General features: G+C 50.6%; 4 protein-coding genes, 2 long non-coding RNA genes, 1 other non-coding gene and 1 pseudogene across 21 annotated transcripts; 6 read left to right on the top strand and 2 right to left on the bottom strand.

The window, feature by feature from the left end:
- The first annotated feature begins 7,575 nt into the window (after positions 1–7,575).
- LOC141407113 (uncharacterized) lies at positions 7,576–9,551 on the top strand. The gene is made up of 2 exons (XR_012414470.1): positions 7,576–7,714; positions 8,946–9,551. It is a non-coding gene; the product is annotated as an uncharacterized lncRNA (long non-coding RNA).
- A 2,823-nt stretch (positions 9,552–12,374) lies between these two features.
- LOC102133966 (uncharacterized) lies at positions 12,375–17,742 on the top strand. 2 transcript variants are annotated; one of them, XR_010587749.2, is made up of 3 exons: positions 12,375–12,655; positions 14,077–14,424; positions 16,658–17,742. It is a non-coding gene; the product is annotated as an uncharacterized lncRNA (long non-coding RNA). The 2 variants fall into 2 exon arrangements; XR_010587753.2 differs by lacking the exon at positions 16,658–17,742 and having other exon boundaries at positions 14,077–15,659.
- A 17,986-nt stretch (positions 17,743–35,728) lies between these two features.
- LOC123574338 (U4 spliceosomal RNA) lies at positions 35,729–35,871 on the top strand. The gene has a single exon (XR_012414624.1). It is a non-coding gene; the product is annotated as a U4 spliceosomal RNA (small nuclear RNA).
- Positions 35,872–180,785: 144,914 nt separating this feature from the next.
- On the top strand, positions 180,786–416,184 carry ADAMTS2 (ADAM metallopeptidase with thrombospondin type 1 motif 2). Of its 3 annotated transcripts, XM_045394647.3 has the most exons (22): positions 180,786–180,991; positions 182,018–182,412; positions 247,724–247,877; positions 316,716–316,918; positions 343,530–343,613; positions 365,552–365,708; positions 369,505–369,610; positions 370,213–370,356; positions 370,779–370,911; positions 372,207–372,320; positions 386,249–386,394; positions 388,377–388,552; positions 390,327–390,460; positions 393,656–393,779; positions 394,243–394,323; positions 396,394–396,560; positions 398,674–398,833; positions 400,630–400,762; positions 401,578–401,785; positions 403,760–403,889; positions 404,864–404,953; positions 412,711–416,184. In XM_045394647.3, exons 1-22 carry the CDS (start codon positions 180,862–180,864, stop codon positions 413,166–413,168), a joined length of 3,627 nt encoding a protein of 1,208 aa, XP_045250582.2. In that variant the 5' UTR covers positions 180,786–180,861; the 3' UTR covers positions 413,169–416,184. The 3 variants fall into 3 exon arrangements, with proteins under 3 accessions (XP_045250582.2, XP_065403212.1, XP_073851073.1); XM_073994972.1 differs by lacking the exons at positions 180,786–180,991; positions 182,018–182,412; positions 247,724–247,877 and adding an exon at positions 255,298–255,858; XM_065547140.1 differs by lacking the exons at positions 386,249–386,394; positions 388,377–388,552; positions 390,327–390,460; ... (7 more) ...; positions 404,864–404,953; positions 412,711–416,184 and adding an exon at positions 373,242–373,328.
- Positions 416,185–436,796: 20,612 nt separating this feature from the next.
- ZNF354C (zinc finger protein 354C) lies at positions 436,797–458,555 on the bottom strand. 6 transcript variants are annotated; one of them, XM_073994973.1, is made up of 5 exons: positions 458,248–458,555; positions 456,755–456,920; positions 443,837–443,963; positions 443,242–443,337; positions 436,797–441,639 (listed from the first exon to the last, which is right to left on the bottom strand). In XM_073994973.1, exons 2-5 carry the CDS (start codon positions 456,782–456,784, stop codon positions 440,225–440,227), a joined length of 1,668 nt encoding a protein of 555 aa, XP_073851074.1. In that variant the 5' UTR covers positions 456,785–456,920; positions 458,248–458,555; the 3' UTR covers positions 436,797–440,224. The 6 variants fall into 6 exon arrangements, with proteins under 6 accessions (XP_073851074.1, XP_045250583.2, XP_065403213.1 ...); XM_045394648.3 differs by having other exon boundaries at positions 456,837–456,920; XM_065547141.2 differs by having other exon boundaries at positions 458,275–458,555.
- An 8,436-nt stretch (positions 458,556–466,991) lies between these two features.
- Positions 466,992–490,259, bottom strand: ZNF879 (zinc finger protein 879). 4 transcript variants are annotated; one of them, XM_073994971.1, is made up of 5 exons: positions 490,159–490,259; positions 489,049–489,116; positions 486,493–486,619; positions 485,961–486,056; positions 466,992–467,986 (listed from the first exon to the last, which is right to left on the bottom strand). In XM_073994971.1, the coding sequence occupies exons 1-5, from the start codon at positions 490,169–490,171 to the stop codon at positions 467,961–467,963; spliced, it is 330 nt and encodes a 109-aa protein (XP_073851072.1). In that variant the 5' UTR covers positions 490,172–490,259; the 3' UTR covers positions 466,992–467,960. The 4 variants fall into 4 exon arrangements, with proteins under 4 accessions (XP_073851072.1, XP_005558802.1, XP_005558800.2 ...); XM_005558745.5 differs by lacking the exon at positions 466,992–467,986 and adding an exon at positions 479,435–481,612 and having other exon boundaries at positions 489,888–490,259; XM_005558743.5 differs by lacking the exon at positions 466,992–467,986 and adding an exon at positions 479,435–481,612.
- Positions 490,260–519,834: 29,575 nt separating this feature from the next.
- LOC102134850 (F-box/WD repeat-containing protein 2-like) lies at positions 519,835–521,387 on the top strand (annotated as a pseudogene).
- A 3,816-nt stretch (positions 521,388–525,203) lies between these two features.
- GRM6 (glutamate metabotropic receptor 6) lies at positions 525,204–539,939 on the top strand. Of its 4 annotated transcripts, none has more exons than XM_045394632.3 (11): positions 525,204–525,248; positions 525,561–526,080; positions 528,638–528,854; positions 529,161–529,296; positions 529,959–530,113; positions 531,401–531,541; positions 531,644–531,844; positions 533,774–533,919; positions 534,005–534,628; positions 537,529–537,840; positions 538,898–539,939. In XM_045394632.3, exons 2-11 carry the CDS (start codon positions 525,577–525,579, stop codon positions 539,093–539,095), a joined length of 2,634 nt encoding a protein of 877 aa, XP_045250567.2. In that variant the 5' UTR covers positions 525,204–525,248; positions 525,561–525,576; the 3' UTR covers positions 539,096–539,939. The 4 variants fall into 4 exon arrangements, with proteins under 4 accessions (XP_045250567.2, XP_073851025.1, XP_073851026.1 ...); XM_073994924.1 differs by having other exon boundaries at positions 530,025–530,113; positions 538,898–539,509; XM_073994925.1 differs by lacking the exons at positions 533,774–533,919; positions 534,005–534,628; positions 537,529–537,840; positions 538,898–539,939 and adding an exon at positions 532,037–533,026 and having other exon boundaries at positions 530,025–530,113.
- The last annotated feature ends 10,866 nt before the right edge of the window (positions 539,940–550,805 follow it).

Below are 550,805 nucleotides of genomic sequence, written 5' to 3'. Positions count from 1 at the left end.
GAGGAAACCCCATCTCTACTAAAATACCAAAAAAAAAAAAAAAAAAAAAAAAAAGGCCGGACGTTGTGGCGGGGCAGCTGCACTCCTAGCTCCCTGGGGGGCTGAGAATGGGAGGATCGCTTGAGCCCAGGAGGTCGAGCCCATAGTGAGCGGAGATCCTGGCCGCTACACTCCAGGCTGGGCGACAAAGTAAGACCCTGTCTCAAAAAAAACACTAAAATTTCACTAGCACTGAACACTTTGCAAAGTGAGGCAACATGAGCCACACCAAACCAGCAGAACTGTTTTGATTCCCAGAATGTTTAAAAATCTTAAAAGTTGTTGCCGATATGTAGAAATCAAAAGATTTCACATAAGAATATGGAGTTTAGCTTTCTCTGGAATCACTGGAAGGTTTGGTAAGTCATGGTATATTCCCTGATGGCAACAAATTTGGGAATGAACTGTGCTGCCCCTTTAGAAGCCCACCTGCTCCCTGGACCTGTCTTGGTCCAGCCCAGTTCACTAGGTTGCATGGTATGTCTGTTCCCTGAAAGACCAGTTCTCAGTGAAGGGATACCACTTCATCTAGGAGTGTTTTGGGAATTTGTGGAATGGCACAATCTCAGCTCACTGCAACTTCTGCCTCCCAGTTCAAGCGATTCTCCAGCCTCAGCCCGTAAGCTGGGACTACAGGCATCTGCCGCCACACTCGGAATTTTTGTATTTTTAGTAGAGACAGGGTTTTGCCATGTTGACCAGGCTGGTCTCAAACTCCTAGCCTCAAGTGATCCGCCCACCTCAGCCTCCCAAAGTGCTAGGATTGCAGGTGTCAGCCACCATGCCTGGCCAGTGAAATCATTTTCTGAATGATGCGATATGACTTTTTCTTGCCAAAAATGTTTGCCTAGGCTGGGCATGGTGGCTCACGCCTGTAGTCTCAGGACTTTGGGAGGTCGTGGTGGACAGATTGCTTTGAGTCAGGAGTAGAGACCAGCCTGGGCAACATGGTGAAACCCTGTCTCTACAAAAAACAAAAACTAGCCAGGCGTGGTGGCTGGCACCTGTGATCCCAGCTACTTGGGAGGCTGAGGCTAGAGGATTGCTTGAGTCCGGGAAGTGGAGGTTGAAGTGAGCCAAGATCGTGCCACTGCACTCCTGCCTGGGTTACAGAGTGAGACTCTGTCTTAGGAAAAAAAAAAAAAAAGTTTGCTTAAAAACACATCAGGTATGTGGAGCAGCACTGTCCAACAGAACCCTCTGAGGTGATGGGAATGTTCTCCCTCTGCACTGTCCAGTATGATAGCCAGTGGCCACAAGCAGCTACTGAGCACTTGAAATGTGGTTTGCCTGACTGAGGAGCTGAATTTTACTTCAGTTAATTTAAATTTATATGTGGCTAGTGACTACCGTACTGGCCAGCACAGCTTGAGATCTAGCTTTTAGTTTGCAGAAAATGTAGAGGAGAAAGGAGGAAGTTAAAACAGCACCTGTTGTAAACCCCAAGAACAACCCTGATGAGATCAGAGCAATCTGCTGGGAAAGACATTTTTTTAGTTGGGGAACTTTGAATATGGACTAGATATTCTAGATAACATTATGGAATTACTGTAAATTCTGTTAAATGTGATAATGGATTATGCTTACGTAGGAAAATGCCCTTTTTCTTTTTTTTTTGAGATGGAGTCTCGCTTTGTCTCCCAGGCTGGAGTGCAGTGGCGTGATCTTTTTTATTTTATTTTATTTTATTTTTAATTTTTTTTTTTTTTTTTTTTTTTTTTTTTTTTTTTGAGACGGAGTCTCGCTCTGTCGCCCAGGCTGGAGTGCAGTGGCCGGATCTCAGCTCACTGCAAGCTCCGCCTCCCGGGTTCACGCCATTCTCCTGCCTCAGCCTCCCGAGTAGCTGGGACTACAGGCGCCGCCACCTCGCCCGGGTAGTTTTTTGTATTTTTTAGTAGAGACGGGGTTTCACCGGGTTAGCGAGGATGGTCTCGATCTTCTGACCTCGCGATCCGCCCGTCTCGGCCTCCCAAAGTGCTGGGATTACAGGCGTGAGCCACCGCGCCCGGCCCAGTGGCGTGATCTTAGCTCACTGCAAGCTCCGCCTCCCGGGTTCCCGCCATTCTCCTGCCTCAGCCTCCCGAGTAGCTGGGACTACAGGCGCCCACCAGCACGCTGGCTAATTTTTTGTATTTTTAGTAGTGAGGGGGTTTCACTGTGTTAGCCAGGATGGTCTCCATCTCCTGACCTCGTGATCCGCCCGTCTCAGCCTCCCAGAATGCTGGGATTACAGGCGTGAGCCACTGCGCCTGGCCTGAACTGGATAATTTTTATACTTTTTCTATTTTCTTGTACAGCACACGGTCTAGTAGAAATATAATGCAAGAACACAGTGATTAATGTTTGTAGTAGCCACAAAAAAGTAAAAAGAAATATGTGCAATGAATTTTAATAATATATTTAATTCAATATGTCCTAGGTAGTGTCATTTCAACATGTTATCAACATAAACATGAATGAAATATTTCACCTTCTATTTTTGCACTACATTTTTGAAATCTGATATTTTGTATTGATAGCACTTCCTAATTCAGACAGGAAATTTTCATAAGAAATACATGATTTGTATTTAGGTTTCATACAATTTACAATTCAAAAAGTAGATTCACATACGCGAATCGTTTCAAACATACCTCTGGGCCCAGCGCCTCGCCCGGCCTCGCTCGGTGAAGGCAGCCCGGACTGCAGCTGCGGAGCGCCCGCCCGGTGTCCCCGGAGAGGGCGCCTCGGACGCCAGCGCAGAGCCCCGGGGAGGGGCGGGAAGCCGGAGGAGGGTGAGGGGGCCGCGGACGGCGATGGGGGCGAGGCGGGGCGAGCGGGGACTCGGGGCCGAGGGGGGCGAGCGCCGGGCCGCCGCAGCCGGAGAGAGCCGCCCCTCCTGAAGGCCGCGGGCAGGTGGAATGAGACCAGCGCGGACAAAGGGCGGGACGCAGAAGACTCCTCAGGAGCGACTTGGGAGCCGAGACCACCCTGGGGAAGCTCCGCCTCGGATCCGCGTCCACAGACCCGGCGGCCTCAGACCGGGCGCCCGGGGAAGAGGCAGCGGCTGTGAGCACCGCGGTGAGGAAACCAGGCTCCTGCCATCCCCAGGCCTTAGGCCGCGACCCCAGGGCATTCGGGAGCGGGTCTGCGTCCGGGACCAGCACACTCTGGACGGCAGCGCTGCCTTTCTGGGGTCCTCCAGCTGAAGGATGCGACTTGCAAGAAACCCGCTCTGTAGACCTCGACAGCGGCGGGGGGCCCCAGGCACTTGGCGGGGTGCGGGGACTTTGATGTGGCTCCCGCGCACCCACCCGGCACCGCGTGGATTGCAGGCGCGGGACGAGCTTGAGTGGACGCTGGGTTCGCTGAGCCCCCCAGAGGCTCCTCGCCGTGGGTCCCCTGTGCCGCCTTGGACCCCCCAGAGAAACCTTCCTCCTGTCAGGGGAGGCCAGGCCAGGCGCCAGGCCTGAGTGTGCCCTGGACGGGGATTTCTCTGTGAACAGCCCATCATCCCGTTATATCCATGTTATCTTAGCCTCGTGTTCTGAAGAAACACGAATGTCATGCACAAGCGTGGATTTTAGCGCGTTTTAAATTGTAATAGGACTAACTCCAAGGAAGCTGGAACTTGAAGCAGGCTCCAAGCAAACTTTTGCGTCACCCCCCACCATCCTCCAGGGTAAACTGAGGAGCATAGTTAATTGGTTTTCCACAGGTATTTGCCACTTGTCAGATGGGCTGTTCTGGATGTAACCACGTAATTCCTGGAACCCAGTGAGAGTCAGCTTCCTTTATGGGCGTCTGGCAAGATGCGCTCAAACACCTTGAAGATCTTTATGGAAACAACTTTTGGTGCTTTATCAAGATGTCATTCAGGGCTCTGAACAGTCGAATACGTTGAAGTGGGCTGTTAGGTGGATGGGTTTGATGTAGTTATACAGTGTGCATTTGGTACTTGTCAATAGTGCAAGTAATGATATTGTGAAAATAAAGAAAACCTTCTTTGAAAAAGAAAAGCAGCCCGGCACGATGGCTCATGCCTGTAATCCCAGCACTTTGGGAGTCCGAGGCAGGCGGATCACGAGGTCAGGAGTTCGAGACCAGCCTGGCCAGCATGGTGAAACCCCGTCTCTACTACAAATACAAAAATTAGCCAGGCGTAGTGGCCCGCGCCCAGGCAGGCTGTTCTGGAAGAGGATGCTTGGCTCTCCAATGCAGTGTGGCCATTTGGCTATGATATCACACTGCACAGTTTAATGACCGAAATCAGACCTCTTGTTGTTGGAGATGACTGGAGGATTTTTTTTTCTTTTTTCTTTTTTTTTCCTGAACGTAAGTAGGTAAGCCATGAAGATCCCAGATTTCATTCAGGGACTCGGAACTAGCAGCAAGGAGCAGGCTGCATGGAGAAAACTGTTGGCTCTAAAGTACCCCAGACATCCAGCTTGTTCAAAGTAAGTGGCAATGGCTTTGGGATCACAAAAATAGCCCTTTAACATCCAAGTCAGTTAGTAGAAACCCCTAAATATCATGTGGCAAAAAAAGATTTGAAATTTACTTAAATATTCACTTTATTTTCTCAGATGGGATTTTTTTTTTTTTTTTTTAATTTTAGACAGAGTCTCACTCTGTTGCCCAGGCTGGAGTGCAGTGGCGCCATCTTGGCTCACTGCAACCTCTGCCTCCCAGTTCAAGCAGTTTTCCTGTCTCAGCCTCCTGAGTAGCTGGGACTACAGGCAGGAGCCACCACACCCGGCTATTTTTTGTATTTTTAGTAGAAACGGTTTCACCATGTTGGCCAGGCTGGTCTCAAACTCCTGATGTCAAGTGATCCGCCCACCTCGGCCTCCCAAAGGGCTGGGATTATAGGTATGAGCCACCGTGCCCCACCTGGACTCAATTTTTAACACATTTTTAACACTAGCTTTTGTGCTAATAAATTAAATTATGGATGGAAACTGAGGCCCTCAGAGATGCCATCGGCCTTGATCCCTTGCTGCTATTCAAAGATCTCGACGTTACCGGAGATTCTCTGGGGCAGCCGGACATGCCTGCGTTGAGGAAGCGTCCACTCACACGCCGTGGGAACGTTGTAGATTTTACTGTGATGCAAACACTCCCTGTGAGGCCCCCGGTGCCCAGGGCCCATTGTTGGGTGCTTTGGAGGGTGGGAGGTGGAGGCGTTTCCGTTTTGCTTGGGGGATCAGCATCACCCTTCCTTTCTCCTTTTCCTCTGGGCTGCTGCTCAGATGGTGAGAGCACAGTGCTGATGAGGTGGGCCCTGGGGTGGAACCCACGGCCCCCTCTGACTCCCAGGAGACCTGGCCAGCTGCAGCGGCCCCCGTGGACCAGCAGAGAGACAAGAGAGGAGCTGACGTGGAGGAGCCGAGGCCCACTGGGGGCTCCGGGAGAGTCCGTCCGCCTGTGGACAGCAGCTCAGGGCTTCAGCTGCTTCCGGAGAGGAAACACCGCTCCCTAGACTGAGGCATCGTTCTGGTTAAAAAAAAAAAAAAAAAAAAAAAAAAGTTGAGTTTTTTCACCTTCGTGTAAATTTTTGTTTGTAACAATATGTTAGTTGTGACAGTTACCACTATTTTTTTTTTTTGAAATTATTTTTAGAGATGAGCTTTCGCTATGTTGCCCAGGCTGGTCTCAGACTCCTGGCCTCAGTGGTCCTCCCACCTTGGCCTCCCAAAGTGCTGGGACTACAGGTGTGAGCCGTGGCAGCTGGCCTGTTTTTCTTTATTACCACAGATATTATATGGAGCCTTAAAGCCTCCTGGAGTGAGAGCTAGTTCATAACCACGCTGTTTGGAGAGAAGAGAACTACCTGGAATTCTTGTTCTCCAAAGATGTGGAATTATCATCCCAACAACAGCCGTCCCTCGCTCTGTCCTGAGGAGCCTCAGGTGTGGCCCATCCACCCCCGCAGTGTTTCCCTCTGTCCTGGGGACCCTCAGGTGTGGCCCATCCACCCCCGCAGTGTTTCCCTCTGTCCTGGGGACCCTCAGGTGTGGCCCGTCCACCCCCTCAGTGTTTTCCCTCTGTCCTGGGGACCCTCAGGTGTGGTCCACCCCCTCAGTGTTTTTCCTCCCACGTTCTCTATGTTTTGTTTCCAATCTTCCCACACAGGTGGAGAGAGGAGGGGATCCCATTGCCTGTGAGGAGGACACGGCTCCTGGGTGGGCCCTGCAGATTGTGAAGTTCAAGTCACAGCTCCTGGGAAGGTCTCTGTGTGTCAAGATCGTTGGGGTGAGACAGATGCAGGGACCACACTGTGCCCTGCTCTGTACCTCTGAGTGTTGATCCAGCTGCCTTGTGACCAGGACACTTAGAAGAACCATAGATCCTGCAAGAGGGCAGGTTTGGAGAGAGAGATGAGCACGCCTGAGGGATTAAAGTGTAACTTGAACCACTGCCTTGCAAACTGCGTGAGGGTGTGCAGGTGTGTGTGTGCTGGGAGGATGTTTAGCAGCCTCATGGAGGGGTAACTGACATACAAGAGAACAAGGCTGGGCGAGGTGGCTCACGCCTGTAATTCCAGCACTTTGGGAGGCCGAGGTGGGTGGATCACCTGAGGTCAGGAGTTTGAGACCAGCCTGACCAACATGGGGAAACCCCATCTCTACTAAAACTACAAAAAATTAGCCAGGTGTGGTGGTGGGTGCCTGCCGAGATTGTGCCACTGCATTCCAGCCTGGGCAACAGGAGTGAAACTCCGTCTCAAAAAAAAATTTTTTTTGATCAATTTTGACACACGTACGCACCTGCAAAACCATGAGCATAGTGAAGACCAGGAGCAGCACTACTCCCCAAGCTTCCTTGTGCTTCTTTGGAATCCCTCCCTACAGCCCCTCCCACCCCACCCCACCCCACCCCATCCCATCCCAAGCAGCCACTGATTTGCTTTCTGTCACAGTCAGTAGATTTGCAATTTCCTTAATACCATTTCTGAGCCCAGGAGGCAAATACTTTCTTCTTATTGGGTGGACCTTTCATCGCATATTTAAGCTTTTGAATTCAGCGGGTGAGAGAATGAGAAAGAAAAGGCTGGTCTGGGTCACTCCTGGGAGGCCTGGCCCTAACCACAGTGTGGCTCACGTGCCCTGGAGCCCCTGTGCACAGGACAGCCCTGACTGCCCTTCTACAAGCTTTGTAGCTCCCCCATTACCTTTCCTGGACCAGCTGGGACAATCTCAAACTTTTCACCAATTCTGACATCTAAACAACTCATGCCAGAGACAGGCGCTGTGGAACCAGCAGGTGCGACCTCAGCTCCGGTCCCCAGAACACTGAGCTGTTAAATGAAAGGTGCATCCTTCCTTCTCCCTTCCCAGGGAGAATGCTCTGCTCTTCTTCCTGCTGGATCCCTCCTCTACCTGCTTCTCTCCCACCTCCTGCAGCCCCTGGAGCCCCATGGCAATGAAGGCAGACTCATCTGTACCCTCATTCTGTTTGCAGAACCACATCTCTGAGCTAGCTCTGCCCAAGGACACCACACCTTCTCCATTCCTCATGCCCTGTCCCTGTGGGGTGCAGGTGAGGCTGGGATGGGGCACCCGCCTGGCCCACAGTGGCATCAGGCTCACTCTCTCTAATGCAGGAAGCGTTTCAGATGCCGGGAGCCGTGGAAATTGTCCTCATCCCAATCATCTGGCTTGGCAAATGATGATGAAGACAGTTTTCCCTCAAGGTAGGTGTAGCCTCTGTGACAGTGCCTTGTTTATTTTCTAGCACAAAATAGGCATTAGAACAGTGGGACTTTGTAGGCATATGGAGATTTTTAAGGTTTCTTAGGAGGCAGGTAAAAATTTCCTCAATAAGACAAACAGAACACTATCCCAAAAGAAAATGATTGATACATTGGGTGATAGTAAAATTAAGAGTTTTTTCGTCATTAAGAGAGTAAAAAGATGGGGCCAGGTGTGGTGGCTCATGCTGTAATCCTAGCACTTTGGGAGGCCAAGGTGGGAGGATCACTTGAGGTCAGGAGTTAGAGAACAGCCTGAGCAACTTAGCAAGACCTTTTCTCTACAAAAAATGAAAAATTAGCTGGGCGTGGTGGTGCATGCCTGTGGTCCCAGATACCTGGGAGGCTGAGGCAGGAGGATCACTTGAGCCTGGGAGATTGAGGCTGCAGTGAGCCATGATTGTGCCACTGCACTCCAGCTGGGGTGACAGGGTGAGACTCTGTCTCTTAAAAAAAGAGGCGGGAATGGAGGAGGGTGAATCACAGGTAGAGTATAAAGAGAATTCCTGTACATTAATAAGAAAAATGCATGCGGGGCTTAATACCTAGATGACGGGTTGACAAGTGCAGCAAACCACCATGGCACATGTTTACCTGTGCAACAAACCTGCACGTTCTGTACATGTGTCCCAGAACTTAAAGTAAAATTTTTTTAAAAATTAAAAAAGCTGGCAGACCAATAGGACAATGGGTGAAAGAAATGAAGAGGGACAAAAAAGGGAAGGAGGAGGGAGGAAGGGAGAGGAAAGAACAAATGAACAGCCAAAGGGCCAAAAAGCATATAAAACATGCTCAATCTCATAAGCTATCAAATTTAAACCACAGTGAGAAACCAATATTACACCTACCAGAATGGCTAAAATTAAAAACACTGTTGATACCAAGTTTGGGCAAGAATGTGAAGTAACTGAAACTTCATATGCTGCTTTTGGGAATGTAAAATAGCACAACTACTTTGGAAAACCCTTGGGTAATACCTACTAAAGGAGACCGCACCTGTGATCCCCACATTCCACTCCTATGCATAGACCCAAAAGAACTGTGCACTGTACATGTGTTTACCAAATGATGTGCACTAGAGTGTTTGTATCAGCACAATTCACAGTAGCCCCAACTTCCAACAGGAGAATGGATAAGTACCTCTCAGTATATTTATAGAGTAAAATTCTTACAGCACTGAAAATGGATGAACAGCTGCCATGCACAGTTGGTGAATCTCAGCAACATAATGCTGAGCAGAAGAAGCCAGACACAAATGAATGCGTACTGCACGATTCTGTTTCTGTGACGCTCTAAAACAAGCAAAAGAAACATCTGGTGAGAAGTCAGGATAGCAATTATCTTAGTGCTCTGGGGGAGGGTGGCTCTGGTAATATTCTATTTCTTGATCTGAGGGCTGGCGTTCAGATGTATTCACTCTACGATAATTTACCAAGCTGCCCTCTGGGGATTGGTGGTTTCTCTGTATGAATATTATACTTCAATTAAAAAAAATAGTCCCCAGCACTTTGGGAGGCCGAGATGGGAGGATCACGAGGTCAAGAGATCGAGACCATCCTGGCTAACATGGTGAAACCCCGTCTCTACTAAAAAATACAAAAAACTAGCCAGGTGAGGTGGTGGGCGCCTGTAGTCCCAGCTACTCGGGAGGCTGAGGCAGGAGAATGGCATAAACCCGGGAGGCGGAGCTTGCAGTGAGCTGAGATCCCGCCACTGCACTCCAGCCTGGGCGACAGAGCGAGACTGTCTCAAAAAAAAAAAAAAAAATCAACAAGAAAAACCTAACAATCAAATTAAGAAATGAGCAAGGCCAGGCACGGTGGCTCACACCTGTAATCCCAGCACTTTGGGAGGCTGAGGCAGGCAGATCACCTAAGGTCAGGAGTTCGAGACCAGTCTGGCCAACATGGTGAAACCCTGTCTCTACTAAAAATATAAAAATTGGCCGGGTGTGGTGGCATGTGCCTGTAGTCCCAGCTACTTGGAAGGCTAAGGCAGGAGAATCACTTGAACCCAGGAGGTGGAGGTTGCAGTGAGCCGAGATCACGCCATTGCACTCCATCCTGGGTGACAGAGCAAGACTGTCTTAAAAAAAAAAAAATGAGCAAAGGACTTGAATAGACATTTCTCCATACTCAGCATCACTAATCATTAGGGAGATGGAAATGACAACAAGATACCATTTCACTCCTGCTACATTGACTAGTATCAAAGAAAACCCAGAAAATAACAAATGTCGGTGAGGATGTGGAGAAACTGGAAACCGTTGTGCACTGCTGGTGGAATGTAAAACAGTGCCACCCATCTAGGAAACAGTATGGCAGTTCCTCGAGAAATTATACCGCTCCAGCAATTCCACTTCTGGGTATATATCCCCCCAAAATTGAAAGCAAGGAAATAAAGAGACACTCACCCACCCCTGTTGATAGCGGTGTTGTTCACATTAGATAAAAGGTGGGAGCAGCTCGGCCGGGCGTGATGGCTCACACCTGTAATCCCAGCACTTTGGGAGGCTGAGGTGAGCAGATCACGAGGTCAGGAGTTTGAGACCAGTCTGACCAACATGGTGAAACCCCGTCTCTACTAAAAATACAAAAAAATGTCCAGGCGCAGTGGCTCATGCCTGTAATCCCAACACTTTGCGGGGGCCAAGACGGGCAGATCACCTGAGGTCAGGAGTTTGAGACTCGCCTGGCCAGCATGGTGAAACCCTGTCTCTACTAATAAGGAAGGAGACCACTACTACTCCTGCTGCTCTCCTCCCCCGCACCTTGCCTAGTTCACAAGACAGGAGGAAGGAGAGAAAGAAACAAAAGAAAGATAAATAGCCAGACAACCTTGGCACCACCACCCGGCCCTAGGAGTTAAACAAAATAATAACATCAACCCCTGGCCTAAACTACTTGTGTTATCTGGAAATTCCAGACACTGTATGAAAAAAGCATTGTAAAACTTTCTGTTCTGTTAGCTGATGCATGTAGCCCCCAGTCACGTTTCCCACGCTTGCTCGATTTACCACGACCCTTTCACGTGGATCCCTTAAAGTTGTAAGCCTTTAAAAAGACCAAGTATTTCTTTCTCGGGGAGCTCGGCTCTTAAGATGCGAGTCTGCCAACGCTCCTGGCCAGATAAAAAACCTCTTCCTTCTTTAATCCGGTGTCTGAGGAGTTTTGTCTGCGGCTCGTCGTGCTACATTTCTTGGTTCCCTGACTGGGAAGCGGGGTGATTAAGGGATGGTCGAGGCAGCCCCTTAGGCAGCTTATGCCTGCCCTGTAGAGCACCCCTGCGGGGGACTCTGGCCAGCTTGAGCGATGCGGATCCAGAGAGCGCTCCCGGGTAGGCATTTGCCCCGGTGGAATGCCTCCTCAGAGCAGTGCACAGCAGGCCCCCGTGGAGATTCAAGGCAATGGCTGAACACCGGGAAGGAACTGGCACTCTAAGTCCGGACATCTGAAACTTGCTAAAACTGGTCTTTGGAACTCGCCCACTCCATTTGAGTGGGCGTGCCTGTACCGGCACTTTGGTTTTTGTTTTTGACTTGACTTGAATTAATTGCTTGATACTTTGGTTTTTGTTTTTGACTTGACTTGAATTAATTGCTTGATACTTTGGTTTTAATTTTGACTTGAATTGCTTGATAAACAGACGTGCCTTTATTGGCACTTTCGTTTTGGTTCTGATTTTGACTTGGCTTAAATTGCTTGATGAACAGGTGTGCCTTTAACAACACTTTGGTTTTAGTTTTGATTTTAATTTATTGTAACTTAGATGAGTGAGTGACCTTTTACCCTTTCCTTCTTGTAGTGTAAATGTTGTTTTGTCTTGAGAAAAAAATAGGTCAGACACAAAGTAAGCCTACTCCGCTAGGAACTGTGTTAAAACATTTCAAAAAGAAAAATTTCAAAAAAATAAGTCATCAAATCATCAAAACTTACTCTATTAAAATGCATGTTACAGAACCTTAAAAAAGGTTTTGCAGGAGATTGTAGAGTTAAGTTAACCCCCTAGAGATTAAGATCTCTGTGTAAATTAGAATTGCCCTCTGTTGGTGTTGGACGGCCCACCGAAGGAACTATAGACGGGGAACAACTGGCCATGTATTTAAGGTGGTGACAGGGGTCGGAGGACAGCCAGTGTACCTAGATCAAATTCCTTTATATTGACTCATGGTTAAATATAATGTAGACAAAACCAGCATAAATTTAGCCCTGTTTAACAGCTTATTGCAAAAAAGCCAAAAGTAAAATTAAGAGCAGCTTTACCAGCAGACAGAGTTAAAAAGGGAGTCCCAGAAACAGCAGGAGAAGTCAGTTTTGCAGGAGCCGCCAGAGATCATAGAAATTCTTTCTCCACATGTCCCAGCCTACCCCACTTTACCGAGGCCAACAGCCCCCTCAGAAACGGGATTCAGGAGCTAACACGCCCCAGGTCTCGATAGGCCAAGGAAGGAAGTCAAGATAGTCAAGTGGCCGTCTCAGATCTGGTCTTGCTGGAGCTATGCAAATGCCTCTCAGGGAGACGCGAGGACCTGTCTATTACAATGACCAGGCCCACAACCGGGGCGGAGGGGCAACAGACTTTCATCTACCAGCCCTTTTCAACCATTGATCTACTAAACTGGAAACACCCTGAACCCGCCGCCTTGCTCCCGGCAGCTAGAGCCCTGTCGACATGACTGTGTAGAGGTGTTGGACTCCAGTTTACTCCAGCAGACCTGACCTCCGGGACCAGCCTTGGGCATCAGTAGACCAGGAGCTATTCGTGGACGGGAACAGCTTCATCAACCCACAAGGAGAGAGATGTGCAGAGTGTGCGGTGGTAACCCTGGACACTGTCGTTAAGCTGAGCTCATTGCTTTAGTTCGGGCCTTAGAACTCAGTGAAGGTAAGACTAAACATTTACACTGACTCTCGGTGTGCCTGTTTAACCCTCCAAGTGTATAAAGAATTATATAAAGAAAAGAGCCTGTTAAACTCTAGAAAAAAGGGAAAAAAAACACCCAGAGAATGCAACTCAGTTTCAGCGTTTGCAGAGGTACTGAGAAGCACTTCTGCAGAGGCTAAGAGTTGGTAGAAAAAAAGCAAGTAATAGAAAAAAAGATTTCAAAAATGCTTCATGGAGCTGACAAAAGCCTAAGTCAGTTTTATAAGAGACTCTATAAAGCATTCTGGCTTTATACCCCATTTAACCCTGAGGCTGCTGAAAATCAGTATATAGTGAATACTTCATTTGCAAAGCAAGCCCAGGGTAACATCAAGCAGAAACTACAGGCATGAATACCACCTAGTCTAGAAAAGTGGCCACCAAGGTGTATGTTAACTGTGACCAAGAAACAAAACTGGAAAAGAACAAAAGAAAAAGACTAAAAGTAAGTGTAAAAAAAAAAAATTAGCAATGTAAGAGGACATGGACGTGAATGTAAATATAAGAGAAGTCAAGTTAGGCAAGGATTCAAGAGCCAGACAAGGCTAGAGAAAAATTATTGGAGCCAGACAAGGCTAGAGAAAAATTAATGTGCGAGATGAAAAAAAAAAAAAGGACACTAGAAGGGTAAATGTTCAAAAGGCAATAAAGGAAATGGCCAAGACCGCAAGACAAAGCGGCCATCGGCCACGGGCTGCCACACCTTGGAGGAACCAAATACTGATCAGTTCAGGCTGACAGGAGCTGAAGAATGTAAAGACTAGGGCAGACCCGGCACCTTCTCATTAGGCTCCCAGGAGCCCATGGTCACATTAGAAGTTAAAAGCAGCAAGATTCTGCCGTATCTGGATTCCAATTTCTCACCGAAGGCTAAGCCACTAAATAGAGTTACAAAGGGTGGGGGGCGGGAGGAGAAGAACTCCTCCCCTAAGAAACTTAGTAAAAAGAGCCATACCTTGTGAAAACTTGCCTATAGACTTTACAGAAGTGCCCCGTGCTGGAGACTACAGGTACGTGCTAGTGCTTGTTTGCTCGTTTACGATAAAATCAGGTTTTTGCCTATGGTCCTCCTCCAAGTCAGGTGCACCCCCACCAAACAAACTAGGTATTTGCCCTGTAAGATTTTGTTCGGTCGGCCACCCCCAAATCATAGGTCAAATTAAAGGTGACCTCCAGAAACTAAAGAAATTAACCTTAAAAAAGTAAATGCAGGTTTTAAAAATAGCCATACGAAGTGTTCATAATTAAATAAATAAAAATGCCTATAAGCCTGACACCCCTTTAAATCTAGTGACTCTGTTTAAAGTAAAATCTAGTTTTTCTAGGACCCATATAGGATGGGCTCTATACTATAACCTTGTCCACTCCCACTGCTGTTAAAGTTGCAGGTGTTGTGTCTTGGATCCACCACAGTCAGCTAACACCAGCAGCTCAGGACAAGTGGACCAGCCAGCAGGACACCAGATCATCCAACCCGGCTGATCCTGAGATGAGACCAAGCTGCTGCTGAGGACGACAGCCCTGCCCTGGTCATTCTGGAGGCTGACCAGTCTGCGCACGGCTGAAGCTCTAGTCCTGCTCTAGTCACACACCGGCAGCTGACTAGTCTACGCACGGCTGAAGCTTGAGGACTCATCAAGCAAGTAAATGTAGTTAAAAATCTTAATAGTTTTCCTGCAATACTAACTGTTTCCCTATTGTTCTGCTGCTATATTCAACCTTTTCCCCAGGTAAGGACCTCTTTTGTCCTTGCTGTACGTTGTTTTGTTGTTGTTACCCCCCATAACCACGCTAGAAGAAACACCTATATGAGGTGTCCCCCCGTACACATACTACTTAGGAAACCCAGGCCCGTCCAGCCCAGCAACAATTCTGAGTCTTACGGTCATTCTTTAAACATAAACCAGAAGTTACCAGAACCTCTTCCTTTAGCAAAAACAGAAAAAGCCTATTTAGTCAGTTGGCTGAAAACATTGCTGGCAGCCTGGATATTTCTTCATGTTATGTTTACAAAAAGGCTAACATAGGAGACCAATGGCCTTGAGAAGCAAAAGAGTTAATGCCTCAAGATAACTTTATTTTAACTTTTTCCCCAAACAGATGCCCCAAGTTCAAGCATCTGGCTCTTAAAAACTTCTGTTATTAAAAAATACTGTGTTACTTGCTAAGAAAAAGCTTTTCAGACCCAGTGACAAAACTAACCTGCTTAGAACATGACAAAGATGATACACGTGCCTGTACAGGTTTAACACAGGTTTGATCCTAGGTCTTCATTTAGAAAACACTTTGCAGCTGTAAAAATTTAAAACCCTCATTCTAAGTATATTACTGGTAATAGAAAGTGGCTTGCTGCTCCCCTGTGTATTACACTTGTTCCTTCAAATGAGAAAAGGTTTTGTAGCTACCATGGTTCATCAGAAAACATCAGCACAAGTGTATTACATAAAACACTGTTGCTGTGTCTTGCAAAGAGACTCAGAAAATAAAAATAAAAGTGAGAACTCCCACTAATTAGTAAAAATTCTCAAAGGGGGGAATAAGGAAAGAGACCAGTACTACTCCTGCTGCCCTCCGCCCCCCACCTTGCCTAGTTCACAAGACAGGAGGAAAGAGAGAAAGAAACAAAAGATAAATAGCCAGACAACCTTGGCACCACCACCCAGCCCTAGGAGTTAAACAAAGTAATAATAATAACATCAAACCCTGACCTAAATTACTTGTGTTATCTGTAAATGCCAGACACTGTATGAAAAAGCATTGCAAAACTTTCTGTTCTGTTAGCTGATGCATGTAGCCCCCAGTCACGTTTCCCATGCTTGCTAGATTTACCACGACCCTTTCACATGGACCCCTTAAAGTTGTAAGCCTTTAAAAAGGCCCAATATTTCTTTCTCGGGGAGCTCGGCTCTTAAGACGCAAGTCTGCCGATGCTCCCGGCCGAATAAAAAACCTCTTCCTTCTTTAATCCGGTGTCTGAGGAGTTTTGTCTGCGGCTCCTCCTGCTACACTAAAAATATAAAAAAACTAGCTGGGCGTGGTGGTGGGGATCTGTAATCCAAGCTTCTCGGGAGGCTGAGGCGGGAAAAGCATTTGAACCTGATGAACCTGGAAGGTGGAGGTTGCAGTAGCTCAGATTACGCCATTGCACTCCAGCCTAGGCGACAAAAGTGAGACTCCATCTCAACAGAAAAAAACAAAACAATTAACCAGGTGTGGGGCTATGTGCCTGTAATCCCAGCTACTCAGGAGACTGAGGCAGGAAAATTGCTTGAACCCGGGCGGCAGAGTTTGCCGTGAGCAGAGATTCGTGCAACTGCGCTCCAGACTGGGTGATGGAGTGAGACTCCGTCTCAAAAAAAAAAAAAAAAAAAGAATTCTGGCTTGTTGCTTAGTGTGTATGTATACATATATGAGCGCACACACATAAAATGGTGTGTTAAAATATTTCATATGAATGCAGGAAAATCTTATGTATATATATGTATATTTTTGAGACAGTCTCGCTCTGTGGCCCAGGCTGGAGTGCAGTGGCCCAGTCTCGGCTTACTGCAAGCTCTGCCTCCCGGGTTCACGCCATTCTCCTGCCTCAGCCTCCCGAGTAGCTGGGACCACAGGTGCCCACCACCATGCCCAGCTAATTTTTTGTATTTTTGGTAGAGACAGGGTTTCACCATGTTAGCCAGGATGGTCTCCATCTCCTGACCTTGTGTTCTGTCTGCCTCGGCCTCCCAAAGTGCTGGGATCACAGGTGTGGCCATCGCGCCTGGCCAGGAAAATCATAATTGTTTTGGTAAATTGATCACTTTTCAAAGCATGTGAATTCAGACCATTACAGGAAGGTATTGACATAAATTAAGAGGGTAACGGTTAACTCTGTTTTTGTAAATGTGATTTTTTTAGGCTTGCCACAGAATTCTGAAGGAATGCTACTCACTAAATTCATTTTTCCTCTACTTCAAATAGTGCTATTAATATCCATGTGGAAATTAGAGTGTGAAGAGGATAACTGAATCGAGAATGGTAACATTCTGTACTCCCGAATTATTGATATCATCAGTCCTTTAGAGCCATATTCTTAGCCCAAGAAACTCGCAAATTACACTGTGAAATAATGAATAAATGATTAGAAACGATATAGGAGATTCCAAAAACTAGCTTTGGTGGTTTAAAAAATGATACTAGAAATGCTATCCTAAGTTTAAAATACAAAGAAAAAGTGGACCCTGAAAGGAAAACTTGGTGTTTTTTTTTTTTTTTTGAGACGGAGTCTCGCTCTGTCACCCAGGCTAGAGTGAGTGGTGCGATCTCGGCTCACTGCAAGCTCTGCCTCCCGGGTTCCCGCCATTCTCCTGCCTCAGCCTCCCGAGTAGCTGGGACTACAGGTGCCTGCCACCACGCCTGGCTAATTTTTTGTATCTTTAGTAGAGACGGGGTTTCACCATGTTAGCCAGGATGGTCTCCATCTCCTGACCTCGTGATCCGCCCGCCTCGGCCTCCCAAAGTGCTGGGATTACAGACGTGAGCCACCGCATCCGCGGAAAACTTAGTCTTTTAAATAATCACTAATAATAATGATAGGCTGGGCATGGTGGCTCATGCCTGTAGTTCCAGCACTTTAGGAGGCCAAGGTGGGCGGATTACTTGAGCCCAAGAGTTCAAGACCAGCTTGGGCAACATGGGGAAACCCCATCTCTACAAAAAATACAAAATAATTTAGCTGGGCATGGTGGTGCATGCCTATAGTCTTAGCTACTCAGAAGGATGAGGCAGAAGGATCACTTGAGTCCAAGAGGTGGAGGCTGCAGTGAGCGCTGATCTGCTACTGCAGTTCAGCCTGGGTGACAGAGTGGGACATTGTCTCAAAAAAATAGAAGAAGAAGGAGGAGAAGGAGAGGAAGAGAGAAGAAGAGGAAGGGGAAGAAAGAAAGAGGAGGAGGAAGAGGGGGAAGAGGAAGAAGAAGAGAGAAGAAGAAGAGGAAGAAAGAAGCAGCAGAAGGAGGAGGAGGAAGAGGAAGAAGGAGCAGGAGAAGAAGAAGGAGGAGAGAGAAGAAGAGGAAAAGGAAGAAAGAAGAAGGAGGAGGAGGAGGAGGAAGAGGAAGAAGGAGAAGACAAAGATGGAGGGGGAGAAGAAAAGAAAAGGAAGAAAGAAAAGAAAGAAAGAGAAAGAAAGAAATAAAAGAAAGAAAAAGAAAGAATCTGGGCTTACTTTCAGTGTCACTACGGTTCTATTATTCTGGAGAAAGTAAGTCTTGTTTCTCATTTACAACAGAATACATACATAATAACAGGATAGAGCAGATTGGAGAAATTATTTTGAACACCTGGATCTTAGGTAAAAACATTGTCTTTGCTAAACTGTGTAACTCCTGGAGACTTGGATGTCAGCACACCCAGCACTGCGATGCTCTGCACATCGCGTGCGTTTGTGTTTGTAATTCTAACGTTGTGTTAGAATGGGCTGACGTTGTCACAGTGGGGGGCATCACTGGCTAAGCCTTATTTATTCTGGGAATCTGCCTCTTGGGATCTCAAATTTTTACGTGTCAGAAATAAATGTTACAGAGAAAATTATACCAGTGGACTTTTGAAAAGTAAATGCAATGATCATATTCTGAAACACATGTGTCTAGAGTGTGTGCATGTGATAAAGTAGATTCTAGGTACTGAAATAACTGTTGCACTTACCCTTTCATTATAGCTATTTCCAGAAGTATATTTTGAAGTGTTTAATAAGCAATTTAGAACACCAGAGACCATACATTAGGACATTTGGAAATCTACAAGAAATTGGAGCAACTTGTTTTTGAAAAATGACTTATGTTAATATGGAGTTGTGAAACTCTCTTTGTGAAAGTTGCTGTTCTGATCGCTTTATTTTTTTTTCATGTTTCCCAATGAGTATAGTAGTTTTATGTCTACATTGGGTTCTTTCTTTCTTTCTCCTATCAAGAACATTGTAGCTTTATGAGAATTTATTTTGTCTTGTTAGGGTTCTTTACTACATCAAAATAAATGCGGATGATTTACTATTGACATAGGAAGTCTTTCCTACTTACTTATCAAGTAATGTAGATTTACAGTCTATTTTCATGTGGTTCTTTCAGAGGATACAAGTTTTAACTCTCACACCAAAGCAAAATTTCATCCAATTCATCCAATCATATTTTTAAATATGTTGGGTTCAGCAAAGATATAATTCATAGTTATACAGGCATTTGCCCTTCATTGCTTCTTATTGTTTTTAATTCCATCTAGATATCACCATGTAAAATTTCCATTATTGTTAAGAAATAAACACAGAAACATTTGCTAGAAAGATTTGAAGTCACATAGTTGAATTCTAGTTAATGTTTTGATCGTTGAGTAGTTTGAATATGGAGCACCAAATCAAGCCCTGGACAAGTGCTTCTGCACACTTTTTAAATTTTTTTATTAAAAAAAATTTTTTTTGAATCGGAGTCTCTCTTTGTCACCAGGGCTGGAGTGCACTGGCACGATCTCGGCCATTCACCAGTCTCTCTTTGTCACCAGGGCTGGAGTGCACTGGCACGACCTCCACCATTCTCCACGCCATTCTCCTGCCTCAGCCTCCCGAGTAGCTGGGATTACAGGCGCCCACCACCACGCCCGGCTAATTTTTGTATTTTCACTAGAGACGGAGTTTTGCCATGTTGGCCAGGCTGGTCTCGAATTCCTGACCTCAGGTGATCTGCCAGCCTCGGCCTTCCAAAGTGCTGGGATTACAGATGTGAGCCACCGTGCCTGGCCAACCTCCTGAATTTCTAATCATCCTGCCATCTTTGTCTCCACATGAATTACTACTAGGCTACTAGGCTGGGCCCCTCTCAGGGCCACCATCAAAATACCTGCAGGATAGATAAAGATGGATGGACAAATGGGACAAGAAAATGGATGGATGTGTGGGTGAACGAATGCATGGTAGGATGGTTGGGGTGGATGGATGGATGTTTGAGTACTAAGTGGATTGTGGGTAGCTAGATGGACAGATGAATGAAAGCTGGACACATGGGTAGACAGAAAAAAGGATTAAGAAATGGATGGATGGATGTGTGGGTGAAGAATGGATGAAGGGATGGGCGGTAGGATGGTTGGGTTGGTTGGATGGATGGCTGAATGGATGTTTGAGTAGTGAGTGGGTAGTGGGTGGCTAGATGGACAGATGAATGAAAGATGGACACACGGTTGGACAGATGAAATGATTGATAAATAGATGGAGGGCTGGCTGGGTAGGTGGATGAGCAATAAATGGATAAAAAAGGAGATGGATTTCTCTTAGGAGAAAGTAAGCCTTTTAAGGTGGAACTGTGCATTTCACTTCCTTGTTTTTGTTTGTTTTTGTTTTTTTGAGTTGAAGTCTCGCTCTTGTCCCCCAGGCTGGAGTGTGATGGCACGATCTCAGCTCACTGCAACCTCCGCCTCCCAGGTTCAAGTGATTCTCCTGCCTCAGCCCCCTGAGGAGCTGAGATTACAGGCACCTGCCACCATGCCCAGCTAGTTTTGGTATTTTTAGTAGGGATGAGCTTTCACCATGTTGGCCAGGCTGGTCTCGAACTACTAACCTCAGGTGATCCACCTGCCTCTGGCTCCCAAAGTGCTGGGATTGCAGGCATGAGCCACCATGCCGGGCCACCTACAGTGATTTCTACATAACAGGCTTAGCAAAATATTTCTTAACTGTAACAGACTTTTCACACTGACAGGATTATTGCCTTCAGATCCCACATAGACTAGGTAAGATTCTTAGGAAAACCTGGTAAAATCAGTGACAGTGATGGTCACCCTCCCCCAGAAAACTGCACTTAGGGATTATTTTATAAAAAGTACTGTTGTTTGTCCAGGCACGGTGGCTCACGCCTATAATCCCAGCACTTTGGGAGGCTGAGGCGGGCGGATCACAAGGTCAGGAGATAGAGACCATCCTGGCTAACATGTTGAAACCCTGTCTCCACTAGAAAAATACAAAAAAAATTAGCCAGACATGGTGGCAGTCGCCTGTAGTCCCAGCTACTAGGGAGGCTGAGGCAGGAAAATGGTGTGAACCCGGGAGGCGGAGCTTGCAGTGAGCTGAGATCGCACCACTGCACTCCAGCCTGGGCGACAGAGAGAGACTCCATCTCAAAAAAAAAAAAAAAAGAAAAAAAGTACTGTTGTTTGTACCCTTTAAAATGTACTTTGAAATGTTACTGATTAATATATATGTATATATAATATGTGTATATTTATATATGTATTATATATGTATATATGTATATATCTTTTTTTTTTTTTTGAAATGGAGTCTCACTCTGTCACACAGGCTGGAGTGCAGTGGCGAGATCTCAGCTCACTGCAACCTCCACTTCCCAGGTTCAAGCAATTTTCTGCCTCAGCCTCTCAAGTAGCTGGAATTACAGGCACCCGCCAGCATGCCTGGCTAATTTTTTTTTATTTTTAGTAGAGATGAGGTTTCACCATGTTGGCCAGGCTGGTCTCAAACGCCTGACCTCATGATCCACGTGCCTCAGCCTCCCAAAGTGCTGGGATTACAGGCGTGAGCCACTGCACCCAGCCTATATATATGTATATATCTTAACTTGAGGCATATGAGAGGGATTTAAGCAGGAGAGAAATCCCTTCTTTTTCCTATTCAGTATGAGCCTATTTCCTTCGTCCTATGCTGAATAAATAGCAACATCATTTAACAAAGAAATTTTCATAAATATTTCTGTTCATTTTTCCAAGAAATAGAAAAATTGCCTTTCTCTCGAACCAGCCAGTGAAATCCACATGGTGAAAAGGGTGTCAGGGTCTCCGAAGCAGCCCAGAAACCCCATGCTCCTAGAAGGACCATGAGCCTTAAGACAGTGCTGGGAACCCTCAGGCTGAGCCCTCATCCTGCACTGAAGCATGGGGAGACCAGGAAGAGGAGCGGCCAGCCCAGGGCCACAAAGGCATTAGGAGCAGCGGCTGCAGTGCTGTCCTGGAATTCTCTGTCCAGTCAGCAAGTCTTTCTCTTGTCTGTTCACACAGGGTGGTGGCTCACCAGAGGAGCAGTCCTCCTGCGTCTTCTTCTCAGGCCTTCCTCCAGCAGGGCCCTCTTCATGGGATCCAGTGTCTTCAGGGCCAAGGGGAGGTGCCTACCTGGAGCCCACTCCCACAACCCCTGGTCCATGCTCTGGCTACCTCAGGCCCCACGGTTCCCCGCCCAAAAGTCCCGAGCCCCTTTCAGGGCCTAGCGCAGGCCTCTTGCATGGATCGCTCCTGGAGGGTGGACCAGATAGCTAGTAGGCCTGAGAGGTGGTCATAAAACAGCTGTTTGCAGGGCTGCTTGGAGCTGGGGCTGACCAGAGGTCAGGGTGCTGGGCCCTCCCCATTGCAGTCCAGCATAGAACCTGGAGGCGGCCAAGAATTCTCACTGGGAATAAAGTCACTTTAACAGCAGATTTCTCCAGGGTGGAGCTAGAACATATTTTATTTACCACTTTGTTCATTAATTCATAACTTGATTTATAAATATTTAGACAAGCAGTTCTCAAACGTTTTGTTCTCAGGATCCCTTTGCATTCTAAAAAATCATTGAGAACCCCAAAGAATTTTTGTTCGTTTGGGTTACATCTATCAATGTTTACCATATTGTAATTTTAAACTGAGGCATTTAAAAATTTTTATTCGTTAAGTTTTAGAAAAATAACAATAAGCCCATTATACAGTTATACAAGTAACACACTTTTTGTTTTGTTTTGTTTTTAAAAAAGCTATTTTCAAAGACAACCTAAAAACTGTAGTGAGAAGAGTAGTACTGTTGGAGAGCTTTGCAAATCTCTTCACTGCCTGGATGAAGAGCAGACAGCTGAGTTCTCATCTCTGCTCTGCCTTCAGTCTGTGTTGCGATGTGTTCTCAGGTTGAAGCATACGAAGAAATTCCAGACTCCTGCAGAGAGGAAATTAGAAAAGGGAACCGTGTTTTCAGAGCATTTTCAGAGAGCTGCGGGCGTTCTTACTTGATGCTACTCCAGAACTCAACGAGTAGCAGTTTCCTAAGGGTTAGCTGCCGGGGCCGACTAGGGGGAGCAGAGTGAGGCCAGGGTGCAAACTCAGGGAGGCGCTGGTTCTCAGGGGTGTACAGGTGCTGACCCTGTACCTCGTTCCCTTCAACCTAATATCCACCCTGCTAGATGCAGTGTGAAGTCTGAATCCAGAGTGATCAACTTTTGTTCTCTGCTCCATCAAAATTCATTCATGTTTCTTGGACTTTGAATGGATCTTTTGCCCATGCATGTTTGCATGGGTGTGTATTGGGCGAACCAGCCCCCAGTATTTCAATGTAGGTTCTTTTCTATTTTCCATAAGTGTTGGCTGGTCTGAGAAATAAAGAGAAAGAGTACAAAAGAAATAAATGGTACAGCTGGGTCTCTGGGGGTGACATCACATGTTGGCAGGTTCCGTGATGCCCCTTGAACCACAAAACCAGCAAGTTTTTATTAGGGATTTCAAAAGGGGAGGGGTGTACGAATAGGGAGTGGGTCACAGAGATCACCTGCTTCAAAGGCAATAAAATATCATGAGGGCAGAGAGGCAGAGTGAGATCACAAGGCCAGGGCGAAACTAGAATTACTGATGAAGGTCCATGTGCTGCTGGGCACACATTGTCATTGATAAACGTCTTAACAGGAAACAAGGTTGAGAGCAGACAACCTGTCTGACTAGAATTCGCCAGGCTGGAATTTCCTGATCCTAGCAAGCCTGAGGGCGTTGCAGGAGACGAGGGCGTATTTCATCCTTTATCTACAACTGCATAAGACAGAAACTCCCAGAGCGGCCATTTCAGAGCCCTCCCCCTGGGAATGCATTCGTTTTCCCAGGGTTATTCCTTGCTGAGAAAATAATTCAGTGATGTTTCTCCTACTTGCTTAATGAAAGAAGAGAAATATGACTCTATTCTGCCCGGCCCCGCAGGCAGTCAGACCTTATGGTTATCTCCCTTGTTCCCTGAAAATCGCCGTTATCCTGTTCTTTTAGGATGCCCAGATTTCATATTGTTCAAACACACATGTTTTACAAACAATTTGTGCAGCTAATGCAATCATCACAGGGTTCTGAGGTGACATACATCCTCAGCTTATGAAGATGACGGGATTAAGAGATTAAAGTAAAGACAGGCATAGGAAATCACAAGGATATTGATTGGGGAAGTGATAAATGTCCATGAAATCTTCACAATTTATGTTATTCTGCCATGGCTTCAGCTGGTCCCTCCGTTCAGAGTCCCTGACTTCTCGCAACAGGCATGAAACCATCAGGACTGAGATTTCATTTTACTCTACTACAAACTAATCCATTAACTTGTTACTGTTGCGTGGATGCTGGCAAAAGAGATGAGATTCCTGTATCAGAAAAAAAGGACTTTATTATTGCTGCTCACACAGCAAACAGAGCGGGCATCAGCCTGTTTTGCACTTGTTCCCTCTGCCCCCCAGGTCCTGCAGAGGTGATGCAGAGGAGCTGAGATAGATGCTACACACACAGTGGGTTTGCGCTGCAACTGAGGAACCCTGAGCCTGGGGACCCATCGCTTTTGTAGCACGCAGCAAGCAAGCCTGCTGTTTGTCCCGGAGGGAGACAGTAGCTCATACCTCAAGGCTGCCCACCACAAATATAAATCTTAGAAATAGTTTGGATAAAAAGAATGCCCAAGCTTTGCATTATTGGCACACCCAGCAAGACCTGTAGGAGTGTAAGAGATCCACAGAGGATGATTGTCTTCTCCTGATGGAAACATGAAGCACTGATCATCTGGAAAATATTGGTTCACTGAGCTGTGTAGATCCTCCAAATGACACATTTCTTTGCACAACATCAAAAAAATCACATTTTTATTTATTTATTTATTTATTTAATTTTTTTTTGAGACGGAGTCTCATTCTGTCACCCAGGCTGGAATGCAGTGGTGTGATCTCCACCCACTGCAACCTCTGCCTCCCGGGTTCAAGTGATTCTCCTGCCTCAGCCTCCTGAGTAGCTGGGATGATAGGCATGTGCCACCACACCTGGCTAGTTTTTGTATTTTTAGTAGAGATGGGATTTCACCATATTGGCCAGGCTTGTCTCAAACTCCTGACCTCAGCTGATCCACCTGCCTCGGCCTCCCAAAGGCGACTTTTCTTGACATTGGGAGTGTAGAGCAGTAAGGAACACGGTGCTGGCACATTTGGGATCAACTGCCTTGATTTGAATTAGTTTTACTCAGTATCATTTTGTACCTTTACACCAAATGTCAACATGATGAAAAGGGCAAATAATGTCTTAATAGTCACATGAAAATAGTTTTACTTCACAGACCCTCTGAATAAGTCATGGGAGCCCTAGGGTCCTGCAGACCACAAGGGAAGAACTATTGATTTTCAGACTGGACACTCGGGTTTCTGTTTGCACCCTTGCCCCAGGCCCTGTGAACTCCAGGGAAGGATGTTCCAGGGATACAAACAACAAGAGAACAAAATATTTGTTTGTCTTCAAGGACTTCAGGGTCTTTGGCAGTGTTCAAAACCACAGGTGACTTCAGGGACCAAGAGGCAGAGAGATGGGAGGAGTGTCTGGGTGGGGCCCAGGCAGAGTGGAGGACACAGGTGTGAATTTGTGGGCAGCCACTGCTCCCTCCAGCCAGCTGTGGCCATGTGGACATTCAGATCCTGAGCGGCCAAATCTTGTAATTTCCAAAAAAGCCAAAACCCAGATTTTTACATAGAATTTCCGAAATGTTGAAAGTTGGCAACTAATTATCTTCACAAAATAAACTGTGAGGCTAAACAGAAGATCCCCAGGCTGGGTTCAGGCCATGGGTGCCAGCGTGCAGCCTCTGGTCTCGAGGGAGAGCCAGACACATAAATCATTGCAACATGAGCTGATGTGGGGCTACAAGGTGCTCTGGGAGCAGAGAGAAAGAAGGGTCTGATAATCACAGCTTCTCTCTCCTGAGAACTTGCAGGTGCCGGGGGATCTACACACCATGGTTCATGTAATCCACTCGGCAAACTCACGCGGTAGGAACCATTATGACCCGCCATTTTATAGATGAGGAAACTGAGACTTAAGGTGCATATGTAACTGGCCAGGCCGCAGCTCTCCCCTCACTTCCTACAGCTCTCCCCTCACTTCCTACAGCTCTCCCCTCACTTCCTGTAGCTCTCCCCTCACTTCCTACAGCTCTCCCCTCACTTCCACCTCTCTTCCCTCTGAGTTTCTTGCTGCACTCACAGCAAGCAGGCTTCTGCCTCGGGGCCTTGGCATATGCTGTCTCCTTCTGTCTGGATGGTTCTTCCCCCAGAAGAGCTTCCTCCTCCACTGCATTCAGGCATCTACTGAAAACCACCTACTCAGAGAGCCCTTCCCTAACTCCCTGTCCCATGATAACTACACACACACACACACACACACACACACACACACACACACACAGAGTACACCCTCACCCTGCTTTATTTCCTTCTGTGTATTATTTCCCAAAATTACTTGATTTCTGTTCCGGCTTATTTTCTATCTTCTGTCCCCGCCAGTGCCACCCCCACTGGAATGCCACTCCCTGCGGAAGGTCGCCCGGCACCTAGGACCGCGCTGGGCCCCTTGAGTGCTCCCTAACTGTGCCTCCTGGATGGAGGGAGAACTGCTGCCGCCAGGCTCAAGACACAGGAACACGAGGCACACACAGTCATGACTCATCAGACCCTTGCAATTTATTTCGAAAGAGTCTAATGACAACGAAATGTAAAATGCTATGAGAAATCAGCACAGCGAGGGAGAGGTGAGCTGAGTGTGAGATCGGGATAGGCCCCTCTGGGGGGATGTGGTGCTTGGGCTCCCCCCGGGGGTCTTTCCTGCACGCACAGCCACCCAAGGACAGCTCACCTCGGCCGGCCCGCAAGCACGTTACCTACTCAATTCTTCATGCACAAACAGTAGTGACAGACTCACAATATGAAATCGACTGATAACCCAATTTTCAAAAATAACTAAAAGCCTTACGGGAGCCTTCCCAAAAGAAGATGGCAAGTGGCAGATACATGTATGAAAAGGGGCTCAACCTCTCTATTCATCGGGGAAATTCAAATGAAAACCACACAGAGATACCGCAGCACTCCAGCAGAATGGCTGAAATTAACGACTGGCTGTACCCCGTGTGGGTGTAGATGTGGGGCAATTAGGACCCTCGTGCGCGGTTGGTGGGCATATAAATGGGTATCAGCGCTGCACAGAAATGTCTGGAAATCCCTCCTCTTCCCTAACATATGCTGGTCCTTTGACCCACATTTTCCTCTCTTGTTCTATACCCAAGAGAAATGAGTGTGTATGTTACAGAAACACCAGGGGTCTGTCTAGGTGCTGCTGCTGGTCACACAAAAAGCCAGTCACTGAGACAAGCAGCATTGCCAGAGAAGAAGCTTTAATCCCCTGCTGCAGCCCAGAACATGGGAGATCAGTCTCAGCCCATCCCCTGACCCACTAAAATAGGGGTTTATCTAGCAGAGAAGAAATGTAACCATGTGTGAAAACAGGAATCAGGGAGGGGTGAGGAAGAGGAGTCGGTCACCAGGAAGCAGGTGGTGGGTTAGGCAGTTTTGACGGGGAGGGTGCAGTGGTCTCCTGTTTCCTTGATTCTATCTGGGAGGTGGGGAGGGCACGGTGGTCTTGTGAGTTTTTTTGGTTCTATCTAGGAGGCCTGGTGGGTGGTTTTTTGGGAAAGGAACTCAGATAAGACAAATGGAACTTTCTCAACTTGTAAGACTGGGAGAATCATTTCTACGTTTATTCAAAGAAACCGTAAACATCAGTTCTATGGGACCATTGGGCCGGTTTCACTTCTCTCCAATAAAGAACACACTCAAGAATGTTCATAATAACTTTTTTCATAATAGTCAAAACCCCAAACACTTACCAGTAAATGAGTCAGTGAACTGTGGCCTTTGCATATGAAGCAGCACTACACACACACAGCAGATGACAGTCTCAACAACGTGGTGACTCGCACGCTGGGTAAAAGAGGCCAGACACAAAAGGGAACACACTGAATGATTCCTTTTACATAAAGGACAAGAGTAGGCAAAACTGCTATGTGGAAATGAGAACAGTGGCTACCTCCTAAGGCAGAGGAGTGAACAGACCAGGAAGGCAGAGGAGGGGCTGTCCTGAACTGCACCTGGGGTTTTGTTTTCCTCAGCTCTGGTCAGATGACAGCCTGGGAGACGCTGCCTTTGAATGAAGAATTGACGACTTTCAGCTCCCAGCATGGGGAAGCACCAGGTCAGTCCTGAGGCAGAAGAAGCAAGGGGAGAGCCCTGGCCGGGCCTTCACTGGGGTCTCCATGGGAAGGAATGGATGAGAGTGGAGGCGAGTTTGAGCAAGCTTCGGGTGGGCCGTTTGCCTAATGTTGGCAGGCCCGGGGCTACGGGGTGGTCCCTAGTTATCCAGGACCATGCTCCAGAGTGAGATGGGGCAGGCAGAATATTCACTGGGTGTGTGAGAGTTAAAGGGTGTGGTGCGGGCAGGCGCTTCCGACTGCTGGTCTGCATAGGGAGGTCTGTGCTGTCTCTAGAACTAGCCAGCCCTGGGAGAGGCAGTCCCTTCCCCGCCACCAAAGCCTCCTGCAATGCCAAAGCGCCATAGAACACAGAAACTGGAAAGCGGGGTTAATCCAGGCCTGATGCTTTACATATCAGTGTCCTTTCTGCACTCTGCCATAGTCTACCTCCTCTTTTAAAAATGCAAATAGAGAATTCAATCTGAAGAACTAATGCAAAAGAACTCTTTTTTGTTGCTGTTGTTTGTTTGTTTGAGACAGAGTCTCGCTCTGTTGCTTAGGCTAGAGTGCAGTGGCACAATCTTGGCTCATTGCAACCTCCATCTCCTGGGTTCAAGTGATTCTGCCGCCTCAGCCTCCTGAGTAGCTGGGACTACAGGTGCGTGCTGCCACACCTGGCTAGTTTTTGTATTTTTAGTAGAGACGGGGTTTCACCATTTTGGCCAGGCTGGTCTCAAACTCCTGACCTTGTGATCTGCCTGCCTCGGCCTCTCAAAGTGCTGGGATTACAGGCGTGAGCCACCGTGCCCGGCCACAAAGGAACTCCTTAGCACTCATCAGCCACCCCTCTGCTCCTCGCTGTCTTTCTTGTTTTTTGGTTTTTTTTTTTTTGAGATGGAGTCTCGCTCTGTCACTCAGGCTGGAGTGCAGTGCTGCGATCTCGACTCTCTGCAAGCTCTACCTCCCGGGTTCACGCCATTCCCCGGCCTGTCTCCCTAGTAGCTGGGACTACATGCACCGCCACCACGCCCGGCTAATTTTTTGTATTTTTAGTAGAGACGGGGTTTCACTGTGTTAGCCAGGATGGTCTCTGTCTCCTGACCTCGTGATCCACAAGTCTTAGCCTCCCAAAGTGCCAGAATTACAGGCGTGAGCCACTGCGCCCGGCTTCGCTGTCTTTCTGGTATCAGCATCCTCCTCCTCCTCCCTCCCAGACTCCAGGCCCTGAGCTCCAGGCACAGTCCATCCCTGTGGCCTCAAGGCACTGGTCACATCCATGCCAGTTTTAGTCTCTGTAACTACAGTCATGCAGCTGTGAGCTGAGAATTTAACAGACTGTCCCTCTGAGTTTCTGTTTCTCCTTCACTTTCTTGTAGCAAAGCAAAAAGGCGGGAAAATGCATCCCAGGTGCCGCCAGCTGCCACTGTTTTTCTTTGTGTGGTGTGTGTGACAGAGTCTTACTTTGTTGCCCAGCCTGGAGTGAAGTGGCGTGATCCTGGCTCACTGCAACCTCCGCCTCCCAGGTTCAAGCGATTCTCCTGCCTCAGCCTCCTGAGTAGCTGGGATTACAGGCGCGCACCACCATGCCCAGATAATTTTTGTATTTTGAGGTTTCACCATGTTGGCCAGGCTGGTGTGGAACTCCTGACCTCAAGTCATCCACCTGCCTCAGCCTCCCAAAGTGTTGAGATTACATATGTGAGCCACTGTTACTGCCCTGCTGCCATGTTTTCAAGCCACTCTTAGGCTTTTCCACATCCCCCAGCATGCACCCACTCTCCTGGCATGCTTAGGGGGCTCCTTCACCATTTTGTGGAAACTGCCCAGGAAGAGCAGTCAGAGGCTGCCTGGGGCTCCCCACACAGGCATGGAGACGTAGAGGATGCAGCGTGATGCTGGACTGCACAGGACCCTCTTCCGCCAGGTTCCCCGGACACCTCCATCCCCTATTCTCGCAATCATGCCACTGCATTGGGGCGCCTGTGTCCTAAGGTTCCCATGCCACAGGCTTGAGCCCTGCAGCCCGGTCTCCCGAGGCCAGGATTGAGCCTGCTTGGCCCAGGGGAGGGGGCGGTAAATGTCATGGATGGAAGCATCACGTGGGAGAGCGCTTAGTGTGGGGTCGTCACAGTGACACTGAGAGGCTGAGACACATTGTCTGACGCAGCCCAGCCAGGCACTGCCCACTCCTGAGGTTCCAGAGGACACCTTCTGTGTCACCGTATTCCAGGATTCAAATCCTTGAAGCCTGGGACAAGTTCCACGGGGTGCAATGAGGCTGCCCCAATTTGATTTTGAAATATACAATGAAATGCCTCCCTTGGTGGTGGCCAAGCCCTGGCCCTGTCAAGGACAGTCTGGGAGCGGCAGGGCAGGCCCAGATGCCCCCTGCTGATGGACACACAGGCACGACACCCACAGCTCAGGGAGCCGGCTCCAGCCTGCCATGGAGCCCAGGGCCAGGTGGTGAGCCACAAGCCTGCTCGGGACAGTCCTTCCTGATCCTGGAAGGGACCAGCCCAATTATAACAGCTCCCGGCCTGCGAGGCTCTCAGTGGAGCGGAGCCCAGAGAGGAGGCCTGCACTGCCAGATGGGCGAGCTCATTAGAATGGGCGTGTGGCATTTCTTATGCAAATGAGGGCAAATACATCCATGAGAGAAATGTGAACAACAGACACAAGCAGGAGCACGGACTTCACTGGGTTTCGAGAGGAGAGGGAGCTGGGACAGGAGGCCAGGAGAGATCCCTGCCCCCAGCACTGCCCTGCAGTGGCCTAGCCCAGGCCTTCTGGATCTGCAAATCTGGGATGCCCAAGAGGGAAACTGAGGCCCCCCACGAGCCCTGCACGTGGGTGGGGCCTGGCCTGACCTGTGGCTCCTTGGGAGGCTGAGGGGGAAGCATTGCTTGAGGCCAGGAGTTTGAGACCAGCCTGGACATCACAGTTAGACCCCATCTGTACAAAACACTAAAAAATTTGCCAGGCATGGTGGTGCATGCCTATGGCCCCAGCTGTTTAGGAAGTTGAGATGGGAGGATCGCTTGAGCACACGACTTAGAGGTTATGATGAACTGTGATCGCACCACTGCATTCCAACCCGGGTGACAGGATGACACTCTGTCTTTTAAAATAGATAACATACATAATATAAAATAAATAAAAATTATAATAAAAATAAAAATGACTGTAGTGAGAACTCTTAAGGAGAGTCAGGAAGATATTGCAAATAAACTATATGAAAAAAACAATTTCCTTAAGGGTTCTTCTCATTACAGTTTTTGTTTTTTTTTTTCTGATTCTGTCTTGTGTCTTCACTGGAGCCCCTCTCTCCAGGAGCCCCCCCAGCTCTGATGTTTAGCCCAGATCCCCACCGCTCAAGCTACTGCGTCCTTACCATCAGCGCTGCTCAGTGTGGCCTTGGACCCATGACATTCTGGCATTCCCTGGGTGCCTGTTGGAAATGCAGATTCTTCAGCCCTGCCCCAGACCTCCTGACTCAAATCTCTGGGGTGGAGCCCAGGACCTCATATGCTCCAGCTCCCCAGCGGATTCTGTTGAGACCCGGCCTCTATTCTCGGTGCCTGGCTTTTCGGGGTGAGGCCCCCTGCAGACTGAGCTGGTCAGGATCTAGGCTCTCAGCAGCCCGCATGAGGCAGGGAGATAAGTCCTTCTCTCGCGGAAGGCAGAAAGCAATGGCAGGTAAGCCGGCCGACAAGGCCCTTGCCACTGAGCTGTCCCACGGAGAACCCCCGTGCCTGTTTCTCAGGGCTCTCTCTGGGTGTGCCTGGGGTGGGACTGAGCCCCAGCAATCTCCCTGCATGTCGGTTGCTGCTCTTACTTTCACTGTGGTCCCCGGGGCTGTTTCAATGCTCTATCCTGGCCCAGGGAAAGGTGGACTATGAGACCTCACAGCCAGAAAGAAGCAGCAACCAACTGAACTTCCAAATGGATTTGAGGGGTGCACAGTAGAGGAGATACAAGTTTGAAAATCAAGATGTGTTTGATTTTCTTTGGCCATCAAGAGATACATCCTGAAGGACTCTGCCTCAACATTTTTCTACATAGAAAAACAGAGTAGGGAAGAATGCAGGTTGGTGGGAGCTGGAAGATAAGGTCCACAGGCCAGGAGAGGGCCCCCAGGCTGGGTCGTGTGAGGCAGTGCCCATCTGAGAAGGGAAGCCTGCTGGCCGCAGGGTCCCCGCACCCAGGAGCTAGAGGAGAGGAGGTGGGAGGGAGAGCAGCTGCGCGTCCCTGGGTTTCTTGAGCGAGGACTGGTAAACCCCAGGGGCACGTGTAGCTGTCACAAAAGCATGCACCACCAGTGCTTCCCCCTCCCAGCCGGCGGGAGAGGAATGGACCAGGATGGAGGCGAGCTTGGCAAAGTCTTTCTGGAATCAGCATCCTCCTCCTTCCTCCCAGACTCCAGGCCCCGGGCTCGAGGCACAGTCCATCCCTGTGGAGGACTTCCGTGGATGCTGGTGGGCGCAGATGCCAGCCCATCATGTGCTACCCTGGCAAATGCTAGGGAGCCAGGGGCCAGGCATCGTTCTCCCTGATGCCAGGGCACCACTCTGAGGAAAGGGAAGGAAGGACAGGTTGGTCTAAATCTACCTGCAGGGTCTGAGTGACCATACATGGGGCTGGGGGCTGAAATTTTCTGAGAGGGACTGGATTACATTTTCAGAAATTAGAATCAGAAATTGAAACTGAGCTATAAAAACAATGAGTTACATTTTGCACATGTGACTTTTGAGCCGATGATTTGTTTGCCACGTTTATACTTGAATGCGAAAGCACCTTGCACAGCACTTGGCATAAAGCCAGTTCCCAGTGATTTCTAGTGAATGCCTTCCTAGCTGTGTACATGGCCTGAGTGCACACTCACACACGATGGAAGCAGTCAGGGAGCGGAGAGGGTGCCCCGCTGGTGCTGTCCTGTTATTTTTATTCGGAAGTCTGTTTGCCTTTTACACATGTTTGATCCTAACATATAAACAATTTTTAGAACCTTCATGTTATGTTACATTCACATTTAATGCTAATTTTTATAACATTAGTGCAAGATGATTGAATTCCTCCCTGGTCAGAAGACCCACGTCTGAATCCTGGATCCCCTATTTGTTAGTTGAAGCCAGCAACTGCACCTCTGAGAGTCGGTGAAAAGGAGGCAATGCCTAGCTCAGGAGGCTGATAGGACGAAGTTGGAGAGGAATGAATGGAAGTCTCTTGGGACCCAGGCCTGCCTGATACTCTCTGGGCAGCTTAAAGTATGTTTTCTGAACGTTAAGGGATTAGCACAGAGCAGGCGTGCGTGCAGATGGGGTGAAATATTACTTCCATTCTTCCATGTGTGAGTCCTAAACACACACCACCTCCCCCCTACACAAACAAACCTGCAACACATGCCACACATAACACAGGCACACACACACGCACTGCAGCAACACACACTGCACGCACACAGCACAGAGTGGAACACATACACGTGTACCACCTACCACACTACACAATGCAACACATTCCCATGATATGCATGTACCACGTGCACATATATGACCCACATCACCAACAAACACGCGTGCATCATATGTACACATAATTCATCACATGCACACATGACCCACATGAACACACACATATGCCACACTGCATGCATGCATGTCTACACCACACATGATACAGGCACATACAAGGTATGTAGACACTGCGTGCATGCACATTTACACCATGCTACATGCACACACCATGCTCACACATACTTGCACACACATCACTAATACACATATTTCCACACATGTCCACGACCTGCATGCACAAATCATATTGTGCACGCACCCCCCATATACTATTAGGTTGGTGCGAAAGTAATCACAGTTTTTGCCATTACTTTCAATAGCAAAAACTGCGATTACTTTTTTGTTTTTTGAGATGGAGTGTCACTCTGTTGCCCAGGCTGGAGTGCAATGGTGTGATCTTGGTTCACTGCAACCTCTGCCTCTGGGGGTCAAGTGATTCTCCTGCCCCAGTCTCCCCAGTAGTTGGGATTACAGGTGTGTGCCACCATTCCCAGCTAATTTTTGTATTTTTAGTAGAGATGGGGTTTCACCATGTTGGCCAGGCTGGTCTTGAACTCCTGACCTCAGGTGATCTGCACACCTCGGCCTCCCAAAGTGCTGGGATTACAGGCGTGAGCCACCGCGCCCAGACAAAAACTGCGATGACTTTTGCACCAACCTAATGCATGTGCACAGGCAAGTTTGGTAAGCAGGCGTTGCAATAATTAAAGATGACACGAGGTGGCACCATGACACTTTTACTCAGAAATCGTATTTGCCTATTTTTACACAGTTGTGATTATACTCTATATTAGTAGCTCTCTAAGTGTAGCCAAAACTATTTTCATAATAATGGTAAGATGTGATTTGCCTTTTCTCATTCTCATTCTCCCATGAGTATACAGTGGAATTTTCCAGAGACGCCGTGATGTGTGACATTGCAACAGATTGAAGGCAAAAGCAGATCTGAGAATCAGCTCAGACATCTACCTAGAGATTTGCCAGTGGAAAACGACGCAACTCACTACTTTTTCAGAAGATATTGTTGCTTCCCATACAAAAGTATTTATTGTTAACATACAACAATGGGTTTGTTGTTTTTTAATTTAAAAAATTGCGCAATGTGGATTCTTTTTAAAGCTTATTTTTAATTGAAAATGAAATTATTTAATGTGTACAACATGATGTTTTGAAATATGTAGACCTTGTGGAATCATTGCTATTTTAAAACAAGTAAATATTTCAAAATCTCCTCAAATTTAATCTGTATTACAGTAAAATTGATAGATACAATTCACGTAAAGTTCTTTAGGGTCCACAGGAAATTTTCAGAGTATAAAGCTATCCTGAGAAAAAATATTTAACAATCACTCTTCTATATGGAATCACATGTCCATAAATATATTTGAGGTTAATCATTTTCATTTATTTTAAATGTATAAGGAACCAACAAGAAAAGAGAAAAGAAAAGCACTTGGAATCCTATTGCACGGGGACAAGAGACAATCACAACTGGCATTTCCATGTTTTCTCCTAGTTGTGTTTCAGAGCATCCATTTCCAGGTTAGTGTGTTCCGAATATAGGCTCTGTGTCCTACGCTCTGAATATGAGCCCTGCATCCTAGGCGCTGGGTATCAGACTTGGGTCCTAGGCTATGGATATGTCTTGTGTCCTAGACTCTGGGTATCAGCCCTGGGTCCTAGGCCCTGGGTATAAGCCATGTGTCCTAGGCTGTGGGTATAAGCCCCGCGTCCTAGGCTCTGGTGATAAGCCTTGGGTCCTAGGCCCTGGATATAAGCCTGGGGTCCTAGGCTCTGGGTATAAGCCCCAGGTCCTAGTCTCTGGGTATAATCCCCGCATTTTAGGCTTTGGGTATAAGCCCTGGGTTCTTGGTCCTGGATATAAGCCCCATATTGTAGGTCACCTACCAGATTGAGAGCCCAGTCAAAGTTCTTTCTCAAGGTGTGTCTAGGACGTCAGAAAACCGAGAGATATGGCCAGACTCTGAGCCCCCCGAAAAGGGTTCCCAGACCTTTTGCGAGAGGGAGGCTTTGCCTGCCCAGAGCCCACCGAGTCTTGGAGTCTTAGAGGGCTGCCCAGCTCCTCAGGTAGGCCTGTCTGCACCTCAGCCTCACCCTGGTCTGGGTATCCACCCCATACAGATATGTTTTTAAAAATTGAGGAATAGCTTTGCACAGTGGCAGTATTGTAGCTGATGAGGTTTATCCAAGGCGCAATTATTGCTAATTGAAAAATTGAGGAATAGTTTAGTAAAACACACAGATCTTAAGTATGTAGTTCAATGGTTTTTTACAAGTATCTGTCTGTAGCCAACACCCCAATCAAGGCAGAAAACATTGCCACCATTGTAGAAAATTCCCCCCAATCCCTTTACAGTCTACTCAACTTCCCTAGTCCCCTAATCCCCAAGCAGCCATTATTCTGATTTGTATTCCAGAAAAGTAGTTTTTCTGGAGTTTTTTTTTTTTTTTTTTTTTTTTTTTTTTACAGAGTTTCGCTCTTGTTGCCCAGCCTGGAGTACAGTGGTGTGATCTCAGCTCACTGCAACCTCCACTTCCTAGGTTCAATCAATTCTCCTGCCTCAGCCTCCCAAGTAACTGGGATTACAGGCGTGCACCACCACACCTGACTAATTTTTGTATTTTTAGCAGACATGGGATTTCACCATGTTGACCAGGCTGGTCTTGAACTTCTGACCTCAGGTAATCCACCCGCCTCTGCCTCCCAAAGTGCTGGGATTACAGGTGCGAGCCACCATGCCCAGCCTGGTTTTGAATTTAATAAATCTGTATTACATCCTTTGCATGGCTCCTTTAGTTTAAAACACTGTGTTGTTGTTGTTGTTATAGAGATGGGATCTTGATCCATTGCCCAGGCTGCTTTCAAACTCCTGGGCTCAAGTGATCCTCTGCTCTTGGCCTCCCAAGTGTTGGGACTGCCGGTGAGAGCCATTGCACCAGCCAGAGTCGAATTCTGACTCTCGTGAGAGCAGCCACTTGAATATAAAGGCTCAGGAATTCCTCCTCATGTTTGCTGCGGGAGCACTTGACCTCTGAGTATCAGTTAGCCATTGCCACAGTTATCCTGTGTAACAAACCATCCCCACATCTCAGTGGCAAACAGTAATAATCATTTATTTCTTACTCATGCGTTTGTGAGTTGGCTGGGCAGCCCTGCTTCACGTGCCTCTCATCCTCTTCCTGGGACCAGCAGGGCCAGGCTCATCTCGGGCTCATGTCAGGGCCCTGAGAGACGGCACATCTAACCCCACAAGCACCTTTCCAGTTTTGCTGTGTCATGCCTGCTGGCATCCCTTTGGCCAAGTCCAATGTCAAGGGGTGGGAAAGGGAGGCTACGGCGAGGGTGTGAGTGTGGGTGAAAAACTGGGGTGGATCATTCAATCTACGTTACCAGTTTCCTGCCAGTGTAAGTTAAGAGACGGAGCTTCATCGGAATTGAAAGGATGAGGAGAGATTTCTGTTTAACTTAATATGTTGATAAGTTAGGAATTCTTGTTTTTCATATTTCAGCAGCTCAGTACTCTCTTTAAGAGAACCTGTCTGGGGCCAGCTTTTACCGTACAGATCCTGGTCATACATAATCTGTCTCCCATCCAGGCGGCCCTCCAACTGGCATGGTCTGATTTATTGCAGTTTAAAGGGAGCTGAAAAGGATATGTAGTCATTTAAATGAATTTCTTAGATGTGTTTCCCCTCTTCCCCCTGGCCTGGAGTGGATTCAAGGACACAAAATGTATAAACACTTTAATTAATTTAAAAATGCAAAACTGGGCAGGGCGTAGTGGCTCATGCCTGCAATCCCAGCATTTTGGGAGGCTGGGGTGGGCGGATCATGAGGTCAGGAGATCGAGACCATCCCGGCTAAAAGAGTGAAACCCCGTCTCTACTAAAAATACAAAAATTAGGTGGGCGTGGTGTTGTGTGCCTATAGTTCCAGCTACTCAGGAGGCTAACGCAGGAGAATGGCGTGAACCTGGGAGGCAGAGGTTGCAGTGAGCCGAGATTGCACCACTGCACTCCAGCCTGGGCGACAGAGCGAGACTCCATCTCAAAAAAAAAAAAAAAAAAAAAAAGTAAAACTGGTTTACTAGTCCAATTATTTAGTGAATCAGTCCAGTTGATTATAAATCCCAAATGAAGTTCTTTTCAGAAGTGCGGCAGTTCCGACTGGATCATTTGCTGAAAGCTTTGCTCCTGCCTTGGGAAAGTCACGTCTGCACTGGGAGTGTGAATTTACTCGCTGTTCTCCTGCTGTTGCTCCTGCCCCTGCTGTGACCAATTCCCTACCACACTGAGCTCATTTGAGACTTCAGTTTCATATTTTTAAGACCAGTTTAGTACATCAACTCGGTCTTTATTTCTCCCTCCAGCACTTACTGTAGTCGATACCTTTTATTTTCTTAGATTCTTTGGGGGGAGTTTATAGGTGGGATGAACCCCTATACGCATGAAAATGTCTTTATTTTGCACCCCCACTTGAAGGCTAGATTGGCTGGGTCTTGGATCCTAGGTTACAAATAGTTTTTTCTTTGGAATGTTAGAGAAATTGCCCTACTATCTTTTAGCATTCAGGATTGATGATAAGTCTGGTGTCAAGCTGATTTTCATTCTATTGTGATAACCTATTCTCTCGGTCAGAAAACTATGAGGATTTTCCTTTTCTCCTTGGTATTCCAAAATTTTGCTGCAATGTGCCTAGATTTCTAAAATTCCACTTTATTTTTTTTTTTTCTGAGACGGAGTCTTGCTTTGTCGTCCAAGCTAGAGTGCAGTGGGGCGATCTCTGCTCGCTGCAGCCTCCGCCTCCCGACTTCAAGTGATTCTCCTGCCTCAGCCTCCCGAGTAGCTGGGATTACAGATGACCATGCCAGGCTAATTTTTGTATTTTTAGTAGAGAAGGGATTTTGCCATGTTGGCCAGGCTGGTCTCGAACTCCTGGCCTCAAGTGACTGTCTTGGCCTCCCACTTTATTTTATTTCTTTTCTTTCTTTCTTTTTTTTTTTTTTTTTGAGGCGGAGTCTAGCTCTGTGGCCCAGGCTGGAGTGCAGTGGCACGATCTCGGCTCACTGCAACCTCCACCTCCCGGGTTCAAGCCATTCTCCTGCCTCAGCCTCCCGAGTAGTTGGGACTACAGGGGCCTGCCACCAACCCTGGCTAATTTTTTGTATTTTTAGTAGAGACGGGGTTTCACTGTGTTAGCCAGGATGGTCTCGATCTCCCGACCTCGTGATCCACCCGCCTTGGCCTCCCAAAGTGCTGGGATTACAGGTGTGAGCCACTGTGCCCGGCCCCTGCTTTATTTTTCATTGAGTCTGCTTGGTATTGAATGGAGCCTATCAACCCGAGAACCGATGGCTTTCTTCAGCTCTGGGACCCCTCTCCCCCCATTATTTCTTTGAGTATTTCTTCACTCCAATTTTATCTGTTCTCTCCTATTGGGACTCTTTTTATAACGACATTGGAATGTCTGGGTCTACTCTCCGTGACTAATGACTTTTAACCACATTGTCTATTTCTTTGTCCTTTCACACTAGGCTAAAGTATTCCTTGGTGTGATATCCCACGTCCCTAATTTCCCTTTGCTGCATTTATTTTGCCATTCATCCAATCTATCAAGTTTTTGAAGTTAATCTTCAGTCTCTATTATTTATAATTAATTTTTAAGGGATGAAATAGCCTCTCAGAAGATAGAAAGTATATATATTATCACATCTTCTTTATTTTCTTCATTAATTTCTTCTGGTTATAATTCTCTGATGTTGCTGCCCATCTTCATATCTAAGAGTTCCTGTTCACCTGCTTTTTCTATTTATCTTATCTGCCTCTAATGACTATTGGGGTGGCAGGTTTCATTCCTCAGAGTGGTGAAGGAGTTCCCTGTCCTTCTTCTTCTTCTTTTTTTTTTTTTTTTTGAGACAGAGTCTCATTCTGTCACCCAGGCTGGAGTGCAGTGGCACGATCTCGGCTCACTGCAAGCTCCACCTCCCAGGTTCACGCCATTCTCCTGCCTCAGCCTCCCGAGTAGCTGGGGCTACAGGCACCCGCCACCACGCCCAGCTAATTTTTTGTGTTTTTAGTAGAGACGGGGTTTCACCGTGTTAGCCAGGATGGTCTCGATCTCCTGACCTCGTGATCCACCCATCTCGGCCTCCCAAAGTGCTGGGATTACAGGTGTGAGCCACCGTGCCCGGCCATGAGTTCCCTGTCCTTCTCAGGGACAGGGACCAGTGATTCCTGGGGCGACTGTCTTTCTTCTCTGGACCAAGTATTCACACTTTCCATTTCAACTGGGGGCAAATGCTGTGCGATGCTGGTGAGCTTGCTGATTTTCCCAAAACATAATGCATTTCCTTCCCCTTTCTTTCCCTTTTGTGCTACTTCTAATTAAGGAAGATATTTCTATCATTTATGGGATTTTGGTTCGGAGGGAGGTCAATCAGGGGTGCTTGTTCCTCCATCTGGCCCTGATCCGCGTTTTTAGCAAAACAACTGAGTTTGGAAGTTTGAAACTAACGACATTAGGGCTGGGAAATTTCTTAATGTAAATATATTTTAGCAGAGTTAATGAAAACTTGGAGTGCTTACAAAGTTGGATATCTTACATGTGTGACAAATTATATATAAACCAGATTTCATTTCCTGTTTTTTTTTTATTTTTTCTTTTTTTTAATCAGCAAAGGAAAAATGGAAAACCAAGTCTCCTGTCTTATAACTACACATTTTAGGGGAGAATGCATATTGAAACATTTTCAACATTTGCTGTTAAAATGAACACAATTTTGCAAAAAGAAATCCCCCCCCAACACACACATAAAGCATCAAGTTCTAGGCAATGATGAGCCCCTCATTCAGAAATGGTCCAGGCTTTGCCTCTGTGAGCCCGTTGGCCCCAGCCTGCTGCTGTTGGCAACCGCAGTGCCGTTTCCCTCACATCTCTCATCACTATGGTGATTCTTGTTAAATAAAGTGAGCAGTCCCGATCATGTGCACTAGTGCCTTCTTCTGCGTTTAATCTGTGGCTGTCAGTTTCCACAACCCATCTATTCAATAAAGATTTGTTGATTATCTACTATGTGCTTGGGTCCAGTGATGCAGAGATGAATAGGACAAGGTGCTTGCCCTCGAGAAAGCTTCACGTAGGGGAGAAGAGGCAGAACAGTCAGATTCCACGGATCCCCTGGCACGTGGAGTCCCACTGTACATGTTGTTGTGAAGTGACTGAATTTAACAATGTTTCATGCTTGTATAATTTTTCAAAAAATATCTTTAACTTTCAAATGGGAGATGCATGACATAGTTCAAACCATCAAAATGATATGAAAAGATATCCCCATCTGCTCATTCTCCTTCCCCCCTTCCCCCACCTCCCCGTCTAGGTAACTTCTTTTTTTTTTTTCCCCACGTCCCCCTCTAGGTAACCTTTTTTTTTTTTTTTTTGAGACAGAGTCTCGCTCTGTCGCCCAGGCTGGAGTGCAGTGGGGCGATCTCGGCTCACTGAAAGCTCCGCCTCCCGGGTTCCCGCCATTCTCCCGCCTCAGCCTCCTGAGTAACTGGGACCACAGGCGCCCGCCACCATGCCCGGCTAATTTTTTGTATTTTTAGTAGAGATGGGGTTTCACCATGTTAGCCAGGATGGTCTCCTGACCTTGTGATCCACCCACCTTGGCCTCCCAAAGTGCTGGGATTACAGGCGTGAGCCTGATATGGAGTGTCACTCTGTCACCCAGGCTGAAGTGCAATGGTGTGATCTCGGCTCGCTGCAACCTCCGCCTCCCAGTTTAAGTGATTCTTCTGCCTCAGCCTCCTGAATAGCTGGGATTACAGGCATGCGCCACCATGCCCGGCTAATTTTTGTACCTTTAGTAGAGACACGGTTTCACCGTGTTGGCCAGGCTGGTCTTGAACTCCTGACCTCAGGTGATCCAGCCGCCTTGGCCTCCCAGAGTGCTGGGATTACAGGCGTGAGCCATCGTGCCTGGCCTGGGTAATCATGTTTGTTAGATTCTTGTTTACACTTCTAGTGTTTCCTTATGCAATTATATATGGATATATGTTTTTATTTTTCCTTCCTAAAGAGGCGGGTATGCTGTATACTCACTGACGTAGCCAGGAGACCTTTTCCTAGTGGTGCACAGCGACCCTCCTTGCCATTTTTACTGCTGAGTATCCCACGGTGTGAGTGATCATTGCACATGAACCAGTTCCTTAGTGATGGCCACTTGGGGTAGTTCCCATCTTTTGCCATCACAATGAACGTCGCAGTGAATAATCTCATACTTATGCCATTTATATGCATGCATGGGTACTTGTCAAACTGATTTCCAGAAGTGGGCTTGCTGGATCAAGGGCTGCTTGCGTCTGTAATTTTGGCATATTCTGCCAGCCCTCCCTTTCCAGGGGAGATACCATCGTACTCTCTCCCAGCAATGTCTGAGGAGCCTCTTTCTCCTGAGTCAGAATATTTCTAACCCTTTCTTGTCTCCCAGGACCAAATAATATTTGCACCTGTTTTTGAAAGTACTGTGTTTGTTTTCAGGTACTATTAAAGTTTCTATTCGCAAAAGGAAACCACCCGTAAGTAGACAGTGCGGGACACTTGCTCTGTGGTGTTGAGATGAGAACGCATGGAAGGAACTAGGTGTTGCGGGGTGATGCAGAGGGCAGGCCGGCTGGGCCCACACTCACGCTGTTGAGCAGCCGGAGGGAAGATCAGGGCCAGACTGTGAAGCAGGTGAGCTGCCATGCACTCAGAACTCTGGGCCGGAGAAGATCAGGGCCAGACTGTGAAGCAGGTGAGCCGCCATGCACTCAGAGCTCTGGGCCGGAGGGAAGATCAGGGCCAGACTGTGAAGCAGGTGAGCTGCCATGCACTCAGAGCTCTGGGATCTTCCTGCAAGCAATGGGCAGCCACGGAGGGCTTCACAGAGGAAGAAGGTGGTGGCCACTCCGTTAAGGCAGATAAGAATTCCAGCGGCTGTGAAGGATGGGGAGGAGACTGCAGTGATTCTGTCACTTTTAATTGTTCCATTTACCTGCTATGGTAGCACATGAATGCTACCACTCCTTCCATGACACGGAGGGGCCTGGGGAGAAACCCTTGGGACGATGCTTCCCGACTGCAAAGATCAAGGGCCACTTTCCCACTCGGTTCCTCAAGAGAGGCCCTTCTCGTCGCTGTGCAGCGCATGTTGATGGAAACAGGCTCACAGAGCAGCAGATGCCTGAGAACAAGGGCTCTGTATCCTTGAATCGAAGCGTGAGATTATTTATCACTTTCAAGGGAGCAAATCATTAGTGGGGCAATACTTTGTTCCAGACATGGTGAAGAGGGGGCGGCAGGGCTGAGAAGAGAAGCCCAGCTTCCCGAGGCTCTGCTCAGCTGCCTTCTGCCTACCCAGTGGCCCTGCCAGCCGTGTTTGTCTGGCTCTCAAGCAGCGATGCTGTGTGCGGTTTCCATGGCAGTGGGCCCCGGAGGGCAGCCGGGGACACAGCCAGGTGCCTCGCAGCTCACCTGACTGGCTGTTGGCAGGAGGCAGGCGGCCTCCTTGTGCTTCTCTCAGTTCCTGGAGCTTTCAGAATGTCTTCAGTTACTCCCTTTAGGAGTCTGATCTCTGTGTGAGAGAAACTTAAAGTTCTGGGCTTATAAAAGGTACACTTTATCTCCGAGCGACTGCCTGGCAGTCATGCAGAATGCCAGGGCGGAAAAGTACCGGGAAAGCGCACATCTCTGCAAGGGAGGCTGGCACTCAGGGGCCCAGCTTCCCACGGTGGGCAGCAGGAGCACACTTCGCACAGAGGAAAGACAGGCTCCCCCTGCAAGGGCCACAGGATGACCTTCACAGGGTCACTGGCACTCGGCCCTTAGGGCTCAGGGTCTGGCATCTTTGATTCATGAACTCGTAAGACTGTGTGGGTCAGAGCTGCCTCCTGCAGCACACACGGTTGGCTTAGTCACTGTCATCGTTCCAGAGAGGACTCATCACAGGATTACTAGGAATTCAGACTCCAGTGGGGGAAACACAAGCTCTCAAACAGAGAAGAAGTCAAAGTCAGGTCCAAGTTCATGGTGAGCCTTTTCAGCGAGTGCTTCCTGCTCCGAGTTGCAGACTGTGGTTGCTGAGCTCCCAGCCTGGGGTGTTGGGGAAGCCAGGCGTGGGGCTCGGCCCGCAGGGTGGGCTCTGGCAGACCACAGGCTTTATGCGAGGAGCTAACACTTAAAAGAATTCCATGACAGGGATGGAGAGAAAGGCCTGGGGCCAAGGACTCAGGCTCTGTCTCCAGAAATGAAGATGTTCCAGCAGTTTCCGTCGAATAGAGACATGAATGTGGGGGCCGCTGGAACGTGGGATAAACAAAGCTCTTCTTCTCTGCTTAGGACCCTAAAGAAATGGCCCTGAGGCCACATGTTCTTGTTGACTTGTTGAAGGATCAACAGCAGAGTGAAGCGTATCTTCGTATCAAGCACCACTGCGAAACAAAAAACAAAGCTCATTTGAAGACCACACATGAGACAAAGGCAGATTTCGTTTTCTTAAGGGGCAACCTTTTTTTGCGCTAATCACCTACCATTAAATCATGAACAAAGACAATGAGATTCCTGTTGGTAACCCCCAAACTAATTAAGCATATTTCTTGGGTTCTGTATTATGAGCAGTTGGAGGAGACGGAGAGGGAGGGGTAAGTCCATTCAATCGCACTGCAGGAAAATAGTTTTTAATGTACTTATTAGGTTTTAGGTTCCAAAGTAGGCACTGAGAGACCCGGCCCATACCCCTGGTGGCTGGGTTTTCTGGGCATTTAGGAAAACAAGCAGCCAGCCAGTGGGTAGATGGAGGCCCGATGCCCTGGTCCTGGGGCAGCGGCTGGAATGAGAGGACCAGCCAGCATGGGGCTGTGGACTCCATGTTGCCCATAGGAGAGGCCTTTAAACAGGAGAGATGGGATTCTCAGAGATCACCCTGGCTGGTGGGTGGAGCAGGGGAGATGAGACTGTCGTGGAGACAGGGAATCCAGGGAGATGTCTACAGTGGAAAGCCAGAGGGAAAACAGTGGAGATGTGAGTGGCGGGGCGGGTGCGGATTCTCGACACCCCTGGGCTGGCCCAATGCCTGGGTATAGGAGGAGAGAGAGGGAGGAGTCTGGCCAGACCCCGCAGCTTCTGGCCTGGGCAGCAGCAAGGCAGACCATGCCATTCATCAGGATGAGGACTATGAGGGCGTCTGGGGGGCGGTGTGATGGTGGAGGATAGTGGGAGAGAGAATGATGAGTTTGAATTTAATGGATTTTATTAGGTAGTGTATTGGTCAGGGCTCTTCCAGAGAAACAGAACCAGTATGTATATCCATATATACAGAGAGAGATGCATTGCAAGGAACTGGCTTCCCCAAAGGTGGGGCTGGTAGGGCAAGTCAGGAATCTGTAGGCCAGGGCACCGGAAGGGCAGGCGGGAACTCTCAGGCGAGCGCCGATGCTGCGGTCTAGACAGGGCTTCTCCTTCCTCCGGGAAGCCTCAGTTCTGCTCACGGTCTTTCCTCCTATTGGATGAGGCTGACCCAGGTGACCAAGGATAATCTCCTTTTCTTAAAGTTGGCTGACTGCAGACGTGATTTGCATCTACAAAACGCCTTACAGAACACCTAGGCTAGTGTTGCGTTTGTTAAAGTCGATTAGAATGAAGACCAGGTCTGAAGAAACCTTGAGCAGACAAAGCCAGTTAGGCCCCATATGTGACCTTCACCTTGCTTGATTTGCAAACATAAGTGAAACTTAACTTGAGCTATTTCTTATAAATGTCTATGTTAAAGAGAAACAGAACTTAAGCTCAACTAGTCAGAATCAGCCAGAAAACTTCTAATTATATAACTAAGGACTTTCCAGCGTGACAGGACCAAATAAGGCAACTTATAGCCAGTTAAATATTTTCTGAGTCTCACTTCCGCATTCCCCGATAACACCTGGGCCTCTGCACCTTCGGTGCGACCTTCGAACCACCTCTGGTTTGGAGCTGCCTGATTCGCAAATCACTTTGCTCAAATAAACGCTTTAACATTTTATTGTCTTGGTTCACTTTTTTAACAGATTCAATAACTGGGTACTATAGTCCAACCGAGTTAACCCATAAAGCCGACAATTGTGGCCAGGGGCTGTGGCTCACATCCGCAATCCCAGCACTTTGGGAGGCTGCGGTGAGAGGATCACTTGAGCGCAGGAGTTCCAGACCAGCCTGGGGAACATGGCGAAACCCCGTCCCTACAAAACATGATTAGCTGCCTGTGGTGGTGCATATCTGTAGTCACAGCTACTTGGGAGGCTGGAGTAGGAGGATTGCTGGAGCCCAGAGCAAGGTGCCCCCTACCTTTTTTTTTTTTTTGAGGCGGAGTCTCGCTCTGTTCCCCAGGCTGGAGTGCAGTGGCGCAATCTCGGCTGACTGCAAGCTCCGCCTCCTGGGTTCATGCCATTCTCCCGCCTCAGCCTCCTGAGCAGCTGGGACTACAGGTGCCTGTTACCACACCTGGCTAATTTTTTTGTATTTTTAGTAGAGACAGGGTTTCACCATGTTAGCCAGGATGGTCTTGATCTCCTGACCTTGTGATCTGCCCGCCTTGGCCTCCCAACATGCTGGGATTACAGGTGTGAGCCACCACACCCAGCCAGCCCTGTCTTAAAAAAAAAAAAAAAAAAGGACAAAAGCACAAAACCAAGTAACTATGATCTGTTACCCAGGATGGAGTGCAGTGGCATGATCATAGCCCACTGCAATCTCAAACTGGGGAGAACTGGCAGGAGTTTGAGATGGGAGGAAACACTTATAATCACCCTCTACAACGTGTGTAGATCACTTTATGCTCCTCGCAGCTCTCCCCAAAGGAAACCACAGTGAAAGGGTTTCTGTGTCTGCATCCACAGAGGGGAGGGGATTTGGACAGGAAACAGAAACTGGGGGTTCTTAGCAACTGGGTAAGATGGGAAGCCATGAGACCCAGGGAGGGTGTGAAAGTCATGAGGCACAGAGGAGAAGGGCAGAACTCTGGGGACACCATGAACAGGGGACAGGGTAGAAGGGAAACCAGGAGTGGGGGCATCATGGAAGCCTCAGTCAGTAGAATCCCAATGAGCTGGTGCATGATGAGTCCAGAGCAGGTGGCCAGGCAGCCCCACTGGCTGCAGCAGAGGGACAGGGAGCAGGGGTGCCAGGGTGGATGGTGGTCTTCACACCCAGTTCTGAGGGAAGAAACACCCCACCCTGCAGTCAAAGTTAAGAGCAGGTCCTGGCTGTGTTGAAGAAGAAGATATCAATGCTTCTAGTTGTGCTGCTGCGAGCAGGGGGCAAGGGCGGTTGACACTTGGTTTAAGGTTCACCATCATGAGTTTCTGGTTGAGCAAAGGTTTTCCTGGAGCCTTATTTGGGATTGCGCATAAGAATTTGAGGATGAGGGGTTGACACCATGTGAGAAGGGAGGAGGAGACCCAGTCCATGGCAAGAGGCTGCACGAGGAGCAAAGATGATCAGTGAGATCATCTCGCATTAGGGTCGTGGTTGAGGGGCTTGGCAGACGTGACCCATTCCTCAGTTTTACACTGTGCCCTGTTGTGTACAATGGTGGATCCAACGCCACGCCCCTTATTTCTCCAAAACCTGGAGGGACAGTCTGTACAGCATGACAGAAAATGTCTACCAAGTGCATGTGAAGGCCTGGCCACCGTGCTGGGCCCCTGCGAGTTGTGGTGACCCTCACAGGTGACCTAACTCCTCCCTGGAGCAGGGTCTTTCAAGGCCCCACATCACATGAAGGCCCAGGGCACTTGCAGATATGGTGGTTCCTGGCTTAGCCCATCGCTGTCTCAGGGGGATTCGAATGGGAAGGAGCACTTCCCTCTAACACACAGCTCATCTCCTGGACCTGGAGTTGCCTGTTTCCAGTCGTCTTCTGAGGCCCAGAGGAACAAGTGCCATGACTTATGTAGCTCTTTATGGAGACAGATCTCCTGTCTGCCAGATTCTCTTTCCCAGGCCTTCTCTCTTGATACCCGTAGCTGTTCTGATAAGCTTCAGCCTCTCACTTCCTTGGGCATACGAATCAGAAAGTCCCTCTGTTTCACTGTAAAGATTTTTTTTCTTTTTTCCCTAGAGTTCATGGGATGAAGCTTCTAAAGCTTTTGGAATTCTCCAAGTGACAAGAGCATGTTTGTCATTCATGGTGGCCCTTGGACCACATCTGAGTTTATGCTATCAAGACACACCATGAGCCAGGCGTGGTGGCTCACACCTGTAATCCCAGCACTTTGGGAGGCCGAGGTGGGAGGATTGCTTGAGGCCAGGAGTTTGAAACCAGCCTGGACAACACAGATCTCATCTCAAACAAAACAAAACAAAACAAATCACCACCAACACCCAGGATACTCCTGCTAATAGCTGGTCTGGGATCAAAGAACTCACCCAAATATTAGTAACATAATAGCTATAACTTCAAATTCATACAGAATACCTAAGAAAAATCCTGAAAAAGAGAAACAGAATTTCTCTGCAGATGAAGAAAATATGTCAGAAAAATGTTGCCAAAGGCGGAGGAAAATTGCCTGCACTCCAAACTTCCAACATATATTAAGAAAAAAACACCTCAGTGAAATAGTTGCAACTATAAAGACCACAAAGCAGAAATATAAGAACTTAGGATAGAAATAGCCAGACAAGAGGAAGAGATGACCAGATAGCAGGTGGACATTATGGACTGGTAGAGTTAGAAAAAAAAAATAGAAGAAAAGGCAAACCTATTTCAGAATGAACATGAAATTAAAAGGAGTTTAAGAGAGACAGACAGAGTTGAAAGCATGCTAAGGCACAGAGATGACAGAAATGAGGAAAAACTATGAACTAGAAGTAAAGGGATGAAGCAGGTTAGAAATACCAGGAAAAGTGGTAAAAAGCCTTTGAAATGACCAGAAGAATGATTAGGCATCTTCAGTAGAAAACTGCTTTGGATCTCAGTGTAAAATGAAGCACCCTCTTCGGGGCCACCCACTTTTGGGTTTGTGCTTTTCGTTGTCTTTGTGCTATTTTGTAACTTTGTAGATTGTAGATAAGCAACAGCAATGCAAATGATTTTCATCTGTAGATGTGCAAATTAATTCTTTCTGGTAGAAAGAACACTTGATTCCCCACCGAGGCAGGCAGAGTAATTGACCCCCAAAGATGTCCACAGTGTGAGTATGTTACTTTATGGGCAAAACAGACTCTGCGTATGTAAATTAGGTAGAGGTCTTGAGGTGAGGAGATTACCCTGAATTATCTCGGAGGGCCTGATGTAACCACAAGGGTCCTTCTAGGAGGAAGGCAGGAGGGCTGGGGTTAGAGAAGATGTGGCTGTGGAAGCAGAGGGTGCAGTGAGGCCTGGCCATGAGCCAAGGGATGAGAGCAGCCTCTAGGAGTGGGAAAGGCAAGAAAACAGGCTCTTATGGGGCCTCCCGAAGGAATTCTGCTCTGTCAACCCACTTTGGACCTCCCATCTCCAGAACTGCAAGACAATACATTTGCTGTTTTAAGCCACTTACATTTGTGATAATTTGTCATAGCAGCAAGAGGAAGCTAATGCAAACCCTACCAAAAAAGAGCCAATTTGAAATATATTTATACATCCACGTCACAATCCATAGGTGTCTCTGTTCTTTGAATTCTCCTTTAAACGAGTTGTGGTAGCTTACTGATTTTCTCATTCATTCACGAGGCGAGTAAAATATTTTAAATGTGTTTATATTTATTTATTTATTTATTTATTTATTTACTTTGGAGTTGGTCTCACTCTGTAACTCGGGCTGGAGTGCCGTGGTGTGATCATGGCTCATGGCAACTTTGAACTCATGGTCTCAGGGGATCCTCCTGCCTTAGCCTCCTAAGGAGCTTGGACCACAGGCACAGGCCACTATGCTTGGCTAATTATTTTTTAATTTTTGTAGGGACGGAATCTCAGCATGAACGAGAAGAGACAGCAGACACGATCACGGAGATGGCACAAATGTTAGAATTATCTGACGAGAATTTTAAAGCAGCTGTCATAAAATGCTGCAATGTGCACATTATGAATATGCTTGAAACAAATGAAAAAGGAGAAAGTCTGGGCAAAGAAATAGATGATTTTTTTTTTTTTTTTTGAAACGGAGTCTCACTTTGTGCTCCAGGCTGGAGAGCAGTGGTGCAATCTCGGCTCACTGCAAGCTCCACCTCCCAGATTCAAGCCATTCTCCTGCCTCAGCCTCCCGAGTAGCTGGGACTACAGGCGCCCACTACCACGCCCGGCTAATGTTTTGTATTTTTAGTAGAGATGGGATTTCACTGTGTTAGCCAGGATGGTCTTGATGTCCTGACCTCGTGATCCGCCCACCTCGGCCTCCCAAAGTGCTGGGATTAGAGGCGTGAGCCACTGCGCCTGATAGAAATAGGTGATATTAATAAATAAATGAGGCTGGGCACAGTGGCTTATGCCTGTAATCCCACCATTGTGGGAGGCCGAGCTGGGCGGATCACCTGAGGGAGTTTGGGACCAGCCTGGCCAACATGGTGAAACCCCATCTCTACTGAAAATACAAAAAAATTAGCCGGGCATAGTGGCGGGCACCTGTAATCCCAGCTCCTTGGGAGGCTGAGGCAGGAGAATCACTTGAACCCAGGAAGCAGAGGCTGCAGTGAGCCGAGATTGCGCCACTGCACTCCAGCCTGGGTGACAAAGAGCGAGACTCCGTCTCAAAATATAAAATAAAATAAATAAAAAAGTAAGGATAAAATATAGAACAACAATATAAAAACTCAATGGATGGGTTTAACAGCAGAATGGAGAGGACGGAGGAAAGAAATCAGTGAACTTGGAGGTACAATGATATATATTACCCAATCGGAATAGCAGAAAGAAAATAGCCCCGAAAAAACCAACAACCCATCAGCACATCAGCTGCTCAAGGGCAGGGCCTTCGCCTTCCCATTCACTAAAGTATCCCAAATGCTCCGTTCAGCGCCTGGCATACGGTAGGCGCTCATATCTGTTGAACGCTCTAATGCCCCGCGCGTGTGGATTCCCCTTTGTCGATGTTTTTGTTTGTTTGGTTTTGGTTTTGGTTTTTACCAGTTTAAGTGAAGCGTTTTTTCTGAAGGCTCTGAGACAGAATTGGGTTCACGCCTCTCTCCTGGCTTCCGGTGGCTGCAGCAATCCTTAACCTTCTTCGGCTTTTGGATGCGTCACTGCCACTCGTGTTTCCGTCTCCACATCGCCTTCTCCTCTTTGCCTTTTGTCTCCAATGTCCTTCTTCCTTTTCTCACAGCTGTCATTGGATTCAGGGCCCACTTTGACTCCAGGATTATCTCAACTCGAGACTTTTAACTTAATTACAGTTGTAAAGACCCTTTTCCAAATAAGGTCACACTCCCGGTTCCAGGGGTTAGGAGCTGGACATACATTTTTGGAGGCCTATCGCCCCCTACAGAGATGGAAAACGGATGAGTGGCTGTCAGAGGTTAGGGATGGTGGGGACGTGGCTGTGTAGTTGACTATCATGGGGTGGCTCCCAAGGGAGATTTTTGTGGCAATGGGACAGTTTTGTATTTTGATTGTGATAGTTACATAAAACTATACATGTGATAAGATGTCACACATTGGATCGGGCTTGGTGGCTCATGCCTATAATCCCAGCATTATGGGAGGCTGAGAAGGGCAGATTACCTTAGGTCAGGAATTAGAGACCATGCTGGCCAACATGGTAAAACCCTTTCTCTACTAAAAATACAAAAATTAGACAAGCTTGGTGGCGTGTGCCTGAAATCCCAGCTACTCGGGAGACTGAGGCATGAAAATGGCCTGGACCTGGGAGGCAGAGGTTGCAGTGAGCTGAGATCGCACCACTGCACTCCAGCCTGGGTGACAGAGCGAGACTCTGTCTCAAAAAAAAAAAAAAAAAAGATGACGCACATAGTACCAATGTCAATTTTCCCAGTTTTGATGTTGTACCACAGTTATATAAGATATTGTCACTGGGAGATACTGTGTGAAGTGTAAATGGGGACATCTCGATACTATCCTTACAACTTCTGTGAATCTATAATTGTTTCGAAATAAAACATTCAAGAAAACCCTATGTGATGTGTGCACATGCACGCACAGACACAAACATAAGCAAAGTGAAAAGACGACAAACAGGCAAAAAAATTCTTTTCTTTCCCAAAACAAAACCCAAATTGATTCAGCAGACATTTTAATTAGGAAATCCTAGAGATCAGGACCACTCTAATTTCAGACACTCCATTATGAAGTGTACATCTACATCCAGAGGATGAACAAGCCATTGAATCTCTTAAAAACTGGCTTTGCTACCTTTGCATTTGGGGGTAAGACCTTCGTAAGACACCATCAAGCTTCAAAGGGCAAAGCCTGTGATTTCTTCTCTGGGAAAGCCACATTTTAAAACCAGCTTCGGTCACAAAGAACAGCTGCATGGGAGAAGGAGACAAACCGAGAGGGTGAGGACGTGCAGAGGCTGAGGCCCACGGCTTCACAGAGGCCAGCACAGAGCAGAAAAACATCCAGGGTCTCTTGTCCATTCCTACAGATGCCAGCAAGGGTGGAATAAGAAAGGTTGGCTGCGAGGATAGGAGAGAGGCTCAAGAGATTATTCAGGCGGGCACAGTGGCTCATGTCTATAATCCCAGCATTTTGAGAGGCCAAGGCAGGAGGATTGCTTGAGGGCAGGAGTTTGAGATCAGCCTGGGCAACATAGTGAGATCCCATCTCTACACAAAAATGCAAAAATTAGGCGGGGCGCAGTGGCTCATGCCTGTAATCCCAGCACTTTGAGTAGCCGAGGGGAGGTGGATGGATCACGAGGTCAGAAGTTCAAGACCAGCCTGGCCAAGATTGTGAAACCCCGTCTCTACTAAAAATACAAAAATTAGCCAGGCGCAGTGGCAGGTGCCTATAATCCCAGCTACTTGGGAGGCTGAGGAAGGAGAATTACTTGAACCTGGGTGGCAGAGGTTACAGTGAGCCGAGATCGCGCCACTGTACTCCAGCCTGGGTGACAGAGAAAGATTCCATCTCAAAAAAAAAAAAAAAAAAAAAAAAAAACAAAACATCAACCAGCCTGGTAGTGGCATGCACCCGTGGTCCCAGCTACTAGGGAGACTGAATCAGGGGGATTACTTGAGCCCAGGAGTTTAAGGCTACAGTGAGCTGAGATTGTACCACTGCACTCCAGCCTGGGCAACAGTTTTAAAAAGCCAGTTTTTAACAGATTCAGATTCAATGGCTTATTCGTCCTCCGGATGTGGATGTACACTTCATAATGGAGTGTCTGAAATTAAGAGTGATCCTGATTTATAGGATTTCCTAATTAAAATGCCACTGAATCAATTTGGGTTTTGTCTTGGAATAAAAAAAGAATTTATTTATTTTCTTTTTTTTTTTTTTTTTTGCCTGTTTGTCATTTGTCTTGTTTGTCATTTGTGAGACCCTGTCTGGGGAAAAAAAAAAGGAAAAAACCAGATTGTTTGTGATTGTTTCTGAGAAAGCTCCTGGTGTGGCTAGAGTGGTCTTGTGGGAGAAGAACAAATTCTGTAAAGAGGAAAGCAAGAAAAAGCAAGTACTTCTCCCCACACACCCCCTCTGCCTGTTTGTGTCCTCTAGAGACTCCAGGCAACAGCGGAGCACAAACAGGGCTCTTCTCGGAGTGCGAAAGTGAAGACCCCGCGGTGAGTTAGCGTTCCCAGGAACTGCACCGACTCCCACCTACAGCCAGCCTTGACCTTGAACTGCGACTGGCAGGGTGGAGTCCTTTACGAGCACACTCTCAAATTCCACTCTCAAATTCCCCTTCAAAACTGCCCAGGTCCCTCCAGTCCCCTAAATGGAGCTGACATCTCCCACCTTCGCCAGCCATAAACCAACGGGAGAAAGGGTCAGCACCAACCCACCCACGGCCGAGTTTTTACACGTTCTCCCTGACCCCGTAACCACTTTCACTAAGTTCCTCCACCGAAAATCACAACAAAATGTATGTCTGTCCTTAGTTTTTAGTATTGTTCTAACCCTCAAGATTCCCAACCCTCAAGCCCTGTCTTCAAACAATCCAAGCTCACGATGCCCCCAACGGCTAAGACAGGCTCAGGGTGATGCCAGCAGCTGCTCCAGTTCTTCAATGATCCCAGGTCTTTGGCCCCGATGGCCACCAGCGCATTCCTTCCCTTGTCGCCCGCACCACATCTCCCATCCAGACGTGGGGTCTATTTCCTATTCCTTAAATCTGGGCTGACCGTGTGACTTTCTATGACCAAAGGAATGCAGAAATGACAATCCATGGCTTTGGAATCCAGGCCTTAAGAGGGTTGGCAGCTTCTGTTTCCTCCCTCTTGAAAGCCAGCTGCTATGGAAGAAGGCTGACTTCCCCGAGACCACCATGCTGTGAGGAAGCCCAAGCTGAGGGGACGTGGCATGTAGACGAGCACTAAGGCACTGGACAAGTGAGTGAAGGCTTTGTGGACCATCCAGCTCAGCCAAGCTGCCAGCCAAATGTAGACAAGTGGGTAACCCCAGCTGGTAGCACAATGGGAGAAGTGGTGTGGGCCACAGGGAAGGAACGTACCGGTGGCCATCGGGGCCAAAGATCTGGGATAAACTGGGAGAACTGGCGCAGCTGCTGGCATCACCTTGAGCCTGTCTTAGCCGTTGGGGGCATTGTGAGCTTAGATTGTTTAAAGACAGGGCTCGAGGGTTGGGAATCTTGAGGGTTAGAACAATACTAAAAACTAAGAGCAAGAACAACCCAGCTGTGCCCATCCAACCCACAGGATCCTGAGGAATAATAAATTATGCTGCTTTAAGCCATTAGATTTTGAGGTAATTTGTCATGCAGCAATAAAGATAGCTTTTACTTTCCTAAGAAAGAGATCAAGAACTCCAAAGAAAAAATGGGCAAAAGAAAGAAATAGTTCATACAGAATGAAATGCAAATGATCCTTAACCATCAAGAGATGCTCAACCCCAGTTGTAATAAGAGAAATGCAAATTAAATTGCCCTTAGACACCATTTTGCGCAATTCAATTTGGCAAAAATCCAAAATTGTAAAATACATTGTTGGTATGGCTGTGAGGAAACAGGTTTGGCTGCGGAGAATGCAAAATTGTACAAACCTTGTGAAGAGCAGTTTGGCATTGCTTATAAAAAATACAAATGTATTGGTCGGGCGCGGTGGCTCACGCCTGTAAATCTCAGCACTTTGGGAGGCTGAGGCAGGCGGATCACCAGGTCAGAAGATCGAAACCATCCTGGCTAACACGGCGAAACCCTGTCTCTACTAAAAATACAAAAAATTAGCCGGGCGAGGTGGCGGCGCCTGTAGTCCCAGCTACTTGGGAGGCTGAGGCAGGAGAATGGCGGGAACCCGGGAGGCGGAGCTTGCAGTGAGCCGCGATGGCGCCACTGACTCCAGCCTGGGTGACAGAGCGAGACTCCGTCTCAAAACAAACAAACAAACAAACAAACAAAACCTCGCACTCATTCTCTGAGCCCACGTGTGATCTGATTCTTCCAGGACATCAAGGAGGAACTCAGGATACAGAAAGCGCTCTGTCCTTGCAACAAGGTAGAGGGTCTAATTGAGCTGGTTAACACAAACCACCTATGGATGGCAAAACTAAAAGAGCACATGTAGCACATGCCCCCTGGGGCTTCAGGCGCTGTGAACATCCTCCCCTAGACGCTTGCTCTCCTAGAGGCTTGAGCCAGCGGGGCACTGAGGAAGCGAGCCACACCCCGTCACACGCCCTTCGAGGAGGACAAGAGAAACGTTCCCGTTTCAGCCTGATGCTCGTGAACTCAAAACTGTCTAAAACACCTGGAAAATACTATTAATAAAAACCAGCTTAAGGATAAATAGAAAACCTGAATGAAGAGTCTGATAAAATTTAAAGAAATTCGATTATTAGTAAACAATCTTTCACAAAGGAAACAGACCGAGGTAAGTTTAAGACATCTTTAAAGGAGAAGGTGGTTTTGGTTTTACATATAAAGTGTTCTGGAGATGAAGAGGAAACATTCTCCAATTCATTTTATAGTACCAAAAAGAGAAAATCGGGAGAAAAGTAAATTACAGGCCAACCTACTTATGAACATGGATGCGAAAACACTCTAGGTAAAATATTGGGCAAAACACACAGTAGTATAAGAGTCCAGGCCGGTCATGATGGCCCACGCCTGTAATCCCAGAACTTTGGGAGGCCGAGGTGGGCAGATCACCTGAGGTCAGGAGTTCAAGACCAGCCTGGCCAACATGGTGAAACCCTGTCTCTACCAAAAATACAAAAATTAGCCGGGTGTGGTGGCGGGCACCTGCAATCCCAGCTACTCAGGAGGCTGAGGCAGGAGAATCCCTTGCACCTGGGAGGCAGAGGTTGTAGTGAGCCAAGGTCGTACCACTGCACTCCAGCCTGAGCAACAAAGCAAGACTCCATCTCGGGGAAAAAAAAAAAGAAAGAAATATAACAGTTCATGTCAAGGTTGTTATGTTCCAGAAATTCAAGGTTGATTTAACGTTAGAAAATCTACCTGTGAAGTCACCATGTTAATAGGCACAGGGAAAAGACAGCTGATGATATTCCTTCCTTCCTTCCTTCCTTCCTTCCTTCCTTCCTTCCTTCCTTCCTTCCTTCCTTCCTTCCTTCCTTCCTTCCTTCCTTCTTTCCTTCCTTCTTTCCTTCTTTCCTTCTTTCCTTCTTTCCTTCTTTCTTTCTTTCGACAGAGTCTCACTCTGTCGCCCAGGCTGGAGTACAATGGCGCAGTCTCGGCTCACTGCAAGCTCCACCTCCCGGGTTCATGCCATTCTCCTGCCACAGCCTCCAGAGTAGCTGGGACTACAGGCGCTCGCCACCACGCCCGGCTAATTTTTTTGTATTTTTAGTAGAGACGGGGTTTCACCATGTTAGCCAGGATGGTCTTGATCTCCTGACCTTGTGATCTGCCGGCCTTGGCCTCCCAAAGTGTTGGGATTACAGGCGTGAGCCACCGCGCCTGGCCAAGAGTAGATGATATTCTTAATAGATGCATGAAAATAAATTGATAAAATGTAAAAACCACTCATGATTGGAAAAAACCTCAAACTCTTAGCAAATCTCAAGTCAAAGAAGATATACACTAACAATCTACGGGAAACGTCACATTTGACAGTGACATGCTAGTAGTCATCCTTAACCAGTCAGGAATACAATCAGATGCCCAGCATGCTCTTTCTGTTGGAGATTGTCCTGAGGGCCCCAGACAGTGCAGACAGAGAAGAAAAAGAAATTCAATGTATGAGAATGAGAAGAAGAGAAGGCAAACTGTAATTGCTGTCCAATGATCTGATTATATAAATAGAACCTACCCCAAACTTACAGACAGATGACAGAATTAATAGGGTAGTTTGGCAAGTTGCTTGATCAATAAACAAAAATCAATTGCCTTTCTACATTCCAAAAAGCAATGAAAAAAATCAATTTACTAAAATAACAAAAGGTATAGGGTGTGTAACAATAAAGCTAGCAAATGTTCTGTAAGGGACTTCTAAACGTCCCAGTTCCAATGGCCTCAGGTCCAACCCAAATGCGGCAAGAGAGGAGAGAGAAGGCAGAGCCCGGACTCACATCGCAGACCCACCCTATAGCTCCTGTCAGATTTCCCCTTCATCAGCCTGCAGCATGGTGTCAGAAGGTCTCGAGTTAAAGCAAATATTAAACAGAGCGTGTAGGCAGCTCCCAGCAGCCACCATCCTAAAAGCCGGCCCCTCATCCTGCCTTCCCCAAAGGGGCAGCTGGCAGTGTTGACCCGGCCCAAGGCCTCTGTGCCCCCCAACAGGTGTCTCCGACGACACCTGGTCCCGCTCACAGAGCAGGGGGCACCAGCCGCGTGGTGGGTTTTGCAGGGTGACCTCGGGCATAGCTGCTGGCTGGGGATGCTTCTGCCTCATGCTTCCATAGGTTTTTTTTGAGACAGAGTCTTGCTCGGTCGCCCAGGCTGGAGTGCAGTGGTGCGATCTCGGCTCACTGCAAGCTCCACCTCCTGGGTTCACGCCATTCTCCTGCCTCAGCCTCCCCAGTAGCTGGGACTACAGGTGCCCACCACCACGCCTGGCTAATTTTTTTGTGTGTTTTTAGTAGAGACGGGGTTTCACCGTGTTAGCCAGGATGGTCTCCATCTCCTGACGTCGTGATCTGCCCGCCTCGGTCTCCCAAAGTGCTAGGATTACAGGTGTGAGCCACTGCGCCCAGCCTTCCACACGTATTTTTAAGATGAATTTTATTTTGCCAATGGGTAATCCTATGGTCTGAATGTTAGTGTCACCTCCAGCTACATATATTGAAGCCTAGTGACCAGTGTGATGGTATCGGGGGGTGGGAGGGACCTTTGGGGGGTGATGAGGAGATGAGGGCAGAGCCCTCATGAGTAGGGTTAGGGGCTATCTGTGAACCAGGAAGCAGCCCTCACCAGCCCTCACCAGCCCTCATCAGCCCTCACCAGACGCTGAATTTGCCAGCACTTGATCTCGGACTCCCAGCCTCCAGAACTGCGAGAAAGCAATTTCTGTCGTTGATAAGCCCCCAGTCTACGGTATTCTGTGATGACAGCTGGACGCACTAAGAGAGGCAAAGCATCTACGTTGTTAACAGACCTCAGGGCAGGTGACAGAGGAGACCCACAGTACAGGTGGGAAGCGGCCTGAGCTGCGCATGCCCCACCCACCCCAGGGCCCTGCTTGTCCAGCGTCTCTCTCCTCCGGAGAGGCCCCTGTCCCATGCCTGGGCTTGCCCTGCTTCCACCCTGAACAAATCTCCTAGAGGAAACAAAAAGAAGAAAGAGAATATTTCCTTGGGCAACCTCTCCACCCTGAGAAGGCCACCTAAGCTCCATGGTGCCCACACTCCCTATCCCACCCTTTGCTCTGAACCTGGTGTGACCCAGGGGCCCGTGGGGGCTCTTCCTGACCCCCAGGGCAGGTCTCCATATGCTCCCATCCCCAGTCTCACCCTCCTTCCATGATAGAACGTGGATCTCCCTACAGTGGGTGGGGACAGGCCATGGCAGACCACAGCAGTGCCGGGGAGCCTGTAGGGGCTGTCTGCATTAGGAACACGGGGTCCCCAGAGCCTCGGTGGCTGACCTTCCTTGGCTGGTGTGGTACAAGAGAGGGGTGGGGCAGAGAGTGGGGGTCATTCGGCCTCATAGAGCAACTCCTGCCAAGGCATGAAGTGGGAGAGTGTTTGGGGCCCACACTTCAGACACCTTTTCTTTTTTTTTTTTTTTTTTTGAGACGGAGTCTCGCTCTGTCGCCCAGGCTGGAGTGCAGTGGCTGGATCTCAGCTCACTGCAAGCTCCGCTTCCCGGGTTTACGTCATTCTCCTGCCTCAGCCTCCCGAGTAGCTGGGACTACAGGCGCCCGCCACCTCGCCCGGCTAGTTTTTTGTATTTTTAGTAGAGACGGGGTTTCACCATGTTAGCCAGGATGGTCTCGATCTCCTGACGTTGTGATCTGCCCATCTTGGCCTCCCAAAGTGCTGGGATTACAGGCTTGAGCCACCGCGCCCGGCCGTCAGACACCTTTTCAAAGCCACCTTGGTCAGAGATGCATGACTTGGGCTTCCAGACGGAAGAGGCCTGCTGGGCTTACAGAGCATCCTGCTCTGCCATGGGTGCCCTCCCCTGGGGACCTGGTAGAGAGTGGGAGGGGCCTTGGGGAGATCCCCCTATGTGCCTCAGGGGCTAGGCTCCCAGGATGGAGGTGCCTGGGAGCAGGGATTCCGCAACAAGCCGGGCACATTCCTACTCCCCCCAGGCTCTTGGATCTTGTTTAGGGACACTGGGCAGAGATGATGGCTGGATCCACCATGGGCTGGGAGCTGAGCTGGGGCAGGGATGGAGGCTCCGCTCACCCAGGCTTGTGATCTTGTGTGGCCCAGAACATTCCTGAACTATCTGCTGTGGAGACACCAGTTGGCTGATAACAGCACCCGAAATTGTCCAGAGCGAAAATGTAGTTTGTTGTTATTGCAGCCTGAAATTTCAGGAGTGGGCAGTGGCCTTGGGCAGACGTCTGTATCATCCCAAGAACAGGAAGAGGCTTGTCTCTGTGGGCGTTGATGGAGTGGGGACAAACTATAGGAATTCGGGTGCCCTTGCCCTTCAAATCAAGCCCCAACATGGAATTTAGCATTTTTACACTGATTGGAATGTGTGGCTTATCACTGCTACTCGCACCATCTCAGCAAGCATGGCTTAAATGTCAAGATATATTTTTCAAGTGCATAAGACACCGAAGATCACAGCTGTGTGAAAGAGCGAATTTTAATTAGCAAGGGGATCCCATAAAACCGCCCAGCCCCACTGGAGCAGTCCCGACATGCTTTGTTCAGTGCTGGGTGTTCGTTACAGACTCAGATGGCTGGCGATAGCGTCCGGAGGGCCCCGGGGCTGCCTTAGTGGGAACTGGTTTTAACTTTCAAACCTTATCAGTTAAGTCACTCATGCCAAATACCTCTGGAGAAAGAAGTGGGCACACAAAACAGTTCATGAGTAGCTAATGGTGTGGGGCGCCCCAGAGCCTTTCACGCACCCGGCTCCTTAGCAGTTAATTCACATGGTCTAGAGTGAACGTGTTACCCCGTAGGAAGGCTTGGTGGGCCATCGCATTTGGAAAGGTGTTCCCTTACCAGCTCCCAGCTCATGTTCCCTCATGCCTGCTCCCACTTTTTGCCTCCTAGGTATCAGAGAAGAGGGTGCCAGAGACAGCCAAGGGTGCCCCATTCGTTGATGCCAGCAAAGACTCACATAGTTCAGTGACAGCCGGGCTAGCCCTGCTCCGGCAGCTGGGTACTGAGATGAGGGGTGAGGTCTTGACCTCTGAAGAGCTCACAGATTCCTGACATGGAAGCATGCAGGCTGTGACAGGGTGACTAGGTGCCCGGGTTACAGCGTGACCACGGTGGGCAGCAAATGCAGAACACAGTGGGGAGGGCATGTGTGGGCGTGTTGGGAAGGTGGCGAACTGGTCAGTATCAGATGGATTTTAGATGATGAATACCAACTTCCTAGGCAAAGGGGGACAGTAAGGCCTGGAGGGAGGGCTGGGGCCTCTCGGTCCTCAGCGTTCGGAGCTGACGGGAGAAAGCGACAGTAAAACAATCGGACATTAGGTAAGAGCCAGAGGCAAGAGTCAGTGACCCAGAAGAGCACTTGGGTGTTCCCAGTGGCTCCAGAGGTACCTAGGGTTAAGGCAGGAAAAGTTAAACAGGTCACTGATACCAAGAAGTCAGTGTTGATCAATAACTTTGAAAAGAGAGGAAAGGACGGAGCGTGGTAATCCCAGCCTGTAATCCCAGCACTTTGGGAGGCCGAGGCGGGTGGATCACCTGAAAGTCGGGAGTTTGAGACCAGTCTGACCAACATGGTGAAACCCCTGTCTCTACTAAAAATACAAAAAAATTAGCTGGACGTGGTGATGGGCGCCTGTAATCCCAGCTGCCAAGGAGGCTAAGGCAGGAGAATCACTTGAACTAGGGAGGCAGAGGTTGTGGTGAGCTGAGATCATACTATCGTACTCCAGCCTGGGCCGCAGGAGTGGAGAGGACAGGTCCAAGTGACAGAAAGGGAAGATTGGAATTCTTTTTTTTTTTTTTTTTTGAGACAGAGTCTTGCTCTGTCGCCCAGGCTGGAGTGCAGTGACGCGATCTCGGCTCACTACAAGCTCCGCCTCCCGGGTTCAATAGATTATTCTGCCTCAGCCTCCAGAGTAGCTGGGACTACAGGTGCCTGCCACCACGCCTGGCTAATTTTTTTTGTATTTTTAGTAGAGATGGAGTTTCACCGTGTTAGCCAGGATGATCTTGATCTCCTGGCCTCATGATCTGCCCTCCTCAGCCTTCCAAAGTGCTGGGATTACAGGTGTGAGCCACTGCACCTGGCCTGGGGAGGACTGGAATTCTTACTGAGTCCTTTGCATCTCAGGGAAATGATCAATTCCAGGCCTAACGAAGACAAGTGCAAGGTGAGTGGGAACAGCTTGTTGTACCCCAAAGCAAGGACATAACTGGTCACATAACAGGTCACGCTAATAAGACTCAGGGGACAACTTGAAGAGTTCCTCCTGCCCCAGATGGGGTCAATTTGAGCATCAGTAATAATAACTGCAATGGATTGAAACTCATCATATGTGTTTGAATCCATGTTCATAAAAATTACAAAATCCCAAAGCAGCACACCCAGTTTGTGGCAGATTAAAGATGGCCCCAAAGTTTTTGACAGTACTTCCTTACAATGGTGGGGCCTTTGTCCCCATCCTCATGAATGTCATCCTCTACTTCTTTGACTGGTAGAATACAGCAAAAATAATACATGTGTGGACCCAGGCCTTAAAAAACTAGTGGCTTCCACTTCCTCTGTTGGAAGCCTGCAGACACCCTGAATCGCCCTGTGGGAAGGTGCCTGTCCCAAGGCCGTCATGCTTCAGTGGCTATGGGTGGGCACTACGTGGCAGTGCAGTGGCATCTGGCCTTCCCACCATGCCCACCAAGGTGCCAGCCAGGTGAATAAAGCCTTCTTGGGTCCCAGACCATCCATCTGCTGGTGAAAAACCATCCAGTGACCTCAGTCGGTGCGATGAGGAGCAGAACAATGCTCAGCAGGGCCTTGCCGCATTCTTGGCCCACAAAACCCTACAAACCATAATGACAGGCGTTGTTTAAGCTGCTGACATTGGGGTGATTTGTTGTACAGTAGCAGATAACTAGAATGCAGTGTGTCACACACCTCGGGAGGTGGTAGGGAGCCAGAAAGCAGTGTGTCGCACACCTCGGGAGGTGGCAGGGAGCCAGAATGCAGTGTGTCGCACACCTCGGGAGGTGGCAGGGAGCCAGAATGCAGTGTGTCGCACACCTCGGGAGGTGGCAGGGAGCCAGAATGCAGTGTGTCGCACACCTCGGGAGGTGGCAGGGAGCCAGAATTCAGTGTGTCGCACACCTCGGGAGGTGGCAGGGAGCCAGAATGCAGTGTGTCGCACACCTCGGGGGGTGGCAGGGAGCCAGAATGCAGTGTGTCGCACACCTCGGGAGGTGGCAGGGAGCCAGAATTCAGTGTGTCGCACACCTCGGGAGGTGGTAGGGAGCCAGAATTCAGTGTGTCGCACACCTCGGGAGGTGGCAGGGAGCCAGAATTCAGTGTGTCGCACACCTCGGGAGGTGGTAGGGAGCCAGAATGCAGTGTGTCACACACCTCGGGAGGTGGCAGGGAGCCAGAATGCAGTGTGTCGCACACCTTGGGAGGTGGCAGGGAGCCAGAATGCAGTGTGTCGCACACCTCGGGAGGTGGTAGGGAGCCAGAATGCAGTGTGTCGCACACCTCGGGAGGTGGTAGGGAGCCAGTCATTATTTTGAAAACTGACGAAGAAAGGGAAAGACTCAAGCATTAAAAAAAGAGAAGGGGAGGCCGGGCGCGGTGGCTCATACCTGTAATCCCAGCATTTTGGGAGGCCGAGGCGGGCAGATCATGAGGTCAGGAGATCAAGACCATCCTGGCTAACATGGTGAAACCCCGTCTCTACTAAAAATACAAAAAAATTAGCCGGGCGAGGTGGCGGGCGCCTGTAGTCCCAGCTACTCTGGAGGCTGAGGCAGGAGAATGGCGTGAACCCGGGAGATGGAGCTTGTGGTGAGCTGAGACTGTGCCACTGCACTCCAGCCTGGGTGACAGAGCTAGACTCCGTCTCAAAAAAAAAAAAAAAAAAAAGGGGCATCACTTACAGAAATAAAAAGGATTATAAAGGAATATCTGTACAAGTATTTGCTGAGAAATTAGATAACTTAGATAAAATGAACAATTCATAGGGGGAGACAAACCACTGAAACTGACTCAAGAAGAAATAGAAATTCTTTTTTTTTTTTTTTTTTTTTTTGAGACGGAGTCTCGCTCTGTCGCCCAGGCTGGAGTGCAGTGGCCGGATCTCAGCTCACTGCAAGCTCCGCCTCCCGGGTTCACGCCATTCTCCTGCCTCAGCCTCCCGAGTAGCTGGGACTACAGGCGCCCACCACCTCGCTCGGCTAGTTTTTTGTATTTTTTTAGTAGAGACGGGGTTTCACCGTGTTAGCCAGGATGGTCTCGATCTCCCGACCTCGTGATCCGCCCGTCTCGGCCTCCCAAAGTGCTGGGATTACAGGCTTGAGCCACCGCGCCCGGCCGAAATAGAAATTCTAATAGACCTATAGCACATAAGCCGGTTGACACCAACAGCACAGGCAACAGAACTCAGTAAAGCTAGAAAAACGATGAAAAACAGGCTAGGCATGGTGGCTCATGTTGTAATTCTAGCACTTTGGATTCGAGACCAGCCTGGGCAACATTGTGGAACCCCATTTCTACAAAATAAAAATGGAAAAAATTCCCATTGTGCACCTGCTTCTGTGTGTACTCAGCAATGAAAGGAAAAAGTAGATAAATTGGACTTCATCAAAATTAAAAACCTTTGTGTTGCTGATATGGGAAAAGGGCAGAGAAGTGCTGGGTAGAGAAGGGTGGGGTCCCTGGCGAGGGTTCCACCCTCGGGCCTGTGCCCATGGACCTACGTGAGGACAAGCATTTCTGTTTTCGTGCCCCAAAAGTTGCCTTTTGGCCCACCACACCCCCCATCCTGTGCCCATAAAAGCCCTGAGACCCTAGTGGGCACACATGCAAGTGGCTGGACGTTGAGAGGAGCAGAGGACCAGAAGAGCACATTGACAGACACCAGCAGACGCTGGCAGGCCATCAGCGGCGGGACGATGTGGAATTCAGTTAGGGGCTGTCGGAGGAGAGTCCGGCTGCTGGGCAGCCCAACTCCGGGGAAAGACCACCTTCCCACTTCATTCCCCTTCTGGCTCCCCATCCATCTCACTGACAGCTACTTCCACCACTCAATAAAACCTCGCACTCATTCTCCAGGCCCACACGTGATCTGACTTTTCTGTACACCAGGGCAAGAAGCCGGGAGACAGAAAGCCCTCTGTCCTTGCGATAAGGCAGAGGGTCTAACTGAGCTGATTAACACAAGCCACCTGCAGAGGGCGAAGCTGAAAGAGCACACTGTAACACACGCCCAGTGGGGCTTCGGGAGCTGTGAGCACTCAACTCTAGTTGCTGCCGTGGGGTCAGAGCCCAAAAGCGTTCCCCATGACCCGCCCGTTTGCACATTCCCACTAGGGGTTTGAGCAGTGGGGCGCCGAAGACGTGAGCCACACCCCTGTGAGGGGGGCAAGGGAACTTCTCCCATTTCGTGGCAAAGGACACCATCAGAAAAAGTAAAAATATTTGCATATCTGATAAAGGTCTTGTATGTAGAATATATAAAGAACCCTTACAACTCAATAAGAAAAGACAACCGAATTGAGACTGGGCAAATGATCAGAATGGAAATTTCTTCAAAGAACATACGAATGGCTAACAGGCACATATAAAGATGCTCAACATCATCAACCATCTTGGAATTACAAGTCAAAACCACAGAGAGACACCACTTCATACCCAGCTGCATGGTTCCAATTAAAAAGTCAGATAATAGCAAGTGTTAGCAAGAATGTGGATAAATTGAAACCCTCTTAACACTGCTGATAGGAATGTATCACTGTGCTACTGTTCTGGAAGAAAACAGCCCAGCAGTTAGTTCTTCAAAAGGTTAAACATAAAGCAACCGTGTTACCCAGCAATATTGCTTCTCAGTATAAACCCAACAAAAATAAAAAAAAATTCACACAAAAAAACTTGTACATGAATGTTCACAGCAGTGTTAGTCATAAAGTCGACCAAGAAAAACAACTTTCAAATCCATCAACTGGTGAATGGAACGAGAGGTGCTATAGCCACATGATGCATACTACAACATGGATGAATCTTCAAAACATGCCAGGTGAATAAGAAGCCAGCCTGAAAAGACCAGTGATTTGATTTCATTTATATGAATCATCCACAGGAGGCAAATTCATAGAGCCCGAAAGTAGCTTACAGGTTGCCTAGGGCAAAGGGGTGAATGGGGAGGGACAGAGGGTGAGGGCTAATGGGACATGGGGTTTTTAGGGGACAATGAAAGTGTTCTAGGTCTGGTGTGGTGGCTCACGCCTGTAATCCCAGCACTTGGGGAGGCTGAGGCGGGTGGATCTCTTGAGGTCAGGAGTTCAAGACCAGCCTGGCCAACATGGTGAAACCCTGTCTCTACTAAAAAACAAAACAAAAAATACAAAAATTAGCCAGGTATTGTGGTTCACTCCTGTCATTCCAGCTACTTGGGATGCTGAGGCATGAGAATTGCTTGAGCCTGAGAAGCAGAGGTTGCAGTGGGCTGAGATCCTGCCACTGCACTCCAGCCTGGGCAACAGGCTCTGGAGACAGGAGACTGTCTAAAAAAAAAAAAGTTCTAAAATTGCGGTGATGGTTATGATGACGGTGAATTACTAAAAACCATTGAATTTACATGTTAAAATGGTGTGAAATGGTTTTATGGTATATGACTTGTATCTCAATAAAGGTTTTTTTGTTTTTTTGGTTTTGTTTTGTTTTGTTTTTGAGACAGAGTCTCACTCTGTCACCACGCCGCAGTGCAGTGGTGCGGTCTCTGCTCCCTGCAGCCCCCACCTCCCGGGTTCAAGCAGTTCTCTTGCCTAAGACTCCTGAGTAGCTGGGACTACAGGCACGCGCCACCACGCCCAGTTAATTTTTGTATTTTTAGTAGAAACGGGGCGTCACCATGTTGGCCAAGATGGTTTCCATCTCTTGACCTCGTGATCCACCTGCCTTGGCCTCCCGAAGTGTTGGGATTATAGGCATGAGCCACCGCGCCTGGCCTCAATAAAGTTTTTATTAAAAAAAAAAAAAAACTCACCAGACAGTGTAGAAAGCGTGCTGGGCTGGAGAGCGGTGTGGTCCAGGGGTGTGAGGAAGCACACGTGGTGTATTTGGGACCTGGTGTGCCGGTGGCAGAGAGCAGTGCGAGCGTGGTGGGGGGAGGGTGGCAGACAGGGACTGTGGGCACAGCAGGGACATCAGGCTGCAACGTCAGGATTTTCTCTGGAGGCCACAGTGAGCCTGTGAACAACTGGAACAGGACAGGGCGAGCAGAACACTCAGCCTTTAGACAGCTTGTCCTGGAACAGGAGTATGCTGAAACCAGGGCTGAACTGGGGCCGGCGGTGCCAGGCATGGGGTAGAGGGAGTGGATTTGAGAGTTCTGTGGAAGACCTAATCAATGGGGTGTGGTGGGTGGGCCCAGAGCCCAGGAGAGATCCCCAGGACACCCTAGGGAGGAGGGAGGTCCTGGACTGAGAATAGCCTCTGCCCCCTACCCTTAGGCTGCTAATTACTGAATCAATGAATCCAACCAACAGGGCCTGAGGGTCACTGTTGCCTGGCCCCATGCCAGGTGCTGGGATGTGGACACAAAGCTGGACCCCATCACAGCCCACAGCCCTGGGGAGGTGCGTTCGGAAACTCAGTCTTGAATGGTGTGGGGGATCACAGTGGAGGGCCCCAGCGAGAAAGGAGCCATCGGGTAGGTGTCCTCAAGAGGGGGCTGTGTGCAGACCTTTTCACAGATTTCTTTTTCTTCTTCCTCTTCCTCTTCTTCCTCTTCTTCCTCTTCTTCCTCTTCCTCCCCTTCTTCCTCCCCTCCTTCTTCTTCTTCTTCTTCTTCTTCTTCTTCTTCTTCTTCTTCTTCTTCTTCTTCTTCTTCTTCTTCTTCTTCTTCTTCTTCTTCTTCTTCTTCTTCTTCTTCTTCTTTTTTTGTGAGACAGAGTCTTGCTCTGTTGCCCAGGCTAGAGTGCAGTGGCACAATCTTGGCTAACTGCAACCTCTGCCTCCTGGGCTCAAGTGAGTCTCCTGCCTCTGCCTCCTGAGTAGCTGGGATTACAGGCGAGTGCCACCGCACCTGGCTACTTTCTGTGTTTTCGGTAGAGATGGGGTTTCGCCATGTTGGCCAGGCTGGCCTCAAACTCCCCACTTCAGGTGATCCTCCTGCCTCGGCCTCCCAAAGTGCTGGGATTGCAGGCATGAGCCGCCGTGCCTGGCCCCCTCCCACAAATTTCTTGTGGATTTTCTTTAAATTGGAAAAGATAATGGAAAAACTCAAGATGAAATTTGAAACCACACCAACAAATAAAAAGCCCCCAAACAACCTCCCCTTTTCAATGACTGCTGTTCCCTTTCCTGCTGCCTTTGGAGCTTTGGCTTGGGGCCCACAGCCTGGGTTTGGGACCCCCTTCTTGACCATGGTCAAGCGACAGAACTGCTTGATGCCTCAGTGTCTTCCTTTGCAAAATGTACCTGCCTCAGAATTAGAGTGAATGTGACACGTGACAACACTGGTGAGCCACAGAGCACCAGGCCTGGCACAGGGTAGGGTGCCATGAACACCTGCCATCTGGACCGTCCTGGCTTACATGTGTGGCTCCTTTTCTATAGCCGGAAGCACAGGACGGGATCCTTCGGGGCTCCTCTTTCCCTTAACTGGGAATCATGTGTGGTTTGTTTTTCCATTTTTCTTTTCTTTTCTTTTTTTTTTTTTTTTGAGGCAGTGTCTCACTATTGCCCAGGCTGGAGTGCAATGGCACGATCTTGGCTCACTCCACCCTCCACCTCCTGGGTTCAAGCCATTCTTCTGCTTCAGCCTCCTGAGTAGTTGAGATTACAGGCATGTGCCACCATGTCCAGGTAATTTTTTGTATTTTTTAGTAGAGACAGGGTTTCATCATGTTGACCAGGCTGGTCTTGAAATCCTGACCTCAGGTGGTCTGCCCACTTCGGCCTCCCAAAGTGCTGGGATTACAGGCGTGAGCCACCGCGCCTGACCTGTTTTTCCATTTTGCTATTAGTCTTTATATTATTCTTTTGTGCTGACATGTCGACATTTTTTTAGCTAGTCTTGTGCCGTAAGCCGAGGTGGTCTCCGATCTTGCCCGGCTGTTGTGAGCATCCCTGCGCACTGTCCTTGTTTAGTCAGGACTGTAGGATTGAAAATGACAGAGACGACCTGAGCTTGCCAAGGGGAAACTGCAGAGTGACTGGTTTCTATGCCTCCTGGCAGGAAGGCCCGTGCTCAGTAGCCCTGTGTGCCCATGTGTGCCAATTTCATTGTGTCCTGGCCAGAACTTTCTTATTCTTTGCTAATTTGGTGGATATAAAACGGACTTCAATGGTGCTTTAACTTTAATAATAGCAAGGGGTGAACACGTGTGTAGGTTGCCTGGTCCAGGCTCCTTCCCCGTTGGTAATCCACAGTGTTTATTCCCCAGTTCGCTGCCCACCGGGGCTGCTTCCTGACTCTGTTGGGGAACGGAGGAGGAGGCCCCAGCCTGCACACAGATTCCCCATTTCTCAAGAATAGACAGAGCGCTCTCCCGCTGTGCAGCCAAGGCCAAGGTGTTCCGTGCGGCACCACAGGGCAGGCTCTGTTTCTGCAGGTTACCTGAGAGGGACCGGGAAGTGATTAGTGAAAAATCCATCACAACTTCTAGAACCAGCTCCAAGGACACACTCAGCGGCTGGGGCACCAGCAGGACGCGGCAAAACTCAGCAATGCTTCAGGAGAATGATTACATTTCAGCCCCGTAGTCCTCACTGGGGAAGGGCTTTGGAGGACAGCTTACAAAAAGCCTGAGGACTGTTGGAAAGGGATTTTCGTAGCGGGAGGAGAAGGGAAAAGGAATTTGGGCTTTGCCTGAAACCCAGTGGACTGCGTTTCTCCCGTCCGTGCAGTGTCCAAGTAGTGGGTGCACCCCGGGGGCTTGTTTACTTTGTTTGAACAAACCACAAGCAAACATGGCAAGTGGTCCTGGGGGCGGTGAGAGTGCGAGGTAGTGTGTTTTACGCTGGTTTGTGTATTGTATTATACAAGGTCCTATATGTCTTAGAGGTTGGTCTGTGCCAATAAAAAGCCTTTGAATTTTGGGAATTTCTATTTGATTCATTTTCCCCAAATCTTTGCAAAAGGAGGATGATTTTTGCAAAAGGGAGATGAACAGAAATGTTATTCCATTAGTCATTTTTCTCCTTAGAGTATTGGGTTTTGTCTCTGAGAATGAGCGGCACACGCTCTGGGACTCAGGTATGTTTGGGTGTCAAGGACCCCTTTGCAAGAGGCACCAAGGAGATCTGGTGGGAAAAATGAATCCTCACTCTAACATGAAGCTTCCTCTGCTCTGGTGTCTCTTACAAGTTTGATATAATTTGCTTTCTGTTTTCCAGAAATCCTCAAATATGTGGCCCACCAAGAGCGTGGTTCTCATATCCCCATGCAGCGGGGGAACTTATTCCCTAGAAAGTGACACATTCTCTGGCCATTTCTTAGCTATTTGAGGAGTGAAGGCTATGATATAAATATGGTCCCTCATCATGAATTGGACATCTCTGAATCATTTAACTTTTTTTTTTTTGAGACAGAGTCTTGCTCTGTCACCCAGGCTGGAGTGCAGTGGCGAGATCTCGGCTCACTGCAAGCTCCGCCTCCTGGGTTCCCGCCATTCTCCTGCCTCAGCCTCCCAAGCAGCTGGGACTACAGGTGCCGCCACCACACCCGGCTAATTTTTTTGTATTTTTAGTAGAGATGGAGTTTTACCTTGTTAGCCAGGATGGTCTCGATCTTCTGACCTCATGATCTGCCCGCCTTGGCCTCCCAAAGTGCTAGGATTTCAGGCATGAGCCACCATGCCCGGTCTGAATCATTTAGTTTTAAAAATTTGATCCATCAGGATTTTGAGTGAAAGGAGTATAGCTGTGACCTGGCATTAATAGTAATAATAATGTGGCTCACGCCTGTCATCCCAGCACTTTGGGAGGCCAAGGCGGATGGATCACCTGAGGTCGGGAGATCGAGACCAGCCTGGCCAACATGGTGAAACTCCATCTCCGTTAAAAATACAACAATTAGTCAGGCGTGGTGGCATGCGCCTGTAATCCCAGCTACTTGGGAGGGTGAGGCAGGAGAATCGCTTGAACCCAGGAGGTGGAGGCTGCAGTGAGCCGAGATTGTGCCATTGCACTCCAGCCTGGGCGACAAGAGTGAAACTCCATCTCAAATAGTAATAATAATAATAATAATAATAATAATTAACCAATCAACTCAGTAGTCTTCTCAATACCCTTTATTGAAAGATTTATGTTTGCCCGCTGATGTGACATTCCTCCCCTGTTGTTTACTAAATCCCTGTTCATACCTAGGCTGTTTTGGAACTCCCTCGCCTGTCCCGGCCCCTCCCTCTCGCCACTCTTTGGAAGGGAGTGCTGGTCCTGCTCTGTTACTTTTCTTTTTCAGAAATTTCCTGGATATAACTTTGTTTTCATTCTGATACGTTGAGTTCTAAGTCTCTTACCCTTCCAAAAAAAGGAAAAAACAAGAGAAAAAAATAGAAAATACTATCTTAAACCAAACAAAAAAACCAACCAACCAACCAACCAACCAAGTAACAACCCAAAGCACAAAACCTCAAACCCAACCAAATCTTACTAGGATTTTGATCAGGATTGAATTAAGCTTGTAGCCAATATGGGGAAGAACTGAGATCCTTATTAGTGTGCTAGGATTGCTGTAACAGATGACCGCAAACTGCGCATCTTAAGACGGTAAGAATGTACTCTCTCACGGTTTTGGAGGCTGAAGTCCAACATGAAGGTATTGGAAGGCCTTGCTCTTTCTGAAGGTCCTAGGGGCGAATCTAGTCCATGCCTTTCTCTTGGCTTCTGGTTTTGCTGGCAATCCTTGGTGTTTCCTGACCCGAAGCCACATCGCTCCAATCTGTGTCTCCGCCTTCACACAGCATCCTCCCTGGTGTCTCTCTATTTCTTGTCCTTGTCTTGTTGTGTCACCAGTTGTGTCAGATTAAGGACACATCCTACTGTACTATGATCGCATCTTAAATTACATGTGCAATGACCCTGTTTCCTGATAAAGTCACATTCTGAAGTTACAGGAAAGACTTAAATTTTGGGAGAACACTACTAAAGCTGGTATAATATCTTTAAAATTCATTTGACATTGTATTAAAAAACAAGATATGTTATTTAACCAAGTCTTTCATATCATTTAGTAGAATTTTATTATTATATTATATTATATTTATTTATTTTGAGACAGAGTCTCGCTCTGTTGCCAGGCTGGAGTCCAGTGGTGCGACCTCTGCTCGCTGCAACCTCCGACTCCCTGGTTCAAGTAATTCTCCTGCCTCAGTCTCCCGGTTAGATAATCTTATTACTTTTAATACCTTCACAGTCCATTCTCGTGAGTTTTCCAGGTTTATAAATGTATCATCTACATTATAGTAGAGACAGCTCTTTTGAATATTTAAACTTCTTATTTTGTCCTCGTTGTGTGGTCCTGTACCTCGAGAACAATGGGATATCATGGCCGCCACCCTTCTTTGTCCTGACTTCATGGCTTCTGGCTTTGGGAGTTGGTGGAGGCTGGGTCAGGAGAATGTGTAGGGAGCTGTTGCATGTTAAGCTGCTTTGCGACCGAGGCCAGATTCTGGCTAACGGGGCTCCTTTGACCACGCTGAGCCTTTTGCATTACTTCACATCTGGGTGGTGACTGAGGTGGGAAGAAGACAGCTCAGGTTTTCCGGGGGAGACAGGTTACTCCTCGGGTCAACCCTGGTCAGTGCTGGGACTGCTAGGTCTCTTGGGAGTGGCTCCCACAGCCCTGGCGGGCACCCCAGCATGGACAGCTGCTCAAGTTGAGACAGCCAGTGGGAGGGGATCCCTGGAGAACCAGCCTGGCCACTGAGGTGGAGCCTTGGGAAGTTTGTGCCCTTTGCAGGGGGAGGAGCCTGGCGCCGCCTCTTCCTGTGTGGAAGCTGGGATTCGAATGGGGCAGGCAGGTAGCACTCTAGCAGGGGACTCTGGCCTTGTGGAGAATCCCTGTTACCCACCTCCTTTTTTTCCCTTTTCACCCAATAAAACCCTGCTTTACTCACCCTTTAAACCGTCTGTGAGCCTAAATTTTCATGGCCGTGGGATGGACAAGATCCCCGTCTTTAGCTAAACCAAAGAAAAGTCCTGCAACAAAGCCAGCCGTGTATCCGCACTGAGGTATCAGGCCTCACTTGCCTTGTATCCGAGTCCCCATGGCTCAGGTGGACCCAGTTCTCTGGGGCTGGGAGTCACTGTATTCCATCCCCTGGGAGGGCGACTCTGCTGGGGGCACCCGATTCAAGCTGGACCCAGGCAACCTAACATTGGAAGTCTTCTTGAGAGGAGCTCTGCCGCAGGGATTTGAGAGGGTACTGGGCTGGCCTGAAGCTGTGGAGCTGCACGGGAGGAGTAGCCTGCCTCAGGCTCAAGGCAGCAGGAAAGAGCCCAAACCATGACCACAGCATCTGCTTGAATGGATCCACCCATGCCTGCAGCTAATTCCTCTTTACTGCCTGAGCCAATAAAGGCTTGTTACATCATCTTGCATTAGGACACGTTAAACTAGAACATTCTTGAAAAATACCCATCCTGCTGGGAGCAGTGGCTCCTGCCCATAATCCCAGTACCTTGGGAGGACGAAGTGGGAGGATAGCTTGAGCCCAGGAGGTCAAGGCTGCCGTGAGCTATGATTGCACCACTGCACTCCAGCCTGGGCAATGGAGTGAGATCCTGTCCCAAACAAAAAGAAAAAAGAAAAAATACCCATCCTACTAATCTCTCTCCTAAGAGTCAAGCTTGGAAAGTTAGTTAGACCCAGAGCTGTACTCACCTAATGTTCCTAAACAGAGTGGTCATGGGGCGTTTCATGTTTATTCATTCAGCTCGTCTGTACTTACTATGTACCAGTATTATTCAAAGCACTTGGGATACATCACTGATCAAAACAGATCAGAATGATCCCTGCCCTCATGGGGCTCACATTTTAGTAGGAGAGAACAGTTAATAAACTGTAAGCACGATTAGTCAATACATTACTTCATGTGCTAGGAAATGATTGGTGCTATGCAAGAAAGATGAAGAGTGGGGTGAGGGAGAAGGAGGCAGAATTCAGTATGAAACAGGGTGGTCAGGTTGGGCATCACTGAGAAGGGAACTTCTAGACAAATCTTCAAGCTGAGTGAAGGAACTGACCGAGTGGGGAAGAGTTCCTGGCCCAGGGGAACTGTGGCCCAGCACCCAAGACGGGACCAGAAGAGAGATGGGTGTGGCCTGCTGGAAGTGAGCCAGGGAGAGTGACAGGGGGTGGGGCCAGAAAGATAAAAGGGGGCTGGTCCTGAGGGTCTCAGGCTGCTGAAAGGACTTCTGCTTTTACATGAGAAAATGAGGAGCCATGGTGGGGGCCATGAGCAGAGGAGGGAAGGAGCAGAAGCAGGTTGGAGGTGGTCAAAGTCTTCCAGGCGAGAGGTGATGGTGGGCCAGACCCGGAGGCTGCCGTGGAGAGGGTGGGACAGGGCAAGTATGGGAGTGTACTTTCTAGGTAGAGTCCAGAGAATCTGCTGATGGATTGGATGGGGGGCCGGGGGGTGGGGCAGGGGTGTAAAGGAAGAAGAGGAGCTAAGGCAACTGGAAGAAAGATGTTGCCATCAGCTGAGAAGCAGAAGGTGATGCCTGGAGCAGGTGGGGCTGGGGCAGAGCAGAAATGCAGCTTTGGGTATATTTCATTGGAGTCAATGATGAGACATCCAGGAGAGACGCCAGCAGGCAGCTGGACATTTGACCATGGGCTTTGGGAGTGAGGGCTGGGCTGAAGGCATGCACCTGGGGGTGGGAGGTCTATAGATGGCATCTAAAGCAGTGGGCTGGGAGATCAGTGGAGAAGCGAGCCCAGTTAGAAGAGAGGAGAGGACTGCACGGTGGCAGTCAGAAGGTGGAGGGAAGAGCAGAACCAAGCCAAGATGGAGGGGAAACAACCAAGGGGGAGGGCGAATGCCAGGGTGGATGTCCTGGGAGCCAAGTTAAGACCATGGATCCATGAGGAAGGTGCCCTGGGCTGGGCCAAAGCCACTGACTGCTGGAGGACGATGACCCAGAGGCCATGAGCCTGCATGAGAACAGCCTTGGTGGAGAGGTGGGGAGAAGCCCGGACGGAGTCACTGAAGGGAGGGTGGGGGATGCTGCTGCAAAGGGTGGGAGCTGCATGGAAGCTGGGGGTGGGATCTGGAGTCATCTCAGTTGTGGCTAACAGGGGTGACAGAAGAGCCTATCGGTCAGCTTATGGGATGATACAACAGAGAGAAACATGCAGAGAATTGCTGGGCAGCGCCTTGGAGGTGGTGAGTGGATGGGGATCCAGGCCCAAGAGGAAAAACAGAGTGATGTGTCCCTGCCTAGTACACTTGTGCTAACAAGTGAGGGCAGTGCAGGGAGTGATGGTGATGGGTGGGAGTGGTGTGGGGATGAGGGTGACGGGTGGGAGGGTGATGTGTGGGGAGGATGATGATGGGTGTGAGGGTGGGAGGGTGATGTGTGGGGAGGATGGTGATGAGTTGGAGGGTGGGAGGGTGGCATGGGGAGGATGGTGAACAGTGTGAAGATGGTGTGTGGGGATGATGGTGTTGGGTGGGGGAGTGGGAGGGTGGTGTGTGGGGATGATGGTGATGGTGGGAGACTGGGAGGATGGTGTGTGGGGAGGATGGTGATGGGTGTGAGGGTGATGTGTGGGGAGGATGGTGATGGGTTGGAGGGTGGGAGGGTGGCATGGGGAGGATGGTGAACAGTGTGAAGATGATGTGTGGGGATGATGGTGTTGGGTGGGGGAGTGGGAGGGTGGTGTGTGGGGATGATGGTGATGGTGGGAGAGTGGGAGGGTGGTGTATGGGGATGATGGTGTTGGGTGGGGGAGTGGGAGGGTGGTGTGTGGGGATGATGGTGATGGTGGGAGAGTGGGAGGGTGGTGTGTGGGGATGATAGTGATGGGTGGGAGAGTGTGAAGATGGTGTGTGGGGATGATGGTGATGGTGGGAGAGTGGGAGGGTGGTGTGTGGGGATGCTGGTGATGGTGGGAGAGTGGGAGGGTGGTGTATGGGGAAGATGGTGAGGGTGGGAGAGTGGGAGGATGGCGTGTGGGGATGATAGTGATGGGTGGGAGAGTGTGAAGATGGTGTGTGGGGATGATGGTGATGGTGGGAGAGTGGGAGGGTGGTGTGTGGGGATGATGGTGATGGGTGAGAGAATGTGAAGATGGTGTGTGGAGATGATGGTGATTGGTGGGAGGGTAGTCTCTGGGGGTGCACGTGCTGAGAAGGGGCCTTTTGTGGGTGAGAGCTGTGGAAAGCTTCTCCTACTGTTGCAGTGAGTGTTGTGGGTGAGAGTTATGGAAAGCCTCCCCTATCGTTGCAGTGAACCAGATCTGAGGTTGTGTGTGTGGTTGTTAGGTCCCGGAAGCCGAGCACAGCAGAGGGTGTTCAGTCGCCAGGTGGGACCGCAGAGTGGGAGGGACCTGAGGCAGGTCAGGTAATTGTGTGTGTTCCCTGTGCCGGCCTAAGGCTCTAGCGTATGGGTCCATGACCCCGGGCCTGGCCTCAGTGTTTTCTACTCGCCTGGGGAGCAGACCCTGGAAGGCAGAGGTGGGGGTACCCAGGCCTTCGTCACCTAATGAGAGTGGAAAGCGTGTCTGAGAGGCGCAGTGTGGAATTCAGCAGGGGTGGGCATGATGGTGGACTGCAAGTCCCGGTTGAGGGTGTCAGTGTCTGGCCTGTGATGGCACAACCTGGACAGATGGGAGCTGGTGGAGCAGAGAGCAATGACTGCAGAGATCAGCGATGACAGTGCTGAGAAGGCCGTGTGCAACCTGAGCCAGGGCAGGTCACTGGAGAGCGGGAAGGAGCTCCAGGAAGATGCTGGAATGTGAGAATTGGACAGGGTCAGGGGGCAAAGGGACTGGTCAGTGGAAGGCAGCACAGACCAGGGGCCAAGGCAGCAGCCTTGAGGGAGCTGCAGCTGCCAGGGAGGAGAGAGGGGGCTGAAGGCAGCCATGGGTGGGAAGGGTGGGCAGGCCATGGGTGCATTGGGAAGGGACAGGGAAAGAGGTCTGAGGTCCACAGAGGCATGAGGCAGGGAAGGGCAGAGATGGGAGAGGCAAGGGGCTTACTGTGGATGTGTAGGAGCAGGGGCTGGCAGGACCCTGAGGGGCAGGAAGCCTGGGAGAGAGCTCAGAAGGTGGGAGCCCAGTCCTAGGTCTGGACTGTGGGTCATAGGGTGTGGCATAACGGGGATGGAACAGGTGCATCTGGCTGGTAACCCAACCTGGGTGAGCCCAGAGTGCTGAGCTGTGGAATCTCTGAGGTGCAGGACAAGCCCTGCCTCCTGTGGGGTGCTCCCTAAAACTGGGCCCCGGTGCTCCTGTTCCGGGTCCCTTGGCTGCAGTCTACATCTGGCCCGTGTCCCATTTGCTGGGGCATCTCCCTCCCCTGGAGCCTGGCCAGGATTGTGGGCCTGGCCTTGAGCCTGTTTTGCTGCCCAGTGACTTCCTGCCTGCCCACAGGTGCCCGGGCAGCTCTGTTCCAAGATGCAGGTCAAGCCAGCCTCCACCCATGTGCAGGGCCCCTGGGGCCTCAGTTTCTCTCCTGGGCATCCCAGGTAGGCAGATCCAGAAGGCCTGGGCTAGGCCACTGCAGGGCAGTGCTGGGGGCAGGGATCTCTCCTGGCCTCCTGTCCCAGCTCCCTCTCCTCTCGAAACCCAGTGAAGTCCATGCTCCTGCTTGTGTCTGTTGTTCACATTTCTCCCATGGATGTATTTGCCCTCATTTGCATAAGAAATGCCACACGCCCATTCTAATGAGCTCGCCCATCTGGCAGTGCAGGCCTCCTCTCTGGGCTCGGCTCCACTGAGAGCCTTGCAGGCCGGGAGCTGTTATAATTGGGTTGGTCCCTTCCAGGATCAGGAAGGACTGTCCCGAGCAGGCTCATGGCTCACCACCTGGCCCTGGGCTCCATGGCAGGCTGGAGCGGGCTCCCTGAGCTGTGGGTGTCGTGCCTGTGTGTCCATCAGCATGGGGCATCTGGGCCTGCCCTGCTGCTCCCAGACTGTCCTTGACAGGGCCAGGGCTTGGCCACCACCAAGGCAAGCATTTCATTTCATTGTACATTTTAAAATCAAATTAGGACCCCATGGTGCCTCATGGCACCCCATGGAACTTGTCCCAGGCTGCAAGGATTTGAATCCTGGAATACGGTGACACAGAAGGTATCCTCTGGAACCTCAGCTGTGGGTAGCGCCTGGCTGAGCTGTGTCACAGAGTGTATCTTAGCTTCTCAGTGTCACTGTGATGACCTCACATTTACCATTCTCCCATTGCTGCTTCTATCCACAGCATTTACCGCCCCCTCCTCTGGGCCAAGCAGGCTCAGTGCTGGCCTCGGGAGACAGGAGCGAAGGGCCCCAGCCTTGTGACATTGGAACCTCAGGACACAGGTGCTACTGAGAGGTGACAACGTGCTAGCAGGCCTTGCTCGCTCTCGGGGCCTCCTTGGCTTGGGAATCCACCTTGGCCATGCTTGAGGAGCCCTTCAGCCTGCCCGCTGCACTATGGGAGCCCCTCTCTGGGCTGGCCGAGGCCAGAGCCAGGCTCCCTCTGCTTGCGGGGAGGTGTGGATGGAGACGTGTGTGTGGTTACCCAGGCTGCATGCAGTGCTCGAAGGCCAGGGCAAGTTCCGGGTGGGCGCAGGCTCAAGCAGCACCGCTGCCCCGGGGCAGTGAGAGGCTTAGCACCTGGGCCAGCAGCTGCAGAGGGTGTGCCGGGCTCCCCAGCACTGCCGGTCTGCCTGCACTGCGCTGCAATTCTTGCCAGGCCTCAGCCGTCCTCCCGTGGGGGGCAGGGCTCGTGACCTGCAGCCCGCCATGCCTGAGCCCCCCAACCCCTGCGGGCTCCCGCGGGGCCTGAGCCTCCCTGATGGGCGCCGCCCCCTGCTCTGCAGCCCCCAGTCCCATCAACCGCCCAAGGGCTGAGGAGTGTAGGTGCATGCTGCGGGACTGAGGGGCAGCTCCGCCCACTGCCCCAGCAGGGGATCCACTAGCCGAAGCCATCTGGGCTCTTGAGTTGGGTGGAGACTTGGAGAACTTTTATGTCTAGCTGGAGGATTGTAAATGCACCAATCAGCACTCTGTGTCTAGCTCCAGGTTTGTGGATGCGCCAGTTAGCACTCTGTATGGTGCTAATCTGGTGGGGACTTGGAGAACTTTTCTATCTAGCTGGAGGATTGTAAATGCACCAATCAGCACTCTATGTCTAGCTCAGGGATTGTAAATGCACCAATCAGCACTCTGTCTAAACGGATCAATCAGCTCTCTGTAAAACGGACCAATCAGCTCTCTGTAAAACGGACCAATCAGCTCTCTGTAAAATGGACTGGTCAGCAGGATGTAGGTGGGTCAGATAAGGGAATAAAACCAGGCTGCGGGAGCCAGCAGTGCCAACCTGCTCTGGTCCACTTTTCACACTGTGGAGGCTTTGTTCTTTGGCTCTTTGCAATAAATCTTGCTGATGCTCGCTCTTTGTGTCTGCCTTGCCTTTATGAGCTGTAACACTCACCACTAAGGTCTGCAGCTTCACTCCTGAGGCCAGCGAGACCACGAACCCCCCAGAAGGAAGGACCCACTCCAGACGCACTGCCTTTAAGAGCTGTAACACCGCGAAGGTCTGCAGCTTAACTCCTGAAGTCAGTGAGATCACGAACCCACCAGAAGGAAGAAACTCTGGACACGTCTGAACATCAGAAGGAACAAACTCCGGATACACCATCTTTAAGAACTGTATAAACACTCACTGTGAGGGTCCGCAGCTTCATTCTTGAAGTCAGCGAGACCAAGAACCCACCAATTCTGGACACATTACCATGCAGTGACATGATTGCAAGAAGAGGGGATGGAAGTGTCCAGGGAGTCTGGCCCTAGAGGGTCCTGTGCAGTCCGGCATCAGGCTGCGTCCTCTACGTGTCCATGCCTGTGTGGGAAGCCCCAGGTCACCTCTGACTATAGGCAGTTTCCAGGAAGTGGTGATGGAGCCCCCCAGGCATCCCAGGAGGGTGGGAGGAAACTGGGGGGGGTTGGCAAGCCTAATGGTGGCTTGAAAAAGTGGCAGCTGGCAGCTCCTGGGACGCATTTTCCCCCCTTTTTGTTTTGCTACAAGAAAGTGAAGGAGAAACAAAGTCAGAGGGACAGTCTGTTAAATTTTCGGCTTACAGCTGCACAGCTGTGTCGCTGGAGAGGCTGAAGCTGGCATGGATGTGCCTGTGCCTTGAAGCCACGGGGATGGACCGTGTCTGGAACCCAGGGCCTGGAGTCTGGGAGGGAGGAGGAGGAGGATGCTGATACCAGAAAGACAGCGAGGGGCGGAGGAGGGGTGGCTGATGAGTGCTGAAGAGTTCATTTGCATCAGTTCTTCAGATTGGATTCTCTATTTGCATTTTAAAAAGAGGAGGTAGACTATGGCAGAGCACATACAGGACACCGATATGGAAGGCATCAGTCCTCGTGTGGCTCCTGGATTAACCCCGCTTTCTGGTTTCTGTGTTCTATGGCGCTTTGGCAACGCAGGAGGCTTTGGTGGTGGGGAAGGGACTGCCTCTCCCAGGGCTGGCTAGTTCTAGAGACAGCACAGACCTCCCTATGCAGACCAGCAGTTGGAAGCGCCTGCCCGCACCACACCCTTTAACTCTCACACACCCAGTGAATATTCTGCCTGCCCCATCTCACTCGGAGCATGGTCCTGGATAACTAGGGACCACCCCGTAGCCCCGGGCCTGCCAACATTAGGCAAACGGCCCACCCGAAGCTTGCTCAAACTCGCCTCCACTCTCATCCATTCCTTCCCACGGAGACCCCAGTGAAGGCCCGGCCAGGGCTCTCCCCTTGCTCCTTCTGCCTCAGGACTGACCTGGTGCTTCCCCATACTGGGAGCTGAAAGTCGTCAACTCTTCATTCAAAGGCAGCGTCTCCCAGGCTGTCATCTGACCAGAGCTGAGGAAAACAAAACCCCAGGTGCAGTTCAGGACAGCCCCTCCTCTGCCTTCCTGGTCTGTTCACTCCTCTGCCTTAGGAGGTAGCCACTGTTCTCATTTCCACATAGCAGTTTTGCCTACTCTTGTCCTTTATGTAAAAGGAATCATTCAGTGTGTTCCCTTTTGTGTCTGGCCTCTTTTACCCAGCGTGCGAGTCACCACGTTGTTGAGATTGTCATCTGCTGTGTGTGTGTAGTGCTGCTTCATATGCGAAGGCCACAGTTCACTGACTCATTTACTGGTAAGTGTTTGGGGTTTTGACTATTATGAATAAAGTTATTATGAACATTCTTGAGTGTGTTCTTTATTGGAGAGAAGTGAAACCGGCCCAATGGTCCCATAGAACTGATGTTTACTGTTTCTTTGAATAAACATAGAAATGACCCTTGCAGTCTTACAAGTTGAGAAAGTTCCATTTGTCTTATCTGAGTTCCTTTCCCAAAAAACCACCCACCAGGCCTCCTAGATAGAATCAGAAAAACTCACAAGACCACCGTGCCCTCCCCATCTCCCAGATAGAATCAAGGAAACAGGAGACCACTGCACCCTCCCCGTCAAAACTGCCTAACCTACCACCTGCTTCCTGGTGACCGACTCCTCTTCCTCACCCCTCCCTGATTCCTGTTTTCACACATGGTTACATTTCTTCTCTGCTAGATAAACCCCTATTTTAGTGGGTCAGGGGATGGGCTGAGACTGATCTCCCATGTCCTGGGCTGCAGCAGGGGATTAAAGCTTCTTCTCTGGCAATGCTGCTTGTCTCAGTGACTGGCTTTTTGTGTGACGAGCAGCAGCACCTAGACAGACCCCTGGTGTTTCTGTAACATACACACTCATTTCTCTTGGGTATAGAACAAGAGAGGAAAATGTGGGTCAAAGGACCAGCATATGTTAGGGAAGAGGAGGGATTTCCAGACATTTCTGTGCAGTGCTGATACCCATTTATATGCCCACCAACCGCGCACGAGGGTCCTAATTGCCCCACATCTACACCCACACGGGGTACAGCCAGTCGTTAATTTCAGCCATTCTGCTGGAGTGCTGCGGTATCTCCGTGTGGTTTTCATTTGAATTTCCCCGATGAATAGAGAGGTTGAGCCCCTTTTCATACATGTATCTGCCACTTGCCATCTTCTTTTGGGAAGGCTCCCGTAAGGCTTTTAGTTATTTTTGAAAATTGGGTTATCAGTCGATTTCATATTGTGAGTCTGTCACTACTGTTTGTGCATGAAGAATTGAGTAGGTAACGTGCTTGTGGGCCGGCCGAGGTGAGCTGTCCTTGGGTGGCTGTGCGTGCGGGAAAGACCCCCGGGGGGAGCCCAAGCACCACATCCCCCCAGAGGGGCCTATCCCGATCTCACACTCAGCTCACTTCTCCCTCCCTGTGCTGATTTCTCATAGCATTTTACATTTCGTTGTCATTAGACTCTTTCGAAATAAATTGCAAGGGTCTGATGAGTCATGACTGTGTGTGCCTCGTGTTCCTGTGTTTTGAGCCCGGCGGCAGCAGTTCTCCCTCCATCCAGGAGGCACAGTTAGGGAGCACTCAAGGGGCCCAGCGCGGTCCTAGGTGCCGGGCGACCTTCCCCAGGGAGTGGCATTCCAGTGGGAGTGGTGCTGGCGGGGACAGAAGATAGAAAATAAGCCGGAACAGAAATCAAGTAATTTCGGGAAATAATACACAGAAGGAAATAAAGCAGGGTGAGGGTGTACTCTGTGTGTGTGTGTGTGTGTTTGTGTAGTTATCATGGGACAGGGAGTTAGGGAAGGGCTCTCTGAGAAGGTGGTTTTCAGTAGATGCCTGAATGCAGTGGAGGAGGAAGCCCTTCTGGGGGAATAACCATCTAGACACAAGGAGACAGCATATGCCAAGGCCCTGAGGCAGAAGCCTGCTTGCTGTGAGTGTAGCAAGAAATTCAGAGGGAAGAGAGGTGGAAGTGAGGGGAGAGCTGTAGGAAGTGAGGGGAGAGCTGCGGCCTGGCCAGTTACATATGCACCTTAAGTCTCAGTTTCCTCATCTATAAAATCGTGGGTCATAATGGTTCCTACCATGTGAGGTTTCCTCATCTATAAAATAGCAGGTCATAACGGTTCCTATTGCGTGAGGTTGCCAAGTGAATTACGTGAGCCGTGGTGTGTAGATCCCTGGCACCTGCAAGTTCTCAGGAGAGAGAAGCTGTGATTATCAGACCCTTCTTTCTCTCTGCTCCCAGAGCACCTTGTAGCCCCACATCAGCTCATGTTGCAATGATTTATGTGTCTGGCTCTCCCTCGAGACCAGAGGCTGCACACTGGCACCCATAGCCTGAACCCAGCCTGGGGATCTTCTGTTTAGCCTCACAGTTTATTTTGTGAAGATAATTAGTTGCCAACTTTCAACATTTTGGAAATTTTATGTAAAAATCTGGGTTTTGGCTTTTTTGGAAATTACAAGATCTGGCTGCTCTGGGTCCGAATGTCCACATGGCCATGGCTGGTTGGAGGGAGCAGCGGCTGCCCACAAATTCACACCTGTGTCCTCCACTCTGCCCGGGCCCCACCCAGACACTCTTCCCATCTCTCTGCCTCTTGGTCCCTGAAGTCACCTGTGGTTTTGAACACTGCTAAAGACCCTGAAGTCCTTGAAGACAAACAAATATTTTGTTCTCTTGTTGTTTGTATCCCTGGAACATCCTTCCCTGGAGTTCACAGGGCCTGGGGCAAGGGTGCAAACAGAAACCCGAGTGTCCAGTGTGAAAATCAGTAGTTGTTCCCTTGTGGTCTGCAGGACCCTAGGGCTCCGATGAGTTATTCAGAGGTCTGTGAAGTAAAACTATTTTCATGTGACTATTAAGACATTATTTGCCCTTTTCATCATGTTGACATTTGGTGTAAAGGTACAAAATGACAGTGGGTAAAACTATGTCAGATCAAGGCAGTGGATCCCAAATGTGCCAGCGCTGTGTTCCTTACTGCTCCACACTCCCAGAGCCACAAAATGACTTTACTTAAGAATGTCCTGGGTTTTTTTTTTTGTTTTAGTTTGTTTTTAAGATGGGGTCTCACTCTGTTTTCCATGCTGGAGTGTAGTGGTGGGATCCTGTCTCGTGGCAGCCTCCACCTTCTGTGCCCCAGGGATCTTCCCGCCTCCGCCTCCTAAGTAGCTGAGACCACAGGCACGTGCCACTATGCCTGTTTATTATTTTTTTTGGAGAGAGGGGGTCTCACTATGCTGCTCAGGCTGGTCTGGAACTCCTGGGCTCAAGTGATCCTACTTTAACATCCCAAAGTTCTGCCATTACAGGTGTGAGCCACTGTGCCCAGCTAGAATGTCCCTGATGGAAAAGTAAAATGTATTAATTTTTTAAAATCTTGACCTCTGGGTACATGTCTTTTTAGTGTTCTGTGTCATGAAGTGGGAAGTAGACAGAAACATTTCTGCTACATTCTGAAGTATGGTTGTCTCAAAGAAAAGCACGTGTGCAATTGTTTGAGTTCAAGCTGAACTAGCCACTTTTCTCATGGAATACAATTTCTACCTGGAGGATTGGTTGATGGTCATACGATGGTTATTCAGGCTTGGATATTTGGAAGACATTCTATTGAAGACGAGCAAAGTAAACGTATCTCTTCAAGGAAAATAACTGACAGCACGGAACAGTTATTTTTAAACAACTCCTAAAGATAAAATTTGAGCTCATTCCTCAAGATGAAATTTGGGCTTTCAAGCAAAAATTAGAATTTTGGCAAACCTGTGTCAGCCACTGTAAGCTTGCTGGTTTATTGGTACTTAAAGACTTTTCTGATGAGATTAATGATGATGTTAATAAATGTGGTTTTTGATATTGTGCAAAGACATGTGTCAACATTTGGAGGATCTACATAACTCAGCGAACCAAAATTTTCCAAATGACCGATGCATGATATTTCCGCCAGGAAAAGACAATCATCCTCTGTGGATCTCACACTCCTACAGGTCTTGCTGGGTGTGCCAAGAATGCAAAGCTTGCGCACTCTTTTTATCCAAACTATTTCTTTTCTTTTTCTTTTTTTTTTCTTTTTTTTGTTTTTTGAGACAGAGTCTCACTCTGTCCCCCATGCTGGAATGCAATGGCACGATCTCGGCTCACTGCACCTTCTGCCTCCTGGGTTCATGCCATTCTTCTGCTTCAACCTCCAGGAGCTGGGACTACAGGCGCCTGCCACCACGCTCAGCTAATTTCTATCTGTCTGTCTGTCTATCTATCTATCTATCTATCTATCTATCTATCTATCTATCTATCTATCTATCTGTCTATCTATCTGGATATCTATCTGAGATAAAGTCTCACTTTGTCTCCGAGGCTGGAGTGCAGTGGCACCATCTCAGCTCACTGCAACCTTCGCCTCCCTCGTTCAAGTGATTCTTCTGTCTCAGCCTCTCAAGTAGTTGGGATTACAGGTGCACACCAGCACGTCTGGCTAATTTTTGTATTTTTAGTAGAGATGGGATTTCACCACGTTGGCCAGGCCGGTCTTGAACTGCTGGCCTCAAGTGATCCACCCGCCTTGGTCTCCCAAGGGAGATGTCCCTTGGGATTAAAGGCGTGAGCCACCATGCCTGGTCCATCCAAAGTTCTAAGATTTATGCTTGTAGTGAGTAGCCTTGAGGAATGAGATATTGTCTCCTTCTGGGACAAACAGCAGGCTTGCTTACTGCACGCTACAAAAGTGATGGGTTCCCAAGCTCAGGGTTCCTCAGCTGCAGCGCAGACCCACTGTGTGTGTAGCATCTATCTCAGCTCCTCTGCGTCACCTCTGCAGGACTTGGGGGGCAGAGGGAACAAGTGCAAAACAGGCTGATGTTCACTCTGCTTGCTGTGTGAGCATGCTGTGAATAATAAAGTCCTTTGTCTCTGACACAGGAATCTCATCTCTTTTGTCAACATGCACAGGAGAGTGGCAAGTTAATAGATTAGTTTGTAGTAGAGTAAAATGAAATCCCAGTCCTGATGGTTCCACCCCCGTGCAAACATGCATGGGCAAAAGATCCATTCAAAGTACAAGAAAGATGAATGAATTTTGATGGAGCAGAGAACAAAAGTTGATCACTCTGGATTCAGACTTCACACTGCATCTAGCAGGGTGGATATTAGGTTGAAGGGAACAAGGTGCAGGGTCAGCACCTGCACACGCCTGAGAACCAGCACTTCCCTGAGTTTGCACCCTGGCCTCACTCTGCTCACCCTACTCGGGCCCTGGCAACTAACCCTTAGGAAACTGCTACTCGTTGAGTTCTGGAGTAGCATCAAGTAAGAACGCCCGCAGCTCTCTGAAAATGCTCTGAGGCCGGGCGCGGTGGCTCAAGCCTGTAATCCCAGCACTTTGGGAGGCCGAGACGGGTGGATCACGAGGTCAGGAGATCGAGACCATCCTGGCTAACATGGTGAAAACCCATATCTACTAAAAAATACAAAAAAACTAGCCGGGCGAGGTGGTGGGCGCCTGTAGTCCCAGCTACTCGGGAGGCTGAGGCAGGAGAATGGTGTAAACCCGGGAGGCGGAGCTTGCAGTGAGCTGAGATCCGGCCACTGCACTCCAGCCTGGGCGACAGAGTGAGATTCCGTCTCAAAAAAAGAAAAAAGAAAAAGAAAATGCTCTGAAAACACGGCTCCCTTTTCTTCTTCTTCTTCTTTTTTTTTTGAAACAGAGTCTTGCTCTGTTGCCCAGGCTGGAGTGCAGTGGTGCAATCTCGGCTCACTGCAAGCTCCGCCTCCCACGTTCAGGCCATTCTCCTGCCTCAGCCTCCCTGGCAGCTGGGACTACAGGTGCCCACTACCATGTCCGGCTAATTTTTTGTATTTTTAGTAGAGACGGGGGTTTCATCATATTAGCCAGGATGGTCTCGATCTCCTGACCTTGTGATCTGCCCGCCTCGGCCTCCCAAAGTGCTGGAATTACAGGCGTGAGCCACCGCGCCTGGCCACGGCTCCCTTTTCTAGTTTCCTCTCTGCAGGAGTCTGGAATTTCTTCATATGCTTCAACCTGAGAACACATCACAACACAGACTGAAGGCAGAGCAGAGATGAGAACTCAGCTGTCTGCTCTTCATCCAGGCAGTGAAGAGATTTGCAAAGCTTTCCAACAGTACCACTCTTCTCACTACAGTTTTTGGTTTGTCTTGGAAAATAGAACTAGCTTTTTTTAGAAAACACACACAAAAAAGTGTTACTTATATAAGCATGTATTATGGTTTTTTATGATCATTATTAGGGTTATTATTATTATTTTAAAAATAACTTAATGATTAAATATTTTAAAATGCCTCAATTTAAAATTGCAATATGGGCTGGGTGCGGTGGCTCAAGCCTGTAATCCCAGCACTTTGGGAGGCCGAAGCAGGTGGATTGCCTGAGGTCAGGGGTTCAAGACCAGCCTGGCCAACATGGTGAAACCCTGTCTCTACTAAAAATACAAAAATTAACCGACCATGGTGGTGCATGCCTGTAGTCCCAGCTACTTGGGAAATTGAGGCAGGATAATTGCTTGAAACCAGGAGGCAGAGGTTGCAGTGAGCTGAGAGCACACCACTGCACTCCAGCCTGGGCAACAGAAGGAGACTCTGCCTCAAAAGAAAAGATATATCCATAGATATATAGACATATATGTTATACATATGTATAAATACACACATATATAAATATACATAATATGTATATGTATGTACATATACATAAAAATATACATATATGTATGTACATATACATAAAAATATACACATATGTATGTACATATACATAAAAATATACATATATGTATGTACATATACATAAATATACATATATATTAATCAATAATATTTCAAAGTACATTTTAAAGGGTACAAACAACAGCAGATTTCATAAAATAGCTCCTAAATGCAAATTCTTTTTTTTGGGGGGGTGCCATTATAAAGTTACTCCTACTGATTTTATCATTTTTCCCTCAGAATCTTGAGTGGTCCATGTGGGATCTGAAGGCAATAAAACCCTGTCAATGTTGTCTGGAAGAGTCTGTTACAAGTAAGAAATGTTTTGTGAAAACTGTTATGCAGAAATCACTGCAGATAAAAACAAGGAAGCGAAATGCACAGTCCTGCCTTCCATAAAGCTTACTTCCTCCTATGAGAAATCCTTTTTTTCCCATCCATTTAATGGTTATTCATCGACCCACCCATGTGCCCATCGATTTCTCAGTCCTTTCATCTGTCCACCCATGCATCCACTTTTCATTCATCTGTCCATCTAGCTACCCACTACTCACTCACTACTCATCCATCCATCCATCCTTCCACCCCAACCATCCTACCACCCATCCCTTCATCCATTTATTCACCCACACATCCATCCATCCATTTCCCAATACTTTCCTCTGTCCAATCATGTGTCCACCTTTCATTCACCTGTCCATATACCTACCTGCTACCCACTCACTACTCAAACATCCATCAATCCATCCATCCATCTCAACCATCCTACCGCCCATTCCTTCATCCATTCATTCACCCACACATCCATCCATCCATCCATTTCCCAATCCTTTCATCTGTCCACCCATGCATCCACCTTTCATTCATCTGTCCATCTAGCTACCCACTACTCACTCACTACTCATCCATCCATCCATCCTTCCACCCCAACCATCCTACCACCCATCCCTTCATCCATTTATTCACCCACACATCCATCCATCCATTTCCCAATCCTTTCATCTGTCCAATCATGTGTCCACCTTTCATTCACCTGTCCATATACCTACCTGCTACCCACTCACTACTCAAACATCCATCAATCCATCCATCCATCTCAACCATCCTACCGCCCATTCCTTCATCCATTCATTCACCCACACATCCATCCATCCATTTCCCAATCCTTTCATCTGTCCAATCACGTGTCCACCTTTCATTCACCTGTCCATATACCTACCTGCTACCCACTCACTATTCAAACATCCATCAATCCATCCATCCATCTCAACCATCCTACCGCCCATTCCTTCATCCATTCATTCACCCACACATCCATCCATCCATCCATCCATCCATCCATTTCCCAATCCTTTCTTCTGTCCAATCATGTGTCCACCTTTCATTCACCTGTCCATATACCTACCTGCTACCCACTCGCTACTCAAACATCCATCAATCCATCCATCCATCTCAACCATCCTACCGCCCATTCCTTCATCCATTCATTCACCCACACATCCATCCATCCATTTCCCAATCCTTTCATCTGTCCAACCATGTGTCCATCTTTCATTCATCTGTTCATCTAGCTACCCACTACCCACTCGCTACTTGAACATCCATCCATCCAACCCAACCATCCTACCACCCATTTGTTTACCCACACATCCATCCACCCATTCGTCCATCCATCTTTATCTTTAGCAGGTATTTGGATGGTGGCCCTGAGGGGGGCGCAGCCTACTATATAGTTCATGTGGAGACAAAGCTGGTGGGATGTTTAGAAATGCAGGGTGTAGGCTGGGTGCAGTGGCTCATGCCTGTAATCCCAGCACTTTGGGAGGCCGAGGTGGGTGTATCATGAGGTCAGCAGATCAAGACCATCCTGGCTAATGGTGAAACGTCGTCTCGACTAAAAATACAGTAAATTAGCCGGGCAAGGTGGTGGGCGCCTGTAGTCCCAGCTACTTGGGAGGCTGAGGCAGGAGAATGGCGTGAACCCGGGAGGCGGAGCTTGCAGTGAGCTGAGATCGCGCCACTGCACTCCAGCCTGGGCGACAGAGCGAGACTCTGTCTCAAAAAAAAAAAAACCAAAACAAACAAAAAAAACAAACAAAAAGAAATGCAGGGTGTAGAGAAAGTATCCATGCATCTATGCCCTGGCACATTTCATTGAGTTTTGGGAAGGAAGTCATCGCCATGTGACACCGTAGGGGAAGGGGTGAGTGTCTTCCCCTTTAGCCGAAGGAGCAAGGTTGTTATTCATTTACCAGGAAGAATGTCAGAGTCATGTGACTAGGAGGCATATTAATTTCCCATAAGGACCTGCTGACGGGAGAATGCATCTTACTCTGCAACAAGGCTTGACTTAGGCATTTTTTTGTTTTGCTTTGTTTTTTGGTCACAGGGTCTCGCTGTCTACAGCCTAGAGCTCCTGAGCTTGTGTGATCCTCCCATCTCAGCTTCCTGAATAGCTAGAGCCATAGGCTCGTGCCAACACCCCAGCTAATTAAAAAATGTATTTATTTATTTATTTTTATTTTTTGAGATGGAATCGCATACTGTTGCCCAGGCTGGAGTATAGTGGTGGGATCTCTGCTCACTGCAAGCTCTGCCTCCTGGGTTCACGCCATTCTCCTGCCTTAGCATCCCGAGTAGCTGGGACTACAGACGCCGCCACCACGCCCGACTAATTTTTTGTATTTTTAGTAGAGATGGGGTTTCACTGTGTTAGCCAGGATGGTCTCAATCTCCTGACCTCATGATCCACCCACCTTGGCCTCCCAAAGTGCTGGGATTACAGGCGTGAGCCACCGCGCCCGGCCAAAAAATTTATTTTATAGAGACAAGGTCTCACTATGTTTCCAGGCTGGTCTCCAATATGGCCTCAAGCTATCCTCCCACCTCAACCTGGGGTTACAGGAGTGAGCCTGAAGTGCTGGTATTAAAGGAATGAGCCACCACGCCTGGCTCAATTTAGGGTATTTTTGGAGTGAACCCCCTGTGTCCGAGAGAGGAAAGCCCTGTGACTGTCATTCTTTCCTCTGCCCACAGGCGCAGGACTGCTCCCAACCCAGACCCAGCAGACCACCGGATGAGGTGCCCGTGGAGGGAAACGCTTCTCTGTTTCCCATGGGCTGGGAATGCCCAGGGCTTGGCGGAGCTTGGGTCGTGTGCCACTCACGGTGGTGACAGGAGTGGGGAGGGCCTAACATCAGGGAGCGGACTACAGAGACGGACCAAGCTGGAAACACAAGCCCAGCCTGGAGGCCAGGGAGGTGGGTTGAGTCGCGCCCCAGCTCAGTTCTGAGCAGAATCTTTATGGAATGGTGGGACTGGGAGGTGGGGGGTGATCCCAAAGAAAGGTAAGCGGGGCAGAGAACAGCACAGTCGCCCTCAGGGCCACCCATGGGCAAGGGGCCCTGACGCCTGTGACATGGTTTGGATATTTGTCCCCGCCCACATCTCAGGCTGAAATGGAGTCTTCAGCGTTGGAGGTTGGGTGTGTGGGTCGTGGGGGCAGATCCCTCGTGGCTCGGTGCCATCCTCGCTGTTGTGAGTTCTCGGTAGACCTGGCTGTTGTAAAGTGTGGCGCCCGTCCCCCCGTTTCTCACGCCTGCTTTTGCCGTGTGACGTGCCTGCTCCCCCTTTGCCTCCCGCTGTGACTGGAAGTTTCCTGAGGCCTCCGCAGAAGCAGATGCCAGTACCATGCTTCCTGTACAGCCTGCAGATCCATGAGGCAATTCAAATGCTCTTCTTATAAATTGCCGAGTTCCAGGTGATTCTTTACAGCCGTGCGAGAACAGCCAGCACAGCCTCTTGTCTTAGTCCTGTCTGACCCCACGGGGCCATCTGAATTGCTGCCTTCCCTTTGGCCCCCTCCCTGCCTCCAGGACTCTCTCCCCTCTCACTGCCAACAGCCTGGTGCAGCTCCTTCTACCTTTTGTGGTGGATTTTTGCACCAGCTGCCATAGCCCTACCGAGGTTCCTTCTGGGAGGACTGTCTCTCCCCTGCAAGACCGCCTCATGCAACTGGAGAGAAGCACGGCTGCTCCTCCTGTCCCTGCGGGCGCGGTCATGTCAGTGGCGAGGCTGCTCCTCCCTGCGGCACCCTGGCCTTGGCGGGAGAGGAGATCAATAGGTGGCCGCCTGCTGGCTGCGGTTCTCCTAGAATGGGGGCTCACGCCGCCGTCTCTTCCTGCTTAGTATTTACCAAGTAAAAGTCATTGCCCTGGAGACGTCCGATTGATTGACACTGAGAGATGAACGCTGTCTGGTCTGTCTTGGCTAGGCTCAGAAAGCCTCTGGTGTTTCTGAGCAGAGTCTCAGGGAGAAGGAGTCCGCCTGGGCCCAGAGATTGGTAAAGGAGGCCTGGCTCCCACCCTGGCCTGGAGTCGGGTGGCCTGGGCGCAGGGAAGCAGATGGGTGCAGCATCTGAGCTCTGCATCACCTGGCATCTGGGGTGTGTGGGGTGACGCTGCCTGCAGATTGAGCCTGGGTGGGTAGTCCTGGCTCCAGGGAGCTGCCCCCTTGAGTATCCCTTTCATCCCAGGCCGGCCCTTCCTCTGTCCCTTGTGTCTGGCTCAGTCCTGGCTCTTGGGAGGGAAGGGTTGGGATGCCCTTGGTCCTGTCACCTGGGGTCTCCGTAGTTGGTATTACTTTAGACCTGGGTGGTGGGTGCCCTGCCTGGGGATCCTGGGACCCCCAGTTTGGAATACCTTTCTCAGAAATTCCAAGTCCCCCTTCAGTGCCTGGGACCAGTCGGGACTGCCAAAGGTGCCCAGGGGTGGCTCCCCAAGCCTGAATGGGGACCCATGTGGGGCCTGGTGGCCCCTATTCTTCTCCACAGGGCACTGTGTGGCCCTGTGCCCAGAGCGGAAAGTTGGTTGCAGGTCTGAAGGAGCTTTGGGACTCAGGCTGATGGTGGTTGTGAAGACTGTGTGGCTGGGGTCCGGTTCTAGAAAGGGGGCCTAGGAACAGAAGGTTCCCTGCTAGACTGTGTGGGCTTCCTTTAGTTGGATCACGTGAGGTAGGGCTGCCAGCTTGGTGCTGTCTTGTTGATTTTAGGAGACCCTGACAGTTTACATAAACAAGGACTCCCTGCATAGAATACATCTGCCCAGGGTCCACGTGCCCAAGGGGCGGCCTCTTCCAGCCACCAGGAGCTGTCTGCTTCCTACCTGGAAACACCTCAGCGCCCAGGCCTCCCTTCTGGAGACCACACCCTCCTTCCCAGCACAGCCCCTGGGCGGGTGGCTGTCTGCCTGTCCCACTTTGAGTACTCCCTCTGCAGCTGAGGAATGGAGAGAGAGGACACGCCGTCTACCTGATTGTGACCAGCTGTGGGGCGACCGCGTGCTCCAGGGCAGGCTGGGCCCCTCTGCATGGCCAGGCTGGCAGTGAGGAGGAGTCCGGGGGTCCCAGGCAGGCTTTGCTCCTCCTCAGGCCCAGCGGGGAGGCCCCTGCCCTGGCTGCTCCCTGCCCCTCCCTTCTCCATGCTCCTCAGCCCCGCTGTGTGCCGGGCACTGAGGGACGGGAGGAGTGAACAGAGCCCGGTCACCCAGGTCCGGTGGTGCCTGCATCCGCCTCCTCCCGGCCTGAGCTGCGTCCCGGAGGAGCTGCCTGCTCTGGTTGTTGCCTGACTCCAGGGCCAGCCCTGCCCTCAATAGTGGTGTCTGGGAGGACTGGTTCAAGCATGCGGGGGCCACCAAGTGGAGCCCTGGGAGACTGGGAGGCTTAACATTGGTGACAGATGCTTCCTTCCAGACAGCAGATAAAGGTCACTCCCAAATTCCAGAATAAAAACATCCACTTCTCTGGAAAATGTCAAGAAGAGGAACAGCTGCCCCGTGCAGCGCTGAGCCCGCAGGGAGCGGCAGGAGCCAAGCAGGGGCTCAGGCCTAGGCACGTGCGTCCTGGAGGGGCAGACAACAGCCACCCCCACCCCCAGGCTCAGGTGAGAGCACCAGCTGGGCTGGGTCCCCGTGTCGGGGAGTCCCTGTGCCTGCGGCAGGAGAGGCAGGCAGTGCCGATGCCAGGTCTGGTGGTAAGATGCGTTCTGCTTGATGCCACCATGGTGTCGTCCTGGCAGCTCCACACCCAGCCTCGGTGCTCTGGGTCTCTCTGAAGATGCCCGCCATGGGGCCGACGTCCCTGTGTGCTGGAAAGCCCTGCTTAGCTGGCTTCACCCACCCCCGGCTGCCCTACGGGCCCTTGGGGCATCTGATGTCCCCGTGAAAGGAGCTCCAGGCAGTGCCCTGAGACCAGGGCTCGGGCAGAGCGGTGGGACGTGGGCGCTCACAGGCACAGTGGCAGCCTTCATCCTGCCTGGAGGAGTCACCGTGTTCCTGGCACCGAGCTGCAGAGAAAGCAGCGAGTGGCCGTAGACAGTGGATGCGTGTCTTGGTGGGTGACCGCTGTCCGGCTAGCCAGCAGCCACAACGGGGGCCTATGGCGACAGTCCAGATGCCAGGCCGCAGGCTGGTGGGGAGGCCTTGGGAGGCAGAGTGGCCAAGGTAGAACGTTGCTCCTGGTCCTGGGGGCCGTGTGCAGCAGCCAGAGAGGCTGCCTGAGCAGGTGGGGTCGGAAGCCACCGCCAGCCGCCTTCGCCAAAGTCACCCGGCTCACGATGCCTTATTTCTCCACTGCTTGCTGAAGCCGTAAAACTGTCTGGACATTTTACGGAGAAAAAAGGCAAGCTCCATTCTCCTGAACTTTAAATCCCCATGTAGCTCTTTCATGAGAAAGACATGTGTCTGCCATTGCATAAATGCACACATGTATGGACATTTCAGGCAGGAAAATTGGCAATGCTGAGCTGAGAGGAGAGGCTCATCTGCACTCTGCCCAGACGTTTTTATTAAGGATGGAAGGATGCAGGCACCCACCCTGTATTCCCTGCCTCCCCTTTACTGGCACGAAACGCCTTTTGTGTGTTATTTTGCTGAGTGTGGAAAACAACTTCCTGAGGCACATTGTAGTTTTACTCCCATTTTATAGACCAGGAAGTTGAGGCCGGCCATGGTTAGGCACCTTCCCAGGGTCACATGGCTGGACAGTGCCGGGGCCTAGCCGCAGCAGCAAGGCCAACGAGGCCCCAGCTGGGGAGGTGGGAGTCTCCGCAGCAGCTCCGACCTGCCGCTTCCTTCACCTCGGAGCGTCCTTAGACACGTCTGAGTGCAGATCCTGAAGCTGAATTCTCATTTCCGGCCCTGGACAGTACTTTGATGCTGGTCGTCATGTCAAAGTTCAAGCAGGCAGACAGACTTGATTAGATTGGATTTTATCCCTTGTTTGAATTATTCATGCCTCTCCTCTAATTTCCCCAGGAATAATTTAATAACGCACGGCAGCAGGAGGGCGCCTGGGTGAGTGGCGTCTGCGACGTGCTGGCCAAGAACAGCCACCATGGCCACCGGGCAGGGGCTGCCCACACTCTCTCCTTTAAAGCAGAGCCCGCCCCGAGTGCACAGCACCCAGGACCCCGCTTGGGACAGTTTCTGGGCAGGTAGAGCTCCAGCACCTGCACAGTCCTGCTTCCTGGTCCCCGAGACTTCAGCCTCCAGCACTCTCCCTAGTCCTGCGCCTGGACCCCTGGACCCTGCTTCTGTCATCTCCCAGGCCATGTTCCCACAGCCCCAGACTGTGGGCGACAAAACCCCAGCCACACTGCTCTCCTGTCCAGACCCTTCTGGAGGTACCTACGCATTTCTCTTGGGCAAGGTCCCGGCTTGTTGGTACGGGGCTATGGTTTGAATGTTTGTCCCCTCCACAGTTCCGGTTGAAATCCAGTCGCCATTGTCAAAGTATTGAGAGGTGGGGCCTTTATGAGATAATCAGGCTGCAAGGGCTCCACCCTCCGGTGTTTAGCTCCCTTTCTCTAGGAACTGCTCCCCACCCCTCCCAGGTATGGCTCACAGCCGCCAAGTTCAGGCCACGTGGTCCTGTCGCCTCGGCCACATTCATGGGGCCGGGGTGGATAAACAGATGCCTTCTTCTAGGAGTTAGTAATGGAAGCAAAGATTCTGATTGAGTCCGGGCTGGGGGGTGAAGCCAGGTGAAGGGAACTCAGGCTCCAGGGCAACAGCGAGGCGGCGGGAGGAAGGGACGGAAGGCAACGTGCTGGGAGCTGCAGATGGGACCTGGGGCCTGGGCCTCACATGCATTGGCACAAACTTACTTGTTCGTAATCATCTCTTATCTTTTTTGTTTGTTTGTTTTTTTGCAAAATTGTTTTGGAGACGAAATTCATATGACACAAAGTTCACTATTTTAAAGCATACAATTCAGTAGATTATGTATATTCACAATATTGGGCAACCACCACTACTGTCTAATTCCAGAACATTGTCATCCCCCAACCAAAGAATCTCTGTACTCAGCAGTCACCTCCCCACCCCATCCCCGAGCAGACACTGGTGTGTTTCTTGTCTCTAGAGAGTTGCCTGCTCTGGACATTTCAGATAAAATAAGTCATGCCACATGCAACATAGGACAATCCGGAGCAACTGCAGTCGCTCAGCACCATGCGTTTGAGACCCATCCTGCTGGAGCGTGTGGCAGCACTTCAGTTACTTTCAAGAGTGAATGATATTCCATTGTAGAGACGGACCACATTTGGTTTCTTTTGTTTTTTTTTTTTGAGACGGAGTCTTGCTCTGTCGCAAAGGCTGGAGTGCAGTGGCACGATCTCAGCTCACTGCAAGCTCCGCCTCCTGGGTTCATGCCATTCTCCTGCCTCAGCCTCCTGAGTAACTGGGACCACAGGCGCCTGCCACCATCCCCAGCTAATTTTTTTGTATTTTTAGTAGAGATGGGGTTTCACTGTGTTAGCCAGGTTGGTCTCAATCTCCTGACCTTGGGATCTGCCCGCCTCGGCCTCCCAAAGTGCTGGGATTACAGGCGTGAGCCCCTGCCCCTGGCCCACATTTGCTTTCTACGTTCATCACTTGGTGGGCATTAGTTGTTTCTCCTTTTTGGAGCATACAAACAGGAACATTTGTGTAGTTTCTGTGTGGATGTGCGATTTCGATGCTGGGTTATCTGGTAACTTTCTGTTTGACACTTTGTCCTCTTATCTTTTGATTGCCTGTGAGACCTGTAGTGATCTCTTCCCAACATTTCTGACGGCATCTTCTTGCCCCTTCTCTGCTGTCTTCCTGCTCAAGTGCTTAGCAGGGTTTCCTCATTTTCTTTTGCTTTTTAAAGAACCATCTTTTGGCTTTGTCTATCCTCTTTATTGAATGCTTTAAAAATTTGATCAACTTGGCTGGGTGCGGTGGCTCACACCTGTAATCCTAGAACTTTGGGAGGCTGAGACGGGCAGATCACGAGGTCGGGAGATCGAGATCATCCTGGGTAACACGGTGAAACCCCGTCTCTACTAAAAATACAAAAATTAGCCAGGCGTGGTGGTGGGCACCTGCAGTCCGAGCTACTCAGGAGGCTGAGGCAGGAGAATGGTGTGAACCCGGGAGGTGGAGCTTGCAGTGAGCCAAGATCATGCCACTGCACTCCAGCCTGGACAACAGAGCGAGACACCATCTAAAAAAATGAAATAAAAAAGAATAAAATCAAACTTCCTCAACCTAATAAAGTGTGTCTGCTGGAAATCTCCAACAAATGTTATATTTAATAGTGAAATAATTAGACTCATCCCTGATAGTCACTCAAGATAAGTTCTTTGTCATCACTTCTAGCTAAAAAGTGGAATTGGCCATGAAAAAATTAAAATTGCAAAGGAAGAGAAGAAAAGCTATCATTGATTCAATCACCTGTGAAATTACTATTGTTTGAGAGTTCAGCAAAATGGTAAAATATAAGATCAACATTAAAAATCAGTAGCGTTCCTAACCACAGCATTAACTATTTAAAAGCACAATAGAAACGAGATACCAATCACAATAGCCACAGAATCTAGGGAATGCCTCGGAATGAATCTAACATGACATGGGAGGATCCCAATGTGGAAAATCATAAAAACCTTACTAGAGAATATAAAAGAAAATTTGAAATGATGGTAAGAAATAACATATGCAGGAAGCAAATATCTAATATTGCAAAGGCTTCTTTCCTGAATTCATATAAATTCAATAAAATCTCAATTAAAATCTTCCTAGGAAGGATGTTTCATGAAACTCATCAAACTGATCCCAGAATTCACACAGAAGACAACATGGGCGAGAAGAGTGGAACGCGCTTTACAGGAACAGCAGCAGTTACTCACCATTGCATGGGGAGTAGCCGCCAATGGGCACTACCGGGTGCCTCTAAGATGCTGGAATCCTCAGGCTTGGACTAGAGTGCTGGTGGTACAAGACACAGAATGGACAGTGAGCCAGGAGAGAGGCCGGGACACGTCTCTGCATTTATGGGAATTTACTGCAAGGTGGAAGTGGCATCTCCAATTGGTGGGAAGAGCTTTTTTTTCTTTTTCCTTTTCTCAAAAATAAATAAATAAATAAATAAATAAACAGGGTATGGTTATTGCTATTTGTGTTAGACAGGGCACACATGGGAAAGGAATACTGAAAATAGGAGGAATTGAACACAGGGAATTGGTTACACAGGAGATGGGAGAGTTGAGACGCCAACAGGGTCCAGAGACACAGCAGTCCCAGCAGAGGCTGCAGGGACAAGGGTGGCAGGGGCTACTGGCAGAGGCTGGGAGTGCAGGGGTCTTCCCCTGGGGAGTTAGAATAAAGGCTGCATTTCACAATGTCCTTTGTAGCTAGGTGTGGCCGTGTGACTAGGTCCGATGACATGAAGTACAAGTATGGAAGCGGGTTTCTGAACTTCTGTAACAGATGGCTGGGGCATGCTCTTTCCCCTTCTTTTCTCCTCCTTCCTCTTTCCCAATGCTGGGAATGCAGCTGTGATGGCTGGAGCCACAGTATCGGTTATCCACTGGTTCCCGGTGTGGGGGGTTTTATCCCAGGAAGGCTCTTTGGGATCCAGGGAGGCCAGGCGCAGTGAGCCGCAGGCCCTGAGGGGTGCCTGGAGATGAGTCTGAAGCTCTGTCCAGACCACCTGCTGCAGCCAGGGAGGCAGGCCTGGGCACTCTGAGCCTCTACCCTTCCATCTACCAATAGTGATGGGGATTTTTTTTTTTTTTTTGAGACAGAGTCTTGCTCTGTCACCCAGGCTGGAGTGCAGTGGCCCGATCTCCGCTCACTGCAAGCTCCACCTCCCGGGTTCACACCATTCTCCTGCCTCAGCCTCCCGAGTAGCTGGGACTACAGATGCCCACCACCACGACCGGCTAATTTTTTTATGTTAGTAGAGACGGGGTTTCACTGTGTTAACCAGGATGGTCTCGATCTTCTGACCTCGTGATCCGCCCTCCTCGGCCTCCCAAAGTGCTGGGATAACAGGCGTGAGCCACCGCGCCCGGCCTGTGATGGCGATACTGACCTCGGAGCTGTTGAAGCACCTCCATGAACTGAAGGCTGTAAAGTGCGCAGCCTTGGGCTGGGGCCGAGACTACACAAGGTGCTGTGCTCTGCAGGTCCCAGGAGGAGCTGGGAGGTGCAGGCAGGAAACTGCGGATGCCATTCAGGCTGGGGTCCCTCTTGGCACCTCACCCGCTCCATGGTGAGTTCTCTTGTGTGTGCCGGGCTCTACGTCAGGGGTCTTGCCCGCCGTCATGTGGCAACCCCCAGAAGACGGAGCTGGGCGCTTGCGGGTTTGCAGATGAGGTCAGGGAGGCCCTGCCTGTGGCCACACGATAGGGACACACAGAGGTGGATTTGGAGGCGGCCTCAGAACCAGCGCTCAGCTTAGGACAGCCCCACTGAGTTAAATGTGGGAATCCCAAGAGGGGCCTTCACAGCCTTCACCCTGATGGACTGGGGAATGGGGACCCGGGACCCAGGGGACTTAGGAACCAGGTTCGACACGGGGTCGCGGGAGCGGAGGAGGAAAGGAGAGCAGGACTGGTGTGTGGAGCTTGCTGGAGAGGCCCTGGGAGGGGGACAGGCAACCATGGGGTTTTCTGAAGTTTCTTCCTTCTTGGGGTCCCAAAGAGGCTCACAGACTCACTGACTTTTTTTTCCCTGAAACTGATTACTATTAGAAGACTCTGTGGATTTGAGCTTACAGAGACGTCTGAGTGCCTGCGAGCGGCCTTCAGGTGCCCAGCGAGCTTCCCTGCTCTGCTCCTGTTTGGAACTGCTGAGTCCTCTCTGCCTTCCTGTCAGAGACGCTGATCTCAGGGCCGAGGGCACGGGCTGCTGACAGAGGAGAGAACCAAGGCCTCTGCTCAGGCTGCTGCGACAGAGACCGAACACCGGATGGCTTATGAACAACAGAAACTTCACTCTCGCAGTTCTGGAGGCTGCGACGGTCACGATCAAGATGTGAGCAGACTCGGAGACTAGTGAGGGTTTGCTTCCTGCTTCAAAGAGGACATCTTTTTGCTGTGCCTGGAAGTAGTGGACGGGGCTAGTTGACTCTGGGGTCTCTTTGATAAGGACACTAATCCCACGTATGAGGGTTCTGCCCACGTGACCCAATCACCTCCCAAAGGCCCCGCTCCTAACATATCCCACTGGGGATTAGGTTGCAACCTGTGAAGTTTGGGGGTCACACACATTCAGGCTGTAGCATCCAGACTCGCTCCAGGTTAGGTGCCCGGGAAGGACTGGCACTCACGGAGGCTCAAGTCCATTAAGTTGTTTCCTGAGTTCCATGAAGCTGAGCAGAGGAAAGAAAGGGGCTTGCAAATAAAACACAGAGAGAAAAGTCCTCCTCACCTGCCCCATCCCCCATTGAGCCCCCGATGACTGACAACCACCTTATCACCCTCCTGTGGGTCCTTCCTGCACTTCTTTATGCAAATACAAGCAGATGCAGCTACCTGCTCTCCCTCTCCCTCCACCTTGCTCCCATAAAAAGTAACTACTATATACTTTTAATTAAGAATGTACCTGGAAATCTTTCCAGATGGATGCCTGGAGTGTGTGCTCATCCTTTTATACATAGCCGCGGCATCAGCCAGGGGCCCACTAGCAAACAGATGGCTCACCCAAATTGGCCAATTTGAGGAGCATTTTCTTTTTTTTTTTTTTTGAGACGGAGTCTGGCTCTGTCACCCAGGCTGGAGTGCAGTGGCGCGATCTCGGCTCACTGCAAGCTCCACCTCCCGGGTTTACGCCATTCCCCTGCCTCAGCCTCCCGAGTAGCTGGGACTACAGGCGCCGCCACCACGCCCGGCTAGTTTTTTTTTTTTTTGTATTTTTTAGTAGAGACGGGGTTTCACCGTGTTAGCCAGGATGGTCTCGATCTCCTGACCTTGTGATCCGCCCGTCTCGGCCTCCCAAAGTGCTGGGATTACAGGCTTGAGCCACCGCGCCCGGCCGAGGAGCATTTTCTAGAAGACTCTTTCTAGGGTGTGAGTGGGACAAGACTCTTGTCCTTATCACCCGAGGCCTGGCAGGAATTGTGACCTTCGGTCTAGGATGCAGCCAGCCTGAAGTGCTCCTGAAGGGAGGGAATGAACTGTACTGCCTCTCTCCCCACTGGCTGAGCCCAACTGGAAGTCAGAGGGCGAGGGGACCATTGGCACAGTCCTACCACAGCCTCCGGGGTCCTGAACAGGGTGGATGATCTGGAATCTGGATAGACAATGGGAAGATGGCTAATGTGTTTCCAGATCTTTCCATGCATGCTGTTCCATATACATTTGTTGTAAAAATGAGTCTCCTGTGGCTTCACCTAGTTTCCAAACTGTTGCTCTTACTTGTGAAGGTCTATCCAAAGGATTCATTTCCAGAAGAGAATTGCTGGGTGAACGGGTAAATGCACGCACAACTTTGATAGTCATTACCAAAGTGCCTGCCACTTGGATGCTCCTCTCCGCAGGAAGTTTCACCTCCCAAGGATGCTGTCAGATTTGCATTTCTGCCAAGTTCACAGTGAGGAGCCACCGCAGGGCTGATCAGCATCACTCTCAAGAGTGAATTGGGTATCTCTGCTTATGTCTGAGGGACATTTGTATTTCAGTATGTGTTCATTTTTTCCTGAGTCATTGATGTTTTTCTTATTAGATTCTAAGAGCATTTTTTTTTTTTTGAGACGGAGTCTCGCTCTGTCGCCCAAGCTGGAGTGCAGTGGCCGGATCTCAGCTCACTGCAAGCTCCGCCTCCCAGGTTTACGCCATTCTCCTGCCTCAGCCTCCCGAGTAGCTGGGACTACAGGCGCCTGCCACCTCGCCCGGCTAGTTTTTTGTATTTTTTAGTAGAGACGGGGTTTCACCGTGTTAGCCAGGATGGTCTTGATCTCCTGACCTCATGATCCGCCCGTCTCGGCCTCCCAAAGTGCTGGGATTACAGGCTTGAGCCACCGCGCCCGGCTTTTTACATATTAGAGATTTATCCCTCTGACAGTAATCTGAGCTGCAAGTATTTTTTTCTCAGTTGGTCATTTGACTTTGCTTACGGTGGCTTTTGCCCTGCAGAAGTTTCCAATTTTTGTGTAGTCTATCAATCTTTTATGGTGGCTACATTTTGAGTTATATCGCAACAAGTCTTCCTTCCTTCACCTTGTAAAGGAATCCACCCATATTTTTTTTTCCCCATACATTCATGGTTTCATTTATACATTTAAATTTTTGCTCCATTTAGAAATTATCCGGATGTATGGTGTGAAGTATGGATCTTACTTGGTCTTTTCCCAGAAAGCTGCCAATTTATCCTGACATCATTTATTAACACATTCATCTTTGCTTCACTGGTTGAGATGCTGCATTTATCACTGACTAACTTTTTGCTTGTATGCAGATCTCTGTCATCCCTGTTGGTCTGTGGATTGTGTCTGTGCGGTGACACACAGTCTTGATGTTAAGGTTGTATAGCGTTTTAATATCTCATGGGATGGATTCCTTCATTGCTTGTTCCAAGTGTTTTGCACACTTTGAAAACCAGCACTTGCAAACTGCAGACTGTGTACATGTAAGATTTCCCCCTTCCTTATTTCCCTGGACTGTCTTTGCCTGCCCTCGCCCTCCAGGTGAACATCCAATGATGGAGGTTGCCTGTCATTGGCAGGTGTGCATTATTTCTGAGCTACTGTGTGTTCAGTATTGGATAAGGAAGGAAAATAACACTTTTGGACACACGTGTTCCTGATCTAAGATGCAAGCTGGCCCCGCCCTCTCCGGCCATGCTCTCTCCCTCTCCATCCCACCTCAGCTCTCCTTGGGTGCGCAGATGCACTGGCAGCCTCTCTGAGAGACCTCTGTGCCTTCTTAAAAGACGAACTTACACAAATTAAATTTAGCAGAGTTTGAGCAAAGAACAATTTTCGAATTGGGCAGTCCCCCAATCAGAGTAGGTTCGGAGTGGCTCCAGCTCTGCCACTTAACTGGAGAAGATTTATGAACAGAAGTAGGAACGTGATGTACAGAAAAGAGAAATGAGGTGCAGAAGCAGCCGGATTCCTTACAGCTTGGCGTTTGCCTTATTTGAACAGGGTTTGAACAGTTGGCTGTCTTAGGTTGCAGCTCAGGGACTGGTACAAGAGTAGGTTACAGTGTGTGACACATCCAGTTCCGTGACTGTTCACTATGTATGGAGGAACTTTTTTTTTTTAGACTGAGTTTTGCTCCTGTTGCCCAGGCTGGAGTGCAATGGCACAATCTCAGCTCACTGCAACCTCTGCCTCCCGGATTCAAGCAATTTACCTGCCTCAGCCTCCTGAATAGCTGGGATTACAGGCGCCTGCCACTAGGCCTTGCTAACATTACTTATTTATTATTTATTTATTTATTTATTTATTTATTTATTTATTTATTTGAGACGGAGTCTCGCTCTGTCCCCCAGGCTGGAGTGCAGTGGCGCGATCTCAGCTCACTGCAAGCTCCACCTCCCAGATTCACGCCATTCTCCTGCCTCAGCCTCCCGAGTAGCTGGTACTACAGGTGCCTGCCACCACGCCCAGCTAATTTTTTGTGTTTTTAGTAGAGATGGGGTTTCACTGTGTTAGCTGGGATAGTCTTGATCTCCTGACCTCATGATCCACCCGCTTTGGCCTCCCAAAGTGCTGGGATTATAGGCGCGAGCCACCACGCCTGGCCATGCCTGGCTAATTTTTGTGTTTTTTAGTAGAGACCTGGTTTTACTGTGTTGACCAGGCTGATTTCAAACTCCTGACCTCAGGTGATCCACCCGCCTCAGCCTCCCAGTGTCGGAATTGCAGGCGTGAGCCACCGTGCCCGGCTGTATGGAGGAACTTGTAGGCCAAAGTTAAGATATACAAGGATTGGCCGGGTGTGGTGGCTCAAGCCTGTAATCCCAGCACTTTGGGAGGCCGAGACGGGCGGATCACGAGGTCAGGAGATCGAGACCATCCTGGCAAACACGATGAAACCCCATCTCTACTAAAAAAAATACCAAAAACTAGCCGGGCGTGGTGGCGGCGCCTGTAGTCCCAGCTACTTGGGAGGCTGAGGCAGGAGAATGGCGTGACCCCGGGAGGCTGAGCTTGCAGTGAGCTGAGATCCGGCCACTGTACTCCAGCCCGGGCGACAGAGCAAGACTCTGTCTCAAAAAAAAAAAAAAAAAAAAATACAAGGAGACAACTTTTAGTTAAACTTCATTCACACCCTGCTGCTCCTCCGTTACGTAGACTCTCCCCTACACCCCCAGCAGGCCTCAAACGAGGAGCCGTTTTTCTGGAGGTCACTGTCCTTTATCCATGGGAGTATTAGGCAATTGTCTGCCTCCGCACTGTGGGCAGGTCCGTGTCTCTGCCCAGGTGTAGCTAAGTGCCATTTTCTGCTTCAATGACCTCAGCTTGCCTGTTGGACGTCTCTGCATTCTGCAGGCACCTACGACTCAATGTGCACACACATGCTCGAAGCACCCCTTCCACCTCCCCCAGCGACCCTCTGTCCAAGGTGCTTACAGTGGGGTGCCCACTGACACCTGCCCGCTCCTGGCCCACCAGTCAGCTGCTCATTCCACTGCTCAGTCCTCTCGATTCCATCTCTCAAATGCATGTTGTGTGTGAATCTGCACAGCGCTTCCCCGACCTGGCCACTCTGAATTGCTGTAATGCTCTTTCCTGCTGAGGAGACTCCTGCAGGCGCCAGCATGATCCTTCCAGAAGGCAGAGCTGTTGGTGTCACTTCCCTGACCAGTGCTCCCTCATGGTCTCCTGTAGCTGTCAGGATGGCATTCAGACCCAGTGGCCTGGCATCCTGGGTCCTTCAGACCCAGTGGCCCGGCCTCAGGTGACCTCATCAGCACTCCAGTCAATACCTTCACCCCGCCCAGCCTCGAGGAGGCTTCCTCCCCACCCATTGCCTGACCAGCAGTCCCTCAGCCTTCAGGCCTCAGCGTCCGTGTGATGTCCTCGGGGAAGACCCTCTGGACTCACAGGTCTGGGCTGGGGGCCCACGGATCTTCCAGGCCACAGATCTTCCAGGCGATGGATCTTCCAGGCGTGTGGCACCACCACGGTCCATGAGGGCAGATCTGTGGCGGTCACACGCCTCCCAGTGCCTGACATGGAGAAACTTATTCTTGCTCAAATTAAGAAATTAATGCCCAGAAACCAGGACAGCAGCCATTGATAGAAAAATACGTTTTTCAGGAACATCCCTGAGTTTTCCCCTCTTGGCAATGAAATGCTCTCGGTCTCTCAAGGGCTTAAAGAAGAGTCGGCACAGAGTCAGCCTGGAGAGCAAGGAGACGAGCCCAGGCAAAAGCTTCCATAATGCATGTGCCGCGCTGCTGGCCCCCAGGGACCCATGAAAGGATGGATCATGTTTTCAGCAGTAAGAACGGAAATTTGTCATCTCCTCCAGTGCTGGGAGCCCAAGGTTATTCCGACTGTCGCATCGCCTTTGTGATGACACCAGGGGCTTCCTTTGGTGTTGGGAGAGGCTGGGGCTGGGCTCCGGGTCTCAGAGGCCACTGGGACCAGGCGCTGCCCAGTGTCTTGGGATCTCCAGCCAGGGAAGGTGCTGCCACAAGCTCGAGGGCACCAAATCATGCCCTGCAGAGCTGAGCAGGGTTGCAGGAAAGCCCCAAGCTCATTCTGCCTCCTTCCATGAGGGCCTCTCACGCATACGTGCCCCTCACTTGTGGCAGCAGTGGCATCTCTGGAGAACCATGGTTTCCCCCACCTCAGCTCTCAGAGCTGCTGGGGTCTCCATCCCCTCTTTGGGGACCATGCTCTCATGGACACATGGTTGAGAGTTGCCAAAGCACAAGTTGCCAGAGAGCATGGCCTGAGATAGCCACGCTGGCCAGTCACTGAACACGGTCAGACACTATTGGAATCCATTCTTAAAGCCCTAACATTCCTACCCACTTAAATCCCCTCTGAATCTGCCTTCCCCCTTGTCGGACTTCTCCAGGGCTTCACTCTCCTCCCCATGCAGGCTCTGCTTCTTACAGAGAAGAACCTCTAGTGGGAGTTCTACCTTCTTTTGTAGTCCAGGGGAAAATGCTGCTTGGTCTTGGAGGCTGAGTTTCCCCAGGAGGGCTGACAGCAGCAGGAGGCATGAGCCCAGACCTCTGGTCAGAGAGTCCTGGGCTCCGGACAGCTGGCTCATGGGAGGTGGCTGTCCTTGGTGCTATAGCTCCAAGGGGCGTGTGGGCAGGGGCACAGTCCAGTTCGTCCCTGGTGCCCCGGAGCCCTCACTGGATAGTAGGTGCCCAGGGAACGTTGTTGACACGGGGTCTTTAGATGGGGGCAGTGGCCAAGCGTTGGTCCTGAGGAGTAAAGCGAACAGCTGGTGCAGACTGCGGGGGCACGGCCATGCAGACCTGAGTGCTGAACCAGGACCAAAGCGGCAAGTGCTTCAGGCCAAGAGCGGCGGGAAGTCCGGAATGACTGCCTGGAGGGAAGGTCAGGGCGGGCCATTTAACCTTGAAGGATGGTGAGTTTTGACAGCTGTGGGTATATAAGGAGCGACCTTCAGGCCTGAGCCAAGAAGGGGTGCAGGAGGGTACTGGGTGTGTGCAGGTACAAACAGGCGATTTGGGTTAGATGAGTAATTGGGGACACAAACACATGGAAAAGCCTCAACCCAATTAGTCATCAAAGGATGCAAATTCAAGCAATAGCAAGCCACTCCCCCAGGCCCCTCCAAATGGTTATTAAGTAGGTAAAGATAAAATTACATTGATATCTAGGTTTGGAAGGGAGTTGGAAGACTGACCCTCTGGCCAGTGTAAACCGGGTCAAGTGTTTTTTCAGGCCATGTGGTGACCTGTATACCAAGCTATAAAGTGCCTGTGCTTTAGCCAGAGGGCTAAATTATTCTCAGGATGGAATTAAAGCTGGGCACCAAAATTTAGCTCTACCGATTTTCATCAAAGCATTGGTCATGACAATGAAAAATCTTAACGGATAACAGTGAATCGGCTGGGCAAACTTTGGTCGTTAAAAACCATGCAGTCAAAGAGCAAGCTATTGACACGTGAAAATGTTCCCGATAAGCCAGTAAGTGGGAAAAGCAGGCTATAAAACAGCATGAACAGAATGAGCCAAGATTTGCTCATCTGAATGTCAGTGGAAGTAGATGTGTGTGTGGTGGCCTTCCCCCTCCCACCCACAGGACACGGTGCTGCAGGTCCTGTCCCTGGATGTGGCGGCCTCCTTCCTGGGTGGCTCTGGATGGGTGAACCTCCCGGCTACAGGTTTGCAGGAGGCCAGGCCTGCCTCTTGGACTGTCATGCCACCGAGCTCTCTCCTGCCTCGTGTCCTCAAAGCTCTGGAGGGCTAATGCCTCCTCCCTTGGGCTGGTGCCTCCTCCCTCTGGCCGTCTGCAGGACAATGGCACCAGGCAGGAGGTTAAGCCTCAGCCTCCACCTTGAGTCCCAGCCCTGTTCTGTCTGGGAGGAGCTGGGCATACACCCAGCTAATAATAAAAGGGGAGCTTCCATGTGCCTTTGACATTGTCCGCCTCCCTTCCCACAGCCTCCCTGAAAGCCTCAGGCGCAGCAAGGCGGCAGGGCTGAGGCAAGGGTCCGTGATTCCCCAGTCCCACCATATATATATATATTTCGCAGTCTCTTTGTCTCTCTGTCTCTCTCTCTCTCTCTCTCTCTCTCTCTCTCTCTCTCTCTCTCTATATATATATATATATATATATATATATATATATAAATGGAATCTCGCTCTGTCATCCAGGCTGGAGTGCAGTGGCACAATCTCAGCTCACTGCAACCTCTGCCTCCTGGGTTCAAGCGATTCTTCTGCCTCAGCCTCCCAAGTAGCTGGGATAACAGGCATCTGCCACCACACCCGGCTAATTTTTTTGTATTTTAGTAGAGATGGGGTTCACTGTGTTGCCCAGGCTGGTCTCGAACTCCTGGGCTTAGGCAATCCACCCACCTCAGCCTCCCTACATGCTAGGATTACAGCGTGAGCCACTGCACCCAGCCCCACTATGATTTTTTGTGAAATTTTTGAATATATGCTTTCTGTTTTAAAGTTCAAAAAACACAAAACGGTATTATACAGCAATAACTACGATTTCTAACCGTGCCTTCCAGCCCCTCAGAGCCAGTTATTTATTTCTCGTGTGGTCTCCCACGGTTGTTTTCTTTCGGAAGTTGTATGACTATCCAGACGGACACATGCATGGAATGCTTCCCTGCAGCTGCTCCCGCAGACACTGCTCTGCATCCTGCTTTTCACTTGATGGGTCTTGGCTCTGACTGCACACGCGTCTGAGAGCCTCATTTTCATGGCTCTGCAATACCCCACTGTAGGAAGTACTGTTATTTACCTAACAAAGGATGCTTAGGCTGTTTCCCATCCTTTTCGATGAAGAAGGTTTTGCACATGTTAGTTTGGCACTTGTTCACACTTTTGTGTGTGATGGTATTTGTAGATAAAGTCCTAGAAGTGTGTGAAGCTTTGTATCCAGAAATTTGGGTTGAAATCACCAAAGCACCCTTCACGGCGGACACACCAGTCACACTCCAGTAGGAGCGCGTGGACAGCCCGTTTCTCCGCGCCTTTACCGACACAGTGAGCGCTTACATTTTTGATCTTTGAAAAAGAGTTGAAATTTTGCACCTTATTATGAATGGCGTTAAGCATCCTTTAATACGCTTTAAAAAACTTGTGACTTAGCACATGTGACGGGCAAGGCATGTGAGGCATTTGCACCGTGCGATAAATGCGATCAGTGAGACTGAGATAAGCCAGCAGGCTGGGCAGGAATAGAAGCCCGCCCAGCACCGGGACCCAGTCCACTGCGTGAGCCCTCTGTGTCATAATTTCCTCCTCCCCACAGGTGGACACTGTCCTGAATTCTGTAAATCCCCCTGAGGAGTCATCCCAGAAATCACACACACGTCCTTAACTTAGCAAAGTCTGTGTCGATCAACACCCTCGTCTTCCTCCCAGATGACACAGAGTCCGTGGAACACCCTCATCCCGACTTATGTGTTATTGCTGTTGTACATTTAAATTATATCTTTTTCTTGTGACTTCCAGCATCTATTTCTTTTTCTTTTTTTTTTTTTTTTTGAGATGGAGTCTGACTCTGTCCCCCAGGCTGGAGTGTTGTGGCGCGATCTCCACTCACTGCAACCTCCGCCTCCCGGGTTCACGCCATTCTCCTGCATCAGTCTCCTGAGTAGCTGGGACTACAGGCGCCCGCCACCTCGCCCGGCTAATTCTTTTTCTTTTTTGTATTTTTAGTGGAGACGGGATTTCGTCGTGTTAGCCAGGATGGTCTCAATCTCCTGACCTTGTGATCTGCCTGCCTCGGACTCCCAAAGTGCTCAGATTACAGGCCTGAGCCACTGCGCCTGGCCCCTCTAGGGCTTATTTCTAGGGTCTTTATCAGGGATATCATATCTAAATATTTTCCCCAGTTTGTCTTTTTTTAATTGTTATTTTGGCCATAGAGGTTTTGCTATGCAGTTTTCCAAAATACATGTTTTGTTGTTGTTGTTGTTGTTGTTGTTTTTCTTTTGAGACAGAGTCTTACTCTGTGGCCCAGGCTGGAGTGCAGTGGCACGATCTCGGCTCACTGCAACCTCCACCTCCCAGATTCAAGTGATTCTCCTGCCTCAGCCTCCTGAGTAGCTGCAATTACAGGCGCCCACCACCACACTTGGTCGATTATTATTATTATTATTTATTTATTTATTTATTTTTTGAGACGGAGTCTCCCTCTGTCGTCCAGGCTGGAGTGCAGTGGTGCCATCTCAGCTCACTGCAAGCTCCGCCTCCCAGGTTCACGCCATTCTCCTGCCTCAGCCTCCCGAGTAGCTGGGACTACAGGCGCCTGCTACGACGCCAGGCTAGTTTTTTGTATTTTTAGTAGAGACGGGGTTTCACCATGTTAGCCAGGATGGTCTCGATTTCTTGACCTCGTGATCCGCCCGCCTCGGCCTCCCAAAGTGCTGGGGTTACAGGTACACATGTTTTTGTATTTTTTAGTAGAGTCAGGGTTTTACCATGTTGGCCAGGCTGGTTGTGAACTCCTGACCTCAGGTGATCCGCCCACCTCTGCCTCCCAAAGTGTTGGGATTACAGGCCTGAGCCACAGCACCAAGCCCAAAATACATATGTATTAATGAAGAAAGACTAGCAGGTCATACACCAAACTGAGAGCCACCGCAAGCACAATACATGGTGGAATTGTGGCTGGTTTTTGTGTTTTATCCCCTTTCGCATTTTTGAAGTTGTTGTTGTTGTTGATACTGAGAGCACATTACATTTGCAACCAGAGAAAGATGTAACAGGTGCCATGCAAGTAGAATTGTTCATCTATGGCAGGACTGCACAGGGCCTTGTGAGCCTGGGGTACCAATGAAGTCACTTGGCATTAAGGCCCACATGGCACTGGGTCCTGCCTCCCCTCCCTGAGCCCATGGCAGCCCGAGGGTCTGACCTGTCCCGTGGTCTCCTGGCTGCTTCTGGAAGACCTACACAAGGCTCCCAGAACTTGCCTGTTACCCATGCCACCCGGGCTGCTGGCCTCTGCCCCCGACCTTCTCCGCCACTGTGCCCCTGGGGCATGCCATTGGCCCTGTCCTCAGGGGACCCTCCTGAGGTTTGAGCCATGAGACCTGGGCACCCTCTTGACCCTGTGTCACTTCCCAAAAGACTAAAGTGGCTGCAGGCAGCTTCAGTTGAAACTTTCCTCTCCTTTCCTCTATAACCTTCACATCCCCAGGCTGTATCCTGCAGGTGCTTAGTAAATGCTTGTGCACTAAAGATACGAAACGGGAATGAGTTGGGGCCCAAAGCAGGAGCAGAAGGGATTTCCTGGGTCCTGGGATGCCCTGAAGGGGGCCAGCGAGTGCTCAACCCCAGCCATTAGGAGTGACCCAGGACAGAGGGCAGGTGCCATGGCAGGACTGGGCAGGTGCAGGAGAGGTTGGTGGGGCCCAGGTGCTGCCTGGGCTGGGCCCTTTGAGCCCATAGAGAGCCCAGCATCACAGCCCCGCACCTGCCCAGGAGGGCGCAGCAGTTGTGGGGTTTCCTCACTGCCCCAGTGCAGGCAGCAGAGTGGCCAGAACCATCTCATTCCCTGCCTCTTGCCCAGCATCCCAGCTTCCAAGCCCACAGCCGCGGAAGGAAGCCCGCCAACCCCCTCCTTCCTAACCGTTCTTGCTGTTTGCTCCCTCGGGAGACATTCCTGTTGCCGCTGGGATGTCTCCTGGGTAATTGTGTGTGCGTTTTAATGTTACCGGCCCCGCCGCTTGCAGCCCCTGGTTTGCTCTTTCAGACCAGCTGCTGGAGAGCCGTGGGGCACGCTGCGGCCACCCAGGCAAGGCCATGGCTCACATGGCCTTTGTTTCCACGATAGCCTCCTCCCCTGCTCCGTGTTATGTCCCCATCCCCGTTTTCCTATCTTTTTTGGCTCCCACATTTAATTTATGCAATCCTGTTATATATGTGTGTTCTCGTAAGCACCTTAAATCCTTTCCAGAAACGTTGGGTAGAAATCATAAATACCATTTCTATCTTCATCCGGAGTCTGGAGGTGGGTAAACATCTCATCTCAGTGACAGCTAATCTTATTAACCCTTACCTGGCCGGACAGGGGCATGGCTCCCGAGCAGAGCAGGGCCTCCGAGCCCATGGGGAGGCTCTGGGAGGGGGCAGTGGAGAGGAGACTCCTCAGGCTGAGTGAAGCAGGAGGGTCTGCCTGGGCCCCTTGCGGGGTGTGGCGAGGGCATGGGATATGACGGCAGGGCCAGGAGCCAGTGTCAGTGCTGCTGAGGACACCATTGCCCCTGAGGATCCTGGATTTTCGTGGAGGAGTCTCTGGCCACCTCAGTCCCCCGGTTATTTGAGAAAAGGCCCATTTTCGTCCCTCGGGAGCAAGGCTTTGCTGGGCTTGACTGGAAGGATCGCAGGCATCCTGGCGGGAGAGTAGGTGGGCAGCTCGACCTCTGGTTCCAGGCTGAGTAGGGAAGGAAGAGAGGTGGGGGCAGGTGTGGACAAGATCAAGGTCCGGGGAGGGGCGTGGGCTGGGAGAGCCCTGGCTGGCTGGGGTGTGAGGTTCGACACTGTCTCCGAGGTGGTCCTGTCCTGGTGATGAGTGGTCTTCAGGGCAGCTGTGGGAGATGCTGGCTGCAGTGGTGTGGCAGGCAGGCTGTGACCCTGTGGACGCTCCTTGGGGTGGGCACTGAGGAGGGAGGCAGGGCGGCAGTGTGGGGTGGGGCTGCCCTCCTGAGGCTGGAGGGAGGGCACTGTTGGGGCCGGTGCTATGGACTTTGCCTGTTGGTCAGACATTCCCTCTTCTCTAGGAACAGTGCCCAGGAGCCCTTGGGATGCAGCCTCCATCCCACCTCTCTTCGTAGACCCTGTGGTCTCTGTGGGGCTCCAGCCCCTCTCCACTGGCTCACGGTGGGCCTGAACATCAAGCTGATTAATTCTACTGAGTCCTGGGGCTGGTGTGGGAACTTCTGGGAAGAACTGCTTCCTTTCTTTATGAGTGTGAACCTGGGGAGAACGAGGCCTGGAACAATGTGGTGGCAGCCACATTGCCACCATGAGGATTAGATTGGAGACACAGAGAGAACCTAGGGACTGGGGGTGTTGTTTTGAGCCCCTAAATCCAGCTGTACTTGAAGATAATTTATAGAGTCATCTATTTACAATTTCATACGGGGGATGTGCACTTCAGGAGGGCCTTGATCGAGCAGCTCAATGGTATCAGGAAAAACGTGGGTCCCTTCTGGCTGTCTGCTTTTCACCTCCAATGGTGCCAGCCTCATCCTAAGGCTGGCTCTACCCTTGGTAGCAGAGTGGCTGCCAGCAGCGACTGCAATCATGCCCTTCATTGCAGAAGTGTCCTCCCACCCGGCCCCAGAAGCTCCTGGGGAACAGGGAAGCATTTCTCGCACAATCCCTGCAGACACCTCGTCACGTCTCATTGGCCTGACCTGGGTCATAGGCCTGCCCTGGGCCAGTACCTCTGGTCAGGAGCTGAGATGTTCTTACTGAGCAGCACCAAGAGGGCCCACCTTGAAATTGTGGGGTCCTGTGAAGAATGATAAATACGATTCCTACCTTCATCTGGAGCATAGAGGGGGTAAGATGGGGAGCTGTATCCTGGGGGGCCACCTTGCAGTGCTGGCAGAGCAGACCCAGCTTCCTGTGAGGCCCGAGTGACCCGCACTAGGTCTTCCCTCGGGTGCGGTGTCCTGGCAGCAGAGCCGGTGAGGTCTTGGCTCTTCTCCAGCTCTCACCTCTAGTCAGTGTCTTTGGTCCGATACAAGTTACAGGGGAAGAGGGGGGCAGTGCTGCACTGGTGGCAGCTGGAGGGGCACCCCAGTCAGGATGAGGCTTAGCGAAGTCATGATGGGGTGGGGGGATGGCAGGGGAGGGGGGATGGCAGGGGAGGGGGATGGCAGGGGAGGGGCGATGGCAGGGGAGGGGATGGCAGGGGAGGGGGATGGCAGGGGAGGGGGGATGGCAGGGGAGGGGGATGGCAGGGGAGGGGCGATGGCAGGGGAGGGGGGATGGCAGGGGAGGGGGATGGCAGGGGAGGGGGGATGGCAGGGGAGGGGGATGGCAGGGGAGGGGGATGGCAGGGGAGGGGGATGGCAGGGGAGGGGCGATGGCAGGGGAGGGGGGATGGCAGGGGAGGGGGATGGCAGGGGAGGGGGGATGGCAGGGGAGGGGGATGGCAGGGGAGGGGGATGGCAGGGGAGGGGGTTGGCAGGGGAGGGGGGATGGCAGGGGAGGGGGGATGGCAGGGGAGGGGGGATGGCAGGGGAGGGGGGATGGCAGGGGAGGGAAGCTGTCACAGCTCTAGCCTTGCTCAGAGGGTTCTGTGGACAGACAGGAGCTGCATCCGTGGCATGGACAGGCCCTCTGTGCCTGCAGCCAAGGGACCTGCCTTAGTTCCTCCTCCACAAACGAATCTCAACCCTGTGTGACACGTGTCACTCAGCAATGTTGAAACATGAATGGTCCACATCACTGAGGTTGACATTTCTTGTTCTGATGTGAAGAAATTAGTAATTGTGGCTTAATGGATATGAATCAAAGTGTAACTCATCTGTCAAAGGTCCCTCGGCCTCATTAACTCTGAAGTCACTGTGGGTCACTGACCATGGCTGGGGCGGGTGGGGCTGAGCCCAGCTGAGGGGGCCCCATCTCCTTCCAGAGCTGGCTGCCCCGATGAGGCCAGGCCAAGCAGCTCCCTGGGAGAGGTGCCCTGGAATCTCGTGCACATCTGAAGTTGAGTTGTGTCTGGGAGGGTCTCCTGCTTGTGGCCCAACAGCAGGGGCAAGGACAGACACCCTGGGACTGGGCCTGAGGGTGGTCCTGCACGTGGGACCACACCATAGTGGTCTGTGTGCTCCCGAGGCAGGGCTGCCGTGTGAGAGTGAGGTGGTGACGGGGCTGCCCGTGACCTCGCTCTGGTGTGATGTGCCTGCATTTCCACCATCACTTTACCCCATTTCAGAAAGGGTTTTGCAAATGAATATGGCTATAGATGTCTTGGGGCTGCCTCCCACAGCAGCTCAGATTCCCGCGTCCTGCGCCCCACCCTGTCTTGCTCTGGCCCCCACAGCCAGCACAGCACTGCTTGGATGGGCTTCTGCTCCCTTTGAAGGGCCCTCCCTTCACAGCCCCCTCCCTTCTTTCCCTGGATGCTGCTGCCCCGAGAGCCCCAGGTCTGGTCTTCTCTGTGCCAGGCACGGGATGGGGTGGCCCACAGCATGGACGCAGCCCTGCCTCCCTGGAGCTGACCTTCCCAGGGGGACATCAACAAGATGATTGTCCGAGGGAGGCTGGCAGGCGGGTGGGGAGGCCGCTCTGCGGAGGGGCCCTGAGAAGCACTGTGTACCCAGAACTGCCAAAGACCAACCTGGGAGCTGGACAGGGTGTAAGGAGCAGGCAGGGGACCTTGCTGCAGGGGAGTGCTGCTTAGAGGAGAGTGCATAAGAAGTGTGGACAGGTCGTGGCTGGCTCCTAGGTGCTGGGCCCTGCTGGGAGTGTGGCTGTGACAGACTCTCTAATGGGCAGGATCCTGCCCTGGGGAGCTGCTGTCCAGTGGGGAGAGCAGGCACCGTCTGGCCCACCAAATAGTCAACACTGAAAGCCGCAGCGTGAGGATGTGGGGACGGGCACCTGGTGGCTCTGCTGAGGGATGGAGATGGGCACAGCCCTGACAGCAAAAGGGCCCGGCCAGTCAGACAGAGCTCAGCTGGTATCCCTGCACAGCCCAGCCATACCGCTCCTGTTGCGGTTTGTCCCCAGCTTGTTTGGGCACCCTTTGTGGGGGTAGTGTCGGGGACACCCTGAGCTCTGCTGCCATGAGAAGCAGCAAATCCTGGAAATTCACAATGACATGGCTGGGCCCTCACTCAGCAAGGGTTATTCCACACTGTGTGGGAAGGAGGGGTCCACCTAGAAGTAGCCCCCATTTCACAGGGGCGCACACAAGGTAGAGATGTGACAAAGGGATCGAGTGTTGGCCGTGTATTGAAGGCTTGCTCAGCAGGAGCTGGAGCGGGGGCAAAAGGGGCCGGCGAATTCAGTAGAACAAGGCAGGGATCTTGGGGGCCCTCGTGGGACGCAGGCATAGACTGAGAGTGTGAATGCAGTTCCTTCCCTCCAAAGCTCAAACCATGATAGGCAGACAGCACAGGGCTGTGCATCTCACAGCTGCTCTGAAGAGGGATGGGATGGGAGTCCCGGCATGGCCATGCTGGCGGAGAGTAGAAGGTTGGTGGGTGGGAGGATGGCGAGCTGGCGGTGCAGGAGGAGGCTGGAGTGGAGTGAGTGAAGGCAGCCACGGCTGGCGAGGGCTCCGCGAGCTGTGTGGACTCAAGCCACAGTGCTGGACACGGGCCCCTCATTCGGAGCCTCCACCATGAAGGTCACAAGAGGCTAGAGTGGCTGACTCCTCTCCATCCTGGGTTCACTTGCTTCGCCCACCTCGGGCTCTGCATTGGACTTATTTTATCCTCCCTGGCTTCACAAGTGGGGTTTAGGCCCCAATTGGTGTGGTTTATGCCTTTGGATCTCAGGGCTATTTTATGTCAAGTTAAGGCCGAGGCTCTGGCTGGGATTTGGGATCTGGAGGGTGGCTGTGTGCTGTGGCTCTGCTTCCTGAAACTGAGGATCCCACCCTCAGTTGGGTCCCAGCATGCCTGCCTGCCTTCCCAGAGCCGGCCCTCCTGCCTGCTCCTTAGGGTAGAGATTCCCTGGGTTTCAGGGTCATTCCTCAGGCTGAGGCCACAGAGCAGTGCCAGGCAATAGCTGTGGGGGCTAGAGAATGGGGACGGTGCATCCTCATGCTTCCACCCACGCTCACACAGCCGGGGGCATGAATGCCCACACTCTACAGATGAGGGAACTGAGTCTGGGGACAGCGATCACTTGGGAAGTTCATGGAGACCCTGGGGGCAGCTGTCAGACTGGAAGCCAGGCTCCTGCTGGCTCTCTTGCCCGTGGCCTGTCTGTCCCAGCCTCCAGGCGCAGGACTGGGGGAGGCTGTGAGGCTGCCAGCATCCCAGGAGGGGTGGCGAAGCTGTGATGGGATCTGCATCCCGTCCTGGGCCTGTAATTGCCGGGAGCTGGCCGGCCCAGGGCAGGATGGCTATTGCAGGCCTGGCGGAGTGTCCTGCTCCTCTCTGTGTTGTTTTCTCCATTGCCGTGGAAACAATGTCAGTCCCTCATTTGGGGCTGGGGCCAGCCTCCCCAGGCCTCCAACGTCTGAGCTGGTCCCGGAAACTCTGACCCAGCCTGGGCCGCTGGTCAGCGTGCTGCCGTCACATCCTCAGCGCTTGGCGCTATCTCCAGGGGTGACCTCAGGGCAGGCCCCGGCCAAGCACTGGGCCCTGGGCAGAGGTCTGGGTCTGGCTCCCTGGTCTCGAATCTCCTGCCAGGGCCTGTGGTGGTCATCGCCTTCACCTTGAGCTACACAGAGAACACCTGGCCTCGAGTATCCACCAAGCCCAGGCTCCCATCTCAGGCTTTGTCCAACTCTTCTCGGAGATACTCAGCAAGTTTATTGAATCCCTGTGAAGTCCTGTCAACGTGACCTGGGACAAAGAGCGTCAGCCAGGGCCTCGCTGTGACTGTGTCCCCACCCTCTGGTCCTCCCTGGCTCCAGTCAGCTCACAGGGAAGGCACCCTCACCTGGGAGGGAGCCGAGAGAAAGGCAGCCCTGGCTCAGCCTGACCCTCCTGCCCTGAGCAGGCATGGGTTGGGCCCCTTCCCTGGGCATGGGAACAGGGAAGTGGGGGGATGGGCCCCATGCCTGCCTGACCCAGGTCTGTGAGCCTTTCTTTGCACCAACATAGGCCTGGCCTCCAGCTTGCTCTCTGGTGCCCGCCCTGTATGTTCCAATCCTTGGGCTGTTGGAGAAAGAAGGCCTGATGCCCAGCACTCAGCCCACAGTAGGGGCCAGGAGCCTGGGAAGAGGACAGGAAGGGGACATCCACCCAGGCCTGGCCAGCCAGAACCCACGGAGAATCAGCAAGGTGGGAAACCACACCTTGGAACCCTGCCTCCACCATCTTTGTGACTTTCCAGGACCTCAGACCCTCCCGGCCTCCACCGAGGGCCAACGTGGAGGAGTCAGCCTCCTGCCGGGACACACGGGTCCGCTCACATGGCACAGATGGAGGGCGCTGAGTGAGGCATGACTCACCGTGCTGCAGGCAGGAGGAGGGAACCCACAGACTTGGGGGTCAGGGAGTTACCACTGGGGCTGGAGACAGCAGAGCTGTGGCCACCTCGGGCAGCAGGGCCAAGAAAGGAAACGGTGTTGACCAAGCATCTTTTTTTTTTTTTGAGATGGACGGAGCCTCGCTCTGTCACCCAGGCTAGAGTGCAGTGGCGCTATCTCGGCTCACTGCAAGCTCCGCCTCCTGGGTTCACGCCATTCTCCTGCCTCAGCCTCCTGAGTAGCTGGGACTACAGGCGCCGCCACCACGCCCGGCTAATTTTTTGTATTTTTAGTAGAGACGGGGTTTCACCGTGTTCGCCAGGATGGTCTCCATCTCCTGACCTTGTGATCCGCCTGCCTCAGCCTCCCAAAGTGCTGGGATTACAGGCGTGAGCCACCGCGCCCCGCCTGACCAAGCATCTTTTAAAGAAATACACTAAACACACTTCCATCAGGTTTGCATAGATGGTCTCTGAGGTGTACAGCAGAGAAGCAGCCAGTGTGCGTGCGTGTGTGTGTGTGTGTGTGTGTCTGGGCAGTGTGGATGGTGTGAATGAGTGGGTGAGAGTGTACCCACCTGGAATACCTCCCCCCATCACCACTTCTTCCCCTTGGCCTTGAAACCTCCCTTTCCCCGTCCGCCTCCTGTAGCTGAGCGGCCTCCTCCTGCTGTCCCCTTTGCGTGGGATTTCGGGGCAGGCACCCGATCCCAATTCCTCTGTGCCTTCCATGAACGCTGCACACAGCAGCTCATCTGTAAGTATCTGTGGAGTAGATGATTTAATCAATCCATGAATTAATAATTGCAGCAAAGTGGAAAAGGTGTCTGTTGGATATGTAAGGGAGAAAAAGAAAGGAGAAAAGACAAAAGCAGATGAGAGAAATACGAAGGCATTGCAAGGCGGGGAGGGTGCAGTAGGAGCAAGGTGTCCTATAGCACTTGGAAGACGCCACGAGGGGACCCTCAGGCAGACGGAGGAGCAGGCGGTTGCAGCTCCCTGCGCTGACAGCCTCATGTCACTCGGTGCTTGAGTGCGCTGCTCCCTCTGCGTGGAATATCCAATATCCTGCCCCTGCTGACCTTCCGATTTCTCCCTCAAGGTCAAGTCAAACGCCTTTCCTCTGTCAAACACTATCCCCGCCTGCATCCCTTCCCTCCCACCCCACCCCGGCCACAACAGAATTACCTTTCTCTTGGCTAAGTGGGAGGAATGTAGCGATTCGTACGTCCTTCCAGTAAAGCCTTTACCCTAACACATCCCAGCTGTCTCATGTTTCGTCCTCTCCCGTGTCTTCCTCAAGGACAAGGGGCATTATCCAATTCTTCTTGCAGATACTCAACAAGTTTGTGGAATCCATTTGAAGTTTGGCTATTTAACGTCTCAGGTGTTCCAGAAATGTGGCCAGTGAGAGTCTTGCCCCAGGAGTGTCATATATTTGACGTTTACTTTCAAAGGTTTAAGACATAAGACCCATAAAGGCAGGGAACTGGCTTAGCACAGCTCAGAGGACTCTGTCCAGCGTTAGACCAGGGCGCTTCGCAGGAAAGAATTATTGTTCAATAGTGGCAACTTCTTGAACTGTTAAATTGGGCCTGCTGAAAGCCTAAGGCTATTCACGTCAGCTTTACTTTCTTCCTCTCTCATTGCCCTGCTTTGAAAAGAGTCATCCGTCGTGGTTTAATTCAAGAGAGTCTTCAACCTTCAGTCAGTGCAGTTCCACCCGCGTTTACTGAGCCTGTGCCCTCCTCAGGCCTCTGCGAGGTGCTGGGCTCAGAGGTGGGGAGGCAGGGAACTGTGGGATGAGGGAATGTAGGGTGTGCTCAGAGATGGGTTCAGGGTGTCCTCCACAAAGGCCTGGGGGCTTGGGCCAAGCTTGGGAGGCTGGGGATGGACACTGGCCGAAGGCAGCAGCTCCGGGTACGTGATGTGCAGCGGAGCTCCGAGCTCTCTGAACTCCCGGCTCCAGCTGGCAGGTTGAGATGGCTGTTCTTCTCTCTCTGCCTTGATGTAAAGTGGGCTAATAACAGAACCACCCCATGGGGTTATGGTGAGGCCTTGGCGAGACAGTGAATGTGGTGGAGTGCTTAGCCCAGGCCTGACCCCAGGCAGGACTCAGGACACAGGGCTGTGCTTATTATGAAGCGGTCTGGGATGACATCACCGAGAAGGGGGAACCATGGGTAGCCCATGGGGCAGGACCAGGGCCGAGGCACAGGCTCAGCCTGACTCTCTGACCCTAGAGCTCTGCTCAGTACTGTCACTTCCCACTGTCATGCTGCCCTCCCACCCACAAGGCCAGCCCTGCTGCCTGGGCGAGCCTGGGGTTCCTGGCTGCCACCCCGATTGAAGGGCAGTCTGTGGCTCGCTCATCCTCTGGGTTCTCTGGTGCTCAGGCTTCAGCAGAGGCTGTGAGGGAACCCAGAAACCTTCAGGGAGGGTGAGAAAGAGGCTGGGAGCTGGAGGAATTTTCCCAGCCAGGCACAGGGACTGCCCGTGGTGTGGCGAGGGGCATAGCCAAGCCTTGTCCCAGTGTGGGAGCCATCTGGAGCCCAGGGCTCTGCCTCATTGTCGGCTACATCTGCTTGTAGACACTGCCCGTCTCTCCCTTTCCAGGAGTCCATGCAGAGCTTGGACCCCACCCGGGGCCCCGCTGTCATCTGAAGCCTCAGGGTCCCCAGACCCCTGAGTGTGGAACGGTGGCCAGGTGGCCTGCCTGGCCGAGACCAAAGCTTGCCTTTGACAATGCTGCTGCTGTCTGCACTGGGGCTTTAGGGACCCTGGCCTTTCCATGATAGGCCTCTGAGAGACGCTCTTAGTGATGGAGCAACTTTTACAGATGGAAGCACTAATTAAGACATTTGAATGTCTTCCATATTCCCAATTCTTTGTTCTTCTCCTTTATGTAATAGAGATGATCCTGCCCAGCTCATTACCAGCTGGTTTAGTAAACATCTAGAGACTACAAGGATATTTTATTTTAATTGCCTGAGCCTCAGGATTATGGAAACAAGATGGTAGGGGGAAGGGCTGAGGATTGAGACTGGGAAGAAAACGCTTGCCCCGAAGTGCTCATCTGGAAGAGTGAGGCCTGGCTGCTTTGGCTGTTGGAGCAGGTTTAGCCCTTTTGACCCAGGCCCAGGAAAGAGTGAGAGGCACCTGGAGGAGCCTGCACCTCCGCCGGCGGATGAGAGGGCAGGTCCTGGGCCAGTCAATTAAACACAGTTCTCCTTCGTAAACGTGGCCAACGGCATGAAAATGTGTCTTATTTTCTAAGTTGCATGAATCAAAAGCTGGCAAGGGGCCCGAGAGGCAAGAGCTGTTTGCAGCAGACGTGTGTGTGGTGTCCTGAGGCCTGGCTCTGGGTTCCTCACACAGGAAAGCTGCTTCCCAGACCAGGGCTTCCAGCCAGCCCGGGAGAGCGGGGGACAGGTGCAGAGCTGGCCTGAGGGCCGGTGGGAGAAGAGCAGGGTGCAGGGGCTAAGGGGGGTTACCAACAGGGAGGGGCTACACGCGAGGGGCCACTGGCAGGCCAGGCACCCGATCAGCTGCAGTGGCCCCGCAGTGAGGCCTGCGAGTATCCCCTGGCCAGCAAAGAAGCTGATTAGCAACGTCCCCCAGGGCCCAGGGCTCGCTGCACAAATGGACCTGAGGGCTCCAGCGTTACCAGCAGCAGCTGAGTGTAGCATACAGGGGCCCAGTAAGAAGCTGGAGACGGAAGCTCCCCCGGGGCCTCCTGGTGGGCTGCTCCCAGGCCTGTTGCTGGGGCTGGAGGAGCGGTGCCTGCCCAGCCTGCTCTGCTGACACCTGCAGCGGTGTGGTGAGCGACCTGTCCAGCTTCCCCAGGTCCAGCAGCAGCAGCAGCAGGTCCACATCCCGTGGTCTGGCTCTTGGAAGGTTTTGGCACCTCTGCAAATCAGCCTGGTGTGTTGTTCTAAAAGTGGGTTCCCCAGGGCTGTCACTGCCCCGCAGGGGAGGGGAACAGCATCTCCTGGAATTGCCATCCTGCCCGCTGCCCTCACTCCCTGGGGATACCCTCAGACCTTGTAGCCTCTGCATCCCATTTTGCAGCTGTAGCTGGCAGGGCTGGTGAGGGCTGGTCAGAGAGCCTGGGGGTGGGGGCCAGGCTGGGAGCCAGGGCTGAGGAAGCGGGTCAGAGAGGATGCTGCCCACGTGGGAGAGGCTGGATGTACCTCCTCAAGGTCATGTCACTGTCCTGAGCCACCCAATCATGTCTCTGTCCCTGCCCTGCCACAGGTGGCATTCTCTGGGCTTACCTGAAAGAGTTCCCTGCCTGGCCTTGTTAAAACCGGGATCTGCCATAAACGCCAGTTCCCCATTCTTGACCCACAGCATGTACATTTATGGCCGAGAAAAACTCATTAGGGCCAGAGGACTTCCCAGCTGAGGAAGCGCTGGCTCATTAGGGAGGCCAGGCCGGTCCTGGTGGCTCTAATGAGCTGTGAAAACCACTCAGGAGCAGGAGAATTAGCAGAGAAGGTGTCTTCGAATTCCCAGAGGAGCTTCTTCTGTCTAATTTTGGAGTCTGCAGGCCCAGGTGTTTCATGGGAAGGGGCTAACAAACTGGATCTTATGTTTCGAGAATCTAAACAGTGTGGGGGACAAATCCCCCACAGAGGAACCGTCACCCGCCTGGGTCTCCCCAGCTTTTGGTTGGGGAAGGTGAGGTGAGCTGGCTAGAGCCAGACTGGAGTCTGCTAGGTCCTCAGAACATATGGAACGTGGGGGTGGGCATAGGCAGTGGCTGCCGGGAGTCCAGACAGCCTGGCTAGGACTCTGGTCTGTTCCCAAGTCAAGGAGGGGGGTCCAGCAGGGAGAGAGGCCTGGATGGAGGGATGGGAGGCCCCTGTCAGTTTATTCTCAGGCACCCACCCCAGTGGCTTAAGTGGGGGAGATGAGCCAGTGGCAGAAGGGCCTGGTGCAGCCAGGCCAGGGGCTCCCATAGCCTCAGCAGGGTCCTGTCCTTCGATCCTTTTCACCTTACTCCCCACACGAGACCTCAGGAGCTCCAGGCTCCTTCTCCCGGCTCATTCCCCCCACTAGGTGAGGGGAGAGAGCCTTTTGCCCAACACTTCCAGGCCGCGTCCCAGCCCTGATGATTCTCAGAAGGAAGTCAAGGGGCTACAGTCACCAGTGGACCCACGGAAAAGGTCCCTTGAGCAGAAACACGTAACACTCCAGGGCGCCTGGTCTCCTCACCAGAGACTCTCCACTGGAGGTGCCCAGGCGGGCAAGGAGAGAGCCCCGATTCACGCAGGAAGGCAGCCAGTTCCCTCTGCTGGCCCTCCAGGGCAGTGGTCTGTGCCCTTGACCCAGGTCAGCATGACCAGGTGTCCATGGGACAAGTGGCCTGAAGGCCCCGTGCTCCCCACTGTGCGTGACGCGACTAGCAGAGGCCAGCAGGGCTCCGGTTCAGTGGATATGTCTGCGCTGTCACCTCTTAGCTCACAGATCCCAGAGTGTCTTTCTGGATCTGTCATTCTATCTGCGCCCCTGCCCCAGCACTCTGCTGCTTTTCTTTCTACCCGATGGACTGCCCCTTCTCTGTCTCTCCATCCTTCACACAATCTTTAAACTCAGCCCCTGTCCTCAGCTCTTGTTCCTGCTCACTTTAAACCATCTCCAGGCAAAGCTGTATGGGTTGATGATTCCCAGCTCAGGAACTCCAACCTTGAGCTTGGACAGGCCACTTACCATTCCAGGCGCTCAAAGCTTGAACTTGCTCTCCCCCATCCCATCTGCTCCTCCTCCAGTCTTCCCCACAGGAGCATATCCTCCTCTCGCTCCATCTCAGGACCGGGAACAAGATCTGCACCGACCATCCCTGGAGTTGGTGGAGGGCTTTGCACAGGCATAGCCCAAAGCAGACTCACCCTGGGATGGAGCTTTCCAGGGGCTACCCCCTTCTGGCTCCCATTATCAGTCCCACAATCTCCAGCAGGCCCAGGGGAGGGAGATTCTGAGCGCTGGCCACTGGAACAGAAAACTTGTGCAAAGAGTTTGGGATGTCTCGATGCCCAAGCAATGAAATCTTGATTTGGAGGCATTGGCTTTTGTCACAGAAGTTGAGAGGGTAGGCCAGGAAGTCACCCTAGGTACCTCTCCATCACTGTCCACATCCAAACAATCCCCAAGTCCTGTTTATTTTACCTCCAGAGGAGTCTCAAATCCATGCTTTCTCTTCCTCCCCACTACAACCTCCTGGCCAAGTCATCATTCTCTCCCACCTGGACTCTGAGTTCCCTGACTGTCTCCCCAAGTCTTCTTCAGCCTGTTCTCCACTCAACATCAAGCACAGTCCCTGGCACCTAGTAGGGGCTTAGCTCACACTCATGCCATGGACGGACATGGTTGCTTTCTAGCTTCCAGCAAGCCTCGGTGTAGGAGCTTTGCTTCTCAGGATGTATGTCATACCCCTGGGTGGTGGGGATTGTTGCTGCTATTTTTGGCTTGCTGGGAAGAAAAATAACAACTCGTCCTCTTTATTAAAACTGGAGGAGAAATACTACTTCACCAGAGCAGGTAGGAATCACAGTGAGAACGCCTGGTGTTTTGGCCACAGGTCCACTTAGTGGACGGCCTCTGGTTGGAATTATCATTGCTCATGTCTTACCCTGTGGGAAAAAAATTATTTTGAAATAATTGTACACTTGCAGGAAGTTGCAAAAATTGTACAGAGTCCCTTGTAAGCTTCCCTCAGCTACTCTCAATGCTGACATCTTATATAACCACAGCACAAGATCAAAACCAGGGAACTGACATTGGTACAACCATACTACTAGACTCTAGACCTTATTCAGTTCTCATTATTGTTAATATTGCAATCATTCCTCTCTCATTCTCTCTGTTTCTATGCAATTTCATTCCGTGTGTAAATTTCGATCACCACCACTGGAGTCAAGACACATCATCATCACAATGCACACCCCTGCACTACCTCTTCATACTTGGAATTTGTAACCTCCCCCTCCCTGTCCCTGTCTTCCAGCAACTACTAATCTGTTCTCCATCTCTATTGTTTTGTCATTATGAGAATGTTGTACAAAAGGAATCATACACTACATCATCTTTCAAGGCTGACTTTTCACTCAGTGTTCATTCTCTTGAGATCCAAGTAACAATAGTTCGTTCCTTTTTACTGCTGAGTAGTGTTCCATTATATGCATGTACCAGAGTTTCTGCAAGTATGGCGAATAAAGGTTCTGTGAATATTCACTTATAGGTTTTTACACAAATGTCAATTTTCATTTCTCTGAATAAATGCGAGGTGTGAGGGCTGGGTATTATGATGCAGGTTTAGCTTTGTGAGACACTGACAGTTTTACATTCTCACCAGCAATGGATAAGAGAACCACTTTCTGTGGTCTTGCTAGCATTTTTTTTAAAACTATAGTTGTTTTCATAGGTGTGTAGCGATATTTCCTTCTGCTTTGCATTTGCATTTCCCTAATGGCCGATGATGAGGAACATGTTTCTGTATGCTTTTTGGCTATCTCCATCTACTCTTTGGTGAAATATCTGTTCATGTCTTCGCCCATTTTGTACTTGAGTTGTTTGTTTTTTTACTGTTGAGTTTTTTATGATGGTAGTAAAAAAACATAAGAGCCAATAAACTTTCCTGTTTTCTTTTGGTGTTTTTCACAGTAATAGAAGTGGATACACACCCAGAAGTCTGTGTGACATGCCCGTGTTAGGGATTAGCTAGGATAACAACCTCCAATTCTCAGAGTTTAGATGCAACAAATATTTATTTCTTGCTCACAGAAAGCCAGAAGTAGGTTGGGTGTCTTGTCTCCTCACAGCTTTTGCCAAGCAGTGACTGTGGAATCTGGGCCTGTTCCATGCTGAGGCTGCACCAGCTGGATGTCCAACCACCTGGCCTCCAAAGTGGTGGTGGAAGAGGAAGAGAGCTGGGAAGTGCATGGCAGTTTGTTTTTATGGCCAGTTCTAGAGGTGGTGTACATTCCTTTCACAACATCTTATTGGCCAGGATTTAGTCACATGGTCCCCACCCAACTTTAAGGAGGCTGGGAATGTTGCCTTCCTGGGTATCTAGGAAGAGGGTTTAGATGGGGTGAACATTGTGTCTGTATTAGTCTGTTCCCATGCTGCTATAAAGAACAGTCTCTTTCTTTCTTTATAAAAGAAAGAGGTTTAATTTACTCACAGTTCTGGATGGCTGGGGAGCCCTCAGGAAACTTACATTCATGTTGGAAGGGGAAGCAAACATGTCCTTCTTCACATGGTGGCAGGAGAGAGAAATGCCAGCAGGGGAAATGCCAGATGATTACAAAACCATCAGATTTCATGAGAACTCATTCACTATCATGAGAACAACATGGGGAAAGCTGCCCCCATGATTCAATTACCCCCTCCGTGTCTCTCCCACAACATGTGGGTATTATGGGAACTATAATTCAAGATGAAATTTGAATGGGGATCAGCCAAACATATCATTCTGCCCATGGCCCCTCCCAAATCTCATGTCCTCACATTTTAAAACACAGTCGTGCCTTCCCAACAGTCCCTCAAAGTCTTAACTTATTCCAGCATTAACCCAAAAGTCCAAGTCCAAAGTTTCATCTGAGACAAGGCAAGTCCCTTTCACCTATGAGCCTGTAAAATCAAAAGCAAGTTAGTTTCTTCCTAGACACAATGTGGGTACAGGCATTGGGTAAATACACCCATCCCAAATGGGAGGAGCTTGGCAAAACAAAGGGGCTACAGGCCCTATGCACGTCTAAAATCCAACGAGGCAGTAATTAAATCTTAAAGCTCCAAAATAATTTCCTTTGACTCCATGTCTCACATCCAGGTCACAATGTTGCAAGAGGTTAAGTTCCCATGGCCTTGGGCAGCTCCACCTCTGTGGTTTTGCAGGTACAGCCTCCCTTCTGGCTGCATTCACAAGCCAGTGTTGAGTGTCTGTGGCTTTTCCAGGTGCACAGTGCAAGCTGTTGGTGGATCTACAATTCTGGGGTGTGGAGGACAGTGACTGTCTTCTCACAGCTCAACTAGGCAGTGCCCCAATGGGGACTCTCGTGTGGGGGCTCTGACCCCACATTTCCCTTTACACTACCTTAGCAGAGATTCTTCACAAGGGCTCCACCCCTGCAGCAAACGTCTGCCTAGACATCCAGGCATTTCCATACATCCTCTGAAATCTAGGTGGAGGCTCCCAAACCTAAATTCTTGACTTCTGTGCACCCCAAAGCCCAACACCACAAGCAAGCCACCAAAGCTTGGGGCTTGCACCCTCTGAAGCAATGGCCTGGACTTCATATATTGGCCCCATTAACCACAGCTGGGACATGGTACCAAATCCTGAGACTGCACAAAGCATTAAGGTCTTGGGCACAGCCCACAAAACCATTTTTTCCTCCTAGGCCTCCTGGCCTGTGATGGGAAGGTCTGCTGTGAAGGCCTCTGACATGCCCTGGAGACATTTTCCCCATTGTTTTGGTGATTAACATTTGACTCCTCACTACTTAAGCAAATTTTTGCCACTGGCTTGAATTCCTCCTCAGAAAATGGGTTTTTCTTTTCTATTGCATTGTCAGGCTGCAAATATTCCAAATTTTTATGCTCTGCTTCCCTTTTAAACATAAGTTCCAATTCTGAACCATCTCTTTGTGAATGCGTAAAACTGAACACTTTTAAGAGAACCCAGATCACCTCTTTTTTTTTTTTTTTTGAGATGGAGTCTTGCTCTGTTGCCCAGGCTGGAGTGCAGTGGCACTATCTCAGCTCACTGCAAGCTCTACCTCCCGAGTTCTTGCCATTCTCCTGCCTCAACCTCCTGAGTAGCTGGGACTACAGGTGCCTGCCACTACACCCAGCTAATTTTTTGTATTTTTAGTAGAGATGGGGTTTCACTGTGTTAGCCAGGATGGTCTCAATCTCCTGACCATGTGATCTGCCTGCCTCAGCCTCCCAAAGTACTAGGATTATAGGCGTAAGCCACCACACCCAGCCCGAACCCAGATCATCTCTTGAATGCTTTGCTGCTTAGAAATTTCTTCTGCCAGATACCCTAAATCATCTCTCTCAAGTTTAAAGTTCCGCAGATCTCTAGGTAAGGGGCAAAATACCATCAGTCTCTTTGCTAAAGGCATAGTAAGAGTTACCTTTATTCCAGTTCCCAACAAATTTCTAATCTCCATCTGAGACCACTTCAGCCTGGACTTCATTTTCTATACCATTATCAGGATTTTGGTCAAAGCCACTCAACAAGTCTCTAGGAAGTTCCACACTTTCCTACATCTTTCTGTCTTCTTCTGAGCCTTCCAAACTGTTTCAACCTCTGCCTGTTACCCAGTTCCAAAGTCAATTCCACATTTTCAGGAATCTTTTCAGCAGCACCCCACTCCCAGTACCAATTTACTGTATTAGTCTGTTCTCATGCTGCTACAAATAAGTACCCAAGACTGGGTAATTTATAAAGGAAAGAGGTTTAATTGACTTACAGTTCTGAATGGCTGGGGAGGCCTACGGAAACTTACAATCATGGTAGAAGGGGAAGCAACATGTCCTTCTTTACATGGTGGCAGGAGAGAGAAGTGCCAGTGGGGGAAATATCAGATGCTTATAAAACCATCAGATATCATGAGAACTCACTCACTATTATGATAACAGCATGGGGAAAATCATCCCCATGATTCAATTACCTGCCACCATGTCCCTCCCATGACACGTGGGGATTATGGGAACTATAATTCAAGATGAGATTTGGGTGGGGACACAGCCAAACCATATCAGGACCCATTTCTGTCACTACAGCAGCATAAGATGGAGTTGCATGCCTTGCTTGTTCAGATGATGCTTGACTCACAAGCCTGGGAGCCTGAGGTACTAAGCCTCAGGCTGAGGGGGGTCACCCCATTGCATCTATGGCAGGCCACACCAGTCACCTTCATTTGGACCAAATAAGGAGTTGGAGCGATGATAATTGGTGTTTCCCTCCATTCCCTTCTTCCTTCCTTCCGTCACTCTGTCTTTCTCTTTCTTTTTTCTTTGCCCCTGCACCCGAATAAAGAACCTTAAAAATGAAAGTGTCTGTCCTAAGAGCACATAATGCAACTGGCCCACATGTATATGGTCAGAAGGATTGGGGGACTGACCTTCACCTCATTTAACTCTGTAGCTGGGTTTGCAAACTGGTAGCACATGAGTCACATTCAGTCAACAAACATGTTTTATTTGGCCTATATGATGTTTTTAAAAATCAAGTATATTATGATATAGTTTACATATAATAAAATGCATTGAGTTTAAGTGTACCGTTCAGTGAGTTATTATATGTGTATATATACACACATATATAGATATACACATATATGTATGTATTAGTCTGTTTTCATGCTGCTGATAGAGACATACCTGAGACTGGAAAGTCAAAGAAGTTTAATTGGACTGATAGTTCCACGTGCCTGGGGAGGCCTCAGAATCATGGGGGGAGGTTAAAGGCACTTCTTACATCATGGCGGCAAGAGAAAATGAGGAAGAAGCAAAAAGCAGAAACCCCTGATAAACCCATCAGATCTCATGAGGCTCATTCACTATCACAAGAATAGCACAGGAAAGACCAGCCCCCATGATTCACATTCCTCCCTCCAGGTCCCTCCCACAACATGTGGGAATTCTGGGAGATACAATTCAAGTTGAAATTTGGGTGGGGACATAGTCAAACCATATGTGTATATATATACACACACACATACACACACACATACACACACACACAATATACATACACACTTACGTAACCACCACCTCAATCAAAATAAAGAAACCTCCCTCATCCAGAAAGCTACCTGTGCCAGTTCCCAGTCTATTCTCCTCCCTGGAGCAGAACTGATTCCGGGACATCTACCACTCCAGCTCAGTGCCCCCTGGCTCAGAATGTCATGGAAATGGACCCCAGAGTACTCTTTGTGCCTGGCTTCTGTCATTCAACATAATGTCTGTCATCTGGGTTGCATGCCTCATTTTTTTATTGCTAATTATTATTCCACTGTATAAAAATGCCAAAATTTATCTGCTTAACTGATGATAGACATTTGTATTATTTCCAGTTTTTGGCTATTATGACTAAAGCTGGTATGAAAATTCTTGTGCATGTATCTTTATGAACATATGCTTTCATTTTCCTTGGTTAAATACCTAGGGGTAGATTGCTGTTCAATTTCTTAAGAAATTGCCAAACTGTTTCTTGAAGTGTTTGCACCATTTTCCACTCTTACCAGCATTGTGCGACAGTACCAATTGCTGTATATCCCCTCCAATATTTGGTATTTTCAGTCTTTTAAATTTTAGCCATCCTGGTGGGTATTTAGTGATAATTCTTCATTGTTTTAAAATGAATTTCACTGATGAATATGTTGAACATCTTTTCATGTCCTCATTGGCCATTCATGTATCTTTTTTCATGGAATGTCTGTTCAAATATTTTGCCCATTAAAAAAATTGAGTTGTTTGCGTTCTTACTGTTGAGTTGTAGAAGTTTTGTGTATATTCTGGATGCAAGACCTTTCTTAGATATATGTATTCCAACTATCTTTCCTTTCATATTATTTTATTAATGATGACTTTTGGAAATCCTAAGTTTTTAATTTTTCGAAATCAATATCAGTTTTAAAAATGTTATGGTGGCAGAGTACTTTTTTGTATCTTAAGAAATCTTTAGTTATCCCAAAGTCATGAAGATTTCCACCTAAGTTTTCTTCTAGAAGTTTTGTAGTTTCACTTTTTTAATTGACAGAATTCAAAACAATAATTCAGTAAATTTTTTGTAATGAGAAAAATGGACTTTTGGTGGCTGAGATCACACCGCTGCACTCCAGCCTGGGTGACAGAGCAAGACTCCACCAAAAAAAAAAAAAAAGAATAATTCCATGTGTATGAAATGTACAGAATAGGCAGCTCCATAGGGACAGAAAGTAGATGAGTGGTTGCCAGAAGTTGGGGAGAGGGACATCAGGACTGACTACCAATAAGCACAGGGTTTCTTTTCTTTTTCTTTCTTTTTTTTTTTAGACGGAGTCTCGCTCTGTTGCCCAGGCTGCAGTGCAGTGGCTCGATCTCGGCTCACTGCAAGTTCCGCCTCCCAGGTTCATGCCATTCTCCTGCCTCAGCCTCCAGAGTAGCTGGGACCACAGGTGCCCGCACCACGCTCGTCTAATTTTTTGTATTTTTAGTAGAGATGGAGTTTCACCATGTTAGCCAGGATGGTCTGGATCTCCTGACCTCGTGATCCACCCGCCTCGGACTCCCAAAGTGCTGGGATTACAGGCGTGAGCCACCACACCCAGCCTACATGGAATCATTCTATATGTGGCCTTTTATATCTGGCTTCTTAAACACATTTTCACAGTTTATCATGTTGAAGCATATAAAAGTTCATCATTCATTTTTATGATGAAATAACATTCCATTGTGTGGATGTACCATATATTGTCATCAGTTGATGGCCATTTGGATTGTTTCTATTTTTCAACTATTATGAATAACGCTTCTCTGAAATGTGTGTACAAGTTTTTGTTTGACATGTTTTCAATTTTCTTTGGCATATTCCTAGGAATGAAATTGCTGGGTCATATGGCAACTCTATGTTTACCTGACAAGCCACCATATTGTTTTCCACAGTGGCTGCACCGTTTTACATTCTCACCAGCAAGGTCATGAGGGTCCCAATTTCTTCATGTCCTCACCAACTCTTTCTGTCTTTCCTTCCTTCCTTTTCCCCTTCCTACCTCCCTCCCTTTCTTTCTCTTGCTCTCTCTCTCTCTCTTAATTGTAGCTATTTTAGTGGCTGGGAAGTAGTATCTTGTGATTTTGATTTGCATTTTGCTAATAACTAATGATGTTGAACATCTTTTAATGTTCTTATTGGTCATCCGTATATCTTTTTATAGCTTTAGTTTTGATGTTTATATTATACAGCATTTACATTTACATCTATTATTATTATTATTATTATTATTATTATTTTTGAGGCAGAGTCTCACTCTGTCACCCAGGCTGGAGTGCAGTGGCGCTATCTTAGCTCACTGCAAGCTCTGCCTTCTGGGTTCATGCCATTCTCCTGCCTCAGCCTCCAGAGTAGCTGGGACCACAGGTGCCTGCACCACACCCGGCTAATTTTTTGTATTTTTAGTAGAGATGGAGTTTCACCATGTTAGCCAGGATGGTCTGGATCTCCTGACCTCGTGATCCACCCGCCTCGGACTCCCAAAGTGCTGGGATTACAGGCGTGAGCCACAGCACCCAGCCTACATGGAATCATTCTATATGTGGCCTTTTATATCTGGCTTCTTAAACACATTTTCACAGTTTATCATGTTGAAGCATACAAAAGTTCATCATTCATTTTTACGATGAAATAACATTCCATTGTGTGGATGTACCATATATTGTCATCAGTTGATGGCCATTTGGATTGTTTCTATTTTTCAACTATTATGAATAACGCTTCTCTGAAATGTGTGTACAAGTTTTTGTTTGACATGTTTTCAATTTTCTTTGGCATATTCCTAGGAATGAAATTGCTGGGTCATATGGCAACTCTATGTTTACCTGACAAGCCACCATATTGTTTTCCACAGTGGCTGCACCGTTTTACATTCTCACCAGCAAGGTCATGAGGGTCCCAATTTCTTCATGTCCTCACCAACTCTTTCTGTCTTTCCTTCCTTCCTTTTCCCCTTCCTACCTCCCTCCCTTTCTTTCTCTTGCTCTCTCTCTCTCTCTTAATTGTAGCTATTTTAGTGGCTGGGAAGTAGTATCTTGTGATTTTGATTTGCATTTTGCTAATAACTAATGATGTTGAACATCTTTTAATGTTCTTATTGGTCATCCGTATATCTTTTTATAGCTTTAGTTTTGATGTTTATATTATACAGCATTTACATTTACATCTATTATTATTATTATTATTATTTTTGAGGCAGAGTCTCACTCTGTCACCCAGGCTGGAGTGCAGTGGCGCTATCTTAGCTCACTGCAAGCTCTGCCTTCTGGGTTCATGCCATTCTCCTGCCTCAGCCTCCCAAGTAGCTGGGACTACAGGTGCCCGCCACCATGCCTGGCTAATTTTTTGTATTTTTTTTTTAGTAGAGACGGTGTTTCACCATCTTAGCCAGGATGGTCTCGATCTCCTGACCTTGTGATCTGCACACGTCGGCCTTCCAAAGTGCTGGGATTACAGACATGAACCCCTGCGCCCAGCCTACATCTATTATTAATTTAATTAATTTTTGTGTGAGGTAAAAATTGAGTTTTACTTTTTCTCTATACAGATGATTTAACATCATTTGTTTAAAATGTTACCCTTATTCTGTGGTAGGAAAAATTCTAAGATGTCTCCTAGGGTAGGCAGAGAAATGGCTCCACAAAGTCCCTGGAACCTTGAATATCATGGTACATGTTAGAAACAAGTCAAGGTAGCAGACAGAATTAAGGTTTCTGCTCAGCTTGATACAGGGCAGACGAGCCCCCAGATTGGGGCTTAGCCTGGGAAGGTTCTTGGCTTCATCCAGGAAGGAATTCAAGGGTGAGCTGGTGGTGTTATACAGCAACTTTTATCGAAGTGATAGTGTACAGCAGCAGCAGAGGCACTGCTCCTTGCAGAACAGGGTTAGCCCACAAGTGGTTTGCCCAGAGTAGCAGCTCAGGGGCAGTTCTGTCGTCATGTTTACACCTAGTTTTAATTACACACAAATTAAGAGTTGGGTTATTCAGAAATTTCTTTAAAAAAAAAAAAAAAGGTGGTAACTTCCAGGAGTTGCCATACAGTGGTAAATTGTCATGGTGCTGGTGGGCATGTCTTATAGAGAGGTGCTTTTGGGGCCTCTTCCCTGTTTCAGCCAGTCTTCTATCTGGTCTGGAGTCAGGTCCTGCCTCCTACCTCAAGCTGACTTTAAGATAGGGATATTATCCTAGACTATCTGGGTGGCTTCAATGTAATCACAAGGATCCTCAAATGTGGAAGAGAGAGACAGAAGAGAAGGTCAGATGATGTAATGTGCTAGGAATTCGGCCTACTGCTGCTGATTTTGAAAATGGAGGAATGGGCCATGAGTCAAGGAAATCAGGCAGGCTCTAGAAGCTGGAATGGGAATTAAGGTCTTTTATCAGTTGACTTTGGGTTAGTCAGAAGGAAGATTATCCTTTCTTGGCCTGACCTTAAAAGAAGTCAAAAAAGTTCAAAGTGAGAGAGCTTGTCATGGAGAGGGCCACATGGCAGGGAACAGGGAGCGGTCTCCAGGAACTGAGGGCTTCAATCCTACGACCAAAGGAACTTGCTTGGAAGAGGAGTCCAAGTTCCATATGAGAGCACATGCAGGCTGACAGCTTGGTTTTAGCCTTTTGAGACCCTAAGCTGAGAACTCACTTACACAATGCAAAGGCTTCTGACCTATAGAAATATGTTAAATATATAATTATATGTGAAATAAGAAATCAGTGTTGTTTTATTCTGCTAAATTTGTGCTAATGTGTTATGCGGCAATAGAGAAAGAATGCATTTTCTCCATTAAATTGCCTGAGCTTTTTTGTTGAAAATCAATTAAGGGTCTATGTTTGGGTCTATTTCTGGGCTCTATTTTTTCCTGTTGATCTACGTGTCTATCTTTTTGCTACAATGATTCTAATTTGGATTACCATAGCTTTATAGTAAGTCTTGAAAATTAGATACTGGGAGTCTTCCAACTTTGTTGTTCTTTTTCAAGTTTGTTTTGCTATTTTAAGTACTGTGCATTTGCATATAAATTTTAGAATTTTAGCTTTCTCTCTTGAAGCCAGACACGATGTAAAACATCTGATGGCTCTGAGACCACCATGCTATGAGGAAGCTCCCATGGGGAGATCATGTGGAGGAGCACTGAGGTACCAGACATGTGACTAATGCCTTCTTGAACTTTCCAGTTTGGCCCAGCTGCCAGTCAAAAGCACCAGAGTGAGTCATCCCAGACAACACCATTTAAAGAAGAACCACCCAGCTGAGGTCAGTTAACTTAGCAACAACAAAATAATTGTTAAGTTACTAAGCTTTGGGACTGGTTATGAAGCAATAGTATACTGAAAAGTAGGGCTATTCATTTTTTCTATTTTTTCTTGAGTCACTTTTGGTAACTTGTGTTTTTCAGGGAATTTGTCCATTTCATCTAAATTGTTGAGTTTACTGCCATAAAGTTGTTCATAGTATTTAGTAGTTTTTCTTTTGGTATCTGTAGGATCTGTAGTGATAGCTTATCTTCCATTTCAGATATTTTGAGTATATATATATCAAAACGTCATGTTGTACAACATAAATACATAGAGATTTTGTTTGTCATACAGAAAGTTATTTTGTAATTTGTGTTCTTTTTCTTGATCAGTCTTACTGGGATTTTTCAATTTAATTAATTTTTCAAAGAGGTATCTTTTGGTTTTGTTATTTTTCTCTCTTATTGGCTTGTTTTGTAGTTCACTGATTTGGGCTCTTTATTATTTCTTTCCTTCTATTCACTGTAGGTTTAATATGTTTCTTTCTTTCTTTCTTTCTTTCTTTCTTTCTTTCTTTCTTTCTTTCTTTCTTTCTTTTTTTTGAGATGGAGTCTCTCTCTCTGTCACCCAGGCTGGAGTGCAGTGGCGTGATCTCGGCTCACTGCAAACTCTGCCTCCTGGGTTCATGCCATTCTCCTGCCTTAGCCTCCTGAGTAGCTGGGACTACAGGCACCCGCCATGACACCTGGTTAATGTTTTGTATTTTTAGTAGAGAGTGTTTCACCATGTTAGCCAGGATGGTCTCGATCTCCTGACCTTATGATCTGCCCACCTCAGCCTCCCAAAGTGGTGGGATTACAGGGGTGAGCCACCGTGCCCAGCCTATTTTTCTCTTTCTTTTAATCAATTTTTGCTTTATGAATTTTGAAACAATGATTAGGTGCAAAGTTAGGATTTTTATAACTTTCTGTTGGATTAACCATTTTGTCACTATCAAGTGTCCTTCTTTATTTGAAGAAATACATTTTGTCTTAATGCCTACTTTGTCTTCTTATAATACAACCACAACATGTTTCTTATTTTAACCATTTTCATGCTATATCTTTTTCCATCTGTTTACTTTCAACCTATCTGTGTCTTTGTATTTTATACTCATACAGTCAGGCATTGCTTTAAAAAATCTATTCTGACAATTACTGATTTTTTATTAGTATTTAGCTCATTTATACTAAATTATTGGTGTAGCTGTTTTTAAGTCTAATATCTGCTTACTTGTTTTATATTTACCCCATGTGCTTTGTACTCCTCTTCCTCTTTTATAGCCTTTTTTGGGAATAACTGAATATCTTGTTTTATTCTTTTAGAAAATCTCTGTCATTGGCATTTTAGCTATTCTTTTTTATTTTTATATTTTAGTAGTTTAGGGATTACAATATGTGTTCTTATCACAGTCTGCTTATAATTAATACTGCTTCATTTCATACATTACTATTCACACTTCACAAATCTAAGAAACTAATAAGAGTACAACTTCATTTTCTTCCCCATCCTTTGTACTATTATCATAATTTTAGTTATATATATATTATAAACCCCACCTTATAATGCTATTACATTTGCTTTAAATGGACATTTGTCTTCTAAGGAAATTAAGGAAAAAACTAGTGTTTTAAATTTACATGTTTACTTTTTTTTTTTTTTTAAGCACTTACCATTTCTTCCTGTAAATCTGTTTCCTCTGGTGTCACTTCTCTTCAGCTTAAGAACTCTATTTAGAGTTTCTGGTGGTGAAAGTCTGCTGGCTTTTAATTCTGTCAATGTTTAATAATCAAAAATCTCTTCATTTCATCCTCACTTTTGAAGAATATTTTTGATGGACATAAAAGTCTTGGATTATAGTTCTTTTCGTTCTTCATCCATGTCATTCTGTGGTTGGTTGATTGTTTCTAATGAAAAGACAGTTTTCATTTGTGTCATTGTTCCCCTGCATTTATTTTGCCATTTTGCTCTGGCTGCTTTCAAAGTTTTCTCTTTATTTTGGTTTTCAGCAGTTTGACTACAACGTACCTATTCGTGATTTTCATTGTATTTATCATGTTTGGGGGTTCGTTTAGTTTCTTGGATTGGCAAGTTGATGTTTTTTGTTGTTGTCGTTTGTTTTTACCACATTTGGAAAAATTTTAATCATTATTTCTTCAAAATATTTTTCCTTTCCATTCTCTGTCTTTGCTTTCTTGTAAGACTTGAATTACATTTATGTTAGACTGCTTAACATTGTCACACAGGTCATTGAGATTCTGTTAATGTTTTAACAATTATTGTTTAGTCTCTTTTCTTCAGAGTGGAAATTTTTATGAATCTGTCTAGTTTAATTTAACCAAGTAAAATTTTGATTTTTGATATTTTGTTTTCAGTTATAGAATTTTCACTGGTTTCCTTCACAGAACATCTATTTCTCTGCTGAAATTTCACAACTGTTCACTCATAAAGATCATGTTTTTCTTTAAGTTATTAAAAATATTTTTAATATAGCTTTTAAAATCTTGTCTGCTGATTCCAACGTCTTGGTCATCTCACGATCTTTTCTATCAAGTGCTTTTTTTAAATTTAAAAACATTGTGCCATATTACTTGTTTATTTGTGTGTCTGGTAATTTTTTACTATATGCTGGTCATTGTAGATCATACACTTGAAGGAATCTAGTTTATGTTTTCTTTCTTTAAAGAGTTTTGAGTTTTGTTCTGGCAGACAGTTAATTTACTGGTGGCTCTCCCTGATCCTATCAAGGTTTAGTTTTAGGCTTTGTTAGGGCTGGGTTGTGTTAGTTATCTATTGCTCTGTAACAAATTACCCCACAAAATAACACCTTAAAACGAAAGCATTTGTTGTCACATCATTTTCAAAGATCAGGAATCTGAGTGTGACTTAGCTCAATGGTTCTCGCTCAGAGTCTCTAAGGAGGTTGCCATCCAGCTGTTGTTTGGGGGTGCAGTCATCTAAGGCTCAATTGTGGCTGCAGAATGTGCATCCAGCTGTTGTTTGGGGGTGCAGTCATCTAAGGCTCAACTGTGGCTGCAGAATGTGCTTGCAGACCTACTCATGTGCTTGTTGGCAGGCCTCTGCTCATTGTTGACTGCTGGCCAGAAGCCTCTGCCCCCCCACTTGGACCTCTTTGTGGTAGGGAGGTCTATAAAAGGATATGAACAAAAGGAGGTGAGCATTATGAGGGGTCATCTGGAAGGCTGGCTACCAGCTCCCACAGGGGTTTGGGGTAGCACTTACTCTAGGATGAGATTTCTTAAGCTCAATGCTATTGACCTTTTGGGCTGGAAAATTCTTTGTGGTGGGGGCTGTCTTGTGCAATGCAGGATGGTTAGCCTCATGTTGGGTCCCCACCCATGAGACGGCAGGCAGTAGCAACTCCCCTGATGACAGTCAAAAATGTCTCCAGACATGGTCACAAGGGGAAAAGGCAGCCCATCCCCAAATTGAGAATCACTTCTCTAGAATGTGGGCCTTATTAGTAAAATGTGGGTTGTAGAGTGGCTTGGCTGAAAGTCTTAAAGATGGCTCTTCACTCTGGTTGGGCCAGAACTCCCATGTCTCCAAGCAGGATGTGAACTTCGGTATCTCAGTTCTGCTTCCAGCTGTGCATCAACTGCTCTCTGCTGGGTCTGCCAGTCTTCCCCTGCGCATAAGCCGTCCAGCTCTCAGCCAGAGATCTGGGAACTCTCTCTCCATAATTCCCTCCTCTGTGTCATCCACCTCTTTAAGTTTCAGGTGCTTCATCAGCCCAAAACTCCAACCTCTGCCTCAACTCAGTACCTGCACTCTGTCTGCTGGGCCTGCTGGGCTCGGCCTCCTTGCTGTGGTCAGGTGACTGTCCCAGGCCGGGGGTCTGGGTGTGCGTGGGCTACCCCAATGTGCTTCCTTCTCTCAGGGGCTGGCTCTTCTCCAATGCCTGGCAACGTATTTCGCTTTATGTATTTTGCCCATTTTTAAAGCCATTAAAGGCAGAAGGACAAGGGTGGTGCCAATCACACCATCATGGCTGGAGAGAGAAATCCCCAACATCGTGCGTGTGTGTGTGTATGTGTGTGTGTACATGTGTGTGTCTGTGTACATGTGTGTGTCTGTGTATATGTGTGTGCGCATGTGTGTGTGTGCGTGTGTGTGTATGTGTGTGTGTATATGTGTGCATGTGTGTGCACATGTGTGTGCGTGTGTATGTGTGTGATGTGTGTGTGCATGTGTGTGTGCATGTGTATGTGTGTGTGATGTGTGTGTATGTGTGTGTGTGCATGTATATGTGTGTGTGTATGTGTGTATGCGTGTGTGCACGCATGTGTGTGTATATGTGTGTGTATATGTGTGTGTGCACACGCATGTGTGTGTGCACGTGTGTATGTGTGTGTGCATGCCTGTGTATGTGTGTCTGCGTGCGTGTGTGTGCATGTGTGTGTGTGCGTGTGTGTATGTGTGTGTGCGTGTGTGCATTCATGTGTGTGTATGTGTGTGTGATGTGTGTATATGTGTGTGCATGTGTGTGTATGTGTGTGTGCGTGTGTGTGCATGTGTGTGTATATGTGTGTGTGTGTGTGTTTTTTAAGAGAATCAACTTTTTTAAAAAAGGAAGATTACATTTAAAAGTTAGCCTCTCTGCTCTCTTGAAAATCCTGACTGTCCCATGAGATTGCCCACCCCATGGCGGCATGCATCTGGCCTGACAGCTCCATTCACCGTCAGTGATTCTTATGCTGCGATTCTCATTTCTACTAGTCCAAGTTTCTCTACCCATGTCTGTTACAATAACGCAAAGATATGTTGAGTGGGCCATGTGATTTTCCTCACACGTGTCTAGCCTCTAACTTCACTTGTTTTTGTGACCCACATTTGAGTTGGTGACCCCTTCTCCTGAGGCCTTGGGAGCACGTGAAATCTTGGGAAGGGTAACATCCTGGTGTCATCTGTCTTGCCCATAAATCAGTTTTGGAGACTATTCGATTGAAGCCAGTGCATCTCCCACAGATTCACCAGGCTGGGGATAACCACACAGTCATCACCAGGCAATTAAATAAACAGACTCACCGAGGGGTTTGCTCTGATGTGGTTGTCTGAGCTCAATCAGAAGCTATTCATTTTCCTCAGGGCTCTAGCAGGAGACCCTTTGGTAGCAAGCGACTGCAAGAAAACTCGAAGTGGAGCGAGACAGTGCTTCACATGTGTGAGCGTCATTATCTGGTTCCATTCCCACCCCACCCTGCATGGTGTTCTGAAGAAGAAGGAGCAGCTCTACCCTAAATGGAGATCATGTGGCTTGTCCCAGGGCAGACCCTGTGCACAAAATCACACTGTAACCATTATTAGATCAGTAAAGGCAGGAGGAACCTTAAACTGTGCCTCTGTGGGACTTGCAAATTCAAATCCCCAGAGGGGCCCAGGTATGAAACACAAATGAGTCAGGGTAGATGCTGGACAAAAGAGGGTGGTGGGGTCTGTGGCCACTGGAAAGCACATTCCCCGCTTAGGCAATCTGTTTCCAAAAGTTTAGACACCTGTGTTTGTTTACCTGTGGGTGGTCATCAGTGTCCCCTGGGGGATCATTTACCTTGTCTGAGGCTGAGCACTGTATGGGGGGGACTAGTTTCAGCAGCTTGGGATGTTCCCGGTGGATTTGGAAGAAGGGCTTGCCCCAGGGCAAAGAGCCCAAAGTGAGCCCCATGGTCTGGGCTTGATGGCCACTCTGAGATGCCCCCAGTCAAGTGGCCCTGCCCCTCACAGACCTTCTTGATCCAGCAGCCTGGGGACTGCCATCTTCCAAGAGCCTTCCCCTTTGTCTATAGCTGGCTGGTGCTCAGTGAGGGCAAGGGCTGTGTGGGGAGGGAAGGGAAGCTCTGGGGCCAGCTCACAATCCTCCCGTACCAGCTCTTACCTGGGTTTCGCTCTAGAGGACCTGATCCCACCCTCCCACCTGCAAGACACACAGAGTGCTGTTCTAGGTCCTGTAGCAGTTGGGAGTTGGCGGGGGGTGGGGCAGTGCGCAGGGGGAGAGGCAATGGCTCACCTGAGGCCATGGGGCTCCCACCGGACTCTGCACCCTTGGCCACAACCAATAGGCCCCTCCACCCTAGCAGCCACCTCCCCTCTGCATTAGGCGGAAATGCCCTTTCTTCCCACAGTCTCATTTTAATTCTTCACACCCAGAGGCTTCTCCACTCCTGCACTGGGTCCCCAGCTGGGCTGAGGGCGGAGCTGGTGGCCCAGGCTGGTTCATCACCATCCTCACCTGACTGGTTACTTTACAGTGTCTACGGTTGGTTCCCTTAGATTTTTCTTTTTTTTTAGTTATTACTGAAAAAAATGCACTCTTGGATATTTAAATATGTGTATCTCAGCTCATTGCAACCTCCACCTCCTGGGTTCAAGCAATCCTCCCTGCGTCAGCCTCCCAAGTAGCTGGGATTACAGGCACCCGCCATCACACCCGGCTAATTTTTTGTATTTTTAGTAGAGACGGGGTTTCACCATGTTGGCCAGGATGGTCTTGAACTCCTAACCTGAGGTGATCTGCCCACGTCGGCCTCCCAAATTGCTGGATTACACGCATGAGCCACTGCGCCTGGTCCATTTTTAAATATGTTTTTAAGAATGCTGATTTCAAGTATCTTCGTAGATTGAGAAAACCACAGTTCGGTGCTTATATATGACTTTTGAAAACTCTCAGGAAACTAAGAGTAGACAGAAAGTTTCTTAACTTCATGACTGCGACACCCCAAAAGCCTACTGCCCCGGGAGTCCTGGTGAAGATGAATCTTCTCGCTGTAAGTCCATATGGGCCCAGCGCACTACTAAGGGGGGGACTGAGGCTCTGAGGGACGACAGTGGCAGAAAACCCCTCAGGATCAGAAGGGAAAAGATAAGGCCTCATTCCTTGCAGATGATAACATCACACAAACCCGTGGAATCAGCCGGCAAGGTAACAACTAGCAGGGAGCTGAGGCAAGGCTGCTGGATATGTGGTCAGCTCACCAGCCCACCAGCTTCTCTCTACACCCGTGACACAGCCAACTGAAAACGAAGTCATGGCGCCTTCTGGACGGCGAACGCAGAGAGTGGTGGGAGGCAGCACGCCCAGGAGCACAAGCCGGAGCTTCACCCTGCCCCGCCCCGCCCTCGTGTTCGGCCGTTCTCTCTATTATTGACTGAATTTGGGCACTGGAAAGTACAGACGTCTTGCTTCATGGTCTCGTCAGAGAATCAGTACTTACCACGCTACTGCCTTTTCAAGTTTTGAAGTAACAGGGGAATTTCCCCTGGACTACAAATTTATACAGTCCTCTTCAAACAAACCACAAATAGCTGGTCTAAACCCTCCACTAGTCTCATCGATGATGAGACACTGGCCGCCAAATCAATTATCTTTACTGAAAAATGGAGTAAAGAAACATATACAGCAAATGTACTATAAAAATGCTAATATTTCAAAAACACTGTGAAGTGCTTCATAGGAACAAGTTGTTAATGAAAAGTGACCAATACATTGAAAAAAAGTCATTTGCAATGCCTGAAAACCTAAAACGCATCCTAGAGTCCACATAACAAAGAATACACATGGCTTTTCTATAAAACATGGAACATTCCAGTAAAGAACAGAGCTGGAGTCGTAGGCCGGGTGCGGTGGCTCATGCCTGTAATCCCAGCACTTTGGGAGGCCGAGGCGGGCAGATCACGAGGTCAGGAGATCGAGACTATCCTGGCTAACACGGTGAAACCCCGTCTCTACTAAAAATACAAAAAATTAGCTGGGCGTGGTGGCGGGCACCTGTAGTACCAGCTACTTGGGAGGCTGAGGCAGGAGAATGGCGTGAACCCAGGAGGCGGAGCTTGGAGTGAGCCGAGATCGTGCAACTGCACTCCATCCAGGGCAACAGAGCGAGACTCCTTCTTAAAAAAAAAAAGAACACAGCTGGAGTCATTATTAAATGAAGCAATGCTTTAATGTTACAGGTTCCCAACTGTACCAGATTCACCTATGCATTAAATGTAATCCTGATCAAAATTCCAGCTGGAATTGTCGAGGAAATGAGTAAACGCACTGTGAATTTATGTGGAAGGATCAAGGTGTAAGAAAAATGCTATAACTGAATGTTTGTGTCCCCCCAAAATTCACATGCTACTGCTTAGTCCCTGCTACGATGGGATTAGGAAGTGGGGCCAGTAGAAACTAACCCAGTAGAAAAATGGGAAAGGAGAGGTACTTGGGAGGTGATGAGGTCGTGAGGGTGCTGCCCTCCTGAATGGGACGAGTGTCCTTGTACAAGAGGCTCAGAGAGCGGCCTTACCCCCTCCACCACGTGGGGACACAGTGAGGAGGCCTATGAGGACGTGGTCTCACCAGACACTGAAACTGCTGGCACCTTGGCCAGGTGCGATGACTCACTCCTATAATCCCAGCACTTTGGGAGGCTGAGGTGAGCAGATCACTTGAGGTCAGGAGTTCGAGACCAGCCTGGCCAACATGGTGAAACCCTGTCTCTACTAAAAATACAAAAATTAGCCAGGTGTGATGGCACATGCTTGTAATCCCAGCTACTGGGGAGGCTGAGGCAGGAGAATCACATGAACCTGGGAGGCAGAGGTTGTAATCACGCCACTGCCCTCCAGCCTGGGTGACAAAGCGAGACTCTGTTTCAAAAAAAAAAAAAAAAAGTAAAATAAAATAAAAATAAATAAAATAAAAAGAAACTACCAGCACCTTGATCTCAGACGTGCCAGCCTCCAGAACTGTGAGTAACATTTTTTTGCTGTAGGCTGGGCACAGTTGCCCATACCTGTAATCCCAGAACTTTGGAAGGCCAAGGCAGGTTGATCGCTTGAGCCCAGGAGTTGGAGACTAGTCTGGGCAACAAGACGAAACCGTGCCTCTACAATCAATCAATCAATCAATCAATCAATAAAATTAAAAATTAGCCAGGCATGATGGGACGTGCTTGTAGTTCCAACTACTCAAGAGGTTGAGGTGGGAGAATCGCTTGAGCCCAGAAGGCCAAGATTGCAGTGAGCAAAGATCATGCCACTGTATTCCAGCCTGGGCCACAGAGTGAGACTGTCTCAAAAAAAAGAAAAACAGAAAAATTTCTGTTGTTTATTAGCCACCCTGTTTATGGTACTTTTTAAATAGCAGCTCAAATGGGCGAACACAAAAAACTAAGTCAATTTTGAACAACAGGAGCAGAGAAGGGGCAGAGCAACTCCTGAGCAGGCACCATGGTATGTTGCAGAGTCCGTGGTCCTGGGAACCGCACAGGCCAGGGCGTCAGGACCGTGGAACACAGAGCTGAAAACAGACCTGGGGTAGAGACAGAAACTCGGTGGAGGGGGCAGCACAAAGGGAAGGGCAAGGTTGGTTGGTTAGTGAACGAGGCTGGGAAAACCGGCTCCCTTTGAAGCCAGACTTCCACTTCACCCCAGTATCCCAGGTGGCCCCCAGCTGGATTAAAAGCCTACAGATGGAAGAAAGAGCTTCAGAGCTGATCAATGAATACTCAGGATAACACCTCGGTGACCTAGAGCAGGAGAAAGTTTTCTTAAGCAAAACTCCCCACATGCAAACCAGGGCTGAAAAATGAATGGATTTGGCTAAATCAAAATCACGGCTGTCTGTTGAGTAAAGAACACCACAGCCCGGCCAGGCGCGGTGGCTCACGCCTGTAATCCCAGCACTTTGGGAGGCCGAGGCGGGCGGATCACAAGGTCAGGAGATCGAGACCATCCTGGCTAACACAGTGAAACCCGTCTCTACTAAGAATACAAAAAACTAGCCGGGCGAGGTGGCGGGCACCTATAGTCCCAGCTACACAGGAAGCTGAGGCAGGAGAACGGCATGAACCCGGGAGGCAGAGCTTGCAGTGAGCCGAGATTGCCCCACTGCACTCCAGCCTGGGCGACAGAGCGAAACTCCGTCTCACAAAAAAAAAAAAAAAAAAGAAAGAAAAGAAAAGAAAAGAAAAGAACACCACAGCCCATGCCAACAGAAGGCAAACTGAGAAGAGACACTTGTGATGCCTACAAATGCTAAGGGATTACTATTAGAATATAGAAGGCTCTCCTGCTGATCAATACAAAGAGACTAGTAACTCAGTAGAAAAATGAGAAAGGAAAAGACAAGGTGGTTTTCAGAAGGGGATGCCCAAATGGCTAGCGAGTGTTCGAAGAGACTCAAACACATCCGTGGACAAAGAAATGCAAATTAAAGCAACAGTGAGATGCCACTGTCCATCCATCAGGGTGGTGACGTTGAGAAGGTGGGTGATTCCAAACAGCAATGTGGGTGTGTGCTAGAACATCAGGCACAATCGACGGGAACGTTCCTCCGGGTGATTAATTGAGCAGCATTTAGTGAGACTGAGTGTGCATGCTTCCTCTGACCCAGCAATGCTAGACAGGTGATCACAGGACGCCTGCAGGAGTGTGCATAACTAGGCTTTTTATGTGTGGCATTGATTCTGAGAGCAGGGCTGGAGATGAACTCTGGGTTCATTGCCAGGTTCAACATGGATGGAAGCTGTGGTGTACTATGAAATACACAGGGGAGGAAACCCTGAATCTGCTGTTCTGTGGTTCTACGGACAGAGCTCAAAAACAATGCTACAACAGAGAAGTGAAATGGAAGGGAGTCAGAGAACCACATTGTTTGTGCAAGTCAACAACACATACACAGTGGCACCCCAAGTACTTCACAGGGAAGCATGCGTCCTTAAGGAGACCAGACTTAGGGGAAGCACCTGTAGAGGTTGTGGGCGGGATGATATGAGAAGATGGGAAAAATTAAGTGGGAAAAAAGAAGTCAGAGGTGTCTGTGAACACGCATCTGGGTTAGCAAAAGCTGTGATCTGAGGAGTATGGTTTTAACATGAATCTCTGCAGCAGAGGTCCAAAGAAATCCATGAATCGTCAAGCAAGTGCCAGGTTTGCAACTGAATTTACAAGGACGTTTCTTTCTATATGGGGAAGCTATTAAATAAATGTAGATGGGAAAATTGGATTTTAATCTAGAGAAAAAGAAATTTTAATCCATATCCTATCCCAGACATCATGATGAATTCCTGATGATTTAAACAGAAATTTTAAAAATTACAAGGAAAGGTAGCTGCATGTCATCTCAACTCTGGAAGAAAGAACCATAGGTCACAGTTATGAGGCTGAGACACAGCTGTTGAAAATGCTCGGCAATGTCAGAAGCTGCGCGTGGAGCAGTGAGAGCCACGTGGAGCGCTCAGTCGTGTGAAGGCTGTTCCTTCTACTGCTCGTGGACATCGCCTACTATTTCCACTTAACAGATGAGGCTCTTGGCCCTTGGTGAAGGAGGTAAGGACCTGGCCTGAAATCCTGGAGCAGCATGTGAACTGGTCTTGAGCTCAGGCCGGCGGTCTCAGAGCCCGTGCCTTGGCCCATCCATGGGGCAGGGGTCCTGGTAAGAGCCACATAAAGGAATGGAACATAATCAAGAGAAAAGCAGCCACAGATGGGAGATAACGAGCTCGATAAAGACGATGGGGAGAACTGACATCAGTGTGAGGGCTTGTTAGAACTCTCATTCTCCCAAATAAAGTGTTCAAAGCAAGTGAAAACGGACGTTGTTTAAAAGGAAACAAACCAAGCCAGGTGCAGTGGCTCACTCCTGTAATCCCAGCACTTTAGGAGGCCAAGGCGGGTGGATCACTTGAGGTCAGGAGTTCAAGACCAGCCTGGGCAACATGGAGAAATCCCATCTCTACTAAAACTACAAAAAAATTAGCTGGGCGTGGTGGTGTGCACCTGTAATCCCAGCTACTTGGGAGGCTGAGGCAGGAGAATCCCTTGAACCCAGGAGGCGGAGGTTGCAGTGAGCCGAGATCGTGCCACTTCACTCCAGCCTGGGTAACAGACCGGGACTCCATCTCAAAAATAAATAAATAAATAAAAATAAAAATAATAAAAAAAGGAAACACCAAGAACTAGTGTCTAAATAAGTGTTTCAGTTTGTAAGTCCTTAAAGAAATGGCAACCAATAAGGCGTTATCACCTTGCACAGTTATTAAGTTACAAAAAAAAAAAAAGATGCATGTTGTAAAACGCTGCACTGGCAGGAGCCTGAGCCACAGGCACACTCACGTACCTCCGGTGGGAGCCAAATGTGTGTTTGTCTGGATCGGGGAGCAAACACCCCCCGCAATGATCGAAACACAAGGGCCTTTCTCCCACTGGCCCCTTATAATGCATTTGGTTGGAGAAGGTGTCACCCTCCCCATGTGAAAACTGGCCTGGTCTCAGCACCTTTCAGCTTATGCTCAGGCGAGAGGCTCTCACAGCTGCCATTCAGAAATAAGCACGTCCAGCTCACGAGAATGGCCTAGACTCCCAATGTGCCTGCATGCCCCCTCGTGGTGGGGCCGCCGTTCTGTTTCTCCATCCGGAGTCCCCCCTTGCCGGCAGGTGGGCCGCTTCCTGTCGGCCTGGGGGTGTGGGAAACTGCCTCTCTCAAGGGACCGCTCCGTGGTTCCTCGAAGGTTCCCTGCTGGCGTTTTTCACCTGCAACTCCTGCGATGGGGCTGATGTGTCTCCTCTTCTTCAGGCCCCTCTGGTGTCCTCAGCCTCAGTTTTCTTCTGCAAGTTCATTGCATGCAGCCCCCTCGTGGAGTCCTCATATCTGCTTAGGCTCAGGGCCTCAGGAGCATCCTGCATCCTCGGCCCCACGGGACTCTGGGAGGCAGGCCGAGCACAGTGCCGCAGTCGGTTCCAGGTCTGACTCCGCTGACACTGGCTCCCATGTGGGAAGCAGACCCCAGCTCTCAGTGTGCAGGGCCTCCACGTGACACCATGGGAGCACTCTCAGGAGGCTAGAGGTGAGGGAGGTGGCACCCCATGCTTCCTCCTTGGGAGAGGAGTGTGCACAGCATAGCAAAGGCTCTCTCCAAATAAATGCACCCTAAACTCTCTTCTTCAGAATCCTCTAGTACACCTTGATATTCTCCTGGATGCTGAGGGGCTGAGGAGGAATTGGCACGCAGGCTGAACTTTGACGTGCTCACTACTTTTGAATTTCACATTGCTTGCATCCCGGAGTGACCATTCATTCGGCTGACGTGTTTGAGCACTGGTGTGTGTTGGGCATACCACACCAAGGTTCTGAGCATGCAAGGGTGCCTGAAAATAGTCTCTTTCTTGAGAATTCAAGGACACAGATGGGACAGGGGTGGGCAAAGAAGACATCTGCCTTCTGACCGCAAGTCGAGCTTCCTGGAATAGGTGCCACTGACTGCGTGCGTGCCATGCGCAAGCCTGGGTGAGGCAGCAGTGTCCACTATGCATCTGCATTGTCAGTAACAGAAATCCACTTAAACTGGCTTCAACTCTAAAGGGAATTGATTGGCTCCTGTTCCTGACAAGGCCAGAGGTCATCTTGCCGGCTGCAGGTGAGGCTTGATCCAGCCATTCAAATGATGTCACCAAGAACCAGCTCCAGTCCTCCTCTGGGATTCTCTTGGTTCTGCTACTGGATTCATCCTTAGCCTGGTCCCCACCACAGAGGCAAGTAACTGTGCCATTGCCAGCCACCCACCTGCACACAGCTGCCTCCTGGAGAAGAGTGTTTTGTGTTCCTGAGGCACCCATGGGAGAGAGGGACTTTCCGTCCCAGGAACTCCGAGGCTCACTCTGGTTAGACCCTCTGAAGTTGCTTGAGAAATCTCTGGGACCAGCGACACGCAATGTGCTGTGTTAAGTCCTACTCTATGTCGGGAATTTAGGACAAGGATTGAATGTCCTGAATGTGACCACAAGTCTTCCTTGTTTCGGGAAAGAATGCACCAGACCCTGCCTGATTGTTTGGGAAAATATTCACATCCACTTAGCAGGCTGGGCAGCATGCCGAGGAGGCAGCAGAACCAGAACCAGGGTGCAGGACAAGGACAGGGGGCATGAGATGGACACAGGATGCCCCCCAGTCAAGGCTGCTTGGTGGGTTTCAGAAACGGGGACACCTGTCCCTTCAGGCATCCATAGTGTGTGAACTGTAGGACTGTAGGGTGAAGGTCATCCCGGAGCTCAGCATCAAAACCAGCCGGGAAATTGTTCAGTTGGGGGAACTAGGGGAAAGGCAACAGTGATGTGAAGGGCAGAGGCAGTGGTGGGAAGCCTGTGTGTGGCCGACACATGCTTTTATGCTGTCATCACGGCCCCTTGCTTTCTATATCAGGGATCTGAGAAGTAGGCAGGCAGCTGCTCTGCCCGAGACTGTCAGGAGTCGGTGGATATGAATCCATGCCTGAAGCCCAAGCTCTCGCGGCTCTACTGTCTCCCTGATGGGTGCATGAAGGCCCCAGCCCAGTCAGTGACACAGAGGTTGGGAAGGCCAGGGCATGAAGCTTCTGTGCTTGGAGAACAGGAGGGCTTGTGGAGCTGTCGTTGATGGCGTGTCCAGGAAGCCTGGCCAGGGTGAGTAACAGGCCTTGTATGTCAGGCTAAGAAAGTTGCCCTTGACAGTGCGGGACGTGGGGAGGCATAGGCAGGTTTTCAGCAAGGACATAAGGAGATCAGTTCCAGGCTTTGGAGAGAGCACCAGGGCGCTGGGTGCAGGGATAGGAGTTGAGGTGGATACTGAGGGTGCCAGCCATGAGGACGATGGTGGCACCTGGAAGCATGCATCCCCAGGCTGTGGTGAGCAGCCCCGGGTGCCAGGCACTGGGCTGGGCACTGAACCTCCCTTACCACATTGACTTGCACCACTGAGCTATGGAGCTGAGGATTGTCACCCCATCCAAAGAACAGGAACATGCAGGTTCCAGGTTCTGAGAGCAGGTGGAGTAAAGCACATCTGCTGGGGGTGGCCCTGTGTGCCTGGTTCTGTGTCAAGCACTCGGGCCATAGAGCCTCACCCAGTCTCAGAGGACACCGTGGCCTGTCTGCTGCTGCCCCTGGTGCTTCCTGGCGTCACTGGCTGGAAAGGAGGCTTCGGGGCCTCTGCACATTTTCACCCGCCCCATTCTCTAATGCCTCTTTCTTCCTCCAGGGCTGGGCCTGGAGGGTCTTTGTTTCCAGCTGGAATCTGGCAACAGCCCCACCACGAAGGCATGGCAGGGGGCCCAGCCTCTCCCCGCTGCACCACAGCTCTTGGCTCCAGGTCATCTCTGCCCACAGCCAGCGTCTCTGGTGAGTCTGGGCAGGTGGGAGGCCAAACCTGTGCCCCACTGGTTTGGACGCTGAGCTCCGGGGTGACCTGCACCCTATAGTCCTACAGTTCACACACTATGGAGGCTTGAAGGGACGGGTGTCCCGTTTCTGAAACCCTCAGAGCAGCCTCGATTGGGAGGCATCCTGTGCCCATCTCATGCCCCCGTCCTTGTCTTGCATCCTGGTTCTGGTTCTGCTGCCCAGCCTGCTAAGTGGATGTGAATAAACAATCATGCAGGGTCTGGTGCATTCTTTCCTGGAACAAGGAACACTTGTGGTCAAATTTAGGACATTCAATCCTTGTCTTGAATTCCTGACAAAAATCCTCCCAGAGTGACAGCTAAACCCTTAGGCTGGCTGAGTTCCACGCCCCCACTTTTCCAGCCACATCCGCAGCCCCTACACAGCTACACACCACAGGCATCCAACACTGGCCCTCTCCCCACCAGGTCACGTGCTTTCACACCTGCCTGCCTTGGCACAGGTGCCCCACCAGAGCGGTGCCCTGCGGGGACTGAATGTGTGTCTGTGCTCCTCTGACTCTGCAGGCTGTTTCGGGCGCACTAGCCTCCTCCAGGCACATCTCCCTCGCTCTGTGAGGGGCTTCTCTCTCAGTTATGTAAATAGAAGACATTTTCCTGGTCCTGAGACAGGAGTGAGAAGATGGCTTTAAAACCTGGATCTAGTTGGTGCCTGGAGAGGAGTGGGTGGCTCTGGGTTAAATGAGTATAAAGACAGGGATGTTCTTCCTTCCGACGAGCCTGCTCCAGGTCTCTCTGCGGTCTCCCAGAGGCAGCCCTGCCAGTGTCTCTGGATCTGGCCTGATGGGTGTTGTCTCTGTGAGCCGCATCTCCCCTGCATCCACCTGAGGGTCGCCGCAGCTCCCCTACAGGGCTAAGATGTGCTCCGGATCGCTTTGTGGATGGAGAGTGGGGTACAAGTCCATCGCCACCCACACTTTTTTTTTTTTGAGATGGAGTCTCGCTCTGTGGCCCAGGCTGAAGTGCAGTGGTGTGATCTCAGCTCATGGCAACCTCTGCCTCCCAGGTTCAAGCAATTCTCCTTCCTCAGCCTCCCAAGTAGCTGGGATAACAGGCATCCGCCACCACGTCTGGCTAATTTTTTATATTTTTAGTAGAGATGGGGTTTCACCATGTTGGCCAGGCTGGTCTTGAACTCCTGACCTCAGGTGATCCACCCACCTCAGCCTCCCCAAAGGGCTAGGATTACAGGTGTGAGCCACTGCACCTGGCCGGTCCATAATTCTGGTGGGACCTGGTGGTGTAGGCATGGCTGGTCTAGCTGGTAGCCACTCTCATCTCTCATCAGCCCAGGAGAGGGCATTGGGCTGGGCTCCTCCCCCTTACCCCTCCCCCACTGAGAGCCTTCCCCTTCCCCCCCTCCCCTGGCTGGGCTCCTCCCCTTTTCCCCCTCCCCTGGCTGGACTCCTCTCCCTTCCTCCTCCCCCACTGAGATCCTTCCCCTTCCCCCACTCCCCTGGCTGGGCTCCTCCCGTTTTCCCCCCTCCCCTGGCTGGGCTCCTCCCCCTTCCCTCCTCCCCAGGGACTAGATTCCTCCCCCTTCTCCCCTCCCCCAGTTGGACTCCTCCCTCTTCCCCCCTCCCCTGCTGAGGTCCTTCCCCTTCCCCCCTCTTCTGGCTGGACTCCTACTTCTTTCCCCTCCTCCGCTGAGCTCCTCCCTCTTTTCTCCTCCCCCAGCTGGACTTCTCCCCCTTCTCCCATCCCCTGGCTGGCTCCTCTTCCTCTGGACCCTCATAGCTTGATGAGAGGACAGTGCCCTCTTGGCAGACCGGGACATTATTTGAGAGCAGAGAAACCCGAGTGCAGACAACAACACGGATGCTATGTGGAAGAGCTGTTCCCAGCTGAAGATGTCCCTCCTCATTGAAGCCCCCCCCGAGAGCCTCCCGTCCTTCTCAGCAGCCAGAGGCTGCTCAGCGCTCCTGTGCTCCCATCCGGGCGGGAAGTGCATGGCCTGTTAAGGACAAGGATGGCGATCGTGGGGAAGGGGGAGCAGAGTGAGTGGGGAGGTCAGAAAGGCAGGCGCTGGTTCTTGGAGGGTGGTTGACGTGGTTTGGATGTCCGTCCTCTCCAAATCTCATATTGAAATGTGACCCCCAATGCTGGAGGTGGGACCTGGTGGGAGGTGCTTGGGTCATGTGGGCCCATCCATCATGAATGGCCTGGTGCCCTCTCTGTGGCAGTGAGTTCCCGTGAGAGCTGATTGTTAGAAAGAGCCTGGCCGGCTCCCCTCTCTTGCTCCATCCCTCGCAGTGGGGCACCTCTGCTACCCTTCCCTCCCACCACGAGTGGAAGCTTCCCGAGGCCCTGACCCCGAGCAGATGCTGCCGCCATGCCTCCGGTACCACCTGCAGAACTGTGGACCAAATAAACCTCTCTTCTTCATAAATTGCCCAGTCTTGGGCGTTCTTTTATGACAATGCGAAACGTATAAGCACAACCTTGTGGAGAAAGTTCCCTACCACGGCCGCTGTGGCAGTCGGTCCTGCTCCTAATGAGGTGATAGAGAACAGCACCTGAGATGGTTAGAGGAGAGGGCCCTGGCATCCTCCGAGTCCCCTGCCCTGGCATCCTCCGAGTCTGCTGCCCTGACATCCTCCGAGTCCCCTGCCCTGGCATCCTCCAAGTCCCCTGCCCTGACATCCTCCATGTCCCCTGCCCTGACATCCTCCGAGTCCCCTGCCCTGACATCCTCCGAGTCCCCTGCCCTGACATCCTCCATGTCCCCTGCCCTGACATCCTCCGAGTCCCCTGCCCTGACATCCTCCGAGTCCCCTGCCCTGACATCCTCCATGTCCCCTGCCCTGACATCCTCCGAGTCCCCTGCCCTGACATCCTCCGAGTCCCCTGCCCTGACATCCTCCGAGTCCCCTGCCCTGACATCCTCCATGTCTCCTGCCCTGGCATCCTCCGAGTCTGCTGCCCTGACATCCTCCATGTCCCCTGCCCTGACATCCTCCATGTCCCCTGCCCTGACATCCTCCGAGTCCCCTGCCCTGACATCCTCCATGTCCCCTGCCCTGACATCCTCCGAGTCCCCTGCCCTGACATCCTCCATGTCCCCTGCCCTGACATCCTCCGAGTCCCCTGCCCTGGCATCCTCCGAGTCCCCTGCCCTGACATCCTCCATGTCCCCTGCCCTGGCATCTTCTGAGTCCCCTGCCCTGACATCCTCCGAGTCTGCTGCCCTGACATCCTCCGTGCCCTCTGCCCTGATGTTGGGGCCGCCTGGCTGCACCGTGACCCTCCACCTATGCCTGGCTGCTGAACAGCGTGAGGGCACTTCTGAGGGGGCAGAGAGTCCCTCGATGGGCTTGCCGCAGCCCTGGGCCTGGTGTGTCTCCCTTTGTCCCTGCTGGTCCCATCCATCTGACTGCATGCCTTCTGTACCGTGTGTCCTGGCTCCCTGCCTTGGCCCCTCTCTTGCAGTGAGGAAGGGCACATGCCCCGGACCCCGAGGCCGATTGACTGGGTGCAGACCTCATACCCCGACACCCACAGATCTGCCCTGTTCCCAGCTCCCAGAACACACCTGGCCTCCTTCCTAGGGATCGAGACTCAGAATATGCAGTGTCCTCATGAGCCACCTAGATGCGCTGCTCACCCAGGCCTCCTGCTCCCAGGCACCCCCGCCAGCGTGTCCTCCTGTGTGAAGGAGCCTGCCTGCTTGAGGTGTGGAGCCAGCCCAGGCTCCGGCTCGTGAGCTGGTCCATGAAAAGTTTGGTGCCTTCCTGGACAGAGAAGCCTGCTGGCTTGGTAAGTGGGCTCGATCATGTGTTCCCCGGGGAGCCCTCCAGAGTCTGTCTGAATTGGAGAGGGAGCTCAGGTTATGGGAACCCATTTGGTGGCCTGGCAGAGCTGTGGGCGTTTGAGTTAGGATTCTTGGCTGCGAGTATCAGAAGCTCAAACCAGCTGACGGGCTCTTAGAACCAAACCGTTGCTGCGTCCAAGGGGCCCTGGCAGCAGGCTCCGCATGCCCAGACTCTCTCTCATGCACCTCTGGGGCCTGGCCCAGGCCAGCTTCTTCCCCCCTAGGCTCCTGACAGTGGCAGATCCCTGCCATTGAGTGGAGCTGCTCCTCCAGGAGGACATGTGCCTCAAGCCTTAGGTCCAGTCCAAAAGCGCTGGGAAGGATGCTGATCGGTCCAGCTAGGGCTGAATGTCCAGTCCTGCCACAGGAGGTGAGGCACGGCATTTGACTGACAGCTCTCCTCCCCTACCACTGCCAGACCGAGCAGTGTCCCAAAGCGGGCAAGGGGTGGTGTGGCTCCGGCAGAGCTGGGACAGCTCTGTCCCTTATCGAGGGGGAACACTGAGGTTCCTGGCATGTGGCTGAGACCCTCCTCACAGCCGCTGAGGTGTGGGACGGGAAGACAAAGAAAACCACTGGTCTCACAATTTGGGACTCCTCAGAAGCCCAGACTCCTGGTGCCAGCACTGACGTCTGCTAGCAACGACAGGGCCCCCATATGGACAGGCCCTGTCCCAGGCACTTTAAATTAACAACACTGAATAGGCCTGAACCTTCCCACAGGTATGACTATTCCTATTTTTAATAGGAGGAAACTGAGGCTCAGAGACTTAAAGTGACTGTAAGAGGCCAAAAAATTACCAGCCTAGCAGAGCTATAGCTAGGCCAGGGTCTGCCCAGCTCCAAAACCTGGGCCCTTCCTCCAAAAACGCTACCACCCACAGACAAGGCCAAATAGAGAAGATTCTTCAAAATACAATGGGATGGAAGCAAAGCAATACACTGTAAATGTAAGACAAGAAAAATACACAGGATGAAATGAACCAACAGCTTCCTCAATCAATGGGCGAGGCAAAACAGGAAAGGAGCTACAAAGATTTCTGAAAAGTTAAAAGTCGGGGAGTAAAGAGCATTAGCAACGGAGCAAACAAGGCCAAGGAAACAGTGACATAGGGGACCTCAACATATGTGAGTCCAGAGCCTCAGGAAGGGCTGGAGCTGTGCGGTCTCCGTGAGTCTGGAGCTGGGCTCCAGCCTTCTGCTCCCCTTCCCCCGGGCCCAGGGCTGGCAGCCCCACACTGGCAAGGGGCCCTAGGAAGTTCTCACGGCCAGCCAGACTCCCTGGCTGCGGAGCTGGGTACCCTGACCACACAAGCTGATGAGACGGGAGCGGATCCTCTGGTCTTGCCCAGGTCTGGGTTCACGCCGACTTCTGTAGCTGATCTAGGCGAATGAGGATGATGCTTTCCTGGTTCAACTACTTTGCATCTCCATGCAGCGTCCTGCACGTGCATCTGCTTACAGACTCCTGTCAAATCGTAACTGCGCACATGGCAGACAGGCTCCCTGCAGTTTGCCCTGATCTAAGAGGATTAACTGCCCACCAGGAGGGCGGCCGACCTGGGGGCCTGTGGTAGTGGGTGGGGTCTTTAACCTGGATCCCATTCTCAGCCTCACCCAACCCCCGGGTCTGTCTCTGGCACAGGAGGTCTGCCCGGCCCATACCAGCCTGGGTGGAGGCTGCAGGTTCAGCGGCTCCTGAGCCAAGCTGGGACTCGCTGGGCTCTGGTGTCTGGGAGCAGTATCTTCTCAGGAGCGTGCAGACAAGGGGATGTGCGTGTTGTTGCTGGGATACCGCGGAGCTCTGGGAAGCTTGGCCCAGCTGCTCACTGGCGATGGCATTGATTTTTACCAAAGGGCTGTGCTGTCCGTGTGGCCCAGGGGCTCCTGTGTCTGGGCAGGCCTGGGGCCTGGGGAGCAGGGGCTGGTTGCCAGGGGGCCAGAGAGCTCAGTTCTGAGCTGAGAATGGAAAGGGAGGCCTCTGCGGGGCTGCAGTCCTTGGAGGGCAGTTCCTCTCTGGCCACCATTCTCTCGTTCAGCACTCTCTCTGTGCCAGGCATTGGGAATGGTGCAATCAACTGCTATCCTCAGGGGCACAGCTTCTAACTGAGGCCACCAATGAGGCACACACAAGCCAGTGTAGGTGCTGGCGACCTTGGACAATTGCTCTCACGCCTCTGAGCCTTAGTTTTCTCATCTGTCACATGAGGATGGTTAAAATTGTTCCCACCTCTGAGGGATGTTGAGAGAAATGAGTGAGTTAAAGCATTTCGAATACTGCCTCACACATGGTCGGTGCTGGATGAGTGTAATGGGTTGAACTGTGTTCCCCCACAATTCACCGGTTACAGTCCTACCACCAGTACCGCTGAGTGTGCATAGATTAGGACACAAGACCTCACGAAGTCATTGAATTCAAATGAGGTCACTAATCCAATATGACTGACGTCTTTATAAGAAGAGGAGTTTATGACGCAGACACACAGACGGACGACCGTGTGTGGACGCCAGGGCACGGCGGCCACCTGCAAGCCAAGGAGAGAGGGCTTGTGAGAAAGCAACTCTGCCAACACCTTGAACTCAGCCTTGCAGCCTCCAGGACTGCCAGACAATGGATTTCTGCTGTTCTTAGTCCCACAGCCCGTGCGGCTCTGCGATGGGAGCCCAGCTGATGAGCGCAAGTGTCAGGCATGCGTGCTGAGTTCTGGGTGCTCAGCCCAGGGCAGCACACGGCACACACGGGGGAGTCTGGGGGCTGAATCCTCAAAAGGAGACGAGCAGACAGGGTGGCTGCAGAGCAGCAAACATGCCCTGGAGCAGGGGGCCCTCTGTGTTGAGGGAGTGGCGTGGAGCTGCTCCCTGGGGAAGAGTGGGACTCTGCCGTTGCTGTGTGTGGATGGGGTCACCTGGAGGGGACTCTGCACCTCGCACTCCTTCCTGGCAGCAGGAGTGGAGCCCGTGTGCAGGTGGCGTGTGGGACCTCCTCTCAGTGGGGGCCCAGCCTGCTCGGTGGCACTACTGTCTGTGCCATTTCCATTGTTCTCGATGTTTTGCTGCTACACACAACACCGCAGGCATACTCTTGTACAGGTCCCCTTGGGTACACGGGCAAGGTAGAAAAATGGGCATGTGGATTGTGAATTTTAATAGATTTTTCTTTTAGACTCATCTTTTTAATGACATCTTAAAGCTCAGAGTAGCAGGGCCCATGGGGCCTCTGGGCTCCGCAGCTGTGATGGAGGAGGCCCTCACCGTTCCCCAAGGCAGGTTACTGCAGGAAGGCACTACGAGGGGGCTCTGAGCTCCTTCTCCATTTCTTTCTATAATATCAGTGGGGCTGGGATGGGGGTAGCGCTGAGGGTAAGGGAGACAGGAGACCATCTCTTCCAGCATGTGGGTAGAAGAAGTGAGAAGGGGGCTGGGTGCTAAGCACGGGGAAAAAGAGAAACTGCTAAGCTAGGGCCTGTCCCCAACACCTCTAAAATCTGCAGCCAGCGCTTGGGGAGCCCCACGTTTAAGCCCCTAGTTCTTCTCCCGTCCAGCTGGTACCAAGCTGATAATCGCCACAGTGGATGGGTGAACCCAAGCTGCTTTTTTTCAGTGATCTTCCTGCATCAGACCTGGAGCTCCAAGGCGGTGAAACTGGGGATCTCCAGCTCGACCCTCATAGGAGGCCAGCCCGCATCTCCTTCTCCACACTGTGGAGGCTAAACAGAGCAGGCACACATCAGGCACTCCTTGCCCCTGGGAAAGGCCATGTGACTCCAGATGACTCCAAATAAATGTAACCATCCCATTGTCCCTGATCTCCATTTCCTCAGTAGCGTTGGAGAGGACGCTTTTCCTGAAACTGGGCACTGCTGTCCCAATTGAGGAGGGACAAATGCCAATGCCAAGCGTTCGTGCGCACATCCCTGGAGAGGGGTCGGGGCCCCACATCTTTGCCAGGATTTATGGCCTTTCCTTCTCTTGAATGGATAGGATTGGGCTAGAAATCAGAGGGGACCTGGGGGTGCTACAGGATTGAGCTCAGGGCCTAGGCCTAGGAGAATGAGATGGGGCCTGCAGATGGGGGTAAAAGCCCCACCCCCAGCCCAGCAGAGGCAAAGGAGAAGTTGGAGAAGAAGAGCAATAATTGAGTGCCAGTTATGTACGGATGCTGTGACAGGCAATGGCAGCTCAGATCTGGGTGAGACCCCTCATGCCCCATCTGGGGGGCACACAGGGCTTCGCCAGGGTCTGCACAGAACGTGATGGGCACTCAGATAGCTGTGAGCCTAGTCCTTTGTGTGTGGGGACAGAGTGAAGGTGGCTTTGGGAGGGGCTGGCCCCTGCGCTGGTCTTGCGGGAGTGAGAGGCAGGAGGCCACCTCCCCCTTGGCTTTGGCTTGCTGCATCGAGGGCTTCTTCTCCAGCCTCAGCCTGAGAGTCGCCTGGTGGTGTGAGCCCAGGATGCCAGGAGTCCAGGGCTGGATTCCACGTTCTCCAAGTTCCCAAGGGCTCCTCTCACCCAGATGCTGTGAGTGGATGTCGGGAAGTGGAGGGTGCGTGCTGGAGCCGTTGAGGATTACCCTGTCTTTGTGTCCTCACTGCATATCCTCCTCCTGGCTACGGGGTGGCACTGCGTCTCTGGCCAGGCCAGGTACAGGGCTGGGCCTAGCATAGCAGGGACACAGGAAGGAGGCATGAGGCTGTGCCTGGGGAGAGGTGCACGGGGCACAACAGAGGCCCACTGGGACCACTGGATCTAGGCAGAACCTGGCCCATCTGCTCATTAGCTCACCCATCTGTTCTGCAGACAAGTGTGTGGCCAGGGTGAGGAGGCGGGAGACAGGGCCTGGTTTGGGACTCCCAGCAGTGTCCCCGAGAGTTGGGGCTAAAGACCCCCAGGCCTGTCTTCCCCGAGGCAAGCCACGATCCCAGAGCATGGAGCGGGAGCCGGTCACCTCCTGCAGAGCAGCAAGGGTGGCTTGGAGATAGCCGCTGCAGGCAGGCCTGGGAACGGTGGTGGAGAAGAGAAAGGCCCAGGTCCTGGCTGGAGGTGGTGGCGAGGCATAGCCTGGGACGTTCCGTAAGTCCAAGTCCCACCCCCAACCTTGAGAATGAAGCTGGCGGTGCTGTTCCTGGCCGATCTTCCATCCTTTGCACACACCCGGGGCCGCCTCACCCTTTTTCTCTGCTGCGGGCTGGGGCCTCCTCTCCCAAGTCTGTGCTCTGCTGGGTGTGGGGACCCTGCCTGGGTACGTGGACAGAGGACGGCAGGTCCCTAAAATACCCAGGCTTTTTGCCCAGCGGGATCCATTAACCTTTTCACTAATGATCTGGACAGCTGAGGAGGAGGCCATCGCCCTGAGAGCCTGAGTCAGCAAAGGAGAACGTTCCGAGGTCTCGTTAGAGGAGCAACGCCAGGAGGTGCTGGGCTGGCAGGACGCAGGGCAGGGGTTTGAGGGTGGGGCTGAAAGCCCTCCTCCCTGGGAGGACCTGGCTTCTAGGGCCAGCCTGGAGGCCCCTGGAGAACGCTTGGCCCCATAGCTAACCTGTCCAGTCTGCTGACCTCATCCATGTCCTCACCCGGCCTGGCCCTTCAGTAATAAACAGTCTCACAGCCATTTTACATCTCAAATGTCATCGCTTTTCAACCCCTTTAGACGTCTAGTCCACAATATTCGTCTCTATCTCAACCTTGTTCCATGGCTTGCCGGGCGCCCACAGCCTGGGGCTGCCTTGGAGAGGCGGTCTGCAGCCCACAGGTCCCTGGAGCCACTGCCCAGAGCTTCCCGGGCTCTGCACTCCTTGCTGTGTGGGGAGGAGTGGGTTGGGGGAGTCTTCGGGCGGCTGGCTGCTGCCAGCTCCCCTCTGCATGGCAGGCACCTTCTGCGGCAGGACCCCATATGAAAAAAACCCAGGCAGGGTGCCCCACGTCAGCCTCCCATCTGGCCCTCAGGACTCCCGTGCCTCGGACCTGCTGCTGGAAGGAGGTCACCACCCCTGCACACTCCGAGGCCTCCTGATCTCCCAGGCAGGACGCTCCTGCCATTCCCGCCACACCTTCTCCTGGTCATTCAACAGAAGGAGTGAGCAGGACCTCTTCCTTTGATTGAATGGGGCAGAGGGAAGGGGAAGAGATGAGGACACCTTATAGAATCCTGGCCTGGGTGCCTGGGGAGCGTGGGCGTGGGCGTTCTTGCCCACAGGAGCAGAGGCCTGGAGGAAGGGGTGGCCAGCAGTCCCCTGAACCAGCCTCATGGCACTGAGGCCAAGCTCTCACCAGCCCTCTCTTTAAGGTTCTGCACATTCACCGCCCGAAGTGGGCCCCAGGGTCAGGGAACCAGTGCTTGGGAATCTCTGAAAACGAACCCGTTGCATGGGATTCCCTCTAGGGCTCCCACAGCCTTTAACATTCGTGAAGTAATGTTTATAGAGGGGGCTGCTAGTGCAGGCTTTTGCTGACCACTCAGAAGATGCTAGAACTAAAAGGACTGAGATCAACTGGGCCAACTCCCTGAGGCTAAAGATCGGGAAATTGAGGCCCACAGGGGCAGGGGCGCTCCTGAGACGATGGCCCGAGCTGGGTTAGAATGGAAACCCTGGAGAGTGCCTTAGTACCAGCTCAGCTGTCCCATTTAAAGGCATCTACAGGGAGGTCTTAGGCCACACCTCATCCTGTGCACAACCCCTGCCACTGCCCATCCTCGCCCCCTATCTCTGGGCACGCTCAGAGCCCCTCAGCCTCCACCCTGCTGTTCCACACTGCTCTCCTCCCCTTCTCCAGCCTAAGCCATTTCATCCATACTCAGAGCGCCCGGCCCCAGAAAAGCTTTCTGCAACCCAGGCTCCATCAGGTGCCGCAGGGCTTATCAAACAAAAGCAACAGTGCTCAGCCTCACACCTTAGGGTCAGGAGGTGCAAATGAAAACAGGGAGGCAATCTGTGCAGGAGTGAGCTTAGCAAAGACCAGAGACGCAGCAGTGGCCTGAGCCGGCAGGAGGCAGAGACGCAGCCCCAGGGGATCTCACTGACACAGGGGTGTGGCTCAATCCTATCGAAGACCTGCCAGCAATATCTGTTCAGCTTAAAAGACACATTAGCTTGAACCCACAATCCCACTCTAGAGATTTTATCCTACGGAAATGATAGCACCAGTGTACAAAGAAGCAAGGATGCTTACTACAAGATTGCTGGTAGACACACACACACATACACACACACACACACACACACACACACACCCCTGCAAACAACCTACAAGTGTCAATAAAAAATACGGGAGTACTTGAATTGAACTGAACACATCGCAACTATGGGCTTTTAAGCACCTGCTGGAGAAGGCCGTAGATCTCAGGCTACCATCCTCAATAGACGGCTGCAACGTGTCAGGAAGTGAGAATTGTTAGCCGCTGACACTTACAGAATGATTCCATTTTTGACCAAAAGACACCTCCAAAGATGCTCACATGTCCACGAGTGTGGGTCGTGTCTGAGCCTGGGGTTACCAGCAGGTAAGGGCGGGGCAGTGTCTCAGTGTTGCTCTAAAGGAATTCCAGAGGCTGGGTAGTTTATAAAGTAAAGAAGTTTATCTGGCTCGGAGGTTTACGTGCTGTCTAGAAAGTTCAGATTTGGGCATCTGGGGAGGGCCTCCAGCTGCTTCCGCTCATGGAGGAGGTGGAGGGGAGCTGGTGTGTGCAGACCACAAGGTGAGAGAGAAGCAGGGGAGACGGGAGGTGCCAGGCTCTCACAGGAACTAAAAGAGCAAGAGCTCCCACACAGGAAGGGAACTCACCGGGATGGGTGCGGGGGACAGGGTGTCCCTCATGAGTAGAAAACCTAATAGATTTCTTTTTTTAAGTAGAGACAGGGTTTCTCCATGTTGGTCAGGCTGGTCTCGAACGCCCGACCTCAGGTGATCCACCCGCCTCAGCTTCCTAAAGTGCAGGGATTACAGGCGTGAGCCATCGCGCCCGGCCAGAAAGATTTCTATTCATGAGGGACACCTGTCCCATGACCCAAACACTTCCCTTAGGCCCCACCTCCAACTCCGTCACCAAATCCTAACGTGAGATTTGGAGGTGATAAAAGGCCAGCCTACAGTAGGCATAGAGAAAGGCACACGGGTTAGTGGCTCTGAGGGGTACGAGGGAGCCCCCAGGTTGGAGTTCTGAGACTGGACTCTGAAAAGAAGTGGGTGCAGCCACTGGGGCTGGAGTTGGAGGCCGGGGGTGCCTGGTACCTGGCTGACCTGAGCCAGCTTGCTGTATAGGCCCTGGTCTCTCCACCAGGCCTGGGGAGGCCTAGAGCAGGGTAGACTGGCTGGGGTGGTGTGTGGAAGGGAGGACGCACAGGCCGGAAGCAGGCAAAGCATTTCCATCTTCACCTCCAGCCCCGATTTCCCCTGGGCTGTTGAAGTGGTATTTCTTGGGATATCAAGCCATGCTTCCATAGGACCCAGTGGAAACCCGCAGTTACTTTGTTAGTTTGACCCTCGTATGGACTAAACGGTGCCTCGTGCACCCAGATGATGAAACCCCAGCCCCCGTGTGACTGTGTTTGGAGATAGTCTTTAAGGAGGTGATTAAGGTTAAGTGGGCTCATAAGGGTGTGGCCCTCATCCAATAGAACTGTTGTCCTTATAAAAGAGGGGCTAGTGCGATGGCTCACACCTGGAATTCCAGAACTTTGGGAGGCCAAGGTGGGAGGTAAGATCGCTTGAGCCCAGGAGTTTGAAACCAGCCTGGGCAACATAGTGAGACTCTGACTCTATCGAGGAAAAAAAAAAACAATTAGCCAAGCAGGACGGTGTGCAACTATAGTCCTAGCTACTTGGGAGGCTGAGGTAGGAGGATCACTTGAGCCCAGGAGGTCGAGGCTGCAGTGAGCCATGTTTGTGCCACTGCACTTCAGTGGGTGACAGAGTGAGACCCTGTCTCAGAAATAAATAAATAAACAAACAAAAGGGGAAAAGACACCAGAGTGCACGCTTGAGCTCAGGCCCTTTCCCTCTCTCTCCCGCTCCGTCTCTCCCCCTCTCTCTCCTTTCTCACACAGAGAAGAGGCTGTGTGAAGACATGGTGAGATGTGTCTACAAGCCAGAAGCCTCACCAGGAGCCAACCATGCCAGCACCCTGGTCCCAGATTTTCAGCCTCCAGAACTGTGAGAAAATAAATTTCTGTTGTTCAAGCCACACAGTGTGTGGTGTTTTCTAATGGCAACTCTTGACTAACAGAGCCGTTAAACTGGACGATCCACACTATAAGAATTAACTGCTTTTCTGACTTACTAGAGGCATTTTGAGTCAGACCATTAAATAGTATAGAAGACGCTTACTATTTAATAGCCACTCATGCTCTTCCATGCGGCATGTCACTAGGGTGAAGCTCACCCAGCCCTTAGCTTTGCAGGGGTGGATCATTTGGCCAAGTCCTGGCCCCTCAAGTGAATTATTAGCCATTAGGTTGGTGCAAGGATGGGCCCCTGGCCCCATCTAGGCCCACTAGATACCTGGGACCCAATAGGAGTTGTTGGGGAAGAAGCCTTCTTCGCCTCAGGCCTTGAGATTCTGAGAATGTGAAGCTGGAGCCATGGCAGCCCCATTGGTACCATGAGGACATTTCCTGTTTGAGATGAGATCAACCCATAGGAAGAGGGACAGAGAGCTGGAGGGAAAGAAACGGGGTCCTGAGGAAACATTTCAGCTGTCCAAGGCCAAACTATCCCTGGATTTTTAATTTTGTGAAACAATAACTTCCCTTTTGCCCAAGTCAGCCCAAGTCAGTTTCTGTCACTTGCCATATAACCATATTTAGGCCACCAGTTCTTATCCACATCTGAGCCCTCAGGAATGGCCCTTTCACGGTCGTGAGACAGGCTGATACAGACAGAACCCCTCACTGACCTCGTGAACAGTTCTTGGCTCTCACTGGTGGCTTCCCGCCTTCCAGCCCCAGAGCTGAAACACGGGCTGCAGGCAGGATTGCATCCAACCTCAAAGAGCTTTGCAAGAGGGGGACCTGTTGGGGGAGGCGCATTTTCCTCCAGGAAGGCAAGCTGAGCGCTGAGTCTCTGTGGCCTGACTTTAATTTAACTGACAACCTAAAAAATCAAAACCAGTGTCGGGGGGCATTTAGAATGTCTGTCTTCCCGGTTTAATTTCACGGGATCCTGTTACGGCTTTTAATAAAATGTTTCATTTTAAAGGACTGGTTTCATCAAAGCCGGGCTTTCCTGTTACAGGGTCAGCTCCACCGAAGAAAGGCATGTTCATTAGGGAAAAGCAGCCCTGGCTTTGGGCTTCATTGTAGGTTCAGAGAACAGAATGAACAGCCCATGTCCTCTGGCGATCCCTCATGCGATCCCTCATGGTCCTGAAGGAGGCACTAGGCTGAAATGCGACTCATTCCTGTGGCACGTCACCCGTGTTCTCCCTCTCCAGTGCCTCGGGGTGTTGCCTGGGCCCTGACACTCTTCCTCTTCTCTGCAGGCAGATCCCACCCTCCGTAGCCTGGCTCCCCTGTTCTGGGCGTGGCTGTGGAATGATGGTATACGAAGGTGTAAAGGTTGCCTCACTTGGAAAAGGTGCCTTTGAACATGTGATTTGATGGGTGATTTTGAGAGGAGAAGATTATCCTGGATTATCTGGGTGGGTGCTAAATTGGATACATGTCCTTATAAGGAGGAGACAGAGGGAGGTTTGACACAGACGCACACCCAGCAGAGGAGGCGGTGATGTGGCCAGGGAGGCAGAGATGGGAGGGAGTCCCCCATGAGCCAAGGAATGCCAGCAGCCCCAGGAGCTGTGAGAGGCAGGGAACAGATTCTCCCCAAAGCCTCTGGAGGGAGTGTGGCCCTGCAGACACCTGCTTTATGCTCTGATACTCACTTTGGACTTCTGCCCTCCAGAACCAGGAGAGAATAAGTTTCTTTCGGTTTAAGCCTCACTTAAACCGAATTGGTGTTGCTTTGTTACAGCAGCCACAGGAAGCTAATACAGAAGACAAACCCATCTAAACCGTCATGCACAAATTGGGTCCTTCAGTGTTGAGAATGAGGGTGGTGCGGATTCCATGACATCCGGAGTGGGAAAGCGCGTTGAGCCTCTGGTGGGGCTGGAACTGGGGTAGGGGAGGTGCCAGCCCTTTCCCTGCTTCAGTCTTGCTTCCTCCTCTCTCTTCCTGGCTTCCTCGCCCACCATGGCTCCATTCTTCTCTATCCGCAAAGAAGGCGATGTGGGAGATACACAGGGAACAGATACTTGCTTTGGTTCACATGATTTGGAATCATTTCACTTGTTACAAGAACTAGCACTTTCATAACGCGAAAACTGGCAAATAATGAAACTTCAGTGCAGGCTGTGTTGGGCTGCACTGCTGTTCCCCGGGCCTCCCCATCCCTACGTCCATGCCCCCTGACACATGACTTTGCAGCTTCTCCCTCTAGGACGGGCTGGGCAGTGAGTCTTGCCTGTTTGGCCAGTGGAACGTGGGCGAAGTGACATTTTCTGGCAGCTTCTGACCTCACCCATGGGATGAGCTTCCCGTGGGAGCTGCTGCCCCCTCAGCCCGGGCCCCGGAACGCACACACAGAAACCGAGCTGTGAGCCTGAGAATACGTTCTTGCTGTTTTAGGTTGCCAAGTTTTAGGGTGGTTTATTATGCAGCGATATTATGGCAGTGGTGAACCGCTATGGAAACCGGCACCTAGAACAGAATTGGCTTTGAAACCAGAAACTGTTATAGGAGGCTGCAAAAATGATGGCCTGTGTTATGGAATATGGTGAGACATTTGCTAAAAACTGTCACTTGCAGTAAGTTGAAGGTTAGAAAAGGTACTTGGTACACTCACGGCCTTGGGCTGGGTGTGTCCGGGTAGGATGTTGAAGGCATGCGCTGGCCTCTGCTGCTCACAATTGATGTGGAACCACAAACAGCAGACATCGCAGGAAAACACTGGCTGCTTGTTAAGAAGAATTGAGAGGGAAAAGAGAGCCTGGAAATTCTGGAACTTTCTGGGTTGGAAAATAAAACTATTTCTTTTTTCTTTTTTGTTTTTTGAGACAAGGTTTTGCTTTGTCTTCCAGGCTAGGGTGCAGTGGCATGACCACACCTCACTGCAGCTTTGACCTCCCAGGCTCCAGCGATCAACCACCCCCAGCCTCTCAAGTAGCTGGGACGACAGGCATGTGACACCATGACTGGCTAATTTTTATTATTTTTAATTTTTTTGTAGAGACAGGGTCTCGCTATATTGCCAGGGTTGGTCTTGAACTCCTGAACCCAAGCTATTCTCCCATCTTGGCCTCCCAAAGTGCTGGGATTACAGGTGTAAGCCACTGTGTCCAGTCAAGAAACCTATTTATAATCTCCAATCTCTCCATCCAATAAAGGATTTCCCACTTAAGATACAGTCCGGAAGAAAATTCAAGTCAATGAAGATATAGCTCGGGGCAAAAATCAAATTAAAGGTGCAGCTGTCACACCTTGTGTGAAGACCTCTGAAGGAATTAAATGGTGCCTAGTAGTTACTAGAAAGATCAATTGTGGGTCCTGAAGCAGCTTAGGGGGCTCACAGTACCTGCAATTAAGTGTAGAGAGAGGCATGTCTTGTAATAAATTGTGAATATGGCTTTTGGCACACACAGCATTCAGCACATAGGAAATACATCATTTTTGAGAGAGCTGTTTTGACAAAGGCTCACCAGGCTGGACTAAAAGAGACTAAGAGTATTTAATGTGGGAAAAAAATTTGGGGGCCACTGACATTTTATGAACAAGACCCACGGCAGAACAAGATCCTTCAGCTGCCATGAAGGGCATATTTTCCAGGGTCCTTCTCAGAGGTGACCAAGGAGAAGGATGGGAAAGGAAGGATCTCCTAGAGAGTAAACAGCCACAGAAAACAATGGATTGAGGGTCCAGTCCCAGAGGGTGAACCTGGAGCCTCATCCCAGTACATTCCCGACCCGCAGGGGAGCAGCACCTGGCAACATTTTTCCAACAGGGTTTAAGAATTGCTATGAACTTCCTGTCCTGCTATGGGCTTCCTGTCCTTCCCTCCTTTGAATGGGAGTGTTGGTGGGGTGTGTGTGAGGCATGGAAGGTAGGAGGGGTGAACATAACTTCTCCTTGTGTTCCACAGGTCTCTGGAGCAAGAGAAGTCACATCTGGATGTGATGTGGGATGGGGGATTCTGGTCTTCAAGCTTGAATAATGAGTGGTTAAGTCTTTCAGGGTCTTAGGATGGAGTGAGTATATTTTGTGAGCAGGCATATGTTCGTCCATTTTGTGCTGCTGTAACTGAATACCAAGACTGCATAATTTACAAAGAACCGAAATTTATTCTCTCACCGTTCTGAAGGCAAGATCAAGGCACCAGCATTTGATGGGGGCTTTTTTCCTGTGTCCTCACATGGAAGAGGAGCAGAAGAGAGAGAACCGATTTTCACAAGCCCCTTTTATCACAGCTCATCCCTCAACACTGTTGCATTGGGGATTACGTTTCCAACGCAAGAATTTTGTAGGGGCCACATTCAAACCACGGCAGGAAGCCTCTTGAGTAATTGTGTCCAAGAGGACAGTCTGTGGTACATTTACTTATTGTTTCCAATTCCTCACCCATCCTATATTAGAGCTGCCGTAACGGATGATCACAAACTCAATTGACTTTAACAACAGAAATCGACTCTCACGGTTCTGGAGGCCAGAAGTCTGAAATCAAGGTGCTAGCTCATTCTGGAGGCTTTGAGGGAAAGTCTGTTCCGTGTGTCTCTCCTGGCTTCTGGTGACTGCTGGCTGCACTAGTCAGCCTGGGCTGCCACTGAAATGTCATAGAGGTGCTTCAACAACAGAAATCTATTCTCATAGTTCTAGAAGCAGGAAGTTCAAAATCAATATGCCATTCAACCAAGTTCCTGGTGAGGGCTCTCTTCCCAGCTTGTAGCTGGCCGCCTTCTTGCTGTGTCCTCAGGTGATGGATAGAGCCAGAGTGAGAGCGAGAGAGGGAGAGGGAGGGAGGGAATGAGGGAGGTAGATATCTCTTCCTCTTCTTATAAGGCCACCAATCTTATTGGATTAGGGCCCCACCCCTGTGACCTCATTTGACCTTAATCTCCTCCCAAAAGCCCTGTCTCCAGATACAGTCCCATTAGGGGTTAGGGCTTCAGTATGTGAATCTGAAGGGGGCACAATTCAGGTTATAGCTCTGGCAACACTTGCTGTTCCTTGGCTGGTGGTGGCATCATTCTGATCTCTGTCTCTGTCACCATACGGCCTTCTCTCTGTGTATCGGTGTCTCTGCATCTCCACTTCTTAGAAAGACACCCATCATATTGGATTGGGGCTGCTCTGATCCACTGTGACCTCCTCTTAACTAATTACATCTGCAAAGAGCCCGTTTTCAAATGAGATCCCTTTCTAAGATTCCAGATTTGCATTTTTGCATTTTTGGAGGACCCTGCTCAATCCAGTACACATCCCTCCTCCACATCCACTGTTGTGTGACTTTGCAGCTTCTCCCTCTAGGATGAAGTGTCCCTCCTCACCCCACTCCCGATGGGCTGGGCGTGCATCTCTCCTGGCCAATGGAACACAGGCGGAAGTGATGGCGTGCTGGATTGGAGCCCGGACCTTAAGCATGAGGTCTTTATGCTCATCTTTCTGGAAGCTTCTGACCTCCTCCATGAGATGGGCTTCCCCAGGAGCTGCTGTCCCAGCACTTTGGGCTCCACATGAGCTGACATGTGGCTGAGCTGCCCCGGCTGCAGCCTGGACCTGCAGAGCTGTGACCCGAGGATGGCTCTTGTTCCCTGGGGTAGGTGGCCAGGTAGTACTCCTGTGCCGATAGCTAACTGATACAGGTGAGAAGGGATCTGAGATGGATAGGCACCCCCTTCTGAGCCCCTGGTCCTGCTGCCGGGCTGGAGTGCTGTCAGGACATTTTATTTTATCAGTTTTATGTGCTCAGCCAAGAATCTAGATTTCTAATCTGAAAGCACCTAGTTTTTAACGTGCATCTAATTCAAATTTTAAAAATGACTGTGCTGTCCCAGCCAAACACACCCATGGGCAGGATTCTGCCTGCAAGCCTCCAGCTTGTGGCCTGGAGTGTGACCCGTCTGGCCCTGCAGGTCGCTCTGCTCAGCAGCTGAGCAGCTTCCCCGTCACAGGCCCAGTCATCCTGGGCAGATCCTGCTTCCAGAAAGAGAGTGACCTCCCTCGTGGCAGGTGACTTTGGCAGGACCAGCAGAGACCAGGGTTTCCTGTCAGGAAGAAGTGCTGAGCTTCTCTCTGTGAAGGGTCATGATAAGGGCACGAGGATGCAGGGATTTGCCAGGATGTGGCCTTTCTCTGCCATGTGGGCCATCTCAGCTTACATTAAGAAACATTTGGCAAGAAGATGCACACAGAATTTCTGTAACAAATAGGATGGGGTTTTAAGGGTGACTACGAAAAAAAGAAAACTACTGGAGAAGAGGGAAGCCACATAGCACCAAGTTTGAAATCGATTTTATTGGACCAATGTCTCACTTTAAATTTAAATGGAGTCCAACTTCCTTTTCTCACCCAGACGTCTAGAAGGTGGCATTCAAAATGTTTACACTTGTTTCATCCGTCTTTTTGCTAAGTCCTGGTCCCCTACCTCCTTCCCCTCACTTCACATTTGTCGTTTCATCGCACACATATGCTCATCTTTATATTTACATATATATAATTTTTATATATGGCTTGTGAAATATGCCAGACGAGGGATGAAAGAGTCCTGAAAACAGCTGGAAAATTATGCAACAGTGGGGAGATTGGGCACATGTACATTCTGTACTGCAAAGTTGCACAACAGACCAAGTTTGTTATAAGTGAGGCTGGGAGGTTTTTATTTTTTCTCTAGGACAGCAGCTTGCCTGGTGGAGTAGGCCTTCTGCAGAAAGCATTTTCTTAGGAGCCTCAAATTCCCCAAGAAGAGGAGAGGGTGAGACTGGAGTTGTGCTGGCAGCACAGAGACGAGCGTGCATGGCAGGACTGCAGCCTGCGGAGGGGCTGGAGAATCGGAGGCAAGCACCCAGTGGCTAGCGAGGCCCAGGTTCAAGTCCAGTGAGGTCGAGGTCCAGAGTCCAGCAAGGCCAAGGTTCAAGTTCAGTGAGGCCAAGGTCCAGGGTCCAATAAAGTCATGGTCTAGGGTCCAGTGAGGCTGAGGTCCAAGGTCAAGCAAGGTCATAGTCTAAGGCCCAGCAAGGCTGAAGTCTAGGGCCTAGCAAGGCCAAGACCCAGTGAGACTATGGTCCGGGGTCCAGTGAGGCCAAGGTCCACAGCCTGGCAAGGCCAAGGTCCAGTGAGGCTGAGGCCTAGCGTCCAGTGAGGTCAAGATCCAGGGTTCAGTGAGGTCGAGGTCCAGGATCCCATGAGGCTGAGGCCCATGGTCCAGTGAAGCTGAGGCCAAGGGTCCAGTGAGGCCAAGATCCAGAGTCCAGCAAGGTTATAACCCAAGGTCCAATGAGACTGAGGTCTAGGGTCCAGCAAGCCAAGGTCCAAGGTCAGTGAGGCCAAGGTCCAGGGTCCAATAAGGCCATGATCTACAGGGTCCAGTGAGCCTGAGGTCCAGGGTCCACGGAGGCCGAGGCCCACGGTCCAGCAAGGCCAAGGTCAAAGGTCCAGTGAGACTGAGGTCTAGGGTCCAGCAAGGCCAAGGTCTAAGGTCAGTGAGGCCAAGGTCCAGGGTCCAATAAGGTCATGGTTTAGGGTTCAGTGAGGCTGAGGTCCAAGGTTAAGCAAGGCCAGAGTCTAAGGTCCAGCAAGGCTGAAGTCTAGGGTCGAGCAAGACCAAGACCCAGTGAGACTATGGTCCAGGGTCCAGTGAGGCCAAGGTCCACAGCCTGGCAAGGCCAAGGTCCAGTGAGGCTGAGGCCTAGGGTTCTGCATGACTGAGGTCCATGATCCAGCAAAGCTGACACCTGGGGCCTACTGTGGCCACAGCCTGGGGCCCAGTGAGATGGAGGGTCAGGGTCCAGCCCGGGCAGAGGCTGAGACCTGGGACCGAGCAAGGCCAGATCCCAGTTTCCAGTGAGAGTAAGGCCTTTCGGAGACATTTGTTTCCCTGCTGCCCTGTGTCAGGTGGATAGAACTGTCTGCAAACCTCTGATGAATCTGAAGCAAGTTACCTCTCACTCCCTGTTAATCCCAGGGCTGAGGGTCTTCCTCTGCAGGGATGGCTTGTCCAGGACCACCTGGCTCTACAGTTCTCAGGTCCAGCCACTGTCTCTCTTGTGTCCAGGAGGATGCAGGAGCATAGGGGCTCGGTCATTCAGACGAGGGATGGGGCTCGGTCATTCAGACCAGGGATGGGGCTCAGTCATTCAGACCAGGGATGGGGCTTCCCTGGAGCCACCTGGCCCGGGGACTCTGCTGTTTCTCAGCTGTGCACTTCATCATCACAGATTCAAACCGATAGAGGGAAACCAGTGACACCTGTAATCAGTTCAAAGCCCCCGTCGTCCATGTCCAGTGTGGGTGCGGGAGACATGCTTTACTATGTTTACATGAGGAAGATCTCAGGGTCTCGGTTGACCTCCAAGGTAACAGTGCGGCTGATAATGCGATTTGCTCTATCGTTGAAGACAATATTATGGCCAACAGCAACCTCCTGTCTAGGCTGTGTCTGAGCTGCCGTGGGGAATAAGGGGTCTGGGGGAGCTTCCAATCACAGCATCTGCGGAGTGGCTCAGGATGGGAAGAGCCTCAGGGGGAGAACGCACTGTGGCACTGGCCCATAGGAAGGGATCTTCCGGGCAGCAGCTTCTCATCCTATAGGCACAGGGTCCTAGGATACACCAAGCGTGGGGCAGGGGCCCTGGGAAATGTTGTGGTCCCGGGCTCTGGGGTGCCTTTTGAGAACAGAGAGACACTGGGGCCTCAGTTGCCCCAAGAATCAGGTCAGTGGCCCTTATCATCACTGCAAGCCCCAGGCGAGCTGGCAGCTCCCATCCACAGCAGGCCGGCTGGCCGAGGCCAGAGAGAGCTTGCAGTGTGGCCCATGCTGAGGGTTGCTAAGGAGTCTCAGGGCTCAGATGGAACTCCAGACAGCCTTGCTGCTGCGGCCTCTCTGAACGGAGATGGGAAATCGCCATGGGGTAACGGCAGCCGCCTCAAAGTCATTCGATTTCCTCTTTCTCATTTTCAGAAATGCAATTAGGGAGGCCGGGGCACTGCGTGGGCTCTGGAGCGTGCGTCTGCGTGTCTGGGTCTGTGGGCGTTTGCGGGCTGCAGATTGGCGTGTGTCTGCATGCCTGCTAGTGCACATACATCACCACATGTGTGTGCCGTGGTGTGAGTTGTGTATACAGGCGTGTGCAAGTGAACTCTCGCCTCTGGTCTCCTGGAGAAGTCACCCATCCAGCACCCTGAACTGGCTTCTGTTCCCTCTCACATCAATTTGCTGGGGAGTCCCCCAGCCTTGAGATGACAGTGTTCCCATGGCACTCCCCTCCACCCCGCACTCCTGCCTTCCCGTCCTCCCTCCCAGCAGCCTGTGCTTCCAGACTTAGGTTTGGAGGGCCTTGGGGATGGTCTCTTCCTCAGGTCATGGTCCCTATCTGCAGCCAAAGAGCAGGACCTCTTAATGGGTAGCAGGGGGCCACTGGTGCTACATGGGGATAGGAAAAGGAGCATTTTGGAAAGTTCTAGCAGCTGAAGCCATCGTAGAGGTCCCCGTGTGAGACAGCAGAGAAGCCTGGGACGGGGTATGCAAAGCCTTGGGCTACAGAGGTTCCCCTGGGCTGCCCCAGCCATGCAGGGACCCCTGTCCCGGCTTCTCCATCCAATGAGGCAGAGCTGGGCTCTGCAGCACATGGGCTGGAGGCCACAGGCCCGGGGCGAGGTGGCTGTGTGCGGAACGTGAGGCCCTCAGCTCCAGCCTGTGGATGCCCCGTGGCAGAGCAGGCCCAGAGGAGCGAGTTGGGCTTTTTTTTTTTTTTTTCCATGGAAGCCAGAGCTACATGTTTTCATGGGCCATCTTTTGCTTTTTTAAATCTTAGCAAATAATTTGAGTTAAAAAATAAAACCCTGTGGGCCACCAGTGGGCAGCCCCTTATGCATCACTTAGGATAGGATGCTTGAGTTAGTGAGTGACAGTGAATGACTCCATGACCACTCCAGGCCGAGGGGGGCTTCACAGGAAGATGCTGGACCCCAGAAGGCCCAGGGTCTCAGAAGCCTCTGGACACCCCCATATGGGGTGAGCGTTGGAGTCTAGGGGTTCGATCTGCCTTTGAACCCTCGGGGGCTGCCGTCCCTGAGTGTCAGCCTCTTCACCTGCAAGTGGGGTGCTGTGGTTCCACCTTGCGGGCAGTCACGAGGCTCGGGGAGGCAGTTTGTGAAGACCTTGGCTAATTCACCTGCAGAGCTGCTCAATGATGGCATCTTTCTGCTCCAGTGGGAGACGAAACTGCAGGGTCCAGCTGACCCCGTCACCTTTGATTTGGGCAGATGAGGGTGGTCATGGGGCAGAAACGTGCATCATCCTTCTCCTGAGAAGAGGGCTGGGGACCCCTCAACCAGTGTCCCAGTGAGAGTTCCTAGTTCCCAGGGCATTTTGCAGTGAGCATGATCTTGCTTCCTTCCTCTACTTTAAACTCTCTGCTTAGAACAAAATGCAACCCCCTGGCTGAGACCCACAAGTCCCTGCCTCCTCGACGGTTTCCTCTCTCAATCCATCCCCTCCTGCTCTCTCCTGTTCTCACCACGCTCTTGCTGCACTGCTCTTGCTTTTCCTGGAGCACAGAAACCTCTTTCTCGTCTCAGGGCCTCTGCACGTGCCGTCCGTCTGCTTGAGGTGCTCCCCGTGTAAGCCGCTCTCCCCGGGAAATTCTCTCTGATTAGCTTTTAGCCTAAACCTCCCCCTCCCACCATCCACCACCTTCGTCACACGTGTTCTGTATCACCTGCCTCTTTTATCTCCTTCATGGCATCTACCTTTGGAAATCGTCTTGTTTGATTGGTTCTACAAATATTTACTGTGCACCTACTATGTGCCAGGCTGTGTTTTGTCAATTGCCATATTTTCTGCAAGACTTTGGCAAGGTTACCAGTCCAAAGTCAACCCTGGCGTCCTGCCATTAGTGTCCTACAGTACAGTCAGGGTTTGGTTCTAAAGTCAGTGATGGCATGAAAAAGGCCATGGTCAAAACACTCTGCAAATTTCCAGCGTCCACAGTGTTGTGTTTCTGGCCCAATACTGCACTGTGGGTCCAGCCATGTACGGGAAGCGATGGAGAGCGATACTACAAAGGTACCAGTGCTCACTCTGTGAGGATCAGTTGTGAGCCCCACATATGTGGTCAATCATTTGATTCTCAGCCATGTGGTAGCTCACACCGGCAATCCCAGCACTTGATGAGGCCATGGTAGGTGGATCGCTTGAGCCCAAGAGTTCAAGACCGGCTTGGGCAGCAAAACAAGATCCTTTCTTTACAAAATATAAAATATTAGACAGGCACAGTGCTACATGCCTGCAGTCCCAGCTACTTGATTGGTGGAGGTGGGAGGATCACTTGAGCCTAGAATGTTGAGGCTGCGCTGAGCTGTGATCACGCCACTGCACTCAGCCTGGGCAACAGAGTGAGATCCGGTCTCAAAAAAAAATCCACATCATTTGATTCTGAAAACTGCTCTGTGACGAGGTATTATCATGCCCAATACACACTTTAAGAAACTGAGGCACGAGAGGTTAACTTTCCCAAGGGCACACGACTGGAAAGGGGAGTTGAAATCATCTAAGCCAATAAGCCCTGGCGGAATTCCCCTCTCAGCAACCCCAGGAAACCCGACCCCCTGCTACCCAGGACAGCCACGCCCACAGGGTGGGGAAGGAGCTGTCCAGTTAGGAGATGGGCCTCATTATTCCAAAGAACACTGGCACTTTCAGCCACCAACTTGTTTTAGGGGCTACTCGCATCTACCCTCCGTTGAAAACAAATACAAGCCATGCTCAAGCTTTGCTCAAGACTGGGAGGGAGGTGTGCAAGCCCGCTCCAATGAGGAGACAGAGGCAGGCATGAGAAGATGCATGCTGTGTGCAGGTCACTGTGTGAGGGGTGCCGTCCTGGAGCCGCCCCCATCTGACTAGCAGGAGAGGATGTCACTTGAGCCCACAGGCTCAATTTCAGGCATCTAGTGCCCAACGGGGGTGGTCCTGTGGGTGCTCCATCATGTCAGGGAAGGGTATCGAGGCTGGGGTAGAGAGGGTGGAAGGGAGGAGGTGCGGATTGGAGAGTGCTTTCATGTGGGGAAAAAGGAATGGAGGGAACCGAGATGCCCCCGGGTCCCTGGCTGGGTGCCTGCAGGGAGAGCGGAGACGCCGGATGCTGAGCCCAAGGGGACTGGGCCAGGGCTGGGGCCAGGCTGGAGATGGGACGGTTCTGGGTTGGTGAGTCGGTGAGGCTCTGACACATCTTGATGCAGGTGGCTGGGGGAGCTGCATTTACCGGCAGGGTGAACCCGGCCGGTGGGCAGTCATCGGCATGCCAGCTCTCGAGCCTGTGGGAAAGGATGAGACTGCCCAGGAAGCAGAGGGGTCAGGGACCGGCCCTAAGGATTGGCCTCGGGTCAGCATGAAGAGAAAAGGCTTCTCCTCCTGAGGGGTGGCCCAGAGCCAGAGCCGAAGAGACACCGAGCACGGGGACGACTTAGTGCGTTTTTAAAAACAAACTTTAAAAAAATTACCAAAAGGATACAAGCATATATTTTCTTTGTTTCTTTCTTTTTTTTCTTGGCACCCTCAGAGGAAGGGGACACCGTTTTGCAGGGAGCAGAGGCGACCGGTTCCTCCAGGAGCCCCACTCTCAGTGTCCTGGCATTTGTGTCCAGTCTCAGTGTTTCTGCAGAGGAAGAAGGACCCCTGGGAGCTGTTGGCAGGAGCAGTGAAGAAGGATGCGCCTACCAGCCAGAGGAGGGACCCTTCTCCCTCCTGGAGGAGAAGTGGGGTCCCCAAGGCTGTAGAGATGGTCGGAGGCCCCTAGCCCTGCACCCACAGTTTTCCTCCCACCAGGATCTTCGTCTTAGGGCTTCATCATGGCCCTGAAGTCCCAGCCAGAAGCTTCGGTGTCTTTAAGGCCCACACCCTTGATCCTGTGAACTGGGAAGGGTCAGGCTGGACTGGATGGAAGGACATTGACGAAGAGGGTGACCTAAAGGCAATGAAGCCCCAGAGGCCAGGGATCCCGGGGATCTAGCAAGGCCTGGGCTGGGACCACCAATGGCGTTCCTCAAAATCTAGGAAGTAAGAAAGTGTCCAGACAGGCTTAGAAAAGGCTTTGAACACAGATCCCCATAATGTAATATAATTGGGCCCTTCACTAGTTACCTACAGGATTTACATAAAAAGAAAGGAATTCTGCACGCTCTACAGATGATGTAGTACAGGAATGGGATACAAATATCGCGTCACATGGGAAAAGCTTCTTTCGCCAGGCAGGAGGATGCCTGGTACTAGGCAATACTCTGATTTGGAAATAAAGACAGAAGGCAATGCTGGGGGCACTGGGGTGGATGCGATGCTTAATCCAGGTTTGTCCCAGTCATCCCTTCACCCACAGCCTGTCAGCAACTGGTTCGGCAAATGACCCAGCCTTGGCCCACAGACCACAGGGAAGACAGCAGCCCTTCTGGGAGAGGGCAGTGCCCCTGTGTTTTGGCCATCCTTCTACCTGGTTGGGGCACAGATGCTAGGCAGACAGCAGGGCCCTTGGCGCTGCGGTTAAGCTCCGTGGCCACCACAGCTGTAGACTTCCGGGTGCGCGAGCTGCTGCATTTCCTCGTGATTTAAGCTGGTTGTGTTACTTGCAGCAAGGAGCATCCTGAGGGACCCAAAGGCCTTTCCCAGATGAGGGGGCTGGACAAAATGGCCCCTTGACCCTGACAGGGACCAGACACAGGTGAACCCAGAGATTTAGATCCCTGCTCAAATGGTGTCACTGCCTGACACACCCAGATAGCCTCTTTAAAATGTTTCTCTGTTCTCTGCTAGGCTGAGCATATGTGCAAAGGACAATCACAAATAGGCATTAAGCTACATCCTTCCCAGGGCCATTAATGCCTAGATTAAGTCTGAGTCTCCATCTTGCATCTCCATGTAGAAATGTTAACCGAGCCCTGATCCCCAAGCCTCCAGACCTCAAGCAGTTTGTCTTTCACTTCCAGGCAGAATCAATCTCAATGGCGATGGGACGCCTCCGTGGTGCAATCGCAGTAAAAACAATTGCTACTGAAACACCACCCACCTTTCCTCTTTTGCTGGACACAGCTGTTCCCTATTAAAGTGTGTACATGGCACGGGGAAGGAGCATGCTCAAGAAACAGCAAGAACCACAATTCCTGCAGACCACTCGGCCTCCACATTCTGTTCAATCAGCGTTCCCTTGACATATTGCTCACCAGGGCCACTCCCGGCCAGAACCCCACCAGAGCATCTGATGGGACCACTGCACCCGCTGTTTGCCAACAGCAACGTTGGACAGAGCTGCTGTCTTCAAGGCCCCTCGACAAGGTAACTAGCCCCTCATGCTTGACCCATTCTGCACACAGGCACCAGTGAGACTAAAAGAGTCCAGCTCCTTTCCCACAGCCCCTAAAAGCTTGTCTGTCATTAGGGAGGGCAGTGAAACCTCACTGCCTCCATCTGCTTGGCAGGTCGTGCCAAGAAAGGTGACTTTGTCAAAGTGCAGGAGACCTTCTCAGGGGCTGGTTTCTGTGTGGACATCAGGGGACGGCACTGGTTCTCAAAGGGGCTCCTGTCTTTAATGAGGTCTGTGCTGAGAAACGTGACCCGGAAGCCCGAGCCAGCCCAGGGAGCCCGACCCTCCTCTCAGGGCAATGCAGGGCAGCCACCAACTGAGAGCGGAGGTGGGCGACAGAAAACATTCCTCCTCCTTAATGCTTCTTCTGCCAGGGCTGGGGGGTGACTCGTGGCACCCAAGATGACCTGGAAAGGTGCTCACCTCTTTCTGCACTTCACATCTTCAGGAAGGTTTTATTCATTTTTTATTTTTTATTTTTTGAGACGGAGTCTTGCTCTGTGCCCCAGGCTGGAGTGCAGTGGCGTGATCTCGGCTCACTGCAAGCTCCACCCCGCGGGTTCACACCATTCTCCTGCCTCAGCCTCCTGAGTAGCTGGGACTACAGGCGCCCGCCACCACGCCCGGCTAGTTTTTTGTATTTTTTTTAGTAGAGACGGGGTTTCACAGTGTTAGCCAGGATGGTCTCGATCTCCTGACCTTGTGATCCGCCCGCCTCGGCCTCCCAAAGTGTTGGAATTACAGGCGTGAGCCACCGTGCCCGGTCTTCAGGAAGGTTTTAAAGGGGTTGGGTGTGTAAGGCCCGAGCTGACTCTGAATTGTCCTCACTCCTCCCCACAAACACTGGGCTTCTCGGTGAGGGTGACAACTCCAGGTTTTCAGGGACCGTGGTGCTGATGATCACGAACAATAGGCAGGTGTAGGGCAACAGCGGGTGATGAGGACTGCGGTAAGCTGGAGACCACAATCAGACCTGAAGATTCAGGCTCCAGTAGAAACTAACGCACGTGGCATGCGCTGAACAACACATCCAGCGGCGTTGGTCCAGTGGTCCTTGGTTCTTGTCTTTGGGACCTAGACTGAGCACGTAGAGGGGCAGAGAGCCGTTGGGGACTTCTGTGTCCCGTATTTTACCTGGAAGAGGAAAAGGGGGACCAGAGAAAAAGGCAAACACCAGCAGAGGGGGAGAGGCGAGATTTGAGTCATGGAGGTTTGAAGTAGGAAGATTTTTGTTGTTGTTCTTTGGTTGTTTTTTGTTTTTCTGTTTGTTTCTGAGTGGAGGACAAGTGATCACGAGGCTGGGATGTGTCTGCAAGTCCCCTCCACCTCCCTGAGGGTTTAACTGTGAAGTTAGATGCATGTGAGCCTCGTTCGTCCACCACCCTGGTGGGTGACAGTGGGGGCACTAAAGGATGGGCTGGGCAAGGGTGCTGCTCCGTCTTCAACTCATCCCTGGTGGCAGGGACATGGGTGATGTGGGAAGAAACAGCTGCCAGGGGTTATTCAGTGTCCAGGAGACAAACTCTTTTTCCAAAAAATATCCTAAAGCAAGTATCCCAAAGTATACAAAATAATTTAGCTCCGTGAACCTGTTAGAAGATGCCATCAACTCACAAAGCCAGAGTTGCTCCTTTTCAGGTCTCCTTTCGTACTTCTGATCACATCAGAGCAACGACCTCTGTGCTAGTCCATCTTAAGGCTTTTGTAACACTTGCTAATCAGCTTCAGCCTTCAGTACCTTTAGCAGGTGGAAGTATCTGGAATTTGATAACATTTCTGTTCTTGTTGTATTTGTTTTTAGCAATTATCTTTGATTTATGGAAAGATGGTGAGATGCTGGCTTTTGCATTTATGGTAGTGATTTAAAGTACCCTTTAAAATTTTGAATAAAGTTTTAGGCGCTGTGTAAAGAAAAACCCAACCATAAACATGGCAGGAAGGTGTAGAACATGCCCCTTGAAGTAGGGGCGGCTACTGGTTGTCTCACTTGTGTTTTGAAGAGGATGGAAGCACTGACAATCACCGGAGGAATGCTTCATGTGTTCCAGGACGGCAACTGGCTGGACCCAACTCTGGGCTGCCTGGCTCCCCCAGCCTGCATGATTCAACTCATGCCACCTCTTACGGGAAGTCCTCCTGGATGCCCAGCTCTGGAGTCATCTCTCTTGTGATACACTAGGATTCCAGTTCCAACTTTCTTTGGAACCACCTGGGTCATCAGAGGTCACAAGAGCAGATGCCTACAGAGAGTGAGGAGCGGAGGGACCCGCCACAAACTGCAAGGTAAGTGCCCATTTAACGGCTGCTAAGCAGGAGTATGGGTCTAGCCTGGCCACATCTTCCAATATCTCAAGAAAAGTTACCAATCTAAATTTCCATGTGGCATCTCACCATGCCTGGGGGCTGGATCCAGCCTCGGGCACCCTTAGGTGACCCAGAAAGAGCACAGCTTGCAGGTGAAGATGGCTGTCCAGCTGCGGTGCCCTCACACCCAGGCCCCAGAATCGAAAGAACCAAGGACGTGAGATCACAGTTACAGCCTGCTGTGTAAGTCATGTTTCCCCCAGCGACTGGGACCTCCTGGCCAGCAGGGAGAGGCCTGAGTCATCTCTGGGTCCTCTGCCCCTGGCCAAGGCAAAGACCAAAGCCCTGTCCACACAGGCCTGGGGCAGGGCGAATGAGAAAATCGAAGGGGTGGGTGTTCACCCTCTGGGGAAGTGAGGCAGAAATTGGGGGTCCTAGGGCAGAGATATCCAATAGCCTGAGTGGGGGCTCTCAGGCAGGCCCTGGAGCGAGGCCGCTGAGCTTAGACAGCATGGGAGGATCAGGGCCTTGCTGGAGAGGAGGGATTGGAGAGGGGTTCCGGTTGGCAATGGGCTCTAACAGGATGGACCCAGGTGTCCTTGGATGCTTGGGTGGAAAAGGTAGGCAGACCTTGGAGAGGCCATTTCAGGTTGGGGGCCAGGAGTGCAGTGGCGGGAGGACAGAATGCATACGTGGGGTTGAGGACAGGTGAGGGCAGGAGCCTGACTGTGCTCCTGGGCAGAGAGCCCAGGTCTGGCAGGAAGAGGCTGTGCTGAGGCTGCAGCGGAGGGATGGGAAGGCAGATGGGGGACAGGGGACAGGGACTTCAGAGGAAGAGGAACTGGGGACTGAGGGAGCCTTGCCTCTCTCAGTAAGGGCAAAAGTTGATCTTTGGGGTCGCGCCCTGGGTGTACCCTCCTAACAGCATCGTCTGGCCTTTGCGGCCTCTATTTGGGCATTAGGCCTGGCTCAGCCCCTAGGACCCAGGAGTCAGTCCCCCCTCCCCTTTCATTCCCTCACCCTGTCCTGCCCCAGGGCACAGAGACAGGGGGTGCACCCCTTGATTCCCAGGGCTGCCGAGTGGGACCCAACACCCCGAGGGCTCGCTAGGTGGGGACGTTCTGCCGGCGCCGCTCCTCGGAGGTTGTGCGCCTGGGGTGGCTGGCGGCGGGGCTCCCCCGGCCCGGCCCGCGGCGCTTCTCTGCCGCCGCCTCGGGGTGTCTCTGCTTCGCTGCGAGCCCGGCACCGCGGCGGCGGCGGCGCGAAGAGGGAAGCGGGCGGCGGCGGCGGCCGCGCCAAGATGCGCCGGGTCACCGCAGGCTGAGGCGCCCGCCGTCCCCGCCCTCCCCCTCGCTCGCCTCCCTCCCTCCCGCCTCCCTCGCTCGCTCGCTCCTTCCCTCTCTCCGCCTTCCCTCCGCGCTCCCCCGCCCTCCCCTCCGCGCCTCGCCTCCTCCGCCCCGCGCCCTGCGGTGCTGCAGCTGCGGGCGGCTCCAGCTGCCCCCAGATGTGGGCTGGGCGGCTCGCGGGGAACTTTCGCGCCGGCTGCGAGTGCGGGGCCCCGGCTGCAGTCCGGCTGCCATGGATCTGCCGGCGGGAGCCGCTCGCCGCCTGCTCTGCCCCGCGCTGCTGCTGCTGCTGCTGCTGCCGCCGCTCCTGCCGCCGCCGCCGCCCGCGAACGCCAGGCTCGCCGCTGCCGCCGACCCCCCAGGTAGGTGCGGCCCGGCCCCCCCGCCCCGGGACCCCCGCCGGCCTGGCCCTGCGCGCGTGCCCCGCCGCCCCCTCCCCAGGCGTCGTCCAGCCTGACTTGGGCAAACTCCGCGCGCCCCGCCCGGGGCCAAGTTGGCCAACTTCGGGGCCGGGTTGGTCGCGCAGGGGGCGCCCCGCAGCGCACCCGAGCGCCTTGGGCCGGGGGCAGCCTCGGAGCACTGGCGGCTCCGGAGTCGCGGAGGGTGGGGACGGAGGGCCGGGAAAAGCCCCGCGGCGGAGAGCACAGAGTCAGCCCCAGCGGGTCCGGGGGAGAGCCAGGGCGAGGCGGCGCCCGGGCTCGCGTCCGGGGACGCTCCGGAGGAGCCGGCTGCCGAGCGCGTAGCCTTGGGCCCTAAGGATTGGTTGGGGCGCTCCGGAGGGGATCCCCAGAGATCGGAGGGACCCTGTTCCACCCCTCCCAGTCCTCGGGCGCTCGGGGAGACGGGGCCGGCAGCGGGCTGAGCGGGAGCTGGACAGGCAGGACAGGCCGCTCGTGCTCGGGGAAGCCGAGACTCCGCCGCCCCGGAGGCCAGCGGTGAGGGCACTTGGGCGGCAGGGGTCCGCCGAGGGGTTGTGGCACACGGGTAAGGGGGCCAACCCGGAATGGCTTCCGAGCAGCCCCACGTCCTGCCAAGGACGGTGGGTTCAAGGTTCGGGGGACTCTCCGACAGGGTCGTCCCTTCGGGCACAGGGAGGTTCCCACAGAGCCCCAACCCTGAACGGGGCAGGGGGCAGCGCTCTGGGCAGGCAAGGTCCCCTGAGAAGGGAACGGCCGGGGAGTGGCGGAGCCCCGGAGGGGTGGCCGTGTTAACGCCCCTTCCCGGTTGCAGGAAAGCCGGGGAGGTGCAGGCTGGCTTCGGGGGTCGCCCGGCGGAATGCCCCTTCCCTTCGCAGTGGGGCGGGGTCTGGGGGGCGTGGCTTGCCGGCGGGGCTCCGAGGCTCTGGGGCCCCGAGGTCTCCGCCGATCTAACGCCCCTTCCCGTTGCAGGCGGGCCCCTGGGGCACGGAGCGGAGCGCATCCTGGCGGTGCCGGTGCGCACTGACGCCCAGGGCCGCTTGGTGTCCCACGTGGTGTCGGCAGCCACGGCCAGAGCAGGGGTACGAGCCCGCAGGGCCGCCCCTGTCCGGACCCCGAGCTTCCCCGGAGGCAACGAGGAGGACCCTGGCAGTCACCTCTTCTATAATGTCACGGTCTTTGGCCGAGACCTGCACCTGCGGCTGCGGCCCAACGCCCGCCTCGTGGCGCCCGGGGCCACTATGGAGTGGCAGGGCGAGACAGGCACCACCCGCGTGGAGCCCCTGCTCGGGAGCTGTCTCTACGTCGGAGACGTGGCCGGCCTAGCCGAAGCCTCCTCTGTGGCGCTCAGCAACTGCGATGGGCTGGTGAGTACGCACTTCTCTGGCTCCTTTCTCTCCGCTGCTCTCGCCTGGGCTTTGGAAAAGCGTTACCTGGGAGTCCTTGGGAGGGCAAGGCCTGCGCTGAGGACTTTCCCTGCCCTCCCCGTGCTTTAGGGAGCCTCGTGCTCCAACTGAAGGGCTTGGCTGGAAAGCAGGTTGTTTCGATTGGTCTGAGCAGGGGCCATTTATGCAAGGGGAGGCCCGGGTCTCCAAAAGGCTCAGCAGGAGCAGCGTGCGCCTCTCTCTTAGGCCTGCCTGAACGGGTCTCTGGCTTGCATCCCGGGGTGGGTCCGTGTGTGTGTGTGTACCTTCGTGAGTGTGTGCACATGTGTTCTGGAACGTTGGTGTGTACCTGCATCTGGGTGCCTGTGCACCTGTGTGAACATATGCGTACGCCAGCGTCTTTTGTGCATGGATGTGTCTGGGTTTCTGCATGTAAGCGTGTTGAGCATCTGTTGAGTTTGTGTCCGTCCTTGTGCATACTGGCGTGTGTGATATGTTTGTGGTGGACTTACGGGCTGACAGTCAGTCTTCCTGTTTCCTTGTGTGTGGGGGTGATGCCAGCCCAGGGAGCAGGCAGTGGTGCTGAAATGCCCAGTTAGCCCTCTGCCCCTTGGCTGACCGGGAATCACTGGTTTTTCTGCTGTGGTTTCCTGTTGAACTCCAGCTGGTTCTTTGAAAAGTTGGTTTTCTCTATTTTGAGCTGAGGGGTGCATTTGGAAATGAAGGCTCTAGTGCCCATGAGCTGCTCGATCTTTTGGGGGCAGCCCCTGAAGGACAAGAGAGAGGCTAGGGGGTCCCTTCTGAGACTGCCTGGACCTCTCTAGTCCTGTGACTGGAGCTGTGGGAAGCTCTGCTTCCTGGAGAGGGCAGGAGGTACCATGGCTCAGCACAAGGGGCCTCAGAGGAAGCCTGGATCGATGCTGAGGGAGGAGGCTGACATTGGCAGTGCTCTGTCCGGCTGCCCGGGGCCTGGCACACAGCAGAGGCCACTGCAGTTTTCTATTTTGGACTGGGTGTGTGGTGGTCAGGCTGGCTGTGCTGGCCAGACATCTGAAGCCGCCCACCATGGGTTCCGATCTAATTGCTACTCAGGGCACTCCTGCCTCGAGCGAGTGGCCACTCTCCCAGCCCCATGGCCCCTGAGCACACCCATACTCGGGCAGCCCAGGCTCATCCTACAGTCTGCAGAGCCAGCAATTACACCAGGGCCCCACAACCACTGCCATTCTTTTTATGGAGACACAGAAAATATCACTTGTTGCTTTGGAAAATCACTGCCTTTGGCTGGATTTAGTTAGAACTTGGCCATACTGCAAACAACTGTAAATATCCCTGGAGGAGGTGGGTTAAAATGGCGAGCCCTTGACATCGCCCACTGTCTCCGAGGACATCCTGGGCCTCAGAGGTGTGTCCCATTTTATGCTGGAGGCAAATTTCCTAAATGAAAGGAGATGCTTGCTGCAGACTTAGGGTGAGGTAAGGTGGTGGGAGTTGACATGGGACTGCAGTCTGGTGGTGGGCCAACACCTGTGTACTGTGCATTCCTGATGGAGAGCATTGTGGAGAGGACTTGTCACTGTTTCATTCATTCAGCAACTCATTTGGTGATTCATTTTTTCAGCCAGCACCTTCTTATGTGTTTACCCCCTGTACTGGTCGACGATGAGGCAGGTCTGGTACCCACCCAAGGCCTCCTGCCATCAGGGTGGCTGACAGGCACTCTGGCCAGGACTTGGAGAGTGTGCTCCTGGGGGGCAGTTTGAATGGGGGCTGGAAGAATGAGTGGCCAGCTGGAAAAGATGCAGGTTGGCAACCCGGGCAAAGGGAGGAGCATGTGCAGAAGTACCAGGTGTGGACTGGACTGGGCAGGACAGGACTGCTGAGGTGTTCCATGTACCAGACAGAGCTGGGAAGAATATTGGGGTTCAAAGAGGAGCTGGGACCTGCCTGAGTGGCGCTGAATGCTGTCAGTGAATAACGGCCTTGGACAGTGGGACAGCACCATTGGTTCTTTTTCTTTTCTTTTCTTTTCTTTTTTCTTTTCTTTCCTTTTCTCTTCTCTTTTTTTCTTTTCTTTTCATCCCTCTCTCCCTCCCTCCCTCCCTTCCTCTTTCTTTCTTTCTCTCCTTTCTCTCTCTCTCTCTCCTTTCTTTCCTATCTTTGTTTTAGACAGAGTTTCACTCTTGTTGCCCAGGCTGGAATACAATGGCACAATCTCAGCTCACTGTAACCTCCACCTCTCGGGTTCAAGTGATTCTCCTGCCTCAGTCTCCTGAGTAACTGAGATTACAGGCATGTGCCACCATGCCCAGCTAGTTTTGTAGTTTTAATAGAGACGGGGTTTCTCCATGTTGATCAGGCTGGTCTCGAACTTCTGACCTCAGGTGATCCGCCACCTTGGCCTCCTAAGGTGCTGGGATTACAGGCGTGAGCCACCACCACCAGCCTCTTCTTTTCTTTTCTTACTTTTTTGCTGCGTATGTGTCTGTTTTGCTTTTAAATCCCCCTCTGCTACCATGATAGGCTTCTTTGCTAAGGACCTGGGGCTTTATACAGGGTGCCTCTTGTCCTCACAGAGCCCCTGTTGGGGAGGCATCTCATCCCTGGTTACAGGTGGAGCACTCAGGTTCTGGGAGGTTGAGTGACTAGACAGGAGTTATTCATCATATCTACAGAGAGGGTTAGTATCCACAGTGAGGGGTTGTTCATAATATCCACAGCAAAATGTACCTTTGCACAAGGCATGAGCAAAAAGTGCTGAACAGTGTTCTTGTGCATCATATTGCTACGGAAGAGTTTTCTAGTATCTCTTGGGCAGCATGGTAAGTGTGCTAATTTCACATGATTTTTACAAGCCTATTAAAAACCCAATGAGAAGCCTTTTGGCGTAAAAGGTAATAATGGTAAGTGACAACTGACTGTGTTCCTATTAATGCTGTGTGCCGGGCTCTCAGCTGAGCCCCCTATGCCACATTGCCTTGTTTAATCCTCACAGCACCCTATGGAACGTGTCCCGACATCATCCCCCTTCTACAGATGAATAAAGCGAGGCTCCAAAAGTTGAGACAGCTTGCTTCAAGCTTTGAAGCCCATTCCAAGGCCATGCTACTACGTTTTGCTGCCTTTTTCTGCATGCCTACAAAGAGAATTTTAAAAACGCATTTCTTTAAAACATTTCCCACCTTTCTTATTTGACTCCTGGAGACGTTCTCATTGTGGGTTTGACCATCGTCAGTGTGAGCGGGGAGCCGGGAGCAGGCCTGGGAGCTGAGTGGCTCTGACTGGCTGGTGACCTGCGCTGGGCTGCAGCTCCTGTGGCTGGCCTAAGTCCTCACTGGTGGGGGACTGCAGCTGGGACTTCTGTGGGATGGAAGCAACCCTGCCCGCCTCTGCCTCCCCACTCAGGGCAGCACGGGGGTCCTCTCCTGCCAGGCTGGGCAGGGCCAGTGGAGGAAGCCTCCGTGGGCTGGGCAGTGGAGACGGTCTGCCCTCCAAGGCCTGGTCCAATCCTGGGGCCCAAAGGAGGAAGTGTATGCTCTGCCCTGGGTGCTCGATGCGAGCCCCACGACCCTGTGAGGTAGAGCTGCCCCACTGCGTGGCTGAGGCTCAGAGAGGCCCAAGGTCCCATCGCAAGAAGAAAGCCAGGGCTGCTACCTTTCAAGCTGGGGCTCCCCTGGGGGGCTGCCGTCTGGGCCAGGCACCCACTCTGTCTTGCTGGACATTAAGAGTCATCAAAGCCACAGAGAGAAGTCGGAAGCTGGCCTAAGGGATCGAGATGAGTTTCATTTTTCCCAGCAAGGCTGCTGCCTTCGAGGCCACACACTGGGCTCCAGCAGGCTCAGGGGCTAGAGCAGATCAGGCAGGTGTGGGCAGTCCTGGGACTGTGCAGTGGGGGTGAGGGGCGCCTGGGATTTGCAGCTGCCGCTGGTAGGGTCTTCCTTCCTCCCACCCCGCCTTGGCACTGCCTGGATCGCAATGAGAGGTTGTCAGGAAGACCAAAGAGGTCTGAAGGAACCTCTGGGTTCCCTAGGGTGTCGGGGCTCCCCAGATAGGAGCAGAGGCTCCTGTGGGCCCCAGCTGCAAGCAGCCTACACAGGTGCTAAGGCCAGTCTCAGCCTCCGCCATACTTGTCACCTTCCTTGTTTAAGTCTTGCTCAGTTTGAGTGACAGAAACCCCTGGTCATATTGGATGAAACAAACAAGGGACACCATGGCCCCAATTATCTGGGGGTCCTGAGGAGTGTAGGCTTCAGGCCTAGCTGAATCCCGGGGCTCAGAACATGCTATCCGTTTCTCAGCCCTGCCTCTCGGTGCTGATTTCAGAATTGCTCTCCACTCTGCAGCCCCCAGCCCACCACATGGGGCCACCAGCGGCTCCAGGCCTAGCTTGTTTTCCAAGGAGGCAACCCTTTGAAACGGAAAGCCCTCCTCTGTGGGTGACACCTGTAAGAGCTGGGGGAGGGATTGGAGGCCCATCTTCAAACCCACAGCCGTGGTGCAGGCCTAGCCCAAGTCTCCTGCCCACCTTTGGGACTGAGGGGGAGGGACAGACTCCCAAACTCTGGAATGGAGAGGGGTCTATTGTACAAGAAGGGAGGACGACAGTTGTGCAGGGTGGTGAAAACGGTTGTGGCCTCCCTCCCCCTGGACTCCAGACCCCATGTTGGGCTTAGAAGTCTTCCTGGGCTCCAGGCTTGCCTGCTCAGCTGCCTGCGGAACCCCCTTCCCTGGATGACCCCATACTCCTCAAGTCACATGGCTCCCCGCAGTCTCCTCCAGACCTCACCCTTCCAGGGTTGCCCTCCCCTAGCCAGCTCCAATCCCAGAGCGCTCTGGCCCGGCTTCCCTCCACGCCCGGTGCCAGCCCCTGCCTTCTGCTCCTCTGTCCCCCAGTGCTCCGTGCTCTCTCCCCGACAGCGCTTCTCCCCCAGTGCTCCGTGCTCTCTCCCCGACAGCGCTTCTCCCCCCTGCTCCGTGCTCTCTCCCCCACAGCGCTTCTCCCCCCGTGCTCTGTGCTCTCTCCCCGACAGCGCTTCTCCACACTGCAGCCAGAGGGATGTTTAGAGACCACGCAGAAACTCATGCCACGCCTTCACTTAAGGCTCTCGGTGGTTCTCACTGCTCTTAAAAACATCCAGACCCACTGGCCTGGCATTCAAGGCCCCTGTGACCTGGCCGGGGCCCTCCAGCTCCGACCCGAGTCACACGCTCTGCTGGTCTGGCATGAGACTCCGGGAGCAAGGATTGCAGGAGGCAGAACTCCAGCGTCCTCCTCAGGTGCCCTGGGAGGTGGGCAGTGACTCCCTCCCCTGCTGCCTTACCTGAGCCGAGGGCCCCTGTGGAGACGCCTGAGGAGTCCAGCAGTGCAGCGCAGTCCCTCCGGAGGCGGGCGGAGGCGGCGGGCAGCCTCAGGAGCGGGTGCAGGGAGCAGCATCCAAACCATCTACCTCCGCTGGGGGCTGCGAACCCAGCCCCTGCAGTCTTCCTGTGAACCAGCCGTCGTGGCCCCATCTCACAGGTAGGAAACTGAGGCTCTAGGAGTTACATATGCAGGTCCTCTCTGTGTGGGCTGGCGTCTCTCCTGGAATCCTTTAGGGAGGGGCAGAGTGGAGCCAGCTCCCAGCACCTAGTCAGCACTGGTCTCAGCTGGAGCCCCGGGAGGCCAGCTCTTCCTGGGACCCCCGTATCATGCTGCCCAGCCCCGGCCTGCACTCCATTGCGTGGCTGAGTGTGTTTCTGGCACTGGTCAATGCGCGCAGCCACGTGCTCGTTCCTGTGTGGCAGGCTTCTCCTGCCCGATGGCTCGCTGTGGCTTCCCTGTCGCCCGTGTCTCCAGTGCTTAGCGAGTCATGCCTGAGAGAATGCAGGCCCTCCTGCAGAGTCAGCTGGGAGGTGAAGGCCAGGTCCTCACCCAGGCCTGCTGTGAGGCTCACAGGGGCCACACCTGGGTGAGTAAGGGAATCAGCCAGGGACTTATCCGCCCTGAGCCCCAGGGCCAGGAACATCCACTCAGGAGCAAGGCGGGCTTTGCTTCGTGGCTGCCTGAGCTGTGGTCTGGGCCTGCCTACTCTAGTATCTGGAGACCCAAAGGGGCAAGTGTGCATGGCGGCCTTCCTGGGACCCTGGGTCTGTGCTGGCAGGCAGACGTGTCCTTCCTTACCCCACCTCCTTCTCTGGCTTGTGCACCTCTGGGGGTCCCTGTGTTGCTGCCAGGACAGCAGTCTGCTGGCTGCATGTGGACATGTGCATGTCCTGGGGCTGTGCATGGCAGGAGTGTGTGGAAGTGTGTGCATGTACGTGTTGCCTCTGCATGTCTTGCATGTAGGGGTGCGTGCACACAGTGTGCGTGTGGGGGTGCATATGTGCGTGCATGTCTGAATGAGTGTGTACATGTGAGTGTGTGCACACACGTGTGTCTGCATGGGAGTGTGTGCGTGTGAGTGAGTGTGGGCCAGCACGTGTTGATGTATTTCTCGGAAGGGGTTTCCTGCACCCTGCAGAAGAGGGGCCTTAAGTGGGATTGAGTTACTCAGGGGAGAGGAGGACGCAGCCCCCTCAATCTTGGCGCCACTTTAGACACCCCCATCCCCTACTGGTGGTCACCCCGGAATGGGAGGATCCAGGTAGGAGCTGCACACTCTGCTGCCTATGTTTCATATTAAATGTCAGCTGTCCACCGGGTCTGCGGTGCTGCCATTAATATGGAGAAGTTATTACCGAGCCTGGAGCTGGCTCCTCGGGCTTGTCCATGAATTTCAATTACACTGCACAACGACTCCAGGGCTGCCGAGTGGGGTGCACAGCTTCCCCTCAGAGGCAAAGGGAACCCTCGTGTCCAAGACCAAGGCCTGGGTGCTGCTGAAGCCAGGCAGGCTGTACGCCATCCCCACCCTGCCCTGTGCATTTCAGGGGTTAACCCAGGGAAGCAGGGGCCTAGTGTGGGTTGGAGGCTGCTGCGGGTCACATGGTCCGCTGTGCCCCTCGTGACTGAGTAGGGCGGACAAGCACCACGATGCTGCGAACCTCGGTTCCTCCAATAGTGAAAGATGGGTTCTGTCTGCACGCACTTCACTGGCAGTGAAAGGATGGGTGTGCAGCAAGCGCCTACCCCAGGCCCGGGGGTGAGAAAGTGGCGGCCGTGTCTGCATCTCATTAGCTCTGAGGTGCCATCAGTTACAGGACACACCATTATGTTATATGCCACCAAGAGAGAGGAGACACTCCCATTTAAACTGCAGCTCTGTGCCTTCACTGTGGTCCCCTGGAGGTGCAGGCCCCGCCCCCGTAGTGCTTGTTTTCTCTGATGCTGTCTGCAGCCTAATGGGTGGACCACTTCTCTTGCCTGGCTGTTGCTTGGCTCCCAGGAACTGAGTTCCGGCGGCTTCGTCTGCCTCCGGGGGTCTTCCTCTTGTGAATCACGAAGTAGCGTCCGTCCTCCAGGGATAGGTATTTGCCTCACCAATGCGAAGCTACATGCACCTTTCTGCGAGCTCCCTAACTTTTTGACCTCACGGTGTGACTCTTCAAAGGCATTTTGAGTGTCCAGGGTGCTGGCACTGCACGCGTCTGCAGTGAGGGACTGCATTGCAAGGGTGGTGGCCCAGGAGGCGGGGGCCGGGGCCAGGGTGTGAGACCTGCCAATCGCATCCTCACTTCAGGGACGGGAAATTGAAAGATGCGTGTCGGAGGGAGCAGCCCTCACTGGCTCTCTGAGCAGAATGTCCAGGATTCATCTTTACACCCGGGTATTTTTCCTTTGAAAGCCCTAATCTGAAATTTTTTTTTTGAGACGGAGTCTCGCTCTGTCGCCCAGGCTGGAGTGCAGTGGTGCGATCTCGGCTCACTGCAAGCTCCGCCTCCCGGGTTCACGCCATTCTCCTGCCTCAGCCTCCCCAGTAGTGGGGACTACAGGCGCCCGCCACCGCGCCCGGCTAATTTTTTGTATTTTAGTAGAGACGGGGTTTCACCGTGTTAGCCAGGATGGTCTCGATCTCCTGACCTCGTGATCCGCCCGCCTCGGCCTCCCAAAGTGCAGGGATTACAGGCATGAGCCACCGCGCCCGGCCATCTTTTGAAGTTTTTATTAGAGACGGGGTTTCACCGTGTTAGCCAGGATGGTCCCTAATCTGAAATTTCAATGTATTAAAAGTATTGCAAAGTATTAAAGCCTGTCATCTTTAAACTCGGGTATTTTTCCTTTGAAAACCCGTAAATGACAAGGTTTGGAGAGCTTAGGGTTGGTGAACACGCGGAGGTGCTGGGAGGGTGGGTGGTCAGAGAGGGCGTGGAAGCTCTGCAGCCCTTCCCGTTACCTTGCCCTGCCCGTCCCTCCCATGCAGCTGTTTGAAAACAGGGATTGGGACCACATGGAAAGGAGGGCGTCTTATGTTTCGTGCAAGGCTTGTCTAAGCCTTGCTAGTGGTCATTCTGATTGGGACAGAGCTTCTGGACATATGACGAAAAGGGGCTTGAATGCTGTGAGCATATTGGTATATATTTATATCTCTATTTTATGGATTATAGCATGTACCATCGCCAGTCAGTGGCAAATGAAACTTCAGGTTAAGCAATACCACAGATAACATTCTACTTTTCCATCATTCTGTTCTTGTACCAATACTAAGCTGTGTTTATTATTAGAACTTTAAGGCTCTAATATTCAAAGTATTAAGTACTTTGAAGCTTCGCTGTCCAATACAGTCGCTATAAGCCACACAAGGCTATTGAAGACTTAAAATGTGTCTGGTCTGAATTGAGAGGGGCCCTAAGTGTAAAATATACATTGGATTTCAGAGACTTAGTGCCCCCCCAAAAAAAGAATGTGCAGTGTTTAATAGATCATTTTAAAGTATTGATTACAGGTTGAAATCATAGTATTTTGGGCATACTGGGTTAAATAAAATATATTACTGAAATTAATTTCACCTGTGTCTTTTTTGTTTGTTTGTTTAAACGTGGCTACATATAAAGCTCGAGTTCTATTTCTGTTGGACTGTGTGGCTTTGGAACATCTGGCTGAATACTTCCCCCTTTGCTGGTATTCTCTTGCAAAATTTTCTTGGCTGGTCACACATGTTTATTCTTTCAAATGAATTTTAGAATTGTTTTGTCGGGTAGAAAAATCCCTTGTGAATTTGATTGATAGTAAATTAAACTTAGAAACTAATTAAAGAAGGAACCGATGTAATTTACAGTATTTACCAGGAACAGTGTATTGTTCAGTTTATTTCATTCTGCTTTGATGTTGCTCCGTAAAGTATTATATATATATATATTTTTATACAGGTCATCCGTTTTTAAAAATCAGGGTTATTTTGAGGATTTTTTTTCCTCTTTGCCATTGCGAATTGAATACTTTACATCTGTTGTTGGTACGCAGGAAGGCTATTGATTTTTATAGAACTATCTTTTACCAAGTAGCTTGATTGAACTCATTAATTCTAATATATCTGTGAAGTCCCTTGGGTTTTCTAGGTATACAGTTGTGCTCTCTGTAAACACGGATAATTTTGGCTCCTCATCTCCAATCTGCACCGTCTGGAACCTTCAGAGCGATGGGAAGTCACAGCCATGGCTGCGTGCATCCTCGTTCGTGCCTGGCTTTAGCGGCAACGCCCCCAGTATTTCTCTGCTTAATACAACGCGTGCTTGCGGATTAAGATGGATTTCATGTGAAGGCAATATCCTCTGAATTCTTGTTTTCTAAGATCCCATTTTTATCAGTAAAGGAGCTGAAATCGGGATAAAATGTGTCTTAACTCTTAACGCTCCCTTCTCTCACCTCCAAAAGCCAGAGGTGTTGTAATTCCGGGGTTTTGTGTTCTCAGCCTCAGGGCCTCAGCTGTCCACTTTGCTGGGCCAGAAATGAAACCCAGTCCCCATTTACGCCCCATGGGAAGCACTCGTAGGGAGGGGAGCTTTCCTGTGGAAGGTGGGGGAGCCAGCACTTCCCACCATGCAGGTGGCTTCTGGGAGAACAGGACCCTGTGCTTGGAAAGCCCTTTGGGCCATGTGTGGGGGAATTTCCACTTTCATTTGCGGCTTCTCTTTCTCCCCTCCCAGTGGTGTCTCCCTCCCTCTGTCCAGTTTCTCTGGAGGAACCCCTCCATTTTCCTCCTGTGCCTTACGGTGGACTTTGCCCTCTGCTCTGAGGTGCTGGCGCTGCCTGCACAGTCCCCTGCTCTTCCAGTCCCACTGTTACCTGTTATCCCATGTGCTTCTAGAAGGTGTTTTTCCAAGCAAAGACATTCCCCTCCTTAGAATAAATCTGTAGGCAGGGCACGGTGGCTCACGCCTGTGTAACTTTGGGAGGCTGAGGCGGGCGGATCACTTGAGGTCAGGTGTTTGAGACCAGCCTGGCCAACATGGTGAAACCCCATCTCCATGAAAAATACAAAAATTAGCCGGGCGAGGTGGCGCGCACCTGTAGTCCCAGCTACTCGGGAGGCTGAGGCAGGAGAATCTCTTGAACCCGGGAGGCGGAGCTTGCAGTGAGCTGAGATCGCGCCATTGCACTCCAGCCAGGTGGCAGAGTGAGACTCCGTCTCAAAAACAAAACAAAACAAAGGAAAAGCCTGCGGCTTGTCTTGCAGAAGAGTTTCTCCATTGTGTGATCTATCTGCCTGCCCACTGATGGGCATGGAATTTGAGGAGCTTTGAATAGCATCTGTACATAGGCCCCATCCTGAGAGATTCTGGTTTCTCAAACCTGCGCGCGCCCCGGGGTCTGTATTTGTCAAAAGCTATGCAGGAGAGTCTTTGGCACAGCATGGCGGCTGCTCACTAGAGAGGGCTGTGGGGAGTGAGGGCTCTCAGACCAGACCACACTTGGGGCCTGGCTCTTCTCTTGCTGGCCTGTGACCCTCCGTTTCCCCAGTTAAGATACCATCAGCCTCCCAAGGCATGTGTCAGCGAGGGAGCAGCGGGGCATGAGGCTGGCTGGCCTCTGTCAAAGGGAATTCCGTGGAGGGCTTGAGGTGGAAGGAAGCGATCCAGTGGGGATGGCCAGGCCTGGGATGCGGGAAGCTGCCTTGGCGGTGTCGGCTCCTGGCCCTCTGCCCTCGGGTCTCTCACCCGGAAATTCAGAGCCCTGGCAGAAGGAAGGCAGCCCCCGTTGCAGGGACGTGCCCAAGGCCACACGGTAGGAAGGGGTCCTCACATGCAAGTGGGCAGGATACCAGGGCAGCAGCTGGCCTTTGCTGCAGGGCTCTCCACACTTGGCGGGCACCTGGAGCTCCATGGGCGTTGAGCACTGATCCTGCAGACCTGATCAGGGCAAGGTGGGGGCAGTGGTAGGCATCCTCCTTGGTGCTCCTCAGTGCCCTCCCAGGCAGGTGCCCAGGCCCTGGGAGGCTCCTGGTCTCCTCTCCTTCTCTTCCTTCCCCTCCCATCACCTCCCTCCCTCCCCTCTGCCCCCCCGTCTCTGCACGATGGCTGACCACTGGCCACTGATCCCAGCGCACTGGCCCTGAGCTGAGGTCTGGGCCTCTGGGGCAGTGCAGGTCGGGTCACAGGCTGAGGTGCTGTCTGAGACCCTGTGATAGTGGGAAATTATAAATGTTTATTCGCTGTTCATCCCTGGCTCCTGCCTCAGAGCTCCTCAAACCTTTGTAATCTCCTGAGTGTTAAGGGGTGATAGAAACACCTTTTATTGTCATATTTGGTCTAAGCCCCCTGGTTCCTGATATAAGAGTTTCTGGATTACTGGGTTGAGAATTCAGCCTCACTTCCCCAACCTCTGGGGATGGGAGTCATGGAACTTCCATGAAAACTCCTGAATGACAAGGTTTGGAGAGCTTAGGGTTGGTGAACACGCGGAGGTGCTGGGAGGGTGAGTGCCCGGAGACAGCGTGGAGGCTCTGCTGCCCTTCCCGTTACCTTGCCCTGCCCGTCCCTCCCATGCAGCTGTTTCTGGGCTGTGTCTTTAATAATCAACTGGAAATAGTAAGTAAAGTGCCTCCCTGAGTTCTGTGATCTGTTCTATTGATGAACACATGTCTGTCTGATTCCAAGGTCCCAATTACTTTTGCACCAACCTAATAGCAAATTACAGAGCCTGAGGAGGGAGTTGTGGGACCCTCCCGATGTATAGCCGCTGGGTCAGAAGCACAGGTGGGAAGCTGGCACTTGCAACCACAAGTGGGGCCGCCTTGTGGGACTGAGCCCTTAGCCTGAGGGCTATGCTGACCCCAGGTAGTTGGCGTGAGTTTTGCACTGAACTGTGGGACACCCAGCTGGCATCTGGAGGTTGGAGAACTGGGTGGTGGGAGGGAAACCACGTGCTTGGTGTCAGAAGCATTGCGAGTGAAAACAGATCCCTGTGGACCTCACCCAGCCTGGGGGCTCTGATAGAACAAAGGGAGGTCCCAGGCCAGGGCTCAGCCCCGGGGACAGGGAGAAGGCCTGAGTTTCGGGAACAGCCCCAAATGCAGCTGCAGAGACAACTGTCATAGGACAGTTGTGCTGGGTCCTGGTGCTGGGAGCCCCTCCCTCCTTCCCCTTCCCCTCCCTCCAGCTTCTCCTCCCCTTCCCACCTCTCTCTTCCCCCTTCTGCTTTTCTCTTTCCTCTTCTTCCCACTCCCCTCCCTTCTCTTCTCCTTCATCCCTTTTTCCTTTTTCGTCCATTCTCCCTTTATGCCCTCTCCCCTCCCTGCTCCTTCTGCCCTCTCCCTCTCCCCACCTTTCTTTCCCAGAGTCTTTCATCAGCCAGGACTCCTGGGGACCTTTCCTGGCTGGGGGCCCTTCATCGTCAGCTGCACTCTGCACCTGTACCTTCCTGTTTACATGTCACCTCCTGTGACACCACCAAGAAGCCCCCGTTGCCAACAGGTACATTCTGGGAACCAACAACGACCCATCCCAATGTGCTGGCAGGAAATCAGGGCACAGCGACGGGGAGTGACCCACCCCAGGGCCCACAGAGCCCAGCTCCCTCCACTGCAGCTGGAGAGCCAGATGAAATCTGTGCCTCCTCAGAGGTGCAGATAACTCCCCACCCGCACAAGCAGGGTGAATTGCTGAAAAGGGGGATTAATTTCTCCTCTCCTTGGCCTGCTACTGAGTTCTCGGTGCATTTTCCAGCAAACAAGGTCAAAGCTGAGTCCCTGCCCTGCCAGAGCATCCCCCACCTCAGATAGGGCGGCTTGGCCTTTGGGCTGTCCTTCCTCTTGGGGTGCCCTGTCTCTCATGGGCTGCGTCCTCACTGGGGAGGGTGGTCCGACGAGCAGAGCCGCTGGGGAAGGTTGTGCAGGTGGTATCCTGCTCGAGGGCACCTGGGCAAGGGAGTCAATGAGGCCAGCCTTTGCTCTGTCTGGGAGTGAATGGAGTGGAGGTTGGAGGGTGCCCAGCGCTGGGTGGAGATCTTGGGCACTGGGGGAGGGGAAATATGTGTCAGGTGTCTGCCTCCACAGTCAAGGTTGCCAGAGTTCCTGCATTCTTCTCTTTGGGGAGCTTCTGCATCCTCGGGACTAGGGACATTAAGAACCAAAGCCAGGGCAGTTGCAGGGAGGCTGCTGGACATTGCAGGTGGCCCTGGCTGGGGCAGTCTCGGCTGTGGTCACACTGTGGCCTCTGGGGCTGGGGATGGCTGGTCCAGGACTGGGCATTGTATGGGGTGGGTAGATGTAGGCCGTCTCTGTCTTGGTGTCAGCCTGTACTGATAGTCTCTGGGGGCTCAGAGTCCTCACAGCCTTCCCCCAACCTGCCCGCAGGTGCCCACCTGGCTCCCCAAGGCCTGCAGTAGTCCTCTGGGGCGGGGCTGGCCTGGGACCCTTGGTGGGCACCAGGCCATTGTGTTATTGTTGAAACTTGTTTCTTTAATGGCTGGTGGTTACTGCCTCCAACTTTCCTCCTCTGAAGCTGCTTGGTTCTCACTGGGGCTGGTCATTAACCCTCTGTTAGCTTGGGTGGGTTTATATTTGCAGAACTTCCTTTTTCATTCTACCGGGCTGGCGTTTCCTTTCTTCGGTCAGCTCTGTCCGGCCTCTCTTGTTGCTTTCTTCTGGTTACTCAGGCTGTAGAAAATTATCAGCCTTTCAAAGAAGTACTCCATTATATGTTTTGCTTTTTTCCTGACTTGAGTTTTAAATGTTGAACTCCTTTAATTCAAATGAAATGTGTTTCTTATACTGTCTAAGGTGTTGGTTTTAAGTGTTTGTTCTTTTCTGAATCGCCACGCTGTTGTCTCAACACCATTCATTTGCTGATTCACTCTTCTTGACTTTGGGATGTATATTCCATCATTATGAAGTTCGTGGAGGCGATGGGTTTATTTCTACCCTTTCTGTTTTTCTTTTGCACCAGTCCAGGGGTCTTTAATTGCTGTAGGTTGACAATACATTCCGATATCTGATAGGGCAAGTTTCACCATCATGAGGTTTAAAAAAAAATGCCTCAAAGAGTGTCCCCTTCGCAGCAGGCCCTCAACAAATCTTTGCTGGACAAATGAATGACATCTTTAAGATGTTTAATTTTCTCATGGAAATAAGAACATTGATTCAGATCTTTAAAAATATAGCCCAGTAGGTTTATTACTAAGAGACTTAGAATTTTATTGCCATTGTGAATAGGGTCTTTTCCGTTATATTTTACCGCAGACTGTTATAGATATCTGGGAATACTTTTAATTTATAATACAGTAGATGATTATTTACTCGGAATACCTGGGACCTGCTTATTTCAGACTAATGATATTCTCAGAATTTAGACAGACATCTTTATTCGCAGGGAGGAAACAGAGTTAAAAATGACACATTAGTGCAAATTATACCTGCATGTGCAGAGCTGCAGCGAACCATTTGACAACCTTGGCTGACCTGGCAAACCCCAGCCCCAGCTTTGCTGTCCTCAAGGCGTGCCCTCCCTGGCAACAGCCCCTGCTTCTGATCCTTTGCTCTCAATGACTTGCGTCTTCCCATGTCTTACAAATATGAACCACAGATAATCACAAAAAGTCCTTTTAAAATAAATCTCTTACCAGGCGCGGTTCCTCACGCCTGTAATCCCAGCACTTTGGGAGGCCGAGGCAGGCGGATCATGAGGTCAGGAGATCGAGACCATCCTGGCTAACACAGTGAAACCCTGTCTCTACTAAAAACACACAAAAATTAGCCGGTCGTGGTGGCGGGCGCCTGTAGTCCCAGCTACTGGGGAGGCTGAGGCAGGAGAATGGCGTGAACCCGGGAGGCGGAGCTTGCAGTGAGCCGAGATCGCGCCACTGCTCTCCAGCCTGGGTGACAGAGGGAGACTCTGTCTCAAAAAAAAAAAAAAAAAAAAAAAAGAAAGCAAAACTAAATCTCTTGCTTGGATGTTTCCCATGCTTGCATTCCCAGGTCTATGAGTCTCTGTATTTATTTTGCATCTAGACTTTTCATGAACTTCCTTGTTACTATTTGGTTCCCTTTTTGTAGATGTTTTTGGGGGTGAGGATTCTCTAAGTGTGTCGTTATTTTCTGCGGTTCTTACTGTTGTCTCTTCTTTTTCAATATGTGTTCGTTTTATGTCTTTAGTAATTTTGTGTGGGAGCTACACCCGTGTTTTCAGAGCATCTAGCCCCACTTCTAAGGTAATTGAGAACCAGGTGCTGCTGCTTCTGTGAACGCGGTGGTGGCAGACCCAAAGTGGACAAACGCTGGCCTGAATGGATCTCCCATGTCCGTTTCCCCACGGTGGCACGGCTTTCCTTTCCCTGCTCTCTTGCATCAAGTAGAGCTTCGAACGCAGGATGTGCCCATGTTGTGGTTTTATGGGGACGAGTGGTGGCGACTGACCTTCCCTTTCAGTCAAGGAGCCTCTCTCAGCTCCTCGTGGCCTGTTGGGTGTCCCCTGTGGTTGGGGAGCAGGGCACCAGCCATGCACAGGATTGTTTGCAGGCTGGCAGGAAAACTGCGGTCTTTGAAAGATACCCCAGTTTCTATGGGGGATGTGGTTCGGTGAGACACTTTCAGGAGAAGGCTGGCAAGTAGATCCAGTGGCACAACCTGGAAACTCTAGGAATCTGGACTTAGGAGCCCCGTTTGGAGTCCCTGCCTTACCCTTAACAATGAGATAATTTTCTGAACTTCAGTGTTCCCGTTGTGCAGGGCGGGGTTTGCGAGCCGGCGGGCCGTGTGCCATGTCCACCCACAGATGAGTTTTGTTTGGCTTCCCCAGAGTTTGAAAATTTCTCACAAAGCTCAAGATTTCCAGTTTCTCTTGAGAACCAGGAAATCTGCGGGGCCTATGTGCTGGAGGGCTAGAGTGGAGCAAGGATGGAACCTTCTAGAAGGGTCCCACAGTTCCAGGTGCCTTGGGAGTCTCTGCTGCTCCCTCTCATTACCCGGGTGGGCTTCACTCACATTCATTCCCTGTGTAGGCACCTGAGAGTTTCTCTGATCTTGAGATGAGTGCTGCTGGGCTTTGGAACCGGTCAGTTCTTCCTCCCTCTCTCCCTCTCCTTCCCATGACTTCAGCTTTTGGCCATCAGCCCCATGCAAGGCCCCGTGTGCCGGAGTCAGACGTGATCTCGCTCCATCACGTGGGCTTGGTTTCTGCTCCTTCCCTCCCTGGGCGAGCCTCCTGTCTCTCATCTGTGAAAGGTAAAAGCTGATGGCAGTAACCACTCTGGTGGGCTATCATGAGGGTTAAATGAAGTGAGTCCCACGGCCAGCACGGAGCAGCGAAGAGCCGTTGTTACTACAAGGTGATATTTTCCTGATGGCGCTGCTAGGAGGAGCCACAGTGTGAAAGCGCTTGGAAACACATGGAGCCAGGTGCAGATTTTGTCCCTTTTGAGAGCTCTGTGGGCTGGGCTTGGGCGGGCATGGGAGTGGGGAGGCGGGGCCAGGGGCGGGGCACAGGCTGGGGTAGGATGCTCTCCCTGCCCCAGGCATCACCGGCCTGGGATGTGTTGCCAGCGGAGGCCGTTACAGTTCTGAAATGGAATTCCTGGGTCAGAATAAGGAGAACAGATGTTTACTGGAAGAGGCCAGGAGCCGCTGACATCACCGAGAGCCCCTCAGGACATGACGGAGGCCAAGGGTCCTCTAGCCCTTCCTGCCAATACAGCATTCCTGGGGCAGCTGCCGGCTGGGGCTGGACACATACACACACACACACACACACACACACACACACACACACACACACACGCCATTTCTCCACCAAATCCTTCCCACCTGAACACAATTAGTCAAGATGTGGGAAAGATTTCCAGTCTGGAATGGGAGAAGAGTCTTGTTGGCGGGCAGGCCCCAAGAAGGGAAACGGAGGCCAGTGTGGTGAGAGGATGTGCAGGACGGAGAGGCAGCCTTTGTTCGGGGAGCGCCCTGGTCCCTTCCTCCGCACCCCTCCGCTGGGAGGGCCTGGCCGCCTGGCCGTTCTCCTTTGGCAGCGAATCCAGAGGGTGTGGTCCAGAGGCGGCTGGCCTCGCTTCTGTCCGCCCGTCCACACCTGTGCAGCCGGCGCCTGTGCCCCTGTCCCTCCCACAGGCCGTTCCCAGGTCCACACTTCTGTGACTGCAAGTGACAGAAAACCGGGGCCGAAGCAGCTGGGGCCAAAGGGGGAATGCAGGACTCAGGGCGGCGGCCCAGGCCTCCCGCACAGTTTCAGCTCGGCCGCCCTCCCCGTGGGCCCTGCCTGGGCAGTGCACCTGGCGCCCGGCAGAGAGGCCCAGCTTCCCCGAGGGTTTCTGGGAGAGCCCAGTGGCCAGTTCTCACTGGCTCAGGTTGGGTCACATGCTTCAGGCAAATCACTATGGCCAGGGCAGCGGAGCGGGACGTTGGCTGGCCAGGCCTGGTCACAGGACCGCTGTGGCTCCAGGGCTGGCGTCTGTCCTCTGACCCTCTGGGAGTGGGTCGGGGAGAGGATGGGCCCCAGAGGAAAGCCAGGCTGCTGTTGTCTGGAGGAGCTGTGGGTCCCCATTGCCTTCTGTCTCCAGGTCATCTGCCCTGTCTTCTCCCTGCCTCCTGTTTCTCCCGCTCCCTTCCAGCTGCCCATGATAAGCACACAGCCTCCCTTCCGTGCCCTACCCAAAATGCTGCCCACGGCTCCTCCACTTGGAGGGTAAAGCACAGGCCCCCAAGACCAGCATTCAAGGCCCCTCCTGACCATCATCATTTCCTGCTTACTGTACCCACCGTATCCACCTTCCCATGCATCCTGTGGGCCTGGGACAGGGGCTCCGAAAGATCACACATACCCATCAACTGTCAACTCTGCCCACGTTGGAAACAGTGCCTGTGGCAGGTGCAGGAGGGGACCGCTGTCTTGGCTGAAGTTGAATCTGAAAATGACCTAAGGACTTGAAGGAACCAGGGCCTAGTATACATCAGGGATGTGACTGGGTGGCTGGGGAAGCGGAGACTCCTTCAGCCTCATGGGCTCGCATTAGCAGAGCGGACAGTGGGGCGTCCCTGAGGACCTCTGGGCTTTTACCTGAAGTGCTGGAAGCCCCGTAGACCTGGCCAACTCCTCACGCCTCTTCCAGGAGGAAGCCTTCCTGTCCTCCGCCATGGTGTCTGGCACGGTTGTTCCATGTCCTGAGCCCTCCTGCCAGCCTGGTGATGCCCATGGACCCCTGATCAAAATAATGTTTTTAGTGCACACTACAAAATACACGGGGAATAAATCCGATTGAAATAGAGCTATTGGCCGGTCATGATGGCTCACGCCTGTAATCCCAGCACTTTGGGAGGCCAAGGCAGGAGGTTGGCCTGAGCTCAGGAGTTTGAGACCACCCTGGGCAACATGGTGAAACCCTGCCTCTACTAAAATACAAAGAACTAGCCGGGCGAGGTGGCGGGCATCTGTAGTCCCAGCTACTCGGGAGGCTGAGGCACGAGAATCGCTTGAACCCCGGAGGTGGAGCTTGCAGTGAGTGGAGATCACGCCACTGCACTCCAGTTGGGGCTACAGAGTGACACTCTGTCTCAAAAAAAAAAAAAAAAAAAAGAAGGAAAGAAAGAAAGCTGTCAACATACACATGCTTTTAAATTTTTTAATCATTATTATATCTTTAAAAATTTTGGTAATAATGTTATTGAGATATAATTCACATACTATATATTTTACCGACTTATAGCCAGTTCTCACCGCCTCAGGTTGTAGCGTCAAATTCAATGAATGGCTTTAGTACGTTCACAGAATGGTGCAACCATCGCCACAATTTTAGATCACGTTCAAGACTCTGAAAAGAAACCCCAGACCCTTTAGTAACCCCCAATTACCCTGTCCTCCCAGGCCTAGGCAACCACTGACCTGCCTTCTGCCTCTATAGATTTGCCTGTTCTGGGCATTTCATTGGTAGAAATGGAATCACACGGTATTTGCCCTTCGTGTCTGGCTTCTTTCACTCAGCGTGATGTTTTCAAGGTTCATGTGGGTTGCAGCACGCATCAGAGCTTCGTTACTTCGTATGGAAAGATAGGATGCCACTGTATGGATGTACCACAGTGTTTAAATCCACTCGTCGGTTGATGGATTGGGCTGTTTCCATCCTTTAGCTCTTGTGAATAATGCTGCCGTGAACATTCATGTAAAACTTTTCCGCGGGCTTTTAATTAATGCATTAAATAACAAGGCCGAGGAGTACATCTTGCAGCATCTATCATTTAAGTTGGGCTGAGTGTAAACACCATTTGGTCTGATCTGCGGCAGTGGTGCTGACAGGTACCGAAGCCTGTGGTTTCTGTCCTGATGGGCACAGGTGCTGCCAAGTCTGGGGGTTGCTGCCGCTCTCCAGAGCTGAAGGGAATGGCAGCTTTCAGTTTGCAGTTAGTGAAGATGAAGTTGAAGTGTTCCCTCTTCCCAGTGTATGGAGCCCAGGTTAAGAACGCTCCAGGGAACTCCCACAGGGCCATGACAGGCCCCAGTGGACCCTGGTGAGTGCTGTGGCCTGTGGCAGGACCAGGTGTCCAGATCAAGTTGGTGGCTGTTCTGCCTGCCCTCAGCCATGCTGACACCTGCCACGAAGCCTGGAATCTGCTTCCTTCTCCTCCCCCAAGTATTCTCTTTGTCTTTAGCTTGGGAGTCCTACAGCTGGAGGGCGGGGGGCCCAGGCCCTCCTGGACTGCTGCCCCTGGGGCCCCACTGTCTTTCCTTCTGCCAGGCCATTTCCCTTCGCAGCTACCTAGGAGGGAAGGCAGCCAAAGGGCTGGCAGAAGGGGGACCGGGGATGGGTTTTCCATCAGTGTGCAGCTCTGCTCCCTGACACTGGCTCGGCTGGTGCTTGCCTCTGGAGGGCACCAGGCCTCGGTCACTTCCTGTGCAGCCCCTGCCGGCCATGGGGCTGGTGAGGGCTCCTTGGTTTTGTAGAGACTGTCAGTCTTGGCTCTGGAGTGGCCTCAGTCGTAGGCAGCTCAAGTCCTGCCTCCCGCCTGTCCCGTCTGCAGGCAGGATCCAGTCCTCACGCACCCATGCTGGGCACGGCCCTGCCTCCGCACCGCGCTCAGGAGGGGAGTGTCCCCTCCCAGGAGAGGCCTTGCCGGGCACCTCTCCTCAGGGACACCTGCAGTTAGGGGTCTGGCGCCAGCTTGTGTGTGGGAGATCAACTCCCCACGGTACTGTCAGGCCCGGGGTGAGGGAGCCGCGGCCCTGAGAGACCTCTTTCTGTCCAGCCTGCATGGCCACATTTGGGTTTCCGCCCCCCCCGGCCTGGGCTCCACCTGCCTGCGGAGCTGCCAAGGCTCTCGTCTAGTGCCCTTCCAGAGGGGCCTGCAGTCCTGGTGCTTGTATTACAGAGGCAGCCAGAGGCTTCCCTGACTCGGTGGCTGGCGTGGCCTTGACAAGTCATCTGGAATTGGCTCACGGCCTCCTCGCATCTCCCGGTGTCTGATGTGGCAGTGAAGCTCTATTTCAGGGCCTGCGGGAGGACCCAGCATGGCTTCAGGGTTTGCCCTCAAGGGAGGGCATGGATCAGAGCCTGTGGCGCGGACCTGGGCGGGGGAGGGAGAACTGGACCCTGCACTCCCTCCTGTGTGACCGTGGGGAGGCTACTTCACTTCTCTGCACTTTCAGAGTCTCCGCCTTGAGATGGCCCCGTGAGGACTAATTCAAAGAAGACACAGGCCGGGGGTGCGTCCTCAGCTCCTCTCCCCACCTGCGCTGGGTCCCATCAGAGTTTAGCATTCCTAGCACCGGCAGTCCTGGGGTGGCTTACGATGGCTGGCAACGTTTTGTCCTGTCTTTAAGTTAAAAAGTGTCGTATGTGCCTTCGTATAAAAGAGAATGCAAAAATAAGCCAAAAGGAGAACATGGAAATCCTTGCAATGCCATTAGCATTCAACATTTCCGTGTGTTTCCCACGTCCATGCACGTATGTGTAAACCTACTTAATGACAAAAGGGTCGTATTGTACCTTCTCTTTGTGATCTGCCTCTGTTCATGCCACATATAATGGAAATATTTCTGGATCATCCCGTGTTCTGCCAGAACATCTTTCAACAGAGGCAGCATAATCTACTCAGGGAATACGGAGAGGCCAGGATCTCCAGGCACTTGGGTCTGTGGGCCTGGGGGCTGAAGGAGAGGCTGAGGAGGGGCACTCCCCAGCTGTTGACTTGGGCAGAGGGGTGGTAGGGAGGAAGGGTTGCTTGGAGAGAGGGTGTGTCACTGGGGCTGTCTCTTGGAAGGAGTCTGGCAGCTGGAAATGCAGGTCTTAGGTGCAGGGGCAAGGTCTGGGTAGAGTTCGGGTTGGGAGCACTCTGTATGAAGGGCTGTGGATTCCACGTCCTAGGGTGGGTGGGCACCAAAGGAAGAGGGAGGCAGAAGGAGGAGGAAGTGCTCCTTGGCCCCCCACCATGTGCAGACAAGTGGAGGAGGCAATGGGGTCTTAGGAGTGGCGCTGCCCATGTGCTAAAGGATGAGAGAGATTCAAGAGGAGGGGGTTCAGGGAATTGGGATGGCAGGGGGCACCAGGCCCAGCAGCCAAGAGGGGGCTTTGCAGGATCAGGGGCAGGAGTGTGGGGAGTTGGTGGAAGCTAGACTGACAGGTGGGGGGCCAGTGAGAGGCAAGGGAGTGGAGGGGAGCTGGTGCACATGGCACACGTGCTGTGGTGGGGCAGACATCAGTTGGAGAGGATGTGCAGTCTTAGATGTGAGTATCCACATATGTGTGCAGTGTTTATGTGCGCACTTGTGTAGATGTGTGTGTGGCCCTGCCTCTCGCACAGAGGATTTTAGGTGGCTTGAGTTTGCTCATGGACCGAGGACAAGGATCCAGGAGGCAGGGAGAGTTTGAAGCTATAGAAGAGAAAGAGTGTGTTAGTCAGGTGTTATTCCTCAAGTGTTGGAAATCCAAGTAAAAGTGGCTTCAGAAAAAAGAGAAAAAAACTTATTGGTTAATCTGCAAGATGAAAAATATCTAGAGCTATTTAGCTTCAGGTATGGCTGGATCCAGGTGCCCAAATACATTTTCGTTTTTGTTTTTTTTCCCCCACATTCTCCAACCCTTGGCTTTGCTCTCCCCTATGTCAGTTTCACTCTCAGGCCTACCCTTCTCTGAGGCAGAAAAATGGATGCAGGCAGCTGCCGCATCACCTCCTCACAGGACAGCCACCCAGGGGAGACAGCTTTTCCTTTCCAGCAAGTCCAGCAATAGTGCCTGGATTTCGCTTGATGGACTACCTTGTGGCAAGTCCTCATCACTGATCTGTGTTCATGCAGTCAGATGACAACGTATTCTCCCTGGCCTAGGCTGGGTCATGTGCCCTCCTTCCCTGCTGGTGACGCGGGGATGAGAGGTGGTTTCTGAGTGACACAGGGGCTGTGCTATCAGGAGGAGGTGGGCTGGGAGTGGTGGCTCACACCTGTAATCCCAGCACTGTGGGAGGCCAAGGCAGGCGGATCACAAGGTCAGGAGATCGAGACCATCCTGGCTAACGTGGTGAAACCCTGTCTCTACTAAAAATACAAAAAAAATTAGCTGGGTGTGGTGGTGGGCACCTGTAGTCCCAGCTACTCGGGAGGCTGAGGCAGGAGAATGGTGTGAACCCGGGAGGTGGAGCTTGCAGTGAGCTGAGATCGCACCACTGCACTCCAGCAGCCTGGGCAACAGAGCGAGACTCTGTCTCAAAAAAAAAAAAAAAAAAAAAAAAGAAGGAGGAGGAGGGTGGACTCTAGGCAAGCTTAGGGTTCCGGAGGAAGTGGCTGGGGCCAGGACTGGGAGCCCTGGAAGGCTGGAGGAGGGAGCTGCTGCCCAGGAGCGCAGCAGAAGAGAGAAGGATGCAAGACAGACATGGAGCAGGAGGGAATTTCCTCTGTGGCCTCCCTTCCCTCACCGGGCAGGGCAGGGACGGTGAGGCTGCTGACCAGCCTCTACAGCTCTCCTGGGAGTCGGCTGGCTCTGCAAGGCAAGCATGAGGCTGAGGAGGTTGACTGATCACCGGCTGCTCCAGGAGCCCTCAGGCTGGGCAGCAGGAGTGGCCTGAATGCAGAGAAGCCAGCCTTGAGATGAGGCAGGGCAGTCTTCCTCCATTAGGAGTCTGGGACCAGGCATTCTCTGGGCCAGGCCGGAGATGTGGCAGGCTGGGTATGAATGTGCTGGCCAGCGGGGACCTGGGTGTGGGCACTGGGGAGCCAGGCGTGATGACTGCTGGGCCTGGGAGAGGCTCGTGAAGGCTGAGTCCAGTCTGCACGCATGTTTGTGTGGTTTCTGGGTGAAAGAGGGTGACAGCTTGCCTCAGCAGAGGGGAGGAGCCTCTATTCTACTGGATGAGTGTGGATGGGGAGGGCTGGGAGGGGTGGGATGAGGTGGTGGAGACATACAATAAGCAAGAGGTCAAATAAATACCTTTTCAGATAGTGGCAAGACCCGGGAACGTCAGCAAGCAGGCAGTGAGGCTGGGTGCAAAAGCAGGGTGTGAGTGAGTGCATGTGTGTGGAGGACGCACGAGCATGTCAGTGTGATGCATGTGCGCAAATGAGAGGCATGGGTGAGTGTGTGTCATGCATGTGTGCACATGTGGGCGTATGTATGTAATATGCATGTGTTTGATGCATGTGTGTGTGCACTGCATGCCTGTACATGTGACACCTGCATGTGATGCACATGCATGAATGATGCACATGTGTATGTGTGGTAATGTCTGTGATGCACATGTATGGGGCATTTTTCTGGTGCATGTGTGTACTTGTGTGTGCAGTGCACACGTGTGGACATGTGTGTGTGATGCATGTGGCACGGGGGAGGCACATACGTGAGTGATGCGTGCGTGCAAGTGTCTGCACGGTGCCTGTGTGATGCCTGCATGTGAGTGCACACGTGGTGCATGTGATGCATATGTGGACCTTTGTATGTGAGTGCATGCTGCATGTGGGTGTGCGTGAGTGCATGTGCATGTGTGGGGGGGCGTGTGTGTTGCGGGAATAACTGTTGGGAACCCACAGTCACAACAGAGCCATGTGAAATCCTCAGCTGGAGGAAGACGGGAGAGAAACAGTGCTCAGGTGTGTTCCTAATGGCACACATGCCCCTTGCCCAGCGTGCATGGTGGAAGGGGCTTTCTGGCCTGGGGACCCGCTCTGCTTGTGGCCCAGGCCTGCGGTTTTTGGGTTGGGGTCTGACCTTCCTGGAAGACCCCTCGGGCCCCCGCCCCTCAGAGGCCGGGCCTCAAGGTCTCAATGCTCAAACAGGACATCCGTGTTTCCCCAGGGGCAGTCATCCTGGGGAGGCTCAGCTCCATCCTGAGCCGAGGGGGCCTTGGCATCGCCCCACCAGCCCTGGTCTGAGAAGGTCCTCTGCCTCTCTGTGGTCCCATGGGGACAAATGCAGCCACTGGACAGTGGCCCTTGTCGTCTTCTAACCACCAAGACTCCAAAAAGACGGAGGCGCGGGGCGCGGGCACCCTCTGCCGTGCTTGGCGTCTCCCCCAGCAGCCTCCTGGTGAGAGGGCTGGAGGCAGCTGTCCCAGTTTGCAGTGGGCCCTGTCCCTCCTGGCAGGCAGCTGTGGCCGTCCCTGGATGTCCCCGCCCCGCCCAGCATCTCCTCTCCCCATCTCCTGTCTAGCTCGCCCCGCCTCTCCTCCCTCTCATGCCGTTTTAATGAGAGCTCGGCCTCCTGTGTGCTGAGGCTCAGCGGCAGTGCATTTAATTAATACTCTCGCATCGCAGTTCTTCAGAGTAAATGCTGCCATTTTATTCCTCACTAATTGGAAGGGGCTAGTTAAGCTCTGAGATAAATGACCCTTTCTGCTGGGAACGTCTAAGCTCAGAATCTCCATCAGAGTGGCCGGAGTCATGGGTGGGGAGGGCAGGAGGGCTGGCCCACTCTGTCCCTCCTGGTCCAAGGAGAGCCTCTTTGCTAATGGCCAGGGTAGAGACCTGGCCAGGCTGAAGCCTGCCCTGACCTTTGGGGAGGACGTGCAGGTGGAGGGTCTGCTGACCAGCAGGGCTTCAGACTCCCCACTGCCCGTTCTTCATGTCCCAGCTCCACCCCAGCCCTGGATGAGCCCCCAGGGACCCCAGGGAACCTCAGTCTGGGTTTCCGGAACCTTTCCCTGGCCCAGTCTACACCTGCCTCCCTCCCTCACTGTGGCCCAGCCCCACCTCCACCCTGCACGTCTGCTCCACTCTCCCCAGCTGGCGCTGAGTCTGGCCAGGGAGTCTCAACTGGCGCTGGCATGCTAACCTCCCCAGACGTGTGTTGAAATGCACGTGTGTGTTTGTGGGTGATATATGCGATGCACACGTGTGGGGGCATTTGTGTGGTGCGTGTATTCCTCAGCACACATATGCTCCACGCCCACTGGCCATCCGGGAGACACAGATTACACCAACAGTGCAATGCTGCTGGCCACCCATGGGCTGGGCAGCAGAAAGAGGTGCAGGAGTCCCCACACAGTGTCGCTGGGATGGCCTCTGGGTCCGTGGTGCAGGAGTCCCCACACAGTGTCGCTGGGATGGCCTCTGGGTCCGTGCTTGTAGAAGTCTCAGGAGTAAGTACACTCTCCGCCCACCTGCTCGCATCTCTGTCCCTCCACGAGGAACTGTGCTGTGGCCTCTCGGGTCTTCAAGCTCCTTTCCTGTTGTGTTGGTGACAGGAATTGGGGTCAGAAGGGCAGCGTCCAAGCAGGCTTGGATGAGATGTGTGATACCGTGTTACTGTATCAGCAGCTCTGCTAACTGAGTCCATCTTCAGGGACAAGGATAGCTCTAGCTAGAGCCTACGCATGGATTTATGAGGAACTACCAAGAAATCATTGGGAGGAAAGAGGCCAAAGTGCTGAGGAAAAGGATGCTCAGAGGTGGCCCTTCCGCCGGCTGGCAGAGCGACAGGAGGGCTGGAGGCTGTGGGGACCCCAGCCGCATGGGGTTAGGGCTCTGGGCTTTGTCCTTGTGTTCCTGTAATTGTTGCTGAGAATTAGCCGGAATTTCTTTCTTTCCTTCCTTCTTTTGTTTTTTCCCCTTCCTTTCCTCCCTTCTTTCCATCCTTTCTCACCACTCTGTATTCTTTTTAAAAAATTAAATATATATCCTTTTTTTGAGACAGGGTCTTGCTGTCTCCCAGGCTAGAATGCAGTGGTGCAGTCATAGCTCCCTGCAGCCTTGACCTTCTGGCTCTTGGGATCCTCCTGCCTCAGCCTCCAAAGTAGCTGGAAGTACAGGTCTGCGCCACCATGCCAGGCCAATTTTTAAAATTTATTTTTTGTAGAGGTGGGGTCTCACTATGTTGCCCAGGCTGATCTTGAACTTCTGGACTTAAGCAGTTCTTGGCCTCCCAAAGTGCTGGGATTACAGCTGTACGCCACTGTGTCCGGTCCCCACTTCACGTTCAACAGCGGTTCTCCGTTCCTGCTCTGCCCCGGGCCTTGCTGGACTGCGGGTGAAGAGGCAGCCTCCTTTTCTCTTGGAGCTCACAGGTTCCTGGAGAGACACAGCACACAGCAGGAAGGTCTCGAATGCCATCCCCGGCAGCTGGGAGGGTGTTCTGTGGGGGTGGGGACCCCTAGCGGGCCTAGGCAGGAGCCTGGGATGCCCACATGGAATGACCCCCTGAGCTGTGGCCAACTCGTCACCCCTGCTGCTGAGGGCCCTGGCCCCCACCATTCTCGGCATCTCCCAGCCTGGCCCCCCGCTGTTCTCAGCATCTCCCAGCCTGGCCCCCCGATGTTCTCAGCATCTCCCAGCCTGGCCTCCGCTGTTCTCAGCATCTCCCAGGGCGTCAGCCTCCTGGGTTGCTAGATCTCTGCTACTCTGGTGTGGCCTCGGTCACTGCTGACCCCTCTGAGGGACACAGCTGTCCTCTGCTGCGGTGGCTGTCACTCTGGCCTCAGGGAATGAGGCAGCCTCTTTCCCCCCGGTGAGAGCCTTTGAATTCTTTGCCAACAGGACTTCCTGGGCTCTTGTCTCCCATCTGTGCCCAGAGCCCCTGCCCCAGTCCGGGGCTTGGACGTCTGCCTGGTGCCTCCCTGTTTACACTGATCTGATCTGCTCTTTCCCTCTGGGAGCTTTTGAACTTCCTCTTTGTCTTTGATGTTCTTAGATTTCATTACCATGGCTCTAGCTATGGGGCTTTTTCTTAGATATATACTGATAAAGTCTCTAGGAATCCATCCATGTTGAAATCTTTCATCTAATTTTGAGAAATTCTTGGCCATTGTTTTTTCAAATATTCCTTCTCTCACCTCCCCTACTCTTTTCTGGGACTTGCCCATGTCTCCCAGCTTTTCTCGCTGCCCTCTCTCTCTTGCTCCTTTCCTAGCATACAGTGAGAGCTCTGGCCAGATCCCCAGCTCTGCGGTGGCGGTGGCTGTTCAGCTCCTCCGTCCCGCTATTCGGTGCAGCCACCAAGCCCTCTTTCCGGGGCCACCTGTGCTAGGCAGTTCCCGGGGGCGGCCCGTTCCTGCGGCTGTCTGGGGCTGTTCTTTGTTTCTGGAAGGATCGTTATTTCAGTCTTCCTCTGTGTGCCATGGGCGGTCCTGGGCATGGCCTCTCTATACCATAGTACCTGCACCACTCAGATCCTAGCTCGTGTCCCTGGAGGTGGGGACTGTGGCTGGTGGTGCTAGCAAGGCTCATGCCAGCTTCCAGCTCCGGCTTCTCCTCGTGAGCGAGACAAGGGAGATGGGAGGAAAGTCCCCAGAGATGGCTCCCCTCCCACCCTGTGTGTGACTCCTGACCCAAGCTCTGTTTCCTGACCCGGGATCCTGGCTCCCCTGGTTCAGGATGGTGGGGAAACACACCCCCTTTGGAGACACCCCCACTTCACCGGCAGGAGTGCAGTCGGCCCTGGGACCCCAACATGACCTTCCCAAAGCACTGTGGGCTCAGTGCTTTCCAGAAGCCAGTGTATTTAATCTTGTCCGTGGTGATGCGGACACGTGTCTTGGGAGGAGCTCTCTGGCTTGGGGCAGAAGCTGCGTTAGGTGGGAGGGTCTGAGGCAGGGACCCAGGAGGAACAGAGGAGAGAGAGTGAGTGAGGCCTGCTCTGTGCAGGGGCGGGGGGAGGACGAGGCCAGGGTGGGGCCTTGGGGATTGTGGGGGTGGGAGTAGGAATCCAGTTCCACTTCCAGGTTCCTTCCAGGCTTGAATAACTGGGAGAAGGGGACGCAGCTGGCTGCGATTAGGCTCCAGGAGGGGAGTTGCTTAATGTCAGGAAAAAGTTACTTCTAGGTAGGCCCTGAGCTTGAAGCTCCCAGGCCATGCTAAGGGACGTTCCTATGTCCCTTGCCACTCTTGGCTGGGCCTGGCACAAAAAGGTGTGTGCCCAAGACTCCTGTCCGTAGGTGGAGGTCTGCTGGAGTGGAGGTTGGGGGCACTGGAGGTGGGACAGGAGCCCCACCTGGGTGCAGGAAGGCTACAAGGGCTAGGCGGAAGAGAGTGGTCCCCCCAGAGTCAGGGGCTTGTCATTCTGGCCCGTCACCCTGTTGGACAAGCACATTGGCCTCTGCAGGCTGTTTCACCTCATCTGTAAAAAGGAGACAGTCCAGCGAGGATGTGGGCTCATGAGAGAGGGACACGGCCTGGGGGCTGCAGAGGCGTGCGCAGGCACGAGCGCTGTGAGTGGGAGGGCTGCTTCCTGGGCTCCGAGTACAGCTCAGTGAATTTACTACTCTTGTCTCAAAAAGCAGGGAAAAGCAATGAGTATTCCGGCCACGCCACGGGGTGGGGAGGAGCCTGGCCCTGCCGCTCCCCACACTCTCCTCTGCACTCACTTAGCTCAGAGCTGGCGGCCGCCCAGCTCCCAGTGAGACGTGGCAGCCAGGAGGCTGAGACCCAGCCAAGCCCCAGATGGCTGGCGAGAGGTGCTTCCCCCGAGCTGAGCAAGACAAGGACAGGGCCGACCTGGTGGGAGGGGCAGGAAGGGACCAGGAGCCCGGGAAATGCCAGTCCTGGCCCTGGCCCTGGCTCATCTGTGTGCTCCCAGGCTGCACCCAATCCGAAGCCTCCGAGTGGATGCAGAGCCTGAAGCTGGAGGTCTGGGCATAGGCGGGGGTGTGGGGCGTGCGAGGACCCCCCGCCCCACCCTGTCAGGTGCTGGCTGGGAACTCCTGGTCCTGGAGCTGACCCCCCTGCCCCGGCCAGGCCTTCCTCTGTCTCCATGTGAGTGAGTGTATGAGTGTGAATGCGTGCGTGTCCCCTCTTCACAGGCCACTCCCGAGGAGGAGCCTCTGCAAGGCTTTAGGCTGCTGGCTGGTTCTGGTGTTGCCGTGAAGTCCTGAAATGCTATCCTACTGCTGTTTCTTGATGTGTCGGGTTTCAATGGTTTCCGCTGACTTCCTGCCCTGGAAGATGAGGGTTTAGCTCACTGATAACCCTGCTGGTCCTCCCAGGCCCATTCTTCTACAATAATTCTGTCACCACTCCCAGTCCAGATCAGAGTTCCTCACTGTATTGGTTTCTGAGGCTGCCTAGAAATTACTGCAAGCTTGCTGGTTTGAAACAATAGAAACGTATCCCCTCACAGTTCTGGAGGCTGGAATCAGTTTCAACAGGCCAAACCCCAGGCGGCAGCAGGGCCGTGCTCCCTCCGGAGGCTCTAGGGGAGGAGGCTTTCCTGGCTTCTTCCAGGTTCTGGTGGCGGCCAGCAGGGCTTGGCTTGTGGCCTCTTCGCTCCAGGCTTCAAGGCCTACATCCTCCGTCTCCCTCTGCTCTGCCTGTCCGTGGCCTTCTCCTCTCATCTTGCTCTGCCTTCCTCTGATAAAGAGAAGTGTGATCGCATTTAGGGCCTGTCTTAGTCAATGCAGGCTACTGTAGCCAAATACCATAAACGAAGCAGCTTAAAAGCGTCAGAAGCTTGTTTCTCACGGTTCTGGAAGCTGCCCACATGGTTGAGTTGTGATGAGGGTCTGCTCCCTCCCAACAAGGTTCAGAAGGCACCTTGTTGCATCCTCACGTGGTGGAAAGGAGCTCCCTGGGGTCCCTCTGGTAAGGGCACAAATCCCGTTCATGTGGATGGGATCTCATGACGTAATCACCTCCCAAAGGCCCCACTTCCTACTACATCACCTTGGGGGAGTAGCTTTCAGCATCGGGATCTGGGGGGAATGTAAACATTCCGTCTATCACAGGGCTCACCCAGAAAATCTAGCGGCCGTTCCATCTCAGCATCCTTGGCTTCACCGCATCTGCAAAGTTCTTTTTTGCCATGAAAAGTAACATTTACGGGTTCCAGGGATTGGGACCCGTTTTTCAGCGGACCACTCCCATGGTCGTCTGACTGTTATGTTTGCACATCTGCGGCTTCTAACGTCAGCCTAGGGCAGAGGGTCTACAGTACGCCCTCAGTGTCACAGGGTTCCCATGCCCCTTCTCTCTCCTCCCCACTTCTGTCCTTTCTGCCTTCCCTTCAGCAAGGCAGAGTGTTGTTAAGTGAAAAATGATTCAACGATACTTATTAATGCGTGGTGAGGCAGGTGTTATTCAGGACCGTGGAGATAGACACAGGAACCGCTAGAGTGGGCTCTTGCCGTGGCAGAGAGAGACTGGGCTCAACTCAGAATACAGCACGGGCGAGTGGGGGTGGATAGCCAAGGGGCAGGGTGGGGACCAGGGGATGGGGAATTACTAAGAGCAACGTCGGGGGTCGGGGATTGTAGCTAAACTCACCTAACACGATTCCAGCTGAAGACAGGCTAGGGTGACCAGACATCACCAGAGGGGTGGTGGGGATGAGGAAGCTGAGCAGGTATCAAGGGTGATCAGATATGGAGAGATGGGGCATTCGTGGCTTAACAGAGTTCTTGATAAACTGGGTCTTACGAGGAAGTGGTGAAGGAGAAGGTTCAGGAGCCGGACTAAAGCTTGGTCAAGCAGGAGAGTCCGTCAGTGTCCACTGTTCAGGTCCTTTGTTGCCGCTGTGCCTTTGCTGGTAGGTGGGCATTCCTGTAATTCTTGACATGCTGCTCACCAGTGTCTGACCCTGGCCCATTGCTCTGCCTCTGAGCCAGGCGGCGCCTGCCCATGGGCTAGAGAGAGCAGAGTGGAGGGACATGAGCCTGCACAGGACAAAGCTGGACGAGGCCCTTCCAGAGGAGTGGCCAGCCAGAGGCCAGCTCCACCTGGGCCAGGAGCGCCAGGCCCTGGGGGAGAAGGATGGGGATATGGCCTTCCTGTTCAGAGGGCGGGGGAGGCTCGGCCTCAGAGTGAACATCTGCTGAACATACGCATTCTCCCCTTTTATATAATGTGGTCTGGAAAAATGGTTTCCTGTTGTTGTTGAGACAGGAGCCAGTGGGCCCTGAACTCGATGGGTCGGGGTGTGGGGGGTGGGGAGTGGAGAGAGTGGCCTTTGGCTCCAGCCTGGGGTGGGAGGGGGCGGAGGTCCAGAGGACCCAGCCAGCACGCGGGTTGGGGCCGGCAGGGGCAGTGGGGGTGGGCGCGCTGCTGAGCTGCTGTCTGGGCCTTCCTGACCCCCGCAGTTTGGCCAAGGTCTGGGGTATAGCCCTTTCACTGTCCCCGGGGGGAGGACTAAGGCCCTGTTACTGCTGCTTCCCCAGGGCAGGGCAGTAGGGCCTCTATGCCCACCTTTGACGGACCCTGGGATGGTCTAGAGAAGTGTGTCCCAGACTTTAATGTCATCAAACCACCTGGGAACTTGCCAAAATGCAGGTTTTCGTTCAGCTGGTCTAAGTGGGGTCTGGATTCAGCATCTCCAACAAGCTCCCAGGGGCCCCCAGGCTGCTCCAGGCCACACGTTGCGTAGCCAGGCTCTGCACCACCATCCCTCACCCCAGCTGGGATTCTACCGGTGGGCGACCCAGAGACGCCAATCAGACACTACTGTGGGCTTGGACCTCTCCTTGTTCCTGGGAATCCTGAGATATTTAATGACCAGGGGAGCCCTCTGGGGCTCTTTAGACCATTCTGTACCTTGCAAGGCAGCCTATGTGGGGGCTTCGGAAAGGCTTGTAGGTGCCTCCTAATCCTCCAGCTTCGTGCTGGGGGTGCTGAGCTCCCAAAGACGACAAGACCAGTTCTCTGTCTTTCTTCGCTGTGTGTTTCTGTCTTGTGGTTGAGCAAGGCACACCTAGATCCCTGCGCGCTGGGAGCTGCAGCCTGGTGGGGGAGGAGGGCCGTCCACAGGCCCGCACAGCAGACAGCGGAGCATCTCAGTGCCTGAGCGCTGTGGGGACATGGGGCGTGTGGGCAGCGCTGGGCAGGTGTAGTCCGGAGTGACCTCTCCTCGCCTGAGCGCTGTGGGGACGTGGGGCGTGCAGGGAGCCCTGGGCAGGCACAGTCCAGGGTGGCCTCTCCCGGAGGGTCCTGGGTGACAGGAAGGAGCAGTCAAGGCACCAACCTGGGCAGATCTGCAGAACATTCAGGGGCACCCTTGTCTGTCCCCAGGACTGCAGGCTACTCCCAAGGCCTCCCTGACTTGAACCCCAGAAGCGGGAGGGCTGGGGGGCGCAGGGAGGGCAGGAGGGACATGCACTGGCGTCCTGCTGGGTCCAGGGTCCTGCCCTGCCCTGAGGCAAACCCAGTGTGTTTTGCCCTCAGAGCTCCTCCCCCATGCATTTTAAATAGAAGAAACTGGGGCACAGAGTGGTGACCCATGTGATAAAGTGGGAGGGCCAGAGCAATTTTTGTTGTTGTTGTTGTTTTTCATGTTGGAGACTGAGTCTCGCTCTGTCGCCCAGGCTGGAGTGCAGTGGCATTATCTCGGCTCACTGCAACTCTGCCTCCCGGGTTCCAGCGATTCTCCTGCCTCAGCCTCCTGAGTAGCTGGGACGACAGGCGCGGCCACCACGCCCAGCTAATTTTTTGTATTTTTAGTAGAGACGGGGTTTCACCATGTTAGCCATGACGGTCTCGATCTCCTGACCTCGTGATCCGCCCACCTCGGCCTCCCAAAGTGCTGGGATGACAGTCAGCCCCAGCTTTCTGCAGCATCTTGAGGGACCAGGCTTCAGGCTTGGGGGCCTGGCTAGGAAGTTGTGCACAGTTGGAGTTGAAGGTCAGGTCTGGGTCACTGTTGCCAAGGAAGCAGGTGTCTGCAGACATCTGACTGGGATGGCTTTGGGGACATCTGTGACCTGGGTCGCAAAGAGGTGGCCTTTCTCCAGCTTTATCTACCAATGGCCCCAGGCCTCTGGCCACTGGAGGTGGAAGCAGTGGGGCTGGGTCTGCCCCAGAGGGTGCCTGGCTGAGGTCTCCCCGCACAACCCTTGGGAGGCATGCTGGCTCCTAACTGGCCTCTAGCAGGGAGACACTGAGTTTTCAACTGAATTGGTGTTTGCACCTCTCTGCTGAGCTGGCCCATCTCTCCATGTAGCTTCCTGTGGATGGTGCAGCTGCAGAGCTCCAGTCCACAGTCAGGGGGCACGGGGCTACCGGGGCAGCAACCAGAGACCCAAGGGCAGGAACCTCCCTGCCTTAGCCCACTTCGTACCTTTCCCCGGACCCGGGGCCTCACCATTGCCTGGCCTGTCGTCCTGGAAGAATGGCTGAATGAATGGGCACCTGACGGGTGTTAAAGGCAGGGAACAGTGCCCCCAGGGCATTGCTTCAGTGGGTGTCTGGCTCCCAGCTGGCCTAGCCGCATCCCAGGGCCCCTGGGGTGCGAAGGAAGAGGAGGCAGAGGGGCCGGGAACCTTCAGGAGGGAGGAGTTCCATGGCGGCCAGTGCCCTGTTCCCTCTCAGGACACCAGCCAGATTAATCTGCTGGGACCACCATCTTGGGAAGGAGGCACTTCTCTGAGTGGCCTTGGGAATCTCCCCCAATCTACACACGTGGGCGCCATGTTGAGAGAAACCGTTTTGCAAATACAATTAAAAAGGATCCTCCCAAAATTTTTGCCCAGAAAAAAAAATAAGGCTGTCTCTTGTGGGGGCCTGCAGGCTCCTGTGGGCCCCGGTGCCCCTGCACCCTTGCTCGTCAACAGTACTGGCCGCCCGTTCCTGTCCTCAGTCTGCCCGGGGGCTGCACGGCTCCCCTTCCAGCTGGCGTGCGCGACCTTTCCAGCTGGCATTTCGAGTGCTCTCTCTGGACGCCGCTGAGCTCCACGGATCCCCAAGGCGGTCATTTGTCAGATGGTCCTGGTGACTCCCGACATCCCATCAGCGTCTCCTGCTGCTAAGACAATTGTGTCAGACACCTCTCAGCGCCTGTCTTCCCACCTCCACCACGCAACCTGAATGCTTTACTAACTGGGGAGGAGTCAGAGCACCGGATCCTCCGCTTAAACCCCTGTTTTCTCCTTGCTCTCACTCCAGAAGGCGGCAAACTTGGCCCACTCTGCACCACAGGGATCTTGGCAAGGAAACCTTACACCATCCTGAAGCAGGGGAAGGGAGCCTCGGGAGGGACGGTGACCTCCCATACTCACTCCGTGCCTGTGAGATGCCAGGCACTGGTCTGGTGACGGGGACCTAGCAAGGACAACTTTGCTCTCGCAGGATCTCTGGTCAGAGGGCAGACAGTGACCCAATAAAGAAGCCATGTGTCAATGATTAGGAAATGGTGTTGTGAAAAAATAGGACAGGATGGCAGCGTGGAGTGTGATGGGGAAGGGACACCCTTCAACAAGGTCCTTGTGAGGAGACGTTGGAGCTAGAACCTGGACTTCTGGAAGAGGGCCCTTCCAGGTGGAGGCAGCAGCAGGTGCAAAGGCCCTGAGGCAGGTGCTAAGTTGAAGTGTGCCAAGGACACAGAGGAGATCTCCATGGCTGGCACTTAAGTGAAGGAGAAGTCAGCAGGCACCAGGGCAGTCACATGGTGGGAAGCTGCTGGAGGGCTTTGGGCAGGCGGTGACAGGTCTGAGTCGTGTTTCAGAGCTTCTGTGGGGCAGCCATGTGGAGCGTAGAGAATGAGGTCACACAGGCTTGGGACACCCTGGCTCCCAGCCTGGCGTACTTGATGGTGCTATTAGCAGATGGTACAGCGTGACCTGGGAAGCCCCCGCGTGGTGGTGCCCCCAGGACCAGGCTGTCGAATGCTCACAGGCAGAGCTGCTGCTGTGTCATGGAGCTGTGCTGGAGTGCTGAGCAGTGGCCACCCAGGGTTGGCTGGGTGCTTGAGCCCTGTGAGGGCCGGTGGACCTCCTGTGGGCCCCAGGTCTTGCTGTCCTTGAAGGCTGAGGCTTGCAGGGTGCGATGCTCTCCCAGCACTGCTGGGGCAGATGGCGGGGCACAGCAGGGCAGGGGCGCGTGGGCCGAGAAACCCTGTGTTTGTCCCATGCTAGCAGGGTGAGGGTCTGGGCCGGGCTCAGGCTGGCCAGCCACTGACTTCCCCGAGGGATTCTTCTTACTCGGCTGCCCCTCTACTATGTGCTGGCCTCACCCCCAAACACTCAGGCCCAGGGTTGATCCTGCCAGGGCCACAAGAGAGGTGGGACTGGCCCTGGTGGCCCAATCCCCACCCAGCAGAAGACTGCCCTGCCCTCTCATCCCCTCAGGCTGTGCTCCTGTCAGGCCTGGTCCTGGAATAACAGCTATGTCCTCAGAGCCTGTGGGAGCACGTGGTGCTATGGGACTGGATCTCATGGACTTGCTTCCTTCCTGGGTGTCCATTCCCGGGTTGAGTTCATCTGCCTGGCTCTCCGCTGGCACTGGGCTTGGCACCGGAGAACAAAGTTTCATGAGGCTGGAGCAGGAGGGCCCCCCTTCCCCTAGGCTTTAGGAGCCAGTCACCCTTCCCGGACATCCGCCTTCCCCGGGAACGTGGGCTTTGGGGAAGCTCTCTGGGTCCCCTTCCTGCCCACAGGCTGCCCTGGCCTGAGGGTCTGTGCTGGGTGCTGGGCGTGCACAGAGGTGCTGTCTAGGACTCAACCCAAGGTTGAGTAGGAGTCATGAAAACACTCCTTATTTTAGGGGAAAATAGTTTCTCAGGACGCGGTATTGTGTTAGCTTTAGTTGTTCTGTAGATGTTCTTCCCAGGTTGAGCATGTTTCTTTCTCTGTTAGTTGAGAGTGTTTAATTTTTAGTCACGAATGAATTGTATCTTATGGTTTTCTCTGTCACTTGATATGAGCATATGTTTTTTCCTTTTTTAGTCTGTTAATATGGTGGATTACACTGACTTTTGGATATCGTGCCAGACTGCAAATCCAGGGCAAGCGTGACTTGTCTGTGGTGCATTCTACTGTTTATACATGGCTGGATTAGACTTGCCAGTGTTTTGTTGAGGATTTTTGTGTCTGTGTTCACTGAGGGATATTGGTTTATGGGTTCATGAAGGATATTGGTTTGTAGGGTTTTTTTCTTTATTGAACTGTCTTTGTCTGGTTTTAGTATTAGGGTAATGTTGGCCTCATAACATGAATGGGAGAATTGGTGCCATTTTTTCCTGAGTGGTTAGTAGAATTTTCCAGTAAAACCATCTGGACCTGGAGATTTATTTTTTGCAGGATTTTAAACTATGAATTCTTTTTCTTTAATAGTTACAGAACTTTTTATGCTGTTTACTTTATCTTGGATAAGTTTTGGTAGCTTATAGTTTTTGAGGAAAATTTATGTGCATATAATTGTTTATACTATTCTGCTATCTTTTTTATGGCTGTGAGGTCATTAGTGATACCCTTTTTAAAAATTTTCTGCTACTGGTAATTCATATTTTTTTCTGTTTTTCTTCTTCAGTCTCACTAGGGATTTATCAATTGACTGATCTTTACAAAGAACCAAATTTGGTTTCATTGATCTTCTGTATTATTTTTATGTTTTCAGTTTCATTGATTTTTACTCTTATTATTTCCTCCCTTCTGCTTGCTTTGGGCTTATTTTGCTCTTCTCTTTCTATTTGAGCGCGTTTTGGTATTCCATTTTAGTTTACTTATTGTGTTTGCTTGTATATCTTTGTATAACGTTTAGTGGTTGCTCCAGGGGTTATAATAAACCTACGTAACTCTTTACAGTCTTTTTCGAATCAGTATTTTACCACTTCAAGTTGAGTGTTGAGACCCTGCCATCATATAGGTCCCTCTGTCCTCCCCTGAAAGTTGTTGTCTTTTATCATCTACATACACGGAAAACTACATCAGACAACGTTATCATTAAAGTACGCAAGGGCCTAGTCTATTATATTTTTTCAGGTATTTCTGTTGCTCTTCCTTTATTCCTGATGTTCAGAATTTCTTTCTAGCGTCATTTCCCCCTGTCTGAAGAACTTCCTTCAGCAACCATCTTAGGGTAGATCTGCGGGCCACACATTCTATAAGTTTTGCTTCATCTGAGAATGTCTTTATTTCTCCTTAATTCTTGAAGGGTATTTTTGCTGGAGATAGAATTCTGGGTTGACAGTTCTTTTCTTTCAGCATATTAACAATGTTTTGCACTTCCTTTGGGCTCACAGTTTTGATAAGAAATCTGCAGTTATCTGAACCGTTTTTCCCCATAAGTGATGAACTGTTTTTCTCTGACAGCTTTCCAGATTTTTTTGTCTATAGTCTTCAGCAGTGTGTTTATAATGTGTGTGGGATTGTGTTTCCTTGGATTTCTCTCCTTTGAGGTTTGCTAATGGTAGGATTATGCATTTCACAGAATTTGAGAAGTTTTCAGCCATTATTTATTCAAATATTTGTTTCGTGATACATTCTTCCTCTTCTCCTTCTGGGACATGACTGTTAGATCTTTTGGTATTTTCCCACAGTCTCTGAGGCTCTTTGCGTTACAAAATATTTTTACTCTCTGCAGTTTGAATTGGGTAACTTCTATTGCTCTATCCTCAAGTACACTGACTCATTCCTCTGTCATATCCATTCTGCTCTTGAGCCTATCCAGTGATTTCTTAAAGTTTCTGTTATTATGTTTTTCAGTTCTAAAATTTCCGTTTGGTCCTTTTTAAAAATGCGTCTTCTGTTTCTTGCTGAGACCATCTTTCCATTAGTTGTCAGAGTTTTTGCCCTTACTTTATGGAGTATTTTTATAATAGCTGCTTTAAGATCATTGTCAGTTAATTCCAACATACGTGCTATCTCAGTCTTGTTGTCTGTTGGTTGTATTTGCCTGGAGGAGTTGAGATTTTCCTGGTTCTTGGTATGCCAAGTAATTTTGGACTGTATCCTGGACACTTTGATATTATCCTATGAGACTTTGGATCTTGTTTAAATGCTATGGAGAAGGTCATTATTTTTGTTTGATCACGTAATAAACCCTGTTGGGTTCCGGCTGCAAGTTCCCATGCGCCTGTGGAGTGCGGTTCAGTGTCAGGTCCATTTTCAAAGCTTGTGCAGTCCTATTCCGACCAACAACCCGGTGGCACGTCTGGGACCTGGACATTGGTCCACCTCATAAGTCAGTTCCCAGAACCTGTGGTGTTGTTTAGGGTCGGATCCACTCATGCACAGCTCAAGCTCGAGCCCAGGAGATTCCAATCAGCTTTCTGATGCCAGTTCCCCGAGCTCTGCTGTCTCTGCCATCTTCCTAGCCCTGCCCAGTTTCCTGCGGCTCCCCGTTAAGACTCTCTGGCCAGAAAGCTGGGGTTTTATTGACCCTGCTCTCTTGCACACTTCCTGCAACTGCACTCCTGAGAGGGACAAAAAGAGGAAAGAGCAATGGGGTTTCACCCTCCTTCCCGGGACCACAGCACCTCCAACTACACAGCCAGGCTCCCCTCTCAGAGTTTTAGGTGTCTGTGGGCTGCCATGGGCTGGCGAGTGAGAACACGGAGAAAAGAAAAAGGAAATAGGAAAGAAAAATGAGGCGTTGGCTTGGCTCTGAGCATTCGGAAATGCTTTTTCTGTCCTTGAGCTACAGCAACAGGGCTTGTCTCGAGCTCTGTCTGCCTGCACCCAGTGCTTACTTCTGGGGTTTGACCTGCCTGTGTCTAGGCTGAGGAATACCGCAGAATGAAGAGTAAACTCTGCGCGTTTGCTGAACCTCACATTCTAGTCTTCTTCCCCAGTCTGCGTGCTGTTATTTACTTTCCAGGGTCCTCAGCTATCTGCTGGAGGGTCTCAGGCAGGGGTGGGTGAGACCTGATTCCCGTCAGTTGCTCTGGGCATGTGAGAATTGTTGGGGGCAGGATCTCTGTCCCTCTCTATGAAATTCCTCTTCAGCTGGGATCTGACAGAGCAGGAATTTCAGTCTAAAGATCTGAAGTTTTGGCTGGGCCCAATTTTTTCCTTCAGCCCAGGATGTTCAGGGATGACACAGCCAGGCTGGGCCCCTGAGCAATGCCCTCTGCTTTCTGTTGGGTTTTTTTTTTTTTTTTTTTTGAGGTGGGGGGACAGGAGCAGACAAACCCTTCAGAGCCTCTGCCCGATCACAGTAGGCGGTTCTTGCAGCTGGGACCAGTTCCTCCTACTTGGACAGAGTGAGGAGTCCAGTCATCACTGAGGCCAGGACGGGGCTGGCCGCCGGCTCGTCTGGGGAGGCCTGTGTTTGGGGCTTGTGCTCAGTGTGTGGGGACACCCTCCTGCCTCTGTCCTGTGGGACCTCTCCGACTTTTAATTGGCTTTCTTCTGGCTCCGCATAGATGAAGAACTTTTGCCAGAGCAATAACGGTTTATCAGCAATAACGGTTTATCTGTCTGCTGGCTTGCGTGTCTCAGACTGTTACTGAATTAAGTTTTATGTATGAAGACTCTTAAATAAAATAATGTCATTGTGTTTATTTGGATCTTGGCCTTAAAGTGCATTTTTGAGTGTGCACATCATTCTTCTTAAACCAGGGCCTCCTTCATCAGGGGATTTATCTTCACTTTGAGAAACGTCTGCTAAAGCCGGCTGGGCCAACGTCTTCCTGCTTAGAGCCAGAGCCGCAAGAGTGAGGGGTCTGGCTTGTCCTCAGGCAGCTCATAGTCAGGGAGATGGGGACAAAAGACCAGCCAAAAAGTGTTGCAAAGACAGCATCAATGGGTGCTAAAAGAGGATGCTATTCTTTTTTTTTTTTTTTTGAAACAGAGTCTCGCTCTGTCGCCCAGGCTGGAGTGCAATGGCGCGATCTCAGCTCACTGCAACCTCTGCCTCCTGGGTTCACGCCATTCTCCTGCCTCAGCCTCCCGAGTAGCTGGGACTACAGGTGCCCGCCACCACGCCCAGCTAATTTTTTTGTATTTTTAGTAGAGGCGGGGTTTCACCGTGTTTGCCAGGATGGTCTCGATCTCCTGACCTTGTGATCCACCCACCTCGGCCTCCCAAAGTGCTGGGATTACAGGGATGAGCCACCGTGCCCGGCCAAGAGGATGCTTTTCGTTTGTTTCTTTAGTTTTCCATTGTTTACAATTAAACATTATTCACAACAATTGACAAAACACAATTCACACTAATTTGCATTATTCACAATTAAAAATTACTTTTGAACATACAAAACGTGGTCATTGTCATTGAATAGTATTAAGAAAAAAGCAAAACCCATGAAATCGTACTCACTTGAGATAGTCTCCGTGAGAGACAGAATAATGCTTCTCCCAAGGTTGCCCATGTCCCAGTCCCGAGAACCTGGGAATAGGTCATGTGACACAGCAGGGGGAGTGAAGGTTACAGATGGAAGCCAGGTTGCTCATTAGTTGACTTGTAAAATAAGGAGATTATCCTGGATTATCCAGGAAGGCACAGTGTAATGACAAGGATTCTTTTTTTTTTTTTTGAGACGGAGTCTCGCTCTGTCTCCCAGGCTGGGGTGCAGTGGCGCGATCTCGGCTCACTGCAAGCTCCGCCTCCTGGGTTCCCGCCATTCTCCTGCCTCAGCCTCCCGAGTAGCTGGGACTACAGGCGACCACCACCTTGCCAGGCTAGTTTTTTGTATTTTTAGTAGAGACGGGGTTTCACTGTGTTAGCCAGGATGGTCTTGATCTCCTGACCTCGTGATCTGCCCACCTTAGCCTCCCAAAGTGCTGGGATTACAGGTGTGAGCCACCGCACCTGGCCCACAAGGATTCTTAAAAGTAGAAGATGGAGGCAGAAGTTCAGAGTCAGAGAGAGGTCGGAAGATGGAGGAAGGGGCCACAAGCCAAGGAATGTAGGTGGCCTCTAAAAGCTGGAAAAAACAAGGAAACATTCTCCTTAGAGCTTCCAGAAGGAATGCAGCCCTCCTCACACCTTGATTTTAGCTCAGTTTTTTTCCCCACCCACTGTGGACTTCAGATCTCTAGAACTTTGTCAGATAATAAATTTGTGTTTTTTAAGCCACTACATTTGCAGTAGTTTGTTACAGCTATAGAAACTAACACAGCCACCACTGATATTTGGTGACCATTTTTCCATCTTGTTACATATATGTCACTACTCATAAGTGAGATTATGTCACCTGCGCTATTTGTATCCCCTTCTTTAGGTTTATGCTTGCTGTCTCTTCTGCCGTCTTGACTGGAGCACTCGCTTCATTTATTTTCACTCTGGTCTATAATTATGAAGCCTCAAAGGCTGTGAACTTGCTTCTGGTGGTGGCTTTGGTCTCATCCACAGGTTCTGACGTGCTGAATTCTCACTGTCATCATTTTAAAAAGACTGATGATTTTGAGTCCAGTAACCTAAGAGCTATTTAGAGGAACGTTGAAAAAACTTCCGAGTGGTTGGATTTCAGGTTGTTAAGCTTTGTGTTGAATCCTAGTACAATCCAAATGTTTTCAGACCTTAGCCTCTCTGGGTTTAAATTGGGTCTTGTCAGCATTTATATCTGCATCTTGCCATTCCAGTGATGCCCCACCCCTAACCAGTGCAGATCTCAGCTTCCTACAAGGGCTTGTGAATGTCTCCTTCCCAACCCCTCTAGCATTTCTAGGCATCTCCCAGTTCCGTAGAACCCGTCCACACCCCTCCTGCCAGGTGTGTATTCTGGGCATCCCTGGTTCTGCAGGTGTCCATCTGTTCAGGCTGCCATAACAAAATATCACAGACTGGGTGTTTAGAAACAACAGAAGTTTATTTCTCACAGTTTTGGAGGCTGGACATGTGAGATTAGGGTGCCAGTGGATTTGGTGTCTGGTGAGGGCTGCTTCCTTGCTCACCGCTGGTACCTTCTTGGTGTGTTTGTACACGGTGGAGGGTGCACAGGCTCCCTGGGCCTCTCTGAAAAGGGCACTAATCCCATTAATGGGGGCCCCACCCTCACAACCTCATCACCTTCCAAATGCCCACTTCACAGCATCACCTTGGGGGTTAGCCTTTCAACACAGGAATTTTAGGGGGTCATAAACATTCAGACCACAGCACAGGGTGTCAGACACCTTCCACAGCTGCCAGACTCCCGCGGGAGAGGAAGAGCTCATCTCCACGGAGGCTTGGCAGGGCCAGGCCCACCACTGAGTTAGGAGTGAAGGGGGCAACCTGGGTTCCCCGAGCCTCAGGGAATTTCTAAAATTGCCTTTGTCTCCTGGTGCTTGCTCAGCTTCTATGAATGTCAGGTGGGCTGCTGAAGGGAGCAAGAATCTGCATTGCAGGGTCACTGTGGCACGAGGGGACCGTGGCCTCTGGTGCTATGGAAACCGGAGCAGCTGGGGCTGGCCAGAGAGAGGCCGAGGAGGAGGTCGTGGAGATCTCACGGGCCCTGAGGAGGAGGGACAGAGGCCATGGGCATTGGGGCGTGGGAGGGAGCAGCAGAGGCCGGCCTGCTGAAAAGGGCTGTGAGGGGAAGGGAGGTCCTGTAGCTGGAGCGGAAGCAGAGTCTTCTTGTTCAGGAATGGAGAGACCCAGGCCTGTTGCTGGGCTGAAAGAGGACTTTAGAGAGGAGGAGGCTGAAGACACAGTAGGGGAAGGGAGAAGGGACTTGTGGAGAGCCCCGAGGGAGCTGGTGGTAGGCAGTGGGTTGTCTCGGCTCAGAGCAGGAGCTCTCCGTCCTCTGGGATTATAGTGGAAGGCACTGGGGGCACTCTGCCAGTGACTTCATCAGTAGGGGTGGGGAGTTGGCATCATGCCCCATGATGCAAGGGCCCAAGTCACCCTGGAGAGGGAAGCTGGGGTCTTGAGGGAGGGTCCTGGGAGACATCGGGCCTCAGGGTATTGGGGAAGGGAACAGTCAAGAGAAAGGTGGCAGGCTGTGCGGAGGGCCTTCTGGCTGGATAGCACCGGCAGGGAGCGGAGCAGAGGGGCCCCCTACCAACTTCACCTCTTGGTTCTTGGTGCCGAGAAGCAGCAATCTTAGGTTTTGGCATTGCCGGGCAGGTGCGGTGGGAGGCTACAGGTGACAGGCTTGGGGGATTCAGGCCAGGCAGGCAGGGGAGGCCGGGATCAATTTTTGTAAATGTTCCCCCATGCTTGTAAAGAATATCCATTTGCTTTCAGCTGTAAGTTGTCAGATCCACCCAGAAATCAATCCAGCCCATTTCCCGATTAAATGAGTCCGTGCCGCTCTGCCGTGGTCTAGGAGACCTGTCACCCGCTGGGAGTGGCCGCTAACATTTCCCCATGACAGGGCTGTTGGGCCACTTGTGCTTCTAACCACGGCAGATGCTGCGGCCCTTGGTTTGTAAAGCGTGGTGACTGTGTGTTTTCGCCAAGGCTTGTCAATACAACAGGAGTTTCGAGTCATTTAGTACTTGCTCTGAATTCTAGTTTGATGATGCTACAGACGCCCTGCTTTCTGGGTTTGCAGTTTTCTCTGTCTCTCTTTCAGCATGTTTCAGGCATGTCTTACCGACGGCATGCCTTGTGTGTTCAGTCTCAGTCTGGTTGATCTTTAACTGCAATGTTAAACCCGTTGACAGCTGTGTCAGTGATACTAGTGGTCTGTCCTTTGTTTGGCTGCACCTCCGCATCTTTATGCTTGACGTGTCCCACATCCGCCCTGGGGGTAGGCAGGCAGCGGGTCTCCCCAGGCACCACCCTCCTGGCCCTCAGGGCGCAGCAGCCCCTCTCTGCCCACCGCTTCTCCCTCCTGCCCTCAGCCCAGGCCGCCCCTGGGGACCTTACCCACTAAGCCCATCTCCACTGGCCTTGCAGCTCTTCCTTACTCGAGTCGATGCCACAGGTCCTCTTTGCCACACTTGCTCCCTGCCTCTACCACTGTCTCCCGCCCCCTGCCTTCCTTGATGAATGGCTGGGTCAAACCCCATCCCTCCTCCCTTACTTTACTGCCTCTGAGCAGAGGCCCCAGCCTCGCTGAAGGATCTACTTTGACATTCCTGACTGCTGGGCCCTGCAGGCAGCATTCCCCCTTGGGACCTTCCCTCTCCCTGCTCATCTGCCCCTTTGCTCACCCACCTCCCCCTCCTCCGAGCACAGACAGGCTCAGGCATTGCCCCGCCCGCCCATCCCTGGAGCTCCGGCTGCTCCCAGGTCCTGTCATTGTCAGCATTCTCAGAAGCACAGCCCCTTCCTCCACCTCCTCCATGGCTCTCTGGCATCACCCAAAGCGTCTGCTGAGGTCCCACAGACCACAGAGGTGTGGATCCTGTGGTCATTCGCCTGTCCCCACGGCTTGGGCCTCCCCCATCCTCCTGCTTCACCCTCACTGCCTCGTCCGAGGCACCGCCAGCTCCTCGGTTTGCTCTTGTTCTCCTGGGCTCTCCTCTGCACCTTGGCACGTGCCGTGTGGCTGAACGGGACCCTCAGTCTCCTGGACCACAGCCAGAAAGGCATTTCCTCCTGCAGCGGGGTGTCCTGGGTTGGAGGAGCCTTCCCTCCTCACGGCAGCCTCCTTCCACAGCCCCACATGTCTCCGCACCTCCCCTGCTCCCAGCACAGGCCCCACTAGTGGTTTTTATCGGAATTTGGAAGGGCTTTTGTGGGTGTGTGTGTGGAAGGTGGCCTTGGTGGCTGCTCCTAAATCCCTTCCAGAGCCTCCAGCTCCTCCTACCGCGACTCTCACTTGCGGGACTGCCCCTGCCGCTGTGGGCGGGGCTCCTGCCGCCGTGGGCGGGGCTCCTGTGCCGTGGGCGGGGCTCCTGCCACCGTGGGCGGGGCTCCTGTGCCGTGGGCGGGGCTCCTGTGCCGTGGGCGGGGCTCCTGTGCCCTGCTCAGAGTGTTCTGGACCAGCCTGGGACTCTGTGTCCTGAGACTGTGGTGGTTGCAGGGAACTGGCTCACCCATGTGCTTCAGGGTGGAAATTGGACTGGAGTGTGGAAGTGCCACCCCACATCCGAGAGATGGGACCAGCACCCGGACTATGAGAGTGAGGGCTGCCTGGTCAGGCTACAGGGCACCTCGGATCAGTCAGGGGCCTGGGACACATAAGGGACCAACAGAAGGGAGTTGACGAAGGCATGACTCACACAGAGCCGAGGGCAGGACAAGGGAGACTGCAGGGTGGGGAAGCTGGGGGCTACCACAGGGGAGCTGTGCCCACCACTGAGAAAAAGAAAACCTTCTCTCTCTCCCCAGCCCTGGTTTCCTGTCGGTGCCCCCTTCACCCAGGGAGAGCCAGTCCATCAGGTCAGCCTACTGGGCTGCAGGAGAGGGCAGAAGGTGAAGGGGGTGGGGAGCCCAGCAGAGACCCACCAGCCCAGAACATCAGCCTGGAAGGAAGGGAGGCAGGGACCTTGGTCTTCTCCACGTCTTTTCAAAGCCAGGTTTCCTTTCTAATCCGGAACCTGTTTACTCAGCCAGGCCTAGTGCCAGACGATCTCGGGCTCTGAGGATGACAGACAAACCCAGCAGCCTCCAGTGGGTGCTCAGGGCCTGGTTTTGAAGTGGAAACAATGATCCAGGCAGCCAGTGGGAACCTGCCAAGTTCCCCACAAGACCGTTCGCCTGGAGGCAGTGGATGAGAGCGACGGGAGGGCCTCCATGCCCAGGACCATTCACCTGGAGGCAGTGGATGAGAGTGATGGGAGGCCTCCATGCCGGGAGTCTGCACACTGACTCTTCCTTCCTTCTTGAGACCGCCTCCGAGGCGCTCAGCCTTTCGGGTGGAAGAGTTGCCCTGTTGAGTGTATACAAGACCTATGTCTACTGGAGACTCAGTGAGGGAACTGAAGGATTTTTCAGGGAAAATGTTGACATTTCCTGCTGACCCTAGAAAGCAAGCCCCTCCGCTTGGCCAGCAGGGAGCTTCTCTGGCAGCAGGGGCAGGGCCGGCTCGGGAGCTGGGCACACAGGGCAGAGGCCACGCTGCGGATGTGGGTGCAGCCCTGCGGGGAAGCTGCAGTGGGGGCGGGGGAAGGGCTTGGGGTGGCCCTTCCACTCCCCAAGTCTGTGAGTGCCCAATCTCCAGGCCTCCATTCCTGACCTCCACAAGCTGCCTCCTTGGGCCACATGGGTGGGCCAGACTTGCTTGGGTGCTCAGCATCCTTGGGTCGGGTTGACCCTGGCACCCCCTGGGGGGGTCTGCTGGGGCAGCTCTCGGAGCCTGGACAGAGCTTCTAGCCATGTACCCATCTTCCCTGTTCATAGGATTGAGTTGCCAAAGGAAGGGCGTTCATGACAATGAATTGGCTGGCTGGATGTGTTTCTGGGCTGTCGGGTCTGACTACAGGCTGCACACCTTCCTCAACACCATTCACCCAGTGCCCAGTCATGGTTTTTCTTTTTGAAACAGGGTCTTTTTCTGTCACCCAGGCTGGAGTGCAGTGGCACCATCTTAGCTCACTACAGCTTGGACCTTCAGGGTTTAGGTGATTCTCCCACCTCAGCCTCCCAAGTAGCTGGGACCACAGGCAGGCACCACCACACTCAGCTAATTTTTAAATTATTTGTAGAGATAAGGCTTCACTCTGCTGGTCTGGAACTCCTGGGCTCAAGCAATCCTCCCGCCTCAGCCTCCCAAACTGCTGGGATTGCAGGCCCCAGTTCCCAGTCATTAAGTGGAATGTTTGAGATGCACCAATACTTTAAAACAAACAAACAAACAAACAAAAACCACCCTGGCCGGGCACGGGGCCTACACCTGTAATCCCAGCATTTTGGGAGGCAGAGGCGGGCAGATCACCAGGTCAGAAGTTCGAGACCAGCCTAGCCAACATGGTGAAACCCATCTCTACTAAAAAAATACAAAAAAAAAAAAAAAAATAGGTTAGCTGGGCGCGATGGCACGCACCTGTAATCACAGCTACTTGGGAGGCTGAGACACGAGAATCACTTGAACCCGGGAGGTGGAGGTTGCAGTGAGCCCAGATCACGCTACTGCACTCCAGCCCGGGCGACAGAGCAAGATTCCGTCTCGAGAAAAACGAACAACAGACAGACAGAAAACCCACCCCGGAATATGCCAGCTCCGGTGCTTGTCTTGGGCTGGGATCTATGGGGCACTGGCCTGAGCTGGCCTCGCAGTGGGAGGCTGATGTCCCACGCTTGTCCCGGGCTGTGGCCCGGAGGCGCTGGCACACTCCAGTCCACGTGCGAAGCCCATGTTCCCTATCTGCCTAGCTCAGCGCACGGCCCTGACTCACTGCAGTTAGCAGGGAAAATACTCTTCACGTTGAGATGTCAGTTTTCACTTCAAGCCTGATTTCTGATCCGTAAACAAAGCCTGCAAGAATCAGAGGCTCCTCACGCGGGAGTCAGCTAATTAATCTGACTTTCCTCAAGGAAGGCACAGGCCTCCGCCTCTTTTGTGAAGATTAGCACTTTTTAAGGAGTGTGTCTGTCAGGACAAAGCAACACAATAATATTCCTTATTTTTGGGCAGCAGAGGAAAGTGGGGCCAGATTGTCTTCCCCATGGACAAGGAGGAGCGGCTTCAGGTTAGCACTTACACGAGTGCTGTGAGTGAGAAGTCGTGGCCGTCACCGAGGTGAGTTAATGGCTGTAGGAAAGATGCTTCCCACCTTCTCCCCCCCACAACAGAGGATGTCCCAAGCCCAGGGGACCGGCCAGCGTAGCTCCTGACAACCTCTAGGAAGACAGGAGGGCTTCTCTTTCGATGGCAAAACTGACCTCAACTCACTTAAGCAGAAGACAATTCAAGGCAGGCTATTGGGGGGCTGGGGCTGGAGGCCTGGAAATGGGGTGCCTTGGAGGGCCCCAGCCAGGACCTGAGGAAGCCGTCTGGGCAGTGGTCTGCTCTCCAGGGCCGTGTGGGAGCTTGGATTGGCCCTGCTCACAACGGGCTTCTCTCTCAGATGTATCTTACAAGGAGAGAGAGTCACGTTGGGCAAGCCGACTCCCACCCACCCAGGCCCCTTACTGACAGTCCTTCTAGACTGTTCCCAAAGGCATGGCTGGCTGTCCCTAGGATACATGGGACCCTGGGCACATATTTCTTGCAGAGCTCCTGTCTATATAGACAATTTGATTAAAAAATTTATAACAAGATTCATGAGCCCACATGGGGAATAGCAAGATGTATCAAGGAAGATTTAGGGGACGGGGAGGAGAGGCGTGAACACATTTGCTCACTGTCTGCTCAGTGCACACAGCGACCCTCATTGCCACTCAGGCTCAGGAGCCATCTCTTCCTGTCCTTTAGGGTTGAGTGTGCTGTCCCAGCTAATTTCGTGTTTATATCTCCCACAGCTGGGGTGTGTAGGGACGGGATAGCAATGCTGTTATTGCTCACAATGTGTGGCTCTTTGGAACCTGTTTGTGTGGAGATGCTGTATATCTTCTTGCCCCGCATTCCCCAGCCCCATGTATTTAGTGCTGGTTATGGCATTTCTCCTGACTCTGCCGCCTCTGTCTGCCCCCGGGAATGCTGGCTTCCGTCGTTCCCTTGCAGGTGGTTACCGTGCTTCATTAACGATGACCACCCATATGGATCTCGCCCAGAGTGTGCAAGAAAATGTGAGCCATAGGTCCTCATCTGGTCGTGGTAAATTCAATGTTTGGGCCAGGTGTGGTGGCTTACATCTGTAATCCCAGCATTTTGGGAGACCAAGGCAGTAGGATTACTTGAACCCAGGAGTTTAAGATCAGCCCTGGTAACATAGCAAGACCTCATCTCTACAAATTTTTTTTTAAATTAGCTAGCTGTTGTGGCACACATCTACGGTCCCAGCTACTTGGGAGGCTGAGTCGGGAGGATCGCTTGAGCCCAGGGGGTCCAGGCTGCAGTGAGCTGTGTTTGAGTCACTGTACTGCAGTGAGTGACACAGTACGATCCTGTCTCAAAAAAAAAAAAAAAAAAAAAATGCCGTTTGGACCTTTCTAGCGTAAGGGAAGAACCACTCATCTTGCAGCCTCATCTTCCCCATCGGTCCTGAGGCTGTTACTTCTGCACTCCCAGAATTCAACCTCGTTGAATGGTGGGCACACTCCCACCTTCCACACTCTGCCACCGGCAGGCAGAATGACAAGAGAAGAGGGATCCCAGTTGTGACAGGCATTCCATCCCTCTGCAGACCAGCCTGGGAGAGCATGACGTCCAGCACGGCTGGGAGGCAAGAGAGGACACGGGGGAAGGGTCGCGGCATGGCAGGGCAGCAGCTTCCCTCTGAAATCTCTCCACGCGGGTGGGTGCAGCCGGCCCTGGAAGACTGCCCGGAAATGGCACGGAACCTTTGAGGGTGTGGGCTACGGCCCTGGGCACCAGTGATGGGCACAGAGCAAAGGATGTCTGCTCCCATTGCCCACCCCGAACACCAGAGCCCGGGGGTGGCACCACAGCCGATGCACGAGTCCGCGAGTGCCACACAGGCTTGCGGCTTGGGCAGCCTTATCCCAGAGCCCTGCACTCATTCTGTGTGACGTGAGCGGAAATCATCAAAACCCCGTGTCAGCATCGTGCTGGTGGCTCCACCCTGCTCACACCTATGAAGGAAATACTCTTCTGGCCAGTGAGGGTTGTTTGCTCCTCAAGCCACTCACCTGAGACCTGAAGCAACCTCATAGTCACAGCCCTAGAGCTCCTGGGGCATCCAGTGGGCCCCGTGCACAGGGTAGAGGGTTGGAGAGTGCCCTGAAGGGAACAGCAGGGCACACCGAGGGCAGCTCAGGCATGGGCCCTCTGCACAAGAGCGTTGCTCTGGCTACACGGTTCTCCCTGGTGTTCCTGGAACACGCCAGGCTGGCTTCCTTCTCAGGGCCTCTGTACTTGCTGCCCCATCCCTGGAACCTACCACCTTCTACAGGACCTGCTCCCTGGACACCGGGGATGCAGTGGCGAAGCCGGGTGCCTCCATTCCAGGCAAAGGCAGCCAATGTGAAGAATGGACTGGCCAGAGAGCACTGAGGGACGCTGGGGCCCAGTTTTATTTATATGTGTTTAAATTTTTAATTTTGAAATGACTTTAGATCTACGCTGTTTTGGAAAAATTGCAAGAAAAGTTACAAAAATAGCATAGATTTCCTCTATGCCCTTCACCCAGCTTCCTCTGTATGCAGTGTAGAACACGGACTAGAACCAGGAACTTTGAAGTTTGATACTAAGCATTGTTACTTAGTGTCTTAGTTGTAGTCTAGTTTGCCGTTGCTGTAATGGAATACCTGAGACTGGGTAATTTATAAAGAAAAGAAGTTTATTTAGCTCATGGTTCTGCAGGCTGGGAAGTTCAAGAGCATGGCCCTGGCTTCTGGTGAGGGCTTTTGTGCTGTGTCATAACATGGTGGAGAAGGTCAAAGGGAAAGCCAATGTATGCAAAGAAGGAAAACCCAAGGAGTGTCCTGGTTTTATAACAACCCAGTCTCGGGAGCTAATCAAGTCTCTTCAGAGCAGGAATTCCCTCACTACCTCGAGAACAGTATCAAGCCACTCATGAGGGATCTGCCTTCACGGTTCAAATACCTCCCACCAGGCCCCACCTTCCAACATTGCCACACTAGGGACCACATTTCTTTTTCTTTTTTTCTGAGACAGAGTCTCGCTCAGTCGCCCAGGCTGGAGTGCAGTGGCTGGATCTCAGCTCACTGCAAGCTCTGCCTCCCGGGTTCCCGCCATTCTCCTGCCTCAGCCTCCCGAGTAGCTGGGACTACAGGCGCCGCCACCTCGCCCGGCTAGATTTTTGTATTTTTAGTAGAGACGGGGTTTCACTGTGTTAGCCAGGATGGTCTCGATCTCCTGACCTCGTGAGATCTTGGCCTCGGCCTCCCAAAGTGCTGGGATTACAGGCGTGAGCCACTGCGTCCGGCCACTGGGGACCAAATTTCAAGATGAGTTTTGGTGGGAACAAACCAATCACATTCTCACCGCAGCACTCCAGACCGCACTGAATGTTGTCAGTCTTCCGACTCATGTCCGTTGTCTGGTTCAGGCTCCCACTCGGGATCCCACGTGGCATTTACTTGTTGTGTCTCTCCTGTTTCCTCCCATCTGAGGTTTCATGACCTGGATGTTTTCGAAGGGGACTGGTCAGCTGTTTTGTAGACGGAGCCTCCACATGGGTTTTTCTGGTGTGCCTTGAACTGGATTGAGCTTGCGTGTCTCTGGCAGGACTGTCACAGAAGCACTGCACCCTCCACAGGGCATCACGCTGGGATTATCACACTGGGGTGTCCAGCTGTCTCCTGCTGTCAGTGATGCCCTTCTTCATTTGGCTAAGGTGTTACTGACCAGATTCTCCCCAGTAAAGTTACCATTTTTCCCATTGCAACGAATAAATCTCCTGTGGGTAGCTGCTATGACATGATGTGACATTCTGTTTCTTGTCATCCTTCTCTAACTGTAGCTTCCATGGATGCTGTACCTGCAGCAGTCCTTACTGTGCTGTTACCGACGGAGTTTACTACCATGATATTCTGTCTCATCATTTCTTTTACATTTTTAGTTGAATTCCCTTGTGAGAAAGAGGTGCCCTTCCCCTCCTGCTTATTATTCATTATTTGTTTCTGCCAGTACTGATTTGTGGATATTTATTTTATTCAGTGGGTTCTAACTTGTTACTATCATTATTTATTGTTGTGTTCAAATTACCGCAGATTTGACCACTGAAAGCATGCTGTGCTTGGGTGTGATTTCACATGGGGCGGTGGGACAGGCCTTCTCTGAGCAGGGAGTGTGGGGGTGAGCAGAGTCCTGCAGGAGGGGCACAGTCCTGTGGCAGTGAGCACTGGCTCGGGGGGCTTCTGTCTGCTCTTGGGGAAGGCCTGGTATGCACAAGGTCAGCACCTGGTCTGAGCTGCCACCTGCTCACCTGTCTGGTTTCTTGTGGGGGCCCTGAGATCCCGGGCTTGGCACTGCCAGAGGGTGGGGCTATGCTGTGGTATGGATGCTGTGCTGTGCTGTGCAGGCAGGGGTACTGGATATAAGCCTGATGTGGCCTTTCATACCCTGGGGCGCCACCATCTCCCAGGGTGACACCTGGTGGCCTTGTCCCCTGTGAGGACCAGGATTTGTGGGGCACCTGATCCCACCAGTTCAGTCTCCCTGAATCTGTAGTGGCATCTCGGGAGGGTAGGTGCACCTGAGCCTGCCTGCGTTCTGGATACGGCACCTTTGGTCATTGCTGGCCTTGCTGCTCAGGCTCTCCAGTGGGCCAACCACCCACAGAAGGGCCTAGGGCCCCAGGGGCTGCTGTCCTGGCTGTAGAATAAATAACCATCCTAGAGTCACCAGTGTGGGCTCACCAGTGCTGGGGCCCTGCCCCCCCACCCCGGCCGCCCCCGGATCCACCCTGGATGGGTGGGGACACGGGCTGGGCAGTGTCTGAAGGCCTGCAGAGCAGCCTGGCCACAGCCCAGACAACCTGGCCCTCACAGCCCTGGCTCTTCCCATAAATAAACCAGACAGGATCCTTCGTCAGATGGCATGGCCTGATTTTTGTTTTGGGAACTCTGGACAGAAGGGGAAGCAGACAGCCTCAGGCCCGGCAGGGCTGCCCGCCCGGGAGTGGCAGCTGGGCAGGCGGGCAGAGGACGGTCGGCGGTCAGCCTGCCCTGGATAGCACAGTGGGCCCCAGAGATCACAGCAGGAAAAGAAGCCCAATTCGAAGGAAGCCAGAGTCAGGCAGTGCCCAGGCTGTGTGTGTGCATGAGGCCTGAGGGGTCCTGAGAGGGGCCTGTGGCCCAGGGACCTGGGGAAATGACAGCCTGTGATGGAAAGTGAAAGGGGGGTGTTGTCTGCCTGGGAAAATGGCCTGATCTGGGCTCCCTTGCACAAGCGGACATGGAGGACACGCCCCACTGAGTCTCACCATCGGCTCTCAACTGCAGCCCCCTCGGGGGGAACAGAGGCTTCGAGAGAGGAAAGGCTGATCCTTGTTGCACAGTGGAGTTGGGGGGACTGGTGTTGGGTGCGCTGTGTCCCAGCCTCTGCTCTCCCCACGGGAGTTTCTATCTGTTCCTGCTTCTGAAGGGCACATCTGTTGGGTAGTGTGTTTTCCCCACACTGCTGGGAGCCAGCCCAGCAACATTTTTCCCGTCACGGCCGTGACTCCCGCTACACTGCCCGTGCCCCTGCCCCTGCCCCGGCCCTGACAGACGTGTGGTAAGGGAATTCTGGGTAGAGGGCGAGGCTGCAGGCTCCTTGCCCACCAAACCCACCTTCGCCTGCCAGCCAGGCAGCTGGGCCCTTGGTGGGCACTGGTTTCCCTCTGAGCACCCGGCCCCTCCTGGAGGAGCACGCCACGTGGGAAGGAGCAGACCCTGCCTCCCGGGTCCCCGAGACTGGGGACTTCCTCTCCGGGCTGAGCTGCCCTGGAAAGGGTATTGGATGCTGTTCAAAACATGCCACACATCTAGAATTGCATGCCCCATCTTCCAACAGCTGCGTTGACTCAGCCTGGGGATCGCCCAGAAAATTCTGGGGTGCAGTGGGCATGGGGAGTGCCCCCCCACAGGAGCCTTAGCCAGTCTCTCTGCAGGAATGTGAGACACCAGCCTCAGCTGGCCCCAGGCGTGGGCTCTGAAGCAGGGCTCCTGCTGGACCGTGAGAGAGTGACCTGCCATTGGCGGAGGGGTCCTGAGGCCTGCCCACCACCCGCCGGCTGGGCGTGAGTGCAGGCACAGGGAGACGAGCATGCTGCCCAGCCAGTGGGTGTCCCTGTGTGAGAATGCCCGGTTCAGAAGGAAGGGTGACATGGGCATCCCATGTGGCCAGCCCTGGGTGGGCTCCACCTTCCCTGGAGTGGCAGCTTTTCCTCCGTGCCGGATTTCTGGCCCCTGGGGAGTGATTCTGGCAGTGACCTTCCGGCCTGTCCAGAGTGGCTCCCCAAGGAACAGCCCGCCCAGCTCTGGCCACCGGACCCTGCCAGCAGCCTGCTCCGACTCTGTGTGGCCTTGGCGCCTAGAGGCAATTATGGGCTGAGTGGCGCCCTCCCCACACCCCCAATTCCTTTGTTGAGGTCCTAAACTCCCGTAGATAAGGATGTTGGCTGTATTAGGAGGCAGGGTCTTTAAAGAGATAATTAACTGAAAATGAGGTCACTGATTCAACAGTGACTGTTGTCACAGAATGACTGGTGTCTTCCCAAGAAGAATCCATTAGGACAGAAGTACACATGGGGAGAAAGACACTATCGACAAGCCGAGGAGCGAGGTCTCGAGAGAAACCTCCCCTGCCCACACCTTGATTTTAGAGATCTGGCCTCCAGGACTGTGAGAGAATGGGTTCTGCTGTTCAAGCCCCAGGCTGTGCTGCCCTGTGACGGCTGCCTGAGCAACTAGGGAAGGCGCCGGCCCTGGCCTCCTGTGGGCGGGGATGCTGGCAGTCTCCCTGGGTGGCATCTCCTGGTGGACGTGGGTGAGCCTGCTGTGAATGCTGAGGGACCGTCCCGGGTCCCCAGGCCCTTAGTTCCTGGAGTGTGGCCTTGCAGGCTTTGGTTGCTCTCCAGCTTGAGTCCCCTGGGGAATCTGGTATGGAGGCACATGCTGGCAACTCCCAGACACGGGCCCCTGCCACCCCAGCCCCCAGAGCAGACAGACCCACCGTGCCGGCTCTGTCTCTGGGGGTGCTGGTGCTCAGGCGTGTGGGCTCCTGGGGCCAGTCGGGGGAGGGGAGGGGCAGTGTGTACAGGCCTCCAAGGAGGCAGGGAGGCTGGCAGGGAACAGCTGCGCAAAGGTGTTAGGTTCCAGTTGGTGTGGGCGGCCGCAGTGCCAGGTGCCAGCCCAGGGAAGGGCCTGTCGACAGGGTGGTTTTTTTTTTTTTTTTTTCTGAGACAGTGTCTCACTCTGTAGCCCAAGCTGGAGTGCAGCGGTGCCATCTCAGCTCACCTTCTGGGCTCAAGTGATTCTCGTGCCTCAGCCTCCCGAGAAGCTGGGATTACAGGCACAGGCCACCATGCCCCGTTAATTTTTTCTATTTTGGTAGAGACGGGGTTTCACCATGTTGTCCAGGGTGGTTTCAAACTCCTGACCTCAGGTGATCTGCCTGCCTCGGCCTCCCAACGTGCCGGGATTCCAGGCGTGAGCCACCGCGCCCGGCCTGTTGACAGGATCTGGAAGGGGGAAGTTGGACTTATTCCATGAGCTCTCCTCCACCACACGCCTCAAGGCCACAATCTGCTGTGGTCCAGCTGGTGAGACATGGAAGCTCAGAAAGAAAAATCTCACTTTTTGATAGTTTGGCAAATGTTCCTGCAGCACGAGTCATTTTTCTTCTTTAGTCGAGAGCGCCCTGTTATTTATGTGAATGTTAATTTGTGACTGGGGACATTCCCCGACGTGGTCTTCATGCTGAACAAGACCTGGGAAATGTCAGCCAGAGCATCTGGCAGGGACGAGTGTCAGTTCTCATGATAAATAGGCAGGCCTGTTGCAGTCCCAGGGTCTGGGTCTGACCCACTGACCTCTGTGTCCTGGCTGGCTCTGGCTGGCCAGCTCTGTTTCCTGGAAGCTACCCCGGCACTGGTGTGTGCAGGAGCCATGGAGATGGGGGAGCTGGCTGCAGAGGGCTCAGTGCGGGACATTCTGGACGGGCCAGGTCCCGAGGGAGCCTCTCAAGCATTGCTTGATTTAGCAGAAGGCCGCCTGGCTGGCCCTGCGCTGGCCCCATGAGGCATTCTTGTCGGCATCTTGTTTATTCCATTTTTCCCCTTATCTTTCTCTCTTTGCCCTCCCCCTTCCCCTCTCTGCTATCTTCACATGAATTGCCTGTTTTGCTATATGCCCTTTGTAAAAATGTAAAACAAAACAAAACAAAATACAGAAAATACTAATAAAAAGTGAAACTCATCCCCGATCGTAACACGGCTGACCCTTTGTTAGGCGTTTCCTCACGACTGTCATGCCACGAGCATGATGATGGCAGTGGAGCTGCCGGTCGGCTGATTTATCAGCTGCTGTGCCCAGCGCTCTCCACGCGGTATCTCGCTCAGCCCTCACATCAGCCGTGGAAGCTCTGTTGTTATCCCCAATCAACCCGGCAGACACTGGCCACAGGGAGGCCACTCAGCTAGCCAGAGGTGAAGTAAGCATTGGAATTGAGGCAGAGTGACTCAGAGGCCACATGCTTCACTGTTAGGCCGTGCTGACGTTGGGCACAGAGGTAGACTTGATTTTACATAAGGAGACCACACTGGAGCTGGGCTTGCCTTCTTCGGTCACCAATATGTCAGGGGTGTGTCCGTTCCTTACGTGGTCAAAAATCTGTGAAACTCTTTTAGCCTAGCAAAAATCTGTAAATTTGTAAAATTATTTTGCAGGGCATAGAGTGTTTTTGAAATAATCTGACTGGTTGGGAGTGGTGGTTCACCCCTGTAATCCCAGCACTTTGGGAGGCTGAGGTGGGAGGATCACCTGAGGTGGGTGGATCACCTGAGGTCAGGAGTTCGAGACCAGCCTGGCCAACATGGTGAAACCTCTCTCTATTAAAAATGCAAAAATTAGCCGGGCATGGTGGGGTGCACCTGTAATCCCAGCTAGTTGGGAGGCTGAGGCAGCAGTATCGCTTGAATCCAGGAGGCAGAGGTCGCAGTGAGCTGAGCTCATGCCACTGCACTCCAGCGTGGGTGACAGAGCAAGACACTGTCTCCAAAATAATGATAATAATAATAATGTGATCCTTTTTGTTTGTTTGTTTGTTTGTTTGTTTGTTTGTTTGTTGGGGCGGAGTCTCACTCTGTGGCCCAGACTGGAGTGCAGTGATGTAATCTTGGCTCACTGCAACCTCTGCCTCCTGCGTTCAAGCAATTCTCCTGCCTCAGTCTCCCGAGCAGCTGGGACCACAGGCGCACACCACCACACCCAGCTAATTTTTGTGTTTTTAGTAGAGACAGGATTTCACTATATTGGCCAGGCTGGTCTCGAACTCCTGGCCTTGTGATCTGCCCGCCTCAGCCTCCCAAAGTGCTGGGATTACAGGCATGAGCCATCACGCCTGGCTGGGTTTTGTTTTTTTTTTTTTTTTTTTTTTGAGACGGAGTCTCGCTCTGTCGCCCAGGCTGGAGTGCAGTGGCCGGATCTCAGCTCACTGCAAGCTCCGCCTCCCGGGTTCCCGCCATTCTCCTGCCTCAGCCTCCTGAGTAGCTGGGACCACAGGCGCCGCCACCTCGCCCAGCTAATTTTTTGTATTTTTAGTAGAGACGGGGTTTCGCCGTGTTAGCCAGGATGGTCTCGATCTCCTGACCTTGTGATCCGCCCGCCTCAGCCTCCCAAAGTGCTGGGATTACAGGCATGAGCCACCGCGCCTGGCTGGGTTTTGGTTTTTTAAGACAGGCTATCTCTCTGTCTCCCAGGCTGGAGTGTCCAAAATAATATTAATAATAATAATCTGACTATTTATTTATTTATTTATTTATTTTGTTTTTTTGCTTGGCTTTAGGTTTTGGTTTTTTTTTGAGACAGGGTCTCTCTCTGTCTCCCAAGTTGGAACTCAGTGACATGATCTTGGTTCACTGCCTCCTGGGTTCAAGTGATTCTCCTGCCTCAGCCTCCTGTATTACAGGTGTGGACCACCACGCCTGGCTCATTTTGTATTTTTAGTAGAGACGGGGTTTCACCATGTTGGCCAGGCTGGTCTCAAACTCCTGACTGCCTCAGCCTCCCAGAGTGCTGGGATCACATCATGCCCAGCCTACATTTATTGTTATAACATATATTTGTTCTTACTTCTGTCATCTAATTTATGTTTTCTGTCTTTCTGGATTTTTTTTTTTTTTTTTTTGCTGTTTTTCTAGTCTGCCATATTTTCTATATGGTCTATGTTCAGTAATTTGGAAAGTATACATTAGTTTTGCTAGTTGTGACTTTTCTGATTTTGAGTAGAATTCTTCAACTTGTATCTATTGACTTTAGAAACTTATCAATAACTGTTGATCCTAACTGAAGATTAGGAAACAAATACAATTAAACTGCAATTCCTTTTTTCTTCCTCTACTCTTTGTCTGAGTTTTTTGGGCTTGTTTGGCAATTTTTTGCCCGCCCCCATTTATTAAATTATGAATAGTTTATATATTACATAGCTTTTTTCCCCCAGAATATATGCTAAATGTCTTCTTGTAATCCTAATTATCCCTATAGCATAGGTGCAGAGGGCAATTCCACTAGTTCAACCTGTGAGTTCCCCACCTGCCAGGTGACTCAGTTTTAAAATCAAGTCCAGGCTGCATGAAATGGCAGGTGAGGGGTGCTGGGGAGGGAGACAGAGGAAGACACTGGGGGTACGCTCAGGGGCAGAGGACTGCCAGGACCCCATGGAAGGCCTTGTGTGCCGGGACACGGCCTTGACTTTTATTTTGTAGAAGTGGGTTTCTGGTTTTTGGTTTGGTTCTTTCTCCTGGAGCTCTCCTTGGTCCTAGTAGGGTTTTAGAAGGACAAACGGCACCTGCCGATGTGAGCAGGGTTTCTTTTTGGGGTGATGAATAAACAGGATAAACAGTAATTCATAGGTTACCTGGTCCAGCTCCTCAGTTTGCAGAAGAGGGAACTGGGGGCCTGCAAGGGGACAGGACTGACCATGACCGCATTGGAAACCAGGTCCCCTGGCTCAGCGTCCAGTGCTCTCCCTGCCTACCTCGCCCCCCGCCCTGCCCTTCAAAGTGGAGTCTAGCTTTCCTTGGAGCCTCGCTGGGCATGTGACTGTCGGGGCTCCTTGGTCCTGTCGGAGATTGGCTCTGGCCAGCTTAGGCCAAAAAAGAGACTTTTCTGGAATAAAGGTCTGTAGGGCCTGAAACCGGGTCTAGGGAAGGGTAGAGCGGCCGGGCAAAGTCATTAGGTTCTGTGGAGCTCAGAGGCACCTCTGTTGTGGTCACTGTGCTCAACAGAACCCTGGAAGGCCCAGCTCCAGCCATAGCTTCAAGACAGAGCCCTGGACAAGGGGTCAATCTCCAAGAGGAAGGAGGGGAGTGGCTGGCATCTGGCGAGGACTCCATGAAACACAGAGGAGGAGCCAGTGGAGATGCGGGTGAGGACGGCTGTTTGCTAACGCCATGGACAGCTCCTGCCCGCCGGCGTTCCTTTTGGAAAAGTGGGAAAGTCAGTATGTGAAATCCTCTGGGACGCTGAACTGTGAAGGAGGCCATGGTGGTGAGGACGGAGTGGCTCAGATCCCACTCAGTGATATTTCCCGCTCCTGGGACTGTTCAGTGGCGAGGGGTCCAGCCCCCTTCCCTGAAAGCTCCCCAGGTTGTTAGAGACCTCCCTGGGGAGCTGGGAGGGGCAAGAGAGTGCCCGAGCAGGCTCTGAGGAGGCGCCCTGGGAGCTGCAGGCACTGTGCGGCTCTCCGTGTGAGACTGTCGTTCCAGCAGGCGGCTCCCACCAGGCGGCAGGGGAGGCTGCCTGGCCACTGCCCCGTTGCCCAGCAGAATCTCCCAGGTTCATTACCAAAAGGAAGAAGGGGAGAAAGAATCCTGGAGTTAGAATACTTTCCGGAACGGGAATCTTAGCAGATGCCAGCATTTAGGGGACTTTTTTGGCGAGTGTGCATGCTGTGTGTGTATTTCAGAGGGAGGTGAGTTTGAGGGCAACAGGGACTTGCTTCCTTGTCCCTTGGCAAAGTCTGGGTGTCTCTGTGCATGGACCTTTGTGCTTCTTATGCTTTGTGCCTTCCACGCCTGATTGTTGCCATTGCAACCTTGGCACACACCTGACAGTCTTTGTGCTGGAGGTTGACAAGGTTGAGTGACGGACCAGGTCCCAGTCATGCACAGATGGGAGCAGCTGCGGCTTCCATGGGAGGGGCAGTGAGGCCCAGCCAGCCTGGGTGTTCTGCAGAGGGGAACAGGATGCATGCCTGTGTTTCCCGTGAACCCCTAACTTCCAGGGTGTCTGTGGTTGAATACTTAAAAATTCAGAGTAACAGAACTGTTAAGCCTTTGGATCTTTATACACTTATAACATCTCGTTGCCATTTCTAGTAACTACTTTACCATCAATCCAACTGCAAAGGAGCAGGTTCTATAGGAGGAGGAGGCAGGGCAGGCGTTGTGTAACTCACCAGGATCTGAATGTCGGCGGCTTTACTGGATGACCCAGGTACTGCCAGGCTCTGGGCCCCTGCAGTGGCACCTGAGGGTCAGGGACAGAGCCCTCCCCATGGTCGTCTCTCCATCCCCCAGGGGAGAACCTGGTTGGGTTTGCCAGACATCCACAGACTTCAAGAGCAGAACAGGACTCACACTGAGAGCTGGGTCAGGGTGTCAGCCTTTCTGCAAGACCCCGGGCCGGACAGCTGTGGGGTTGGACAGACAGGCCGCCTTTCTGCCAGACCCCGGGCCGGACAGCTGTGGGGTTGGACAGACAGGCCGCCAGCAGGCTTGCAACTGAGTGCTAGTGTGCTTCTAGAGTTTCTTGAATATTTATTGAGTGGGAAGAGGAAACGGATTCTAATTAATAAAAATTGCATATAAAAACAGATACATGACACTGGCAGCAGGAAAATCAAAGTCCTGGAAAAAATGCAGCAAAACCTAGCTCACATTTTGTGCTTTGCTCTCCTGTCAATTTTCTTGTGTTTTTTTGACAGATCATGCCTGGGATGCATATTAAAGTGTTTGAAAACCAGGGGATAAAATGATCTCCACTTCTTTTGTGAAGTGCCCGCCGCCCAGTGCATTTTCTGGCCGGTGGTCTTGGCTGGTGGTCTTGGGGTGGTCAGCCTTGGTCTCGGGGCAGGTGCCGCCATATTCATCAGTCCAGCATGCGTGTGCACATCACACAGTGGTCCACAGAGACAGGCGGGGCTGTGAGGAGCGTGTTGAGTGTCTGCGTCTGAGAATGCCACCGCTCGGAGGCTTCTGGCTCTGTGAGGAAGCCTGAGCCCAGGCCCTGCTTCACAGGGACCCCAGTGTGCTTCTGTGCCCTCCGGGGGTCTCCTGCAAGGATGCCCTTCCAGGAGGCAAGGCCCAGGGCAGCATCAGATGGAGCTAGTGCTGTTGGCTCAGCCCAGAGATTGTCCTCAGGGAGGCAGCCAGGGAGGGGAGCCTGACCCTGCTGGTCAGGGAGACCCCAAACTCTCCTGGGTTGCTCCGGCCAGAGAGTACTGCCCATCCCCCGGCTGAGCCTGGCCTCATCATTACACTAGGTCCCTCCAGAATAACCCCACGGCCTCAGGCCTGTGGCATGGAGGCTCCCGGCCTGGGCTGCAAGGTCCCCCAGAAGATGGGGCTGCCATAAGGAGTCCTCATGTCCCAGTGTCCTGCCCTAACTGGCTCCATCAGCCCAGTCTGGCCCAGGGGCCTGTCTGGGAGATGCCCTTTCCGCACAGGTGTGGGCTCTGATTCCTAGAACGTGTGTGTCCGCAGCCTGTCTGCCCACCTAGGCCTCAGTTTCCTCATTTGGAAAGCAAGCTGGCTGGATGAAGTCACTTGGGTGGAGGCGTGGCATGGTTCTCAGCGTCTGCCACGCTGCATGTGCTCCTGTGTGAGTGTGCACGGGAAAGGGCGACCGGCCTCATGTACAGGCGAGTCACTGGATGCTTGGGGAGCTTGACACCTTGCCTGAGGTCACCTGGCCAGATAGAAAGGGTGCCAGGAACTCAGAACTTCACACTCCAGACAGCTTGTCCGCTGCCGCCCCCCAGGGTTAATTCCTGCACTTCATCGAATGAGTTTCAGTAATAAGATGGATTTGAGGCACCAGCCTCCCCCACACCACACACCGGGACCGTCAGTGCCGGACCCTCCCAACTCCTGCACCGGTAAACACACTGTCCCCATGCCGGTGGACAGGGACGGCTGTGGTCTCCCCGCCTGCCTGCTTGGTGCCTCCCTTGGGGGGCATGGCCTCTGGCTTTGGGGTCATCGGTTCACTCATCCCACAGGCATCTGCTGAGTCTCTGCCAGGCCTGGTTGGGCCCTGAGACCCAGGGATGAGTCAGAAGCGTGGGGCCTGCAGGGTTCCCACCCCTCCTTCCACTCTCCTCCCACAGCCCTGATGACCTCCTTCCCCGCCCGACCTCGGTCTTGCCCTGGTAACTCTGGTTCCCCTGCCTCCTCAGCCTCTTCCCCAGAAGCCTAGGATGTCCGAGCCCGGAGTGTCCTGCGCTCCTTGCCCTTCTTCTCATGCCCCTCGGAGAACGGCACCCGCTTTGCCGGCCACCCACCGGGACCCTGAATTCGTTTTCTGCGGCTGCTGTAAGAAAGTACTTAAAACAGCAGGAATTCGTCCTCTCAGTTCTGAGGCCGGAAGTCCGAAGTCAGTATAACCTGACCCAGATCCAGGCGTCGGCAGGGCTGCACTCCCTCTGGAGCCTCCGGGGGGGACACTTTCTGGCCTCTGCCAGCTCCCCAGGGGCTGCCAGCGTTCCTTGGCTTGAGGTCGCATTGCTCCAATCGCCAAGGCTGGCATCTGGCATCCTCCCTGTCTGCCCATGACCTCGTCCTCTGCGCGTCTGCCTAATCCCCCTCCACTCCGCCCGTAAGGAAGTGGACGAGCGACTGCATTCAGGGTCCAGCCAGCCCCAGAGCCCGCCTGATCACACCCGCAGAGTCTCTTTCCACCATGTCCTGCTACCCGCACAGCTGCCAGGGACGGGGGCCTGGGTAACTTTGGGGGCCGTCTTTTTCAGCCAGCCACAGACCGGGAAGCCCACCTGGGTGCTGCCTCCTCCCTCCCATCTCAACCGGATCTACCCTACCACGTCCTGTCCATTCCACTCCTCACCTCCCTCATACCTGCCACTTGTCCCTGTCTCTCATGCTCCCGTCTGGACCATTTTCCCTCTCCCAGGTGCCTGCAATGCCTTCTCCCCAGGACCCCAGACCCATTTTTGTTCTTCAGCCCATTCTCCCTGCAGCAGCCACCATGCTCTGAACAGGAATCAGATCAAGGCTCCCCCAGAAGCCCCGGGCTGCCTACAACCCTCCCTCACCAGCCCCCTGAGTGACAGGCCACCGGGCACTGTGCCTTCGATGCTCCTGTCAGCGGAGCATCTGGTCAGCGGTTCCTACCAGCTGTGCTCCGTCCACCTCCCCAGCCGTGGCGTGCGCGGTTTCCTCTGTCTGGAGCACTGATTCTCCCTCCAGCTCTTCGCCTGGCCGGTGCAAAGGGATTGGGTCGGTTTGGGTAGATGTCACCTCCCGCTGGAGGCATCCTTCATTCCGGAGCCAGGCCTGATGCTGGGCTCTGTGTCCTCCAGGCCCTGCACTTCCACCAGCCCCTGCCTGGCACATCAGCTTCCCAAGGGCATCTCCAGCCTCCCTCCCTACTTGAGGCTGGGGGCAGCCGCCCAGCAGGCCCTTGGGGACACTGACTGCATCTTGGTCTGCAGGGGCTCCCAGCCAGCAACAGGACGGTGCTCACTGAGCACCTCAGGTCAGGCAGAAGGAGGGCAGCCCGTATGCCACTGTGCCCCCTGCCCCAGCCAGGATGATGATGTGGCAGAGGCCATCACCAGATTACTTCGGGGGTGCATGGTTTTTACACATCCAGATGGCAGGTGCCAGGGGCTACCCACCGGAGGGCACACTCCTGACTGGACAGGGGACCCTGGCCAGTGCCGGCTAAGCTTTGGAGCATCGATGGGTGCTGGAAATGCCAGCTTTTCTGATTTTCAAGAGTCTGGAAATCTGGTCATTTGTATGAACTCTCCTGTTTCTTAAGTTTGAGCAACGAATTCAAGCTTTCAAAATCCATCACATGGGTCATGAGTGAGTGATCTGAAGGAAGCAGTCTGAAGGCTGGACGTAGTGTGAGTTTCCAGTGTGAGACTCTGGTTTATGGATAATGGACTAAAAGATAAAAATGTGGGAACTGGAGTGGTCATGGGATGGGTGGACCTGGTGGTGCCAGCAGGCTGGATGGCAGAGGAGGGCTGGGGAGGGCAGGGAAGGGCAAGCTGGACAGCAGGGGCGGGCAGGCTGGATGGCAGGGGAGGGCAGGGGAAGTGAGGGGGGCTGAGTCAGGCCTCAAAGGGAGAACACAGGTTTACCAGATGGCCGAGTTGGGGGTGGGGTGGTGGGGAATGGGGATTCCTGAGTTGACAGCATGGTGGGTTCAGGGGCCGGGTGGCTCGGCAGGGTGCACACAGCCCAGTGAGGAGCATGGGGTGTGCAAGCCAGGGTCTGGGAGGGTGGGGCAGGTCAGGAGCCTGAATGCCAGCATGCAGAGCAGCCTGAGTCCCAACGGAAATGCGGGCCCAGCGAGGAGTTTGTAGTAAGGGAGGGCGCTGGCTGGCCCAGGGGTTCGGGGCATCTGTTCAGCTGCCTGTAGAGTCTGGGCTGGTGGATGACACAGATAGCCGGAGAGAGTGGGGGGCAGTGGGGACTGGAGCCAGCTGCAGGGGCGTGTGTTCCGTCCAAGACCCGCTGTGGTCAGGGCCTGCGTTTTCCAAGGAAAGCTGGGATTCCGTGTTCAAGACATGAAATCTCATCATTCTGAGTGTTAGCTTCGGAAACGTTGTTTGGCCCGAATGGAACATGTCTGTGGGCAGATTCAACCCCCGGCCGACTATTCTGACCTTTGTCTTGGACTCTGGGCTCCTGGGAGCGGGGGCAGCTCTTGGCCCGTATTTGATGCACTTTGGTGGGTGCCCTCTGGGGACACGCACAGGCCCACAGCTGCCCTTGAATGTCTCCAGGCATCTCTGGACAGTTATGACTTTATAAACACAGTAACTTTTCTGAAAGCAGAGAGGGTTGGCGTACAGGGGTGGAGACGACCCAGACAGAGGCCCTGTTCCTAGACAGGGCGGAGGGCGGGGGGGCCTCTGGGGCCACATGCTCACGCCCTCCGGCCAGCCCAGGCTTCAAGCTGAGCACCAGCTGGGGTGCTGGGCAGGGTCCTCAGGTGGGAGGTACTCCCTGAGGGAGGGGGTCTCCTCACTGTTCCCCTTCCTTGGTCTTTAGTGTGCTGGAAATCTGATCATGTTGTCTTTGTCCTGCAGGCTGGTCTGATCCGGATGGAGGAGGAGGAGTTCTTCATCGAACCCTTGGAGAAGGGGCTGGCGGCGCAGGAGGCTGAGCAAGGCCGCGTGCACGTGGTGTATCGCCGGCCCCCCAAGTCCCTTCCTCTAGTGGGGCCACAGGCCCTGGACACAGGTGAGGCTACTGCAGGTGGGCAGGCTGTGTGGAGAGCCCCCTGAGGCCCGAGTCCCCAGGGGAGCATCCCAGAGACTCAGGCAGCTCTCCGAAGACCAGCGTCGCCACTGAGGCTGAGCCCCAGTCTCGGTGGCTCAGGAATGGGCCAGCTGCCTGGCTGACGGCAGGGCGTAGCAGGGCTGCTGGGGCTGGGGCCTCTCCTCTGGGTGCACGTGGGTGACAAGCAGCCCGGGCACCTCTGCCTTCAGGTCTGGGGCCTCCATGGTGGACGATGAAGGCTGTCCAAGGGCCCGTCTTCTGTTGCCTAAGGGCGAGCAAGTGTCGTGGAGTGGGGTGGGGCCCAGACCAGGCCTGAGTCCAGTGCCCGCATCTCTGAGTCTGTGCCTGTGAAGATGCCTCTAGTGCCCCAGACAGCGCCGCCCCTGCCTCTGTGCTGCCACGGTCCCCGGGAGGGTGCCCGTGGTAGGTCCCAGCCCTCGGGAGGGTGCCCGTGGTAGGTCCCAGCCCTCGGGAGGGTGCCCGTGGTAGGTCCCAGCCCTCGGGAGGGTGCCCGTGGTAGGTCCCAGCCCTCGGGAGGGTGCCCGTGGTAGGTCCCAGCCCTCGGGAGGGTGCCTGTGGTAGGTCCCAGCCCTCGCCTGGCTGCTCAGGAAGAAAGGCCCTGCGTGCTCTTCTGGATCCCTGGAGGCCTGTGCCCGACAAAGACTCTGGAGACGCTCCCAGCAGCCTCAGCAGTCTCTGCACAGACTCGCGGGCTTCTGTCTTTTTCAACTCAGAACCCATGTGTGCCCTGGGCCCAGAAAGCTGAATGGAGCTGCCGGGTGGCCATGGTGACAGTCCCTGACTGTTGCCTCAGACCTGGCCTCGCTGTGCCAGCCCCCACCTCCCAGCATCTCCCAGTCTCTGGTCCTGGATTGTGGTGAAGCCAGGGTCAGTGTCTGATGTGGTTCTACAGGCCCATAGTTCTCAGGGTCCCCTGTGTGGTCGGGGACGCCTGGCCTGTGCTTGGCTCTTGCTGGGAGAGTGGGAAGCTGTGAGCTCAGCCCTCGGCCTCTGGTCAGGACCCCCTGGGTGAGGACAGCCTGGGGCCCAGGGTCAGACACACCTGCCTGTTCACAGTGAATGCTCCAGGGCCCTGGGCTGGGCAGCCCCTGTGCTGTGATTTACTAAGGTACTCCTGTCACTCCATAGCATGCCTGCCTCATTGACTGTACGTGTCTCTGACTTCCTAGCTTGACAGATAAATTGAGTACAGCCTGGCAGGGCACAATTCTAATTTCATGAAACGACATCAGATACCTTTGCAAAGGCATGGTTCCGTCAGGAAGCCCACTGTGCTCTGGAGACAGTCAGTGTAACCGGTGGCCCCTGTTCCTTGGGGCCAAGTCAGCGTCTGCTGTGCTGCAGACAGCCGGGCCACCAGGCACTGCCCGCCCAGCCTTCTCCAGCTGCGGTCTCAGCCTTGACTGCTTATCCTCCCCCTTGGACTATTTTGCAGGGAAGGAAGGAGGAGTAATCCAGGAGGGCAAGCATGAAATGGGGCTGGGCCCCAGTTTTGCTCTTGGCTAGCTGGCTGCCTTTGGGTAAGCCCAGTGGCGTTAGCAACCCCTGTGTCCCCGAGAGCTCCGGGGCTGCTCACTCGGTGCTGTGGGCTTGGTGCTTCTGTCTGGCCTCTCTTGGAAGACTCAGGGGGGTTCTGGGGGCCTCTGCTCAGGCGAGGTGAGCTAGCCGTGTGCCCTTGGCCATGTCTCTGATCCCAAATTCCATATGGTGCTTGTCTTCCTGAACATGGCAGCCCTTCCCCCACAGCCTGGCCGGCCTTGCCTTATTTTCTGGGCTTCTGCTGGTGTTTGGCATCTTCTACTGAATCCTCCCTCCACCCCCACCCCCAATCCACATATCTTTAATGAGAACTTGAAATTCAGAACACAGGAAAGGAATTTCAAACTCCGAATAAGCCCAGAAACCATTGGCCTTAGAAGACGCTGGGTGAGGCCGGCTGCCAGGTCAGGGGTGAGGCTGGGATGGAAGGTGGGGGTTTGGTAATGGGCTGTCGGGGAGGACGTGAGCCTGTCCAGCCTGAGCTCTAGGCCTCGGGCCCAGGCTGCAAGCCCAGGGTCTCCAGCTGAAAGCCCAAGCTATGGGTGTGGGCGTGGGCCTGGGGATATAGGTCCGGGTCCCAGGCCTTGGGGCTGGGGCCAAGTCCCCTTTGCTTGATGTTCCTGTCTGGTGTCCACAGGACCCTGTGTGAGGGGATCGGGCCTTCAGGGAACTAGCCCCCACTCGATGCACCTAATTGTTTAATTGTTAACTGTTCCCACGCAGCCCTGGGCTGAGGTCAACACACTGGCTGGAAGGGCGGAGCTGGGTGGACGGCCCACGGTGACCTCAGGCATCCAGCTTTCCATCTGCCTGGGCCTTTGAGTGGCAACGGGGAGATGCATAGAAGCTGTGTGTTGTGGCATAGTGAGGGGCACAGCCTGCCTGGCACATAGCTCCAGAACCTGGGTGCAGGGGTGTGTGTGTGTGTGTGTGTGTGTGTGTGTGTGTATAGGGGACCCTTTCTTCTAGTGAATTCTGAGGGAACCCTGATAGATCTGTGTGGCCCTGGTGGAAGCTGGCAGGAGGTGCTGGCTGGCAGTTTCTTCCTGCCTCCCCAAAAGCAACGTCTGGAAGTGGGTGTGAAGCACCCTGCTATTTATGTTCTGCCGGGGAAGGTGACACACCTGCCCTGGGTGTCCCAATGGGGGGTGGGCATCTGTCTGGGTGGCGGGATCTCCCTGCAGGGTCAGGGGTGCCTCCTTTTCAGGGTTGCTGAGACGGGTGTCCTGTTTTTCCCGAGAAGCCCACGGGCTGACCAGGGTGATCTCGGGGGCCCATGGAACCTCAGGAAATCATTTTCACTAATAGTCTGTGTCATCCAAGATCAGTTGCTGGGTTGCAGATCGCCTGGGGAAACGGATGGAAAATGACGGTTTTAACGCGTTTCACAGACTCAGGCCGGGGATGAGTGTGTGCACTGGGCAGCTTAGGTAATACCCAGGAGAGAGTGTTAGGAGGGGCAAGGGGTGAGGGAGCGGGGAGGGTCCTTTCCTCTCCTCCCTGGCCATGCTGGCCTTGGCAGAAGGGTCCTGCTCAGTGCTGCTGGCCTGGGAACCTGGCCAGGACCAGAGGCAGAGCTCTGAGGCTGGGTGACCTTTTGGGGAGAGGTGGTTGAGGTACCCACCCCCCTCCCCGCCGCCAGGCATTCTGACAGGCATCTCGAATCCCTGTTCTCTGCCGTTCCCAAGGCCAGCTCTGTGCCCAGGGACACTGTACTGGGGTTCAGGGACAGGGCACTCTGTGGCATTGTCCTCTCTGGTGTGTGTGTGTCTCATCCTGTGTGGGACTGTTGAGGAGGGAGCCCCAGGGAGCTTGAAACAATAGAAACATTAATATGGTTTGTCTCTGTGCCTCCACCTGAATCTCATCTTGTAGCTCCCATAATTCCCCTGTGTTGTGGGAGGCACCCAGTGAGAGATGATTGACTCATGGGGGCGGGTCTTTCCCATGCCATTCTCGTGATAGTGAATGGGTCTCACGAGATCTGATGGTTTGAAAAATGGCAGTTTCCCTGCACAAGCTCTCTCTCTCTCTCTCTCACCTGCTGCCGTGTGAGACGTGCCTTTCACCTTCTGCCATGATTGGGAGGGCCTCCCAGCCGCGTGGAACTGAATATCCAATAAACCTCATTCTTTTGTAAGTTGCCCAGTCTTGGGTGTGTCTTTATCAGCATCGTGAAAACGGACTAATACCCACGTATTCTCTCACAGCTCTGTGGGCCAGGAGTCTGAAATGAATCTCACTGAGCCAAGATCAAGGGTGGACAGGGCTGTGCTCCCTCCAGAGGCCCCAGGGAAGAACGTGTTTCTGGCCCATCCCAGCTCCTGGGGGCTGCCAGCCTCCCTTGGCTTGTGGCTGCATCGTGCCAATCTCTATCCTTGGGTCATATTGCCCCCTCTTCTTCTGATAGTGTCCCTGTGCCTCCCTCTTGCAAGGATGCCTTGATTGCATTTAGGACTCACCCCAGTAATCCAGGACAGTCTTCTCATCTCAAGAGCCTTCCTATAAGCACATCTGCAAAGCCCTTTCTTCCCATAGAAGGTACCCGTCTCAGGTTGCAGGGATCCAGACCCAGCATCTTTGGGGGCACCATGCAGCCAGCTACAGGATGTGAATGGCCCTTGCGTACAAGGCTGGCCACGCAGTGCACAGCACACCTGGGAGGCGCCCGTCTGGGTCATGTGGAGGAACAGCACTGTAGATTTCACTTACTCCTTCCCAGGGCATATAGCCCAGAGGCACAGCCCAGGCAGGCCCTGGTCCTGCTGCCTCCCTCACTGGACCCTCCACCCGGTGGTGTGGGAGCTCTTCCCTGCATGCCTGAGTGCCAATCTCAGCCTGGCAGTCCTCCCCCATCCCCCGCATTAAGGGACCTGGAGAGGCTGACTCCAAGACCACGTGCACAGAGAAGCCAATGCTGCTGTTGACACTGAGGGCCTCTCTTAGCTTCCCAGAGACTGACCTTGGGATTCCGCGAAGGTTGCCACACAGTGAGAAAGACCCCGAGTCATGTGTTGGGCATGTGGTCTCTGTTTCAGACAGTGCCATTTGCAGAATGTCAAGACAAGAGTTGCAAACTCAGAGGCCTGCAGGGCTTGGCAGGCAATGCCAACAAGGACAGCAGTGGAGGAAAAACAGCACCCCCCCTTGGCCTGGCTTTCATTTCTCTCCTTTTGATAGAAACATGGACGACCAAGAATACATCTCCACTAAAGAGAAACAGCAGCAGGAATGCAGCCGCCTGTGGTGTCCAGCCCTGGCCTTGCCATGGGCACAGGGTGTCTGGGAGACCCTGCAAGGAGCGACAGACCCTCCTCAACTCCCTTGACCTCAATCTGGTAGAAGTGTGGGTCTGGTGCAGCTGAACATCCTATCAAGAGAATCCAGACATCAGAATTTTTATGTGAACCTTCCTGATGTTAAAATGTGTCTTGAAATTTCTGGAATGAGAGGATGAACTGAGAGGGCTCCAGGAATCCAGCCGAGGCACTGAGCTCAGTGAGTCGGCAAGAGCTGGCTTAGGGCCCAGGCTGATCCCGGTACAAGAGACAGCCCCTATCACCAAGCAAGAGGACCAGGCCTCGGGGGTCTGGGGAGTCACTCAGGAAGTGCCTGGTTGGAGACACAGAGACAAGTCCGGGCACAAGGACGCTGGCCAGGTCCAGGGCTCAGCCAGCAGATCCAACCAAAGCCCTCTTTCCACAGAAGCCTCCACATCAGCTCTCTGCCTCCAGCCCTGGGCCCTGCACACCCAGTGGGAGCTCTCATGCCTGGGGTCCCGTCCCGTGCTCACTATATGGATCGAACAAAACACGGTCCCCCATTGGCTCTCTGTGATGCAGAGGCACAAGCTTCCTCTGCCCTCCTCTGTGGGCTGCTCTCCTGGGGCTCCCCCGGGTCTGGCCTTGGGACAGAGGAGGGGCAGGTGCTTCCCGTCCTGGGGAACTGCTACCAGGCTGCTGTGCATACACCCCGCTGGGCTGAAGGAAGAGAAGTCAGACAGCAATGTGCCAGTGACCTTGGCTGCCTCCACTCCAGACACCGCTGGTGCCAAGCCTCTGCCTGCTGCTGTCAGGCTGCAGCATCCTCCCTGACGGGCAGAGGAGGCACACCACCACGGGAACCTCTCAGCCTCGCTGCACCAAGGAAAGCCCGCCAGGAGATAGAGGACAAGCACCAGCACAGGGCAGCTCCTCCATGTGGCTGAGCGTGGCTGCCACCTGCAGCCCACAGCCAGCCCTTCCCCACCAGGCCAAGAAGAGCCCTCTCCTGATCCACAGTCTCCACCCTGTGACTTTGCCTTGAGTTGGGTTGGAGTTTTCCAGGCTGCAGGGGATCCTGGGGGAAGAGTGGGCAGGGGAGGGGACCTCAGGTTTGACAGCTCCCCCTGGGTGTGCAGGGCCCAGGACTGGAGGCAGGGAGCTGATGGGGCAGCCTCTGTAGAAGCTGCAGCCTTGAATGACCCAAGGTGGTGATGGCGCCCTCCAGTCTCAAAAGAGTTGAGTGTTTCAGCAAACTTGTGCTGGTTGCAGTGTGAGGGAGGCTGGAGGCAGGGAGGCCGTGGGGAGGCTGGAGCAATGGCATAGGAGAGAGAGAGGAGCTCTGTTCTGTCAGGCCACAGGACCGGGGAGCAGGCGAGACTCATCTACTCAGTGGCGAGCAAATAGCCAGCTCCACTGACACAGCAGATGTGAGGCTAGGCCTGGTGGAGGTTGGGGGGCCCAGGATGGGGCAGGACGGCTGTTGCTTTGTTGGGGGGGGTGCAAATTTGCTGAATGCCAGGTCAGAGAGCCCTTCTGCCCTATAGCTGTTGACGTCCATCTCAGCTTCCTGTGGCTGCTGTATCAACTTACCACATCTTAATGGCTTAAAACAGTATACATGTATTCTCTCATAGTTCTGGAGCTCAGAAATCGGAAATAGGCTTTTAGGGGCTAAAATCAAGGTATTGGCAGAGCTGGTTCCTTCTGGAGGCTCCAGGGCAGGATCCATTCCTGGTCTCTCCCAGCTCCTGGGGGCTGCTGGCGTTCCTTGGCTTGTGGCCACATCGCTGCAGTCTCTGCCTCCCTGGTCACATGGCTTCTCCTCTTCTGTAGGCAGCTCTCCCTCTTAGAAGGACACTTATGACAACATTTAGGGCCCGCTGGGACCATCCAGGTTACTCTCCCCATCTCAAGACCCCTAATTTAAACACATTTGCAAAGTCTCTTCTGCCATATAAGGCAACACTCACGAGTTTTAGGGATTAGGACACGGACGTCTGGGGGGGGTCATGATTCAGCTGACGTGTCTGAGTGTCGAACCTCGGGTCCTAAGGGAGAATGGAGAGAGGCCTTTGGCTGGATTTGCAGTGTGAGCCCTGGACCTGGCCAGCGTCTTGTGCCCCGACCTGTCTCTGTGTCTCCAGCCAGTCACTTCCCAAGCAACTCCCCGGACCCCTGAGGCCTGGGCCTCTCACGTGGTGATAGGGACTGTCTCTCATACCCTGGTCAGCCTGGGCCCTGCCAAGCCACTGTTGCCGACTCACTGAGTTCAGCGCCCTAGAGCCCTCTCAGCTCTTCCTCTCTTTCCACCTGGAGCTGTGCCTGCAGCCCGGGCCCCGGGAAACCCAGGGAGAAGCACTGATTGTGAAACCCGAGGCGGCTCCGGGAGGCGTGCTTCAGGGCTGAGCGCACCCTTGGCAGACGCCGTGGCGCTCCTGTCCTCGTGCAGACTGGGCCCTTGGGATGACTGTCGGAGATGCCAGTGTGGTGATGTGGCCCACGCGGAAGGGGTGGGCGGGGGCCGGCGCTGGGAAAGCCGAGGCTGCACATTCTCCGAGGTTGGAGTTGCCTGGGGTCAGCCGGGGAGAGCAGGAGGGGCCAGCTCCCAGGCCTGGCCAGCTTTCCGGCTGGCGTCTGCTGCTCGGAGGACTGCCCTGTGGGTCTTCCCACCCCCGGGCTGTGAAGGCAGAAGCGAGGCTTGCACCCCGGCGAGGGCTTGGCCCCCCTTATCCCGCAGGGGAGACGTGCCAAGGTGTGCTCCCCCTCCACGGCGTCTGGGCCTGGCACTCCGCCTGACAGCCCCCACGTGCGCAGCTCCTCCCCTGCGCCTCCGACATAAATTTAGTCCCTGAGTCTCAGGCCTGCCCTTCCCCCGCCACCTCTCGCCTCCCGACATGGTTTCTGGTTCAGGGGTGGAGCCGACCAGGTGAATGTGGCTGGCAAGGGCCTGGATCTTTGGCGGAGCACCGTGGGCAGGTGACAAGCGTGACCCGGAGGATGGTGGCCTTGGCCCTGGCTTGGCTGCAGCCCCAACTCGAGTGCGGGGACAACTCTGGAAGACCGGCCAGTGGTTCTGAGGAGCTGCATTAGGGCTGCTCCCACAGATGCTTCAGCGCGAGGTGGGTGAGTGGGGTGGACAGCGGGCAGTTTGGTGCAGGGGTCAGTGTGCTCAGCTCCACCTGGCATGCTGCCATGCTGGCTCACTGAGGGGCCCAGGGCAGCTCACTCAGCCCCTCTGGATCTCCGTACCTGGGTGCAGTGGCACAGGGGTTGTGGAATTACACAGGGCACAGGGCACCTGCCCGGTGCTCACTGTGACACTTGCTGAGGCTCTCCGGCCCCCTTTCCCTGGTCTGCCTTGTCATCTTCCACAGACACAGTGAACTGACACTTTCTTTCCTTCCCTGGGATCTGTGTTGGGAATGACCTCCAGAGAGCTTTTCTGGTGATGCGCAGGGTAACCACGCCCGGCATGCAGACAGTGCACGGCTCAGGGGTGAAGCCGCGATCTGCTCATGGGGGCATCTGGCATTTGATTAGCAGCTGTGGGCTGGGCACGCCCCCTCCTCGGGTCCCCGGCACGGCAGAGGCAGGCTCCTGGGAGAGAGACGATGTCCCCAGGGCATCTTTCCACGTCTGTGACATCTGTGCCGTGGGTGTAGGAGCCTGTGACATCTGTGCCGTGGGTGTAGGAGCCTGCTGGCTGGGGTGAGGTTGGGGCAAGGAGCAGTGGGGCCTGCTTGGGACCCAGGTGAGGCTCCCTTCATGCCCTGGGTGCCCCATGGATGACTGTGGAAGAGACATGGGCACCCTGCATCATGGGGACAAAGGGACTGCATCCCATGGTGGGGCCGCAGACGGAGGCCTCTTGGGGACAGAGAGGGGGTGGGGTGACAGGTGAGAGGTGTTGGGTACCAGCATCAGGGCTGCAGAGGCGGCTGGAGGGACATCTGAAGGGGACAGAAAGCACTTCCCCAGCCTGGCTCAGAAACTGCATTTGGGTCCGAGGTCCAAACTCTGCCAATTTGTGCCAGACGGAGGCCTCTGACCACAGGCCCCGTCTCCTCTCAGAATTCTCTGCAGGTTGGCAGACACTTCAGCCAGCTCCAAGCCCGAAATCTTTTCTATAAAAATTTCCAATTTTCTTTGACCTGTTTCTCTTTGAAATTAATCCTAGGCAGCGCTGTGCTCTGGGCCCTGAAGGAGCTCTGAGCGGGGAAAAGGTCGCACAGTCAGATGGACGTGCGGGCGTCTGGCTTCTCTCTCTCCTGCTCTCTGGCTTCCTTTTTCTCTCCTTCTGTCTCACCCTCTTTCGTGTGCCTGTGCACACACGTCTGGGGCATGGGCTGAATTCTTCCACTGGATGTCTCTCCCAGAGCTCTTGACGTGGCCCCTTTGGCTGGGGCTTGCCCTGAGGTGTGGGCTGCACCACGAGCAAAGCTGGCAGAGAACCCAGCCAGGAGTGCACTGGCGCCTCCCACGCTCCCATCCCAACCTGTCAGGATGGTGGTGCACACCCAGAGAGAGCTCACAGGACAGGGCAGGAGGTGACCGGGGTGCTGCGCCCTCATGGAGAGGTGGCTGGTGCTGGTCCGGTTGGGAAAAGGCTGGGCACCTGAGTGCCGTGTGGGTTCAGTAATGCTCATTATTACTATAATGCTGCTCCCCAAATCACAGGAGGAATAACAGCATTAGCAGCTCTACTGCTTAGGGGGAGACTGAGACTCGGAGAGGGCACCTTGCCTGCTACCACTAGTGTGTTCTCCTTCATTCACTCGTCACGTTCTTGCTATGTGTCCACCGTGTGTCTGGGGCAGGACCGGGTGCCGGGGCTGTAGCAGTGGAGGAACCTGACTGAGTCCCTGATCTCTGGGCTCACAGCCCAGCAGGGGAGACCCGGTGAGCAGATGCTTGCAGACAGTGGAGAATCCTGTGAACAAAGTAAAACGGGGTGAAAGGGCAGCGTGAGAAGGCAGGCAATGGAGGGAGGTGCCCCAGGTTGGTGGTGATGGGAAAGCCCAGCCCTGGGAAGGGTGTTCCAGGCAGAGGGAACAGCACATGCAGGGGCCCTGAGGCTGGACTTACCGCAGCGTGACCAAGGGGCAGAAAGCAGAGCGAGTACCTGGATCCGAGTGGGAGGCGTGAGGGGCCGGGATGGGCAGCACTCATGGCTTTGAAGGGACTGTCGCGGTGCGGGGTGGAAATTCATTCTGGGTGTGGTGGAGGCCTTGGAGGGTTTTGGGGGGAGGGGGTGGAAGCAGGGAGGAAGTGACAGATGGCGGTGCCCATGCCGGTGGGGTGGAGCCAGTGAGTTCAGGAGGAGTTTGAGGTGGAGCTTCCAGGACATGGTGTGAAGGAAGGAATCAAGGACGTGTCCTGCCCCTGAAAGGTGACGTGGCTGGGAGGCTGGCCGGGCAGTTGCTGGTGGGGGTGGCAGGTCAGGTGGCCTGGGCCAAGTGCAGGAGCCAGAACTGGCACCCATCACTCTGACCGCACAGCTGCCCGCGTCTACCGCTCTGCATGCCCTGGCCCACAGGGAGGTGTTTTCCCAGGAAAGAAGGTGCCAAGGCCGAGACCCATGTGCTCCCAGACTCGGGGGCGGGAGCAGGAGCCCCCGAGGCAGCCCCACAGGCAGCCAGGCCCGGGGATGAACTGCCACCTCCTCTTGCTCCAGGAGGCAGAGGTTCTGCTCTGTGGGGCAGACTGTCAGGGACAGTGTGAGGTTTCGGGTCCCATGGGCGCGCGTGCATCCTTGTTTCTCTAGCAGGACAGGTCCTGCTTCCCCTTCCTGCCACTGTGGGGAGGGACCCCCGACTGGCCGGGATGAAGGGACGCACGTACTTAGGAGCGTGCAGGGCAGGGTGTGTGGCTGTCTTTAGGGCCTTTGCAGGCAGAGCCTTCCTGTCCACCCCAGGAGGCCGCAGGCAGCGCTACCAGCTGTTCCCCATACAAAAGCTGCCCGAGACAGCTGGAATGCTCCTGCCCTTGGTGCAAACTCTTGAAACTCAGGGTTGGGGACATCCTGGGAGCTGACCTCAGGTTCTGTTCCTGCAAATAGGTATCTGTTGCTGACCCGGCAGATGGCGGCCTGAGCCAGCCCAGACGCGCTCAAGCCCTGGCCCCGAGCAGCCATCAGGGAGCACTTACTGAGTGACTGAATTAGGAAATCCCAGCGCTTAACAGACTCACCACTCGGGGCAGAGCCAGACTGGCTCCCACAGCAGCTCCCAGTTTCTCCAAATCCTCACCAGCACGGGGGCTTTACGGTTTGATATTTTGCTGTTCTGGCAGCAAAGCGGCGTTGCTTTTTGCGCTAATTTGCTTCTTTGATTACTAGTGAGGATGAGTGATCTTCCCTGGGTTCGATTACTTTGTATGTCTCCTCTTCCTGTCTAAGTCCTTTGCCCGTTTATCTCTTGGGGTCTTATATATTGGGATAAGCCCTTTATCTCTTTTAGATATTGACTTTCTGTCATGTTTGATACAAGCTTTTCCCCAGGCCGTAGTTCCTCTTTCCTTTCCAGCTTTGTTAGCGTTAGTTGCACAAAAGCCCGTTTTTCTGTAGCTGAGTCTGAATGATCCTTCTGCCCCGTTGGAGCCAAGTTGGCCGTCAAGGACATGCCCATTTACCGAGGGTCTGTGCGAGGGCGGTCACCCTTCATGGTGTCATTTAATAGGCACGGTAGCCCTGGAAGCAGAGAGAAAAGCAAGGCACAGGGGTACCACTGTCCACGCAGTAGCGGGAACAGCAGGGAGCAAGAAGAACGTGCCGTGTTCCTGGAGTACTTACCGTTGACCGCATCTGCCGCACGCTGCAGGTATATCATCTCCCGGGATTCTTGTCATGAGCTGTAGGTTTGGTTGGTGCTTTTTCTGTGCCCATGTTAGGGATGAGGATACTGAGGTGCCAACAGTCACACAGATTGTAAAAGCTGTAGAAACACAGTGGGAGCCAGGCCTTTCAACACCTGCATCGAGAGGGAGGAGCAGGCTTAGAACCCAGGGCTGCTGACACCCTGCGCAGTGCCCTCCTGTCCCCACTCAGAGCCCGGGCTGGCAAAACCCGGTAGCCTGTGACCCCATCTGGTTGTTGGACAAAGGGCCTTCCAAGCACCAAGGCCTGGAACTCCACTTAACGGATGCAGAAACTGAGGCCCAGTGAGGGTGCGTGAGGATGTGCCTCCAGGTCACTGAGCACATTAGCTTGGAGGAGAATCTTTTGCTTACAGTGGAATTTCCAGCATTTTGAGGAATGCCTGGCACACAGTTGTTGCTTAAATATCCGTGAAAAGGAAGAATGAGCATAGTGCCTAGGAAGCCTGGTCACCCAGTGCTCACTCCAGGAGCAACGGTTGCTCCTTGGAGGCGTTGGAGGGCTTGGCACTGATGCCTGCTGTTGTTGCCACAGTGTCAGGGCTACAGACTCAGGTTGGCAGCTGTGGGTGGCTACTGGTCCCATGGACCCGTGGGACATCGGGTGGCCCTGGGCCTTTGTCAGTGCCACTTCCTCACACCTGACCAGGACTGACTTGGCAGGCTTGTGACCCACCCAGCAGGGCCCTGTGCCCACTGCAGCACTCTGTCATCCCCGCCTTAGAAGTCTTCATCACTTTTGGAGCAAGGGACTGTGCGTTTCCATTTTGCACCGTGCCCTGCAAATCAAATGGCCAGTGCTGTTCATCACTCTTTCTCCTGTGACTCTGCTTCCTCCCTGTGGTCTCATGGAGCCGTGGCCCAGGCCCTGAGGTTGAGGACACGGGGTGCTGCACAGTGGCCAAAATTGCGAGTGCCCAGTAGACACTGGTTCTCTTCCTTCCAGGCCCGAGCACCAGCACTTTCTGACAGTTAACTGTCTATCCTTTATTTGGGAATGTCTGATGCCAGACTGCAGATGGTGAGGAAGATGGCCCCATCCATGCTGGAATGACAGATCTTGGTGTCAGGAATGTGCCCCTGTGACTGCCACAGGCCTGACTGGTGCCTGAGGGTGGCAGTGCGTGAATCCCAGCCTCCGTCATGGGGATGCTATCGGGCGGGAGCACTGCTTCCAGCGTGCCTTGGCCACTGTTCCCTGCGCGGTTGTCTCTGGACATAAAGTACCTGTGGAATCCCAGGGCTGCTCCCCTTCCTCTCTCCCTTGATTCATCCAGCAGATCTCTACCCGGCACGCACAGCGGGGCCAGGCACTGGGCCAGGCTCTGGGACCAGACAGACATAGCCCTGACCTCATACAGCCCACAGTGCACTAGTCAGTTCACAAATATCTGCACAATGAAAAACTTGGGAAGTGCCACAAAGTGGCCCTGCAGTCACTGGATGTTGGGCTGAGGCCTGGAGTGGGGGCTGCAGTTCCCCAAGAGGAAAAGGGGCCAGGGCAGCAGATGCGAGGTACCTGAGGGGTGAGGACGGGGCATGTTTGAGGGTCCGACAGGAGGGGCAGGGTGAGGGCCTGAGGGGACTGGGGGTCAGACCACGGTGGCTTCTGTGGGCTCCATCGTGGAGGAGGGGCTGTGCCCTGCAGCAAGTGGCATGGTCTGGTTTCCCAGGAGGGTGAACAGGGAAGAAGCAGGGAGCCGGCAGGAGGCTGCTGCCCTGTGTGCAGGGAGACTGGCCTGGATCAGGTGGCCATGGGAATGAGAGCAGCGGCCGGATCAGCCCCCCAGCGCCATCGTGCAGCAAGGGTGTCGGGGGTCCTGGTAGGCAGTCCACAGGTTGGTCAGAGGGGGTGCTCCCTGCCGGGCAGAACCGTATTCCCATATTCCAGATCGCCCTGAGGCTGGGAGGACCCAGATCGCAGCCCCACCCGGCTGCCTGTGACAGCTCCACCCCCGCCCGGACCTCAGACCTGTCGAGGTGGCGCTCGCTAGAATCATTTCCTCTGTGGGAGCCAGGCCTGGGAAGGTCCCTGTGTCTGGGCCTTTTCTCAAGGACCCTTCCCAGATCATTCTGGACACATGTTTGAGTCCAGCTGCAGATTCCTAGCTGGCAGCAAGGCTGCCCAGGCTTGAGCCTTTCTTTGGCCGACTGCAGGGACTCTGTGGGGTGTGCCATGGGGGCTGCCTTCAGCCTCCTCACGCTCAGCCTTTGACAATTCACGTGGCAGGAGCTGGGGCCAAGGCTGGGGTGGCCAGGCTTGGAGGGACGGAGTCAGGAGAACAAAGGGCTGAGATGGCTCTGCAAGTCTGGCCAAGCGATGTCCAGCCAGGCAAAGAACTAGGTGCTGCGCAAACCGCAGCAGGAGCACCTGGTGGGCTGCGGGGAGGTGCTCAGGGGTCGAGTTGACCAGGAGTTCAGTACACGTTGTCTGGGTTGGGGGGGGAGTGGGTCTAGGGGGTCAGGCTGGGAATAAGGAGCATGATGGCCTGCTCAGCACTGCCCACCCAAATCAGAGCCCACAGCCATGGCCAGTCCCAGCCCCAGCGTGTGCGGAGGGCCCTGGAGGGCAGAGCTGGATAACACTGGCCCCAGGAAGGCCAGAGCCCCCAGGATGAGAGCATCTGTCCTCTCAACCTTGCCTGGAGCCTGGGGGTCAGGCATTCACTGAGGACAGTGGTCTCATTTGGGCACACTGATGGGGCCCTGGGCACACTGATGGGGGCGATGCCAGCAGAGATCACTGGGTCCAGGTAGACGTGAGGTCGGCCAGCAGCAGGAAGGGCCTCCGATTTTATAAGAGAAGCTGGAGATTGATTTTATGTAAAATCTCTTCATTTTAAACTGTTGGCAGCTAATTCAAAATTTGTGAAAGCCATGTAAGGGTTGAGCAGCCGGGGGCAGTGGCCGGGATGGGGGTCAGGAGGCGGCCTCGGCGCCAGGGACCTTCACTGGAGCCCACGGCGCTCAGGACCGAGCCTCTTGGATGTGGCCAGGGCTGCCTTGGAGTTGAAATGTACCTCAGAGGAATTTTTATTTTCCTTTCGGGAATGTCAAGAGAGGCCTTTCCAGCGGTTCCGTTTCTGTGAGGCGAAATCTGCGGTCGTCCTGTTTTTCTTGGAGGCAGAGAGGAAGCCCATCTGCAGCGCATTAGCGGGAGCCAGCAGTGGGGAGGGCGCGGGGCCCCGGCCCAGGCAAACAGAACTCTTGGATGCGGCACTGAGGGAGCAGGCGTGGCGCCGGGTTCCGAGCAGCCCCAGGACTCCCCGGGCTGGGTGGACAGACCCCCTGGCCGGTGCATCTGGTACCCAGTTCCAGGTCTGAGGTTCTGTTCCCTGGGCTCCCGGCACCTATACCCATGCCTGGACATCCTCCAGGCCCCCACAGCCTGGAGAGCAAACGGCCGATGATGGTCTCAAGAGGGTTCCACCCTTGTATCCAGAACGTCAGGTGCCTGTGCTGCTTTGTTCTGGGCGGTATCCCGGGAGCTACCTGCGTTCTTGGCCTTCATCACCACGAGGACAAAACTGGGCTTGGACTTGTCCCAAGGCCTTGAACTGGGAAGGGGTGTGGGGACTCACAGGCCTGCAGGAACCACCTCAGCCACTCGCAGCGTGGGCCCTTGGTGACAGAGACCCCAGGGGCCAGGCCTGGGCCTCTCTTGGTGTCCTTGGTGCTCCCCATGGGCTGTGGTGACCCCAGTGATGGGCCAGGCAGCCGAGACCTCCAGTGTGGTCCTGGCCTGCGGAGTCCTTGCTCTGGCCTGACCTCAGTTTTCTCATCTGTACATCGGGGTGTTGAACTAAAGCCTCACCCCTGCAGCTCTCGGGCTGCTTCGCCGCCCCACCCCACGATGTTTTACTTGACTCGTACAACGTCTTCAGAAATGTTGAGTGTACACTTAAAAATCAGGAGGTTTCATATGAAAATCTCAATTTTCAGTTCCTTCAGAAGGCCTGGCCACCCTGGGCGTGTTCCTGCCAGCAGCACTGGGTGGGAGGCTCTGTGCCTCCTCCTGATGGGCGAACACAGCCCCTCCCTCCCCGCCGATTCGGGCCTGGCCCCCCCAACTCATGCCGGCCCCGCCTGCCTGGTCTGCAGTGGAGTGTGAGACTCCTGGACTCTGGTTGGAGTTACACATGCATACACTCTCTCCGTCCCTCTCCCTTCTCTCTCTCACACACACGCAGGCATGCACACGCCCATGGTCAGAGCACACACGTCTGCGCCTTCATCCGTGTAGGAAACGCTGGAGTGAACCGAGCCGCGCCCAGGAGCTTCCCTGAGCTGGGCAGCAGGAGCCCAGGGTCTGTCCTGTCTCCGGCGAAGTCCCGCTCCCTTGGCCTCAGCCGAGGCCTCAGGCCCGAAGCTCCGTGGCAGCCCGGACACTATTTTCCCTGTAAGAAAGCCCCAGTCCTCTTTCCTGTTGGGCACCCATGTTCCAAGGGGCGGGTCACGAGATGACAACTTGGGACCTGGCGGCTCACTGTTCTGTGGGCTGAGCTGGCTGCTGGGCCCTGTGCAAAAAGCACCTGTGCTCCCACCCGAAGGAGCCTGGGGCCTCCGTGCCCTGAGGGCAGAACAAGACCCTCCAGGTCTCCCTGTGGGAAGAAGGACTGTGTCAGAGACGCCCTCCACGGTGGACCCAGGCCAAGCTGCGGGAGAGGCTGCAGACAGTGAAGGAGGCTGGTAGGTACCTGCCCATGCTCATGTGTTGGGAGTGTAGGCAGACCCCAGGGCCCACCAGAGCAGCCAGTGGGGAGCAGCCAGTTCCTAGGCCCAGCAGCATCTGCGCAAAGGGGTCCAGTAGGGTCACAGTGCCCGGATTGTGCCACACTCTCCAGGGCTGCCCAGCCCTGCCTGCTGCTGCAGAGCCCCTGATCCCCAAGGATGAAGACACCAGGAGGGAGCAAGAGGTGGGCTCTGTGCCGCCAGTGTTTGTTCCATGCCACCCCTGGTTGGGGGCATATTGCTTTTCTCACATGGTGTCCTGTGAAAGGAGGTGAGGTGGGTCCCAGTCCCATAATCTTGGGAGACGGCTCTACCTCAGGGCTTCGCTGACCCCATTCTGAGTCAGGGCCCAGCCAGGTCTTGGGAGACGGGACAGGAAGGGAGGGGACCTCAAGGCTGAATGTAGGAAGGATCTAAACTCACTGGTGGAGGCAGAGAGGGAAGATGGGGATGAGGCTGATGGAAATGCAGTCTGCTCACAGGCACAAAGGCCACATCCGCAGCCCCAGCCCTGAGCCCTCCCCATAGTTCCTGACCCCCAACCCTCACCCTCCAGAGATGACCTGTGGTCGAGCATGACCGATTCTGCCCCTAAAATGTGTACAAATGGCAACAGTGACAAATGATGCTGCCATGGCCTTGCCTCTGACTTTGTTACCCGGTTCACTTGCCATGGATGGGAAGGATTCACTTTGCAGTATCAGAGTCTGTCTGTCTACCCATTCATCCATTCATCCATCCATCCAATCATTCATCCATTTATCCATCTGTCATCCATCCATCCGTCCAATCATTTCTCCATTCATTCATCCATCATGTATTCGTTCATCTACCCACTCATTCATCCATCCATCCATCCATTCATCCATTTATCCATCTGTCATCCATCCATGCATTCATCCATCTAATCATTTATCCATTCATTCATCCATCATGTATTCATTCATCTGCCCACTCATTCATCCACCCATCTGTCCATCCATCATTGATCATCCATTCATCTACTCAGTCATCCATCTACCTATCCCCCATCCACCCATCCATCCATCCAATCATTTATCCATTCATTCATCCATCATCCATCCATCCTTCATCATCCATTCATCTATCCACTCATTCATCCACCCATCCACCCAATCCATCCATCCATCCATCCATCCATCCATCCATCCATCCATCCAGTCAGTGTCTGCAAGCACCCCAGGCCAGCCCCCTGCTGGGCACTGAACATGTACAATCTGGGCTCTGCCCCTGAAGAGTCTGGTTGGGGGAAAATGCAGATTCCCAGATCGACCATAACAAACGCTGCTAAGAGGCTGGAGAGGTGTGGGCAGCTGATGTTTTCTTGGCTGCGGTGAGTTCCAAGAAGCTTGTCAGAGCTGGGGCTACACTTGCCAGGCCTCACAGACCGAGTGGCTTTGTTCTGGCACCCTGGACAGGGCAGGGTGTGCTGGCTCAAAATGTGGGCCTTGAGGTCCTGCTACCTAGTTTAAACCCTGGCTTCTCCCTCCACTTCTCTGTGCTTCAGTTTCCTCATTTGAAAAGCAGGGATACTACATTTTCCCCTGGTAAGTCGTTGGGAGGATCAGGCCACATTATACCTGTAAAGGGCTCAGTGCAGGGCCTGGTGCATCGTAAGTCATAACATATCGTAGTGATCAGAGCAGAAAGCCCCACCTCCATCCACAGCTACCAGGAGAGGGTCTCTGCAACATCTCCCATGCTGGCACTTCCTCTGCTGCCCCTCGCAGCGGGCACAGCCCACAGGCATTTCAGCTGCCCCTTTACTCTTCTGATTGTGCTAAGCCTGTCTGACATGGAAAGAGAAAGGCTTCCTTAAAGAATTCCCAAGGCTTGTGCACCTCCAGCTGCTTCCCAGGGGCGGCTGCTTGCCCAGCATTTATCCAGCAGATGTTTGCCGGGCTCAGCTTGGAGCGATCTTGGAGAAACCAATTTACCTGCCTCACCAAGTCAGGCATGGGAAGCAGGCACATGGCAGAGCCAGGGTGGGGGGTGGGTCTTCGATACTGCCTAGCCCACAGGGACAGATATCCTGGAGTCTTGTAGATGGGAGTGCAGAGCTCCCTCATCAGAGCCTGCCCTGTGCAGCCAGAGACCTGCTAGAGCTGAGTAGGTGAAACACCAGCCATGGACTTTGTTGGACACTCTGATATGCTCTGTTTTTCCCACACAATGTCAAAACCCAAAATGAACACACCGAGCGAATATTTCAGAGGATTCATACACACAGAGGGATTTCCAGCTTCCCACGAGACATCAGGATGCTGGCAGCACCTGGCCTGCATTGCTCCCCTGTGTGGCTCTGGTGGGCACTGAGGGGCTGCTTCCTGGGTAGGGGGAGCATGTGTTCCATTCCCACAGCTTCCTGACCCCCACCCCCATGCCCAGTGACTCCCTGGTCTGAAGCTTGAGGCTTGGCAGCCCTTCCTCATTGTGCCCTGTTGTGTTTCTTTCAGCCAAAATATATTTGTGTGCGTCTTTGATGCCATCAACAGTTGACAAGAGGGGGCTATGGGCTTCAGGGACAGTGAGAGGGAGTGTGTGTGTGACCTGGTGGCTTAGAGAAAATTCTTATGGACTTAATCTGCACGCCCCGCTGACTTCACCCATTTAGGCCTCTTCTGACCTCCTATAAGCATTTGAGTTGCTTCCTCTGACTTTTTAAAAATCGATGGACTATAATCCATGTGAGTATGAAAGTGTGTAATCCAGTTTTTTGGCAGTGTTGTGCAGCCATCATCACCATCTAGTTCCAGAACGTTTTCATCGCCCCGGTGGGAACCCTGTACCCAGAGCAGTCACTCCCCATTCCCATCCCCAGCCCATAGTGACCACCGATCACCGGCTCCTGTCCAGTCCCTGCACCAGGGACTCATGGGCCTTTCTCTCTGGGGTGGGGCTGGGAGCAGTGGTTCCTGTTGCTGCCTCCTGCACTGACTTCACATTTCCCAGTTCCAAGGTGATCGGAGCCCCTCTGATGTGCCATCCCAGGGCGGGGTGGGAAGGCAAAGGTCACTTCAGTGTCCACATGGATCTCGCTACAGGAACCAGGAGGGGCCCCCTTAGGAAGAGGCATTCTGGACTGTTTTAACCACAGTCCCCACTTCTCCCTCCTGTCTCACAGTAATCTACTCCCTGTATCTTTGGATTTTCCTAGTCTGTACACTTCATATAAACACAATTGATAATATGTGGCCTTTGGGGTCTGGCTGGAGTCCTTCTAAGGAGTGGCCTAAAAGCTCCCAGGGCCCCTTGTCATGGGAGCATCATATGTCCAGTGACATGAATATAAAATAATAATACTGGATAACTCCAGAATAGGCAGCAGCGTGTGTGTGTGAAGCTCGGGGCTGTGAGACAGGAGGGAGAAGTGGGGACTGTGGTTAAAACAGTCCAGAATGCCTCTTCCTAAGGGGCCCCCTCCTGGTTCCTGTAGCGAGATCCATGTGGACACTGAAGTGACCTTTGCCTTCCCGCCCCACCCTGGGATGGCACATCAGAGGGGCTCCGATCACCTCGGAACTGGGAAATGTGGAGTCAGCATAGGAGGCAGCAACAGGAACCACTGCTCCCAGCCCCACCCCAGAGAGAAAGGCCCATGAGCCCCTGGTGCAGGGACTGGACAGGAGCGGGTGATCAGATTTGGAGCTGGTGTGGACACGGTGTGTCACCTCTCAGGAGAAGGGGCAGGAAGGGGGTGCCTCAGGCCAAACGGTGAGAAGGGTCTGAACTCACTGCTGGAGGGGCATGCGTAACCCCAGGGTTGCAGCCAGGCTGGGGAAGCCAGCACAGCAGGACAAAATAGAGAAAAAAGGATGTCTTTTTTTTTTTTTTTTTTTTTTTGAGATGGAGTCTCACTTTGTCACCTAGGCTGGAGTGCAGTGGCTCAATCTTGTCTCACTGCAGCCTCTGCCTCTCGGGTTCAAGTGATTCTCCTGCCTCAGCCTCCTGAGCAGCTGGGATTACAGGGACACACCACCATACCCCCCCTAATTTTTTTGTATTTTTAGTAGAGACAGGGTTTTGCTGTGTTGGTCAGGCTGGTCTCAAACTCCTGGCCTCAAGTGATCCGCCCCCCTTGGCCTCCCAAAGTGCTGGGATTATAGGCCTGAGCCACTGCACCTGGCCAGGATGTCATTTTTTTATAAGAAAAATTATAAAGGAGAAAAAAGGGACAGAGAAACCAAGACAAATTGAGATAATAGAGTAAGATGGGAGAAACAAGCCCAGATTTATCAATAATCCAGATAAACAGATTAAATTCACGAATTCAAAGACAGAGGCGGTCATATCCGGCAAACAACACAAACCCCAAATTAGAAATCCAGCTTGATGCTATCACCAGAGTAAAGTGTAAAGGCAAGAAAAGGTTGAAAGGAAAGCATGGAAACAGATCTATCAGGCTGCCAAAGGCAAGCCGACATTGCCGTATCAGTCTCAGACTCAGTAGACTTCAAGACAGGAGACGCTGCTGGGGAAAGACAGGTCACCATTTAATGAGAAAAGGTTCATTTCCCCAAGATGATAGAGCAGTTCTAAAGGTAGAGTCACTTAATAAAATAACCTCAACGTATTTGACGTAAACTTTGTTAGAAATAGAGAAAATGACAAATTCATCATCATTTTTGAGAGATTCCAACCATTTTTTCCAATTGGCGTTGGATCAAGTAAACAAAAAACCCAGCACAGATAAGGAAGTTCTAAATAACACAAATAATAAGCTTGACATTGATGAATTTTGCATCTGACAAGTAGAGGTTATTTCTTTTTCTCAAGCACATAGGAAACACTTACAGCAATTGGTCAATTAAGTGCAAATCTCACAAAAACTAAGAGAATAGTGTCAGCAGGTCTCGCTCCCTGCCATCATGCCTGCGAGAAAGAAATTAATAGCCCCCAAAGCAAAAATCCCCATTATTTGGAAATTTTTAAAAATACTTTTAAATAATTCATGGGTCAAAGAAGAAATAATAATGGAACTTCGAAAATACAACTGAATGATAATAAAAGCACTAAATATCAAAACGTGGATGGAAATTTACATTAGAAAAGAAAAAGTTCTAAAAATTAAAGAGATAAATTTCCAGCGTAAGAAGTTAGAAAAAGGCAACATTGACCCAATGAAAATAGAAGGAAAAAGATAATACAAAATAAGATCAGAAATCAATGAGACAAGGCTGGGTGCAGTGGCTCAAGCCTATAATCCCAGCACTTTGGGAGTCTGAGGAGAATAGATCATCTGAGCTCAGGGGTTCGAGACCAGCCTGGGCAAAATGGTGAAACCCCATCTCTACTAAAAAATCCGAAAATTAGCTGCGCATGGTGGCATGTACTTGTGGTCTCAGCTACTTGGGAGGCTGAGGCAAGAGAGTTGCTTGAGCCTGGGAGGTGGAGGTTGCGGTGAGCTGAGAGTGCACCACTGCACTCCAGCCTAGGTGACGAAGTCCGACCCTATCTCAAAAAAAAAAAAAAAAAGAAAAAGAAAAGAAAAAAAGAAATCAGTGAGACAGAAAACCTCTGAGTTCTGATAATCGTTGCTGTTAGGCAGATTCGGGGTCAGTGTTGCCAGATCTTCAGTTTTTCAAGGTAAGTGAAAAATACGTAATTCTGCAGGCAATCTCTGCATTAAAAAAAAAAAAGTGTCAGTAGTCTGAATTTGGCCTGTGCTCCTCTTTCCTCCCAGAGCTGCTTCTGCACACAGCACCTCCTCTCTGGGCCATCTTCTCTTTGGCCAGCTTCTTCTCGATGGCCATTTGTGTACAAGTCTGTGTGTGCACATATATGTTCATTACTCTTGGGTATACGCCTAGGAGGAGAATTGCTGGCTCACATGATAACGCAGTGTTTCACCTTTTGAGAAAACACCAGACTGTTTTCCAAAACGTCCTGCACACAGTGTCCCTCCTGGAGGGCAGGGGCTAGCTCACCACACACAGAACACACAGAAACACCCCAGAAGGCCACACTTGTGTCTAGGTAGCAGGGACCTGTCTCTGTGGGGTGGGGGGCTGCTGGCTTCTGACCTTTATCTGCAGACTCCTCAGGCACTGGCCTCATTGCTTAATCCATAAATTGGGGAGGTGATGGAGGGGTGTGAGTCCTGCTTTTTTGGTGGCGGAGTAATTTCTACATTGGGTCCTTGCTTGAAGTAGGTCACCATCGGGCAGAAATACGATTCCTGAGACTTTGGAGACAACAAGTTCAAACCCTGCCTGGCTGTGGCGGCTTCTAGCAGCTCTGTTTCCAGGACAGTGCGGATGTCATTTTCACTTACGCTATCTCACAAGGGCATGGGTGGCGAGAACTCTGTTTCTAGGTAAGAGAGGGAAAGCTCGGAGATGGCACAATTAGAAGGTGGAGGAGTTGGGATTTGAACCCAGGCCTGCCTGATGCAGAATTGGGCTCTTTCCACTAAACAAGCCTCAGGTGCTGGCTGAGCCCTGGGAGGGAGGAGCGAGCAAATGCATGAGGCTTTGCCTTTGCAGAGGCAGGACAAGCTGATGAGATCTTTGCTCCTTCCCCAGAGTGAGCAGGCTCTCTGGACTTCTCTCCTGTCCAGTGTTTCAGCTGGGGCTCCACTGGCGGAAGCAGTGTGCAGGCAGGATGGGTGATGCCTGTGGGCGGACAGTGCCGCTGTCAGAAGACAAGCGGAGGCTGCTGTGGGAGGGCGTTAGAGGGTGACATTGGCCTCCCATCAGCCGGGGTCAGAGTTAGGAGCAGCTGTACAGGGTTTGTCACCCGAGTACTTACTCCCCTTCCTGGTGACCACACGACCAACAGAGTGGCCTCCCAGGGCCTTGCACTACACAGCACTGGGCAGCCAGAAAGCAGGTAATGCTGTGTCATCCACAGAGGTTGCCTGGGGCCTGGGCTGGGCTGGAAATGGCTCTGAGAACAATGAGGTCAAGGCGTAGATCATGGTTTTATTTTTTCTTTATGGTGGGTTTGTTGAGATGTAATTCACATATGCTATAGTTCAGCATTGAAAGGGCACAATTCTGTAATTTTTACTATATTCACTGAGTTGTGCAACCATCACCACAATCAACTTTAGATCATTTTCATTGCTCCCAAAAGAAACCCTATACCCAAGAGCCATCATTCCCCGTTTTCCCTCAAGAAGTGTTACTTCTTCCTTTGCAATTTGGATGCTTTTTATTTATTTTCTTGCCGAATTGCTCTGACTAGAGTGTCCAGTACTATGTTGAATACAAGTGGTGAGAGCAGAGACTTCCAATCTTACAATTTACTGTGATGTGTACTTCTGGCTTTTCGTAAATGCCCTTTATCATGCTGAGGAATTTCCCTTCCAGTCCTAGTTTCTTCAGTACTTTTTAATCATAAAGGGTGCTGAGTTCTGTCTAATGCTTTTTCTGCATTAACCAAGATGACAGTGTGGTTTATTTTCCTCCATTTTCTAAATGTGGTGTATTGCATTGATTGATTTTTGTGTGTTGAACCACTCTTGCATTCCACGGGTAAATCCCACTTGGTTATTGTATATAATCCTTTTAATATGCTGCTGAACTTGGTTTGCTACAATACCATTGAGGACTTTTGCACCTATATTTATAAGAGACATTAGTCTGTAGTTTTCTTATGATGTTTTTGTCTGGCTTCGGTATTAGAGTAATGCTGGCCTCATAGAAAGATTGATATTAATTCTTTAAGTGATAAGTAGAATTCCCAGGAAAGCCATCCGGTCCTAGGTTTTTCTTTATTAGGAGTTTTTGATTACTGAGTCAATCTCTTTACTTGTCATAGATCTGTACAAATTTTCTGTTTCTCCTTGAGTCAGTTTTGGTAGTTCGTGTGTTGCTAGGAAGTTGTTCATTTCTTCTAGGTTATTTAATTTGTTGGTATACAACTGTACATAGTATTCTCTTATAATCATTTTTATTTCTATAAGGTCAGCGGTAATGCCCCACTTTTGCTTCTGATTTTAGTAGTTGGAGCCTTCTCTCTTTTTATCTTGGTCAGTTTGGCTAAATGTCTGTCAATTTTGTTGACCTTTCAAAGAACCAACTTTTGGTTTCATTGAGTCTCCTTATTGTTTTTCAATTCTCTGTTTTGTCTGCCTTCACTATAGTCTTTATTATTTCCTTTTTTCTGCTGGCTTTGAGTTTCTGTTGCTTTTCTTCTTCTGGTTCCTTAATGTGTAAAGTTAGGTTATTGATTTGAGATCTTTATTATTTTTAATGTAGGAATTTGCAGCTATAAATATTCCTCTGGGCACTGCTTTTGTATGTCCTGTAAGTTTTGGGTATGTTGTGTTTTTCTTTTCATTTGTCTCAAGATTTATTATTTATTTTATATTCTAATTCATGTTGTAACGTGTTATCTGACCTAATGATTCTTTAAGAGCATATTGTTTAATTTCTACATATTTGTGAATTTTTAGAGTTTTTCTGCTATTGTTGATTTCTAGTTTTATTCCATTGTGGTTGGAGAAGATGCTTTGTATGGTTTCAGGCTCTTTAAGGTTATTGAGACTTGTTTTGTGACCTAACATGTGATCTATCCTGGAGAATGATCATCATACACGAGAAGAATATATGTTCTGTATATATTCTGCCACTGTTGGGTGGGTGCTCTACATACTTCTGTCAGGTCTAGTTGATTTGCGGTGTTGTTCGTGTCCTCTATTTTCTTACTGATCATGTGCTGGTTGTTTTGTCCATTTTTGAAAGTGGAATATTGAAGTCTTCAACTGTTATTGTAAAACGGTCTGTTTCTGTCTTCAGTTCTGTCAGTTTTTGCTTCATAGATTTTGGGACTCTTGTTAGGCGTGTTTATGTTTATAATTGTTGTATCTTCTTGATGGATTGGCTCTTTCATCAATATATAATGCTCTTCTTCGTTGTAAAATTTTTTGACTTAAAGTCTATTTTGTCTGACATTAGTATGGCCATCCCAGCTCTCTTCTGGTTACTATTTGCGTAGCATTTCTTTTTCCATCTTTTCATTTTCAAACTATTTGTGTATTTTGGATCTAAATTTGGTCTCCCGTGGACAGCATATAGTTGGATTATATCTTGGGATTTTTTTAAATCCATTCTCCCATTCTCTGCATTTTAATTGCAGCATTTAATCCATCTGTGTTTAAAGTGATTACTGATAAGGATGGACTGAATTCTGGCATCTGCTATTTGTTTTGTATATGTCATATTTTTTTTCCTCAGTTCCTCAAATATTTCCTTCTTTTGTGTTTAGTACATTGTTTTCTAGTGTACTGTTTTGATTCATTTTTTCATTTCTTTTGCTGCATATTTAAAAGTTACGGTCTTATTGGTTATCCTGGGAATTACAGCTGTTATCTTAAACACATACCAATTTTATCTGAATTGATGTCAACTTCGTGTCAATAGTATACAAAATGCTTTGCTCCACACAGCTCTGTCTTCCCTGCCTTATTATATAATATTGTTACATATTACATTTTATACATGTGTGTCTATTAATGTAGATTTATAATTATTGCTTTATGCATCTATAGACTAAATCATATAGGAAAAAAGAGAGGAGTTACAAACAAAGATTGTGCGGTTCCCTTTATTAGTATTCTTCACTTCATCATATGGCTTTGAGTTACTATCTTCTGTCCTTTTATTTCAACCTGAAGGACTTTCTTTAACACTTATTGGAAGGCAGGTTAACTAGAAAATAAACTCTCTCAGTTTTTGTTTATCTGAAAATGTCTTAATTTTTCTTGTTTTTCTGAAGGATAGTTTTGTTGGAATTCTTAGCTGACAGAACAGTATTTTTTTCAGCACCTTAAATATGTCATCCCACTGGTGTCTGGCCTTTATTGTTGCTGATGACAAATCAGTTGTTAACCTCATTGAGAACCATCGTATATGGCAAGCTGCTCCTCTCTGGTGGGCTTCAAGACTCTCTTTTTGTCTTTGTCTTTGACAATTTGATTACAACATATCTTGATGTAACTCTTTGAGTTTTCAAACTTGGAGTCATCGAGCTCCTTGGATGTGTATAATCATGTTATTTTATCAAATTTGGGGAATTTGGGGCCACTGTTTTTTCAAACATTCTTTATGCCCCTTTGTTTCTCTATTCTCTTTCTTGAACTCTTATTTTTTTGTATTTTGGTGTACTTCATCTCGTAGGTTCTGTTCCTTTTTCCTCATTATTTTTCCTTCTACTCCTCAGATTGGATAATTGCTGATAATTTAAGTCTGCTGATTCTTTGTTTGCCTGCTCAAATCTGCTATTGAACTGATCTATTGAAATTTTTATTTCAGTTATTATGCTTTTCAGCTCCAAAATTATTTGTGGTTCCTTTTTGCAATTTCTATTCCTTTATTGATATTCTCTATTTTGTGACATATTATGTTCTTGCTTTACTCATGTTATTTGTCCATGGCTTCCTTTAGCTCTTTGAATACATTTAAGACAGTTGATTTAAAGGCTTTGTCAGGCACGTGAAGTGTCTCGGCTTCCTCAGGGAAGGTCTCTCTTTTTTATTTCCTGTGAGTGGACCATCCTTTCTTGTTATTTTGCATGCGTTGTATTTTTTTTTGGAAACTGGACATTTTGAATGTGGAGACTCTGGAAATCAGATGCCCCCCACTTCCCAGGGCATGTTGTTTTTTATGTGTTGTTGTTGCTTGTTTGTTTAGTTTTCTAAACTAATTTTGTAACGTCTGCATTGTTCATTATGTGTGGCCTGTTTTGTTAGCTTAGTGGTCAGCTAGTGATTTGACAGAGGCTTTCTTAAAAGCCTAGGGTGGGAAGAAATACTCTCCTAGTCTTTGTAGATTGGTTCTGTGTTTGAGCACATCTTTGATGCTGAGCCAGACTGTTTACAACTCTGTCTTAGCCGTCACTTCCTACTTGCACAGACCCTAACTGTCTGCCAGAGGTGAAAACTTCTGAGTCTTCTTAGGCCTTTTCTGAGCACGCATCTCACCCTAGACATGACCATGGTAGAATCCTAGATCCTCTGGTATGCACAAGAGCTTTCCAAAAACCTTATTTCCCCAAATATCTCCTTCCCTAGCCTTTTCCTTCCCCAGCCTTTAGATCTATTGATTGTGTATCTTGCCCCAACTCTTGTCCTGTGCCCCAGGTGGCTGCAGCTAATACGTTTACTTTTAAATGTTTTTGACAAGCACTTTCTGGGAAACCACTTCAGTCCTGGGGAAGCTCCGGGACGGCTGGAACAAAGGCAAGCCAGCAGATGGGTTAAAACTCACAACCACAATTCTCTGGATATAAGGTTCATATTTCTTTCTTTTGAGTTTTCAAACTTGGAGTCATTGAGCTCCTTGGATGTTTAAGTTGGTACCAGCAACCTACACCAGGAATGTGGTCTGCCATCTTCATGGCCACTGCTGAGTTGGAGAATAAGATAATGTTAAGCAGGTAAATTAAAACACCATAACCCACTGTCACCAAAGTTCAGTAGCTTCTTTCTTCATTAAACATTCCCTGGTTGTTGTAGGTTTCTGGTTAAATTCTGGAGTTCCAAAAAAGTCGATTCTGAGATTTGCCAGCTTATTTCCATTTTTGTGGAGGGGCAGAATTTTGAAGTCCTCTATTCTGCCACTTTGGTGATGTCCTCTCCCTTACCGTATGCATCTTATCAGAATCTTTAGATTTATATTAACTTAATTCCAGTGAGCTCTAGAAACATGACTCTTACATAGCTCTATTCCTCCACCCCCCACCTTTGTACTATTTTTGCTGTGCAACTTGTATCAGTTTTTGATTGCTGCTGTAACAAATTACCACAAACTTAGTGGCTTAAATAATGCAGTGGTATTATTTTGCAGTTTTGGAAGTCAAAGTCTGAAATGAGTCTCATTGAGCTTAAATCAGAGTATTGGCAGCGCTTTGTTCCTTCTGGGTCCTCCTCCAGGGGAGTATCTGTTTCCTCGCCCTTTCCAGTTTCTGGAGGCCACCTGCATTCCTTGGCTCACGACTTCTGTCCTTCATTTTTTATGCCAGCAACATCAGGCCAAGTCCTTCCCATGCAGCCATCCCTCCAGTTTTCTCCCTTTTGCTTCCCTGTTCCCCCTCTATGGACCCTTGTGATTACACTGGACCCATCTGGCTCATCCAGGATAATTTCAGTATTTTAAAGTCATCTGATTTACAGTGTTAATTTCCCTTTACCTATAACCTTACGGATAGATAGGTTCTGGGGATTAGAACATGAACATCTTTGGAGGGCCACAGTTCTGCCTACCACACATCTATCTATATATGTTACAAACCTTACAATTGTAATTATTACTTTATATAATTTCATGCTTAAAGAAGCTGAAAAAAGAGAGGAGAGTATGCATGTATCTACAGTTTGCCTTCTCGTTGACCATTTCTGACGCTCTTCATTTGTGCCGGTGTATTTCCTTACTCCAGTAGCTGTGTTTCTGTCCACCTGCTTTGTGCTGTTAGTCAGATACATTACATTTATATATTATGTGGGCCCAATAATACAATTATACACATCTTCTTCTATACTATTGCTTTTTAAGCCAGTTAAGGGAAGAAAAGAGAAGAAATATCCATTTATATTGTCTTTTAAAGTTGCATGATTACCTTTACTGGTACTGTACGTGTGTGGGTGTGAATTCAAGTTACCAACTGAGGTCACCTGCTTTCAGCCTGAAGAACTTCCTTTAGTATGTCTGATAAAATGGGTCTACTCGTAATTCTATCGGTTTTTACTTATCTGGGACTGTCTATATTACACTTTAATTTGGAAAAATAGTTCTGCTGGAGAAAGATTCTTGGTTGACAGCTTTTCTACAATGGATATGCCATGCTACTGCCTTCTGGCTTCCATGATTTCTTAGGAGAAGTCAGCTGGAAATCCCATTGGGATTCCCGTATTTGTGGCAAGTCATGTTTCTCTTGCTGCTTTCAGAATTTTCTCTTTGTCTTTGGCTTTCAGTATTTTTACTATGATGTCTCTGGGTGTGGATCTCTTGGCATTTATCCTACTTGAAGTTTGCCGAGTTTCTTGGACACATAGGTTAATGTTTTTCACCAAATTTAGGGAGCTTTTTGCTACTGTTTCTTGCATCTTTTCGGCTCCTTTATCCCACTTGCCTCTTTCGGGGACTCCCATTTTGTGTATGTTCATGCCCTTAATGGTGTTCCATATTTTTCTTAGGTTCCATTTATTTTTCTTTGTTCTTTCTTCCCTGTGTCCTTCAAATTGCATAATATCTATTGATCTATGTTCAAGATTCTTTCTTCTGCCAGTTCCAGTCTGCTGTGATGCCTCTCAGTTGTTGTGCTTTTCAACTCCAGAATTTCCATTTGGTTCTTGTTTATAATTCTCTTTATTGATAGTCTTTATTTGATGAGACATTGTCATCATCACTCCTTTACAGAAGCATGATTTCGTTTTTTAAAAGACATGCTTCCAAGGGCTGCTCTGAAATCCTTGCTGCTAAACCTGACAGCTGTTAAATCTGACATGTGGGCTTTCTTACCGACAGCTTCAGTTGCCCCCTTTTTGTGTGTGAGTGGGTCATTTGTGTGTCCGTTGTGTGAAACTGGACATTTTAGGTCACGTGGCAGCTCTGCATACTGATTCCCCTCCCCCGTCTCTGAGGCTCTTTGCTGTTGTTTGCGTACTTATTGGTTTCCTGATTTGGTTGGACTATTTTAGCGAAGTCTGTTTTCTTCACGGTGGGAAGCCTCCGCTGTCGCTCCTCGCAGGGCACAGCCTTCAGTGTGTGCGGGGTCTTCCTGGGATGACAGTGATTTCAGCAGGGCTCCCTAGGACTGTCCCTTTCTCTGAGCTGTCTGTTACGCTCTCTGCTTCATTTGGTGTCACGCTCAGCTACGAAGCTTCACTAATTGATGGATGATTGCTCTGTTATTTTCAACAGTATCCTGAGACATAAATTGTTACTTAGTTTGATCCAATTAAATTTGGGTAGGGATGATTTTGAGACCAGTCTTTGAAATTCATTCTATCCCTGGATGAGATCCTCATAACGATGTGTTCTCCTGATTTTTTTTTTTTTTTCCAGTAAATAATCTGGTCTATGGTTTAGGTTGTTGTTCTCATAGAGCTGTCAGCTTCCTCTTAAATTCTTGCTGCCAAAATCTTCACTAAAGCCACTGCTCCAGGTATTGGGCCAGAGGTAGCCTCTGATCTTCTTGGTTTGCCTCCCCCTAGCATGGAATCTTTTTCTAGCAAGCAGGCTGGACATAGGGTGATCAGGAGCCCAGTACTCTCGCCCTGCTGCCCTGAGACGGAGCTTCTGCCCTGAGTTAGGGCTGGGTGGAGGAAGGTGCTCTGGCCTCTTGGTCACACTCACCAGGGAGTTACCCTCTGTCACTGGGAGTTGGAGACGATGAGAAACGCTGGTGAGCCATCTGTCCTGGTGAAATACTGTATTCCTTGATTGGGATCTAAGGGAAGAGGGAGCTCTGTGTTCTTGGCCACACGCCCCCAGAGTGGAACTTCCCATAAGCCTGGGAGGACTAGAAGCGGGGAAGAGAGACCAAGAGATGGCTCAGGTGCCACCGATTCTTACTGCACTTACTGGGATTTTTCTTCCCAAGATTCAGTTGATTTTCTTGAATAGATGATGGTGCTTAGTTTGCTGTACGCTCTTAGGATAATTTCCAGAGACTTTCAATTGTTGTTGGTGGTGACTTTTCAATACTTCTCACCAGTTACAGTTGTTTTGAGGGGAATGTGTCCATGGGGTTCCTCTCACTACCATTCCAGAAGTGGAATTCTCATGATCGATGATTTCTAATCTTTTTTTTTTTGAGATGGAGTCTCGCTCTGTCGCCCAGGCTGGAGTGCAGTGGCGCCATCTCGGCTCACTGCAAGCTCCGCCTCCCAGGTGCACGCCATTCTCCTGCCTCAGCCTCCCGAGTAGCCGGGACTACAGGTGCCGCCACCACGCCCGGCTAATTTTTTTGTATTTTTTTAGTAGAGACAGGGTTTCACCATGGTAGCCAGGATGGTCTCGATCTCCTGACCTTGTGATCTGCCCTCCTCGGCCTCCCAAAGTGCTGAGATTACAGGCGTGAGCCACCGCACCCGGCCCCTAATCTTTTTTTAAAGGGCCACAGCAATAAAGAAGGTAGAGGATGCTGGATATGTCAGGGTCATTCAAGGTATAATTGGAGATCCAAATCCAATGAAGCCAAAAAAAGGAAATTTGCTGGCACACACGAGCGAGGCAGCAGGCACAGCTGGCCCACACGAGGCTGCCAAGGCTCGGCGTCTCTCCTCCTCCTCGGACTTGGCTCTCTTGTGCAGGGACTTCCTTCTCAGACTGGCTCTTCACACACGCAGCCCCGGGCCTGCACTGTCAGCTTACTGATCCAGGAAGGGAATAGTTTTTTCTCCCAACGTTCAGACCTCATGGAAGACCCGTGATTAGTCTCACTCCAGTCATGTGTTCACCCCCGGGACCAGTCACTGCACTGAGGGCATTGAGTACCAGGCTGTGGGCTGTGGGCTGTGTGCTCCCCCCACCACAGCCACTGGGGAGCAGGGTGGGCACGAATTACCCATCCTCCAGAGACACACTGGGTGGGGCAAGGCCCTTCCGCTGGCAGAAAGGGGCGCTGGTTTGAAAAATCAGCAAGATGGTCCCCACTTGCCCCTTTAAAAAATGCGTCTAGACAGGTACACACACTATTCTGCCTATAATTTATTTTAATGCACTGTAAATCTCTTCGACATACTCAGAACTTAAAAAGAAACTTCATGTGCATTATCTCTTTTGACTACACTTTTCGTGCAAAAATGGCCACTTCCTGAAAAAGTGAAATAATTCGACTTGCGCAAGTAAAAGAAAGAGGAAACTTGAATTCTGCCCAAAGGAAACTTCTTCAAGGAGGCTGTGGTCTGTTGATTTCAATACATTGAAATTACAGAATGGCCTTTGACATGGCAATTTTCTTGTCGTTTTGAACATCAAATTGATTTTGACTCTGTGTGGAAGGCAGTGAGGCCCAAAGCCCTGACTCATGACAGACCAGAATAGCAGCCCGAGCTCGCCTCGCTTTGCTGGACGCAGAAGCCCGGCTGGGTTGATCTGCTGTCTCCTCGTTTTCCACCAGCGTGAGGTCATCTCTGGCAGTGCGGGCCTCACAGAGGCTGGCTGGGGCAGCAGGTACTGGCCACTGGTGCAGGGTCCCGTTGCCTGCGATGAGGGACACAGCTAACCGTCCCGAGGTGCTTCCAGGCACCTTACACTCTGTCCCTGGCAACACGGTGACAAGGCTCTGTTCCTCCACCTGAAACAAGGCAGTGGCACGGCCTCCAGTTCTCGAAGGTTCACTCCTATCTTCCGCTCACACTTCAGTTTCTTTGTAGTCTTGGATCATTGTTCTCTAGCATCTTCTACAGAGGGCCTTGGCCTACTTCACCCATGTAGCTAAACCCATCTATTAGGGAAACCAACACTCAAGCTCGCTCCTCCCACAAAACTCTCCTGAGACTTGAGTTTCCTCCTCTTTCACAAAACCAGAGGTCCCTTGTAAGTTAAGCCAAGCTCACGAATGTTGTCTTCTGCGGCATCCATAGAGTTCTGCCAGGAGAACTGAACCCTGTTCCTCTTCCTTTACTGGATAAAACCTCTGGGAGGAGTGGGCTCGAGCTCTGAATCTGGTGACATTACGGTTTCCACAGGAGTGTGTCTGTTGGCATCTTGTATCAGGGTCGAGGGCAGCAAGGCATGGGGTCTGCAGAGTTTCTGCCCTCCCCAAAACAGCAAGATCCACACACAGTGGTACACATCATGGGAACTCATTTGACACAGGATCAAGTTTGCAAAATTTCCCATGAGGCTGACCATGACCACGGCTTTCAAGGTTTCCAAAAAGGACTCCCCACTGGATTTGGCCTTGGTCATACCTTAGACCTTCTTTTGCCAGTGGCCTCTATCCCTGCATAATCCGTTCCAGTGTTGCATTCTGATGACCTTCTATTTTCCTGGTTCCCTTTTGCTCCAACCTGTGCTCCAGCAAACCTGCAGGTCACTGATGCTGCCACCTTGTAATGGTCTCTCACACCACAAATCCTTCCACCCCTCACCCAGCCCCCTCCCCCACCCAACCTCTGCCCCTCACCCAGCCTCCGCCCCCACCCAGCCTCCGCCTCCATCCAGCCTCCGCCCCCACCCAGCCTCCACTCCTCACCCAGCCCCCACCCCCACCCAACCCCCGCCCCTCACCCAGCCTCTGCCCCCACTCAGCCTCCGCCTCCATCCAGCCTCCGCCTCTACCCAGCCTCCACTCCTCACCCAGCTTCTGTCCTCACCCAGCCTCCACCCCCACCCAGCCTCTGCCCCTCACCCAGCCTCCGTCCCCATCCAGCCTCCTTGTCTGAAGCTGCAGGCTCCCCTCACTGGGGTCACTCTTGCTTTGTAACATCTGCCGAACAGCGCCCTAGTCCTGGTCAAATGAAACTTTCTACCTACTTCATGCTGGCACAGGTGCCCCTGAACAAAGCTCAGCCCTGCTTCTGCTCTTGCCTACGATGGTGCTCACCAGCAAGGTCTCTGGCAGCCAGACGGCTCCCCTCTACCTGTTCGCCTCCTTCCGGGTGACTCTTCACATCTTCCGTCCTCTGAACACCTCCAACATCCACTCCCTATCCCCTGTCCCAGCTTTTTGCTCTCTCAGCACCACTCCCTGGGTGGGGACGCCGCCTTCGATTCCACTCCTCCCACTCCGTCTTGACCGCACTTGGGCCAGGCCTCTGTGTGCGCCACTCTGCCAAAGGCGCCCGGCCCCAGGGCAGCGTCGTCTCCACCCGCCCCCCTATCCCTCCCCCAGGGCAGCGCCGTCTCCACCCGCCCCCCTATCCCTCCCCCAGGGCAGCGCGGTCTCCATCTGCCCCCCCAACCCCCCCACCGCAGGGCAGCGCCGTCTCCACCCGCCCCCCCCCAGGGCAGCGCCGTCTCCACCCGCCCCCCCCAGGGCAGCGCCGTCTCCACCCGCCCCCCTCTCCCTCCCCCAGGGCAGCGCCGTCTCCACCCGCCCCCCTCTCCCTCCCCCAGGGCAGCGCCGTCTCCACCCGCCCCCCTCTCCCTCCCCCAGGGCAGTGCCGTCTCCATCTGCCCCCCACCAAAGGCCAGCGCCGTCTCCACCCGCCCCCCTATCCCTCCCCCAAGGGCAGCGCTGTCTCCATCCGCCCCCCCCCCCCCCCACCAAGGGCAGCGCCGTCTCCACCCGCCCCCCGCCAGGGCAGCGCCTCCACCCGCCCCCAGGGCAGCGCTGTCTCCGCTGCTGCGTCTCCTCCGTCGCCATCCGTAGCACGTGGCAGGCTAGTCCCTCCTGTTAGGGCCCTTGGTGTGGCTTCTTTCTTGGTTTAATCACAACACTCATCCCCGTTTCCTTTGCCGGTCCTTTCTCTTCCCCACCCTCTGGGGCTGGTGCGCACGGGGCCCTGTCCTGGACGCTCCTTGGTCTCCCTGGGCGCCCCTCTGTGGGTGATCTCATTCCTCTTGCTGCTTTAGGTGCCATGACATGGCTCCCAGATTTGCGTCTCCAGCCCAGATCTCTCTCCTGCACCCGAGACTCATATTCTAACTGCCCCTCCACCTTCCATGCCCTGTGTGTTGCACACGCTCCTAACTCCAGCAGAATCTGCACCTCATCGGTCTTCACTCTCTTCAAATCCAAGTTCCAAGGCATTTCTCTACCTGCCAACCTCAGTTTGGAGGTACCAACTCAGCACGCCCCTCACTGAACTCTGGCGCTCACCCGCTGCACTCACCCTGGGCCTTCCCCAGCTCTGTGCTCGGCGGATCCTTCCTTCCATTTGCACAGCCAAAGCTCTGCAGTTAGGGTTGACCTGTCTTCCTCTCACACTGATGAGAAATCTGTTGAGAAATCTTTTAGCTTTTCTTTCAGAATCCACTCTGATCCTGATCGCTTCTCACCATCTCCACTGTCGTCACTTGCGCCAAGCCTCTGTCCTCTTCCAATGACTGTAGGAGCCCCCAGCAGACCTCCCTGCCTCCCCACCCCCATGTGTCCTCAACACAGCAGCGGGGGTTCTTTTCTCTAACAGTTTATTGAGATATAATTCACATACCATACAGGCCACCCATTTAAAGTGTACAATTCAAAGGTTTTTTTTATTTTTATTTTTTGTTATGCTTTAAGTTCTAGGGTACATGTGCACAACATGCAGGTTTGTTACGTATGTATACATGTGCCATGTTGGTGTGCTGCACCCACTAACTCGTCATTTACATTAGGTGTATCTCCTAAGGCTATCCCTCCCCGCTCTCCCCACCCCACAACAGGCCCCAGTGTGTGATGTTCCCCTTTCTGTGTCCAAGTGATCTCATTGTTCAATTCCCAACTATGAGTGAGAACATGCGGTGTTTGGTTTTCTGTTCTTTCGACAGTTTGCTGAGAATGATGGTTTCCAGCTGCATCCATGTCCCTACAAAGGACACGAACTCATCCTTTTTTATGGCTGCATAGTATTCCATGGTGTATATGTGCCACATTTTCTTAATCCAGTCTGTCACTGATGGACATTAGGGTTGGTTCCAAGTCTTTGCTATTGTGAATAGTGCTGCAATAAACATACATGTGCATGTGTCTTTATAGCAGCATGATTTATAATCCTTTGGGTGTATACCCAGTAATGGGATTCAATGGTTTTTAATATATTCCAAACATCTTCTCCCTCCAAAGAGACCCCACAGCCCCCGCTTAGCTGTCATCCTTCCTCCCTCCCCACCTTCCAGCCAGCCTCTCATCTACTTCCTGCCTCTCTAGATTTGCCTACTGGGGCATTTCCTGTAAGAGGAATCCTGCACTGTGGGGGAAGGGCCCTGGGGTGGTTGGTGGTCGGGGATCTTTGATGCCTTCTGCTGGATTATGCCTGTCCTCTGCTGGAAATCCCACAGTGGCTCCTGCTTCATTCAGCTCAGAAGTCAGCACCCAGCACCCAGGCCACCTACCAGACCCCGCATGACCCAGCACCTTGTCCCTGGGACCCCGTGGCCTCCAATTGCCTTCTCACTCAGTTAATTCCTGCCATCCTGGGCCTTCTTGCCCTTCTTTTCAAAACCTGGCATGGGGTCCTCCTTCTGCCTGGATGCCCTTTCTAGACACCCTCAGCTCACCTCCCCCCACTCATTCGAGTCTTTGCTCTCATGTTCCCTTCCAGTGGGACTTACCCTGATGCGCTAAGGCTTTGCAGACACTCTCCCTGCACCACCTGCTCTGGCACTTGCAGGCCCTCTGCCCTCCAGCCCCTTCCCACAGCACTCCCTGCCCTCCAGCATACTCAGAGCGCTGGCACCCTCCGTTCCTTCTGTTAGCATAGCAGCTCCACAGAGCAGGGAGCTGCCGTGACTCCCAGGGTCTCCCTGGAGCAGTCCCTGAGGGGAGCTGGCCCTACACAGTAGCTGGGGGTGAATCCATGGATACCCAGCAGGTGAAAACCGGGACTCAGCGCCCTGGAGAGACGTCTGCGGTTCCACCTGCTGCACGTTCCAGAGAACTAGAGCAGCTCCAAGTTCCGCTGTGGCTTCCTTCAAGCTCAGGAGGAATATCTGTGAGCCCAGAGTGGATGGAACTGCTTGTTTCTTCCAAGCCACAGAGCAGCTTGGCTGTTTCCAGAGCACACAGCCTCCCCAAGGTCTCTCCAAGAACACGGCTTCGGTGTGTGTTTATTGTAGGATGTTCAAGGCCTCCGTGGGGCAGGGCAGGGGGACACCAGGTTCTGGTTAAGTAACTCTCCTTTAACACCGCCGTTCTCAGGAGCCACAGCCACACTGTGGCGTGCGTGTCGGCAGCGACGGCTGCCTGGGCCTCTTCAGCTTGTGTATTTGCTCTTCCTTTCTCAAGCACCTTGCAGTACAAGAAGCACTGGGTTTTTGTGTCCTGGTGAATCCAGGGATCAAGGTAAAACCAGAGGACACAGATGCTCCAAGATGCCTCCTTCCTTTCGCCGTTTTCCAGACAAAGCAGATAGGGACACAGAGAGGCCCAGAGCCTCTCATCAGGCCCCATCTTCTTTAATTCCGTCCTCAGTAAACCCTGCTAGACTTTCCAACACGGCGACCTTGATAATCACGCATCGCCTGATCTCCCTCAGCCGCCCTGAGCTGGGCAGCAGCACTTAACTGACCCAGTGGGCTCCAAGTTACGAAGCCTTTCTTGAGAGTAACTGAAGTGTTACTGTCTTAATCAGCAGAGGCTGCTACCACAAAAGCACCACCGACACCAAGTGGCTTACACGGTGTTTATTTCTCGTAGTTCTGGAGGCTGGGAAGTCCGAGATCAAAGCTGGCAGATTTTGTGTCTGGTGAGGACCCACCTTCTGGTTCACACACGGCACCTTCTCGTGCTTTGTCTTCATGCAGCAGAAGGGGAAAGAGAGCTCTCTGGGGCCTCTTTTATTTTAATTCTACATTTTTAATTTAAAAAGTTTTTAGAGACAGAGTCTCACTCATCACCTAGGCTGGAGTGCAGTGGCACGATACTAGCTCACTGCATCCTCCAACTCCATCGTCCTGCCTCAGCCTCTCACGTAGCTGGGGCTAGAGATGTGAGCCAACACATCCAACACCTTTTTTTTTTTTTATTTTTAGTTTTTGTAGTGATGAGGGCTCACTATGTTAACCAAGCTGGTCTTGTACTTCTGTGCTCAAACTGTCCTCCCATCTCAACCCCCCAAAGTACTGAGATCACTGGTGTAAGCCACCACACCTGGCCAGGGGGATTCTTTGATAAAGGCACTAATCCCATTCATCAGGCCCCACCCTCATGACCTAATTACTCCCCAAAGGCCCCACCTTCTAAAATCATCCCACTGGGGATTAGGTTTCAACATACGAATTTTGGGCGTACGAACATTCAGTCCATAGCGTACATCGAAGGGGGAAATTCTTTTTTCTGAAACAGGGTCTTGCTTTGTAACCCAGGCTGAAGTGCAGCAGCATGGACTCGGCTCACTGCAGCCTCCACCTCTCGGAGTCAGTCAGTCCTCCCACCTCAGCCTCCCGAGTAGCTGGGACTATAGGTGCACCCCACTGTGTTTGGCTAATTTTTTGTTATGTCTATGGAGACAGGGTTTTACCATATTGCCCAGGCTGCTCTTCAATTCCTGGCCTCAAGTGATCCTACTGCCTCAGACTTCCAAAGGACTGGGATTACAGGCATGAGCCACAGCAAAGAAAGTCTTTTTAAATGGTTCTTTATCAGAGGCCTCTGACAGCTCATTCTTGTTCCCCACCTTAAGCACCAGTGGCTTTCATTGATATTGCTTGCTTGGGGTCTTAGGGCCTCAGTCAGGGCCTGGAGGTTGGGATTTCCTGGTGAATTTGATGGTTAGTCTCCCGGTTCACCCTTAGGGGAGTGGCTGGAACAATTGGTGTCCCTCTTCCCCAAGTACCTAAAGACAAAGCCTGCTCTTTTTGTGCTCAGAGAGGAGGGAGGGAAAGCGATTCCTGGGCCCAAAGCCCAGGACTTGGAGGGAGGGAAGACCCCAAACACAGCACAGAGGGGCGATGCCCATCATTGCTCCCAAGGCAGCTCTTCCCCCTGCCTGGGAGTGGAGCTGACCTCAAGGTAGAGGGCTGGGCAGAGTGTGGTTAACATCTCACAGGGCACAGGACATCTGGAAGCTGGGATGTGCCAAGAGGCTTTGAGGCTGAGCATATTTCAGGGCTGGGATGGGAGGGAGGTTCCCATCTGCTTAGTGGCAGCTGGACCAGGAGGGTACCTGGGACCAGGACCAGACCAGGTGAACAAGAGTGGTCACAGGAGGCTGAGGCTGCAGGGTTTCTGGGAAGGCACTTAGCCAGATGCAGAGGGCAACCCATGCCCTGAGGGTAGGGGCACTGTTGGAGCAATCCCAGTGCAGGGAGGCCCCCAGGATCTAGCAGGAGCTGTGTGCTCACATGGTTCATGCGGGCCCAGCAACAGAGAGGACCCTATTGGCAACCATCAGCACTGGATTCTGCCTTTGGTCTGGGCAGAGGTGGTCCACCCGCTTCCCCTCTCCTTCCTCTCTGCCCTTCCTCTCCCAGCGCAAGGCCTGGCCTACCTGCCCTTTCGTTGGCCCTGCTCAGTCGCCTGGGACTAGATGGGAACAAGGCCCTCTCCTATGAGAGTTTCTGGCAGCACCAACCCCTAGGACCTGAGACAAAGGGGCCAGGTGAGTTTCTTTATGGCCCCCTCGCTCATTCTATTTGGGGTCCCTCTGATTTCCATGCAGCCTGGGACTTGGTAGGACTCGGACACACACAGGCACTGGCTCCATGGGTGCCAAGGTGTCAGCTCTGCCTCACACACCCTGAGGCATGAGGGTGAGCTCGTATTCTTGCTCCTTGTTTATTCCTTCATCCCACTGTGCTAAACCTTCACCGAGTCTCCTCTCAGCCAAGGCAGGTGACCCAGAGATGAATCTGGCGCATGATTTTACCCCGGAGCTCATAGTCTGGTTGGGGGACTTGGAAACTGGTGAGCTTGTACTTCCGCATGATCAGTGGTTCAAAAGAAGGAAGCAAAGGGGACTTGAGTCTAGGAGAGAGAGTAACTTGCTCTCTTTGCAGGCCTGACAAACTGGGAGCTGGGTTTTGAAGACTGAATAGGAGTCTGCCAGAAAGGGCAGGGCAGGCATTCTGGGCAGAGTGAGCAGTGTTTTCTCAGACCCACAGCTGTAAGCATTGCGGGAATGTGAACAGGTCCCCGGGCGGGGTGGCAGGCAGGTCAGGCCCATCAGGAGGCCCCAGCCACTGTGCTCGCGGTCCTGCGTGGGTCTGGTAGGCTTGGGAAGAGGGAGTTACAGAGGATTTTAATGAGGGCAAGCACAGGTGAGGACTCGAGCTGCAGGGAGTGAAGGACAGGGAGCAGGAGCAGATGGGGCAAGGTCTGGGAGGAGACTGCTGCGCCCAGGTAGAGGGGGAGGCTGAGCTCATCATGGACGGGGAGATGCGGAAGGTGCCAGGATGCGGTGACTCCTTGGATGTGGAGATGAGATGGGCGGAGCAGCAGTGGCTGATGAGTTGGGGTAGGGAAAGGTGACAGGTTTGTTGGGGACTTGTTGGCATGAAGGTGCCTTGTGACACCCCAGGGGCAGTTGCAGGCAACAGGGGGCGGGGTCTGAGGCCTGGGGAGGTGCAGGCTGGAGACGGGGGTGGGGGGTGGGGGGCACCTGTCAGCAGGTCCACTGTCACGGAGGTCGAAGCAGCAGGTGTGGAGCAGGCGGAGAGGAGAGCAAGGGTGAAGCCCCTGCACACGGAAACCCAGCCTTAGTGGATGAGCAGAGTCCAGGGCACAGTGGACTGGGCCCCACTTCCTGTGGGGACGTGACCTCCACTTCTCTTTGAGATGCATGGTGAGGCCTTCTCCATGCAGAGATGGCAGACGACATCTGAGGACCGCCCACCTGGATGATTTCAGGCAGAGCACCAGGAATCCCCCACAAAGCAGGGGCTAAGCCTCAAGGGCTGGTGAGATCTCTGGCATCTGATGGGGAAGGTGCCTGCGGCAGGAGAGGGTCTTTTCAGGCAGAGAGCTTGCACGGAGTCCGGCTGCCCTGAGCCAGGAGGAGTTACTGGGAGGACATTGGGAAACCTGCAGCGTCCGTGGGGAGCTGGGCTGCGGAAGGGCCTGACACTCGGGGTCCTGGACACAGGAGGGTCTCAACCGTTGTGACCAGGTGTTTAGTGACACCACTACTCTTTCCTCTTGTCGCTCCTGTGGCTCAAATCCCACACTCTGTGAGGGAGAGGGTGTGTGGCTTGGGGAGGGCTGTGTGTGTGTGCGATTCCAGGAATTCCAGGAAATAACGTTGGGCTGCTGCTCCGAGAAAGGGGAGAACGGATGCAGGGCACCCCCAGACCTTGGTGCCTGGTCCTTGGGGATCTGGGGATGGCTGTTCAGTGGCTGAGGGCTTCAGTGTAGTCAGTGTGTGTTTCTGTTTTTGTTTGTTTGTTTGAAACGGAGTCTCACTCTGTTACTCAGGCTGGAGTGCAATGGTACGATCTCCTCTCACTGCAACCTCTGCCTCCGAGTTCAAGCGATTCTCCTGCCTCAGCCTCCCAAGTAGCTGGGATTACAGGCGCCCGCCAACATGCCCGGCTAATTTTTGTATTTTTAGTAGAGACGGGGTTTCGCCGTGTTGGCCAGGCTGGTCTTGAACTCCTGACCTTGTGACCCACCTGACTTAGCCTCACAAAGTGCTGGCGTGAGCCACTGTGCCCGGCCTGTTTTTGTTTTTAATGTGACACGTTTTTAACAAGCATAGCATTTAACAAAGCAGATAATATGATACAACACACACACACACAAGGTACGCTGTCACAGTCACGTGAGATGGCACTGATGATGCTCGGTCAGTATTTAGGCAGGATTGACTGGAAACAAAAATGTCTCATTTGCTGTGTTTTGCACACTTGTACACAGACACAGAAGCTTTTCATTCCAAAATCTGAAGTTATCTGCAACTCTGCAAATTATCCTTGATATTTACTTTTCTTGATATATTTGCTAAAACAATTCTCCCAGTAAACAGTAGTGATTTCTCAGAACAGTGGTTATTTGTCAGCAGCCTTTAACTACAGCAAACATTTTTCACTTGAGTTTGAAGGGCGTCCGTGAAAGTCTCCCGACAGAGATGCGCATGGCTGTGCATAATTTTATGTGCTTCCATTCTCCAGACTTGTTGGAAATGCCATATTTTATGCTTGTAATTAGTCAGATGAGCCAAAGGATTTGATGTTTAAACATTTGAACCCTAAGAGAATCTTGAAACTTTAACCAAAGAAATGTAAGAAGAATGTATACAAACTTAATTATGGGAATTGGCAGTTCAACAGCCCTTTATTTAAAAAAAAAAAAAAAAAGTATTGTGCTGGCTGTGGAATCAAAGACAAAAATATGGTCATCACAATCTACAAGGCACTTTACTCCACCAGTCTACTCATCCTCATCCTGATACAGACACTCGTGGGAATCTTCTCAGTGGCAGGACCTGCGGCCATTGTCACCCTATTTGACAGATCAAGCAGCTGAGAAATGACTCAACAAACTTACAGTGACTTGCTCGGCATGTCAGAGTTAAAACGTAACAGCCCAGAAGGAGCGGCCTGGCACAGCGTTGGAGAGCGCAGACTCGTGGGAGCCATGCCGGGTTCAAATCCTGGTTCTGACGCTTCTGAGGGGTGTGAAATTGGGATAGCGTTTCTCAGTTTCCCCATCTGCAGAATGAAGAGAATCATCACAGCTAACTCACACAGCTGCTGTGAAGAATCCGTGGGCCACTGTAGACAAGGTGCTTAGAACGGTGCCTGAGCCACCTTGAGAGCAGGATGGATGTTTCTGTTTGTTAGGGACCCCGTGTGGCTTCCGTGGCGCCGCACGTGGACATAGTCGGAGATTTGATCAGACATTGGTGCGATGTCACAGCCGCACACAGATGCACTGGCTCAGCAAACTGGAGTTTTGATTAATTTAATCAAAACCAGGTGTCGGGAGGGCACCAAAGTCCAGGATAAATGTGGATTATCTTCCTGGAGCATCGATTTTACTTTAAAAAGATGTACTCTCTTTCATAATGTAAAATTGACGCCTTTTAAAAGACAGAATGCCGAGGCAACCGTGGACTTCTCGCTTCTGGCAAAAGCTGATACGGGTTCTGCCTTCACTCTCTGGGATATTGGCTAATTTCCTCTTTTTTTCTTTTTCTTTTTTTTTTTTTTTTCCTAGAGACAGGGTCTCGCTGTGTTGCCCCGACTGGAGTGCAGTGGCACAATCATGGCTCACTGCAGCCTCCAGCTCTGGTGCTCACGTGACCCTATCCCCTCGGCCTCCTAAAGTGCTGAGATTGCAGGGGTGGGCCACTGCCCCTGCCGACCTCACTATTCTCTGCACCGAGAAGACTCTCCTATGTGTATTTACAAGAATTTGGATAAAAATTTTGGACAAACATTGATCCATGTCACCTGTGAGACAGGGAACGACTTGTTATATCCACCAATGTGTCCTTGGGTTACTTGTCAAGCTTTGATTGGTTCTGTTATCAGAATTCTCATCCTCTTCTCCGCAAGTTTATGCTCGCCATGGCAAGGGACTGTAGCGATCACCGGCCCCTTACAGTTCCGCGAGCGTGGACTTGTGCAGACACCGGACGCCATCAGCACATCGAGGCGGGGGACCCTCGTCTTCTCCCACGGTTTCCTTCTGTCCCTTCCTTTCTGTTGCTGTTGTGGTTTGCTTTTGTGGTAAGAACACTTAACGTGAGCTCAGACCTCTTAAAGAATTTCGAAGTACACAATGCCACACGATTAGCTACAGGCACAACATTGTACAGCAGATCTCTAGAACGTACTCGTCTAGCATCACTAAAACTTCACACCCATTGCACAGCAACTCCCCATTTCCCGCTCCCTCAGCTCTGGCAGCCACGATGGTGTCGTCCGCTTCTGTGCGTTTGCTTATAGACCCTCATGTGAGTGGATGCGTGCCAGATTTGTCCTTCTGGGCCTGGCTTACTTCAGAACGCGTGTGCGTGGAGGAGCGGGGTCTGCACACCGTTACGCTCTCACCGACGTGGATGTGCGTGGAGGGGCGGGGTCTGCACACCGTTACGCTGTCACCGACGTGGATGGGCGTGGAGGGGAGGGGTCTGCACACCGTTACGCTGTCACCGACGTGGATGTGCGTGGAGGGGCGGGGTCTGCACACCGTTACGCTCTCACCGACGTGGATGTGCGTGGAGGGGCGGGGTCTGCACACCGTTACGCTCTCACCGACGTGGATGTGCGTGGAGGGGCGGGGTCTGCACACCGTTACGCTGTCACTGACGTGGATGTGCGTGGAGGGGCGAGGTCTGTCACTGTCGTGGATGTGCGTGGAGGGGCGGGGTCTGTCACTGACGTGGATGTGCGTGGAGGGGCGGGGTCTGTCACTGACGTGGATGTGCGTGGAGGGGCGGGGTCTGTCACTGACGTGGATGTGCGTGGAGGGGCGGGGTCTGTCACTGACGTGGATGTGCGATACAGGTCCGGGTCCCTCTCATCTTTTGATAGCCCCCCCTTTTTTTAAGACTGAGTTTCGGCCGGGCGCGGTGGCTCAAGCCTGTAATCCCAGCACTTTGGGAGGCCGAGATGGGCGGATCACGAGGTCAGGAGATCGAGACCATCCTGGCTAACCCGGTGAAACCCCGTCTCTACTAAAAATACAAGAAAATTAGCCGGGTGAGGTGGCGGGCGCCTGTAGTCCCAGCTACTTGGGAGGCTGAGGCAGGAGAATGGCGTGAAACCGGCGGGGCGGAGCTTGCAGTGAGCCGAGATCGAGCGCCACTGCACTCCAGCCTGGGGCACAGCAAGACTCCGTCTCAAAAAAAAAAAAAAAAAAAAGACTGAGTTTCGCTCTGTTGCCCAGGCTGGAGTGCAGTGGCACAATCTCGGCTCACTGCAACCTCAACCTCTTGGGTTCAAGCGATTCTCCTGCCTCAGCCTCCTGAGTAGCTGGAATTACAGGCGCCCACCACCATGCCCAGCTGATTTTTGTATTTTTAGTAGAGATGGGGTTTCACCATGTTGGCCAGGCCGGTCTCGAACTCCTGACCTCAGGTGATCCGCCTGCCTCGGCCTCCCAAAGTGCTAGAATTACAGGCGGGAGGCACCATGCAGGCTTTGAGAGCCCTATTGTTTTACGAAATGAAGGAGTGCCCGACGGTACATGAATGGTGGTATGTTTTAAGTACGTGCATGAAACGAAGGAAGTCTGCATGGACCCAGACGCGCTGCAGTGCAGCGATGCCAGCCACGTCCACACCCCCGGAAGTGAGACCCAAGGTGAGAGTAATTGGATCCAGGTACCCCCGGTTCCCACCATCTCTGTGTGCCCGTGTGCACAGCTCTCCCGGGCATAACGTCAAGCGTATGTATTTGGTGTGTGCCTGAGGCTGGGTCTCACCCTGGCATCAGCAGAAACAGGCCCTGGAGCGTGTAAGTGACCACAATACCTGTACACCCTCTGCACAGCTGGGCATCTCGGCCTCAATGCCCTGCGGGTGCGCAGGGCCAGGTAGGCACTCAGGAAGCCTGTAGGCCCTGGGATGGCCAGGCCACACTTTCTGGTAATCTCACATTGCCCGCCCTCCGCCTCTGCGCATCCCCTCCCCCCTTGCCCACGAGGGCACCCTGCCTGCTCACCTTACACCCAGCCCTGCCCAGCCTGCCCTGCCCTCCTCCCGCCGGGACCGCCTCTGCGAAACCACTTAATCCGGTGATATATTTCCTCTGGCAGGCCAAGCCCATCGATCCTGACTCTCAGGGATTTGATTATAGTGTTTTCTAACAAAGTCAAAAACAGATTTCCATGAGAGGTTTATAGCTCAGTAATTATGGTGCTTTAGCGTAGTGTGCCAGGCACAGGAATGTACGGGGTAAGAGTGTCGAGAGAAAAGGTCAGAAAATTAAATGAGAACCACAGAAGGTGAGCCTTGGCAAGAGAGGCCTGGCGGGCCAGCCGACAGGGGCACCCGCTCTGGAGAACCCTGAGAAAGGGGAGTTGTAAAAATGAGCCATTTCACGCCTAATTACAGTTTCCCATAAGGTACTTAAGGAGGGATGGTGTGCGCTGAACTTGGACAATTAACGTAATTAAACATTCATGCTGCCCGCGGCCCATTTCCTGCCTGGGGATATCTTTGGAAGCTGAAGCGATTCTTTTTTCTTGGAGGTGATTTCAAGAACGGATGCAGAGGAAGGGCCTCTGTAGGGCTGGGCCTTGGGGGATGTGTCCCTGCACCCCAGTGGGGCAGGACTCCCACAAAGAGTGTTTCTTCGTGGCAGCCAGGGGCCTGGGGGCCGGGGAAGGCTGGATGCCACTGAGCTGGAATTACCTCTCCGTTGGGAGTGGGCAGCGGGGTCTGTGTTTGAGACTCTGCCTGTGTTTTGATCACGGCCAAGTCACTTAAGCCCAGAGTCTCTGGCGTCCCCTCCTTTCCTTCGATTCTCCGACAGAAGCCTGTACGGACCTCCTTGGCTTCTCTGGGCCTTAGGTTTTCTGTGTGTCTTACTTGTGGGCTGTCGCCAGCAGCGTTGTGCCTACTTTTCAGACCAGGACACTGAGGCTCTGACAGAGAGAGGGTGGCCTGACCCAGGCGCACAGCTGGGGGAGGCTTTGCTGGGACCAGAACCCAGGGCGCTTGCTCACCTGCTGGCTGTCACCTCTCAAGCACGGGCCGGGGAAGGAGCTCAGGATCCAGCCAGACTGGGCTGTTCTTGGGTGGCCGCACACCACGGAGACTTCAGTCCCGATTTCCAGAGCTTCAGCTCCTTCCTCTGGGAAGGAGCACCAGGCTTCCGAGCTCCAGAGTTGCGGATGCTGGAGGAGGAGGCAGGGGTGAAGGCACCGCCCCGGGTCTGGAGCCCCATAGGAGCCTTCCCCAGATGCTCTGCAGGCAGTGATGTCAGCTGGCTTTGGTTGGGGTTCTGCCTGCCTTAAGGGCAGGCCCAGCCAGCCCAGCCACGCATGGTGGGTGCTGGGGCTGGGGGCACCTCCGGGTCTCAGGGCACCTGCCTTGCTGTCGAGGGACAGCATCAGGCAGGAGGCGAGGCAGTGGCCGGCCTAAGAGCTGGGCCTTGCTACGGAGACTCCTTCCACCTCACACCCACACTGGTTTCTGGCTGTGGCAGGTGGAGAGGGGGAAGGGCCAGGGCCCTGGAGGTCCTCAGGCTGGGGCGAGTCCCTCTGGCTGGAGAGGACAAGAAAACAGGCTGGTGCCCAGACAGGGTCCTGGTGCCCAGACAGGTCCTGGTGGAGTGAGCTGAGTCAGTAACAGCCCTGTCCGTGCACTTGGCCCGCTCCTGTGTGCGCCACTGGGGTGCCCTGCAACTGATCCATCCCGGAGGCTGCCCACACCTGGGGCCTCCCCCCACCCTCTCTCTGTGCTCCAGACCACTCCTGCCTGAGTGTCTCACAGGTGTCTGTCCTTGGGTCCCCACAGAAATCTCAGCCCAAATGCCCCACACGGCCTTCTCCGCCTCCCACGTGGCTCCTCCTGAGGGTCCCTTGCAGGGACGGCTTCCCAGGGTGACCAGCTGCCCAGGTCAGAAACCTGGAATCTCCCTGGCCCCACTTTCCGCCTCTCAGCCTTTGTCCACACGCTGCCTCTCCTGCCTCCCACCCTCCCTCCTGGCTCCCTCTCCAGCCCCATCTGCTCCCTGAAGCCAGGGCTGCCCTGCCCCTCTAGTCTCTCCGCACTTCTGCCCTCCTCCCTGGTCTCGGCCATCTCTCCTCTCCTGGCCTTCCCTCCTTGGCACAGCAGGGGCTTCCCTCACTCCTAGGCCCTCTGCATTGCTGGTCCCATGGGCCGTGGTCAGGAACACCCTTCCCACTCTGCCTGCCTCTCAGCCCTCCCGTGAGCGTCAGGTTCCCTCTCTCTGTCTGGGCCCTGCTGTCCTGGAGGGCGTCTGGGGTTGAGGGGATGCTGGTCCTGTTCACTCTGTGGTCCCAGCCCAGCAGGCTCATCATCACTCAGAGGGCCCAGCTGGGGGCCCCGCAGCCCACCAGATACCGCCATGCCAGCACCCAGAGCCAGGCCAAGGAGATCAGTGCCAGACCAGTTCCACCCCAGATCACAGCTGGGCCCTGACTGTCAGGGTGGCCCCCTTCGGCTGCCAAGTGTAGAGTCATCAGGGAGCAGGCCAGACTGGGGGCTCCCTCTGCCCCGACCCCTGGGGGAGCTCCACCCCTGGCTGCTGGGAGAGTCCTGGCTTTTCCCGCGTGTGCGTGGCTTGCTTTTTGGCTGGACTAAGGATTGCAGCCATATGAAATGCTCATTGCTGTCCTCATCCCTCTCCCATTAGCTGTCCAGGAACTCAGCTCCTTTCTCCAGGGCAGCCACTGCACATCTTTCCTCTGTGTCCTTTCAGGATGTCCTGCGCACACACACGTATAAATCCTAGGATTGGAATCTCTGGTTCAAGGGATTTTGTGTCCTATAGATATTGTGTTTTCATTTTTATGACTTTCATGCACACTGCAGACTATACCATCTACTCCCCTGCATTCTCGACTGTGAGGTAACATGTCTTGGACATCTTCCACATCGGCCCTTCCAGATCTGCCCGTTCCTTCTGCGAAGGTATTCCATCCTGTGGATCACTTACTTCACCAGAGCTTGACTGATGGGGACTTTACTTCTTTTCAGTATTCACTGTTTCTTATAATGCAGCCCTGGATATCCTTACACTTATTTCCTTGGCCACTTGTATGAGGACATTTGTAGGATTAAATTCAACAACTGGAATTGCACGTTCAAAAGGTTTGTGCATTTTCAAATTTGATAAGGATGACCACAACCCTAGGATGGTTGGCTGGGTCCATTTCTCTCAGCATGTACCCCTGATCCATACATTTTTATTTGGACAATCTAATGCAGGTTATTTCTTTAATTATAGGGTGAGGTTGAGCATCTTCTCATACACTGAAACACTGCTCGGTAGCTCACGCCTATAATCCCAACACTTTGGGAGGCCGAGTTGGATGGATCACCTGAGGTCAAGAGTTCGAAACCAGCCTGGCCAACATGGTGAAACCCTGTCTCTACTAAAAATAAAAAAAAAAAAAAATTAACCGAGCCTGATAGCAGGCACCTGTAATCCCAGCTACTTGGAAGGCTGAGGCAGGAAAATCGCTTGAATCTGGGAGGCGGTGGTTGCAGTGAGCCGAGATCACGCCACTGTACTCTAGCCTAGGCAACAGAGACTCTGTCTCAAAAAAAACAAAAAAAAGAAAAGCTGCTGTCTTTTCTTTTCTGAGAACTGTCCCCTCATACTGAAATGGGAAAAGTTCCCTTGTCCTCCTCGCAGGGCGTGCAATGGGGGTGTGGCTCGCTTCTTCAGTGTCCTCTGCTCAAACCTCCGGCGTAGCATAGGGACGGGCAGGCTGTGGGCTCCGAGCTCACGGCAGCGTCTAGGGGTGGATGTTCACAGCTCCTGAAGCACCAGTGGGCGTGTGCCACATGCGCTCTTTCAGTTTAGCTGTCTATAGGCAGCTTGTGTTAACCAGCTCAATTAGATCCTCCACCTTGGCGCAGGGACGGTGGGCTTGGAGAATGAGTGCGAGGTTTTATCGAGTGGAAGTAGCTGTCAGCAGATGGGGAAGCCAGAAGGAGGATGGGGTGCAAAGGTTTTTCCCTGGAGTCGGGCCGCTAAGCAGCCTGGGCTCTCCTCTGACTGCCCCAGCCAAACTCGTTCTGCTTCTGCTGGTCGGTGGCCTGCAGCTGCCGGTGCTTGTTGGTGCGCTCCTCTCAACGTCCAGCCGCCCGTGTGTTCCTCCACTCATGTGCTCCTCTCGACGTCCGGCTGCCTGCGTCTGCCTGTTAGGGTCTCAGGGATTTTTATAGGCACAGGATGGGGGCGTGGTGGACCAGGGTGGTCTTGGGAAGTGCGACATTTGGGCGCAAAGGCAAGAGTGCCTGTCCTCACCTAGGTCCGTGAGGGTGGAGCCCTTAGCCAGGGACTACGCCCTTCCCGCTTCCATATCATTTAAAGGGGGCATGCCCTTCTCCACCCAGCACTTTTGTATCAATACCGTTTGTCCATTTCCGTTTTGGATTGCTGGATTGTTTCTTGTTGATTTGTGAGAGCACTTTATGTATTAAGGAAATCAGTCCTTTGTCTGAAGCACACATGATGTTGGTGGGCCCTTGGCTGTGTAGGGCTGAACTGAGAGTCCATGAGAGGGAGGAGGAGCCTGGTGCCCGCTGAGTGTTAGTTGCTATGTGGATAACCAGGGAGTGCTCCTCAGGCCCCTGCGTGAGGATTCCACTGTGAAACACGTCCATCAGGAGCTGTCCTTCAAGATGGGAAAGGGATGTGGAGAAAAAAGCAGGGTGTGAACTGCGGCCCGGGAAGCTTCAGCCGCTGTGAGGCAGAGGCAGGCAGACTCACTCTGGTTGGCCAGAACCTTACTGTGCTCAAAACTCTCCAGGTCAGATGGAGGAGGAGACAGGTAAACAGGTGCTCAGGGCATGGAGCTGAGGCGGCAGACAGCCCTGGGGGCCCAGCTTTGGCTCATTTCACAAGCAGCACAGTACCTACATTATTCTTAAGTTGCTTGCCAGTATTTAGAGATCAGAGACTTCACATGCAAATCCAGATTTCTTTCTTCCTTACAAAAATAAGAAGACCAGCAACGTGGGCCTGCGCCCTCCTCGCCACCGCTGGCCACCTCGGGCTGGAGACAGCCTGCCCAGGGCCCGCTGTCCCTCTCATCCCCCTGCCCACATGACTTTTCTCATGAGAGCAAAATATTCCTGAGTGAAGAGGAAATAAGCAAAAGGTGAGCCAAGAGGGCCGCACGCTTCAAGGAAAAATGGGAGAGAGAGTGTTTCTCTCTGTTCAACATGCGAACAAAATATGTCTGGGTCAGAGAGATGGGGCATCGGGAAACATGCCCAGCCTAGCAGGGACCCGCAGGTCGAGGGTCAGGGAGGCCTGGGGGAGAGTTGCTGTGGCACGAGGTACACCCAGTGACCTGCGGCCAGCAGCGTGTTGTCAGGATGGCGCCTACAGATGTCAGGATGTGCCGGGAGCCATGGCAACAGCTCCCAAGAAAAAGGGGAGAAGATGGCGGCAGCGTGCACCCACTGCAGTGAACACACAGCACCCGCCTGCCCCGCGGACCTCATGCCACCCTCACGCTCTCCCTGTAAATGACAGCCAGGAAGGAAACCGACGCAGGCTCCACAGCCAACTGCTCCCACCAAGGAGATGCACACTCCGCCCGCATCCACGCTGCGCCTCCTCCTACCCTGTCCTGTCTCTGCCCGGTCAGAAGTAGCACGAGGATAACTACAGTTTTCCATTTATCCAACAGGCGCTTTTTGGCCGCAGTTTATTATTCATTTTGCCAAGCCCCATAGGGGTACCCGAGGACTTAGAGAGGGGTCAAGGGCCACTTCAGTCTTCCGGGAGTTCACTGTAGAGCATGTGTGTGTGTGCGTGCATGTGCACGTATGTGTGTGTGTGTGTGCATGAGTGGGCATGTCTCACACACGCACACACGTGTGACATGCACATTCACACACACCCAGGCTCATACATGTACATGCACGCACTCATATACACTCACATGTGATGAACGTATGCGTGTGCATTTGTGTGCCTGTGTGAGAGTAAGTGCACTCGTGTGTGAGTGTGCCTGTGTGAGAGTGTGTAAGTGCATTCGTGTGTGAGTGTGCCTGTGTGAGAGTGTGTGAGTGCACTCGTGTGTGAGTGTGCCTGTGTGAGAGTGTGTAAGTGCATTCGTGTGTGAGTGTGCCTGTGTGAGAGTGTGTGAGTGCACTCGTGTGTGAGTGTGCCTGTGTGAGAGTGTGTGAGTGCACTCGTGTGTGAGTGTGCCTGTGTGAGAGTGTGTGAGTGCACTCGTGTGTGAGTGTGCCTGTGTGAGAGTGTGTGAGTGCACTCGTGTGTGAGTGTGCCTGTGTGAGAGTGTGTGAGTGCACTCGTGTGTGAGTGTGCCTGTGTGAGAGTGTGTGAGTGCACTCGTGAGTGTGCCTGTGTGAGAGTAAGTGCACTCGTGTGTGAGTGTGCCTGTGTGAGAGTGTGTAAGTGCACTCGTGTGTGAGTGTGCCTGTGTGAGAGTGTGTGAGTGCACTCGTGTGTGAGTGTGCCTGTGTGAGAGTAAGTGCACTCGTGTGTGAGTGTGCCTGTGTGAGAGTGTGTAAGTGCACTCGTGTGTGAGTGTGCCTGTGTGAGAGTAAGTGCACTCGTGTGTGAGTGTGCCTGTGTGAGAGTGTGTAAGTGCATTCACATGAGTGTGCGTGTGTAAGTGCGTTGGCATGTGAGTGTGCATGTGTAAGTGCATTCGTGTGTATGTGTGCATGTGTGTGTCAGTGCATTCACGTGAGTGTGCCTGTGGTGCATTCGTGTGTGAGTGTGCGTTGGCTGTGGATGTGAGTGCGTGCATGTGCATGTGTGCATGTGTGTGAGGAGTGATCATTGAGTAGGCCAGCCTATGATAGTGACCCCCCAGGGCACTCTTCTGGAGGTGGTGCCACACAAGCCCTGGCAAATGGTAGTTACCAAAATACTTGAGTGAACGAACAACGAACAAACGAATGAAAATGAAGGTTTTGGGAGCCAGAGAAGGAGACAGTGACTTGGCCTGGTGGGGTACATGGGCCCAGGGCAGGCAGGGAGGAACTGCTGCAAACACGAGGAAAGTCAGGCTGGACCTGGAAGCAGGGGGCGAGGTTGCCTGGCAGACAGTGGCAGCAGGACCAGGCGCTCTGGGGAGAGTACACCCGCCCTGGGAGAAGGATGTGGAGCTTCAGAGGCTGCTGGGCCCTGCGGGGGCTGCTGTCAGACTTGATGCCCTCTCAGGACTTGGCAGGAGTCAGTTCACAACATGCATGGCCGTGATGGCAGCCGCGTCACCTCTGCAGGGCAGGCAGAGCACGCAGGCAGCTGGTTGGCAAGCACGGGCCAGAGGGCCACCCACCCAGCCCATCTCCGTGAGCCACAGGCCTGCTGCTGGCTGCTACCTGGAAGGGTCACACCAGTTTTTAAGCCAAGAAAAGGAAACCCCAGGCTTTTAAAGTAGAATTAGGATGATTTTTATAGTTTCTGCCTGACCAGCTGCTGGTCCAGTCTTCTGAGCCCTCGTGGTGTTGGGGGCAGCTGGGGCACAGTGAGCAGGGGCTTTGCCATCTTCTCTGCAGGAAGGGCGGCCCTTCCTCCCCTCCTGGTTCTCAGGGTGGCCCTGGGATCTGGGCTTGGAGTGTATCCCTGCCACCCCCCCAGTTGGTGTGGAAAGGCCCCTGTGAGGCTGCCTTGGGGATTAAATTTTCAGGACTCAGCACTCACTCTGATTTCTGATTTCCTCCCTTCTCCAAATAGGGCTGATCCAATTAAGCCTCGTCAACACCGTGGCCCGGGTGCTGTGCGGGGAGCACGAGGAGCCCGTCCCTCCTCATCCGCAGCTGGGGTATTCTAGGGCAGGATGCATCATGGGACAGGAGTGTGTGGGGTCCACCAGGGCTGTCACCACCCCCAACCCCAGGCTTCTGGACCCGTGGAGTTCACCCAGGAAGACAAAGGGGAGGAACCCCCGCCCCTGCAGGATTGGATGACATGGCCTGGGCTCAGAGTGGTGGCTACCTGGGGGCCTCTCGGTGCCGTCTCCGAGTCTGCACCTCGGGATTTACCCGTGGGAGGGGCAGGTCTGAGAGAAGATCCCACAGCCAGGTGGGAAGGACAGGAGAAGCCAGAAACAAAGGTTGGGCAGGCCTGCTCCTCAGCCCCATGTGGGCTGGAGCAGAGGGAAGGAGGACATGTGGTTTGGGGGCCCAGCACCTGAGGAGAGAGGGGGTCCCTGACACTCACTGGGAGAGAGGGCTGAGGGTCTGGGAAGTTCCAGGGTCTTGAGCTGAGGGGGGTGTGGTGAGCATCGCATCACCTCTGTGGGGGGCTCTTCTCTGGGCAGATCCAGGGAGCCTGGCCACTGCCCACCCACAGGGGGTTTCCCTGTTCCCGCAGGAGTCGCAGGGGCATGGGAGCATCCTGGAGGATGGGACGTCAGGGCATGGGAGCGTCAAGAGGCCCCAGACCCCACCACCCTTCCACCCCCATCATGGGGGAGGGCTGGAGTTGTCCTTGGTCACTCCTGCTCCTTGAGCAGGCCCTGGACAGACACAGGGACTGTGCTTGCTGCCATGACTGAAAGTGGGGGGTCTTTGTGCCCCAGGGTCATGGTGGGTGTGACGGCAGCAAGGTCTCCAGCTGGGCCAGGGTCCCGGTACCTTCGGCTCCCTCTTGGCTGCTGACCAGATGCAACCACCACCATGGGCCATTGGAAGCTCGGGATGCGGGGAACAGAGCCAGATGCTGAGGTCACACGGGGTGCCTGTTGCCTGGGCCCTGGGCTTGTTCCCTCATTTGCATAGAGAGGTCCCATGCCCCCTCCACCGGCTGCCATGAAGAAGAAACAGGAGGGTATGAAGTCCCTGGTGCCCGGGCATCTGGGGAACTCTTCCTCCTAGGAAGGCAGCTTGTTGGCACAGTGTGGCCCACCGGGCAGTGCTGCCCCAGGTCCCACCATCAGCCAGGAAGAGCCTGTGCTCGGCCCCAGCACTACTGTGTGCCTGGCCTCCTGATCCGGAGGGGTGGGGAAGGAGGAGGGAGCAGAGGCGGGCGCTGAGTCCCTGCACGTGGCTCATGGCCGGGTAGGAGAGGGCCTCATTTGCACAGGGTCAGGCAGCATCTGAGACCTCCCGCTTGTGCTGACTGCAGGCCCTTCCCAGGGGACCAGGACCTCACCCCTGCAGGGCCCACGCCCACCCTGCATGATCCAAGGACATGAAGGCCACAACAAGGGAAACTGAGGTTGGCGGTTAGAGAAATGCCTTGGAACTTGGATTTGAAGAGTGCAGTGATGGATGAGGCGCAGATTCTGCTGGAGTCAGGAGTGTGGGCAACACAGAAGGCATAGAGGGTGGAGGGTTGGGTTGCAGAGAGCCTGAGGAGTGAGGAGGGAGCTTTGAGGGAGAGGGAGAGGCAGGCTCTGCTCCTGGCGTGGGCCTGACTGCGTGCGGGCGCCACTCCCCAGGTGGACGATGCAGCTGGCAGTGCAGCCAGAGGTGCACGTGCAGGCGGAGGAGGCGCCGGGCCCTGGATTTTCTGAGTGTGAGGTACCTGAGGCCGTCCGGGGAGCAATGCCGCGCTTCCAGATGTCCAAACTGGGGGCTCTGGAGCACGTACCAGGCTGGTGACGGGATTTTCCACCTGTCATCTGCTAAGCCACTGGCCAAGGCTCTGGCCACATGGGTCCCGTGGCACTGGCTGCCAGCACCCCCCTTGCCAGCCCCCACCTCCCCTGCATTCGGATCACAATCCCTGGGAGTTCTCCCTTCCATTGGGACCCGTGGGTATCTTTGTTTTGTTCTGAAGTTCACAGTGAATGTTTTCATTAAAAGATCTCCAGGCCTCTCCATTGGCCCCCACCACCTGGCTGCCGTGTGCTGCGGTGCCCGTGTGAGATTACCCAGACCAGCTCCCCTTCCCTGGGCCAACTGCCCAGCAGAGAGAAGGCTTGGAGCCCTAGGGGCTGTGGCAGGTCCTGGGGACCCTCCCTGGCTTAAGCAGATGCTAGGCAGGGGCAGGGCTTGGCGGCTCTTCTCACCCGCCCCAGCCTCTGAAGGCCCCGAGACCCCCGTGAATCCTTGGAGGTGGGTGGGCTGCAGGGGCCGCTGGAGAGTGGCACGGGGCAGGTGCAGAGGAGCCTCAGCAGTTTGGCAGGTGTTGCGAGGAAGAGGGGAAGTTGTGTTTGGGAACCTCTGTGAGGACTGTAGACAGGAGGCCCCCAGACTTGCTGCAGGACACCTCAAAGGGGCTCACACAGCTGCCGGTCACTCAGCATGGCCCTGCTGGCTTGGCTCAACCTCAGTGGCCTCACACCTCTGCTGGACACCATTTCCCAAGGACACGGATCTGGGAGCTGGACCAAAGCCTGGCCCCTTTTCTGGTCATAGACTTAAATACACAGCAGACCTCCTTGCCCCACACTGGAAGGTGCAGCACAGGGCAGAAGAGAGTGGCCTGGTCTGATGCCTCAATAGTTTGAGAGAGCTCTGGCTGCAAAGCCAAACCATGGTGTCTCTCTCAGGCCAGCACTTTTGGCTGTGTCTGTGTTTGTGAGGACACACAGGACTCTTGCTGTTGCAGGAGACAGAAAAGCTAAATGAATTGACTGGAAGAATTAGAATGTCCAGGGGTGCATCAGCTTCAGTCGCAGCTGGATTCGGGGACCTGAACGGTGTCAGCACACACGGGGCTGCCCTCATCTCTCCCCTCTGCTGCTCCTGGGAGAAAGAGGTACCCAGCAGCCCCAGAGTCACATTTTCCCAGCAGAGAGGAAAGCACGGGAGTCTTCCTGTGCACATCAACACACAGCATCGGGTTCCAGTGGCCCAACAGGACCCCTCGGGCACTCCTGGAGCTGGGGTGCAGTGGGGTTGGCTCCCCGTGAGCCATGTGGGGTGCGCGTAGGGGAGCGTGGTTCACTAGCAGAAAAGGTGTGGTGGCCAGACAGGGCAGGCCACCGTGCTGCACAACTCCAGGTGGCTCTGTGAGGGTGTGCGGGTGCTGGGCAGGCCAGGACCTTCTGTGTCCGCCACCGAGAGGTGTCCTTTGTCCTCTGCTGTGGCGGGCGGGGGGTATGTTCCGAGGACCAGCCCGGAGAGGATTTCTCTCCTTTTTTAGTGCTTCCTTTTTCTCCCTGAAGCTCTGCTAAGGCTGAGCGGGGCTGGGCTGGAGCGTCCATCTGTCCGTGGGGCAGCCCATCGTGTGGGAGGTTAGAGAACTGTCAGGGCTGCCCCTGAGATTCGGCGCAGCTGTTCCTGATGCGCCCCCGATGGCCAGGCTGGCCCCAGGAGCCCCTCCCCACCCTCCAATCCACCTCAGGTCATAAAAATGGCACTGGATGAGCTGCGTCTGTTGAAGTTGCAAAAATTAATTCAAAGTCGGTAATAAAGTTATAAAGGGCTGGGATGAAATAATCCTAATGAGCATCTTTTAATAAACTGCACCAGTGGGGCTCCGAGCTGATGGCCCCCGTGGGGCTGAGCCTGCCTTCTGCTTCCCAGAGCCTCCAAAAAGCCTGACTGCTTCCAAACAGGGCTTTCTGCCGTGTCCTGATTACACTTCCACATACACATATTTCATCTTAATGATGATCTTTAGGGGAATGCGCAGCCAGAGCGACTGTCTCTTGGTTGGTAGCAAATGGAGGGGATGACCTTGCTCCCGTTGACCTCCCCTGAGTAGGCCTCCCCATGTTGGAGGAGAGGCTGCTGGTGCTCCAGACTTTGGTCCTCCTGGGCCCGGCGGTGGCCCCTGCAGGCCCTGGAAGTGCTTGTAAGCAGGAACTGGGCTGGCATTCTGGCCTGGGTACTTGCCAACGTCATGGCCTTAGTCTAATTTCCTGAGCCTCCCTCTCCTCCCCTGGGCAATATGGCAGTTCTGGCTCTGCAGGGCGGTTATGAGGACTTACGTTTTGGGCACGCCTAAGCACTGGAAAAAGAGGATGATTTGTTCCCATCCATGTGGTTGGCAGGTTGAGGCAGTAGCACAGCACCTCTGTCTGAGTGCAGGTGCCTCAGTGAGTGTGCCCGTCTGCCCTCGTGCCATCTCCTAGCAAGTGTGCCCATCTGTCATTGCACCATCCCTTAGTGAGTGTGCCTGTCTGCCCTCGTGCCATCTCCTAGCAAGTGTGCCCATCCACCCTCACACCGTCCCCCAGCAAGTGCGCCCGTCCACCCTCACACCGTCCCCCAGCAAGTGCGCCCGTCCACCCTCACACCGTCCCCCAGCAAGTGCGCCCGTCCACCCTCACACCGTCCCCCAGCAAGTGCGCCCGTCCACCCTCACACCGTCCCCCAGCAAGTGCGCCCGTCCACCCTCACACCGTCCCCCAGCAAGTGCGCCCGTCCACCCTCACACCGTCCCCCAGCAAGTGCGCCCGTCCACCCTCACACCGTCCCCCAGCAAGTGCGCCCGTCCACCCTCACACCGTCCCCCAGCAAGTGCGCCCGTCCACCCTCACACCGTCCCTCAGCAAGTGCGCCCGTCCACCCTCACACCGTCCCCCGCAAGTGCGCCCGTCCACCCTCACACCGTCCCCCAGCAAGTGCGCCCGTCCACCCTCACACCGTCCCCCAGCAAGTGCGCCCGTCCACCCTCACACCGTCCCCCAGCAAGTGCGCCCGTCCACCCTCACACCGTCCCCCAGCAAGTGCGCCCGTCCACCCTCACACCGTCCCCCAGCAAGTGCGCCCGTCCACCCTCACACCGTCCCCCAGCAAGTGCGCCCGTCCACCCTCACACCGTCCCCCAGCAAGTGCGCCCGTCCACCCTCACACCGTCCCCCAGCAAGTGCGCCCGTCCACCCTCACACCGTCCCCCAGCAAGTGCGCCCGTCCACCCTCACACCGTCCCCCAGCAAGTGCGCCCGTCCACCCTCACACCGTCCCCCAGCAAGTGCGCCCGTCCACCCTCACACCGTCCCCCAGCAAGTGCGCCCGTCCACCCTCACACCGTCCCCCAGCAAGTGCGCCCGTCCACCCTCACACCGTCCCCCAGCAAGTGCGCCCGTCCACCCTCACACCGTCCCCCAGCAAGTGCGCCCGTCCACCCTCACACCGTCCCCCAGCAAGTGCGCCCGTCCACCCTCACACCGTCCCCCAGCAAGTGCGCCCGTCCACCCTCACACCGTCCCCTAGCAAGTGCGCCCGTCCACCCTCACACCGTCCCCTAGCAAGTGCGCCCGTCCACCCTCACACCGTCCCCTAGCAAGTGTGCACCCGTCCACCCTCACACCGTCCCCTAGCAAGTGTGCCCGTCCATCCTCACACCGTCCCCTAGCAAGTGTGCACCCGTCCACCCTCACACCGTCCCCTAGCAAGTGTGCACCCGTCCACCCTCACACCGTCCCCTAGCAAGTGTGCCCGTCCACCCTCACACCGTCCCCTAGCAAGTGTGCCCGTCCATCCTCACACCGTCCCCTAGCAAGTGTGCACCCGTCCACCCTCACACCGTCCCCTAGCAAGTGTGCACCCGTCCACCCTCACACCGTCCCCTAGCAAGTGTGCCCGTCCACCCTCACACCGTCCCCTAGCAAGTGTGCCCGTCCACCCTCACACCGTCCCCTAGCAAGTGTGCCCGTCCACCCTCACACCGTCCCCTAGCAAGTGTGCCCGTCCACCCTCACACCGTCCCCTAGCAAGTGTGCCCGTCCACCCTCACACCGTCCCCTAGCAAGTGTGCCCGTCCACCCTCACACCGTCCCCTAGCAAGTGTGCACCCGTCCACTCTCACACCATCCCCTAGCAAGTGTGCCATCTGCCCACGCATTCAGCCCGCAGAGTCCAACACAGTGGGAAACGGCTCACGGGGTTGGGGCAGCCAAGGAGAGGACTGGGAAAGAGCCCTAGGCTTGGAACCCAAAGCCCGCCCAACAGCAAGATTATAAAAAGGTGCCTAGCTACATTTTCTTCTAGCACTTCTATGACTTCCTTTCGATCATCTCATCCACTAGGAATCTGTTTTTGCTTACGGCATGAGGCCAAAATTTGACCTTTTCCTCCCTCTAACCAGTTGTCCTAACATCGTTAAAACAAAGAAAGAAACAAACAAAAGCCATTTGTCTCCCCAGCCTGCTCGCTTTCTTCTTCTTTTCTCCTGCAATGAGCAACCATTTCAGGTGATCAAAGGGTATCCTTTTGTTAGCGTACAATTTTGCAACGTGAGTGTTGCTGTCTTGTGTCTGTGTATCCGTAATTTATATAAGTCACTCTGAAGTGTCTATCTCATTCTGTTTCTTACCTTCTGCACTTGGCTCTCTGTTTTTAAGATCCATCCATCTATGTAGATCTCAAACTTCTAACTTTGGTGCACTTTGTGGGGTGCCCCCACCACATCTGCCTCTCCTCTCACGCACGGATGACCCCTGTGTTATTTCCAGCTCCCCTCACTCCACCCAAGCAATGCTGCGAGGGGCAGCTCCCCATTGCCTCCTTACAGACCTGTGCAAGTTTGCCCATCTGCAAGGCAGTCCATGGGGCGAACAGTGGCACATGGGCCGAGGGTCAGCCCGAGGAGGGCACTGGGATATCCAATAGACATCCTGTGTCTTTAGGATATGAGCCACATGGTGCTCTTCCTCATTATCCCCTCAGTAGTGCCGGACTGCCAGATTGTCCCGGCCTGCCCCACCTCCACCGTTTCCTAGCACCATTTGCTACCTTTATCATTTACTAATTTTTTTTACTATATGGCTACTTGAGCAGCTATTTATAATTACATGCAAATGAGTATCAAAGATGATTAATATTAAAGCAGAGAGCTGGCACACACTGGCAGTGTAAAGAGAGGGCGGCACTGCCCCCGCTGGACGGAGGCTCCCGGAGGCGAGCAGATCAGTCTCCAGGTCGTGGTCTGACTCCCGCTTCTCTGGGAGCTGACAAGGCCCCTCCTGGGGAAGTCATGAGCAAGGTCTCGAGGGAATCTTGGACTCAGCACAGTCAGGCACCTGGCAGGGCCAAGGTGGGGACCAGGCGCTGGACCTGCAGCGGAAATACGATCAGAGGGAGGGGGCTGCCCTGTACATCCTGCTTCTAAGCTCACCACGGCCTGCCTTCAGCTCTCCGTGGGGGGAAAGCTGGGAACTTCTGTGAGGTTGTGTGTCCTCAGCAGAGGATGGGAGCGCCCCTCATCGGCACATGGCCAAGCCAAGTACTGCCGAGAACCTAGGCCAGGCTCTCCTGGGCGTTCTGACCCCGGGCTACAGCTGGCCTGATGGAGGTGGGGCCTTGTGAAGATCGTTCACCCATGGGTCACACTGCTCAGTATGGCTCAGTCGCCCTCCACGTCTGGTGCAGAGCCATCACCCCAGGGTCACTTCTCACCACCCTCCATGGGCCTCCCAGGCCATGTCTTATGTGTTGGGCTCCCATTTTCTGCCCATTTTCTGTATCTGTGTCTTATGTCTTACTCTTCCTTTTTTTTTTTTTTTTTTTTTTTTTTCAATGGAGCACACCTTTCAGTAGCTTCTTGAGAGGAGTGCTTGTTAGGTAAATCTTTTGAGAACTGACATGTCTGGAAACGTCCTTATTCCACTTTCATTCTTGATGGGGAACGTGTCTGGGTACAGAATTCCAGTTGGGAAATCATTTTCCTTCAGAATTCTGAAGGCCTTGCTCCACTGTTTTCTTGCATCTAATGCTGCTTTTGAGAACTCTGAGTCATGCTGATTCCAATTCTTTGTCTATGACCTCTCCTGTCACCTGATTTTCCCCTTTTCTTATTCTCTGGGAGACTTTGTAGAATGTGGCTGTCTTCGTGGCCAGCCTGGGATTCAACTTTCTTGATATACCAAGTCTGTTACCACTTGCCCATCTGTTTCCAGCCTCCCACAGTTCCCTCGTTATTTCTTCCCCTCCTGCTCTCGCTATCCTTGTAGGCTTGTGACTTTAAATTTCTTTTTAAATTTCTTTACTAAACTTTTCATGGGATTGTAGAAAGGAGCCAAATCAGATATCTGTGTTCAGTTTTTCCCTGGAAACCCCCATATTCTTGGGTCTGTTTTTGGAAGTTTTTGTTTTGTTTTGTTTTGAGATGGAGTTTTGCTCTCCTTGCGCAGGCTGGAGTGCAATGGCATGATCTCGGCTCACCACAACCTCCGCCTCCCGGGTTCAAGCTATTCTCCTGCCTCAGCCTCCTGAGTAGCTGGGATTACGGGCGTACGCCACCACGCCTGGCTGATTTTGTATTTTTAGTAGAGACGGGGTTTCTCCATGTTGGCCAGGCTGGTCTCAAACTCCCAACCTCAGGTGATCCGCCCGCCTCGACCTCCCAAAGTGCTGGGATTACAGGCGTGAGCCACCGCGCCCAGCCTGTTTTTGGAAGTTTTATTCAGCTCCATTGATCTGACATCACTATGTTTTCATTAACATTATTTTATAATACATTGCATTAATTTGAAAGACACATACCTCCTCGTTATGATTCTTTTCCATTATTTTTCTGTCTGGTGTCACGTATAGTCTTCCAGATGAATGTTGGAATCACTTTGTTGGGTTTTAACAATTATTTGATGGAGATTATGTTAAATTTCTTGATTTATTTGGAGAAGGGTCAGCTTCCAGTCCAGGATTATGTCAGTGTATCTTCATTTACTGAGGTCTTCTTTTGTGTTTTTGGAGATTTTAGACTATATTATACTACTTTTTGTGTAGTCTTTGAACATTTATTAGTTTTTGTTTATTCTTAGATACTCGGGAGTTTTGTTCTTATAGTTGATAAGCTCTTTTTTCCACTCTACTTTCTAGCTGGTTATTGCTGTCTTCAAGAAAAGTATTGATCTTTGCATACTTACTTTTTGTGAGGTGAGAAGTATCTATTCCTCGTGGGTTTGGTTAAACTCTTCTATGGAAGCATTTCTTTGATTACTCTTTCAATTTCTTCTGAGGTTATTGGTTTATTCAGGTTTTCTACTTGAGCCATGAGTGGAAGTACATTTTCCATTTAGTCTAGGCCCATTAGAACTGTGCTTTTAATTTCAGATGTTTAGGGTTTAGGGTTTTATTGTTGTCTCTGATTTTGTCTCAGTAATGGTGATCATGGGCATGATTTTTGAGTTTTGTGCCCTAATGTGTGGTAAAATGTGGCACTTCTCCCGTGTGTGCTTGACAAGGGCATGGTTCTGGTTGTTGGGTCTGAACATTAGGTTTTCCTATTAATTCCAATAGTTTCTATCCTTACCTAATGTTGTATCAAACTTGTCTGGAATAAATGTATTACAGCGCTCCTATCACTGTGGCCTTGTCTCTTCTTCCTTGCATCAGGTTGAAGCTCTTAGGGGCATAAACTTCCGTATCTTTTACATTTTTTCCCATGAGTTGTTTGTTTTATCAGTTTGTCTCCTTAAATGCCTCGGTTGGCGATTACATGGTACATGTTTCTTTGCCCCACTTTTTTTAAGCTCCTCCTGGTCACTTCGACTTGGTTATTCCATATGCAAGTAATTTGTAGCTGGATTTTGTTCCATCTCATACTCCTCCAACCATCACCACACTTTTGCTCCTGGTCTCGGCTCCCCACCCCCCAGTGTGGCCCCTCTGGCCCTGCTGCACCTGCCTCTCGTATCCCAGTTCCCAACTCCCCAGAGGCCCCCAGCTCGCCTCTGCTGGGCCCTCTGTTCCCAAAGCATCTCTCTGCCGTGGCTCCAGCCCCTCACAGCCATGCACTTACCCGTGGGGCACTGGGGAAACTGAGGCACACCAGACCCCATGGTCTCCATCCCCCAGGGTTCTCTATCTGACAGGGAAAGTCAGTTAATGCCCAGGCAAATTCACAAATGAGACAAGACCTGCCCGTGGTGGAGCGTCGCAGGAAGGAAGAGCACGAGGTGCTGTTGGGAGAAATCAGGGGAGGGGTGATTTCAGTTTAGGATGAAATAAGGAAAGTTCTCCCTGAGGAGCTGACATTTCAGCAGATACCTGAAGGAAGAGAGCAATGAAGGGGTGGTCATCCCATGGAGAGGGGACAGCAGTCTGCCCTGTCACTGAACAGTGTTGTCCTCAGGTTTTAAGCATCCCTGCCCCAGCCCCTGTCCCCGTCCTCCCCTAGTGACACGCAGTGGGGCGTGGAGGAGGCAGAGAGGGGCAGAACATGCTCCTGTCTTCCAAGAGCTCTGAGTCCCACGAAAGGCAGTGGGCTCCCTTCCTTCTGGGTCTTCCAGGCGGCCTAAATTTGGCCAACAGCAGCAGAAAGGGCATCCCAGGTGAAGAGGCCAGCCCCGAAAAGGCATAGGCCTGGGCTTCGCACAGGGGACAGCAAACACCCACCCGCCCTTAGCACTGCAAAGCCCCTGCCTGCCCTCAGAGCCCACACCTGTTCACTGTACCCGCCCTCAGGGTCCACGCCTGCTCGCTGCACCTGCCCTCAGATCCCACACCTGCCCACTGCACCCGCCCTCAGGGTCCACACCTGCTCGCTGCACCTGCCCTCAGAGCCCACACCTGCCCCCTACACCTGTCCTCAGAGCCCACACCTGCCCACTGCACCCGCCCTCAGGGTCCACGCCTGCTCGCTGCACCTGCCCTCAGAGCCCACACCTGCCCACTGCACCCGCCCTCAGGGCCCACACCTGCCCACTGCACCTGCCCTCGGAGCCCATGCCTGTTCACTGCACCTGCCCTCAGAGCCCACACCTGCCCCCTACACCTGTCCTCAGAGCCCACACCTGCCCACTGCACCTGCCCTCAGGGTCCATGCCTGCTCGCTGCACCTGCCCTCGGAGCCCACACCTGCCCACTGCACCCGCCCTCAGGGCCCACACCTGCCCACTGCACCTGCCCTCAGGGTCCACGCCTGCTTACTGCACCTGCCCTCAGAGCCCACACCTGCCCCCTACACCTGTCCTCAGAGCCCACACCTGCCCACTGCACCTGCCCTCAGAGCCCACACCTGCCCCCTACACCTGTCCTCAGAGCCCACACCTGCCCACTGCACCCTCTCTCAGGGTCCACGCCTGCTCACTGCACCTGCCCTCAGAGCCCGCACCATCCCACAATGCTCCCAAGGTTACAGACTCAGTCCCAGGTTTTCTCTTCTCTAGGCTAATCATACTTGTTTCTACAATTTTTATTCCCACAAATCACCCCTCAGTGCTGGTGAAGTACAGGAAGGCTCTGGGCATGTGGACAACGTTGGACCCAGAGGCCTGCGCACATGCCCACTCGTCCTTTCTGGTGGTGTGGCTTGTCCGACTCGTGTAATTTTTCTGCTCCTTGGTTGTTTCCTTGATACTAAAATGGGACGATATGCTGATGGGGACGAGCCTGCACCTTGGTGAGGGGATCGGATGGCTGCTGGGGGTATGGAGCTTTGTCACTGTGAAGGGCTGTGCACACACCCCTGCCTGGAGACTTGGGGCATGCCTAGGATGCTGGCAGGTGCAGCCCTTGCCCACGTGCCCTGTGCGCTATAGCACTTTGGATGAGCCCACGGCTGCTCTGACCCACCCGTTCCCCTGCCGGAATTCCCTGGACAGAACTGCTGCTTCCACTCATTCCATCCTCTCCCTGTTTATTGATTGACTCTTCGATTGAGTCTTTTTGTTCCACTCTAGAGACTCTGAAACAGGATGGCTCTGGAGTTCTTCCCACAGTGTCATTCTTTGACCATGATGTGAGCAAAGAGATTTCCAGCTGCCATCCGGAAGGTGCCCCGAGCACAGGGAATGCCAGGAACTCAAAAACTCTGTGTTACCTATTTAAAAGATGGGATCCTGCCACAGACACCTCCCTTCAGGGTAGCCGTAGCCCACCTGGGCATGACTTCTGGGGCCTGGTCAATCAGCACCCCCAGGGGGCCCAGCGCCTTCTCGTGGGGAAGTCTGCACACAGAGGAAAGCCTCCACAGGAGACGGGCAGCGCTGACCACTCATCCAAGCAGGGTCAATGCCGAGGGATAGAGCAGAGGCTGTGTGAGCTCCTGGTCACCACAGGCTGGGCTACAAACAGAGAGAGCTCCCAGGGGAGGAGGGGAGAGCAGCAAATAGCCCCCTCCTGCCTTGGAGGGACTGAGTGGAACAGGGGCCATTAGACCAGGTAGGCAACCAGTGCAGGTGGGCAGGCCCAAGATCAAGGTTGACTGAGTCGGCTTCACTAGGAAGCCTACTCAGGACCGTGCCAGGCCCACTGACCAGAGCTCCTTATAGCAAGACTCTGGGGAACAGCCTGCAAGGGCCAGCATGTGGTCAGAATCTCTTCATGGCTTGGGTTAGGCCCACTGTGGGGAAAACTAAGGTGGTACTCGTGATTGACAGGGTCAGGGTCAATCCTATTGTGGGGAAAACTGAGGTGGCACTCATGATTGACAAGCTGGGGCTTCAGCCTGACTGCCGGGTCTGTTTGGGACAGTGGAGGCAGGAGGGTGTCTGGGCCAGGGCTCCTGTTGCCCCAGGCCTGAGGGCTCTCCCCTTGTCCTGTCCAGCCTGAACATGACTGAGGCTTCCAGGGGCCAGACTCGGGGTGGCTGTCACCTGCCAGGTGACCCAGGCCCTGTCTTCCTCTCTTCACCCACTTTACCTTTGGGCCTTGGACCATCTCTAGGCACTGGTCCTGGGTGGAGAAGGAGTGCTCTAGAACATAATTTCCAAATTTCCCCCCAAAATTATCACGATTAAAATATTGATGGCAACAATAATAAATCCATTTCAGGTGAAACTGACACTTTTAAAGCATCTTTAGAAACCTTCGCTCTTTTTCATGGGCCTGCAACACACAATTTAGTTAAAAACTCCGCCTGCTCAGCAGAAGCAGCCTCAAGACGTGCCGCAGCCCAGCTCTGCCCAACGCGGCGCCCCAGTCCTCCTACGGGAGTGTGTGGAGGGTCCCTGCATGGTGACTCCGGGCTTAGGGCCAGGAGGACATACTGTGATGCCTTCTGGTGCCAGAATGACATTGAGGGTGGCAGGCAGCGGCCCTGGTGTGCCAAGCCCTGTGTGTTTTGTCTCCAGGTGTGGCCCCTCAATTCACAGTCCAGGGCTCCCCTGGGATGGCCCCGTCTCCTAATTCCTCAAGAGAAGCTGGATGTTCTAGAATTTTTAAACATGAAATCTTCCAATTTTCAAATACTATTAACCAAATGGCACCACGTGGCCTCAGCGGGTGCCTCTGTGGTCTGGTTTTGCCGAGGGCACCGCCGTGTGTGACCCCTTGCTTGACAAGGGCAGAGGGTAACGTCCGGCCTATTCCCCAGGGGAAGAAGAGCTTTCCTATGGAAATTAGCATCTCTCTGCTTTCCAAGGTGATTCTGAAGGTGAACTGTCTCTGTTCTTTGGAAATGCAAAGAAATAAATGTACAAAAATAGAGTGGCGATTCCTCAACCACCCTGTCAGGCTTAAGTCACTGGCGCTTCCTCTGGGAAGAGCATGGATGGCCCTGAATCATCCAGGCAGCTAAGCAGACTGCTCAGCTCCACACGGCCCTGCCCGCAGGCCTGCCGCCCCGCCCCTGTCCCTGGATCGGCCCTGGGAGTCCTTGCTGTGTACATGCGTGTGTGTGTGCATGTGTGTGTACATGTGTGTGTGCTTGTGTGTGTATGTTGAGGGGACACAGAACTGTGGAGCTGGAGGTGGCACGAGGACCCCCAAAGGTACTGGAACCCCAGCAGCTGCTCAGCCCTGGCCCCACTTACTCCTCTTTTCTGTCCCAGCCCTCGCCCTCTGCCTCGCACCTCCACTGTCTCTCTTGGTCTTGCCCATAGTCAGGCTGCAGGTTTGTGCCTGAAACCTCGTGTTCAGTCTGTCTTGTCTGCGCCAGGCTGCAGGGTGCAAGGAGAGAGCTCCTGGCTGAGAGTTGGCCACGCTGGGATGCCATGGGTCTCCCCAACTGTAAAACAGAAACGGCCAAGTCCACCGAGAGGCCTGCTGTCAGCACCGGGTGAGGAAGTGTGTGCCGGGATGGGGGCCCGGTGCCAGGCTGCCTCACTGTCCGAGTGGCCGTGCCACCTGCAGAGGCCTGGTTCTGCCCCCAGGGCCTGTCCTGGGCCACCCTCACAGGGAGGGAGTGCCTGCCCCTACCTGGAAGAGGCAGCAGGAGAGAGGCGTTGGGGGTGAAAAGTGTTGTTCTGGAAGACTCTTTGTAGAGAGGTGGTGCGGCAGGGACGCTGGTCTCCCACAGCTGCAGGGGCCTCGGGGTCCTGTGGGTTGGTGATGTCACGATGACGTGCAGCCCTGGGTCTGTCCCGGGCCAGGAGTCTCTGAGGACCTGCCTGGGGAATGCCACGGAGACACTGGACCCTGGGGCCGGGACCTGGCTTAGACAGAGACCAGTGCAAGGGAATGGGGGCTTCCTGGACACTGGGGCTTGGGGGGCAGTGGGCAGTGTGGCCAGGGGCTGCCATCGATGCTGAAGGTCAGCCTGGCCAGCCTCGCTGTGGCCATTAGAGATGGGCAGTGGAGGGCTGGGAACTGAAGCCTGGTCCAGGGTAGTCTCCGGCCCGCAGGACACGGAACAGAGCAGAAACCGCACTGCACAGAAGGCAGGGACGATATCCGGGGCGGGCGCCCCAGGATGGCAGCCCCAAGTGGCCAGGGGCACACCCTGGGGGCAGGAGGTCGGTGCCTGCCCAGGGCCGACTGCAGCAGAGCTGCCACACAGGGGTTCATCTTGCTCTCGGACCACTTCAATCAGACCAGAGGCGGTACAGTTCGCCTGCGGAGGGGCCTGGGACCTGGCCCAGAGGTGTGGGGCCTCACTTCAGTGGAGGACTGAGCAGGAAGTTCTGGGAGGGGCCCAAGGAGACAGTGGGGAACACACACAGCCCAGGATGGGCCTCGGTTTCCCCAGTCGTAACAGCTGGCGGTGACACCTGGGACACCAGTCCTTTGGCACCTGGCAGCCCTTCGGGGGAGAAGAGGCGGCTCTGCCCGCTCCCGCTTCACCCAGCCTCTCTGTGGCTGGGTGCCAGCCCTGGGATCCATAAGGCGGACGGTGATGCTGGGCTGGGACTCTCTCAGTCTCAGCAGGCCTGACCGTCGTGTGGAGGCCACTGTGGCCTGCTGTGGCTGGGGTTGCCACCAGGGGCTGGGGAACGAGCGGTCCTGGAAGTCACAGAGGTGCTGTCTGAGCCCTGCTGTGTCTGAGACAGCTTGGCAAGTGTCTGCCACCTTCCTCTGCCCCTCGCTTTCCTCTGTAAAATGGAACAATACCCTAGGTTCGGGGTGCTGTGAGTTTTAAATGAGAGGATGGCCGAGCTGGCGAGCTGGCGCCTGGTGGGTGCCGGTGTGTCCGGGTGGGTTTGCCCTGCTGCTAAAGATGGTGTCCTCTCCTGGCAGGGGCCTCCCTGGGCAACCTGGACAGCCTCAGCCGCACCCTGGGCGTCCTAGAGGAGCGCGTCAACAGCTCGAGGCGGAGGGCACGCAGGCACGCTGCGGACGACGACTACAACATCGAGGTCCTGCTGGGCGTGGACGACTCTGTGGTGCAGTTCCACGGGAAGGAGCACGTGCAGAAGTACCTGCTCACGCTCATGAACATCGTGAGTCGGGGGGCTGAGGGGCGGGGCAGGACAGGGAGGGTCAGCCAGGGGCTGGGCAGGCCAGAGAGGCCCAGCTGCGTCCCCCGAGGCTCTGCTGATTTCCTTGTTAGCCAGAGGTGAGTGCCACAGTCTCAGGGAGGCGCTCTGGGTCCACAGGTGAGACAAGTTGACCCTCGCTGACCTCAGTTTTCTCATCTGCAAATTGCAGTAATTCCAACTTGTGGGCTCTTTACAGGCTAAGGCGGTTTTATGCAGACTCCAGTCATTTGAATGACAAATGTCATTCTATGGGTCATTTGAAAAACAGGTTTTCTCGATGTTTGCCACTTTTAAAACTAAAATTATTTTAAAAGGAAACCTCATTTTACCTAAAAAGCTAACCTAATAGTAAGACATAAAGTGACGTTATTCAGCCCCAGCTAGATAGTCCTGCCTTCCTCTGGCTCCGAACAGAGGCCCCCTTCTGTCTAGAGATCAGTGTGCATTAGAGCGAGGGCCAGACGCCAACCCAGGGCCCTCCTTAAGCTGGCAGTGGGAGCAACTGAAAATCGGGGAGCGAATTCCTTTCTCCCTGTGAGTCTGGGCTATTGAAAGGGGTGTCTGTGTCCCACCTCTGTCTTCTGGACACCTGCTCCTTGTCTGCCTGATGCTAAGAGATTAAAGAACCACCTCCCTCGTTCCACACCCCCCGCAGCCGGAGCGGGAGATGCAAGGATGCTGCGCCCTGTGTGGGTGCAGGCTGTGCAGGCCTTTCCTCTCTCTGCCTCAAGTGGCCAGAGCCACTGTGGGGGTGAGGGGCATCCAGTCTTCAAAATGCAGGTTCCCAGGGGAGCAGACTGGCTCGGCTGAGCCCTGCAGGGAAAAGAAGGGGTGAGAAGGAGGACCGGGGCACGGCCTGGAATGTGAGATGCTGCCAGTGGGGCGTTAGGGGGCAGGGGGGCATTTGTAGGAGGAAGCCAGGCCTTAGGGAAGGCTGGAGGTGGTGTGGAAGCCGGGCAGGTGGGAAGTTCTAGAACCCCGTGCTGTGTGTCCAAACTTGTGGATGAATGAGGTCCTCTGGGGCCGGGCTGCAGGCAGGCAGCGGGCTGTGGAGGTCTGCTCGGAGTCTGCTCTCAGCTCTGCTTTTCGGGCCAGGGATGAGCCCCCCCAGGAACCAAGCTGACACATGGGTCAGAGTCCCCAGGGCCCTGGTGAAAAGATACCTCAGGGGGAAAAAGGGGATGCGAGTGAGCTGAACACTTGACAAGAGACCCCACCTTCATGCTCACTTTCCTCTTGACCGGCATTGCATGAGTCCGCGAGCCCTCTGGAGCCCAGCCTTATCCACACGGGGGGCTGAAGTCCGCCGCGTCGGCAAAATTCGTTTTATTTGGGAGAGCGTTGTCACAATTAACCTCATCTTATTTTTGAAACGTACCTTTAATGCAATAATAATAACAATAAAACCATAATGGCTACAATTATTAAGCCCCTACTATGGGACCATGCCAAGCCCACGCTGGGCACCTGCCATGCTGAATTATCTTAGGAAGTCCTCAGGCTGGGTCTGTGAGACTGGTAGGTATAAAATCTTGTCTTCCCCTAGCATCATATTGCCTTCCAACCCAGCGGGGAAAGGACTGGGCTTGGAATCACAGTCCGATGGCGGCTCCCGGCCTCGCCTTTTCCAGGCACGTCCTTGGGATCGCTGCTCCCATCCTCTGAGCCTTGGTTTTCTCATCTATAAAATGGGTCAGTGTTTTCATCGTGGGGGTTGTGAGGGTTAAATGAGAGCGTGTCGGTGACTGTGCTTTTCAGTCTCTCAGTAGAGTGAACACGTTTTTAGTTTCCACATAAAATGTGGTTTTGTTATCATGACAGTGACACTATCTAATTTAGTGACAGCCCAGGAGGGGTCACTGCTGAGAGCCCACCAAGGACGCTGACTGAAGGTGGGACCCCGGGTGAGTCCTTCATGAGGCCGGTGGAGGCAGATCAGCCTTTCTCCTGGTACCGAGGGTCTCTCTGTCACAACGGCTGGTTGGAGGATGTCTAGAAGGTTCTCTGACTTTTGCCATCCAACTTTATTCAAACCCTAGTGATCCAGCCATACCCCCCATTTTGAATAATGGGAAGGTTCGTTTCTAGAAAAGCATGAGAAATTTAAAACGTCTTACATTGAGATAAGTTTTATCACAACAGAGAAGCCGTTTTAGGAGATAAGTCTCAGAAGTTGAGAAAATATTTGGGCCGTGTCTTTTGTCCCCTGTTGCACAGAAGTGAGCACTGATTCATTCAGCAAACATGTGTTGACAGCGTGCTTGTCATGGGCACAGTGGGAGTGTCCTGCAGAGGCGGTAGGGCATGGCAGAGAGTCCCGGGGCTTGGGAGACCAGCGGCAGAGGGTCAGCGGGGGGTCTGTCCTCTGATTGGAGCCCCAGCTCCCGCTGCAAGAGCGCAGCCTGGCCGTGCTTGGAGCATGCGTTGCCCTGACGGTTAATACCTTGCGTCCTCACTGAGAGCCTGTGCATGCCCGGAGAGTTGTAGGGACAGATCTAAGGCATGCCGGACCCTTCGGTGGTCTTGGGGAGGAGGAGCATTGAGGGAACGTCTGAGAAAGGATGATCTTCCAGAACACTGCTGTGCGAGCGAGCTTCCTGCAGTGCTGGAGAGGAGATACGCTGGTTTTGCCCTTTCTGGCGCAGCAGCCACCGGGCTCTTGCACACTTGAAGTGTGGCGGGTGTCCTTGAAGAACTGAACTTTTAATTTAACTTATTTGTTCCAAGATAATTTTAATTAAAAAATGTTTAATCATGGTGAAATACACAGAACATAAGTCGGTGTCTTCACCGTTTTTAAGTGCGAGATTCAGTGGCGTAAGCACATTCACATGGTTGGGCCACCATCGCCACCACCGTCCACAGAACTCTTCATCCTGTAAAACTGAAACTGCGCCTGTTAAATTTCAGCCCTGTTCCTCCCCTCCCCCAACTCCTGGCACCCACCACTCCACTTTCTGTTTCTAAGAATTTGACTACTCTGGGTACCTCGCATAAGTGGATCACACAGTAATTGTCCTTTTGCGTCTGGCTTACTTCACTTAGCACGATGTCCTCAGGGGCCTTCCATATTGCAGCATATGTGAGAATGTCCTTCCTTTTCAGGGAGGAATAGTATCCCGGCCATCCATGGGCACTCGGGTTGCCCCCTCATGGGCTACCATGAATAATGCTGCCATGAACGTGGGTGTTCAGACCCTGCTTTCCGTTCTCTTGACTATAGGCCCACAAGTGGAATTGCGGGACACAGGGTAATTCTTTCTTTCTTTAACTTTTTGAGGAGTTTCCACACTATTTTCCACAGTGGCTGCACCATTTTGCCAACAGTGTACAGGAGTTCTAGTCTCTCCAAATTGTCACCAACACTTGTCTCTTTTTTCTTTTTTATGGTAGCCACCCCAAAGAGTACTTTATTTGAATTAATTTGCACCTAGATGGAAGCCGCAGTGTGGCTGGCAGCTGCTGTGCGGGACAGGGCAGGGCTGGGTCTGTGCACAGACGGACTGCCTACCGTGCCCTGTCTCTGAACTGGGGTGCTGTGGGGGCCTCAAACCACAACCCCAAGGGCCCCCCCAAGGCCTGGCCAGTGGCTTGTCACAGTCCTCTTGTAAGTCCCAGCTGGCCACGGGGCCCCCCAAGGCTGGAGCAAAAGCAAAAGCATGGAAGGACAGAGGTGGTGGCAGCCGGCTGGGACTGGGCTCCCAGTGAGCTGTTTGACTGGCTGTAGAGCAGGTGGGGCTGGGCAATGGCATGCCCAGAGCCCAGGGTGTGGGGGCCAGTCCTGGGCAGTGAGCTGCCCACCGAACTGGATGCAGAGAACGGTGGCACAGCCTGTGCCCTGGGAAAGGCCATCCAGCCCTGGGAGGAGGAGCTGGTGCGGGCCCTGATGGTGAGGACCCAGGGAATGCAGACTCTGAGGAGGAGGTGAGGCAGAGGCGGGCTGAGTGCAGGCACAGCTCCACCCTGGCAGCCCTGCAGCCCTGCGCTGCCTCAGTTTCCCTCATCATTTGGGGTGACTTTTGCCTGCAGAACTCCCTTTGGGATCTCTTTGTGGCAGAGCCTGGGCCAGAATATGGGGTCCAGGGGTGGCACAGGCAGTTCAGCCTCATCAGTCACCCCCATGCTCCCCTTCTCTGCCCGGGCTCCCTTGTAACTGACATGGAACTGCATGGCTAGTTTTGCCTAGTGGCCTGTGTGAAAGGAAGTGATTTGGGTCACCTGTGGACCAAGGCTGGTAAGAGCTTGGAGTCCCCTCCATCTCTGTCTCCCCCTGCCATGGAAACCTTGGAAACCACGTATCCCAGAAGGCACAGCTGCAGCATAGGCTTGGCCCCCCGACCCACGCCGCACCATGGTGTGAGTAGGGAAACACAGCGTACACTGAATTGTGTTCAGCTGCTGAGATGGGGTGGATTCTCAGCATAACCATCCTCCTCTGTCTGGTGCCCCTGGCTGCCATTCGTACGGGGGACCAGTGTTTATGGGGCATCTATTATATGTCAGGCTAGGGGTGCGGCCGTGAGCATGACAGGACGTAGCCCTGCTACCTTGCATTCTGGGAAGGGGGACACAGACGATATTCAAGTGAAAAACAAATGGGATCATTTCAAGTAATGATAAACGCAATGAAAGAAATAAAATCGTTATGAGATGGAGAAGGAAGAAGGGTAGGGGAAGGCCGGCCACTTTACACAGGAGGTCAGGGGCTGGTGCACGGGAGGTATCACGGGAGCTGAGGCTCATGACAAATGAAGGATGTGGGAAGAGGTAGGATAGGGATAGCCTGTTCCAAGTCTGGGGGAGGGGGCAGGCGGCACCAAGGCCCTGAGGCAGGAATGGGGCCGGCTGGAAGAATGGAGAAGGCCTGGCCTGTGAAGCAGGGGGCACAGGTAGGGGAAGTTGGGATGAGCAAGGCCGGCCGCCGCAGTCTTCTAGAGGTGGAGGGGAGCTGCCTGTGGCTCCGGGAGCAGTGGAAATCACGGGAGGGGCTGCTTTGTTTTCTTGTGAATGGCAAGACATGATATTCCCTTTTCCATGGAAAAATGAAGCTGCTTTCTCATCTCAGACTTGCCGGAAGGGAAGAGGGTTGGAAATGGAGCGTTTCACAAGGGCCACCTGGGCACAGAAAGGGGCTCTTTGGTTTAGGCAAGCACCCCCCTGCCCGTTCCGGCAGCCCCTGATGGGTCCAGTTTTCTTATCTTCCTCCTTACATCTAGAAATTCTTGGTTTATCGAAATATTCTATATTTAACACAGATGATTCCTTTTATTTATGTGTTTATTTTGAAACAGAGTCTCACTCTGTCGCCCAGGCTGGAGTGCAGTGGTGTGATCTCGGCTCACTGCAACCTCCTCCTCCCGAGTTCAAGCGATTCTCCTGCTTCAGCCTCCTGAGTAGCTGGGATTACAGGCATGTGCCACCACAGCTGGCTTTCGTTTTCTTGTTTTTTGGTGGTTTTTTTGTATGTTTAGTAGAGATGGGGTTTCACCATGTTGGCCAGGCTGGTCTTGAACTCTTGACCTCAGGTGATCCACCCGCCTCGGCCTCCCAAAGTGCTGAGATTACAGACGTGAGCCACTGCACCAGCCATTTTTTTTTTTTACTATGTAAAATTAGCATAAATTCATGTAGATATGTGAGTGTCTTCCCCCAGCAGTTATTGTCTACTACCTGGTTTTAATGATCGCACATCATGCCATATGACTGTAGCACACTTTTTACCTAACTTATTGTTTATATGACATATTCACATAGCAAAACTAATTTCTCCATTAGAGGTCAGACATGCCACTAACTGTACCATGTTCATCGAGCTGAATCTACCGCTCCTGCTTACTTATTTCCTTAAGCTGAGTTGCTGAAAGCGGAGTCCGTGGTCAACAGATATGCCCATTTTGTAAGCTTTCTACGCTGGAATGTTCTCTGTTATGGTTTCCTCTGTTCCCGCTTCGTTGAGCAAATGCCTGTCTCCCCACCCCCTCACACCACTGAGTCCTTTTGAACAGGGGTAATTTAATTACAACGGAGATAAACTTTTTGCTTTTCCTTGATGTTAATGAGCCTGCGTTTAAAAATATACGTGTATTTGTAAACAGAGATTATTTTATTGTTTGTGCTTGGCCTATTCATGCCCTTGATTCTGCTGGGATTTGGGGGTGTTCCATTCATCTGAAGAGTTTGCGTATCTAAGTAGATTAACTTTTTGTCTGTCACATGTGTGGGAAATACTTTCCCCCGTCTCCTTGTTTACCTTTTGTTTTGTTCTGCCTGGGATAGTTTTTGACGTCCTACATTTTTGTGTGTGGCCAGATCCTGCAGTCTTTCCCCTCCCATGGGAAAAGCTTCTCCCTTGGGCGGATGCATTTGGCGTCTCCTGCCCTCCCCAGAAGTTAATCTTCTGAGATGCTGGTCTGTTTGGCAGCAGAACTTCCCAAGCTGCAGCTCCCAAGCTCCACACCTGGGTTCAGCCATAGCAGCCCTCCACCTGAATTTCTCCCGAAGTAAGAGGAAAGATAGGCTGGGCGCGGTGGCTCACACCTGTAATCCTAGGACTTTGGGAGGCCAAGGCGGGCGGCTCACTTGAGGTCAGGAGTTCGAGACCAGCCTGGCCAACATGGCAAAACCCCGTCTCTACTAAAAATACAAAAATAAGCCAAGGGTGGTGGCCCATGCCTGTAATTCCAGCTACTCAGGAGGCTGAGGCAGGAGAACGGCTTGAACCCGGCAGGCGGAGGTTGCGGTGAGCCAAGATCATGCCACTGCACTCCAGCCTGGGCGACAGAGTGAGATTTCTGTCTCAAAAATAAATAAAATAAAATAAAGGGGGCGGGGGAAGATAGAGAATTCAAAGGAGCCAATGTATTACATGCAGTGCATTCTTATTTCCCTGCAATATCTGGCTGCTGCAAAACTCATCAGGATATTACCAGTGGGGAACGCTGGCCTATAGGCAGAGCCAGCACATAACTCCCAGGGCCCAGCGCAAAATGAAAATGTGGGATCGCTTGCTCAAAGAGCAGAGGAAAGTGCCATAAAAAGGGACTATTTAGCCACTTCTTATCTTCCTTAGTCTCTGTCTCTTTCTCTCTCAACTTGCTGTTTTTTTTATTTGCTTTTTAATGTTGTTCTAAGTGAACAAAAATTGGAACCTTGAATTATTAGCATGAATTTCTTATTCATCTTTAAATTGTGCCATGGCTATTTTAAATGCAAATATTAGAGCGCTTGGCTTCTATGTGGAGTCACTGAAATTAAACAAATGTGCATTTTGTGGCTGATCCTGGTGGGTGCCTCAGGCTGACCACAAGTTTATGACAGGCACAGGCCAGACTCAGGGAGGCTGGGAGGAGGAAGAGAGGATCCCACAGAGTGGAACCCCGCTGAGGGAATTCTCCTCAGGTACGGGTCCTAGCGGAGTGAGTGCACCCCCAGCATGAAGGATGCTCCCACTGGAGTCTGCGAGCTTCCTGCCACCCCTGGAGGAACACATTGGTTGTGCCCCAGCCAGGGGGTCTGGGGAAGTAGAGCCAGGCACACCCCCTTCCCACTGGTGCACTGCTCCAGCCCACAGCATATGGCCACAGCCAATCCATCTCTATGCAGGTGTCACTCATGGGAGGCTCACCTCCGCCGAAACATGGGCTCTGGCCGGCCATCCACCAGACATGCCCCTTTCCTGCCAGCCGTGGGCGGGATGGCCACCACCACGCCTGCCCTGAGATGCCGTGGGGAATACATGCCTGATCCTGCACCTGCTGGGGGCGGCTGAGAGCCTGTCCTGGGGAGGTGGGACCCTGCTCCACTGCCCTGGTAGCCTTCACTTCCAAAACACACGCGCAAGGGTGAGAGGATGAAGAACTTCCAGACGGAGCTGTAGAGGGTCAAGCCGCAAGTTCGGGGCCTTCTGAACATGGGCCCTGGTCATCTGTGAAGTCAGCCTGCCCCTAGGGCAAGCCCAGGAACCTGAGTCCTACACTCAGACCCCACAGCCCAGTGGACCGCCTGGTGCCCCGCATGTGCCCCCGTATGCCACCTCAGGCTCCCATTCTCTGTGGCCTTTCCCCAGCCTCTACTTGGGCACGTCCACACAACTCCGAGGCCCAGGGGGAGCCGGCCGCGCTGAGAGGGCGCTGGGTGTGTGCTGAGCCTGCGGCCCTTGTCCGTGGAGGCTCCCTGCGCTGAGTTGTTTTGGTTTTTGTTTTTCTTGAGATGGAGTCTTGCTCCCTCGCCCAGGCTGGAGTGCAATGGTGTGATCTCGGCTCACTGCAACCGCCACCTCCCAGGTTCAAGCAATTCTCCTGCCTCAGCCTCCCAAGTACCTGGGACTACCGGCACATGCCACCACGCCCGGCTAATTTTTATATTTTTAGTAGAGACTGGGTTTCACCATGTTGGCCGGTCTGACCTCAGGTGATCCGCCCGCCTCAGCCTCCCAAAGTGCTGGGATTACAGGCATGATCCACTGCACCTGGCCTACAATGGAGTTTGGGCACACACAGCCATAGCCCTCCTGGCTGCTGGCAACCCTGAGTCCAGTCTCCTGAGGCTCAGTGGCCCTTAGCCTGGTCAGAGAGGCTGAGGCCCCTTGGGGGTACCCACATCCCCCCATCTAAGGGCAGAGGGGTCACTCCCTCCCAAGCACTGTGAGGGCTAAGAGGATGGAGTGTGAGCCATGGGCAGAGGTGCGGCCCGTCCAGCCTTGCTGGCCCCCCAGCCCCATCACTAGCAGAGGGAACTCTCTTCCCTCTGCCTTCATTCTGCTCCTGCTCCTCCCAGCCTTTGACTCTGGCTCAGCCTCCAGCCTCCACCTTGCATCGCTGCCTCCCCTGGGCCCAGCCGGGAGGATAAGGGGCTCTCCTCTGCCCAGGCCTGCCCCCCGCCCCCGACGGCACTGGGAGACCACTGCCATGTTTGATGCTTCCTGCTTGGAAACGTGCTCCCTGAGGTACTGGGTACTGCCAGGCTGGGACACAGTTGACATTGGTGAACATGCCTGATACTGACACTGGGGCTTCAGTATTTCTCATTTTCAAACACTTGCTCTGCCAGTGCCTCGGCTAGTCTCTGCTCACAAACTAGACGCAGTGGCCACGTGTGTGGGCCTGGGCACCCCTAAGGAGTGGGCTTGGGTCTGACAGGCTAGGAGGCAGCTCAGGTGTGTGTGGCACCTCAAGTTTCGTCACCAGGTAAAGTCAGGGACTCTTCTCCAGGCTCAGGTGAATGGGGGCCAGGGATGAACGCCTCGGAAGATCAGAGCCATTGTGAAAGTAATGTGTTTATATACGCATTTGTATTTTTTTGAGACAGGGTCTCACTCGGTCACCCAGGCTTGAGTGTAGTACGGCAATCACAGTTCAGTGCGGCCTCAAACCTCAGCCTCCCAAGCAGCTGGGACTGCAGCCTCACACCACCATGCCTGACTGATTTTTTAAAGATGTTTTAGAGACAGGGTCATGCTATGTTGCATGGTGGACTCAATCTCCTGGGCCTAATGATGCTGCTGTCTCAGCTTCCTGAGTAGCTGGGATCACAGGCAGGAGCCACCACGCCTGGCTATGGATACAATTTTTTTTTTTGGACGGAGTCTCGCTCTGTCCCCCAAGCTGGAGTGCAGTGGCGCGATCTCGGCTCACTGCAAGCTCCGCCTCCCGGGTTTACGCCGTTCTCCTGCCTCAGCCTCCCGAGTAGGTGGGACTACAGGCGCCCGCCACCTCACCCGGCTAGTTTTTTGTATTTTTTAGTAGAGACGGGGTTTCACCGTGTTAGCCAGGATGGTCTCGATCTCCTGACCTCGTGATCCGCCCGTCTCGGCCTCCCAAAGTGCTGGGATTACAGGCTTGAGCCACCGCGCCCGGCCGGATACAATTTTAAAAGTAAAATCTATCTGTGCCAAGACTTCAAGAAATATAAAGCTTGGGCCCAAGGCTAAAGCTTCCTTTGTGGCTTCAAGCATTTAATTAAAGCACTAATTTCAATCCTCCTCTTCCCTGTGAAGCCTAAGGCCTCAATGTGTTGCTTAAATATCAGGATCTACAAAGACCTTGCACTGTCTGTGTGAGCCCCTGGTCCTACTGCACTCCTTGTAGACAGGAGGGAGAGACCATTGCAGTGGGTGACACCCAGCCTGCAGCAAGGCCGGCGCTCAACCTATTTGCTACTGAGAACACGTACGCTCAGGCCTGCCAGAGGCCACCAGACAGATGTAAGCCATCTCCCCCTGAAGTGGCCCCTTTTTTTAGAAGCATTTTAAAACATCAGTTTTACATTAAAGTAAATTTGGACATATTACTTGCACGAAAGCAAAATTCATGTGAACTGGAGATTCTAAATCTGTGTTGGCAAACTCTGGCCCCAGGGCCACCTGGCCCTTCACCTGTTTTTGTAAATAAAGTTTTATTGGAACACAGCTATGCCTATGGATTTATGAATTGCCTGTGGCCTTTTTTTTTTTTTTTTTTTTTTTGAGGCAGAGTCTCACTCTGTCATCCAGGCTGGAGGGCAGTGGCATGATCTTGGCCCACTGCAACTTTCCACCTCCCGGGTTCAAGCGATTCTCTGCCTCAGCCTCCCGAGTAGCTGGGATTACAGGCGCCCACCACCATGCCCGGCTAATTTTTGTATTTTAGTAGAGACGGGGTTTCACCATCTTGGCCAGGCTGGTCTTGAACTCCTGACCTCAGGTGATCCACCTGCCTCGACCTCCCAAAGTGCTGGGATTACAGGCGTGAGCCACTGCGCCCGGCAGAGCCTGTGGCCATTTTTGTGCTACAACAACAGGTTGGGTAGTTGCAACAAAAACCACATGGCCCACAAAGCTGAGAACATTCACTACGGGGTGCTAAAGGAATATTTGCTACCAGGCTCTGCAGAAATGGACTTGCTTAGTGCCTGCCTTGAGCTCTGATGGCCCCAGGCCTCCAAAGTTAACATGTGCCTTTCAGTACATCAGTGCATGTGGGCGCACGTGTTAGGGAAGTACTGAGTGCAGTGGGCTGCTCAGACCCCAGCCCACCCCCACCTTAGCCTTATCAGCTCAAAGCTCCGGTGAGGTTACTTCGAGGATTCTTTTGAAAGGATAGAATGAGCTGCTCTTAACGGCTGTGGAACGGCAGGGCAGGAGCAGCAGGTTTCTGGTCACGCAGAATAGCCTCTCCCACCTGTGTGAACTGCTTACGTTCTGGGAGAATGCCTGAGCCCCCAAAGCATCTCTTCTGCTGAGGGCAGACAACGCTCCTCGGCCTGCGGAGAATGTGGAACCCAAGGGTCTTCTGTGCCTTCAGTCGAGGCTATAACCTTTGACCCCTCCCAGCACGAGAACATTCTCTGTACAGTACGTTCAACAGTTTTTTTTTTTTTTTTTTTTTTGAATGATTTCTCTCTATGCCAGGATTCAGATATTTTTCGTCTTTTCTTTTCTAATTTAATCCAGAAATTGGCCTGGACTTACCAGAGCCTTGCCAGGGTTTGCAAACAATCAGAAGGCATATGGGCTCAATTTCTCACCAACTTTCCAACGTGTTGAGACCGCACGGTGGCGGCGGGGAAGGCAGCGGCCGGACAGGGATGCTTTCGGCTGGTCGTGGTGGAAATCTTGTACGCTGGCCACGGAGCTGCACACCAGCCAGGCGGAGAGCGTCACCACAAGTCATAGTTCACGAGTCTCTGGCTCTGGTTCCTGGGAAAGAGAAAAACATTCTCTGAAACTGGACACGAGAACGTGGTTCCCTTAAGCGGGGGGAGGAAGCGGGGGTCAGGGTCTGCTGGTGGCGGCGTGGCCCTGGGGGTGTTGCTGGCACTGTTTCTGTTCCTCACGCTTGTCCCGCTGGCCTCAGAGCCTGGCCTTGTGCGCCACCAGGAGACACAGCCATGAGGGCCAGTGGTGTGTGCGAGGCTGCGTGTGGGGCTCAGAAGAGGGCAGTGCCCTCACGTGCTCACAGGAGCCAGGCAGGAGGGGCCCAGGTGGCTGAAGGCTGTTGGGAGTGGTGGGGACTGGGGCGACAGAAGAGGCCACGACCCCTGGTTCCAGCCCCCCTGGAACCAGCTCCTCCTGGTTCCACTCACTTGTGTTTCTGTAGGAAGAAGCAGACCACTGCTGCCAGGTCTTTCTTCCACGAGAAGCTGGAAATCTAATTTTTATGGGAAATCTAATTATTTTTCAATGTGGGCCACAAATTGAAATTAAGAACCCACGCTGCCCAGGTGGAGCAGAACACGGCTGGGAGATGAGTCTGGCGTGTGGGTGGCCTGAGTGTTCTTTCCAGCCTAGAAGGAAGGAGGCGACTGCCTGTCCTGCTGCGCCCTGTGCTGGGCAGTGCCAGCTCCCGGGGCCGTTGGGAGCACCACTCGAGTGGAACACCAGGGAAGTGCTCAGCAGAGACGGGCATGGGAGGAGCATGCGGAGACTGAGAGCTGTCCTCAGTCGTGTCCGGCACTCCCTGAACTCCTGGCCTCCACGTCCCTGCACTGAGGGAGCTCAGAGCACAGGAGTATGGGGAGCAGAATCAGGACACATGATTACACCCTGGTTCATCAGGGAAGGGTGCCTGGGGCGGCGGGTCAGGGAAGGCTCCTCGGACAAGGGCCACTGCAGCTGCCTCTAATGAGGGCTCCTGGTGGCGGCTCAGCGCCTGCAAACCTGGCCGCATCGCGAATCACGGCACACAGATTGGGCCCTGCTGGAGCTTAGGGGGCTTGGAGAGCAGCAGCGAAGTTGCTTTGTGGTCTACAAAGACGGACTCATCTCTCTCGGGAGGTTTGGGGCTTACGCTTTCCATCCTTGGAAGCCCCTCTCCCCACCTGAGGAGGCGGAAACTCACATTTGCTGTTTTTGCACGTGCTGACCCTGTGCAAGGAGGCATGTCTGGGACCTCATACCTTGCCCCAGTGGCCCTGTGAGGTTCCCTTGCCTGCATCAGGTCACTGAGACTCAGAGAGACATGGCCAGAGCACGGCAGATGGAGTCACATACCTGTGGGAAGGTGGCCCCTGTGTTGGTCCTCCCCTACTGTTCTGGCCTGAAGATCCAGAGATCCCAAATCCCCTAGCATGCTCCATGGGTTCTCATCTCAGGCCTCACTGACCTCCCCACAGCATTTGGAGTCTCCTGGCTACACCTGCCTCTCCCCGCACGCTCCACGGGTTCTCATCTCAGGCCTCACTGACCTCTCCACAGCATTTGGAGTCTCCTGGCCACACCTGCCTCTCCCCACAGACCATCCGCTCTGCCTCTTGCTTTGCCTTGGCTTCTGCGTCTACTGTGTCCTGTTCTGAGGGCCGCCCGACTGCCTACTCACTCCTTTAGCGCACACGGATAGAGCAGCCTTAGGAGCTGGGGATGTCGTGGTGAGCTCGGGATCCAGACCGCAGGGAGCATATGTTCCAGCAGGTTTGGGGAGGCTGACAGACCAGTGACGGTGAGCAGGTAGGAACACTCTGACGGGGGTCCTGTGGGTGGGTCTTACCTCTGCTTCCTCCCGAAATGTGCGACACCCTCCCCGCAAGTGGGCCTCTCCCCACCTCCTCCCTCCTCCGCAGACCTCCTGACAGCTGATGCGGAAGCCTCCCGGCAGCCTGTCCTTGGCCTCCCGTGGGGAGCTGGTGGTTGTCAGAGTGGGGGTTTGAGTCCCTGTGGACGAGGAGGGCCAGCCGTCCGCACACCCGCTGACAGCTTGAGGCAGCCTCAGAGCTTGTCTTGTGCAGGCTCCAGCAAGGAGGTGACAGCTGAACCACAGACAGAGGCGATGATGTGCTGCGCCGGGCTCCCAGGCTGGCCTGGCGCGGGCTCTCACTTCCCAAGGCCCCTCCCGGGCTGCCCCCTGAGCTGAGTTGCCATCAAGCAATCCTGGGTCTTGCTCCCCAGTCCAGGGGTCTCCTTGGTGGTGTGTCTCAGGAGGGTTAGGGACTCCCACAAAGGTGACTTTGTACTGGGCCCAGAGAGGGTCTGCCCACCTGATTTTTCACTGAGTACCTGGAAAAGGCCAGGCACGTAGTAGGCGCCCAGTAAATCTATTTTGAATGAATAAGTGACTAAATGAATTCCCATAAAGCAACTGTGATCTCAGAGCCTCCCATAAAAAATGAGCTCTGTCTGTGGGTGTGGAGCTCCTGGTGGCTGGGTGCCCTCATGCCTTCGCGTCTATGGCAGAGGCTGTGTCTCCGTCGTCGATGCTGACAGCTGAATGGCCAGGTCCCGGGATATGGTTTCTAGTTGCAGCAGCTTTGCCGAATTGCTCACCAGAGCTTCTGTACTGACTCCCACGCCCACTTCTGTGAGCCTCTCAATCTCTGTGCCTCGGCTTCCTCACCGATACAATGGGGATAATACTCACCTGTGGGGTGTGGGAGGGGAAAGATGCCGCACACGGGGAAATACTCAGCACAGGCGGAGAAGATCAGAGCCGACCAGCCAGGCGAGCCGTTGTTCATTCGGCCCATGGTGTCTGGGAACAGCCCCAGCCAGCTCCTGTGCTGGATGAGCTTTTTCTCATGGGGGCCACCTGCTTGCTTTGGCACAGCGAGGACAGGGCCTTGGCAGCCAAAGGAGACGGTCAGCTGTCTCCACCTGGTTATGGAGATAGTCCCAGTGGGGGGATCCTTGAGCTGGTTTTGGTCACGGAGTTGGTGTTTCCCAAGTGGAAAGTGGGGAGGGCACAACTGCACACAGAGGGGGCCGCTTGTGCAAAAGAGGTGCCAGCCCTTGGCCACCCTGGGGAGCCCGCGGGGGTGGGAGAGGGCACATGAGGCTGAACTTGGCCTTGGTCCTGAAGTCTGGGGAAACACGAGAGTACGGGCACCCAGGACGCATCAGCAAGGATGCAGAAGAATCCCTGTCTAGTGGAGAGGGACAGACAGCTAACAAACGAAGGTGACTGGAGATTATGATGGTGCCAGGAAGTTACTGGGATGGGAGAGCACCCGAGGCAGCATAGGGCGCCCTGTGGGAATGTTCACAGAGCAAGGGAGACTTCCCTGCAGCCAGACAGGAGGATGGAAGCCTGGGTGCAGCCCGCATGACCTCCCACCCACGCCTGGCAGTGAGCCTGGCCCAAGAGGCGCTGGAACGCCTGTGCTCTGGGTGTTGGAAAGCACCCCGCATGACTGCACTTTCAGGGAGGGATGTGCTCGCCGTGGACGACCCTTGCCGTGAGCTTGTAATGCAGGACCCTTCTTGCAGCCGTCACCTGACTCTTGCCCTGTGCTCTGAGTGCCTTGGGAGCCCCTGCCCAGGTCGAGGGGCACACTGCAAGGTGATGGCCTGCGGCCCTCTCTCATGCCTTCTCAGTCTCTGAGGGGTTCGTACCTGCTCTGTCAGGGCTCCTCCCTTCTTCCTTATCATGCATGGATGCCTGGGGCGTAGGGAGGCTGGCCTGAGTCCTCCTCAGTTTTGCTCTGAGGTGGTCAGGTCTGATGTCTGGGCCACTTAGGCGTGCTGGACCCCTGCCCAGTCCGAGCCCTATGCCTTGATGGGTGCCCACTCTGCAGCCTCTGCCAGCCACTGCCAGCTACCCACGCCCTGGCCCTCATCAGCAGGAGCTGCTGCAGCCCCCACACACCCCTCTGGAGCTGGGGACATCCACGTGCTGCCTGAGGCCCAGTCATTAACATGAGATCCCTCTCCATTCTAACCACCTGCCTAGCCACCGTGTGGACCGGACACCACCCTCAGCAGAGGGTCTCATCTCAGTGGGAAGTGGAGCTCAGAACCCCAGGGACTATCTGCATCTCACCCTAAGGCAGGGGCAGCGGTAGGCATAGGGCTCCAGCTCCAAGCCTGGTGTGAGCTCAGCAGCCCGCCCCCCGCCCTGGCAGCATGCTCGCCGCCCCCCTCCCCCACACCGTTCCTGTCCCCTGATGCCACGGCCCTTTCCTCCCATAGCGGCATTTTCCTTCCCTCTTTCCCTAGGTCAAACTGGTGACAGAGCAGCAGCAGAATATGATGTGCAGGGGAATAAAAATGCATTGTTCTCAAATTACATGGTGGTGCCCGAACGTACCCAGGTGACTGAGCTCAGTCACAGGGGATGGGCCGTGCCGCACAGGCTCTGAGGCGGGCGTGTGGGGGGGTGCCAGGGCTGGGGGTGGCACAAGTCCTAGACACTTGGAGCCCCTCTTTGAAAGGGAACCCCACACTGAGCCCCCCAGGGCTCTGTGGCCAGGGACAGCCGACAAGCTCAGCAGAGTTCCAGGGAGGCAGGGCCGTCCCGCAGCCACTGCCAGCAAGAATCAGAATCCCTGACTCTTCTCGGCCTTTCCCTGTCAGTGGCTCGCAGCGGCCAGGAGGCCCCTGGGGGACACTGGGCTCTGGCCTGCGGCCTCGGCCGTGTCCTTCCGTGTCCTGCGGCCTCAGCAGCACTGGTCCTTCCCCGTTCTGCAGCATTTCCCTGTCTGATGAGGCGTCCGGCCAGCGATTGGGAAGGTCAGTCTAAGTGGTGGCATGGCTGTTGTTTCCCCAAGGCGACTCAGCCAGCAGGGAGAGCTCCAGGGCTGGGTCACACTTGCAGACGGGCCTGGGCACGGCAGCCCCTCCAGCTCCAGAAAACACAGGGACATGCGCAAGCTGTTCACTCAGACCCCTCCCCATGGTGATGGCCCGGAGGAAAGCCAGGGTGGGTGTGAGGCCCCTTGGACCATTCTGCTCGTGGTGTCCCAGGGAAACAGCTTGGGCTATTGGACCCTCCTGTAATTTGATGACAATTTCTTTTTTTTTTTTTTTTCTTTTTGAGACGGAGTGTCTCTCTGTCGCCCAGGCTGGAGTACAGTGGCACGATCTCGGCTCACTGCAAGCTCCGCCTCCCGGGTTCACGCCATTCCCTGGCCTCAGCCTCCCAAGTAGCTGGGACTACAGGCGCCCGCCACCTCGCTTGGCTAATTTTTTGTATTTTTAGTAGAGACGGGGTTTCACCATGTCAGCCAGGATGGTCTCGAACTCCTGACCTCGTGATCCGCCCGCCTTGGCCTCCCAAAGTGCTGGGATTCCAGGCATGAGCCACCGCGCCCGGCCGATTTGATGACAACCTCATTGAGCCTGTACTAGGTGTTGGGGATTTCACTTTTGTCACACGCGTCCGTGTGAAGAGACCACCAACAGGCTTTGTGTGAGCAATAAAGCTTTTTAATCACCTGGGTGTTGTTTTTACCTAAATCAATCTGGCCCGGTATATGACAACATAAAAAAACTTAAGGATAGAGCCCAAAAAACTCGCCAACCAAGCAAATAATTACGCTGAAGCCCCTTGGGCACTCTCTGATTGGATGCCCTGGGTCCTCCCAATTCTTAGTCCTCTAATACCTATTTTTCTCCTTTTATTCGGACCTTGTGTCTTCCGTTTAATTTTCTAATTCATACAAAACCACATCCAGGCCATCACCAATCATTCTAAACAACAAATACTCTTTTAACAACCCCACAATATCACCTGTTACCCCAAACTCTTTCTTCAGTTTAATCTCTCCCACTATAGGTTCCCACGCTGCCCCTAATCCCACTCCAGGCAGCCCTGAGAAACATTGCCCGTTATCTCTCCATACCACCCCCCAAAATTTTCACTGCCCCAGCACTTCACCACTATTTTGTTTTGTTTTTCTTATTAATATAAGAAGACAGGAGCGTCAGGCCTCTGAGACCAAGCTAAGCCATCATATCCCCTGTGACCTGAACGTATACATTCAGATGGCCTGAAGCAACTGAAGATCTACAAAAGAAGTGAAAAGAGCCAGTTCCTGCCTTAACTGATGGCATCTTCCATTGTGATGTTTCCGCCCCACCCTAACCAATCAGTTGACTTTGTGACAATACACTCTCCCCGCCCTTGTGATAAGTACTTTGTGATATTCCCCCGCCCTTGTGAATGTGCTTTGTACGATACACCCTCCCCACCCTGGAGAAGGTACTTTGTAATATTCTCCCCTGCCCTTAAGAAGGTACTTTGCAATATTCTCCCCCACTTGAGAATGTATTTTGTAAGATCCACCCCCTGCCCACAAAAAATTGCTCCTAACTCCACCACCTATCCCAAACCTATAAGAACTAATGACAATTCCACCATGCTTTGCTGACTCTCTTTACCGACTCAGCCCGCCTGCACCCAGGTGATTAAAAAGCTTTATTGCTCACACAAAGCCTGTTTGGTGGTCTCTCCACACGGACGCGTGTGACAAGTTTCATTGTTGCTTCAACCTGAAACAACCCTGAGACACAGGGACTATTATTATCTCCATTTTACAGATAAGGAAACTGAGGCCCAGATAGGTTAAGTAACTGGCCCCAAGTCACATGGCAGGATTGTGGCAGAATCCCCATGCTGGCACCACGCAGTCCACCTCGGAGTGGGAATATCGCCCCCAATGCTCTGCTAACCCCCCAAACTCCGGAGAGGGGGAGGGGCAGCCTCTTGCAGTTGTTAGTACAAACCCGGGAAGTTTTGTCATGCAATTTGTCTTCTCAGCGTGCCTGCTGGAGTGCCACACATATCTCTCGAGCACAGCACGTGCCTCTTAGCCTCTGCTGGGCTCTGTGCATTGCTCAGCTGGTCTGGGGGTGGAGGAGCCCCGTCCCCACCCTGAGGCACCTGCAGAGGTATCAGCAGAGTGTGGACGGGCACAGGAGACGGCGCCTGAGGAGTGAGGGGGTGGCCTTGGGCAGAGTGTTCTCGCACTGGGTATTGAAGGAGGGGGCTCTGACCGCCTGGCTTTTTGATGTATGATCTGACCCCAGTAATTCTGATCCTGGCCGTTTCCATTCCATGATAGTTTGATATTTTGAGCAAGAGTCATGTTTCTTCTCGCATTGCCTCTGAAGCATTTGCTGAGACGCCAGGGGGTGAAGCAGCGATGCCGTGGGAACATTTATTCTCATGATAAGCCCAGGCTCTGGCAGCCCCGTTTAGGCACCGTATGCAGTGCACACAGATGAAACGTTCCTCCCCGAGGCCAGCAGACCTCTCTCCCTGACTTCTGGCTGCGCTCTCTTCTCTGCCTCCACCTCGGTGGTCCAAGCCTGGCCTCCGAAGGGGCCACAGAGAGAACAGCCCTCTCCCCACTTATTTCAGGGGGTCCCAGAGAAGTCATAGAGCAGCAGGTCCCCCTCCCCCAGGCCTCTGACAGACTTTGCAGGCCTGGCTTGCTCCTGGCCATGGTTTTGCCCGGTGGGTCATAGGCTGCCTCTGGTGGCCCAAAGCTCAGCCGAGCGAAGGAGATGGGAACCTTCCTGAAGGTTGGGGTGGCTGCTGTTCCAGTGCCCCTGCCCGTCTCCCCTGCAGCTGGCGGGCCAGCAGCCTCCCCTAGTAGGGAACCTAAGCCGGTTCCCTGTTTCTGCACCTTCCCTGCCTTGGCAGAGGACAAAGTCACCTCTGCCCAGCAGCCTCAGGCCACCTCCCAGGGCTCACCGTCCCCGGGTGGAACTGCCACCAGCGGAGGCAAACTTTTACATTGTCATGCAGAGCCGCTCCTTCCTCATTGTCTATTTCAGAACAGAAACTTGGCTGCATCTTTGCATAAGCAAAAGGCACATTACAATGTATTTCCCCAAACAAGAGAGCCTTTGGCCTCTCTCCGCACAAAGATGGCTGCGGCTTTGAACATTTCCCCCCAAGGTTTAAAGATTCCAGGATCAATTTCGCAGACAGGACTCAAGGGCATCGTCCCTGGGCTTCCCCTCCCCCTGCAACCTGGGAAAGCAGAGCTGCTTCCCCCCAGCACACACAGGCCTTGGGGAGGGGGGATGCGGGGGAGGCCCCAGGGCTGCTGGGGGTAGCCGAGGCGAGGCCTTAGCTAGGGGCTTCCCCGTGACAGGGGTCACCGGCCTATGCTGGGTCATACATTTGGCCCATTTCTGGTTATTCCATATCTTCAAAGTGATTCACTCCATTCATTCAACAACTGTTTATTGAGCACCTACTGTGGGCCAGACACTGCTGGGAGCAGTTGCACTGCAAGTCCAAAGTTCCTGAGGTGGAGACAGGCTCCCTGTGCAAGGAGCAGCCAGGCTAGCCGCTGGAGCGCAGGGAGCAGGGCCAGGGCAGCCTGAGAAGATGCAGCAGACCTCCTGTCCTGGAGGTCATGCCAGGAACTGTGGTCTCACGCCTTGGGTAGGAAGGGTTTAAGCAAGGTGGTCACTGCCTCCTTCCTTTTAAATATATTTTTTGGGATGAGTCTTTTTTTTTTTCAAATGCTCTTGAGATATCTAAAGAATTCAGGGGCTGGTCAGGGAGAGTGAGGATTCCAAGTCTGAACCAATGCACAGGCAGCAGGAGAGGGCAGCCGGCTCTGGGGAAGGCTGGCTGGGCTGTCAGGAGCAAGGGTGCCGTGTGGGGAAGTATCTGAAGTAGGGCATGGAGAAGCTAGACAGGGCCAGCGTGGAAAGGGCTCTGAATGGCAGGCAGAGTGGCTGGGCCCTGCCTCTGAAGGCACTGGGGAGCCATTGAGGGTTTTAGACAGCGGACAGGGAAGGTGAGATCTGTTCCTCGGGGTGATCGTAGTGAAGAATGGTGTGTGTGTCGGGGGCGGTGGGGAGGACATGAGGGGAGCTGTTGGGGAGCCCTACCACCTGTCTCCTGTCTGGGAGAGAAAGTGGGTGGGGCCAGGGGAAAGTGGGTGGGGCCGGGGATGTGAGGGAGGCAGGCACGTGGAGGCCACCTTCTGTCTTCAGTTGCTCTTTTTGCCACATCAGTCAACCCTCTACTCTGCAGAAATGTTGCAGCTGTGTCCTTGTTGAGGATGCCAGTGTTTTGTCGAGAATTGCACTGATTTCTTGCAGTGGTTCCCGTGCCCAGGTTCCGTTTGAGAAGTCCCACTGAGAACCTGTGAGGGGCCAGGGCTGCGCAGCAAACGGTGGCAATTTTGCAGCCCCCTGAAAAGCACGTAGAGCCCTGGGATGGTAGAGGGGGACGGGACGGGGCTCACTCCTCAGGCCTATGGAGGACAAGGACATTGTGGAGCGCCCCTGCATCTCACGCCCCACAGACCCTGCCTGCCCGCCCACCATGTCTGTTCCTCATGTATCGTATTAACCTACCGAAACTGAGAGGCCAGACAGCAGAAGGAGCCCAGCCCCGGACTGTGGGCTGGACTTTGCCACAGCACAGGCAGGGGCAGGAGAACCACCCAGGCCAGCGGTCAGTGGTCTCTGGGCCACAGTGCCCCATGGGGTTCCTGACTGCTGGGAGGGACCAAGGTGAGGGCTCTGGAACAGGATTCCAGGCCCAGCGGCCGCCCAGAGGAGCCAGGAGGCCATCACAAGCCCCACCATGGCTTCGCTCAGGCCTGCCTGCAGAGAGGAGGGATGCCTGGGGCACAGTGTGCTGCTCTGGTGTGGAAGAGAGGAAGGACAGAGGCTTCCTGGGGAGAGGATCAGGGAGAGCACACCACAGTGGAAGGCTGCCAGGGAGGGCTCGCAGAGGGAGCCTTCACGAGGGGGCCTTGGCTGCGGCCCGGCCTCCTTCCTCCTGGCTACCTGCTGGGAGCATTTGAAGGTAACCCCTCTCCAGCTCCTCAGCAGCCAGGGGACCCCAGTTCATCTCCGAATCATCTGAGGCTTCCAGAGGCCAGGGCCAGGGCACCCAGCGCAGGAGGTGGGAGCTGGCTGCTGGCAGACAGCCCCACAGTGGGGCTCCCCAGCCAGGGCCCCACGCCTAGCAGCCTGACACCCTGGGCTCAGCCGCCTCGACCCCACCTCCAAGCAGAATGTGAGCCTGAGGGTCTGTCCCAGGGAGTTCGATGCCCGGCGGCAGGGCTTTTGGAATGGTTGGTCGCCTCCTGTCCCAAATCAGGGAGCAGGATTAGATCTTCCCAATGTTCCAGAAGGACACGAGATTCCTTCCTGAGATGAGAGCTGCCACCTTCGGCCCCAGGGGCAGTGCTAGGAGAGCGGAAGATCCTGTGTCCTGAGGGGCAGGGCCTGGCCGGGAGCCAGGAGAGAGCCAGCCCCGCCTCTCCTCCCTCCGCCCTGTGGGAGCTGCCCGCACGCCCTTCCCAGAGCCCCAGCCTCCACCTGCTCAGGCGGGCCGATGACCCCCATTCCAATCCACATCATCCCTCACATCTGTCCCTTCTCTGCACTCATCCCCAAAGCTGAACCCCACATTCCCACATCATGACCCCTTCCATCTACTTTCCATAAGACACCTGGTGTAAGCTTCTTAAATGCACTGCCATCATCCTTCCTCCGTGTTCTCCCATTGCTCTTAGAGTGGATTTAAAATCCTCCTGACCTTGTGGTCTGGCCTCAGTGCTCCCCTCCCACCTCCTCTGCTGGAGCGTCCCTCCGCATCCCCTCCGTGCTTGGAAGGTGCCTCGCTGCTTCCAACCCTGGGAGGTTCGCATGGGCTGCCTCCTCTGCCGGGAGTGCCAGCCTGCTTTGCTGAGCTAACCTGTTCTGTTTCTCAGGTCTCATGACATGCCACATCCTTAGGGGGACCCAGGCCCCAGTGGGCAGATTCCCACTAATATGTCCTCTGGTTCCCTGCCTTTCCCTCAAGGCCCATGATCCTGGAGCTGGTCTTGTGGCATCTGAGTGTCCCTCTCCGCCTCCTGGCAGGAGGGCTGGCTCTGTACTGGTTCTGATCCACTCAGAGCCACAATTCATGGTGACACAGTGGCTCTGCTGGGTGCCAGCCTCAGGCCAGTGGGGAAGGAGAGACCAGGCCAGCCTCGCCCAGGCCATTCTGGGTCCCAGGGTGTGGTGGGCTGCACGAGAGGCCAGGGTCATTTCAGTTTGAGAAGTCCCATTGAGAACCTGTGAGGGACCTGTGGCTATGCTGAGGGTCTGTGTGGATGGTGAGGTTGGCATTTACACCTTAGGCTCAACCATGGGGGAAAAAATGCAACTTTCTTTCATTCTTTTTTTTATGAGACAGTCTCGCTCTGTCGCTCAGGCTGGAGTGCAATGGCGCAGTCTCGGCTCACTGCAACTTCCACCTCCTGGATTCAAGTGATTCTTCTGCCTCAGCCTCCCGAGCAGCTGGGATTACAAGCGCCCGCCACCATGCCTGGCTAATTTTGTATTTTTAGTAGAGACAGGGTTTCACCATGTTGGCCAGGCTGGTCTTGAATTTCTGACCTCAGGTGATCCACCTGCTTCGGCCTTACAAAGTGCTGGGATTGCAAGCGTGAGCCACCGCAGCTGGCTGGGGCTTGCTTTCGTTCCTATATCTGGTACTGCCCTCATCTCAGGCACTCAGCCCCAGGATAGAAGGAAGGCTACAGTCTGGCCTGCGGGAGGTGGCTCCGTCTCTTCCCCATAAAGCCTTTGTCTCATTCCGCTTGGGCTGGTATAACAAAGTGCCATAGACCCAGGGGCTTGCATCACAGGAAATCATTTCCCACAGTTCTGGGGACTAAGAATTTAAAGATCGTGTTGCCAGCTGGGTCATTCCCCAGTGAGGACCCTCTTCCTGGTTTGCAGACAGCCACCTTCTTGCTGGGTCCTCCCATGGCAGAGAGAGAGGACGCAGGCTCTCTGGTGTCTGTTCCTATAGGACACTAGCCCTATCATGAGGGTCCCACCCCCACGAACTCATCTACCCCTAATTACCTCCCAAAAGCCCGATTTGCAGGCAGAGGACTGGTGGGGGCAGTAGGGGCGTGTCCTCTTTGCAGCAGCCTTGCGAGTAGGCTTGCCTCCCTCTCTTGTAGGCCAGTGTCCTCTGGGCTTGCTCTGGAGCCTGGCGGTGCCCCCTAGAGCCAGGTAAACCGCAAGCCAGTCCCCAGCTGTCTTGCCTGTGTGTCCCTGGGGTGCAGGGGACCCTGGCATCTGCCACGCACAGCTGGGACCTGGGCCACCCTCTCAGGCCTGAGCAGGCTGGGCCTCCACTCGGGCCCGGGAAGCCACTCCTACCGCTAGGAACTTGTCCCCTCTCAGGTCCCAGGCAGCAGCCAGGATCAAGCTCTCTCGCTTTTCCTTCCTTCTCAGATGTCAGGACTGTTCTGTATGACCTGTGAGGTTGGGGTTGGGGATGAGGAGAAGCCGGGCCCCTCGTCCCTGGCCTTTCCCCTCCCCTCCCCTCCCCTCCGTTCTGCTCCCGTCAGCTGCAGTGGGACCTTCCCTCCGTCAAGGTCTTCATTTCTACAGTCAGACTCCGTGAGCCAAGCTGGCCAGGCTCTGTTGTGATAGAGAAAGCGATACTGTGGACAGTTAAAGAAACCCCTTCTTTCTTAAGAAAAACTGGCTTTTAAGGCTACTGTGCCAGCATGGACTAAAAAATCTAGTCTGACCCTCAAAGCTGGGCAAGGACTTCTGTGGTTCAGGGGTGCATACCCTACCCCCAGCACCTCGCAGGGCGCTGCAGGGCACGATGGTTTACCAGCAGTGAAGAAGAAACCATTTCATTGTTTGCACAAGCACCATTGCATTGGAGATTTCATCCCCACAACAGCTTTGTGATGGGGGGCAGCGATCCTCATTTTACAGAGGAAACGGAGGGCGACGGCCAAATGGCAAGGCTTCCTGGGGACCTGGGTGCCCTCCTCAGAGCTCCACCTTGTCAGCTGCAGGGGCGAGATGGGTCCCTGGGGGTCTAGAGGATAACCCTCAGCGCCCACAGGGGTTGCCGACCCACCCTCCCCAGACACCCACGGCCCGGAGCTCCTGTGGGTCTGATGAGTCGTCCCTTGCCTATAGGAAAGAGAAGGGAGACTTGTGGGAGCCCATTTACAATCAGACGTAGATTTGCTGGGCAGCAGTTGCTGGGAGGAGCTGTGCTGGGGCTGGATGGTCCCCTTAGCAGGGGCCTGCATGCTCACGAACCCTGCCCCACGATTGGTGCCATCTTTGTTCCCAGCACCAATGCCAGCGGGCCCCAGGATCCTTGTCTTGCATGCCCTGTGTGCCTGTCCACCCATCCATCATGATGTGATTCTCCTTGTTAACCCTCAGGTTTCCTGAGGTGCCTCCCCACTGTTTCGAGGTAGCAATGACTGTTGCTCAGATGGAGGCTCTACAGATTGGAGTGCAGCAGTGTGTGCTGGCCTGACGTGGCAGCAGGCTCCGGGAAGCATGTCTTGGCCATGTCTGGAGCCCGTCAGCAGCCCCTGGGCTCGGTCTGCACGTGGGGAGGGGTGCGTGGCCAGTTCCTGCTTCTCCACTTCCTGATGGTGCCAATGTCTTGAGCCTGTCAGCGGGTATCCCTGAGTACCTGCCAGGCGCTGCTCAGCCTGGCCCTGGGCGTGCAAGCAGGGAGGATGCAGGTGGCTGCCCAGCCCACGAGGGGCACACAGAGGGCTCCAGGAATAATACACCTTGTGCTTGATGAGGAGCGGATCAGGCCTGCAGGGGGCCTTCCAGGGGGAAGTGACCGCTGAGCTGGCCTCAAGGAGGAGTAGGCTTTGGTCAACCAACAAAGGAGGTGACAGGGAGGGGGCTGTGCTAGGGAGGGTCCTGGGTGTGTGTGGTGGGAAGCTGGAGGGTGGGGGCTCAGTGCGAAGGAAGCCCTTAACAGCCTCCAGCCCGGGGTAACATGACCTGTGTTTCTGGAGGGTCTTGCTGGCTGTGTTCTGTGGAAGGGGAGTTCACCCCCTGTTTTCGTGCCATGGATCCCTTTGACATCTGCTGAAGCCCATTGGCACCTGCTCAGAATAATGGTTTTAAATGGGAAGAATGAAACACATGTAAGAATACCACTGTGGGCCGGGCGCGGTGGCTCACGCCTGTAATCCCAGCACTTTGGGAGGCCAAGGCAGGCGGATCATGAGGTGAGGAGATCGAGACCATCCTGGCTAACACGGTGAAACCCCGTCTCTACTAAAAATACAAAAAATTAACCGGGCGTGGTGGCGGCGCCTGTAGTCCCAGCTACTTGGGAGGCGGAGGCAGGAGAATGGCGTGAACCTGGGAGGCACAGCTTGCAGTGAGCCGAGATTGCGCCACCACACTCCAGCCTGGGCCACAGAGCGAGACTCCGTCTCAAAAAAAAAAAAAAAAAAAACCCACTGTGATAAGTACAGAGGATGGCGATTACAGGAGCTCCCGCCATCAAAACAGAACAGGGAGAGCACGTTGGGGATGCAATAATGAGCTTTTAATTAACATGTTAAAACATTATACCTGGTGGTGGGCCTAGAACCGCCCCCATTTCCAAGCAGCGATGCTCGTAGGTAACCCCCACACCCACCAGCAACAGCTTGGAGTGACTTCTTCCAGGGCCAGTCCCAGCCCCGCCTGTGCCCCGGGGGAGCCCTGCCTGTGCCCCGGGGGCCCGTTGCCCACATTCACTGTTGAAGGGAAGGTCGTGTTTCAGTTGGAAGCCACAGCAAGTGTAGGGCCGCTTTCCCTGCCCACCTTCCATGTTCAGGCCCCAGGCGAGGAATCCCTGGGCTGGTGGGTGGGGTTGCTCAGGAAAGAGCTGCAGTGATCCCAGCAGGCAGTGGGGGCAGCCTGGAGGGGCAGGGGGTAGGGGACAATGAGGGAAGGGTCACAAGGTGGCTCCCAGATGACAGTGATGCCTGGCTGGAAAGCATGGGAAGAGGAAGGAGCGGGTGGGGGTCCCAGGCCTGAGAGCCGGTTGGGGGGTCATCCCATTGGCAGAGCCAGAGCTGGTCCTAGGACCTGTGGTTCCCGCTGACGCCTCCCTGTTTCTTTCAGGTCAATGAAATCTACCATGACGAGTCCTTGGGTGCCCACATCAATGTGGTCCTGGTGCGGATCATCCTCCTAAGCTATGGGAAGGTGAGTGCACTGTGGCCAGCCTGGCCTGCCTCCCACGCAGAGTGAGGGGCCCGGGGGGGAGGCATGGGCCTCCTGGGGGAGCGTTTGCATTTGCCAGAACCACCCTGCCTCTCCCTGCCTCCCCTGAGGTTCCTATAAGAAACAAGACACTCATGAGCTGCCCCTAGATCCTGCTCCCTTTCACCGCTAGTTTTAAAAATGTGGCCATTACTATCGTTCACTGAAAAGAGTCTGTTACTCCCACATCCCTAGAGGAAGAGACATACCAGGCCGCGGGGGTCACACAGGGAGGCACCAGCGTTGGTCAGGAGGCAGAGGGAGTTGGGTAAACAGCGGCCTGAGTCCGTGTTGTTTCTGCAGGAAGGACCAGCGGAGACAGGGTGAGCTGGCTTCAGGCCGGCCAGTTTGAATAATTCCAGCAGGGTGAGCTGGCTTCAGGCCGGCCAGTTTGAATAATTCCAGCAGGGTGAGCTGGCTTCAGGTCGGCCAGTTTGAATAATTCCAGCAGGGCTCTGGGGAGTGGAGCGGTCCTGAGTTTTCTGATACCTGGCCCTGGGTAATGAGGGCAGGTGGACAGTGGCTCAGAGTGCGAAGTCTGACAAGGAGGTGGCTGGGGACATGGGCGCTGGATTGGTTGGTTTGTATCTGAAAAATGTGCCCGTGGATGAGTTGTTTCCCGTCTCTAAGCATTGCTTACCACTGGTGGTGGGGGCCGTCCCTCCGGAGTCAGCAAGGTTCGGATGTCAAAGCCTCAGAAACACGTGGTTTACACGACCCTCCCGTGGACTCCTGTCCCTGTATCAAATCTGTGGCCTCCTCTCCTCTGGCCTCAGCTGCTGTCCCCGCTGGGCCCTCTTGCCCATCCCATTTCCCTTTGCAGCCAAACCTGGGACACCCTTTCCTGGCAGTGGGCATGGGTGTGTAGCCGCCAGGGACAGTGACCTGGGATGGAAACACAGGATGCCGTGCAGACAGAGATAGAGGAAGAGAGGAGCCCCACGGTGCGGCCAGTGTGGACTGCAAAGTGCCTGTACCAGCCGTGTGGGAAGCACTTTGCACGGATGAATGCCTTAATCTACAGGGCAGATGGAGGGGTGCACTCTGTGACTCTGCCCATTTCACAGATAAGAACACCAAGGCTTAATGTGACTTAGTGGCAGGCCCAGGTCAGCAGCCAGGGCCACCCAGCACCTGAGGAGTCAGGCTTCTCACTCAGACAGCTGAATTCAAGCCTGCGGTCTGACTGTGCATAGAAAATCAAATCATAATAGGATCAAACACATCAGATAATTATATAAAGGTTGAACTCTGTTCAAAGAGAATCTCAGTCTCAAAAAATAAAAAACTGCGTGCAACTTACAAGGCACACGACGTGAAAATGACGACGAAGGGCTCCGGTGGCAGAAGGGATCCCAGGAATACTAAGTAGGTTTGGGGCCGCTTCCCTACACCCACCAAGCACCTCATTGCACAGTGACCAAAGGCACCCACAGGGCGGATGCCAGTTTCAGGCCTTCATGCACCCCAAGAGAACACAAAACATCCCAAAGCAGATCCTTGGAACAAAGGGGAAGTTGGCAAAAACCTAACTATGAGAGTCTCTGATACCCTTTCCAAAGCCTTTCACAGATTAGATGCTAATAAGGCATAGAATTTTTGAATGACACAATGAGCAAAGTTAAATTAGTGGTTATATCACCGTTTCCCTTGCTCTACAGGAAAAAAGATCTTTCTGAGGAATCGTAAAACACTTAAAAATTATAGAAGTGTTTTGGGTCATAAAGAAAATGTGAATTTTATACAGCAAAAACGATTTCGTCCATGTTCTCTGATGAAATGCCTAAAACTAGGGGTGGGGGCAGCAGAATTTATAAACCTAAAAAAATAAAATTCATTTGAAAACTTAAAAAAAAAAAAAAACCTGCTAGGGACCGGGCACGGTCACTCACACCTGTAATCCTAGCACTTTGGGAGGCCAAGGTGAGTAGATCACTTGAGGTCAGGAGTTCAAGACCAGCCTGGCCAACGTGGTAAAACCCTGTCTTTACCAAAAAAATACAAAAATTAGCTGGGTGTGGTGGCATGTGCCTGTAGTCCCAGCTACTTGGGAGACTGGGGTGGGTGAATTGCTTGAACCCAGGAGACAGAGGTTGCAGTGAGCCGAGATCACGCCACTGCACTCCAGCCTGGGCAACAGAGCAAGGCAAGAGAATATTAGGATTGCAGTTACAGACTGTTTGGAACATTAATAAAAACGAGAGCACTACTGTCAAATCTTATGGAATGTGGTTAAAGCTGTATTCAGAGGCAAATTCACAGATATTTTCCAAAAGCTTCTTCCTTGGGTGATGTGTTTGACACACATTAGCCCTGCCTTCAACTCAATACATTTGAATGAATTTCAGCAGCAGCAAAACCAAAAACCTAAGGAAAGCAAACATAAGGAAATAATTCAGAAAAAGCAGAAACAGATACATTAGAAAACAGAAGAAACACATAGAATCAAGGAATAAGAGAGCTTTGGAAAAAGCAACCCTCTGGCCTATTTAATCTAGAAAAAAAGAGAGAAGGCACAAACTAAAAGATCAGAAAGAGTACACGTAATGTGACTACAACAAGATGTTTCTTCTGGCAGAAAGGAAAGCATTCAGGGCCATCTGCCCGCTGGGAAGCTGTTGGGAGGCTCTCTGCAGCCGGCCGCTTTGGAGGCCCAGGGGTGGTCAGTGGAGGAGGGATATGCAGGGCCTCCTCTGCCAGTGAATGCTGGCTGGGAGCGCAGAGGGAGGCTTGCTGAGCCCTCTATCCCAGGTCTGTGGCAGTGGGCTTTGGACCACACAGATGCAGGGCCTGGGGGTGGGCCCCAGCCCAGCAATCTGGTTCCAGCTCTCCTTTCACAGGAGGGGGGTCTTTGGACTATCCCATGTGGCTCTCTGCCTGCCTCCACTGGAGTTCTCTGTTCCGGCCTTCCCGCCTGTCCCTCCCTGGCCAGGATCCTCTGGTGTTTTAGGAATTTTCAAGTCTTTGGCATGAGAGATGGACAGAGTTATATCCTCTTTTGAAGTTTCCAGAAATGGGAAACTCCTAGTCCTGGGGCTAGAAAGGGGAGAAAAGATTATCCCGTTGATTGGTCTGGGTTCCAGGTGGCAGCTTGCATTTCCCCCGCGGGTTGCTCCTATATTGTTTAAAAAGAAAACTTTTGTAATCGGCTAGGGTTAATCGCGTACCAGTGCTGGCAAAGCTTTGGGTCTTAGTTGGCCTCCAAAGTGTCTGCTCCTTCCCAGTCTTGAGTACTTCATGGAATAAAGCCTCCTTTATTAACTGTTCCTTAGCAGGCTCTATGCTACATTGTCCCAGCCCTAAGCCTTTTCTTTTTCTTTCCTTTTTTTTCCTTAACTGCCTCAGGTAGGTAGAAGGAGTATGTGACCACAGTCGGGTAGGTAGAAGGAGTAGAGTATGTGGCCACAGTCGGGTAGGTAGAAGGAGTAGAGTGTGTGACCACAGTCAGGTAGGTAGGAGGAGTATGTGACCACAGTCGGGTAGGTAGGAGGAGTATGAGACCACAGTCGGGTAGGTAGGAGGAGTATGTGACCACAGTCGGGTAGGTAGGAGGAGTATGTGACCACAGTCGGGTAGGTAGGAGGAGTATGTGACCACAGTCGGGTAGGTAGAAGGAGTAGAGTATGTGACCGCAGTCGGGTAGGTAGAAGGAGTAGAGTGTGTGACCACAGTCAGGTAGGTAGGAGGAGTATGTGACCACAGTCGGGTAGGTAGGAGGAGTATGAGACCACAGTCGGGTAGGTAGGAGGAGTATGTGACCACAGTCGGGTAGGTAGGAGGAGTATGTGACCACAGTCGGGTAGGTAGAAGGAGTATGTGACCACAGTCAGGTAGGTAGGAGGAGTATGTGACCACAGTCGGGTAGGTAGGAGGAGTATGTGACCACAGTCAGGTAGGTAGGAGGAGTATGTGACCACAGTCGGGTAGGTAGAAGGAGTAGAGTATGTGACCACAGTCGGGTAGGTAGGAGGAGTATGTGGCCACAGTCGGGTAGGTAGGAGGAGTATGTGACCACAGTCGGGTAGGTAGGAGGAGTATGAGACCACAGTCGGGTAGGTAGGAGGAGTATGTGACCACAGTCGGGTAGGTAGGAGGAGTATGTGACCACAGTCGGGTAGGTAGGAGGAGTATGTGACCACAGTCGGGTAGGTAGAAGGAGTAGAGTATGTGACCACAGTCGGGTAGGTAGGAGGAGTATGTGGCCACAGTCGGGTAGGTAGGAGGAGTATGTGACCACAGTCAGGTAGGTAGGAGGAGTATGTGGCCACAGTCGGGTAGGTAGGAGGAGTATGTGACCACAGTCAGGTAGGTAGGAGGAGTATGTGGCCACAGTCGGGTAGGTAGAAGGAGTATGTGACCACAGTCAGGTAGGTAGGAGGAGTATGTGGCCACAGTCGGGTAGGTAGAAGGAGTATGTGACCACAGTCAGGTAGGTAGGAGGAGTATGTGGCCACAGTCGGGTAGGTAGAAGGAGTATGTGACCACAGTCAGGTAGGTAGGAGGAGTATGTGGCCACAGTCGGGTAGGTAGGAGGAGTATGTGACCACAGTCGGGTAGGTAGGAGGAGTATGTGACCACAGTCGGGTAGGTAGAAGGAGTATGTGACCACAGTCGGGTAGGTAGGAGGAGTATGTGACCGCAGTCGGGTAGGTAGGAGGAGTATGTGACCACAGTCGGGTAGGTAGGAGGAGTATGTGACCACAGTCGGGTAGGTAGGAGGAGTATGTGACCACAGTCGGGTAGGTAGAAGGAGTATGTGACCACAGTCGGGTAGGTAGGAGGAGTATGTGACCACAGTCGGGTAGGTAGGAGGAGTATGTGACCACAGTCGGGTAGGTAGAAGGAGTATGTGACCACAGTCGGGTAGGTAGAAGGAGTATGTGACCACAGTCGGGTAGGTAGGAGGAGTATGTGACCACAGTCGGGTAGGTAGAAGGAGTAGAGTATGTGACCACAGTCGGGTAGGTAGGAGGAGTATGTGACCACAGTCGGGTAGGTAGGAGGAGTATGTGACCACAGTCGGGTAGGTAGAAGGAGTAGAGTATGTGACCACAGTCGGGTAGGTAGAAGGAGTATGTGACCACAGTCGGGTAGGTAGGAGGAGTATGTGACCACAGTCGGGTAGGTAGGAGGAGTATGTGACCACAGTCGGGTAGGTAGAAGGAGTATGTGACCACAGTCGGGTAGGTAGAAGGAGTATGTGACCACAGTCGGGTAGGTAGGAGGAGTATGTGACCACAGTCGGGTAGGTAGAAGGAGTATGTGACCGCAGTCGGGTAGGTAGGAGGAGTATGTGACCGCAGTCGGGTAGGTAGGAGGAGTATGTGACCGCAGTCGGGTAGGTAGGAGGAGTATGTGACCACAGTCGGGTAGGTAGAAGGAGTATGTGACCACAGTCGGGTAGGTAGAAGGAGTATGTGACCACAGTCAGGTAGGTAGAAGGAGTATGTGACCACAGTCAGGTAGGTAGAAGGAGTATGTGACCACAGTCAGAACATTTGCAGAAGAGAGTCAGACCCTGAAGGTGAGAATTTGAGGATCTCTGTGCCAGGGACGTGGAGATCCTGGGGAAACTGAGGATTTCCTGGGGACATGTGAATATTTCAAAGCTGACTCCAAAAAATGGAGAATACATCATAAGTCCCATAACCATGGAGGGAACTCAAGTTCTTCACCTTTTCCAAAGTTTTGCCAGTGCATTCATACTCATTTGCATACTCATTATCAAGCAAGACTAATGCAGTACTCCGTAAACTCATGTATTCTGAAATCTACCCAATGTATCTTTCGTAGTCAATGGGACCCTTACACCCAGATGCCAGAGGTAGCCCATCAGGACAAAGTACAGACCTGTCTCGCTTCTGAAAATAGAAGTAAAAATGCCAAGGCATTAAGAGTTTAACTGAATAACGCATAAAGAGAAACTTCCACTGAATGTGGAGATTGTTTAATATCAGGAAATCTATTCATACAGTTCATCACATCAGTTCCCAAATGACAAAACTCATCCTCTAACAAATACTGTGTGAAGGGCTTCTGTGTGGGAAGTGCTGTGCTGGGAATATTCCCTGGCAGGGTCCCTGTCCTCAGGGGACCGCTTCCAGAAGGGCGATCTAGACAAGGAAACAGTTGTACCAGGGCTCAGGGCTGGATGGAGGAGATGCGGGGCAGGCATCTTTCCTTACAAGGTCAGGAAAAGCAACGGGAGGAAGTGACCGTTCCACCCCGACCTGAAGATGGTTCAGTGAAGTGACCAGCACAGAGATGCTCCGAGCTCACAGGCTGGGAGGGGAGGGAGGGCACCTGAACCCAGAAGGAGGAGCACAGGGACAGGAAGAGCAGACCCAATGCCAAAGACGCCGGAAGGAGCAGATCGCAAGAAGCAGAGCAGATCTGTGTCGCCTGCCAAGGGGTTTGACTTGCCCATGAGGGCAGCTTTAAGCAGAGTGACACGATCCCATGTGCACTTCTGAGAATATCACCGGCTCCTGTTGGCCAGGCGCGGTGGCTCACGCCTGTAATCCCAGCACTTTGGGAGGCCGAGGCGGGCGGATCACAAGGTCAGGAGATGGAGACCATCCTGACTAACGTAGTGAAACCCCGTCTCTACTAAAAATACAAAAAAATTAGCCAGGCATGGTGGCGGGCGCCTGTAGTCCCAGCTACTCGGGAGACTGAGCCAGGAGAATGGCGTGAACCCGGGCAGGGGAGCTTGCAGTGAGCGAGACTCCGTCTCAAAAAAAAAAAAAAAAAAGATCGCTGGCTCCTGTGTGCAGAAGTGGCAGGTGGAAGCAGTGACTTAGGAGACAGTCACTGCCATCAAATGGGGGATGACGGCAGCTGGACTGGGACCATGCCTGGGTGCAGGGATACAGACAGGAGGACAGAGGAGGTCACTTCGAGAGGATGTGGCACTACGTGGGTGAAGGTGGAGAGACACTCAGCGGGGTAGATGATGGTATCGACCCCTGAGATCGGGGAGCACAGGCGGGAAGCTGAAGAGGTCAGCTGAGATGTTGTTAGAGGTGCCTGGTGCCATCCCAGCAAAGGAGGCCAAGAAGAGGTGGGTATGGGTCTGGAGCCCTGCGGAGGTCTGGAGCTGGGGGTAGCAGAAGCAACTGTAGGCATGAGGAGCTTGCTGCCTGGGAGGGTGCCTGGGAGAGAGGCCCCAGGGCTCCCGTGTGGAAGGCTTCGGCAGGGCAAGGGCATGACGGCCCCACAGCCCCTCACAGGGCACTCCTCCTTTTAAAAAAATCCAGAAAACTGGTAACACAGGGCAACAGGACAACCAAGATTGTGTTTAAAGGTGGAAAAAGCAGCACAGTTCCCTACAAGTGTTCTGCACAGCGAATTCTTAGGATATGAGTAGATGTTACAGAGGACTATAGAGCGATCCCAAGGTCAAAGAAGCCTGGAAAGTGCTGGTAAAACGAAGGCAGATGGGCATGCCTGGGGGTGAAATTTCCCGTAGACTTTCCTGTGGACATGTGCACGGTGCACCCCCGAGAGCCAGAGCAGTCCAGGGGGTCTCTGAACACTTTCTCCACGGAAGCTTCTTCCTCGCCAAATCCACAGCCTACCGAACCTGCTTCGGGGAGCACTGCCCTGGAGAGAGTCTTGGAAACAACAACAACAAAAGACCCATAAACTAGTCACTTTGGTTCTGAAAATCCTACATAGTTTTATGTGACATGAAGCTAACATTGGAAAAGAACAGAGACAAATTCTCATTGTTTGCTGTTCATCATGTGTCGGGAAAACCTAAAAGAATCCGTGGGGCAACCTGTCGAGTTGGGAGAGGAGTTTGGTGATGTGGCCAAATATAAGACCACTGTTTAAAAAGTCAATAGCTTCTGTGTGAACTGAAAAAAAAAAAAAAAAAAAAAAAAAAAAAAAAAGCCTTGGTAGTAGGGAAAACAGGGAGAGAAAATTTCCATTATGGTAGTAACCAAAAATGTACAATACGTGGAATAGTCCTGACAAGACAGACGAAGGACCCATTGGAAGGAAATTGTATGTGATTAATGATAGGAAGAAAGTGATCATAAATGAAGACATAAATGCCGTCTTCATGGGAAGCTGGGTGTAATTGAGAGGTTGACCTTTCCCAGATTCATAGCTGGAAGTGTTAGGAAGTGACTCTAAGTGCCATCTAGGAGCACGAACGGTCAGGAATGGCTGAGACAGGTGTGGAGCCCAAGCAAGCAAGAGACCTCCTCCAAACATCCTGTGAAGTGAAGGTAATTAAAATAGGGCCGTATTTGCATAAACTTTCAGACAGTTCAGTTGAATAAAATAGTTGAAAATACCCCTCTTACAAATAACCTAACGTGATAAACATAGGATGCTTATTGCGTTATGAATAAATATAACATAAATTTAATAAATAGGAAATTAAATTATCATATGCCAGATAGAAGCCAGTACAACATTCAACTATTTAAATCACACAAATCAAGAAGAAAATATTGGTTGTCAAGAGCTTTCTAAGCATAAATCCAATTGAAGGAATTGTAAGGGGGAATATAGATATATTTGAATAAGTGTAATACAAAACTTCTGTCAAAAAACACAATGAAAAGGCAAATGACAAGCAGGAAAAACATTTGCAATGTGACAAATATGTCTTAATCTATAAAGACTTCCTCTAAATCATAGGGAAACAAAATTGGCAACGGAAGGAAACAAAGAAAAAAATCCAAGTAGCTAAGAGAAAACCCATATGGAAAAGTATCTAACTTTACTGTTAAAGAAATAAATAGGCCGGGCGCGGTGGCTCAAACCTGTAATCCCAGCACTTTGGGAGGCCGAGGCGGGTGGATCACGAGGTCAGGAGATCGAGACCATCCTGGCTAACATGGTGAAACCCCGTCTCTACTAAAAATACAAAAAAAAAAAAAAACTAGCCGGGCGAGGTGGCGGGCGCCTGTAGTCCCAGCTACTCGGAGGCTGAGGCGGGAGAATGGCGTGAACCCGGGAGGTGGAGCTTGCAGTGAGCCGAGATCGCGCCACTGCACTCCAGCCTGGGCGACAGAGCGAGACTCCGTCTCAAAAAAAAAAAAAAAAAAAAAAAGAAATAAATAATTCACCATTTATAAAGCACCAATTCTGTCAGGATGAAGAGGGATTTACGGCTGGGTGAATGAAGCATGCACACTCTTTCAGTATGAGTACAAATATTCCAAGGAAATGTAGCGCTATTTATCACTGCCCTTAAAAATGTTCTTTTTATTTATTTATTTATTTATTTTTTGAAATGCAGTCTTGCTCTGTTGCCCAGGCTGGAGTACAGTGGTGCAATCACAGCTCACTGCAACCTCCACCTCCCAGGTTCAAGCGATTCTCCTGCCTCAGCCTCCTAAGTAGCTGGGATTACAGGTGCCTGCCACGACACCCAGCTAATTTTTTGTATTTTTAGTACAGATGGGGTTTCACCAGGTTGACCAGGGTGGTCTCAAACTCGTGACCTCAGGTGATCTGCCCGCCTCAGCCTCCCAAAGTGCTGGGATTACAGGCACAAACCACCGTGCTCGGCCTTTAAAATGTTCTTGATGTTTGCCCCCAAACCTTAATTTCTATGACCCCAGACTTTCATTTCTACAATTCTGTTCCAAAGCAATGATCCCAGCTGTGGACCAAGTTTTAGGAACAAGACAAGGGTCATGGCATCATCTCTCATGTAAACAGCAGCAAACAACCTGTATTGTCCAATAATAGTGGTCTAGTTAAATAATGAGAAACCTGTGTGGTAGAATATTAGGCTATCACAGAATGGCATTCTCAAAGCATGTTTAAAGGCATCGGGAAATGGTTACAGTCTAAAGTCGTTTGTTGTTTGTTTGAAAAGCAGGATATCGGTTTTCCGTATGATCTCAATTTGGTGTACAAACATATTTGCAGAAAAGACTGGAAGGAACACATCAGATGTGAACAGGATTTGTCTCTGGGCAGTAGGCCAATTAATTTTCATTTTCTTCTTTGTACTTTACTGAATTTTTTAAATTCAACACGATGAGCATGGTTGTTATTATTATTATTATTATTATTATTTTAAGAGATGGGCTCTAGCTCTGTTGCCCAGGCTAGAGTGGATTGTGCAATCATAACTCACCACAGCCTCTGTCTCCTGGGTTCAAGGGATCCTCTCATCTCAGCCTCCCAAGTAGCTTGGACTGCAGGCACACATCCCCATACTCGATTAATTTTTTTTTTTTTTTGGTAGAGACAGGGTCTCACTATGTTGCCCAGGCTGGTCTTGAACTCCCAGTCTCAAATGATTCTCCTGCCTCTGTCTCCCATAGTACTAGGATTACAGGTGTGAGCAACTGAGCCTGGCCCAACATGTTTCTTTTATAAACAAAACAGTGCATTTTAAATTTATGAAATTTAAATTTTTTAAATGATTTTTTAAAAATCATTTAAAAATGGTAGGATCCAAATGATGCCGTTTAACTGAATTCAGCACTCTGGAGAAAGGTCTCCGATGGCACGCCACAGGGCTCTGTCACGCTCAGTCCTTTATTTCTGATTTGAATGAAGACATCAAAGAGAATTCATGCTTTCCCTTGGCACCTCATCTCTGCAGTGGACTGGGGAGGATTAATGAGGTTTCTGTGTTCCACCCTATGGGCACTATCTTATGTTTCCTCTGGCTGGGGCAGGGGACCCACCTACAGCGGGTCCACCTGAAGGAAATGAGAAATCTTGGAGTGAGGACGCAGGCTGCCACAGGTACGTGGTCACCCCTGCATGGGAAGCCCATGCCCCTGAGTTAGCAGGCACTGCCCTCCTGGCCAGGGCCTCCCTGGCCCCTGCCCCTCATGCACTGTGCCTGCAGAGGCTCTACTTTGCTGGGGCCGTGCTGGTGCCCCTCTTTCCCTGTTGGCAGAGTCGGAAATGGGGCAGTGGGCAGGAGACTGGTTGTCAGGTGCAGCCTGCTCTTCCCAGGGACAACATGGGGACACGTGCAGGCCCTGGGGGTGCTGAGATCCACAGCCAGCAAAGCAGGTCAGCTCAAGCCCATGGGGGGCACTGGGCAACTTCTGTGACACCAGGTACAAAGAGAACAGAGAGGACATAGGTGAACCGAGGCTGGCCTTGCTTCCGCCTCCTCCTGGGAAGGGGCTTGAGAACGGATGGCGGTGAGGGATTGGAAGACAGAACTGGAAGGTGGACGCATGCTTCCAGAGCTAACTCCAGATGGAGCCTGCTCACCCCCGGCCCCAAGGGCTCAGTGGACCAGCAGCTGAGGAGGCAGGAGAGAGGCAGTGCTGGATTATGGGGGGTGTGGGGCCCAGGCCACTCCAGTGCCTGTCTCCAGGACCCTCAGCCTAACTTGGAGGACAACCCACAGCCCGTCCCTCTGTCAGACCCTGGGGATTAAGGGACGACTGGCCTCCTGGAATGTTCTGGAACATTCTAGCATTCTGGGCCTTTTTTTTCTGCTCCTAACTCATGCCTGCCCAGAGTGGCACTCAGCAAAGCCCACTGCATACTCTGCCCACCTTTTTCTGCCTGGCCCTATCCCACCTGCCTCCTAGAAGCCTCCTAGATCCAGCCTAGGAGGCAGTGATGGGGGTAGCGGACGCCAGCTCCCATGGGGTCTGCTGTGTCCCGGGGATCTCAGGAGCCACCGGTTGGTCAGGTGAGTGTGGACTGCCAGAACAGCTGGGGCCTGCCCGCTGCTATGCTCTCCTTTAGAGGGTTCCGGGCTGTGAGAGGGGAAGTGAGCCAAGGTTGTGAATCCTCATTGCTTTGGGTTGGACCCACTGCGAAAGTGCAGGAAATAGCAGAGTAGAGGAGGTGGCGCTGCTGGGGCTGGGCTGAAGGCTTGGGGTAGAGGGCACAGCGACCAGGAAAACGGGTGCTGGTCATGGGCCCCGGCTGACTCAGTGAATGCGCCGTGGGCCACAGGGCTTGGGAGCAGCATCTGTGGGACAAGAGGATCCATCTGCCGTCCCCAGGTGGCCAGGGGAGAGGCATCCTGGGGAGCAGCAGCACACAGTGCACCTCAATGCTAGAGACCTGGCTGTTTTCTTTTTCCTATTTCAAACCCATCACAGACCAATACTTCCGTACCATACATTGTAAGTGAATTATTGAGAAAAGTAGATGTGACCCAAACCGAGGTATCCAGAAACTCTAGCTCTGGGTTTTTATTATTAAATTCTGTGGACATAAACTCAACCCATCCAATTGCTATGAAAGTTTCTAGTTTCTGTACTTATCTCAGTGTGGACTGGAACAGTTTGTGTCCACCAGGCACAGCCTTCACTTTGCATAGCACTGGGGGAGGCCCTGTTTTCAGGTCTGTGAGGTATGGGGTGGATGCGGGAGATGTATCCTGCTGCCCCCAAAGCATCCGGCCAGCCCAGAGCCTCTGGTCTCCCGAGCAGCTGCTGTTGAATCCCAGGAAGGTACATGAACGAGGAGGGAAGAGGAGCCCTGTGTCCGGGCAGTAGAGCAGCAGACAAGACAGCAACGGAGTAGTGAGCACTGGCAAGGCATACAGCAGGGTGGCAGGCAATAGGGGACCATGGATGGAGCGGCCAGGATGGGGACTTCCTAGCCAAGAGCTGGGGGGCAAAAGGCCCAGCTCCTGCGTCCAAGGAAACAGGCTCTGCTTGCTCACAGAGATGCGCAGCCAGGGCTGCTCGATGGGGCTCTGGGGACAAAGTTTGGCACATGGTGAGGATGAATTCTGATGAGCTGCTCTTCAAGGAACCACAGGCTTCCTGTCAAGGAACGAGGCCCCCATCTCTGGAAGAATTTTAGCATGGCAGAACCAAGGCATCAGGAGGGGGCTGAGCTGTCCCCGCCACGGTGGAGGCAGACTCTGGGGGCTGTGAGACCGTGACCCAGACTTGAGCAGAAAGTGGCCCAGGCATTCAGTTCCTCTTATTCATCCCAAATTGTGACAGAAATAGACCAGCTCCCCGCCTGCCGCTACCCCATCACCTGCCGCTCCCCCATTGCCTGCCGCTCCCCCATTGCCTGTCCCCCCGGCCTTACCAGGCTCCAGTGGGGATAAAATTGGTAGCACTTGTTTGAGTGACATGTTGTTTGTCTTCTAGCTTATGAGAAGCCTCTGAGTTATCTCAAGTTTTTCCTAAAACAACATTTTTCTCCATTTCTTAAAAAAAAAAAAAAAAAGCAGAAGAAAAGAGATGATCTTATTTTATACAATATGCCACCAGCCAGGGGGCAGAGCGTCGGCAACACTTGAGGTTGCATAGCAACTGGCTTTTCAATTGATTTTTTGAGAAGGTACCAAAGCTACTCAACTGTTCCCATTTTAAATATTTCCTAGGATGATGAAAATCAAAGCAAATGGAAATCAGAGACTTGGGGACCATCAGAGAAGGACATAAAGTGTCTTGTTACAAAAAACCAGGTCAAGACAAAGTGTGGAACGCTTGTTGGAATTTTTCAGCATTGGAAGTGAAAGGTCTGAGAAATTTTGCATGTGAGTCTCCTAGTGGAAAGCAAGAGAAGAGAGGTGCTGAGGGCGGGGGCTTGGTGTGCCCACCCACCCACCTGTAGGGTAGAGTGGCCCAGCCATGGTGCAAGAAGGCTAGGGAGTGAAGGTCTAGGGAGGATATATCAAGGGCCCTGGGGATCTGGGACAGGGGGCGAGGTGGGGAGCACACCCCGTGCCTCTTTCCAGGGACAGTCCCCTGTCCTCCTGAGCATCTGGGTTCCAACCCCCAACCTGATAGGGGTGCAAGGCATGATGGCCCACCCAGATCATCCTCAATCCACCTCCTGACCCAGACCTACCTGGGTCCAGAGAACTAGGAGGCACTAGGGCTGGACACTGCCCTCGGGAGGTGTCTTCTGTTTGGACTGCAATAACAAAAACACCTTGGACTGGGTAATTTACAACCAATGGAATTGTGTTACTCACTGTTCTGGGGGCTGGGAAGTCCAAGAGCAGGACACCAGCAGAACTGATGTGTCATAAGGACCCATTCCTCCTAAAGGGCACCTTCTAGCTGTGCCCTCACATGATGGAAGGGTGAACAGGCTCCCTAAGGCTTCTTTTGTAAGGGCGCTAATCTCATTTATGGAGACTCCACCCTCATGACCTAATGACCTCTCAAAGGCCACACTTCCTAATACCAGAACATTGGTTCTCAGATTTCAACCTTTCAAATGTGGGGAACACAACATTCAGATTCTAGAAGGAGGCCCCTCTCCTGGCTCCCCCCAGGCCTGCACCGGCTCATGCCTGGGAAGGCTCGAGTTGAGAATCCTGTTCTGGCAGCTTGGCTCTCTCTGGGAATAGCTTCCTAGGCTTTGGGGAGGATGGCTGGAAACAAAATGCTGGAACGATATGGGAGTTCTGGCAGAGAAATGAGGTGCACGCCTCCTGCCCCAGCTCTTGTTGTGGTTCCCTGTCGTGATGAAATTTGATCTGTAAGCCGTGCCTGGAGCAAGAGACCTCCAGCCTTGGGGGAGTCCACATTGCATTCAGCTGGGGCGCACGGTAGAAGGTGCGCTCACGGAGCCGGGATGGTGGGACCCTGTCCCTGCCATTCATTCTGGCTTTGTCCATACTCGTGGGACCTTTGGTGAGCAATGTAACATCCTGGAGCCTTAGTTTCCCCCATAAGGGGGGTCTGTGAAACCCCAGCACACCACAGGAATGATGACAATCATAAAGGCGTTCATGCAAGGGACTGTTTGTAGAGCGTCTTCTGGGACAGGCACCGTCTGAAGCCCTTTACGTGACTTTCTGCCCTCACCCCCACAGCAACCCTATGGAGTAGTCGCTGTAACCATCCCCGTTTGACAGTGAGGACCCTGGCTCCAGGGGTTAAGCGGCCTGCCCGGGGCCACAGGCTGGTGGAGCCACTCTGCTCTGGGAGGAAGGGCTGGACTCTGTGATCCCGCTGGTCAGGAGCGCCAGCTTCAGGTTCCTTGCCCTGGTCCCCTGAGGATCAGATGCTCCCAACCAAGAATGACTTTGCCACCCCTCCCCCTGACCCAGGGGACATTTGGCAGTGTCTGGAGAGACTTTTGGTTGTCACGACTAGGGGGAGGGTTCCACTGGGTTGTGGCAAGGAGAGCCCAGGGGTGCACTCAACATCCTGCCATGCACAGGGCGCCTGCCCTACCCAACAGGAATTATCTGGCCCCAAATGTCTGCAGTGCTGAGGTTGAGAAATGTATTCTGCTCACCTGAACCAACCCCCCTGCTGTCCTATCCCTCACCTGTTTGGGAGGCTGGTCTGAGGCAGGAGGACCCCTCTGGGATGGGGACAGTTGAGAAGATTTGCTGAAGCCACATCCCCTTGGGACATGAGCCAGCCCCAGCGGGTAGGCCAGTCCCCGGGGACTGGTGTCATACTCCATCTGTATCATCAGCACGCCAGAGACAAGGACAAGGAACGCTTGTGGGTGCTGACTGCACCCTGCCTGAACTGTCTTGGGCGGAATCCCCCAGCTCCAAGCTTGGAGCTGCAGTTGTGCCCATTTTGCAGGTGGGGACAAGAAAGGTAACCTGCCCAAGAACAGAGCAGATGAGATATTTAGACCGGGCCTAGGACTGCCCAGGTGACCTCACCTGCCACCTGCAGTGGCCTCGGTTGAGCCTTGGTCCGGTAGCGGCCTGCGGGGCTGGCTGAGCGCGCCTTGCCCAGCAGGCAGAGCCTCCTGGCGGGGCGGGCGCGGTTCCAACGGAGACGGCCTCCAGGCTGCGCATCCCCATCCCGGCTTCCTCCCACGTCTCCTTGACTGAAGGAGGGAAGGGCATAAATAATTCAGCTCATTCCAGAGCAAACAATGGAAATGTGGGAGAGCAACGATTGGAACAGAGCTTTTTGCTCAGGTGGTAATTGATGTATTTAGGGTGAAACCCAGAGGCCGTCTCGGGGCTCCGGGAGCCCGGGTGCGGCCGCGGTGTCCGCGCAGGGTGCGTCCCCGGCCCGGGCCCCCGTTCTCGCGGCAGCAGCGCCACCTGGTGGCCGCTCGGGCCCGGCCCGGCCTTTGCCTCGCGCCCCGCGCGGGGGGCTCCCACCCCCACGTCTATGTGGGGCTTTGGCGAGTCCCTTCAGTTGTCTGAGACGCGGCTTGTCATCCGGAAGGTAGGAAAATAAGGTTGAAGTGAGATGTTGTGTGCCCAGCCTGAGCCCAGCGGGGCGCTCCTTGCGGGCAGTCACTTATTATTGGGGTCAGCATCTGCGGGGCAGCCCTTCTGGCTCACTTCCCCAGGCCTTGAGAACACCCCCACCGCCGGCCCCGCCCTCCCTGCCCAGCCTGGCTCCCAGGGCGCTTGGGTTCGTTCCTTCATTCCTGTGTTCCCTCCTGGTCACTAAGCACCCAGCAGCCAGGGCCCTCTGGCCACATTCGCTGCCTCATCCTGGCATGGAGAGCAGAAGCTGAGATTGCCCCGAGCAGGGCTACTGAGGGCAGGCATGGGCCAAGGCTGCGGCACAGACTGGTGCGCAGCATCCACCCAGCCCTCAAGGAGCTTAGGCTTTAGTGGCTGAGAGGCCAGCGACAGCAACAGGCATATCCCCAGTAGGTGCCCCATCTGGCAGGTGACCCACTGCACCCAGGAGAGGGGACCAGGCCCGCAGCTCAGAGCCAGGGTCACGCGGCCAGGATGGGGGCTGGGGCTTGGAGCTGGACACAGCCCACTTGCCCACCCAAGGCACGCAGGCCCCCTAAGCTTCTGGCTGTTCCCTGAGGCCCGTGGGGTTACCCAGACTCCTGCAGGCCGGGCCTGAGGTTCAGGGACCCGCAGTGTTTCCTCATCCTTGCCCTGGCCAAGGCTCCTGACAGCCCTGGGGAGCGTTCAGCAAAGTGACCTTCTGACCCAAGGTGAGGCCCATCAAGCTCTTGCCTCGCTAAGTCCCTCAGCTCTGCCCTCTCCACCTCATGGTGGGATCACTGAGCCTTTCATGCACGTCCTCAGACCCCTTCCAGCCCAGGCCAGGGGAGCCAAACAGGCTGAACCCAGAGGAAACACCATTCTTCTTGGGACCAGGCTCTTGGCGCTGCTCTGGGAGGACCCCAGGGGCCTGGACGAGTGTCTGCTTCCTGCATCTGGGCAGCTCTGTGAACCAGCATAGCAAGGAGGGTCTCCAGGTGGATAGAGGTGGGCGCTCATGATGGCCAAGGAGGACCCTGCACATGGGAAGAGCCAGCCTGGGCCAGGGCCCCAAAGCACTCGGGCAGTGGAGTCCACTTGGGAGCCCATGTCTGCAGCGGTCGATGTCACATCCAAACAGGTGGCAGAGCCCTCCATGAGGGATGACCTCTGTCCTGGGGCCCCCGTGGAGGGTCCGATCAGCCTCCTAGGAAGCTCTTCTGTTCCCATGCTCTGAGCTAGGGTCAGCCCACACAGGACTCCTCCTGCATCCTGGGCTGGGTGGGCCCCTGGACTCTATCCACAGCTTGACTGCAGGCTGCTCTGGCCTGGCTCTTCCGGGGCCCCCAGGCTGGAGCTGGGAGTTCTGAGAGCCGCTGCCGCTGTGAAGCGTGTGCCCTCAGAGGCCCTGCCTCACTCGGGAGGTGGATCCTGCAGCTACCATGCAGCCCCAGGGTCTAGAAATGTCCAACTACAGTCATACAGCACCAGCTACCGCCCCCTGCTCTGGAGGGTGGGTGCCCGCGGCTGCCCCGGCAGAGGACTGGCTGCCCTGTAAAGCCCCTGGCTGGTCCTGTGGCCACCCCTTGCAGAGCCCAGGCTGCTACTCCCCAGGAGTCAGCAGAGCTGGGAACAGGTGGAGTCACACAGACAGACTTTCTTAGAGGAGCCGTGCAGAGCCGAGCAGGCAGCTGAAAGTCAGGTGCATTCAGGACTGGGAGGGACGCAGACGACCGGGGTAAGCTGGTGAAAGAATCCTCAGTTGAAACAAGCAACGCAGCCTCCCTCAGTTCTGGAGGAGATCCATACATGAGAAATGTGTGTTTCCTCCTCCTCGCTCAGGGGAAGCACAGTTCCCATGCTCGATACAAGCAAGGGTGCAGGATGGTGGGGGCTGGGGTGCCCCAGGCAGCAGGGACCCATCTGGCCTCCTGCATGCAGGCCAGGTGGCAGAGGAGCAAAGGAGGTCGCATCCCAGCAGGTGGTCCCGCTGGAGCCCAAGTGACCCACGGGGGAGCTCCCTGCATGTCAGGCTAGTATCCTTTGCTGGAGATCTCAGCAGAGAGACCTGAGCTTGGCTCTTCCCCCTGGGTTGTGACTTCTCCCGCAGTGAGGGCCTTGCCCTGTCCACGGCCAGCCCAGACTTCCTTCCTGGGCTTCAGACCTGTCCAGCTGCCCCGATGTCTGCCTGGACATCAGTTTCTTTCTGGGAGGAGTCCTTAGAGGCATGCAGAACCCAAGGCTGCCTGTAGCTCTCACAGAGTGGAAGGAGTGGGTGGAGAGAAGGGGGCTCTGGGGTGCATGAGCAGGAATTTGCGGATGGTTGCTTTGGGTGCTGCCACCAGGCAAACCCACTTCAGCCAGTTTTCAGTCCTTTCAAACCTGTGCTCCATGAGGCCTAACGTGGGCCCCCACTAACGCTTGGGACTGATCACCCACAAGGGCTGCACCCCCAGAAGTGGGAGAGCTCCCAAAGCAAAACTGCCCAGCTCTTCCCCACGAGCAAGCTGGCCAGGACAGACATTGCCGTGACTGTGTTCCAGGCACTGCGGACCCCACGCTTTTCCTCTGGAGCTTATCGTCCCCTTCCCGGGCCTCCGCTTCCGCCTTGCTACCAATCCCCAAAGCCAGAGACTGGTGCCGTCTCTGCCTCGTTGTTCCCATCCTGCAGCCCTGATGCCTCTTAGCTCCTGCCGCAGGTCCTGACCCTCCTGACATAGCACCAGCCACACCTGCATGCATCTCAGTGCCACACTGTCCCCTTCTATCCCCACGCCTTCCTCACTGACCCAAAGGGCTTTTTTAAGAATGCACACAGCCCTTGCCCTAGTCTCTGGGCACAAGGTCAGTGTCTGGGCATCATGGGTACCCCGTAGCCCTTGAATGCTCCAGACCCAGCAAGGACAAGATCTCTGTCCCTGGGCTTCTCTGTGCCCATCAGCGATAGGCCGGTACCTTGGAAATGTTGGGACATTGCAGAGAGAAAGTACAAGCAGCTCCATGGCTTGTCAGTTAAAATCCCAGTGGCAGGTTGAGTCCTGGGGTACCTGGACACTGAGGTAACTTTCTCCTCTACTTCTTGGGGTGCCCCCTACTGGGACCCAGGCTCCCAAGGTCCAGCACACTCATGTCTTCTGAAGTCCTGCCTTCCAGGGTTCCCCTGGCCCCAGTGCAGCTTCCCCTCCCTGTGCCCATGCACCCCAGCCCTCCCCCTGTCCCCTCCTCAGGGAGTCTCCTCAGAACCCCAAAGCCAGAAGGGGGTCGTAGACCCCTTTAGCTCTGGACCCTGCAGTACAACCCCCTTGGGGTTGGAGAACGAAAGTGGCAGACTGCCTTCTTGCAATGGGCCAAGAACAAAGCGAGGCAAGAACAAAAACACAAATCAATATTTCAATAAATTATCTTGCCGCAGCAGCAAGATCACTTTGGCTGCTAAGAGGGGCTGGGAACCCGGGCTGAACCACAGAAGCCAGCATCTGGGAGGAGAGAGGTGACTGGCCAGAGTGGATCCAGTCTGCAGGGATGTGGAGAAGCGGCTGTCCACTGCAGGGCTCTTATTCCAGGGTTCTGGCATAAGGCGGTGATGGGGGGGATGCGTTGTTTTGTCTGCATAACTAATTTTAATTTGAGCCAGTGTTTACTACTAGGTAGGTGTCTGTAAAATCCAGATTTCACCACTGACCTGAGAAATCTGATCCGGCGGCTCTGGGCCTCTGCTCCTGCCGGCACTGGGCGGATGTTGCTCCCTTCAGCTGTGCCTGGGCACCTGGGTTTGCCACAGTCCTCACCACTCCTTATCACCCCCCACCGACTCTATTCTAATAGGGAGATATTCCTCTGTACCCTTTCTCCTTCAAAACTGGGAAAACACAAGATGGACTTACTTTTTGTGCAACCAGCCTGCCTCATTGACTTGTCACCTGCCTTGCTCCTGTAGGCACTTGGGTTTCCAGCGTCCTCCCAGTACTCCCCACAAGCCCACGCACTAGGATGGCGGACCTCCCTGCACACCCCCAGCCTGCCTGCTCCCAGCCTGCCTCAGCCTGGCTCCTGCCGCGGCTCTGTCCTACCCGATGGCCTCATTCCTGCCTCTGGGCCTGATATTGGGGCATGTCTTTCTGGCCGGACTCTTCTGGAACTAACTGGTTTGCTAACAATGCCCTTTGGTGTTTGTTTTGTTTTGTGTTGTTTTGTTTTGTTTTGTTTTGTTTTGTTTTGTTTTGTGATGGAGTCTCACTCTGTTGCCCAGGCTGGAGGGCAGTGGTGAAATCTCAGCTCACTGCAACCTCCGCTTCCCAGCTTCAAGCGATTCTCCTGCTTCAGCCTCTCAGGTTGCTGGGATTACGCCATCAAGCCAGACTAATTTTTGCATTTTTAGTAGAGACAGGTTTTCACCATGTTGGCCAGGCTGGTCTCAAACTCCTGACCTCAGGTGATCCTCCCACCTCAGCCTCCCAAAGTGCTGGGATTACAGGTGTGTGCCACTGCGCTTGGCTAACTTTTTGTTATTTATACACACAAAGAGAAATATGTGGTTCTACTTATATTTATGCAAGAGATATATTTATGCAAGAGAAAAAACACTTGCATACATAGCTACCAAGGAATGCACATCTCTATTTTATGGCCAGATAAGTCCTTAAAGGGGAAAGGAACACACCCAGGACTCAGAGGGACTGCTGGTTCTCTTGGAGGGAACTACTTCGGTGTTTGGAGTCTATGGTGAGAACAGAAACCAAAACGATGCTGTGAGGATTGTGGAGGAAAAAAGGAAGGGCGCCGCTCACAGAAGCCTCGCTTTTGAAACGACACTGTACACGTCTTATTTAAGGAGGAACTTTAGGGCGCTGAGTTGAGTATAGATTTTGGTTTCAGGCTTCTTTGGATCCGATCTCAATTCTTCTACTTCCTAGTTTCGTGACGCGGGCAAGCTGCTTAACTTCTCTGAGTCTCAGTTTCCTGTCCAGGACAGCTTTCTTCGTCCTGAAGTCTAAATGAGAGTGCCTGCGAGTGTTGTGGTGCAGAGAGGGTGTGCGGGACCCTGGCTGTCAGGCGTATGTCATGATACAAAATGGAATGGGATGGTTCCCAGTGGTTTCCCGTGTGTGGTTCCTGTGGGAATCATCTGTGTATGCCCCTGTTCTTGATACAGCTGTTTTTCTGTTAGTTTGGTGCCAAAGTCCTTGACATTACTTTTAATGGCAAAACCGCGATTACCTTTACACCAACCGAATATGTCAGTTGCAGTTTCTTTTCCTGCCCTGCGTTGGTTTCTGCAAGTACCTTCACGTGGGCGGAACATATAAAGTGATCGCCTGCTTCCTCTGGCCTTGCACACCACACTGGGATTTCCACCTCCCCTGCCACGGACCCTCCCAGGACTGTGAGCTCTTTGGGGTGAGGTCCACATGGCATTTGCCGTCTGTGGAGGCCTTGCACGGAACAGGTGCCTCACAGAACAAACACAGGACTTCTGGAAATGGGGTCACGGAGGGACTATGCGAGGCCTTAGATGACCTAGAGCTTGGCTTCCGCATCTCACCTGAAAACTGCGGTGACTTTGTGTGGAAACTCATGCAGGTGAGTGTGACTGGGGAACCTTCTCTTCCATGTCGAAGAATGGAGCGCAGTGGGAGCAGGTCCCGAGAGTGACCGGGCCGGGCCTTCGTACCACGTGGACCAGATTCCCAGTGGATGGGGTCTGTCAACACTGCAGACTGCTCGGCCCGCTACTGGGCCACCAGGCGCCAACCCCTCTCTTCCATTTCTCTCCATCCCCCTGCAGTCCATGAGCCTCATCGAGATCGGGAACCCCTCTCAGAGCCTGGAGAATGTCTGCCGCTGGGCCTACCTCCAGCAGAAGCCGGACACGGACCACGATGAGTACCACGACCACGCCATCTTCCTCACGCGGCAGGACTTTGGGCCCTCGGGCATGCAAGGTGAGCCTCACCCACGCAGGGCCACAGAGGCGTGAAATGGAAATAAGCCCCTGGCTGTGCAGGGGGCCCTGGGAGCCTTGGCCCAGCCCAGGGAAGAGTGTCAGGGCAAGGAAGGCTGTGGCCACCGTAGCTGGGTGAGGGTGTGGGGCAGTGCACGGACGGACAAATACACATTAGAACAGAATCCGGTGTCCTGAATTGGACCTATGTGTACAGGGACACTTTTGTGACACAAAAGTGACATTTCAGAGAAGAGGAAAACAGTCTAACAAATGGTGTGGGGCCAATTTGGAAAGAAAGGAGGCCTGTCACCTCCACTCACTCTGTAGACGGAGAGCATCTCACATGGATTTTAGGTCTAAATAAGAAACGCAAAATACCGAAAGCAGATGACGCAGGCGGCGGCTCCGTGTTCTTGGAGTAAGAGACATTTTTTTTAAACAGAGACAAAAAAAAAAAAAAAAAAAAGGCCGGGCACGGTGGCTCACACCTATAATCTCAGCACTTTGGGAGGCCGAGGCGGGCGGATCGCGAGGTCAGGAGATTGAGACCATCCTGGCTAACACGGTGAAACCCCATCTCTAAAAAAAAAACAAAAAATTAGCCGGGCGTGGTGGCGGCGCCTGTGGTCCCAGCTACTCGGGAGGCTGAGGCAGGAGAATGGCGGGAACCCGGGAGGCGGAGCTTGCAGTGAGCCGAGATCGTGCCACTGCCCTCCAGCCTGGGGGACAGAGCGAGACTCCGACCTAAAAAAAACCCACAAACTCAATGGAAAAAACTGATAAATAGTAGCACATTTTAAAAGTTTGCGCATTAAAGGCACTGCTAATCCACTGGGGGAAATATTTATGAAAAAGGACTGATATCTGAAGTATATGAAGAACGCCTACAATAATAGTAAGGATAATAAAGACAATCCAGTCGGAAAGTGGGCAGGAGACTCTTTTGAGGCTCTTAACAAAATATGAATGAGCAATAAACGTATGAAAAGGCACTCAGCCTCAGCAGACATTGGAAAAATGCAATTGAAACAATGAGACTGGGCATGGTGCTGGATGCCTGTAGTCCCAGCCACTCGGGAGTCTGAGGTGGGAGGATTGTTTGAGCCCAGGAGGTGAGCTATGATTGCACCACTGCACTCCAGCTTGGGCAACAGAGCAAGGCCTTGTCTTAAAAAAAAAAAAAAAAAAAAAGGAAAGAGAAAAAAAACACAATGAGATATCAAGACATAGCTAATAGCTAGTTAACTTGAAAAGACTGAAGCTGCCATGTCTGGGTGAGGAGTGGATAGCTCGCCCTCAAACGCAGTGCAGCCAGGGGTTGCCCCAACCACGTGATGAGGGTGCGCTTGGCTGTTTTGTCTTGGTGAGGGCACTAATGGGGAGCAGAGCTATCCCCCAGGAGAGGAAACCAACACAGCTTTTATATTAAGTGACCCGATCACTCATTTAAAAATGTGAAACTGACCGGGTGCGGTGGCTCACTCCTGTAATCCCAGCACTTTGGGAGGCCGAGGCAGGCGGATCACTTGACGTCAGGAGTTCATGACCAGCCTGGCCAACATGGTGAAACCTCGTCTCTACTAAAAATACAAAAATTAACCAGTGTAGTGGCGGGCGCCTGTAATCCCAGCTACTCAGGAGACTGAGGCAGGAGAATCGCTAGAACCCAGGAGGCAGAGGTTGCAGTGAGCCGAGATTGTGCTACTGCACTCCAGCCTGGGCAGCAGAGTATGAGACTGTCTCAAAAAAAAAAAAAAATATGAAAGGACACCCAGGGGTTACCAGATATTTTTTTAACACCCAAAACACAAGAAATCATTACAGCATGAAAAAGACGGACCAAGATGTAAAACAAAACAAAAAGTTTGAAAACTGGCTCTAGAGAAAACAGAGAGAATTTAGAGACAAGAAAAGCAGGTTTTTAAAAGTAGTATTCCCAGAATGTTTGAGAAAATACATCCATAAACCCAGAGGAGGTTTCTATGAAGAATTAGAGAACAACAAAGCATTTGTATAAAATTATGGATAGGATGGGGAAAGTAAAAAATTTGAAAGCTAGACCGGGCACAGTGGCTCATGCCTGTAATCCCAGCACTTTGGGAGGCCAAGGCTGGCAGATCACGAGGTCAGGAGATCGAGACCATCCTGGCCAACATGGTGAAATCCCGTCTCTACTAAAAATACAAAAATTAGCCAGGCGTGGTGGCAGGCGCCTGTAGTCATAGCTACTCGGGAGGTTGAGGCAGGAGAATCGCTTGAACCCGGGAGGCGGAGGTTGCAGTGAGCCAAGATCACGCCACTATACTCCAGCCTGGGTGACACAGTGAAACCCTATCTTAAAAAAAAAAAAAAAAAGTCGAAAGCTGAAATGAAAAGTCAAGGGCATCTCCCAATGGGAGCAAAAGACAAAAAGATGAACATGAGAGAAAAGTTAGGAGACATTTCCTCCATCGAGGAGGCACATTCTATATGATAAGTTTCCGGATGGAGAAAACAGCCGCACAGTAAAATAAGAGGGAAGAAAACAAAGAAAAACATAAAGTTGTGCTTTCAAATGTCGCAGGCTCCTGTAATGCTAAGTAGGATGAATGAAAAGCCTCCCACGAGGCAGATGCATCTGCAAGCCTTGCACACAAAGGACAAAGAGGAGATGGCAGCGTTCCACTCCGGCACACAGACTCAACACTCGTCTCAAAATCTGCAGAGCAAAAAATGCAGATTTCCCTATTTATTACAACGGGAAAAGACAAGGGTTAGATCGCCACACTTCCATTTTTAGGGGCATACACCGCCAGCTCACCCAGGATCCCAGTGACCCTCCCCTTCTCCGTGGACCGCGTGGCCTCAGGGTCTCTCCCTGGGGCGTGGCAGGAGTGAGGGCAGGTTGGGCTTCTGAAAGTCAGGGCTCCGTGCTTGGCAGGCCTCTAGGAAGACTCCCAGGGGTACAAGTAGAGACCTCACGTGGCACCCATATCCCTGTATGCACTTCTCTATTTTGTCCGAGCCGCCTCCCTCTGCTGAGACAAGGGCTGGGGAAATGAATCGGCCTCATTATCTGTCTTCCTCAGTTTGACGTGGGGTCTCAGTGTCATGAACTTCTGCCACCCTCCCCCTGGCCCTGGGCCGTCGTAGGCCACTGGTCTCATCTTCTGCGGTGGCTCTGGCCTCTCAGTCCACACCAGCCAGGCCCCTCTGGGAGATTCTGCAGGCCATTGTGGCACATGGGCTGAACAGCTTTGCAGCCTTCTGCGGCATTATGGAAACAGGTTTAGCTGGGTTCTCAAGGACCCCAGAGAAACACGGGGAGACCCAGGAAACATCCCCCAGAGGAGGTGGGCTTGGAGGGTGTGATGCCAGGCAGATGAGGGGTAGGATGCCTCTAGCAGAGAGAGGTGTGGAAGCAGGTGCTGCTCAGGGGCCACTCAGTGAGGCAGGCAGTGGGCAGGGGCAGGTGGCGTGAAAGAGAACGGCAGGCAGGAAACTGTCAGGTGTCAGACAAGCCATAGGAGGTGACATCTGACTAAGCAGAGGGCCCCAGCTGCAGTGTAGCTGTTGCAGGCAGAACGGCCACGGGGCTTGTGTGGTGATGGGCTGGGGGCCTGCTGTCAGCCAGATGTCACAGGCTATGAGGTGTCTGCTATGGTGTCTTCTGAGCTGTGCCAGCTGGGGGTAGTTACCTGTGGAACAGGAGGCACTGGGGCCTTGAGGAGAAGCAGCGCCTGGGAGTTGGGCCAGGCCTCACCTTCCCATCCAGTCTATGGCAGCGTCTAGAGCCGCCTCTTGTCTCCTCCCAGGCTATGCTCCTGTCACCGGCATGTGCCACCCGGTCCGCAGCTGCACCCTGAACCACGAGGACGGCTTCTCCTCAGCCTTCGTGGTGGCCCATGAGACTGGCCACGTGTAAGTGGAAGGGCGGGGCACACAGGGGCCTCCCTAGGATCCCCAGCCCTGGCTGCCCACTTCTCCTCTGTGCCTTAAGAGGGACACACCCTGTGTGAAAGCCACCTGGGGTGTGGTCTCCTGTCTTCCCAGCGCTGGGCAGTGCTGGCCCAAGGCCCACTGTCTGCTGAAGGAAACAATCAAAGGAGGAAGGGCTCACCTGCAGACTGAGCAGGCGCTCTGGGCCAGCTAGAGCTGGGGCCTTGCCGCATTATCCCATCCAAGCCCCCAGGCAGGGTGGGCTCTACCCCATGTTGTAGAGGAGGCTCGAAGGTTTGGAGGGTGGCTCGCCCAGAAAGTTGGAGGCAGGGAAGCCATGGTTCCGCCCAGGTGTGCATGCCCCTCCTGGGGACAGGATACCTGGGGACTACCCGCTGGACACTCTCTCCCCAGAGTGCCTCAGCTTTCGAAGTGCAGCAGGTCGGTGCCACCCGGCTCAGGGTGGGCCAAGGTCAGGGGAAGCCCGTGGGGGAAAGATGGGGCTCCCTCCTATCATCGGGGTGGGGTGGGACTGGCAGGCCCGTGTGCCAATAGGATTCAGCCAGCTGCCTCACCCCTCGCAGGCTGGGCATGGAGCACGACGGGCAGGGCAACCGCTGCGGCGACGAGGTGCGGCTGGGCAGCATCATGGCGCCCCTGGTGCAGGCCGCCTTCCACCGCTTCCATTGGTCCCGCTGCAGCCAGCAGGAGCTGAGCCGCTACTTGCAGTGAGTACCACCCCTGTCCTCCGAGGGCGACCCCTCAGTCCCTGGGCTCGGCTCTGGGAGGGTGCAAGTCCCCATGCACCGGAGCCAGAGCCCTCCGACCTCAGGTCCTCTAGCCTTGTGTGCAGGGGAGGAGAGAGGGCACACCTGTGAGAGGAGCCTGGTGTCTGGAGGAGAACCCGTTGTCAGGGGCCTATCCTTGAATGGCAAGTAGGCAAGGCAGCTACCCTGGGGTCTGTGCAAGCCGGGTCTTGGTATCTTACACCAAGGACAAGAGATGCAGCAGGGAAACTGAGGCAGCACAGCCAGGGGCCGGGATGTGCAGGTAGGGCTGCCGTGGCAGCTCCAGCAGGGGCCTCAGCTGCCTCCAGGGCTGGATGGTCAGCCATGCTGAACGCTGCTTGCGGTCTCGTGTGTCCCCCCAGCTCCTATGACTGCCTGCGGGATGACCCCTTCGCCCACGACTGGCCGGCACTGCCCCAGCTCCCAGGGCTGCACTACTCCATGAACGAGCAGTGCCGCTTTGACTTCGGCCTGGGTTACATGATGTGCACAGCGGTGAGTGTGGCAGCCCTGCAGCAGGGTCCCCTCCCAGACCTGGGAGGAGGTGTGCTAGTGTTGGGGCAGCTCCTGGGACAGTGTGAGGATCGGCAACGGGTGTGCTGGTGTTGGAGCAACTCCTGGGACAGTGTGAGGATTGGCCCAGCGTGGGGAGCGCAGAGCAGCCCTCCAGAGTGGCAGCCTCTCCCTCTGCACCCACCACTCCCCACCCACTAGGCACCCTGAGCCCACCTGGCAGGCCCAGATGGTCCTAGGCAGGAAGCACATGGGTGACAGGGCTGTGACCAGGGTGTCAGCCAGGGGCAGTGAGAGCCTGGCAAGGCCTTTGTGTCAGCCTGCAGAGGTCAGGAGGGCTCCCAAGGAAGAAGGGAGGCCTGCAGGCTCAGCAGAAGGAGAGGGCATTCAGGAAGGGAGGGCCACGGATACAGAGGCCTGGAGGAGAGCGTGGCAGGCACAGGAGCACTCGATGCTCTCTAGGGCTGAGTGCCAGGGCTGAGCCGTCAGAGGAACCGGCCATCAGCATGGAGGCCGTGCGGGGGAGCTTCAGTGTCTGTGAGCGTCTTCATGCTCGCCTCTGCTGCATGAAGGAAAAAAGCAAAGTAGTCCCATTTTACAGATGAGGAAACGGAGGCCCAGAGAGGCTAGGTAACCTGCCTGAGTCCACACAGCGAGCAAGTGGTGGAGTCAAGTACCAATGCAGGAGGGCTGACTCCTTCCAGGACTCCCTAAGGAGCTCGGTGGACTCGATTCTCATGGCGATGGGGGGCTCTGGAAAGGCTTGAGTAGGGGAGCCTCAGGGCCGCGGCTGAGTTTCAGCTGATCCCTCAGGGCTGTCCTGCGGGAAGTGCTATCAGGACAGGAAGCAGAAAGGCCAGGCAAGCGGACTGTGAAGTCCGGGGTAGGCCAAGGCTGCAGAGGGGGCAGGCCTGTGGGGTGGGGGCAGGGCTTCACCTGGGTTTAGGAGGGGAATCCACAGCAAAGAAAGGGTCAAAAGGGACCCTCTTAGCCTCAGGCGGGCACATAGGGCCCAGCTGCCTGCCAGGCCCCCTGAGGTGTGCAGCCTCCAAGGGCTGGAGGCAGAGAGGCCCAGCCGCGTCCAGGGATGCTGCAGCCCCCATGCTGTACGGGCAAGGTCCTCACCGCCCCAGAATCATGACACCCACCAGCCACACAGGCCCATCACGGGCCAGTCCCACTGGGGCATCTCAGGTTACAGGACCCGGGGGGCGGGTGGCACCCCTGGGAGGTCCCTGAGGCGGGAGGGCCTGGCAAGCTGCGGTTCTGTCTTCCAGTTCCGGACCTTCGACCCCTGCAAGCAGCTGTGGTGCAGCCACCCGGACAACCCCTACTTCTGCAAGACCAAGAAGGGGCCCCCCTTGGACGGGACGATGTGTGCACCTGGCAAGGTGAGGCAGGATCAAGGGCAGCAGTGCAGAGGCCAGGAATCTTAGGTGCCCAGGTCGCCAGGGACAGGCCCTGAAGTGGAGGTGGGGGGCCCTCTCAGGGGACCTCTGGTGCCCTCTCCTCTCTGCTTTCTAATTACCCCTCACACGCTATACGCCAGAGCTTCCTCCACCCTGTGCGGAGCACACCTGGCATCTGAGAGCTCCTCACAGTGCTTCATGCCCCCCACTCAGGAATCCCCCTCTAAGGAGTAATTTCTGGGGTCCTGGCAGCCTTTGGTCACCCCTGGGCACTGTGGGTCACCTTCGAGGCCAGCATTGGAGTCCTCGGGCCCAGCATGAGGCTTAACCTCTCCATCCCCAGGATCTCGGTGTTTGTCCCTCGCTGGGCACGCTGTCCTTCAAGGTCACTTGATGGCTGCCCCAGGCCCACTTCCCACCCTCTGGTGACTCTTGAAAGAAGGGCTTCTTCCCCATGGTCCTCCCAGAACTCCAGACCTGATTCTCATTGGTTCAGATGAAATCACACACCCCCTCCTCTGCCAGTTAGTTGCTAGGGGGCTGGCATATGCAAATGAGCTAAGCCTGGATCCATGCCCGGGAAGGCTCAGCCCCACTGAGACCACCCCGGCCCTGCAGTGGGGGCAGGGAGTGGGGCGTGGACACCGGTGCACATCCCAGCCAGGCCTGGAACGCCCCCAAACTGTCTGGACCTGTGGCTCCTTGATGGAAGTCTTTGGCTCGGGACTGGGCCAGCCACCTAATTTTCGTCCCTGGTGGAGCTTCTGAAAGAAACAAATTCCCAGGCCCATCCCTGAAGACTTTTGTTGGGGGCAGGATCCAATAATTGTTTTGGGTGTTCTTTTTTAAACTATGGTAAAATTCACATAAAATTCACTATCTGAACCACTTTAAAGTACACAGCTCAGGCCGGGCATGGTGGCTCATGCCTGTTATCCCAGCACTTTGGGAGGCCGAGGCGGGTGGATCGCCTGAGGTCAGAAGTTCAAGACCCGTCTGGTTAACATGGCAAAATCCCATCTCTACTAAAAATACAAAAATTAGCCGGGCGCAGTGGTTGGTGCCTGTAATCCCAGCTACTCAGGAGGCTGAGGCATGAAAATCGCTTGAGCCCGGGAGGCGGAGGTTGCAGTGAGCTGAGATTGCGTCATTGCACTCCAGTCTGGACGACAGAGCAAGACCCTGTCTCAAAAACTAAAAATAAAAGTGAAGTGCACAATTCGGTGGCATTTAGTACATTCGCAGTGTCGGGCAACCATCACCACCGCCCGGTCCCAGAGCTTTTCATCACTGCAAAAAGGAAGCTTCATTTATCAGTCACTCCTCCCTTCCCTCCTCGCCCCATCCCCTGGCTAGCACCAGTCTGCTTTCTGTCTCTGTAGAGTTGCCTATTCCGGAATTTCATATAAATGGAATCATACATATGTGGCTTTTTGTATCTGACTCACTTCATTCAGCAAAATGTTTCCAAGGGTCATCCTTGTGGCATCTGTCCGCTTTCCATTCCTCTCGATCGCTGAATAACCTCCCGTTGTGTGGATGTGCCACATTTGGTGTATCCGTTATCTCCATGGAGGGACATTTGGGTGGTTTCCACCTTTTGGCCCTTGTGAGTCATGCCGCTGTGAACATTCGTGTATAAGGTTTTGTTTGAAGACCTGGGAATTGGTGTTTTTAAGATGTGCCCAGATTTAATGAAGGGTTAGAGTTGTTGGTAACTCACTGGGGGCCTGGTGAGGCGAGAACCACCCAGCTAGTCCCCTTCCCACAGGACCTCAGCAGAAGGAGCAGGGCAGAACATCTGCCGTGACCCCAGGGGTGCTTGCGGAAAGCTGAGTTGGAGAACAAGACCAGCTAAGCATGGCTCCCTGCCCACCCCACCTGCCCCAGGCAGGGAGGAGGCACAGGGAATGGGAGGCAGGCCCTGCACAGGCATGCTGGCCAGGGAGCAGGAGCAGGAGCAGGTGGGGCCCCCACATGTGTGTGTGTGGCTGGCCTGCACCCCAGCTGATTGCCCCTTGCTTCTCCTGCAAGGTAGAAACGGGGTGGGGGAGGTCTGGTGAGGACAGGGAGCAGATGCAACCAAAGTGTCCCCTCCTCACAGAGACCACTGACCTGTCTGCAGCCCTTCACTCATTTTGGTGGTAGGATCCTCTGCATTTAGCTCAGTAAGTGAAATTGCCTTTTATGTATAAAGAATAGTTGTGCTGACTGAGGGGCAGAGCTGGAGCTCTGCTCAGCCTCCCCTGGTTCCCGAGGAGCACAGGTTGAAACTGACCTAGATCAGGATTCAGTGTGGGGTGTTAGGGGAACGTGGAGGAGGGGCTCCTCTGGGCAGCTGTCAGAATCCCTGAATGTGGGTCTGGATGTTTCCCTGTTCTATGCATCACCGTTCTCTCGCACTGTGATTTTACGTCTGGAAAGCAATCATCTTCTCTCCCACCCTTCCCTGCAAGGGGAGCCAAAGGGGAAGGAGAGAGAGAAGAGAGCAAGGCAAAGCCTGGCCGGGCTGGAGAAATGGCAGGTTGCCTGCTGAAAGTGGCTCTGGGACAGAGCTGTCCGTCTGCATCCCCAGACACCTGGCAAGGGGGCTGTGGAGAGCTCAGGCTCTGCAGGAGGCCGCTGACTGGGAGCTCCTGCTGGCTGTCCCAGCACCTCACTCCCCTCTTGGCCTCTGTTGCCTCATTATACCTCTGTTTACCCAGTTTCCTGCTGCCACCATTTCCTAGAGAGAGAAGATCTGTCTCTAGATTCTAGACATGGAGGTGGCTGGGAGAGAAGCCACAGAGCCCGCAGGTTATCTGCCCTCACCCTCTTCTGTGCGGCTGCTTGGCCCATCCACTGCCTGCCCTGGACCCGTGTGCACGGGGAGGCAGGGATGCTGTGGTGCCTGCGGGTTCAGAGCCTTGGCCTCCGTGAGATGAAGCAGAGGACTGGGGTAGTGAGAGATGGGGCCAGGTTGCTCAGTAGGAGGGGTGGGGTGGGGGCAGGGAGGAGGGGAGCCTTTCCATGGAACTGTGTTGGACAGGCTGGTTTGGCTGGTTTGGCTGAGAGTGGAGAGATGGGCTCATTCCCTTTGGGTTTAAAAAAAAAAAAGGCAATAGGCCAGAGGATTAGGCTGAGGAAGCTACATATCTGCTCAGCTCTAGATTCATTCATTCATTCATTCATTTCCCCATATGACGGGCTCCAAATTCACTCAGCACACATAACCTTTCCCTTTAAATGTTGAAGTCTCTCTAGTGGATGGAATATTTGCAGGCACTTAAGCATATGGTTATAAAACATGTCAACAACATTAAACGGTTTCTTTTCTAACAACGAGTGAGAGATCAGAGATGAACTCTTCATGGAGGGTCATCACACTGAGGAGATCAGAGGATGAACTCTTCACGCAGGGTCATCACACTGAGGAGATCAGAGGATGAACTCTTCACGCAGGATCATCACACTGAGGAGATCAAAGGATTAACTCTTCACGCAGGGTCATCACACTGAGATCAGAGGATGAGCTCTTCACGCAGGATCATCACACTGAGGAGATCAGAGGATGAACTCTTCACGCAGGGTCATCACACTGAGGAGATCAGAGGATGAGCTCTTCACGCAGGGTCATCACACTGAGGAGATCAGAGGATGAACTCTTCACGCAGGGTCATCACACTGAGGAGATCAGAGGATGAGCTCTTCATGCAGGGTCATCACACTGAGGAGATCAGAGGATGAGCTCTTCATGCAGGGTCATCACACTGAGGAGATCAGAGGATGAGCTCTTCATGCAGGGTCATCACACTGAGGAGATCAGAGGATGAACTCTTCACGCAGGGTCATCACACTGAGGAGATCAGAGGATGAACTCTTCACGCAGGGTCATCACACTGAGGAGATCAGAGGATGAACTCTTCACACAGGGTCATCACACTGAGGAGATCAGAGGATGAAACTCTTCATGCAGGGTTATCACACTGAGATCAGAGGATGAAACTCTTCACGCACGGTTATCACACTGAGGAGATCAGAGGATGAACTCTTCACGCAGGGTTATCACACTGAGATCAGAGGATGAAACTCTTCACACAGGGTCATCACACTGAGGAGATCAGAGGATGAGCTCTTCACGCAGGGTCATCACACTGAGGAGATCAGAGGATGAACTCTTCACACAGGGTCATCACACTGAGGAGATCAGAGGATGAAACTCTTCATGCAGGGTCATCACACTGAGGAGATCAGAGGATGAGCTCTTCACGCAGGGTCATCACACTGAGGAGATCAGAGGATGAACTCTTCACACAGGGTCATCACACTGAGGAGATCAGAGGATGAACTCTTCACGCAGGGTCATCACACTGAGGAGATCAGAGGATGAGCTCTTCACGCAGGGTCATCACACTGAGGAGATCAGAGGATGAACTCTTCACGCAGGGTTATCACACTGTTCAGTGCTCATAGCTGTCCAGGAGGAAATCAGCCAGCCTATTAGAGGAGTGACATCTGCGTGGCGGAAATGAGGGTGATTTTTTCTCTTTCTGCATTGCTTTGTCTTCCTGTTCCTTTCTACACATTTGTATCCAGGTCTGCCCCAGGGGTGGTCCCCCACACGGCAGATCCTGGGGGGCTGCCCTGAGTGGTCATGCCCAGCTTCCATTTCCAGGTTAGGCACCGGCTTGCCCAGTTGGGACAGGGGAACTGCTATGTGGCTCCTTCCATCCTCCTGGCTCCTGGTTCCTGCGGCCACCAGTGATTCAGAGTCTGCCCCAGCCGCAGCCTCCAGCGGTGCCAGGACAGCTCACCCACTCCATCTTCCACAGCTTTGGCTGCCCTAACAGAAATACCACAGGCTGGTGACGTACACAACAGAGCCTTGTTCTTCGCAGTCCTGGAGGCTGGGAAATCCAAGGTCTGGGTGCCAGCAAGGTTGGTTTCTGGGAGGACCCTCTTCCTGGCTTGCCATGTGCCCGTGGTCTCACACGGCAGGGAGAGAGGTCATCTCTCTTACGTCTCTTCTCATGAGGATGTCAGTCCTACTCATGAGGGCCATTACCTAACACTTCTCAAAGGCCACCACACTAGGGGTCAGGGCTTCACCATATGAATCTGAGGGGACACACGCACTCAGGCCATGGCACTACCCTACCTGGGCCCCTTCTCGCCTGCAAGCCCCACCTGCACCACTGGCTGAGGGGAACGCCAGCCAGCATTTCTCTGGGTTGTTCCCCTCCCCAAAGCTCGAGTGAGGGGAGGCTTTGGGGCAAGAGATGAGGTAACGGTGTCCAGGAAGGAGATGGTTAGGACCCCCAGTGGCCGGGAGCCAGGGCTGCCTGACCCCAGTCGGTTCCTGTTGGCCCAGCCTGATGGGAGGAGCCCTTGACCGCCTGCCCACAGTATCTCCCACCACAGAGTAGCAGCCTCTGCAGTCCCCATGTGGCTCAGACTGCCACAAAGGCAGGCCTGGGAGGGTTTTAGCAAGGCATGAGAGTGAGGGGCCTTTGCTAGGAAGGAAGGGAAAATGTGGGCAAAGACGGGCGCTAGGCAGGGCTTGTCCAAGCAAAGAGGACCAGGAAGGAAGCACGGGAGGGGAGCAGCTCAGGCGTGGACACAGGAGTACGGGTCCCCAGAAACGACCTCAGACACAGAGACCTGATGGTAGAAGTTCCAGGGTGCACTCTCAGGGCCAGCGCCGTGGGGAGACTGAGGCACTGCACAGGGATGCGACCTCAGCAGAGGGCTCGGCCAGTACCACGTGCAGCTCTGGAGCCTTTCAGAGTTGGCCCAACTGAAGCAACGTTTGAACCCCAACCCTGACCGGTCACTGGCTATGGCTGTCCCCAGGAAAGGGACATGACTTTGGTCTGGGGGCTGTTCCTGCAAAAGAACTCAGCTGTGAGCCATGAGCAGACCACATGCTCCAGTTTGAGGAATCAATGACTTGGTCCTGAAGAGGGATCTGGGTGGCACAGCACGGGGTCTACTGCGCCAGGTGTGTGTTGAGGAGATGGATGTGTGCACGGGGCAGGGAAGGAAGAGAGTGGGGTCTGTTCAGAGCAGTCAGCGCTGCAGTGCTGATGTGCTGGGGCAGGCGACCCTGAGGGGTAAGTAGAGGCCAGTCGTACCGAGTCTTTGATGCCAGCCACAGGGCTTGGTCCTGCTGCAAGAGGGGAGCCATGGAGGGGCTTTGAGGAGGAAGCAGAAGTCGATTTACCATGAAGCTCATGATGCTTCAGGGCCCCTGGCTCACCTGAGCCCCTTCCAAGGCCCTGGGAGAGGCCAAGCCATGTGTTCACGTGGTCATATGGTTTTGTAAATTTTGCAAAAATAAGATATTTTAACCATATTTGATTAAGAGCACTTCTGTCTTCATTCCTGCTTCGCACTGATGTACCTCTTCTCCCGTGGGTGGCATTAGAACGGCCTTGGGCATTTTGCTGCTTTGACTACAGAGAAAATGGATTGAGGGCATTTTTTTGGCTTATTGCCATGATTCTGTCTCTTACAAGTAGAGTTAAATTATTGTGTCTGTCCAGGTGTAATAGTAGCTTCCAGAAATACTTGCCACACCGCTGTGCCAACTCACCTGGGTCATTGCAGAATATGGGCTGTGTGCTGGCTGTTTCCTCAGATCTTTGGAGAAAAAGGTGCCTCAGCGGTACCTGAGGTTGTGACTACTTCTGTATGAACAGTATTTTGTTTTCGTTTTGGGTTTGTTTTATAGACGGAGTACTTTAAACACAGATCCAACATGGATATTTCTTTAGAAAAGCCAAGTGTAACAGGATGGTCTACTTGTCTAAAAGCTGGCCTAGGCCATGTGTGGTGGCTCACACCTGTAATCTGACACTTTGGGAGGCCAAGGTGGGCGGATCACCTGAGGTCAGGAGTTCGATATCAGCCTGGCCAACATGGTGAAACCCCATCTCTACTAAAAATACAAAAATTAGCCAGACGTGGTGGCGCATGCCTGTAGTCCCAGCTACTGGGGAGGCTGAGGCAGGAGAATCACTTGAACCCAGGAGGTGGAGGTTGCAGTGAGTCAAGATCACGCCAATGCACTCCAGGCTGGACGACAGAGTGAGACTCTGTCTCAAGAAAATAAATAAAATAATTAAAACATAAATAAATAAAAGTTGGCCTAGCCTCACAACATATGGATGACAATAAATGAAGGGCTCTAAAAAATTTCAAAGACAGAAGAGAAACCTCAATGAAAACACAATGCAAAAATGTTGATTACGTCTGAATGCACCGTTTTCACTTCCATTTGGAAAGTGGCTTGGGAATGTTTCCATAAAATAAGGAAGAAATGACAGACTCTGATTTGGATATATGTATAAAATATACCTTTTATCATTTTCAAATTTATTTATTAGAAAGGAAAGAAAATTCAGATAAAAATTAATGGAATATGAAACTAAAGTAGTAGAAAATGAGCAAGGAAAAAAAAATAACTCTGGCTTCAAAAAGCTCATTGTCACCAAAAAAAGAAAGGTTTTATATCAAACCAAAAGCAGTCGCTCATTAGGAGGAAGAGACACATATCAAAGAAGTTAGCAGGCTCTTGGAGCATTTGACAGCCTCATTAATGAAGAGGAGGGAATCTGATGAACACATAGGAAAATGGTTCAGACATCTTTCTGTGAATCTGATGAACACGTAGGAAAATGGTTCCAACATCTTTCTGATTTGACCTGAAATGTTGACAACATCAAAGACGCCAGGAAGCTGCAAATGCTGCCACAACAGTGAGGCATCCACAGCAACTGTTACCGAGCATTGCTCATCCAAAGAGTGTCTTAAAGGCCAGCTCCCACAGAGAAAACTTGAAATGCCCTGAAATCCACATCAAGGACGGAAACCAGAGAGCACCTCCTCCAAATCTGATCATCCTAAATGTTCAGATGGCATCACCCATAACTTCTTTCAAGTATTGATCTTTTTTTTAAAAAAAAAAAAAGAATTTCCCTCAATATGCCAGGGCAAGTGTTGGCCAACTCCATCTGCTGCCTCTTTGGTTGGTATTGGTTTTTTTCTCTAACAGCTTTAATAAGGTGAGATCTATATTTAAATTCACTTTTTAAAGTATACAGGCCGGGTGCAGTGGCTCACACCTGTAATCCCAACACTTTGGGGGGGTTGAGGCAGGTGGATGACCTGAGGTCAGGAGTTCGAGACCAGCCTGGCCAATATGGTGAAACCCTATCCCTACTAAAAATACAAAAAAAATTAGCCGGGCGTGGTGGTAGGCACCTATAATCCCAGCTACTCAGGAGGCTGAGGCAGGAGAATCGCTTGAACCCGGGAAGCGGAGGTTGCAGTGAGCCGAGATCACGCCACTGCACTCCAGCCTAGGTAGCAAGAGCAAAACTTCGTCTCAAAAATAAATAAAACAGAGTGTACAATTCAGTGATTTTCAGTGTATTCATAGAGTTTTACAATCATACAACAAGCAAATGTTGGAACATTTTTGTCACTCTGGAAAGTTCAAAACCCCTTCGTAGTCACCCCAATCCATCCTACTCTCGGCCAGCTCCAGATAGGCACTCATCCTCTTGTTGTCTTTATAGATTTTCTAATTCTGGACATTTCATATCGATGGAATCATACAACACGCGACATTTTGCGCCTGGCCTCTTTCACTTGGCATAACGTTCCCAGGGCTCATCCCTGTTGTAGTGTGCAACAGCACTGCATTCCTTTCTGTTGCTGAGCTCATTGTCACACACACAAAAAATCTGTTCCATTGCTTTTCATGTGCTTAATGGCTATTCGTCCTCACGTCAGAAGAGACTAAAGGGCAAAAAGGGGCCTAGCTAGCTACCTCTGGCCTTTTATAAGGCTACTAATCCCATCCAGGATGACGGAACCTTCATGGCCTAATGATCTCCTTAAGGCTCCACCTCTTAAAACTGTCTCGTTAGGAATCAAGTTTCTAATTTTGGAGGGGACACAAACCAATGCTCAAACCGTAGCCCCCTATGATCATTAACAAGACAAAGACGTTTGGTCATGCTACTTCTATTCAGCATTGTCGTGGACGTTCTAGCCAGGACAAGTAGGCAAGAAAAGGAAATAAAAGACATCTGTATTGGAAAGGAAGACATCCATTTTGGAATACGCTCTTGGATTCTGTTTGCTGATATTTTGTTAAGAATTTTTATGTTGGCCGGGCGCGGTGGCTCAAGCCTGTAATCCCAGCACTTTGGGAAGCTGAGACGGGCGGATCACGAGGTCAGGAGATCGAGAGACGATCCCGGCTAACACGGTGAAACCCCGTCTCTACTAAAAAATACAAAAAAATAGCCGGGCGAGGTGGCGGGCGCCTGTAGTCCCATCTACTCGGGAGGCTGAGGCAGGAGAATGGCGTAAACCCGGGAGGCGGAGCTTGCAGTGAGCTGAGATCCGGCCACTGCACTCCAGCCTGGGTGACAGAGCAAGACTCCGTCTCAAAAAAAAAAAAAAAAGAATTTTTATGTTTATACTTATAAGAGATATTGATCTGTAGTTTTCTTTTTTGTGTGATGTCTGTCTGATTTTGGTATCAGGGTAATACTAGCCTCAGGGAATGTGTTGGGAATCCTTTTATGTTTTTTGGAAGAGTTTATGAAGGATTGGTATCAATTTTTTAAAAATGTTTAGATTTCTTTACATTCTAATTGGTGGAATTCACTGGTGAAGCCATCTGGGCCTGGGCATTTGTTTGTGGAGTTTTTATGTTACTCATTCAATCTCTTGTTTAGGTCTATTCAGATTTTCTATACCTTCTTAATTCAGCTTTGGTAGTTTGTATCTTTGTAGAAGTTTGTCCATTTCCAGTGCTTTTTTTGGTTTCCATGGGGATTTGAATTATTCTCTGGTGTTACTTGCTTTCAGCCTGAAGAACTTCCTTCAGCATTCTTACATGGCAGGTCTGCTAGCAATGAATTCTTTCAGTTTTTGTTTATCCGGGAATATCTTTATTTCACTTTTATTTATGAGAGAGAGTTTTACAGAATTAAGCCTTCTTGGTTGACATTACTGCCTCTGGCCTTCATTATTTCTGATTAAAAGTGAGTTGTTAATTTTATTGTGATTTCCCTGTATATCATGAACCGTTCAATGTTCAGTATTTTCTCTTCATCTTTGTCTAATTTCAACATTTTAACTATGGTGTGTCTAGGTGTGGACCTCTTTGCATTTACCCCACTTGAATTTAATTGCATTTCTTAGATGTGTAAGTTAATGTTTTTCATCACATTTTGGATGTTTTGAGCCTTTTTAAAAAAATATTTTCTGCTTCTTTCTCTGTGTCTTCTTCTGGTACTTCTACTATGCATTTTTTATTGTACTTAATGGCCTTCCATGTTCCTCAGAGGCTTTGTTCATTTTTCTTCATTCTTTTTCTCTCTGCTCTTTAGATTGCATGGTTTTGATTAATCTGTATTCAAGTTCAGTGACTGCATCTTCTGCCAGCTCAAATCTACCATTCAGCGAGCTAATTAATTTATTTTTTAAGTTCTTGTACTATTCACCTCCAGAATTTCTATTTAGTTCTTCTTCTTCTTCTGCTTCCTCTTTTTTTTTTTTTTTTTTTTTTTCCCAGACAGAGTCTCTGTTACCCAGGCTGGAGTGCAGTGGCACAATCTCAGCTCACTGCAACCTCCACCTCCCGGGTTCGAGAGATTCTCCTGTCTCAGCCTCCCGAGTAGCTGGGATTACAGGATGTGCCACCACGCCCGGCTAATTTTTGTATTTTTAATAGAGACAGGGTTTCACTATGTTGGCCAGGCTGGTCTAGAACTCCTGACCTCAGGTGATCTGCCCACCTCAGCCTCCCAAAGTGCTGGGATTACAGGTGTGAGCCACTGCACTCGGCCTCTATTCAGTTCTTTTTATAATTTCTATCTCTTTACTGAGATTCTTCATTTGGTGACACGTCATTCCTGTACTCTCCTTTAGTTCTTTAGACATGATTTCCTTTTATTGTTTAAACACATTTATTATAGCTGCTTTGAAATCTTCTCTGCGAAGTCGGACATCTGGGCCTCCTGAGAGGTAGTTTCTGTCACCTGCTGAATTTCCTGTGTGTGGGTCACACTTTCTTGTTTCTTTTCATGGCTCAGAATGTTTCCTTGAAAACTGGAAACTTTAGATAATACACTGAAGAAACTGTGGAGAATGATCCCCCAGGCCTTGTTGCTACTGTTTGCTTGTGGATTTTGTGACCTGGTCCTGCTGTTTCAATGAAACTTATTTCTCCTGCAGTGTGCAGCCACTGATACTGCTCCCCAGAGGTCACAGCCTTGGTCATATGCACAGTCACCCTGACTGCACCCCTGCTCCTAACCCCCTGGGACAGTGGCATTAGCTAGGCTCTCTTTGACTATCTCTTTCCCAGATCTTTCCATTAAGCTTCTGGTCATTCTGCCTTTATTGCTATCACACCCAACTGTTGGCCTTCCACTAACTGCTAGCTGCTACTAACTGCTAGTGCGACTGATTGCTGTATTGTTTTTGACAATGTCCTGAGGTGTATAACTTGCTCTACAATGTGACCTAATTAAATTCTAGACCTTTCACAGGAGCAGGGTGTTGCCAGTATCTGAGGGCTTCAGGAGGGCTCTTAACTGTCTTTGTCCCTGGTTCTGTCTATTTAACTTCTACAGGTTGAGCATCCTTAATCTGAAAATCTGAAATCCGAAACACTTCTGGTTCCAAACACTTCTGGTTCCGAGCATTTCAGATAAGGGATACTCAACCTGTAGTTGGTTTACCATTTTGTTTGTTGCTATTAGGACCATTGGCCTCCTCTTAATTGCTCACTGCTAAGACCCCTGTTTTTTTTGACAGTGCCCTTAGACATGAACATCCTCCATGCTCTGTTTCAGATCCGAGTCAGTCCCATTAGGGAAAGCTATGAAGCCTTCTGTTCTGACTGTCTGGGCAGACCCCTGCACCCCTGCACGAGAGCTAGGAGCAGGGTCAGTGGCCTGCTTCTCCCAGAGTGATATTCCTGGCCTACAAACTACTCACTAGATGGGAATGGTACCCCTAGTCTTCTGGGCTTGCCCCTTTCAACATGGAACCTCTGCCCTACAAGCAATCTGGGGAGGGTGCTATCAGGTCCACTATTCTTGGCCTGCTGTACCTGGAGCAGAGCTTCTGCCCTATGAGTGGGGCCTGGATAGGGGAAGGGGGCCCCAGGCCTCTTGGCCATCCCACCAGAAATAGACTGCAACAGAGTTGGGAGGGGTGACGCCAGTGGCCTGGCTCTCTCAGTATGAAACTGTAGCCTCAGACTGGGAGCTTGGAGTAGAGGGAGCCCCGTCTTCCTGGCAGTAAAGCCTTGTCACACTGAGCTGGGGAAGGAATGGGGGAGGGTTGTGGCTCGAATGCCATAGACTTTTGCTTTTCTTACCAAGATTTAATAGATTTTCTTGAAAAAAAAAAATGCTTCTTCATTTATTGTATAGACCTTAGCCCAATTTCCAAAGACTTTAAATTGTTGCTTTTTATAAACTAATTTTCATTGGTTACTGGGGAAAGGGCTCACCAACCTCCTTACACTTCCATTCAAAGTTTCTATTTGCTGCCTCTTTTTATAAATAAAGTTTTATTGGAACACAAGCATGTCCATTCATTTACAGGTTGTCTACAGCTGCTTTCAAACTCTGATGGCAGAGTTGATTAATTGCAACAGAGATTATATAGCCTGCAAAGTCTACAATAGTTACTCTCTGGCCCTTTTACAGAAAGAATTTACTGAGGAATGGTTTGCTGAGAAGAGTTTGCTAAGGAATGGCTGCGTTCTCTTTCTGTTCTCTTTGTGGAAACAGTGCTACAAAATTAGGTTATACAAAGAAGGGTTAAAGAGTATGCAGTCGGTCGGGCATGGTGGCTCACACCTGTAATCCCAGCACTTTGGGAGGCCAAGGCGGGTGGATCACCTGAGGTCAGGAGTTTGAGACCTGCCTGGCCAATGTGGCAAAACCCTGTGTCTACTAAAAAAAAAAAAAAAATGCAAAAATTAGCTGGGCATGGTGGCGGCACCTGTAATCCCAGCTACTCGGGAGGCTGAGGCAGGAGAATTGCTTGAACCCGGGAGGCGGAGCTTGCAGTGAGCCGAGATAGTAATTGCACTCCAGCCTGGGCAACAGAGCAAGACTCCGTCTCAAAAAAAAAAAAAAAAAAAACAAAAAACAGTACGCAGTCAGAACTGAAGGAAAAGTTCTATCATTGTTCTCTGTTTTTTGGTTGTTTGTGGTGATTGTCAGTTTTAAAACGTTTTTGTGTGATGTATTTTCTCATTTCAAGTCAATAATCCATTTTGCACCTAATTTAATTCTTTAATTTTGCAATCTTCTTCTTAAAGCGTGTCCCCTAAACTATAGACGCTTCCTCCCCCTAGACCTAGAGGAATGGGAGCACTGTAATCAGATGAAGTTGTGAAATTGTTTTTCCTACATGCCAGCGTTGGACTTTATTCCCGGTTTTTACCATGTCAGCATATTACTTGTCCCTCTTTTCCATAGTATTTCCTCTAAATTGCCTTTTTTACTTAAATAAACCTTGTATGTCTCGCAGTCACTGGCCTGATACGCCAGTGGTATCTTTATAAACGGGCTGCGTGTGGGCACCCAGGAGGCATCTATCCTGGCGACGTAGTGTGGTGCAGGTTCCGGCTGAGGGGACACAGAGCTGCTGGAAGGCAGAAGGGTGGGTCAGCAAGCGGGAGGCAGGGCAGGCCGGCCCCTCACTGTGCCTCTTATTGCCTCTGGCGGCTGAGGCCTGTCTTCCAGGGGCTCTGAGCATCTAGGGGCAGGGAGGGTGAGCTCCCCCTGTTCCCCCGCGCCAGGCCAGGATGTGTCCCAGGCACTGCAGGCTGCGGAGCGGCCCGGTGTGAGGGCGAGTGGAGCCACTGGCTTCCTATCTTTCAGCATTGCTTTAAAGGACACTGCATCTGGCTGACGCCCGACATCCTCAAACGGGACGGCAACTGGGGCGCTTGGAGTCCGTTTGGCTCCTGCTCGCGTACCTGTGGCACCGGCGTGAAGTTCCGGACCCGCCAGTGCGACAACCCACAGTGAGTTGGCCCCACGTTCCCCTGGCCTTCCTGAGTGGCAGCTGAGGGTCCAGGAGACCCTCTCCAGCCAGCCCTGTCCGGGAGGGCCCTGTGGCTGCCCACCAGTTCTGGAGAGGTGCAGGGCAGGCTGCCCTGCCCGCCTCACCCTACCTGGGAGGGGGCCATGGCTCAGGGGACGCTTAACTCTGCCTCTTACCCCTTGCCCCGGACTGGACCTGCAGCCCACCTGCCTGCAGCCCACTCTAGACAGGTTTACTCTGTCTCTCCTGGCCACGGGCGTGGAGGAGAGGAGGTAGGACCGAGCTGCGGAAAATGGGGGTAAAGGGGGGTGGTCTCTCAGGCCCCCAGATGCCAGCCCCTGGGCAGCTGTTTGCAGCCAGGTGAGGGCAGGGTCGGGACTTGTCATCAGTGTCTGGCTGTCCAGGGGAGGGACAGCCTGTGGAGCTGGCCCATGCCAGCTGCGTCCCCATGCCCAGCCACACCCCACCCCCGCCCATCACGCAGGCCCCATGCCCTGTGCTGTCCTCTTGCCCCTTCTCATTCCTGCCGCCTCACCCCACACACCCTGTAAATGTCTCCTGGGCCCATGCTACCTCCTCGGCCCACAGCCACTTTCTTATCCACACCCTCCTCTCCCTCTTCCTCTGCCTGCCTCCTCCTGCCTGAACGCTCACCCCGGCCTCACCCAGGGAGCGTCCTGGTGGGGCTGGGGCGGAGGGAGAACCCTCCGCAGACATCAGCGTTACTCCGTCTCCCACCCGCCCAGGGGGCCCTTGTGCTGCAGGCCCTGCGGCTGCTTAGACGCACAGAGCTTCTGTCTTTCCTTTTTGGCCTGTCTGGTAGTTTAAAGATTTTGATTTGCCTGAAAATATTGACAATCTGTAATTTCACATTAGAAAAACAAACAAAACAGATTTCCAGCCTTCAAATCGGGCATCACAGATGCACAGCCAGGCCCAGTTACCAGCTGGCCAGCAGGCCTCTGGGGTGCGTCCCTGCTGGGCTCCCGCCTCGGCAGCCGCTCCTGGGTCCTGTTCCCTTGGGCTGCTCTGCTTGCTCTGGCCGAGCCTGAACTGGACCCTGGGGAGCCAGAGAGGGCCATCAGTCTTGGTTCTGGGGAGGGAGTCAAGACCATATCAACAGGGCATGGGGACCCATGCATGCCCTGGGATCCCCGGTGGGACAGCCTCCCTCAGCACTTGTGAACACGCGTGTGCATGGAGCCCTCTCCTACCCCTGCTGTCCTCCTGCCCCAGGCTCCAGGCTGCCCTCCTGGCCAGGAGCAGGCAGGGAGCCCCGTGGCCCCTCCTCAAGCACGCTTGGGGCTTTTACACCATACTCGGGAAGAGATTGCTGGGCATTTAGAACCGCAAAAGGCAGTGTGTGGGTTGGTGCTGTTCTCAGTGAAGCGAAGACGTTACAGAGACGCAGCCCGCCTTGTCTGCAGGGAGAAAACCCAGCGGCCGTGGTACACCTGCCTTGTGCCAGACACTTGCTCAGAGCAGCAGCACCGGGACCCTGGGGCCTCAGCATGCCTCTTTCCGTGCCAGGCTCAGTGCCCAGGGCCAGCTGCAGAGGAGACTCGCCCAACTCCTGCCGGCTGGGGTTTTCGACCCGTGGGGAACACAGACCTAAACACCCAATCACAGCTTCCTGTTCATTTCCAAGCCCAGGCACCAGTGCTGGGGAGGGGGTGGCACCAGGGCTGTGAGCAGATGCTGCCTCCCCACAGGAGCCCCAGGAGGGAGGATGTGGCCATCCTGCCCTGTCCTTTCAAGATCTTCACTCTGAGGCCCAACAGGCCGGGGAACTGCCCAGGTCTTACACCTGTGACGTGGCAGGACAAGGTCCCTTTGCTCAGCAGAGCTGCCCCCTGACACCTGAGACTTAGGGATCCCCCCTGAAAAGATCTCACAGGTGGCACCCGGGTGCTGCCTCTTTCCATTGGTGCTGAGCGGCAAGGCCTTTGCTTTCTCCTCCAGCCCGGCCAACGGGGGCCGCACCTGCTCGGGCCTTGCCTACGACTTCCAGCTCTGCAGCCGCCAGGACTGCCCCGACTCCCTGGCTGACTTCCGTGAGGAGCAGTGCCGCCAGTGGGACCTGTACTTCGAGCACGGTGACGCCCAGCACCACTGGCTGCCCCACGAGCACCGGGATGGTGAGCCCCTCTGGGGACAGCCGTGGGGCTCAGCAGGCAGCCCCTAGGGTGGGCAAGTGGGGGTTGCCTTGGCTTGTGCCTCTGATCCTGCATGGGGCAAGGCTGCCACGACCCTGGGCTAGCAGGAGAGCCCACTGGCGTGGCTGCCCTGGGCCACTCCCGGGTGGGGCATTAAGGTTCCTAGCAGGGCTGCAATCCCAGAGCAGCCGGAACACCTGGAGTAGCTGAGGACACGGAAGAGGTGGCTGGGCTGCGGGCTCGGCAGGGGCTGGCTCCTGCAGTCCACCAGGGGTGGACAAGGCTTGAACTGCATGGTCAGCTGAAGGCTGAGGCTGGGGCTGGCCCTGCCAAGGAATCTGGTGACCTCTGACCTTCACTATTAGTCGGGACTCTCAGTTGCAAGTGTCAGAAAGTTGACTTCAACTGGTTTCAGCAGTAGAAGGCATTTATTGCTCAGGGACCTGAGGAGTCTGGTGGCCTTGGGCATGGCAGTGCTTGTGTGGCAGCTGGGGACCTTCGTGTGACAGTCTGTAAACATACAGTCCCTGTTTCTCCTCCGTGGCTATTGCCCTAGCCCAGCACCTGCTGCCCCATGTGGGCCAGTGCAGGGTTGGAGGTGACAGAGCAGATGGGGTCCCCCTCTGGCAGAGGCTACAGTCTGGGGGCCCAGCGTTTTCGTTGCCTCTGAGATAAAGGCTGAGAAGGGAGGGTTCCGGGGATCTGGGTCTGAATCCAGGCAGGCTGGCCTCATTCTGGATTTCAGAGATTGACTGAAAAGGATTCTTTATTTACTTTTTTTTTTTTTTTTTTTGAGACGGAATCTCACTCTGTTGCCCAGACTGGAGTGCAGTGGTGCAATCTCAGCTCACTGCAAGCCCTGCCTCCCAGGTTCACTCGATTCTCCTGCCTCAGCCTTCCGAGTAGCTGGGACAATAGGCGCCGGCCACCACGACCGGCTATTTTTGTTTTTGTATTTTTAGTAGAGACGGGGTTTCACCATGTTAGCCAAGATGGTCTCAATCTCCTGACCTTGTGATCTGCTCGCCTCGGCCTCCCAAAGTGCTGGGATTACAGGCGTGAGCCATTGCTCCTGACCCTTTTTTTTTTTCTTTTTCTTTTTTTTTTTTTTTGAGGTGGGGTCTTGCTCTGTCACCCAGGCTGGAGTGCAGTGTGTTGTGGTACAGTCTTGGCTCACTGCAAGCTCCACCTCCTGGGTTCAAGCGATTCTCCTGCCTCAGCCTCCCAAGTATCTGGGATTACAGGCGCCCGCCACCACACCCAGCTAATTTTTGTATTTTTAGTAGAGACAGGGTTTCACCATGTTGGTCAGGCTGCTCTTGAACTCCTGACCCCAAGTGATCCACCCGCCTCAGCCTCCCAAAGTGCTGGGACTACAGGCGTGAGCCATCGTGCCCGGCCTGGAAAGGGTTATTTAGATAGGGACCCAGCAAACAGTCATTTGCAGCCTCAGGGGTCTCCAGGCGGGGCCTCGGGACGTGAAAGCCAGGCTGCACCAACAGCCTGGCTGGCTTGGTTGGGAAAAGCGCTTCCGAAGTCCACAACCACCAGGGTCAAAGGCTCAGGAGACAGAAACAGGGCGGGGGCTGCTGTCACCTACCCCTTTCCCTCTCTGTCTGCCCTGGAGGGTGGGCCACGTGGGGGCAGGTGAGTCCTAAGACCCTCGTGGAAATGTCTCCCTGTGTGGTGCCTCCTTTGCACACACCTGGGGAAGCCATCAGGGCTCCTTGCAGATCCCCGGCTGCTTCCCTTCCAGCCAAGGAGAGATGCCACCTGTACTGCGAGTCCAGGGAGACTGGGGAGGTGGTGTCCATGAAGCGCATGGTGCATGACGGGACACGCTGCTCCTACAAGGACGCCTTCAGCCTCTGCGTGCGCGGGGACTGCAGGGTGAGTACACAGAGGCCGGCGCAGGGGGCTACCGTGTCAAGTCTCAGCTTCCTGGGTACTGACCTCCCCCTTTTCGGGCTACAGGGAAGATGCATGAGGTTAAGCACACAAAGTGTCAGAACAATGCCCGGACCAGGGCAGGCTCTTAGCAAATGTCTGTTTACCTCTTCCCTGTGCTGGGAGCCTCAGACTTGAGTATGCCTAGGATTCACCTGGAGAGTTTGGACTCCACCTCAGACATCCTGATTCCACAGGTCAGGGTGGCGGCCTGGGAGCGTGAATTTTTAGGAGCATCCCAGGTGATTTCCAATGCACGTGACCTACAGGGGACCCTTGTGAAGCAGGCCCCGTCCTTGCACCCTGCAGGGCACTGGGCAGCTTCTTGCTGGATCTGGGGGACCCCTGTGAGGGTCACTGGTTTGGTGCTTTGTAGAAATGCGCCCCTGTTTTCTTTTATTATGATGCCTTTGGCTTCAGTCTTAGGCTGTCAGGAAAAACAATCGTGTCACCTCAGCATGTGACAGTGACATGAACATAGACTTGTCCCTGCCAGGCTCCCCCGCAAACAACTGGAAGCCTCTGGTTAGGGCTTGTGTAGACAGGACAGATGGCAGGAGTCGTGGAGGCTGACTCTGGCTTGACTCTGGCTTGACTCTGGCTTGACTCTGGCTTGACCTTCCTGCAGCGTCGGCAGGAAGGCATCTCGGGAGTGGGTGCAGGTGCAGCGGCGGGGGCTGGGGGCTGGAGGCTGGGAGCTGGGAGCTGGGGGCTGGGAGCTGGAGGCTGGGAGCTGGAGGCTGGGGGCTGGAGGCTGGAGGCTGGGAGCTGGGGGCTGGGGGCTGGGAGCTGGAGGCTGGGAGCTGGAGGCTGGAGGCTGGGGGCTGGGGGCTGGGAGCTGGAGGCTGGGAGCTGGAGGCTGGGAGCTGGGGGCTGGGGGCTGGGGGCTGGGAGCTGGGGGCTGGGGGCTGGGAGCTGGAGGCTGGGGGCTGGGGGCTGGGGGCTGGAGGCTGGGGGCTGGGGGCTGGGGGCTAGAGCTGGGAGCTGGGGGCTGGGAGCTGGGGGCTGGAGGCTGGGGGCTGGGGGCTGGGGGCTGGGGGCTGGGAGCTGGGGGCTGGGAGTTGGGGGCTGGGAGCTGGGGGCTGGGGGCTGGGGGCTGGGGGCTGGGAGCTGGGGGCTGGGGGCTGGAGACTGGGGGCTGGGGGCTGGGGGCTGGGGGCTGGGGGCTGGAGGCTGGGAGTTGGGGGCTGGGGGCTGGGGTCTTGGGGCTGGGAGTTGGGGGCTGGGGGCTGGGGGCTGGGGGCTGGAGGCTGGGAGCTGGAGCCAGGTGGTGCTCAAGAGCTGCTCTGCATTCACTCCTGTGACTGTGACTTCGGCAGGGCAGAGAGGCTGGTTCAGCCGGATCAGCCAGAGCCTGGCAGGGAGGCTGGGCTATATAGCCGGCTCAGAGATGGTGACACCAAATACTCCAAAACAAGCACAGGTGGTGTCTGCTTTGTACCCGTGGGATTTTAACTGATGGAGGTGACCCAGTGAGGACGTGGGGAGGCCAATGGCACTGAGAGGCCTCCTCAGGAAGGCAGGGCAGGGCAAGGGGAACAGCTCGGGAATGGCCAGTTTGAACCACTCCAGTGAGCTCTGGAGTCCAGGGTGGTCCCCAGTTGTGTGGTACCTGACCCTGGGATGACTTAGGGTGAAGGAATCGTGGTTTGGTATGTGAGGCCTGGATAAAGGGGGTACTTGGGGTATAGACTGAGGACTGGCTGGTTTGCATATGAAAGGTAGGTCCCCAGCCCAGTGCTTTGCTGTCCCTTAGAACTGGGGAGCCCTGGGAGGTGTGATCTCTCCCCAGACAGGAAGACTTTCAAGGTGTCAAAATATCAAGACGTACGAAATTTTAAAAAACAAAAACATAATTAATACAGGCAGCAAGCGTGGGAAACAGTTGTGGTACAAGTAGCTTTAGATGGCAGCTATGAACGTGGTTGCAAACCTAACGGGGAGGGAAGATTACTAATCCACTATCTCAGTGGGTATGGCTATCACTTCATTCCTCACATTGATATTAAAGAAGGATAGGGGCTGGGCGCGGCGGCTTACGCCTATAATCCCAGCACTTTGGGAGGCTGAGGCAGGCAGATCATTTGAGGTCTGGGGTTCGAGACTACTCTGACCAACATGGTGAAACCCCATCTCTACTAAAAATACAAAAAAATTTAGCCATGCATGGTGGCACATGCCTGTAGTTCCAGCTACTTGGGAGGCTGAGGCAGGAGACTCACTTGAACCCGGGAGGCGGAGGCTGCAGTGAGCCGAGATCGCGCCACTGACTCCAGCTTAGGTGACAGAGCAAGATTCCATCTCAAAAAAAAAAAGAATAGGTTAAATATTTTATTAATGTTGATTTTGACAGGTAATAGCAGGTTGCTCAATTTTACATAATTAGAAAACATAAATATTCATGCAGAATCTAATACTGGATCAAAATTAATATCCCACTGGATTCTGTTTATTAAAGAATATCAACACTTGGCCGGGTGCAGTGGCTCAGGCCTGTAATCCCAGCACTTTGGGATGCCAAGGCAGGCAGATCACCTGGGGTTAGGAGTTCAAGACCAGTCTGGCCAACATGGTGAAACCCCGTCGTACTAAAAATACAAAAAAATTAGCCCAGCGTGATGGTGGGCACCTGTAATCCCAGCTACTCGGGAGGCTGAGGCAGAAGAATTGCTTGAACCCAGGAGGCAGAGGTTGTAGTGAGCTGAGATTGTATCGCTGCACTCCAGCTTGGGTGACAGAGTGAGATTTTGTCTCAAAAAAAAATTTAAAAATAAACAGCATCTCCCGCTTGCCAAACATAAATGTTCACCAAGCCAGGGACAGTGTCTGCCTGGGCCCCGGTGGGTCCCCTGCCCAAGATAAGCCACATATACAGGGACCCAGACGGAAACTGCCAGGTCGAGACATGCTGTAGATGGCAGGCAAGGTCGGTTTAACTGATGACCAGACACATTCTGATTTTGGAGGTAATAAAAGATGAGGCCAGGCGAGGTGGTTCATGCTTGTAATCCAAATGCTTTGGGAGGCCAAGGCAGGAGGATTTCTTGAGGCCAGGTGTTTGAGACTGGGGACAACATAGTATGACCCTGACTCTACTAGCCGAACATCTCAAGGGCTCACTGCCTTCTCCCCCAACAGAAGGTAGGCTGTGACGGTGTGATCGGCTCCAGCAAGCAGGAAGACAAGTGTGGCGTGTGTGGAGGGGACAACAGCCACTGCAAAGTGGTCAAGGGCACGTTCACACGGTCACCCAAGAAGCACGGTGAGTGAGTCCCTGCCCTCTGCCCTGGAGCCTGGATGCCTGCAGTAGCTCATGCCCAGACAGCTGTGGGCCTGACTCATCCTGGGACTGTCCAGGGTCATGACTATTCTGGGGAGGGGGAGAGGTCTGTGACAGTGATGGGGAGGGAGAATCCTAAGTCGGGGACAGCCCCAGCTGGGTGCCAGGGTGGGTGGAGAAGAGGAGAGTGGGGGCCTGAGTCACAGGAGTCAGAGTGGAGAATGCCAGTTTATGAGGATGCCCGGGTTGGGCCTTAGAGACTAGCCCAGAGGCAGCAGCTTTCCTGGTGGCCCCTCTCAGGTGGGTGCTCAAAGCCAGAGAAATACCAGCGTCCTGGGAGAGCCCCCAAGGGAACTGCTTTAAGAGCGAGGCCCCTCCTTGCAGTGTGCGAATTCGAGCAGCCCTTTCCCTTCTCAGTTTGCTGTGTCTTTCCACATCAAAAAAGGTTACATCAAGATGTTTGAGATCCCCGCGGGAGCCAGGCACCTGCTCATTCAGGAGGTAGACGCCACCAACCACCATCTGGGTGAGTCTCAGAGCCGGACAACTCGGCGTCCTCAAGACCTGGCTCCTCTGGGATCAATGGGCAGTGCTAGGGGTCAGGGGCCTGGGTTGTACAGCTGTGACCTGAGCCAGGGCAGCCCCTCCCCGACTTGTCCCTCTGCTCAGCCCACCTGGGCCCTTTCCCAGGGTCCTCCCTTTGTGGAGAGGCCAGGGTTTTGGATCAGAGGGCTCCACTTGGCAGCAGCTGTGAAAGGACGTATATCCAAAACATGTGTCCCTCAGCCTACAGGATGACTCCCTGTCACCTGTTCTCACGGTTGGGGTGGGAAGGCAGGCAGGGTCTGCAGGCAGCAGGGTCCTGGGCAGCCCTCCCATCCGCACAGCAAGGCAGCTGGCAGGTGGGCGCACACAGTGCACTTATATTTTCAATCCATTTAATTTTAAATTCAAGAGATTCCAGCTAAAATAGGGATTCTGGTATCTCCCGGAAATATGGATGTTCTCACACCTCTGGGTGCCCCTTTCCACGAAGCAGCACTGCCTGGGAGACTGCGCCCTCCCAGGCCACGCGGGAGGCTCTCACGGCCTGTCCGCCCTTCCCCTGCAGGTGCCTGGGCCCTGCCTTCTGGGGACTCGTGGGCCAAGGTCAGAAGTGATACCAGGGACTGCTGGGCCCCTGGATAAGTCCCTTCCCCAGTCTGAGCCCCACATTCATCCCTGTCCCCAGGAGGCTGGACAGGGTCGGGGCTCCCACGCTGCCTGACAAACACACCATGCCCTTTTGTTTTATTTTATTTTGTTTTTATTTAGAGACAGGGTCTCACTCTCTTTTGATACTCATTTTTCTTTCTTACCTTTTTTTTTTCTTTTCTTTTTTTTTTTTTTTTTTTTTGAGTCTCGCTCTGTCGCCCAGGGTGGAGTGCAGTGGCCCGATCTTGGCTCACAGCAAAACAACCTCCGCCTCCCGGGTTCACACCATTCTCCTGCCTCAGCCACCCGAGCAGTTGGGACTACAGGCGCCCGCTACCACGCCTGGCTAATTTTTTGTATTTTTACTAGAGACAGGGTTTCACCGTGTTAGCCAGGATGGTCTCCATCTCCTGACCTCATGATCCACCTCCCTCGGCCTCCCAAAGTGCTGGGATTACAGGTGTGAGCCACCGCGCCCAGCCTCTTACTCATCTTAAGAGGAAACTTTAGATTGCTACCCTAAATTCAAAAATCTGTACCACTTGCCTGAAGCAGAAAGTGAACAGAAAAGTCAGTTTCTGAACAAAAGACATTTCTGTGCCAACACTGCTTCCTGCCACCGCCTGTGGGGCTGAGGCCGCTCTCTGTGGAAAGAGAAGTCAGGGGCCTGTGCCACCAATCAGAGGCTTTGTTTGTGAGTTGACAGAATTACAGAGGACGTGGCAGGGAATGATTCTCTGACTAGTGCCCTGTTTGCAGCTCTACTCACGCCACCCGGCTGCCCCGCAGCAGCCGCCCCCCACACTGCAGAAAGCATGGGGCTTCCTGGCTAGCCAAGTCCTCTGCTCCTAGATGACCTGAGTGTCGCCCAATCGGGCCAGGCCTCTTCCGGACCTGTGGGGAGCTGCTGGGGCCTCGGCTGGGCCATGGTCACTGATGGGAGTTCCGCTGCTTCAGCCGGACATCTGCTCACCCCATGGCAGGAAGCCCCTACCCCAGCAGCGTCCAGTGCTCGCCTGTCCAGCAGATGCCCTGCACTGGGTAGAGACCCTTCCCAGCCATCCTGCCCAGGGTGGCCTCTAAGTGCCCACTGAGTGCTCCCAATAGGCTGTCGGTAGGTGGCCTTGGCAGCTACTGAGTGGCTTCCAAGGGGAGCCGGCACCTCCAGGGCTGGTGGGGGCAGAGGCTGTGAGTCGAGGGTAATCTGGTCCCAAGGGAGCAGTGATGGGCAAGCAGGGCTCCCAGAGCCCTTTGGGCTGTCGTGGCACAGAGGAAACTGGCGGGGGGCAGCCAGAGAGATGAGGGGTCTGGCTGCCCACCACTCCCCGACCAGCCCAAACCAGTGGGCCTGGGTCCTGCCCTTGGGTGACCACAACAGGCGACTTGGTCTTGCCATTCTCAGCCATCAAGAACCTGGAGACAGGCAAGTTCATCTTAAATGAAGAGAATGATGTGGATGCCAGTTCCAAAACCTTCATTGCCATGGGCGTGGAGTGGGAGTACAGGGACGAAGACGGCCGGGAGACGCTGCAGACCATGGGCCCCCTCCACGGTACCATCACTGTTCTGGTGAGTCTGGGCAGGGCTGGGCCCAGGCAGGGGTGCGGGTGGCCACTGGGGGAGGGATGGGGGTGCCTGGGACACTGAGCCTCCTGACCCTTCAGGTCACACTCTGCATGGCCCCTTTGGCCTGCCCTTGGCTCCAAGGGGCTCCGACTTCATCAGAGCCAGGAAGGGACATGCGTCCACGAGTCGGGGCTCTGGACCCCACATGGCCCCTAGGTGACCTTGGGCACACTCGACCTTTGAGGGTTTCGGTTTCACCATCTGAATGACATTCACAGCTGCCATCAGCATGCTCGTTCGAGTGTGCTGTTACGCTGGAACCTGGTAACACTCCGGGAGGTGACAGTCAGGGTCCGGGAAGCTAGATGCCCAGACCCAGGCTGCGCTGGAGTGCGTCTCTAAGCAGGATGGACCCCAGATCTCCTGGTTATAGAAAAGTACCAAGGGGCTGGGTTTTCAAATCACTTTTTTTTTTTTACATGGTTTCGACGAGGTCAGATCACTTTTTAAAATTTAATTTTAACTGCACAGGGATATCTTTTATTTGTCAAAAAAGGTACACATCGGCTGGGCGCGGTGGCTCACGCCTGTAATCTCAGCACTTTGGGAGGCCGAGGCGGGCGGATCACGAGGTCAGGAGACCGAGACCATCCTGACTAACATGGTGAAACCCTGTCTTTACTAAAAATACAAAAAATTAGCCGGGCCTGGTGGTGCACACCTGTAGTCCCAGCTATTCGGAGGCTGAGGCAGGAGAATGGCATGAACCCGGGAGGCGGAGCTTGCAGTGAGCCGAAATCGCGCCACTGCACTCCAGCCTGGGCGACAGAGCGAGACTCCATCTCAAAAAATATATATATATATACCCATCACAAATAAGGCTCTCGTGCTCTGGAGCCCCTCCCCTAAGGTGGGCATGCTGGCATTGGGATTAATCTGCCAGGCCCCAGCGCTCCACACGTGGGTGCACCTGTAAACAGGTGCAGCAGTGAGCCAGGTACGCCCCGTGTACCCCATGCCACCCTGCCCGCCTCACCTGCAGTGACTTCTTGCCCCCTGAAAGTGCCTTTGGTGACCTGCCTGCATCAGTGTGTGAGCCGTTGGTCCTCGGTACTCGCGGTTTCTGTATTTGCAAATTCATCTGCTCACTAACATTGATCTGTGAGCCCCAAATGGACATGCACAGAGCGGTGAAGTGTGAGTTCCCTGACACACGTGTTCCCAGTGGAGGTGGAAGCAACTCGGCACGCTGTCTGCTTGTTTCTGCTCTCATCCCACAAATGGGTTCTTTCTGCAGTCTGTTGAGTGTCATATATGTCACATTTTGTGCCACTTTGGGGGTGATTTCACTGTTTAAAATCACCCCGAGCCTATTGCTGAAGCGCTGTCCAGTGTTCCTAAGCCCAGGGAGTAGTGTTGTCTTAAGAAGAAAATACGTGTGTTGAATAAGCTTCGTTCAGGCATGGGCTGCAGTGCTATTGACTGTGAGTTCAGTGTTAATGAATCACAGTCAATATCAAATAAAGTGTCTTTAAACAGACTCACAAATAGGCCAGGCGCAGTGGCTCATGCCTATAATCCCAGCACTTTGGGAGGCCAAGCCAGGTGTATCACCCGAGGTCAGGAGTTCAAGACCATCCTGGCCAACATGGTGAAACCCCGTCTCTACTAAAAATACAAAAATTAGCCAGACGTGGTGGCAGGCACCTGTAATCCCAGCTACTTAGGAGGCTGAGGCAGGAGAATGGCTTGAACCCGGGAGGCGGAGGTTGCAGTGAGCCGAGATCATACCACTGCACTCCAGCCTGGGCTACAAGAGTGAAACTCCATCTCAAAAACAAAAACAAACAAAAAAATAGACTCACACAGAAAACCAGGTTATATATTGATTGAGTAACAAAAATGTTGAGACAGAGGCTCACGGGAACCTCTCCGTGTGCCCCTGGGGTAAAGGCTCTGTGTTCATGAATGCGGTGCTCAGGGCAACTTCATGGACGGTAGCTGCCATGATTGATGAGACTCCTCTGGAGTCGGCCTCGGCTGCCGTTCCTAAGCTGGCTGGGGAGGAAGAGTGGAAGGCAGGCCAGGCACATCAAGGCCTCTTGGGCTGGCACAGGTCATCCCGGCGGGAGACACCCGGGTCTCACTGACGTACAAATACATGATCCATGAGGACTCACTCAATGTCGACGACAACAATGTCCTGGAAGATGACTCTGTGGTCTACGAGTGGGCCCTGAAGAAGTGGTCTCCGTGCTCCAAGCCCTGTGGCGGAGGTGAGGGGGTCTCGGAGTTGGGGACCTGGGTGACATGAGGGTGGCCACGAGAAGGTAGGGAGCCTCCCTGGGGTGGGGCCCAGCGTGAGCAGGGACCTTTGCCTGGGTGGGTGAGGGCTTAGTGGCACTGGAGGGGCCAGCAGGTGGGCAGGAAGGGTGGGTGCTGGGGCATTGGGTCCAAGGTGGCCGAAGGGCGTGTGGGGCGTGGACCATGTATGTATTTGTGGGCCCGCTTCAGTGTGGGGGTGACAGGCTGGCCTGGCGGGAGGTTGATGTGGGGGCGGCTCAGAAGGATCACGCCATGGCATTGGCAGGATTGCACAGGCAAGACTCCGGCAGTGCAGATGCCACCCCCAGAGGCTTCTCCCTCTGTTCACTGGGAAAAGCCTCCCAGATGTTTCTGGGGCAGGGCTGAGCACGGAGGGGTCCTACCCACATTGGACCCCAGATGTAGGGTACAGAGGTGGACAGGAAGCACTGATCTGTCCTGCGTACTCACTGCTCCTGGGGGCTGGGCAATACCAGGCAAGTGGCCATGACAGACCTCCCTTGACGCCATGCTGAGCCCACAGCTGGAGGACAAGGAGCTCACCAAGAGGTGGGGTCATTCCCTGGCCCAGGCAGAAGGAAGGGTCCGGGTCCTCTTCCGGGGCCCCTGTGCACCCCTGGCCCTACACCAGGCCTGGATTTCATCAGTACATCCACTCCTGGTGATTCCCGCGAATCTCCTGGGCCTGTCTGCTCTTCCCGTCTTCCTGGCCATTCCCCTGGTCCTGGCACCTTCCTCTGGACTGGCCCTTGTGTGTCCACTCTCACTCTAAAGTGACCTTTTGAGGGGACACATCAGACAGTGTCTCTTCCTGGTGTCACAGTCTTCAGCAGCTTTCTCTATTCTCAGAATAAAAACCAAAATGCTCCTCATGGCCTCCAGGGTTGGGGCAACTTATTGGCCTCTCCCGGTATATTTCCACCCTGTGCCTCACCCCCCGGTCCTGGCCACGCTGGCCTTGAGGGCTTTTCCTGGACACACCGTGTCCCCCCTTGGGTCCTCTGCGCAGGCTTCTCCTCGCCTGAGCCCCTCCACCGCCTTTCCACCACGTCAGCCTCCCAGCCTCCGCTTCCTGATGCCTCCAGGCACCCAGAGGAGGTCGGGCTTTATCCCCGTGCTTTCTTTGGTCTCACCCAGCAGGCCAGGGTTTTGCAGCCTGGGCATCTCTGACATTTTGGGCTCTATCACTGTCCGCCATGGGGGCTGTCCTGTGTACTGTGGGGTGCCGAGCAGCATCCCTGGCCTTTGCCACCAGATGCCAGTAGCACCTCTTCCCCCAGTTATGACAACCAAAAATGTCCCAGACATGGCCAAATGTCCCCTGCTGGAGAAAATCACCCAGGTTGAGCACAGCTGCTCCGGGCCTGTGGGAGGAAGCATGCGGGCTGCGGGCCCAGTGCTTCCCCGGTCCTGGCTTGCACCAGGCCTGCTGGGCATGTGAGGTCAAGGTAGACGCGGTGCCCTAGCAGTAGAGAGGAAATAGGGCCTCCACTCTGACCCAGGAGCCCAGTGAGGGAGAAGCAGCCTAGGGGAGAAAGTGGCTTCTCTGCTGCCCTCCCGCCCCTCCGCCTGGGGCACACCAAGCCTCCCCGCAGCCAGCCGCAGGCTCGATGCCCTGCCCACCCTTATCGTCATCACAAGGGTGAGCAGGAGAATGAGGCCAGCACTGCTGGTGAAGCCCAACCCTCCTTGCCCCGTGGGTGCGGCGTGCTGCCCCACCGAGCCCCTTCGAGCTCTCTGTCTTCAGGGTCCCAGTTCACCAAGTATGGCTGCCGCCGGAGGCTGGACCACAAGATGGTGCACCGCGGCTTCTGTGCCGCCCTCTCGAAGCCCAAAGCCATCCGCCGAGCATGCAACCCGCAGGAGTGCTCCCAGCCAGTGTGAGTGCCCCCACCTCGGGCTCCCACTAGAGGCGAGAGGCCAGGGGCCACCAGGGGTCCCATGCTTGGAGGTGTGGGGCCTGGGCCTGGCATCCTCCAGGGCATTTGACAAAGTCTTTCTCACCACATTTCACGGAATCTAAGATGCTGCAGGGCAGAAGGTGCACCCCAGCTTCAGACCCACCAGACTGAACAGTTATGTGCATCTTAGACGTGACAAGAAACAGTGATGCCCAGATGGGGAAAAGGAGGTTCAGAGGCCCGGGGCTTGCCTCCTGGCCCTGTCATAGATGTTTCTTAAATAGTGGCTTTGATGCTCAGGCCCTGGGGCTGGGCCCAGCTGCATTTCTGGGCCCAGGGACCTCAGTGGGGAAGACGGTTGGTAAATGGGCAGGTGGGAGCCACATAGGACAGGGTGCTGAGGGAATCCACAGTGCTCTTGAACTCTGCCCAGAAGGATTTGTGACGTCAGCAGAAGGTGAGGCCAGGTAGCAGGGCCCAGACCCTAAGGAGGCTGGGAAACCTCTTGAGGCCAGGGCCCTCCACAGCCACCAGCTCCACCAAGGTCTCCCAGTGCTGAAATGCATGGGACTCATCATCAGTAGGACCTATGGCAGCTGAGCCTCAGTTTCCCCTCTGTGCAAGCCTGGATGGCCAGCATCTTAGTGAGAATAAGAGAAGGTGCACCGGGGAGGGGAGCAGGCTGCCCTCTGTTCTCGCTGTCTACCTGGGCTGCAGGGAGCAGCGCTGGAGCTCAGCGAGTGGGTTCTCCAGGTGCTGCAGAGGCCTGACCGTGCACTGCTCTGCCCTGGCAGGTGGGTCACAGGCGAGTGGGAGCCATGCAGCCACAGCTGTGGGCGGACAGGCATGCAGGTACGCTCCGTGCGCTGCATTCAGCCCCTCCACAACAACACCACCCGCTCCGTGCACACCAAGCACTGCAACGACGCCCGGCCCGAGAGCCGCCGGGCCTGCAACCGCGAGCTCTGCCCTGGTCGTTGGCGAGCCGGGCCCTGGTCCCAGGTGAGCAATCCCCCAATCCCGTGTCCTCAGCTCCCAAACTGAGCTTGGGTGGGACTGGGGTGACCGGAGCATTCCCCTTTGGCAGTGGGTCTGGATGTAGCTGCTGTCCTGAGCCATATCCTGTGGGTTTCACGGCACCAGTGGGTGCCACGTGGTCAGTGCTGTGCTAAGAAGCCAGTGGAATGTGTGTCTTCACTGCACAGGCAGAGGCTTCTGTCTGATACGGCATCTGGAATCCCAGGAAACTGAGGGTAGCCTGGGCTCCAAGGCCCAGGGGGATGTTCAGGGCTCCAGGATCCTAGGGGAGGCCTGGGTCTCATGCAGAGGCGGGAGGGGTATCTAGGAGGCCAGCCAAACTTGCAGGAGGGGAGATCAGCAGGGCGTGCTTAGGCTTGTGCTGGGAGGAAGAATGAGGATGGACTGAAGGGCTACAGGGGTGGTCCTAGAGGCAGGGCCTGAGAGCCAGCCGAGGCCAGACCAGAGCTGACGTGAGCTCTGACAGCCCAGTCACATGTAGGGCCCACGCTGGCAGAGCTGGAGGAGCATGTGTCAGGGGCTCCCCAAGACCACCGTCAGGCTCAGTAATCCACTAGGAGGACTCAGACTCAGAAGCGGGACTCAGGGACTCAGAAGTGGGATTCGCAGACTCGCAGTTGCAGGGGCTTACAGTGAAAGGATACAGAGTAGAATCGGGAAAAAGAAGTCACAGGCGAGGAGGTTGGGAGGAATCCAGGCGCAGGCTCCCGGTGTCCCCTCCCAGTGGGGTCACAGAAATGCCCTGAATTCTCCCTGCACCCATGTGTGGCAATGCACGTGAAATGCTGCCAACCAGGGAAGCCCACCAGAGCTTGGGCGTCCAGGCTTTTCACTGGGGTCAGCTACGTAGGTGTGACCTCAGACTTCAGAGGAAAAGCAGGTGTTCTCCATCCATCATCGCTGGTGTGAACTACCAAGACCAACTGGTACTGTGTGACCGAAGGCCTCAAGCATGCAAAAGCACTCTTAATGGGTGGAACCTTCCATGAGCTTGGTTCCCAGGAGTTGCACAAGGACTGGGCACAATGGCTTATCCCTGCAATCCCAGCACTTTGGGCGGCGAGGCGGGTGGATCGCTTGGGTTTAGGTGTTAGAGACCTGCCCGGGCAGCATGGCAAAACACCGTCTTTACAAAAAATTTAAAAAATTAGCCAGGTGTGGTGGTGTGTGCCTGTACTCCCTGCTCCTCAGGAGGCTAAGGTGGGAGGATTGCTTGAGCCTGGGAGGTGGAAGTTGCAGTGAGCTGATACCGTGCCACTGTACTCCAGCCTGGGCCACATAGTGAGATCCTGTCTCAAAACCAATAACAAAAGGAAAACAAAAACAAAAACCGGCCTTTGTTGGGAATGTGCAGGCTTTGAGCAATGCAGGTCTGCTGAGTCGGCCTTGTCCTGCGCATGTGGTGAGGACTGGAGAGTTTTCCTCGGGCAGGGCTGGGCATGACTGCTCCTTCTGGCACCTCCCTGGTCAGTGTGGCGGAGCAGCGGGGGTGCTGGGGGCCGCAGGAGCCAGTGAGGGCACCAGTGGTAGAGCCTTGTGTCCAGGACTGTGGGGTGCTTACTGGCACCTCCTAGGCTGAGTCAGAGCTTTCACAGTGCCCCACCCCAACCCCTGCCCAGGGCACAGCAGGTTTTCCTGGGCCCTGGACCTCCTCCAGCCAGAGAAGGGAGGCTGTCATTGAGAGCCCAGCAGTGCCAGGCCTATGCCAGTCTGTGTATGGGCAGAGAGACAGGCATGTGGGTCCCTTCTTTAGACCCCAGGAGACTGGAGCAGCCCCCGAGGGTGGGGCAAGACAGCCTCTAACCCCACTCTCCCCACTGTCCCACGTGTCCTCCTGAGTGCCTGGGTCATGTGCCTGGGGACCGTGGGCTCCTCCAGCTCTGCCAGTGTGGGCCCTGCATGGGAGGTGAACCCTGCCTGGCGACTCTCCCCCTGCAGTGCTCGGTGACCTGTGGCAACGGCACTCAGGAGCGGCCAGTGCTCTGCCGCACCGCGGACGACAGCTTTGGCATCTGCCAAGAGGAGCGGCCTGAGACGGCGAGGATCTGCCGGCTTGGCCCCTGTCCCCGTAAGCCCTCTCTCTGCAGCCCCTGCCCCTGCTCCCAGCATGCAGCCGTCCAGGGCGGGGTTGTCGGACTTGGTTCAGGCAAATCTGGCTCTTGCCAGAGAGTAGCTGGACACAGCATCTGTGAGTGGAGAAGCGGAGCACTGCGGCCAGGTCTGAACCTTTGCCTGTCAGGAAATGGAGGGAGCTGTGTGGAGCTGACTCGCCCCTGCCTGCTTTCAGGGCACTGCAGACTTGCGGTGACAGCAGGAATTGGTCAGCTAGGGAGTGCCTGGTACCCATGGTGTAGGGGGTGCCTGTGTGAGTAGGGGGTGCCTGTGTGAGTAGAGGGTGTGCTCTGTGCCCTTCGAGGAGAACCAGAATACCCACTGCTCACAGATGCCTGGCCAAATGCTGCACATGGGCCACGTCTAAGGTCTCCACACAGCTCAAGACTAGACCCTGCCTGCCACAGTTCCCTTCTACAGTGGAGGGAGCTCTGGGGGGTCTAGGCACCTGCCCCCAGTTGCGGAGCGTGGGTCCGGGATCTCTCATTCCCACGGCTCTGCTCTGTCCAAGGCACCTGCCCCCAGTTGGGGAGTGTGGATCCGGGATCTCTCATTCCCATGGCTCTGCTCTGTCCAAGTTTTCGGGGAGCTCAGAGCTGGAGTCGAGTCAGCAGGTGGAACCTGGAGAGGGGGCAGGGTGCAGAGGCAGAGAAGCTGGCCCAGAAAAGGAGGCGGCAGGGCCCGCATGCCAGGGCAGCGGGAGAGACGGGATCGCTGAGACCCAGGATGCCGTCAGGAGGGGCAGGAGGTGGGCGTGGACTTGGCAGTGAGGACCATTTCTGGGGGGGGAGGGGGTTGATGGGGAGGCCGGGACGGGAAGGCCTTGAATGACACTTCCCCAGGACCCCGGGGAGACCCGGAGCCTCTCTGCCTGGGGTGGGGGCCCCAGCCTGGTGCCCCGCAGCCGCAGCCCCTCTCTCCTCCCTCTAGGAAACATCTCAGACCCCTCCAAGAAGAGCTACGTAGTTCAGTGGCTGTCCCGCCCGGACCCCGACTCGCCCATCCGGAAGATCTCGTCAAGTAACCGACCCGTTTATAACTCTGCCTCTGCCCTCCAGTGCATGCCCTGCGCCCTGTGGAGCTTGCCTTGGGCCCCCCTCCTCTCTGTCTATGGAAAGCTCCCCTGACTCTCCGGGCGCGCTCTGGGGTGACCGTTTTCTCCGGGCCTCTGAGCTCGGCGTCTGCTCCGGGCCACGCTGCCTGCTGGCGGGGCCAGCCTCGCCGAGGCGTGGCGGGGGCTCGGGCCTCTGCTGGGGCCGGAGCCTGGTTGGTGATGGCTTGTGAAGGGGCAAAGATCTGTCGTGGTTGCAGGAGGGGCCGGTGGCCAAAGGGCGACCGTCTGTCCGGGCCGAGCCCGCCCCCAGCCCCGCCCACCCTTGAGGCGCGGCCTGGGGGGTTTCGGGGGCGCGGTCTTGCGTCGTGCGGGGACCCCACCCCGAGTTTCCGGCACTGCCAGGGGCTTCCCGGCTGCCACCGCTGTCGCTGCTGCTGCTGACCCTTTGCTGAGCGTGTCCTTCTGACTCGTGACACTCTGGCCTGCGTCCACCCGGCCTTTGCGCAACTCACAGCCCCGCCCGGCCCGGCCCTGGCCCGCGGGGGTCCGGTCACGGAGGCGGCAGAGGGGCGCGTCCCTCCGGGTCGGGGCGTGGGGACCCTCCCCACCTCCACTGTCCGCCCATTAGCCCCAATGGCCTTTTCTCATTCACGCACAGGACCCCGCCGTAGGGCTGAGAGAGAATGTCTGGTGCGGGCCTGCCTCGCCTCCCAGTGTGAACAACTACAGAATTACCTCAATTTTTATTGCTTTTTTGCTTAGAAAAACTATGTAGAAAATGCCTTAAAGTTGAAAGGTAACAGGATTGGCTGCTAGCTCCAGCTTCAGAGGGGGAACGTGGGCCAGGCCGAAGGCAGGGAAGGTATAGGGGAGCTGGTGTGTTCATCCACCTTTGCCAAGGTTAAGGTTTCCAAGTGCAGGCGGCTTCTCTCCCTGGGCTGAGCGGTGCGCACGGCCCGTCTCTGCGGGCTGGAGTCGGCCCTGATGCCCCCCGGCCAGTCGGCGCTGACTGTTGCATGGAGCCCCCGAGGGTGCTCCACAGCGCGGCCTTACACCCGGGGGGCGACCCCCTGGGCCCTGAGCCGCGATCCATGTAGCACTCCGCCCCGCCCCTCCACCCCAGCCACCGCCTCTGTTCACACCGCACCCCTGCCGGGCGGCCGGTCCCTACCCCTGCGGCTCTGACTACTGTTCTGTAAATAACTGGTGTGCACCTGCGTACTAATCTCACGACTGTTAACTTCCAACTTTGACGAGGCCATGCAAGCGACGCGTGCGACTGGGGAAGGTGCAATACTGTCCTGGGCATATGCACTTTGGTTTATCAGGGATATTTTATTAGTGTTTTGTATGTATTTAATGACGTATTCTATAGGTTCCATTGTCGTTGCTTTTCTGGTTTTTTTTTTTTTTTATTTTTATGAGACGTTAGCGTGTGCCAAAGTGACTGTGAAAATGACCTTTTATTCTTACTAATGATGGAAAGACCTCCTGTCATGCATCCCACAAATAAACTCAATAAAAGTTCCGTAAAACTGGGTGCGTGGGTTTGGCAAGCTGATGGCTCCTTCTCTTTTTCACGGCCCAGACACTGAGGAGTGGTGGGCCCTCACTCAGTAGCATTAATCACCCTGGTTTCGACTTTACTGCCCCACACTCCCCACTGCCCAAGATAGATATTTAGGGTCCCTCCCCCTGAAAGGTATATCTCCCCTCCCCAGGCATTTTCCAAAATCTGATAGCAAATCATGCAGACACTCCACCGTGATTCCGGGTTTTGAATCATGTCAAATGAGCACCTCGCAAGAATATCTAGGTTCTATATGGAGGTCTCCTTGTCAGGTAAAGGGACGGAGATGGGTTTCTCCTCATCTTGGGCGCAGAGCCTGTGGAGTGGGAATGTAGGGTCAGTAGCCCAGACATTGCTGGTCCAGGTCACCTGCCGTGAGCCACCAGCAGGTCACTACCCTGGCTCCAGGCACAGTTCTCAGCCTTGGGCTACTTGTTCAGGAAGGGAGAGGTGCCCAGCTGTCTCAGGTGGGGGCTGGGCCAGCCCCGGGAAAGCCTGGGTCGGGAGAGGGGACAGGGCAGTGGTGGCTCTCTGGGCAACCGGCCTGCCCATGTCTTCTAAGGTCTTCCCAGGCAGCCACAGGGCCTGTGTTCTCTCACATTGCTGACAATGGCCAGAAAGAGGGTCTGGGTTCAACAGGGACCTCCTGACCTGGGGCCCAGGCTGTGCCCTGCCCGTGGGAGTCTCACTTCTCCGTTTTCTGTATCACTGAGGAGTCCCACCAGGGAGGGGGAAGAAAGCATGGGAGACCATGAGAAAGAACAGTGGGGAGCAGCCCAGCATCATGGGGACAGGCCTTGGGTGTAGGGCCAGGCCCAGGGGCTAGCTTGGGGAGAGAGTAACTATGGTAGCGATGGCTGAGTTCAGCCTGCCCAGAGCTCAGACCACTGATCATCAAAAGGAATCGAAGCTTAAGGGAGACAAGGAGCATCAGGGAAAATTGGGTCCGACAGTGCTTCCCTCCACTCAGTCTCTCTTCCCAGAGATGGGTCAGGAGCAACTCCCGCTAAGAGGCTCCTAGGCCCGGGCTGGAGACACCGCCTACAGCCAGCTGCTGAGGAGGGCGCATGTGGAGGAGGGTGCCTCTTGCTTTTTTAACCAGCTGCATGACCTTTTGAATGTTGGCATGGGTGCCTGAGCCCATCACTCCTTTATTGAGAAATGAGAATGAGGTATTCTCCATCCAGCATTTTCCAAAGCATGGGAAATGGAAGGTGATTTGGTGGTGCATAAACATAGCCCGGGCTGCACTGCACTGAGCCGTCCCTTCCTAGTTCCCTTTCTACTTTACCGTGACCTCAGGAAGAAAGCCTCGCTTGCTACCAGCTTTAGCCTCTCACATTTGCTCATTTCCCTTCAGCTCAGAGCCTGGCAGGCAGGAGTCTCTCTCTAGAATTTGATGAGTTAAAGTTTGACTTTGAAATTGACTTAAAAGGACTTAAAACTTTTTTTTTTTTTGTATTCCTATTTAGGGTTACCTTTGTTCACTGCAGTAGTTTTCCATGAGTGGTGGTAGTATAAGGTCTTCTCCTAAAACAAATTTTAAGTTTAAAAAGGAGTTGATTTAAAGGATATGACTAAGCAAATAATAATACAGGTGCTGTTCAGGTGTAGCCAAGATTGTGGCAGTAGCCCACAGTGACTTAAGTTTATGAAAACTGTGTTTACTCTCAATGCTTGACTGTCACTCACTGGAAGACAATAGGTCTCGCTACTTAATTGCTGCTGGAAACGGCTGAAGATCAAGTATCATAAAACCACAGTGATCATCTTGGCAGAGAGGCGTCGCCAGTCATTGTCTCAGGCGCGTCACTCTCCTCTGTGGTCTGTGATAATACTTAAAAATGCACAAACCCTGGGGTATCTTTCAGATCAGTTGGTCGTGATTGCTTTGAAATTTTTCTAGGCTATTTTGAATTTTTTGTGGGATATTTGCATAGTCAAGCTCTTGGCCAGGATTTTATTTCAATTTTGTATTTACTCATTGATGTATTTTTATTTTTAAAAACTAAGAGCAATGCCACCCACTGTTGGGAGAAAATCAGACATAGAAGGTCCAGTATGTAGGACGGGCACAGTGGCTCACGCCTGTAATCCTAGCACTTTGGGAGGCCGAGGCGGGCGGATCACAGGGTCAGGAGATCGAGACCATCCTGGCTAACACAGTGAAACCCCATCTTTGCCAAAAATACAAAAAAATTAGCCGAGCGAGGTGGCGGCGCCTGTAGTCCCAGCTCCTAGGGAGGCTGAGGCAGGAGAATGGCGGGAACCCAGGAGGCGGAGCTTGCAGTGAGCTGAGATCGCGCCACTGCACTCCAGCCTGGGGGACAGAGTGAGACTCTGTCTCAAAAAGATAAAAATAAAAATAAGAAAAAATTAAAAAGTCTAGTATGTAGACTAGGTGGAAGGGGGACCCCACCTGGGGCTGCTGCCCCTCACATTACGGACATTTACAGAGCACTTTCTCATGCTTAGCTCTGACCTAGGCATGCACTTGACCCAGGATCTGTCAGTCTTTTCTGTGAAGGGCCAAGTAGTAAATATTTTGGGCACTGGAGCCCACATGGTCTCTGTCACGGGACTCAGCTCTGCCTTTAGAGTGGGAAAGCAGCTACAAATAAGGAATGCATGGGCTGGGCACAGTGGCTTACACCTGTGATCCCGGCACTTTGGGAGGTCTTGGCGGATCACAAGGTCAGGAGTTCGAGACCAGCCTGGCCAACACACTGAAATGCTGTCTCTACTAAAAATATGAAAATTAGCTGGGCGTGGTGGCACACACCTGTAGTCCCAGCTACTCAGGAGGCTCTTGAACCCAGGGGGCGGAGGTTGCAGTGAGCCAAGATCGCGCCACTGCACTCCAGCCTCAGTGACAGAGCAAGACTTCATCTCAAAAAAAAGAGAAATGCATGGGCATGGCCCTGATCCAATAAAACTTTATTTACAAAACCAGGTGGAGGGAGGGCTTGGCACACTAGCCATAGGTGGCCCACCACTGTACCAGGTTGATGTGATTCCTGCTTTTCAGGGATCCCAGCCTGGTGGGGAAGACAGTGAGGGAGTGGAGATGTGGATAAATGTGTAATACCAGCCTTACTTGTGTGAAGGAAAACGGGCAACAGGAGAGGGGACAGTGTGCGGCCGGGGTGTCCCTCCCAGCACCATCAGGCCCAGGCTCCCTCCTTTGTCAAAGCCTGTGGGGTAGGGGGTGGGGAGGCTGCCATCAGCTCTTATCCAGGACCCCCGGTGTTCCCCTGAGGGTGGGGCTCAGTGTTTCACACCTTCAGCCTCCCAGGCTGCTGAAGAGGATGGGGTGGGGCAGGGACGGGAGCCCTGTGTCTCCTCCACCCACCGTCAAACAGCACCATCATGTCTGACACCATCATGTCTGAGTCTATCTGTGTAATATATTGGGCATCTGTGTAAGAGTTTTATCTGAGAAAAGCCTTCTGCCAGTTGCAAAATCCTGACAGCCACATCTCAGGATCTTCCGATTTGACTTCTGGCATCTCCCCTGGGCACCAGGCCCTCCCCCTTCCTCCCTGGCATTGTGAGCATGGTTCTTGGGCTCAGTGTCAGGGAGACCCACACTTCTCCTGATGGCTGATGGGTTTTAACTCCCTTTTCATGGTGGACCTGCAGCCAGTCATGTGTTCTCCTTATTTTGGCTGCTTAGAAGCTCAGGGCCAAAGTTGGGCACCCTCTGATGCATGGGCCTCTCTGCGTTCTTCTTGCCTAGAGCTTTGCTATTTTTAGGTTCAAAATTTACCTGTTTTGAACTTCCTCAGTTATTCACATTGATCTGTTTCATATCTTATCTTTTTTATGCCTTTATGCATTATTTGGTTCACTGTTTTAGGCTCTGGGGCTCTGCCCTTCGGAGCTTTCAGGATAATGAAAACGTCTGGCACTAGTCACGTATCTGAAAATTAGATGTGAGCAATCTTGCATCTGGGAAGGCACAGCCGCTGAGACCGTGTGCTGCAGAGACCTGCTCAAGGAGGTCAGGCGATGCCTGCCTGAGGAAGATGTGCTCCCGCTGCCCCTGAAGGAGGAAGGCTGGTAGCTGGAGGCAGGACAGAGGCATTGCATGTGCAAAGACCCTGTGGCCAGAAGGAGGTCCATGCAGAGCAAGGAGTCTAAGGCCAGAGGGAGGCTGGAGAGGTGAAGGGGACAGGTTAGGGGCTTCAAGTGAGGGCAGGGGGTGGGGGGAGTGTGCCATGGTCACATCTTCAGTGAGAAAACCGCATTCTGACTGAAGTAGGATGGCTAGATGACATGGGTAAAGAATGGACACAGACCCCTCCCATAGTGCAGCCAAGAGGTTGCTCAGCCAGGGTGGAGGTGGGAGAGGGGGAGGAACAAGGGCATATCTGAGAGTTTCTAGGACAGGGCACCCAGGTATTTGGCTTGTGTTCCTGAAACACCATGCACCGAGACGGGGGGTGGGGGGGTGCAGCAGAAGCCCTAAGCTCACGCTGCAGGGGTTGGGTCTCAGAGGCTTTTGGGACCCACAGGCGCTTAGTGGATTTGGCTTGTAGCAAGTCTGAAGCTTCAGGGGTTTGGGGCTGGTGGTCTGTCACCAGCTTCTAAGGGAAAATTACAGGTTGGAGCAGTGGCCATTAAGAAGCAGGAGAACATCAGAACCACTGGCCCTCGATGGGAGGAGGGGGGTCTTGTCTGTTATTGTGGGTAGTTTCAACGGGTTGGACAGCTTCAGGTGTAGATGGTGCCATATGTTGGTGTATGGGATAACTGTAAGATGTGGCTCCCATCCAGTGCCTGACCCTTTCTCCCTCCCTTGCTTCCTTTTGTCCCTCCCTCCCTTTCCTTTTTTCCTTCCTTTCCTTCCTTCAGTTACTCCTTCCTTTCACCCTCTCCCTCCTTCCTTCCTTTCAATAGTAGATGAGTTCAACTAAGGAGAGTGAGGGAAAAGGAGGGCACATCAGGCGTTAGTGTGGGAAAGGTCTGAAGTCATCACTGTGGAGAGTAGAGAGCTGCTAAGGAGAGACCATAACAGGTGGTGTTGGGCTCACGGAGGTCAGTGATTAGGAATTTATAGTGGATTGAGTATTTCCTGTAACATGACTTATTCTTTCTTCTTGAGTGAATTTTTTAAAATAATCTTAATTTTTGTGTTGTGGAATGAGGAGGTGGGGAGAGGGAAGGGGCGAAAACTTGGGAAGAAGACAGAGGGTAAAGAGAGAGTGAGCAAAAGAAGAGGCGATGAACGTAGCTGCAGACAGAGGTCGAGATGGGCCAGAGAGAAGACGGCTGGGTGGAAAGTGAGAGATAATGGTGGCGTCTGTGGAGAGTGGGGGCTCTCCATGCAAGCTGGACCACAGATGACCAATTTCTTGGGTGGAAAGGAAAGAGAAGGATGTGCAGGGTGGAAGGATTAATCTATGTGAGGGCAGCATGTTTCTTTGGGAAATGGCTGGATGCGCAAGGTGGTGGTGCCGTAGGGGGATGGAGCAGAGGCTGAACATGAGGCTGTCAGGTAAGTTGAGGCAAGTGTAAGAGAGCCCATGCAGGTTTGGGTGATTTTTAACTTTCCCTTAGGCTTTGTTCAGTTAAAAGATCATCTGGGGCATTTGGGTCAGAACGGGAGCAACATAAGGGAGTTGTGGAGCATGGCAGGGCCACAGCAGCACTGGGATTTGCTATACTGGGTCTTAGGAATTGACTCTTCTAGGTTTAATTTTGTTATAGTTACTACTTATAGATTATTGTAGAGTCAAGCCTTGCCACAAAATTTCATTGGGGTTACCACTGGGATGTCAAATGTGAAGATGTGATGATGTCCTATTCCTTAAGATGAGTTTGGAATCACTCTGTAAGAACAAACAGGCCTCATTTCTTTCTCAAACTTTAAGAGATACTGAAACATCCAGGTTCAGCTGGGGCCTGCTTGGAAGAGGGAAGCCTTGCTCACAGCTTGTGTGTCAGCACTTCAGGGCAGGGGTCCCTGGACGCTGCCTGCTCTGGGAATGCTCTGACACTGAACCCACACAGACTTTCTGCCTGGGCTCACTTGCCTCTATGCTGTCTCTGGGCTCTTCCATATGCCTCCTCCAGCAAGCTGCACCCTGTGGGGGAACAAAGTCCCCCTTATCTTGTCCTTTGGTTATCTGTCCCACTTTTCTCTTTCAGAGGGCCACTGCCAAGGCGACAAGTCAATATTCTGTAGGATGGAAGTCTTGTCTCGCTACTGCTCCATCCCAGGTTACAACAAGCTGTGCTGCAAGTCCTGTGACCTGCACAACAACCTCACCAGCGTGGAGGGCAGGACACAGCCACCGCCTGGGAAGCACAACGACATTGATGTGTTCATGCCCACCCTCCCAGTGCCCACTGTAGTCACGGAGGTGCAGCCATCACCAAGCACCCCCCTGGATGTCCCTCTCAATGCCTCCAGCACCAATGCCACAGAGGATCACCCAGAAACCAATGCTGTAGATGAACCCTACAAAATTCATGGCCTAGAAGATGAAGTCCAGCCACCCAACCTAATCCCTCGACGACCAAGCCCATATGAAAAGACCAGAAACCAAAGAATCCAAGAGCTCATTGACGAGATGCGGAAGAAAGAGATGCTCGGAAAGTTCTAATAAAATGGAAAGATAGCATCACTAGCATTTTTTCTTGCTTATAGAGATATTCCATGGGATAGCAAATCCTGTGTCATGGAGATGAAGTCAAAATTCCTGATTCCAAAAGGTTTTGAGAAAACAAAGAGGGGGAATGATGTAAGGAAGATAGGCGTGAGCATGTGGTAACTAGGTTAGCACACGTGCTTCCCAGCCCGGGAGCGACCAAATCCTGCAGTGGTGTCGGGTGTGGAGTGGAGAGGAATATAGAGGCTCTACAGCCTCTGTCAGTGAGGGCAGGGCAAGAGGGATCACTCTGAGAGAAACAAAATAGGCCCCAAGTTGCTAAGCAGTGATTGGGAATCTTCCTTTCCTTGGCGGTGATGCATGACATTCCCTAGTGATCCCCAGACACAGCCTGTGGGACTCTTAGGAGAAATGGTGATTTACTGCATAACTGACCAGTTGCCAAGATGAGTACAATGAAGTGGAGGTGATGAACTCAAATGGTCTTCCAGGGCCAGGCAGGTGACCAGGGTGAGTGTAGTGGCCCGCTGGGGACCATGGCCACCCTGACAGCCACACTCACCTGGAGCTGATTGTTGGCTCTGGCCGTTGCTGCCACTGTGAAATCTGTCTCTCTCTTCATCTCTGCTCCGCTCTCCCTGGCCTTGCCAGACGGTGTCCTTTGTCGGAAGAAGTCTAGATTTTCACATGAAAAAACTCAGTCTTTAAAGGTCAACTCAGAATATTTTAAGGAGGCCTCCGCTTGGCCTGATGCAGTCTTGCTAATTAAGAACTAAAGGCCATCTGACCTATTTGGTGCTCATGTTGTATTGCATCTGAATGTCTCCACCGAGTCTGAGCTGTGCAGCTGTCCTCTTCACCCGCGAAAGTAATGAGAATCCTATAACGGGACATAAGGATAGGTCTAAACAGGGTCCATGCCAAGAAAACAGTGGGGTGTCCTCCCAGGCCTCTCCCCTGTTCACTAGTCCTGGCCTTGCTGGCTGCCTTCCAGGCTCTGGGGGAAGAGCTCCTGCATTCTTCCCTGGCCACCTTGGCTTCAGGGCTCCCCAGAGAGCCTCTTCCCTCCCCAAGTACCGGAGAAGGATGAGGGAGGCACGTGCTCCACTGGGAAGGTTCAGTGAGCAGTTCAAGGGCCTGGAATCTCCCTATGGCCAAGCCTAAGGATTCTGGGATCCTGGGCTTTGTGGGCTTTGCTTGCTTGCTGGGAATGGGCTTTCCCTGTCCAGCCCTGCCCCACTCTCGCCTCTGTCTCTTAGAAGCTCCAGACCCCAGCAGTGACCACAAAATGTGGCCTCTGATGGGGGCATAGGGTGGGAGATGGGGAGAGCCTACATTATCTTTTGCTCCTTGAAAACTTTCATAGCTCCTGTTTTCCAGAGCATGGTGCTTTGTGAGCAAGATGCAAGTAAGAGAGAAATAGTAGGAAGGGAGTGGGGGCGGATGGGAGAAGAGTGGATCGGTTTTACCTCTCACCGCATTGGTATTTTATGAAAGTGAAGCTTAAACTTTCCAGGATGACAAGACCCAGGGGCACATTAGCTCCTTAGCTGGGCTTAGCCTGACATAATTCTTAAGCTTTTCCTGTTTAAGAAACTTCTAGAGGCTGTGTACTCTCACCAATCCTCATTCTTCGAGAATTTGTTCTTGTTTATTTCCCCATTATATGGATGAGGCTCAGGATAATAGCATAGTGCCTACCTTCTACTGAGTTTTGAGGTGCTAAATATGTTTGTCTGAGGCTGCACATGTCTGGGTGGGTCTGTGTGTATGATCCAAGGGACAAAATGACGATGTAGGAACCAGCAAGGACAGAATCTGGGCTGATGCTTCAGTCTCCACCTCGATGGCTAGCCTCCCGCCCTCCGTCACTGCATCCCACACATGCTGCGCACTGTCCCTGTGTCTCCTGGAGAACCAAACTGGAGAAAACCTTTGTGAGTATCTCGCATAGTACCCCTTCCTTAAGAAGATGTGGTTTAGGGCATGTGTGCAATCCTGCCTCTGTAATTAGGAAATGGAGCCCGAGGCTTTCCATTGTTGGTTGAACCCAGGACAGTTGGTGCTATTCACAGGCTGAAGAACTGGGCGGTTCTTACTTGGGTCTGTCCTAGGATATGGAGGAAATTCAGGACTAACACTAGGCAGACAGTGTGACTCGGTTTACCCAGCTTAGGGGCCTCTGGATGGGAACACTCCATTCCCAGATCTCAGCAGATCAGGGCTTCCTGGCTTGAGGCTGGAAGCCTTTGGGAAGAGGCCCAGCTGGGGCATTCCCTGGGCATCTGTCTTCTGCTGAAGGGAGCAAGGTGCCCTCTGGGACTGACGGCCATGACCCTCTATGCCATCCTCAATCCTTGAGCCATGTATCAAAAGAGTCCTCTAGAGCCGGATGGTCCTCAGAAGTCTCTCTGTCCAAGGAATGGCAACGTTGACCGGGCTCTGAGAAACGATGCAAGTCTCCTCTGAGCTGGGGACCACTTGGAGAACCGGCTCAGTGACAGTCTTGATCTTCGCAAGCCAGCTTCTGCATCTGAGAGGCTCCTGGCGCCCAGAGGAGGCAGACAGATGTCTTCCAGCTGAGTTTCTAACCGCATGATGAGACTCAGACCTTCCGCTGCACTAGAAAATCTGCAACAGTGTCCCTGACACACTTCTCATTAGTGGGCAGACTCGTGTTAGGTTTGTGGGACCCAGTTCTCTGATTTACTCCTTTTGGAAAACCCATGGAATTTCATGTATAAGCCTTTCGTTTGTATTTTAAGGTTTTTCTGTTTGTTTTGAGTATATAAATGGTGCTCAATAGCAACATCTTAGCAGATGAAGCACTACATTCCTCCTCCCTCCTGTATGACAGGTAGCCGCCATACTGAATCAAGGTGCTGAACTCAAATCACAAAATTCTGGCTTACCGATACAGCAATCAATACATTTTTGTTCTGTAATGTAAAATTTGACTCCTTACTTTTATAACTTATTAAAGTTAAAATGTCTGTGTTTTTGCAAATCATGCCTGCGTTTGTTGTTGTCTTGATTACACTTGTGCCCGTGCCTGGCTGGAACGTGGGTGGAATGGAAGGATGTGCTGCCTTCACAAGGCTGAGAGGTCAGGGCGCTGGGGAGCACTGAGCCATGGCTGCTGAAGGGAGAACCATGCAAAGGGCAGAAGGCACCCGGAAGAAAGGTCCCCTCTCCTAGCTCCCCATGGATCGGCTCTCCACGTCACATGACTGAGCCAAGGGCCGCAACCAAACCTTCAGTTCAGGGAAGAGATGAAGAGTCTCCAGACATCTCCTCCCTGATGACAATCCCTTCTCTCCTGTGATTAGGGTTTCCAGAAGAAATACTAGATGCACAGTTAAATTTGAATTTCAGAGAAACAACACACACACTTTTTTTTAGCATGAAAATGGGACATATTTATTCTAAGAAATTATTTTTTGTCTCTCTGAAATGCAAATTTAACTGAGAATCCTGTGTTGTTATTTGTTAAATTTGGTCACCCAACTTATACTTCGTGTTCCACTTCTAAAGAAAACTCCCTTATCTCCGGCCTTTGTTGCTATCAGCAGGTAGAGGGAGAAGCAGGGGTAGCAGGGCAGAGGAGATTTCTTCTGTCCCAATTTTTGTAAGTATTCCCATGCATTCCAAAAGAACAGGGAATTGGCGGTTGTTGGGGATATTATCTATACATGCCCATGATGTCAAATGTGTTGATTTGTTATTGAAATACTTTGTATCTTGATTTTGTTGTCTCCTTGTTCTACCAGTTTGATAGAAAGTTAGGTTTTTTTGTTTGTTTGCTTTGTTGTTGTTGTTGTTTGTTTTTCTGGAGGGAGTTTCGCTCTTGTCACCCAGGCTGGAGCGCAATAGCGCCATCTTGGCTCACTGCAACCTCCACCTCCTGAGTTCAAGCAATTCTCCTGCCTCAGCCTCCTGAGTAGCTTGGATTACAGGCACGTGCCACCACGCTCAGCTAATTTTTGTATTTTTAGTAGAGATGGGGTTTTGCCACATTGGCCAGGCTGGTCTTGAACTCCTGACCTCCGGTGATCAGCCCTCCTTGGCCTCCCAAAGGGCTGGGATTACAGGCATGAGCCACCGCACCCAGCCAGAAGGTTGTTTCAGTAGATTCCACTGATCGTGGATTTTACTATTTCTCCCATTTCAATTGCAGTTTTGTCCATTTTTACCCTTCTTTTATATTTATTTATTTATTTATTTATTTTTGAGACCGAGTCTGGCTCTGTTGCCCAGGCTGGAGTGCCTGGCACGGTCTCAGCTCACTGCAACCTCTGCCTCCTGGGTCAAGGGATTCTTGTGCCTCAGCCTCCAGTGTAGCTGGGATTACAGGCGCCCACAACGATGCCTAGCTAATTTTTGTATTTTTAGTAGAGACAGGGTTTTGCTATGTTCGTCAGGCTGGTCTTGAACTCCTGACCTCAGGTGATCCACCTGCCTTGACCTCCCAAAGTGCTGGGATTACAGGCGGGAGCCACAGCCACCTGGCCCCTTTTTCCCCTTGTTTTAAAGAACAAGCTTTTTACTATTTGAAACCACATTTAGAACATACACATTTCTAATTGTTATCTTCTTGGTGACATCATCCTTTTGTCTTAATGAATTGACTGATTTTATTCCCAGAAATAACTTGTCTTGAAAATTTCCCCCAATGTTAGTCCAGTATAGCTAAATCAGCTTTCTTTTAGTGAGAGGTTGCATGATATAACTTCTCCTTGACTTTCAAATTTTCTGTATCCTATGTGCTCTATTTGAGCTTTGTAGACATATCAGTTTTAATACAGCCCAACATTTTAATCCTTTGATTGGACCATTTAGTTCATTATCTCTAATGCCATCCCTGCGGCCAGCACCCTCTGGCTGCCTTCTGTGCTCTCCATTCCTCCTGACCGTTCTGTGTTATTTCTCCACTTCTCTCTCCTTCCTTTGGATTGGCTGCTTTTTTCCCCATTCCATTTTAACCTTCTGTTAGTTTTGAAGCCATGTACTGTTTTTATTTTACTGTGGATGAATAAAGAATAATTTATAGAAAAATGAACTAAAGAAGCAAATATACATAAAATGCATACCCAATTTTTAAAAATAGTTTTGAGGTATAATTGACATCTAATAAACTGCACATATTTGGGTATATACATTGACAAATTTTGAAACATGTATCTAAGTGGGAAACCATCATCACAATCAAGATAAAGAACTGACCAGGCATGGTGGCTCACGCCTGTAATCCCAGCACTTTGGGAGGCCGAGGCGGGTGGATCACTTGAGGCCAGGAGTTCGAGACCAGCTTGCCCAACATGGTGAAACCCCATCTCTACTAAAAATACAAAAATTAGCCATGTGTTGTGACGGGTGCCTGTAATCCTAGCTAGTCGGGAGGCTGAGGCAGGGAGAACTGCTTGAATCCAGGAGGTGCAAGTTGCAGCAGTGAGCTGAGATCACACCACTGCTCTCCAGCCTGGACAACAGAGCAAGATTCTGTCTCAAAAAAAAAAAAAAAAGAGAGAACCTATCCATCACCCCCCAAATTTCTTTCTGCTCCTTTGTAATCTTCTTCCCTTCACTGCTATCCCCAGGCAGCCACAGGTCTCTCGTTTGAGTTTCATAAAATGAAACTAACTCGTTTGAGTTTCATAAAATGAAATTAAAGTATCTACTCTCTGCTTTCAATCAGCATAATGTTTTAGATTCATACGTGTTACTGAGTACATCAATAGTTCATTCCCTTTTATTACTGAGGAGTAGTCCATTGTACAGATATATTTACTTTGTTTATTTACCAGTTGATGGACACGTCTTTTCATGCCCTTATTTGTCATGTATATGTGCATATATGGTGAGGCATCTGTGAAACCTTGCCAAATTTTTATTAGGTTTTTTAAATTTTCTTATTTAGTTTGGAGATTTCTTTACATATTATGAGTAATTTACCAAAAATATGCTTTGCAAATATTTTCTCCCAGTTCGTGGCTTGTATTTTTATTCTTTTTTTATTCTCTTAACAGTGTCTTCCTAAGAGCAGAAGTTTTTAATTTTACTAGAGTTCAGTTTATCAATTTGTTCTATTATAGACTGTGTTTCATATTGTATCCAAGAAATCTTCACCCAACCTAAGGTCACAAAGATTTTCTTCTATGTTTTGTTCTGGAAGTTTTATATTCCTAGGTTTTACATTTCTGTCTGTATTTTGAGTTAATTTTTGTATCTAAAGTGAAGTTTGGATACACGTTGCTCTTTTTGCATCTGGATATGCAAACATGGTATAGCTGTGTGTTGATAAAACTACCCTTTTGCCAAGAAATTGCTGAAGGCCATGAAGATTCCCTTGTTTTTCTAAAAGCATAATCGTTTTAGCTCTTATGTTTAGGCCAACGGTCCATTTTGATTTAATTTGTATGTATGTTGTGACATGAAGGTCTAAATTCATCTTTATCCGATTGTCATTTTGTTGCATAATTTTTTGAAAACAAACATCATTTGTTGAAAAGGCTCTTTTCCCTATAAAATTTCCTTGGTATGTTGATAAAAATCAAGTGATCACAAATGAAGAACTATTTTTAAATCACTTCTGTTCCATTGATCTACATCTTTCCTTGCATTCATGTCACAACTATCTTGATTACTGTAACTTTTAGTAAGCTTTGAAATCAGGGAGTATGAAGTCCTTCAACTTTGTTATTTTTCTAAATTGTTTGGCCTCTTTGGGGTCTTTTGCACTTCCATATAAGTATTTAAGTCATCTTGTCAATTCTGCAAGAAGGCCTACTGGAATGTGAGAAAAGTCACATTGAATTTATTAGATCAATCAGGGAACAACTGATACGTAACAATATTGTGTCTTCCAGTCTATGAACATGAAATGTCTTTCGATTTATTTAGATTTTCTTTAATGTCTCTCAGGCAGTGTTTTATAGTTTTCAACATACACGTCTTACACATTTTTGTTAAGTTTACTCCTAAGCATTTTATTCTCTTTGATGGACTAGTTTTATTAATTTCATTTTCATATTAGTCATTGCTAGTATAGTGAAGTACAGTTGCTTTCTGTGTCTTAATCCTGGGTCCTCAAATGTACTCAACGTGTTTATTAGTTCTAGTAGCTGGGTTTTTTTTTTTTTTTTTTTTTTATGGATTCCTCAGTATTTCTTTTTAAGAATTTCCTCAGTATTTCTTTTTAAATTCCTCAGTATTTCTTTTATGGATTCCTCAGTATTTTCTTTTCTTTTCCTTTTGAGACAGGGTCTCGCTCTGACAGGTCTTGCCTAGGCTGAAATGCAGTGGCATGATTACAGCTTACTGCAGCCTCAACCTCCTGGACACAAGCAGTCCTCCCTCCCTAGCCTCCCAAGTAGCTGGGACTACAGGTGCATGCCACCATGCCTGGCTATTTTGGTTTTGTTTTGTTTTTGTAGACACAGGGTTTTGTATGTTGCCCAGGTTTGTCTCAAACTCCTGGACTCAAGCGATCCATCTACCTTGGCCTCCCAAAGTGCTGGTACCACTGGCATGAACCACGTGCCCGTCCTGGTATTTTCTTCATATTTGTGAATAAATACAGTTTTTTTTTAATCTTTTTTCGATCTGGACTGCCTTCTTTTTTATTATTGGACTGGCTAGAACTTCCCTACAATGCTGACTAGAAATGGCAAGAGCACACCTGCTTGCCTTATTCCTCATTTTATGGGAAAAGCATCCAGTATTTCACCATTAAGTATGATGTTAGCTGTAAGCTTCTTACAGATACACTTCATTACATTGAGGAAGGTGCCTTCTATTCCTAATTTATTGAGAGGTTTTTTTTTTTTTTATCATGAATGGGTATTGGATTTTATCAAATATCTTTTTTTGTATCTACTGAGGTAATCACATAAATTGTCCTTTATCCTATTAATATTGTCTATTATATTAATTGATTTTCAGATGTTAAATCAACCTTGCATTCCACAGATACATCCCAGTTGGTCATGGTATATAATTCTCTTTCTCTGTTCCTAAAGTTGTTTTGCTAATATTTTGTTAAGGGCATTTGTACCTATATTCTATAGTTTTCCCATGATGTCTTTGGCTTTGGTTTCAGGGTAACACTGGCCTCATAGAATAAATTGGGAAGTGGTCCTTCCTATTCCTTCTACTGGAAGAGTTTGTGAAGAAATTATATTACTTCTGTCGTAAATGTTTGATAGACCACCAGTGAACACCTCTGACCCAAGCTTTTCTTTGTGGCCAGATTTTATATTATGAATTCAATTTTTTTTTGCTTATTATAAGTCTATTAAGATTTTATATTTCTTCTTCTTGAATTACTTTTGGTAGTTTGTGTCTTTCTAGAAATTTCCATTGCATCTGAGTTGTCTAATTTGTTGCCATACAGTTTTTCCTGGTATTCCCTTATAATCCTTTCAACTGTTGTAGGGTCAGTAATGACATCCCCATATTCACTCATTATTTATGCATTTGTGTTTTTTACCTTTTTTCTTACTTTAGCTAAAGGTTTTTCAATCTTGTTGGTCTTTTCCAAGAAGCAACTTTTTGTTTCACTGATTTTTCTCTCCTGCTTTTTGATTTTCTACTGCACTGATTTTCATTTGCATCCTTAATATATTCTTCTTGCTTTGGGTTAGTTTGCTCTTCTACTCGTGGATTATTTAAAAATTGTTTTTAATTTTCAAAATACTTGGGTATGTCCCAATTTTATTTCTTTCTTTCTTCTTCTTTTTTTTTTTTTTTTTTTTTTTGTTATTGTTGTTGAGACAGAGTCTCACTCTGTTGCCCAGGCCGGAGTGCAGTAGTGCAATCTCGGCTCATTGCAACCTCTGCCTCCCAGGTTCAAGTGATCCTCCTGCCTCAGCTTCCTGAGTAGCTGGGATTACAGGCATGCGCCACCACACTTGGCTAATTTTTTGTATTTTTAGTAGAGATGGGGTTGCCAGGCTGGTCTCGAACGCCTGACAAGTGATTTGCCCACCTTAGCCTCCCAAAGTGCTGGGATTACAGGCATGAGCCATTGTGCCCAGGCCCATTTTATTCCTGTTTTTGTTTTAATATCATTGTGGCCAGAAAAGCATACTTTGTGTTATTTCAATCCTTTTAAATGATTGAGACTTTGTAAGTGGCCTGGTATATGGCTCGTATGTGTTTGAAAACAGTGCATATCCTGCTGTTGTTGGCTAAAGTGTTCTGGGGGTGTCAGGTCAAGTTGGTTCATATGATTGTTTAAGTTTTCTAGTGGCTATGGCTCACCTCTCTGAATTCCAATCCCCTCCCTGATGTTGGCTGAGAATTTCCAACTCACCTTTCAGCTATTTGATGCTTTCAAGAGTTGTTTTTTTTTTTTTTTTTTTTTTCTTGCTCAGCCTTTTGCCTTTTTTAGCTGTTTTCAGCAGGATGTTTGGCCTGAATTATCAAATCAGTAATTTCTGGAACCTATATTTCAACTTTTAATATAAAATTGTCTATTTCTAACAATTGGAATTAAACTAAGTGCCATTTCCAATAATGTGTGACAAACCTGTAACACAAAGTTTTAGTGGTGAAAGAGAATAGGCATTTAAATTCCTAGCAAAGTTCCCAAATGTGGCAGTTTCTTCTTTATTTCTAAAGCAATTTAAACTACAGTGTTTCTAATGTATATCACCATAATTCTGTATATATAGGGCTTTTGATTTTCAGGCAAAAAAACATTACTGGATAGACAAGGGTCATCAAATAAATATTATAAAGATGTCAAAGTTCAATTAACCTGGTTAATATATTAAAAGTTGTCATAACCTCAAGGAGAGATTGACAAAACCTCCATCCTAGGGAAAAAGTTTAACATGTCTCTCAGTAATTGATAGCTCAGCAGAAAAAATAATAATACATAGATAATTTGAGTAATACAACAAACAAGTTTGATCTAAGGAAAACACATATATCTCTGAGCCTCCAACAACTGAACAACTCCCATTCTTTTCAAACACATATGAAATATTTATGACAAATTACAACATATTGGGCAATTAAAGAAGAATAATGAAATGATTGTAACTTAACTACATGTAATGATATTAGAAATCAATATTTAAACATTTAGCTAAAAATATATATTTGAAATTTAAAAATCATACCTCTAAATAATCATAGGTCAAAAAAATTGAAAATTAGAAAATTCTGGTCACCAAGATGGCAGAATAGAAGGTAACCTGCTCAAATTCCCCACAACAACAAGAATTCTGCACCTATCCACAATCCAAAGTCTCTCTGCCTCAGGATTCAGATAGGAGTTTGTGAAATCTTGGTGGAGCCCAAGATCTTGGAGGATTATTTTGAGAGTGACGACTAACACCAGTTGGCTGTTCCACCAATCTTGTTCCTGGGTTCCAGCCCAGAAATGGCCCAGTCCCCCAAGGGGCTTTGGCTACCACACTGTTTGACTTTGAACCTGCAACCAAAACCATCTGTTAAAGGATCCAGAAGGAATTGTGTACACTAGTGCCTTGGTGGAAAGGCATCTACCTGCTCATATCCATCTTAGAAGTAAACCTCAAAGTTGCCTTGTGGCTCAGCTCCAGTCCTCACCATTCCCATGTAGGTCCTAGCTCTGAGCTGCTCACACAAGGACCCAGAGGGAGACTCACTCATACCTCAATCCCAGGAGTCTGAGCTTCCCTGACCTGACAGGCTTGCCAACCTTATCCCACAACAGATCCTGAGGGGAACCAGTCTCAGCTCCAGCCCCTCCCACTGCAATCAGAGAACTATTCCATCTGTACTGAGATCTGCTGAGAGATGCTTACCTATCTGGGTCAACATAAGGGGCTCTCCAGCCTCTGTCCCACAGCAGATTCCAAGGGGACCCAGTCTCAACTCCAGCTCCTCTTGTTGCAGTAAGGAACCCATTCCACCTATGCAACGACCTGCTAGGAGGCACACCCATCTGAGCCTACAGTACAGTCTTCTAGACTCAGGTCCCTGGCTAGCATTCCCACACAGTCCCAGTACATCCGTTCCTTGGGTCTGCCCCAGGTCCACCTGGGACACAAAACTTCATTAACCTCAAAGTCCTCATGAGACTCACAGCAAGTCCAGGCGTAGAGCATCCTCCAGTGCTGAGATGGCTACAGTGGTCACAGGCTCAGGGAACTCAATAGTCAGTGGGCTCAGAATCCCTGGAAGGCCCTCTGCAGAAAGGCAGGCACAAATGAGGCCAGACTGTGAAGACTAAAATAAATATTTAGTCCCTAAATGCAAGACATTGTTGCACATCCACAAGCTCAAAAACATTCAAGGAAATATGACCTAACCAGAGAAAACAAGGTGCCAGAGGCAGACCCTAAAGTGATGAAGATGTATAATGTCTCAGATAAAGAATTCCAGGCTGGGCGCAGTGGCTCACACCTGTAATCCCAGCACTTTGGGAGGCTGAGGTGGGCGGATCACAAGGTCAGGAGATCGAGACCATCCTGGCCAACATGGTGAAATCCCATCTCTACTAAAAATACAAAAATTGGCCGGGCGTGATGGCACACACCTGTAGTCCCAGCTACTCGGGAGGCTGAGGCAGGAGCATCACTTGAACCCAGGAGGCAGGGGCTGCAGTGAGCCAAGATAGCCCATGCCCTCCAGCCTAGGTGACAGAGGCGAGACTCTGTCTCAAAAACAAAACAAAACAAAAAAAGAATTCCAAATAGCTGTTCTAAATAGCTCAACAAACTTCATGAAAACACATAGGATTAATTCAGAAATGTACCAGAAAATGTAACAGAAAGATTAAAACAAATTTTTTTTAATGCGAAATCGGTCAGGCGTGGTGGCTCACGCCTGAAATCCCAGCACTTTGGAAGGCTGAGGCTGGTGGATCACTTGAGGTCAGGAGTTTGAGACCAGCCTGGATAACATGGTGAAACCCTGTATCTACTAAATATACAAAAATTAGCTGGTCATGGTGGCACATGCCTATAATGCCAGCTATTCAGGTGGCAGAGGCAGGAGAATTGCTTCAACCCAGAAGGCAGAGGTTGCAGTGAACCAAGATTGCGCCATTGGACTCCAGCCTGGGCAACAGAGCAAGACACTGTCTCAAAAAAAAAAAAAAAAAAAAAAAGTGAAATCCTGGAGTTGAAAAATACTATGAAAATTTCAATAGCGAACATCAACAGCAGAATTAATCAAACATAGGAAAGAATCAGTGAGCTCAAAGATAGACTATTTGAAAATACATAGGAGAGAGAAAGAAAACATAATGAAAAGGAATAAAGCAAGCTTAGGGGATCTATAAGGCAACATCAAACCAGCAAATATTCAGATTATTGGACTTAAAGAGGGAACTGAGGAAGAAAAATAGGTAGAAAGCTGATTTAAAGAAATAATAATAGAAAACTTCCCAAACCTGGAGAAATATATAAATATTCAAGTACATGAAGACCAAAGGTCAGCAATCAGATTCAACCCAAATAAGAATACTCCAAGACATATAATCAGACTCTCAAAGGTCCAACATAGAGAGGGGATTCTAAAAGTAGCTAGAGAAAAGAAGCAAATAACATATAAGAGAGATCAAATATTCCTGGTAGAAGACTTCTCAGTAGAAACTTTACAGGCCAGGATGGAGTAGGAAGATGTATTTCCTCTGAAGAGGGAAAAAAAATCTGCCAAACAAGAATACCATACCCAGAAAAGCTATCTTTCAGAAATGAAGGAGGAATAAAGACTTTCCCAGACAAACAAAAGCTGGGGCAATTGATTGCTACTAGATTGGACCTATAAAAAAATGCTAAAGGGATTCTTCAAACCAAAAGAAAAGGACACTAATATGATTGTTATACTAATGTAATAATCGTGATATGTAAACTACTTATATATTTACTAAGAAGACTAAAAGACAAAACTATTTAAAATAATAACTACAATTTGTTAAAAGATAGGCAACATAAAATGCAAATTGTGACATCAAAACTTCAAAATGGGGGAAAAGAGTTAATGTGTACAGGGTTTTTCTTTCTTTCCTTTTTGTATGATCAGAGATAGGTTGGTTTAAAATAACTATTTAAAATAATTTGTTATATCTATAGGATGTTTTAAGCCACACAGGGGAAAAACTGAAATCCTTCCCACTAAGATATGGAATAAGACAAGGATGCCCACTTTCACCATTTGTATTGAATATAGTACTGGAAATTATAGCCAGAGCAATTAGGCAAGAGAAAGAAATACAGGGCATCCAAATTAGAAAGGAAGGAGTCAAATTACTTGTTTGCAGATGACGTGATTTTATATGTAAAAAAACCTGAAGACTCCACCAAAAAACTTTAGAACTTACGTAAGAACTTACAGTAAAGTTGCAGGGTACAAAATCAACATGCAAACATCAGTAGTGTTTATCTATGCTATAGCAATCAATCTGAAAAAAAAAAAAATCAAGAAAGCAGTCCCACTTACAATGGCTACAGAAACTAAAATATCTAGGAATAAATTTAACCAAACAAGTGACAGATCTCTACAAGAAAAACTATAAAACACTGATGAAAGAAACTGAGGAGGACACACAAAAAAATGGAAAGATATTTCATGCTCATAGATTGGAAGAATTAACATTGTTAAAATGTCTATACTACCCAAAGCAACCGCAGATGTAATCCTTATCAAAATACCAAGTACATTCTCCACAGAAACAGAAAAAGCAATTCTAAAATTTATATGGAACCACAAAAGATCCTAAATAGCTAAGACAATCCTGAGCAAGAATAACAAAGAATCACAGTAGCTGATTTCAAATTATACTACAAAGCAATAGTAAACAAAACAGCATGGTACTGGCATGGTACTGACATAAAAACAGATATACAGACCAGTGGAATAGAATAGAGAACCCAGAAATAAATTCACATGCCTACAGCCAACTGCTTCTCAATAAAGAAGCCAAGAACACACACTGTGGAAAGGACAGTCTCCTTAATAAATGGTGCTGGGAAAACCAGATATCCACACATAGAAGAATAAAACTAGATCCTCGTATTTCACCATATACAAAAATCAACTCAAAATGGATTAAAGATTTAAACATAAGGCCTAAAACTATGAAACAACTAAAATAAAACACTGAGAAAGCATTATAGGACATTGGTCTGGGCAAAGATTTTTTGGGTAAGACTTCAAAATCATAGGCAACTGGTTGGGCATGGTGGCTCACGCCTGGAATCCCAGCATTTTGGGAGGCCAAGGCAGGTGGATCATTTGAGGTCAGGTTTTGAGACCGGCCAGGCTAACATGGTGAAACCCTCTCTCTACTAAAAATACAAAAATTAGCCAGACGTTGTGGTGGGTGCCTGTAATCCTAGCTACTGGCAGGTTGAGGAAAGAGAGTCACTTGAAGGAGGGAGAGGTGGCAGTGAGCCAAGATTGCCCCACTGCACTCCAGCCTGGGTGACAGAGTGAGACTCTGTCTCAAAAACTAAATACATAAGAAATAAAAAATAAATATAGGCAACCAAAACAAAAATGGGATTACATCAATCTAAAAAACTTCTGCACAGCAAAGGAAATAATTAATAAAGTGAAGAGACTTACAGAATGGGAGAAAATATTTGCAAACTATCCATCAGACAAAGGATTAATAACAACAATAATAAAAAAATTCAAACAACTCAATAGAGAAAAAAGAAACAAATAATCTGATTTAATCATGGAAAAATACCACCACAAAGAAGAAGAGGGACAAATTAAATTAAATTAAATTTTAAAAATGGACGAAAGACCTGAATAGAAATTTCTCAAAAGAAGACATACAAATGGCCAACAGGTATTTGAAAAAATGTTCAACATCACTAATCATCAGGGAAATGCAAATCAAAAGCACATGAAATATCATCTCATTCCAGTTAGAATAATCATTATCAGGAAGACAGAAAAAAATTTCTATTGAAGATGCAGAAAGAGGGAAATGCTCGTATACTGTTGGTAGGAATGTAAAGTAGTACAGCCACTATGGAAAACGGTATGGAGGTTCCTCAAAAAACTAAAAATAGAACTACCACATGATCCAGCAATCCCACTGCTGATATGTATCCAAAAGAAAGGAAATCTCTATAGGGAAGAGATATCAGCATGCCCATGTTTATTGCAACACTATTCATAATAGCCAAGATATGGAATCAACCTAACCTAATGGATGAACAGCTAAAGAAAATGTGGTACATATACACAATGGGATATTATTCAGTCATAAAAAAGAACAAAATTTTATCATTTCCAGCAACATGTATGGAACTGGAGGTCATTATCTTAAGTAAAATAAGCCAGGCACAGAAAGACAAATATCACATTCTCACTCATATGTGGGAACTAAAAAAGTGGATCTCATGGAAGTATAGATTAGAATGGTGGTTATCAGATGCTGGGAAGGGAAGTGAGTAGGAGAAGATGAAGAGAAGCTGGTTAAGGGCACAAAACTACAGTTAAATAGAAGGAATAAATTCTAGTATTCAAATAGTACAGCAGGAAAATTATTGTTAACAATAATGTGTTGTACGTTTCAAAATAGGAAGAGAAGAATTGTAATCTTTCCAACACAAAGAAAAGTGTTTGAGGTGATGGATATCCTAATTTCCCTGATTTGATCATTGCACATTATATACAGTATCAAAATACCACATGTAGCCCCAAAATATGTACAATTATTACATACCAATTAAAAATTGTGAAATAAAAATAAATAGAAGTGTATTAAAGAAAAATGAAATGGAAAACAACAAAAACCCTGCCCAATTTTTCCCAAACTTTTGTTATATGCAGGTGTAAAATGATATTTCAACAAATATAAGCAAAGCAAGTAAAACATAGGAAAAATTAAAGAGTTTCACACTGACGTGATATCACATTGATCATTGAAAGTGTGCTCACAAGTAATTAGGGAAATGTTGTTATATTCATACTTCATCTTTCTGTAATTGTAATGAAATAAAATTTGAGAGAAATTATATTCATCATATTAAATGCCTATATGCACACCCTGAACAAATAAGCATATCACTAAAGTTTTTAATGTGACCAAAACAAAATAGAAAATACTCCTAACTAAATATCATATAGCAAAACTTGTGATTCAATCTGAGAAAGCTGACTGAAAAAATAAAATGGTATGAAATTTAGTCAGGGAAGTGCTTAGAAGTACTTATAGTCTTGATACAAAAATTAGATAAAAAGTTTGAAAATTAATTAATGAGCTATATAATATAACAAAACCAAAGAAATTAGAAGGAAATAAAAAGCTAAGTTCATTAAGCATGTAATGTAATTATTTAAAAAAACTTATAAAGAAAGGATTAACAAAGCCAAAAGTTGACTTAGTATTTACAAACTTCTGGTAATTTTGATGAAGAATAAAAGACAGATGCATACACAAAAACTTTAGAAATAAGGAACAGAATTTAACTATTGAAGAAGTAGAAATTAGAAGGTTAATGAAAAAATAATATAAACAAATTCATGGAATAGAAGTTAGAAGGTTAATGAAAAAAAATAATATAAACAAGTTCATGCCAAAAAATGGAAAATGAACAAATTCTTAGAAAAATAAAATTTACACAAGAAGAAATAGAAAATCTGATACCATTGTAATCATAAAAAGAATCAAATTTGAAATTTAAAATATTTCCACAAAGAAAATACCAGGCTCAGAATGTGAGTAGACAAATGTTACCATTCATGAAGTAGATAATTCTGTTATACAAACTCTTCTAGATAATAATGGGGAAAGGAAGCACTTCTCAGTTTATTCCATGATGTCATAACTCTAATGGCAAAATTAGATAAGGACCAGAAGGGAAAACACAAAAAAATTGCATGGATGCAAAATTCCTAACCCCAATATCAGTAGACTATATCCATTTGTGGATAAAAAGGTGAAGTGCTGCACTAAGTTAGGTTTATTCCCAGAAATCAAGGAAGGTTTAATTTTGAACCTATTGGTTTCCATACAAGATGGTGAAATAGCATGAGTTTCTTTCTCCCCATAACAACTCTGGTGAACCTCCCAAATGAGGTGGGATTATTGATATGATGAATCAACATAAATACTATGAGAATGCCTGAGAAAGCAGATTTGAACTGGTGCAAGTTGGCCCATGGCAAAATATTTTGGGGTGTGTGTGTATGTGTGTGTGTGTGTGTGTGTGTGTGTGTGTGTGTGTGTGTGTTGTGTCTTTTTGTTTTGTTTTTTACAAAGCTCAGGTCTGGAGCAGCCAGACACTGCAATGAGAAGATGGCGTTGGAGAAGTTTATGGCTTATACATTTCCTCCTCCCACACATTGCTTTGGGATGATCTCTGTCTGCCACATTTACCCAGACATTATCAGCAAAAGCCCAAGCTAGATGATGTCAGCTGTGTCTAACAGCAGAGCATTTAAGCCATTTACAAGGAGAAGTTGATGGAAAGGAGTGCAGACTGATCAGATATCCCCCTTGACCACTTCCAAACCCTCAGCTAAGGAGAGAGACTTCCAGCTCCAGCTTAGAAACATGTAGAGAGCTTGGAAGTCATCACTCACATCCTCACAACAAGCAAAAAGGTAAACAAACGGAAAACCAGTGATTCCTCCTAGATCGATCAGATAGTTGAGGTCACAGGACACATTGCCACCCTGAAAACTGGAGAAGTAGGTGGATACAGAGAATCACAGGCAAGATCAGCTTACCAAGAGCAGAAGCTTCTGGAGCCAGTAACTGGTAGGAACACTTACACGATGACTGACACATTGTGGGAGGCAGATCATGGACTGGCTTAAGAGTAAGACTGGGGCCACAGTTTTATGGGGTTTACCTCCAGGAACCCCACCAGGTTCTCGCAGTGAAATCAAAGAAAAATCCCTTTGTGCTTCTGGCAGGGGTAGGAGAAAAGTAACCATTTGAAATATGCCTGGGGAAAGTTACCATTTTGAAATATGCCCAGAGTGTTCTCTGAAACAAAGGCTTGCCCTCAAGGGCAATATTTTACTAGAAACTTTTCTGACCTGGGAGAAAGGCAATTAGACAACTCCACCCTGTCACCTAGGAATGGAAAAAAAGCTAAGAAATGCCTCTGAAGATCACAGCCCAGGGACCGAAACCCATGAAAAACCTGAGATTTAATCATAAGATGATAGATTATTATATACCTCCTCTCCTCAACACTGTACTATTATATCAATAGGACTCCAGAAGAATGACAGTGGATTGCAACTAAGAGAGGTGCAGGACTCCCTTTAAGAAGTAATTCTTCTTAAGCATACTCTACTTAAGAAGGAATTCTTCTCAACATACTCTACTTAAGAAGGAATACTTCTTAAACATACTCTACTTAAGAAGCAATTCTTCTTAAACATACTCCACTTAAGAAGGAATTCTTAGGGATCCCAAAGACAACAGGGAAGCAATAAATCAAACAAAACAAAATACACACACACACACACACACACACACACACACACGGAAACAAGAGGGAACTGATGCCTATGGCACCTGTAGCTACAGCAGACATTGAGCACAGCCTAGCTCCTAGAGATTCACACGAAAGCTCGCAGTAAAAGTCTGATTACCTCAGTTCCTATTACCAGATACAGCATGCTCAGCTTTCAACAAAAAATTACACAACATGCTAAAAGGCAAGAAAAAAATACAGTCTGAAGAGATAAAGCAAGCATCTGAATCAGACTCAGATATGACACAGATTTTGGAGTTATCAGATGGAGAAGTTAAAATAACAATAATATATTAAGGGCTGTAATCAAATACATAGACAACATGCAAGAATTGATGGGTAATATAAAAAGAGAAATGGAAGCTCTAAAAAAGAAAAGAAAATCCTGGAAATGAAAAATGCTAACAAAGAAGAATGCCTTTGGTGGGCTCATCAGTAGACTAGACAGAGCCAAAGAAAGAATCCGTGAGCCTGAAGATAGGTCTGTAGGAACTGGAATGCAAAGGTGAAAAAGGATGGGAAAAAAGGAACAGCACCTTCTCATGTGCTCTTCTGTCTGCCTGCAACAAGTCCTGTTTCTCAACTGCCCCAAGGTCTCCGCCTGATGCTACTTACTCACAAAAGCACACTCTGACCTCACACCATGCTCTGGGGTAGATACATCTCTATTGAACGCTCTTATCATAGTCTGTAGTTTTCCTTAATAGCATTTATCAAAATTGTAATTTAAGGATTATTTCTGCATATGTACACTACCACCCATGATTGAGAAACTGTTACTAGACTAGCCTATCCAAGAGAAAGAAACCCTACATCTAGAAAAAAATATTTTTTTTCCAGATAATGGACAACGTGCAATACAGAACTCTAGTCCCCAAGTGAAGGGAAACAAAAGTGAGCCCTCAATACTCCTGACTTTCTATCTGAAGGCACTTTCAGACCAGTGACATTAGTCATTTGAAGAGTTGAGGACACAGCAAGCGATGTCAATAGTCAAATAACATGGCAAATGATTTTAAGTGGTTTTCCTTGGCTCTTGATGCGTCAATGATGTTAGTGATACTGCTCAGTTCTTGTTGATTTGATGAGTTAATATCATTTGAAATCACTTAGTAATTGGCCTCTACAAATAGATTGTGTGGAACCAACTACAAGCAAGAATATTTTCAAAGAAAATACTAATTTGGTAAACCCGAAGTGAAATCTGTAAAAATGTGTTCCAACTGCTGGTAGTAAAAATATGTAAAAAACTTTTTTTTTTTTGAGACACAGTCTTGTCGCCCAGGCCGGAGTGCAGTGGCATGATCTCGGCTCACTGCAACATCCGCCTCCTGGGTTTCAGGGATTCTCATGCCTCAGCCACCTGAGTAGCTGGGATTACAGGCACATGCCACCATGCCCAACTAATTTTTGTATTTTTAGTAGAGACGGGGTTTTGCCATGTTGGCCAGGCTGGTCTTGAACTCCTGACCTCAAGTGATCCACCCGCCTTGGCCTCCCAAAGTGCTGGGATTACAGGCATGAGCCACTGTGCCTGGCCTAAAGAACTTTTTCCAAGGCTTGGTTAGACAAGTTTACAAAGCTTGCAAAAGTTTAAGGTGTTTAAAACCTGCAGTTATTCATCAGCAGGTAGTATGCAGGAAATAAGTCTGTCTTATTGAACAAGTAATGTCAAAAGTGAACTTCATTTGCTCTTATGGACTTAACTATTGTTAGCTCTGTGACTTTTTTTTTTCCAGAAATAGAAGTCAAATATTCTGACTAGCTCTGCCACACAGCAGTTCAATGACTTAGCAGTAATAAAGTTTGCAATTTTTTAAGCTCAGGGCTGAGGGTGAAATTTTTCTGAATGAGAAGAACTTTGTTCAAACACTATTATTAAACATGGGATGCCTTTAGAAACTAGCTTTTGCTGCAAACTTGATGTTTCTTAATGAATTCCACCTGAAATTTCAAGGGAAATCAGAGCTTATATGCAAAGCTTACTCTGCTGCAAAGTCACTTCAATGACAACTAATATTTGAATCACAAGTACTGTGAAATGCTTTATATATTTGACATGCTGTCCAAGTTTAAAATAAGAAGTGATATCTCCTTTCTCACAAATATTTTCCACACATATGGATTCTGAGCACAAACTCCAATTCCAGCAGCATTTTTTAGATCATAATGCAAATGCAAAAGAAATATACATATTTCAAAATTCACTTAACAGTACAACTGAGGAGGATCCACCCAACTCTTCTGATTAATCTGCAATGTAACAGTGTGCCGAAAGGCAAACATCCAAAGAATCTAACGAAATTCTATAAATGACTTCTAAGCACTAGATATGCCCAATTGAAATAATATGCTTATGGACAGATATCAGCATCCGACAATGCTATCAGTGTGAAAGAACATTTCCAAAGATGAACCACATAAAATTTTATTACAGATTGGCATTAACAGATAAGCATTTGCAATAGGTTGTTTACAACAAACTCAACTGAGATAGAATTCACATACCATGTAATCCACCCATATAAAGTGTACAATCCAAAACCTTGTAGTATATTCGGAGTTGCGCAATAATTAGAATGATTTTAGAAAATTTTCATTATTCCAAAAAGCAACTCCACATCCATTATCAGTCACCCCACATTTTCTCCAACCCTCTAAAGCCCTTGGAGATCAATCATCTACTTTCTATCTCTACGGATTTGCTGATTCGGAAAAACCACATATAAATGGAACCATCCGATATGTGGTCCTTTGTTACTGGCTTCCTTCACTCAGCACGTTTTCAAGGTTGATCCATGTTGTCGAATTTATCAGTGTTTTCTTTTTATTGACAAACAACGTTTCATTATACAAATGTGCCACATTTTGCCTACTTATTCATTGGTTGATGGACATTGGGTTGTCTCCACTTTCTATTACCAATAATGCTGCTATGAACATTCATGTACATATATCAATGTTTGTTTTCATTTCTCTTGGGTATAAATTTAGGAGTGGAATTGCTAAGTCACATGGTAACTATATTTAATCTTCGAAGTAAATTCCAGTCTGTTTTCCAAAGAGGCTGCACCATTTTATACTCCCACCAGCAGTGTGTGAAGGTTCCAATTTTTCCACACCCTTGTCAACTTTTTATTAATTTTCATTAAACACTATAATGAGCTTCATCATTGGAGGGTGTTTTCCAAGGAGTTCTCTACATTTGATCTTTGCTGAGAAGTGACTTCTTAATTTTAGCAAATCCTGTTCTCTTGATGAGACTACTTCCAAAACCATCAAGCCCTGGATCCTTTTTGCTTGATGGTCTTTCCTATAGTTTTTAATCTCTCGTCATGTTACTATAATCAAGAAGCCAGATGGCACCTGCAACACTCAGCCAGGAAATCTCTCTAGTGAGATCATATTAGGCACATGTTTTACTTTCAGTCTGCCACTACAGAAGTTCTTCCTTCCTCCAGTTTTCCAATAACATTTACCTCACTTTTCTAGAAGTCCTCATCTACAGCCTTGTCAGACCATGATGCTGCTATCGCTTCTTCAAAGCACTTTAGTTTTTTACCAGCACATGCCTACTTAACACCTACTGCCAAGTTCCAAAACCACTCCCATATTTTGGGTTTTCATTATGGCAGCTGCCCACCTCCAAGTACCAAGTTCTGTATCAGTTATCTGTTGATGCATAACAAATTACCCCAAAACCTACCAGTTAAAACATTTACTAACCCAGAGTTTCTGGGGGTTAAGAAGCCAGAAGTGACTGGTTTAGCTAGGTCTTTCTGACTCAGTGTCTCACATGAGGTTATGGGCAAGTAGTTGGCTGTGGCTGCAGTCCTATTTGAAGGCTCAGGCAAGGGAGGATCCACTTCTAAGCTCGCTCACATGGTTGCTAGAAGGCCAGTTTGTTGCTGGCTGTTGGCCATGGGCTTCGTTACTTACTATGTGGAACTCTCCATAGGCTAAGTGTCCTCACGATAAGGCAACTGGCTTCCCAAAGGACAAGTGATTCCAGAGAGCGCATGCCTGTGCAGAAGCCATAGCCTTTTCATAACCAAATATTTTAAGTGACATCACATCACTTCTATCATATTCTATTTATTAGAAGTGAGTCAAATTACTATTTTCCTACTGAAAAATTTGACATTTCATCAATTTCTGGAATGGCCACACTTTCTGAAACATTGTTACAATATCTACTTTAAAGTCTTTGTCTCATAATTCCAACATCTATGTCATCTTGGGGTTAGTGTCTGTTGTCTTTCCTTTGAATTGTTGAAAATTTTCTGACTTATGTATTTCATGTGATTCTGCATTGCATCTTGGACATTTTGAATATTATGGGCCTCTGGGTATTCAATTCTTCCAGAAAATGTTAGGGTATTTTTTCCAGCAGGCAATTTAACTGATTAAGTCTTGGTCACCAGTTTCAATCCATCTCCTATGGGCTGTGGTTCTAATGTCAGTCCAGTTTTCTAAGTACTTTCAGTGCTATTTGCATCTCTCTTTGCCCAGTGTCAGACCTGAACAATTATTGCGTCAGACCTATATATGTATAGACCAGGGGAGAGCCCCAGATTGCATAAACAACTGTTATGAGATCACTTTCTTGAGCTTCCTTATCTTTGTCACCACCTAGACACCTTTCCAGCTCTCAGGAGCCACTTCCTCTTCCTGATCATCAGGTTAGAAATCCAAGGGTTTAGGTTCTCCTCTCTGCTACACACCTCATGGATACATCACTTCCAGGTCCAAGTAGCAGGAAGATAGTGAGGGAAGAAAAGCAATGGGGATTCTCCTAAACCTTTTTGGCCCAGAGATCCTCTAACCAGAGTGAAGGGTTCTTAACTGAGGTTTAGATGCCTGCTCAGCCATCTCTGTCCTCACCACAGGAATGCCCGAGTGCCACAATGATCTCCTTTCAAATTCCAGTTTCCTTCCCAAATCTGCCTGTTATTACTTTTGATGGTGCCCAGACAGCTGCTCCATGCCTTAGTTACATTTAGCATGAGAGAGAAAGTGGAGCATGCTCATTCCATTTAAAGGGAACCCAGTACCACCCAGTTACTTTATTTCCAACAATTACATCACTGGAGGATTAACTCTTAAACAGGAACTTCCTAAGAATATAAATGAAGAATTCTGATTGAAAGATTCCTCACTTTATCCAATCACTTTTTGCATTAATTTTTATTAAAAATTGACACATAGAAAAATTTTTTAAATGACCAATGAACATCTCTACATCCACCACAAAAAAAGTTGACTAATTTTGTACATATTTATTTGAAAATATGCTGCCAACATCATGACTTTTCAAACTTAAAAAAACTTCTGCATGCATCTCCTAAGAATTAGAACATTATCCGACGTAACTCAATTATCACTTCTAGAAAAATCAAACACACCACATTTATCTAATACCCATTCCATCTTCCTATTTCCCCAAATAGCCCCTCAAATGTCTTTTATATGTTTTTTTTTTAATGAATCAGAAGCTAATAAAGGATCACACTTTCCATTCGATTATCTCTCTTGCCTTAATCTAGAAGAGACCACTTTTTGTTTTATTACATTTGCTTTTTGAAAAGTCCAGACCAGGGCCAAAATGCACAAACTATGGCTTACAACCTCACACCCCTGCATAGGGCCACAGTGGAATGTGTGAAAGATCAGTTTGGCTTCATTAACTATGAAGTAAGAGATAGCAAGAAGCTCTTTTTCCATGTGAATGAAGTTGAGGATGGCCTTGAGCTCCAGGCAGGAGATGAGGTGGAGTTCTCAGTGACTCTTCATCAGCGCACTGGCAAGTGCAACACCTGGAATGTGTGGCGGGTCTGTGAGGGCCCCAAGGCTGTTGCAGCTCCTCGACCTGAGCAGTTGGTCAGTCCCTTGAAGAACATCACCCTGGATGATGCCAGTGCTCCTCGCCTAATGGTTCTTCATCAGCCAAGGGGACCAGATAACTCAATGGGGTGTGGAGCAGAAAGAAAGATCCGTCAAGCTGGTGTCATTGACTAACCACATCTACAAAGCACATCATTAATCCACTATGATCAAGGTAGGGGGACTCTGGTGAAGGTTTCTGAATATCTCCCTCTTCATTCCTCCCGAAATCTGGAATACTTATTCTTTTGAGCTATTACACCAGTTTTAACACCTTTCTCATGTTGTGTTTAAAAAGTACATTTAAGAAAACCATTTTAAAATAAATTTAAAAAAAAATTCCAGACCAGTTGTCCTGTACCAACTCTGGACTTGTCTATTTCCATAATGTGTAATTCAACTTGTTCCTCTACTCCTTGTATTTCTTTAAATAGGAAGATAAGTCTAGACAAAAGATTTAATTAAATTTGGGGTAAACATTTTTGGCAGTACATCAAGGATGATCACACATGCTTCATACTGCGTCCTATCAAGAGCCACATAATGTTGGCTTATTCCAGAAGTAGGGAAATGCAGTTTGACAGCCAAATCTCATTGTAAAGGCGATTCTTTTGCAATAGGTATCTGTGATCTTCTGACACCTTGTAAACAAAGTTCCTTAAAATTTTTTTCACCTAATGGGTTTTACCATTGATTTTTGCCAGATTTAATTACATTAAGGGTTGTAAAATGGTAATTTTTCCAAATCTATCATTCTGTGTACATTTAAAAGAAGACATTCTTCAAATAATTTTATAACGAGTTTTCTTTTTTCTCTACTTTCATCATTATGAACTTCTTTTCCTTCTTAGCATTATCAGCAATATCAGTGATTATTCTTTTTGATTTTAAGTTGTCCTAAATTTGGCCCGTGAGAATACCTTCGACTTGGCGCCTGTCCCCTTCTGACATTACCCCATTAGTCTTCAAATACTATCTTGCTTTTCATTTTATTTTCTTAATAAAAAAAAGTATTTTAGCCACACCACCCACTTCCCCTGCTCCAAACATGGAATCAGCCACTTCTCCAAGGAACTCTGGTTCCTGTTAGTGGGGAATGGCATTTAGGAACCAAAATTTGGGTACTAAGCATGCTCACCACTACTGGGTACAATGTTAAATATTGAGGTCTGTTTAAAAGCCTCATTTTCTTTGTAAATGTATTTAAATACATAAAACAATAACTTTCTGATAAGCTAAAACCAGTCAATTAAGAAATATACTGACTGCTTGGATTTAATTCTAATATTTTTCTCAGAAGGTCTGGCTAATTGTATTAGAATAATTTTTTTTTTATGATACCAACTGTGAATTCAATGAAAGTCAAATATAAAGTTGGAGGAAAAATGCCTGGGGGGAATTAAACATTTCAATTGATGAAAAGAATGCTTAATAATTAACTCTTCATATATAACTTTCCACAAAATAATTCCTAAAATATGTGTAATAAGAAGGCAATCTTATATGTGAAGTATCCAAAAGCAATTACACTTTCTGGACCTCAGCTAGCTTTACAGATTTAAGTACAATTATAATAAAAGCAGGCATAATTAGGGACTCATAAGAAAAAAGAATATAGTTGTGAGTCAATTATTAAGATTAAGGTGAGAGGAAACCCTTATAGATAAAACAGTAACTTTAAATTACTGCAACTATGTCTAACTAGGCTACAAAACAAACAGTACTGTTGGGACCTCAGGTTGGAAATAAGTCTATAATCATCACAAAATACCAGATCCGAAGACCTAGATTCTAGTCTTGACTCTGTTCACTAAGTTCAGGTTCTTCATTAGTACAATGAAAGGCTATAATTAAACCTCTCCTGGATCTAATGAGCTACCAGACATGTAGCCTCAGGTTCTGCCAAATATATCCCTTCTGCAACAGATAACAAAGTATGTGCTTAACAGTCTTTCCAGCTGCTTCAGTTAATCCGCCTTCTACGATACTATAATAGTACTCAGTTCAGTTATATAAAACTATGTCAATTTAAGAAATGACAGAAGATAAGTAAGAGAGTCTACCTTTGGGCAAGATTTTAAGAACTAAATTCTAAATTAATAAAACTACATTTTTTAATAATAAAGGACTTTTACGTTTACACACACATGCATATGTGTATATACGTATGTTTACATATATAAGTTGCTGGTGGGATAGCTCATAAAAAGAGCTTTATTATTTCCAGGTGAAGAGTTAAATTTAAATAATTCCTTTTTATGTTTAGCTTCCCTTTATGAAAATAAGCGCTTCCTATGTTGGCTGGCTATTTTAAAGAAGGCCACACACTTATTTACATTATTAATAACTCAGTGACTGTTTTTAAAAGAAAATTCACACATTGAAGCTTACTCTTATAAAGGGAATATAGTCTTATGAGAGAAACAAAATGTATATTTAACTATTTTTCATGATTTTTTAAAAGTTAGGCCTTTTACATTTTTTCTATCAATTAAATTTTCATAGGTTTTTAGAAGCCTTCAAATTTATGGTTCTTTTAAAACTTAGCAAGTCAGTGCTCTTCATAATTTCACTGATCAATGTTATCGTTACTTAGTGGCAACTAACATATTTCCTTCAGGAGAAGTAAAAAAGACAAATCTATTAGGAGTTTGTACCCTATTGATTATTCTCCTTATGACCCAAGGAGAAGTCCTGGATTATTTGAGAGATGAACTAAGCCTCATAGGCCTTATCTCCTCTAAGAAATCTCTGATACTGAGCGAGTGAGGAGCTGCAGATCAATGGTTTCCCATATTCCTTCCATTTATAGAGTTTCTCTTTAGTGTGAACTTTTTTGTGTCTACAAAGGTTTGATCTGTAACTGTAGGCTTTCCCACATTCCATACATTTATACAGTTTCTCCCCAGTGTGGATCCTCTCGTGTTCCGTTAAAAATGAATACTGGCTGAACGCCTTTCCACACTGATTACACTGATATGGCTTCTCTCCGGTATGAATCCTCTGATGCCTGTAAAGGTTAGATTTGCAACCAAAGGCTTTCCCACATTCCTCACATGTATAAAGTTTTTCCCCAGTATGAATTTTCCGATGTTCATTAAAGGATGAATACTGGTTGAAGGCTTTCTCACATTCATTGCATTGATAAGGTTTTTGTCCAGTGTGAATGCGCTGATGTTCAATAAGGGTTGCAATACGTGTGAAGGTTCTCCCACATTCCAGGCATTTATACAGCTGTTCTCCAGTATGAAGCCTCTGATGTTCAGCCAGAGAGGTAAACTGGCTGTAACCCTTCCCACACTCACTACATTTATAGGGTTTCTCGCCTGTATGGATTCTTTGATGCCTGTGAAGCTTTGCTCTGCAGTTGAAGGCCTTCTCACATTCACCACATTTATAGAGTTTCTCTCCAGTATGAATTCTCTGATGTACAGTGAGGGTTGAACACTGGCTAAAGGCTTTACCACACTCCCTACATCGATACGGTTTCTCTCCGGTATGCACTCTCAGATGTTTGATAAGGGTTGAACTGTTGCTAAATGCTTTCTCACACTCATTACACTTGTAAGGTTTCTCTCCAGTATGAATTCTCTGATGAGAAAGAAGGGATGATCTGTGGCTGAAGGTTTTTTCACACTCGTTACATTTGTAGGGTTTCTCACCTGTATGAATTCTCTGATGTTCAATAAGATGAAGATTCTGCTTGAAGCTCTTCCCACATTCATTACAGATGTGAGGTTTTCCTCCTGGGTAAATTTGGAAGCATTTCATGAGATCCAAATTCTGTTTAAAATCTTCCCCAAATGTATAATACATATTGGGTATCCTTTCTATAGGAACACTCTGTTGTGCGACGAGAGCTGTATTTATAAATAAGCTTTTCTCCAATTCAAGACTCGTATGGTTTCCATCTTCACTGATGGTTTTCTCATGCGAGACTATCATTTGCCTGAGAGGTTTCTTCTCTTGCTCCTCTTCTATCCTGCTCTCAAATTCCACAGCTTCTTCAGAGTTAAGGTCCCAGGGACCATCCTTAATGGATTCTTCCTTTATCATTCCCTGAGATGTTTCCTCTACAAAAACGTCCTGTCTATGAGGCAATGCTTCTGTTTCAGGCCAAGTCTTGAAACCTAAAATGAATCAGAAGAATTAATGCCTCCTCTGCTGGAAGAAACAAACTGATGTATCAGTGAGACAATAAAACTGGTAACAGTATATGTAAAAGCAGAGTGTACAATCAGATTTCAAATGCTGACCTGAATCTTGGGAAGAACAGGATGGGATAAAGGAAAGTGGGGTGAATGGGTTAAGGAATGGCATGGGAGAATACACAGGACAAATTAACAATGAAAATGAAGTGATTCCACCCAGGTAAAGTAAAGTTAGATGCAGAAGAACAGGCTGGGTAGAAGATATGAGGATACAGAAAAATGCCAAATGAGAAGCCCACGTTGAATTCCATGGGATACTCCACTCTGTCATCGTTTTCCACTCTGCATATACCAGGCAATGAAGCAGGCAGCCTACTTTCTCCTTCTTACTCACATGTCCCTTTCATTGTATTATCTCCCCATGTTCTCTCTGAAACTCCATACCCAATAATTTTTTAAATATTTGGATTGGTTTTCTTAAATTTCTTTATTTCATGTGACTGATTTTATATCGTAGTCTGCGAAGGGGGAAACAGTCTGTTAAAAAGAGGAAGGCTAGGCATGGTGGCTCACACCTGTAATCCCAGCACTTTGGGAGGCTGAGGCAGGTGTATCACCAGAGCTCAGGAGTTCGAGACCAGCCTGGACAACATGGTGAAACCCCGTCTCTACCAAAAATACAAAAAATTAGCTAGGTGTGGTAGCACGCACCTGTGGTCCCAGCTACTCAGGAGGCTGAGGTGAAAGGATCGCTTGAGCCTGGGAGGCAGAGAATGCAGTGAGCTGTGATCACACCACTGCACTCCAGCCTGGGTGATAGAGCAATGAGCTGTGATCACACCACTGCACTCCAGCCTGGGTGACAGAGCAGTGAGCTGTGATGACACCCCACACTCCAGCCTGGCAGAGAATCATCTCAAAAAAAAAAAAAAAAAGGAGTGGGGGGACGTTCAGGTTTTGAAAATTACAACAGCCCTGCAGCATGACTGTGACGATTCTATGTGATTAAAGTTTAAGATGCTCATTATAAAAAAGAGGAAAATATGGAGTAAATTGCCCCTGTGCAACAATCTATCCCTGGTGATTGGAAGAATAACAGTTTTTTTCATATTACCTTTCTTTGTATTTTCCCCTTTTAATTTTATCACAAAGAGAGACATATTCATTTCTTCTAATAAGCTGCAACCAAAAGACTGCACTCACTCTCTTTGTAGGACTCTCTTGAGAATAATGAAAACCTGCAGGAGAGTTGAAGTCAATATGTCTTAAAGTCCTGAAATATGTCCAAGTCCCAAGCTCAGCTTTGATTCTGGGTGAAAAGATTTAGTTTGAGGTGACTCTAAACTACTCTCTGTTGAAACCTGATTTCCTTTCATCAATCCATGACAGAAAATAGGTTAACATTAGATAACTGCAATTAGGTAATTGTGTGTACTTTAACCTATACAACTCAAACAAAATACAACTGCCTGAGCATCTCAGTAGAACTCAGTATTTCCAAGAGTTTCCCAAGAACTGCCTCTTTGTGACCTACGTGTCTATGAAGACTCTCTTGTGCCCATTTCCCAGCCTCTCACTTACCTAGACAGGTGTCTGAAGGGACTTCTCTTTCCTCCAAGCAGGGATCTTCTCCTTGTTGCAACTGATGAATCAACTTTGGCATTGAAAATGGAATCCCTGCTCATGAGGAAGGAAAGGAAGCTTGAACAAATAGCATGAAGAGCAATCCAAGAACTCACGTACTACTCACTCTGAACCGACACAGCAAAGGACGTGAGGCCTGAGAGGCAGACAAGGCAGCACTAGCACTTCTCAGGGGCACTGGAGCTGTCAATGGGTGGGGAAGGTCTCCGTTCAGAAACATTATAGGGCCCTGGCAATGAATGCCTCTAAGATGGGGGGTCCCTATATGTTTTTCAGAATCTAAACTGGGATCTACTCACTGGCCTACTCCAAGGAGGAAAATCTGATTGGCGGTGGGATGTGAGGGAGAGTGGAGGGTAGAGAAACAAATAGCAAGAAGGGCATCACAACAGGAATGTACACTTTCAACTCTACAGCAATTCAACCTTTCCGAGGGGCTCACTAGGGCAAAAAACTACAGGCTCGGAACCCCAAAGATGGATCTGTGAGGCGTTCCTATAACAGATTCTTCATCATAGGCAAAAATTCTTACCCAGTGAGACCAGGCTGCTGTAGTTCTCCAGCATCACCTCCCGGTACAAGGCTCTCTGGGCAGAGTCCAGGTGCAACCACTCGTCCTGGCTGAAGAACACAGCCACATCCCTGAATGTCACGGACTCCTGTAATGGCAAATGCACTCCTGCTCACCCAGGACCGTCTTCTTCAACGGAAGACATAGTAAGAAAGTGACAGTGGGATGGACAGAAAACCCCAGGATTCTAACTATTTCACATCAACTGTTTATGTAATTTTTGGAACCATCCATTAGCTATTTATTTAGTTAAACAAGTATTTATGGAATACTCACTGGGAACAATGACACATGCCACACGCAGTGGGAGGAGGGGAAGACAGGCAAAGTTCCTGCCAACAAGGAGTGTAAATACCAGCCTGGGATCTTTCTCAAGAGAAGGTGATGTGATGACAGAAGCAGAGAGTGGAGTGCTATGCTTGGAAGATGGATGAAAGGGCCACAAGCCAAGGGCTGCAGGGAAACACTAGACGGTGAAAAGGGCAAGGAAATAGATTTTCCCCGAGAGCCTCTAGAAGGACCCAGCCCTGCCGACAGCCTGATCTCAAGCCAGCAAAACTGAATTCAGACTTCTGACTTCCAGAACTGTAAAAGAATACATTTATGCTGTTTTAAGATGCTGCATTTGTGGTAATTTGTTATAGCAGCAGTAAGAAAGAAATACAATGTGAACAATTGAAGACCACCTACATATCTATCAATAAGGGAATGGAGAAGCAAATTATAGTATATTGATGCCATGAAATGTTATGCAGCCATTAAATAGAATGAGGTAGATCTCTATGACACTGGAATTTGACCTTCATATATTATTGATTCATATGAAAAAACCAGCCACAAAAGAATCTATATTTGTTGAAAAACTCTACATCTGTATATACATACATGATGCATGCAAAGCTATCTGGAAGAATACAAGCTGTCACCCTCGTTATTCTTTGATATTTGTGGAGAGGGGCAGAAAAGCAATCTTTCACTTATTACTTTATACCCTATCATTAGGCTTACAGTTTTTTACACTTTGGGAGATTGTGTGTATGTATGTTTGTGTGTTCCTTTGCTTTGAATTTTCTTAAATTCCACTTTACTATATTTATATATATATTTTGAGACAGAGTCTCGCTCTGTCGCCGGGCCAGAGTGCAGTGGCACGATCTCAGCTCACTGCAACCTCTGCCTCCCAGGTTCAAGCAATTCTCCTGCCTCAGCCTCCTGAGTAGCTGGGACTACAGGCGTGTGCCACCAGCTAATTTTTGTATTTTTAGTAGAGACGGGGTTTCACCGTGTTGGCCAGGATGGTCTCGATCTCTTGACCTCATGGCCCACCTGCCTCAGCCTCCCAAAATGTTGGAATTACAGGCATGAGCCACTACACCTGGCCTATTTTAATTTATATGTTGACTTTTTAGTTAGACCTCTTTGTATTTTTAGTGGTTACTTGAATAATTATAATATGCATTTTTGGTTTCTCATCACCTATTTAGAGCTAATATATCATTTCACATAGAATGCAAGAATATGGCAAGTATAGAGGACATCACCACTCTTCTTTATGCTATAGTTGTTACAAAGATTTTCCCAGTTTAGAGAGTTGATGGCACTCACCGAACTTCACTGAGCATATTCATGTTAAGGTTTTTATTTAAAGGCAAAGGGTACAACACAGCAAGAGAGAGAGTTCAGGGAAGCACTACAAAACCAAGAGACACTCCATGTGCAGCCTCCCTTATTTGCACAGACCATGCCATGACTCTGGATCTGTGTGAAGAATCTTGGTGTCGGAGAGCTCAAAGGAGGAACTCTCAGCAGGGGCACTGTATGTAATCAAGCAAGTCCTGTCAAATCTTTAAGGCCAGTCGCAAGCCATCAGTAAGGAAGCTTACCAGGAGTAGCCACTGGCATTGAGATCTTAAAAATACACAAGCCAGGCCGGGCATGGTGGCTCACACCTGTAATCCCAGCACTTTGGGAGGCGGAGGCAGGTAGATCGCCTGAGGTCAGGAGTTCAAGACCTTCCTGGCCAACACAGTGAAACCCCGTCTCTACCAAAAAAAAAAAAAAAAAGTACAAAAATTAGCCAGGAGTGGTGGCGCATGCCTGTAATCCCATCTACTCAGGAGGCTGAGGCAGGAGAATCACTTGAGACAGAGCAAAACTCCTTCTGAAAAAACAAACAAAACAAAACAACAACAAACTCACACAAGCTGATGGCGGTGTTCGGTGGCTCACACCTGTAACCCTAGCACTTTGGGAGGCCAAGGTGGGTGGACTGCCTGAGCTCAGCAGTTCAGGACCAGCCTGGGCAACATGGTGAAACCCCATCTCTACTAAAAATACAGAAAATTAGCCAGGCTTGTTGCATGCACCTGTAGTCCCAGCTACTCAGGAGGCTGAGACATGAGAATTGTTTGAACCCAGGGAAGCTGCAGTGAGGCAAGATCACACCACTTCACTCCAGCCTGGGCAACAGAGCGAGACTCTGTCTCAAAAAAAAAAAAAAAATGCTGCCTTTATCTTGTTTTGGCCAAGAGTCAAAAAAATAGACATCCAAGAATTTCCAGAGAAAAATATAGAGCTTTTCCAGATAAAAAGATAGAGCTTTTCCAGTTCAGATGTTAAATAAATTCTATCTTCATGGTTATTATTTACATTATAACTGCCTACATTATAAACTCCCTCCTATAATACAATAGTATTATTTTGCTTTAAGCAGTCAGCTGCATTTTAAAGAAATCGAGAGGGAAAAAAAGTATTTTATATTTATCCAGATAGCTACCATTTCTAATGCTCTTCATTCTTCCTAAAATCAGAGTTCCCCTCTGGTATATTTTTCTTTTAACTTACATAACTTCCTTTTTAGTATATCTTATAGTACAGGCCTGCTGGCAATGAATTAGCTTAATTTTATTTTGCCTGAAAATGCCTTTATTTCATCTTGATTCTTGAAGAGTATTTTCATTGGATATAGAATTCGGGGTTGGTTTTTTTCTCTCTCTCTCTTTCAGCATGTAAAATGTCATTCTATTGCTTCAGGTCTTTGTCGTTTCTGATGAGAAGCCAATGGTCATTCAAATATTGATTCTCTGCATGTAGTACAGTTTTTCTCAGCCTGCTTTCAAATCTTTGGTTTCTGTGATTTCTCTATGACTTTCCCTAATATGGTAGAGACCAGCTAGCTATATGTGGCTACTAAATACATGAAATGTGGCTCTTCTGAATTGAGATATGTTATCTGTATAAAATACATACCAGATGATTTACTTAAAAACATATATACACACACATACCAACATATACATACACACACAAACATACATGCAAGTTATCTCAATAACAATTTTATATTGATTTCATGTGGAAATAATATTTGGACATACTGGGTCAAAGAAAATACATTATTAAAGTTAATTTATTTGCTTCTGTTTACTTTTTTAATGTGGCTGGTGGAAAATTTTATATTAGGTATGTGGCTTTCATTCTTGGTTCACACTATATTTCTATTGCATGTCATTGATCAATGATATGTATAGCTGTGACCTCCTTTGTATTTATCCAGGTTGAGATTCATCAAATGTTATAAATCTGTAAAATTATGTTTTTTACCAAATTTGATAAATTTTAGGCCATTATTTCCTTTTAATATAGTTTGTACCATTCTCTGTCCCTCTCCTTCTAGAACTCTAACTTCATATATATTAGACCTTTTAATATCATTTAATTGGTAACTGAGGCTTTTTTTTCTCCCTGTTTTTCAGATAGGATAATTTCTATCTTCAACTGTCACTGACTTCTACTTATGTTCATTTCCAAAAGTTAAGCCTATTCACTAATTTTTTTTTTTTTTTTACAATTTCAGTTATCTGACTTTTCAGTTTTAAAATTTCATAGTCTAGAATTACTTTTTTCACAATCTCTATTTCTCTGCTTGCATTTCCTATTAGTTCATTCTTTACATGTATATTTTCCTTTAAGTCCTTGAGCACAATTATAATAGTTGTTTTAAAATCTTTGTGAATTCTAATATCTGGGTCATCCAGGTCATTGTCTCTACTGATTGTCTTCCTCTTGAGTTTTGGTTGCTCTTTCTCATTTCTTCATATGCTACCTTACCCTGGAAATTGTATAGTACACAATGTGTAGAAACTGGATTTTGCTATGTTCCTTTGAAGAGTACTGAGTTTTTTTTAAGCAGGTAGTTAATTTAGTTGGAGTCAAATTCCAAACTCTGCCACCTCTCTAGCAGGCAGCATCAAATATCTTTGTTCAGTTCTTATTTGGGCTACTTTGAGTCTGTCCTGTGCATGTATGGTTCAGGGGTCAGCTAGAGATTTGGGCACAGTTTGTGCACAGAATTTGGGGCTTCCCTTCTCTGCCTCTCTCCTTTCCAAGATTCCTCCTCTCACTTTCCAACTGCTAAGTTTGCCTCAAACTCTATCTTGTGGTTCTTCACACCAGTAAGACTGCAAGTTTGTGACCAAGTTTTGATCATTCTATTGGTGCTGACTGTGGCCTACTCCCAGGCAAAAAGCTGTAAAAACCAGAAAATTTATCTGGTGACAATTCCTTCTTCCAAATATACACAGGTGTCCAATGTCTGCTTTTGACTTCTCTCCAGTACCTTAAGGTTGCTTATATTTTATCCAGAGTGTAGTAGTTATCCACACATGAATTCGTCTGAAAAGAGCTATTTCTCTATTACCAGAAGCTGGAAGCACATGTATCTTTTTGAAAATATATTTTAAAAACTCAGTGAGCCTAGCAAAGCTCATTAAATATTAAGAAATAAGAAAATGACAGACTCCTAGAACCCCAGATCTGAAAGACATCTTATCAATAATCTCATCCAGTTGTTCTCATGAGTGTGTGGTATCTCCCCCCACCTCCCTAGAGTGAGTAGCAATGTGTGAGAGTGTTTTATTTTTCACAATGACTAAGGGAGTCCTACTGGCATTTAAAAAAAGAGATCAGGGCCAGGCGCGGTGGCTCACCCCTGTAATCCCAGGCTCACGCCTGTAATCCCTCATGATCCCTGAAGCAGGAGGATCATGAGGTCAGGAGATCAAGACCATTCTGGCTAACAAGGTGAAACCCCATCTCCACTAAAAATACAAAAAATTAGCCGGGCGCCTGTAGTCCCAGTTACTTGGGAGGCTGAGGCAGGAGAATGGCGTGAACCTGGGAGGCGGAGCTTGCAGTGAGCCGAGAATGTGCCACTGCACTCCAGCCTGGGCGACAGAGCGAGACTCCATCTCAAAAAAAAAAAAAAAAAAAAAAAAAGCCGGGCGCGGTGGCTCACGCCTGTAATCCCAGCACTTTGGGAGGCCGAGGCGGGCGGATCACAAGGTCAGGAGATCGAGACCATGGTGAAACCCCGTCTCTACTAAAAATAGAAAAAATTAGCCGGGCGCAGGGGCGGGCGCCTGTAGTCCCAGCTACTCGGGAGGCTGAGGCAGGAGAATGGCATGAACCCGGGAGGCGGAGCTTGCAGTGAGCCGAGATTGCGCCACTGCACTCCAGCCTGGGCGACAGAGCGAGACTCCGTCTCAAAAAAAAAAAAAAAAAAAAGAGAGACATCAAGGCTGCTAATCATCTGGAAATGGAAGAGAAAGTACTGCACAAGGAAAGATAACTCCACCCAAAATGCTTATCATGTTCTCACTTAGAAACACTTGTTGTCTAAGCTGTATTTTTAAAATAAAGATGAGAATCTGGGTTGTGGCAGGTGGCATTATAGGAAGATTATAAGAAATGTGAAGTTTGTTAGGTTTCCAGCAATAGAAACTGACTTTGGCTCATTTACACGAAGGACCAGGTAGCTCCAGGGAACCTGATAGTCACAGAACTAGGCTTGGAAAATAAAACAGAAACTAGGGCAGCAACATTCTGGACCACGGCCAGGATCACACTAGGAAACCAGACTTGTGAGAATACTGTTGTCATGGAAAAGTAGATGGTACAGCCTCACCAGCATGAGACAGCTACTGCTTTTGCTGTGCCACTCCTCCTTCCTCTAGGAATTCAAGTTACTGATGTTGCCACAAATTACCAAACTGTATTCTACATCAGAGGTCCCCAACCTTTTTGGCACCAGGGACAGGTTTCGTGGAAGGCAATTCTTCCACAGACAGCAGGGTTGGGGGAATAGTTTCAGGATAAAACTGTTCTATCTCGGATCGCCAGGCATTAGGTTCTCATAAACAGCACACAACCTAGAGCCCTCACATGCACCATTCACAACAGGGTTCGTGCTCCTATGAAATCTAACGCCGCTGCCGATCTGACAGGCGGCAGAGCTCAGCTGGTAATGCTCGCTCACCTGCTGTTCACTTCCTGTTGCACAGCCTGGTTCCTAATAGGCCAGGAGCTGGTACCGGTCTGTAAAACCGGGGGTTGGAGACCTTTGTTCTGTTCCTGCTTCCTCATATCTCTAGCTCCTGATTGAAAGTCTGAAGTAGGTCCAGCTTGGGTCACAAGCCTGTACCTTATCTATAATTAAAGCTAGAAAAGTAAGTATCTGGTGATTTTTGTTTGTTTGTTTTTGAGATGGGGTCTTGCTCTGTCGCCCAGGCTGGAGTGCAGTGGCATGATCTCGGCTCACTGCAACCTCCGCCTCCCAGGTTCAAGAGATTCTGCTGCCTCAGCCTCCTGAGTAGCTGGGATTATAGGCACATGCCACAATGCCCTGCTCATTTCTGCATTTTTGGTAAACATATTCTGATTGGCAGTTGGTCGAAAGAGTTATCATCAGTAGAAAGGAATGTCTGGGTCGTGATAAGGGGTTGTGGAGACCCAGGTTTTGTCAGGCAGATGAAACCTCCAAGTAGCAGGCTTTAGAGAGAATAGACTGTAAATGTTTCTTATCAGACTTAAGGTTTGTGTTGGTATTAATGCTGGAGGGGTACAATGAGGCATGTCCAACCCCTACTTCCCGTCACGGCCTGAACCAGTCTTTGAGGTTAAATTTCGAGGGTCGAGGAGGAAGTCCAATCAGACAGCTGCAGGGGGCCTTCTAATTTTATTTCTGGCTTATACCCCTATACCTCAGAATGTAACAGTATTTGGAAACAAGATCTTTAAAGAGGTAATTAAGTTAAAATGAGGTCTTTAGGCTGGATCCTAATCTAACATGGCATGTGCTTATAAGAAGAAGAGATTAGGACACAGACATGCTCGTGCACAGGATAAGCCACGTGGCAGGAGGCAGCGAGAAGGCAGCCATCAACCAGCCAAGGAGGCCTCAGGAGAAGCCAGACTCGCCCACACCTTGATCTTGGACTTCTAGCCCCCAGAACTGCAAGAAAACACATTTCCACTGTTGAGGCCATCTCGTCTCTGGTATTTTGTTATGGTGCCCTGGCACACCAATACAGGCTCCATGCTCTGCAAACAGGACACTCACGGCAAACCCAACTTCCATCTTTACCGCCAATCTGTTCCCCTAGGCCTTAGAATACTTCCAGAAAAAAAAAAAAAAGCATTCTTTTTCTTTTAAAATTTCATTTGCTTTTAAAAAAGTATACAAATTAAACATAATCAGAAACTAAAATTAAATTAAACTTCAGAAAAAAATGTATAAATTGAAAACAAAAACAAAACAATGTAAGTCATACTAAATCCTATTACTCAAGACAAGTTGTTCCTTTTAGAAATATATTCCAGGTTTTGGCCGGGCGCGGTGGCTCAAGCCTGTAATCCCAGCACTTTGGGAGGCCGAGACGGGCGGATCACGAGGTCAGGAGATCGAGACCATCCTGGCTAACACGGTGAAACCCCGTCTCTACTAAAAAATACAAAAAACTAGCCAGGCGAAGTGGCGGGCACCTGTAGTCCCAGCTACTTGGGAGGCTGAGGCAGGAGAATGGCGTGAACCCGGGAGGCGGAGCTTGCAGTGAGCTGAGATCCGGCCACTGCACTCCAGCCTGGGCGACAGAGCATGACTCCGTCTCAAAAAAAAAAAAAAAAAAGAAATATATTCCAGGTTTTATATCCAATTACACACACATGGGTTCTTTTGACTATTTTCTAAACAGTATGAAAACAGACACATGCTAAAGAATAGAAAGGATACAAAAGAACACGCAGTGCCAAGTTAGGGATTCTCTCCTGACTCCAACTAGCGGTCCCATTCTACAGGGAACTAGCAGTGGTTACACATGCATCCTTTTTTAATGGGAAAATTCTCAATCCTGCTTTACTAGCATTTCATGGATCTTTATCACATCTGCATATAGAAATCTTTTTTTTTTTTTTTAAACACACAGGGTCTCACTCTGTTGCGTAGGCTGGAGTGCAATAGTGCAATAAATCATAGCTCACAATAGCCTTGAACTCCTGGGCTCAAGTGATCTTCCCACCTGAGCCTCTCGAGTAGCTGGGACTATAGATGTGTACCACCATGCCCAGATAATTCTCTTGTTTTTCTGTAGAGCCAGGGTCTTGCTATGTTGCCCAGGCTGGTCTTGAGCTCCTGGCCTTAAGCCATTCTTCCACCTTAGCTTCCCAAAGAGCTGAGATTACAGGCGTGAGCCACTATGTCCAACCTCAAACCTCATTCTTTTTTTTTTTTTGTCGCCAGGCTGGAGTGCAGTGGCGCCATCTTGGCTCACAGCAACCTCTGCCTCCCTGCCTCAGCCTCCTGAGTAGTTGGGACTACAGGTGCACACCACCACACCCAGCTAATTTTGTATTTTTAGTAGAGACAGGGTTTCATCATGTTGGCCAGGATGGTCTCAATCTCTTGACCTCATGATCCACCCACCTTGGCCTTCCAAAGTGTATTCCTTTTCATTAGTGCATGATATATTCCACTGTATAAATACCATAACTATTTTAACCATTTTCCTTATTTAGTATTATTTAGATGGTTCCTGTTTTTTGCTGTCACAATGCACAATGACCAGTCTCATATGGATATCTCTGGGTATGCCTATGTTTATAAGATAAACTGTTAGACACTGAAGTATTAGATCAAAGTCTATGCATATATATATATACATAAACACACACACATATGTACATATATGTGTATAAAGCAAAACTCTGTCTCTTAAAAAGAGACACATATGTATACACATATATGTACGTGTGTGTGTGTGTATATATACACACATATATATATAGTTTTGTTTTGTTTTTTTGAGACAGAGTCTCGCTTTGTCACCCAGGCTGGAGTGCAGTAGCACGATCTCAGCTTACTGCAACATCCACCTCCTGGGTTCAAATGATTCTCCTGCCTCAGCCTCCCAAGTAACTGGGATTACAGGCATGTGCCACCAGACCCAGCTAATTTTTGTATTTTTAGTAGAGACAGAGTTTTGCCACATTGGCCAGGCTGGTCTTGAACTCCTGACCTCAGGGTGATCCGCCTGCCTTGCCCTCCCAAAGTGCTGGGATTACAGGCTATATTCATATTTTGATTCTGACAGATGTGGAAGATTATACTTTCCCAAGATGACCGCATCAATTTCTCTCTCATCTTACATGCTCTTTGTCTAATGTGACACTGACATTTCTCCCACCAAGAAGTGAGTTCTATGTTTCCTTCCTTTGAAGCTGTCCAGTAGAATTCAATGGAAATGATCTATGTAACTTCCAAGGAAAGGTAGTAAAATAACACACCTCTCGCCTGGCTCACTGGATGCTCACTTTTGGAGCCTAGTCACCATGTTGTGAGCCCAAGACACATGGAGACATTACAGGTAGATGCTCCTTCCAACAGCTCTATCTGTGATCACAGCAGTGAGCCAACAGCAAGCATCAACTACCCAACACGTGAACGGCTGAGGCTTCAAATGATTCTATAGCCTCCAGTCTTTACATCTCTCAGCCGAGACACCAGACTTTGTGTGGCAAGCTGTTTCTCCCACATACCTGCATTCCTGACCCAGAGAAACTGTGAGAAATGATAAATGATTACTGTTATTTCATATCCCTAATCTTCTTACTATATAGCATGTATATCCTTCCATGTTAAAAATACAATTCTACTTCACACTGTAATTTTTTACAGTGTAATTGGGATGCCATAAGGAGAAGAAAGAGAGAACAGAGCAGGTGAATATCCAAAGTAATAATGGCTGAGAATTTTCCAAAATTAGCGGCAGACACCAAACCTCAAATCCAGAAAGGTCAGAGAAGAACAAGCAGGATGACTACCAAAATATCTACACCTAGGCATATTATATTAAAACTTTAGAACACCAGAAGCAAAGGGAAAACCTTGAAAGGAGACAGGGAAAAAAATCTTACCTATAGAGAACAAGGATAAGAATGACAGTGGATTTTCTCATGAGCAACATGTAAACAAGAAGAGAGTGAAACAAAATATTTAAAGTGCTGAGGGAAAAAAATCACCAATGTAGAATTCAATATCCAGAGAAATTATCCTTCAACCAGGATGAGAAATAAAGCTTTCTCAGACAAACAAAAACTAAGGGAATTCATCACCAGCAGTCCTCCTTTGTCATGGGGAAGGAAAATAACATAGATCAGAAACTTGAATCTATGTGAAGACAGGCGGGAAGACAGAGAAGGAACAAATGATGATAACATAAAATCTTGTATTTTCCTTACTCTTGATTTAGAAGATAACTATTTGCTTAAATGAACAATAGTAACAGTGTACTGGGTGGTGACAGCATATGGATGAGTGAAATGAATGGCAGCAACGCCATAAGGAAGAGGGGAAGGAAGGAGGAGTGCTCTGTTATAAGACACCTCCATTACCCATGGGGCAGTATAATGTTATTTGAAGGCAGACTTCGATTAGTTGTAAATTTATATTGAAAACTATAGGGTAACCACTAAAAAAAAGTTTTTAAAGCATAATTGATATATGTACAGAGAGCAGAAAGATCCATGGTTGCCATACTGATATAAATAAATGTTTGAATAAATAAATAAATGGAGAGACGTGACAATCCTCCATACAGATTTCCAAATAATGTATGTCGATTCTTCACCTCTAGGAGTGGTGCCTATCTCGCCACGCCGTGTCGTCTTTCTAAGGAATACAGTATATGGGAAGGCAGAAAAAGAAGGTAACTGTATAGTGGAGAAACTTGACAAACAGTGCCTCAGGCAGGTGATAAAGAGGAACAGCAACAGGGATAAGTCATGTTATTAGTATGCAATTGTAGTATGATGTGATCAGACTGACACTTCATCTCTGTGACCTTCCTCCCCAAAACCCAAACCCCAGGCTAATAATGAGAAAAAGCATCACACAAATCACAATGGAGGGGCATTCTACAGAATACTCAACCAGTGCCAGGCACGGGGACTCACACCTGGAATCCCAGCATTTTCAGAGGCCAAGGCAGGTGGATCACTTGAGGCCAGGAGTTCGAGACCAGCCCAGTCAACAAGGTGAAACCCTGTCTCTATTGAAAATTCAAAAAATGAGCAGGGCATGGTGGCACATGTCTGTAATCCCAGCTAGTCGGAGGCAGTAAATATGCTTATAGTTACTACTTTTGGGGGTTCTTTTTGAGACAAGGTCTCACTCTGTTGCCCAGGCTGGAGCGCAGTGGCACAATCATAGCTCACTTGCAGCCTCGAATTCCTGGGCTCAAGTGATCCTCCTACCTCAGCCTTCTTAGTATCTGGGACTATAGGTGCTGCCACACCCAGCTACTTTATTTTTAATTTTTTATAGAGACAAGGCCTCACTATGTTGCTCAGGTTGGTCTTAAACTTCTGGGCTCAAGCAATCCTTCTGCCTTGGCCTCCCAAAGTGCTGGGATTATAGGTGTGAGCCACTGTGCCCAGCTACTACTGTTATTAATGCTCACAGCAACTCAATGAGGTATGTATATTATTAACCCCACCAAAATTGAGGAAATGGGGTACAGAGAGATAAAATAACTTGCTCAGGGCCACATCCCTAGCTTGGATCCGAAGCCATGAAGTCAAGCTCCAGAGTCCATATTTCTAGCCTATGGGCTATTGGAAAAGGAGTCAATGAAAAATAGGCTTTGGGGTTATGGCAGAAGAGAAAATGCACAGAAGGGAGAGGACTAGGAAAGGGAGCTGGTGTGAAGGAAAGATGGGACTTCCACGTCGGAATGACAGACAGGAATGCTAGGGAAAAAGGTTAGGTCTGAGGACAGAGTTGGGGAAGATACTCAGAAAGCTGAGGGTTAAAGTAATGAAAATGGATCTCGAATGGGGAAAGAACAAGATAAAAGAGCCCAGGTAGGAAGGCTAAACTAGCAGGGAAGAAAGAGAAGAATCAGAGAAGGAAAGAGAGGCATCAATTAGACAGGTGAGAGGGACATCTGGACAGCTTAACATCCCTGCTGCGCTAGGAGGGGAAGGCCCCAGGCCTGCGTCCTCCCCACCTCTGGGCTTCAAAGCCCAAGCCATGCTGAACTCCTTCTGGGATGCCCTTAGTCTACTCTAAGCACCAGTATCAGTCCTGGCCTCCAGCATAAACTCAGAATGCCCCCACTTCTGGGATATTTCCCCTGAACATTTAATTATGTTTCCTAAGATCGAGACCACGAACTCCCAGAAGATGGAAACGACGGCTTTCCTTTCTCCATCCCTGCGTGCTGCCCAGGGTCCTGTACACAGGGCTCGGTCAATGCTGTGGAGAGTGTCTTCCAGCCCTTCCACATCTTAGCCCCAAGTGTGACTATATCCTCTGTGAAGACAAAGACAGCTTCATGCCCCATTCTCCCCACCAAGCTCCACTGCAGCCGGAAGCATATGCTCAGAACTGCCTCAAATGTTGATCACAAAGTGAGTGGGGTGAATTGAGAGTGGTCTGGGGACAAAAGAGGCACATTCCTCAGCAGCCCCTCGCTAAGCCCAAGACACTGGGAAAAACTTTTGAGGCTCCGGATTCTTCATCGTTTTAGTTGGACCAAAAAGTACCTGGACAGAGTCTGGAAACGTGTCTACCATCTCTGCATCCAGAAGCCGACGGATGAAAAAGACAAACTTGACTCACTCTCACCTGAGCGGGCAGCAGATCCACAGCCATCCCTTCCTCCTCAGCGCTCCTGCCCAGGGAGAGCAGTGTGGACACCACACAGTGGGTCTGCAGAGGAAAAAGGTGTCAAGAGGAACCCTGGTGTCAGGAGATGGCTTGGACAGAGGAAGTTACAACCGCCCATAACGTCCATCAGGTCTCAAAAAAGCCACCCCACATAATGACGTAAACCAAGACAAGCATTCACTAGGGCAATTTGCCAACCTCCACCCCTTCTCCATACTTCTATTTCTGCACTTCGACTCTTTAACTTCCACTTGAGGGCCTCTCAGCTACCTCTAGGCAAACTGTGACTCACCCATGGATGTCTGGAGTCCTTAGCTAGCTTTAAACTGCACGCCCTAACAGTTGCAATGAATATCCAGTTTCCTCGGGTGCCACTTTCCAGCCTAGCTAGCTGATCCTCAGCCTGACTGCCCTGCCTCGCCCTTTCCTCCCTGTGGAAGCCATGATAAACAGGCTTCCCCGCATCTCCACCCTAGTGACAGACCCCACTGCTTGCCCTGAGTGGCCCTTCCGTAGAGTGCTATGTTCTCCCCAAGAAACTGTGGGCATAATCCAACCACTCAGCTTTCCCAGCCTCTCACTACATCTTCGCCGGGACTTTACCCAAAGTAACAGGATTAAGACACTGTCCCCACCCAAGACACATGCCAGAGCTTTGCTGTCCCTCCTAAATAATACTCCACAGGTGCCGCCTCCAATGGCATCCACAGACAGAAACAGCCGTCGCTGCCCAAACACAAATCCCCGGTGGGAGGGGTGGAAACCGTGCCTGCCCCACAGAGAGCAGGGGCAGAGGCTGCCTGGGGCAGCCAGGCAAGTGTGAGGGCCTCCAGGCCTGCGATCTGCTGCGACTCCTCAGGGTGCCCGTGGCATGGAGCCAACCTGGGGCTCTGCTGGGCCAGCTCCAGCGAGTGCCTCGACCAGCCCAGGGGAAGCTGCCGTGCAAGGCCTCGGTCACGCGGCGACGCGCACCTCCTCCCAGGAAGGGGTGAGTGCTTTCCAGGCAGTATTTTTAATCTTCGCATTTACAAACGTGACGGAGACTGAGAATCAGGACGTCGTGACCTGCCCAAAGTCACAACGGAAAGTAGTAGAGCCGGGAAGGGAATCCTGATCCAAGCCCCAGGCCCCAGTTACACCTGGACAATGGCCTCGCCACCCTGCCTCGGTTTCCCCCGGACAGAGCGGGAACCACCCTCTCCGTTAGCAGGGATGCGCGGGTGCGTTCGGGCGATGCGCCAGTCCGCTGCCTGGCACCGGAGCGCTCTTGGCGGGCATCAGCTACTGCTTTTATTATTTCCGTTACTGAGAAGAAAACGCACAGAAGAAAACCGCAGCATGAACAATGACAAAAGGCTGGCACCCCCACCTCAACGGCCCGGCGCACCCAGCTCACCCGGCGAGGCGCTCCCTCCGCGGGTCTCCGGCAGTCCAGGCCGCTCCCGACGCGCCCCGGACCCAGTGGCCAAGGGCCCCTAGCCGCGCAGGGCTGCTCCCAGAAGCCCAGACGAGGCTGCACGCGGCCCACTGGCTGGAGAGGCCCGGATCCACGCCGGCCCGGAAGAGGCCACTGCGAGCGCCTCGGCCCCAGGCCGGCAATTCTAGCCAAGCCGGGATGGCCCAAGCCAGGAGAACCCCCGAAAGGCCGCGAACTGTCCCCGAAACCCCGCCGACCCCGGGAGAACTACCACTCCCGGCATGCCTCGGGCCCCGCGCCGACTACACTTCCCAGGGGACGCCGCGGTGCGCGCGGCGACCTCCGGGAGAGTAACCGCCTCCGCCAGCGAGAGCCCTGAAGGGCGACAGTCCGCGTAGGCGCTGCAGGGCGAGGGAGTCCGCAAGCCGCACACGAGGCAAGGGGCCTCCCGCTGCTGGCCGTGCTGCCTACAGCCCGCGCACTTGTTAGGCAAGCGGAGTGGTTTGAAAAACAAAATCCGGAATTAGATGCATTTAGGAGGATCCCTGTGCTGTCGCTCCCACCGCTGGTTGTGATTATTTTTCTGTTGATACAAAATAATTTACATAATACCCATGTGAGTGTTACCTGCATAGACTGTGTAATGATCAAGTCACAGTACTGGGTATCCATCACCTTAAGCATTTATCATTTTTATGCGTTGGTATCATTTCAAGCCCTCTCTTCTATTTACTTTGAAATATCCATAATATTATTGCTAAGTAGAGTCACCCTAGTCTGCTATTAAACATTAGAAATTATTTCTTCCATCTAACTGTATGTTTGTACCCATAACCAACCTCTCTTCATTCCCCTTCCTTTCTGGCCTTCCTGGCCTTTGGTATCTATCCTCCTGTTGTCTATGTCCATGAGATCAAGTTTTCTAACTCTCGAATATAAGTGAGAACATGGAGTACTTGTCTTTCTGTGCCTGGCTTATTTCACTTAACATAATGACCTCCAGCTCCATCCATGTTGATGTAAATACATTATTTCATTCATTTTTATGGCGGAATAGTATTCCACTGTGTCTATGTATGACATTTTCTTTATCCATTCATCTACTGCTGGACACTTAGGTTGAATCCATATCTTGGCTACTGTGAATGGTGCAGTGACAAACGTGAGGGCAGGTATCCTTTTCATACACTGATTTCTCCCCCTTTACCAGTAGTAGGGTTGCTGGATTGTATGGTAGTTCCATTTTTAGTTTTTTGAGAAATCTCCACACTGTTTTCCATAGTGGCTGTACTAATTTACATTCCCACCAATAGTGTATAAGAGTTCCCTTTTCTCCAAATCCTCACTGGCATCTGTCATTTTTTTGTTTTGTTTTGTCTTTTTAATAATAGTCATTCTAACTGGAATGAGCTTATATCTAATTAGAAGGTGTTAGTAAACAAAAGAGCATGATATTTGTATAAAAATAGATACACACACCCCCACGGAACAGAATAAGAGAACCCAGAAATCAGTGCACCCACTTATAGCCAACTGATTTTCAACAAAGGTGCCAAGAACACACAATGAGGAAAGGACTATGTCTTTAAATAAATGGTTCTGGGGAAAACTGGATAACAACATGCAGAAGAATGAAATTGGACCCCTTCTCTCTCAACATATATAAAAGTCAACTCCAGATAGATTAAAGACTTAAAGACCCCAAACTATAAAACTAATAGAAGGAAACATCGAGACAACTCTTCAGGACATTGATCTAGGCAAATATTTTTTGTTGTTGTTGCCTGTGTTTTTGAGGTCTATGGCTAAGACCTCAAAAGCACAAGCAACAAAAAGAAAAATAAAAAGAACTATATTAATCTAAAAAGTGTCTGCACAGCAAAAGAAACAACATAGTGAAGCGACAACTTCTTGAGAGAAAATATTTGTAAATTACTCATCCAACAAAGGACTAATACCCAGTATATACAAAGAATTCAAATAACCCAACAGGTTCGTGACCAGCGGGCCAGTGTGGCTAAACCCCGTCTCTACTAAAAATACAAAAATTAGCCAGGCGTGGTGGTGCATGCCTGAAACCCCAGCTACTCGGGAGGCTGAAGCAGGAGAATTGCTTGAACCTGGGAGGTGGAGGTTGCAATAAGCCCAGATCATGCCACTGTACTCCAGCCTGGGCGACAGAACGAGATGCCATCTCAAAGAAAAGACAAAACAAAAAAAAAAAACACACAACAGTATACAAACAATCCCATTAAAAATGGGCACAATGGCTCATGCCCGTAATCCCAGCACTTTGGGAGGTAGAAGTGGATGGATCACTCGTGCCCAGGAGTTCGAAAGCAGCCTCAGCAACATAGTGAAATCTTGTCTTTACAAAAAATAAACAAAATTAGCCAGGCATGCCAGTGCGGGCCTGTAGTCCCAGCTACTCAGGAGGCTGAGTGCAGAGGATTGCTTGAGCCCAGAGGCTGAGGCTGCAGTGAGCAATGATAGCACCACTGCACTCCAGCCAAGGTGACAGAGTGAGACCCTGCCTCAAAAAAAAAAAAAAAAAAAAAATAGACAAAGGATATGAATAGATATTTCTCAAAAAGACATTCAAATGGCCAACAGGTATGTGAAAAATGTTCATTACTAAACATCAGGGAAATGCAAATCAAAACCACAAGATAGTTATGTTATTTTAAATTATTTTAATGTGTACCATACACAGAAGATGATGTATGCATAGGCACAGTTTTTGTTTGTTTTTATTTATTTTTTTTGAGATGGAGTCTCACTCTGTCACCAGGCTGGAATGCAGCGGCGTGCCCTTGGCTCACTGCAACCTCCCCCTCCTAGATTCAAGCAATTCTCCTGCCTCAGCCTCCCGAGTAGCTGGGACTACAGGCACGCACCACCACACCCAGCTAATTTTTGTATTTTTAGTAAGATGGGGTTTCACCATGTTGGCCAGGATGGTCTTGATCTCTTGACCTCATGATCCACCCATCTCAGCCTCCCAAAGTGCTGGGATTACAGGCATAAGCCACCGTGCCCGGCCCACAGTTTAATAATAATAAAACAAATACCCACATACCCAACACTTGGGTTACAAAAGAGAAATTTACCCCAAATTTGGAAGCCTTGTTCACAGTGCTCCCAAGTCATTTTCCTGAGTTGCTTTCAGCATTCTTTGTTTTGTTTGATAATTACTCCACATGCATGTGTCCCTAAACATTATTTTTGCAACATTTTAAATCTTAACCTGCTATATACATACAATATACAATATGTATGTATATAAAGGTAATCTGCTATATACATACAATATACAATTGTATATTTTCAATTGTATATTATATTCAATATACAATATGTATGTGTATAGTAGATATAAAGTTATATGTATGTATATAGCAGATATATTTATGCATAAATTTATATAAGATTTATGCTTATATATGTATCGTGTGTGTGTATATATGTTCAACACAAACACTTTTAGATTAGTCTAGCTTGATACATGCAAAGTTCATTCATTTTCATTATTGTATAGGATTTCATTATTGATTCATTCAACAACAACAATTATATTGAACACTTATCCTGTGCCTGACATTGTGCTAGATTCTAGAAATACACCAGTAGGCAAAACTGGCAAAACCTGTGCACAAATGCAGCTTGAATTCTACTGGAGGAGAGAGAGGAAAGATAATAAGAGGAGTAAATATGTTTTGCGACAGAGATGAGTGTGAAGGCAACCAAAACACTTCACTCCAAAATATACTTCTCTGACATATCTTGAGATGGCTATTCAGAGAGCTTGCAGACAGGAATAGTCCTGAAAAGCAGTCTTTTGTAGAGGAGACTTGCATCTCTAGAGGAAATGAAGCGAAGTAAACAACAGAGGTGAATAGGCTTTCTCTGAGGCTCTCCCCTTGTCCAGATCTGGGAAAGATTAATTGAGAGTCTGATACCTTTGAAAATCCGGTGCAGAAACTTTAACCATGGGCTACCATCTATTCTTAGGCTGCTACCTGTGCAGCTTCATTTGCATAATGAGTCTACCTTTTCTTCAGGTCTTTCCTCTTCTCTCCCTCCTATAACCTGCCTTAGCCATGACCCAAGCCCCTGTTCTTCCTGTAACTTCAAGATGGTATAAAAATATCCACTATCTTGCCTTTCTTTGAGTTTTTGTATTTTGTATCACTCCTGTGCTTGTATGAACTTTAATAAAATTTGTATGCCTTTTTTTTTCCTGTTAAGCTATGTATCATTTTGTTTTATAGAGTCAAATTATCAAAACTTCAGGGGAAAAATTTAAACTTCCCTATAAGTGCAAACAAGAATTTAAAAAGGGAACAGGAACTTGGAGGGTGGGAGAATTTGCAATTTTTTTTTTTTTTTTTTTTTTGAGACAGAGTCTCGCTCTGTCACCCAGCCTGGAGTGCAGTGGCTGGATCTCAGCTCACTGCAAGCTCCGCCTCCCGGGTTTACGCCATTCTCCTGCCTCAGCCTCCCGAGTAGCTGGGACTACAGGCACTCACCACCTCGCCCGGCTAGTTTTTCGTATTTTTTAGTAGAGACGGGGTTTCACCGTGTTAGCCAGGATGGTCTCGATCTCCTGACCTCGCGATCCACCCGCCTCGGCCTCCCAAAGTGCTGGGATTACAGGCTTGAGCCACCGCACCTGGCCGAGAGTTTGTGATTTTCTTGAATGGTTAAGAAACATTTCATTGAGAAGGTGACATTTGAAGAAAGACCCTCAGAAGATGAGGGATGGGCCAATGTAAGTGTCTGTGGGAAGTCTTTCTGGCAGAATGAAAAGCGAACTCGAATACCCTGAGGTGGGAGCATGCCTGGCTTACTGAAGGAACAAGAAGGAACTGTTGCTGAAGCAGAAAGAACAGGGAGAGAACAGTAGGAGATCCTAGGCAAGGGGGCAGAATGTGGAGGTTCTTAATGGATCTTATGTCAGTGGATTTCACTATGAATGAGAGGAGAATGCTCTGAGCAGCAGAGAATGATAAAGACTCCCTCCTTGATCAAACTTGAGTCAGGCCGTTCTGAGCCCTCTTTTCCACTAGGCCTTGACCTTAGCCCTCATCCTGTCCTGCCCAGCCCAGTCTTCGCAAACAGTCTTGATAAGTCAGTTTAGCAAGAATCCCCCAATTCTTGACATCTATCTGATAATTCTTCATATCTGACAAGAGTTTCTCATCCCCCACCTGTGATGTGTTAGCAAGAATGCTGCGAAGCCAGCTTAGCAAGAATTCCCTTGCCTTTGATGGCTCTGAAACCTCCCTCGCAGGGTTAGCGAGAATTACAAGCCAGAGTTTAGGCAGAATTACAGTTGACACTGAGCAGGGTGCAGTGGTGCACTTTGACCCACTTCCCTGAAGCTCTAACTAACCAAGAGTCGAGCAGTGTGCTGACCACCTGCTCCCCCATTGCTCCTATAGACAGAATCTCTGACACTGGATCTTCTAACCCAAGAATTGCTTAAGGTGTTTTCCAGATCCTGAATTCCAGCAGGATGGCTGATGCCAATGGGTCGGAAGATCCCCACCAGGGAACCGACTACACATAGGAATGCGGTTTCTTCCTCTCCCTGTCCCATGACTTGACCCCTCACTTTTCAACCAATCATCAGTCCCCACACTTTAGCCCTTCACAGAGCCAGATCTGTTAAGAACCCCATTCCCAAACCTCTCAGGGAGGCAGATTTGAGGTTTCCTCCCATCTCCTCATTTGGCTGCCCTATGATCATTAAACTCTCTGCTGCGACTCCCGCTTTTGGTGCACTGGTCTGCAGTAACATCTCCTCTTAGGAATTTTCTATCCATGGACCCCCTCATCCTTACCCTTGCCTATTAAACCCCGCTTGCCCTTGTTGCATTTGGAGTAAAGCCAAATCTCCCTCCCCTATTGTACTAGCCTTGAATAAACTCTTATCTCAGTGTAAGAATAATTTTTATTTGAAAAGAGACACACTCTGATTCCGTTTTTAAATAATCACTGACTGCTGTGCTGAGACTAAAATGAAGGGCCAAAGGAAAAAGCAGACAGACTAAGACTCGTTAGGCTATTGTGGTCATCTCTGTGAGAGAAGAAAGCAGTTTGAACTGAGAAAAATTATGAGAAGTGGTGGAGTCTGGATCTATTTTGAAAATGGAGCTGATGGTTGGCATAGAAGAAAGGACTCAAAGATGATCCTGAAATTTTGGGCCTGAGAAACTGAAGGAAGTAAACTGCTGTTAACCGAGACTGGGAAAACTACAGGATGCAGGTCTTGGGGGGCCAAGGTCTAGGGATGGAGGAGAAGATGTCAGAAATAAGTTGTGAATGTGTTAAATTTGAAAAGTCTTTTAGATATCCAGCAGGGATGCTGCAGAGGCCGTTGTATAGATGAGTCTGGAATTCAGGACCAAAGTCAGGGCTGGTAAAATAAATTTGGTAATCATTCATGTAAATAGTATTAAAAACACGAGATTAGAAGGGTAGGATTAAAGCAGACAAGACAGCCAGGTGCGGTGGCTCAAGCCTGTAATCCCAGCACTTTGGGAGGCTAAGGCAGGTGGATCATCTGAGGTCAGGAGTTTGAGACCAGCCTGGACCACATGGTTAAACTCCGTCTGTACTAATACAAAAATTAGCCTGGCGTGGTGGCACACACCTGTAGTACCAGCTACTCAGGAGGCTGAGGCAGGAGAATCACTTGAACCTGGGAGGTGGAGGTTGCAGTGAGCCAAGATTGCACCATTGCCCTCCATCCTGGGTGACAAGAATGAAATTCTGTCTCAACAACAACAACAGAAAAAAAAAGACAGAAAAGACAAGTGGTCCAAAGACTTCACCTTTGAAGCATTTTCTTTTTTAAAGACTGGGAACATGAGGAGGAACTAGTAAAAAAGAATGCCAAGGAAGTTCAACAGAATATGGTATCTTGTGGTATAAGAAAGGTATTTGGTCCTTGTCCCCAGTTCCTGGCACAGAGATCCTAGAACTTCGTAATTTCATGAAAGATAAGGGTGATAGAAGCATCCTTTGTTACATTTGGGTTCTGTACAAAGCTTCTAAAGCCCTTGGAACTTCCTGAGTTACAGAGGTGACAGGACTATCTTTGTCATTCATAACAAGCCCTTTTGGTCACACCTGATTTATGCTAATTCTTGAGGGAAGTCAGGGACCCCAAATGGAGGGACTGGCTGAAACCACAGCAGAAGAACATAAACTGTGAAGATTTCATGGACGTTTAATAGTTCCCCAAATTAATACTTTTATAATTTCTTATGCCTGTCTTTACTGCAATCTCTGAACATAAATTGTGAAGATTTCATGGACATTTATCACTTCCCCAATCAATACTCTTATAATTTCCTATGCCTGTCTTTAATCTCTTAATCCCATCATCTTCGCAAGCTGAGGATGTATGTCACCTCAGAACCCTGTGATGATTGCGTTATCTGCACAAATTGTTTGTAAAGCATGTGTGTTTGAACAAGATGAAATCTGGGCACCTTGAAAATAACAGGATAACAGCAATTTTCAGAGAACAAGGGAGATAACCGTAAGGTCTGACTGTCTGCGGGGGCGGGCAGAATAAAGTCATATTTCTCTTCTTGCAGAAAGGAATAGGAGAAATATCACTGAATTCTTTTCTCAGCAAGGAATAGCCCTGGGAAAGGAATGCATTCCCAGGGGGAGGTCTCTAAAATGGCCGCTCTGGGAGTGGCTGCCTTATGCAGCTACCGATAAGGGATGAAATACGCCCTGGTCTCCTGCAGCATTCTCGGGCTTGCTAGGATTAGGAAATTCCAGCCTGGCAAATTCTAGTCAGACTGGTTGTCTGCTCTCAAACCTGGTTTCCTGTTAAGATGTTTATCAATGACAATGTGTGCCCAGCAGGACATGGAACCTCATCACTAATTCTAATTTTGCCCTGGCCTTGTGATCTTGCCCTGGCATTTGCCTTGTGATATTTTATTGCCTTTTGAAGCATGTGATCTCTGTGACCCACTCCCTATTCGTACCCCCCTCCCCTTTTGAAATCCCTAATAAAAACTTGCTGGTTTTGCAGTTCAGGGGACATCACAGAACCTGCCGATATGATGTCTCCCCAAGACACCCAGCTGTAAAATTTCTCTCTTTGTACTCTTTATTTCTCAGACCAGCCAACACTTACAGAAAATAGAAAATAACCTATGCTGAAATACTGGGGGCTGATTCCCCTGATAGCTAATGAGGCAACTTAGGATGGGGCTGCTAGGGAGCCTCAGGATGGGCTGGTCACCATAAAGACTAAGGGATTACAGGCTTGGAACTTTCAGCCCCACCCACTGACCTCTGGGTGGGAGGGGCACTGGAAACTACTCTCTATAAAAACCTTTCAACAAAAAGACTTGATGAACTTTGGGGCTGGTGAGTGCATGGAGGTGCTGGGAGCGGGTGTACTCTGAGGCGCGTGGCAGCTCACAGCCCCTCCCCCATACCCTGCACAATTCACCTCTTTCATCTGGCTGTTCCGAGTTCTATCATTTATTAATATATACCCAATAAACATAAGTAAAGTGTTTCCTAAGTTCTGTGTATCATTCTCACAAATTACTGAACCTGAGATGGGGGTCAGAGGAACCCCTGATTTATAGCCCGTTCATCAGAAGTACAGGTGTCTGGGATTCGAGACTGGTGTCTGATGAAGGGGCAATCTTACAGAACTGAGGCCTTAAATCTGTGGAGTCTGACATTAACTCTGGGTAATTAGTGTCAGAATTGCATGGATTGTTGGACACCCAGTTGGTGATCAGAGAAGTGGAGAATCAGTTGTTGGTGTAGAAAACACTCCATAGTATCCTGAAAGCCAAGAACAAACAAGGTGTTTACCAGACTTCCGGTCTGTATGTAAAGAGCTTGGAAGTTATCATTCCTGTCCTGATAATAAGAAAAAAGCTGGGCCAGGAGTGGTGGCTCATGCCTGTAATCCCAGCACTTTGGGAGGCTGAGGCAATGGTTGAATTCCAACCAACAGAGCACATAAAGAGTTTTTACCCCAACATATATTTGGAATGTTAACTTGTATTTTAAAATGAGCATCTTGTCAATAAAATTATGAGCTATGATCCTGGAACTACCAATGGTCAAGCTGGAGAAACAAGGTCCAGATTTACCGTCTCACCTGAAGCAACTAAAAATCCTGGAAGGAAGAATGAAATGATGACACTCAAGACATTGGACAGTAAACCCTGGAAAACAGGAAGCCAAGGAGTCGTGTCTGGAGCAAGCTCAAGTAGGAGGAACCCACACAGAGCCCAGTGGTTTTCCTGACTTGACAAGATGAAGCTGGGAGTCTGGGAAATTCAAGACAGCTTGAGTTCACAGGGCAGAGTGCCAGAGAGGAGAGAGCTGCAGAGACAGAGGACCAGGGGATTTTGGAGAGCACTCCTTGAGGATTCGGTTGAGCCCTGATCAGTATGTGTATGTGAGGAAACTGCCTGAGGCTGGGGAAAGAACAGCCCCAAAGGGCTAGTGAGCACAGTGCTCAGAGCTGGAAGTGCGTCTGTTCCATTCCTAGCTTGGCCTGTCTAAACCTTTATGAAAACTCTCAACCGTATCTCACCAACAGCCAGGGTTAGGCCTTGTCCAACCGGCTCCTCTGCTCAGAAGTTTCTCCTGCTTCTTGGCCATTACCAGGCATCAGGGCATGACTGGGCTGAAAATCAACAGTGCAGATGTTTACATAGAGATTAGGGTAAACACAGGGGAAAAAAATCTACCATCTTGGTATCATAAGATATTGTACTGCAGACAGTATAGAAAAGAGGAAAGTTTAAATTACAAAATCTTATGGCCAGGCATGATGGCTCACACCTGTAACCCCCCAGCACTTTGGGAAGCTGAGACGGAAGGATGACTTGAGCCCAGGCGTTCAAGACCAGTCGGGCCAACACAGTGGGACCCCATTTCTACAAAAATTTATAAAAAAAATTAGTCAGCATGGTGGTGCATGCCTATAGTCCCAGCTAATCAGGAAGCTGAGGTGGGAGGATTGCTTCAGCCCAGGAGGTTGAGGCTGCAGTGAGCTGTGATTACACCACTGCACTCCAGCCTTGGCCACAGAAACCCCATTTCAAAAGAAAACAAAAAGATCTTCCTTAAGTGATATCTAAATTTGTTTGAATGAGACACACACAGTAGGTGCAATCTATCAGAATATAAGAAGACTGAATAAAATTTAGTCTCCAAGCAAAAAAGAAAAGTGTGTTTCTTCAAGATTTTTGTATGGGAGATAACCATGCAACAGAAGAAATATGAAATGTATGAAGAGTGGGAATGGTAAAAATTTATCAACTATACTATTTTTCTTAAAACAATGGAAATTCAAAAGAACCCACATAAAAGGTTTGAATTTATGCTTATAAAAATAATTTTATTAGTATTTGAAAATGGTCCATTTTCTCTTGCTACATTGCAATTCCATTTCAGCCACTGATGTGAATGCCATGTTTATATAATTCATATAGGTTTATCATAATTAACAGGTAAGTCCAGAGTCATAAAAAGGTAAGTATCACATTTTTTATTATGGGTAATATCAGCACCTAACAGGCATCGTTAACTTTTGATGAATTTCCTTTTTGTTATAATTCCACAATTGTACACACTGTACATAAACGCAAATGCATACACAAACTCATAGGTGGCACACTGAAGGGCTTATTGTTTCAAGCAGGCCCTGGTTAGCCATTAGCAACAAGAACCAAAAAAGACCCCCCAAAACAGAAAGAACTGTGAAAAGCTCAAAAGTCAAATACGGAAAAGGATGTTAAGAACACTCAGAATATGTTTTTTCAACTATAAGGTATATTTACTCTTTTCAAACAGTCTTGGTAATTATATTACATTATTTAAAAACATTCTTTCTGCTCTATTTTTATAATTACTAAAATTTTTAAAATTAACCTGAATCTTCTGAGTTCCTTTACACACTAAACTAAATGCAAATCTACTTTCCTGTCTGACCCATTCAGAGATTTAATAGTAGGAGCTAGTAGTCTATGGCCACAGTGTCCAATTTTCACAGCTGCATGCTCCATTTTCTCTTTCAACTATGAATTCTGGCAGGTTCCTTGAGTTTTATAATCTATATTTTATTTATAATTAAATTTATATTTAACTTGTGTCTTTATAAGCCATGAATCTTTCTCTACCACTTTCCTAGTTTTGTTTTTCTTTTCATCTTTGTATTTCTGTTTCTTTTCACACTGTCACAGTTGACTTTTTCTTTGTACTCTCTCATTTGCAGGAAAAGTGTGTTTCTTCAAGATTTTTGTTTGGGAGATAACTGTGCTAAGGAGGAAATATGAAATGTCTGAAGAGTGGGAATGATAAAAATACAGAGGCTCTATTCCACAGGCCTCTCTTCATTTTATGGGGAAATCTCTAGGCCAAAAATAAAATTCTAAGCCCCACCACCAACCGAATGGATTCCCCTCTTGACCAAGGGGATCCCAAAGAAACCTGAAAACCCAGTTCAGGCCATGATGGGAAGCAGAGGCTGGACATGCCGCCTAATACCCTCCTCCCTCTGGAGTTTAGGCACAACTGACCAGCAATATTAAAATAGAGACTTTTAGAGAGAAAAAAAAAGACTCTTTGCAGCAATGAGATACCAAATTCCAACCTGACTCTGGTATTGCATCACAGGACAGATGGCAGCCTCTGAAGGAAACTGAAGTATTTTACCCCAAAATATATTTTCTTTGACATATTTTGAAATGGTCCTGCAAAGCCATCTCTCGTGGGGGCCATGTGCATCTGTAGAGAATCTCCTTCCCTTACCAGGTCTTTTCCAGGGAGTCTGACTCGTTTTAAGGTCCAATAAAATACACTTACCATCCATTACCATCCTTTCTTTCTGGAGCCTGCTACCTGGAGGATTCATCTATATAACAAGAACCTTGACTTCCCTTTAGGATATAGGAAATAAATAGAAATACTTAAAGATGTAAGTATCCCTATAAATATAAGTACTTTAAGGGGGGATAAGATAACCCTTTTTTTTTTTTTTTTTTTTTTTTTTTTTTTTTTTTTTTTGAGACGGAGTCTTGCTCTGTCACCAGGCTGGAGTGCAGTGATGCAATCTCAGCTCACTGCAAGCTCCGATTCCTCGGTTCAAGCAATTCCCCTGCCTCAGCCTCCCCAGTAGCTGGGACTACAGCCGCATGCCACTATGCCCCACTAATTTTTTGTATTTAGTAAAGATGGGGTTTCCCCATATTGGCCAGGATGGTCTCAATCTCCTAACCTCTTGATCCGCCTGCCTTGGCCTCCCAGAGTGCTGGGATTACAGGCGTGAGCCACTGCGCCTGACCCCCTTTATCTTAAGCATGTCTTTCTGCTGACTTTAACTTTTCAGGCAAAGTTTAACTCTTTCAGCCAACTGCCAATCAGAAAATCTTTGAATTCACCTATAACCTGGAAGCAACCAGCACCCCACCTTCAAGATGTCCTGGCTGTCCTGGCTGCACCAAAGTACACCTTACATGTTTATGTCTTTTTCTGTAACTTCTGTCTCCCCAAAAATGCATAAAATCACGCTGTAACCCAACCACCTTGGGCACATGTTCTTAGGACCTCCTGAGGCTGTGTCATGGGCCATGATCCTCGTATGTGGCTGAGAATAAGCCTCTTCTAATATTTTATAGAGTTTTCCTTTTTTGGTCAATCAATCTGAGGCTAGTGTAATTTTTCTACTTTTGTAGGTAACCTTTTGGTTTGCTTCCCTACATTGACTTTTAAAACTTGGGTTTTTGTCTTGTTTTTGACAGAGCAGTAGCACCATCATCTTGGATAAACATTGGCACTTTCAGTTCCAGCTCCTTTTCTAGCCTCATGCATTTCAAGGAAATCACTTTTCTTCTAACTACAAGGAACCAGAAACAGCAGACAGTGAAACACAGATAAGACAGCTCAGGCACAGAGGGAGGTGGGGGGAAAGTCTCAGGTAACTTCCAAACTTCACCCTCATACAATGAGCCCCAGTAAACCAGTGGGCCTTAATAAGCACAGTCCTTTCCCTTCAGGTGCACTAAGACAGGGAAGCTACAAGCAGACTTGGGGGTATGCCTGCAGCTGCAGAAAGGTGTATGGGAACAGACACACAACTCTCCCTCCCAGACAAGCACAACAAAGACACACAGGAGCAGTGCAAGACTCCGATAAACTCTTCCACCCTGAATCCTTCAAAACTTTTAGTCTGTAAGAAAGTGGGCGCGCGCTCTCTCTCTCTCTCTCTATATATATATATATTTTTTTTTTTTTTAGACGGAGTCTCGCTCGGTCACCCAGGCTGGAGTGCAGTGGCGCAATCTCGGCTCACTGCAAGTTCTGCCTCCTGGGTTCACGCCATTCTCCTGCCTCAGCCTCCCGAGTTAGCTGGGACTACAGGCACCCGCCACCATGCCCAGCATTTTTTTTTTTTTTTTTTTGTATGTTTAGGAGAGACGGGATTTCACCATGTTAGCCAGGATGGTCTCGATCTCCTGACCTTGTGATCCACCTGCCTCAGCCTCCCAAAGTGCTGGGATTACAAGCATGAGCCACTGAGCCTGGCCATATATCTGATATTCTTATACTTTAATTCTTTGTACTTTCCTCTGTGTTCTGGGAGAACTCTTTAAGTTTATATTTCAAGCTTACATAATCCAATTTCTGAAAGGAATATTCTCCCACTTTCTAACGTGGTTTGTTCTTTAAACAATAAATATCTACATTAAAAAAAAAATCTACACTGTGTGTACAGCACTGATCCAGTAGTCAAAAACCCACTCACCTGATCCAGCAGGCCCTGGGTCCAATGTGGTAAGGCTCAAATGAGTTTCCCTACTTCCCTCCTCATCCTCCCTGTGCCTTTCCTTCCCTGCCTTCCTCCCCTTCACAGTGAGAAAATGGAGAAATGGGAGTTGTTCCCAACCAGTGCTCAGGAATTTGAAAGGTTAAAGTGAAGTATACGCATTGTGTTCCAAATCCAATCATAGCTCCTCTTTAACCTTATCCCCTTCATCAGGTGATCATCTGAATGATGTCCATTCCTGTATAACCGTAGCTCAGGGCTGATGGACTAGCTAGACTTGGGGAACACACACAGGGACATTTTAAACAGTTTATAATGTCATGCAGACAGGACTTCCACCTGAATGACAGTCACCTGTAGTAAGCTGTTGACGTTTTCCTGTCCTACATACACTGAAAAGGTTAAAGGAAGATTAGAATTGCACAGACACAATGAAGACTGATTGCAAACATTTGTTTGGGAAAAAGAACTCAACTGACTTCCATGAGGAGATGTGCAGAAAGGATGGTGCTGAAATATGGACGCCAAAGGGGGAAGTTCTATCTGGGTATTTCCAACACAGCCCTATAAATTCATAGAACGGGTCATGGAAAACCTACAATCTTATAATTGTGTCTTTAAATTCATTTGCTTAAAATAAATTGAAGTTATGCTATGGCTTATTTTCTCTCGTCCATAGTCCGTGTCGTTAGACTTAAGTAGAGATCACAAAGCAGACATTGGCAAGCTGGTGGCTTTGAGACCTCCTGCCACAGGCATGACACGGGTTTTGCATTTATATGACATTCTGTAGAAGGCAAAACTACAAGGACAGTAATTGAAAGTAGAGGGTCAAACAGGTACTTGTGCACCAATGGCCACAGCAGCATTTTTCACAACTGTTGAAAGGTGCAAATGATGCAAACGTCAACCAATGAATGGATTTTTAAAATGTGGTATATACATAAAATACATACTATTCAGCCTTAAAGAAGGAAATTCTGGCATATGCTATAACACGAAGGAACCCTGAAGACATATGCTAAATGAAATAAGCCAGATATAAAAGAACAAATATTGTATTATTCCATTTATAAGAAGTACCTAGAGTAGTAAAATCCATAAAGATGGCAGCATAGAAGGTACTAGGGCCTAGGAAGGAGGAAATGAAGAGTTACTGCTTAATGGGTACAGAGTTTCTGTTTGAAATGATGAAAAAGATCTGGAAATAGATTGTACATTTAAAAATGGGTGACAGGGTAAATTTTTTGTTATGTGTATTTTATCCCTTTGCATTTTGATAAAGCACACACAGAATGTGAGAAGGCAGCCCCAGGAAGGTCATGCCTCAAGTGAACTGCTCACAGAAAGGCAGTGGTGGGGAATCCATGCATCGAAGAGACATGCAGCAAGAGGAAGAAAAGCAAGATCCTACAGGAAAAGCAGAATACCTCTAATTTCCACCTCCCGGACAATGCCCAAGTCATCTAGTCCAGAAATCATACGTTGCTTACACTGACAGAAGCAAGTACACTGGAATTACAAATCTTGGATATAATTCCAAGCTTGCTATAACAGAAAGGACACAGAAATCAGCCTAAAGGGGGTCCCAAAGGCCAATCCTAGGACAATTCCAGCATCAAAATAAATAATTGATATTAACAATGACAGGCCATTGAATAAAATAGAAAACCATGCTTCTAGAATCACAGAAACAAACAGTGAATATAAAACTCTTCTTCAATGTAGAAAGCCAATTAACAAGTGTAGAAGAAACAATGGAATTATAAAATCTTCATTTGGAAGCGATTACAATAAGTGATTAAAGCAAGTGTCATCAATGGATGAAACTAGAGGATCAATTTTTTATTTTTTTGAGATGGAGTTTCACTCTTGTTGACCAGGTTGGAGTGCAATGGCACAATCTCAGCTCATCGCAACCTCCACCTCCTGGGTTAAAGCAATACTCCTGACTCAGCCTCCCAAGTAGCTGGGATTACAGGCATATGTACAACCACGCCTGGCTAATTTTGTATTTTTTTAGTATAGATGGGATTTCTCCATGTTGGTCAGGCTGGTTTCGAACTCCCAACCTCAGGTGATCCACCCGCTTTGGCCTCCCAAAGTGCTGGGATTACAGGTGTGAGCCACCGCACCCGGCCAGAGGATCAAGTTTTTAAAACATTGTTTTATAATTATAATTTACTTTATATTATGTTATTTTAAAAATTATTTTTAGAGACAGGGTCTTGCTCTGTGGCCCAGGCTGCAGTGCAGTGGCATGATCACAGCTCATTGCTGCCTCAGACTCCCAGGCTCAAGCGATCAACACACTTCAGCCTCCTGAGTAGCTGGGACTGCAGGCACATGCTACCATGCACAGCTAGTTTACTTTTTATTTTTTTGTAGAGATGGGGTCTCACCATGTTGCCTATGGTCTCAAACTCTGGGCCTCAAGCGATCCTCCCACCTCAGCTTCCCAAAGTGCTGGGATACAGGCATGAACCACTGTGTCTGGCCTTAGTAGATCAAGTTTGACAAGTAAAAAAATATATATACACACTCATAGGATTTCATGTTAAGATACTGATGATTATAAAAGGAAGATTTTAACTTCACAGTGCAAAATCTGGCAGATACCATCTGAACGAAGAGAGCAAAGTTAAAATGACCAGCAACTGGGACAAGTCACAATCCCCCGATAGGGTATGATGATGAACTCAGAATACAGTATCACTTCCATGGTTTCCTTACCAAAAAAGCACAGCATAGGCCAGGCATGGTGGCTCACGCCTGTAATCCCAGCACTTTGGGAAGCCAAGGCAGTTGGATCACGAGGTCAGGAGTTCAAGAACAGCTGGCCCAAGACAGTGAAAGCCCATCTCTACTAAAAATACAAAAAAAAAAAAATTAGCCGGGCGTAGTGGCGGGCGCCTGTAATCTCAGCTACTCGGGAGGCTGAGGCAGAAAACTGCTTGAACCCAGGAGGTGGAGGTTGCAGTGAGCTGAGACGGTGCCACTGCACTCCAGCCTGGGTGACAGAGCAAGACTCCGTATAAAAAAAAAAAAAAAAAAAAAAAAAAAACCCAAAACAAACAAAAAAACCACAGAGCATAAATCTAATTATGAAGCAGCATCAGACAGGCCCAATGAAGAGCCAGTCTAGAAAACAACTGGCCTGTTCATTTTTCCTGGACCTATTCATGAGAAAACATCAATCATGTGACAGCCAGTAATAGCCCCAAACCACATGAAAAGAAGGGCATTTTAAGTAATTTCTTTGAATAAAGTACATCAGGCATGTCAACCACATTATAAAAGTTAAAACATACTCTGCATTTTTCAGGTTGCTTTGAAAATGACCTGTTAGAAAGCCATGAAAATGGACATTTTTCTTTTTGCCTAGATTCTGAACAAGTCTGTTGAGAAGTGTTGAGTCTGAACAATAGAACTTAGGCAAAGAAAATGTGTTGACAAAGATGACTGTTAATTCTTTCTCTGCCTATGTATCTTAAGGTACACATAATTTACCGGGCACTTCCTTACTGCAGTTAGGAACCAATGTTCTCTTTATCTGGAGATTTAGGGAGATGAATGAGAAGGGAAGACACAGACAGGAGAGAAAACGGTTGATAGCTTTGTTAATGAGACACATTCCTATTCAGCAGTGGCCTGAAGGTAGCTCTGACGGTGACAAGGCTGTTATGTACAACCTTTAAGCTCATTCCGTATTAACCTTCATGTTCACATCACCCTGGGTTATCAGGCTTCAGGATCTCTGTTTTACTCCTTCTCAATTCACCCAGGATTGAGTTGGACAAATTCTATTAGTTCTTTTTACTGACATACACAATGGCTCTAGCTGGCTGGAGCAGCCTCTTCCTGAAGACGGAGTCTCTCTCAAGCACCCAGCAAGTGGAGGAAGACTCTGTGCTTCTCCCCAAGTCATCTCCTTGCCTCACACCAGAGTTTCGTAAAGCCCCTGTCCTTCATGTTATGTGGTAGCTAGTCTCAATACACAGTTCCCCAGTGAACTGTGCCCTTGGCATTCAGAGTTCTATAAACTACACTTGAATATGGGCCAAATTGGACTCATTCTCAACCAACAGTATCCAGCAGAATTCAAGCTGGCTTTTAAGATCAGCAACTTCCACGTAGCTCTCTTGGAATACTTGCTCTTGGGACACTCCCTCTTGGAAATCAACCCCCATTCTGTAAGAGGCCCAAGCCCCGTGGAGTAGCCCAAGCCAGCTCTCCCCCAGCAGTCATCAGCAACTGCCAGCCACCTTGAAGCCCAGTTTAGCCTTCAGCCCCAGCTGCTCTGACTGCACATCCATTAAACAGCAAATAAGAACTTCCCAGCTAAGCCCCCAAATGGGCTCCTGATAGACAATAAATTGTCACCTAACACTACGTTTTGGGGTGATTTGTCCTACAGCAATGGATAACTAGAATATCTTCTCAACCATTTGTTTATTTAAACATCTTTATCTCATATATATATATATACATATACATATATATACACACACACACACACACACACACATATATATATATATATTTTTTTTTTAAGCAGAGTCTTGTTCTGTCGTCCAGGCTGGAATGCAGTGGCACGATCTTGGCTCACTGCAACCTCTGCCTCCTGGATTCAAGTGATTCTCCTGCCTCAGCCTCCCGAGTAGCTGGGACTACAGGCACATGCCACCACGCCCAGCTAATTTTTTGTATTTTTAGTAGAGATGGGGTTTCACCGTGTTAGCCAGGATGGCCCTGGTCTTCTGACCTCGTGATCTGCCTGCCTCAGCCTCCCAAAGTGCTGGGATTACAGGCGTGAGCCACCACACCTGGCCAGTATATATCTTTTGATATATAATTTTGCAAAAAAAATTGTATCATACCCTATGTAGTTTGCCAATGACTTTTAAAAACTCAAAAATGTTTTTTTTCAATCTATCTCTTTTTTTGCTTTAGAGACATGGTCTTGCTGTTGCCCAGGTTGGTCTTGGACACCTGGGCAACAAAATGATCCTCCTGCCTCAGCAGAGTAGCTGGCACTACAGATGTGCTCCACCATGCCAGCTTCATCCACGTTTTGCTTAGGTTTATTCATTTTTACTGCTGTTTCTACTGTGTTAATATTCCAAAATATATCCATTCTCCTAATTAATGGACATTCAGACTACTTACAATCATTTGGTATGATCAGTGCTGCTATCTTTATACATCCCTTGATGCCCACATGCAATCATTTATCCAATGTATTCATGTAGATGTGCACAACATGCACAAGTTCAGCTTTATGTCAGTGATCTCTACTGATTTATATTCCCAATACTAATGAATTTCTTATTCCACATACATCCTGAAGCTCAGTATTGTCACACATCCTAATTTTTCCTCATTTGTGGTTGTAAAATCATACATTACTATGGCCTTAATTTGCATTTTAACTACTAATGAAGTTAATTATCTTTTCATGTTTCTGGGAAGTTGTATTTTCTCTTCTGTGAAGTAGTCATGTTTTTAGCCCATTTTCCTAGTGGTATTGTTGATTTCTACAAATCCATATGTCCAGATTGTAATAGCTTGTTGGGCATACAGTGGAAAGATCGATTTTGTCTTTTGACCTCCCTTTTGTATACTTTGGTAAGCAGTTCTTTAATGTGAGCAAATACATCAAAAATTTTATATAGCTCATTTGTAGCCTATCTAAGAATTCCTTCCCAGCCTCAAGAACATAAAATTATTCCTTTACATATTCCTCCAAGTTATTCAGTTTTCGCCTTTCACATAATTGTTACGGTGAGCGTAGGGATCTAATTTTTTTTCTGTGTGAACCATTTCTGTCTCAGAGCCCATTTTAAACAGTTCATTCTTTTTGTTTTGTTTTTTTGAGACAGAGTCTGTCACCCAGGCTGCAGTGCAGTGGCACGATCTCGGCTCACTGCAACCTCTGCTTCCTTGGGGTCAAGCAATTCTCTTGCCTCAGCCTCCTGAGTAGCTGGGACTACAGGCATGTGCCACCACACCTGGCTAATTTTTGTAGTTTTAGTAGACAGAGTTTCACCATGTTGGCCAGTCTGGCTTCAAATTCCTGACCTAAGGTGATCCACCCACCTTAGTCTCTCAAAGTGCTGGGATTACAGGCGTGAGCCACTGCGCCCAGTTACAGTTCAATCTTTCTCTGTATTTCTTGTCATTAATGCTTCTAACATCTTACCACTTTTTCAGTAGGCTTTCTATAAATAAACCTACATTTATCATGTTCTTAACTATACTTAGGTGCTCTGGATTACATTTACTAATGCTTCGCTTGGGATTTCATCTCTTGTTCACAGGTAATATTGGTCTATAATATTCATTTCTTGTACTTTGCCTGGCTTTGGCACTGGGTTATATTAGCAAAATTGTGCTTATACATTATCTCCTCTGGGAGATTTTGCATCAAACTTGAATGACTATTTGTTACTTCAAGTTTTGACAGATCTTGTCTTAAAAAAGACAATGGGCCTAATGTTTTGTTTGTGGGATTTTAATTCAGATTTAACTTTTTGATGATTTTAAAACTATTAATACTGCGGAAGGTATATTTCCCCAGGAATTTTTCCAACTTAGGTAGAGATAGAAAAACTGAACAGTGGTGGGAAGTAAGGATTAGAGATGAAGCATTCAATGATCCAGAAAGTCTGTTCTTCAAAAATCTGAAACAATGAGACTGAGTAACCCAGGAGGCAAAAGCTGAATTCAATGGTTTTTGCTATGCTCCCAGTAACACTTTCCTGTTGTCTATTTTTTACAGTTCCTTGGCAGAAAAACAACTTAGCACTTTATGAAATGGGTGGTTTCAGCCCTTAAGTGCTTGCCCCCTCCTGACAAACTTGGCTAAACTAGATGTTAGCCTCTGTAAAGCCCAACAATTTTAGCTTGACTTGTGAGGTAACTGTTTTTAGCTCGCTAATCTTACGAGTCACATTTTAGAAATGCCAAAACGAGCTAAATCACTTGTGGAAGAATGTAAGTCCATTTTCTGGAGGAAAGAGCATCTGAACTCAGAGCCTAAATACTTGCCCAGGGGCCTTCAGAAGGTAGGGAGAAAGTGACCATTGTCTGACGAAGGCAAAAAAGTGGGAATAAGGGTGAAAGTCATCTGGTTCATTTTACCTCCAAGGATGACACCCTGAGTTCCACACTGTTGCTCGGCCTTCTAGTGGCTGGTAACCAGAAAACTCACAGAAGCAGGCACACCCTGGGAGCTGAGTTGTGCTCCCTATTAGCTACATTCTGAGATAATTTCTAACATTTTTCAGGAAATTGCAAAAGCAATGGTTGTCTGAATGACCTTTACTTAGCAATTTAATACAGCAAAGGTAATCAGTTTCAATGAGAAAAACAAGTGAAATACCATGCACTCTGTGACTTAAAGTGACTTTAGATCTGACTCAGAGTTTGGAACAAGTAGTCAGGAAGAAAACTCAAAGATAGTATGTCTGCATAGTTTATGGAGTGATTTTCTTCTCAGGCGAATGGCTTAGAAAGCAGAGAAACAATTCAAAGTCTTAATCAGGAAGTAAAGAATCTGCTTTAAGACTATTAGAAAACATTTTAGTGACAGTGAGGTAGCTATGGGTCACCTGTACATATTTCTTTTCTAAAACATTCTTTCTAGTACCATTGGCTTGCATAATAGTTTCAAAAATTAGATTCCTAGATTTATCTGAAGTCTGGATTTTATGGCTGTACTTGCACATAAACAGCAGGTTTCCCAGTGATGCTCATGAAACTGGTAGCTGTTATCATACACCACTAGAAAATCAAATACTAACCCTGCAATCTTAAAACTTCTCAATTTCATGGTAATAACTTAAGAACATATGAACAAACATTTTACAGCTTTTCTAGCATTCCCAAGGTTACCCTGCATCATGAACTCTCTGATGTTGATGAGGTCTAACTCTGAAGTTTTACCCATGATTAACTACTCTTCATCATTTTCTCCCCACAATGAATTTTTTGAAATTCAGCACAGAATAAACTTCGGTTCCTACATGCATTTATACAGTTTTTCTCAATTATGAGTCCTCTGATGATTAGTAAGAGATGAGCTCTGACTAAAAGCCTTCCCACATTCTTTACATTTATAAGGTTTTTCCCCTGTATGAATTCTCATGTGTGTCATAAGGGATGAACTCTGTCTGAAGGCTTTCCCACACACTTTGCAGTTATATGGTTTCTCTCCAGTATGAATTCTCTGGTGCTGAATGAGAGCTGAGCTTTGGTTGAATGCTTTCTCACAGTCATTACATTTATAAGGTTTTTCTCCAGTATGAATTTTTCTATGAGTATTAACACCTGAGTGGGAACTGAAGGCTTTTCCACATTCCTTACAATTATATGGTTTCTCTCCAGTGTGAATTCTGTGATGTATATTAAGCCGTGAAATCCAAGAGAAGGCTTTCCCACATTCATTACATTTGTAGGGTTTTTCTCCAGTGTGAATTCTTTGATGTTGTATGAGAGCTGAGCTTTGGCTGAAGGCTTTCCCACATTCTTTGCATGCATATGGTTTCTCACCAGTGTGAATTCTCTGATGTATGATAAGGGCTGAGTGATAGCTGAATACTTTTCCACACTCATTACAATGAAAGGGTTTCTCTCCAGTATGAATTCGATGGTGCCTACTTAGCCGCGATATTGAAGTGAAGGCTTTCCCACACTGAGTACATTCATACGGTTTCTCCCCAGTATGAATTCTGTGGTGCTGAATGAGAGATGAGCACTGACTGAAGGCCCTCCCACATTCGTTACACTTATAGGGCTTCTCTCCTGTGTGAATTCGCTGGTGATTATTCAGAGATGAACTACCTTTAAATGTTTTTCCACATTCCTTGCATTTATAAGGTCTCTCTCCAGTATGCATTCTCTGGTGTCCAATAAGAGATGTGGTGAAACTGAAGGCTTTTCCACATTCACTACATATATACGGTTTCTCTCCTGTATGAACCCTCAAGTGCTGAGTTAGGGATGAGCTTTGGCTGAAGGCTTTCCTACATTCCTTACATTTATAGAGCTTCTCTCCCGTGTGGATTCTCTGGTGTTTACTCAGGGAGGAACTGTGGAGGAAGATTTTCCCACAGATATTACATTTATAACATTTACGCACTGTGTTGACCCCCAGTTGTTTAAAGAGAACTGAATACTGCTGTGAATGGGGTCTCCTTCCTCTGGAACCCATTCTGGGTTTTCTAATAAGTGATGATTTTAGACCAAGGTTCTTCCCAAATTCAATACCTTTAAAGCTCCTCTCCTTCATGTAGACTTTTTTGATGGTAACTAACACTTTCCTGAAAAGTTTGTTCTTTTTGCCTTGTTGCTTCTCTAACTTATCTTCATTTATGTAGGTTTTCTCCAACTTGAAGTCAAATGCACCATCAATTATGAGTTTTTTCATGACTTCCTGATTTTCTTCTTTAGAAATTATGGCTTCAAACAAGCTTTCCCATCCTAAAGTAGACAAAACATGTAAGTCTCTCTTGAACAGAGAATAAAAAAAAGTGACATAAAAACACACAAGGATAGTTAAAAAAATATAGCCTCGAAATCTTAGGAAAGGATGGGAAAAAGAGGAGGAGGAAGGAAGCAGGACGACAGATGTGTGGGTGGGAAGGGTCTGAAGAAACCTACATATAGGTGGGCTGAGGAAATTAGGGGACAACAGGAGGAGCCAGTCTTGGTCTATTAACAAAGCATAGCTCACTAGGGTATGAGGCCCTTCTGAGCATAGCCTGTGTCCCTCGGCTTCATCTCCCAGGGCAGCCACCAGTGCACTCAGGTAAATTCCAAGGGAAAAACTGCAGAGGCGCTAAAATTAAATGAAAGAGAAGAGCTCTTCCAAACACAGGGTGCTCCAGGCCTCCTCAGAGTGCTGTAAATAACAGCATCCACTTACTCAAGTAATATCTACTGAATGCCTACTGTGTGCTACGCAAAGGTTAAGACTCTGGGAATGACAGGGCACAAGCCAGACAAGGGCCTGTTCTCAAGGCTTACATTCTAGCAGTGTGGTACAGACAAAGACCAAGTAACAAATCAACAGCAGTACAAAGGAGCAATGAGAACTGTAAGAAAACACAAAGTGCTGTGTAATAAGAGTGAACAGGCAACTATTTTAAACTGGGTGATGAGAAAATGAAATTAAAGATGAGTTCTAAATAACAAACGCTGGCCAAAAATGTGGGTAAAAAGGTGATTCCGGTCAGAAAGAACAGTAACACAAAGGCCCTAGGCAGGAATAAACTTCCTGTTTTCCAGGACATACAGCAGTCGATGGTAGCTGAAGCAGAGTGAAAAAAGACAGAGTGTCACGAATGAGGAAAAGAAGTGGGACAGGCTATATCACAGAGAGTTTTCTAGGATACACGAAGATATTGGAAGTTATCAGCATCACTGAGGGCTAGAAGGGACATGACATAACATGGTTTTTGTTTAAAAAGGATCACTCTGGTTGCTGTATGAAAAACAAACTGTTATGGGGCCGGGGAGAAAGAGAACAAGGGCAGCTGTAGAACAGCCAATGAGGAGGCCCATGCACTCTTCCTGGATGAAGATGGTGGTGGCTGGCAATGGCATGTGGTGATAAGAGATGGAAAGAGGTGGGCAGATCTGGGATGTTCTGCAAGTAGCACTGGCAGGTATCTTCACCTACGAATAGAGTGCAGAGGCAAGGAAAGAGGGGACTCAAGGGTGACTCCTAGCTTTTGCTCTGGGCAACTCAATGGACACCAACACCATTATCATGATATTGGCGAATACTGGGAGAAAAGAACATTATTGAGAGTAATTTTTTGTCCACCTTTTTGGTTACTTAAGATACAGTACAAGAAATGGAATCATTGATTCAAAAGAAATGATTTTCTTTTGTATTTTATGAAAGAGCTTTTATTTTCTTAACTACAAAAGAAATATATCATCATAACAAAAATATAGAAAACTATAAAAATGAACATATAGCTCACCCATAAATACATCATGCAATTGTAATCACTATCATATGTGGGACGTAGCTCACCAGAATTTTCTGCATTTAAAAAATCACTTTTGGGCCAGGCAAGGTGGCTCACACCTGTAATCCCAGCACTTTGGGAGGCCGAGGCGGGTGGATCACAAGGTCAGGAGATTGAGACCATCCTGATTAACACAGTGAATCCCCATCTCTACTAAAAATGCGAAAAATTAGCCAGACGAGGTGCCAGGCGCCTGTAGTCCCACCTACTCAGGAGGCTGAGGCAGGAGAATGGCGTGAACCCGGGAGGCGAAGCTTGCAGTGAGCTGAGATTGCGTCACTGCACTCCAGCCTGGGCAACAGAGCGAGACTCCATCTCAAAAAAAAAAAAGATAACTTTTAATTAAAAAATTAAAATGAGTTGAAAGTAACTTTACCTCCATTTCACTTAAAAATCATGAGCTTCTCTCCATGTCAATAAATGTAAGCTGACATCATCATTTTAATGGCTATATAATATGTACAATGCATGAAAACATCATCATTTAATAAATCCCTTTCTGATAGTCATTTACCCTCCTCCTTTTGTGGCAGTGATGCCTCAAGTTATAACAAATATTCTTTTACAACATCTTTGCAACTCTGCACAGTTATCTGTGCAGAAATTATCTTAAGATTTCTAGACTTGGAATTGATTTTAACAAAGCCAGACCATCCTCGGAAAGACTGTACCAGTTGCAGTCCCACTAACGATACTGCTTATCACTCAGAGCAGTGACAACACATTGGATATATATTTCTTAATCCTTGGTAATAAGGGAAAAATGGTAACTTGTGCTTTGTTGGAATTTCATTGATTTTAATTTAATGAAGTTGAATAGTGTTTCAAATAGTCCCTTGTGGATTTTTAATCCACTTGCCTTGCCTTTTCAATCATAATACTCATATCGTCACACTGTGATGATTTACTCTTGGTACCTCTGTCTCTTCACATTATGGCTTTGTACTCCCATAACCATCTTAGCAACGTTAATAACAGAGAAAAACTGGAAACTAAAATTTCCATACAAGATAGTTCTCTCAATGAGGTAGGCCTCTACTCACTGAGGGCTGAATAACTGAAGGACATTCACAATTAAAAACAGGCTCGAGAACAAACTGTATAATCAATCTTTCTGTCTCTCTCTCACTGTGTCTGTCTCTCACACACAAACACATTTAAACAAATACAGGCTGAATGGGTAATAAACAACAATAATTGATCGTAGTTGGTAAAATTCCAGATGACTTTTTTTTTGCTATTTTTACAATAGCACGTAGAATTTGTACAAATTTAAAATAATTAATTTTTTTTTAAATGCTTGTAAAACAACACTGACAATTTGATACCAATGATTTATTTGCCAACCAGAAAGCTCACAGCGAAATCTGAAACTCATTAATAGCTACCATTCTGGTCCTTACTACAGATCTACTTATTTTCTAGATTTCTGATTGAATTTCTATTTTATTGTATCACTACTCTTGCAGTCAATTGCCTCACACTGTTGGTGGAATGTGGCAAAAACAAAAGATCCCTGAAACGAAAGAAAGGACTGAATCTTCAAAGCAAAGGGCCCAGTAAAGTGCCAAAGAACAAAGAAAAAAAGTGCTCTTTCATATAACCCAACAAAAAGTCTGAAATCCAAAGATAAAGATGATGTCCTGTAAGATTCCAAAGAGAAGACAGAAAAGAAAAAACAAGTTACCTATACAAGAAATAGAATCGGACTAATGGGATTATTTGTCAGCAGCACTCCATGCCAAAAGACAGTGGAGCAGTTTAGACAACAGGAAAAAGAAAAAACAAACAAACAAACAAACAAACAACAGATGCCAGAATTCTTGATCCAAAACACAAATCTCAGAGGAGAGAAAAAACCCACTGATTTTAGACACGTACAGGTACTGCACACACGAACGTTTCCGAGAAACGTTACCCAAGAAAATATTCTAGTGGAACCGAAGGGAAAAATGTGAAGACAGAGGTCATGAAAACGCAAAAGTGAACTGACCCAGAAAGCCCATGACCTGCCCAGGTGAGAAATAAACACCAGACAAGTGGTAAAGCTCAAGAGAGGCCTCCTCTACCGCCAGAAGCACAGACAGAATTCACAGGAGAATGAATGCAGAAGCTGATAATGCAGTCAGCCAAGGGCACATAGGGAGTAAGTGACACGCCTTAGGAGCCGGGATCTGGGATGCATCATTTTCAAAATTTTCACAGAAAAGAGAAGAATGGCATGATGAGTATCTGGAAGCCCACTCACATTCCATAACTGTTACTGTTTGTCACACCTTCTTTCCCTCTTTCATGTATCTAAATACATATACATATATCTGCTTTTTTCCCCCTGCTGAACCACGTGTGATAAGTTGTACACCAAAGAAATCAAAGCAAAAGATGGTTCCAAGATGAAACTATGAGGGATGTATTGTAGTGATTAAAAAAAAAAAACAATGTAGTATATGTTCAAGCCACTAAGGAAAATAATTTAGGAAAAGAAATCAATCCAGTAAAAGCAAGGAAAAAGGAGCATGAAAGAATTGTAAACCTTTACACATGATACACTGTATTATATATCCTACAAATTACAAGACATCTGAAAACAGTGCAACCCATATTGGGAGAATTCAACCCTCCCCTGAAACTGATGGATCAAGTAATCAAAAAAGTAGAGAGAAAGGATCTGCCTTCCCAGCATTCCCACCTGGCCTGGCACATCAAGGAGATCCTTGAGCACAGCCTCCTCACTGTGCCCTGGCAGTCGGAAAATGTTATGCCCATCTCCCAATTACTCTGTCACTCACCTAGATGTGCGCCTTGGGGAACTCCACTCTCCACCATCCAGGGGTCTTCCCCTTGCTCCAACTGGGAGATGACCTTTGGCTTGGAAAAGAGAATCCCTGTTCAAGAACAAGAAAGAGACATGAGTGGCCATCGTGGCAGGCAGGTCCAGGCCCAGAGTGCCCAGGACAGAGGGGCAGTACGGGGAAGGAGGAGGTTTGTTCTGAGAGAGGCTTCAAATTGGGCACCTAGAGGATGACCAGGAGGTGGTCCCAGGAAGAAAGTGAGGGCTCTGACTGTGCACCCCTCTCAGCAAGAACACCTTGTGGGGCTCAGGGAACACAGCTCAGCGGGCAGAAGACAGGAGAAGCAGATAAAAGATGCCTTTCATCAACTCTACTAAGCCAAGGTCTCTCAGTACAACCAAGGGGAATGGCAATAGCCACTCTTGGAGCCCACCTGTGAGCCAACCTGGCCAAGTCCTGCAAATGTGCTCCCTGGAGGGTGCTAAGGTGCTCTCCCGGAAGATTCTGCATCAGGAGGAAAGCTCCTTACCCAGCGAGACCAGGCTGCTGTAGTTCTCCAGCATCACCTCCCGGTACAAGGCTCTCTGGGCAGAGCCCAGGTGCAACCACTCGTCCTGGCTGAAGAACACGGCCACATCCCTGAATGTCACGGACTCCTGTAATGGCAAACCCATTCCTGTTCATCCAAGACCGTCCCCACCATGGGACGACTGAGAAGCAACCCTGTCACAACTTAGGGTTCTAAGTATTTCAAGTATTTCTGGACAACTTTTCAGTTACCAAGCACACATTTATCATTTACCTACGGTGAGTGAAACACTGTCCCCTCAGGAAGCTTGAACACAGAAGTCAAACAAGATAAGCACTTGAAACCATGAAACAAAATCACAAAACACTCAAATTTAGATTTGGAAACGTCCAATCACCTAGACCAAACTCTCACCTTACAGGCGACACCTGAGAGTCAGGTTTCGGAAGGAGGCACCAGCACATTCACTGAGGGAGGTATAGGTGGAACACCACCAGGCTTGCCTGGGAAGGCGGTCACTGAGTCCTAGTTCTGCCTCAACTTGGGCCATCTCTGAGTCCTGGGAAAGGGGACACTGACATTCACAACAGGGAAGCCTATGAAAATGTGCCAGGCATGGCTGTGTCAGGAGAGGTCCCAGGTGATGGGCTGTATCACCTTTCAGGCCAAAGGAGAAGGCTATGGTCAGGAGTCTCCCTCCCCACCCCCGAAGCTCCTGTTCTTCTACCTCTCTCCTCCTTCACTGGATGCCATGTCACTGCTCTGAACTAGGACCACCTCCCCTTCTTTTCTTGAGAGTCATCTTCTTGGCTGAGCACAGTAGCTCATACCTATAATCCCAGCACTTTGGGAGGCCAAGACAGGAGGATTACTTGAGCCCAGGAGTTTGAGACCAACCTGGGCAACATAGGGAGACGCCATCTCTGAAAAAAATAATTTTTTTAAAATTAGTTGGGTGTGGTGGCATGTGCCTGTAGTCCCAGTTATTCAGAAGGCTGAGACAGAAGGCTTGCCTGAGCCCAGGAGGTCGAGGCTGCACTGACGTGTGATCACACTACTGCACTCCAGCCTGGGCAATAGAGTAAGATCCTGTCTCTTAAAAAACAAAACAAAACAAAAGAATCATCTTTAAAAAGCTTATTAGAAAATTCTAAAAGATCAATAAGCAAAAGAACAAGAAGTGTTCACCCAACTTTCTTTTATTAAAAAGTTAGTAACTTTTTGTTATATCTTTTCAGATGATTTTCATGCAAATAAGGTTCTATGTTTAAATAAAAATAAAACCCCATTATACAAATAACTGCATCCTAGTCACCACTGTTCACATGCTGCCCAGTATTCCACGGCATAAATGATCTAGTTTATGTAACTCGCCTTGGACTGGAGGTTTAGGTTGGTTTCCACCTTGTTAATACTCTAAAAATGCTGAACTGAGTATCCTGTACATCATCAGAAAGGCGCACAAAGCTTATCTCCTGCAGACATATTTTCCCTTTTTTTTTTTTTTTTTTTTGAGACGGAGTCTTGCTCTGTCACCAGGCTGGAGAGCAGTGGCGCGATCTCAGCTCACCGCAACCTCCACCTTCCAGGTTCAAGTGATTCTCCTGCCTCAGCATCCTGACCTACTGGGATTACAGGAGCGCACCACCAGACCCACCACACCTGGCTTTTTTATTTTTTATTTTTTGAGATGGAGTCTCACTGTGTCACACAGGCTGGAGTGCAGTGGCATGATCTCTGCTCACTGCAACCCCCGCCTCCCGGGTTCAAATGATTCTCCTGCCTCAGCCTCCAGAGTAGTTGGGACTATAGGCATGCACCACCAAGCCCAGTTAATTTTTGTATTTTTAGTAGAGACCAGGTTTCACCATGTTGGTCAGGCTGGTCTTGAACTTCTGACGTCAAGTGATCCACCTGCCTTGGCCTCCCAAGGTCCTGGGAATACAGGGCCTCTCTTTTAGAAATTTTCCAGTGTTAGGAAGGGATTATTTTACCCCTCCGTGTCTTTGTCCTCCACAAGGCAAAAACATACCTAGATCTTTCACAAAGCTCTGGGAGTGGCAGTGGCCTGGCATTGGAGCCCCATTAAATTCTTTGTCAAAAAGTATGAGACTGGGGGCCGGGCACGGTGGCTCACGCCTGTAGTCCCAACACTTTAGGAGGCTGAGGCGGGCAGATTGCTTGAGGTCAGGGGTTCGAGATCAGCCTGGCCAACTTGGTGAAATCCGGTCTCTACTAAAAATACAAAAATTAGCCGGCTGTGGTGGCACATGCCTGTAGTCCCAACTACCAGGGAGGCTGAGACTGCAGTGAGCCGTGTTCGTGCCACTGCACTCCAGCCTGGGTAACAGAGTGAGACCCTATCTCAAAAAAGAAAAAAAAAGTATGAGACAGGCTCTAAGGCAAGGGAAACACCTTCCTTCCAGAGTTCCTCAGCTACCAAGCCCTCTGGTCCTTCCCTGAGCTTCACTGGGTAGAGAAGCTCAACAACAGATGAACAAGTTTGCCACCTCTAGACCCCGAAGGCAGTTCAAGCAAAAAGAAGCCTTCACTCACCTGTACCTGGGCTGGCAGCAACCTCCTTGCCATTTCTCCCTCCCTGCTGCCCCTCTTGGGGAAGGCACCTGGAATGGAGAAAGAAGCTGTGAGGTCTTTTCATCCAGCCTGCCCACCCTCATTAGACCAGACCAGATTAGAAGCCATAAGCTGAGCATCTGCAGAGAAGGAGCCTGGCACTGTCCAGGCCACAGGGGCCCTGAGTCCGGCCACCTAAACCAGTGTGGGAAGCCGGTACACAGTCACCGGGCCTGCCACCTTTCTGCCAGTGCTTTACGATAAAGACGAATGGAGCGAAGGGATGAAGACCATCTGGCGTGCATTAAGCACCATCAGGCAAGGCTCATCCAGATAGAGTAATAGGAAATGACACAATATTCCACACATCTGCACTTGGATGTTGTTCAATACGAAAAACAGCAATTGAAGAACTGATGCCCTTTTTAGGAACAGCCAACCAAAAATTAGTCCTCTTTTCTTCCTCTTGTAAGTTTTCTTTCATCAAAAACAGTTATCAAAGCTGCTTAAAGGTGGCGTTACCCATTCTCCCCGGCCCAAAAAACAAGGGCTCAAAAGAATAGCACCACCGGCTAGAAATGGATTTAAAATTTAGAGAAATGGGAAGTAACTTAGCAAGTGGACATGGTTACGGTAAATAAAAAAGGAAATGGTTAAATCTCTCCAGGACTAACTGTAGGAAAACACCGCCAAACGAGCAAGACTGCCAAAAACGAGTTAATCTAAAGTTTAAACTCCGGGAAACGGAGTAGAGGGAGGGTTAAACCCACGAACGCCAAGAGCGGAAAACCGCCCGGAGGGCTCTGGACCCGGAACCGAACTGGCGTTTTGCAGTTTCTTTTCTGGAGCCGTTTCCCCCACAGTCCGGCCCAGGCTGCGGCCCAGGAGTCCAGCGGCGTCGACGCGCTCTCCCGGCCACCGCCGGGCCCTTCCCAGGCCACGCCCCCTCCGGGGCCGGGTTCACCTGCCGAGGCCGCCGCGGCTCGGACGCCTGGAGCCCGGGCTCGGCGGGCACGCGCGGCAACCAGCACTCGTCCTGGTCCCGCCGCGACAGCCGCACGCCCCGGGCCCGCCCTCACCGGCAGCCCGTACCTGGGCCCGCCATGGCAGGGAGAGCGCAGCTGCACACCGCACCAGAGGCGAACAGAACACCTAGTTCAGAGACGCTTCCCGTCGCCGCCGGGCGCCACTGCGCTTGCGCGCCGAAGAGCCGACGGGTTTCCCTGGCTGAACCGCAGCGTTTGTCCCTCCGGACTTCATTTCCCAGTCGTCGCCGCGGCACCACCACTTACGGTGTCCGAGAGGCAACCACAGCCCCGAGAGCGGAGAAGGCGGTCGGGCTGTGGAGTTGGAGAAGGCTGGAGTCCCTCCAGCTTGGGCTCCAGCTACTCTCTGCTAAACCACTCACTATATTCGTAGTTAGAATGACAATAGTAAGACGGAAAATTGAGTATGAATTTTTAAATGTGGAAGACTAGCTGCCGCTGATTATTCACAGGTGGTGAGAGAACTATTACAGTCCATTCCGCAATTTTAATAAAAAAGGAATTATGTCTAAATTTTGTAATCTTGGCGGAGCGCGGTGGCTCGCGCCTGTAATCCCAGCCCTTTGGGAGGCCAAGGTGGGCGGATCGCGAGGTCAAGATGGATCGAGACCATCTTGGCCAACACGGTGCAACCTCGTCTCTACTAAAATACAAAAAATCAGCCGGGCGTGGTGGCGGCGCCTGTAGTCCCAGCTACTCGGGAGGCTGAGGCAGGAGAACGGCGGGAACCCGGGAGGCGGAGCTTGCAGTGAGCTGAGGTCGCGCCACTCACTCCAGCCTGGGCGACAGAGCGAGACTCCGTCTCAAATAAATAAATAAATAAATTTTTGTAATCTTTACATATTTACTGGCACTCAGAGTGAAACAAAAGCATAAACCCAGTATTTCCCTCTTCATGGCACTCACTTCTTTTGAAGTGACTTCTTTATTTTAGGGTTAAAATAAAGTGAAATAAATAAATAAAGTGAAATAAAATAAAAGTGACTTCTTTAAAGTCACTTTTTGAAGTGATTTATTTTAGGGTTAAAATAAAGCCCAACTCCCAGCGCTATCATCACAACTGCCTCCTCGATAACCTGCACTGTGATTTTTTAAATATCCAACATTAGGGTTTACAGAGGCAAACCTAAACGCAAAGGGTACTTGAAGATAGAAAACGCAGAGATGGACTAAGAGATGTCAGGTAGATAGTATGAGAAAGAAATCTTGGATCGCAGTGTTACAGTAATACAAGGATTATTTCACAGTAAAAATAATTAAATTGAACAAAATGGATGTTTTATATTGTTAAAACATAATAATGTACCTCACTAATCATTAGGGAATGCTGATCAAACATCCACTGTAATTTCACATTCATTAGGATGGCTATTATAAAATGTGGGAAAAAAGAAAACCAGGAAACAATCCTTGTGCATTAATGGTGGGAATATAAAATGGTACCGCTGCGCTGGAAAACGGTGTGGCAGTTCCTCAAAAAAAATTAAAGATAGAATTAACATATGGGCAATTCCACTTCTGGATCATATGTTATTTTTGTGTTTAATTATTATTTTAAAATAATAGTAATAAAGAGATAACAGTTGTAGACCATTATTGGCAAAACAACATAGCACTGAGATTTACAAAGTAAAGGGTGGCAGACTAAGTACCCATGATTACCTCCCTTTTTCTCTTCATATTCTTCAAAGTAACCCCAAACATATATAATTTTCAAAGGAGCAAATCTCATGCAACTCTAGAAAAATACCATCAGAACACCAGAGATTGAGAAAAACATTTGGAAGACATGCAGGAGATAAGTGCTCTGATATCCAAAATCTAATAAAAAGATTCAGAAGAAGAAAGCAGAGAAAATGGGGAGGTGGGGAATAATAACACATAGATTACATAAAGAGATAGTGATAGAAATATAGCAGAAAACACATTCAAGCTGAGGAAGGCCTGAGTCTTCAGAGTAAATAAAATGTAGGGTGTTTGGCATAATGAATGAGTTAGGGTAGGGATGGCCCATAAAAAATACATCCCCGATGAAATATCAGAACTCTGAGGATAAACAGAAACCCCTAAAAGTGACCAGAAAAGATGGAATAAAAGGTTCGCATGTGTTATTTGCTACAAGTGATAGAAGATGGAACTGCTCAGGTTGGCTGAAATGAATAAGACATAGCAAGAAATCACTGGGGCAGACTCCAGCTACAAAAGAATCAGGGGTTCTGTGATGTCAGCAAAAACCAGGTTTTGGCTGGGCGTGGTGGCTCAAGCCTGTAATCCCAGCTATTCAGGAGGCTGAGGCAGGGGAATTGCTTGAACCTGGGAGGTGGAGCTTGCAGTGAGCCGAGATCGCGCCACTGCACTCCAGCCTGGGACACAGAGCAAGACTCTGTCTCAAAAAAAAAAAAGAAGAATCAAATGAAGTAAAACTTGCATGGATTACAAGAAACTGTAGTAAGTAAATCAACAAGTAAAACGTATCTGAATCAAAATGATGGTTAAGGCAATTTGAAGGTAATTTAATAACAGGATGAAAAACCCAGATGATTACAAAAGAGAGTGACAATGAAGAAATAGGAGATATGATAGCATGCTAAGGTTCTTGTCTCATTCAAAGGAATAGACATAGATAAAAATTAATTTTAGATTTTTTTTATGTTTAAATATGTATGTTAAATATAAGAAAGCACTGGGCAAATAGAAATCTGATATACGACTTTGTAACCAGCCCTAGAGTAATCTTAAGCTAAATTTTATATCCTTACTAATAGTAAAAGTTTTTTTTTTTTTTTTTTTGAGACAGAGTCTCGCTCTGTCACCCAGGCTGGGGTGCAGCGGCGCAATCTTGGCTCACTGCAACCTTCGCCTCCCTGGTTCAAGCAATTCTTCTGCCTCAGCCTCCCGAGTAACTGGGATTACAGTCACAAGCCACCACACCCAGCTAATTTTTGTATTTTTAGTAGAGATGGGGTTTCACCATGTTGGCCAGGCTGGTCTCAAACTCCTGACTTCATGATCCGCCTGCCTCAGCCTCTCAAAGTGCTGGAATTACAGGCATAAGCCACTGCACCTGGCCAAAAATATTATATGGATAAATTCAAATGTGTATACATATTGCAGGATAAAGTAAATAAACAATTACATTAATGTCAATAGCCAAGATTTTCAGAGTAAGCAAAAAAAAATACAAATAAAATGTATTACTAGTTAAGTGAAAAGCCTATTAGTTAATATTCAAATTGAAAATATCAACAATTGATTTTTGGTTCTTTCTTAAAAAAAAAAAAGTCCCTGTTCCTATTCACTGCAAAGCCTAGAAGGAATGACAATCCAATAGTAATTAGCTACCAAATGATGGTCTCTAGATTCGCATTTAACACAAAGGCTTATGATAAATTCAAGGCAGGGAAGGCCCAAGATAGGTATGGTGGCTGAAAGCAGGAAAGCTGTCATAAGAGACATGTCAAAAGGACACAGGAACCAAGCTCAAGGGTTTCTGTTGGACAAAGATGGAAGAATTCATCACCAAAAAGAATGATAGCTACAATGGATTAAAATGTATCAAATGCCATAAAAATGTGTTTACTATTTCCGGCCAAGATGGAGTAAAAAAGACTGGAATGACTGTCCCACCTTATGCACACACTACCACTGCCACCAAGAGAAAACATGTAGCAAGAGACATCAGACAACAAAGGACATTGGTTCCAGAGAGTCAAAAACAAATGAGGCGAGCCCTGCAACTGTCCCATCTTACTGCTTTGACAGAGTCTTCAAGTCAAAGCACAGAAAAGGCACTTGAAAGTCCCACATGCATTCCCAATAAAGTCTTCCACCAAGCTAGAAATGCAAAAGAACTTGTCTACGAAACACTACGCTAAGACTATCCTTTTTTTTTTTTTGAGACAGAGTCGTCTAGCTCTGTCCCCCAGGCTGGAGTGCGGTGGCGCGATCTTGGCTCAGGGCAACCTCTACCTCCTGATTTCAAGCAGTTCTCCTGCTTTAGCCTCCTGAACAGCTGGGAATACAGGCATGCGCCACTATGCCTGGTTATTTATTTATTTATTTATTTATTTATTTAAGACGGAGTCTCGCTCTGTCGCCCAGGCTGGAGTGCAGTGGCGCGATCTCGGCTCACTGGCAAGCTCCGCCTCCCAGGTTCACGCCATTCTCCTGCCTCAGCCTCCCCAGTAGCTGCGACTACAGGCGCCCACCACCTCGCCCAGCTAATTTTTTGGATTTTTAGTAGAGACGGGGTTTTACCGTGTTAGCCAGGATGGTCTCGGTCTCCTGACCTCATGATCCCCCGGCCTTGGCCTCCCAAAGTACTGGGATTACAGGCATGAGTCACCGTGCCCAGCCTATTTTTTATTTATTTTTTTGAGATGGAGTTTTTATTTATTTTTTATTTATTTTTTTGAGTGCAGTGGTGCAACCTTGACTCACTGCAACCTCTGCCTGCAGGTTCAAGCGATTCTCCTGTCTCAGCCTCCTGAGTAGCTGGGATTGCAGGTGCCCGCCACTATGCCTAGCTAATTTTTGGTATTTTTAGTAGAGATGGGGTTTCGCCATGTTGGCCAGGCTGGTCTTGAACTACTGACCTTGTAATCTGCCTACTTGGGACTCCCAAAGTGCTGGGATTACAGGCGTGAGCCACTGGGCCAGCCCATTAACACTATACTTAACAACTAAAGCATGATTGCTAGCCAGGCACAGTGGCCTGTAATCCCAGCACTTTAGGAGACCAAGGTGGGTGGATCACCTGAGGTCAGGAGTTCGAAACCAACCTGGCCAAAATGGTGAAACCTCGTCTCTACTAAAAATACAAAAATTAGCCAGGCATGGTGGCACATGCCTGTAGTCCCAGCTACTCAGGAGGCTGAGGCAGGAGAATCGCTTGAACCCGGGAGGCGGCAGTTGCAGTGAGCGAAGATTGCACCACTGCACTCCAGCTTGGGCTACAGTGCGAGACTGTCTCAAGAAAGAAAAAAAAAAGAATGATTGCTTTCCTCCTGAGATCAGTAACAAAGGCGGGAAATGTCTGCTCTTACCACTTCTATGTATGCACCACTCCTAATGGAGGTTCTAGCCATTGGGCTAAGGGTAAGAAAAGTATCCAAACTGGTAAGGAAAAAGTAAAACTACCTTCATTCACAGCTTACATAATCTGTGCAGAAAAATCTGACAGAATCTCCAAAAAGGCTCCTAGAACTAAAAAGCAAGTTTATCAAGATTGTAAGACACAATGTCAGTATTCAAAAATCAGTGTGCTTCTTACTAGTAATGGGCAATCATAAATTGAAGTTTAAAAAGCAAATATTTACAATAGCGTCAGAAATATGAAATACTTAAGGACAGACCTGACAAATATAAGCAAGTGCTAGTTACTACAAACTCTAAAATATTAATGAGAGAAAATATTAAAGCCCTAAATAAATGGAGATATAGACTTTGTTCAAGGGTAAATATTTTTAAGAATCAATATTAAGGCCGGGTGCAGTGGGTCAAGCCTGTAATCCCAGCACTTTGGGAGGCTGAGGTGGGCGGATCACGAGGTCAGGAGATCGAGACCATCCTGGCTAACATGGTGAAACCCCGTCTCTACTAACAATACAAAAAAAACTAGCCGGGTGAGGTGGCGGGCACCTATAGTCCCAGCTACTCAGGAGGCTGAGACAGGAGAATGGCATGAACCCAGGAGGTGGAGCTTGCAGTGAGCTGAGATCCGGCCACTGCACTCCAGCCTGGGCGACAGAGCGAGACTCCGTCTCAAAAAAAAAAAAAAAAAAAGTTAATTCTCCCCAAATTGATCTACAGTTTCAACACCTTCCCTGTCAATGTCATGGCAGGCCTTTTTTTTTTCTTAGGAATTTCACAAAGTGATTCTAAAATTCATATGGAAATTCAAAGTATATGGAATTCAAAGGACTCTGAAAAAAGGAGAACAGTGTTGGAGAACTAACATTAGATGATTTCAAGACTTATTATAAATCTGATAATTAGCTGGCATAGTGGCTCACAGTCTGTAATCTCAGCACTTCCAGAGGCCAAGGCAGGTGGATTGCTTGAGCCCAGGACTTTGAGACCAACCTGGGCAACATAGTGAGACTCCATTTCTAAAAAAAAAAAAAAAAAAAACACTAGCCAGGCACCTTGGTGCACGCCTTTAGTCCCAAGCTACCTCGGGGGCTGGGGTGGGAGGATTTACTTGAGCCTGTGAGGCTGAGGTTATAGTGAGCTGAGATCACACTAGTGCACTCCTGCCTGAGCAACAGAGTGAGACCATATCTCAAAAAAAAAAAAAAAAAAAAAATGATTATCAAGGCAGTGAATGAGGGATTGTCATCAAAAAACAAATAGATCAATGGACCAGAATACATGGTCCATAAATAGACCCACACTTCTATGGGCTATTTATTTTAGACAAAGATGCAAAGGCAATTGAGGGCTAATCTTTTAAACGTGATGCTGGAACAACTGGCTACATGTAAAGAAATGAAGTTTGATTCATACCTCATGCCATTAAAAAGTATCCCTCAAAATTAATCATAGAACTAAATGTAAATCCTAAAACATTAAAACTTCTAGAAAAAAAAGAGAAAATCTTTGTGGCCTTGTGTTAAGCAAAGTTTTCTTGAATGCAACACCGAAAGCATGATCTAAAAATGAAAAAAGTTAACTTGGACTTCCTGTAAATTAAAACCTGCTTATCAAAGACACTCTTAGGAAAATGGAAAGACAAAGCCACAGATTGGGAGAAATATTTGGAAAGCATAGATCTGAGAAAGGTCTTGTATCCAGAATACATAAAGAACTCTTAAAACTCTATAATAAAAAACCCCCAAACAACCTAATTTTTTTTCCTTTTTTCTTTTTTTTTTTTTTTTGGACAGAATTTCGCTCTGCGGCCCAGGTTGGAGTGCAATGGCAAGATCTTGGCTCACTGCAACCTCTGCCTACCCAGTTCAAGCAATTATTGTGCCTCAGTCTACAGAGTGGCTGGGACTACAGGCGTCCACCACCATGCCCAGCTAATTTTTGTATTTTTAGTAGAGACAGGGTTTCGCCATGTTGACCAGGTTGGTCTCAAACTCCTGACCTCAAATGATCCACCCACCTCAGCCTCCCAAAGTGCTGGAATTACAGGCATGAACCACTGTGCCCAGCCCCAAACCTAATACTAAAAGTGGGTAAAAGATTTTATCATACACTTCACCAAAGAACATATAAGAATAGCAAATAAGCTCATAAAAAGTTGCATGACATTATTAGTCATTAAGGAAATGTGAATTCAAACTCCAGTGAGATACCACTTAGCACCTACTGTAGTAGGTCGGAAAAAGGTCCCCTCAACTATGTCCAGCTCCTAATCCCTAGAACCTGTGAATATTACCTTATATGGCAAAAGAGGCTGCTGACGTGATAGAGGGGAGGATACTAACAGGAGAGTGGACGTGGGAATGGATTAGAGTTGGAGACATCAGCATGAAGTCCTGTTGAGCTTCCTGTAGGTACAAATCACAACATAGAAATGTTTCTAGACAGGTGTGTATACACAGGTTCACATACACAAATGTGAACCCTGTCTCTACTAAAAATACAAAAATTAGCCGGGCATGGTGGTGGACACCTGTAGTCCCAGCCACTCTGTAGACTGAGGCACAATAATTGCTTGAACTGGGTAGGCAGAGGTTGCAGTGAGCCAAGATCTTGCCATTGCACTCCAACCTGGAGTGTATTTCTTGCTCTGTCAGCCGACAGAACCTGAAAGCAAAGATGATCCAGGAGCCACGAGCAAACCTCGGGCACAGCTCTTGTTTTCTAGTACCGTTTTCCGATGAAAGGAACCACAGCTCCTTGGAGAAACAGATTCTAAAACGGAGACAGGAAATATACAAGGTGAGCCAGGAACAATTGGCAATGCCAGAAAGCAAAGAAGTTCTCAAAATACCAACAACAAAAACAAGTGATGGGGATGTATCAAGGGACCAGGGAGCCAACTGATAGGGCTCCTCGTGAGCAAAGGTGGGACAATTTGAGCAATAAAATAATGTTGGATTACAACCCAAAGTACGCAATCAATATCTGTGAGTCTCCACCAACATAAATGATCAGTGTAATAAATAAATAAGCGGGAGATAATAGGCAAATGTCTCATGCAAAATAATTTAAGATGGGGCGCCCGGGCTCTCGCCTATAATCCCAGCACTTTGGGAGGCCAAGGCGGGAGGATCACTTGAGGCCAGGAGTTTGAGACCAGCCTGGCCAACATGACAAACACCCGTCTCTACAGAAAATACAAAAATTGGCTGGGCGCGGTGACTCACGCCTGTAATCCCAGCACTCTGGGAGGCCGAGGCGGGTGGATCACAAGGTCAGGAGATTTAGACCATCCTGGCTAACTTGGTGAAACCCCGTCTCCACTAAAAATACAAAAAATTAGCTGGGCATAGTGGCGGGTGCCTGTAGTCCCAGCTACTCGGGAGGCTCAAGTAGGAGAATGGTGTGAACCCAGGAGGAGCTGAGATTGTGCCACTGCACTCCATCCAGCCTGGGCAACAGAGCAAGACTCCATCTCAAAAAAAAAAAAAAAAAATTAGCTGAGTGTGGTGGCGCTCACCTGTAATCCCAGCTACTTGGGAGACTGAGGCACGACGATCACCTGAACCCAGGAGGCAGAGGTTGCAGTGAGCCGAGATGTTGCCACTGCACTCCAGCCTAGGCAACAAAGAGAGACTCTGTCTCAAAACAAAACAAAACAAAATAAAAAGAGAGAGAATTTAAAATAATTAATACAAATACTCTCCCGTCGAGGAGGTGGGACAGAAGTCTCCATTCCTTAAAGTGGGCTGTGCATAATGACCTCCTTAGGAGCACAAGGTGAAGAAAAAGGAGTAATTTTAGAGTGGAGCAACATGACGACGCTTCCTCAGTCAAGTGACCAAGGTCACCATCTGCAGTTACAAGTCCTGCTGATGAAAACAACACTTTGCCTCCACAATCTTTCTTCCAAAAATTCGTAAGTCCAGCCTGATAATGAGAAAAACATCAGACAGTCACAATAGAGGGTCCTTCTAGAAGATACTTGACCAGTGCTCCTCGAAACTGTCAAGGTGATCAAAAACATGGAAAGTCTGAGAAACCGTCCCAGCCAGCAGGAGCTTAAGGAAACACGATAATGAAATGGAATGTGGCAGCCTAGATCGGACTCTGAAACAGAAAAAGGACATCAGACAAATACTAACGAGAGATGAATGAAGTATGGACTTCAGTTAATAATAATTTAGCAATATTGGTTCATTCATTGTCTTGTAGGAGACCAGAAGATGCCACCCCAAAATATGCCACTTTAGCATAAGGGCTGTTGTGAGCTGGAGGCGACTGAGAATTAACAGATGCAGACACTTCTGAGAAGTGAAGATTGACATAAAACCCCTGTCCCAGGGAAGTTTTCTGGCCGTGAAGAAGACTGGAAAGTCGACTCTGAGATGGACGATGTGAAAGGAAAAAAAAACTTGGGACCTGATTCACTATGCCAAAAGAAAAAAAAAATTCAGCTGAAAGCTGAGTCATGCCTCGCTTTTGTTCCTAAGGAGACGCCTACGGAGAAAAGGTGAACTATGTCCACAGGTCACTCCTCCACGTTCACCTTATCTAATGTAAGCTGCGGATGTACTGAGCTCAAGACAAACACATGATTGACTATACCCCTGCCTGTTCCTTTTCTCTTGTGACATGTGGATTCAGTAATATGACCATATCCTCCCTCTTTCCCCTCCAGCCCACTTTTCCTTCTTAAATATTGAAGGCCTCAAAATCATATGGTGAGAAAGACACAGACCACAGACTGTTTCTGTGATTCCATATTTATTTCTTCCAGGCATGTCCTTAACCGAGGCAATATAAACTTCTAAATTGATCGAGACCTGTCTCAGATACTTTTTGGTTTACAACCTGCACAGACAAACCTTACTCCATTGATTTCCTCCAAATATTTACCTTCTTACAGTTTGCTGCTCCTGGAAGCCTACAGCCCTTTCCCCTTGTCTTGCCACTTCTCTACAAATGTATTATTCTTTTTTGAAGAAGCTGTATAAGCTCAAGTTCTAAACACCCCCTTGAGGGACCATCACTGAGTTCTCTCATGTGTACGTGCAGTGCACTTGTTAATAAACTGTTTTCTCCTCTTGGGAATTTGTCTTTTTCTTTTTTTTTGAGACGAAATCTCACTCTGTCGCCCAGGCTGGAGTGCTGTGGCTCAATCTCGGATCACTGCAACTTCCACCTCCCAGGTTCAAGCAATTCTCCAGCCTCAGCCTCCCGAGTAGCTGGGACTACAGTTGCCCACCACCATGTCCAGCTAATTTTTGTATTCTTAGTAAAGATGGGGTTTCACCACGTTGGTCAGGCTGGTCTCAAACTGCTGACCTCAGGTGATCTGCCCACCTCGGCCTCCCAAAGTGCTGGGATTACAGGCATGAGCCACCACGCCTGGCCAAATTTGTCTTTTGTCTGTCTAATTTGCAGGGCCCCAGCTGGAGACCCCAGGAAGGCAGAGGGAAAAATTCTCCTCCCCTGCAGTGTGAAATGCACTAGATTGATGTAAGATGTTCATAATATGAGTATGGGTTATAAGGTGACTGTACTTTTTTTGTAACTTTTCTATAAATTGGAAACTATTCTAAAATTCCATTTTTATTTAAAAATGATGGCCAGGCACAGTGGCTGACATCTGTAATCCCAGCACTTTGGGAGGCCGAGGCACGCAGATCACGAGGTCAGGAGATCGAGACCATCCAGGCCAACATGGTGAAATCCTGTCTCTACTAAAATACAAAAAATTAGCTGGGCGTGTTGGCATGTGCCTGTAGTCCCACCTACTCGGGAGGCTGAGGCAGGGTATTGCTTGAACCTGGGAGGTGGAAGTTGCAGTGAGCCAAGTTTGCACCACTGCACTCCAGCCTGGGTGACAGAGGGAGACTCCGTCTGAAAAACAAAAAATAAATAAATAAATAAATAAAAGTAAAAATGAGATCTGGCACAATGTGAGGAGTTACTGTAATTTTAAACAAATAAACATTATGTGTGTATGAATATTTTATAGTATAATTAGCATTTCTTTGATTTATAAAACATTATCTCATATGCTTATTTTCATTTATTTATTTTTTTTAAAAATTATTCTTTTTTTTTCCCAATTATGCCTTGAGGCTGCAGGGGAAAAAATGAGAAAAACTTTAATACGAACCAAAAAATTTACTGGATATCCGGCCTGGAATGCCCTTAGGGATTACCTCAACCTTTTATTGTCTTTAAGCTATTTACAACACTGGAAGGAAGTTGTAGAGAACTTCTAATTATGCAACTGTTCTTGTTTGTAGAAATGCAGATTGATTGTGTCTGATAGAATGCAATTGCCACTTCTCTGCAAATGTATTGTTCTTTTGTTAAGATGCTGTAAAAACTCTTGTTATTCTTTGAATAGAACCTTGGTGCATCTATTTGTAAATTCATTTCAGCATATGTATATGTGGTTCTTTGAGCTTTCCTTTGAACCGATTTTAAAAATCTTACTGGTTCACTCATTAGTTAGATAAAAATCTTGCCATCTGTCAATTTTATATTTGTATGAGAGCCATATTACCTTTTTTCCTTTATTCTTGAACAAGGACTTAGTGTTTTCTTTAGATATTTGTATCTTTTTATTACAAATATTATACTAGTTTTTAATTTTTCTTACAATCTTTCATGACATTCTGAAATTTAAATGCCTTTGTAATACATTTGTAACAATATCTTCTGTGTCATTTATTCAATTGAGGAAAGCATAGAAAAAAAACTTGCCCATCCAGAGACCAGCTCTGTCTAGTATTTTATTCTAGCTATATTTTTCAGTGAATTATCTGTATCAAAGAAACCCATGCACATAGTATATACACCAATTGGTAGGGGAAAGTTCCATTATCCAACAGCAGGCCCTTGTACTACTCCTCCCCAAAGAGGCTACCACAGCTAGAAGGTACCTCTTTCAAGCTTATTTGTTTCTTCTGGAATTTAGATCCCTATTTCCAAATTAAAAACAACAACAACAACAATTATGCTGACTTTTTTTCTGCTTTCAGGTATTAAATATTGACACCGTTTACTCTGTGGCTTATTATTTTTTAATTAGGAAACGTGATGCAATGCTTAAGAACAATAAGTCAGTTTATTTTTCCCCAATAGAAAAAATACAAGTAACTGCTTAAAGACTTGTTGTGAAGATTAACTGAAGTATAAAATATAAAAGTGATAGAGGCAGAAGGCAGAGAGGGGCAGGTTCCCGGAGTAACCAGTCCTGGGTAAATCCTCGGACTGAATTAGAATTCTCCTTCCCATTTGGCACAGTTTCCTCTGATTGATCCCCATCCTTCACCTGTTTTACATATACCTACCCTTTCCTAATTGGTTTTCTACACTACCATGCCCACCTTTGAGTGGTATCTTCTCTTTAATCTCTTATGCATACTCACAAACCAGTCAGCACACACTCCCTCTTCTGAGCCAATAAAAAGCCCTAGGCTCCGCCATATGGGGAACACTCCTGCCTTCAGGTAGGGGGACCACCCCAGTGTTCCCTCCCCATCAAAAGCTGTTTCAGCGCTCAATGAAATTCCCCACCTGACTCACTCTTTGAGTGTCTGCGTGCTTAATTCTTCCTGGTTGTCAGACAAAAACCCAGATTTAGCTTGCTATGGAGGAAAAATCCTGCATCAAAAGCACTTCGGACAGTGGCAAATAGCAAACACTATATATGTATTAAGCATTATCATCTTATTACTATTTTCATTATTGCTTATTATTGTCCCCATTCCCCTCCAGCACCAGTGGTAACCATCCTCCTGGATTTGTTTTCCTTATTCCACTCGTTCTTAAAAAGTAAAATTTCCAAATATATATCCATAAAATATCTGTCTAATTTTCTGCAGCTCACTGTTTTAGTCACCATTGTGTTTGTAAGATTCAACTATTTGACATGTGTCACTGAAATTCTTAACTTTGATTGTTCTTTAGTATACATTGTGCACCTATGCAATCATTTATTTATTCATTATTCTGTCAGTGGTCATTGTGAGTTTTTTCCACAAACAACGCTCATTGAATCCTGGTGTCCATATAATGAGAATTTTTTTGGGGGGGGGGTGGCATTTGCAGAAGTGGAATTTCAGGGCTTTGGGTATATGCATTGTGAACCCCAAATATCTGAGACAGGTCTCCGTTAATTTAGAAAGTTTATTCTGTCAAGGTTGAGGATGCACGCCTGTGACACAGCCTCAGGAGGTCCTAACAACCTGCGCCTGAGGTGGTCGGGGTACAGCTTGGTTTTATTTTATTTTATTTTTTTTTTATTTTTATTTTTTTTTGGAGACGGAGTCTCTCTGTCGCCCAGGCTGGAATGCAGTGGCCAGATCTCAGCTCACTGCAAGCTCCGCCTCCCGGGTTTACGCCATTCTCCTGCCTCAGCCTCCCGAGTAGCTGGGACTACAGGCGCCCGCCACCTCGCCCGGCTAGTTTTTTGTATTTTTTAGTAGAGACGGGGTTTCACCGTGTTAGCCAGGATGGTCTCGATCTCCTGACCTCGTGATCCGCCCGTCTCGGCCTCCCAAAGTGCTGGGATTACAGGCTTGAGCCACCGCGCCCGGCCTCAGCTTGGTTTTATACATTTTAGGGATACATGAGACATCAATCAAATATGTGAGATATACATTGGTTCCGTCCAGAAAGCTGGGACAACTCAAGCAGGGAGGGCGTTTCTAGGTTATAGGTAGGTGAGACACAAAGGGTTCCATTCTTTTCCGTTTCTTTTCTTTGTTTGTTTGTTTGTTTTGATGTGGAGTCTCACTCTGTTGCCCAGGCTAGACAGCAGTGGCATGATCTTGGCTCATTGCAACCTCACCTCCTAGGTTCAAGCAATTCTCCTGACTCAGCCTCCCGAGTAGCTGGGATAACAGGTGCTTGCCACCACACCCAGCTAATTTTTTTTTTTTTTTTTTTTTTTTTTTTTTTCGAGATGGAGACTCACTCTGTCGCACAGGCTAGAGTGCAGTGGCACAATGTTGGCTCACTGCAAGCTCCGCCTCCTGGGTTCACGCCATTCTCCTGCCTCAGCCTCCCGAGTAACTGGGACTACAGGGGCCCGCCACCACATCGGGCTAATTTTTTTGTATTTTTAGTAGAGACGGGGTTTCACCATGTTAGCCAGGATGGTCTTGATCTCCTGACCTCGTGATCTGCCCACCTTGGCCTCCCAAAGTGCTGGGATTACAGGCATGAGCCACCACACCCAGCCCACACCCAGCTAATTTTTGTATTTTTTGTAGAGATGGAGTTTTGCCATGTTGACCAGGCTGCTCTCAAACTCCTGACCTCAGGTGGTCTGCCCACCTCAGCCTCCCAAAGTGCTGGGATTACAGGCGTGAGCCATCGTGCAGGGCTGCACTCTTTTCAGCTTCTGATTAGCATTTCCAAAGAAGGCAATCAGATATGCATTTATCTCAGTGAGCAGAGGGATAACTTTGAATAGAATGGGATGCAGGTTTGCCCTAAACAGTTCCCAGCTTGACTTTTCCCTTTAGCTGAGTGATTTTGGGGCCCCAAGATTTATTTTCCTTTCACAGCATCTTCAACTTTACAATATAATGCCAAACTATGAAGTGATTAAACCAATTTACAGTAAAAATATTTTATGAGAGTTCTCCACAATTCAATCAAGTGGGATAAAAAAATGAAACAGTAACTCATTGATGTTTTAATTTTAATTTTATTGATTGTTAAGGAAGTTGAAATTGTCCTATGTTTACAGTCAGTTTGAGTTTCTTTTGTGAAGTGCTCTGAAGTGTTCTGACAATGTTTCCATTGCATTGTGTCTTTCTCACTGATTCGTGTCTTATACCTATTATGCATATTGATTATTTGTCAATTACCTGCATTGCAAATGTCTTCTGGCAGTTTGTGGCAACAATTTTCATTCCCTTTTTGGTGTATTTTGGTGAACAAAAGTTTGTCATTTTATAAGCAATTTAAAAATTATTTTCCTTTTGGGCTAGAATGTTTAGTGTTTCTTTAACCATATTTAACAATCACTATACTTAGTTCAAATAACATATTCTCATACATTGAAAAATCTTTTAATTTTCTTCTAATATTTGTCTTTATCCCTCTAGAATTAATTTTATGTATGGTATGAGGTGGGGATCCAAGTTCATTCTTTTTCATTATGGTTACCTAACTTACTCAAAATCTTTTGTTGATAATTTGTCCTTTTCCCTATAATTTGAAAAGTCAGTTTTGCTTATATATGGATTCCCATTAATAAATTTTCCATATATATGTGTAACTTATTTTAAGGACTGTCTGTTCTATACAGTTCATCTATATGTCTAAATCTGCACCATTATTGCTTATAAATTAATATAGCTGGGCCGGGCGCGGTGGCTCACGCCTGTAATCCCAGCACTTTGGGAGGCCGAGGCGGGCGGATCACAAGGTCAGGAGATCGAGACCACAGTGAAACCTCGTCTCTACTAAAAATACAAAAAATTAGCCGGGCGCGGTTGTGGGCGCCTGTAGTCCCAGCTACTCGGGAGGCTGAGGCAGGAGAATGGCGTGAACCCGGGAGGCGGAGCTTGCAGTGAGCCGAGATCGCGCCACTGCACTCCAGCCTGGGCTGGGCGACAGAGCGAGACTCCGTCTCAAAAAAATAAAAATAAATAAAAAAAAATAAATTAATATAGCTTTGTGATACATCTTGATACATCATCTTGTTTTATCCTTGAAGAGGCACCCGATTATCTTTAGTCCTTTGATTTTCTACATATATTTTAGAATCAGCATGTTTCCCTGTGAACGCTGTTGGGATATAGTTTGGGGTTACATTGAATTTGTAGATCAATTTGAAAAGCGGCAGAATCTTTACATGATTGAGTCTTCCTATCCATGGAAACTTTAACTACCCAATTTATCTAGTTCTTCTTTAAGTCTTTAAATAAAATGTCTTAAGAGTCTCCTTAAAGATTTTTGCCCACCTTTGTTTAGTCAATTCCTAGTTATTCTATGTATTTTTGTAGCTCTTATTAAGGGAGGAGACCACCCCTCATATTGTCTTATGCCCAATTTCTGCCTCCAAAGAAAGAAGAAGTAAAAACTGAAAGGCAGAAATGAAATCCACAAGCAGACAGCCCAGCGCCACACCCTGGGCCTGGTAGTTAAAGATCGACCCTGACCTAATCGGTTATTTGCATAAAAAAAAGCACTGTGAAGATCCCTGTCCTGTTCTGTTCCTTTCTAATTACCGGTGTATGCAGCCCCCAGTCACATACCCCCTTCTTGCTCAATCGATCACAACCCTCTCATGTGAACCCCGTTAGAACTGTGAGCCCTTAAAAGGGACAGAAATTGCTCACTCGGGGAGCTCGGTTGTTGGAGACATGAGTCTTGCTGAAGCTCCTGGCTGAATAAAGCCCTTCCTTCTCTAACTCAGTGTCTGAGGAGTTTCATCTGTGGCTTGTCCTGCTACATTATAAATGGAATCTTTTTTAAGGTTACTTTTTCTAACTTTTTGTGCCTGGTGTATAAAAGGCAAATGATTTTAGAATTGCTCTTATATTTATATATTATTTTCTATGTAGGCATCATGGTTAATTTTATGTATCAACTTGACTGGTCCGTGGGGTGCCCAGACATTTGGCCAGATGGTATTCTGAGTCTGTCTGTGAGGGCACTTCTGGACGAGCTAACATTTGAATCAGTAGACTGAGTGAAGCAGATTGGTTTAATGTGGTGTAAGTGGGTATTATCCAATCAACTGAAGCTCTGAACAGAACACAAAAGGTGACCTTTTCCCGAGTAAGAAGGAACTCCTCTTGCCTTGACTGCCGGAGCTGAGACATCAGTTTTTTCTGGCTTTGGACTCAAACTGAAACATCAGCTTTGCATGGGTCTCAAGGCTACTGGCTGGACTGGAACTTACCCCATGGGCTCTCCTGATTCTTGGCTCTTTGGACTCAGACTGAAACTACACGATGGCTCTCCTGGGTCTCCTTGCCAATTGTAGATCTTGGAACCTTTCATACTTCATAACTGCATGAGCCAATTCCTTCTAATATATCTATATAATGTATCTGTCTATATGATAAATAAATAACTCTATGTACTTACATAACTTGGTATGTTACATCTATCTATCTATCTATCTATCTATCTATCTATCTATATCTCTATCTATCTATCTATTCTCTGTGTCTCTGGAGAACCCTGACATAGTAAGCAATCATATCACCTGCAAATGATGAAAGCTATGTATTTTCCAAATCAATCTTTCACTGACTAGTGCCCCCTAGAGGGAATGATAATTGGAATTATTATCTTGCTCTGATTTTAAAGGAAGTAGATACTTCAAATAATTCATCATGGAGTGCAATATTTTCTGTAGGCTTTTAGTAGATAACTTCATCAGTTTAAAGAAGATCCTTAGATTATGAACCATTTAAAATTATGAATGAATATTAGATGTTATCAAATGCTTTTTCTGCATCCATTTAGATAATCATGTTTTTCCTTTAATCTGTTAATGCAGTGAATTACATTAATAGATTTCCTAAGTCATTAATCTGCTAAAGTGCATTTCTGGGACAAACCAGACTTGGTGATGACATTTTATGTATTTCAGTGTGCAAATATTGGACTAGGATTTTTGTATCCATATTCCTTATTTTGACCTGTAATTTTATTACTTGTACTAAGTATTAGCCTCACAAAAGGCATTGTCAGATGTTTTCTTTTCTTCTATTCTGAAATTGTTTGTGAAAAAATATATTTTGTTGCAGCACATGATTCTGTATTGTGGATTAGTTTGATAGTATGTGGAAAGCATCTTGGTTTGTGTGGGATTTTCCCCCCAGCATATTAATATTTTACACTCAAAGTAAGAGGATCTGAATGCAGGCAAAACAACACAGCTGAGAGTACAACTTGAGAATATGGGGCTGTGCCTGTTGTAGCTTTGACTCACAGTCTCTCTCAGCTTAGTGTGACCCCTTGTTCTCTCACAAACACTTCTGTTTGGTCTTCATAACTCAGTGGCATTAACCCTTCAACATATCCTTTCCCTCCAACATACTTTCATCTTTCTTAAAAGGTCAAGTTCTCAGTTTATTATAGTATGTATGTATAGATATGCACATATGTACTTATGTTTTTAACAATTTATTATGCCCTTTTAACTTTGCTGTTATTTTTCATTAGGATTGTGGTTTTCACTGGTGTTCTGGTTCCAAACCTCCTTATGTTTTGAATAGTCTGTTACAATCCTATTATTCCAATACCTCTGTTTATGTTTTGTCTGCAGTACAACACAAGAATTTTCAGAAATACCTATACTGTGGTCTAGCAGAAACACCTTATTCATTCCTTGATTATTTTGTGGCATTTGTCTGAGCCTGGATCTCCACTTGCTGTCCCCTCTGCTTGGTAGCCATCAACATTTCTTTTTTTCACACATTTCTTCTAGTCTCTGCCCAAGTATTTCCTACCATAAAGGCCTTCTATATACCGAACTTGACATCCACATGCAAAAGGATGAAGTTGGATCCCTACCTCACATCATATACAAAAATTAACTCCACATGGATCAAAGACCTAAATATGAGAGCTAAAGCAATAGAAAACTATATAGGTGGTGGTTCCCCAACACTGTGAATGCCCTATGATTATAGAATGGAAAACTACAACAACCAATCAGGCAGGAGTACTCATGGCCAAGCCCTTTTAGGAATAAAGATTTGGGTAGCCCCACAACGTTAAGATACATGACCAGGGCCGGGCGCGGTGGCTCAAGCCTGTAATCCCAGCACTTTGGGAGGCCGAGACAGGCGGATCACGAGGTCAGGAGATCGAGACCATCCTGGCTAACACAGTGAAACCCCGTCTCTACTAAAAAATACAAAAAACTAGCCAGGCGCGGTGGCGGGCGCCTGTAGTCCCAACTACTCGGGAGGCTGAGGCAGGAGAATGGCGTGAACCCGGGAGGCGGAGCTTGCAGTGAGCTGAGATCCGGCCACTGCACTCCAGCCTGGGCGGCAGAGCGAGACTCCGTCTCAAAAAAAAAAAAAAAAAAAAAGATACATGACCAGCTGAAGTGTGTGCTAAGGGCAACAGGAATATGGAATAGGTAGTGGAAGAAGATAGTAATAAGTACTACCTATGACTACATGACCAGTGATAGAAATGAGGACTGTACTTGAGTATTTTTTCCTTGTTTGGTTATGAATGTGTTTTGATAATATTTCTTCCCTATCTTATCCCTCATCATGTAACATACAATGTGTTGACTTTATGTCATAGTATTTAAGTATGGTTAACTTTACATCATAGTATTTAAGTTAATGGACATCAAGCAGAAGAGCAAACATCACCTAAAGACTTTTCATCTTCTGGGGAAAGGATTAGTGCACTTTCAGTTGTATGCAGGGATTTATCATGTTAGGCAGAAGTATGACCTTTAGTTGTCTTGATTTGGAGATTAAGTATGGTTTAAGTGCTACATATGCATGCCAAGTTGACAAGGGGTAGACTTCTGATGATTAATTCTATGTGTCAACTTGTCTAGCCCAGAATACTGATATTTAGTTAAATATTATTTGAGATGTGTCTGTGACAGTGTTTTTGGATGATATTTACATTTAAAACAGTGGGCTTCAAGTAAAGCAGATTGCCTTCCATAATGTGGGTGAGCCTCATCCCATCAGTTGAAGGCTGAATAGAACAAAAAACAGACCTCACCAGAGCAAGAAGGAATTCTGCCAGCAGATGGCCTTCAGACTTGAATGGCAACACTGACTCTTCCTGGGGATCCAGACTGCCAGACTGGCTAACCTCCATAATCACACAAGCCAATTCCTTAAAACAAACTCCTCTCTCTCTCTCTCTGTCTGTCTGTCTGTGTGTGTGTGTGTAAGAGTTCTGTACAAATTTTAAATGTTAGGCCCTTATCAGATGTATAGAATGTATCAAATGTTTAAAAATATTTTCTACTGTTCTCTAGTTTCCTTTTTTAGTTTCTTGATAGTTTTCTTCGATGGCAAAAGTTTTAAATTTTGTTTTTAATTTGCTTGGTTTAATTAAAAGTTTCCAATTTATTTCTTTCAGTGTTTGTGCTTTTCATACCATATCTAAGAAATTGTTGTCTAATCCAAGGGTATAATGATTTACATCTATGTTTTACTCTAAGAGTTCTATACTTTTAAATCTTACATTGAAGTCTGAACCATTTTGATTAAATTTTGTGTATGATGTGAGGGAACAGTCCAGATTCATATTTTTGCATGTATATCCAGTTATCCCAGCACCAGTTGTTAAGAGACCATTTTTTTCCACATTAAATGGTTTCACCACCCTTGTCAAAAATCAATTGGCTGTAGGTTTTGATTCCTTCCTTGAAAATCAATTGACTGTAAATGTGTTAGAATATATTTTTGGACTCCTAATTTTATTCCGTTGATCTAGATATCCTTATGCCCATACCACACTGTTTTGATCAGGGCCCCTTGCAATTCCATATATATGTGAAGATTGGCTTTGCCATTTCTGAAAAATATTAAATCTTCCAATCCATGAACACAGGATATCTTTCTACTTATTTTTTCTTTAATTTATTTCAGCCTTGTTTTATAGTTATTAGTGCCCAAGTCTCTCACTTTCTTGGTGAAATTTATTGCTAAGTATTTTATTCTTTTGAATACTGTTGTGAAAGGAATTTGTTTTTAATTTACTTTTGAACTTAATTTAATTTACTTTAATGTAATTTACTTTATTTTATTTTATTTTGAGATGGAGTCTCGCTCTGTCGCCCAGGCTGGAGTGCAGTGGCCAGATCTCAGCTCACTGCAAGCTCCGCCTCCCGGGTTCCCGCCATTCTCCTGCCTCAGCCTCCCGAGTAGCTGGGACTACAGGCGCCGCCACCTCGCCCGGCTAATTTTTTGTATTTTTTAGTAGAGACAGGGTTTCACCGTGTTAACCAGGATGGTCTCGAACTCCTGACCTCGTGATCCACCTGTCTCGGCCTCCCAAAGTGCTGGGATTACAGGCTTGAGCCACCGCGCCCGGCCCTTAATTTTTTATTTACTTTTTTTTCTTTTTTTTTTTTTGAGACTGAATCTTGCTCTGTCACCCAGGCTGGAGTGCGGTGGCGCCATCTCGGCTCACTGCAAGCTCCGCCTCCCGGGTTCCCGCCATTCTCCTGCCTCAGCCTCCCGGGTAGCTGGGAATACAGGCCCCGCCACCACGCCAGGCTAATTTTTTGTATTTTTAATAGAGACGGGTTTTCACCGTGTTAGCCAGGATGGTCTCAATCTCCTGACCTTGTGATCTGCCCGCCTCGGCCTCCCAAAGTGCTGGGATTACAGGCATGAGCCACTGCACCTGGCCTTTTTATTTACTTTTGAGCTTATTGCTAATGTATAGAAATATAACTTATTTTCATATATTGATCCAATACCCTGCAAATTTGATGAATTAATTTATTAGCTGTAGCAGGATTTTTTTTGTACATTCTTTGTGATTTTCCAAATAAAGGATCATGTCATCTCTGAATAGATAGTTTTACTTCTTCTTTTCCAGTGTACATGTCTTTTATTTCTTTTTCTTGCCTAATTGCTCTGACAGGAATTTCTGGTACAATGTTGAATAGCAGTGGGGAAAGTGGCATTCTTGTGTTGCTCCTGATTTTAGGGGGAAAGCTTTCATCTTTTATCATTGAGTATGTTAGCCACAAGTTTTTCATAAATTCCCTTTACTGTGTTGAATGAGTCCCTTTTTTATTCCTAGTTTTCTGAGTGTTTTTATTCTAAAAGTATATTCAATTTTTAAAAAATGCTTTTCCTGCATTGATTAAGATTGATTGAGATGCTCATGTGACTTTTTTCCTTCATTCTAGTAATGTGGTGAGTTATAGTGATTGATTTTCATATGTTGAACCACCTCTGCATTTCTGAGATTAATCTCACATGCTCATGGTGCATAATCCTTTTTATATGCTGCTGGATTCAGTTTTCTAGTATTGTGTTGATGATTTTTTGCATCTATATTCATAAGTGATATTGATCTATAGTTTACTTGTATATCTTTGTCTGGCTTGGTACCAGGTTAATGCGGACCTCATATGTAGAATGGCTGAGGAAGCGTTCTCTCTTCTTTTGTTGTTGTTCTGGTGTTTTTTATTTTGTTTTGTTTTGTTTTGAAGAGTTTGAGAAGGATGGGTGTTAATTCTTCTTTAACTGTTCGCTAGAACTCACCCAGTGAAACAAAGGTTTTTCCTTTTTTGGGAGATTTTTGATTACTGATAACAATCTGTTGTCAGTCTGTTAAGATTTTCTTTCTTTTTTGAGACGGAGTCTCACACTGCGCTCCAGGCTGGAGTGCAGTGGCGTGATCTCAACTAACTGCAAGCTCTGCCTTCTGTGCTTACGCTATTCTCCTGCCTCAGACTACCGAGTAGCTGGGACTACAGGTGCCCGCCACCAAGCCCGGCTAATTTTTTGTATTTTTAGTAGAGACGGGGTTTCACCGTGTTAGCCAGGATGGTCTCGATCTCCTGGCCTCATGATCTGCCCCCCTCGGCCTCCCAAAGTGCTGGGATTACGGGCGTGAGCCACCGCGCCCTGCTAGGTCTGTTAAGATTTTCTATTTTCTTCTTGAGTCAGTTTGGTAGTTTGTGTGTTCCCAGGAATGCGTTCATTTCTTCTAGGTTATCTAATTTGTTAGCATACAATTGTTTGTAGTATTCTCTTATAACTATTTTTATTCCTCTATGGTCAGTAATAATGTCCCCACTTTTATTTCCAACTTTTAGCACTGGGGGAGCACCGAATTAGGTAAAATAAAGATCTACCTTTCAAGTAGGATCTTCCAGCGAGCCATCACATGGGTCTGACAGTGACAACTTTGCAGCCTTATGTTTTAGGGGAGTCTCATAAGCAACATTAAACTAGATTTGGTTTCACAAAAACTTGAAATTTTTGTCTCTTAACTGAAACATTTAGCAGAATTACATTTATTTGAGTTACTAAGATACTTCAGTTTAGTTCTCACATCTTACTTTTTACTTTCTAATTGTCATACTTTTTTATGTTTTAAAATATTTGTGAAAAGTAACACATAAATTCTTTTTAAAATGCAAGACCAAGACTGTTCAGTGTAACAGAAGAGTGTAAATAAAACACCTGCATAACCCCTCACAACCCATAGGCACTCTCACGAGTCACCTGCCAGTCATGATCCTTCTTTGCATTTCTTTGTGCTTTTACTACTGAGGTGTGCATCTCTAAACACTGTGATTTACTTTGCCTGTTTATGGATACTATGCAAAATGGAATTACAGTATGTGTATTCAATTATATGGAAGATTAATCTGTGCTATTATGTGTCATTTTGGCTCACTCCTTTTTCTATATAATATTCCATTTCAGTGCATGGAATACCACAAGTTATTTATTCATTCTACAATGTACCTTTGATTTGTTCCATTTTTTTCTCCAATAAATAACAGTACCTTGAATGTTCCTATGCATATATCTGTGCATTCATTTCTCTAGGGAATATACCTACAAATACATGCTGAGACCTAGGGCATGTAGAAATATCTTCGACTTTAGTAAATAATTCAAGACTGTGTTCTTGCAAATTGCACTAATTTACCCTCCTACTGGCAGTGTATGAGGGTTCCTATTTTTCATCACCCTTAACACAGGGAATTTTGAATCTTTTCAATTTTAGCCTTTCTTCTGGATAGTTCATTGTGGTTTTAATCTATATTTCCCTAATTTTTAATGAGGCTAAATATATTTCATTTTGTTATTGATATTTTGATACCGTTTTTTGTGAACTGACTGCTCAAATCTTTTACCCATTTTTCTAATGTGTAATTTGTGTTTTTATTATTGATTCCTAGAAGTTCAGTCTGCATTCTGAAGATGAGCGCTTCGTTGGTTATATGGGTTGTAAATACCTTCTCCCACTTGGTGGCTTTGCCTTTTCACTCTCTTTATAGTGTCTTTTCCTCTTGTTTTGTTTTCTAGAAAAGTAGTGTTATGAACTCTTATAAACCTATCATCTAGCTTTGATCATTATCAACACTTCATCCTCATCCTTATGCTGTCTGTAAGACAGTTCTTAATTTTAGGGTTATCAAATGTATAGTTCCTTTCTTTTATGATTAGTATTATTTGTGTGTGTTCAGTTTAAGATATCTTTCCCTAAGGTCATGAAATACTCTCACCTACAATCTTTGACCTATTTATTGGTTTGTGATGTGGTTTACCTCTGATCCCCATGCAAATCTCATGTTGAAATGTGATCCCGAGTATTGGAGGTGGGGCCAGGTGGGAGGTGATTGGATCACGAGGGCCGACTTCCGCCTTGCTGTTCTCACGATAGTGAGTGAGCTCTCACAAGGTCTGGATGTTTAAACATGTGTAGCACTTCTCCCTTCTCTCTCTTCCTCTTGCTCTGGGCACGTGAAGACATGCCTGCTTCTCCTTCCCCTTCTGCCATGATTTTAAGTTTCCTGAGGTCTCCCCAGCTGTGTTTCCTGTAGAGCATGTGGAACTGTGACTCAATCAAACCTTTTTTCTTCATAAATTATCTAATCTCAGGTAGTTCTTTACAGCAGTGTGAGAACAGACTAAGACAGTTTGCATTTCCCGTTTAGGTAAATAACGCATCTGAATTGGTTTTGGTGTGTGGAATGAGGTAGGGGTGTAGTTCCATTTATTTTCATAGGGGCACCCAATTTTCCCACTTCATTGATTGAAAAGACTGTCTTTTACCCACAACTCTGTAGTGTCATCAGTCCCAGTCTTTTTCTCTTGCTGTGTGTGTGTGTGCGCGCGTGCATGTGTGCGTGTGTGTGTGTGTGTGAGCGTGTGTGCTGCTGTGGCCTCCAGCTGGCCCTCCAGAGCCCTGTCTCAGGCTTCGTGGCTGGGGTCGTTGGGGATCCTGAGCTAAACTGATGCTGATCACGACAATCCTGCTCACACAACTGCCCAGGGGCTTCCATCCCCAGCGGAGCCCACGAGGCTGACTCTGGCTGTTGCCTGCGATGGTGTCCGTGCCACAGTGGCAGAGGTCGACAGTTATGACAGAGGGGCAAAGCCGAAAATGTTTACTCTCGGGTTTTCTATTGCTGCTGTAACAGTTGCCACAAACTTAGTTCATGAAAACAATGCAAATTTATTCTCTCACAGTCTGAAACCAGTTTCACGAGGTAGAAATCAGGGTGTCAGCAGGACTGCCCCCGTCCAGAGGCTCTTGGGGAGACCCATTTCCTTGCCTTTCCCAGGTGTCAGAGCGGCCTTCCTTGGCCCTTTCTGCATCTTCAAAGCCTACATGTAGCATCTTTGCATCACTCCCTGCTGCCATCTTCATGGCACCTTCTCTTATTCATAAGGGTGCTACAATTACATGGGGCCCAAGTGACAATTCAGGTCTTACAACCTTAATGTGATCACATCTATAACGTCCCCTTTGCTATATAAGGTAGCCTTCACAGGTTCTGGGAATTAGAACTTGGACAGAAGCAAGGGTATCATTCAGCCTACACATGGCCCTTTAGGAAAAGGTTTTCTTGGCTGGGCATGGTGGCTTATGCCTGTAATCCCAGCACTTTGGGAGGCTAAGGTGGAAGGACTGCTTGAGCCCAGGAGGTGGAAGCTGCAGTGAGCCATGATTGGGCCACTGCACCATTGCACTCCAGCCTGGGTGACAGTGAAACCCTGTCAAAAAAAAGAAAAAAAATGTCAAAAAGAAAAGTTTTCTGAGCCATGTTCTGAGTAGATGTTCACTGCATATCTGGGATAACTTCTCTGAGATTTATTCTATGGCCTTGTTGTATAGCACTTTGATTTCTCTAATTTTGAAGAAAACTTGTGTTCTGGTTAAAGATTTTCCTATTTAAAAAACAAAACAGGCCAGGTGCGGTGGCTCACGCCTGTAATCCCAGCACTTTGGGAGGCCGAGGCGGGCGGATCACGAGATCAGGAGATGGAGACCATCCTGGCTAACAGGGTGAAATCCCGTCTCTACTAAAAATACAAAAAATTAGCTGGGTGAGGTGGCGGGCTCCTGTAGTCCCAGCTACTCGGGAGGCTGAGGCAGGAGAATGGCTTGAACCCGGGAGGCGGAGCTTGCAGTGAGCCAAGATTGCACCACTGCACTGCAGCCTGGGAGAGAGCAAGACTCCGTCTTAAAAATAAATAAATTAATTAATTAAATTAAATTAAATTAAAAATAAAAAATAAAGAAATAAAAAGTAAAGCAATATCCCCTAACTAATGGGTTCCTTAAAAATGAAGTTTCTCAAATATATTTCATGCTTGAAATCCCTCATTGCCCTGTGGAAAGGCAGCTTAAATAAAACACAACCTTTATAAACCAGTCTCTGGTGCATTTAAACATTTCTGTTTCAAAACAGAGGCGGTTCCTCCATTATCAAAACTGTGAGCCCAAAAGGTGGTGTTCATATTGAACTTCAAGTCAATGCCAGTTACAATCAATAAAAACCCTAGGGACTGGTATCATGAAAGCGGATGAATTCTAAACCCCGATATGATGAGTCAATTCCTTTGGAAAGCTGTTTGGGCCTTTCACTTAGGATAAGATTCAGATTTGATCAAATTACTTTATAATTTTCCTTTTGAAAATACTCCTTCATTTATATAATGCCATAAGCAGGCAAAACTGTACCACAGGTTATTTAGGAATAGATGCTTATTTTATTATGCGTTCCAAATTAACCTACACTTGATGCATTTCATTGTTGTTGTTGTTAGTTTTGAGACAGAGTCTCGCTCTGTCACATGGGCTGAAGTGCAGTGGTGCGATCTTGGCTCACTGCAACCTCCGCCTCCTAGGTTCAAGTGACTCTGGCCTCAGCCTCCCAAGTAGCTGGGATTACAGGCATGCACCACCACGTCCGGCTAGTTCTGTAGTTTTAGTAGAGATGGGGTTTCGCCATATTGGTCAGGCTGGTCTCGAACTCCTGACCTCAAGTGATCCACCACATCGGCTTCCCAAAGTGCTGGGATTACAGGCGTGTGCCACGGTGCCTGGCCTGCTTGCTACATTTCTATGTACCACACTCATGTAAGCTGTGAACCACAGCCGGCCCACTGTGAACCACCAGCGTTTTGCAGTAGCTGTTTCCAATTGAACTTTGCATTTCAATAGCTACAGTACTTTGCATTTGGCAGTCAGCTGGGAGGAACATGCCCTGCTTCTTCGGGCTGTTCTATATGGCGGCAGGGTGCACCAGGAGAAACGCTTGGCTCAAGCAGGACTGGAACAGGCTGAGTTCGCACCCAATGCCTGCGCTTACCTACACTCACCTCAGAACCCCTGTGATGAGTTACTGCTGTCTCAAGGCTAAGGCCTGGCAGCCTTGGGAGGGAACACATCTGCAACATCTTTACATGGCGTAATAGGTGGAACTGTGCCCCCAACAATGCTGAAAAACATTCATGTTAAAGTCCTAACCGCCCCAGGACCTCAGAATATGGTTGTATATAGAGACAAGGTCTTTACAGAGGTACTCAAGTTTAACAGAAGTCACTGGGGTGAACCCTAATCCAATATGACTGGTGTCCTTTAAAGAAGAGGAACTTTGGGGCCAGGCGCGGTGGCTCACAGCTGTAAGCCCAACACTTTGGGAGGCCGAGGCAGGCGGATCACTTGAGGTCTGAAATTCGAGACCAGCCTGGCCAACATGGTGAAACTCTGTCTCTATAAAACCCTGTCTAATACAAAAATTAGCCGGGTGTGGTGGCGCACGCCTGTAGTCCCAGCTACTTGGGAGGCTGATGAAGAGAATGGCTTGAATCCGGGAAGCAGAGGTTGCAGTGAGCCAAGATTGTGCCATTGCACTCCAGCCTAGGCAACAGAGCAAGACTCCATCTCAAAAAAAAAAAAAAAGAGGAACTTTGGGTGGGGTTCAGTGGCTCGTACCTGTAATCCCACTTTGGGATGCCTAGGCAGGAGGATCTCTTGAGGCCAGGGGTTCAAGACCAGCCTGGGCAAGTAGACCTTGTCTCTAGAAAAAAAATTTAAAAAGAGGAAATTTTGGACACAGACAGGTACAGAGAGAAGACGATGTGGAGACAGGAAGAAGACAGACAGGAAGAATCTATACACCAAGGAGAAGGGCCCGGGACACATCCCTCCCTCCCAACCCTCAGAGGGAACCAATGCTGCTGACACCTGATGCTGGACGTCTAGGTTCTGAATCGCAAGACAAAAGATGTCTGTTGTTTAAGCCACCCAGCCTGTGGTACTTTGTTATGGAAATCGTAGCACACTAAAACACAGGGTAAGAAACACCTGTTTCCAGAGGAATTCCAGAACTGGAATTCTCCTAGAACAAAAAACCACATGGCTCAATAGACACAAATTGCAATCTCTGTAACTGTCTCCCTTCCTTTTCTGTCCAGATGACATCTGGACAGAAAATGGATAGAAAGTCTCTATCCACGATATCATCTTTACAGCCTAGTGAGCAACAGCTGGGCTCCGGGAGCCAGGAGCAGCTCCACTAGCCCCACCCACCATGCTGTTGGATGTTTGCATCCTGGGCAGTCTGGTTCCTTACCTCATTGTGCTTCTCCACCCTTCAGTTTCCTCATCTGCAATATGAGGGTAATACTAACACCTACTTCAGCGTGGCATTGTGAGAATTAAGGAGAGGTATATATAGGAGAGCTCTCATCACCTACTGTAATAATTTTATTACTACTCTGTTCCTAACCAGCCTCTTAAGAGAAATATACAAAAGCTTAGACACTAGGATTAGAAACACTGAATTGAGATTGGGTGCGATGGCTCACGCCTGTAATCCCAGCACTTTGGGAGGCCGAGGCAGATGGATCACGAGGTCAGGAGATCAAGACCATCCTGGCTAACATGGTGAAACCTTGTCTCTACTAAAAAAATACAAAAAAAAAAAAAAAAAAAAATGAGCTGGGCGTGGTGGTGGGCACCTGTAGTCTCAGCTACTTGGGAGAATGGCATGAACCTGGGAGGCGGAGCTTGTAGTGAACCAAGATCGCACCACTGCACTCCAGCCTGGGAGACAGAGCCAGACTCTGTCTCAAAAAAACAAAACAAAACAAAAATTGAATTGAAATTGTAAAACACTAGAATTTGCCATATCAAGTTTTCCACTTAAAAGATGTGGACACTGATGGCCGGGCGCAGTGGCTCACACCTGTAATCCCAGCACTTTGGGAGGGTAAGGTGGGCGGATCACTAGGTCAGGAGTTTGAGACCAGCCTGGCCAATATGGTGAAACCTGTCTCTACTAAAAATACAAAAATTAGCTGGGCGTGGTGGCATGTGCCTGTAATCCCAGCTACTCAGGAGGCTGAGGCAGGAGAATCTCTTGAACCTGGGAGGCAGAGGTTGCGTCCCTGCACTCCAGCCTGGGTGATAGAGCGAGACTCTGTCTCATAAAAAAAAAAAAAAATGTGGACACTGAGGCTAAATAAAAGTACAAAGACTTGCTCAAGGTCACCTTGATAAAAAGTGACGGGGCCAAGATTTAGACCTGGGCTCTGTAGCCCTGAGTGTGCACTGAACCACCAATCCGCAGTTCTACTGGGTGCCCTTTGCTCTTTCCCCCGGATGCCTCAGGCCCAGTTAGAGGGCTATGGAGGGAGTTGTGTCCCCCACATTCTTCCGTGGAAGCCCTGCTGTCAATGTAAGTGCTGTGAAAGCAGGGCTGTAACAGGTGATTAGGTTAGATGAGTCACTAGGGTGGAGCCCTAATCTGATAGGACTGGTGGCCTCAGGAGCAGAGGACAAGAGGACTCTCTCTCCTCCTGCATGCATCAAGAAAAAGCCACATGAGGATGCAAGGAGAAGAGGATGGTCTGCAAGCCAGTGAGAGGCCCGCCCCAGAACCCACCACACTGGCACCCTGATCGCAGACGCCCAGCCTCCGGAGCTGTGGGAAGATAAATCTCTGTTCTGTAACCCTCTGTCTGTGGGGCTTTGTTACAGCAGCCCAGCTGAGGGAAACAGCCACAGGGGCTGCAAAGCTGTGGGATGTGAGCACAGGGCAGTGCGTTTGTGGCATCCAGACCCACACTGTGCAGTGGTGAAGTTCAGTGAACAGAAGCTTGTGACAGGCTCCTTTGACAACACTGTGCTTGCTGGGAACGGAGTTCTGGAACCAGGACCCAGCACTTCCACAGGCACACGCAGGCAGTGTTTAGTGTGGACTACAGTGATATCTTGGTGAGTGGCTCTGCAGCCTTCACTGTGAGAGGATGGACTCTATCCACCGGGGCATGCCTGAGCACACCCACTGGGCACACGGCATGGGTCACCAAGGTAGTTCTGCAGAACTGCAAAGTCAAGTCTCTCTTGCACGACCCTGAAGACCACATCCTCTTAAGTGCAGGCAAATATGAGATTAAGATTTGGCCAAATGGGAGAGAAATCAGCTGCAAGCCTTAAAGCCATTGTCTTGTCTCCGAGGACAGAAGTATCCGCCTGCAGACAAGACTTCATGGTGATGGCAAATACACTGTCTGTAGTTCAGCACTCGGCCTCTGCCAGCGGGACTCTGCCAACAGTGACGATATTCTCAGGGTCATCACAACTCCTGAGATAGCAAACGTGGCCCTGCTTGACTTTGGAAATATTGTTGTCCTACTGTTTGACGGCTGCCACCTGTACATCACGGACTTGCAGACACAGAGCCTGATCAGTCGCTGGCCTCTTCCAGGGTACAAGAAATCAAAGACAGGCTCAAGCTTCCTGGCAGGTGATGCGTCCTGGCTGAACGGATCGGATGGGCACAATGACGTGGGCTTGGTCTTTGCCACCAGTATTCCTGACCACAGTATTCACCCGGTGTGGAAGGAACACAGCTGACACCATGAGCCACCACCACGGACTGACTTTGGGTGCCAGGGCCGTGGGTTTTGGGTACAACCTCTAAGGCAGCTGACTGCTTGGACCAAAGTTCTCACCTAATGGTATCACTCAGTGCACATCATTTATCTGTGTTTGCCAGGAGGCCAGGGCTTGGGGTGGGGGACAGCGTGTTTTATTGACACACATGTAGCATGTTAATGGGTACAGCATGGACTTCATTTGTACTTAGTTATGTTGGTGATTGTAAAAGGATCCATTTCGGGTCATCTTTCTTGGTGGAATACTGGTTTTATACAAAGAAAGTTAAATGATTTGTTAATCTGCCAGTTGATTGCCTGTGAAATCACATTGTCTGTTATTAAAGCTTTTCATCATAAAAAAAAAAAAAAACTCTGTTCTTTGACCCTCTGTCTGTGGGACTTTGCCATGGCAGCCCAGCGGAGGAAAACAGTCCCAGGGTCAGGGAACAACAGGACTTCTTCTCCGGGCAACCTTTTAAATGAAGTCCTGCACATTTTGTAAAAATTCTGTGCTACTTCATCGAGCCTGAGCAGCTGTATCAGGATGCTGTAAAAGGGCCCTATGGCCTGTGGGTGGGTGACCCCAGCAGGCATTCTCCCTGACCAGGGAGGCTGGAAAGGTGACTGCTTGTCCTGGTACAGCTCTGAGGAGGTCTGGCAATGTCTCTTCATCCAGACCCTGTTCCCTTTCTTCATCCTTGAAGTTCTAGCCAGGCTGCTCTTTCTTTGGGGGGAGATGGTGGGGGGCGGGGCAGGGATAGGGTCTCACTCTGTTGCCCAGGCTGGAGTGCAGTGGCACAATCCTAACTCACTGCATCCTTGACCTCCTGGGCTCAGGGGATCCTCCCACCTCAGCCTCCCGAGTAGCTAGAACCACAGGCGTGCACCACCATGCCTGGTTAATTTTTGTATTTTTTTGTAGAGGCGGGATCTTCTTTTCTTTTTGAGACAGAGTCTCGCTCTATCGCCCAGGCTGGAGTGCAGTGGCCGGATCTCAGCTCATTGCAAGCTCCGCCTCCTGGGTTTACGCCATTCTCCTGCCTCAGCCTCCCGAGTAGCTGGGACTACAGGCGCCCACCACCTCGCCCGGCTAGTTTTTTGTATTTTTTAGTAGAGACGGGGTTTCACCGTGTTAGCCAGGATGGTCTCGATCTCCTGACCTCGTGATCCGCTGAGACGGGATCTTGCTATCTTGCTCAGGCTGGTCTCAAACTCCTGGGCTCAAGCGATCCTCCCGCCTCAACCTCCCACAGTGCTGGGAGTACAGGCAGGAGCCACTGCGCCTGGCCTGCTTCCTTCTTGGCTGATGGGTCCACCAGCAGCACCAGTCCATGCGGAGGCAGCAGCACCGCTGGTGTTCGTGGCTGGAAAAGCTGGTCCCAGTGCAGTGGATCACGTGGCAGCTGAGCGCTGGAGAGCGCAGTGAGGAGGCCAGGGGCCAACGGAGAAGCCTGCAGGGAGGTGACCCCGGGTCTTGGTGACGGCCGGGGCCCACACGCATGCCCTGCTGCCTGGAGGAGCTCATGGCTCCCCTTGGGGGTGTGAGGGCGCATGAGAGCACAGGCTGGCAGGGCTGAGTGCATTGGGAGGCTTACTTCGCACACACACCCCACGTTGCTCCACACAGGACATTCCGGAAGGGATCAGGTGGCCTTCCCAGGTACAGACCCCAAACTTTTCAACATCCCTGTGCCAGAGTCCATGCTAGGTGCACAGGTTCACCCACAAAACACGCTCCCAACAAAAGACAGGGTGGAATATGTCTAACATCCCAATCCTGGCATCGGAAGCTTTGAGTCCAACCATTAAACAAACCCCAGGAACGTAGAGCTTTAAATTAATTTTGCAGTTAGAATGGTCTGGTTGTTAGATGTGGGGGCTAGTCTGGAGGCTCTACTGAATGGCCTGGCTCTGGGATTAGAAGTGTGGACACAAGATGAAGGCAGCAGCTGGGATTTTAGTTTCCTGTGTGCTTGTCAACGGCAGCACCTGCCGCTGAATCACAGACATGGTGTGAAGGCTGCACGGGTTTTCTAGGCCACAGGCGTCTGAGCGGTATGGCCATGGGGCTGCCCCGCCTCTTTGCCTCTCTTCTCATCTGTGCGAGGTGCACTTTGGCCTTCTGACCCTGCACGGGGCTGAATAAGTTATGGTGAATGTTCCCTCCTTCCTCCATCTTTGTTTCTGGGCCCCTCTGCTGCCTACTCTCCTTCTTCTCCTCTAACTCCTCGGCCACCCCCTCCCAGTCTCCTTACATCTGCTCAGACTCTCATGTTGGGGTTCCTGGGGCTCCATCCTCACTGTCTATCCACACTCTCAGCCCCAGTGAGCTCCTGCGTCCTACCTCTTTAAACACCACCACGGTGATCCCACCTCAGCTTTCTCTCCCACCCTGGCCTCTTCCCTCAACTCCAGGCTCATGAATCATGAAGCCTTTGCTTTCCTGCGTCCAAACCCGAACTCTTGGCTTCTGCCCTCCTTGACCTGCTCAGCTCTGTCTCTGGTTCTCATATTCTCAGGGAATGCCCCAGCAGCAATGCCATTCTCCACGCCTCCAAGAGCCCAATCTCCATCAGCCTAAAATCCTGCCACCCCCCTCCCCTTCTCCTCCAGCCCCCTGCTCACAGGTGTGTGCGCCTCCCTCCTACAGGTGAGGACCCCCTGCCAGTCCCCCAGCTGCTGCCCCCGCTTCCTGATGGTCTGTCCTCCAGGCAGGGGCAGTGGCTGCCTTGGTCACGCCAAGCAGGAGGCTGCTGAGTGCTGGGAGCCGTCAGGCTCATCCTGAACAGGGAAGGGCCCATCCACCTCCCAAACCCAGTTTACGCCGTCCTTTGCAATGTCAGGCTCAGGGCCTGGCACCAGCTAAGCTCCCCACCCTTCCCACTGTTAAATGGATAGGAGCAGCGCTAGACCCAGCCTGTTGACTCTGGGCTTCCACCAGGAGACGTGGTTCTGGCCGTAGAAACTATCGGGGCTTGGGAGAGGTGGGGGAAGAGAAAAAGGTGGCACGTTTCTTGCTTGCTCCCTCTGCCAGCCTTGTCCAAATCCCCCCAGCCACCCTAATCCAGCCTGTTCTAATGGAACCCAAGCCGGCTCAGGCCCTCGTACGAGGAGCCTGCTAATCCCTGTGGCTAGGAGCTCACCACCTGTCTCCAGGATGCCTTTTGCTCTCTTGGCATCAGAGAGCCAAATCCCGGGCCTCAGCTGGGGGTGGTGATAAAAGCGTCTTTTGGCCAAGCCCCCTCACCTTGGCCTCCACGATGAGGTGGGGAGTTAGGCACAGTGTGCACCACAGCTCCAGTAGCTGCCCCAGACCCAGAGCCCAAGCAGACTTTATATGCAGCCAGAACAACCCCGCGGGGTTCCATCCGCGCATGCAATAGGGGGAGTGGGAGCTGCAAGGAGAGCGGGACTCTCCCTTCCTTCTATCCAAGGCCGTGTGGCCTGGTGGTTTCATGCCATTCTGGGTGTGAATCCTGATGCCAGCTGCATGCCCTTGGGCAAGTCAACTCACTCCTTGAGGGCTGTTTCTCAACTGGAGGGTGTTGTAAGTTCGCTAATACTAAAGGCTTCTCCCTCCTGGTCCCTTCTTGCCCCTTGCTCTTCCTCCTCTTGCTCAGGCCCTCCCAGCTCAGGTAGCCCCTGCCCCCTGCAGGGTTTTGCAAGGAGAAAGCTGGGGAATACCTTAGGCAACTGCAGTCAAGAGCACTGGTGGCCAGGACAGAGAGAGAGAGACAGAAAAGGGGTCAGGGACAGAGAGAGATAACGGCAGGCAGAGACAGGACGGCACGGAGACAGACAAGATTTCCAAGAAGAGGACAGAGGCAGAAAGCCAGGGAGAGACTGAGGAACAGAGACCTAGAAGCAGAAGAGAGAGAGATGGACAGAGACTATGCATCAGACGCAGCCCCAGAGAGACAGCCAGAGTCCGAGTCAGACGCAAACCAAAGACAGGAAAACAGGAAACAGACCCAGAGATTAGGAGAGGGAGGGGAAGGAGATGCGGGGAGAGCCAGCACCGCCACCCCCCACACTCAGGAGGGGTCTCCACCCTCGGAGCGGCCCCTCATCCCTCCCTAGAATCCTTAAATCCTCTCTCGCTCGGGGCCTCGGCGGCATCTGTCACAGACTTGTCCTGAACCCACAGCGGCTGGCGCAGGTGACTGGCTGGGGAGGGAGCCTGGGTGTGCGCGGGGAATGGACCCCGAGGAAGAAGGACCAGGCTGTCGGGAAGTGGCAGGGTTGGAGGGGTGGAGGCAGTGGTCGGGCGGGACCCCGGGCGATACGGTTCAGCGCCTTTAAGAGAGAGCCGGAGGCCTGGGCAGGCCGGCTGAGCTACCTCCCCAGAGCCAAAGTGGAAGGCGCGCCCCGAGCGCCTTCTCCCCAGGACCCCGTGTCCCTCCCCGCGCCCCGGGCCCGCGCTCTCCCTCCCCAGCCCTCAGAGCGTTCCCGCCCCTCTGTCTCCCCGCAGCCCGCTAGACCAGGCGATGGCGCGGCCGGGGAGAGCCCGGGAGCCGCTGCTCGTGGCGCTGCTGCCGCTGGCGTGGTTGGCGCAGGCGGGCCTGGCGCGCGCCGCGGGCTCTGTGCGGCTGGCGGGCGGCCTGACGCTGGGCGGCCTGTTCCCGGTGCACGCGCGGGGCGCGGCGGGCCGGGCGTGCGGGCCGCTGAAGAAGGAGCAGGGCGTGCACCGGCTGGAGGCCATGCTGTACGCGCTGGACCGCGTGAACGCCGACCCCGAGCTGCTGCCCGGCGTGCGCCTGGGCGCGCGGCTGCTGGACACCTGCTCGCGGGACACCTACGCGCTGGAGCAGGCGCTGAGCTTCGTGCAGGCGCTGATCCGCGGCCGCGGCGACGGCGACGAGGTGGGCTTGCGCTGCCCGGGAGGCGTCCCTCCGCTGCGCACCGCGCCCCCCGAGCGCGTCGTGGCCGTCGTGGGCGCCTCGGCCAGCTCCGTCTCCATCATGGTGGCCAACGTGCTGCGCCTGTTTGCGGTGAGGGCCGCGGGGCCGGGCTGGGTGTGCAGCGTCTCTCCCGTCCTCGCCCTGGGGTGGCCCAAGTCTCATTCCTTTCCTTCTTCTGGAAGAGTCTCCGTTTTAATCACTTGAGTTCACACAGCGTCAAAGAAGTCCTGGGGGCCCGACGCAGGCCTGAGTAGGATCCACCCGACCACTCCAGCCGCCCTTGTCTACCCGGCCCCGCAAGGGCGCCCCTTCCCGGGCAGGTGCCACCTACGCCTCTGGCCGGTTGGCTGCGGAGGGCGGCCTGACTTCAGTCCCCATTTGCCAGCCTGCCCTTGTTCTGGGCACACCCCCTCCACCCACACAAGGTGCTCCTGCCCCCTCGCCCTGCGGAGCTTTATTTGGAGCCTGGGCCCTTCTTCCAGAGCAACTGGGACGTGTCCCGGGGCTGCTGTTGGGGGTGGATAGGCCCGAAAGGTCTGGACCTTCTCTTTTTTCATCATTTAAGTTTATTTTCAAAACGTCTGCCTTGAACCCTCCCTCAAGGGGCGTCTGAGAGCAGGGTGGGGCGTTCCCTTGTGACCGCTGGTCTCCTGCACCCCGCCCTGTGTAGGTGCCCGGGCTGGCCCTGCACTGTCCTCAAAGGTAGGGAACTGTCCTGTGAGGGCAGCGTGTTCCTTGCAGTCCTAGGGGCCAGCAGAGTCGGGATTAGGGGGCTTTGGCATACAGGTTTGGGGGTTTTGTGGGACAGTTTTTCTGGGGTTCTGTGGCGGGAGGGGCCTGTATGCCTCCGGCTCTCTGTGAAGGAGGAAGGCCTAGCTTCCATCTGCCCAGGGGAGGAACTTCTCTTTCCCCAGAGCTTCTCTCTCCCCGGAGCAGCGTCTGTGTTTGCTCCAGGCGTGCGGGGCCGCCCCGCTCCGCATCGTCTGCGCACATGGAAGCGCCCATCCCCGTTTCCTCGGATTGGCAGTGTGGATATGTCACCTCCACGCTGGCACCAGACCGGCTGTGTGGCCGCCCCGGGGTTTTTCACCCGCCTGTGTGTGGCCCCGGCCCTGCCTAGAGTTCTAGTTTCTGTCTCTGTCCTCTAGGTCGAATGCAGAGATCCCAGACCCCAAGGTCTTCAGGGGCCCAGCTGGGTATTCAGGCGGGCAGGACTCTGTGAACCCAGGGCCCGCTGCTGCTGGCTCAGCCCAGACTGAGGTTGTGCTGCCCGGCTAGAAATGCAAACATTAATAAAAACTGTGCAACACACAGCCACAGGCAAGATGCTGCAATTCCGGGTCTAAAGGAAATACATTCATTTCCCAGCCACATCACCGAGCTGGCAGGCATTTTAAATTAACTTCCCTCAGGAGGTCCAGGGGGCATGGGAAGGTTGTTCGCAAACTCAAGTGTCCGGGAGGGCTTGAGGACCACAGCATTATTCACAGAGCTGTGGCCACTGGGCCTTTCTTGTCTCCTGTACTCCTCAGTTCTCTCTCTCTCTCTCTCTCCTTCTTGTTTCTCTCCACCTGCACCTTCCCTCTTTCTCTCTCCCTGCCACTCCCGGCTTCCTTTTCATGCTGTCTGTATACTTTCTATCCTGCTTCAAACAACCCTGGAGCAGTCCCCCTCCCTCCTTCCAGAAATTCTCCTCTCTGGCCTTCACACCAGCTCCTGCTGTAGCCTCTCTTTACCCTGGAGCCCTGGAGCCCCCTCTTGGCGGCCTTCTCAGCCCTGTGCCTCCGCCTCCACACTCCCCGGTCAGTTCAGCCTCTGATCTCTGCTGTTAATCACTGTAAGGCATGCAGAGAAACCCAGTTTCCAACAAACGCCATTCTAGGCCAGACACTGCTTTAAATCAAACACCCCCTGGTGCTTCCCTGTCTTCCCTAATCCCTGCTAGGGCTGTCCACCCCTGCAGACCATCCCTTGGTGTGAATCAAGAAACGGTGCTTTCCCCTGGGGCCGACTGGGACAGGCAGATGCAGCTGGATGGGCTGCAGGCCCTCTGCTGGGGGGCTCTTGTTCAGGACACAGCTTGTGCCAGTATACGTGGCGGTCCTGCCCTCTCCCCTAGTCCGGCATACCTCCCACATGCACAACATTCACAGAGTTCTCAGGCCCACTCACAAAACGCAGACCTCGCCCACAGCTTCTAGCCTTTCCAGGTGGCTGCTCCAGCTGGCCCCAGGTCCCCACCCCAAGCCTTCTGTGCCCCATCTGTGTCCCAGGTCCCAGCCCCACACCTTCTGTGCCCCGTCCGTTCCTGAGCCCCCCTTGCCCTCCCTCTCTCAAGTTACTGACCTCCGTTCCCAGCCCGGCTGTCCCATTCCTGAGCCCCCCTTGCCCTCCCTCTCTCGAGTTACTGACCTCCGTCCCCAGCCCGGCTGTCCCGTTCCTGAGCCCCCCTTGCCCTCCCTCTCTCGAGTTACTGACCTCCGTCCCCAGCCCGGCTGTCCCGTTCCTGAGCCCCCCCTGCCCTCCCTCTCTCGAGTTACTGACCTCCGTCCCCAGCCCGGCTGTCCCGTTCCTGAGCCCCCCTTGCCCTCCCTCTCTCGAGTTACTGACCTCCGTCCACAGCCCGGCTGTCCTTCCCGCCCTCCAGATACCGCAGATCAGCTACGCCTCCACAGCCCCGGAGCTCAGCGACTCCACGCGCTATGATTTCTTCTCTCGGGTGGTGCCGCCTGACTCCTACCAGGCCCAGGCCATGGTGGACATCGTGAGGGCTCTGGGATGGAACTATGTGTCCACGCTGGCCTCTGAGGGCAACTATGGCGAGAGCGGGGTTGAGGCCTTCGTTCAGATCTCCCGAGAGGCTGGTGAGCTGGGGGCTCCGAGGCACCAAGGAGTCTGCATAGTGTGGGCCTGGGGCCCTCGGGTGGGGCAGAAGCAGAAAGATGGGGGGCCCGGGTCCGTGGTGGGTCGAGGTTGCCTGGCTGGTGCTCCATGTGGGCAGGCCTCTTTCTTTTGGACGACTCAGCCCTGCCTCAGGCTTGGCGGAGGGTGCAGGCCAGATCTCACCCCTGCAGATCCTTCAGTCAGGCTACACAGTCCTATGTAGCAGGGGCCAGGTGGGTGTGTGGGTGGGTGTGACAGAAGCTGACTTTGGCACCCCCAACACCCAGGGGGGGTCTGTATTGCCCAGTCTATCAAGATTCCCAGGGAACCGAAGCCGGGAGAGTTCAACAAGGTGATCAGGAGACTCATGGAGACACCCAATGCCCGGGGCATCATCATCTTTGCCAATGAGGATGACATCAGGTGGGACAGTGGCACAATCACTGGGCTCCTGGGGCTCTCCCTGAGGGTCCCACCCCTCCTCTTGCACATCACCACCTTACACACCCTCCCAGCCTCCCTTTCCCCTGCTCCCCACACCCCCCACCTTCCCTGCTGCCGCCTCTGATTCTGGTGCCCCCAGCGGCAAAGCAGCCTGGTCCGGGGAGATGCCACAAGCCCAGACTGAATAGCGCACAGAACATGTGTCTGTGTTTACAGCTCCCGGGGTGTGGGGAGGGACCTGTGGGCAGACCCCAGTGCAGAAAAGGAGCTGTCAGGGAAGGAGCCCAGGGTCCACACAGAGGCTGCAGGCCCCAGCCCGAGTTCATCTCCAGCCTAGGAGGCTGGGCGTGACGCTGGTGGAGGCATGTGGGGAGGGGGTGGCTTCGAACTGGATTTTTCCCCAAGGAGCCCCTCTGAGCCCCCTGTACAGTGGGTTACAGTGGGCAGAGCAGGTGGGCAGGCCTAGGGTCAGAGGAGAGCCCAGGGAAAGTGCCCCAAATGCCCCAAGCCCCGTTTTTCCTGAGCAACAAGGATCTGGTGAGTGATTGCAGAGCAGGGGAGATGGACAGAGTGGGAAGGAATATGGGCCAAGCTGGAGGAGGCTCCCGGGCCCTCCCTCACCCCAGCCCTGCTCCTCCCAGGCGGGTCCTGGAGGCCGCTCGCCAGGCCAACCTGACCGGCCACTTCCTGTGGGTCGGTTCCGACAGCTGGGGGGCCAAGACCTCGCCCATCTTGAGCCTGGAGGACGTGGCCGTCGGGGCCATCACCATCCTGCCCAAAAGGGCCTCCATCGACGGTGAGTCCAGGGGCGCTGCGGCCCCCACCCCAGCGTCTCCCCAGCACCCCCTCTTGGGGACGATCATTTTCTGTGTCTGTGTAATTGGTGCCATAATCCAGATCCCTTCTCAGCTCCCCGGATCCTATGATTCTGATAATCTGTGGACGCATCCCTCCGAGCAGTGCCTGACTGGGATGGCGAGCGAGGAAAAGGACACTCCACTCACCGGATGGGGAGAAACTGTTGGTTTTTTGTTTGTTTGTTTGTTTGTTTTTGTTTTTTTAATGAGACGGAGTCTCGCTCTGTCACCCGGGCTGGAGTGCAGTGGCCGGATCTCAGCTCACTGCAAGCTCCACCTCCTGAGTTTACGCCATTCTCCTGCCCCAGCCTCCTAGTAGCTGGGACTACAGGCGCCCACCACCTCGCCTGGCTAGTTTTTTGTATTTTTAGTAGAGACGGGGTTTCACCGTGTTAGCCAGGATGGTCTCGATCTCCTGACCTCATGATCTGCCCGTCTCGGCCTCCCAAAGTGCTGGGATTATAGGCGTGAGCCACCGCGCCCGGCCAGTTTTGTTTTCTAATTTAGTGCCTGTGTTTCTAGTGCTGCCAAAGACACTCTAATCTGAGGGTGAGGGTGGGAGGGAGAGAAACCAAGGATATGGGATATACCATCCTGTTGATCAAAGTGATGAGGCCCTTGCACCCCCAGTCCCACCTGTGGATCTGGATGAATCCAGCAGGAACAGATGGTTCCCTTTACAATAGGATTGCTCATTTTCCCCAAGGCCGGACTGAGGACACCTTGATGTCCTACTTCAGGGCTATTTTTTGAAACACAGACCCTGGAAAGGCTGAGCCCTGGCTGCTGGGGCCTCCCAGTCTTAGGGGGGATATACACCGGCACACCTTTTATTTCAGCTACGATGCATTTGGGCGCAGGTGGCAGCCTGGACTGAGAGTGGTTTTAGCGATGAAGGCATCTCCTCACAAGACACAGGGTCTGAGAGGTGGCGACTTTAGGTGTGGGGCACTGAGTGAATGATGCTCTCAAAGCCCTGGGCTCTGTCCATTCTTTTATTCCACCAAAAGAAGGAGCAGGGATAAAAGTCTTTCAAATGGTGAGGCTCTGAGTTTGCATCAGCATGTAAAGGCTGCCCTGGAACCTCCAGTTGGCTCTGAGTCCACCAATCAGAACTTGGTCACCTGGCCACTCCTAGCTGAAAAGTGAGCAAGTGGCAGAGAGACACAGGAGAAACACAGCTGGCTCAGGTCAGCGCCACCCTCCCCCTCCTTCCGTCTCTGTAGGATTCGACCAGTACTTCATGACTCGATCCCTGGAGAACAACCGCAGGAACATCTGGTTTGCCGAGTTCTGGGAAGAGAATTTTAACTGCAAACTGACCGGCTCAGGTACCCAGGCAGATGATTCCACCCGCAAATGCACAGGTGAGAGCTGCCCAGGGTGGGGAGGCTGGGGAGGGGGAAGGTGGGAGGCCAGGTTGGGTGCATGGCGGCCGGGCACACTTTCTCTGGGCATCCCTAGGGCAGGCGAGGAACGCATCGGCCGGGACTCCACCTACGAGCAGGAGGGCAAGGTGCAGTTCGTGATTGATGCAGTGTACGCCATTGCCCATGCCCTCCACAGCATGCACCAGGCGCTCTGCCCTGGGCACACAGGCCTGTGCCCGGCGATGGAACCCACCGATGGGCGGACGCTCCTGCAGTATATTCGAGCTGTCCGCTTCAATGGTGAGTGGGTGCCTGCACCCCTGCAGCAGTGAAGGGCAGCTTGGGGGCTGGATTTGTCTGTGAGGCCTGGGATGACCTCAGGGTAGAAGGGCTGGGAGAGGCTGAGTGGTCTAATGGGGGCACCTGGGGCTGAGTGCCAAAGACGTGAGACAAGTTCCGGTCCCCACGTTTTAACACCTGCTCCCTCCCCAGGCTTCAATGTTCCCTGCGCTGGTTTGCACCGTTGAGATGCTGGGGAGCTTCTCTGATCCCTTCTGCCAGGAACCCTCAGTGGGTCACACCACACTCCCCTCCACTGCGCAGAGCTTGAGGGTGTCGACCCTGGGGGCGCACATGGGGCATTTACGCAGGGACATGCCGCCCACTCAGTCATGCACTAGGCACAAGCGTGGGTCTGACCTGTGCCTTGGCCCCAGGCTTGGTGTGTGGTCAGGGCTCAAAATTGTGTCTTTTGAGAAGACCCCAGTGGACTCAAGCTGTGTCCACGATTTGTGGAGAGATGACTTTCTGTTCAATCACTATCCTTTACACAGTTCTAAACTCCACTCTTCACTAAGCACTCACTCACCACCTTCTCTCCCCCATGCTCTCTGCTAATCAAGTCAACTTAACATGACCCCAGCGCAGCTCTGCAGGCGAGTGGAGCAAGCTCGTAAGAAAAATAGAGCTCATTGTTCAAGTCATTCCAATTTCATACTGTCACTCAGACCTCTCTCCATGTCGGAACTCATCCCCTAGCCTGGCCCGTGAAATCTTTTTCATTTTTAATTGTGATAAAATGCACATAATATAAAATGTACCACCTTAACCATGTTTAAGTGTAGAGTTCAGTGATATTAAATACATTCAGGCTGGGCGCAGTGGCTCACGCCTGTAATCCCAGCACTTTGGGAGGCCAAGGCAGGTGGATCACTCGAGGTCAGGAGTTCGAGACCAGCCTGGCCAACGTGGTGAAACCCCGTCTCTATTAAAAATACAAAAATTAGCTAGGCATGGTGGCGAGTGCCTGTAATCCACGCTACTCGGGGAGGCTGAGACAGGAGAATCGCTTGAACCCAGGAGGCAGAGGTTGCAGTGAGCTGGGATTGTGCCACTGCACTCCAGCCTGGGCAACAGAATGAGACTGTCTCAAAAAAATAAATAAATAAAAATAAATAAATTCACAATGTTATGCAACCATCACCACCATCTATCCCCAGAACTCTTCATCTATGAAACCATAACTCTGTGCACATTAAACACTTCCCCATGCCCTCCTCCCGCCAGCACCTGCAACCACCGTTCCACTGCTCCTCTCTATGAATTGTGTGTCCTCGGTACCTCCTGCGGTGGAATCAGACAGTGTTTGCCCGTGTGTGACTGGCTTGTTTCACTGAGCATCATGTCCTCAAGGTCCATCTATTTTATAGCATGGGTCAGAACTGCCTTCATCTTGAAGGCTGAATCGCATCCCATCGTAGGAATGGCCCCATCATGCTCGTCCATTCTCTGTCAGTGGACCCTCGGGTTGCTCTCATCTTGTGGCTATGCCAATAATGCTGCTGTGAACACGGCTGTACAAGTATTTCTTTGCCGCCCTGCTTTCTAGTCTTTTGGGTACCTACCCAGGAGTGGAATTGCTGGGTCGTGTGTTTAATTTTTTGAGGAGCCTCCACACCGTTCTCTGCAGCGGCTGCAGCCTTTTCCCATCCACCGTGCACAAGGGTTCCGACTTCTCCGCACGCTCAACACACTTGTTATTTTCTGGTTCTTGGATAGAAGCCATCCCAATGGGTGAAGGGGGATTTCCCTGCGGCTTGGATTTGCACGTCCCTCATGAGCAGTGATGCTTGTTAAGCGCCTCCTTTCTCCTGCTGGTCCCTGGGGCCTCCCCGGGAGACAGCTCTGTTGGGCTGGAGGACCAGCAAGGATGACGGGCTCTCTCCCCAGGCAGCGCAGGAACCCCCGTGATGTTCAACGAAAACGGAGATGCGCCCGGGCGGTACGACATCTTCCAGTACCAGGCCACCAACGGCAGTGCCAGCAGTGGGGGGTACCAGGCGGTGGGCCAGTGGGCAGAGACCCTCAGACTGGATGTGAGTGTGCAGACCAAGCCCCGGGTGGGCATGGGCCCAGGATCCCGGAGGCAGAGGCCCCCAGCCTGTGTTTTGTGCGTCCCAGGTGGAGGCCCTGCAGTGGTCTGGCGACCCCCACGAGGTGCCCTCATCTCTGTGCAGCCTCCCCTGTGGGCCGGGGGAGCGGAAGAAGATGGTGAAGGGCGTCCCCTGCTGTTGGCACTGCGAGGCCTGTGACGGGTACCGCTTCCAGGTGGACGAGTTCACGTGCGAGGCCTGTCCTGGGGACATGAGGCCCACGCCCAACCACACCGGCTGCCGCCCCACGCCTGTGGTGCGCCTGAGCTGGTCCTCCCCCTGGGCAGCCCTGCCGCTCCTCCTGGCCGTGCTGGGCATCATGGCCACTACCACAGTGGTGGCCACCTTCATGCGACACAACAACACGCCCATTGTCCGGGCCTCGGGCCGAGAGCTCAGCTACGTCCTCCTCACCGGCATCTTCCTCATCTACGCCATCACCTTCCTCATGGTGGCTGAGCCTGGGGCCGTGGTCTGTGCCACCCGCAGGCTCTTCCTGGGCCTAGGCACGACCCTCAGCTACTCTGCCCTGCTCACCAAGACCAACCGTATCTACCGCATCTTTGAGCAGGGCAAGCGCTCGGTCACACCCCCTCCCTTCATCAGCCCCACCTCGCAGCTGGCCATCACCTTCAGCCTCACCTCCCTGCAGGTGGGTCCGGAGGCTCCCAAGGGCCAGGGCATGGGGGGGACTGTCCACAAATTAACAAAGCAGAAAAGGCCAGGCACAGTGGCTCACGCCTGTAATCCCCGCACCTTGGGAGGCGGAGGTGGGTGGATCACCTGAGTCCAGGAGTTTGAGACCAGCCTGGGCAACATGGCATGATCCTGTCTCTGCAAAAAAATATGAAAATTAGCCAGGCATGGTGGTGCATGCCTGTAGTCCTAACTACTTGGGAGGCTGAGATAGGAGGATCGCTTTAGCCGGAGAGTTGAAGGTTGCTGTGAGCTGAGATTGCACCACTGCAGTCCAGCTTGGGTGTCAGAGTGAGACCCTGTCTCAAAACAAAAAGAGAAATGCTGTTTTTAGAGTCACTCTTTTCTGTTTTAGTTCCTGTGGGGGCTTTTTTTCTTTCTTTCTTTCTTTCTTTCTTTCTTTCTTTCTTTTTTTTTTGAGACAGCATCTCACTCTGTTGCCCAGGCTGGAGTGCAGCGGCTCAATCTCTGCTCACTACAAGCTCCGCCTCCCGGGTTTACACCATTCTCCTGCCTCAGCCTCCCGAGTAGCTGGGACTACAGGTGCCGCCACCGCGCCCGGCTAATTTTTTTGTATTTTTTAGTAGAGACGGGGTTTCACCGTGTTAGCCAGGATGGTCTCGATCTCCTGACCTCGTGACCCACCCACCTCAGCCTCCCAAAGTGCTGGGATTACAGGCGTGAGCCACCGCGACCAGCCATTTTTTTTTTTTTTTCAAGGCCACAGGAAATGGAGCTCCTCCTGTCCTGTGACAGCAGCTAAGTTAGGGCCGCCAGCTCCCCTGCTGGGTCCCTGAAGGAGAACAGGGCAGTAAGGTGGGGAGTGTGGGCCTCCAAAGACCTTTGTGTACAACAGTGAAGTTATTTTCATAAACCAAACATGCTCTTCCACAGTTTGGCTCACATATGGAAATAGGACGAAGAGCTATCTGACTGGTTTTCCTGTTTGCACAAGGGAGTGTCTGCTGTCCTGTTCACTGGGGCAATGTGGATAAGAGGCATAGGGTCCAACATTTTACTGTGGAGTGGAGATCGAATCCCACCCAGTGGCCAGTGTTTCGTGCGGTGTTGTGCATTAAAACATGCAGCTCCTTTGGGGGATTCTCCTAAGACAGTAAAGTTATTACAGCCTTGGAGACAACTCTTGGAGTCTGGGACGCCCTGGATGTTTTCTGTGCGAAGGGCACGGGAGACAGATGGCTTGGGGAGGGTGACCTGGTGTGACACTGCAGGGCCAGCTGGATTTCAGGGCCAGGTGGAGGGCGGCCTCAGTGCGAACACCTGCTCACCCATTTGGACACAGCACTGTGCACTCCCAGTGAGCCCCTTCTCTGTTGGTTCCACACACACCACATGCCTCAGGTCATGCAGTTCTCCGTGACTAGGAGGTACTCCCATCTTCTTCCAGATAACAGGGCCTGAGTGTCCCCCTGGTCAGGCCCAGGGTCTCCGTGTGCTGCACATCCTGAGCAGGTGCCCTCTACGTCCCGGCCTGAGGTGCTCCGTGCTCCCCCACCCCCAGGTGGAGATGCTCAGACTCCACTGGGGACCCCCAGCTTTCCTCCCCAGCCTCAGTCATTGCCTGCCCCACTTTCCAGATACAACTGATTTTTTAAAAAACACAAGCCTGCAACTGCACTGGGTGTTTTTGCCATGACTACTACATCATGACGAGATGTGAAGTGACATCTCATTGTGGTTTTAATTTGCCTGCACTTAGTACGAGTGCACCGGGCATGGGGCTTTCCTCTCCTGGGCTCAGCCTGTTCCTGTCCTTTGCTCATTTGCTGTTATTTTGCAGGAGTTCGTTCCAAGTGAGGCGTGCTGGCTCGCGCTCAGCTCCACGGGCTGTGGCATCTGTGGGCCATTTTGCTTGTTACCACTGTGCGTCCCTGGACTTGTGTTTTTGTTTCTCATAAGCAACTTTTTTTTTTTTTCCTACCTGGAGCCTTGTTCTAGTAGGAACTTCCAAACTTGTTTTGGAAGGTCCTTTGTTCAGAGGTCTGCTGCCTTTGGGAGAAGCACAAAAAGCTGCTTCTTCTGGGTGGGCAGATGACTGCAAAGCATCCCTTCCAGCAGGCTCACATGGCCCCGCTCCAGGTGCTCAGCACAGCACTGGCGTGCAGGCTGGATTCCAGATCCCCGCCCCCAATCAGGCGCTCTTGTGCAGTGAACAACCTGCACAAACGTGCAGGGCAGCCCTTCCAGGGTCCTGCCTTTATGCAGGTGGCTTCGTTCCTGTTCCCAGCTTTCCTTGGCTCGAGGTTGTGTTTCCTGTCTTGTGAGGGAATGGTAACTCCACCTCCTCCCTGTGAGGGCCTGCACAGACTCCAGTCCTCCTCAGCATCAGCTCCCATTGCTGCTCCTCCCCACCGAGTGCTCCTTTGTTTCTCTTGCCTGTGACGTGCCCTTATTTTGAAGCTCACTACATGTGAGGAGGCTAGAGGGGCGGTGCAAGTCCGGCCTCAGTTCCAGGGCTTCCGGCCTCAGCCGTCTACCTTGAAGGGGCGCAGTAAATGGCATTGGTAATGGCTAGAATGCAGGAAGAGGACACCAAGCTGCCTCTTATGCACACTGCGCTGATGTTGCCAACATATGCGGCCAGCACAGCCCTTCTCCACGGCTGCCAGGTCACGGGCCTTTGGCTGGGTGGATGGGCCCCTCTGGGGCTGTCCCTTCCTGGGCTGCCATCCCCTCTTCGCCACTGAGTGCTCCTGAGAGGCACCACGAAGAGGGGGACACCCCACTCCATAGGCAGAGCCTCAGGGGCATCCCGACTTGCAGGGGCCTCTATCAGGGCTGCAATGGATTTGTCCCTGGAAGGTGCTGTGTCTGATGCAGTGTTGGCTCCTGCAGGTGGTGGGGGTGATAGCATGGCTGGGGGCCCGGCCCCCACACAGCGTGATTGACTATGAGGAGCAGCGCACGGTGGACCCGGAGCAGGCCAGAGGGGTGCTCAAGTGTGACATGTCGGATCTGTCTCTCATCGGCTGCCTGGGCTACAGCCTCCTGCTCATGGTCACGTGCACAGTGTACGCCATCAAGGCCCGCGGCGTGCCCGAGACCTTCAACGAGGCCAAGCCCATCGGCTTCACCATGTACACCACCTGCATCATCTGGCTGGCATTCGTGCCTATCTTCTTTGGCACTGCCCAGTCAGCTGAAAAGGTAATGAGGTTCCCAGGAGGTCGCACTGCCTGTTTCCTGCCTGTCCTGCCGGCTGATTCATTCACGAGCTTAAATGCTGCTTCGCGCTTTTGTTTATCCCGTATCCGGCTGCTTGTTCATTCACTCATTCCCTTCTTACTTTGTTCATTCATTCACTTATCCAGGCTTCTAAGCCCTCTTCTTAACTTCCACTCTTCTTCTTTTTTTTTTTTTTTTTTTTTTTATCATTTTCATTTCTTTGAGAGATGTTGCCTCACTTTGTCACCGAGTTAGCTTGTATTTTTTTTTTTAATTCAAGTTCTTCATATGCTTTTTTTTTTTTTTTTTTTTTTGAGACAGAGTCTCACTCTGTTACCCAGACTGGAGTGCAGTGGTGTGATCTCAGCTCACTGCAAGCTCCGCCTCCTGGGCCAAGTGATTCTCCTGCCTCAGCCTCCCGAGTAGCTGGGACTACAGGCGCCCGCCACCACACCTGGGCAATTTTTGTATTTTTAATAGAGACAGCGTTTCACCATGTTGGTCAGGTTGGTCTCAAACTCCTGACCTCAGGTGACCCATCTGCCTTGGCCTCCCAAAGTGCTGGGATTACAGGTGTGAGCCACTGCACCCGGCTTTCATATGCTTTATAACTGCCAACCCATTAATGTATCAGCCCATTGCTGCATCATTTATTCACATACACAGCAGAACATTTTATGCACCTGTCATTCATTTATTTGCCCATCTGCTTCTCAATTCACTCTCTGCCCATTTATTCATTTGTATGAATTTGAAACATGCCCATTCACTGACATGCTCTGTCTCCCACTTCCCCAGGTGTCTCTCTCTGTTAATAACCCCTCCTCACCCCTCCCTCCTGCCCACACCAGAGCTGCACGGAGGTTGCCAGCGCCTCAGGCGCCGGGGCCTCTGCTTATACTGTTGTCCTGGTCGAAGTGCTCATTCCCAGTTCCCCGACTGAAACAGACTCAGCTCCAGTCTGTGTAGTGAGGACTGTGTGGGGCGGGGCAGGGAGAGCAGGGCTGAGTCCCATCTCGCCCCCTCTTCCATGGCCTAGATCTACATTCAGACAACCACACTAACCGTGTCCTTGAGCCTGAGTGCGTCGGTGTCCCTCGGCATGCTCTACGTACCCAAAACCTATGTCATCCTGTTCCACCCGGAGCAGAATGTGCAGAAGCGAAAGCGGAGCCTCAAGGCCACCTCCACAGTGGCAGCCCCACCCAAGGGCGAGGATGCAGAGGACCACAAGTAGCAGGGCAGGCGGGAACGGGACTGCTCGCTGCCTCTCCTTCTTCCTCTTGCCTCACGGTGGAAGCTGTACAGAGCCCAGGTCCATGGTGAACAGTCAGAGGCAGGCAGTGTGCGAAGACCACGCGCTGCATCGGTGGGGCTGGCCTTGAGAAGGAACTGGACCCAGCTCTGCCCTGATTCCAGCATGTGAGCTTCATGCTTCCTCACCACAGACCAGACTCGCTAGCCATGGTGGGAAACAGCCACCGAGAAGGTTCTAGCTCTAGAGAGGAACTAAACTTCTTCTCTCATCCAAAGTCCAAAGATGATGATGAAGCCCCGGGCTTTGCCTGGATTGAGGATTTCCTCCCCTCAGTCAAACCCCATAACCTGGGGACTGGGCAGTGTGGAAGAACGTGTAGACCCCAGAATGAAACGTGGGGTTGGAGTGGAGGAGGAGCTGTCTCAGCAAGAGGAGACCTGGGGCTGTGCATCTGGATGGAGGCACGCGGGCCTGGGTAGGATTCCTCTGGCACGGAGGGAGAGACCCTGGGTGAGACCCCTGTGCGCATGGGAAGGGCCTGCAGGGGCGAGGGCGTGAGCTGAGGAATTGGGGTACACCCCCATGAGATTTCCAATGCCATGGACTTTCCTGCTATCCCCCCGGGACTGGGCAAGGTCAGACTTAGAGTATAGCTGTTTTCCTCCCCTGTGTGTACTCCCTTAAATCACCCCCAAACCTTGGCTGGGCACACCTGTAATCCCAGCACTTGGGGAGGCCAAGGCAGGTGGATCACCTGAGGTCAGGAGTTCGAGACCAGCCTGGCCAACAGGGTGAAACCCCGTCTCTACTAAAAATACAAAAATTAGCCAGGCGTGATGGTGGGTGCCTGTAATCCCAGCTGCTCGGGAGGCTGAGGCAGGAGAAACACTTGAACCTGGGAGGTGGAGGTTGCAGTGAGCTGAGACTGTACCACTGTGCTCCAGCCTGGGCAGCAGAGTGAGACTGACTGTCTCAGAAAAAAAACAAAGACCAAACCCACCCCTGCAAACCTTCAGAAATTCAGATACTTGTGTGTAGTATGAGTGATGCGATACATGTGTGTAGTATGAGTGATGCGACACGTGTGTAGTATGATGTGATACATGTGTGTAGTATGAGTGATGTGATACATGTGTGTAGTATGAGTGATGCGATACGTGTGTGTAGTATGAGTCATGCGATACGTGTGTGTAGTATGAGTCATGCGATACGTGTGTGTAGTATGAGTCATGCGATACGTGTGTGTAGTATGAGTCATGCGATACGTGTGTGTAGTATGATGCGATACGTGTGTGTAGTATGAGTCATGCGATACGTGTGTGTAGTATGATGCGATACGTGTGTGTAGTATGAGTGATGCGATACGTGTGTGTAGTATGAGTGATGCGATACGTGTGTGTAGTATGAGTGATGTGATACGTGTGTGTAGTATGAGTGATGTGAGAACGAGGAGCAGGGTTGCATTTGTGCTGTGTTCGGGTCGGGGATGGGTTTAGGAGCTCCGGATTGGGAGCAGTGACAGACAGCCATGTCCGTGGTGAGGGTGAATCCCAGGTGGATGGCTCAGGACAGGGATGGAAACTGTTCATTCCCCGTATGTACTGGGAAGACTCATTTGCAAGCTGAGCACCAGGCCTGGGAGGAAGAGGCTTGGGCTGCAGATGCACACACGTTTGTTTTTCATTGATAGTTTTTACAAAAAGCTTGGCTTAAGTTACGGAATTTTGTGTCCCTGGGAGTAGAATTTAAATTTGTTAAATTGACCACTGTTTAAGATCAGTATACATTCTCTAGTATGTGATGTCTGGAGCTAGTTTTGAGGGTGAACCACTTTATCCCACATACAAACTTTCCCATACAGCTTCTCTGGTGTGTAGCTGGTTTTGACCTTGGGACTAGATGTTTCTGCAGTTTTTAGGTAATTAACTTAAAAGCTTCTCCTCTGACAAACATTTTTGTTGCACTGCTGACTCCCCTTCTCCACATCTGTTGTGTTCCTAGGGCTTCTCCGTAGTGCGAACTAGGACGCTTCATTTGTTGCTGGATGCTTTCCAGAATGTATTTATTCCACAGGGTTTCTCTCCTGGGTAATGGGGCATGTTTTCTTGCCAAAGGCGGTTCCACACTCATGATTGTGTACGGTTCTTCCCCTATGTGAACGCTGAGAGTCAGTGAGCTCTGATCTCCAAGGGAAAGCTTTCCTGCATTTGCTGTTTCCTCAGTGTTTCTCCCACTATAAATTCCTTGGTGTGCAATGAGTTTTGACTTCTAGTTGGAAACTTTTAGACATTGTTTTACATTCGTGTGGTTTTCTCCACTCTGAACTCTATGATTCAGAATTAGAAGCAGTTATTAGCAAATGCACTTCCACACTGATTGCGTTGAGGATTTCTCCCCAGTGTGAGGTTTCTGGCGTAGAGTCCTGGCTTCCTGCAGAAGGCTTTCACGCTCTGCCATGTTCAGCCTGCGGCCTCTCTAGGAACTCGGATGCACCGCGAGGCCTCTCCCCCTCCCGTGGGCTTTCTCACATTCGGTCTCCTTGCAGATTATCTCCACAGCATGAGCCATTCTGTGTACAGTGGGGCATCCTCTGTTACTGAAGATGTTACCAGATTTAGTACATTCACAAGGTTTCTCTCCTTCCCGAATTTTCTGAGGTATACAAATAACTGACTTCCACAAGAGGGCTTTTCCACACTCAGTGTGTACACACGGTTTCTGCCTGTGATCATTTCTTTTATTATTTTATTTTTTCGAGATAGGGTCTCGCTCAGTTTCTTAGGCTGGAGTGCAGTGGCACAATCCTCGGTCACTGTAGTCTCGACCTGGGCTCAAGTGATCCTCCCGCCTCAGCCTCCTGAGTAGCTGGTGCACACCACCATAACCAGCTAATTTTTTATTTTTTGTGAGACGATGTCTCACTATGTTGCCCAGGCTGATCTCGAACTTCTGAGCTCAAGCGATCCTCCTGCCTCCACCTCCCAAAGTGCTGGGATTACAAACAGGAGCCATCGCACCTAGCCTCTTTGATTGTTTCTATGGTGTTCAGTGGAGGCTGACACCTCCCTAAAGATATTCCTGTTTTTTTTTGTTTTTTTTTTTTTTTGCATGCATGGGTTTGAATTCTTTGAGGTCTAATCAATTTATTTGGACCTCTGAATAAAGTTTTATGAGTTTTCTTCTATGTGTGGAATTTATAAGGCATTCTCCCAGTGTGGTTTCTCTTCTGTCGAGTGAGAGGTGACCTGTACCTAAGGTTTTGTCCCATTTGTTGCCCTGGAATTATTTCTCCCAGTATGAATTACATGTTCCAGTGAAAATGGAATTCTGGGTTGGAGGCTTATTCCATGTTTACACAATTAAAATTGCAGTGCTCCTCTCTGAGATGAGAGTTCTAAAGCAGAGTAAGATTACGTTTTGATGTAAGCTTTATCCGCTTACTTATAAGGTCTCACCTGTGGTCCACTGTGTTGAGACTTCTACAGAAGAGCTTCTGTATAGTAACCATATTCTGAGGCTTTCTCACTTGTGTGAATCTTCTGACACATTTATTATAGCTTTGTCACATTTCTTATCCTTTTTGCTCTTTAGAAATTTCCCCTTAATTTATTACATTCATTGCTTACTGTAAACAGTCCAGGTAACTGACTTTATTCAGTTACTTCGTGTTCAATAAATTTAACTTTTCCCAAAAGTCTGACGTGGGTCTTCAGTTGCTTCTTTATACAGATACTGTTTCATAAAACTTCTTCAAAAATGGAATAAAATGCACAATTCCAGGTAAATCTTCCCACCATTTTATAGAATGAAACTGCTTCACAAATACTCTTTGTTATATTGATACCTTTGTTTCTAAATATGAAAAATTCCAAACTGTAAATATTTTCCATCTCTTGGGCTTTGAGGGGGGAAAAACTGCTGTAGTATGGACAGCCAGAGTGGAATACTGATGGTTATTACAAGTAGCTTGGGGGGTTTCAAAAATGACATTCCATGCTGTGGAGAAAAGGCTAAAGAAATGTAAGGGACAGGAACCAAAAAGGAATAAAACTCCGATAAGAAGAAACTGACCAGTTGGATGGAATTCCAAAAGGTATTCAAGGGTGTGGAGAAGTAAATTAGTAAAAGGACTGGATTTGGCTGAGTGCGGTGGCTCATGCCTGTAATCCCAGCACTTTGGGAGGCTGAGGTGAGTGGATCACTTGAGGCCAGGAGTTCAAGACCAGCCTGGCCAACATGGCAAAACACCATCTCTACTAAAAACACAAAATTAGCTGGGCATGGTGGCGTATGTCTGTAATCCCAGTTACTTGGGCCGGGGGTGCTGAGGCTGGAGAATGGCTTGAACCCAGGAGACAGAGGTTTCAGTGAGTCAGGATATCGTGCCACTGCACTCCAGCCTGGGCAACAGAGAGAAATTCTGTCTCCAAAAAAAAGAAAAAAGAAGACTGGATTTGAAAATTTTAAGCCTCATCACTTCATTTGTGGATTACTGTTTTACTCTATTTAGGCTGCTAGAAAAGAATACCATAGACTCAGTGGCTTCTAAAAACAGACCTTTCTCATAGTTCTGGAGGCTGGGAAGTCCAAGAGCAAGACACCAGGGGACTTGGTGTCTGGTGAGGGCTGCCTCGTTGTTCATAAACAGCACTTCCTTGCTGTGTCCTCATATGGTGGGAGGTGTGAGGGCATCCTGGGGTCTCTTTATAAGGGCTCTAGTGCCATTCCCAAGGGCTCTACTCTCATAACCTCCCACAGGTCCCATCTCCAATTACCACACATTGGGGGTTGGGATCTCACCATATGAATTTTGGAGCAACATAAATATTCAGCCTATGGCAATTACTCTGTCAGAATACTAACTAGTCTTTCTGCTTCTTGTATCTTTTCCCTCTTATTCATCCTACACAGTAATATAAAAAATCACCGTTCCATGGCACCATGGTGCTGTGGCCCCATTGCTAGGGTCCCAGCCCTCTCCTGTCACCTCCATCTGGCTGTGATTTATTCTCAAATTTACCTGCAGACTCACATAACAGAAATAGCAGAAAGGGTACATTGGTCTAGGGGAACATGGCCCCAGGCACTCTTCACTCATACAGTCTGCCAGATGAGGTATGATCAGAGCTCTCAAATATTGAATTTACCTGCAGTATCGTCTTCCCATTCTGGTCTGCAGACAGGTAAAACTTCCAGGGCGCACAGACCCTGTCTTGCCCATGCCCTGTGTGCTGCTTTAAGTCAGCTTTTGCATCGTGACCTTGCACTGTGTCATGGTTAAGGCTTCTTGAGGTCAACTCCAGCTCTGCTGGATGAGTGACCTTGGGCGAGTTACTCATTTCTCCCACAGTCACTGAAAGCCAGAGTCTCCTTAATGCACCCTGCAGAGGTGCCCAAATTGCTGGCCCCATAAGCCTACCATTGGTCCTCCCAGTCTTGCCAATCGCTACCCACACAGACCCCACTCATTAACCCAGCCCCACGGCTGAGCAGTGCCAGGACCCCATGTCACACGCAGCTAGCCCCTCCTCACTGCCCCCCAGACTGCTTAGTCACTGTTGGTCCCACATGTACCCTTGGGTACTTACTCTGGGCTAAGCACCTGGGATACGTCAGCAGAGAAAATAGATGGGAACTGCTTCCCTCATGGGACTTGCATCCTAGTGGTGGAGACACAAAATAAACAACATACAAAACTAACTAATAAATGACACTATATGTTAAAGGGTGACGTGCTGTGGACAAAAGAAAACAGTAGAGCAGGGTACAGAGAACGGGGAAGCAGGCGGGGGTGGCTGCAATTCTGAATAGGGCAATCAAGTACAGGCTTCATCTGAAGGAGGTGGGGAGAGAGCCATGGAGGTATCTGAGGGATGGGCTCCTGCAGGCGGAGTGCCCAGCGCAAGGCCCAGGGGCAGGGGTCAGCCTGGTGTTTCGGGGACCCAGCAAAGACAGAGGCATGGAGGAGTGGGTGAGGGAGGGAGACAATGTGAGGAAGGCAGCAGAGTGGAGCAGTCAGGGCTTTCCAGAGAACAGAGCCCAAAGGGTCAAGAGATTAGACGTAGATATAGATTAGATACAGATATACAGAGTTTTGCTTCGAAGGCCTTCAACTGACTGGAAGAGGCCCGCCCAGATTATTGGGGTAATCTCCTTTACCTAAAGTCAGCTGACTGTAGCGGTCACCCACATCTACAAAACACGCCTTCACAGCGACATCCAGACCAGTGTCTGATTAAGTAACTGGGTACCACAGCCTGGCCAGGTGACACATAAAGCTAACTGTCACCGGAGGCACTGGGGTACGTATACCATGTGTGGCCCTGCAGGCCAAGGCCACTAAAATCATGGACTTCCATTTACTCTGGGTGAGATGAGGAGACACTGGAGGGTTTTAATAACAGTTAGAGGGTCTGACAAACTAAAAGGACCACTCTGGCTACTGCGTTGACAATGTTTTAGCAACATCTTTTGTACACGTGTCTTTTCAGAGCGTGTTACCTGCAGAATAGTGTAGTGGACACCTTTATTCATGGAAACAACATTTCTTAATCACGCACCCAAGCTGCACTCTTAGAAACATTTTATACACGTGTTTTTAAAAAGGGTTTCACTTGCTGAACAGCTGCGGTCACATTCATTCACGGGAATGATACTATTCTCAAACATGCACCACTAGCGTTCTTAGAAACATCTTTTTTTTTTTTTTTTGAGACAGAGTCTTGCTCCATACCCCAGGCTGGAGTGCAGTGGCGTGATCTCAGCTCACTGCAGTCTCCACCTCCCAGGTTCAAGTGATTCTCCTGCCTCAGCCTGCGGCGTAGCCTGGCTAATTTTTGTATTTTTAGTAGAGACGGGGTTTTGCCATGTTGGCCAGGCTGGTCTCCAACTCCTGACCTCAGGTGATCCACCTGCCACAGCCTCCCAAAGTGCTGGGATTACAGGCGTGACCCACTGCACCCGGCCAGAAACATCTTTTGATGTGTCCTTATATTTGGGGAAAATAATAAAAAGGAAGAGAGAGAAGAGGTGAGCAGAAATGTGGCAGCCAGAGTGACCAGTTCCTGAGATCCATGGTGGTACAGCTTATTGGGTATGGGTTTGGGATCTATCACAAAAGCCTTCACATTTAAAACCGTTCTCTTAACTCTAACGTGATCTTGGACACGCTACTTAAGTCAAAGACTCCTTGTCTGTCAAGTAAGTATGATAATCATATCTAGCTGATAGGTAATCATCCATCCCTACAAACTTGAAGGTTTTTATAGAAATTTCATGGTATAATGTAGGAACAATGCACAGTGCCTGGCTCATAACGAGCGCTCAGTGAACTTCCCTCTCACGCAGTAATGGTAAGTACAAAAACCATTAGAGGCTGGGCATGGTGGCTCACGCCTCTAATCCCAGCACATTGGGAGGCCACGGTGGGCGGATCACGAGGTCAGGAGATCGAGACCATCCTGGCTAACACAGAGAAACCACATCTTTACTAAAAATACAAAAAATTAGCTGGGCGTGGTGATGGGCACCTGTAATCTCAGCTACTCAGGAGGCTGAGGCAGGAGAATAGCTTGAACCCTGGAGGCAGAGGTTGCAGTGAGCCAAGATTGTACCACTGTACTCAAGCCTGGGGACAGAGTGAGACTCCGTCTCCAAAAAAAAAACCAACCAAACAAACAAAAAAAAAAACACATCAGAAAGGCTAAGAGAAGTTCATGACTAAAGAAAACCTAAAAGACAAGAAGGAATATGACCTGCTTCTCAAGGAATGACCATTGATGCGTCCTTTGCCTGTCTTATGGCCAGCTTGGATGAATTCTTGTCACAGCTGCATAACTATACTCCCAAGATCCAGTTTCTCTCTAACTTCAGGCATCCACGTTTTCCTGCCATAGACTCATGTAATAAACCTCTTTCCTAATCATATGTCTTCACCTCACCATCCCAGCCCAACCCCACTGCCTACTTACTAAGTTTAAACTATAACCCTGGGGACAAAAGCCTCCAGGTTTCATTCTCTGCCTATGTACGCACTGATCAAGAATGGCAGAAGTAATATAACTGCGTAGGATTTTTAAAATTCTTCATTCGGCCTGGCGCGGTGGCTCACGCCTGTAATCCCAGCACTTTGGGAGGCCAAGGTGGGCAGATCACGAGGTCAAGAGATTGAGACCATCCTGGCTAGCACAGTGAAACCCGGTCTCTACTGAAAACACAAAAATCAGTCGGGTGTGGTGGCGGCGCCTGTAGTCCCAGCTACTCGGGAGACTGAGGCAGGAGAATGGTGTGAGCCCAGGAGGCAGAGCTTGCCGTGAGCCAAGATCATGCCACTGCACTTGAGCCTGGGCCACAGAGCGAGACTCAGTTTCAAATTTAAAAAAAAAAAAAAAAAATTTCTTCAGTCAACCTCCATTTTTTTAATTAGTAAAGACACTAAAAACTGGAGGATAAAAGGTTTGCTGCTAGACATATTACTGAGATGAATTAGCAATTGAACTTCAGGTGGTTAAATACTTTTTCCAACTTTGGAATTTTTTCTTCACTGCAAGGAAAATTAATTGAGAAAGAAAGAAAAGTAATTGGAAACTTTTCCATTTTTTAATGCTCTGGTAAAATGTACATTATTATAGCAAGTATCTGCATCTTGGAAATTTGAAATACAAAACCCAAAACCAGATAATAGCTTCCTCTGTTTCAAGTGCTACCAAGGTCCCCTGCATGAACTAATGGGCCTGTGTGGTCTTGCTAATGAACTGTGAACTAATGAACTGTGTGGTCTTGCTAATGAACTGTGAACTAATGAACTGTGTGGTCTTGCTAATGAACTGTGAACTAATGAACTGTGTGGTCTTGCTAATGAACTGTGAACTAATGAACTGTGTGGTCTTGCTAATGAACTGTGAACTAATGGCCCGTGTGGTCTTGCTAATGAACTGTGAACTAATGAACTGTGTGGTCTTGCTAATGAACTGTGAACTAATGAACTGTGTGGTCTTGCTAATGAACTGTGAACTAATGAACTGTGTGGTCTTGCTAATGAACTGTGAACTAATGGCCTGTGTGGTCTTGCTAATGAACTGTGAACTAATGGCCTGTGTGGTCTTGCTAATGAACTGTGAACTAATGGCCTGTGTGGTCTTGCTAATGAACTGTGAACTAATGAACTGTGTGGTCTTGCTAATGAACTGTGAACTAATGAACTGTGTGGTCTTGCTAATGAACTGTGAACTAATGGCCTGTGTGGTCTTGCTAATGAACTGTGAACTAATGAACTGTGTGGTCTTGCTAATGAACTGTGAACTAATGGCCTGTGTGGTCTTGCTAATGAACTGTGAACTAATGAACTGTGTGGTCTTGCTAATGAACTGTGAACTAATGAACTGTGTGGTCTTGCTAATGAACTGTGAACTAATGAACTGTGTGGTCTTGCTAATGAACTGTGAACTAATGGCCTGTGTGGTCTTGCTAATGAACTGTGAACTAATGGCCTGTGTGGTCTTGCTAATGAACTGTGAACTAATGGCCTGTGTGGTCTTGCTAATGAACTGTGAACTAATGAACTGTGTGGTCTTGCTAATGAACTGTGAACTAATGAACTGTGTGGTCTTGCTAATGAACTGTGAACTAATGAACTGTGTGGTCTTGCTAATGAACTGTGAACTAATGAACTGTGTGGTCTTGCTAATGAACTGTGAACTAATGGCCTGTGTGGTCTTGCTAATGAACTGTGAACTAATGAACTGTGTGGTCTTGCTAATGAACTGTGAACTAATGAACTGTGTGGTCTTGCTAATGAACTGTGAACTAATGAACTGTGTGGTCTTGCTAATGAACTGTGAACTAATGGCCTGTGTGGTCTTGCTAATGAACTGTGAACTAATGGCCTGTGTGGTCTTGCTAATGAACTGTGAACTAATGGCCTGTGTGGTCTTGCTAATGAACTGTGAACTAATGAACTGTGTGGTCTTGCTAATGAACTGTGAACTAATGAACTGTGTGGTCTTGCTAATGAACTGTGAACTAATGCACTGTGTGGTCTTGCTAATGAACTGTGAACTAATGCACTGTGTGGTCTTGCTAATGAACTGTGAACTAATGCACTGTGTGGTCTTGCTAATGAACTGTGAACTAATGAACTGTGTGGTCTTGCTAATGAACTGTGAACTAATGCACTGTGTGGTCTTGCTAATGAACTGTGAACTAATGGCCTGTGTGGTCTTGCTAATGAACTGTGAACTAATGAACTGTGTGGTCTTGCTAATGAACTGTGAACTAATGAACTGTGTGGTCTTGCTAATGAACTGTGAACTAATGGCCTGTGTGGTCTTGCTAATGAACTGTGAACTAATGAACTGTGTGGTCTTGCTAATGAACTGTGAACTCATGAACTGTGTGGTCTTGCTAATGAACTGTGAACTAATGGCCTGTGTGGTCTTGCTAATGAACTGTGAACTAATGGCCTGTGTGGTCTTGCTAATGAACTGTGAACTAATGAACTGTGTGGTCTTGCTAATGAACTGTGAACTAATGAACTGTGTGGTCTTGCTAATGAACTGTGAACTAATGAACTGTGTGGTCTTGCTAATGAACTGTGAACTAATGGCCTGTGTGGTCTTGCTAATGAACTGTGAACTAATGAACTGTGTGGTCTTGCTAATGAACTGTGAACTAATGGCCTGTGTGGTCTTGCTAATGAACTGTGAACTAATGGCCTGTGTGGTCTTGCTAATGAACTGTGAACTAATGAACTGTGTGGTCTTGCTAATGAACTGTGAACTAATGGCCTGTGTGGTCTTGCTAATGAACTGTGAACTAATGGCCTGTGTGGTCTTGCTAATGAACTGTGAACTAATGAACTGTGTGGTCTTGCTAATGAACTGTGAACTAATGAACTGTGTGGTCTTGCTAATGAACTGTGAACTAATGAACTGTGTGGTCTTGCTAATGAACTGTGAACTAATGAACTGTGTGGTCTTGCTAATGAACTGTGAACTAATGGCGTGTGTGGTCTTGCTAATGAACTGTGAACTAATGAACTGTGTGGTCTTGCTAATGAACTGTGAACTAATGAACTGTGTGGTCTTGCTAATGAACTGTGAACAAATGAACTGTGTGGTCTTGCTAATGAACTGTGAACAAATGAACTGTGTGGTCTTGCTAATGAACTGTGAACTAATGGCCTGTGTGGTCTTGCTAATGAACTGTGAACTAATGAACTGTGTGGTCTTGCTAATGAACTGTGAACTAATGAACTGTGTGGTCTTGCTAATGAACTGTGAACTAATGAACTGTGTGGTCTTGCTAATGAACTGTGAACTAATGAACTGTGTGGTCTTGCTAATGAACTGTGAACTAATGAACTGTGTGGTCTTGCTAATGAACTGTGAACTAATGAACTGTGTGGTCTTGCTAATGAACTGTGAACTAATGAACTGTGTGGTCTTGCTAATGAACTGTGAACTAATGAACTGTGTGGTCTTGCTAATGAACTGTGAACTAATGGCCTGTGTGGTCTTGCTAATGAACTGTGAACTAATGGCCTGTGTGGTCTTGCTAATGAACTGTGAACTAATGGCCTGTGTGGTCTTGCTAATGAACTGTGAACTAATGAACTGTGTGGTCTTGCTAATGAACTGTGAACTAATGGCCTGTGTGGTCTTGCTAATGAACTGTGAACTAATGGCCTGTG

This window comes from Macaca fascicularis, chromosome 6 (genome assembly GCF_037993035.2).
Source record: "Macaca fascicularis isolate 582-1 chromosome 6, T2T-MFA8v1.1".
In the NCBI taxonomy this organism is placed as follows: domain Eukaryota; kingdom Metazoa; phylum Chordata; class Mammalia; order Primates; family Cercopithecidae; genus Macaca; species Macaca fascicularis.
The sequence above is the reverse complement of the archived record's forward strand: the minus strand, read 5'-3'. Positions and strand labels throughout refer to the sequence as shown.

Coding starts and splice junctions, on each gene's coding strand:
- ADAMTS2 (XM_045394647.3), top strand. CDS start 180,862: ATGGATCTGCCGGCGGGAGCCGCTCGCCGCCTGCTCTGCCCCGCGCTG. Junction 343,614..365,551: donor TCCTCCTAAGCTATGGGAAG/GTGAGTGCACTG, acceptor ATCCCCCTGCAG/TCCATGAGCCTCATCGAGAT. Junction 390,461..393,655: donor GCGTGCGCGGGGACTGCAGG/GTGAGTACACAG, acceptor CTCCCCCAACAG/AAGGTAGGCTGTGACGGTGT.
- GRM6 (XM_045394632.3), top strand. CDS start 525,577: ATGGCGCGGCCGGGGAGAGCCCGGGAGCCGCTGCTCGTGGCGCTGCTG. Junction 528,855..529,160: donor TCAGATCTCCCGAGAGGCTG/GTGAGCTGGGGG, acceptor CCCAACACCCAG/GGGGGGTCTGTATTGCCCAG. Junction 534,629..537,528: donor TCAGCCTCACCTCCCTGCAG/GTGGGTCCGGAG, acceptor TGGCTCCTGCAG/GTGGTGGGGGTGATAGCATG.
- ZNF879 (XM_005558743.5), bottom strand. Junction 486,620..489,048: donor TGCTGCCAGCCCAGGTACAG/GTGAGTGAAGGC, acceptor TTGCCATTACAG/GAGTCCGTGACATTCAGGGA. Junction 486,057..486,492: donor CAGCAGCCTGGTCTCGCTGG/GTAAGGAGCTTT, acceptor GTTCTTGAACAG/GGATTCTCTTTTCCAAGCCA.
- ZNF354C (XM_073994973.1), bottom strand. CDS start 456,784: ATGGTAGACACGTTTCCAGACTCTGTCCAG. Junction 443,338..443,836: donor CAGCAGCCTGGTCTCACTGG/GTAAGAATTTTT, acceptor CCTCATGAGCAG/GGATTCCATTTTCAATGCCA. Junction 441,640..443,241: donor CCCTTCAGACACCTGTCTAG/GTAAGTGAGAGG, acceptor GATTCATTTTAG/GTTTCAAGACTTGGCCTGAA.